This window comes from Dermacentor variabilis, chromosome 2, assembly GCF_050947875.1.
Source record: "Dermacentor variabilis isolate Ectoservices chromosome 2, ASM5094787v1, whole genome shotgun sequence".
Classification (NCBI taxonomy): Eukaryota; Metazoa; Arthropoda; class Arachnida; order Ixodida; family Ixodidae; genus Dermacentor; species Dermacentor variabilis.
Genome location: NC_134569.1, coordinates 248,222,540 through 248,741,107, shown reverse-complemented (window position 1 = coordinate 248,741,107; position 518,568 = coordinate 248,222,540). Strand labels below are relative to the sequence as shown.

Genomic DNA, 518,568 nt, shown 5'->3' with positions numbered 1-518,568 from the left:
AAATTTCATATCGGGATCCAGCCTTTTAACGCCGACGTGACGAGCGTCTGGCTGGGCCCAGTATCTTCTCGTCGCACTCCTCATTAATTCCGACAGGAGGCATGTGATGTCCGGTCTGGAGAATGGCACTACAGTTCGCAGGCCATTGCTGAGGGCGCGTCTTGCTGCAGCATCGGCCATCTCATTACCGTTGAGCCCACAGTGTCCCGGGATCCATTGGAACACTATGCGGTGGTGTTTTTCTTGAGCGCATGAAAGTAGCTCGGTGATCTGCAGTGCCAGAGCCTGATATGCGGTGTGGCGCAGGAAGCATCCCAAAATTTGCAGCGCGGGTTTTGAGTCCGTGAAAATGCACCACTCTTGAGGTCTTTCCCCGCATATGTGGCGAATCGCTTCCCGAATAGCCACAAGCTCTGCAGCGGTTGATGTAGAAGTTCAATGGAAGGGAAAGGGAACGGTAAAAAGCGCACACTTAAAGAAAAAGGCATGGCATATGCTCATGCTTGTGTAGCACCAAACAACAAAATGTACTGGATTAATTGAAAAAGAACCACCAACTAATTGCTCACTGAGAAGACTGATAAACATAAAGTGCGACACAACTAGCAAAATAATGAGGCTCCAGAGTCAGACTGCCGACAAACATGGCTTTATTCACCCAAGATACAGAACAGTGCGACAGTCCTGCATTTCTTACGTGCAATGACTCGCCGCAAGACCGATCTAGTATGCGCGCTCACTGCAATAGGGCTAACAAGGAAGTACAGGCGGGTGCGAGAGAGAAAATCTGGGGACTTTCGCACCTTGAATGTCACTGGTCGACTCAGAGCGGGGTGCCGAATCCGTGCCAGAGCGACCAAATCCACCGCAGAGCGACCGAATCTTGATTAACCAGCGAAAAATAAACATGCTCCGGCAGGGAGCGCAGCGGAAGTTCAGCGCCCGCCATATCCGCCTGCCAAATTGCGATTTCGTTATATCATTTCGTAAGGCACGTACAATTGCTCCTCGTCGACACTGCTGCTACTTTCCGAGGAACTAGAGCTGCTGTCAGAATCGCTCGAGGCAATGAGCACTGCCGCACAGCTGAACTGTGATGTACTGGAATAGGGTAGTGTGTCATCCGGCGGCGAAAACACACCATAGAAGAAAGAACCAACTTAGAGAACGGAAACTGTACCTTCCGCAGTGGTTCGAAAATAAGCAGCGGAAGCGCATGGAACTTACTTAGGTGGACGCCAGATGATGTTGCTCAATCCGGAAGCAGAAGTGCACCTTTTTTTAAGAGCAAAATCCAATATGGCCCCTTATGCCGATCGCGTACGTTGGTACGCGCCGTGCTTGCCCTGCCGCCTATGCGGCATGCCTCAATGCCTTCGCTGCCGCGTAGCTGATGCGTTCTAATTGCCAAGAGCCTCTACTGACGCCCATACAAACAAGCCACAAGGGAGTGAACAGAACGTGCGACTTTATTGGCCGAAGACAGGCAGTGTACGTTCATGCGCAATAGCAGAAATAAAATTTGCATGTCGAGATACGCTGGAATCATTGACGCGAGCTCGCAAACGGCTCACCATCGTCGTCGCACGGGGTGGTCAGGCTGAGCGACAACCAGCAGCGGAAACAGATTGGACAGAGTGTGCCACCTGTTTGCAGCGACAGTCGCCGTTAAAAATTCCCAAATTGCATTGCGAAGCAATCGGGTGACGCAGGCATCTGCTGCCGCAGCCTGCACAGCGATATGGACTACCCCGGATTTTAGCCGTTCACTCCTTTCCAACCTGCACGTTTCTTTCGAGGGCCGCTAATGTGTGGCTCACACTTGTTGTCTCACATTGTCTCAATATGGACGAGTCGCTTTCGTGGGCATCGCCTTCATCAGCTACTTTTGCGGGCCTTTCCACCCAACTTCACACACGTCCAACCATGTAAGCACGTATTCTGGTCTCCGTACGTGCTTAATCGCGGCCGAGAAAGGCCGAGGCACAATGTGCCCATGGCTGCAGCAGGTAAGGGTGAACGGGGAGCACGAATCGGGGTGTGTATAAATTGGGAGTCTATGTCGCTGTGCAGACTGCAGGAGCAAATGCTTACTTCAAGAGACATGCTTCCCAGTGCAACTGACCTGGCCGCAATATTCGAAAAACATAACACTGCGACCGTTACCAAGTGAGATAACAGAAAAATTAAACAGCAATCAGTCACCGCATGAGGTTCAGACAATACATTATACATTGGCTACGAACCATCTTACAGGCATTAATGCTCGCCTTTGTCGCATGTGGTGGTCTGGTAACGAGCGACAACCAGCCGTACAAACAGATTGGACAGAGCCTCGCACCTGTTTGAACCAACAGTTGCCGTTAAAGATGAGCAACATCCATTGCAAAACAATCAGGTGACGCAGGCATCTGCTGCCGCAACCAACACAGTGACATGGACTACCCGGCATTTTAGCGTTAACTCCTTTCCAACCTGCACATTTATTTTCTTTCGAGTGCCGCTAATGTGTGGTTCACACTTTGTGTTCCACTTTGTCTCAGTGTGGACAAGTCGCTTTTGTGGGCATCACTTTCGGCCGCCATTTTTGCGGGACTTTCCACCCATACGGCAATCAACTTCATACACTTGGTACCATGTAAGCACATATGGTGGCCTCGGTTTTGAGAAAATCATGGCCAAGGTAGGTAACAAGCACAATTTGCCTAAGGCTACAGCAGGCAAGAACGAACGGGGAGCACCAGTTACGGTGTGTGTATACTGGAAGTCTATGTCGCTTTGCAAACTGCAGGAGCAAATGCTTACCTCGAGAGACTGCTTACCAATGCAACTGATCAGGCCCCCACATCCGAGGAACGTAACACAGTTACCACAACCAAGTGGGGCAGCAAAACCAGATTCTGCAATCAATCACTTCAGTGTAGCTTGCGCAAAGACCCAGGCTATCGAGCAAGAAGAGCAATCATCAACAAGACTAGGAATATGGAAAATGAGTAAGCTTGCATTCAAGAGAGAAGACACTCTGCTCTGCAAGCATTGAAGGCTGAAAAGATCAAGAAAAGTAAAATGGTGCATAGCACATGGTGCATATGTTAATGCAAGACACATGCCGATGCTGCATCAGCTATTTCAGGCGAGGAATTGTGCATGACAACATACACTAGAAGATACTGCTACAGATATGTTAGGCTACTAGACAGTGACTGGTATTAAGTATCAGCGAAGAATCGGTGGGCCTTTATGTTTGGATGAGGATGAATGATCTCTAACGAAAATGGGCAATGAAAAAGCTTGCATTTATAGAAGAAAAATTACACTTGGCACAAACGGAATTGACATGGCTAGGAAGCTGATTAAGGGCAAACTGACGGAACTCGATCTTTTGGCCAACTTCGTCCGTGCTTGGTCAGATGTTGCAGGTGCATCTAAAGACGAAGAATTTCTAGAAAGTCCTTCTTGAGTTACCTGGATGACTCAGCTAAATGTCCGTGCTGGTGGAATTGTGGCTGAAGCTCTTTTCAGTCTTGACAAAGTCCTCTGCAAACTTGATATCTCATCCATATTCTTCTGCATGCGCTTCTTTGTTCGTGGTGTAAAAGCCTTGCAAATTCAGCTCCAGCCCCTTCCTGTTGGTGTAGATAGGAGCTCCTGTGATGACCAAGGTGTGCTTGGCATAAACTCTGTTGGGGCAGAACGGAGACACATGAGATACAGCACATATTAGCAAAACTCATGTGTGTTTTCTTTTATGCTCGAACCAATTATACTGAACTATAAATATACACAAACATTCATATTTGATACAAACAGCAAGCCAATACAGCATATGTCAAACATATTTATTTCTGAACCATGTGTTGTTTACCTTGTAGTAGCAGCCAACGTCCACACAATGGCCTTGTTGTAGCAGGCAGCAGCTTCTGTTTAGTGCGTGGAGTGTGTTGCTTTATACTGGTGCCGTCCTCATTACTGCATGTCTGGAACAGAAATTTTGACTGAATCAGAAATTCAAAAAGGAAAATATTGCAATATGAAATGCAAAAAGGTGGGACATATATATCGTAATGGTTTGCGACTACAGAACACATGCAAATGTGCACTGTCTGTTCTAGGGTGCAGCGGCATGGTAAATAAATATTTCTATTGTCCATAAAATTGATGTCTGCCTAACTACATTGCATGTCAATAGCCTAAGTATTATTAAGATCACAAATGAGAACATTTGTGCGTTCATTTATACACTAGAAGAGATCACAATGCTGGTTCCACAAGCAAATGCATGAAAGTCATGAAGCTATTAGAACTGATGCATTATTTTTCTGCACGAACGTGATGCACTGCTTCACTACTGCAAAAATAAATGCCCTAAAGTAAACCAAACTGAACAGCAAGGACATTTGGAACCAGCAAGTACGAAATATGGGTGAATTATCATGCTTGCAACTGTTTAATACATTAAATTCTGTACTTTCACTTCATTTTACCAAAGGATTATTCGGTTTTGTGGACGAAAGAAGTTGCCGGCGGACTCGAAAAAAAGTTTATTATGTATATTGATAAAGCTACTCAGTCACCTACGACCACGGCTACAATAAGATGAAAAATGAGACGCGCGTTCCGATGTCGTTCTTTCTTTCCTGGTTGTGTGTGCATAACGACAGCCTCGCAAGTAAAGGTTTACTTAGGAAAGAGCAACTGAGATTCTGACTGCCCATATGTAATGCAGGATCTAGTTCGTTAACTTGTGCCTGCCTGGAAGGTAATGAGACGGATATTATATAACGATTCAAGCAGCGGTGTTAAACGACTCACCTTCATTGCCGTTGTCAGCCGCAGCAAAATCCAGCTCCCGTTTCGATGCAGACGTGTTCCGAATGGCTCACGACCGAAATCCAACTTCCGGGTTTACATGCCTGCTTGCAAACACGTAACTTCACCCCAAGTTAAATAACGCGAGACACCGAAGCGCAAGAAACTAGTTTTACAAACAAAGCAGCAACCAGTCTGAGTCTACGAACGAATGAATCCGTGCCGCCGTGCACTTAAATATACCGGTAAAAATGTTAAATTCAGGCAAGAGGTCACGTGAAAGATCGATGATGCTGAACGCATTTTGCGTTTATAATGAGGAAGGAGCGATAAACTTACTAACAAAGAGTACAATATCTAATTAGCAATGATAATTTTGCCCAGTTTTTTAAGTAACAAAAATGCTTCGGTAATTGTAAGAGAAAGTTTGTAAGATAAAATTGCGCTTATTACGATGCCTCAACTGGGAAATGGTGGAACTAACGAAAGCATCCCAATGCGATTCTTGTTAGCAGCGGCGCGCGGCCCATTTTTTCGCCCTCTGTGGCCATTTTTTCGCCCTCTGTGGCCATTTTTGCTTCAGAGACTTTCCTTTTCTTCCTTCTCCTCCCTTAAGCTAGCTCTCTTAACTACTACACGCAGAGACAAAGCAACAGCGCGCGCATTCGATCCCATAGATGAGATGAATATATATATAGAAAATTATCAGTCATAGCTCTCGTAGTATAGCCCTCTGGGCCGTTTCTGTATTTTTTCGAAAGCAGTCCTATTAGGGTTATTATAATTACACGAAGGTATTTCGCCCTCGTCAGCAGCAGTCCTTGAGATGGTTACTCTGGCGGCTAGCTTCTCACGCTATGCGTGCCGCCCTCGCCCCTGTTTAAGCTTTTCCTAGACGAGTTACACTATGTACGCGCAACCTTGAGCGATCGGAAAAACACGTTTTCTGCTCTTGGCCAACGGGAATGGGAGGCTTTGTTTCCGGCCGCAAAGCCCTCCACGTCTCAGTAAGGTGCCTGGTGGTGGTCTCGTGCGGACGGTGACCTCTCGGTGAGCGCATATTTCCCCTCATCTTTTAAAAGGTTCAATACTTACAAGCACTTGTCTCGCAAACCATACTTATTTCAAGGGAATTTTCCACGTCTCAATAATTTCTCTCGTCGTATTTGACTGCAGATTGCCGTGTTAGCGTTTGTTAACGAAGCTTTCCCTAAAGTCTAAATATTTTAAGGCAGTTTGTCGTGTGCGTATCATGGCCTCGTACGCTTATATCGCCTTCCGTTTCTCTACCACGGGTGCGCTTTAAAACCACGGCGCTGCAATTTTTGCTTCAGAGACTTTCCTTTTCGACTCTCGGCTATCGACTATCGCGGACAACATCAGTCCCTTTCTACGTAAGTATGAGGCTCGGAGCAGGAGGTATGGCGCTTCAAAGCAACCTGGGGCCTGACGAACCAACCGACTGAGCTATCTTTCCGGCCAACATCGAAGGGTCACGAATTCAAATCAATTGTTCTCTTCCTTTTTTCCCTTTTTTCTTTTCTTTAAATGTATTTTCTTTTATTTTATCACTGTACGGGAACCCTCCTAAAAATTATATATATCCTCAATTATGTATGGCCACAGATGTGCAGGTCATAAATACCAGGTTCTCTAGCCGAGTGCTATCCATGCGGTATAACGGAGCTCAGATTGGTCCACCTTGACTGATCAAGTAAGGCACCACTGTAGGTTAAACGAGGCACACAACTCCTGCGGGACCCGCCGTGGTTGCTCAATGGCTATGGTGTTAGACTGCTGAGCACGAGGTCGCGTGATCGGAACCCGGCCACGGCGGCCGCATTTCGATGGGGGCGAAATGCGAAAACACCCGTGTACTTAGAATTAGGTGCACGTTAAAGAACCCCAGGTGGTCGAAATTTCCGGAGTCCGCCACTACGGCGTGCCTCATAATCAGAAAGTGGTTTTGTCACGTAAAACCCCTTAATTTAATTTTTTAATTTAACTCCCGCGGGGACGGTAGAGTATCCGCCTCCCGTGCAAGATGACCGTGGTTCAAATCCCGGTGCCGCGCAATTCTCCACCGGAAAAAAAAAAAACGTGTGTTGAGAAAATTGCACAAACAGGCCTGGAGTGCGGCCTGATCCCGGTGACCAGAACCGGTAACGCACTCTCTCACCAGAGCAGGATTGGCCACCCTGGTGCAGTACTTGGCCACAACCTCCTATATGAATACAACAATCAAACCCCGGCCCTCAGTCCCCAGCAGCCGCGAAGCAACTGACCACGGCGGCGGTCAGATCTGTGACGCAGCAGAGGGTGCTAAGAATACCTGGCTCCGGACAGGCCGCCATTGGAATCTGAACCTGGCAACGTTTAACGTTAGAACGTTATCTAGTGAGGCGAGTCTAACAGTGTTATTGGAGGAATTAGAGGGTAGTAAATGGGATATAATAGGGCTCAGTGAGGTTAGGAGGACGAAAGAAGCATATACAGTGCTAAAAAGCGGGCACGTACTGTGCTACCGGGGCTTAAGGGAGAGACGAGAACTAGGAGTCGGATTCCTGATTAATAAGGAAATAGCTGGTAACATACAGGAATTCTATAGCATTAACGAGAGGGTGGCAGGTCTTGTTGTGAAACTTAATAAGAGGTACAAATTGAAGGTAGTACAAGTATATGCCCCTACATGCAATCATGATGACCAGGAAGTCGAAAGCTTTTATGAAGACGTGGAATCGGCGATGGGTAAAGTCAAAACAAAATACACTATACTGATGGGCGACTTCAATGCCAGGGTAGGCAAGAAGCAGGCTGGAGACAAGTCAGTGGGGGAATATGGCATAGGCTCTAGGAATAGCAGAGGAGAGTTATTAGTAGAGTTTGCAGAACATAATAATATGCGGATAATGAATACCTTTTTCCGCAAGCGGGTTAGCCGAAAGTGGACGTGGAGGGGCCCGAATGGTGAGACTAGAAATGAAATCGACTTCATAATCTGCGCGAACCCTGGCATCATACAAGATGTAGGCGTGCTCGGCAAGGTACACTGCAGTGACCATAGGATGGTAAGAACTCGAATTAGCCTTGACTGTAGGAGGGAACGGAAGAAACTGGTACACAAGAAGCCAATCAGTGAGTTAGCGGTAAGAGGGAAACTAGAGGAATTCCGGATCAAGCTACAGAACAGGATTCTATGGAGGCGTGTTATTTTGGGCCAGTTGCGCGCCCGACTGGGGTTGAAAATTTTAAGAAATGCTAATAACAGCATCGATAATGCTGGAGCCAACGTTTATGAGGAGGTTAGTTTTTTCTTAAAGCCGTGTGAACGGGGTATACCGATGTAAAGGGAGCTTTGGGGCGAGTTCTCTACTCCAGACATTTTTTCTGCCGCATGATTAGATGCTTTACTTCTTGCGGCTGATCTAGTATTGCTTGTGACACATCCCTTTGTGTGTGGCTTATTAAGCGAAAGCCTTAGACCTCTGTTTCAAGGTCCCGTTGTGAGCTACAGAAAATATCACGTGACCGAAGGAAGGTGGGAAGCGAACCAAATCATGTGCAGCCGCGCATGAGAGATGATTAATGATTAGCAAAGTATTGATTGATTAGTGATTGGATTAAGATGAATTCGGGTGTATTAAGGAGGGTTAAGGTGGATTAAAGTTAATGAAAGTGGATTAAGGTGCCTAAAGGAGGACAAGGTTGGATTAAGGTCGATGAAGGGGGCTTAGGGTGGATGAAGGTGCGTTGAGGTGCATTAATGACGATTATAGTGGATTAGGGTGGATTAAAGTGCATGAAGAAGGATGAGGGTGGATTAAGAAGGATTAAGGTGCTGTTACGTTTCGCCTACGACGTGCGGTATAGCCGGCGCGGATGCAACGGACGCCGGGGCTTCGTTCGCTTTTTTAAAGCGGCGGACATTTTGGCCCGTTCAGCGCTGCCGCAACGCCTCCCCGCCAAGCGCGTCCAGGCATGTTTCAATGCCACGTGTCTTTGTGTGTGTGTGCATCTTGGTGCCCACGCTTGTCAAAGCGCGGCAGCCGGGGAGAGGAGCTCCCCAAGTGTGAAGCGAGGAGGTCTGATCGGCGCCGGCCCGGCGGATGCGTCACCTTCTAGTCTCAACGTGCCCGAGCGGCGCCGTCACGTGCGCCCCATCCAGAGCCGTTCCTTCTTGCCCTCAACTCCGAGAGTATAAAAGCAGCTGCCCCCGGACGCCAAGAGAGAGGCTTCGATTTCTTCCCTCGAGTAACGTGCTCTCCCGTCTCTCCACTTCGGTCGACCTGACCGGCCGCTCTTTTGCGATGCTATAATAAACAAGTTGTTCTGTTAGCAGTCGACTCATCCTTTGCCAGGACCTTCGGATGCTTCCAGCTGTGCCCCAGGCCGCCAGGCCAACGCTACCCTTGGGGCTTGCGACCCAGATGCAACAGTGCATTAAGGAGGATTATGTCGGGCTAAAGTGAATTAAAGTAAACGAAGGAGGATAAGGGTGGATACAGGAGGATTAGGGTGGACTAAGGTAGATGAATGTGGATTAAGGTGAATTAAGGACGATTATAGTATACTAGGGTGGATTAAAGTGAATGAGGAAGCAGTAGGGTTGATGAAGGAGGATCAAAGTGCATTAAGGAGGGTTGGAGTAGATAAAGGTCGATGAAGGTGGATTAGGGTGCATTAAGGAGGACTTTCGTGGATTATGGTGGCATCAAGTGAATGAAGGAGGATTAAGGTCGATGAATGAGGATTCGGTGGATTAATGTGGATTAGGAGCATTATGGTCTTAGTACTAAATGAACCATAATTCACCTTAGTCCACCCTAACACAGCTTAATGCTCCTTCACCCACCATAATCCAGCTTAATACTCCCAATCCACCTTAACGCAACCTAATCAACCTACATCGCCCCTAATACATCTTTACCTACCATATACGGTCTTAATCCTCTTTTATCAATCCTAATACATCATAATCCGCCTTAATCCTTCATCATCCACCTTAATCCTTATTTATGCACCTTAATCCAGCTTAATCCTCCTTAATAGTCACAATCTACCATAATACGCCCTAATCCACCTCTATCAAACCTAATCAAGCTCCATGGTCCTTAATACACCTTAATCTACCCTAATCCATCCTAATCGGTCTTAATCCTCCTTTAGCAACCCTAATTCACCTTAATCCACATTAATCGACCTTAATCTTGCTTCATCCACCTTAATCCTGCCTAATCCTAGTTCACGCACCTTAATCCTCCCTAATCGGTCTTAATACCCTTTCATCAACCCTTCACCTTAATCCACCATAATCCGCCTTAATCCTCCTCCACTCACCTTAATCTTTATTCATGCACCTTAATCCTTCTTAGGGTCACTCTAATCCACCTGAATCTTTAATAGACTCTAATCAACATTAATCCTACCTAATCCACCTTATGTGAGTCACCACGGAGTAAGACATTTAGGAGGTGAAACTACCGTCAGCGCGAGCGAGCGCAGGCGACCAGATAAGGTCACAATTGTTGTATGCGCCGACGGGACCGTATACAGTTGCGGCGCCATGCGGCGCGTCGTAGAAGCCGCAGCGAAAAAAATGCAGCGTCCGGGCAGGCGGCTTCGGCGCGCTCTCAACCGCGGTAATTTCTTTCCAGGCCGCCAGGCGCCGCCAGCACGATAACGGCTCCGCGGGCATGTGACTTTTTCTGGTCGCCGCAAACAGCGGAGTTTCCACTCCTAAATGTTTCTTGCTCCGTGTCAGTCACTAATGATTCATTAATTAACTTGGGTAATCATTCGCTTATACAGGGGTGGACATGATTCCACCTCTGGCCTTCCTTGGGTCACGTGATACTTACAGTTTACAACGCCACCCTGAAACACAGACCTAAAAGCTGTCGGCTTAGAACTTAAAAAAAAACTCAATGTTGGCTAGCTAACGCTCATCACCTGCAATACCACGGGTATACTTGCCGCTAACTTTTTCAGGGCGCAAAGCAGAATCTATAATGCTGCACTTCCGACTGAATAACAACAGTTAGCGACGTGCGGGGGAATATTAAGCATACTGAGGACAACCGCAAAAGCGCTGGTGAGCTGGCCGGAAGAATGAAAAAAGAAATGCAGCATTACGGGATGCTTTGCTATGAGCTATAAGAAAGACGCCTCAGCTCGCAAACAACGCTGTTCTTTAAACAAATTTCTTTCGGCCAATGTCATGCAGCCACTGCTTCCTGCGCAAGCCGTCACGCTGTCCTTGTGGTATCACAAAAACGGCATAACGTTCTTCAGGCTCCTTGCTGCAGTTATATGCGCAACAGCCCGGCACAGCGCTAGCACATAGAGCAGGAAACACGGCGTACAACGTTCGCTACGCCGAGCTAAAGCGCCGAGCCAGCCGTGTTCAGGAGGAAAATGGCGCGAACGAAAAAGAAAAGCACAAGCAAAACTCAAGATCCGCGCGTTTCCAAGGGCAACGGCAGGGAGACCAATCGTCGTGCAGAAAAACGGGGGCAAAACTGGTTACCTCGGGGGGGGGGGGTGGAACACGCAAGGGGCGAGGAGGAGGCGAGGAGGTCGCGCGGCGGCGGCAGAGTTCAAAGGGAGTCGCTACTTTCAAATTATGAAGGGATTTTAGTGAACGAGGGAGCAGTGGTAAAGCAAACATGTCCGCAATAGACATTAGCAAGAGGCGACTGGAGGATTGGTGGAAGAAAAGCAGGGAAACGACAAAAGACGTACAAAAGCACAGTTCGCAATAGGGGATCAGAAAATTTGGGCGTGGTAGTTCATAGTGTTTTTTGTTCTTTTTTCGTTGTTTAACTTAAGTAGGACATTAGGCAGTATAGTAGCAAGAGCTTGGTGGCGCAACCCACCGCCTCGTTCCAAAGGGGATGCTCATAATATCTAAGCTATCTATCTATCTATCGTAAGGCGCACGTTTCCAAGGGAGAGCCGGCCGTCCATGCGGTCCGTGCGCCGGGAAGCAAGCGTTGCGAAGTAGCGTTGTTCCTGTTTCACGTACGTTTTTATTTTATCGTCCAGCAGTTTCGTTACGCGTTTCTAACGTGGAGTTATTAGATGTGTCACGGCATACGCAATGCCAAAGAAGTGTTATGTGCTGCGATGCAAATCCAATGCTGCGAGGAACTCCAACCTTTCTTATCACGAGCTGCCGGCGAAGGAACAACTGCGGGATGTCAGGCTGCGGCACATTTCGCGACAAGGCAACGACAAAGGTAGCCAGTGGGTGCCGAACTCCAGGGCCGTCGTTTGTTCGATTCACTTCAAGGAGGACGACTACAAGGAAGGATTAAAACGTAAGGCGCTGCGGCCGACAGCCGTGCCGACTCAATTTCCGTCGTACCTTGTATACATGCTGCCCGCGGCTTCGAAGAAGCGCCGACCAGTAGTACGCGTCGCACCTGCCACTGCCATAACTAAAGTAGGCGACTCATTGCAGGAGCTATGTGCAGGATCAGAAAACGGAGCGTCCCGCCGCTCTGATGCGGACTTCGGTAAAAATGAAGGCGACGTCGAGCTCCGCGCAACGCCGCCCATGCGGACGAGGTCGCTGGTCCGGAAAACTGCTTGGCCACAGGATGCACCTTGCAAAGCGGTGTGAAAGCGCAAGAATGCCAGACGCCGTTCTGTTTAACAAGCATTATGGCAAATACCAAGAGGAACGCGCACCGCCTGCAAATGCAAGCTAGCAGACTCAACGAGCTACTACAAAAGCTGCAAAAAAAAAAAAATATGCGACGATGTTCAGGAGAAGCTAAGGCTATACGAAGGGGACCAGGCGGTGCAGGCTATAACGAAGATAAGAAAAGCTGCAGCGGAGGGCGACAAAACTGCCGAGTTTCTCGTTGAACAAGTTGAAAATTTATTAAGGTCAGACCAACATGGCAAGAGAATACAGTTCGAGAATGTGTGCTGTGGAAGGCAACGTCTCGTAAAGGGTACGAACACGTGAGAGCGAGAAAGCTTCTCAGGCTGCCTTGCCGATCTACGCTGCAGAAATTTGTTGGGTCATCTACAGGAGAGACCGGAATAAGCAGCCTCATCCGCGAACGTCTCCAAGTGGAAAGGCGTAGTTTGCTCTCAGAAAACGAGCCGTACTGCAGCCTCATAGTTGACGAAATGTCAATACAGCAGAAAGTTACTTATGATCGACAAGTGGATATAATTTTTGGGCTCGTCGATGTACAGTGCCAGGCGCGAGAACCTGCTGTTGTGGTAGCCAACAGGCTTCTTTGTTTTGCGTGGACTCTCAACAGTATATGTGATTCCAGTAGGTTATTTTTTCACGAGAAATTTGAAGCACGATAATCTCCTTCTCCTGACGCGCAGTGTCATCAAGGCAGTTGAAGAAATAGGATTTCGAATTGTCCGCATTGTCTCTGACAACCACCAAACCAACACAGCCATGTTCCGGAACTTGTCCGATGACAACACACCCCAGCATGTCGTCCCACATCCACAGCGCGAAGGCGAGCCTCTATTTTTGTCATTTGACCCCAGCCACCTGTTCAAAAACTTGAGGACGAACTTGCTGGAAAGAGAAATGTCCGATGGTATCGAGCCAATCAAAGGAGGCGTTTTCCTGAAGACACTCTACAACATCCAGAGAGATATGCTTCTTAAGCCAATGCGACTGTTGAGCCGAGCTCACGTTGAACCCAGCGATCTTGAAAAGATGAAGGTCTGTCGCGCGACATTGCTCTTCTCGCCTACGGTAATCGCCATCCTCGAATACGTTCAGAAAAATCCTCGATCACATGAGAAGGCTGCGCAATTTCAGGATTGTCGGTCAACTATCACATTCATGAAATATGTTGGGTTGTGGTTTGACCTCCATGACATTTCCGGTTGGAAATCAAGGGAAAGGCCATTCATCAAAACTGAAAATGATAGGTTGGCTTGGCTTGAAGTTGACTTCATCAGTTACCTCGTAAATGTGAGACGTGAAAGCATGAAAGCCCGTATGCAGTCGCTTACAAAGGAGACCTACGAGGCTACCGTAATGACAACTAGGTCAACGGTTGCCGTCGTTGAGTACATGCTGACCGACCTGGGGTAAGCACAAATTTTGCGAAAATTTGCCTGCTAATTTTACGTTCTGATTATAGCTTGGCTAATGTGATCCGTGACTTCAAGGTGTTAACCATACTTGTTTTTGTTTGGCTTTTAAAAAACTGCAGCTTCAAGTACGTACTGACCCGTGGGCTCAACAGCAATCCAGTAGAGTCTGTATTCAGCTGCTTCCGCCAATTCAATGGCGGTAATGACCGAGTGGATGCAACAGCAGCAGTCTTCACAGCAGAGAAGTTGCGGAAGGTTCGGCTACTGTTTGCTTCTTGAAGTGTCTAGTGTTTTAGTTTTTGCAAAAGTGGCAATCACCACCCGTGTTCTGGGGCACAGGTCGGGATTTTACAGGCTGCCAGCACTGGAAACGCGCCATCAAGTTCATAGTGCAAGGCAGCGCTGAAAGGTTGGAACCACGACGGTGACCGAGAAGACCCAGCTATACCGGAGGCAGCCTTGGCAGTGTTGTGGAAGTTGCAGCATGTGATGAAGCACGACGAGGTCCCTCCACACCTTGAGTTCGCACCGCTCACATACATGGCGGGGTACCTGGCTTTCGTCTGTGAGCAAAAGGTGAGCTCTATTTTTTTAAATGACCATGCCTACTCTATGATTAGCCATTTGAATATTGGTCAAGTTGAAGACAATTGACAGAATTAGTGAAATCTGAATCTGTGAAATTTTACAGGCCCCCGCAGGGGCGTCTGCGTCAGCAGGCGTTTGGTGTGTTGCGACACCACGTACACGAGCACACGAAGGTTGGACCCTCCCGCCCGTAGCCGTGCGCGGCTTAGCCGTGTCTGGGGAAAAGGGGATCCTGGCGGTTGAGCCGACGCTGGGTGTTTGGACCTTTAATGCCCCCCGGCAGAGGCAACACACCTCTTTGGCCTCGGCTTCACATAGACGGCACCTCCAGGCTGACCCACCTGGAGGAAATCGGCAGTCACCTTTTCCTGTCCTTCTCTTCAATCTTCGTCTTTCTCTCTCACTTTCAATCTTTCCTGTCTTCTCTTCGCTTCTTCTTACTTCCAGACTTCCAGGTGGCGAGGGTTAACCTGGTGTAGTTTATCCAACCTTGGGTCTATTATATTAGGTTATAGCGGCTATGTACAGCTGGCGACTGCGTTTCCTTCGGGTCTTGTAGCGTCCCCTTGTTGGGCTCGATGGTGGGTGGCTGGCATGGCTGCCGAAATGAAATAAATATGTATCGATTTATCATCCTTCCCCCGTCTGTCTGATCGGCCTCTTAACAAAAGAGGACGCACCGAAGAAAAGTTGCTGTTTTCTTGTCAACCTAAGCAAACGTTCGCACGATTTCACGTTATTCATAGTGAAAATGCTGAAAAGACCGAATGATTTCACCGTTCACGGTTGCAAAATGTCTCACTGAATCAGTCGGCCCAGGCTACAAAGTCACAAAAATGGCTAGCGGTGACCTCCTGCTTGAGGTCCGTGATAAACAACAGCATGACAAGCTCCCAAATCTGGTCCCTTTCGGTAATGTAAACATAACAGTGACTCCACATCGATCCATGAATACAAGCAAAGGAATAATTTCCGACGACGACCTGCTGTATCTGAGCGAGGAAGAACTTCTAGAAGGTTGGAAGGAACAGAACCTCACCATAGTAAAGAGAACTATAATCAAACGGGAAAACAAAGAAATTCCAACTAAACATCTGATCGTTACCTTTGAGTCCAGTGTGCTGCCAGAAACATCAGAAACAGGCTATACTAAAGTTCGAGTCCGACCATACATCCCGAACCCTCGGAGATGTTTCAAGTGCCAGAGGTATGGCCACGGCTCACAAAGTTGCCGGGGCCGACAAACCTGCGCAAAGTGTGGTGTCCAGGATCACCTTTCAGATAATTGTAATGGCGCACTCCACTGTCCCAATTGTGGCGCTGGACATGCAGCTTTCTCTAGAGCTTGCCCTACATGGCAGAAAGAAAAAGAAATAATTACACTCAAAGTAAAAGAGAACATTTCCTTCCAGGAAGCGCGAAAGCGCATTTCCTTTCTTCATACCGCAGGGTATGCTGCTGCGGCGCGTAAGGGGGCAACGCTGCAACAGACTCCGGCTTCGGCCCGGACCACAAAGAATGTGGCCGCGGCAGAGCCACCAGCCCCCCAGGCGACAGCAGCCGGCTCTGCTGCGCCATCTCTGAAGGAGGGTCCATCGACCTCTGGGTCGGTGGCCTCCAAGGCCCTGCTTTTCGAGGCAAGGCCTAAGGTGAAAACACCCCGCTCGTGTGGGCGGAAGTCCAGCGGCTCCCAAGAGCTGATGGACACAACCCCGAGCCAGAAGGCGCATCTAGCGCCTCGGGAGCGGCGCGAGTCTCGCGACCGATCCAAAAAAGACAAAACCCGTACCTTAATCACGGGGCCTGAAAAGGCTCCGTAAGTCATTTCTCTAACTTGACTCCTATTGACACACAGCATAAAAACACGAACAATATGGCTACACAAATAATACACTGGAACGTTAGAGGTCTTATCCACAACCTCGATGACATTAAAGAACTCTTACACAAACATAACCCAAAGGTGCTGTGTGTTCAGGAGGCACATCTTAAATGCACATAAACAAACTTTCTTTGTCAGTACGCTATCTACCGTAAAGACCGCAACGAGGCGAATACCTCGTCTGGAGGTGTAGCAATAGTTGTAGACAAGCCCGTAGCTTGTCACTAGGTCGCCCTTCAAACGCCCCTTGAGGCAGTGTCAATTCGGGCAATTCTTTTTAATAAATTGAGCACTGTGTGTTGCTTATACATACCCCCTAACTTTCATCTGGAAAAAAGTGATTTTTATAACCTAATTGACCAGCTTCCGGACCCTTACATACTCGCAGGAGATTTTAATGCCCACCACACCATGTGGGGAGACTCGCGATGTGACGCGAGAGGTCGCTTCCTTGAAAACTTTCTTGTGAACTCCGGTGCATGCCTCTTCAACAAGAAGGAGCCAACTTATTATAATATTCATAATAATTCATATTCATCAATAGACCTGTCTATTGGCTCGGCTTCAATTTTCCCGGACTTGCAATGGCATGTGATAAAAAGTCCCTATGGAAGTGACCACTTCCCTCTAATATTAAACTCGATGCCTCAACATGAATGGCCCCCACATATCCCCCGGTGGAAACCAGCCTCCGCCGAATGGAATGATTTTAAGGAAGCAACTTACTTATAACGAGATCTTATTACTGATTTTAACATAGACAATGCAGTAGCATATTTTACTTGTTTTATAATCGACGCAGCTGAAAAGTTCATTCCCCAAACACAAGGTCTCTCTTGTAAAAGACGGGTACCCTGTGTTGTGAATGGGTCGCAAGCCCCAAGGGTAGCGTTGGCCTGGTGGCCTGGGGCACAACTGGAAGCATCTGAAGGTCCTGGCAAAGCATGAGTCGACTGCTAACAGAACAACTTGTTTATTCTAGCATCGCAAAAGAGCGGCCGGTCAGGTCGACCGAAGTGGAGAGACGGGAGAGCACGTTACTCGACGGAAGAATTCGAAGCCTCTCTCTTGGGGGCAGCTGCTTTTATACTCTCGGAGTTGAGGGCAAGAAGGAACGGCTCTGGATGGGGCGCACGTGACGGTGCCGCTCGGGCACGTTGAGACTAGAATGTGACGCATCCGCCGGGCCGGCGCCGATCAGACCTCCTCGCTTCACAGTTGGGGAGCTCCTCTCCCCGGCTGCCGCGCTTTGACAAGCGTGGGCACCAACATGCACACACACACACGCGCGCACACGAAGACACGTGCAATTGGAACATGCCTAGACGCGCTTGGCGGGGAGGCGTTGCGGCAGCGCTGAACGGGCCAAAATGTCCGCCGCTTTGAACGAAGCCCCGGCGTCCGTTGCATCCGCGCCGGCTATACCGCGCGTCGTAGGCGAAACGTAACAGACCGCCCCGCCGGGAGAAGAAGATCCCGATGGTCAGGGGACTGCATCCGCTCTCCGGAGGGATGTCGCTCGATGATGGTCATAACCGAAGTCGGTCGTCCTTCGGCGTTTCTTGAGCGCCGCGCTCAGAGAAGGCCTCGTTCTCACGTTCAGGTTCGCACAGGACACTGCAAAGTGACTTCGGGAGAGTTGCCATTTTTGTTCTCGTTCCCAGCAAGCGTAAGAACTACGCCGAAACTCAACCGCTCAGTCAGCAAGCATGACACAACCCTCACTAAGCCCTGCCAGGCTATTTCCCCTTTTATACTACTGCCTAGTTCCTTACAGTCTAGCAGCACTCAGAACGCGTCCACAAATTGGAAAATTGCACTAGAAAGCACGTCATCACTTTGAAACACTAAACAAAAGCAATATGTTAAAAATCCTGCCTCAGGAAGAAAAACATCAGTAACAAACAACTTTGAGGCTGATTCCTACGTTAGGGGCCTCGACTTAAGCCATCGGCGTTACCGTTGAGACTCCCCTTTTTGTAACGCACCTCAAAGGAATATTGTTGCAAAGCGAGGCTCCAGCGCAGGAGGCGGCCATTTTTGGGAGAGATGGTCTGCAGCCATTGGAGAGGGCAGTGATCCGTCTCAATGATAAACCTCGAGCCGGCTAGGTAGCATGACAATTTCTGAACGGCCCATACGAGACACGCACACTCTTTCTCGGTGGCGCTGTACGCCTGCTCACGACTGGTCAGCTTACGACTAGCATACAGGACGGGGTGTTCCACTTCTCCATTTTCCCGTTGGCACAGTACAACGCCCATGCCTCGCTCACTAGCATCGCACTGAACAACGAACCCTTTTGTGTAGTCTGGCGATCGTAGCACAGGCTGGCTTGTTAGGGCGCTCTTTAGGGCGCTAAAAGCTCTTTCCCTTGTCTCGTCCCAGACGACTGTTTGGGGCTCTGTTTTTCTTAGAGCATCCGTCAGGGGAGCCGCGATATCAGAGTACCTGGGGATGTACCTCTGATAGTAGCCGGCGACGCCTAAGAACGACCGAATATCGGTCTTTGTGCGCGGTTGCGGGAAGTCTCGCACAGCGGCCACCTTTATTTCAGAGGGGCGGCGACGACCCCGTCCAATCACGTGACCGAGGTAGACAACCTCGGCCTGTGCTAACTGGCACTTGGGAGCCTTGACTGTCAAGCCCGCTTCGCGCAGGCGGGTTAGCACTGCCCGCAAGTGTGCCATATGCTCAGACCAGGATGTGGCGAATATCGCTACGTCGTCTAGATACGGTAAAGCGAATTCTTCCTGTCCCCGCAACACTTTGTCCATGAGGCTTGAAAAGCAGTATGGCGCGTTCTTCAAACCAAAACTCAACACTTTAGAACGGAATGTTCCCATTGGTGAAATGAACGCCGCATACCTACTAGCCTCTTCCGTAAGTGGAACCTGCCAATAACCCCTAACAAGATCTAGGGTGGAAATAAACTGGGCGCTACTAACTTTCTCAAGGCGCTCCTCGATGTTAGGGATCGGATAAATTTGATCCTTAGTGATGGAATTAAGCCTGCAGTAGTCGACGCAAGGACGAGGTTCCTTGCCCGGTACCTCAACTAAAATCAAAGGGGAGGTATAATCACTCTCACCCGCCTCAATAACACCGAGCTGTAGCATTTTCTTTACCTCAGCCTCCATAATATCGCGCTGGCGGGGCGACACCCGGTACGCCTTGGATCGTACTGGCTCTGAGGAGGTAAGTTCTATGTCATGAGTAAGGACAGAAGTCCTACCAGGCCTCTCAGAGAACTGACCTTGAAACTCTTGTAAGAGCTGGTGTAGTTCGGTTATCTGTTCAGGCGACAGCGGTGCTTTACTGATTAAGTCACTAATGACTTGATCGGTGTCTTCCCTGTTCGTCACTGAGCCTAGTCCTGGAAGCTCGACCGGAAGCTCTTCGGGAACGTTTACCATCATACACACCACTGCTTCCCGTTGTCTATAGAGTTTGAGCAGATTACAGTGGTAAGCTTGCTGTGCTTTCCGTTTTCCTGGCAGACTCACCACGTAGTTGACGTCCGACAGTTATTGAACAACCCGTGCTGGGCCCTCCCACTGCACGTCGAGTTTGTTTTTTAGCGATGTGCACAATATCATGAGCTCATCGCCCACCTCAAAACGACGGGCCCTGGCTGTCCGATCATAATAAACATTGGCCCTCTGCTGGGCCTTTGCCATTGCTTCATCTGACAACTCCTGTGCCCTTCTTAAGCGTTCGAGGAGGCTAAGCACGTACTCCACCACGACCGGGTCGTCGCCCCTGCCTTCCCACGATTCTCGAAGCATGCGAAACGGAGACCGCAGCGAGCGACCGTACACCAGCTCAGCTGGCGAAAACCCCGTAGCCGCATGCGGCGCGGTCCTTAATGCAAACATCACCGCAGGCAGACACAGCTCCCAGTCACTTTGTTGTTCAAAACACAATGCTCTCAACACGCGCTTCATGACGGAGTGGAGCTTCTCAACGGAATTCGACTGTGGGTGGTACACTGAGCTGTGCAACAGCTTTACCCCGCACCTTTCGAGAAAGGCTGTCGTCAAATCGCTAGTAAACACTGTGCCCTGATCTGACTGGATTTCCGCAGGAAAACCAATTCGCGCAAATATGGACAGTAGTGCATTAACTATCTCAACTGAGCTGAGTTCTTTAAGCGGCACTGCTTCAAGGAACTTTGTCGCTGGGCAGATCACAGTCAAAATGTGTCTGTACCCCGTGGTTGTTACCGGCAGAGGTCCCACTGTATCAATAACGAGCCGTCTAAAAGGCTCCGTAATGATAGGTACCAACTTCAACGGCGCCCTCGATTTGTCCCCTGGTTTGCCCACCCGCTGACAGGTGTCACATGTCCTCAGAAAGTGTTCTGCGTCACGAAAACACCCTGGCCAATAGTACTCTTGCAGGAGACGGTCCTTAGTCTTCTTAACTCCTAGGTGTCCGGACCACGAACCTCCATGCGACAAGCGCAACAGATCCTGACGGTAGCACTGAGGCACGATCAGCTGATCGAACTCCACTCCCCTGCGGTCTAGATACTTCCGGTAGAGGACTCCACCTCTTTCCACAAAACGAGCATTTTTCTTGGCGATACCTTCCTTGACATTGCAGCGCATGTTTTCTAGGCTGCCATCCTTTTTTTGCTCGGCTATCAAAGCCGACCGGCTGACATTTAGCAACCTATTCAGTCCATCTGACGTAGGCGCGATGAACAAATCTGCAGATAGCTCTTCTAACTTTCCCGTGTCGGGCATTTCCTCTCCAGTATCTGGTGCCTTCAACGCTACAGGCTCAATTTTATTCAGAGCACTCTGAATATCAGCTTGCTGCGCCTCCGACCCTTTCTCATTGTTCGACAACGTCGGCCCCGCAACTACCGCCTTTGCAGCGAGCTCCCGAACTCTCGATCTGGTTAAGGCCTGAACGCTAGCCTCACCAAACAAATGCCCCTTCTCGCGCAGGAGGTGATCGGACCTGTTCCAAAATAGGTACGGGTACTGGGTGGGGGGGGGCAGCATAGATGACACTGCGGCCTCCGTCTCGAGTGCTCCGCAAGGTCCTTCAATAAGCACTTTTGCTACGGGCAGACACACGCTATGAGCTTCCACGGCTTGCTTGATCCATGCGCACTCGCTCGTGAAGATATCGGCTTCTACGTAAGAGGGGTGAACTACATCCATTGTAGCTGCGGAATCGCGAAGCACTCGGCACTCTTTTCCGTTCACGAGGAGGTCTCGCATGTAAGGCTCGAGAAGCTTCATGTTCTCGTCAGTGCTGCATAATCACAAAAACACGACTTTTGTTTTTGTTTCTGGACACTGCACCGAAAAGTGACCCGGCTTCTGGCACGTATAACCCACGCGCGCTTGCCTCGTCTCGAACCGCTTTCTGCGTTCGGCTTCGGCTGCCGCCGTCTCCTTACGTTCGGTCGGACTGCTTTCACTCGCATCCGCACTACGTGTGTCCCCCCTTGCTCTCATGGGTGTGAACTTCGGCCTCTCAAACTTGGAGCCAAATTCACCCTTTTGACCGTCCTTAGCTCCTCGAGCCCGACGCGTCACAAACTCCTCGGCTAGCTCGGCGGCTTTAGCCACCGTACTAACGTCTGGCCTATCCAAGACCCCGTACCGCACGTTCTCCGGTAACCGACTATAGAATTGTTCCAGCCCGAAACACTGCAGAACTTTCTCGTGGTCACCAAACGCTTTCTCTTCTTTGAGCCACTCCTGCATGTTTGACATAAGCCTGTAGGCAAACTCTGTATATGACTCACTTCTGCCTTTCTCATTTTCCCGAAACTTCCGACGGAACGCCTCCGCTGACAGCCTGTACTTTTTTAGCAGACTCGATTTCACTTTGTCGAAATCCTCTGCCTCCTCTCTCTTCAAGCGAGCGACTACGTCGGCCGCCTCGCCGGGTAACAAAGTGAGCAAGCGCTGTGGCCACGTTTCCCGAGAGAACCCCTGCTTCGCGCACGTTCGCTCAAAGTTTACCAGGAACAAACCAATGTCCTCTCCAAGCTTAAACGGCCGCATCAGGTCAGTCATTTTGAACAATACTCATTCTCCTGCACCGTGTGCCTGACTTCCATTACGAGCGCGTTCCATCTCTACCTCGAGAGGCTTCATTTCCAAAGCGTGTTGACGGTCGCGCTCTTCTTTCTCTTTTTGCTCTTTACGTTGGCACTCCTCTTTTTCTTTCTCTTTTTGCTCTTTACGTTCGCGCTCCTGTCTTTTTGTCGTCTCCCTCTCCTCAATGGTCTCAAGGAAATCCGACAGCTCGTCATCCTCAGCTTCTAACTCAAGAATAGCCCTTAGCAGTTCTGGTTTTCTGAGTTTCAGACATCCAGACCCAACTCTCTTGCAAGCTCCAGCAATTTCGGTTTGCGCAACGACTTCCAATCCATGGCTGCTCTGAATGCTGCTTTCTCTACTGCCTACTATTGTCTTGCCGCAAACTAACCCGGCAGCAACGACAACCACAATTACCAGCTCTGTTACTGACACTAACTAATGCCTGGGAAAACTGGAAAGCCTGGAAAGTCCCGCACTCACCAAACCTCGCAGCCAAGAATTCAGCGCAGTCGTTCCGCTGCAGGCAACCAGTCATCACACAGGGCTCGTTGCACTGCTCCCGGATGGTCGTTGTGCTGCTCAGCATACAGTCAACCGCATATCTTCGCTGCTGGCCTCCGTTGTCCCGATCTCACCGCTGGCAAACAGTTGTTGTAAATGGGTCGCAAGCCCCAAGGGTAGCGTTGGCCTGGCGGCCTGGGGCACAACTGGAAGCATCCGAAGGTCTTGGCAAAGTATGAGTCGACTGCTAACAGAACAACTTGTTTATTCTAGCATCGCAAAAGAGCGGCCGGTCAGGTTGACCGAAGTGAAGAGACGGGAGAGCACGTTACTCGACGGAAGAATTCGAAGCCTCTCTCTTGGAGTCCGGGGGCAGCTGCTTTTATACTCTCGGGGTTGAGGGCAAGAAGGAACGGCTCTGGATGGGGCGCACGTGACGGCGCCGCTCGGGCACGTTGAGACTAGAAGATGACGCATCCGCCGGGCCGGCGCCGGTCACACCTCCTCGTTTCACAGTTGGGGAGCTCCTCTCCCCGACTGCCGCGCTTTGACAAGCGTGGGCACCAAAATGCACACACACACACACGCACACACGAAAACATGTGGCATTGGAACATGCCTGGACGCGCTTGGCGGGGAGGCGTTGCGGCAGCGCTGAACGGGCCAAAATGTCCGCCGCTTTAAAAAAGCGAACGAAGCTCCGGCGTCCGTTGCATCCGCGCCGGCTATACCGCGCGTCGTAGGCGAAACGTAACACCTGGTGGAATGAACAGTGCAGACTGGCACGACAGAAACAAAACAAAGCGTGGGGTTTGCTGCGTCGCTCCCCGACTGCAGAAAACCTCATAGAATTTAAACTCGCAAAGTCAAAAGGAAGGCGCACACGGAGCCAGGTAAAGAGGGCTAGCTGGGAGAGGTTTCTCTCGGGCATCACTTGCTACACCCAAGAGTCCAAAGTATGGAATGGCGTACTAAAGATAAAGGGGCAACAAATCCACCCTGAACATGCTCTCAGGAGCGGAGGAAGCCTAAAAACAGTGAAGAAGAAACTAGGAATTGGCAAGAATCAGATGTATGCGTTAAGAGACAAAGACGGCAATATCATTACTAATATGGATGAGATAGTTCAAGTGGCTGAGGAGTTCTATAGAGATTTATACAGTACCAGTGGCACCCACGACGATAATGGAATAGAAAATAGTCTAGAGGAATTCGAAATCCCGAAGGTAACGCCGAAAGAAGTAAAGAAAGCCTTAGGAGATATGCAAAGGGGGAAAGCAGCTGGGGAGGATCAGGTAACAGCAGATTTGTTGAAGGATGGTGGACAGATTGTTCTAGAGAAACTGGCCACCCTGTATACGCAATGCCTCATGACCTCGAGCGTACCGGAATCTTGGAAGAACGCTAACATAATCCTAATCCATAAGAAAGGGGACGCCAAAGACTTGAAAAATTATAGACCGATCAACTTACTATTCGTTGCCTACAAAGTATTTACTAAGGTAATTGCAAATAGAATCAGGAACACCTTAGACTTCTGTCAACCAAAGGACCAGGCAGGATTCCGTAAAGGCTACTCAACAATAGACCATATTCACACTATCAATCAAGTGATAGAGAAATGTGCAGAATATAACCAACCCTTATATATAGCTTTCATTGATTACGAGAAAGCGTTTGATTCAGTCGAAACCTCAGCAGTCATGGAGGCATTACGGAATCAGTGTGTAGATGAGCCATATGTAAAAATACTGGAAGATATCTATAGCGGCTCCACAGCCACCGTAGTCCTCCATAAAGCAAGCAATAAAATCCCGATAAAGAAAGGCGTCAGGCAGGGAGATACGATATCTCCAATGCTATTCACAGCGTGTTTACAGGAGGTATTCAGAGACCTGGATTGGGAAGAATTGGGGATAAATGTTAATGGAGTAACTTAGTAACTTGCGATTCGCTAATGATATTGCCTTGCTTAGTAACTCAGGGGACCAATTGCAATGCATGCTCACTGACCTGGAGAGGCAAAGCAGAAGAGTGGGTCTAAAAATTAATATGCAGAAAACTAAAGTAATGCTTAACAGTCTCGGGAGAGAACAGCAATTTACAATAGGCAGCGAGGCACTGGAAGTCGTAAGGGAATACATCTACTTAGGGCAGGTAGTGACGGCGGATCCGGATCATGAGACGGAAATAATCAGAAGAATAAGAATGGGCTGGAGTGCGTTAGGCAGGCATTCTGAGATCATGAACAGCAGGTTGCCGTTATCCCTCAAGAGAAAAGTATATAATAGCTGTGTCTTACCAGTACTCACCTACGGGGCAGAAACCTGGAGGCTTACGAAAAGGGTTGTACTCAAATTGAGGACGACACAACGAGCTATGGAAAGAAGAATGATAGGTGTAACGTTAAGGGATAAGAAAAGAGCAGATTGGGTGAGGGAACAAACGCGAGTTAATGACATCTTAGTTGAAATCAAGAAAAAGAAATGGGCATGGGCAGGACATGTAATGAGGAGGGAAGATAACCGATGGTCATTAAGGGTTACGGACTGGATCCCAAGGGAAGGGAAGCGTAGCAGGGGGCGGCAGAAAGTTAGGTGGGCGGATGAGATTAAGAAGTTTGCAGGGACGGCATGGCCACAATTAGTACATGACCGGGGTTGTTGGAGAAGTATGGGAGAGGCCTTTGCCCTGCAGTGGGCGTAACCAGGCTGCTGCTGCTGCTGCTGCTGATGATGATGATGATGAAATCCACCCTCTCCCCTTAGTGGACGACCAAGGGGTTACCTTGGAGGGCCAGGCGAACGCTCTGGGCGAACACTTCGAACATGTATCAAGCTCCACGCATTACACAAAATTGTTCCTCAAATATAAACAATTAGCTGAACTTAAGACACTTGATCGTAAATTCCGTCCGGATGAACCATATAACCGTCCTTTTAACATTGCCGAGCTTAAAGCTGCATTGAGCACATGTAGAAGCTCTGCACCGGGAGCTGATAGAATCATCTATGACATGATTAAGAACTTACACGAAGACACACAAATGACACTTCTGGTACATTTCAACTCTATCTGGGCTGCCGGATACCTCCCATCCTCATGGAAGGAATCTATTGTTATTCCCGTCTTGAAGCTGGGCAAAGACCCCTCCTTGGCGGCAAGTTATCGCCCGATAGCTCTTACAAGTTGTCTTTGTAAGCTATTCGAAAAAATGATTAATCGTAGAGTAACACATTTTCTTGAACTGAACAATATGCTTGATCCCTATCAGTGTGGCTTCAGAGAAGGGCGGTCCACGACTGATCATCTTGTACGCATTGAAGCAAATATCCGCGATGCATTTGTACATAGACAGTTCTTTTTATCGATATTCCTCGATATGGAGAAGGCGTACGACACGACGTGGCGATACGGGATCTTGCGAGACTTGTCGGGGATGGGCATCCGCGGTAATATGCTAAACATAATAGAAAGCTATTTGTCCAGACGTACCTTCCGCGTGAAAATCGGCAATGTATTGTCGCGACCTTTTATACAAGAAAATGGTGTAGCTCAAGGAGTTGTGCTTAACTGCACTCTCTTTATCGTGAAAATGAACACCCTTCGTGCTTCATTACCGCCAGCCATTTTTTATTCAGTTTATGTAGATGATATACAAATAGGTTTCAAATCCTGCAACCTTGCAGTGTGTGAGAAGCAAGTACAACAGTGCTTGAACAAAGTATCTAATTGGGCAGACGAAAACGGATTTAGAGTGAACCCGAACAAAAGTTCTTTTGTGCTTTTCGCAAGAAAGAGAGGTCTTGTTGCAGATCCCAATATCGAAATGTATGGCCAGCAAATCCCTGTGAACAAAGAGCACAAGTTCTTAGGTATCATACTTGACTCTAAACTAACATTTATTCCACACATAAGGTATCACAAAGTGACATGCTTAAAAACAATGAACTTACTGAAAATTTTATCCCATACAACATGGGGCAGCGACAGAAAATGTTTGATGAATCTTCACAAAAGCCTCATTCGATCACGATTGGACTACGGTGCCGTGATTTATCATTCTGCAGCCCCGAGCGCGCTAAAGATGCTAGATCCGGTTCACCATTTAGGAATTCGACTGGCCACTGGCGCTTTCAGAACAAGTCCCATTGAAAATTTGTATGTCGAATCAAATGAGTGGTCACTCCATCTCCAGCGAGCATACATCAGCCAAACATATTTCCTGAAAGTCCACTCTAATCCTGAACATCCGTGTTTAAATACCCTTAACGCTATGACATATGATACACTCTTTCGTAATCGTCCTTCTGTAAGACAGCCCTTCTCACTTCGTGTGAGGGAGCTTAGTGTTGAAATGGATGTCCCAATCCTGAAACATCGCCTAATGCCTCCAGCTAAGCTGCTACCTCCTTGGGAGTGGAAGATGATACAATGCGATATATCTTTCATGCAAGTTACAAAACATGCTCCAGAGATTGAAATACAAATGCATTTCCGGGAACTCCAATACAAACACTCCTGCACGGAGTTCTACACAGACGCATCGAAGTCACGCGAGGGGGTGTCCTATGCAGCCGTCGGCCCATCCTTCTCGGAATCCGATGTACTGCATCCGGAAACAAGCATCTTTACGGCTGAGGCCTACGCACTACTGTCGGCTGTAAAGCATATAAGGAAAACAAAACTAAAAAAATCTGTTATATATGCGGACTCCCTAAGCGCTGTGAAAGCTTTGATATCACTTTGTAAGCACAAAAATCCAGTAATCAATGAACTATATTCCGTCCTATGAAAATCATATATATGTAACCAGCATGTCATCATATGCTGGGTGCCGTGTCATAGGGGCATCGAAGGCTACGTTCTGGCAGACCGGATGACCACATCAATTGCATCATATTCTGTTCATCCTACTGCTGCAGTCCCTGTCACAGATCTGAGGCCCTTCTTGCGCAGGAAACTGCGAAATTACTGGCAACGATTGTGGGACAGGGAAACAAATAATAAGCTGCACGTAATAAAGCCACAATTAGGGTTCTGGCCTTCTGCAATAAAATCACGACGGACGGATGTCCTATTCTGTCGTCTTAGAATAGGACACACACTTGGCACCCATAACTTTTTACTTACCGGAAATGACCCTCCAACCTGTGGCAGATGCGGGGAGAGGCTGACCGTGCTCCACGTCCTCCTGGAGTGTCGGAAAGCCGAATCTGAGAGAAGGAGACATTTTTTCCTTAGCATACCGTCAACACATTCCTCTTCATCCTGTAATGTTTCTCGGTCCAGAACCGCTTTTTAATACAAACACTGTCCTAGGTTTCCTCAGAGATGTTGTCCTACACGTTATTAGTCCCATACATTCGTAGCGCCTCCTCTCTCGAGAGGATACCGCTGTGATAGTCATACTGTATAGCACATGCCTCCAGGCCCTTGTGTTTCAAGGGCTCTGGCGAGGCAGTAGTGCTCCAGGTAATTTACCATCTTACATATCTTTTATAATGCATCATTCTCTCACGATGGATTTTATTGCTCATAGAACATGTCATTATCATCGCCATAGTCTTATAACAGATAGATTTTACGCACTCTAGAGCGACTATTTTTAAGGCCCCTTTACAGCCACGTCACATCAACCTCATTGAAATACCCGCCGTGGTTGCTCAGTGGCTATGGTGTTGGGCTGCTGAGCACGAGGTCGCGGGATCGAATCCCGGCCACGGCGGCCGCACTTCGATGGGGGCGAAATGCGAAAACACCCGTGTGCTTAGATTTAGGTGCACGTTAAAGAACCCCAGGTGGTCAAAATTTCCGGAGTCCTCCACTACGGCGTGCCTCATAATCAGAAAGTGGTTTTGGCACGTAAAACCCCAAATATTATTATTATTAACCTCATTGAACTCATAACTACATTGCGAATTCATCAACACTGGCTTGGCGCTCTTTGGCCTTACCTGGCCCTTGCGCCAATAAAAGCCAAACATTCATTCAAATTATACAGGTGGCGTGCCGTGAACGCAAGGTGCGACTAGAGGGAAGTGCTTCGCGGGCTGGAGCGTATCAATTCACATTCAGCCTTGACCAAGGTGGACTGAGCTGGTTATGCAAGCTGCTTATGCAAGCTGCAAGCTGGTTATGCAAGCTCGGCAATGTTAAAAGGACGGTTATATGGTTCATCCGGACGGAATTTACGATCAAGTGTCTTAAGTTCAGCTAATTGTTTATATTTGAGGAACAATTTTGTGTAATGCGTGGAGCTTGATACATGTTCGAAGTGTTCGCCCAGAGCGTTCGCCTGGCCCTCCAAGGTAACCCCTTGGTCGTCCACTAAGGGGAGAGGGTGGATTTCATCATCATCATCATCAGCAGCAGCAGCAGCAGCCTGGTTACGCCCACTGCAGGGCAAAGGCCTCTCCCATACTTCTCCAACAACCCCGGTCATGTACTAATTGTGGCCATGCCGTCCCTGCAAACTTCTTAATCTCATCCGCCCACCTAACTTTCTGCCGCCCCCTGCTACGCTTCCCTTCCCTTGAAATCCATTCCGTAACTCTTAATGACCATCGGTTATCTTCCCTCCTCATTACGTGTCCTGCCCATGCCCCATTTCTTTTTCTTGATTTCAACTAAGATATCATTAACTCGCGTTTGTTCCCTCACCCAATCTGCTCTTTTCTTATCCCTTAACGTTGCACCTATCATTCTTCTTTCCATAGCTCGTTGCGTCGTCCTCAATTTAAGTAGAACCCTTTTCGTAAGCCTCCAGGTTTCTACCCCGTACGTGAGTGCTGGTAAGACACAGCTGTTATAAACTTTTCTCTTGAGGGATAATGGCAACCTGCTGATCTGAGAATGCCTGCCAAACGCACTCCAGCCCATTCTTATTATACTTATTATTTCAGTCTCATGATCCGGATCCGCAGTCACTACCTGTCCTAAGTAGATGTATTCCCTTACCACTTCCAGTGACTCACTGCCTATCGTAAACTCCTGTTCTCTTCGGAGACTGTTAAACATTACTTTCGTTTTCTGCAGATTAATTTTTAGACCCACCCTTCGGCTTTGCCTCTACAGGTCAGTGAGCATGCATTGCAGTTGGTCCCTTGAGTTACTAAGCAAGGCAATATCATCAGCGAATCGGAAGTTACTAAGGTATTCTCCATTAATTCTTATCCCCAATTCTTCCCAATCTAGGTCTCTGAATACCTCCTGTAAACACGCTGTGAATAGCATTGGAGAGATCGTATCTCCCTGCCTGACGCCTTTCTTTATTGGGATTTTGTTGCTTTCTTTATGGAGGACTACGGTGGCTGTGGAGCCGCTATAGATATCTTTCAGTATTTTTACATACGGCTCGTCTACACCCTGATTCCGCAATGCCTCCATGACTGCTGAGCTTTCGACTGAATCAAACGCTTTCTAGTAAGCAATGAAAACTATATATAAAGGTTGGTTATATTCCGCACATTTTTCTATCACCTGATTGATAGTGTGAATATCGTCTATTGTTGAGTAGCCTTTACGGAATCCTGCCTGGTCCTTTGCTTGACAGAAGTCTAAGGTGTTCCTGATTCTATTTGTGATTACCTTAGTAAATAGTTTGTAGGCAACGGACAGTAAGCTGATCGGTCTATAATTTTTCAAGTCTTTGGCATCCCCTTTCTTATGGATTAGGATTATGTTAGCATTCTTCCAAGATTCCGGTACGCTCGAGGTCATGAGACATTGCGTATACAGGGTGGCCAGTTTCTCTAGAACAATCTGCCCCCCATCCTTCAACAAATCTGCTGTTACCCGATCCTCCCTAGCTGCCTCTCCCCTTTGCATATCTCCCAAGGCTTTCTTTACTTCTTCCGGCGTTACCTTTGGGATTTCGAATTCCTCTAGACTATTTTCTCTTCCATTATCGTCGTGGGTGCCACTGGTACTGTATAAATCTCTATAGAACTCCTCAGCCACTTGAACTATCTCATCCATATTAGTAATGATATTGCCGGCTTTCTCTCTTAACGCATACATCTGATTGTTGCCAATTCCTAGTTTCTTCTTCACTGTTTTTAGGCTTCCTTCGTTCCTGAGAGCATGTTCAATTCTATCCTTATTATACTTCCTTATGTCAGCTGTCTTACGCTTGTTGATTAACTTGGAAAGTTCTGCCAGTTCTATTCTAGCTCTAGGGTTAGAGGCTTTCATACATTGGCGTTTTCTGATCAGATCTTTCGTCTCCTGCGATAGCTTACTGGTATCCTGTCTGGCGGAGTTACCACCGACTTCTATTGCACACTCCCTAATGATGCCCACAAGATTGTCGTTCATTGTTTCAACACTAAGGTCCTCTTCCTGTGTTAAAGCCGAATACCTGTTCTGTAGCTTGATCTGGAATTCCTCTATTTTCCCTCTTACCGCTAACTCATTGATCGACTGCTTATATACCAGTTCCTTCCGTTCTCTCCTCAGGTCTAGGCTAATTCGAGTTCTTACCATCCTATGGTCACTGCAGCGCACCTTGCTGAGCACGTCCACATCTTGTATGATGCCAGGGTTAGCGCAGAGTATGAAGTCTATTTCATTTCTAGTCTCGCCGTTCGGGCTCCTCCACGTCCACTTTCGGCTATCCCGCTTGCGGAATAAGGTATTCATTATCCGCATATTCTGTTCCGCAAACTCTACTAATAAATCTCCCCTGCTATTCGTAGTGCCTATGCCATATTCCCCCACTACCTTGTCTCCAGCCTGCTTCTTGCCTACCTTGGCATTGAAGTCGTCCATCAGTATGGTGTATTTTGTTTTGACTTTACCCATCGCCGATTCCACGTCCTCATAGAAGCTTTCGACTTCCTGGTCATCATGACTGGATGTAGGGGCGTAGACCTGTACAACCTTCATTTTGTATCTCTTATTAAGTTTCACAACAAGACCTGCCACCCTCTCGTTAACGATATAGAATTCCTGTATGTTACCAGCTATATCCTTATTAATCATGAATCCGACTACTAGTTCTCGTCTCTCCGCTAAGCTCCGGCAGCACAGGACGTGCCCGCTTTTTAGCACTGCATATGCTTCTTTTGTCCTCCTAACTTGACTGAGCCCTATTATATCCCATTTACTGCCCTCTAAATGCTCCAATAGCACTGTTAGACTCGCCTCACTAGATAACGTTCTAGCGTTAAACGTTGCCAGGTTCATATTCCAATGGTAGCTTGTCCGGAGCCAAACATAATTCTCAATAACTGGCGGCTCTTCTGAGTCTCTAAGGTGCGTTTCTGTAACCGCATACACCCCAATTTGTTCTCTGTGTAACTGCTCCTCAATCTCTGCCCACTATTTCTTTCTTCTGCCGCCCTGCATGTTTATGTAGCCTATTGCATGGCGAGCTCTTTTTCTTGTTTTCCTCCTTTTTCCGTTATCGACGGCGATGGTCTTCTGATGTTCCCCTGGGGGGACTTTCTTCATTACTATCTATTCTGACCTCCTGAGCGCCCGCGGGCCCCCTAAACAGGCAACAGCGCGACCACCCAGTCGCCAGCCCACTTCTCGTGCTAACCTGTAATTGAAGTGGATCCCGTCTCGTTTAAAACCACCACAACTTCTCACTTCACTGTTTACTTCGACAACCTCGAAGCCTTTCTCTCGGCTCATTTTATATATTGCTTCATTAGCAGCCACTACGGCTCTTTGTACGTGACTGTCACGTACAGGCACCTCCGGCACCGTGCATGCCATGATCTGCACCTGAGGGGATAGCTCGCGCGAGTCGTCCACCCCCTTCGCCAAGCGCTGGGCTAGTCCAGTCCCTTTCCTGTTTAGGACGTCATTTAGCCCACCTGCTACTATGACAATGTTGTGCACTTGGGCATTTTCTGCGAGCTTTTCTTTTGCTCGCTCCATGACAGAACTCAGTGTCCGCCCTGGAAATGTCCCTACCGCCACTCTTTTGCCGCCTTTCACCCTCTCCACAGTTGCTTTTGAGCACCCAGCCAGGTTTGAGTCGCCAGCGATAATCACCCTTTCACTCTCTCCTACCTCGCCCTGCTCCCCTTTGTCCTTTTCCGCGATTCGGACTCGACAAGGGGCATTGTCCCCTGGGCTCCTGCTTTTTCCGGCGGCCTCAAGGTAGGTGCCGCTCTTTCCAGCTAACCCTTCATCACGCTGCATGCATTCCATGTACTTCGCTGACACTCCCTCGCCTCTCGTGTCGGGGGTCTGCGTTCTATTGTCACGCAGATTCTCGTTCACCATGGCGGCCCTGTTCAGCTTTTCCTCGGCTGCTTCAAGTCTCTTTTCAACTACCTTCCGTGCATCACGCTCCCTGTTTAGCTCATTTTTGAGCTCTTGCACCTGTTTGAGAAGATCTTCCTGGAAAGCCTCCATTTTCTGCAGCCTAGTACGCCAGTACTAGAGCAGCACGCCAGTCTGCTGCAGTCCCACCTGTCGCTGCAGCTTGGAGTCATTGCTGCCAAGTGGGAAAATAATGATGCGACACCGGACCTCCAGGATTGGCAGTTATGGTTGTCGTGGTCATGCATGTACGTACTGATCTCGCTGATTGCTTGTTGTGGCTTTTCCTGCCGCGTTCGCACATTCTTTATGTGCACGGGAAGCGCTGCATGTCTAAATATATATGTGCGTGTACGTGCGTGCGCATTTGTTTGTTTGTTTTCTTCAGTGAAACCTGGCAACCGCCTTTCTCGCTGATGCAACATGAAAGGAATCCCATGCAACCCACCAGGCACAGTGCTGGTGCTCCTTCCGGGCTTCTTATCGTCGTGTGTTTCGTACTACTAAGAACGTATGCGTGCTAACGGAACGACTAAATGAGTGTTTGTTTCTCTTCTGCAACCGAAACGCTGAGCAGACGATCTGGAACACTGCATGATCTGTGGTTGGAAACGTGCAAGCTTAGACGCCGTTTTGATATTTCCTAACTGTTTGTAGTGTTTGTTTTTTGTGGATTATGTTAATTTCTATTGTTTTGAGAGCGTTGCACAACACGTTTAAATTTCGCGGGCTAGGCACGCTGGTCGATCGCACCGCCCTGCTGGTGACGTCATTGCAGAAACATGCCCGGTTCTGCCCAACGTTACTAGACTAGCTTCAGTTTTTAAACTCGGCGCCGTTGCGCGGAAACGCCACCCGCCTGCGCCTTCGTGGCGCTGCAGTCGCGCCCAGCTTCCCTCCCTCACTAGCCGGCTACGCGGGTGGGCCGGACTAAGCACGCGGTGCAGCGTTGTTTTATTCTGTGGCTCGTTGTTGACGGCGAATTTCAGCATGTATGTCATCCGCGAAACTGCAGCCTTCGCCGAGTTTGTTAAGAATATCAGCAGACGATGCCTACGTGCAGCGTACCTGGCTGCATAAACGGCTATCGGAACGATGTCGACGATTCGGCGCGTCACTTTTTCTGTGCTCTCAGCAATGCGACGCTTAGCTCGGCGTTGAACAGAGCGTTTCCTACTGTGTACCGGGAACTTTCTGCGAAATCCACGGCACGCGCTCGAGCCACTGCTTCCGCGTTCGTCGTCGTCGCCGTCTTACACAGCTGGCTGCGTTGCCGTTCATCCTTCCAGCCTAGAATTTCACTTCTCTTCTGTCGTCGTAATGGGGAGGCCGCGTTTACGGGGGTATGAGTCACTGCTTAAGGGAGTATGAGCCACTCGTTGTCTTACGTAACGGACAGATATAATTTCGAAGAAATTTAATTTCGAAGAATCAAAGAATCACAAGCGGCAAATGGCGGCCGAAGGCTGCTAACCGCGTCGCCGAGCAAGCTCGAGACATAGAACGCCAGCGACAACGGCGGACTACGGGCATACCGTCAGTGACGTCGTTCTCTCCGTCGCAGCCGATTGTGTGTGTAAGCTCATAATTGAGAAATGCGTTAATAAATCCTCGGGATTAACCCAGTGATAAACACAGCTAGGGGCCGCACGTTTCACCTTCGCTAGTTAACCATCGTCACGGAGTAAAAGAGCCGACGATTTTTTTTGTGGCTTGTGTGTTCAAAGACTGGCCTCATCTTTCCTTTTGTAGCGCTTCCTTGGCGTGGTGAGAAGCTTTGGTGGGGATGAAGATCATCCTACAATCCCGCACTTTGGCCAGATATTCAGGCTCCTGAGCCTAAACTACGCGAAACGTTAAGACAACAGCAAGAAACACACCATATTTAAAAAGCAGCTTCTGCGCTTCGCTGTATGCGTTTCTTCCTTTCGTGCAGTTTACCATTCTTTTAGTATGGACCAACTGGCCCGATAAATCTTATTGCTGTAGATGGATACCGATTTCTCATGGTATCACTAATTCGGACAAGGGAGAACGCCAGCGAGGGTGAAACACGCGCAAACTGCCAGTCCGCACGAGGTCAAGGCTGCGGCGAGACGTCTGCAGTGGAGCTCGATGGAGCGGCGCTGCCATCTGGCGACTGTCACAGAACTGGCGACAGCGCCCGCGCTCGGGCGGAGAGTTTCACAACTGGAGCTAGTCTAGTAACGTTGGTTCTGCCATTGCTTTGCTGTACGGACGACAAACTGCCATGAGACGTTCATTTGAGGGATCGCCAGCAGTTTGTATGTAGGCACAAGTAAGAGCTGGCGCCAGGGAGAAAATGTGAGGGCTTCTCCTCTTTAAATATATGACTCTGCCTAGGCACTACGGAGGAGGTTTCTTAGCACGTGTCATGCCGGTATTGCGAAGTGCAGCCGAATTTGCGCTCCGCCGCTAACTGCCCGCGCGGTGAGGCAGTAGGCACGGACGCCCCATTTGTTGATCGCTGTGTCTGAAGCGGCAAGGTTCCGACTGGTGTTGTATAAGCCGCGGGTCGCTTTTTTTGTCGCTCCGATAGATTGGATTTTTTGCAATGCTCCAGGTGGGCACATGTATACGTCAAACGGAGGCCTCAGGAGAGCACCTGAGGTTGATTTATTTATTTAATAATTGATGACTGTTAGCCCGAAGGCCGATACAGGGTGGAGTAATCATGAAATAAGCTTCAAAGACGCTACAAACGTGAGCGCTACACAAATCAATCCAGAAAATACAACTGCTTAGGTGTGCGAATTTTACACCTGCATTGTATAACAGGCACCGAACATTACAAGCAACAACTGTACCATACAAAATAATATTTTCAACATCACAAACAGAAACTTCAATATCCCGTAGGATCATTTCAATCGTGTCATGTTGCACATGCTGCTTATCATTGCAAAAAAAAAAAAAAATCTAATAATGTGAGAGGATGGTTACATAGAAGAATAATGGGCCAGTACAGATTTTTCAAACTGTTCTAGAGAATCAATTTCCGTTATGCTATGCGTTAGCGCATTCCAATCTTCAATCGTTTTAGGAAAGAGGGAGTACTTAAATGAGTCAACCTTTGCTGGTACGGGCATATATTGGCCCTCGTGGCTAGACCTAACGGACAGTGATATCCGTGACCTTCTCTTTTGTAAGTACCTTTGAGTGTCGAAATTCAAGTGGTCGTTTTTTATTAAATAAATAAATATTAGTCTCGCCACTTTTCCCCGCAATGAAAGCTTGGTCAAGTTTAGTTGAGTGAGCATCTCAGTCACAGAATCCGTGTACCTATATTTTGACATAATAAACCTTGCTGCACGCCTCTGTATCTTTTTAAATTTTATTTACTTCATTATTCTTATACGGATCCCATATTATGCTAGCATATTCTATCGCGGGACGTACCAATGCCAGATATGCAGTTAGTTTAGTATCTCGGGGAGCAAGTTTAAGCCTCCGTCTTAGTGATCAAAGTTTAACCTCTGTGGCATTAGATAAATTAGTTATGTGTTTTTTCCAAGATAAGTCATCTGATATCGTAATGCCTAAATACTTGAAGTGGCTCACTTGTTTTATTGGTTTACCATCTAACTTGTAATTGTAATGTAATAAATTTCTTGTTTTTCTAGTTATTCGCGCATAAACAGTTTTTTTCGTGATTTATTTTCATTTTGCATCGCTTGCACCAATTGGTGATTGATTGTGCTGAATCTAATTTTAATATGTCCTCATGACACGAGATTTTAGAGTATATTAAGCAATCATCTGCAAATAAACGAAACATTATCTTATCATTAAGGCCATTTGTCATGTCATATCACATAGAAACAATACAGGTCCTAACACAGACCCCTGAGGGACACCTGATGATACTTTTAGAATTTTCGATTTGTTTCCTTTCACTTCCACGTACTGCGATCTCTTAGTAAGGTATGAAAGAATAAATAAATGAAAGGAACTGATAACTTTGTAATCTAGAAATCCGCGGCATCAAATGCTTTTGGAGCGCATCAACATCGGTTGTTTTATCCTTTCCGCCACTCAACATATGGCTGCAGCGGCGTGTGGCCATTTTTCGACGACTGAGAGAGTCGACATGGTGGTTATTGCATACGTGAACGCGAATAGAAACCTAACTTTAGCCGCACGTCTGTATGCTGCACGACACCCCGGTCGAGGAGTGCCATCGCTTCCTATATTCAAAACGGTGTTCAACCCCTTTCGCACCACCGCAGCGGCACATCGTCAAATAACAAGGCGTTACCATATCCTGAGCCAAGATATTAAGACCGGCGTCTTAGCCTACGTCAACTGGAAGCCACAGGCGAGCGTAAGAGAAATCACTGGTGCATGTCAAGGCAATGTCGCTTCAGTTTGGAGAGTGTTGTCGAAACGTGTTTTACCCATGTCACCTATCTCTACATTTAGGACTCACGGACAGCGACTTCCAGCGGAGGCTGGACTTCTGCAACTGGTGCCTCATCCAGCGTGACCAAGATGAAAATTTTCTGCAGAATGTTCAATGGGGCTGGTTGCTTCATCTTGAGAATAAAAACAGCAACAGCGCAACACGGGACGAACGAGTAAAGAGCACAGGACAGAGCGCTGACTATAGCAACCAAATGCTTTATTTGCAGAAGCAGCATATAAAGACATCATTGGATGCGACATAAAGCACAGAAAAAGCGGGATAAGCGTCATCCACGGAAATAATTCACTTCTTTTGTTGAGAGCGTGAGGGATGCAAGACTGACGCGCGCGTCGCCGCTTTTGAATATGCAAAATGTCTCAAAGATTTCCCGCGCACGCTTTTCACGTTAGTCTGATGTTAGTCGAACAGAGCCTTTCAGCACAAGTCAACAGACTAACATATCAGCAGGCTACCCGACCAGCGTGATGTGCAGTGTTGCTGGTGGCCTTGTCAAAGATCGAGTTCAAGGGCGCCGGAAAACAAACTGTGCCGTCAGGGCCTTCGAGATATAGGCTTGCCGTCATTCCTCATGCATACCGTGTTTCCCATAACATTATTGCGGCCAAGGCAGGAGTGAGGGTTGTGCAGAATAGTTAATAGGGAGGATACTGTCGCGGGCAAAAGCTGCTATAAGAATCATCTTCGCGGCTTCATTGACTGTAAAACGCAGGTCGTTGTAAAATCCCGCTTGATTGTAAGCGTTGCTATTTCGGGCAAACGGGGACGGGCACATTAATGATCGCCTGCGCGAGCATGCCGCTTCACTAAAAGGAAACCCGCACAGTCATCTGGCTGCCCACTGTAACACGTGTGCTTGCAACCCGATCTTTAAGAAGTGCGAAATAATTGGCACACATAGTGAAAAGCGTGCGCGGGAAATCTTTAAGACATTTTGCATATTCAAAAGCGGCGACGCGTGCGTCAGTTCTACATCCCTCACGCTCTCAAAAAAAGAACTGGATTATCTCCGTGGCTGACGCTTATCCCTCTTTTTATGAGCTTTATGTCACATTCAATGACGTCTTTTATGCTGCTTCGACAAATAAAACATTTGGTTGGTAGTCAGCGCTCTGTCCTGTGCTCTTTACTCGCTCGTCCTGTGTTGCGCTGTTCCTCTTTGTATTCTGAATAATGTGCTTTGGACTGACCAGGCGCAGTTCGACAGAGATGCAGGAGTCAAGTTACACGAGGCGCACTACTGGTAAGTAGGAAACCCGCGTTGGCGGCGAGAGCACAGGCACCAATGGATATGGTCTGTAAAACTGTGGTGGGGAATTTTTCGCTGCCGTATCGTTGGGCCATACTTTTTTGAAGGAAGCATGAGACGGAAGCACTACACAGACTGCATTCTAAAGGACGTGGTTGCGGACTTCGCAACGGAACTTCCACTCAGCGTGAGGCGTTCGATGTGGTACCAACACGATGGAGCGCCACCACATTCGTCTTCTTGTTCTGTGCGTTTCCTTGATGTGAACTTTCGTTTGCAGTGGATCGGGCACGGCGGGCCCATTCCATGGCCACTTAAGTCTCCAGATTTGACACCAGTAGACTTTTCTTTGGAAGCATGTAAAAAAGTGAAGTGTACCAAACAGCTCCAACAAGCCTCCAGGATTTCAAGGAAAGAATCGCCACAGCGCTGGCCAACGTCCCAGAGGACATGATTGTGCGTTGTGTACGTTCAGTGAACGATCGCGCGCCTTTATATATTGGTATGCAATTGAGGCCAACATTTTGAGCATTTGATGTGAGCTACTCGGCGTTCCTCCAGAAATAAAGGAGTTTCATGACTGCGGCCACAGTGTATGTTTGGTTGCGTTTTGCAAAATCGGTACCTAAATTCCGGAGTGCAAAAGCAAGGAAACCTTTGGAAAAGCAGCCGCGGTAGTATCACAAAGCAAACCGCATCGGCCAATGCATCCGCGGAGTCGCAGGTCAAGGCCACACTCGGCGCTCGTGATGACAAGTCACATTTGGTCGTGCGAGGAGGGTCCAGCGCATGATGAACACCACACCGCTTTCCGCTGTTCGGGCAGAAAAGTGGGATGTGTGACGCGCACCGCTCCGAGTGACGTCAGCGCATGGGCGTGGCTTCGCGGCGCTCAGCGGCCGCACGGAGCCCGCTGCGCGCGTCTGGAGAGCCGAAGTTCTGAGTGCTGTAGCTCTGCGCGCAATTACAATTTCGCAAATCTAACATTAGATACCGGATGGAGTCATGATCCAGTAAAATTTGCTCATTACAATCAAACTCCTAACTAGAATAGTTAAACAGTTAGTTAACAAATTCTAGTTGAGTAATTCCCCTAAATAGAACTTGCGATCCGTTTGATAGCGCCCGTCACGGCCCCTGATCACTGTGCGCAAAAACAAGTTTACCTCCGAAAGCATATTATTTAAAGGGAAGCTGAAAGGTTTCCCAGAAAGAATGAGTTAACATGTGTACATAATGGTTTTCATCCCTCCGAATTCGAATATCGTATCGAAATTGAGCGAAATAAAGCGCACATATATTTTATTTCGACGAAAAGTGCAGCAGCGGACACGCCCAGCTCGCGCGTCTCGTTTCCGCCTGTGATTGGTCGGGCGCCTCGTGACGTCAACTCTAGTGACCGACCGCTGCCGCTACACATGGAGCGCGGTGCCAGTTAGTTTGATGCTGTAATGGAAAATTAAGAGGTAATGGAAAATTTAGAGAGACTGCGTTTTTCTGAGGAGTTCGGCGTTACTCCCTACATGTACGAGCCGATTGCGAAGAGCCGGCCTCTCGAAGAAGCAAACGATGCTGGTGCGAGCAGTGCTTTCGACGCGAGCGAAAGCGAAGTCTTGGGAACTCCTCGTGTTGGAAATGCTCTTTGGTGAGTATGTTTTTTGCAAAGCGATCTAGTGATCTCGCCGATCTTTCGCCGATCTAGTGAGCTCGTTTCCGGTCAAACAACTGTAGTGTTGTGTTCCTGCATGCCTCCTCGTGCAACGTAAGCGGGGATACGATCGTCGGCATTTGTGCGCTGTCCAAAGCTGTCGGCAATCTACAAAGACGGTTTAAACGACTGAAAAGCTTCCCGGTTCATGCAGTACGTGTAGTGACCTTCATCTGTGCGCCATCCGCACACTACTCGTAAACGAAGTCGTAAAGGCGGCGAATTCCGTCGGCTACGTGAGACGGTCGGTTTCTCGCTGTGCGCGAGAGAAGGGGGGAGCGTAGCGTCCTGGCGTGCGCCGGCTTTCCAGCACATGCAAACTGGCCTTGACAAAAGCTGAAAGCTGGCCTTGACAGCGGTGACGAGCTCCTTGTGTACGCGAACACTGACGGCACTGCGCCGGGCCTTGGACGAGCCGACTTGACTGGCAAACCCAACGCACGTTTTAATGATACATTCTCGTGATAATCGTCGTCCCGGAAGTGGTTGGAGCACAGCACTGTTGTTCTTGAGGGCTTGAAATTCTCTCGCTTCACAGCAGCCTCTCATTTCGTTAAAAGCTTCTTGTCTTGTGGGAAGCAATGGAAGACAACATCGTCGCGGCCGCTGGTGCTCGTGCAACCGTAGGCTGCACAGAAAGCCGGCATGATCGGCCCACCACTTCAGTTGATGCTGCGCACGTTGACTACCACTCTACATACACGCAGACGCACCAACAAAGGAATGCAGGGTCGATCGAAGCAGATTACGATGGCACGCACGCAGAAACAAGCGCGGTCAGGCACGGTCGCGCAGGCTGCGAAGGAACAAAACACTAGAGTTGACGTCACAACACCGCGGTTTCCGGTCTCCGCTCGCATCGTCAGCGTCAGCAGCAGCGCGCGGCATTCGACGGGGGGCGGAGCTACAGCGCAATTTTAACCGACGATTACGTCGCTCCTAATTGAAAAAAGAACCCAAAATTTTACCTACATGGTTTATAAGGTTCCCGCATCCGTATATGAGCGTCTTATTGAATTCGACAGACTCTTCAGCTTCCCTTTAATATCACTGAAAGTATTCCTTGAAACACGCACACGCACGCACACACACACACACGCACACACGCACGCACGCACGCACGCACGCACACACACACACACACACACACACACACACACACACACACACACACACACACACACAGGGGCGCTATAACGTAAAACTATTCCAAACTTTTCTATTCCATTTCTGCTATCAGCCCTCCGCGATTGGTCAAAAACTTTTTGGACCACCCCCACTTCACCTTTCTGTCACGCGACGTCACGAAAAGCGCGATACCTCCCCATCGGGCATGATGTGTACATACTGATTATGCATGATTTGACCGAAAAAAGAAAAACATTTATGTCTGATTCGAGGCCTCTTCGCCATTAGAGAGTTTTAGAATAGGGGCTCCAATAGTTTGGGGCCCCAAAGAGCTTTGCGGGTGTTAGCGTTGGGGCACGCAGGAGTGAAGAGATTTAGAATAGGGCTTTGCGTTTGCGGATAGCGTGTTGCGCTGACAGGGCCACTACGGCGTCAAAGAAAAGCTATTAGAAATAAATAACATAAACCATTTTATGCTAGGAATAGTAATTTTGACTTGCGTGTATTCGCGTTTAATTACAATTCATAGGTTATTCTGCAAGCAGCAAACAATTAGTTGCGCTTAGTTTTGAGCAAACCAACTTTACGTGCCTTCACCAGCCAAGCTTAGCTGTGTTAGGCCTACGAGCCATAACATCCACAATTGAATTCGGAATCAGCGGCCTCTAATGAATCAATCTTCATAACACACGCTAGTTGAGAGAAAATGATAACCGCAGTCACTCCTCCTAGCTTGCGAACTTCACGCGTTTCCACGAATCGAACCCAGTTTTGTGCTAGGTTAGAGCCGTCGCTTCGATGGGTGCCGCCATGTTTGCTGACGCAAAGCTTTTGGGGCCGCTATTTGGGCTCCCGCTAAATCGGTGAAATAGCGTTCCCAACGCAAAACCCAAACGCAGTTTGCGTTTCGCGCAAACGCAGTGGCTTCGACGCTATTTCGTTGGGGCCCCAAAACGTTTGGGACCCCTATTCTACTGCTCTCTATTAGCCGCCGCCCCCCCTCCCGGCTATTGGTCAAAAGTTTTCGGGCTGCACCCACTTCACCTGCCTGTCACGCGACGTCACAAAACCGCGAAAACTCACCGCGTCAGAGTGACGTGTACGCATTAAAGATGCATTAATATGCCGAACAGAACTGAATTGTCTTCTGAATAGCCGCAGGCTGCCCCGTTCCTAAAGGAATAAAAGATGGCTGCCGCTGATCGCTCAGGCGCTGGCTACTCGCACCTGCCGGAGAGCATGGGTTTACTTGCGTATAATAAACTTCTTGCGTGGTCGCGTAACGTTTTCGAGCACTTTCTGCACGTTTACGACCTCATTCGACCAACTCTTCTTTGCTGAGGATCCGTTTTAGCGCCATTCTTAATCTTCCGTTGTATGCCGCTGCGATTTTCGACGAGCCGCCGTAAGCGAAGTAAGGGAAAGAGGACCAATCACAGACGCTGGCACCACCCTATTCATCCGGTTATCGATTTTCAGTGCACTGGCTCTACACCATCGAATCCCTCTCAACTTGAGCGTTCTCCTCGCCTCTTGTGAGCCAATCAGATACGACAAGCCGCTCAGTGTAGGTAAAGTTGTTCGTTTTTCAAGCAAACAAAAGTGACCTCCTATGAACGAGGAGAGCGTTTGATTGGTCTGTTCAGACAACCCTGCGCGTGACCGCCCGTTGCTTGCACCCGTGGTTACGCAATTTTAACGTCAGAAGATTGGATTAAAACATATTGGAGTAGTTTTACGTTATAAGGCCCCAGGAGAGAGACGACGAACCTTTTGGAAGACGTGTTTACTTAACGTTTTCGGCTTGTGGATCAGCCTTCGTCAGAGTACAGTAACGTACTCCGACGAAGTAAGTTAGTGAGTACCGTACTGGGGACGTATTCTGAAACGTTCGCCGCCGCGAAAGTTTCGCCCTGGCCACGCCTCCGCCGTTGCGGCGCGCGCTGAATGGCTGCTTTGACAAAACCGGAAATTCACTTGCGCCACCTGGTAGTTCCTGTCTACGTCATTTTAACGTCATGGTGTCATTCGGTGCTCCGGACATATATTGAATAAGCGAACACGTCTTTTGGCGTTCGGTTGCTGGTGGAGTCTAGCAGGGTAGTTAGGTGGTAGCTTATAGTAGAGTTTTTGATGGCGTGGTGCATGTGTTGTTTCCAGGCGATTATTCATTGAAATATAACATTTCTCACTTTTTTTCTCTCATTTCCTTTACATAAAGCGACCGGAGCCAACCGTGGCCAGTGCCCAGAGCCGAGCGACGGCCTCTGCACTCGATTACAACACACCCGAGCCGTTCTACACTCGCCGGGCGCGATCTCTCGTGCGATGTGAAGCGTTCGAGAGCGCGCGCTGGTAGTGCACGCTGACGTCACGAGTGAGCAGGCGGTCGGCTTATCGAATGTGACGTTCGCGGCGGCGAAACTTTCGCGGCGGCGAACGTTTCAGAATACGTCCCCTGTACTCTTACGAAGGCTGGTCCACCAGCTGAAAACGTTAAGTAAACACGTCTTCCAGAAGGTTCGTCGTCTCTCTCCTGGGGCCCTATAACGTAAAACTATTCCAATATGTTATGTCGGGTCCTGCGTGTTGAACTTTAAAACCCCCTATATATATATATATATATATATATATATATATATATATATATATATATATATCACCTTTCAGATGCATCAGGACAGCATAGCACAGTCGATACCCAGTCGCAGTTTATCGAACTGCGAAGTATAAAAGTTCGAAGCGGTATCCAGAGTATAATGCGCCATACCTCGATCTGCGCAAGTTTATACTTGGCTTGCGTTATTTATAAAGCACGAAGCACAGATAATTTGTAGCAATTGTTTTATAGGCCATCGTTATTTGAGCAAGTTACTTATTTCATCTTTCAAAGCACTGTGTCAAAAACGATGTGCAACGAGCGATTTGCACAACTTACTTTATCTATAGAATAGTGCCTGTTCGAGTTTTCTAATATTTCAACTATATATATAGATGTTTCTGCCGATAGTGACTCGCAACGAACAATTTATAGTAACAATTTTATCGAAATTCATTCTTCGGGTTTCCCTTTTTTCTTTGATGTGAAAGTCTTCCTGCCGACAACGACGCGGAATGAACGAGCAAGCTCGGCCGCTGAGCCGCGCCGTCTCCTGCATTCAAGAGGAGTGGCTTTCCCACTTAACATGGATATATCGGCGGGCAAGATGGCGGACCTATGCGCAACTATGCTCGCCAGGAAGCATATTCAATCTTTTCGCCGCGATCCTGTCGGGCTTTCCTCAACTGCCTCCGCGTTTACAATGGGTGTGTATGACGCCGGTGCTGCTTAGCAAACGTCTGTCTCGGGAGACATCGTCGACGGTGACTGGGTGGACGACACGCACCTATGGCCACAGCTTCAGAGAACATGCAAAATCGATTTGGAAGCTGATTAAGGTATGTCCAAACGGCGCGAGCAGCGTACATGGAGCTTTTTAAAAGCGACGCTAAGTATATGTATTCCAAGCTATCCAAACTTTTCGCTCATGAATTGAATCAGGATTAGTGTTTGGCTCTTCGTTTTTATTTGGCAAGTATTTTGAAGCAGTGGTTTGTCACATTTCTGAGTCAGTGAATTTCGTTGGTGCGGTCACTATTTGATTACTTCTGCCTAATCGCTCGCGGGTGTGCTCAGTTCCTATAGATTTGATCTTTCTGCGCGCAAGGCTCGAAACGTAGCCGTTTTGTGCATTGTAATATCTCGTAGCAAGGATGTATTATCACTATATAGTAACTCTCTTACTCTTGTGGACCGCCAGGAAACATTCAGCTTCGACCATTCATACGCTATCAGTGTAGTCCGTCATTTATTGTTCGCATATATGGTGCGCATATGTTCAAGTGTGCGCCCATTCACTTATTGACACGTTGGCGATGGAGTGGGCGTATGATTCTGTGCCAGATGGTGTAGATGTGTGTGGATACTGTGTGCGAAACGTAATATGACAAGAAGCGGCGCTACTCCCTTTGTCATGGTTTAACGAGCGGTACTCTTGTTGACAGTGGCCCTCCGCGATAGCGGGCAGCTGATCTTATAGACACCCCTGGCACGCGCAGGCCTCGGCGAGCGCCATCCCACGCACCAGTTCGGGTTCTAGCTTTGGTGCCCCGATGCCGCTTTGGTGTCCTGGAGGCGCCACCAATAAGGCGGAATAATGACACGTTGTGAGAATTAGCAAAAAAACACGATAGAATTAATATCATTACGTCCAGCGGCCAACTTGTGGCGCTAAGTTCAGCAGTACCGCGCCCCGCGTCTTCTGCAGCACCAGCCACAATTAACTTTGCCTCTGAAATTACGTCAGACCGATTCTCGCGCCTGCGGCGCTGGTGCGGAGTCAGTCAACCGGCAGCCTTTCAGCCACTTGTGTTCAACCGCGATTGCTAAGGTGTACTCTGCCTTCTAGATTTTCAACCTATGCGGCCCGGGCTCTACTACGGTCGCTACTGCGCCCACAGAAACATCTGCGATGTTATTTACCAGGTACATCGCCGTAAGGCACGAGAAAGCTATGATCCGCCATGACTAACTTAGCACGAGCGCAGCAGGTGCGAGACAGTCTGACCGACACAGCGATCGCCAAATAGGGCGTCAGTGTCTGCTGCTTCACCATTTAACAGCGCCAGCAGCCAGCGTCGGAGCGTAAAACCAACTCAACCCCACTCCGAAATGCCGGAACGCCTAGGGACAAACGCCTACAACACGCGCTATGAAACCTCCTCCGTATACCTAGGCAGAGTCATGCAAAAGCCCCCAGATTTTCTCTCTGGCGTCCGCTCTTACTCGCGCCTGCGCACGTAGTCCGCATTGGGTTCCGTTGCTGTGATAGGGTTACTATACTCATTCTAGAGGACAAGCTACCCATAGGGCCCATGCATTGAAATCGGGAACCGCAAGAGCGCCGCCATGTTGTTACGCGCCGAGGTCCAGTTCCTGAGACACTTGCTAGACTTGGTGACAGCAGTCAGTTTTAATCTGGCAACGGTAGCAGCGTAGCAGCATGGCGTCTCGCTTGTAGTGTGGTGATGTGGTGTGCGTGCAGCCGTGTGTTTGGGCTTTATAAGTTGGTTCTTTATTTATGTTGCGAGATGGTGTGGTCCATGTTGGCCGGCAGTTATGCAACCGAATGATTATCCTGTTGAAGTTTCCGGTGGTATGCGGTTTTCAGCGGTAATGCCTGTTGCAGGAGTGTCACAGTGGTGTCCGACTCAGACTAGACGCGTGACACTGGATCACGCAAGCGCAGTATGTACATTCTTTTATTCGTCACAGTAAAGCCACTTATATAGCGAAACATTGAATGACGATACGTACACTGAAAGAAACGAAACTGAAACAATAAAGAAGGATACATCGCCTCGCGCTTGAAAATACAACATAGTAATTTGTAACAACCAAAATAACTCGAACTAAACACTTATTGTTCAGGCAAAGGAAACCCAAATCTTTCGACAGGTCGGCGTGCCCTAGTGCTGCGACGCAAATGTTGCTCCACCAAATCCTCTAAAGGAGCCACCAATTCTTCATTAACTTGAGCCCTGATTTCCGGCGATCTCAACATTTCACGCTGTTCAGCGTCTGCGCGGCTTTCAGCCCCAGCGGTACCCGAGTAGTCATGACGAGGCAATTCCCATGCCCATTGTTCTGTTGTCTGCGATTGATTGCACGGAACCCGAACTAGTTTAGATGCGTTCCAGCAGCGACCGTCGCTCATCAAAAAGCTACTTTTGCTTTTTCTGCCGACAATCTTGAAAGGTCCCATATAGTTTACCGACGCTTTCCCACCGCCTGCTGGCTTGCGGACACGAAGTCCCCCACACAAAAGGCTGGTTTTTTCGCCTCCTGTCCGTGTACTGTTTTGCATACGTCTGCTTCGCCTTAACCCTAGCAGGAACATTTTTATCCGAACCAGCATGGATACCCTCTCTTGTCGGCAAACCCACTGTATTGAGTATTGTACTTGGCTGGCGCCCGTGAAGCAACTTGGATGGCGACACACCCGTTGTCGCATGCGGCGTCCGCCTATATATGCCGAGATAGTCAACAACAGCAGCCTGGAGGGGCCGTTGTTCCAATCGGGCAACCTGCATGGAATCTTTCAGTACGTCATTTAAGCGTTCAATCGCGCCGTTTCCTTGTGGATAGTACAGAGAAGAACTATGCGCAATACCCCCCTCTTTCTCTCTCTCAAGAATGTTTCAAACATATACGACTTAATCTGAGGCCCATTATTTGTGGCAGCTACCTCCGGATAGCCTTCTCGGCTGAACACAGTCTGCAAAAAATCTACCACACTCTGACGTCACTGTAGATGAAAAAGCAACCTCAGGCCACTTGGAATGATAATCGATCAGCGATATCATGTACCTACAGTTTGAAGGGGCCCAGTCAATCGGTCCCACTATATCCATTGCTAACTTCTGCCATGGTAGCACTGTAAACGTCACCGGCTGCAGCGGTGCAAACGACGTTTTAGCGGACTTGTCCGCGGCCTGACAGATATGACAAAAATGGATCGCTTCTACCTGTTTATTCAAACGCGGTCACCAGTAAAGATCTCGCAATCTCTGCTTCGTCCTCACAGTTCCTGTGTCGCCTTCGTGCGCAAAACCAACAAGGAGCGAGATTAATTCACTCGGTACAACTACCTGCTCGCCGCGCATCAAAAGGCCATCAACGAAAGAAAGCTCTTCTTGCACGTTGAAGTAGGGCATCATTTCTGCTGACAAAGCTTTCTTAGACGCCCAGCCATGTACCACGTGTACAACAACCTGTTGCAATGTGCTGTCTGCAGCAATGGCCACCTGCAGCCGTTCCTTTGTTATGCACTCTGATAGAACGGACACAATTTCTTCCTGCATCTTCTGCTGCGAATCACAGTCAAGAGGTAGGCGTGAAAGTGCATAGGCTACGACATTTTACGATCTTTTTTGGTACTCTATGCCGAAGTTATAATACAAAAGTCGAGCTGACCATATGGATATACGCAAAAGTCGGCGACCTGTACCGGCAGCTGAAAGTAACGTCACCAGTGCCTGATGGTCCGTACGCAACAAAAATTTTCTGCCCCACAAGTAGAGGTGCCAGTGCTCGCACGCGAAGAGACAAGCAAGGGTCTCGCGTTCCCCAGCGGAGTACTTCCGCTCAGCAGGAGTCAGGGCACGCGATGCGAAGGCCACCGTGCGTACGCTGTCACCATCGCGTTGCTGAAGAACGGCTCCCAGTCCCTTATCAGAAGCATCTGTCGTAACAATTACATCAAGGTCTGGGTTAAACATTTCTATGACTGGGCTTGAAGACAAAGCTGTCTTAACAAGCTGGAAGCTACGCTCAGCCCACGGAGTAAGACATTTAGGAGGTGAAACTCCCGTCAGCGCGAGCGAGCGCGGGCGACCAGATAAGGTCACAATTGTTGTATGCGCCGACGGGACCGTATACAGTTGCGGCGCCATGCGGCGCGTCGTAGAAGCCGCAGCGAAAAAAAAAAATGCAGCGTCCGGGCAGGCGGCTTCGGCGCGCTCTCAACGGCGGTAATTTCTTTCCAGGCCGCCAGGCGCCGCCAGCACGATAACGGCTCCGCGGGCTTGTGACCTTTTCTGGTCGCCGCAAATAGCGGAGTTTCCACTCTTAAATGTTTCTTGCTCCGTGGCTCAGCCTCATCATCCCACGTGAACTGTTAACCAAACCGCAGGAGCCTTCTAAGCGGCTTGCCGAGATCATCAAATGGAGGCACAAACCGAGCATAGTAACCAGCGAGACCCAAAAATGACCTCAAAGTGGCAACATCGTGAGGATCAGGCACTTTGACAATAGCATCAACCTTAGACTGCAATGGTGTGAACCCTTTTGAACTCACCGTATGCCCTAAAAAGGATAGTTCTTAAACAGCAAATGTGCATTTCTGGTTGAGCTTCAAACCTGAATCACTGATGTGTTTTAACACCTGGTGTAGATTCTTGTGGTGCTCCTCACGTGTCTTGCCCCGCACAATCACATCATCAATGTAACAAAGTACACCTTTACAATCCTTCAATATATGCTGCATCATTCTCTGAAAGGCTGAAGGGGCAGATGCAAGGCCAAAGCACACGCTCTTAAAACGAAACAATCCTTCGTGTGTGATAAAGGTGGTTAGTCCTCGACTCTCCGGAGTCAGTTCTAGCTGATGGTATGCACACGCTAAGTCGAGCTTAGAGAAGCACGTTCCTCCTGCTAGTCATGAAGTAGTTCCTTTCTATGCGGGAGAGGAAAAGCATCGGCAATTGTTCACTTCACGTAGGTTCACACACAACCTAATTGAACCGTCCTTCCTCACGACGACGATCGGTGAAATCCACTCCGGTGCGTCGACGGGTTCAATTATATCCTCGGCCAGCAGACTTATCTCCGCCGATACCTGGTGCCATAGAGTGAGCGGCAGGCGTCGGAGCTTCGCAACGACTGGTTTCACAGATAAACGGCATTTAACATGGTGAACAAAGCCTTTCACATGCCCTAACTGTTACGTGAACAAGTGCGCAAACTGGTGCGTGAATTCTGAAGGCAGTGAGTCAGGGCATGTCACCTGGCAGCAATACAATGTTGAGCCGTTGATAGTGTTTACAAAGCTCCGAACGGCATCAAGCCCCAGCATCGACGTGTCCTTGTTTGGGACATGCAGTAGCACACTGGCTCTGTTTCCCTTGTAATATACGTCAGCAAGAAAGCAACCGCTTAATTTCATTTGTTCTCCGGAATAGTTACACAAATTGGCAGTCGGCGGTCGCAACGAGTAGCTGTTGGCTAGATATTTGTGGTAGTGCTCTTCTTATCTTCCCGATAGAAATGTTGGCTCGAATATCTTTCGCCGAGGCATTACAATCACCGATTTGGAGGACCGTGACGGCGTTGGCCTTCTCGGGCTTTCGAACGGCATATTTCTTTTTCTTCGATTTGAACATGCTTAAAAAGTGACCAATTTTTCAAAAAGAGTGGGAACGCTTGTTCCTCGCCGGACATGCAGTCGAGTCAGCCATATGCGATGACGAGCCGCACCTGTAGCAGCTTCCTTGCTCAGAGTTTGACCTTTTCACACATATTGAATCTTGTTCACAGAGCTATGCGCGAATTCCCCGAGCTCCTGTTGCGTTTGCTCACTTTGCTTCCCGATGTCAACAGCACGCTGCAGCGTAAGCGAAGACCCTCCATAAAGCATGCCTTCACGCGTTGTTCGTGACGAATTGCCTTCCAGTAATTGGTTGTCTTTGGCGAAACCGGCGCCGCTCCACCAAATCATTCGTAGCACTCGCGAAATGCGTATCCAGTGCAGCAAGCGCGTCCTTGAACTGGTCTTCGGCCTTGGCGTCCGCGCTCACGTCTGCTCCTTGTGCAAGGATGCTGTAGAATATTCGCTGGCCTTCAACCCCGAGCGAGTTTAGCAGAATTGCCCTGCAACGCTTGGGCTGCAGTTCATCGCCGCCAATGGCCTCCAGGAAATTCAGGAATACGCGTTTCCACTGCTGCCAAGGCAAAGCCGGGTCACCGGGTGCAGGTAAGAAAGGGGGCGGTGCTGGGAAACACCCGAGCGGCATGGCTCCGATACTGACCCTCGTCGCCAATATGTGGTATCTGACTCAGACCAGACGCATGACACTGGACCACGCAAGCGCTGTATGTACATTCCTTTATTCGTCACAGTAAAACCACTTATATAGCAAAACATATTGAATGACGATGACGATATGTACACTGAAAGAAACGAAACAGAAACAATAAAGAAGGATACAACAGTCGCTCGACGAGGTTACGAGTTAGGAGCTCGAAGCTGTGGTCAGATTCCTCGTTGGCGTTCCGTAATTATATTTGCACGGGCGCGGTATGTTGCAGAAGCCGCTGTCGCGATCTATCGTCGCGACGGTACATCGTTTTTTTTCGATGATTACAAGTACTGATCCAACTGTAGGGCACATGTAACCGACGAACGGAAGTCTCAGGAGAGCACCTGAGATTATAATAAAGCAGGTGGCGCAGGAACTGCACGGCACCCAAGCTTGAAGCAGAACGGTACGTAGGTTGGGGCCGCCGACGGAGGTGTGTGCCAGGGAGTGTTCGCACGGACAGGCCCCTTGGCACGCGCAGCGGTGCCTCGCGAGGTCGAGATACTTTAAAGGCACCTGCCCCCTGTTAGATACGGGACCGTTTCCTGAGCCTACTTCGAGTTCACCAGACCTCATCGAATCGCACCACAGCTAATTAAGGAGCGCGGAAGCACGGATACCGCATTCCTGAGGCGCGGCACGTGCAAACAAGTTGGCGGCCCCCACTTCGTTTGCCGCAGGTGGAGCTATTCACTGCTTGACTCTTCCCGAAAGTGAAGCGAGAGCCTGGCACTGTTGCGGGTAAAGTGGGTCCCGAAGCAAGACGGCTGTAATGCGCCGTGAAAACAGCAGCGTCGCCCCCATCCGCCTATTGTGACGGCGCATTGCAAGTCAGCGAGACAAGACCGCAGGGAGAAATAAGCCCTCGGACAATTGAGGACCAAACAGCGACCCTCTCCGCCGGGTGTGACACCATCACACGGGCGCCTACCATTGGCCGAAAATGACGACACCCGAGCGGGCTCGCCGATTGGCCGAAAATGGCGTCACCTGAGCGGGCTCTCCCATTGGCCGAACGAGATGTGTCTTCGAGACACCGAAGGGCTTAAAAGACGCAGACCGGTAGCAGCAGAGGAGCATTCCTAGAGCATTCCTTGATTCTTCTCTTTCGAGCTTCTTGCCGCGGGCCGCAGCGTCCGAGTTGCTGCCGGCCCGTAATGACTTTAAGACTGTTAATTGACTCTCACTCTAAATAATGTAAATAAACCTCCCAAGTGTTTCATCACGACGTCCTCCTCAACTCTTACACCCCATAATCGTTCTTTTGCCTCGGTGCAGTGAGCAAGATTAACCAGAATAATATGGAGGGCATCCGGTGCAGTCGCGAATGCGAGTCATGGCAAATATAGCTCGCGTCGCCTGGCATGTGTAGTAATATCGGAGTGAGTTGTATGAACTTTATGCATAATGCGCTTTGTTACGGTACCTTAAAGGAATGGGCCTAGAGGACGGTGTTGGTACGTTTTTTCGTGCCGCCCTAAACCTATACTACCACCTCCCCTACAAACACACACATACCCCCATTTTTTCCCTATATGTATACATACAATTCCTTCCCTTGACGGATTGACCAGTTCAAGGTTCAGCTTGTCAATAACTGTCATAGGAATTACTGCAATAAACACAGTTCTTGATCGGATTCCTTAATTTTATTTTTTACTGTAACACTGAGAACTGCATAGAACTTTATTTTGTATATGTGAGAGAAGTATAGGCCTTTTGCACGTTTGGATTTCACAAGCTTAATCCAATGTGCAATACATAGACAAAGCAGCTGCTACTACATTAAGTGCATTGAGGGCCACACAATACATAGGTAAATAAAGGTGCAAACTATAGAGGGAAGCTTCAAAATACGTTCTGTAGCACTGCAAAGTATAACATATTGTACGTGTGCACTAAATGTTCAAAAAAGCAATGCATCAATGTCCCATTTGCCTTCAAGTTTATTATCAAGTGCAAGTTTACTGAAGCTTATTATGAGCATATGTATAACAGGAATCTCCTGACACACCCGCAGTCAAGAGGCTGTTCGAGGAGTGCTGGCTGCCTCAGTGTAAGAAAAAAAAAGAAATTGGGTGAATGTCGACAACAGTGTCGCTGCTTCTTGCCTCTGACCTGCACGTGCCTGCGCGGCATCTTTGTTGGTGGACTCTGCACAGATGAGCTGGCGTGGCGAGGCGTAGGAGTCATCCGAGAGAAAGAGTATCGTTTACAAGGAGAAGTGGCTGCTGTCATTGCTTGTCGCTTTCCCTCAAATGCTTCATTGGCGACTAGGGTGACGCACCCGCAGTCAATGTGGCTGTTCGAAGTGTGCTGACTGCCTAAACGTAAGAAAAAGAAAGAAATTAGATTAATGTCAATACCGGTGCTACTGCTTCTTGCCTCTTGCCTGCATTTGCCTCCACGGCCTCTTGGCTTGCGGAGTCTGCATGAGGGAGCTGCTGTGGCTAAGCGTAGGCATTGTCTAAGCAAAAAGAAAAGGCCATTCCCCCCGAAATGGGGAATTATGGAAATAAATGCAGTTCTTATGTCTGCTTCGTGCACTCTTCTTGTTTAAAAGTTTCCAAACATAGTGTCCAGAATACACCAGCACTTTGACTGCTTTTACTTTTTACCTGCAGGTGTTGCTGTGAGATCCTTGGTATGGCTGCGTGCAGCATTGTAACACATGGTGGAGGCATTTGAAGTGGTAGCCAAAAATATAAAGAATCATCCTTGTCTGCATGAATGCTTTCAATTTCTAAATACAGTGGTAACTATCACTATTGGTGCAAGGCCCCCCAAATCTATGCGGCAAGTGCCATAGCTCGAAACTGAATTTTTCCTTTAGTGTTTCACAAGGCGTCTGATATGTCCACATTAGATGTGATCTGTTTCTTTTTATTTATCCCAGTGTGGAGAGAGCATCATTAAATTGTTTTTTTTATTTTTGCGTGTCTTGTTTTGTGCTTTGTTTCTGAATTTATCAAGCAGCAGACTCATGATTCTAAAGTGACAATCATCAGATTTTGCTTTGCAGAAAAACAATGCATTTCCTGACCCATTGTTTGCCATCCCATCACTCTCATAATTTTGCAGAGTATTCTACCTATATTGACTTGCTTGATCTCCACTAAAGAGTCTTGCTTTTCAAACACCATTCTTTCCTTAAAATCATTCGACACTTCTGATAATTTCTGCACCTTGGGCTTCTGATACTATGCATTCACCATTTTTTCTTGTTGTTTCTGACTGGAAATGTCTTCTTTAATTTAGAGCTTAAGTTTTACATTTGCAACACACAGAAAGGCTTGCCATTGCATATCTGCATAACAGGGGAACATGTTTCATTAAACATTTGCAAAATCCAATAGAAGATTGATGAATGAAGCTTGCAATGTGATTTGACTGAATGAGCCATAAAAGTAACTCATCTCACTTGGTAAATTAAAGCACATATTAGTGTGATGTACAACGGATGTTACACTAACGTGGTGGGTTAGGTTAGCTTATATAGCAAAATAATTGGTGCGCGAGAAAAAAGTTATTTTTGCATACCCCTTGTACATACTGATTTAAGGAAAATGAGCTGGAGCTGTCCACAAGATCTACTTATTTTACCTGCGAGTATACTCAACAAAAATGTGTCTAAGCTGCTAAGAGGTATTTGCGATTATGTCAGTGTTGCATATGTGCCTGTTACCTAAAATAATTGAATTTTGAAAGTGCTCGTAAGGATCTGATGTGTATATCTGCAGTTTATTGATACATGTAAAAGACTTAGCATCAAGTGCAAGTGAACGGTCCGACAGGCCGGGAGTTGATCATGCAAATAGATTTGCTACACAAGTTTGTTACCAGAAAAGATATGCCACATGAAATGGCATGCAAGGAAGTGTTGAAAATATTGCACAGTTGATAAAACGCCTACGCTATTAATATGTGGGTTCATGCACTCGATTTCATCCGTATTAGGCACTCGCCTCTTGATTGCTTCGTGCACAGAAATACTCGGCATCAGGCTGTTTTTCAGCTGTGGCCTTTGTAGAAGCATGATTGTTCAAAGTGCCACAATTACACAGATTTTATGACTTGCTTGCGGATTCGCCAGTACAATTCCGGTGCGCTGGTCCGCCTGTCCAGTAATTTCCTACTGAAGGGAAACCTGCAAAGAAAAACACCACTCCGCATGTAAAAAAATGCTCTATTGTGACGCTTCTCAAACGATTGTGATGCATAACAAGTGCTGTCTACTTGTGTGATGTTCTGAACAAGAAGATACATTCGTTTACTTACATGTGAAGGTATATGCCAGAGCACTTCGGGGCTTCGATAGCACAAAAGGCACGAATGTGCCATAGCGTCCGATGTTGACGCGCGATCGCATGTCGAACCTAAACAGTACGAAACTACTACGCATCCGAAAAACAGATTCGAAACCGAAATTCGTGTCATCCTTTATTGCATGAATGCGTACATCGTGATTTACATAAGTCACCAACTTAGCAAGCGCTCTCTTTAAACTTAATATTAACCTATTACCTTCATTAAGCCATCAGGTATGCGTTTTTAAATGGCAAAACATAAGGTGACCTGTACTTGCTTTCAGCTCTTTCAATAGTAACTGCACTGGCCACATTGACCAGTAGCAACAGGGCGGCGCCGGAAAAAGTGGGAACCCCTATAGGGGTTCCCACTTTTTCGGGCCAGCTTTTCCTCTATAGTTGGTATACTTACTCTATGGTTGCCGTGGCTTGGCTGTTGGCTCGCGACCCTGGCCGCGCGACGAGGCGTTCATTTGAGAGATCGCCAGTCGTTTGTGCGCAGGCGCGAGTTATAGCGGGCACGAGAGAGAAAATCTGGGTACAGTGTACTAGAAGAATTCTAGTACACTGTAATCTGGGGGCTTTTGCTCCTTGTGTATATGACTCTGCCTAGGCACTACGGAGAAGGTTTCTTAGCGCGTGTTGTACGAGTTTGTCCCCTAGACATGCCGGCATTGCTGTGTGCGGTCGAGCTTGCTTACGGTCTGCCGCTGGCTTCCCGCGCGGTTAGGCAGTGCGCACGGACGTCGCATTTTGGGATCGCTGTGTCTTAAAGTGCGAGGTTCTGACTGGTGTTGTATAGGTCGCGGGTCGCTTTTTTCGTCGCGACGACATAGAGAAAGATTTCAACAAGAGCGGACACTCCCATAGAGCCCAGCGGCCGAATTGACTGTAGCACACCAAGCTGATGGGATTGACTCCTTCCGGTTTCGGTTTTGGGCGCGCGCGTTTTGAGCACCAGTTGGTACACGCCGCGCCGGCTCCGCTGCTCGACGCGACATTTTTTTTTTTTTTTCGCTTCTGCTGAACCCCGCGTGGCCTTGGCGTGGAATCGTTTCATTATTCAGTAGAAATGATAGCGATTGACCTTTACAAGACTGCGCCGAATCTGTCAGGTGCAATTTCATAAAGAAAACGAAAGACGTCTTCTGAAATGATGAAATGTTTATTTTGCTCTATATAAATGCTCGTTCCGGGCTTCTTCTGCATTCATCCAAAGTTGTGGCACCAGGTAAGCAGCAGTCGTTGCCGTATGAAGCTCCACCGGATGCCATCAGCTGAAAGAAAGTAAATTACAAGCATGTATCATTTTGGTATATTGACCTAACAGGAGTGTTGCGTGTAGAGGCGAAACGTGCGTAAGTGGTGAATGAGCGGCATTACAGATAAATTCACTTTTACGTACATTTCGCAGCAAAGACTCCTCCCAAACAATGCCATAAGATCTGAAGAAAACATCCGATTTTCAAGCATCCCTCTCTTCCCGGGCATTATTTCCTGCACTCTAAGAGCACAAATACATGGGTGACTGCGCGTTTCCAAAACAACTTGGCCTCAGTCGATGCGATGGTACGCCAAGTACACAGAGGTGGCTACAACACAGGTTCAGCCAGACCATGTTACACGCTCGCAGAATGCCTTCTAGTCGCACTCAAGAGATTCGTGGGTTCGGAGCCTGTTTTCAGTCGCTTAGAATACATAAATGTCAAGTTCTTGAGCTCCTCCGTGTTATCTTTTACGCGTCCTGCCGGCGCAAGCAACACTCCCGTGTTATCACTCTCGGCAATCGCTCGTCGCGTTTTCGACAAGCGTGAGTACCCAATTAAGGTATATGTGGTTGCAGGGCTATAAAATGCGTCACAAGCTTGCCCCACTAAAATTCAGTACACGCCAACCTAACTCATTATGGCCGGCTTGCTTTTTTGCTAACAGCTTCACAACCCCAGGCGCGACGAGCATGCCTCAAAATATCCCAAAAAGTTACCAAATGGATTACAATACTTTTTCGGGTCAGAGAATGCGGCATGAACTTCTACCACTAAGATTCAGTACACGCGAAACTGACTGCGGCACACAGCCGAGCTACTTTTCGCTAACTGCGCCACTGCGCTGAGCGCGGCCACTGTGCTTGAAAAGTACTCCAAAAAGTAGCGAAATTAGTTACAACAATGTCTGGGGTCAGAGAAAGTGCCAAAACTTGTCCCGGTAAGATTCAGTACACGTGAAACTGCGTCACACGGCCACTTAAGGTGCTTTTCGTCACAAAGCCAGGTGCGGCGAGCGTGCCAAAAAAACTACCGAAATAAGTTTTAATTATGCTTGGGCTCATAGAAAGCGTTGCAAACATCTACCAGTACGAATAACTAACTCAATTTAACTAGGCTTGGACGGCGGAGCTGTTTTTCGGTAACTGCGTCACTATATAGGTTCAGTTTTGTGCAGTAAGCCTAAATGTGGTTGAAGTGCGTCACAGACTGCTAAACAAAATTCTTCACCTTTCGGTAGTCCAGTAGTGCAGCTGTGCCGTGCCGAAATGCAGACGGAACACAAAAGAACGCCGGGAGCCCAAAAAAAACGGGCTACATCCAAAAAAGACGGGTCGACGAGCACGCGCGCTTCGCATGCGCAGCCGGCCTCGCTCACTCCTGCGGCTTGTCTGGCGCATGAGGTATGCACGCGCGCCTGGCGTGCCGCTAGCTTGTTGCTAGGCAACGCAACAAAATAAGTCGCAAAGTAGAAGTTCATTTACACGCAAAACTTTTTCACTTTTAGTAGAAAAGAATAAAAAAATAAGACATTGTCTGTAAGCTTATTTCACATTGTTTTTTTCTGATGCTCGCGTCAACTAACGGATGGAGTTGAAACTAGGCGTGACGTGTTTCCTGTTGCCAGTTTTTGAAGAGTGTTCCCTCTTGTTGAATTTCTTTCTCTATGGCGACGATGGATTGGATATCTTACAAGCACTGCTCCAGGAGAGCACATGTAACCAGCAAACAAAGGCCTTAGGAGAGCATCTGAGGTTATAGTAAAGCAGGCGGTGCAGGGTCTCAGGAACCCAAGGGGTAGCGGGGTGATCAAAGCTGGAAGCAGGGCGGCCCGTGGGTTGGGGCCGCGGAGGCCGAAGCGTGCCAGGGGGTGCTCGCATAAAGAAATGGCTGTCCGCTATCGCGGACAGCCGATCTTTTACCCACCTGGCACGCGCAGGCCTCGGCGAGTCCCAACCCACGGACTAGCCCGGCTTCTAGCTTTGGTGTCCCCGTTGCCGCTTTGGTGTCCCGAAGGCGTCGCCAATAATGCGAAATAATGACACGTTGTTACAATTACTAAAAAACACGATTGAATAAATATAGTTACGTCCAGCCGCCAACTTGTAACGCTAAGTCCAGCATTGCCGTGCCCCGCGACTTCTGCAACACCCGTCAGAACTTCGCGTCTGAAGGTACGTTGGGCAGACTTTCTCTTGCCTTCAATGCTGGTGCTGGGTCAGTCATCGTCACCGGCATCCTTTCAGCCCCTTGCGTTCAACCGCGGTTGCTAAGGCACACTGCCTTCCAGATTTTCAATATATGCGGCCCGGGCTCTACTACGGTCGCTACTGCTCCCACAGAAACATCTGTGATGTTATTTACATCGCCGTAAGGCGCGAGAAAGCTACGAACCGGCTGCTTCACCTACTTTACCGCGCCGGCAGCCAGCGTCCGAGCGCATACAAACTCGACCCCACTCCCCAATGCCGGCACGCCTAGGGACAAACGCCTACAACACGCGCTAAGAAACTTCCTCCGTAGTACCTAGTCAGAGTCATATTGGTGGCGAGGAGTTACGGAGTCGCCATCTGTCGGAAGCGCCTCACTTGCGTAGAATGAGGGATCCCGCGGCGCGTTCCTCATAGGTTTCGCTTACGGCGCTGAATAAAAACACCACGCGGCAGCCCTCCTGGACATTTATGCAGGTACTCTCAAAACGAGGGAAGTTTTTGACTGTCTATATAATAATCCTGGGCAAACTGAAAGCACTGAATCGTTTACATACGCTATCTCTTTACCGAATACGTACAGTACGTGAACGCGCCACGGCGCGCGGTCGCCGCGATGGAGTCTCCCGAACCGGCTTCTTGCGTAAAAGGTAGGCAAACGCTGAGAGTAAACTATGTGAAATATGTTTTTATAGTCGGCTGTCTGTATAACCAAATGGGACATAACAGAATGGAGCGTCAATGCAACGATCGCACGGGCTCGCAGCGACCGACTGCGCGTCTGTATGCATGTCCTCGCACAATGTTTTGCTTTCGCTGTGAGTGCGTTTTTGCACCGTGCCGTGAGCTTTAGGGTGTATCATATGAACATTTGACAGTACACTAGCAACCCTTGTTGCGTGGAGGCTATCAGAACTGTTCAAAAATAATTCCGCTATAGAGACTTCGACGCCTAGCTACGGCGACTGTGATGTGCCGTCGCGGTGATTCAATCTTTTTTTTTTGTCTTCTAAATTCTTGGACATTTCTATATTATTTCTCAAGTTGCGTCGCACTGTATGTTTATCGGTCTTCTCAGGGTGCGATTTCTCTCTGCTTGATTTTCGTAATCCGGTGCATTAATTCATAACACAAACATGACCATATGCCGTGCCTTTTTTCAATGTGTGTCTTACCGCTCCTTTTTCGTTCCAGTGAACTTGCCAGTATCTAGCATCAACAAGTTCATAGACCGAACCGTCATGACATTAGCCGGGCAGCGGGCGCGGGCGAGCGTCTCAGTACGCGTTTTCTGCTACTCACCAAACATCGCGCAGTCCCGGCGCCGTAGCAGAAATGTCCCTCGCGTCTGTGCTTGTTGCATAACCGAGTTGTAGCCGATGGCTGCCTGCCGGTTCTAAGTTTCGCCAGCCAAGCTTCACGCAGCTCCTTGCCCTGTGGCTACGTGTGAATAAGGCTGACACCGGGCCCCGTTGCGTGCGTCCGGCACTGCGTCACTGTGCAGTAGCCTACCGCGCTGCACAGCTCCAAAGGGAGCCACTACCTATTATAGTACTTTCACATGTTGTCAAGCAGACACCCAAGGCGGTAAAGCCTCACCACCAGCGCACAAGCGGCTGGCGATGCCTCAAATGAACGTCTCGTGGACGCACGCGCCCGTCGCGCGACCCCGGAGACATGCGGCGTCATGCGCGCGCGCGTTGGTTGCTTCGGAGGCTCGCCTTCGTCGTCTGTTTGGCGTAGCTCTTTCGGTGTCGACCACGGCTGGAAGTGCGATACGTGTTCGAAGAAATGCCGGATAATTATTTGCACCGCCCTGGCCAGTTTTCTAAGTAGACCTTTCGCAGGCTACGCTATCAACTGGAGGAGACTCGGGTGCAACCGTACCAGTGGTCATTCCACGCAGAGGACGGAATATTGCGCGCTGCGGTTCATCGCCACCGGCCTTCAGCTCCCCGAGGTCGGTCGGAAGTGAAGCATTCATCGGAATGGCCGAGATCTCTGCTGCCGACGCTGTCCACGAAGTTGCTCTCGCAATTGCTGCGTTGGCCGGTAGAAGGGCTGGGTCAGCTTTCCCGTGACCTACGCTGCAAAGCCAATGCCAAGGAGATATTTGCTTGGTGAGATCGAATTCCCAGTGCTATCGCCAGCGTGAATAACTCGCAGATCGCCGTTCAGCAATCAGAAGGGCTCAACCTAGGCTTGTCATGCGCTTCCTTCGTTAGGCTGGTAAAATTATACAGTCAGGACGCGAATATATAGTGGAGATCTCTTATTTAGGCTGCCCTTTTTTCACTAGTTCGGGAGTGCCGCACTTTGTTCCTCAATTTCACGGCACAGTGCGCACCGTCAGCACCGCACTCTTCGATTTTACTTCGCACAGGCAATGCAGCGCCCGTACATCGTAATGTTCAATTTCGAGTTCCATTGCTTCTATCACGCGACGCACCGTGGGGCAGATCGCAGGTATAGCGGCAGCGCGGCGGCGAGCGAGTCATGTCCGAGCCGATCTCGAAGGGCGAAAAGAGAAGGAAAATTGATATAGTCGGCTGTAATTAACGGTGACCCTAAGAACCAGTAATCGCGGTTTTGTTGCGCTCTATACTCAAGAAGTGCTGGCAGTGCGTTCCTGTTGCGTGCATCGTGCAAGCTCCTGGTCGCGGACGACATAGCGCTGCGCTCTGCCAACTCTTTTACGCTTGCAATACGACCTGTTGGCTGAAAATGGAAAAAAAATGACAATAATAAATTACTTATGCATTGCGTAAACGCCCGGCACCACACGTTTATACTTTAGAACTTGCCGTATAATATTTAATTTATATTTTACATTTATTTATCAAGCAGGAACATTCTGCAATTCCTCGATTAGCTCGTCATATAATGACGTAAAGTTCAGAGGTGGCACCCTCTCGTCCATTGGTCGCGTCCTCCCCTTCTCCCATCACTGGCTTGGGAGTGGCACATTTAGCGACGTAAGCGGCCAAACGAACGGTTCGCATTCCGAACCGTTATCAGATTCGGCCCCTGGACCGAAAAAGGGGGAACCGCTAGGGCGCCGCCCTGTTGCTATTTGTCAATGTGGCCAGCGCAATTACTATTGAAAGAGCTGAAAACAAGTACAGGCCACTTTATGCCTTGTCATTAAAAACACTTATCTGATGGCTTTAAAAGGTGATGTGTTAATATTAAGTTTGCAGAAAGCGTTGGCTAAGTGCGTAATTTATGCAAATCACGATGTACGCATTCATTCAATAAAACATGGTGCGAATTTCGGTTTTGAATCTGCGTTTTTGAATGCGTAGTAGTTTCGTACAGTTCAGGTTTGACATACGATCGCGCGGCGACATCGGACGCTATGACATGGTCGTACCTTTTGTGCCACACCCAAGCGCCCAAAGAGCTATGGCATTTACCTTCACATGCAAGTAAACGAATGTATCTTCTTGTCCAGAACGTCACTCGAGTAGACAACTCTCGTGATGCATTAGAATCGTTTGAGAGTCGTCGCAGCAGAGCATTTCTTTACCTATTGTTCTGTCTGCAAAGCAATAAAGGAAGAAGACAGTGAACATGCGGAGAGGTGCTTTTAGTTGCAGGTTTCCCGTCAGTAATAGGAAATTGCTGGACAGGTGGATCAGCGCAACCAGAATTGTACTGGCGAATCTACAAGCAAGTCATAGAATCCGTTTAATTATCGCACTTTGAACAATCATGCTTCTACAAAGGCGACAGCAGAAAGACATTGAAGTCTGATGTTGTGCCGAGCATTTCTGTGCAAGGAAGAAATCACAGGTGAGTGCCTCATACGGACGAAATCGAGGGCATGAACCCACATATTACAGTAAACTCTCAGTTGTACGAACGTCAGTTTATCGAATATTTCAGAATAACGAACTTTTTAAAAATCCCCGGCAGTTTTCTTATACATTCTATGCAAAAATGTTTCACTTAAACGAATTTCGGAACAGTCAATATTTCAGTTTAACGAACTCGCTCAGAGGACCAAGGCTTATTTTTACGATCAGAACCGATGCCCGCCCTCATCAAACCGCCGCTCCAGCGGCAATGTAACGCCGCTGGCGCTACAGCGCCCCTGAAGAGGCGAGGAAGACGAAGAAGATATGAAGAAGAGGCGAAGAAGACGAAGAGATGAAGAGACGAAGAAGAGGCAACTGCCGAGCCAGTTTCAAGCCCTATAACTCTAGCTGATGTTGTATGGTACATTGGAAAGCAGAGAATTTGCGCCTCAACAGCAAGCTGTGCCAGAAGAAGCGTACAAAAACATTGACTCTTTGGACAGTTTTCTTGCTTCCTGTGCTTTAAAAGTACATGTGCAAAAGAAGATTACAGATTTTTTTCTAAGTGAGAAAGGCAGCATTATAACTGTTATGAACCATGTACTTTTTAATATGTACAAATTCCATTTCACACATTTCTAGCGCTATGGATGCCATACCTTTTGCTCCATGAATTAATTGCACTTCAAACTTTTGACTCTGTATGCCATGTCTTATGTTGGTCTAGTGAATATTCAGTTTAGTGAACTTTCAGTTAAGTGAACTATTTCCTTCGGTCCCTTGAAGTTCACTCAAGTGAGAATTCACTGTAATAACGTAGGCGTTTTAATAAATGAACAGTATTTTCAACACTTCCTTGCATGTCATTTTACGTGACATATCTTTTCCGGTCACAAATGTGTGCCGCGAATCTATTCGCGTGATCGACTCCTGTGGTACCTGTGGGACTCGTGTGGACGGCTTGTGGGACTGTTCACTTGCACTTGATGCTGAGTCTTTTACATGTATCCATAAACTGCATATATGTGCATCAGAGTCCTACGAGCATTTTCAAAATTCAATTACCTTAGACAACGCGCACATATGCAATGCTGACATAATCTCAAGTACCACTAAGCAGCTCGGACATAAATTTTTGTTGGGTATACTCGCAGGTAGATCATGTAAACAGCTCCAGCTGCTTTTCCTTAAATCAGTGTCTACAAGGTGTATGCAAACAATTTCTTTTTCTCGCGCACCGATTATTTTGCTGTATAAGCAAGAGAAACCACAACACTAGTGTAACATATGTTGTCCATCATACTAATATGTGCCTTAATTTACCAAGAGAGATGAATGATTTTGTGGCTCATTCAGTCAAATCACACTGGAAGCTGCACTCATCAATCTTCTGTTGGATTTTGCAAATGTTCTATGAAACATGTTTCCCTGTTATGAAGATATGCAATGGCAAGCCCTACTGTGTGTTCCAAGTGTAACGTTTAAGCTGTAAATTAGAGAAGACATTTCTAGTCAGAAACAACAAGCAAAAATTATGAATGCTTAGTATCAGAAAACCAAGGTACAGAAGTTATTGAAAGTGTCAAATGGTTTTAAGGAAAGAATGGTATTTGAAAATGCAAGACTCTTTAGTGAAGGTCAAGCAAGTCAATATAGGTAGACTGCTCTGCGAAATTATGTGAGCGATGGAATAACAAACAATGGGTCACTAAATGTGTTGTTCTTCTGCAAAACAGAAGCCAATTATTGATATTACATGAGCCACTTTAGCGTCATGAGGCTGCTTCTTGATAAATTCAGAAACGAACAAATAACAAGCCACGTAAAAAAACAATTTAATGCTGCTCTTTGCACACTGGGGTAAAAAAAAATGATCACATCTAGTGTGTACATATCACACCTTGTGAAACAATAAAGGAAAAATTCAATTTCGAGCTATGGCACTTGCCGCATAGGTGTGGGGGGCCTTGCACCAATGTAATAGTTACCACTGCATTTAGCAATTTAAAGCATTGATGCAGACAAGGATGAATCTTTATATTTTTGACTACCACTTTATATGCCTCCACCAAGTGTTACAATGCTGCACGCAGCCATACCAAGGATCTTACAGCAACACCTGCAAGTTAAAAGTAAAAGCAGTCAAACTGCTGGTGCATTCTAGACACCACCTTTCAGAACTTTTAGGCAAGAACAGTGAAAGAAGGAGACATAAGAACTGCATTTATTTCCATAATTTTCCATTTGAATGGCCTTTTCTTCTTGCGTAGACAATGCCTACGCTTAGCCACAGCAGCTCCCTCATGCAGACTCCGCAAGCCAAGACGCCGTGGAGGCAAATGCAGGTAAGAGGCATGAAGCAATAGCATCGGTATTGACATTAATCTAATTTCTTTCTTTTTCTTACATTTAGGCAGCCAGCACACTTCGAACAGCCACATTGACTGGGGGTGTCTCAGGATATTCCTGTTGTATCATATGCTGATAGTAAACTTCAATAAACTTCAACTTGATAATAAACTTGATCATAAACTTGAAGGCAAATGGGACATTAATGTATTGCTTTTTGAACATTTAGTGTGCACATACAACATATGTGATACATTGCAGCACTACAGAGCATATACTGAAGCTTCCCTCTGTGTTTTTCACTTTTATTTATGTATCTGTTGTGTGGCCCTCAATGCTGCAGTTCACGTTGTAGCAGCTGCTTTGTGTATTGCACACTGTATTAAGCTTGTGGTATCCACATGTGCAAAAGGCCCGTGCTTCTATGACAAATACAAAATAAGGTTTTACGCACAGTTCTCAGTGTTACAACGAAAAATAAAAGTAAACAATCTCACCGTGAAATTGTGTTTATTACGATAATGCCTATGGCAGTTATTGACAAGTTGACAACTTGAACTGGTCAATCCGTCACGGGAAGGGATTATATGTGTACATATAGAAAAAATGGTATGCGTGTGTGTGTGTGGGGGGGGGGGGTTAGAGTAGATGCCGTAAGAAGAAACGTCCCATTCCTTTACCGTAACAAGGCGCATTATGCATACAGTTCATACAAGAAGCACTACATACGCCAGGCGGCGCGAGCTACATACGCCATGACTCGCGTTGGCGACTGCACCGGATGACCTCCATATTCTGGTTAATCGTGTCCACTGCAACGAGACAAAAGAAAGGTCATTAGCGCGGGTGCCTTTAAAATATGTCGACCTAGCGTGACACCACTGCGCATGCCTGGGGAGCTGTCCGGGCGAGCATTCCCTGGCACGCACCGGCCTCGGCGGCCCCACCTTCGGACCGCCCTGCTTCGATCTTTGATCGAAGCAGGGCGGTCTCGACTGAATCAAACGCTTTCTCGTAATCAATGAAAGCTATATATAAGGGTTGGTTATATTCTGCACATTTCTCTATCACTTGATTGATAGTGTGAAAATGGTCTATTGTTGAGTAGCCTTTACGGAATCCTGCCTGGTCCTTTGGTTGACAGAAGTCTAAGGTGTTCCTGATTCTATTTGCGATTACTTTAGTAAATACTTTGTAGGCAACGGACAGTAAGCTGATCGGTCTATGATTTTTCAAGTCTTTGGCGTCCCCTTTCTTATGGATTAGGATTATGTTAGCGTTCTTCCAAGGTTCCGGTACGCTCGAGGTTATGAGGCATTGCGTATACAGGGTGGCCAGTTTCTCTAGAACAATCTGACCACCATCCTTCAACAAATCTGCTGTTACCTGATCCTCCCCAGCTGCCTTCCCCCTTTGCATAGCTCCTAAGGCTTTCTTTACTTCTTCTGGCGTTACCTGTGGGATTTCGAATTCCTCTAGGCTATTCTCTCTTCCACTATCGTCGTGGGTGCCACTGGTAGTGTATAAATCTCTATAGAACTCCTCAGCCACTTGAACTATCTCATCCATATTAGTAACGATATTGCCGGCTTTGTCTCTTAACGCACACATCTGATTCTTGCCTATTCCTAGTTTCTTCTTCACTGTTTTTAGGCTTCCTCCGTTCCTGAGAGCGTGTTCAATTCTATCCATATTATAGTTCCTGATGTCCGCTGTCTTACGCTTGTTGATTAACTTAGAAAGTTCTGCCAGTTCTATTCTAGCTGTAGGGTTAGAGGCTTTCATACATTGGCGTTTCTTGATCAGATCTTTCGTCTCCTGCGATAGCTTACTGGTTTCCTGTCTAACGGCGTTACCACCGACTTCTATTGCGCACTCCTTAATGATGCCCATGAGATAGTCGTTCATTGCTTCAACGCTAAGGTCCTCTTCCTGAGTTAAAGCCGAATACCTGTTCTGTAGCTTGATCCGGAATTCCTCTAGTTTCCCTCTTACCGCTAACTCATTGATTGGCTCCTTGTGTACCAGTTTCTTCCGTTCCCTCGTCAAGTCTAGGCTAATTCGAGTTCTTACCATCCTATGGTCACTGCAGCGTACCTTGCCGAGGACGTCTACATCTTGTATGATGCCAGGGTTCGCGCAGAGTATGAAGTCGATTTCATTTCTAGTCTCACCATTCGGGCTCCTCCACGTCCATTTTCGACTAACCCGCTTGCGGAAAAACGTGTTCATTATCCGCATATTATTCTGTTCTGCAAACTCTAGTAATAATTCTCCTCTGCTATTCCTAGAGCCTATGCCATATTCCCCCACTGACTTGTCTCCAGCCTGCTTCTTGCCTACCCTGGCATTGAGGTCGCCCATCAGTATAGCGTATTTTGTTTTGACTTTACCCATCGCCGATTCCACGTCTTCATAAAAGCTTTCGACTTCCTGGTCATCATACTGCATGTAGGGGCATAGACTTGTACCACCTTCAATTTGTACCTCTTATTAAGTTTCACAACAAGACCTGCCACCCTCTCGTTAATGCTATAGAATTCCTGTATGTTACCAGCTATTTCCTTATTAATCAGGAATCCGACTCTTAGTTCTCGTCTCTTCGCTAAGCCCCGGTAACACAGTACATGCCCGCTTTTTAGCACTGTATATGCTTCTTCTGTCCTCCTAACCTCACTGAGCCCTATTATATCCCATTTACTACCCTCTAATTCCTCCAATAACACTGCTAGACTCGTATCACTAGATAGCGCTCTAACGTTAAACGTTGCCAGGTTCAGATTCCAATGGCGGCCTGTCCGGAGCCAGGTATTCTTAGCACCCTCTGCAGCGTCACAGATCTGACCGCCGCCGTGGTCAGTTGCTTCGCGGCTGCTGGGGACTGAGGGCCGGGGTTTGATTGTTGTATTCATATAGGAGGTTGTGGCCAAGTACTGCACCAGGGTGGCCAATCCTGCTCTGGTGAGAGAGTGCGTTACCGGTTCTGGTCACCGGGATCAGGCCGCACTCCAGGCCTGTTTGTGCAATTTTCTCAACACACGGTTTTTTTTTGTATTTTCCGGTGGAGAATTGCGCGGCACCGGGATTTGAATCACGGTCCTCTTGCACTGGAGACGGATACTCTACCGTCCCAGCAGGAGTTAAAAGATTACTGTGTTATTAATGATGATGTTGAATGCATAGCACTGCGAAGTGAAAAAAAAATTACTGTAGCCATATATAGATAACCTGTGGGCACATAATAATAATACTTGGGGTTTTACGTGCCAAAACCGCTTTCTGATTATGAGGCACGCCGTAGTGGAGGACTCCGGAAATTTTGACCACCTGGGGTTCTTTAACGTGCACCTAAATCTAAGCACACGGGTGTTTTCGCATTTCGCCCCCATCGACATGCGGCCGCCGTGGCCGGGATTCGATCCCCGACCTCGTGCTCAGCAGCCCAACACCATAGCCACTGAGCAACCACGGCGGGTAACCTGTGGGCAGAAAGGTCACTTTATATGTTTCTTGGCGAATATACACTCTCGAGTTTTTCACCGAGCTGTACGCTTTTAATTATGGGTGACATTAAGATAGACATGATGTCCAGTGGTTCGTGTGCTAGAGAAATGGTGATGGCTGCTTATGGTTGCGCAAATCACATACGTACTCGCCCACTAGATTAAGTACAACAACCGCTCCACAGCTTTATATCTGCATCTCAAATCAAAACGAAAATCATTTAACGAGCGGGATTTTTACACACGATATAAGCGACCATTTACCGATATTTTGCGTCACCTGTTCGGGTACCGGTTCACTCAACAAAAAAAATACGTTTTAAACGACGTATGGGTGACGCTGCAAGAAAAACATTCTTTGAAATTGTAGATAAAATTGACTGAAAAAATGTTTATACGGAAAAGATGCTGATAAAGCTTACGAGTTATTTTCCCAGTTATTAAAAGAAAAATATGATGAAGCTTTCCCATTACAGCAGCTAGATAACCGTAAGACCAAAAAGTACCGAAAGCCCTGGATAAATTCCGCACTTCGTAAACGAATCGAAGAGCTCGTTGTATCACACATTCGTTCAGACACGAAATGCAGTATTATTTGTCAAATATAAGAACTACAGAAACAGTCTGAATTCCAATCTGAAGAGAGCGAAAAGGGAATATTTCCAAAATATTTTTGAAAAAATACTAGGCAATCGTAAAAAGGTCTGTGAGGGTGTCAGCACCTTGACCGGCAACAGCAAACAAAACGGTAATAAACTCTCCATAGCTACTTCAGATGGTTCCATTCTAAGCGGTCAGGCTTTGGCGGACGGTATGGACGACTTCTTCAACAGCACGGGCGCATATCCAGTTGGCAATAAAGATGTGTATCAATTCTGCAGTGGATATTGCTACGATAAAATCTTCACTTTTCTTAAAACCGACTGGCCCCGCAGAAATCGCACAACCTATTGAGAAATTAAAGAACAATGTGGCAGCTGGTATCGATGGCATGGGTCCCGTAGAAATAAGGTGTATATCCCCATTAATATGTAATGTTCTTGTGCAAATTATTAACCTTACCCTGAGCACGGGTATCTTTCCACAAGCTTTAAAGATTGCAAGAGTGACACCCATCTACAGAAACGGTAGAAGGAATATGGTTACAAATTATCGACCGGTGTCAGTCCTACCCACTATATCCATGGTTTTTGAAAGCATCATACACAATAGACTAATATCATTCACAAATAAGCACAACATACTAAGAGTCAGTATGGCTTTCAGACGAATAAATCATTAGAGGAAGATTTGATGTTCATTAACGATAAAATAATAACTATTGAAAACAGAAAATATAAGCTTGGTTTGTTCCTAGACTTTAAAAAGACTTTTGACTACATTTATCATGAAATATTGCACAAGAAATTGTTAAGGTATTGTATAAGTGGGACGGTATTAAACCTAGTAGCGAATTAAAAGAGAGTTTTCAAGTAGTTAGGGTAAATAATATATTTTCTTCCATACAAATGTTAGCACAAGGTGTACCACAGGGATTGATTCTAAGGCCACTATTGTTTCTGATTTATGTAAATGATCTAGTAAATATCCCTGATTCCCCTGAAATACTCATGTATGCAGACGACACAAACGTGTTGTTCGCATCAAAAGACCTACAAACACTCGAAACAAATGTAAAACTATTATCTGTCAGTTCTTTCATGCTGGCTAAGGGTTCATCGAATGCAATTAAATACAAAAAAGATGACATACATCATATTTCATGCAGTTCATAAAATGATAAACAAGGAGTTGAAAATTACATTTGGCGCAAAGTCTAGTAATAGAGTCAATACACAAAAAATTCTTGGTTTAATATTTGAAGAGCACCTATCCTGGAATGCACCTATCAATAGTCTAGCAGTAGAGATTGCAAAATATGTGGGGTGTTTATACAAAGCGGCTGCTTTCATTCGTGTGTGGCTAATTAGATCTATGTATTACGCACTGTTTTACTCCAAACAATGTTAAGGAAATTTAGTGTGGGGCACAACAGCACGTGGTAATTACGATAAATTATTGGTATTACAAAAGCAACTACGCTGCTACGAACGTTATAAAGGGAACCCACGGGATCTCAGAACACCACCTTTATTTTTAAAACATGATATGTTAAGAGCTCACCAAATATTTGATTACAAGCTAATACAATTGGTGCATCATGGAAAATTATACATAAATAGCAGCATTGACAAATCACCTTACTACTTTAGAGAACAAGAACGACGCATGCCGATAACACGAACTATGGAAAACAATTCATAATATATCAAATAACATCGCTTGTTAATAAACCAGAAAGAGATTTGGACTTCGAAGCTAGTCGAAACCTCTTTAAGAAACAGCTAACGAAAGTATTATTGACCAATGCATCCAGTTTTACTTTATCCAATTAAGCAAACAAAATTTCCTTGTATTTTAGGTATTTTTTCTTTATATTGTCTGCAACACTCACTGTTAAGTTTATTATAACACCGTGCATACGAAGCTCTCTTAGTTATATTGTTATTTAGCGCACACATTATTAACAGTGAATTGTGAATATACCATTTTTTGTTATATAAAAGAGAATTGCCACATGCTGCGAACTTTTTTACTATATATGTAGTATGTTTGTGTATAACCAGTACAGAGGCCTCTGTTAGGTATTGCCATACCTTTACCTTCTGTACCTTTCTTGAAGAAAAAAACTCAAGAAAAATAAAGCATCTGAATCTGAATCTGCTGACCAAAGCTTCGAGATCCTAACTCATAACCTCGTCGAGTGACACTGGCAACAGCAAACAGTGTGTGACCGTTGAAAACCGCACGCCACCGGAGTAATCCTTCGGTTCCATTACTGCCCCCTGCACTTCCAACACCCACACCATCCACACCATAGAATAAAGAACAAACTTATAAAGCCCACACACAACCCACACACACGACTGCACGCACAACGCATCACAACACTACAGGCGAGACGCTACTACGCGGTCTATGCTGCTAACTGCTAGAAGCTATTGGTTGTCAGATTAAAACTGACTACTGCCGCCAACTCTAGCAAACGTCTCGGAAGCTGGCAACCTCAGCGCGGAGCAACATGGCGGTGCTCTAGCGGTTCCCGATTTCAATGCTTGGGCCCTATGGGTAGCTTGTCCTCTAGAGTTAGTATAGTAACTTTATGCGTGCCGCGGTTCATTTTTCGCCCTCTGTGGCGATTGCTGGAACTGGACTTGCACGTTCAAAAAGAAAAAGAAACTGCTTCCAAGGCTCAAGCTACAACGTATCCAGCTTTTCTGGACACGAGGGTTTGCTTCGCGTGAGTGCCACCACGTGACGTACTGACCTTAAACTTCTGAAACTTCCCGTGGTGACGCGTGATGACGTCAACAAAACAAAATAATTAAAAGCTATCCCTGCGCACTGAACTTCGCCACAATGCTTGCCCCACCGGCGTTATCAGTGTTCTTAGTAAAGCGTAGCCGCCCGTCGTCTGGAAATGACTTATCATCCTAAGAGCGTTTAGTCGTACGAGCGATGATTGATTCTGGGCTTTTGATGCGGTTCTTTTGTCTCTTTTCCTTTTTTTTTCCTTTGCCTTTTTGATGCTACGGAGTAACCAAGCCAGGGTAACCGTCGGAAGCACTCCGTGGCAGCCTTTCTTCAGTCGGCACACATTCTTAACGTCCGAACATCGCACAGCGTCTAGGAGAGACGCCGTCGTGGACGGCTTTTGATTTTGACCTATCCATTTTGTTAAAGGGACACTAAAGGTTACCAGAAACTCAAGTTAAAGTGGTAGAGCAATGTTCTAGAACGTCTAAGGTGTCAATATAATCGCGAACAGAGCTTCAGTAACCGAGAAATTGAGGTAAATGCATGACACGATTTCAGACCCCCCAGCGACATTCCGGTACTAGCCCGATGACGAAAGGACTCCTTATAATTTGTGTTACTAATACTCAACTACTAGTATTAAAAATATCATTTCATTCGATTATAAGACGGAAAAAAATGCTACTGGTCTACGTCTATTCGATTCTATGAAAAAATAACATTTTGACGTTACCCTTCAGTAATATGGGTGTTCGAAAGGTTTCGTTTTCGCTCGACTCTGCGCGCTCGACTCTGCGCCGCGCACGCTTTGGAGTTTCAGTAGTTTCGTTATCGCGTCGTGCTGTGAGGGTTCTGATGGCTCGCGAAACTTTCATTTGGAACAAGCAGCAAGAATGTCACGTCCATGTGATGTCGTGGGAAGCCCTCGTTGCTTTCCCGCTCCGGAAAGCCGGTGTCGAGGCCGCCGTCGTAGTACGCAACGACGCCGGCAGTGCGAGCCCTCAGCAGCAGGTCGCGCTCGTCGGTGCTCAAATCGCTGAAGTTGAGCCCACCATCGCGAGCCAATCTGTCGGTGTCAGGGTCCATTGCGACGAGCGTCGAAGTTAGCGTCATAGAATGAAGTACCAGCTTATGGGCGGCTTGCGCTGGAGTTTGAGGTATAGTAGCGGCGCCTGGTGGCGGTGCGGGAAACGACATCTGGGTCGTGCCAGCTCGAGTCGTATTGAGCCCTGGCTGTGGCGAAGCACGTTTCTAGGCCGAGTTTTGCGTCGATTCGCACATTTTTATGCCCTGTTGCGAGTGCGAAAAGGCTCGTCGCTTCTCATAGACCACGCCGACCACGCTGCGAGCTCGCCGCAGCCTATAGTTTAACGAAAACGGACTCTCCGTTTGCCGTGGGATGTAATTCGTTTCTCCTTCCGCTAGCCACCAACTCCCGCTTTCGCTCTGCTGTCGGCTCTGTCTTGGCTCTGTTTCTGGCCGCGCGTTTGCGTTTTGCGCAGAAAAGCCGTAGCGCCGTCTGCGGACGCCGTTCTACTCACCGATGGCCAACGTCACTATGAGACCATGATGTCAGTACTCCTCGATCGGAGGGCGGGCGATTTGAACTGCGCTAGAGGTACGCGGACGCTTTAGAACGCATTTTCTCTTAAAATAAGTCTCTCCTTGGCACGAAACAAGCGTTTCGAGGTTTCTGTGATGGTATTTCAACAGTCCACGTTGACTTAATAGTAACCTTTAGTGTCCCTTTAAGGTGCCCTCAATTATTTCCCTAGCGACTTTGTATCCGCACTCATGGGCTACCGCAGCAGCTGAAAATCGAGATGTGCCGAAGTATTAAGACATACATGGATATCTTGGTTGTGCACCTTGACGCAAAAGTCACGACACGAGATTTGAGCAAACTGTCTCTGTGTCGTCGTCCGTTAGCATGCTACAGCCGAAGCTGCTCGCAATGTTACGTCACATTTACTGGCCACCAGGCCGGGTACACCCTTGGATATGACGTATACAGTACTCGTAGTTAGTTCGCAAAGTAGTCTGCTGTCACGGTTGTTCACGCGCGTGAAGGAAGACCGCTATTTAAGGTTATTGTGCAGTAATATATGCGGGATTTGTCTGTTCTCCATATTGTGTACCATGTCGCCGCTACGCCTATGATGATATATATGAGCCGCAATGTAGACGAGCAAGTATGGAATGCCATAAGGGCTACCCACATCTCAAAGACCTTGCGCACAACTCCTGACACTTGTATTAAAGAGTTGTGCGACTGCCAAGGACATCCTTAATGGGCCTCCAGAACGGTTGGGACAAACTTTGTAGACGCGTAGAGTGCAGATAAAATTAATCAATCGCGCCACAATTTGTGTGAAACGTCTCATATTAAGAGAGCTACGGATGATTACACGTTACCCTCCTCCATAGTCATGCATTTTCTCCTCAACTCGTTCGCCGAGTGATAGGGACTAAACTCCGCCTTCACTGGCTCTGCGTCATGATGGCACGTCGTGTCGTCGACTTCCGGTTCTCTAGGAGCGAGCGCGCGAAGCCTCTCCAAACTCTCCGCCAGCTGGTATTCCGGTAACCACAGGCTAGCTGAGCGTTTCGACGGATTGCGGGAGGCATAAATTCAAGCTGACGAAGGAACTTTAGCGTAGACATACGTGAGCGGCCTGATCGGTCTGCACGGTCCAACCACCTGTTGGCGCAGAGCTTAACCAGCCAAACAAAGCGCTAATATTGCTCTAACCAAGTGTAAAACATTTTAAACATTTACAAAAAGAACGTGCTAACGATTACACTCCTGCGAAAAATTTGCACCAGCAGCAAAGAAGAATACATTTCGTTACTGCTACTGTGTGTGGTTGAGCTCTGTGCCACCAGGTGGCTGCGCCGTACAGACCATTCACATTTGCGCTTCTGCTCCTCCCGTGAAACGACGTGGTCAAATGGTCAGGCCCTGTCCCCTTGCGCTTGCGTTTACCCTAATACCGGACTCGTGACGCGGCGCGGTCAAACGGTCAGGCCCTGTTTCCTTGCGCTTGCGTTTACCCTAATACCGAACTCGCGAAATGCTATTGCGTTAGTAATCTTCCGGTGTAAAGTGACGGCCGCAAACGCGCGAATCCTGGCGCCGTTCGGATAGCGGCTGTCCGATGCGCTGCAGCCAGTCCGCTCGTCTGCTGCCTTGCAGAGAGACACGATGTCGCAGCTCGACGTGTTGCCTGTCGCTACTTTTGCAGTCCACAACGCAAAAAAGTCGAATCATAGTGTTCGCTAAAAGACTGACTGACTCTGACCGCGGAGCTTTTGTCGAAATGGAGCACGTTGCAACACAAGCAGACGACGCTTGCTGTGTGCCGGAAGTGCTTAAGTGTAGTGAGAAATTTTTCTTGTGCATTTCCTTTCTGTTACTTTATTTTTATATAAACAAATTAACTAACATTCCAACTGTTACGAACATCATTTGTTCCCCATAAAGGTGGAAAAATTATCAATGACGCGCCTTGAGCAGCCACTCGGATAGCTAGCCCTACTGACGTCCATAGGGTGATTTGCGTCATATGGGTAGGGGCTGCTGAAAATTCCGCCGAGCTGTGTGCTGTGATCGGCAGCGACGTACATTTTTAGAACCTTATAATAAATTACACGCTTTACGCGGGGCACTTAGATGCGTCAATGAATGATCAGAAGGACCTACTCTAACGACTCAGTGCGCTCGTACAAAACCATCAAAATCGTTTCAGGTTTCCTTTAACGAATGATACATAATACGTTGTGGGGTTTTACGTGCCAAAACCATGTCTCATTATGTGGAACGCCGTAGGGGGGATTCTGGAATAATTTAGACCACTTGGGATTCTTTAACGTGCGCCTAACCCTAAGTACACGGGTGCCTTCGCATTTCAAACCCATCGAAATACGACTGCCGCGGCTGGGATTCGATCCTGCGACCTCTTGATTTTCTCTATAACTAAGTAACTACGGTGAGGAAGGAGTGTTGGCATTTCGAGGAAGGTGACATTCGGCACGCGAGACAATTTGTTCCCATCCTCATTGCGCGAGAATAGGAACCAGGTGTCGAAGAATGACACCACAGAGTGCACTGTATTTAATATGATGGAGTCCGCGCCTAATATTTCAGACCCGAATCACACTGTAACGACAGACGATTAAGCATATCGCTTATACGTGCAGTCGCCTGACAGCTGCCGGGCGCAGGCGTCGGCCACAGCACCTACGTACTAGACCTCTCTTCAACACTTGGCGACATTCTCGCCTTATTTCGAACCATCTAGTTTCAGCTGAACTGCTTCAAAGCCAATTTATTTTTGCCAAAATTTGGCCACTCTGTCAACGTTATGGTTTCTTATTTTTAGGTCATCTTTTACATTTAGGCTAATGTTGTCCTGATATTTCCAGCGGTTTCACCTTTCCCAATATGCCCGCATGTTTGTCGGCCTCTGTTCATATTATTACGATATCATCGAGCGATGCTCAAGAGACGAGCCGAAGCGAGAACGACGAAGTTGGTCGGCGCCCTTGGCACGAGCGAGTGTCAGCCTGGCTGCCTGGCTCCAGTGTAAATAGCGTGTAAATAGCATCTTTCGTCTGTTTCTTTCCACACGTAACATTTCTGGTGGAGGTCAGCGATCCCCGCCCTCACCACGGAACTCCGAAGTGGTCGGCACACCGTGCTTGTCACCATGCCTCCCGGCGACGAGCCCGCCTCTGCAACGGCTTCGGCTTGTCAGACTGCTCCAATCGTCACGGTTTCCCCACATCGTGACCCAGGTGTGTTCTCTGGCCTGGAGGGACAGGATGTCGACGACTGGATCAAGCTCTATGAACACGCCAGTGCCAATAACAGGTGGGACCCAACGATTATGCTCGCCAATGTCATCTTCTATCTCGGCGGCAACCCGCGCGTGTGGCACCAAACGCATGACGACGAAATAACCAGTTGGGACAGTTTCAAAGAAGAGCTACGGGAACTGTTCGGCGACCCCATTGGGCGCAAGGCTGCCGCGAGAAAGGCTCTTCCGTCTGGTGTTCAGTCATCTACAGAGCCATACATTTCCTACATCCTCGACGTTTTGGCTCTATGCCGTTAAGCTGACGACAATATGTCCGAAGCAAATAAAGAAGCACATGTGCTAAAAGGCATCGCCGACGACGCTTTCAATTTGCTTGTTTTCGGCAACGTCTCGATTATCGGCGCCATTATAAAAGAATGCCGTCGCCTTGAACAGGCAAAGAGCCGCCGTATCTCGCACCACATTGCGCGGCTGCCCAACACTACTGCTACGTCGACATGTGAGGGTCGACCGCGTCAGACCACCACCTGTGACGACGTCACCCGTAATGTTCGCCACGAACTCGAGGCCGCCTGTTCGCCAGCCTTCTCCACGACGCCTCCCTATCCGCCAGCAAACACCATTGCGATGATTCAGGCCGTCGTCAGACAGGAATTTGAAAACATGGGTCTGAACACCGTGTGTTCCACGTCTAGATCCAGCGCTCCCCAGTTATCTAGCGGCCCTGCTCGTCCCCGGCAGTCCTTTTCTGCCCCATCTCACCGCAACCCGTCCGAATGGCGTACCCCTGATGACAGGCCGATCTGCTTCCACTGCTGTCGCATCCGCCACGTCGCCCGTCACTGCCGCAACCGATGGCCACCACCTCCTCGGACTTACGCCGCCACTTATTCCCGCACCTTTGGACCTTCTGTACTCTATGTCACCCGCCATGAACCCACTACCGCTGATGCCTCTGCTCCGAACCTTCGCTACAGTCGCTCGCCCTCACCTCGACGCCACCAGTCTCGTTCGCCCCAACCCCTTCACCGCCTATCGCCTCTCTTCACCGCCTATCGCCTCCCGGACCCAGCCGGAAAACTATGCACTGCAGCTTCTGGAGGTGAAGCTGCGTTGTCGACCCTGCCCTCAAATCCTCTGCTCACGTTACCTACTAACCGAAACCTTCTTGACGTTGACGTTGACGGCTATCCTGTCACGGCACTCATCGATACAGGAGCACATCTTTCTATTATGAGTGCTGCCTTCCGACGACGACTGAACGAGCTCCTCACCCTAGCGTCGGTACGCGTCGGCACGCGTCGTCCGCGTTGCGGATGGCGGTACTATGCTTATCATCGGAATGTGTACGGCACGTGTCAGCATCGCCGGCAGCCACACTCCTGTCCTCATCATCGTAACTGCTAATTGGCCCCGCGACCTCATTCTCGGCCTCGATTTTCTCTCCGCCTATTCTGCTCTTAATGACTGCTCTTACAGTACCCTTCGCCTTGAGTTGCCGATTCTCGCAGAACCTTCTGACGCACCCTACTGCCGCTTACGCTCCACCGGCTTTCTTCGCCTGCCGCCAAAATCAATAGCCTGTATTGAACTCTTGTCTTCCCCACCAGTCCCTGATGGCGAGTACTTCATCACTCCTCTGCCCGACATTCCATTACAGTATGACGTTACCGTGCCTCACAGTATACTTACTATTACTGTGAACCGCACTCACATACCTATCTTTAACTTTGGATTGGCAAAGCAAATTCTACCGCAAGGTATTTGCCTTGCCAACGTTGATTGTCTCGGCGACCATCATGTGTTATCAATCGATGCTTCTTGCGAGCTTAGCAGGCCGGGCTTAGCAGACCGGGCCTTGCCAGCCTCGGCCGCCGATCCCAAGATACAGAAAATGGTTGCGACGGACCTGTCTTCTGCGCAGGCTGAAGATCTTTACCAAGTATTATCGTCCTACAGAGATATTTTCGACTTCGACAATTGCCCTTTTAGGCCAGACGCTCGCGATCAAGCATCGGATTCTTACTGGCGATGCTACTCCTATTCACCGACGACCGTATCGAGTTTCTGCGTCGGAACGCAGAGTAATTCAAAACGAAGTCAACAAAATGCTAGACAAAAACATCATTGAGCCTTGTTCGAGTCCCTGGGCATCACCTGTAGTGTTGGTTAAGAAGAAGGATGGCACGTGGCGCTTCTGTGTAGACTACTGCCATCTGAACAACATTACTAAGAAGGACGTCTACACGCTCCCACGTATAGACGACGCCCTTGACTGCCTCCACGGTTACAGCCATTTTTCTTTTATCGATCTTCGTTCTAGATACTGGCAGATTGCTGTTGATGATATGGACAGAGAAAAAACCGCGTTTATCATACCTGAAGGCCTATACCAATTTAAAGTAATGCCATTTGGATTAAGCAACGCCCCTGCTACCTTTGAGCGTATGATGGACTCCTTGCTCCGAGGTTTCAAATGGTCTACATGTCTCTGCTACCTCGACGACATGATCTTCTCGCCCATGTTCGACACTCACCTTCAGCGTCTAACAGCTATACTTGATGTATTTCGAAAGGCGAAGCTGCATCTTAACTTGTCCAAATGTCGTTTCGGCCGCCGCCAAATTACTGTTCTGGGCCACCTCGCTGACGCTTCCGGAGTACAGCCTGATCCCGTCAAAACTCGCGCTGTCCGAGATTTTCCAATTCCGAAGAAGACAGCCGCAGACGTTCGAAGTTTTGTCGGGCTATGCTCGTACTTTCTTCGCTTTGTTCAAGATTTTACAGCAATTGCTAGACCCCTCACTAATCTTTTGAAGAAAGGCGTACAATTCTTGTGGGGTACTGCGGAAGCCGCTGCCTTCTCTCGTCTCGTCACTCTTCTCTCCTCACCACCCATTCTCGCCCACTTCGACCCTGATGCCCCTACAGAATTACGTACAGATGCCAGCGGTCATGGCATAGGTGCCGTCTCAGCCCAGCGTCAGCGTGGCCAGGATCGCGTTATTGCTTATGCAAACCGCCTCCTCACACCATCGGAGCGCAACTATTCCATTACGGAACGACAATGCCTTGCTGTAGTCTGGGTGGTTGCAAAGTTCCGTCCTTACCTCTACGGTCGCCCTTATTCCGTAGTCACTGACCATCATGCTCTCTGCTGGCTCTCATCTCTAAAAGATCCTTCAGGCCGGCTTGGTCGATGGGCTTTGAGGCTACAAGAATTTTCATATTCCGTGGTCTACAAGTCTGGCCGCCTGCACCAAGACGCTGACAGCTTGTCGCGTTACCCTGTTGACGACTCTGACTCCTCCAATATTGGCAGTGCTTCTTGCGTATTCTCTGTATCCCAGCTGCTTCATTTCGCCGACGAGCAACGCCGTGACGCCTACATCAGAGCACTCATCGACCGTTTTGAACCCTCTCCGGCCGATGCTGCTCTACGCCTCTTCGTCCTCCGCGACGGTACTCTGTACCGTCGTAACCTTCATCCGGGCGGCTCTGAGTTTCTGCTTGTAATACCTAAACACCTCCGCTCCACCGTTCTAGAAGAGCTTCAGGACGCACCGACAGCAGGGCACATCGGCGTATCTCGAACCTATGACCGTGTACGTCGCCGTTTTTTCTGGCCGGGCCTTGCCCGTTCCGTACGACGTTACGTCGCCGCTTGTGAACTTTGCCAATGACGCAAGAAGCCTTCCCAGCTCCCCGCTGGTTACCTGCAGCCGCTCGACATCCCTGCCGAGCCCTTCCATCGTGTCGGCTTGGACCTTCTCGGCCCATTTCCGGAATCTACATCAGGAAACAAGTGGGTTGCAGTCGCGGCGGACTACGCGACCCGCTACGCCGTAACCCGTGCTCTTGCGACCACTTGCGCAACTTATGTTGCGGACTTCCTCCTACATGATATCATTTTGATGCATGGTGCTCCGCGTCAATTGCTTACAGACCACGGCCGCACCTTTTTGGCCCAAGTCATTGACGACATCATGCGTGCCTGCTCAATACAGCATAATTTTACCACCTCCTACCACCCCCAAACGAACGGCCTCACTGAGCGTTTGAACGGCACCCTTACAGACATGCTATCCAAATACGTTTCAGACGACCACCATGACTCGGACCTGGCTCTACCTTACATTACCTTTGCATACAACTCTTCCCTTCTCGAAACTGCTGGCTTTTCCCCGTTTTACCTCTTGTATGGCCGCGAACCGACGCTACCACTGGACACTGTGCTTCCGTCCGCCACAGCTTCAACTAGCGATTATGCCCGTGATGCAATCGCCCATGCTGACCATGCTCGCCAACTTGCGCGCGCTCGTCTACAAGTGTCTCAAGACAAGCAGAAACAACGCTACGACCTCCGTCACCATGATGTCCACATTGTGCCCGGCGCCCTCGTGTTGCTTTGGTCACCATCGCGTAAAGTCGGCCTTCGTGAAAAACTGCTTTCCTGTTACACAGGCCCATATCGCGTGATACGCAAAGTGACCGATGTCACCTATGATATCGTTCTAGCCACGCCCACTACGTCCTCCGCTGTGACAACCAGTGACATTGTCCACGTTGCCCGACTCAAGCCCTACAGCTCTACATGCACCTTGGATATTTAACAGCACCGTGACGGTGCTTTTGCCGCCAGGGGGTAATATTACGATATCATCGAGCGATGACCAAGAGACGAGCCGAAGCGAGAACGACGAAGAAGTTGGTCGGTGCCCTTGGCACGAGCGAGTGTCAGCCTGGCTGCCTGGCTCCAGTGTAAATAGCGTGTAAATAGCATCTTTCGTCTGGGTGTTTCCACACGTAACAATATTTTGGAGGATTTTTAACAGACGTTGAATCCAAAGCACGGCCCCCTGACCACACTGCTAAAAAGTCATTTTATTTCCTTGAGGTCTTGTGCAAGCTTCTGCCTTCTTGCCGTTCAGCAACGTCCTGTTTGGGATCTGACTGCTGGTACGATCTATTGGGAACTCGGCGCTGACGCCCGTGGCTGTACCTGGGTCGCAAGCCCCAAGGGTAGCGTTGGCCTGGCGGCCTGGGGTACAACTGGAAGCATCCGAAGGTCCCGGCAAAGCATGAGTCGACTGGTAACAACGAAACAACTTGTTTATTTTAACATCGCAAAGAGTTGGTGGTCAGGTTTGACCGAAGCAGAGAGACGGGAGAGCACTTCACTCAACAGAAGAAATCGGAGCCCTCCTTTTGGCGTCCGGGGGCAGCTGTTTTTATACTCTCGCAGTTGAGGGCAAGAAGGAACCCCTCAAAAGACGAGCACGTGAATGTACAATGGGCTAATGGTGACGCACACTGTCGTAGCGCTGCCGTAGCACCATGTTGAGCACGATCTCGTAGCACCCTGTCGTGGCGCTGCCGGTCGGACACAATGACTGTAATGAGAGGATGGTCCCTGCTTTGGCATCGCCTGTTTCGGGCACAATGACTGGAACGAGATCCCTGCTTTGGCATCGCCTGTTTCGGGCCCAATAACTGGAATGAGATCCCTGCTTTGGCATCGCCTGTTTCGGGCACAATGACTGGAACGAGATCCCTGCTTTGGCATCGCCTGTTTCGGGCCCAATAACTGGAATGAGATCCCTGCTTTGGCATCGCCTGTTTCGGGCACAATGACTGGAATGCGAGGATGATCCCTAGGCGGTCGCATCGCCGCAGTCGCGCCTGGAAACACCTGGCGATGAGTGTTGCGGCGACGACGATCGGGCCAAAATGTCTGCCGCCCCGCCGCAGTCGCGCCGGCAAAACCACGTGTCGCAGGCGAAACGTAACAGACCGCCCCGCCGGGGGAAGGAGATCCCGATGGACAGGGGACTGCATCCGCTGTCCGGAGGGATGTCGCTCGATGAAGCTCATAACCGAAGTCGGGCGTCCCTTGACGTTTCTTGAGCGCAGCGCACAGAGAAGGCCTCGTTCTCTCGTTCAGGTTCGCACGGGACACTGCAAAGTGACTTCGGGAGAGTTCACATTTTTGTTCTCGTTCCCGGCAAGCGTTAGAACTACGCTGAAACTCAACCGCTCAGTCAGCAAGCACGGCACAACCCTCACTAAGCCCTGCCAGGCTCTTTCCCCTTTTTATACCACTGCCTAGTTCCTTACAGTAGTCTGCATCACTCAGAACGCGTCCACAAATTGAAAAATTGCACTAGAAAGCATATCATCACTTTGAAACACTAAACAAAAGCAATATGTTAAAAAAAATCCTGCCTCAGGAAGAAAAACATCAGTAACAAACAATTTTGAGGCTGATTCCTACGTTAGGGGCTTCGACTTAAGCCATCGGCGTTACCGTTGAGACTCCCCTTTTTGTAACGCACCTCAAAGGAATATTGTTGTAAAGCGAGGCTCCAGCGCAGGAGGCGGCCATTTTTGGGAGAGATGGTCTGCAGCCATTGGAGAGGGCAGTGATCCGTCTCAATGATAAACCTCGAGCCGGCTAGATAGCATGACAATTTCTGAACGGCCCACACGAGACATGCACACTCTTTCTCGGTGGCGCTATACGCCTGCTCACGACTGGTCAGCTTACGACTAGCATACAGGACGGGGTGTTCTACTTCTCCATTTTCCCGTTGGCACAGTACAACGCCCATGCCTCGCTCACTAGCATCGCACTGAACAATGAACCCTTTTGTATAGTCTGGTGATCGTAGCACAGGCTGGCTTGTTAGGGCACTCATTAGGGCGCTAAAAGCTCTTTCCTTTGTCTCGTCCCAGACGACTGTTTGAGGCTCTGTTTTTCTTAGAGCATCCGTCAGGGGAGCCGCGATATCAGAGTACCTAGGGATGTACCTCTGATAGTAGCCGGCGACACCCAAGAACGACCGAATATCGGTCTTGGTGCGCGGTTGCGGAAAGTCTCGCACAGCGGCCACTTTTATTTCAGAGGGGCGGCGACGACCCTGACCAATCACGTGACCGAGGTAGACAACCTCGGCCTGTGCTAACTGGCACTTAGGAGCCTTGACTGTCAAGCCCGCTTCGCGCAGGCGGGTTAGCACTGCCCGCAAGTGTGTCATATGCTCAGACCAGGATGCGGAGAATATCGCTACGTCGTCTAGATACGGTAAAGCGAATTCTTGCTGTCCCCGCAACACTTTATCCATGAGGCTTGAAAAACAGTATGGCGCGTTCTTCAAACCAAAACTCAACACTTTAGGACGGAATGTTCCCATTGGTGAAATGAACGCCGCATACCTACTAGCCTCTTCTGTAAGTGGAACCTGCCAATAACCCCTGACAAGATCTAGGGTGGAAATAAACTGAGCGCTACTAACTTTCTCAAGGCGCTCCTCGATGTTAGGGATCGGATAAATTTGATCCTTAGTGATGGAATTAAGCCTGCGGTAGTCGACGCAAGGACGAGGTTCCTTGCCCGGTACCTCAACTAAAATCAAAGGGGAGGTATAATCACTCTCACCTGCCTCAATAACACCGAGCTGTAGCATTTTCTTTACCTCAGCCTCCATAATATCGCTCTGGCGGGGTGACACCCGATACGCCTTGGATCGTACTGGCTCTGGGGAGGTAAGTTCTATATCATGAGTAAGTACAGAAGTCCTACCAGGCCTCTCAGAGAACAGACCTTGAAACTCTTGTAATAGCTGGTGTAGTTCGGTTTTCTGCTCAGGCGACAGCGGTGCTTTACTGATAAGGTCACCAATGACTTGACCGGTGTCTTCCCTGTTCGTCACTGAGCCTAGTCCCGGAAGCTCGACCGGAAGCTCTTCAGGAACGTTTATCATCATGCACACCACTGCTTCCCTTTGTCTATAAGGTTTGAGCAGATTACAGTGGTAAACTTGCTGTGCTTTCCGCTTTCCTGGCAGACTTACCACGTAGTTAACGTCCGACAGTTTCTGAACAATTCGCGCTGGGCCCTCCCACTGCACGTCTAGTTTGTTGTTTAGCGATGTGCGCAATATCATGACCTCATCGCCAACCTCAAAACGACGGGCCCTGGCTGTCCGATCATAATAAACCTTGGCCCTCTGCTGGGCCTTTGTCATTGCTTCACCTGACAACTCCTGTGCCCTTCTTAAGCGTTCGAGGAGCTTAAGTACGTACTCCACCACGACTGGGTCGTCGCCCCTACCTTCCCATGATTCTCGAAGCATGCGAAGCGGAGATCGAAGCGAGCGACCGTACACCAGTTCAGCTGGCGAAAACCCCGTAGCCGCATGCGGCGCGGTCCTTAAAGCAAACATCACCCCAGGCAGACACAGCTCCCAGTCAGTTTGATGTTCAAAACACAAGGCTCTCAACACGCGCTTCATGACGGAGTGGAGCTTCTCAACGGAATTCGACTGTGGGTGGTACACTGAGCTGTGTAACAGCTTTACCCCACACTTTTCGAGAAAAGTTGTCGTCAAAGCGCTAGTAAACACTGTGCCCTGATCTGATTGAATTTCTGCAGGAAAACCAACTCGCGCAAATATGGACAGTAGTGCATTAACTATCTCAACTGAGCTGAGTTCTTTAAGCGGCACTGCTTCAGGGAACTTTGTCGCTGGGCAGATCACAGTCAAAATGTGTCTGTACCCCGTGGCTGTTACCGGCAGAGGTCCCACTGTATCAATAACGAGCCGTCTAAAAGGCTCCGTAATGATAGGTACCAATTTCAACGGCGCCCTCGATTTGTCCCCTGGTTTGCCCACCCGCTGACAAGTGTCACATGTCCTCACGAAATGGTCTGCGTCCCGAAAACACCCTGGCCAATAGTACTCTTGCAAGAGACGGTCCTTAGTTTTCTTAACTCCTAGGTGTCCGGACCACGAACCCCCATGTGACAAGCGCAACAGATCCTGACGATAGCATTGAGGCACGACCAGCTGATCGAACTCCACTCCTCGGCGGTCTAGATACTTCCGGTACAGGACTCCACCTCTTTCCACAAAACGCGCAGTTTTCCTGGCGATACCTTCTTTGACATTGCAGCGCACGTTTTCCAGGCTGCCATCCTTTTTTTGCTCGGCTATCAAAGCCGTCCGGCTGACTTTTAGCAACCTATCAAGTCCGTCTGACGTAGGCGCGATGAGCAAATCAGTAGATAGCTCTTCTAACTTTCCCGCGTCGGGCGTTTCCTCTCCAGTATCTGGCGCCTTTAACGTTACAGACTCAAGTTTATTCAGTTCGGGCGTGCTCTGAATATCAGCTTGCTGCGCCTCTGACCCTTTTTCGTTGTTTGATAACGTCGGCCCCGCAACTACCGCCTTTGCAGCGAGCTCCCGAACCTTCGATCTGGTTAAGGCCTGAACACTAGCTTCACCAAACAAAAGCCCCTTCTCGCGCAGGAGGTGATCGGACCTGTTTGAAAATAGGTACGGGTACTGGGGTGGCAGCATAGATGACACTGCCGCCTCCGTCTCAAGCGCTCCGAAAGGTCCTTCAATAAGCACTTTTGCTACCGGCAGACACACGCTATGAGCTTCCACGGCTTGCTTGATCCACGCGCACTCGCCCGTGAACATATGGGGTTCTACGTAAGATGGGTGAACTACATCCATCGTAGCTGCGGAATCGCGAAGCACTCGGCACTCTTTCCCGTTCACGAGGAGGTCTCGCATGTAAGGCTCGAGAAGCTTCATGTTCTCGTCAGTGCTGCCTATTGAAAAAAACACAACTTTTGGTGTTGTTTCCGGACACTGCGCCGAAAAGTGACCCGGCTTCTGGCACGTATAACACAAGCGCGCTCGCCTCATCTCGAACCGCTTTCTGCGTTTGGCTGCCGCCGTCTCTTTACGTTTGGTCGGACTGCTTTCGCTCGCATCCGCACTACGCGTGTCCCCCTTTTCTCTCATGGGTGTGAACTTCGGCCTCTCAAACTTCGAGCCAAATTCACCCTTTTGACCGTCCTTAGCTCCGCGAGCCCGACGCGTCACAAACTCCTCGGCTAGCTCAGCGGCTTTAGCCACCGTGCAAACGTCTGGCCTATCCAAGACCCAGTATCGCACGTTCTCCGGTAACCGACTATAAAACTGTTCTAGCCCGAAGCACTGCAGAACTTTATCGTGGTCACCAAACGCTTTCTCTTCTTTGAGCCACTCCTGCATGTTCGACATAAGCCTATACGCAAACTCTGTATATGACTCACTTCTGCCTTTCTCATTTTCCCGAAACTTCCGACGGAACGCCTCCGCAGACAGCCGGTACTTTTTTAGAAGACTCGATTTCACTATGTCGAAATCCTCTGCCTCCTCTCTATCCAAGCGAGCGACTACGTCGGCCGCCTCGCCGGGTAACAAAGTGAGCAAGCGCTGTGGCCACGTTTCCCGAGAGAACCCCTGCTTCTCGCACGTTCGCTCAAAGTTAACCAGGAACAAACCAATGTCCTCTCCAAGCTTAAACGGCCGCATCAGGTCAGTCATTTTGAACAATACTCGTTCTCCTGCACCGTGTGCCTGACTTCCATTACGAGCGCGTTCCATCTCTACCTCGAGACGCTTCATTTCCAAAGCGTGTTCGCGCTCTTCTTTTTTCTCTTGTTGCTCTCGCTCTTTCTGTTCTTTACGTTCACGCTCTTCTTTTTCTTTCTGTTCTTTAAGTTCACGCTCTTCTTTTTCTTTCTGTTCTTTAAGTTCGCGCTCCTGTTTCTCTTTTTGCTCTTTAAGTTCGCGCTCCTGTCTTTTTGACCTCTCCTCAATAGTCTCAAGGCATTCCGACAGCTCGTCATCCTCAGCCTCTAACTCAAGAATAGCCTTTAGCAGTTCAGGTTTTCTTAGTTTGTCTGAGACATCCAGACCCAACTCTCTTGCAAGCTCCAACAATTTCGGTTTGCGCAACGACTTCAAATCCATGGCTGCTCTGAATGCTGCTTTCTCTACTGCTTACTATTGTCTTGCCGCAAACTAACCCGGCAGCAACGACAACCACAATTACCAGCTCTGTTTCTGACACTAACAAAAGCCTGGCAAAGCTCAGAAGAAGAAAGTCCCGCACTCACCAAACCTCGCAGGCAGGAATTCCGCGCAGTCGTTCCGCTGCAGGCAACCAGTCGTCACACAGGGCTCGTTGCACTGCTCCCGGATCGTCGTTGAGCTGCTCAGCATACAGTCAACTGCATCTCTTCGCTGCTGGCCTCCGTTGTCGCGATCTCACCGCTGGCAGACAGTTGTCTGAAGTCGGAGGCGATCTCACCGCTGCCAACCAGATGTTTGGGATCTGACTGCTGGTACGATCTATTGGGAACTCGGCGCTGACGCCCGTGGCTGTACCTGGGTCGCAAGCCCCAAGGGTAGCGTTGGCCTGGCGGCCTGGGGTACAACTGGAAGCATCCGAAGGTCCCGGCAAAGCATGAGTCGACTGGTAACAACGAAACAACTTGTTTATTTTAACATCGCAAAGAGTTGGTGGTCAGGTTTGACCGAAGCAGAGAGACGGGAGAGCACTTCACTCAACAGAAGAAATCGGAGCCCTCCTTTTGGCGTCCGGGGGCAGCTGTTTTTATACTCTCGCAGTTGAGGGCAAGAAGGAACCCCTCAAAAGACGAGCACGTGAATGTACAATGGGCTAATGGTGACGCACACTGTCGTAGCGCTGCCGTAGCACCATGTTGAGCACGATCTCGTAGCACCCTGTCGTGGCGCTGCCGGTCGGACACAATGACTGTAATGAGAGGATGGTCCCTGCTTTGGCATCGCCTGTTTCGGGCACAATGACTGGAACGAGATCCCTGCTTTGGCATCGCCTGTTTCGGGCCCAATAACTGGAATGAGATCCCTGCTTTGGCATCGCCTGTTTCGGGCACAATGACTGGAACGAGATCCCTGCTTTGGCATCGCCTGTTTCGGGCCCAATAACTGGAATGAGATCCCTGCTTTGGCATCGCCTGTTTCGGGCACAATGACTGGAATGCGAGGATGATCCCTAGGCGGTCGCATCGCCGCAGTCGCGCCTGGAAACACCTGGCGATGAGTGTTGCGGCGACGACGATCGGGCCAAAATGTCTGCCGCCCCGCCGCAGTCGCGCCGGCAAAACCACGTGTCGCAGGCGAAACGTAACAGTCCTGATTTCCCTGTCACTTGTATCCCGTTTCGACGACTACAATCCCACTGAAGTTGACAATGATATATTGGCCAAGGGATTTAAGCCATTTAAATCAGTTTTACCGTGAACACGACAGCCGCTTTTGCTCACTGTGAATGCAAATATTGCATTAATGAGTGCCACTCTTCAGCATATAAATTTATAGTCTAAAAAATTATGCAGATCCCACGCACTGTGCGAATCGATGTAAGCGAAGCTTTCTGTGTTCTTTGTTTTGATTGACGGTAATGCTGACTGCGAATCTAAGATTTCTTCAGCGTATAGTGCAGTACGAGAGCAGTGAGTTGATGGCAAATGTTTCCTTGCGTGCACTACTGCTCTTTGTTTGCGTAGTACACAACATACAGCGAGCCGTGTTTGCTTGAGGCGTTTTGTGCGCCATTGTTTGTAACCTGTGAGAGGGTTGAGCATTGTCATTTCTTTACATGGCACATCGCATAGAGGCAGATGTTTTGGCAGAATTATATTGCTCCACGTGCCAAAACACTATCGAATTATGAGGCAGGCCGTAGTGGCGTACTCCTGATTAACTTTGATACCCTGGTGTTCTTTAAAGTGATGCGAAATCAAAGTGCACGACCATTTTCGCATTTCACTCCCGTCGAAATCCAGCTTCCGCGGTGAGGATCGAACCCGCGACCTAGTGCAATGCCATATGCTCAAGCTACAGTGGTGGGCACATAAGTAATGATCTACCGTGCGGCCACTCCAGTAGTGTCACCTATACTCTGTGGTAATTGTGGCTTTGCGTCTGCACGCCCTGTGTCAGTTGTTCACTTGACAACTTTGAATGGCGCTTATTTTTTAGAAATAGCAGAAACGTACAGTGCCCTGCCTTCAGTTTGCCCGCAACCGCTCTCGTGCCTATAGTAGTAGAGTTTCGTTATCTCCTCACATCGTCTTTTCCCTGTCCCGTCCTTCCCCCCTGTATGATGTCTCTTCCCCCTCTCTACCATTCTATCTACCTCTACTCAGGACTTGCATGTTAGGATAAGGGTAAACGCTGCAGTTTCTGCAATGCTTTTTGCGGGGGGTCACGGATAATTACAGCTGCCAAGAGGCTAACGTGACGACGCCCAGGGAGCTCTAGAGGGCACTGTGCACATTTGACACGATGTAAAGGTTCAAACGAGTTTCTTTCGCCACCTTTCCTCTTTTCCACGCTCCTTCCATCTATATCCACGCTCTGGACCTCCCTTAGATACGGCGTGCAAGACAGCAACACCACCAGTGGAGAAGTCGATGGAAGAAGCGAAGAAAGTTTCTTTAAAAAAGATATCTTTATTTGTTGACATACCGTGGCGTGTCGTCGTGGCGTCATCGCGTCCTCTGCGGTATTTCTAAGCGGCGAAAGCCAATTGGCCGACTTAATTGCTGACAAGACTTTTTGTCTTCAGGAGCAACGTTATCCTGTTGCTAAGGTGCCAACGGTATATCCAGTTTACTACAGACCTACAAGCCTGTTCATTATTTGCGGCCTCCACAGCTATACAGTGGAGGTACTTCCTTTTTACTAGACTGCATTAATAAGTGAACTTGTTTTCGAATTATATTCTCTAATAATGTTGTAGTTTTGCTATCATTGTCCTACGTAATCTCCACAGAGTACTCAGGCACCCACTAATGCTTTCAATTTGTGCCTGATTACGCCCGCCATTGTGGCGCAAATAAACGTAACTCGAACTCATTTTTTCAGAAATAAACGCTGAAGGAAACCCTGATGTCATCCTGAGCAAGATCAACAAGCGCCGTAGTACTCGATCTTATAATGCCCCTATTCGCAAGCCCACTTTTGTGCTGTTCCTTCTTTTTTTTTGGGGGGGGGGGGGTGGAGGTGTGCTCTTGTACCGTAGAAACGACTCTCGGGCGTCTCTGATGTGCTCAATGTGCTCAAGCACCCAATGTAAACTGTCATCGCCGAAACTTCATGATGTCCTGGTCGCAGGCGACCATGGCGTGTCGCTTAACCATGACCACGCTGATTAATTTCGGTTGGCATATATTATTTTCTGCGTCATACTTCGCCACATTCATTTTTCAAACTATGCCAGTGCTCGAAAAGGCCGGCCAATGCACTGGGCCCCTTTCCTCTGGTTATTTCCGCAAAGTCTGTGTCTATCGCTGTGGTTACCGAATACGCCCAGGAGTATGCTACCACTCAAGCCTTTCTGGCGACCTGAGCAACTGAAGTCTCAGGCTTTCTTCAGCAAGGCCTTGACGTTCAATATGGCTATCCTCAAGTACTTTTCGCGGACTTTGCTCACCACTTTCTCTCTATTGTCCTCTCTTACACTACTCGCTCGTGCTAAACACAAGTATGCAGCGACCTTAATGAACTATCACCTACACGCTAGTTGTCATTCTCTCGACGTACATTTCCGCTGATCATCGGGATAGGAGCGTAGTCCTGCCTTTGGTGACATTATTGGTCTACAGCCTCGCTCAACAACATCGCTCGTTACTCATCACTTTTGTTTTGTCGAGAGGAGCATACTGTATTTCCTCTGAATCTACTTTCGGCTTTAGGTGTGACAGTGCACGCCCGCTTATTCTGTTACGCTGACGGCGACCGTTGTCAGGCTGCCACCTCATTCTGAGCTTCGCCGTCACCAGAGAGCACAGAAAGCTGTCTTCCCAAACAAACTACTGGTATTCGAGCCCATGTATTAGCATACTGCGTTTGGAAGCTGGGCACGCTAACCATCACGCAGCTTTCCCACTTTCAGTTATCTGCCTTCCCACTTCTCATTTTCGTGGCAGACGCAGGTAGAATGGAAGCAGAAATGAAAGAAAAGTAAAGATTGCTTGAGCCGCTAGCTGACACGTGACCCTAACTTTGGCAGGCTACTCTCATTGGAGAGCATGTAGGCTTGCGGCTGCACGCAGATCGTCGCTCGCCTTAGCTTTACTGTAAATTTGCTTTCACCGACTCTTTTCGATTAAAACTGAAACGCCGGACAAAAATGAGACTTACCGTTGTATATTTTGTTCTTCTTTCCTAGGTTTAAGCAAAAAACTCTCACTCCTAACAAGTAACTAACATAACGAAACTGGAAAAAGTACAGCGAAAAGCGCTGCGGTTTATTCACAACAAGTATAAGCGTACAGATTCACCCACTAACCTTGCGGCTATATCGGGTTTAGCGACGCTCTCATCAAGGGCGAAGCAAGCACGGCTAAAATTTTTATTTAACTTGATTCACAACTATTATAAGATTGACCTAGCAAAATACATATGTTTTTCGCAGTCACGATCATCGAGACATATATATATTATGTCACTGTTCATATATCTGGAGGATAACATCACACGAACATTTGACATACTCATCTGCCTCATGCCGCAAAGGCACCTATGTCGTGTGCAAGCTGCATGGCACTTCACACAATTCGCGCCGCGTATGCAAACTGATTACGCAAGATGCCGCGACAACACAGGCAAGAGATAGAGTCGAATCGACTGCAACAATCTAGAATGGTATGATACTTGTACATGCAGGCGCGTCTTGCGCCGGGCGACAACATTTCACATATGTTAGCGGTGAAACAAAAAACCATAAACATGACCACGCATCAATATAATAAATTTTGTCTGACTAAGTGTATAATACCAATATAAGACATTAAACACAAGTGGTTTTAGTACACTCCTTTGTGGTGCAACAAATGTATTATGTAGGCGAGATGACATTTGTTCATATATACATGTGCACTGTAATAGTTTCTTCACCTGCCATTGGAACGAATTCAGGGAACTACCACGCATTCCATAAGACACGCTGATGTGGCGGATATTATTTGTGACACTTGCGGACACGCACACAATAGCATATTTGTCATGCGCCATGCAACTCTGTATCGTCGTCGCTGCAAATATAAGAGGCAAGATGAATAACACCTTCTGCCTCCTGGCGGCCTGGCATTATTCACGCCATCCACTACAGAGCTGAAGGCGGAGGAGGAGGAGGGGGAGGAGGAGGAGGAACTTTATTATTGCAGAAACCGTTGCGCGGTTTATTCCTGGGTGGTTCCCTCTGACAGGGCTCCACTGGCGGTCGCGGCTCGCCGGGCCTGGTCGAGGGTCGCCATTTGGCTTCCCAGGTCCAGTTCGGAGAGTCTCGCCTCCCAAGACCACGTAGCGAGTGTGTGTGTGTTGTGACTCGTGGCGAAATTGCGTCGCCCGGACGGTCAGTGCATTCATGTGTTATGTGCGCGAGTGTCGCTGTGTGGTTGCTACACCAGGGACATGTTCGCGACGTATAACTGTCTGGGCAGATTGCGTGTAGACGAGACAAGTGTGGGTATGTGTTAGTTTGCAGGCGGCGCCAGTCTCTTGCCTGGAGTTTATTGAGAGCTTTGTGTGGGGGAGCGTATTGCGTTCTTCCGAGCCGTTGGTCCTGTAGTATTTGTTGACCTGTCGTTAATAACTCGTGGTGGGTCGCTCGTCGGTCTGTCGGGGGCTGAAGAACGGTGTGGTCTGCCGCTCGGCTAGTGAGACCTCGAGCTGCGCAGTCCGCCTCTTCGTTGCCCCGCAGGCCTTCGTGCCCGGGGCACCAGACGATACCGTGGGTCCATTCTAGTGTGTGACCCAGGATTCGAATGGCTTGTATAGGGAGTGTTCCATTCATGTATAAACGACACGCCGCTTGTGAGTGTGTAAGGACGCGGGCGGACCTTCCCTTGCTCTCGGCGTCGCGAAGTGCGAGAGCGATCGCTGCTGCGCTGCATGTGGCGCGGATGGAGGCAGAGGCTACCAGGTTCCCCTGATTGACAACGGCGAGTGTGTATTTGGGCCCGCAACGTGGCGACGAGGGATACGGGCTAGCGTCCGTGTAGTACGTATCCGGGTCTCTGAAACAGCGTTTGTGCAACATGCGGGCACGCGCTGCTCTTCTCTCTTGATTGTGGGTGGGGTGCATGTTCTTGGGGATAGGGTCTACTACAATGTTATCTCTAATGTGGTTAGGCAAGAGTTGTGTTTCTTCTTTGCAGTACTGAGGTGTCAGCGGGTACCCTAGCCGTTGAAGAAGGTGTCTTCCCTGTTGAGTCTTGTTCCTTGTTGTTCCTTGTTGAGTTTTCCCTGTTGAGTCCTGTTCCCTGTTGTTCCTTGTTGAGTCTTCCCTGTTGAGTCTATTGAGGCGGACGCATGTAGGTAAGCGAACGATGCTGAAAAAAACTGTACAGGAGACCTTTTGGTGGCCCAAAATGGGTACGAGTGTTCGCTCATACTTCGCAAGTTGCAAAGTGTGCCAGCGACCCAAACGGATTCCAGGGTGAAAGCCTGGGTTACTCATGGCCATTCCACCTTCTGCATGCTGATAGCTTTCACGCTATTGGCATCGACCGCGTTGGCCCCCTGCCAACAACAGCGGCTGGCAATCGTTACCTACCGACTGCTGTTGACCACCTATCAAAATGTGTGGAGGTAGATGCCGTGTCTTCTCGGGCACCTAGCTACATGTCAAGATTTTTGAAAGGCCTATTTGAACTGCGGCAGGGTCTTCAGAACAAAATATCGGATCAGGCACCCACTTTTGGCAGCACTGCACTCTCGCCCCCACCTCCGCCAAGCAAGAGTTAAGCGCCACTATGCTTCATCGTACCTTCCGCAAGCAAATGGTCTGACGCAGAGAGCAACTCAGACAATTCCAGTGCGTTTAGCCCCCTACTGCAGAAGCCGGGAGAATGGGACAGACATCTCCGATGAGCTGCTTACGCAGTGTCACTGCAGAGCTGAGCTGGGACATCGCCGTACAAAGGAGTCTATGAACAGGCGCCTCGACTTAATGCGCTTCATTTGGATACCCCCATCAGATTCGGTCGTCCCATCGCGCGACATACGACACTTCGCAATAGAAGAGGCTAGAAAGAGTGCTGTGAAAGCACAACAAGCTCAACAGCGTCAATGCGACCTCCGGCAGCGTCCTGCGCCGCAGTAGCTGGCAGGAAGTGAAGTATGGGTGCAACGAGATAGTCGGCCACCCGGCAAGAATTTACGCCCAGTTTGAAGCTCCCTTTCGAATCACAGAACGCCGGAGGAAGAACACTTGGCGTGTTCGCACTGTGAATCAACAGCGAATCTTGGACAGAAATGCTATTCACGTGTCTCGTCCCGAGAAGAGGATCCACTGACAAATCTGACGTTGTTGAACGACGAGTTTTGATATCGCCGTGTGGTCGACTTTAAGGCAGTGGAAACGTAAACTCGGTTACAGGGGGACGAGGGGGTAGGCGAAGGAAGTGATGAGAGGACAGAAAGCGGTTCGCTTGGCCTGCCACTCGGCGACTTTATTTTAAAAATATGCACACAAACACACACTGCCACGGTTCTCGGCGCATGAGACATGAATATAGGCAACGACTCACAAGACACATTTTTTAATGTTAACACACAATATACAAGCCCTCATCAAATTCATATAAACTCGGATGGTTACACTTGATAAGCTGTGAATTTGGTCTCTACACTTTCTCGTTAATATCATTCACGAGTTCATAAACCCTCCAGCTTGCATTTTCCGCTAAATGTCCTCATAAATCAAGCACGATGCGGCGCTTACATATCAGCTTCGGCATCGTCCTTTCGCGCGGCCCTTGATACAGGTACCATTTGTTACGTGATGTCTCTGTGACCTTTAACAACGTCTGATTGGAGCTCGAACTAGGTTGACCATCGGAGAGGGTTCGGCAGGCAAGGCGAGGTGTTGTAAAGACAATAACAGAAGATCAACACATCATTACGGGTGAGCAGTGCGCGCCAAAACAAAAAAATACAGAAACGTTCGGCGTGCAAGCTCCTGCACGCAAGGGCAGAGATGTGTCTCCACGTGCCGGCTCGCTGGTTCTATTATGCCCTCCACAATCAGGGCAACCTCATTCCCTCTTGCTCCCTTGTAGAGAAGCGAAACCATTCCCTGGCGTAGAGGGGGTGAACGCTGCACAAATAAGTGTAGGATTTGCACTAGTGCATAATCCCGTCGCACACACCCGATGGATAAGCCTTTTCATGTCGACGAGCGTGGCGATTGGGCACGTCGTGTATCAGGCGCTTGGCATTCGTTCCATTGATCACCGCACACAATCTGCCGTAACAGACTTCCCCACCGCCGAAGGAGATCCCTATGGGTAAGGGAACTAAATCCTCTGGCCATATTAATAACGGAGGTCGGTGCGTGTAGCCGTTGTTGGTTATTGCACGACTCTCTAAAGTACGAAACAGTGTGGGTGTTTTCCCAGTCGCTCTCGGCTAGAGTCTAGATGTCTCAGAAGGATCTGCAACAGTTTTTCGTTCATAGCACCTGTCGGCACAACTACACCGAGACCGCTCAGTCAACAAGCGCGAGACAAATTCTCGCTGAGCTCCGCCAGGCTCATTTCCCACTTAAATAGGACAGTTTTACAGAACTTACAGCACTAATATATACACACATGAACTTGTACGCATCATAAGACATGGCTCAAACCAACTGCGTAAACCAAAAGACCTTTCCAATGCTATGCCAGGAAAAGAACATGAGTTTTGAGAAACGTTTGAGGCTGGTCCTCCATCTAGCGGTTTTGTCTCAAGCCATCGGTATTGCCATTGCGAGTCCCCTGTTTATACCGTATTTCTAAAGAATGATGCTGCAAAGCAGCAGGTCAGGAGATGGCCATTTTCGGAAGACGTCTTCAACCATTTGAGAGGACAATGATCCGTTTCGACGACGAACCTTGAGCTGGCAAGATAGAAATACAATTTTTGAACAGCCCATACGACACATGTGCACTCTTTCTCAGCAGCGCTGTACGCCTGTTCTCGACTAGTAAGTTTCCGGCTTGCGTAAAGGACGGGGTGTTCCTCCTCGCTATCTCCCTTTTGGCATAGTACGACGCCCACGCCTCGCTCGCTCACATCGCATTGTATCACAAATCCCCTCTTGTAGTCGGCAATCTTTTCACTGGCTAACTCGTCAGCGCGCTCTTCAGGGACTTGAGAGAAGATTCTTTTTTTTTTGTCTCAGAGGACACTTTCTGGCTCAGTTTTTCGAAGAGCATCAGTTAAAGCACTAGCCTGTTCAGAATATCTAGGGATGTACCGCTGACAAAACCCGACAACCGCTAAGAAAGATCGGACATCGGTTTTTCTGCTAGGCTTCGGGAAATCTCGTATCGCAGCCACCTTTAGCTCAGAGGAACGGCGACGCCCCAGTCCTATTATGTGACCGAGATAGATCACTTCCGCTTGCACTTCATATTTTGGTGCCTTGACGGTTAAGTCTGCTTCACGCAAGCAGGCCAACACTGCCCTGCCCTCAGATGTTTCATATGCTCCGACCAGGAGGCAGAATATATCTTGATATAACTAAGGCAAGACGACCTCTTCCTGTCCTCGCAACACTTTGTCCATAAGACACGAAAAACAGTACGGTGCATTTTAAAACCGAAGAGCGGAACGTTGCCAACTGAGATCATCATCATCACTTCAACCTATTTTAAGTCCACGGCAGGACGAAGGCTCCTGCCTCCGATCTCCCGCTCTGTGAGCGAAAACTGCCAGTAGCGTCGAACATGATCCAGGGTTGAAATGAATTGGGCCTTAGTAACTTTCTCGATACGCTCTTCGATGTTTGGCATAGGATAAATCTGATCTTTAGAAATCGCGTTTAGCCTGCTGTAATTTATCCAAGGACGCGGATCCTCGCCCGGCACCTAAACTAATTCAAAGGTCAAGTGTAATTGCTTTCGAAACGCTTGATCACACCTACAGTCAACATTTTTTTCCACCTCCGCATCCATAATCACGTTCGCGCGGTGATATCCTTTTCCAGTGCACCTTGTATAGCCGCTGCCATGTAACGGTCACCTGGGCCCCGTCAAGCCGCCTTTACGGCTTTTAGCCCAGCGGACCTTCCAGCATATTGTCTGGTAAATAAACTTGAACTTGACATTCGATAAGCCCTTGAATGTAATTGCTCCAAAGAAATACGCTCGATGTTGTGTGTAAGAACCGATGTCCTTCCTGGCCTATATACAAGTAAGTCCTGATGTTCTTGCAGGATTTCCTGCAACTCCGTCATTTGTTCAGGCTCCAGCTGCGCTTTAGAGACTATAGTTCCCTAATTAGTTGTTCCTAGCCTCTCCGTTAATGACTGGCAAGAGCCACGGAACCTCTACCGGAATCGCTTCGGGAGCGTTTACCATCATGCATACAACTGCTTCCCGTTCCCTGTAAGGCTTGAGCAGATTACAGTGATAAACCTGTTTTATCTTCTGCTTTCAAGCCATGCTTTAACGTAGTTAGTGTCAGACAGTTTCTGAACCACGTTTGTGAGACCTTTTCACTGCACCTCGAGCTTGTTTTCTGCGATGGTTGCAGGATCATTACTTTAGTGTCGACTTCAGGTCGATGGCTGGTGGCTGTACTGCCGTTATACACCTTGGACCTATGCTGGGTTTTAGACATGGCCTCTTTGACAACATCTGTGCCGTCCTTAAGTGTTCTAGTAGCTTAAGTACGTACTCGACCAGAGCCGGGTCCTCCACACGTCCTTCCCATGATTCGCGGAGCATGCGCAGCGGCGATCGCAGTTGGCAGCCGCATACGAGCTCTGCTGGCGAAATACCAGTTGCTTAATGCGGCGCAGCCCTCAGTGCAAACATGGTTGCAGGCAAGCACAGCTCCCAGTCTCTCTTCCTTTCGAAGCATATCGCCCTTAACGCGCTTTGTAATCATCAACATCATCAACTCAATCATCAGCCTACTTTATGTCCACTGCAGCACGAAGGCCTCTCCCTGCAGCCTCCAATCACCCCTGTCCTGCGCAAAGTGATTCCAGCTAGCGCCTGCGAATTTCTTAATTTCATCCCTCACAATGCGTGCCGTTTTTGTAAAGATATAGCTAGCCTTGCTCACATGCTCTGGGATTGCCCTTGGCGCAGGAGGCCGGGGCCACCAAGCGAGAGTGGGACCAAGCTTTGCGCAGCTCGGACCTTGAAGCACAGCTCCGGGCTGCCCATCGGCCCGCGACGCGGCGGAAGGGCACGGCCTCTCTGTCCCGACGTGGGAGCGGCCCGCTGCGCCCTAATTGCGCGCACCGGGGGACCTCAGTAACGTTATTCACCCATCCATTCATCACCCCACCTAGTCTTCCGCGGTCGTCGACTGCGCTTCCATTCTCTTGGCACCCATTCTGTGACCCTAATGGTGCACCGGTTACCTAACCTACGCGTTACATGACCTGCACAGCCCCATTTGTTTCTCTTAATGTCAATTAGAATATCGGCTATGCATGTTTGCTCCCTGATATACTCCGCTTTCTTCCTGTCTCTTAGCGTTATGCCTAACATTCTTCATTCCATCGCTCTTTGCACGGTTCTAAACATGTTTTCGAGCTTCTTTTTCAGTCTCCAAGTTTCTGCCCCATATGTCAGCACCAGTAAAATGCATTGATTGTACACATTCCTTTTCAATAATAATGGTAAGCTTCCAGTCAGGAGCTGGCAATGCGTGCTGTACGCGACCCAACCCATTTTTATACTGGGAATTTCTTTTTCATGATCAGGGCTCCTTGTAAGTAATTCACCTAGGTAAACGTACTCTTTCACAGCCTCTAGAGCCTGACTGACGATCACGAACTCTAGTTCCCTTGCCCGGCTATTCATGTCAAAGCGTCGCATATTTCGGGTGGCAAAATGTCGACGCCCTCGCGAAAGCGCCCACGAAATGTGGAGAAGACACAGCACGAAGTATGACAGCTTCAGGTTGTGCGCTTATCTTTGTCTTCTGCACATTAATATTCATCCCCACTCTTACACTCTCTCTGTTAAGGTCCTCGATCATTTGTTGCAACTAATCCCCAGTGCTCCTGAACAGGACAATGTGATCTGCGAATCGAAGGTTACTGAAATATTTGCCGTTGATTATTACTCCTAAGCCTTCCCAGTTTAATAGCTTGAATACTTCTACCTAGCACGTAGTCAATAGGATTGGAGAGATCGCCTCCTTGTCTGACCCCTTTCTGTATAGTCATCTTCCTACATTTCTTGTTCGGAATTAGGGTGGCTGTGGGATCTCTTTAGATACTTTCAAGATATTTATGTATGCGTCCACTATTTCTTAATTACGTAATGTCGCTATGACTGCTGGTATCTCGACTGCATTAAATGCCGTTTCATAATTTGTGAAAGCCATACAAAGAGGTTGATTGTACTCTGCTGATTTCTCGATTACCTGATTGATGGCATCGATGTCATCAATTGTAGAGTGTCCCTTCCTGAAAGCTGCCTGTACCGTTGGTTGACTAGAGCCCACTGTTGCTCTTATTCTGTTGGACGTTATCTTGGTGAACATTTTATATAACACTGGGAGTAAGCCAATGGGCCTATTATTTTTGAATCCTTTAACGTGTCCCCTTTGTGGATTAGCATAATGTTTGCATTCTTCGAGTTTCCTTGGACCCTTGAAGTCGAAAGACACTTTGTATAGAGAGCCGCCAGCTTTTCAAGCATTATGTGTCCATTACCTTTGATTATATCGACTGTTATTGTCTTGCAGCGCCCTCCTAACTTCATCGCTAATTACAGAAGGAGCCTCTGTCACCAGTTCATTATTACTTCGATTGTATGTATCATGGCTGCTTTGGGTACTGTGCAGGTCCGCCCCACCCCCCCCCCCCAGTATAGAATCCTTTACTATATCTTCGAGATTGCTGATGATATTACCCTGCCTATCTTTCAGTGCATACACCTTGGCTTGTCCGATGCATAGTTTGCTACTCACTGCTGCTTCCATCTTTCACTCTCCCCAGTCAGGCGCCACCGTCCCCTGCGCCACCCACTGACGGGCGCAATAGTCAGCGAGATGGCTGCGACGTGGCGTATATACGCATTCAGCTATGCAGTGGGCACACCTTTAGTTAGCCAGAACCGTGCTCGTCTCGCACCCCGGAGACCCGGTTTCAATTCCCAGCCAGACCGACATGCACCAGATTTTTTTTCCCATTCCATTAATTTATTTTGTTTACAGGAACCTCCCTGAGAAATTTGACATCGATTCGAGCATTTTTGACGCATTTTTAATCTATGCGGCATCGGCCATTTTTCGTCACGGCGCAATTTCGTCTAGAGCACCGCCAACATTGACACCTAAGGCTTTCGCCTTGAAAGATGCAGATAGCGTCCTATCTATGTCCCACTCGTTTATCTCCACGTGCGCATATTGCGCGCTGACAGCTATTATGCGTCATTTTGCTCGTGACGCGCTCTGTAGAATCTGCAGCCTCACAGATGAAAAACCCGCAGTGGGGTTTTACAAAACGGCTCATTGAGGCTGAAAACTGTATCACCATCGTAATCATATATATCAGAATGTCACACGATGCAGTTTACTATTAAATACTTTATCGGGCCGAAGTGAAGTTGTGAACATCACAGAAAGAGTAAATGACAGCAAGCTTTTTCTAAACAAAGCTTCTCTTCCTTTAATTTCATAGTAGTTCAATTGTATCTTTAAACATTTCGCATATTTTCTTTTGGATATGTTGCACTTGCACCTTATAAATTATTGTATGCACATACCCTAACCTCCGACGCCTTGACCATTCGCCTGTGGCGGATGAGTGTACTTGAGCAACATTGAAGCTCGCAAAGAACATGGTGGTATTTGCTGCGAGAAAATGTTGATGCCGCATTACGTTTAGAGCCAAAGGAAGCACTGAAGCTTGCTTTTATTTGTTCTTCTACCTATGTAGTATAGCCGCGATTAGACAGAATGTAGACTTCTGGCTACGAACAGATAAACCAGCCGCATATGTACCCCGGCTCTGAGGCTTATGAAATGATCAGCCGCAGAAAAAAAGATTGCGGCCATTATCTACATGGTGGAGACTACATGCAACTCGACCTTAAGCACAACCTTCATTGTATAGTAAGATAAGCATGCATCTGTCACATTTTTATCTCGTTGCAGTTGCGACGGCTAGAAGTTATTGCAACAGAAATTACATGGACAGTACAGGCGCATTTCTGCCGTCGGTGTCGGCACCGCGGTGATGTTCTGTTTAAAGTCCAAAGTCGATAACGTCACCACGCGCCGTATGCTGCATGTGCGAGTGAAAGCGTGCGAGGGTGAGCCGATGACCACAGCTTGACCACAGCTCAATCACTCACGCGCAACGGAGGAGAACGAGGACGAAGTGCCCCTTTTTCCGTGGAGCGAGCGCAAGCCACCGCATGGAGGGGAGAGAGGCGCCTTTTACTACGGCGGCTGCTGCGTATGGCCGTCGCGCGGGCCCTATTTTGAAAGCGATCTGTGATTCGGAGTAGGCAGAGTGCCGATGAATTCGTGTGCGCTGTATTTTTGCCGCTTAGTTCGTGTTGAAGCGAGAGGCAGAACAAAGTTAAATTCGCTCGCTGCTGCTGCGGCGCTTCCTCACTGCAGCGTTTCGACAGCGAGTTTCCGCGGTCGTCGAGTGAGATGTTCGTGTTTGCTTGTACGCGCGTGCTACCGTGCTTGTTAATTTAGTTAGTGAACAAATATTTACAACTTTATACGGCCAATAACACTACTATCTTTACTTCTTATAGCTGCATCTACTGATTTCCTATCACAATCGATGCTTCGCCTTCCGGACGAAAATGCGACTTTTTGCCTTTGTCTATTATGGAAAAGGTCAAAACAACGTTGCTGTTGAAAAATGTGGCTTCTGCTTACAACATCCCTGCAGCTTCTGTTTTGTTTGAACTTAGTGTTTATTAGTAGGGCTTCACATCGTAATACATATCCTCACGTGCTATACAAATGTGTACATGGTCTGTAGAAACGGGAGCTATGCGATAGCGTATGCAGTCACCTGCAAATAATGAGCTTTCAGCGAGAATCTCCTGAAAACCAATGTTTTTTTTTAAGAATTCACACATTTCAACTCTTTTCTTTAAACCCGACCTCACATTTGCGCGTTCGGACATGCACCGTCAATGTTAATTACTATATTTCCAAGAGTATATTTAGACCTCTGCTAATGCGAGTACGTTACCATTTTTCATAAATCATTTTCATTCTTGAATTGTCATTTTATAGCATAAAATAGCTCGTAGCGCAAAGATGAGACTTTCTTAACGTTTATATGTGTTCTGCTGTCTGTTTTCAAACGAATCCAGTTGCAAACAATCATTAACAAAATGTTAACAAAAATTAACAAAAAGCTGGCACGAAGTACAAGCCAACGCTCTTTCTTCCAGGTGGCCACAACAAGCTCGTCAACACAACACAAGCTCGTCACCAACTTTACGTGGCCTCTCGCACCGGCCTCCTCGACTACTGTGTCCCCTTAGCAGAGACGCTGTGGTTCCATCGACGGCGTCATGAATTCCATTCCTGTTGCAAGCGACAATTGTGCTTCAATCTGTCAACTCATTCGAAAAACACTTGAGAAAGACCTCGTGTAATAGTGATGTGGGTTCGATACATTCAAGTTTCGTCTATTCATACGACTTTACTTCAGTGTAAAACTGTTGAGAGACTTTAAAGCAATCTCGTTGGGTGCCATCAAATGACTTAGGCAGCGCATTTGTTTGAACTGAATCTTCCTGTAGTAACATTCTTGCTATAGTAAATATTGTTCACGGTTCCGAGTGGTTAATTAGTATAGCGGCCTACATAAGTGTACCTCAGTTGCTGATGTCTTGAGGGGAATGGAATAAAATGTAGTCGGTCAAATAGTTTGCGAAATCTCAAAAGTATCAGTGAAAGAAGCTAGAGAGAAAGTAGGGGCTTTATTGAAAAGTGTGGTTCGCGCAAAAAATCAGAAATGTGCAAAGTATTTCAAGATCCCAATACCTGGAAATATTTGTCGATCCCACAGATATCTAGGCTGAACCACGTTAAATCAATTAAACTGCGTTACACGTGCAAGATGTTAGCCTAAGTGATTTCAGTACTGTGCGAAAAAGCGGCCACTCAGTATCGGTGAACAGGTACAAAAGCGCTTATCCTGGCACATTTTACCATTGGTTACGTTTCCTTTTGTTCTACACTCGTGTAGGCTTTTTGCGCGACCACTGCTAGAGCGAAGATTCCCCAATATCGTTCTTGTGCTTGTTTTAAATGCTCAGTCATGTTATTAAGTAAGCTGGCTTAGGCACATTGGCAACACTTTCGGGTGTTATGTCTAGTATGTCTAATAGAAAAACCTAATATTTCAGTGAATGTAAACGCCGGAAGCGATTGCAGTAGCGGGAAATAAGTCGTGACCGCGATACGTCGCTTTGTTGCGCTTCTCAGTGGTTTGCTGTGAAAGAGAGAGACAGCGAACCCAGTCCGTGTCCGCTAGGAAGAACGAGGCTTAGTTGTCAGGCAGGCCTTATAGTTTAAAGGTGCTCGAGCAGTGCCTTCATGTTGTCTGGGGAGGACTCCATCAGCCACTCCTCCATGGTCGCAAGTGAAGCTTTTTATCGCACAAGTGAAGGACCTGTGGGCTTAATTAACGGCGACGGCCTTGCTGCGTAATCGGGTGGCAGAGCGTCCGGGACAAAACGTCCGATGTGATCTCGAACTGTTTCAAAGAAGACAACACAGCGGTGGCCCTTCAATTCCGGACGTTACGCCGTCCGTGACCAAATTGATTTCGCTATCGACAGGAAGGGTTTAAAGTCGCCGATTTTAAATTGCAAGTTCGAGTTAAAATGTGTGCTGAGAGCCGAGTTTTTCTGCAGGTATAATTATATCTGTAGTCAGGTACAACTTTAGAAAAAAGGGGACGCCCCGCCCAGATGACCGAAGCGCGACAGCCGATTGCCTCCGCGACTGATATAGTCCCGCTCAAAAAATCGTGCTTCTGAAATGCGCACTTCTCGGTATAAGAGAAGGCTTTTGTTATTTTGACGACTGGTTTAGTAGAGCTCTCACGTGCTACAGCACATGCCGGATCGCCGGAGTACACCAACCCCGTGCCTTCCACAACGCTGCGCGTCGTCTGCTCTTCAGCTGCATTGCAAAAGCAGAAAGAACAGCTCTGCATGCCTTTTGCGCTAGTTTACATGTACACGGCACAGTTACTACTCGTTTTCCGAGTTAAAATGAATCAGTTGCTATTGAACAAGTATAAAAAAACGCACTTATCGAAACCATTACATACCTGGGGCGAGAAGACGATCGAGGCAGGAAAGGTACAAGAATGCTTCATTCGTCGTTTTAAATAGATACTCTTGGTTTTAAATAGCATAAAATTTATATTTTTGGTTTTGTGTTTTCACAAATTTTTCCCCTTTTCTTTTTTCGCATGCCTGCAATCTCGCCACTTCGCGAAACGCATTCCGTGCGAGTTTTCCGCCATGCTCGAGCCCCGCGAGGCGACACCGATCTCTCGTTGCCGGACGAGCCTTGCATCGTCCCGATGTGCACACACCACCAAGGAGACTCGACAAGAAGAGTGGCCACATCCCGAATAGCGATTCACGCAACATGTTCCTCCGCGGCTGCATGTACTGGCGTAACAGGGAGCCTGAACGCAGCGTGGAGGATACGGCCAAGTTTGTCGCCGACATGCTCGGTGTCAGCGAAGGCACAGTGTTCAACGTGAGGAGGGAGGTCAAAGCGTCGCATATTTCGGGTGGCAAAATGTCGACGCCCTCGCGAAAGCGCTCACGAAATGTGGAGAAGACACAGCACGAAGTATGACAGCTTCAGGTTGTGCGCGCTGAGGTCGTGCGTGCACGATTTCTTTCGCCGCAATGAGATACCGACGGTCGAGAAGATAACTAACGAGTTCTCGAAGCGTATGGACCTCTCATCACTGAAGCGGTGTACTGTGCGCCGCCTGCTCGTCGAGATCGGATTCAAGCACGAGAAGAGGAGCCGCGATTCGCTGCTTATCGACCGGGATGACATCGCCGAATGGCGGAATCGCTACCTTCGTGACGTGGAGCGCTACCGGGCGATAGGCCGAAATATCTTTTTCCTGGACGAGGCATAGATGACGGCGGGACACACTCGGTCGATCGTGTGGAGAGACACCGTGATGCCGAAGTGCGGACGCCTGTACGCTCGAGCAAATGGCCTGTCGACGGGTCTGCAACAACCGTCTGGAAAAGGCCAACGCCTGAGTGTGACGCACATCAGCAGCGAGGATGGCTTCGTCGACGACTGCTTGGATGTATTCCGAGGCGAAAGAACAGGCGATTACCACCGAGATATGGACGGAAAAGGCTTCGAGGGATGGTTTAATGACGTTTTGTTGCCAACTGGTAGCGTCACTGTTTTGGACAACGCACCTTACCGTACCCGGAGAGAAGAGAAATTGCCGACGACAGCTTGGAAGAAGGAAAAAATACAAGAGGGGCTCAAAAGCAGAAACATCACCTACAGAGAACGGATGGTGAAAAAGCAGCTGCTTGAGTTGGCAGCATATGTAAAGTGGCGCTTTCTAGACTACATCGTAGACAATGCAGCTGAAAGGGCCGGTTGCATTGTACTCAAGGCTGCTTCACATGCTGCGACTGGAATGACGAAAATCGGCACAGTCGCACGCGTCGCAATGCGATTTTTGGAGGGGCCATTTCACATGATTGCGATTTCAACAATGCGACTGGTGCGACGCCCAGGGTTGCTTACTGCCAGGTTTCGTGGCACACGCTGCATAATTCTTTTATTGTAATGAATAAAACGTTTAAATTATAGTACTATTTACTTTTCTTGCTTAGGAGCAAATAATATGCACGTTTAGTAAATTAAAAAAGTGTTAAGATTTGTTTTGGAGTGCGCAACAGCGGTTTCTGAAGTTCAGTGCGACATGGCACACGTAAACAGCTGTTCGCAGGTGGTTCAGCGCTGTGTGTTGTCTGATCGGCCTTCTATGACCGTTTCGTTCTGCCTGCGCTAAAACAATCTACAAGATGACCTATCGACAAGTTCATATAGCTACCCTCACCGCATATGCAGTATTCGGAATTCGGCTGCCACGAACTCGTCGTGTCAGCCCAACAAGATCCTCGCGCTACCCGTGCTCGGCATCAGCTTCTGAAGAAGTGATGTGCGTATACGCGGTGCCTGCTCCTAGCCATATTCTTGCGCTAAACGCAACAAGAAGCACCTACCCGAAAGCCCGCCTGTGCCCCTGAACGAAGCCGCAAATGATCTGTGTGATTACTGGAAATAGAATGAAAATTGTGTTGTGAAATTCAGCCTTAGCGCTAGCCTGGTTCGTCCATCGCCGTGCGTGCGCTGTGAATATATATATATATATATATATATATATATATATATATATATATATATATATATATATATATGAGAGTCCTCTCTGAACATTTCTAAAGGCACAAAAGCCGACGCATCAAACGTTTTGAGCAGTTACCGTCACATTTGTAGAAACCTTTACGTTGTAACATAGCATTCTAAACGACACGCTTCTCGTCCACTTTGTTGTCCCGTGTCTGGTGCTGGTAGTGTACTCTGAACTTCTAGCAAGGAGACGGTATCAGCACGCGCTATCCGTAACGCGGGATCGTAGGCCCACGGCAGGTGCACTCGCCGTAGGATCTTTCAGCTGTCTGCCTCGCATGCCGCTCACTGTTATCCTGTCTTGTGGAAATAACTATTATTATTATATTATTAATGCTATTAGATATTACAGTTTCTTAACTGTAATTTATAGCAATCATCCAGATTTCTTAAGCTAGCCATACGTTTAACCTGTATTAGATCAACATTATTACGACATGCTTATGAGAGCTAGTCATTTCAAACTAGATTGCTCCTCCCCCCCCCCCCCCAGCCAGAGAAAGTACAAATGAAAGTCTCAGTGTTTATTCCTATTTGGTATCCCTAAACAGATTATAACTGGCAGAATTTTATGCCTGCTTGTATTGCCTGCAATTCAATTTTCAGAGCTAGAGAAATTGATTTCTTTTTTCCTGTCGAAAGGCTGCTTCAGTGTCGATAGCAAGCTATAATTATTCATTTCGAAAGTGCTAAGCAATGACTATATCTCTAAGCTCATCAATACGCTTTTATTCCACGAACACAATTGAAGGGGTATGGTAGGGTAAACCCCTCAAAAAATCGAATTTGCAATTTTGGCACAGAAAAATCGACTGCACTATGAGGAACAAACCTCGAGCACCCGCTCAAAGCGGTTCAAATGTCGCGCCAAATTGGGCCGCGCGCCCTGGCGTTTAAAAATGGCGCTCGGAGGCCGGTTTGTTTATCGTTGTCGTTCGCGGTTTTCTTCGTTATGGCGTGTTCTTTTAATTTTTTTGCTTATGTGTGTGTGGTAAGTAAATGATTTGTACCAAAAAATAATGTAATAATTAAAAGAAAATGAGACATCCACCCAATAAGGAATCCCATATGGGTTCCTCGTAAGGAAAGCATCGCAGTTGACCAAAATTTGTTCTAATCCGGGGCTCGAACCCGGGACCACCGCCTTTCTGTGGCAGCCGCTCTACCACCTGAGCTAACCAGGCAGACGGCTAGCAGATGGCAGAGCGAAGTCGAATTTGTTAACTCCAAGCAAGAGTTTGACGTAATAGTCTTTTGTTGCTTACGTGGTCGTGATCGCCTCTGTTTCGAGTTTCAAACATATTACTTGCCCAGAAGATGGCACGATCTTCCAGAAAATAGAGCAGAAAGAGAACTTTCAAAGGTAGTTCGTATTCTGAGCAAATGCATTCATTGACGAAAACAGAACACCAATGAGTCGCTCAACCAACTCATCTGTTGCCGCTACCCTAACAAAACTTTGTCAGTGCTTACAAATTGAAGACAGCAACTAACAATGCTGTAGCTTACTACAATGACGGTAATTCTGCATGAAAAGCTGTTCTGGAGGCCTTTGGAATTGTTCCAGGTCTGTTTTGTAATATTGCCCTCGACAGGATGAACAAAGAGCGTGTTTACAGGGCAGATTTCTATGACTCTGTCGAGAGCAAGGAAGGACGACGGACAAAAAGGAACACTTAGAACGGTTTTGGAGACACCTGCAAGAAAGTCAGCAGTGAAATATATTCTCCTGTGGCATTTTGAGCATCCACAAGCAGTATTCAAACATAAGATTTCATTTTTCTCAAAATGAATTTTTTTATGAATTTGTAAAATTCAGTGTACCTTTTCTCAGAAAGTATTCATCCCATTCCAGTGAAACATTGTACACATGTACTACAACCAGTCGTAATTATTCTGAACTAAAAAAATCTCTGGTGATATCAATGGCAACACTGGGAAAATTAACACTGCACGAAACCCCCCCTTGTGGCTTTGTGCAAGGAGAAATATTATTTTTTTGGGTGCGAACTCCAAAGTGAATATGATATCTCTTTAGTTCAGATGCAACCTATGGGTATTTAGAATAACACTGTAATAACATCACACTCCTCTGCATGATTGCAGAGAAAAGGTACATCAAATAATTAAACACACCTGAAATTTTGGGAGTGGGCTACAGGAAAGGCAACCCATCTAGACACAAACAAAGTGTCTCGCGTTGTACTCAAGAGCATCTTTTGCAAGCACTTGAAATTTGATGTGAATATCTGCAGCCGTTTCTAACATATTACGCTTAAACTAACATGTACCATGGAATGAAACAGCCATGGAATGAAACTGTTCACGTTCATAAGTATCAGGATGCAAATATTCTGGAGTTTGTCCTGAGCATTTGTCTGCATCCTATAGTGTGCATGTTTGTATCAAGTTCTGGTGTTGCAATGACAGTGATCTACGCATATTTTTATATTGCAACAAACGAACTTATAGAACTTTGTTTTCAAATCTACAATAGGCCACGCAGTAACGACCGCATTAATAAGCAAAAAAAGCTGCAGATTCAGTGCACGTGTTGGAATCTATGCGAAGTGAAGTTTTTGTCAAGGGATCAATTAAATGCTGTTAAGGTAACAGAGATATATACAATTGGTCTTATTTTCAACAATCCAACATGTCACCTTTTGCAACGTTTGCTTATGCACCGCATAGGTCATGACCTTAATGTCATGTAATGTTTATGCACTACACTGTTCACAAACTATACCTAAATGCAAACGGCAGTTAATGTAGATGCACATTGCGAGACATCACAGTGACGTTTGTTGAGCAATGAATGGTGCGAGGTGTTTTCAGATGAACGAATGACATGCGCTTATGTACTTATTTATATACCTCGCAGGCTGCAAGGTTGGAATATTTGGTGAGGGGGAATAAAAAAGTAGTTACAAAAGGAAGAAGGGTACAACATTAAAACAAAACCAGCAAAAAAGTAGCACCAATACAATGCATCAACTGACCCAACGTGTTTTACTGGCACAACATTATACAATTCTTAACAAACAATAACAAAAAAATTACTTCCCATGCACCCTGTACAGATGGTTAACCAGTGAAGCTGAAATGTGCGGCCCCGGTGTTTATCACTGGGTTAATTGTGATGGCTTATTCAAGTCTCTATATTATTGGTTATGTCTTTGTTTCTTAAAAAGGGGCCCTATAACGTAAAACTATTCCAATATGTTTCTATTCCAATCTCCTGACGTCAAATTTGCGTAACGACCAACGCAAGCACGGGGCGGTAACCCGCAGGGTTGTCTTAACAGACCAATCAAACGCTCTCCTCGTTCATAGGAGGTCACTTTTGTTTGCTTGAAAAACGAATAACATTGCTTACACTGAGCGGCTTGTCGTATCTAATTGGCTGACAAGAAGCTAGGAGAAAGCTCAAGTGGAGAGGGACTCGATGGGGCTGAGCCACTGCACTGAAACTCGATAACCGGATGAAGAGGGTGGTGCCGGCGTCTACGATTGGTCGGCTTTCCCTTACTTAGCTTGCGGTGGCTGGTCAAAAATCGCGGCGGCATGCAACGGAAGCTCAAGAATGACGCTAAAACGGACCCTCAGCAAAGAAGAGTTCGCAGAATCAGGGGGTAAACGTGACGAAAGTGCTCGAAAAAGTTACACGGCCACGCAAGAAGTTTTATTATATGCAAATACACCCATGCTCTCCGGCAGGTGCGAGTAGCCAGCGTCTGAGCGATCGGTGGCAGCCATCTTTTATTCCTTTCGGAACGGGGCCAGCCTGTGGCTATTCCGAAGAAAATTCAGTTTTGTTCGGCATAATAATGCATCTTTACCGCGTACACGTCACTTTGACGCGGTGAGTTCTTGCGGTTTTGTGACGTCGCGTGGCAGGCAGGTGAAGTGGGTGCAGCCCGAAAACTTTTTACCAATAGCCGAGGGCTAATGGCGAAAAGGGGTCGAATCAGAAATAACTGTTTTTCTTTTGTCTGTCGGATCATGCATAATCAGTGTGTACACATCATATCAGATGGGGAGGTATCGCGGTTTTCGTGACGTCGCGTGACAGACAGGTGAAGTGGGGGTGGTCGAAAAAAGTTTTTTACCAATCGTGGAGGGCTGATAGCAGAATTGGAATAGAAAAGTTTGGAATAGTTTTACGTTATAGCGCCCAAGGTTACGCACACGTTTGGCTTGGGCTTATCACATTGTATATTTGGAATGCCACACATCGCGCTTCGCAAGATCACCGTCATAGAAAGGGCAATGAGTGGTTCATTGTGTTAATCCAGCGGGTCCATCAAAGCCTTTCTTAATTATGTTACGCATTTGTATTTTGTAATGCGTTAGTGATAGTATTTATGACTTGGTTATGCACTGTAGTTACCAAGTGACACACTGGGGCTGCACATTTCATTTAATTAAATACAGGGACACATTTTTATACCTACTTGGATGTCGGACAGAGACTGCTGCACGCGCGCTCTGCTGTGAGAGAGAAACGACGTCACTATCGGTGTGGTCAATGGCGCACCACACCTTTTCTGCGAAATAAATCTGACATCATGATCTTGCCGTAACCCCGTCCCCCTCTGTGTCCCTTCGCTTCAATAATATGTAGATACATGTATATGTTTGAAATGCATAAGCATTTCTATGTCTACCCAACAAGAAATTTCTCCGTCCATCATGTAAGACGAATGCAATGCCTCACGCCCCCTTCAACAATGGCTCATACCCCTACACTAGGGTTTTTGCGATCGCACCACGAGTGTTTCGCCTAGGTACATACAGCTTCACTGTAAAAATAATGGACAGCTTTCTGCTATAGACCAAGGCGATCATGAGGCGTACTAACAGATGAAAGTTTATTAAACATGCCAAATGAATGCCGGTTCACAAGCGGTAAATCGAAGTTACATAAAAAGCAGAACCAAAACTGACGTGTGTCCGTACAGATCCCAACAGGAAACGCATCCATTTCCGAAACTGTAACAGAGGCCATGCTGGCACAAGATTCCCCCAATGTCTTCGCATCTACAGCTTCCATAGTTTCTCTAAGCAGCCGATCTGCACAGAATGCTGGCTTCTTCCTCTACAATGCACTCTCGACATCTGAGCGTGCATTGTAGAGAAAGAAGCTAGCATTCTGTACAGATCGGCTGCCTAGAGGAATTATGGAAGCTGTAGATCTAAAAATGCTGGGAGAATCTTGTCAACATGGCCTCCGTTAGAAATCGATGCATTCCCTGTCAGGAAACACACTTTAATTCTTGCCTCTCCTTTTTTGTGTATGTTCGGTCTATCGCTTGTCAGCCAGCGTTTACTCGGCGTGTACATTAAACTTTCGGTTGTTAGATCATCTCGGTTTTCTTGTTCGTCCTATGTGTTCTCTGGTGCCGTATGCAGCCAGGTTATTTTTTTTTTTACTGCAACAAGTCACTTTAATGGCCCTTGTGATTCTTCTGTGTACCTTATAAAATCTTTTATTTGGCCAATGTAGCAAGAATGTATAGTGTGAAGCAATAAGAACAGGGTACGCTAATATCTAATTAAAAAGTTTATTGCGAAAATATAGTGATTCATAAAGGTTACCGGAAAGTAGTACAGCAATAAAACCCGATAAAAACTAGTGCTTGATGAAACCAAACATAAAAATGGGAAAGGGAGAAAATGCATATAGATATGCGAGTCCAAGGGAAAAAAACATTGTGATCAACAACTCAGAGCTGTCCAGAGGGCCCGTGTGACGGCAGAGGGGCTCGGCCTCTCTGTACCGACGTGGGAGCGGCCCGCATCAGTCCCAGACTGATCCCTCAGGGCCTAAATAAAATTATTCATACCATACCACGTGCATATGTGGCTACCTTCCAAGAAACTCATTTTTTTCCCAATGGCATGGAACTGGAAGAGTGTGCTTGCATAAGCAAGCTGTAAGTCTGTCTATTGGAATAAGAACAGTGTTTCTTGAAAGCTGCATGCATGCAGGATTGGCAATTGTAATGATTTTTTTCTGCACTTGAAATTTTTGTGTATTTTCTTTCTGTAGCATTTTTATTTGTGTTTGGCTGCATCAAGCACCAATTTTTATCAAGCCTTCAAAGATGTCTTTTTTTCTGGTAATTTGTATAATTAGCCACATTTTTACACTGAACCTTATTTGAAAGTTAGTCCTCATCCATCTCTAGTGTCATCCTGTTGATACTGCTTCATGCTACGCACCCTTGCACCATTTGTGTGTGTGTATGTGCGTGCACATGCATGGATTTGGATGTGAAATCGGGCTCTTGGGCGGAGTTATGATTCTTCTCCTGTGCAGCCTCATGAATTCATTAGCTATAGTGCCACAGAAATACGATGGGGCAAGAACGAAGTGAACACACAGAGCTCTTCGTTCTTGTCCGTTGTCTATCTGTTGCGCTTTAGTTAATAATGAATACACACCAACTTGTCCAGTTTTCAGTTCTTATGTCGGGCTTATAAGCCTGCTTGTAGCCTGGAATATCTGCGTGGCTATGTATCCTGTAATTTTATTCTTGGCCATGTGCTTGCAAGTCGCGTATCAATTTCCTGATTTTCCTGACAATCTGGCGTGATGTGCAGGCCCAGACAGTTTCTGGTGAATCCATGCAGGTGTGCAGGGTGTTATGCAGGGTGTAATTTGCACTGTAGGTGCTGTTTTGATTGATTTCAGTTCAGCTTTTCTAGGTGTAGGATTACCTGGAATAGTACTCGCTTATTTGTGGTTTAATTTTATGTAGTGCCATCCTACTGTTACACTGCTATTGCCACATCAGTGTACTATATGTGCCTGATGTTCACTTGCATCTTCATGATTAGCAACCTCCTCTGTATTAGGCAGTTGTATATAGTCTCGTGGCCTAATTGTTTGCCCCCATATTGCGCAGTATGGGCCTGTTGTGTTTCAAGTTCAGGTGCTTCCGAGGTTGTTTCTGAAGGGAGGGGTAGTCGTCTTTGCATCTCCTATGCTAGCTGGCATAGTATCTTGGGACCAGGTTCTGAGCTCTTGAGGCAAATAATTTGCGCTGTAGGCTGGAACTCTACTCTGTCTAGGTATTTATTCGTTTGCTCTTTCTCATAGCGGTCTTCAAGCATGGTGAAGTTGGAAAGAGCTGTTATTACCCGATGCCTGTATTCGATGAGCTGTTTTTTTTTTGTGCGCTGCTGGTAATTCATACTGTACCATACCTTGGACACAAGCACAGCACCTGCGATTTTCCATAGTATCCACTCGTCCACCCCCTATGATTTCAAGATTATTCGTTTCACCAGGTGTAGAATTTGCATCCAGGCATGGCATAATTGTTTCACCCATGTACTGGCTCTGCCGTCATGCTCTTACACTAGCTGAGCATTTGTGGATGTTGACTTGCGGGTATATTTGTCCAGCTATATGGAGTACAATGTGCAATCTGGGGTAGTTCTTGATTCTAGGTTTTTTTTCCGACGTCAATGTAAGTTGACTTATCAGAAAGCGGGAGGCCAGACTGGCCAAGAAAGTCTGCAGTGTTGTTGAGAGCTTGTTGCATCATTCTTGATTTCTGTACAAGATAGCTTTGCCATAGACTGTAGTGCACCATAGGCTGTAGTACTTCTTGTAGTATTCCCGTGTTTTTGGTGGGAGTGGGCCAAATGTACCTCCAATTCTCACCTGGAATTTTCTGTCTTTCAGAAAGTTACTGTTTAACCTAAGTGCTCAAACAGAAATTTGTTTGCTCATCGTTCCTCTTATTACAGTAGCATGAGGTACTGCTGTTCAAAGCCTCTTCACTCTCTTCATTCTTTCATAAACGGTATTACAAAATGCCCTGCAATAAAGTTTCTGCTGCTTTTGGAGAACTCGTATCTGCCAGAAGGGACAAATCTTGAAAAATGTTTTCCTTGTGAGCGACACCAGAGGAACTGAAAGCCGACTTATGGACGCGCACGCAGGGTGTCACCGTCCACAGCGCCTGAAGACTAGGCAAGACCAAGACGGCTGTCATCACCTTTGACGGACCCATCACACCGAAACATGTCATCAACTGCGGAGCCGAGTACAAGTGCTACCCGTACCGGCCCACAAGACAAACCTGCTACGTTTGCTGCCAACAAGGTCACCGCTCCGACTTGTGCCCCACACTGGACGCCAAGGCTTGCAAACAGTGCGGTATGCAGAACCCGCCAAACGATCACCAGTGTACCCCGAGATGCCTGATCTGCGGAGGCAACCACGCTACCGGATCGAGGGAGTGCCAAGACCGACTAAAGAAAGCCAGGGAGCTGCGAGGCAAGACCAACGGCCGCCACAACGGCGGCGGACGCGAGAGCAGACGCCGCAGCTGGGACGGCCGCGGCAAGAAGCCGAGGTGGTTCAGCTCGGAGGGGGAGACCTCGCGGAGCCGCTCGAGATCCCGGGCGTCGCAGAGCCGTTCACGGAGCCGGTCGCGGTCCTTCCCGCCCCTGCCGCCCCCGGCCATCAAGGGAAGCAGCCAGCATCAGCAGCAGCAGAAGACGAAGAAGGAGCCTACCCGAAAGAGCGGCGGCGTCAAGGTGAGCTGGGGAGCCGAAAACCCCTGGTTTGCTCCGCACTCGGGTGGGGTAGCTGCCAAACAGAACAACACACACAGCAACCGCAAACAGCCTAGACAGAGGACGCGGTGTAAATAGCGCTGAGACACGAATTAGAGCTATCACACGCTAGGCAGAAAGAGCTAGAACGCCAAATAGCAGAGCTAACGAAGGCAGTGCGAGACCTCAGGTCGAACAGCCCTCCGCAGCCACAAACCGCACAAACCCAAGCCCCATCGCAAGCAGGCAACGAGGATTTCGCCAAGTTTCAAGCAGAGATTCAGCAAATGATGCAGCAGATGATGCACCGCCAGCAGCAATAAATGCAGTAAGTGCAATTACAAGTCACAGAGCTCCGGAGCAGCATCCGCAAAATTTACCGAGAACATTAGAGAGAAGGCCTACCACCGCCCCGCGCTGGCATATCCCTAGCCGACACATCCACAAACAACACCGAGGCTTAAACATGGCCAGTACAACTTTAAGCAAGCAAGAAACCTTAGATTTATGGCAAAGGAACTGCAGAGGCTACCGTAAGAAGCAGGGACTCCTCCAACAATACATTCACACACAACAAACACCGCCCGACATCATAGCGCTTCAACAGACGGGCACCACACCAACGCTCGCAGGATACACGTGTTACGAGACTAAAGAGAAAGGAAGAACGGCAACTCTAGTCAGCAAGGCACTCATCGCAATAAGCCACAACAGGATAGCCGACGTAGAGCATGTGATAGCAGAAATTATACAAAAGTAGAAAAGAAAGAGGGGCAATATCTTTATTGTAAATGCATACTGCCCCTCGAAACAGAGGAAGGCAAAGTTCTACGAGCTTTTGCACGGCGCACGCAAACTAGCGAAAGACAACACGCTAATCATCCTAGGAGATTTTAATGCCATGGACAAAAGCTGGGGATACCAAACAGCAAACCCAAAAGGCAAAACGCTAGCGGAGGCAGCAGAGAACACCGACTGCAACCCCCTCGCAGACCCAGACACTCCAACCAGAATCGGAAACAGCGTTAGTACCGACACCTTCCCCGACCTCACGTTCAGACGAGGAGCGGAACAAGCAGTGTGAGAGAACCTGTTAGAGAACCTGGGTAGTGACCACTACATACTCAAGACGCAAGTAACCTCGGACAGGCTAAAGCGTCAACTGGGATCGGCAAAAATTACGGACTGGAGCGCTTTTCGAGAGGCATGCGATGGGAATCTCGCCGAGAAAGGGATCCAATCGATAGAAGAGTGGGGAAACATGCTCAATGAAAAACAGCTCAAGTACACCAAAGAAATAGCGCGAACGACGCAGACGCCTGAGGTAGACGCCAGGCTGTTCAAGCTGTGGGAAGATAGGCGCGGGCTCACCAAGAGGTGAAAGAAACAAAAATACAACAGGAAGCTAAAGCTTAAGATCGCAGAAGTCACAGCGAAAGCAGAGGAGTATGCGGCACAATCGACAAGGCAAAATTGGCAGCAATTCAGCCACTCCCTCAGCGGAACTTTGAGCACAGCTAGGACGTAGAATATCCTCAAGGCTCTCATAGATCCAAGCAAGACCAAGGCAGAAAAAAACAAAGCCATCTACCGGTTCATCCACCAGTTCGAGGGACCAGACTTGGAACTCCTGGAGGAGGTACGCGTTAAGTGCTTCGGGGACACAAACCCAGCAGCTTACGCAGAGCGCTACCGGGGAAGAGAAACCGATAACCTGGACAGACCCATCACGCGAGAAGAGGTGTACGCAGCGATTCGAAACACAACCAGAAACACGGCCGCTGGTGCAGATAAGATCAATAACGCACTTATCCGCAACCTCAGTGATGAGTTAGTCGCAGAATTAACCGACTTTCTCAACAAGCACTGGGAAGCGGAGACCGTCCCCGAGGAGTGGAAGCATGCGGAGGTAGTCATGCTTCCTAAACCGGGCAAGAAACTGCAAATTGAGAACCTCAGACCTATCTCGCTCACATCGTGCCTGAGAAAACTGTACGAACAAGTGGTGACGCTGAGACTACAACAGTACATGGAGGACAACGAACTGTATCCCCTCAGCATGTTCGGCTTCAGAGCAAAATTATCGACCCAAGACGTACTGCTTCAAATCAAAGAAGTACTCGGGAACGTCCCCAGGAGCGGGTAGAATATAATAATGGCATAGGATATCAAGGGGGCTTTGACAATGTAAGCCACGAGGCTATCCTCACGGGTATGAACGACCTGAACTGCGGGAGGGGAGTCTGCTGCTACGTCAAAGCCTTCCTTTCAAACAGAACGGCAACGATTCGCCTGGGAGAGCTCCGATCAGAGAAGTTCCTTACTCCAAACAAAGGGACCCCTCAAGAGTCGTTCATCTCCCCCACGCATTTCAACATAGCCATGATTGGCTTGGCAAAATAGTTTAAAAAGCCGACGGCATACACCATGCCATGTGTGCCGACGACATCACCGTCTGTGTTAACACAGGCTTGCTCAGAGAGAAAGAAGAGAAGTTACAAGAGCAGCCACCTGCGTAGAGGACTATGTCAGAGCTAGCGTGCTCCACTGAGAAGTCCGAGCTCCTGATAGTTTGGAGAGCAAAGCAAAACCGCACAGTCCCCACCAGCGACAAGTTAAAGCTCAACGTCTACCTCGAGGGGAAACCGATACCGGAAAAGACGCTCATCAGAATCCTGGGGATGTGGATGCAGTCAAACCAACGCTGCACCCACACCCTCGCCCTACTCGACCAACGAATCGGGTTGTTTTTCTTTGTTTTTTTTTGAGTAACGAAATAATCATTTCTTCTTGGTACAAAGACGGCGCATGGCAGCCGTAAACTAAGGCGGCTGGGGATTACAGTGTACTTTTCGTTGGGGAACATATTTTCGAATTAGGAATAACATGCACAAGAGTACGCACTTGGGCTGGTTGGTTCATGATTACGAGCAATGAAAAACAGCGCTGAACAACAGGACGAGTGAAGGGACACACACAACAGCGCTGACTAACAACAAAAGTCAGGTTTTTATTGCTAGGAATAACAGTTAACACTTATAAATGGACCAGTTTTGTTCAAGTGCTCGTTGATCGAAATCGGGCATCATTGCATCCATAAAATTCTCCCTTTCTTGCGTGATTGCGGGAATATCAGCTTTAGAATAATAATGCAAAAAGGTGAGGCGTGCACACAGGACACAAGGTTAGAGAAGTGGACAATACGAACGCCGACTATCAACTGAAGGGAGCACTGAGGCGAAAAAAGAAAGAAGACACAAAACTCATCTGTGCAAGCTCTGGAATGGTATCACCACATGTCAGTCGGGTACATGTGCCGGTCTACGTGAGAGATAACTGTTAAGGCACTTAATCTCTTCCTTATGTAAAGTAATCGAAGGCTTACTCACGCAAGCACTTGCACCATTATAGATATGTCATGCCTCTACCATAAGACACGTATCTTCATTCTTATGCCTGTACAATATCGCGCATTCACCTAACTCTGGCGTGCAGTTGCAATCTTGGCAATATAGGGAAAGATTAGAAGGCGATCCACCGGTTAACGACCATGTATGTTCCAATAGCCTCTGATTGATACACCGTCCTGTTTACCCTACGTAGAACTGGCCACAGCTAAATGGAATTTTATAAACCACACCCATACGACAGTTATTAAAACTGTTCTTATTGTGCTTCACTGTACAAATATATGTTCTTTTCTTGCCTTTTACCTGTTCCTTATTCCTCTGTACGGCAGCGCATACCTTACCTAGCTTATTGGGAGCAGTGAAATCAACATTAACATCATATCTACTTGCAACTTCTTTAAGCCTGTGCGACACTGAATGAATGTACGGAATGTGCACAGCATGTGTACTGACATGTCAGCATGTGTACTGACAGTACACATGCTGACGATACCCCGTGCACTGACAGTACCACATGCCGTTAGAGTTGTAGGACGATCCCAGCGCTGACATCCACTTGTTAGGATTGGGAGGTCAATCCCATCGCTCGTAATCAGTTGTCAAGATTGGATTAGATGGTAGCTGGCCCATGCCGTCGTCCAACTTATCCACGTTGAGGACGTTGTTGAAGGGAAGGACTGCTTCTCATCGAGAACGAGGAATATGGGTTTATTTACAGAATCTACATAAGGACGTTGCAGTTCACCAGTCTAGCATGACTGCAGGAGAAAGTACACTGAGCAGCCGCACAACGGCGGTTTATAAACACTCGGTCCTCCCTCGATCCCAAGGTCAGGGAAACGTTCGACCAGTGATCGTAAACAAGTCGCCTCTCTGCGCGAGGGATTACACACACTCACACACACACTTCTCTGCGCGAGGTTCACGGTCCTCAACCGACGTCAGACAGACTTCGTAGAACTCGGGGCTTACTTTAGGAAAGGCGCATTTTATTCCCCGAGCTGACCCCCGTAGCACGGCCGGTTGCCCATTGTCTTGCGTCTCGAACGGCGCGTGGGAAGGGGCCTTGAACTACGTTCCCTCGGGGGCTCCCCCGCTCGCGGCAGACCAGGTAGGCGGTGTCGTGTTCCGGCACAAAGCCTGCTTCGTCGAACTCATCTCGGCTCCTGCGACGGAGAGTCGAGGACGCGCATATTGTCCTTCGGACACAGTCGACTTAGTGACGCCGTGGCTAGAGGGTTGCGGCGGCCTTCCAGGAAAAGTTTGACGCCGCTGTCGCAACTGGCTGGCAAAACTCGCACCTCAGCAGGCCGTTCTTAACAGCGCCTCCATGGCCCGGAAAATCTCGACTGTCCAGTGCTTACAACCGCTGGGCAAGAAGAGAACGGCTGGTGGCCAGGGGGTGATGGCTTGGCTCGCAACTACCACTTGTGTAATGATGTCACCGCCCCAAAACATCCAGCAAGGATAGGCAACTGCAAAACGAACCCCACAACACGGCTTCTGCGCCGAGATGGCGTACCTTGGCTCTCACTTTAGACCCACTAGGCTTCAGAGAAAACATAAGCGCAGAAACAAGAATGCTGCATTTCGCTATGCCAATTTTTGAAGCATTTTCGTGCTGACAAATTAAGTAATCATGGAGGGAATCCTGCTAAATGAGAGGGGATCTTCTTGGCTTAACAAAATTAACAACAGTAACCCTAAAATTTAGGCGGGGCCCTTAAACGCAGAATTCAAATTAGCCTGCTCAAACCATCCGCATTCCTATGCAAGTTTCCCTTCTTATATCTAACGAAGTTGTACTCTTGGAAAGTGAGACTCCATCGGAGCAAGCGGCCATTTTTGTGTGACATTTGATTGAGCCACGTCAGAGGACAGTGGTCGGTCTCGAAGATGAACTTCGCTCCCTACAAGTAACACGACAACTTCTGGGCGGCCCAAACTAAACAAGCGCATTCCTTCTCTGAAGCGCTGTAGGCTTCCTCTCACATTTAGTTTACGGCTGGCATAGAGGATAGGATGCTCCTCGTTATCGTTGCCGACCTGACTAAATACCACGCCCATACCTCTGTCGCATGAGTCGCATTAAACTATGAATTCCTTTGTGTAGCATGGCGCGCGAAGCACAGGACGAGAAACCAATAGCGTTTTCAAACTTTGGAAAGCGTTCTCTTTGTCCTTATCCCAGTGTACGCTGCTCGGTGCTCCCTTTCGGAGGGTGTCCATTAATGGACTTGCCATTTGCGAGTAATTCGGAATGTTCCGTTGATAGTACCCCACAAGTCCCAAAAATGAACGAAGGTCTGTTTTCGTGCGCGGCTGAGAAAATTCTCCAATAGTAGCTATTTTCAGCTCGGCCGGCCGTCTCGTGCCCTGGCCGACAACATGGCCCAGATAAGTAACCTGTGAACAAATAAATCTACACTGTTCCGCGTTCATCTTTAAGCCGGCTTCCCTCAACCGTGAGAACACCTGTTTGAGGTGCGATACCTGTTGTTCCCAGCTGTCCGAAAAAATTGCTACGTCATCAAGATATGGCAAGGCAAACTCCTGAAAGTCTTTTAGGACAATAGAGAGTTTTAGAATTGGGGGCGCAAGGCACTGGGCCCCCAAGCCGCGTTGCGTCGGTTGCTCTTGGGTTTAGATGAGCAGCAGAGTTTGAGGATTGGGTCGAACGCAGACAGCGTTGGGTTGAGCGCTCGGGGCGCCGCAGTGTGGAAAATAGACAGGTGCTTGAAAGCAAAAAAAAAGGAACCTTTTTTCTTACAAGTGAAAACGAACAGAATGCATTTTTGAGCAAAAAGAGCGAACAATGTAAGAAACGTAATCACTGCGTTAGTACCGGTTAGTATTACAAATTAAGTGTGCGATTCTAAGCCAAGCAAAGCCAATCGAAGCGAAGTGCTCTTAGTTGGTGTTTTCTTGTGTCGCGCTGCGAAAAAACTGAGTTCACTCGCGTGAAATGGCGAAAATCAGTTGAAGTAAATAAAGTTTGCTCTGCGACCATCTGCTGTACGTCATCACTGTCACCCGCGAGGGCGGCCCAAGACGGCTTGGGGGCCCACGCTAGTTTTCGATTCTTGGGTCTTGGGTTAACGCGAACGCAAGAACCCAAGACTGGCTTGGGTTCTGCGCATGCGCACTTGTGGCGCGCAATTTTCTTGGGTCCCCAAGCCGCTTGGGCCCCCAATTCTCTATTATCCATTAATTTAGAGAAGCTAAACGGCGCGTTCTTCAGCCTGAAGCTGAGTGCGAAAGGGCGGAAAGTGCCTACAGGTGAGATGAATGCGGCATAGCGGCTGGCACTTTCTGAAAGGGGAACTTGCCAGTAAGCATGCAAAATTTCTTGAAATTTTGAGCAATCGGAAAAAACCTGTTCTCTCACGTTTTTTCCTGAAATTTTGGAAAATATGGAAAAGAACAAATTTTCTTAAGTATACGGCAGTAGTTTATTGGCAGATGTCAAAAGCCATAACTCTCATTATGTAAATAACAGAAGTGAAATGCTTTCTGCCTTTTCACAAAGGAATGCAGGGTTTAACAGATCGAAGGCAGGCCAGAAGTATCACCGCGAACGCGTTCAGTTCTCTGTGAATCGGTGCGGCTTCCTAGAATTGTTACGGCAGTTCAAACAAGGAACACTGAAATGTCTCTTCTGTGGCTATTTCGTCGTGGCTTCGACTATGGAAACATTGATCGAGATGGTAAAACGATGAAGTTTTACCTCTTATTCAGTCAGTATCACTGACTTCGTCTGTAGCACCCGCCGTGGTTGCTCAGTGGCTATGGTGTTCGGCTGCTGAGCACGAGGTCGCGGGATCGAATCCCGGCCACGGCGGCCGCATTTCGATGGGGGCGAAATGCGAAAACACCCGTGTACTTAGATTTAGGTGCACGTTAAAGAACCCCAGGTGGTCGAAATTTCCGGAGTCCTCCACTACGGCGTGCCTCATAATCAGAAAGTCGTTTTGGCACGTAAAACCCAACAATTATTATTATATCGTCTGTAGCATTCTTCATTATTTTGAGATGTGCGTTGTGGTATCCGTAACTTCTGGTTTTGGTTTTGGGTCTTTACATCAGAGCGCCACTCAGCGCCAAACGCTGTAAGTGCCTCCTGTAAATTGTCTCCTCAGAAATAAACATTCATTTTTTGTCTGGTCCCCGACTGGAGCAGTCCGGCTCTTTTCTTGCGGCGCTGCGCGCCCCGGCCGTTTAGGCCTCATGCCGTAACCCCTCCGTCCGGCCGCCCCGTCGAAGCTACAACATGCGTGTACAAAAACAAGCTTTTGCACCGTTTCATTGCGTAGCCTGTTCCTACGCAGAGTATGAATGCTGGCGAAGTCGGGCCAGTTCCGCTCACAAGCAGCTGATGATGGTGGAATCTGTAAAATGTTTAGAGCCAGAGGCATCACTGTTTTACTCGTGCAGATTCCCTTCCACCATGTTGAAGGAGGCATATGGTTAGCAGAAGCCCATATTCCGGACCTTGACCATATGCCTTAATTCTTCCTGTATTCCGCCACATCGGAGTACACTTTTCCAACTTCGAGGTTAATGTGCGTACTGTGCTCCGAGATCCAGTGATAGCCGGTCCTCGTTTCTCGTCAACGGTCTCCCCGACCCTGAAGTGCATCCACACGTCGGAAATTGGCCGTACCATTGCAGAATTTACTTCCACACGGCTTTATATGCGGGCTTCCGCCACAGGTTGCACACGCATACGGGGAAAAGTCAAGATTGAACAATAACGGGAACCAAACCATGAGAAACCGCACCCGAACGACGGAGCTACGCTGACGCTGCAGCTGACATTATGTGACGTCGATGGCGAGTAGCCAGCCGCCGTTTGGTGTTTCGGTATCATGTGCGACGTTTCGGTTTCGCGTTCAGCGTTTCCGTTTCACGTTCAATGCTGGGTGTCGCCTAAGCTTTATTTCTGTACGTTTTTCCCCCGCGGAAATTTTGCCCAATTTTTCCAACTGCGCCGAAAAAAACGGGAAATAAACCAGTTTTTTTCCGGAATTTTCCCGTTTTTTTTTCCGCACTTCGCATCTCTATTGCCAGTACCCCCGCACGAGATCTATAGTTGAAAATGTATTTAGCAGCGCTAACTCTTTCAATTACTTCCTCAATGTTGGGTATCGGGTACAGCTGATCCCTAGTGATGGCATTCAACTTCCTGTAGCCAACACACGGACGAGGGTCCTTGTTAGGGGTTTCTACCAGTATTGGCGGTGACGTGTAGTCACTCTCAGCGGGCTCAATAACTCCCAACTCTAGCATGCGCTGTATCTCGGCCTCCATAATCCCTCTCTGTCTTGGAGACACCCTGTAAGGCTTTGATCTTACTGGTTCGGTAGATGTCGGCTCTATTCCATGCGTTATTAGTAGGGTTCTACCCGGCCGATCGCTGAACCTGTCGATACGTTCCCCTAACACCCCTTTAGATCATCTAGCTGCTCGGCTCTAAGAGCGTGCGAGCTTACCGAATGTTTTACTACTTCTACTAGGCCGATTTCAGAGTTGGAGGTCGCCCTATACTCCTTAAACTTCGTACTAGTGTCATCCTGCTCTTTGATGGTATAGTGAACGACTCCGCTCCGCTCTATATACGGCTTCATCAAATTGCAGTGATATATCCTCACCTCCTTCCTGCGACCGGGCATTTTCAGAGCATAGTTAGTATCTGAAAGTTTGTGCAACACTTTAACGGGCCCGTCCCAGTGAGCTTCAAGCTTGTTCTTTCTTGAAGGTTTGAGAATCATTATCTGGTCTCCGGGGCTAAACGAACGAAGCCTCGCATTCTTGTCGTAATAGAATTTGGCGTTCTTTTGAGCTACTCCCATGTTCTTTTCGACTAGTTCTTGGGTTGCCCTTAGCCGTTCCAACAGATTTAGCACGTTTTCAACCACTGTTGGGCTCTGTCCTCTTTCCTCCCACATCTCTCTTAACATTCTTAGTGGAGAATGGAGTGTCCTCCCATACACTAGTTCTGCTGGTGAGAACCCTGTAGCCTCATGTGGAACCGTTCGCAAAGCAAACAAAGTTGCTGGCAGACAGTTCTCCCAGTCCTCCTTGTGCTCGTAACAGAGCGCACGCAAAACTCGCTTAAGCACTGAATGCCACCTCTCTACACTGTTTGACTGAGGGTGATAGACGGAACTGTGTATTAACTTTACCCCGCACTTTTGCAAGAATGTGGAAGTCAGTACGCTGGTGAATACTGACCCTTGATCCGCCTGAATTTCGGCTGGAAACCCAACTCGTGCAAATACTGTCAAAAGCGTGTCTACTACTTCGGTGGAGCTGAGCTCTTCCAGAGGGATTGCTTCTGGAAACTTTGTAGCCGGACACAGCATGGTAAACAAGTACCTCTAACCCAATTTTGCTTTTGGTAAAGGCCCTACCGTGTCTGCAACAAGTCGTCTGAAAGGTTCTATTAGTGGAGCTTTCCATGTCTCTCCTGGTTTACCCGAGCGCTGGTAGGCGTCGCATGATCTTACAAAGTTTTCTACGTCTTTGAAACAGCCAGGCCAGTAGTATTCCATAAGCAATCTTTCCTTTGATTTGTTTATGCCTAGGTGGCCGGACCACCCATTTCCATGACAGAGACTCAAAAAATCCTCCCTATACGTAGTAGGTACGACTAACTGATCTAAAATCCTACCCTTTCCATCTCTGTAGTGCCGATACAACAATCCTCCTCTCTCATGCATCGTCACCTTGCGCCTAGCAATGCCTTCTTTAGCTGTGTGATGTAATTTAGCTAAGCTGTCATCATTCTTTCGCTCGGCTGCCTGTGACTCTCTGTCCACACGTAAGAGCTGATCAAAGTTCTTTGAGGCCGGTGATAATAACGACCCTGTCTCGCTTGCGATTGCGTCAGCTTGCTCTTCCTGCAGGCTTGAACTTTGACACTCTAGTGATATGCTCTCATTGAGCTGGTCAGCTGGCAGGCTCTCTTCAACTGTTTTTTTGTCCCTCGGGCCTAGCTCGGATTCGGGTGTTGAAGTTATCTCTTTTTCTGCTTCCGCTGGAGCAGCTTGTGTATTTTCAGCCGAAAGCGACGCGATTTTACGAGCGTGGCCTCGGGTCAATGCCTGTAGTATGCCCTCTCCCAGATTAAGCTCTTTTTCACGTAGTAACCGATTTGAACGATTTGAAAAAATGTAAGGGTAATGCAGTGACAAAAATTTGGAAACTGCAGCCTCGGTCACTAGCTAACCGAATGGTCCACTGATTTTGACTTTGGCCATGAGCAGACACACGCTGTGTTCTTCTACAACCTGTTTGATCCATGCTACTTCTCCGGTGAAATCATCTACCGACACGTAAGACGGATGGACAATGTCCATCGTGGCGGCACTGTCAATTAGCACCCGGCATGGTTTGCCATTAACTTGCAGGTCGTGAAGATATGGGCTTAAAAGTTCCATATTCTCGTGTTTGTCTTCCACGTAGGAGAAAGCTACGCTAGGCTTTCCGCAGTTCACAGCGATATGTCCCAGTTTGTGGCACTTATAGCAGCGGATCGGTCTAAAGGATTTGAATTTTCTTTTCTGCTCTTTTTGTACAGTTTCGCCGTTAGGTTTCTCCTCGCTCTTTTCTGCGGGCTTCTCCTCCACGTCTACAGGCTCCGGTCGTCTAGTCTGCGAACCCTTTTTCAACGGAAATGGTTTCCGCGGTCCATTTCTACCGTCCCAATTACCGTCCTCGGCGTTCAGCTTTCTACGCGTTGCGTACTCTTCGGCTAATTCAGCCGCCCTTTCCACAGTGTTTACATTTCCTCTGTTTTGCACCCACAGCTTCACAGATGCTGGGATGCTTTTGTAAAACTGCTCTAGACACATGCATTCAATGATCCTGTCTCTAGTCTCGTACACTTCCGCGCTTTTCAGCCACTCGGCTAAGTTTGCTTTTAAGCTATATGCAAACGCCGGATACCCCTCGCTATCTTTCTTGCCTGTGCTCCTAAACCTTTGCCGAAAATCTTCGACTGAAAGGCGGTATTTCTTCAGGAGACTAGCCTTAACTTTCGCATAATCATATGCATCCTGCGCACTGAGTCTGGCGATTACTTCCGCCGCCTCACACGGCAACATAGACAGCAACCGCTGTGGCCAAGTACTCGGACCGAAATTCATCTTCTCGCAAGTCCTTTGAAAATTGCATAGGAACAAGCCTATGTCGGTCTTCACCTCAAATGGCTTTAATAGCCTGTCCGTGTGGTATGATTCTGCCTCACTTGATCGTCCCAGTGCCCCTTCACTTCCTTGAGACAACTCCAAACGTTTGCTTTCAAGTTAAGTTGCATTTTTCTTAACTCGCGATCTTTATTGCGTTCCTTTCTCTCTTGTTCTTTTCTCTCTCGTTCTTCTCTCTTTTTCAGAAGTTCCAACCCCATTTAAATTTCTTCCTCACTGGCCTGTTCGGAAATTATCTCCAATAATTCCGATTTTAGCATTTCCTTGCGTACATCTAGGCCCAGTTCCTCACCAACAATCAACAACTCGTCTCTCATCAATGTCCTTAACTCCATGATTTCTGCTTTACTGCCTTGGTCCTGCTCGCCAAATCTGCCTAGGAAAACACAACCTAGCTAACAATCAACAATCTAGCTTCCCTACAGTTCTAAACAAAACAACCACAAAATGAAGCCTAGAGAGTCAAAGCAAGAACCAAGCACTCACCGCAGACAGAGCACCACGTCGTAAAGTCCCTCTTACCGCTGTCAGCCAGTTGTTAGAGTTGTTTGACGATCCCAGCGCTGACATCCAGTCGTTAGGATTGGGAGGTCAATCCCATCGCTCGTAATCAGTTGTCAAGATTGGAGTCGCCCATGAATTAGATGGTAGCTGGCCCATGCCGTCGTCCAACTTATCCACGCTGAGGACGCTGTTGAAGGGAAGGACTGGTTCTCATCGAGAACGAGGAATATGGGTTTATTTACAGTATCTACATAAGGACGTTGCAGTTCATCAGTCTAGCATGACTGCGAGAGAAAGTACACTGAGCAGCCGCACAACAGCGGTTTATAAATACTCGGTCCTCCCTCGATCCCAAGGTGAGGGAAACGTTCGACCAGTGATCGTAAACAAGTCGCCTCTCTGCGCGAGGGATTACACGCACACACTCACGCACACACTTCCTTGCGCGAAGTTCACGGTCCTCAACCGACGTCAGACGGACTTCGTAGAACTCGGGGCTTACTTCAGGAAAGGCGCCTTTTATTCCCCGAGCTGACCCCCGCAGCGCGCCGCCAGTTGCCCATTGTCTTGCGTCTTGAACGGCGCGTGGGAAAGGGCCTCGAACTACGTTCCCTCGGGGACTCCCCCGCTCGCGGCAGACCGGGTAGGCGGTGTCGTGCTTTGGCACAAAGCCTGCTTCGTCGAACTCATCTCGGCTCCTGCGATGGAATGTCGAGGACGCGTGTATTGTCCTCCGGACACAGTCGACTTAGTGACGCCGTGGCTAGAGGGTTGCGGCGGCCTTCCAGGAAAAGTTTGACGCCGCTGTCGCAACTGGCTGCCAAAACATGCACTTCAGCAGGCCGTTCTTAACAGCGCCTCCATGGCCCGGAAAATCTCGACTGCCCAGTGCTGACAACCGCTGGGCAAGAAGAGAACGGCTGGTGGCCAGGGGGTGATGCCTTGGCTCGCAACTACCACTTGTGTAATGATGTCACCGCCCCAAAACATCCAACAAGGACACGCAACTGCAAAACGAACCCCACAACACGGCCCGAGATGACGTACGTACCTTGGCTCTCACTTTAGACCCACTAGGCTTCAGAGAAAACATAGGTGCAGAAACAAAAATGTTGCATTTCGCTATGCCAATTTTGGCATAGCGAAATGCAGGCCTCTTTAGCAGTCTCCATTTCAAAGCGCAGTCATGCGTAGCCATTGTAGATTAAACGGCAGTACTCAACGTGAAATTCAGAGCCACTGTTAGCAGCTTGCATGCCAAAACATAATTATGTGGTTGCATTGTTTATTTTGGTTAGGTGGCCCAGGCAAATAATGCAAATAAGAGAATAATTATGAAACATCATTCGCTTAATGAGGCCCAGAAAACTCATTTGGGCAACCACCGTCGATCTTGATGGGCCTCTTGGTGAAATAGCAGCAATCAGAGGCACCCCTGAAAGGGACCCGTAGCAGTCTGCATTTCAAAGCGCAGTCATGCGTAGCCATTGTAGGTGAAACAGCAGTAGACAACGCGAAATTGAGAGCCACTGTTAGCAGTTGGCATTCCAAAGCATAATTATGTGGTTGCATTGTTTATTTTGGTTATCTAGCTCAGGCTAGTAATGTGAATAAGAACAATTATCAAGCATCATTAGCTTAGTGAGGCCAAAAATACTCATTGGGGTATCTATCAATAGCAGCAGTCGAGGGCACGCTTGAAAGGCACCGTTTGCAGTCTGCACTTCAAATCGCAGTTATGCAGTAGCCATTGTTTTATTTGTTTATCTGTCTGTGCATTAACACGAATGTAAGCACAATTATTCACCATGAATAGCTCTGCTAGGATTGTTTGTACTAAAACATGCTAAGTAAAGTTCAATGTGTCTTATTGAGGCAATTTTTTAATTCACAAGCCGTCGGCATAGCGAAGGCCAGATTCAGATAATGACATTGGTGAAGTAATAAATGGTGAAAGTTGCAAAAGCTCTCAGTGCACTGCTTTGCTGGGCTCCGTTCACTGAAAAATGTCTTCGTAACGATGAAAGCGTCAGACAGGAAATGACACCCCACTGCATAATGTACAAGCATGTACAATTTGTACAAGCATGTGTGATGGGCAGTACATGCTTGTACATGCTTGTACAATTTGTACAAGCATGTGTGATGGGCAGCGAAACCGTCTGGTTACTAAGACTGAAAGCGTGAAAAATGCAACAACATAGCAAGGTGCTGTTTCACAATACAACACCCTTTCATGTGCACTTCTGGCAAGCTGTCGCATGCACTGATGCATAAACATGAACAGAGGTAAGAGGCAAAGTTACTCTGCAACTCACATGACACTTTTAAGAAAATGTGTCGTAAACCTTTCTGTTCTCATAGGCGATCAAAATTTGTTTTTAAAAAATTATGGGGTTTTACGCACCAAAACCACCTTCTGATTATGAGGCACGCCGTAGTGGAGGACTCCGAAAATTTCGACCACCTGGGGTTCTTTAACCTGCGCCTAAATCTAAGCGCGCGGGTGTTTTCGCATTTCGCCCCCATCGAAATGCGGCCGCCGTGGCCGGGATTCGATCCCGCGACCTCGTGCTGAGCATAGCCACTGAGCAACCACGGCGAAAATTTGCTTTGTGCAAGTTAGTTAATCACATTGCAGCAACAACAGAAGAAGCAAGGACAGAAAACACAGAGAGTAGACAGATAGCGAAGACGAGGTAGAGCAGTGAGAAAGACTTTAATGAGATGAAAGAGGCCATCCATGCAGTTTACAGGAGTTGGTGCTTTGAATGAGATGGGTTAATAAAAATGTGTCAGAAGACTTTGCTGAAAGAAAACTAGCAAAAACAAATGTTAATATAAAAGAAAAGGACAGAAATCAGAGTAAGTGCAAACACGTGTGGAAGCAGGCACATACTCACACACAAACGCGAAAACTAAGAAAATCTCAAATATAAAGAAATTAGACAAACGCAAGAAAACGTACACACATTTACAAAAAAACGCGAGTAGTGGTATTAGGAGCGGGTTCACAAGCTGCTGTGCCTATGTTCTCATGTTTTTTTTCTTTTTCTCTTAAGCTGCGCGGAGCTGGGTTATGGGGAGCTCTGGCAGCACACCCCCTTATGCATGATTGTGTCACAGCACGCATTCTACAGCTTGCGCGTGCAGTGAGCACTGGTGGACAAGCAATCAATCGACAGTGCTATACACAACGCTCGAACGCCGCCGCTAGGCGCTCGGCTATCTCACTGCTGACAACGATCGTTCGCGCTAAGTTGGCGGCAACAAATCTTTGCGTTGGAGGCTTCCTTTGCAAATATTTTCAGTTGAGACACTCGTAGGTTTATTTCATGCCCACAAGCTTTTCTTATTTCCCCTGAGAATGGTTTTGCCCCATTACTTCACCCCGCCCGACGAAAAACGCAGCGACACAGTATACGAACACACCCGCCGCTAACAGTAGCCACCAGACTTTGGCAAACTTTTCTCGTCGTAACTTCACTCGGGAGCGAAATAAGACAACATGGAGAAAACACGCAGGATGCGTGATTCTAGCTGTGTGTCGCCGCGGGATCCTGCCTTCTGGCGAAGCGTAGCGCCGCGTCAGCGATGCTCGCTGCAATATATCTTCGCCGGATCACGGCTCAGAATAAACGCACGCGGCACAAACGGTGCATCGTAAGCTCGCAGTAATATTTCCGGCCCGATAGACCATCACAAACAGTTCGGGAATTCATTCTCACAAGGGGCTGCCGCACACAGCTGACGTGATTATCTTCGTCGGCGGGGGCACCGGCCGTCCGGCTGATGACTGAGTCAGTCCAGATTGCGCGCCCATTGGTGGACGCTCGTGTGCATCCGCCTCGGAGGAGTAAACGCCCCCTTTCTTCTAAAGTCATACCCGACTATAGCCCTCTAAGCTCAGCTACAGTGATAAAATTAGGACAGTCATGGCCACATTAAGGGAAGCTGAAGCATCTTTTTTCTTTTTAAATGGCATTCCATTGCAGGTGACATCTACGTAATGCGAAGCATTGCGTGAATCGTTGCAGCGCGAGACGTGCCAACGAGTGCCGAGCTGGTGGGGCCCTAGCGGTCCGCGACGTCCTTTGTCGTTCTCCTATTGCCTATAGTGTTTTGAAACAACGGACGAACGAACTAAGGAACGAATGTTTTCCTTACAGCATCGAATGCTTAATGGCGCCAGCTGCACACGCCCAGTGGCACATGCCCAGTGGCCGCACATATTAATGCGAGCAACATTCTTTGGGGACTCCACACACTTTTATGGAACTATCTGGTGGTCTATGTCTCGGCCCGTTTTCCCGCCAAATTGTGTCTATTGAGCACTGAGTGTAGATTATAGTTTAAAGGGTCGGGCTACTATGGTGAAATAACCGTGTTCGAAACCAACCATCCCATCAACTTCGTTCACTGAGTATGCGACGCTGGGTATGCGCTGAGACCTTCCACTTTTTGTGGTCACAAAACTGCCGCCTCAGTGTCACATAGAGCAAGCGCTCGCCGCTAGCGGCACAACTGTACACAAGAGGAAAAGCGAACAACACTACCGCTGCGGTTGTGTGTGAGGTAGCCTCGGTATTAAGCATAAAATGATTTTAGTTCCCGTTGTTGGCGACCTTCAGCTGACCCCTTGAGCCAAAAGCCAGAGCCGTTATCCGGGGACTCAAACGAGAACATTTACGAAACTAGTCAAAACATTCAAAATGCGGTCTCTGGACCCCAACCCTTTGTACAGGGCCGCATTACATACGCTAGTTACTACCCAAACAAGTTACAAAAATATTTCTTCCGAGTTCTTCCTAATGTTTGCTCACAGTATCACTCAAGCTTTAACTCCTAGTACGCTGAAGTTTTATTTACCATTACTAATAGGCCCGCATGCGGGATAGCCGAAAGTGGATGTGGAGGAGCCATAACAGCGAGACTAGAAATGAAATAGACTTCATACTCTGCGCTAACCCTGGCATAATACAAGATGTAGATGTCCTCGGCGAGGTGCGCTGCAGTCACCATAGGATGGTAAGAACTCGAATTAGCCTAGACCTGAGGAGGGAACGGAACGAACTTGTACATAAGAAGCCGATCAATGAGTTAGCGGAAAGAGGGAAAATAGAGGAATTCCAGATCAAGCTACAAAACAGGTATTCGGCGGTAACTCAGGAAGAGGACCCTAGTGTTGAAGCAATAAACGACAATCTTGTGGGCATCATTAAGGAGTGTGCAATAGAAGTCGGTGGTAACTCCGTTAGACAGGATACCAGTAAGCTATCGCAGGAGACGAAAGATCTGATCAAGAAACGCCAATGTATGAAAGCCTCTAACCCTACAGCTAGAATAGAACTGCCAGAACTTTAGAAGTTAATCAACAAGCGTAAGACAGCTGACAGAAGGAAGTATATTATGGATAGAATTGAACATGCTCTCAAGAATGGAGCAAGCCTAAAAGCAGTGAAGAAGAAAATAGAAATTGGAAAGAATCAGATGTATGGGTTAAGAGACAAAGCCGGCAATATCATAACTAATATGGATGAAATAGTTCAAGTGGCTGAGGAGTTCTATAGAGATTTATACAGTACCAGTGGCACCCACGACGATAATGGAAGAGATAATAGTCTAGAAGAATTCGAAATCCCACAGTTAATGGCGGAAGAAGTAAAGAAAGCCTAGGGAGCTATGCAAAGGGGGAAGGCAGCTGGGGAGGATCAGGTAACAGCATATTTGTTGAAGGATGGTGGTCAGATTGTTCAAGAGAAAGTGGACACCCTGTATACGCAATGCCTCATAACCTCGAGCGTGCCAGAATCTTGGAAGAACGCTAACATAATCCTAATGCATAATAAAGGGGACGCCAAAGACTTCAAAAATTATAGACCGATCAGCTTACTGTCCGTTGCCTACAAAGTATTTACTAAAGTATTTACTAAGGTAATTGCAAATAGAATCAGGAACACCTTAGACTTCCGTCAACCCAAGGACCAGGCAGGATTCCGTAAAGGCTACTCAACAATAGACCATATTCACACTATCAATCAAGTGATAGAGAAATGTGCAGAATATAACCGACCCTTATATATAGCTTTCATTGATTACGAGAAAGCGTCTGATTCAGTCGAAACCTCAGTAGTCATGAAGGCATTGCGGAATCACGGTGTAGACGAGCCGTATGCAAAAATACTAAAAGATATCTATAGCGGCTCCACAGCCACCGTAGTCCTCCATAAAGAAAGCAATAAAATCCCAATAAAGAAAGGCGTCAGGCAGGGAGATACGATCTCTTCAATGCTATTCACAGCGTGTTTACACGAGGTATTCAGAGGCCTGGATTGGGCAGAATTGGGGATAAGAATTAATGGAGAATACCTTAGTAACTTGCGATTCGCTGATGATATTGCCTTGCTTAGTAACTCAGGGGACCAACTGCAATGCATGCTCACTGACCTCGAGAGGCAAAGCCGAAGGGTGGGTCTAAAAATTAATCTGCAGAAAACTGAAGTGATGTTTAACAGTCTCGGAAGAGAACAGCAGTTTACAATAGGTAGCGAGGCACTAGCAGTGGTAAGGGAATACATCTACTTAGTACAGGTAGTGACTGCGAATCCGGATCATGAGACGGAAATAATCAGAAGAATAAGAATGGGCTGGGTGCGTTAGGCAGGCATTCTGAGATCATGAACAGCAGGTTGCCATTATCCCTCAAGAGAAAAGTTTATAACCAGCTGTGTCTTCCCAGCACTCACGTACGGGGCAGAAACCTGGAGGCTTACGAAAAGGGTTCTACTTAAATTGAGGACGACGCAACGAGCTATGGAAAGAAGAATGATGGGTGTAACGTTAAGGGATAAGAAAAGAACAGATTGGGTGAGGGAACAAACGCGAGTTAATGATATCTTAGTTGAAATCAAGAAAAAGAAATGGGGGCATGGGCAGGACACGTAATGAGGAGGAAAGATAACCGATGGTCATCAAGAGTCACGGAATGGATTCCAAGGGAAGGGAAGCGTAGCAGAGGGCGGCAGAAAGTTAGTTGGGCGGATGAGATGAAGAAGTTTGCAGGGGCAACATGGCCACAATTACTACATGACCGGGCTAGTTGGAGAAGTATGGGAGAGGCCTTTGCCCTGCAGTGGGCGTAACCAGGCTGATGATGACGTGATGATGATGATGATTAATAGGCCACGTTAAAAGGGCTGATGTAGGGCACCGTACACTTCATCGTCATCTTTTGGCGCTGAGCGCCAGCGGTGTGCGAGTTCCGTGGCGTGGGCTTTGCATCGCCTCGAGAGGCGGCGCCACGCGGCGTGGCCCTTCCTTCGGACGCGCCGCGGTGGCTTAGAGGCAATGCTGTTCCGCTGCTGAGCACGACTTCGCGGAATCAAATTCTGGTCGCGGCGGCTGCATTTAGATGGTGGCCAAATGCAAGAACGCCCGCGTCCCTTGCATTGGGGGCACGTCAAGGATCCCCTGCTGGTAAAAATTAATCCAGTGTCCCCCACTAAGGCGTAGAGCACTGCACGGGCCTTATTTTTCGGCCCGGGTCCGGCCCGGGCCAGCTTTATAAGGCCCGAGCCCGGACACAGCCCGGGCTCAGGCGTACATTACCTAGCCTAGCCTGGGCACGTGTTACTAAGACCGGACCCAGGTGTTTATTACTACCTTAGCAAAAATTCTAATAGAAGTTTCTATTAGTTGTATAGGTTGCGTATTAGACTAATAGAAATGTCTGTTAGTTGTAGTGATTGACCTATAAGACCAATAGGCCCAATGTATTAGGCGTATTAGACTTATACAGTGTTACATGTCTACTAGTTTATTAGACTAATACGTCCTATTGACTTTATACAGGTCGTTGCTGGTCTGTTATGCAACAAGCATTGTTTAATTCCGTTGCCCTTGCTTGCCGCTTCTTTAATACGGGGGTGAAAGGTTATGAAAAATTTGACTGTATTGGGGACCGCTTGCATATAGAGGTGTCTAATTAATCGCTAAATCATTAAGAATTTCGCTGTACAACGCCTGCAGCCCACTGCATTCGCATGTTTGTATTAGCTTCATCGCACCATGCTAGTGTAACTGTCCCCGTCAACCAGCGACATACACGAAAGCGACGCGCCCCTACACAGTCTTGCCAATTTCGCTTCACCCGCGACGTCTGTTCAGCCTCGTCGCGATGAGTCGTAGAGGAAACAGCTAGTGTTTACAGCACCAGCAAATACTTCGCCTCGAAAAAAAAAAGCACAACGAACAACCAGCCGTAATCTGCAAGGAAGAGTCGCGATGCCCGGTCAATTTACGAGTGATCGTGCAATCGCAGCAACCATATTTGTTTGCCACTGAAGTTTCGTTAGTCCGTATCGTCTGTTGAAGTGCGCATAAAGTAATGGTGAACTTGTGACCTAAACTGATAACCTAATGCCGCATATAAAGGGCCGTAATATTTATTTACATCAAAGAGCGGTATCGCGGAGTAGGAAACACGGCGGGCGAGAAGTTCGTACAACTGCGACCATAGTCAGCCGTAGTCACGCACAGCATGTGTGCAATAATGGCTGCCATGTCAAGGCGAAGCGTGCGTGATTTTTAGTGAATGAACGATGTTTTTTGTTTAACGAACCCGAAGCGTTGGTACATGCGCAATCTTATTCCTGCAGTAGTATAATGGGATAGTTTCATCTGTGGACGCCGTGGCACTTCAAGGAAAGGCAGCTGTTTTTACCCCTGTGCTTCGTGTCTTTGTGGATCTATCAGCGTGCATTGATGTGATGTGTTTTCCCAGGCACAGATTGTACCATTTGGAGGTAATTATTCTGCTTATTTATGACTCTATAGTATTTATTTATTTATTTATTTATTTATTTATTTGTGATACTCTCAAGGTAAATAATTGTACATTGCAGAGGGGAGGGGCGAGAATACATTCCAAGAGTAAAAAATACAGGATTAGTTCAAGGAATTTCCAAGAAACAAAAGCCTTGTCCTGTCCGTATTCCTTCTTGTGTGTCGTCAATTTTGGCGCTTATTCTATTGTAAGTTATGCACCAACTAGCCCCACAACGTGTTTTAAAACAAAAGCAATATGAAAAAAGTAGTAATGCATTAATAACAAATTACAGAGACTTACATAACATGAATATACAGAAAAAGTACACTTTAGCCAGCAGACAATGTTCACGAATAAGTACATAATGGTGCCATTTACCACCATACATTATTTTATGTTGATTTGTACATTCTTAAAAAGAGTAGGGTCACTCATGCTTACTAATGATGTAGGTAGATTATTCCAGTCGACTGAAGTCCTAGGAAGGAATGATTGTGAGCACGCGACGGTGTTATGACGGGGTACGTTAACTTTATGTAAGTGGTCACGACGAGCCGAATAATAAGGCGCAGGTTGGATCCAAAGAGGCCGAAGAGATGCGTTGTGGTAGTAGATCTTATGAAAAAGGGAAATGCGTGATTATTTTCGGTGAAGAGGTAATAATGGAATTTGAAGGGTACTCTTCATTAATGTAACACTAGCAGTGCGATGGTAGTTAGCTGAGATGAAACGAACAGAGCGATATTGCACTAATTCAATTTCGTTAATTAATGTGATCTGATGAGGACCCCAAACAGATGAGGCATATTCTAATTGGGGGCGGACGTATGTCGTGTACAACAGCCGTTTTAATAAAACTAGCGCAAGCGAAAAATTTCTCTTCAAATATCCTAAGGAGCGGTTAGCTTAAGATATTACATACTGTACATGCTGCTTCCAAGAAAGATCGCTTGTTATATGAATGCTAAGATAACGGTAGCATGTACGGTATAGTATAAAGTTGTTTCTTTCTTTTTATCTCAACGGTGGATGTACTTTAGTACAGCGTCATTGGGCCGAATGTTGTGCGCATAGCAGCAATGACGTGCCTGTTTCCGACAATGCTGTGCAAGATTTCTATCTAGAGTTGTTCCTCATCTGCCTACAGTTTCGGTGCAACACATAGAACATATTATGTTCATTTTATGTGCTGTCTAGTTGTTCTGTCATATCAGGTGACGTTATTTTTCATTATGATAAACATATCGAGCTAAGAATATCACACTTCATCCTAAAATTAGTTTGGAAATAGCCGGGCCATATTATTCCAATTTAGAAGCAAATATTGCCAGTTTAAACATTTAGTTGTAGAACTAGAACCCCTGCTTTTAAATGTTTCCATATGTGTGTATGTTTCGGCCCAGGTTTCTTTTAACTCTTCCCCAGAAAGACGTTCATTGGTCGAAGTTGTGTAGTAAAAGCTCTGGAAATAAAGATTGCGGACGTAACGAAGATCTCGAAAGAGGAATCTGTAAAAATACATGATGTACTAATAACGGCTTCTAGCAATTATGCCTGTTTTTCGTTCTGTGTCTGGTGCACTGCAACCTTTTATTCACACCGATAGACCTATTAGACGAAGACAACAATAGACCTATCAGACGAATAGGCCAATACACACATAGATCGATTAGACTAATACGCTAACAGACATAATAGACTGCATTAGTGTCAATAACCTCACAGGCTATTAGCTTTTGTATTAGAATTTTGCTAGGGTAAGCTTAGCTAGGGCCCGCATGTGCATAACCAGGCCCGGCTTGGCCACCCTGGAGGAAATCTGTTGACGATTTATTATTATTGGTGCCTTGCACTTGTAGCGGGCCATCACACGGAAAATACGGTGCATTGAAATTTTGTTTTAGCCGGGGTCATAGATTAACGGTTAAGCTGTTGCGCTGCTGAATTATAGGACGCGGGTTCGATTCCCAGCCACGGCAGCCGCATTTCGAAGGGGGCGAAATGCAAAAACACCCGTGTGCTTAGATTTATGTGCGCGTTAGAGAACCCCAGTTGGTCGATATTGACCCGGTCCCCACTACGCCGTACCTCGTAATCATATCGTGGTTTCGGCACGGAATACAACAGAATTTGAATGAAATGTTTGCTTATGTGGCACTTGAAAAGCAATTACAATAGAAGCATTGCAACAATAAAACATCATGAAAAAAACACCAGAAGAAACTAACATGACAAGCGGATATAAGCAAACCCAGGGGATTCTCTTTAATGCACTTGTCTACAGTTGGCGTTGGAAACAATAATGATTACACAAATTCTTAAAATATGCTTTTGATTAATAATTTCTTGCAGCAAGGTAAGAAAGCTTAAGGTTACATATGAACAGCAAGCAAAAGCACATGCAATGTAAATCATTCATAATCAAAATTCGACAGAAGAACTAACCACGAAGTACAGTATAAATTATATAATCAAGTAGTCACACGCCACGCTTCAGGCTATCCCAGATAAAATGTTCCTCCATATTTAATGAAATAAACATAGAAAATACGCCTGAAATAGCACATCATGATCATCATCATCATCATCAGCCTGGTTATGCCCACTGCAGGGCAGAGGCCTATCCCATACTTCTCAAACAACCCCGGTCATGTACTAATTGTGGCCATGTCGTCCCTGCAAATTCCTAATCTCATCCGCCCACCTAACTTTCTGCCGCCCCCTGCTACGCTTCCCTTCACTTGGAATCCAGTCCGTAACCCTTCATGACCGTCGGTTATATTCCCTCCTCATTACATGTCCTGCCCATGCCCCATTTCTTTTTCTTGATTTCAACTAAGATGTCATTACCTCGCGTTTGTTCCCTCACCGAATCTGATCTTTTCTTATCCCTTAACGTTACACCCACCATTCTTCTTTCCATAGCTCGTTGCGTCGTCCTCAATTTAAGTAGAACCCTTTTCGTAAGCCTCCAGGTTTCTGCCCCGTAGGTGAGTACTGGTGGTGGTGGTGGTGATAAACTTAAGACACAGCTATCATACACTTTTCTCTTGAGGGATAATGGCAACCTACTGTTCATGATCTGAAAATGCCTGCCAAACGCACCCCAGCCCATTCTTATTCTTCTGATTATTTCCGTCTCATGATTTGGATCCGCCGTCACTACCTGCCCTAAGTAGATGTATTCCCTTACCACTTCCAGTGCTTCGCTACCTATTGTAAATTGCTGTTCTCTTCCGAGACTGTTAAACATTACTTTAGTTTTCTGCAGATTAATTTTTAGGCCCACTCTTCTGCTTTGCCTCTCCAGGTCAGTGAGCATGCATTGCAATTGGTCCCCTGAGTTACTAAGCAAGGCAGTATCATCAGCGAACCGCAAGTCACTAAAGTATTCTCCATTAACTTTTATCCCCAATTCTTCCCTATCCAGGCCTCTGAATACCTCTTGTAAACACGCTGTGAATATCATTGAAGAGATCGTATCTCCCTGCCTGACGCCTTTCTTTATTGAGATTTTGTTGCTTTCTTTATGGAGGACTACGGTGGCTGTGGAGCCGCTATAGATATCTTTTAGTATTTTTGCATACGGCTCGTCTACACCGTGATTCCGCAGTGCCTTCATGACTGCTGAGGTTTCGACTGAATCAAACGCTTTCTCGTAATCAATGAAAGCTATATATAAAGGTTGGTTATATTCCGCACATTTTTCTATCACCTGATTGATAGTGTGAATATGGTCTATTGTTGAGTAGCTTTTACAGAATCCTGCCTGGTCCTTGGGTTGATGGAAGTCTAAGGTGTTCCTGATTCTATTTGCAATTACCTTAGTAAATAATTTAGTAAATACTTTGTAGGCAACGGACAGTAAGCTGATCGGTCTATAATTTAAGTCTTTGGTGTCCCCTTTTTTATGGATTAGGATTATGTCAGCGTTTTTCTAAGATTCCGGTACGCTCGACGTCATGAGACATTGCGCATACAGGGTGGCCAGTTTCTCTAGAACAATCTGCCCACCATCCTTCAACAAATATGCTGTTACCTGATCCTCCCCAGCTGCCTTCCCCCTTTGCATAGCTCCCAAGGCTTTCTTTACTTCTTCCGGCGTTACCTGTGGCATTTTGAATTCCTCTTGACTATTGTCTCTTCCATTATCGTCGTGGGTGCCACTGGTACTGTATAAATCTCTATAGAACTCCTCAGCCACTTGAACTATCTCATCCATATTAGTAACGATATTGCCGGCTTTGTCTCTTAACGCACACATCTGATTCTTGCTTATTCCTAGTTTCTTCTTCACTGTTTTTAGGCTTCCTCCGTTCCTGAGAGCGTGTTCAATTCTATCCATATTATAGTTCCTGATGTCCGCTGTCTTACGCTTGTTGATTAACTTAGAAAGTTCCGCCAGTTCTATTCTAGCTGTAGGGTTAGAGGCTTTCATACATTGGCGTTTCTTGATCAGATCTTTCGTCTCCTGCGATAGCTTACTGGTTTCCTGTCTAACGGCGTTACCACCGACTTCTATTGCGCACTCCTTAATGATGCCCATGATATAGTCGTTCATTGCTTCAACGCTAAGGTCCTCTTCCTGAGTTAAAACCGAATACCTGTTCTGTAGCTTGATCCGGAATTCCTCTAGTTTCCCTCTTACCGCTAACTCATTGATTGGCTTCTTATGTACCAGTTTCTTCCGTTCCTTCCTCAGGTCTAGGCTAATTCGAGTTCTTACCATCCTATGGTCACTGCAGCGCACCTTGCCGAGGACATCTACATCTTGTATAATGCCAGGGTTAGCGCAGAGTGTGAGGTCTGTTTCATTTATAGTCTTGCCATTCGGGCTCCTCTACGTCCACTTTCGGCTATCCTGCTTGCGGAAGAAAGTATGCATTATCCACATATTATTCCATTCTGCAAACCCTACTAATAACTCTCCCCTGCTATTCCTAGACCCTATGCCATATTCCCCTGCTGACTTGTCTCCAGCCTGCTTCTTGCCTACCCTGGCATTGAAGTCGCCCATTGGTATAGTGTATTTTGTTTTGACTTTACTCATCGCCATAGAAGCTTCATAGAAGCTTTCAACTTCCTGGTCATCGTGACTGGATGTAGGGGCGTAGACGTGTACGACCTTCAATTTGTACCTCTTATTAAGTTTCACAACAAGACCTGCCACCCTCGTGTTAATGCTATAGAATTCCTGAATGTTACCAGCTACATTCTTATTAGTCAGGAATCCGACTCCTAGTTCTCGTCTCTCCGCTAAGCCCTGGTAGCACAGGACGTGCCCGCTTTTGAGCACTGGATATGCTTTTTTTGGCCTTCCTAACTTCACTGAGCCCTATTATATCCCCTTTACTGCCCTCTAATTCCTCATATAGCACTGCTAGACTCGCCTCACTAGATAACGTTCTAGCGTTAAACGTTGCCAGGTTCATATTCCAATGGCCGCCTTTCCGGAACCAGGGATTCTTAGCCCCCTCTTCTACGTCGCAGGTCTGACCGCCGCCGTGGTCAGTTGCTTCGCAGCTGCTGGGGACTGAGGGCCGGGGTTTGATTGTTGTGTTCATATAGGAGGTTGTGGCCAAGTACTGCCCCAGGGTGGCCAATCCTGCTCTGGTGAGGGAGTGCGTTACCGGTTCTGGTCACAGGGATCAGGCCACACTCCAGGCCTGTTTATGCAATTTTATCAACACGCGGATTTTTTTTAATATGGAGGAAAGTTGCGCGGCACCGGGATTCGAACTAGGGACCTCGTTGCACGCGAGGCGGGTGTTCTACCTCTACGCCACCGCTGCACCTGTGCACGCAGTAACACGCAGTGATGCAACTAGGCTGAACCCGAAAACAATACCACGAGAATAGGACTAGGCAAAGGCCACCAAAATGCAATAACCTACATGTTTTTGTGCAAAAACAACAGGTTATCCATGCTCTCTGGCTTCAAGCAGGTCTTCCTTTGTTGAAGTACGTACCCAGCTATACTAAAACTGCGTTCGCTACTTACAGACTGTACTCGCCGTATGTGTCAGTCGCACCTTCTTGGGGTCTAATCAGCTACAGTGTATAAGCAATAAAAGACCGAAAGATTCGTTTCTCTCGTGGGAACTACAGTGATCTGGCTCATTTCCTGAGCCGTTATTCTTATGCTGGCGCGCATGCATTTACGTTGATCGTACGATCCGGTCCTATGAGGTCACTGATCACGTGAATTGACACAAACAGTCGAAATCACGAGCATACAGCATAAAATAAACGCACAAGTAGCAAGAGACGCCTCTTGCGTTAGCGCTAAAATATTATTATAGTATCAAGATTGGTAATCACTTAATCGCAACAGCTGTAACTGCGAAATGGTTTGAAGATAGTTTTTGTATATTCTTTCCTTCATTACCCGGAAACAATGCTCTTTATTTGTGGAAAAAATTAGAACTTGATCTGTTTTTCTATTTTCTTTGCTAAGGTATACTAAGAGCTAGCCTTCTTTTGCACTTCAGCTTGGCACAGAATTTCTTGGACCATGCAGTGCATAACGTGCACGTGTGCTCGAAGGCCCTTTAATGAGTGGGCCATAGTCCAGCCCGTGTCTTCAAGCCCGAGTCCGGCCCGCAGCCTCATGCTCGAGCCTGTTCTGGCACCGTGGCTTAAAGCCCGGCCCGACCTCACTCGCGGGCAGGGCTCGGGATTTCGGGTCGACGCGTGCAGTGTTCTACTACGGCGTGCCTCACAATCAAATTGTGGTTTTGGCAAGTAAAACCCCCGAATTCAATTCATTCTTCTATAGCTGGGCAGTGCGCTTTGTCTCCCTGGCCTCTTTCACTGCCTGTCATGCGGCCTTCAGTCAGATTTTTTTTTCTAGCTGGGCAGCGTCTATGGGGACCAGTGCACGGTATGGCGTGGTGTGATGCGGTGTGTTTCCGTTGGGTTCGCCGTTTGCGAACGTGCACGCCACCCATTTTGAGATTACGGCTCGTATCATCTCCAACCAATCGGCTTTGCCGGTTGCCATTTCATGCTTACATCTACTCTCGATTACGGGAGAGCCAGCAATTTTTATAGCTTTCTAAACTTCAGAAACCGTCCCTTTACTTTCACGTAACTATTTTTAACATTCCACATGCATCAATAACTGCCTGAGCACATCTGCCCTGAAATGAGTGGCCTAGGAAGAAAAGTAGCCTCTCATAACAAGCGCAGCTTGCGGCGGTCTAAGTCCCCAAAAATTCTGGAATTTTACGAGCCAAAACTACGATATCATTATGAGGCACGCCATAGTGTGGGGTTCCGGCTTAATTTTGAACACCTGGGGTCCTTTAACGCGCGCTTAAAGGGACCCTGAAATGATGTTGACGATTTTGTAGAAACGTACTGAGTGGTTAGAGTAGGCCCTTCTGGTCATTAACTGACGCATCTAAGTGCTCCGCGTAAAGCGTGTAAATTATTGAAATGTTTTAAAAATGTACATGGCTGCCGATCGCAGCACACTGCTCGACAGAATTTTGAGCCGCCCCTACCCATATGACCGAAATCACCCATATGACGTCAGTAGGGCGAGCCATCTGATTGGCTGCCCAGGGCGCGTCATCGATAATTTTTCAAAATTTATGTTGAACAAATGTTGTTCGTAATAGTTGGAATGTTAGTTAATAGAGAGTTTTAGAATAAGGGCCCCAATATTTTGGGGCCCCAAGGAGCTTTGCGGGTGTTAGCATTGGAGCACGCAGGAGTGAAGAGTTTTAGAATAGGGTTTTGCGTTTGCGGATAGCGTCTTGCGCTGACAGCGCCACTACGGCGTCAAAGAAAAACTATTAGAAATATTAATTAAATAAGATATACCGTTTTATGATAGGAAGTAATTTCGACTTGCCTGTATTCCCGTTTAATTATAATTTAGAGGTTATTCTTCAAGCAGCAAACAATCAGTAGCGCTTCACCAGCCAAGCTTAGCTATGTTAGGCCTACGAGCCATAAAAACCACAATCGAATTCGGAATCAGCGGCGTCTAATGAATCAATCTTCATAACACACGCTACTTGAGAGAAAGCGATAACCGCAGTCGCTTCTAGCTTGCGTACTCCACGCGTTACCGCGAATCAAACCTAGTTTGATGCTAGGTTAGAGCCATCGCTTCGATGGGCGCCGCGATGTTTGTTGACGCAAAGCTTTTGGGGCCGCTATTTGGGCTCCCACTAAATCAGTGAAATAGCGTTCCGAACTCAAAACGCAAACACAGTTTGCGTCTCGCGCATGCGCAGTGGCTTCGACGCTATTTCTTTGGGGCCCCAAAACGTTTGGGGCTCCTATTCTAAAGCTCTCTAATTTGTTTCAATAAAAAGAGAGTAACGAAAAGAGAATGCACAAGAACAATTTCTCACTACAATTAAGCACTTCCGCCACACAGCAAGCGTCGTCTGTTTGTGTTAGAACATGCTCCATTTTGACGAGAGCAACGCGGTCAAAGTTGGTCTCAGCTTTTTCGCGAGCACTATGATTCGACTTTGTAGAGTTGTGGACTGCAAACGTAGCGACTGGCAATATGTCAAGCTGCGACATAGTGTCCCTCTGCAAGGCATCATACGAGCAGAATGGCTGCAACGCATCGTACTGCCGCTATCCAATCGGCGCCAGGATTTGTGCGTTGGCGGCCGTCACTTTACACCGGAAGATTACGACCGCAATAGCGTTTCGCGAGTCCGGTATTAGGGTAAACGCAAGCGCAAAGGGACAGGGCCTGGCTGTGTTCCCTTGCGTGTCGTTTCACGGGATGAGCAGAAGCGCAAATGTGAATGGTCTGCACGATGCAGCCACCTGGTGGCACAGAGCTCACTCACACACAATAGCAGTAACAAAATGTATTCTTCTTTGCTGCTGTTTGGAAATTTATTGCAGGAGTGTAATTGTTAACGTGTTGTTTTTGTAAATGTTTAAAATCTTGTACACCACTGGTTAGAGCAATATTAGCTCTCTGTTTGGCTGGTTAAGCTCTGGGCCAACGGGTGGCTGGACCGTGGAGAGCGATCGGGCAGCTCACGTGCGTCTACGCTAAAGCTCCTTCATCAACTTGAGTTTATGCCACCACCGTTCCGTCGAAACGTCCAGTTAGCCTGTGGTTACCGGAATACCAGACACGTTAGGCGCTGCTACAGAATGCTCGCAACGCACGCTCCTTCGATAGCTCTCGCTCGGGGTCGACGGCCAAGCGGCTAGCGGACAGTTTGGAGAGGCTTCACGCTCTCGCTCCTAGAGAACCGGAAGTCGAAGACACGACGTGCGATCATGACGCAGACCCAGTGAAGGCATAGCTTAGCCCCGATCACTCGGCGAACTAGTTGAGGAGAAAATGCACGACTATGGAGGAGGGTAACTTGTAATCGTACGTAGCTCTCTTAATATGAGACGTTTCACAGAAATTGTGGTGCGAATGATTAACTTTAGCTGTACCCTACGCGTCTACAAAATATGTTTGCACCGTTTCAGGGGCAGAACTGATAGTTGGGCGAGTTGGTGCGAATTCATAGTAAAATATCTAGCGCGCACAATTGACAAGGACAGAGTGAAGGAGGACAGAGTGAAGGCAGTTGTGAGTCGTCCCTTCACTCTGTCCTTGTCAATTGTGCGCGCTAGATATTTTACTGCGAAAACGTTTCAGGGGCCCTTTATATTTAAATAAACGGGTGCGTTTACGTTTTGTTTCCATCGGAATGCGGCGGCCGTGTACGGGTGGTCTGTCCAGATTTCTTTCTCAGCGCCGTTCGGCTCAACGCTTCCATAGGTTCCGCGTTTTAATATTTGCCTCAAATTAAACACTGCGCATTCGCAACAAAGTGCCAGTGATGTCACTTGTAAACAGAGGCAAACAGCAGGGCTGTTTCACGTTCACTCACCCGTAAGTAAGCGCCAAATCTCGATTGCGCATAGTGTCAGATTGTTCGCCGAGCACAGCTGTTCACTTTCTGTTAAACTGTGCGCAGGAGATCAAAACAATGAAACCGTTACTGCAAGGGGTGCTTCTGTAGAATGACTTCGTTCAATGACAAAGAAAGGAAACTGAGCAGCTCCGTGCGCTTCAGATTTCTCAGCGGTGCGATGCCATTTCTGAACGCGATTCGGGTGGGTTAATTGCAAGACAAACCTCACAACTAAACGTCTTCGGTGTGGCTTTTAGCATAGGATTAAGGCGAACGTGAAGTGTTAGGACCTGAACATTTGAAACTGTATTGTAATTGGGGAATTAGGCAGCAAACAGTCGTTTAGAAGCGCCAGTAATCCCAGCACTTACGCTGCTCGTGGCTTCGACGCAGAAATGGCCCGACTAGGTATCTTGGTTCTTAATGCGCAGCTATTAACAAAAGTAATGTAATGTGGAAAGTTGGGCTAGTTGGCGATTAATCATCATACCTTGGTGCTGAAGCAGCGCACTGACAAGGATAAGGCGAAGACACACAAGAAAACACCACACTCGCAGCACTCGTAACTTTTTTTTTTTTTCAGAACACGTACTTCATATTTATATAGCTGCGCACCCTCACGCGTCAAAGGTGAACAAGGGAAGAAAGACGGGCCCTTTGCAACGGCCCCTTTTGTACGTTCGAACAACTTCAACCAATATGACCCCAGCACCCTGGCTACAGCTATGGCGATATGCGTCTGCAAGGCAAGAGTGGCATCTTGGCATGTGACGATGTGCCCCCAGGAACTCGAGATCATGTGCGGTTTCCTTTGGCCATCTTCAACACACTCAAAACGAACGTGTAGGATTGTGAAAGCCGGACGATGGAGTAAAGCCAGGCGTTTCGAGGATTCCCTGAGAGTAACGTGCGCCCGGCTTCGCGGTCGAGACAGACGCTTCGGGGGGCTGGCGTAGGATGTCCGACAGTTTCGCGGACTGGCTGTGGGAGAACATGAGACGACGATTACACAGACCGAAGAACCATCGGAAGGCAGGGTGGTCACCTTAGAAGACACCACAGTTCCCGAGAACTATAAAAGAATCCTTGGACTCGGACCGAAGTTCTGTTTCGAGCCGGTCTTCACGCCACCAGAAAAAGTAGCACTGACCAAATAGATGGTCGCAACAAAGACACTTGACGTTCATTGTTGCTGTGTTGCCCACCCTACAGGTCCCATACTTACCGGCAAGCTTCCTTGTTCTTTTTCTCCACTGTGAATCAATGTTTTTCCTGTACAGATACCTCAACACTCTCCCAGCCCATTTACTTTCTTTCATATTCCTCAGTCGCTCTTCATAATCAATTTTACTGTGACCTTCCCTCACTTTAAACCTATCCAGACCATATCACCCTGCACAGCTTCATTTGTAGTCTTCCAGTGCGCGCCCAGTGCGAGGCGTCCCACTTAGCTAGCTTTGGTTCCCATCGAGTCCCCTGGTTTCAAGCAAACAACCGCATTTCCAAAAGCAAGTCATGGAACCATTACACCTTTCCACATACCCCGGAGCACCTCGTACATATTGTATTCCCATAGTGCTCTGTGTTCCATTATGGCTGCATTTCTCTTCACATTTACTGTTATTGTTTTTTTCCTCTGTTTCCATGCATCTATTGCTTTCGTTTGTCCATATACCAAGCTATTCATTTTCTTTTACCCGAGGTATTTCCTGGCCCTGTATTGCCACTGTCTGTTCACTGTTTTCATTGAATGCCATAACACCTGATCTTCTAACACTAAATTTAAAATTTAAATTCTCGCCTTCCTGTCCACAGCTAGGTATTAGCCAGACGTTGCGGATCACTTTGCGTGCTAGCTAGCAACACAATGACGTCCGTATAAAATAAACCTGGAAGCTGCTGCTGCTCTACCATTCTACCCGCCTGTTTGTATGAGAGATTAAACCTGATATTACTCCTTTCCAGTGCCCTCTCCATCCTTACCATGTACATAATAAACAGCAGTGGGGATAAAAGGCAGTCCCTTGTTGATATCAACTGTCTCCTCGCTCCTCAACCCTTCTTATTCAACGCAAACGGTATTGTATAGGTAAATCTCTCTCGAAAGCTGTAGACAAATGTCACCCAAGACTTCCCCTTCCAGAATATCCCTCAAAATGTTGCGGTCTACGTTGTCATACGCTCCTGTAATGTCTAAAAAGGTCACACATAACGGCTTGCTTTCTACTCTTGATATTTAAATGCACTGAGTAAGAACAAATAAGTTATCATCCAAACGCCCACCTATGCCGAAGCTATTCTGAAGTTCTCCCAAAATGCCATTATTCTCTGCGCATGCTTGCAGCTTTAATTTGATTGCCTGCATGCTGCATTGCTAGCCAGTATATTACCGATGTAAAGGTCAACGGTCTATACGAGTGAGTTTAATCTTTCTCCCCCTTAGCTTTATAAATTAAATTCATTCTACTTTGTCGCCTTAACTGTCTGGTATTCGTATATAAAGCTTTTCCCACTGCTTTCACCAAAGCTTCATTACTTTTTGTTCCTAGTTAATTAATCAGCCTAACGGGAATTTCGTCTAGCTATGTGGCTTTGCGCTTGGGAATTTTCTCTTCGGCTTTCTCCCAGTTGAAATTTGTCAGCAGTAGGACTGCTCGCAGCGCCCTGTGCGCTTTCATTCAAAAAGCGTCCCGCCAGCTGGATATGACGCGGGGCGCAGACGGCATACTATCCAATTGGGGACGAGGACTTACAGAGTCGCCATCTGTTGGATGCCCCACCCTTGCGTAGTATGAGGGATCACCTGACGCGCTCTTCACAGGTTTAGGGTGCCTCGATACACAGGTTCCGGCTTACGGCGCTCAATAATAACACCACGCGGCAGCCTTCCTGGCATCTCTGTAAGTAATCTCAAAACAAGAGAAGGTTTTGCTGTCTAAACCATAATCTTGGTCAAGCTGAAAGCACACAATCGTTTACAGGCGCTATCTCTTTACCGAATACGTACAGTGAACGCCACTGCACGCTGTCGCCACGATGGAATCTCCCGAATCGGCTTCTAGCGTGAAAAGTAAGCAAACGATGAGAGCAAACTAAGTTAAATATGTTCATATATAGTGGGCTGTCTGTATAACCAAATGGAGCATAACAGATTGGAACCTCAATGCAGTGATCGCATGGGTTCGCAGTGACCGAATGCGTGTCTGCATGCATGCCCGCGCACAATGTGTCGCTGCGTGCGCTGCGTCTTTTTCATCTTGCTCAGTAGTAATGAACATGCCACGCGTTTCATATGCTTTCGTGCAGGTTTGTATAAGCAAGCTCTTCTTTTTGGTATGGCTGTCAGTCAAACAATGTTAGCATTTTATTCTATTTTTTAGGTATTTTGCGTGTCATTGTTTTTGCCATTACCAGTGAGTTTTCCCTTTCTATAGTTGTCATGACTATGTCATACACGTCGTCCAGTTTTGTGCAATATCTTAGTGCATATATCAGAAGCTCGTCTACATTTCGGTCTTGAGGGCGTTATATAAAAATCTTGTTTTTTTATGTGTGTGTGTATATGAAACGGCCTTCGCGTTTTCCAGCGCTTTCTTTTTATTTCACCGTCTGTGAACTTTTGTGTTTTGTACTCTTGTATATGTCATGCACCGTTCAGTTATGCTCATTTTTTGAGCGTGTATCACGTACACCGCGTTAGAAGAAAAATCTTTGTTTTCGGAAGCGAAGTCAATAAAGCGAGACCAAAGACCTGTTGTGTTGGAAGCGGATTTTCTTTCTTTTTTTTTTGTCCCGGCACATGCTGGTATAATATAACTATGGGCAAGACTGCGTGCGTCCTGAAAAATTGGTGCAAAAGGGGAGGTCTGACTTCAATGTCAGGAGGGACTAAAACCAGGAACTCGCACGCCGACTTCACTGCTTTGACTGAGTGCCTTTATACAGTGGAAATATCTCATGCCTGCGAGGCACAATTCCCTACGGCATGAAAGGAAGCAACTGCCATCATGTCCTTCTTTTTCTCGCCATAGTCTGTGAGGCATTAAGCGTATGTGCCAACTGTGAGCCTCAAATGAATTGTTCTGGCACTTGCCAGTGCATGGGGACACACGTGCACAGAAAAAAGTACAGTAGCTGCTGGAGAACGCTCTAGTAGCAAGAGTGAGCAGAAGGAGGAGTCAAGTGCCTCATAAAAATAGTTGAATCCGCAGTGCCCACCTGCACTGTATTATCCTGTGATCCTGGAAGTATGTCAGCTACCTCGAGGTGAAATGTACCATTAAATCTGATGGAGGAAAAACTCTGATACACATGCATTCAGCCAGATCTTCCAAATTCAGAAAGGGCAAAAAGAGCAGAGGTAAACTTCGACTTAACAAAGTCACTGCACTGACATTACACAAATAATAAACACGATTTCAATGAACAGGTGAAGGCAGTCCTGCCTCAGCTCAAAACATCATTCTCGCCTTTTTCTCTCCAGTTCACCACATAAGCACTGCATATTACGACTCGATGTTTAGTGCAATGCCTTTGTCACTGGCTAACCACAAGTTGAGCACTAACAATGTTGTGTATATCAGCATGGGAGTGTTCTCTTCTGCTCCTACTTTATGACTCATGAGCCGGCTGTTTTTCCATAAGGCCGGATTCAGCTCCGCAGGGTCGCCACTGAACTGCAATTTCTTACAGGAGCATGGACATCTTCATAAATAACGTTTTCTATTCTTTTTATGCATTGCATGTGCTCATATTTTTCTTCGACTTTTAACTCACGTACACAGGCGTACGTTATCCTTTTCATTCAATAAATAGGCGCGTAATGAAGAAAGGAATTGAATGACATCCCGATCATCATCAAGAGCGGAGGGCACGAGATCGGCGCTCGAACACCACCATCTTGTTCTCCCGACCTACCGTTCAGAGCTACCGCCTGTTTGTTGGACTCGTCCAATAAACCTCCTTACATTTGGTGGATCGTGCTGGGTACGCACATCGCCGGCACCCTGGAACTCCGATCCCGTACGTTGCACTCGACCATGCAAGCTGACGCTGCCCAACCGCCGCCATCGCGGCAAACGGCCGCCGTTCGCCCCAGCCCGGTTCGCCAGCGAGACCCCCCGGTATTTCAGGTACGGAAGACGAGGACGTCGAGGACTGGCTGTCGGCCTACGAAAAAGTTAGTAGACCCAACAAGTGGGATGACGCTGCTAAGCTGAATACGGCGAACTTTTACCTGGCTGGCGTGGCGAAGCTGTGGTATACGAACCACGAATCGGAATTTGAGAACTGGCCCGCTTTTAAGGAGGCAATATCTGCCGTTTTCGGTCGCCCTGCCGTGCGGAAGTTACGCGCCGAGCAACGGCTGCGCACACGGGCACAGAAACCAAACGAAACTTTTACCGCCTATATTGAGGACATAATCGATCTCTGCAGGCGCGCCGATGCTTCAATGAGCCAAAGTGCTAAAATTCAGCATATTATGAAGGGCGCCGACGACGATGTCCTTCAAATGCTTTTTGCGAAGTCTCCTGGCACAGTGTCTGAAGTGGTAACTCTGTGCCACAGCTATGACGAATTGAGAAGGCAGCGGGCTCTCACCCGACGTTCATCTCACACGTACAGTCAACCACTCGCTGCACTGGACATCGTGCCTGAGCAGTCACACCTTCTCGCACAAATGAAAGAATTTGTGCGTGAGGAGGTGGCCCGTCAGTTGTCTCTCCTGCCGTTTGCTCAGCGTCAGGAGCTCCCACAGTGGCAGAAACTGCAGCGACCAATCCCGTTGGCTCCCGTGCTTCGACACGTCATCCAAGAACAGATTTCCGAGGCCATGCCGGTGCCCATTCAGCAGCAACCTGTCGCCGCGCCTCTTACAGTTACGCATGGGTAGTAAAGCGGCAGCAGCATCGTCCTTTCATCCTGCTCGCACGACATCATACTTGGCTGGGACTTTTTATCGTATAATCACGCCGTTATTGATTGTGCCAGATCTGAACTTGAGCTCTTCCCGTTGTGTGACCAGTCCTACAACCCCGCTCATCAAGCCGCACACAAGCTAGTCGTAACAGAAGATACAGAAATTCCGCCGACAGCAGCTGTTTTCATCCCCGTGTTCTGCAACAGCATATGTGATGAAGCTGCATTCTTTGAACCATCACGCCTCCTTCTAAGTCGGAAGCCACTTCTTCTGCCTTATTCGACCCTCTCTATTTCGAATGGAACAAGTGCTCTCTGCCTCACAAATCCTCTTCCGTATCCCATCAAACTGCTTAAAGGTGAATCCCTTGGATGCGTGCAACCCATTGATATCGGCCTAAATTTTTCCGTGCAGCAAGATTCAGCTCGACGCGACCTCGACGTCGTCAGTGCTCTTAATCCGTCTGATGTACCAGCTGCCAACCTATTCGATTCGTCGATCGCAGACGGACTGTCACCGTTTGAACGCTCTGTTCTTCTCCAGCTGCTCTACCAGTTCCGCGACTCTTTCGATGTTGCCCAACGTGCCCTTGGCCGAACTTATACCATTGTTCACTACATCGACACCGGCTCCAACTCGCCAGTGTGACAACGCCCTTACCGTGTCTCCACCGCGGAACGTCAAGTTATTACCGACCAGGTTGACGATATACTTAAACGCGACGTTATTCGCCCTTCACAAAATCCGTGGGAATCGCCTGTGGTTCTCGTTAAAAAAAAAGGGATGGATCAATTTGCTTCTGCGTGGATTACCGGCGCCTAAACAAGGTCACTCGAAAAGACGTGTACCCGTTACCCAGAATTGACGATGCCCTTGATTGCCTACAAGGTGCCGAGTTTTTTTCATCATTAGATTTGCGTTCCGGGTATTGGCAGGTGCCTTTAGCAGAGGCCGACCGTTCAAAGACAGCCTTCGTCACGCCTGACGGTCTATATGAATTCAATGTCGTGCCCTTCGGCCTCTGCAATGCGCCTGACACCTTCGAGCGCATGATGGACTCGGTTCTGCGTGGTTTGAAGTGGCAGATGTGTCTCTGCTACCTCGACGACATTGTTGTCTTTGCGCCAGATTTCGAAACCCATCTGGAACGCCTCAACCATGTCCTGACGTGTCTGAAGACCGCTCAGCTGCAACTAAATCTCAAGAAGTGCCGCTTTGCTGCGCGGAAACTTACAATTCTCGGTCACGTCGTGTCAAAGGACGGCGTGCTTCCGGACCCGGCTAAACTACGTGCCGTGACCGACTTCCCCAAACCGATGACTCTAAAGCAGTTACGAAGCTTCATAGGGTTATGCCCCTACTTTCGTCGGTTTGTGTGCAACTTCGCCTCTATAATTGCGCCTTTGACCCAACTTTTAAGCAACGCCTCCAATCTTTCGTCATGGTCTTCTGAGTGTGACCAAGCCTTCTCCACCCTTCGCCGTCTCCTGACGTCACCACCTATACTGCGCCACTACAATCCCACGGCCGCAACTGAGGTGCACAAAGACGCCAGTGGTGTCGGCCTCGGTGCTGTTCTCGCACAACGAAAGCCTGAGTTCGCAGAGTATGTCGTCGCATACGCCAGCAGAACGCTCGCCAAGGCTGAGTCAAACTATAGCGTCACCGAGAAAGAATGCTTGGCAATAGTCTGGGCGCTTGCCAAGTTCCGCCCTTACTTATATGGCCGCATGTTTGATGTAGTTACGGACCATCATGCATTATGTTGGTTGTCTTCTTTGAAGGATCCGTCAGGTCGCCTTGCCCGCTGGGCTCTTCGACTTCAAAAGTTTGACATCCGCGTTATATATCGTTCCGGACGCAAGCATGCCAATGCTGATGCACTGTCGCGGTCACCACTATCCACCGAAACTGCGTCCATATCCATTATAGACCACCCGTTGTCAGCTCTTGACGTCGCCACCATCTCCTCTGCACAGTGCCACGATCCTTGGATCGCTTCGCTTCTTGACGTTTTATCCGAGGCACCCACCCTTTCGACCACTCGAACACTGCGACGCCGAGCTTCGCACTTCAGCATCCGTGATGGCCTCCTGTACCGGCGCAACTACTCGCCAGATGGTAGGAAGTGGCTCATAGTTATCCCCAGAACGCTGCGCTCTACAATCTGCGCGTCCTTTCACTCCGACCCGCAGTGTTCTCACGGCGGTGTCTTCAAGACCTATGAACGCTTACGCAAAAGGTACTACTGGCGCGGAATGTTTCGCTTTGTCCGCAAGTTCATTCGCGGCTGCCACGAGTGTCAGCGACAAAAAAAAAACCACCACATCCTGCCGCAGGTTCATTACAGCCCCTTCCATGCCCAGACCGCCCATTCGACCGCGTTGGAATTGACCTTTATGGACTTTTACCTTTGACCACGGCGGGAAACCGATGGGTTATCATTGCTGTCGACCACCTTACACGATACGCCGAAACCGCTGCTCTTCCCACGGCGACAGCACAGGATGTCGCCTCTTTCATCCTCCAGCGTTTTTGTGCTTCGACACGGTCCTCCTCGCGAACTCCTCAGTGACCGTGGCCGCGTATTTCTCTCTGATGTAATCCAAGCACTTCTCCACCAGTGCAACATTGTACATCGGACGTGTACTGCCTACCACCCTCAGACGAACTGTCTCACTGAGCGGTTTAATCGGACACTGGGCGACATGCTTGCGACACATGTTGCATCTGGTCAGTCAAACTGGGACCTGGTTCTTCCATTTGCGACATACGCCTACAACACCGCTACGCAAGTCCCAACCGGGTATTCCCCCTTCTTCCTTCTGTACGGTCGCCAGCCGACGCACACTATCGACACGTTGCTGCCATACGCACCAGATGCCTCAGAGTGCACGCCCGTGTCGGAAGCCGCCCGTTACGCTGAAGATTGCCGACAACTAGCCAAGCGCTTGACGACAGCCGACCAACAACGTCAGAAAAACGCCCGCGATGATGACTACTCTCCTGCCGCAACATTCGCTACTGGAGCACTTGTGTGGCTGCTTGTACCACCCTGCGCCCCTGGCTTGTCGTCCAAACTACTCCCAAATTATCATGGTCCCACCACGTCGTCGAGCGTACTTCGCCCGTAAACTACGTCATTGAACCTCTCACGTTGCAGGGCGACCTGTTGTTCACGTAGACCGCCTCAAGCCGTACTTCGACCCTCTTGTTCCCACCTGTTAGATCGCCAGGATGGCTCCACCTTTTTCGAAGGGTAATGAAGAAAGTAATTGAATGACATCCCGATCATCATCAAGAGCGGAGGGCACGAGATCGGCGCTCGAACGCCGCCATCTTGTTCTCTCGACCTACTGTTCAGAGCTACCGCCTGTTTGTTGGACTCATCCAATAAACCTCCTTACAGGCGTAACGATTGACGAAAAGCCATTGAACGTGTTTGTGTTTTTGATCCGCAGTCACTGAGAAGGCTCGAGCTCTGCACCATTAGTTTCCTACTGTTAGCTTTCCCGTAACGCATATGTGTTACGCGGTCAAGCATACCAAATGTATTGCGGTGAAGCATACCAGTAGGGTAAAGGGGCATCTGTCACTGGATATAGTGCGATACTCGTGGCGCTAGCCGTCACGTCCTCTGTCAGAGTAAAAACACACAGGCGACTCATAAATGTACTGGCAGGCCATTCGAGATATTTGGGACCTAGCTATGGTGATTTGAGCGCTTGTTTCGCCAACCTAGCATGTCCCATATACGAGATGGTAGCAGGAACTCGGTATGTATTCTTCAATTACATACAAGCACGCACGCTCCTCAGCGTAACTATGAATCTCTACCATCTAGTCGATGAGTGTTGATGTACAGCTTTGACTCGAGTCTATATACGGCTATGCAATACTGCATGGCGACCTGTTTGACTATTTCAATTCATCGAAGCGTCGGTGCGGCATAATGCTTTCCCAGCATTGCTGTACAACTGTCACAATGGTCTACGGCTAATAAAGTGCTTAGCGACGTTCGTTTCTCTTACTTTCACATACTAACAGTTGAACTCAAACTATTTCCGCTCCCACGCAAATCTCCTGAAGTGTGTGGTACGTTCGACGCCACTGATGAACAATGCATCGGGACGATGCATTGTTCATCATTGCCATCCGAAAAGACATCTCACTTACAAACGTATCCCCCTACGCCTATCAGAATTTAATATGCTAACCGTCGCAACAAACCTCAAACATGGCTTCTTCGCCGCGCCAGCCACGCATCCTGTCAATACTGTGCTGCCAGCTCGGCTAGGGACGTATGGAGCAAGCAACATTCACCCCGCCCTCCCCCCGCCCTGTAGTACCTAGGCAAAAACAAATATCAAGGACCGAAAGTTCTCACATTCCTCTTCACATTCACATTCACCGCCGACTTCGTAAGAAAATTGCGGAGCTCAATCGTACAATAGAAACTCATTCCATCGAACTGTCCAAACAACAATGGAATGAAGTGTGCTCCTCGGTTGATGGTCAGATGAGAACGGGGGCCAAATGGAACCTGCTCAAACACTTACTCCACGATTTGCAAAGCAAAAGCAATCAGAGACTAGCCATCGATCGCATAGTTCATAATCAAAAGGCGGCGGGCGTACTTGAACACGTCCTCCTGCAAGAGTTGGCCGAAAAGTATCTTCCGCTGGGCCCCTTCGGTGACAGGGATTATCCTCGTTATCGGGGATACTGGGGGAGCTCAACGCCCCCTTCACGGAATCCGAAATCTGGGAGGTGCTCCAAACGCTCAACGGTCGCTCTGCACCGGGCCCTGATGGCATCTCCAATAAGCTCCTCCGCAACTTGGACGAACAATCAGTTGCGCTGCTCGCCGGGGAGGTCAATAAAATTTGGGAAACGGGCCTCGTCCCCGACTTCTGGAAGACAGCCTCAGTGGTGCTTATCCCGAAACCAGGCAAACCTCTTGCGCCGGAGAACATGCGGCCCATCTTGCTCACGTCCTGCGTGGGTAAGGGGGCCGAACATGCCATTCACAACCGTATATCTAGGCACATAGAAACTAATGAGTTATTCCCTCACAACATGGTCGGCTTTCGGCCGGCACTCTCCACACAGGACGTCATGTTACTTATAGAGAGGCAAATCATTGATGACGACACTAGAGACACTCGGGGCATCCTTGCTCTAGACTTGTCCAAGGCTTTTTGATAACATCTCGCACCGGTTCGTGCTAGACGCCATCTCGGATCTGGGCCTGGCGCCACGATTCCATGCGTACGTTAGCTCCTTCCTCAGGGATCGCAAGGCCACTGTCAAAATAGGGCAAATCAAATCCAAGGAATTTACATTGGGAGCGAGAGGCACCCGGCAAGGGGCGGTCATCTCTCCCATACTGTTTAACATCGCCATGAAGGACCTCTCGGACAGACTGGCCACAGTAAGAGGAACGGGTCACGCCCTCTACGCGGATGATATTACCGTGTGGTGCATGGGAGGGTCTGACGCTGTAGTTGAGAGTGCGCTCCAAGAGGCGCTCGACATCACAGAACACTTCCTAATAGACACGGGCCTGAGTCTGTCGCCAACCAAGTCCGAACTTCTATTGTATAGGCCCACCCGTCGGGGGGTTAAGTGCTCCACACCCTTGGATCAAGTTCCCATAGCCCTTTATACGAGGGACGGACAACAAATCCACAGAGTGGATACCATCAGGGCCCTCGGACTCTTGCTGGAATCTCGCGGGGGCAACTCACAGACTATAGCCCGCATTATCTCCAAGACGGAGAATATGCTTCGGCTTATCCTCAGGGTCTCGAACCGCAGAGGGGGTTTAAGCGAGAGCAATCTACTCAGACTCTACCACGAGTTTCTGATGAGCTACGTTAGCTATGTAGCCTCCGCGTTGCGCTGGTCTAAACGGGATGAGGCCAAAATCGACGCCCTCATGCGCAAAAGCATCAAGCGCGTGCTGGGTTTACCACTCACTGCCAGCACCGCGCGTCTCATGCAACTAGGCATGTACAACACCCTATCAGAGGTGATCGAGGCCCAACGAAAGGCCCAAATAATACGACTCTCATCATCGCGAGCGGGGAGGCGCATCCTCGAGTCCGTTGGATGCGGTCACCAGGAAATCACGGAGCGCAACCTGATCACCCTATCACCCATGGTCCGAGATACGTTCAAGGTAAATCCCATGCCACACAACGTCCACTCTCAATACAATGTAGGGCGCCAGGTAGCCAGGGCTCGTACCCTGTTAAAAGTGGCTGCGTCCACTCCGAATCTGGAATGTTTCGTTGACGCCGCCCAGTACGAGCGCTCTGATCACTATGCCGTAGTTTCTATTGCCTCCAATGGCACTCTCATTAACTCAGCATCCGTGCAGAAGGTTTCTGCAACAGTAGCCGAACAGGTTGCTATAGCTATAGCACTGAAGGACCCCTACGTCCCAATATCTTTACATACTCCAGGTCTGCAGCCCGAGCTTTCGCCTCCGGCTCGATCTCAAAGGAGGCGGCGGCCATCCTCGGCAGCGAGGGGGCTGCTGGTTTTCATAGCATATCAAATGGCTCCCGGCCCATATGGGAATCAATGTGCACTCTGAGGTTGTTAACGCCAATGAGTTGGCTCATGACTGTGCGCGAGGTCTTACACGCCGTGGCGGTTCAGGTGGACTCACGGGCGGCGACTTAGGATTGTACAGGGATTCGCGTCTCACCTTCCATGAAATCTTGGCACATTACCAGCTTGCTCGGCGGGCCTTTCCGCTACCACACCCTAACTTAATAGACCACAATCGTCGGCGTTTCGCATGCTTCAAACGGGGTCATTTCCCTCCAGGGGCCGATTCAGTCACTTCGCACCTAATGTAGAACCCCACTGTCCAGACTGTGGGGAGGCCTACTGCTCCTTATCCCATATGGTCTGGCAATGCCCTGCGTTACGCAGCTCATCGCTAACCACTCTAACCGACTAGGAGGCAGCCCTTAAGAGCGGCGACCTCTCAGAGCAACTACGGACTGTCCAGAAGGCCTGCGACAGGGCGGAGGACCACGATCTTCCGACCCCGACGTGGGTGCGGCCAGCGACGGCTACGGGGACTCCCTGAAAAGGGAGGTACCCTAACGCCGGTTCCTCAGGACCATTAATAAAGTTATTTGTCTGTATGTCTGTCTCTCGCAACTACTGCTCCTCATGCATGCGCGGAAAGAGCAGTTAAATTTAATTTTAGTTTAGGTGCTCGTGCCGGAGACCCCCCCCCCCCAACGTAAGTGGCGCCCTCTAGCAAAAGTTCTAACAGCGGCTGCTTTTTATTGCTTCGCTAAGAATTCGTTAAGCAGAAGTAGGCTACTGCTCTTTTATTGATGCGCATGCTTTTTCTTCTATCAGTAGCGAGCACCAAAAACGTGAAAGTGTACTCGAAACCACCCTACGTAAGTGGCGCCTCCGCCATAGTTCCAATGATGGCCGCTTCCCATTGGTTCACCAATCATCCGCCAGGCACAAGCTCTACTTTTGCGCTTGTGGAACCCGGCGCTGCTGTTTCTGTTAAGCCGCCAAACTCTGCCCACAGAGAAAGGATTCTCTGCCGTTCACTGTGCAAGGTGACCACGCCGCTCTCTGGACTGATGCTTCACACGGCAAGCATGCAGCATGTTACACCTCTCACTGCCTGTATTGCCCGTGTGCTTATACAAGTCTATGTATATTGTCGAGTTTATTGTTCTTTCTGCTTGCTCACATTACGTCATCCTTGGGTGGGGACTTCCTATCCTGTCATAATGTCGTCATCGACTGCGCATGAGCTGATGTTGAATTTTCGCCGCTGTGTGATGCTAAGCTCTTGATCGGCCGCCTATAAACTGGTCGTGCGCGAGGACATCGACATTCCCCATGGCTCTTTTGCCCTTGTCTCAGTCTTCCGCGGTGCCATCAGCAATGCTATGGTCTTCTTTACACAGTATGACATCTTTATGAGTTACAAAGCCTTTTGCAACACTTGACATCGCCGCTGGCATCAGCAATACTTTTGTGTACAGTCTCCCTTTCTGCGTCTTTTACGCTGCTTGCCAGTGAATGTCTCGGCCCCATGAAAGACCTAGACTCTTCCTTCTTTGCTACCATGCTAGACGAATATTGCCATATTGACATAACGAACTACATGCCCTTTCAATGATTGATTCCTTGAGTGACATGTTCTTGAGTTCCTACGCCATTACACCAACCCCTGTGCCAGACACTCCGAGCTTCTTCAGCTTCTACACCACTTTAGAAGTTTCTTTCGATGTTTCTTAGCCAACTGGGCCACAGGTCACAAGTTGAGCACTACATTGACACTGGTTTAGGCCAGCCACGGCGTCAAAGACCGTATTGCATCTCTGAAGAGCAGCGGGTCTCATTAACGACCAAGTCGACGATATGCTACGCCGTGGCATCATTCAAACATCCCACAATCCCTGCGCATCTCCTGTCATTCTCGTTCACAAGAAGGATGGGCCTATTTGCTTTTGCGTTGACTCACATTGATTAATTAAGGTAATGTGCAAAGTCATCTATCCGTCGTCGCAAATTGACGACGCCCTTGACAGTCTTCAAGGAGCAGAATTCTTTTCGTTCCTAGATTTGAGTTCTGGCTACTGACAGGTCCCGATGGCTGAAGCCGATTGCCAGAAAACTGCATTTATTACATCTGATGGCCTATATGAGTTCAACGTGACGCCTTTAATTTGGACTTTTCAATGCACGTGCCACGTTTGAACGACCCATGCACAACACACTGTGTGGCCTTCAAGTAGTCTATATGTTACCTTGACAATGTCATGGTTTTCGCTCCTGATCTTCCAACTCACCTACTTTGCCTGAGACGTGTTTTGATGTGTCTAACAATGCTGGCCTGCAAATAAACCTCAAAAAGTGCCACTGCGCTGCGCGGGAGCTGACCATCTTAGGCTACACTACCCAACCCTAAAATCTTCCTGCAGCCACCGAGTTCCCAGCCTACTAACATCAAAGAACTGAGCAGTTTTGTGGGCCTATGCTCATATTTCCGGCACTTTGTACGAAATTTCACATCAATCATGTCACCCTTGACCCAACTCCTACACGGTGGCGCGGACCTCCCTTCCTAGTCCCCTGCATGGGACATCGCATTTGCTACGCTGTGTCTTCTTACCTCTCCACATATTAATGTAATAGCGATAAAGGGTCCCGTGTCGCAGAAAATCTGGCGTTGACGTCCCACGTCGACAGTCGTTTCAGCAAAAATCATTCTGAACTATGCAAACCCAACCACGCATAACCAGCCACGTAGACCCTCCATGTAGCGGAAAGTAATTGAACTAATTCAATTTCTCAAAGAAAAATTCGTCAGGAAAATTTTTAAAAAATACGACTTACACACAACCTACAGACATGATAGGTCAGATTGCAATCTGAACATATGAGAAAACATAATTTTGTTATACAAGGACTCAAACACAAACCTCTTTTCCAGTGTTTCTACCATTCATAGACCTACCACGGCGTCCAAGATTTGCGCACGCTGGCACGTGGAACTCTTGCAGGCCACGAATCGGCACCCCCATTTCTTGCAACACCCCCAGATGGTACTTGCCTCCGTCGCATCGCGGGGGGTGATTAAGACGCTGATGTAGACAGAACATGGGATAACTTCTTAAACTGTACTCAGGAAGCATCCCATTTGATCAATGAGAAGATTAGAAGACGACCCGAAGGTTGTCAGAAGTAAACAAAAAGGATAGAAAAGCAGCTAAGAAATTTTGGAAACATCTCAACTCTGAGTATTAAGACTAGCCTAGAGCAGAAGTTTATAGTTACAACTCAAGGTTTTCGGCTAGGGGATAAGGCAATGGAACATATAAGAACAATGATGACAAAAAAATTTAAAGAACAAAACCTTGCATGTACTCCATCAGGCAAGGATAGCCCAGCTAATGCAGTGGCTCCACTTGAACAAAGTGAGTGGGAAAAGGTAGAGAAGAGGATTCCTAGTAGCACTTCGACAGGACTTGATGGCATCCCAATTATGTAAATAAATGCATTGGGCTGAAAATCTAAGCAAGCAATAAGAGAGGTAGTGAGCAAAACGATAATGGACCGTAAAGCCTCCAATGGGAGGAGAATGATCAGGAAGAACATGATATATAAGGAAAAGAGGGACAAAGCCCACATAAACAACTACCGTCCCATAACAGTGACGTCAATTGTTTACAGAGTGGTGATGCACATTCTAAAGGACAGACTGCAGGCATGGATGGAGGGAGAGGAGCTGCTGGGGGAGACCATTTTGTAAATGGGTTCCGGAACCAAAGGAGGTTAGAGGACAATCCGTTCTCATTGATGCAGTGTAACAAAATAGCAGAAAAGGAACACAGGCCCCTATGGCCAGCATTTCTGAATATCAAGGGAGCCTATGACAGTATAATCTAAGAGGATTTGTGGCAGATATTGGGCACACTAGAGGTGGAAGATGGAGTAACCAGTCTTTTAAAAGATATCTATAAAAGTGACAAGGTGCTTATAAAAGGGGAAAAAGGTATCCGAGCCTACAGAGATACAGCAAGGGATTAGGCAGGGATTCCTTCTGTCACCTTTGTTGTTTATGTTGTATCTGCAAGGATTAGAGACCAAATGAGATAGGGGTAGACTGGGCTTCGAGGGGTAGACTTGGCGTCAACCTTTCTTTTTTTCAAGCGAGAAAAATGGATTTAGCACTTATTACCTGGACTGATGTGCCTGGACGACATTGTACTTATGGCAGACAACAATATTTGTAGGGATTGATGGATATTTGTGTTAAAGAGGGAGATAGGTTAGGTTTAAAGTTGAGTAACGAAAAATCAACAGTCATGACTTTTAATGATAGTCAGGACAGCGAGCACAGGATACAGAAGGTTATGCTGTAGGTAGTTGATAAGTACAAATATCTTGGCGTGTGGATAAACACTGGGGCTGAGTACCTATCGGAACATAAAAAATATGTAACTAAATGTAGCAGGAATGCAGCTGTGATGAAAAATAAGGTACTGTGTAATTACAATAGGTATGAGGTGGTGAGAGGGATTTGAAAAGGGGTAATGGTTCATAGTCTGATTTTCGGCAATGCGGTCCTGCGCTGCAATAGGTTCGAGCAAGATTGGAAACTAAGCAATGAGGGGCAAGTAAGCTTGCTTTAGGAACACATGGAACACACACAGGGGGCGCAGGGCGACATGGGATGGAGATCATTTGAGGGCAGGGAAGCTAGCAGCAAGATATAATTTGAGAAGTGATTGAGAGAAAAGGCAGGAAAGCAGTGGGCAAGGAAAGTTTTCAGTTACTTGTGCATGATGAATGTTGACACAAAATGGAGGAAGCGATACAGAACATTGCGACGCAAATATTTAGACAACAGCAGGAAAGCTGAAGAGTCTGTCGAATTCAATAAGACGTTCATATACGGATGCGGGAACCTTATAAACCATGCACATAAAATTTTGGGCGGGATTTCTCACTTGGGAACGACGTAATCGTCGGTTAAAATTGCGCTGTCGCTCCGCCCCCCGTCGAGCGCCGCGCGCTGCTGCTGACCACGACCTACTGTATAGGTAGGTCGTGCTGCTGACGCTGACGATGCGAGCGGAGACCGGAAACCGCGGCGTAGTGACGTCAGCACTGGTGTTCCGCTCCTTCCAGTGTTGCCAGGTTTGGCTATATATAGCCAAATTGGGCTACAGAAAAAAATGTTTGGTGTCGACATCGGCGAGTTGGCTACGTTAGGGTGGCTAGAATGGGGAGGTGTGAAGACCGGCCTCCGGAAGCTGGCCCCAAAACGCGTTCCTGCCACGTAACGGCGCTGCCGGCGGGGGCGCCGTTTAGGGCGCCGTAGTTTCTCGAGGCGTCTGCATACCTCCGAGCGGGAAAATCATTTGGTAGCGCTTAGTTTTGGCGTTTGAATGCATTAAAATCTGACCAGACTTTTTTCTCTACATTGTAGATGCTGAGAGAACTTAATGATGTTTCGCTGCTCTCATTCCACATGGGAACAGCGAGCACCGACTACGCAGCCGACACAGCAACGGTTTTTGCGACCACCTCTTGCCGAGATTAGCGCGCTTATGCCTTACCGAAAATATAGTTCATAGAAATTGCCGCGCAAGGCGAGCGCATTGGAATAACCTTGAATGTGTCGCCCGCACATAAGTCACATACTTGGGATTGCAACATTACTTTAAATGGAGGAAGTTCATGCAATATATCAGCATTGTGGTGAAGAAATTCTAGAAAGTACAAAGCGCTTACGACTTAATACATGTTTATTGGAAATAACACAGTTATTGCATAACATCACATTCTTACAAAACGCAGGGCTTAACCTTCTTGGCTTTGTTGTGGATGACACACTGATTTAAGCTTTTGAGGAAAAAGTGAATACGTGTTATACAATAAAACCTAGACACCGATCCTGTTAGATCAGCGGAATGCCTCCTGCAGCCAATCTGTGGCACATTGGCTGCTAAAAACAAGAAATTCTTCACAACTTTTGCGTGCAGTCGCGCAGTGCTAAATGCACGAGTGAACCTGTCCTCGAGTGTCTGAATGACGATGTATAGACATGCTGAGGGATACAGAAGCCCCCGAGACGCGGTCCCGTATGACAACAGCAGAAGTCGGTCAAGAATACAAAGCTTGGACCCCATCTGCCGAAAACCCACACTAAAACCAGCCCCTTGCAGAACACGGAAAAGGTACCTATGGCTAATGATGCCGAAAGCCTTCTCCTGATCGAAGGAGCAAAGAATACCGGAAGTTTCCTGGTATTTCTCTCCAGGAGAAGGTCCCTCAGCGCTAAACCGTGAAGTTGAGTAGAGCGCCCCTGGACACTATACATGCCCGGTATGGACCCAAAACAGTGCTGAGCACTGCTGTGAGTCGCGTACACAGGCACTTTGCTATGAGCTTATAATCGCAGTTCAGAAGCGTGATTGGATGCCATGCTCTGAGGTCGGAGCTCCTCGACTCGTCCTTACAAAGTAGAGTGATTAGCCCCTCTCGTTGAGACGCTAAGTCCCTTCACCGAGTAGCCTGTTCACCAGTGATATGAACCGCTTCGCTAACAGTGTCCAAAAGTTAACATAAAATTCGACTGTCAGACCATCGGATCCTGGCCTGCGATTACGCTTCATAGACTTCAAGGCCGAAAATAGCTCGTGCTCATCTATGGCTGAGTCGCACGCTTGTGGCGGCTCAGCTGGTGAAGCAAACGGAAATACAGCTGGCGAGGCAACTGGAGAGGCACACAAGGTCATGTAAAACTGCCTCGCCAGTGCAAGAACTCCATCTGGTGAGTCGACTATGCTACCATCACTTGGATCTATTAGGGAAAAGAGAGTTGTGTTCTTCCTTGAAAGATGCTTACGTAGGACGTTTCTGCTGCACCACGCTTCCATTTCCCACAGCTCTGCTCAGGCTGTGACCCTCAAGCCGTTCCAGCGTCGCTGCAGGAGAATCCGAAGTTCCTTTCGGAGTGAGGCCAGAGCCGAAGCAACACCAGGCCCGCCGGACAGTGGCCTCAGGCCCCGCACACTCTCAAGTTCAACAAATGGCCACAGAGGGCGAAAAGTCAATCGAGGCGCGTTTCAGCGTAAGCGCGCAAGTGCAGCTACTGTAATTTGGTCGAATACTTTAATTTGTGCTTTCTCTGCTAGGGGCGCTGAACATGCCGGATTTTTTACTTTACCCAAACCATTGACATAAACAATCGAGGTGTCTAAGGATGTTTTGTTACCTCAGACAAATAGGCAGTTGATTTTTTTTTTAAATTCGATTGTTGAAGCTGCTTTTTAGTCATAGCGTCAAGGTTTTTGTACTTGATTAACCACCGACAGCCGACAGCCTATTGGTATCGATGTGTTTCCTGGCCGTTGGCGTTCGAATACCACGGCGGTAAAACATTTTCGAAAGCATGCTGGTTTCGTCTGCGAGTCATTACATAGACTTGCTGTAAAGAGGTCTACTCTGGGCAAAAAATAGTGCCTCGTTTTGTTTTGGGCGTTGATTATCATAATGAATGCGGCGGAGGTTGAGGGAGTACGCTTGAAGGTACGTCTTTATGCCGTTGATCTCCATAACACCGTAAGTACGCAAACCGATGTCGCAGAACACCCGATGCATCATTGTGTGTTCTCCGTCATCGCTTGTTTGCTGTACGCCTACTAATTCTTCATTTCTTCTTCAAGTGTTGTACCCTCCTTTTGTTATTGTTCTCTTGTGCTTCACTTACAGTATGTCGTTCCGTCAGCTGTAATGCGCATTTGCAAAACCAATACGTTTGATAAGACGCAGTGGTTATCATAATTTTACTACACATGTATTAAGCTGGCACATATGGTTCGGATACAGATGCCTGTTTGCGGACTTGCACGACGTTGATGCGGAGATTAGGATAATTATGACACCCGTAAGGAAGAGGCAGCTGACGGCCGTAAGCTGTTGCGTTCTTTCCGCCAAACTACCCGGCCTGGTAGTGCTGTAAGGATGCTGTACAAAAGTGACACGCGGTGACAGGGAAATTACTATACTTAGCAGCCGACCGTACGTTTTGTAGCTTAGGTCTTCTTTCTTGTGCGCTTGTGCTACCCTTATTAATGAGCCATTTCTTGCCTATGTTCTTGACTATGTAACCGCGTTTGTGTGGATGCGTAGACGTGTGCTCTTATTTGTACTTTTAAAATGCACATAAAATATTTTCAGGCTTACTCAATCTTTGGTGTCGTGTGCGTTTATTCCAGTCGAGGCCATCGTGCCACCTGGAAACCGCATTCTGTCAGTAGCCCTACACGAAATGCAACAGCTGGAGCGCGGCGGCACAACTCGGGGTAACGGCGGCGTAATAAACGAAAACCCGCTCGGGATGCCCTTAAAAGTCAGTTCAGAGTGTGCCTCAACTCGATATGACTCAGCACTACATGTATTCTGCTGCGCCTCGATCGTGCTACCGGCAGTTTGGTTGCTGTGTGGCAAACGTAGCGCCTACATATATATGTTGGCGCAACGTCTGCCACACAGCAACTAAACTGGCGGGTGAACGATCGAGGCGCAGCAGCCAGAAACCCAGTAAAGCCACAGAACACCTGGTAAAGCCAACGGCCATAATGTGCAAAACCCCGTTTCCGGATGGATGGATGGATGGATGGATGATTGTGGCTCAACCCTTTGAATCGGGCGGCGGCGCCGCGCGCCACCTAGCCTTTAATGGTTCTATATGCATGCATACCTATGTATTTACTCCTTTACTTTTGCGTTGATATTGTCCACCAATCATATAGCCTCCGTTTAGTTATTTCTACCTGTTCAAAGTCTATTCTACTTTCACTGTCTTTAAAACCCAAGGCTTTGAATAGTTCCCCGTTAGATTCAACTGCAGGGTGAAGTTGTTTACAAGCAAGTATCAGGTGTTGCGCCGTTTCCTCCTCCTCTCTACACGCCTCGCACACCAAATCTATCTCCTGGTATCTGGCTCGGTACGTTTTAGTCCTCAGTACACCTGTCCTGGCTTCGAACAACAATGAGCTTCCCTTAGAGTTATCGTAAATATTTTCTTTGGCTATTTCTTGCTTAAACGTCCTGTATGTCTCCAATGCCGATTTGGTTCCTGTTGTACAGCGCCACCTGTGGTCGCATACTTTAGTTCACGACGCCACCGCTACGCTTATTTCCGTAGCACTGTTTCCCTTCTTAAGAGGAAGCTTCCTCTGAAGAGGAAGCTTTAGCTCGGGCCCAACTCCGACGCGGCCTATTCAAATACATGTAAAACGCAAAAACGTTTTTATGAGATAACCCCTGGACCGATTTTCGTGAAATTTGTCGCATTTGAAAGAGAAAGTTAAATTCTAGTGACTGTTGCAAGCGCAATTTCGATTTAGGGCTTGAATTTTCTTAAAACGATTTTCAAATATTTGACCGTTTGAAAAAAATAGAAGCATGAAGTTTATAAATTCATAGCTCTGCATCAAGAACTGATATCACAGTTCTGTAAACGGCATCCATTAGATAATTCAAAGCGGACAAATTCAATATGTCATTTTACATCTTACGTGAATTTGTTACGTTGGTTACAACTGTTTTGCAAAAGTTGTATTTCTCTATTATTAAATTTTTTTATATTCATGTGTAACATATCAATTTTGTCCGCTTTAGATGTACTATTAGATGCAATCCACAGAATTGTATTATCATTTTTAGTGGTTAAGTTACAGAGTTGTAAACTTGATAGTTTCGTTTTTTGAAAATTTTCGATTTTTGCCAATTTTTAACAAAAAATTGACAATATAACTCGAAAATTCGAAACCAACAGTCACTAGATTTTAAGTTTGTCTTTTAAATGCAACAAACCTCGTAAAATTTGGTGCAGTGGTTGCCGAGAAAAACGAATTCTCCTTTTACATGTATTTAGATAGGAGCACTTGAGCTAAAGCTTCCTCTTAAGTTGACACCGCGCTTCACGACGCTCACATATACGCCAGCAATGTCGTATCTTCTTCGTCTTATCCCGACACCCGATGACCGGGCGTTGGGAAGAGCCTGAGAGTGGAGGGTGTTTCACAGTACACTGTACTAACATGGCTATGCTCAGAAACGGAGAGCAATGGAGTCGGGCGTTCGTGGCGCCAGCATGAAAGAAGGGAAACACGGATTGATGACAGGCTCCAGTGTGTCCATGGCAAAGGCGTCTGGTTGAAGTATCGCGTTGGGCACCGCGTTGGACCTACTCCGCGCTTCTCACAGCATGCTTTATTGCCATTTTCCCTTGCGTGCGAGATGAACTTTAACGCGACAGCGTTAAGGGCCCCGTGTCACAGAAGATCCGTCGTCGGCGCCATTGTATGTGTGAAAAAAAAAATGATCACGAATCACGTAGGCCGTTCGGCTGGCGCATATGCGTGACTCAAATAATTGAATTTCTCAAAGTAAAACGCGTCAGAAAATTCGTAAAGTACGACTTACAATCAACCTGCAGACATGGTAGCGTCGAACTGTAATTTGAGTATACGAGAAAACGTATGTTTGTTACGCGGAACTTCGAACAAAAACCCTATTTCCAGCTGCCGTTAGACGTCTTATTAGGAGGGTGATGGTCTGGGCTATTTGGTTTTCCATGAGGCTTTGTAGTGCAGTGCTAAGCGGGACAGGGGACAAAGGAAAAAAACGAGGACAAGCTGTCACTGCCAAGTAGGAGCGGCGCGCCCCGCTCGGTCCCCTGGCAACACCATCCAGACGGCACTCGCCTCCGCGGCGGCGGCGGCGCCTGCCGTGAGGGTTGCATGAAAAAAGAAAAGAACCATGAAGTTCGCCTTCGTGCATATCGTTCGCCTCCAGCGTTTGCAGGTAAACAATATGGTTACATAAGCTGCAGTTGCCGGGAAGCGTGGGAAGCAGTCGGGGATCTTTGAATGCTATCGTGTTCAGCTCCTAAAGGCGAAGATTGAAGGGACTGCGAACCAATTTTCATGGTACATATTTATTAATGCAATGGAGAGCTTACCGGTCAGGGTGTCTAACCAAGAAGTGCTCACGCGGAAAACGCCATGGAGCATTTTTTTATCAGAATTTTTTATCTGCAGTGAGGATGTAGCCTTTCACTGAAAGCTTGCTGAAAGCGGTGATAGGTGAGCGCGGTAGCGATTGTACGCCGGAATTAGTGGGAAGCAGACGACAAGCGCGGCCGTAACTGTGACAAAGTATTTTGTATAGCAATTCAACGTTCCTGCGATTCATGTTTTCCGAAGTGGTAAGTATTTCTGCGGTAATAGCTGCGTGTTTTCATTTTTTCCTGTCCGAGTTCTTTCGTACTTAACTTAATTTTCCCTATCATGGGGAAAATAGGTATATTTTGTAGGTTACGCGATTTTTTCTCTGAAGGAAATGCTGCAGTAAATATTTTACGTAATAATAAAGAAAACTCAGAATGAATGCACTTTTCATGCATAAAGGTATTGTTAACGAGATATATGTCATAAAAAAAGACAAATTGCCAGAATCAAGATTGTGGGATAAAATTGAACAAAGTTTGTAAAGACACGCTTGTACCCGCCGTGGTTGCTCAGTGGCTATGGTGTTGGGCTGCTGAGCACGAGGTCGCGGGATCGAATCCCGGCCACGGCGGCCGCATTTCGATGGGGGCGAAATGCGAAAACACCCGTGTGCTTAGATTTAGGTGCACGTTAAAGAACCCCAGGTGGTCAAAATTTCCGGAGTCCTCCACTACGGCGTGCCTCATAATCAGGAAGTGGTTTTGGCACGTAAAACCCCAAATATTATTAAAGACACGCTTGTGTCTACTAAGAAATATCTGTAACAAAAATTATGAGATATACAAAATGTATTACCGTCTAATGGTCACTATCTCCGAAATAATCAAAATTTTTCATTGAACAGGTATTCAACTACAAACATTTCACTGCAAGTACTACAGCAGGCATGCCGAGCTGCGGCCGCGCATGTTCCGGGCTGTTGTGCATCGTCGCCGCTATCAGAGCCCGACGAATAGGCAGCATCCCGAGACTCGTTGCGGCTCGGTCCATCGATTAAAATCAGCCGCTGTCCCACGGGAACCGCGACATCTCCGATCTTTCGGAGCGCGCGCACCGCTCCCGGAGGCGGCCATCTTTGCTTTCTACTTTGACGATCGCGGAACTTCGGAGCGCATTCAAAAATTACCGCCTGGCGTGAAAAAAATCTGACTGCTTAGAAAACAAAAATGTGGTTCTCCTCGTTGGCGTCCAATGACGCATTGTGTCCGTGAGCGGCGCGGAAGGTCCCGAAAGCGGCGTTTCAAACTATCGTTAGCGGGATAACTGTGTCCAATGGACGCGGTCAGGAAAGAGTGAAACAGTCAAAGCGAAACCAATCGGATTGAAAAGGAAACGACGATTTTACACACGACACGCAGTTCAGCGTGTTGCCGTAGCCATGCGTGCGCTTTTGATTTCCGACGCATAAAATAAAGCACAAGTGCCTGATATTATAGCAACTGCAATTTTAAGCAATAAATATGTTTTACTTAATAACAGCCGACCTGTAGTAATTTTATAGACTACACCCGAAGTACCAATATGTCATTGCCAGGCCTCCCCACTTACTACTAGAGAGTTTTAGAATAGGGGCCCCAATAGTTTGGGGCCCCAAAGAGCTTTGCAGGTGTTAGCGTTGGGGCACGAAGGAGTGAAGAGTTTTAGACTAGGGTTTTACGTTTGCGGATAGCGTCTTGCGCTGACAGCGCCACTACGGCGTCAAATAAAAGCTATTAGAAATAATTAAATAAAATATACAATTTTATGTTAGGAATACTATAATTTTGACTTGCGTGTATTCGCGTTTAATTACAATTTGGAGGTTATGCTGTAAGCAGCAAACAATTAGTTGCGCTTAGTTTTGAGCAAACCAACTTTACGTGTCTTCACCAGCCAAGCTTAGCCGGGTTAGGCGTACGAGCCATAAAATCCACAAGCGAATTCGGAATCAGCGGCGTCTAATGAATCAATCTTCATAACACACGCTGGTTGAGAGAAAGAGATAACCGCAGTCACTTCTCTTAGCTTGCTAACTTCACGCGTTACCACGAATCGAACCCAGTTTAGTGCTAGGTTAGAGCCGTCGCTTCGATGGGTGCCGCCATGTTTGCTGAAGCAAAGTTTTTGGGGCCGCTATTTGGGCTCCCGCTAAATCGGTGAAATAGCATTCCCAACGCAAAACCCAAACGCAGTTTGCTTCTCGCGCATGCGCAGTGGCGTCGACGCTATTTCTTTGGGGCCCCAAAACGTTTGGGGCCCCTATTCTAAAACTCTCTACTGACCTTTGAGATATTCTTTGCCAATTTAAAATTATAATCCCAACTTCAATTGCGAACAGCCGTGCCTGATTCTATCACTGTAAACAATGGTCATTTCATTTCCATCAACGTCTTACAACACATTCTGGCCAGTTCTCAGTCGCTTTAAGCGTCCTCCAAGTTTTTGTTCGCGCTTACATTCGATATTCATTTCGACAGGTTCTCCCTCAGCAGCGATTCGTTGGAACTTCAGTTCCCTAGGCCAACAAAACTGTGTTCTGTGTGCAATCATGGTGTCGCTGTTGCGGATATCAAGGGTCGACCATCACAGTGTCACGTACTTTTTCTTACGAAGGGTTGTGCAAAAAAGGTATTACCGTAGTCGAATGTGAAATGTATACACAAATTAAAATGGCTATGTTGCCTACACATTTGTTTTGCTCTCTTTTGTGCTTGGCTACATTTGGGCACGGAGTAAGACATTTAGGAGGTGAAACTCCCGTCAGCGAGAGCGAGCGCGGGCGACCAGATAAAGTCACAATTGTTGTATGCGCCGACGGGGCCGTATACAGTGGCGGCGCCATGCGGCGCGTCGTAGAAGCCGCAGCGAAAAAAAAATGCAGCGCCCGGGCAGGCTGCTCCGGCGCGCTCTCAACGGCGGTAATTTCTTTCCAGGCCGCCAGGCGCCGCCAGCACGATAACGGCTCCGCGGCCTTGTGACCTTTTCTGGTCGCCGCAAACAGCGGAGTTTCCTCTCCTAAATGTTTCTTGCTCCGTGCATTTGGGCTACAGTTTCCCTAGCTTTAGGCCGCTCCCGGTCCAGGGGGAGATCCAAGTCTCGTGGCCGCTCCAGGGGTCGCACCAGGAGCCGCTCCGTCTCCAGGGCCAGGTCGATATCAAGATCCCGAGTCAAGATCCAGATCCGGCTCTAGGGGCCGCCCAGGTTGCAGAACCCAGCCAGCATCTGGACCTCAGCCGGCCTCCACACGTTTGGGGAAGTAGCCGACCCTCCTTTGGGCCGATCTGGCACGTCCCAAGCCCGGTGCCAATATAGAAGCTGCTCAGGCACCTCGTAATGACCCACACCCAGAGCGAGCTAGGGATGCGGAAGTCATTCGCTTACGAAAAGAAAACGACGACCTCAAGAGCATGATCAAGAGGCTAGTTAACGAAATGGCAGAGATTCGGAAACTCGTTACGAATGCGTCTGATAACGGTGCGTCAGGCAGGGCCATAGAGACTCCAATCCCAGCCCCAGTAGACGGTACTGCGACGTCCTCCAAACGCAGAACAGTAGTAAAACAAACAGGTGAATCGGGAGCGATGTCCTCAGAAGTCAGCAAGATTAAGCAATCTCTCTTTGGGCTGGCAGATGGCCTCAAACAGGTCACTGCTAGCGTCAATTGTCTCACCGATAACGTTCGTCAAATAACGTCCGTCGTACAACCGCTCACCGTTCCCGCCATACTAAAGGAAGCTAGACTTCAATATCCAACCAGGGCGGCGTCAGGAGGTCCCAGTCTTTGCACAGCCCTAACTGCCCCGTTAGGTGGTAGTCCATCCGGTCCGCCATAATGGATAGGTCCAAAGAGAGTTTTCGCATTTGGCAATGGAACTGCAGGCGATATTCTAACAAAAAAGCCCCTCTGCAGCAGTTCTTCAGGTCCTTCGCTGTCAAAGCTCAAGTCATTGCTCTCCAGGAAACATTAGTCTCCGCCGCCTCGCTCCAGGGCTACAGGGCCGTGTCGGGCCTGCCCGGGGGGCGAGGGATTTGCACCTTGATTGATAAAAGGCTGACTCATCTCACCCACGACCTCAAGCTGGGGTGTGGTAGAATTGAATATGTCATGGTTGAGATCCTGCTCGACGTACCACACCAGAATCAGCGCAGAAACAGCGTGTTCGTCCTCAATATCTATAGCAACCCCAGGGACTCGCGCCAGCAGTTCAAGACCATCCTCAAGAAAGCGACCGACTTGGCCGGCCCTCGACCCTTGGTCGTCGTCGGTGACTTCAACGCACCGTACGGCATCTGGGGTTACGTCTACGGCACTACCAAGGGGCGCAACCTGTGGCAAGACGCCAACGAGATGGACCTCACTCTGGTCACTGACAAGAATTTTCCTACTCGCATCGGCAACTCCGTCACCCGGGACTCGACACCTGACCTAGCGTTCGTCAGGAACGTTGAGGACGTAGGCTGGGAGAACACCGCCATGGAGTTCGGCAGCGACCACTACATTCTCGAGACCAACTTCAAGGTGTCTCGGAGTAGGATCAAGGAATTCACGGTCATCGATTGGGACCACTTTCGCAAGATTCGCGAAGAACCCAGCAGAGCTAGGGCACCCGCCACCCTCGAAGAATGGTGCGAAGGCGTCCGGAACGACGCTTCCGCGGCTACCAAGAAAGTGGAAACCGATCTCGACGTCGAGCGGATGGACAGCAGACTTGCCCACCTGATCGAGGCCAAAAACTCCCTGCTCCGCCGATGGAAGGGTCAAAGACTCAATCGCAGACTCCGAAAAAAGATCTCGGAGCTCAACAAGGTCATCGATGACCACTGCAAGGCGCTATGCCAGCAGCAGTGGGACGAGCTCTGCGAATCCATCGACGGACAGATGCGCAACGGCAAATCCTGGGGTATGCTGAAGCACCTTCTCGACAAAAGCGGCTCAAAGTCAAATCAGAGGCACACGTTGGCCAGGGCCCTTCACGAGGCCACCAGGTTCCACACGGTCGATGAGCTCGTCGCAAAACTGGTACAGAAGTACTTGCCCGTCCGTCGCGACGGAGATCCAGTGACCCAATTCCCAGACTACCGAGGCCCTCCACGCCCCGAGCTCGACGAAGACTTCTCCATTGCCGAGGTTAGACAGGCAATCTTCGCGCTCAACCGCAAGCCTGCGCCGGGTCCAGACGCAGTCACCAACAGAATGTTGAGAAACCTCGAGGACACGTCGATCGTCTTCCTGACCGACAAAATCGAGTCCTGGAATAGCGGCGTTGTTCCTGCAGAATGGAAGATGGCCTGCACGGTGCTCATTCCCAAGCCCGGCAAGGCCCCGAACATCGAGAACCTCAGGCCGATTTCTCTAACCTCCTGCGTCGGCAAGGTCATGGAGCGCGTCGTCCTCAACAGGGTCAACGGGTACCTCGAAGACAACGAGGTTTACACGTACAACATGATCGGCTTCCGCGCCGGACTCTCGACGCAGGATGCAATGCGCCTAATAAAGCATCAGATTGTGGATGGCCGTTCCAGAGACGTCAAGGCTTTGCTCGGTCTGGACCTCGAGAAAGCTTTCGACAACGTGCTCCACAGCTTCATCGTAAAGACCATTTCAGATCTGGGTCTCGGCTCCAGATTCCATAGCTACGTCAGCTCTTTCCTAACGGACAGGAAGGCCAAGCTTCGCATTGGGGACTTCCGCTCCAACGATGTGCCCCTCGGACGGCTGGGCACTCCTCAGGGCGCCGTCATCTCACCCACCCTGTTCAACATCTGTATGATTGGTCTTTTCGAGAGGTTGGCACGCGTAGAGGGCGTCAAGCACACCCATATACGCCGACGACATCACCTTATGGTGCTCCAGCGGCTGCGAGGGCAGAGTCGAAGAATCCATGCAGGAGGCGATAGACGTGATCGAGGAGTATCTCCGCCCCACCGGACTTCGATGCTCCCCCGCCAAGTCGGAGCTTCTGCTTTACAGAAAAGAGAAGGGAGGCAGACCCAAAGATTGGAAGCCAGTCTCCGAAAGCAGCATCAGTCTTCGCACTTGTGACGGGGGGGTGATACCCAGGGTTGACGTTATTCGGGTCCTGGGCATGTTTGTCGAATTCAACGGCGGGAACGGAACGGCTCTCCGCAAGATCATCGCAAAGACGGACAACGCTTTCCGCCTCGTTCGCAGAATAGCAAACCGGCACCGAGGAATGAAGGAAAACAATCTCCTCAGGCTTATCAATGCATTCGTACTATATGTCACTTTACGTACACAATTTCTATGCATAACTGGCTCAGAGCGGAGCGAGACAAACTCAACGCTCTCATCCGCAAAGTGGTCAAGAGGGCTCTCGGGCTACCCATCAGGACCCATACCGAGGATCTCCTTAGGCTGGGGGTGCATAACACTGCCGAGGAGATTGCCGAAGCCCAAGAACGCGCGCAACTCACTCGCTTGAGCACCACAGCGGCAGGTAGACACATCCTCGAAGAGCTGGGTTACCAACCTGCGGGATTCCCGATGGTCAGTACCCCGATCCCCAGGTGCATTCGAGACAAGTTCGAAGTGGCCCCTGTGCCCCGAAACGTCCATCCCGTCCATAACGAGGGCAGACGCAAGGCCAGAGCAGCAGCCATCCTCAAACAGATCAAGCAACGAGACATTAGAGCAGGCTTCGTCGACGCCGCGGAGTACAGCGATGGGAAGACCTTTGCCATCGTTGTGGTCGACTCCAGCGGCAAGATTTCCAACTGCGCCTCCATTCGCACTTCAGACGCCGGTGTCGCCGAGCAAGCCGCCATCGCCCTCGCCCTGCTAGACGGTCGTGGATCCGAGATATATAGCGATTCCAAAACAGCAGTTAGGGCTTTTCAGAAGGGTTGCATCGCCAAGCAAGCTGCTCGTCTTCTTAGCAGCTCGAGTCGAGATGCTCTCACGCATCATTCAATCCACTGGTTTCCAGCTCACGTAGGGTCGGTCGAGGGTGCTCCCCCGAACCTCAATGAGTCTGCTCACGAGGCTGCGCGTGACCTCACCGACCGCGCTTCCTCTACAAGAAGCACCGACTCCCCTCCTCCCTACGGCCACAGGAACGCTCCCGCTACTCACAACGAGCTTATTAAATTCTTCTACATGTCTAGAAGGGTCTTTCCACCCCCTCACCCCAAGTTGAATAGGGCGCAAGCCGTTTCGCTTAGGCTTCTGCAGACCAGTACGTATCCGTGTCTGTCCGTTCTCCACGAGGCTTACCCGGACGTGTATCGCGACGACGCCTGCCCCTCCTGCGGCCAGACCTCCACTCTAGCGCACATGCTGTGGGAGTGTGGGTCGACATACCCCAAGTTCATCAAGGAGGAGTGGGACTCGCTTTTGCGTAGCCCCGCTCTAGAAAAGCAAATCCTGGCCGTCCAGCGTGCCCGCGACCGGGCCGGTGGGCTAGACCTGCCGGTCCCGACGTGGGACTAGCCGGGTGCGCGACGAGTTCGCGTCCTCGCCGGACCTACAATAAAGTTTATTCACTCACTCACTCACTAGGCCACGCCGCCTTGTCCAACCTGGCAACACTGGCTCTTTCGCAGTCTCCGCGACCGTGCCTGACCGCGCTTGTTTCTGCGTGCGTTCCGTCATAATCTGCCTCGCTCGAGCCTGCATTCCTTTGTTTGTGTGTTTGTAAAGTGGTAGTTGACGTGCGCAGCATCACTTGAAGTGGTGGGCCGATCATGCCGGCTTTCTGTGCAGCCTACGGTTGCACGAACACCAGCGGCCGCGACGATGTTCCATTACTTCCCGCAAGACAAGAATCTTGCAGCTAAGTGGGAGGTTGCTGTGAATCGAAAGAATTTCAAGCGCTCAAGGACAACAGTGCTGTGCTCTAACCACTTCCGTGACGACTATTACTACCAGAGTTTATCAATAATGCGTGAATGAGTGACAGCACAACTTTCTGCTAGCAGGCTTTCTAAACGCAGCGCGAAAAGGTGGAGCAACGAACGCACAAAGGGGAGACGGTTGCGGGCGGACGGATGGTAACTGGTCTTGGAAGACCTTATGAATACGCGAACTCATCCAAACCTGGATATTGATTTATTGCTAGCTCCTTTCTGTTAGCACGCTGAACGGAAGGTATATGTTCATCTACCCTTGACGCAGCTTTCGTTGCAAACCGCCGTTAATTAAACGGCCAACATGCAGCTACCATAATGCAGTGCAAATGTAAAGTTTTCGTGTGTTTGAAAGCCGGCGCACGCTAGGACGCTGCGCTCCCCCACGCGCACAGAGCGAAACCGGCTGTCTCACGTAGCCGACGGAATTCGCCGCCTTTACGGCTCCGGTTAAGAGTAGCGTGCGGATGGCGCGCTGATGAAGGCCACTACACGTGCTACAAGAGCCCGAAAACTTTTCCCCCATGTAAACCGTCTGTGTAGATTGCCGACAGCTTTGGGGCAACGCATAAATGCCGGCGATCGCATCCCTCCTTACGTTCCGCGAGGAGTCATGCAGGAACATAGCAGTACAGTTGTTCGCCCGGAAACGAACTAACTGGATCGCTGAATACAGCTTTGCAAGAAACATACTCACCAAAGAACATTTCTAACACGAGGAGATGCAAACACTTCGCTTTCGTTCGCGTCGAAAGTACTGCTTGCTACCAGCATCTTTTGCTCCTTGGAGAGGCCGGCTACGTATACATGTAGGGAGCAACGCCGAACTCTTCAGAGAAACGAAAGCTCTCGAAATTTACCATTACCGTCTCACCAAACCACAGTGCCAAACCACCTTACACCGTGCTTCATGTGTGGCGGCAGCGGCCGGTCCAGACGAACACCAATGTTGACGTCACGAGGCGCCCGACCAATCACGGGCGGAAACGAGGCGCGCGAGCTGCCCGAGTCTGCTGCTGCACTTTTCGTCGAAATAAAATCTGTTTGCGCTTTCTTTCGCTCTATTTCGATGCGATATTCGGATTCGGAGGGTTGAAAACTAGCTCTTCAATTATTTTTTCTGGAAAACTCTTAAGCTTCCCTTTAAGAAAAAGGTTAAAGAAATAGAGAGGGGTCTGTGAAAAACGGGGATGCAGATGAAATCAGCTTGGGAACTTACAGAACTTTCAAGCAGGAAATTGCCAGAGGAAATATCTACGACAATTCTAGGGAAGCTCCATTGTTTGAAGCCAGAACAGGAGTATTGCGGACTACGGACGTACCGATCGAATCAAATACCAAGGGATGGACACATTATGCGGTGTATGTGGAGAAGAAGAGGAGATGGCTGAACACCTGATACTTTTCTGTAAGGGCTTCAGCCTACATTTCATAGCAACGGGGCAGGCTTTTTCAAAGCATTGGAGTTTGGGGACAGTGGAGGAAAAATAGACTTTAAGCGAATAAAATAACCAAACGGAGGTAATCTGACTGCTGGCTAAAATCAAGGCAAGAGTGAAATTTGACCCTCCACTAAGTACAAAAATATTGTTACGCAAATGAATTGTAACGTCCGTCATCGACTTCGACGACGGAGGTTACAACTCATTATGAAGAAATGGGCTGCAGTACCTATTAATGCCGTCAAAGAGACACTGTTGACGTGAATATCAAGTAAGTTCTGGTTCGTTGGGAGTGTCAATGGAGGATTTCGACATGGCGAAGATAATGCAGCACTACCTCCAGGAGCTGCATGGTCTAGTCATCCGTCCGGGAAGGTCCATAATTGAATGGATAGCGGCATGGCTGGGGCGAAGGGGACCGATGGCGCTGAGGTGGCGGCGAGCGAGCACGACGACTTTCATCGACGGATACACCCGAGGTATGAGGCATACGGCGAGGCGAGTAACGGCACGGGTTGGCATATGGGTGAGGAGACGGGGAAAAGAAGGTCGAATATGGCGACGTCCAGGGGGTGCGGCAGTGGCGAGCGACGTGGCCAATGCGGAGGCAACGAAAGCAAATGGGGTTGTTGTCCGGAGTTCTCCACTCGGTAGGGTTAAGGTATCTGGGAGGGGAATGTCAATCGCTGTGAGGCGTAGGTGTCGGCACCGGTCGGGCGTCGGGTCGGGAGACGGACTGGAAAACCGAGGTTGGCAAATTCTTGCCGCACAACTGCTTGAATGAGAGAGATTGCTGGGGCTGGTTGGTCAATGGTGGGTTTAAGTGGGCGTGAATGGAACGGTGCAGGACTTGTAGCCTCGAGCTCGCGGCAAACAATAGTGTGATGTGCGCATCTAAAGGTGGTGAAGCGGTAAGGTCGACGCAAGACGATGTGGCAGCCGTGTTAGGGAGCCGAGAGAACTGTGGAATGGCGCGGCGGCTTTTGGCGAGCTCGCGGTGGCATTCCTTGACAATGACACCGATGGTGGACACATTGTTGAAAACCAACCGGTTGAACACGTTGTCCGCGATCCCTTCGAGTACGTGGCTGACTTTGTCGACCTCAACCATTTTCTCGTCGACTTTCTGGCAAAGAGTGAGCACGTCTTGTATGTACGAGACATATGATGCAGTAGAAGACTGAACTCAGCTAGCAAGCTCCTTTCTAGCAGCCAGCTGCCGGCCGGTGGGATTTCCAAAGAGGTTGCTGAGCTTCTCCTTGAAAGCATCCCAGCTAGACATCTCGTCCTCGTGTGTCCGGGACCAGACACGAGGAGTGCCGCCCAAGTAGAATAGGACATTCGCTAGCGTAATGGTACGGTCCCAGTGGTTGTTTCAGCTAATACGCTCATACAAGCTGAGCCTGTCCTCAACATCGACATTATCTTGGCCGGAGAACATATCAGGATTGCGGGGATTGGTAACCGTAACGTACGTTGCTGCCGGGGACGCCGGAGTAGAAGGAGATGAGGTGTTCTCACCAGGAGCCAAGGCGGAAAGCAGGACAGTGTGACCGCTGGTGAGCTCTGTGGCAAGGACAGGGAACGGTACCCTCCACCAAAATGTTACGCGAACGAAGGATTGAGACTGGAGACTATTTACAAAGTATATTTACAAGGGGTAACTGCAGCGCTGGCCAGTTCAGCCGACAGATCGAGAGCCAGAGAGCGTTCGTCGTCTTCGTTGGGGCGCCCGCGTGCTTCGGCCATAAGAAACACGCACTACGCATGTATCATGTATGTATTAGTCACAGCTGCATGGCCTGTGCCACCACCCGATCTAAAGGGTTCAGCCTTATCCATCCATCTATCCATCCATCATGGCTCACACAAGAGGCCGCGTTTCTATCAGAAAGCTCGCCTTCGTGTATGGCGTTCGCGGCCAGCGTTTCCTGGTAAACATTATGGTTACATAAGCTGCAGTTGCAGCGAAGCGTGAGAGGCAGTCAGGGATCTTTGAATGCTATTGTGTTCTGCTCTCATAGGTGAAGCTTAAGCATCCTCCAAATCTTAAGAGCGCAGCTTTTAGGTGTCCGTTTCTGCGGCGAGTATCGGCGTTGGCCTCGATGTAACCATGCGAAAGATGAAAGCGAATGCGAAGCGCAGCAGGAGGATGAGATGCGAGGGGAAAGTGGAGGATATGGCAAAAGGGTGAGGAGGAAAGCCGAGTGCCGACACCAGGCATGCGGCTAGCACGGAAACGAAGTACTGGCGTGGGCTTCAGACCCGCTGCACGTGCTACTTGGCCTGCGGCGGCACCGCCACTACAGAATGCGCTGTGCGCAAGCCACATGTTCCCGTGTTTACACTTTTTTTCTGAACAGTGAGCGATGCAACCATTGGAAATGCTTCGTCAGCTGCTGCTGTTAAACAAGCTACCCGGGCACGGGCTCAGTGCCATCGCCGAGAGCACCTTGTCCTTGAGAATCAAATTCTTTGCCATATGTCCCGAATTCAAAACGCAAGCAACTTCCTGAAATTCGCATTAGGGAGTATTTTATTGACACATTTTAACAGGATGAAGTAAGCTAAAATCTGCTTTTGAATTTTTATAATAATTAGATACTACCAGAATTAAGAAGCTGACTTTCGCCTGCTCAGCTCGGCTGTGTGACTGCCCACGCGGGAATTAAACTTTGGCCACTCTGCTTGTTGGGGTCGTAACCGTTGGGTCTCACTAATTTCGACTACTTTTCAACACTCAACTAGCCTTGAACCACGCAAAACTTAAAGTCAGACCACATGTACGCTTGTCAACGCACGCTCACTCCTGGCCGCTCCTGGTTAGATGCCTTGGCAGGGTTTGCTTCGTAATGGTGGAGCTATTGATAGCACTTTAAAATACGCAAGTTGGATGTGGCTACTATCCGTCGGTCAGAACAAGGCCAGTCGGCACCATGTAGCACAGCCAAACAGGAGCATATGAGCGCGAGCGCGCACTCTAGCCCTGTCATGCACAAAGCAAATGTTGCAGTTGCATGTCGATGGCGGTCTGCTACCTAGCGTAGATACCGCAGCCAATGAGGGTTGCCGAGTGATGAGTCCACTGGCTGGGCGCACTGCGGCTTTCTGAGGAAAACTGCGTTTGCCCAACACCATCTAGACTGGGCATAGGTCTGACACGTTTGGCGAGGTTTGTTGCGTCGTAGGCACCAAAATCCGAAATAGTGGCATCTACGTCAACATCCAAAATTAAACTCCAACTGCGCGCCATGGTGATGTTCGGTAGGCCGAGCGTTGCGGGCATGTCCCGCTCTGCTGTAGCCTTCGCTGTGCAAGGCACCAAAGGAGCGGAAGCACCATGAAAGGGGTATTTAATTATCAATAACTCGACTTCTGCTGAGCGCATTGAAGTACTTTTTGCGGCAAAGTATTTCTGAAATAGCCTAACCTAACTTCAAATGCATTTCTCCACTTCGATAAGAAGTGGTTTAGAGCCCCTTTAAAAAAAATCACTTGGTTGATCCAATAACACCTTGTTATACATTGAAGAAAGTATCTGCATGCTTTATCAGCAAGATAACTGGCTAGGGCATCGTGGATTGTGCCATAGTTCGACAGGCATGCAGTGCGGTCCACGAGAGGATTCCATAACTGGACAGCACGTGAAATTAATTGCAGAGTAAATGAATGTGCGTGTTGATCTGTAAGTGCGGGCATAGCTGCAATGATTGTGAAGCCTGCAACACGTGGAGGCAGGGTCATTTCAGGCATGCTACAGTTCAAGTGAAATGAAGGAATTTGTGAAATGATAACAGCACAATGTCACGGCAAGTGTTCAAAGACCGCAATGAAAGTTTCAGTTTGATTTCAGTTATACTGGACCGATAGCTGCAATTATTCAAACTGAAGGTCCTAGCCCTATTCTGGATTCATTCTAGTATTTCAATTAAGTATTTTTGGTGAGGGGACATAACGGAAGCACACTCAAACAGAGAACAAACAAGAGTTTGATAAGCCAGCTTGCAAACATTGGAAGGGGAATTTTTTAAGCTGCAAGTATCCTAGCGATGTGGACGTGTTGATTGAAATGAACACGATGTACCTACACCAAAAATGATTAGGTGTGAAAAAAAGCCTCGGTGCTTATATCGTGTGGTCGCTGATACAAATGAATTATTGATGCAATAAGAATACTGCAAAATAGTAATTTTTTGGTTAAACGAGACTACTTTGCATTTAGAAATATGTAATGCCATTGGACATTAAATGCGCCAGCTAATAACATGCTCCAGGTCCCTTTGAAGTGCCAGATGATCATCTGGGCTTATAATTGAGCGATAAATTATGCAGTCGTTGGCAAATATTCTTATAGTGGAAGCTACGTTGTGTGGCAAGTGATTAATAAGAAATAGAGAGAGTTAGGAATCAAGGACACTATCCTGTGGTACAGCAGATGATACGTCAATTAGGGAGGAAGAGAAGTCATTTACACTGGTAAACTGCTGACTATTTGGACTGATAAAAACTCCATTTATGACTATTATTTACAAAAGAGCAAAATTAAGGAAGAAATCTCGTTCAACTCTATTTTCATAAAGTTTGTTCGGGGTGCAAAAATCGGGCATTATAGGGTTTTACCTGAAAAAGGAGGATCCTGGTATACTAATACTGTAAGAAAACACCGGTCCATCTACCTTCTAATTTGCGTTAGTAAGCCTTTTTATAAAATATTATTTAAAATTGTGGAATCAGGCGGGGTGCGAAAATTGGGAATTATAGGGTTTTATCTGAAAAAGAAGGATCCTGGTATACTAATACTGTAAGAAAACACCGGCCCATCTACCTTCTAACTTGCTTTAGTGAGCCTTTTTATAACATATTATTTAAAATTGTGGAACAGGCGGGGTGCGAAAATTGGGAATTATAGGGTTTTATCTGAAAAAGAAGGATCCTGGTATACTAATACTGTAAGAAAACACCGGCCCATCTACCTTCTAACTTGCTTTAGTAAGCCTTTTTATAACATATTATTTAAAATTGTGGAACAGGCGGGGTGCGAAAATTGGGAATTATAGGGTTTTATCTGAAAAAGAAGGATCCTGGTATACTAATACTGTAAGAAAACACCGGCCCATCTACCTTCTAACTTGCTTTAGTAAGCCTTTTTATAACATATTATTTAAAATTGTGGAACAGGCGGGGTGCAAAAATTGGGAATTATAGGGTTTTATCTGAAAAAGAAGGATCCTGGTATACTAATACTGTAAGAAAACACCGGCCCATCTACCTTCTAACTTGCTTTAGTAAGCCTTTTTATAACATATTATTTAAAATTGTGGAACAGGCGGGGTGCGAAAATTGGGAATTATAGGGTTTTATCTGAAAAAGAAGGATCCTGGTATACTAATACTGTAAGAAAACACCGGCCCATCTACCTTCTAATTTGCGTTAGTAAGCCTTTTTATAAAATATTATTTAAAATTGTGGAACAGGCGGGGTGTGAAAATTGGGAATGATAGGGTTTTATCTGAAAAAGAAGGATCCTAGTATACTAATACTGTAAGAAAACACCGGCCCATCTACCTTCTAACTTGCTTTAGTAAGCCTTTTTATAACATATTAATTAAAATTGTGGAACAGGCGGGGTGCGAAAATTGGGAATTATAGGGTTTTATCTGAAAAAGAAGGATCCTCGTATACTAATACCGTAAGAAAACACCGGCCCATCTACCTTCTAACTTGCTTTAGTAAGCATTTTTATAACATATTATTTAAAATTTTGGAACAGGCGGGGTGCAAAAATCGGGCATTATAGGGTTTTATCTGAAAAAGAAGGATCCTGGTATACTAATACTGTAAGAAAACACCGGCCCATCTACCTTCTAACTTGCTTCAGTAAGCCTTTTTATAACATATTGAAAATCTTGGAACAGGCGGGGTGCAAAAATCGGGCATTATAGGGTTTTACCTGAAAAAGGAGGATCCTGGTATACTAATACTGTAAGAAAACACCGGCCCATCTACCTTCTAATTTGCGTTAGTAAGCCTTTTTATAACATATTATTTAAAATTGCGGAACAGGCAGGGTGCGAAAATTGGGAATTATAGGGTTTTATCTGAAAAAGAAGGATCCTCGTATACTAATACCGTAAGAAAACACCGGCCCATCTACCTTCTAACTTGCTTTAGTAAGCCTTTTTATAACATATTAAATTGTGGAACAGGCGGGGTGCAAAAATCGGGCATTATAGGGTTTTATCTGAAAAAGAAGGATCCTGGTATACTAATACTGTAAGAAAACACCGGCCCATCTACCTTCTAACTTGCTTCAGTAAGCCTTTTTATAACATATTGAAAATCTTGGAACAGGCGGGGTGCAAAAATCGGGCATTATATGGTTTTACCTGAAAAAGGAGGATCCTGGTATACTAATACTGTAAGAAAACACCGGCCCATCTACCTTCTAACTTGCTTCAGTATGCCTTTTTATAACATATTGAAAATCTTGGAACAGGCGGGGTGCAAAAATCGGGCATTATAGGGTTTTACCTGAAAAAGGAGGATCCTGGTATACTAATACCGTAAGAAAACACCGGCCCATCTACCTTCTAACTTGCTTCAGTAAGCCTTTTTATAACATATTATTTAAAATTGTGGAACAGGCGGGGTGCAAAAATTGGGAATTAAAGGGTTTTATCTGAAAAAGAAGGATCCTCGTATACTAATACCGTAAGAAAACACCGGCCCATCTACCTTCTAACTTGCTTTAGTAAGCCTTTCTATAACATATTATTTAAAATTGTGGAACAGGCGGGGTGCAAAAATCGGGCATTATAGGGTTTTATCTGAAAAAGAAGGATCCTGGTATACTAATACTGTAAGAAAACACCGGCCCATCTACCTTCTAACTTGCTTCAGTAAGCCTTTTTATAACATATTGAAAATCTTGGAACAGGCGGGGTGCAAAAATCGGGCATTATAGGGTTTTACCTGAAAAAGGAGGATCCTGGTATACTAATACTGTAAGAAAACACCGGCCCATCTACCTTCTAATTTGCGTTAGTAAGCCTTTTTATAACATATTATTTAAAATTGCGGAACAGGCACGGTGCGAAAATTGGGAATTATAGGGTTTTATCTGAAAAAGAAGGATCCTCGTATACTAATACCGTAAGAAAACACCGGCCCATCTACCTTCTAACTTGCTTTAGTAAGCCTTTTTATAACATATTATTTAAAATTGTGGAACAGGCGGGGTGCAAAAATCGGGCATTATAGGGTTTTATCTGAAAAAGAAGGATCCTGGTATACTAATACTGTAAGAAAACACCGGCCCATCTACCTTCTAATTTGCTTCAGTAAGCCTTTTTATAACATATTGAAAATCTTGGAACAGGCGGGGTGCAAAAATCGGGCATTATAGGGTTTTACCTGAAAAAGGAGGATCCTGGTATACTAATACTGTAAGAAAACACCGGCCCATCTACCTTCTAACTTGCTTCAGTATGCCTTTTTATAACATATTGAAAATCTTGGAACAGGCGGGGTGCAAAAATCGGGCATTATAGGGTTTTACCTGAAAAAGGAGGATCCTGGTATACTAATACTGTAAGAAAACACCGGCCCATCTACCTTCTAACTTGCTTCAGTAAGCCTTTTTATAACATATTGAAAATCTTGGAACAGGCGGGGTGCAAAAATCGGGCATTATAGGGTTTTACCTGAAAAAGGAGGATCGTGGTATACTAATACTGTAAGAAAACACCGGCCCATCTACCTTCTAATTTGCGTTAGTAAGCCTTTTTATAACATATTATTAAAAACTGTGGAACAGGCGGGGTGCGAAAATTGGGAATTATAGGGTTTTATCTGAAAAAGAAGGATCCTGGTATACTAATACTGTAAGAAAACACCGGCCCATCTACCTTCTAACTTGCTTTAGTAAGCCTTTTTATAACATATTATTTAAAATTGTGGAACAGGCGGGGTGCGAAAATTGGGAATTATAGGGTTTTATCTGAAAAAGAAGGATCCTGGTATACTAATACCGTAAGAAAACACCGGCCCATCTACCTTCTAACTTGCTTTAGTAAGCCTTTTTATAACATATTATTTAAAATTGTGGAACAGGCGGGGTGCAAAAATTGGGAATTATAGGGTTTTATCTGAAAAAGAAGGATCCTGGTATACTAATACTGTAAGAAAACACCGGCCCATCTACCTTCTAACTTGCTTTAGTAAGCCTTTTTATAACATATTATTTAAAATTGTGGAACAGGCGGGGTGCGAAAATTGGGAATTATAGGGTTTTATCTGAAAAAGAAGGATCCTGGTAGACTAATACTGTAAGAAAACACCGGCCCATCTACCTTCTAACTTGCTTTAGTAAGCCTTTTTATAACATATTTAAAATTGTGGAACAGGCGGGGTGCGAAAATTGGGAATTATAGAGTTTTATCTGAAAAAGAAGGATCCTGGTATACTAATACTGTAAGAAAACACCGGCCCATCTACCTTCTAACTTGCTTTAGTAAGCCTTTTTATAACAGATTATTTAAAATTGTGGAACAGGCCCAATTAGAAACATTTCAAATATGTATCCTTATTTTCATCTGTGTTTTTGCCTTGATTATTTGCTTATTTGTGCCTGCTTACTATGAGTGCTTGCTTATTTGATTGCCTTGCTTATTTGTAGACCTTCCACTTTTTCATTCACTTAATAAATGTTCTCAACATCCACATTTCTTTTTTTCTGTTGGCTTGGCCAATCCTTCCAGTAGGCCATTATTTAAGGAACAAGCAAGCAAACATGCTAGTGCGCCTGGCCTGTGCCGTGGACCAACCATGGTCTACGGCCAACGGTCCACAGTCCGTGGTGGACGATATACAGCTGTGATGAACCGTGCATGCTATAGCCTCTTAAGGGGGGAGGCTACCCTCGGACACCAACTTTTTTGTTTATTCAGATATTTTACTGAAATTTTCAGGATAGACTCATAGCATAAGCATTAATTAGTAGTGCTACAATATTTCATGCAGTTACGTTCACTGGTTCTCAAGTTACAGCAGTATGTCAGAATGGTGCACAAGGTTCTCATTCCAGGCCTGGAGAATTTTCAAAAGGTGCTTGATGAAATCTGCTTTGTTCTGCCTTGGGGGGCTGTATAGGTTTACTATGAAGGTGCTCCTGGCTTTCCTTTTCTTCTTAGGTATAACCTGTGTTATTACATGTTCAATCTGTGTATCCTCAATCTCTTCATGGGCTATGGCTATAATTTTGTTGCTAACGAGGGTTGCGGTTCGTCCGCTCTCTTGGCACTTGTACCCTTGCAGCATGGGTGTGCAGTTAGTTTCTTGAAGCATAATTATATCTGGTGGTGTGCCTTTGATATAAATGAATTGCTGCAGGAGTCCTTGCTTGCGCCTGAAACCCCTGCAGTTCCATTGCCATATCTCTAATCGGTTTTGTCCTGCCATGTTGCGGAGTCACTAGCATTTGTCCCTTTGGCTTCTGATCCAAATCTTCTCTCGTTATATAGCCTATCTCTGGTATCGTTAATGGTTTTGTGGGCGTTTTGACTCTTCACGTAATTACGGAACAGGCGGGGTGCGAAAATCGGGCATTATAGGGTTTTACCTGAAAAAGCTACTGAGGGTAGGAACGCACCCCACTGATGCACCACTCGAGGTGAAACTGGAAGGGCAAAACATCCAGGAGAGGAACATGATAAGAGTCCTGGGAATGTGGCTAAAAGCAAGCAGGAAATGCAGCCACACACTCGGCCTGTTCAGCAAGTCGGCTGAACAGGTAGGCAGAATGATAACCAGAGTCTCCCAACGAAGGCATGGGATGAAAGAGGACGATGAAAGAAGACGACACGCTGAAACTCGTCAGAAGCCTCATAGTCAGCAGGGTAATCTACTCGCTGCCATACCACCCCATAATCCAGAGCGAAATGGAACAAGCAGAGACAATCCTGCGGAACGCCTACAAGACGGCACTCCACCTACCAAGAAACACACCGAACGACAAGCTGCTACAGCTAGGGATTAGCAACACCTTCGACGAACTGGCAGAAGCACAGCTTGGAGCACAGTTTCATCGACTCAGAAACACGGCTACGGGAAGAGCGCTCCTGGCAAGGTTAGGTCGCGACCCAAGGAGGCATCTCGATCGATCCGCCGATATACCCGACAAGATCCGTAAGACCCTGTAGGTTAATCCCATTCCAATAAACATGGATCCAAATCTCCATGCGGCCAGAAGGCAGGCGCGGGCAGATTATGTGGAAAGGCATTTAGCCAAACTAGAAAACACGGTTTTCATGGATGCAACACTGTGTCCATGGAATAGACATACAAATTACATTAAGGTACAGTGTACTAGAATAGGGGCAGTGTGTTCAGGAAGCCCTCGCCGCTGAGGCGCTTCATGTAGATAGCACGAGATGGCGCTGTAAGAACATGGGCTGATTATACAATGGGAAAAGCAGGTTTCGGAGCCTGTGATGATTCGGCGGGGGCTTAGGCAGGGGTGCCCATTGTCACCTCTGATGTTTATGCTGTACCTACAAGGTCTAGAGGCCAAAATACAGCAAAGCGGACTCGGCTTCAACCTATCATTTCTCAAGCAAGGAAAATTGATTGAACAGTCATTACCAGGACTGATGTACGCGGATGATATTGTATTAATGGCTGACAATGCAGAAGATCTGCAGGAATTAATGGACATATGTGGTACAGAAGGAGACAGGTTAGGCTTGAAGTTTAGCAAAGAAAAATCAGCAGTCATGATTTTTAATGATAAAAGTTGCGGCGAGCATAAGATACAGGAGGCCACGCTGGAGATAGTCGATAAATACAAGCACCTTGGGGTGTGGATAAATAATGACATTGAGTATCTGACAGAGTACGAAAAATATCTAACGACTAAAGGTAACAGAAGTGCAGCGATTATGAAGAGTAGGGCACTGTGGAACTACAATAGGTACGAGGTAGTACGAGGGATATGGAAGGGGGTAATGGTGCCAGGCCTGACTTTTGCCAATGCAGTTCTATGTATTAGAACAGAGACCCGGCAACAGTTGGAAATTAGGCAACGTGGTGTGGGTAGGCTCGCTCTGGGAGCACATGGCAAGACACCAAATCTTGGAGTGCAGGGGGATCTGGGATGGTCTTCTTTCGAGGGCAGAGAGGCTAGTAGCAAGATAGCATTTGAGGAGCGATTGAGAAAAATGGGGGAAATTCGGTGGGCTAGGAAGGTTTTCAGTTACTTATACACGAGGAATGTTGACACGAGGTGGAGGAAGCGAACTAGAAAATTGACAAGCAAATACTTGGGCAGTAGCGGGGGAACAAGTAAGGAATCATCTGTCAAGAAAAAGGTTAAGGAGGCAGAGAGGGGTATGTGGAGTACAGAGATGCAAACCAAATCGGCATTGGAGACATACAGGACGTTTAAGCAAGAAATAGCCAAAGAAAATATTTACGATAACTCTAAGGGAAGCTCATTGTTGTTCGAAGCCAGGACAGGTGTACTTAGGACTAAAACGTACCGAGCCAGATACCAGGAGATAGATTTGGTGTGCGAGGCGTGTAGAGAGGAGGAGGAAACGGCGGAACACCTGATACTTGCTTGTAAACAACTTCACCCTGCAGTTGAATCTAACGGGGAACTATTCAAAGCCTTGGGTTTTAAAGACAGTGAAAGTAGAATAGACTTTGAACAGGTAGAAATAACTAAACGGAGGCTATCTGATTGGTGGACAATATCAACGCAAAAGTAAAGGAGTGAATACATAGGTATGCATGCATATAGAACCATTAAAGGCTAGGTGGCGCGCGCCGCCGCCGCCCGATTCAAAGGGTTGAGCCACAATCATCCATCCATCCATCCTGTACGGAACGTACGGCGCAGCGCCAGCGCTGCATGCTGATATTTTGATAATCATTTTCTGTCGCAATCAAATAGGCGTGCAAATCATCGGCGGGTGTTAAGATGCATCCCCGAAATTCACTTCATATAAGAGATGAATTGTATGTGCACTCCTAGCGCATCTCAACGCCCATTAGACGCATTTATTAACCTGACAGCAAAGGTTTTTCAGACACCGAAGTAGTGGCGTAAAGCCGTTAAATTTGTTTTGAGCCACGCTGCCACGTAACTAGAAATTATTCGAACGGAAAAGTCGGCTGCAAATAACGTCCTAGTAAAGGACATCGAATTGATTTAAACTAACTCGAATTCCAGGTGCGCACATTTTCTTTTGCGGTTCGCATTCATAAAAAAGCGGCCGCGGCATCCGCGACCCAACGTCAAGCGCTTAGTCCCTCAGCCGCTGTTGTAGGAGAGAAGGCAAAACAATATGTACGTACATAGCCCAAAGCCAAAGAGCTTCCCTGCTTGTCACTTACTTTCTTTCGCGATAAACATTTGTCCCTCGTTTTTTCATTCGGTTTCGCGGGCGCCCCGCAACTACATTTGCACAGTTTATTCGTGAATTTTTTTTATTTGCATCATGAAGTGTTCCCGAACGTCAGGCTCATGTGCAAGTATGAGACACATGCACCGACATCCTACATTTCTATGGAACGAATAAAACAGGTAGGAATCACGCCAAGTAAAAGCGATCTGTGCAAAACTACACACAGCATGCCAAAACACAGAAAACAGCGCAAGTACATTCCTACCCAAACAACGGAGACTTACAGCGGAATTAATATGCGCAAATAAATTACTTGATTCATCTTTAATTATATTCACAAAATTAGCTTCTTGAATGCACCAGAAAAAGTTGTGCATTCAGACGAAAAACACAAAGAAGGGTCAGCATACATATGTTGCACCAGCCTGCTAAGAACAGTAAAGCTAACTTTAAAGTGCAATTTCTTTTTTCGTCGTGCTTCTCTTCACTGATTAACACCTTTAACGTAAAAGTGCAGCCTTGTTAGGACATAAAAACGCACAACTGTAGATGTGAAATTATCAGTATGTATTTTTCAGCCTATATAGCCAAATTTAAAGCTTTCACTAGAATCATGACATCAACTATGCTGTCGCTGCAAAGCTCCTTTTTGCTGAAGAAGGTTGTAAATATATTCCCTCAAGTTTCTTTAGCGCTTCGAAAAGCAACTTGGAGGGATACAGCAATCCTCCCCTGTCACAAATTTCGTGAATTTTGAGACTGCTACTGACACTAGAGTTCTGCAAAAGAAGAGAGCTGCAGTCCTCACATTTCTCGCGAATAAAAAAATTCTGCGCGACATACCCTGCCATATATAATGGATGAGGCGGTCATCGCTCCTTTCCTCCACATAAGCCCGGTGCTCTGCCGGAGTATTGTTTAGCCTTTGCTCTACCAGCGTCAGATTTCCAGCTTCAACTAACTCGTCAATTGTGATGCAACGTCCCCTTCCTTGTCAGAATTATCAGGTGAGTGAAATAGCGATATCAAATATTTACTGACTTCTGTGTTCCCTGTCTGCATTGCCTTCGCCAATATATAAAAAGGCAATTCACGTACAACAATAAAAAATTGAGACGGCGTTGGGTGATCGTTGGATCCGCACGACTACCTCATAAGAAGTTCTCCAACTTTTATTGGCTTAGTCTAGATGTCAATAGGTAGTTAAAACCCTCTCCTTCCAAGTATTCTAACAGAGCCAAAGTGCTGCTCAATGTCACACGGAGCCTATCTGCCGTCGACTTGCTCAAGCCGCAAAGTCCTTTTGCAATGGAAAGCCTATTTAGCTCCAGCGAACAAGGACATAAGGGAGACGACACCACAATGCGCTAACTTCAACAACTTGATTTTCAGGAAACACCCACCTATTTAACCCATGCAGAGTTAAATAGGCGGGTGTTTACTGAAAATCAAGTTGAAGTTAGCGCATTGTGGTGTCGTCTCCCTTCTGTCTTAGTTCGCTGGCGTTAAATATGCTTTCTAAGTCAGTCTACCAACACGCCCAACAAATCGCAATCCTTTTGCATCCGACTCCCAACGAGACAGAAACTCGAGGAATTAAGAGCCCTTCAGAGCAAGCACATGGCAAGCACGCTGCAACTGGCCGCAACACACGGAGAACGCGTCCCTACAGCCCGTGCGACTGCAGCGCCGCCGCATACGTCCGGGACCTGTCTACGCTCCCGGCTTCAAAGCGGTGCGTGGCGCGCTCCGCCGTCTGAACTATTCTAGTTCACTATAGTCTGAACACACTGCCCCTATCTAGTATTCGCAACTTTGACCGCCTATAGGTGGCGCTACTCGAAATTCAATATGGCTGTCGTTAAGGGGATCGTGTAGACGCCACCGGCTACTGCACACGCTGCATCGGATCGCATAGTGTTTCCGGCCGCAGCGTGGTATTGTCATGTCTTCATTTCAAAGACCACTGACTCTGGGATGTATTATGACCCACATCGGGGGTTCAGAAATGCGTGTTCGGTGACTGGTTGAAGGTGAAGAAGTGTTGAACGCAGGACACATCGTTTGCTGCGGCTTGAAAGAATGCACAGTCTCGTCGTACAGCGTCCAAGGATTGTACCTGCAAACATCACAAGTGCGGCAGAAACCGCATGAGCTGTGGTTCGAATTTAGGAGCGACGAAACCATAAAAATGGGTACATGTGCTATTTACTGGCTTTGTTCTTTTTTTTTTTTTTTTTTCTTGCGAGTCCCTCGTCGAATAGGCTTCAGTGACCGCACTTCAGGAAATTAAAACAGCTCACTGTGTTTACTGCAGAGGCGTGAGCGGGCCCCAACGCTCCGTGAAAATGAATTTCTTGCTGCTGGTGCGTGTGGCGTGGTATACGTGTACTACATATTCGGTCGTCCGCTCTTAGTTTGAACACGCGAGTACATGGCTGCGCTCGTCAGCCTGCAACTGCGTCTGACACATGTGCGTTTCCAGGCAGACTGGTTTATGCGTAAAGGGACCACGAGTTGCTGCTTCACGTCGTCTGCATTTTTGCTACGATGCGCGGCTGTGAGCTCGGCTACACGTTAAGAGGGGCCCCGTGTACTGCCACGGCTTCGGTGTCCGAACCCTTGCCTCGCGTTGCCTGGCAAACTATGCTGCCTTTATGCGCTAGTAAACAAAGGGTATTCGCTCGCATTCATTTGCTAAAGCATCTTCTATGCAGTCGTACAGCACATGGCAAACGTTTAATGATGCCGCAAAGCTGATTTCATCGCCGTAGGAGCATTACATTGATTTGGTCATTCTCCGATGAACCGTAGAACTCGATTCGCCTGCCCACACCTCAAAAGTGGTTCTTCCGGTACTTACATGAATATATATATATATTTTTTTTGAGCCCAGATGCAAAAAGCCGCTAAGAAAATACTGCACGAAGGCAGCACGAAAGGAAAAAAAGATACACAATGAAACGGGAGAAAGCGCAATACGTCACGTTTATTCACGTAACATGAAGAGTGCCTGTCCCGCATTGGCGCAACAGTTTTTTTTTCTTACAGGGCCACTGCTCTTGCAAAGCAGGCAAGCAAGCAGGCAACACAGGCTGTGGGCCGTACCTGCTGTGCATATCCTCGCCAACCAGCATGCACAAAAGTTTGAGGAACTTCTCTTCTATGAAGTCGCATTCAGAGACTGGGACAAGTTAAGAATTTACAGAGCTGATATGAACCATTTGAGTGCTCAGCTAGCAAAATTTTATAAGGACATGGTTGCTGTGAGCTCAGCACAAGCAGTTAGAATTTGTGCCGAGACTGCTGGGCAAAATAATACACAGTGGCAAAGAGAGCGAATGCTCAGAATAACAGGAAGCAAGTGCCACACATTGTAGATTTGCGCCATCACCAACAAACAGCTGGCAAACAAAATTGAAAAACTGCTGACGCAAAACTTCCAAGGAAACGACGCCACGAGATATGGCAAGGCGTGCGAGAAGCCAGCTCTCGAAGAGTACCGTATTTATTCGCGTATAACCCGCACCAAAATGTGAAAAAACGCGTTTAAAAAGTGGGGGTGCGGGTTATCTGCGAATTTTTTCCTTGGGAGGGGGGGGGGTCGGCTTCACCGCAATGTGCGGCGGCCTCCCCGTGTAGTCCGCCATCCCCATCGTCATCGACGCTTGTCAAGCCGATGAAGGGCCAACGAAAGGCCAGCATTGTTGAGCCTCGCGTTAGGCGCTGTTTAGTGTACTTACCCCAGTTTGCACTGTTTGCCTGCTTTGTTTTGGCATCATGAGTGCGACTCGACGGCAGTGTTTCACAGCGAAAGAGAAGCTAAAGATTATAGCCGCTGCCGAAGAAATCGGCAACAGAGCTGCTGCAAGACAGCATGACGTCGACGAGTCGTGCATTCGCGACTGGAGGAAGAAAAAAGAGAGTCTCGAAGCAACGAACCGGAACAGGCGAGCGTTTCGGGGTCCGAAGACTGGCGCGTACCCCCACCTCGAGACGCAGCTTGCGAAGTTCATTGAGGAGCAGAGAAGTCGTGGCCACGCTGTTTCGACTGAGATGGCGCAAATGGAAGCCCTGAAGTTGGCCCGGGAATTGAACATTCCACGTGAGTTTCGTGCAAGCCGTGGATGGCATCAGCGCTTCATGCGAAGACATGGATTTTCTATGCGGCGGCGAACAACCATGTGCCAGCGGCTTCCTGAAGCCTACGAGGAAAAGTTGAACTTTCAACGATATGTGATCGCACTTCGGAAGGAGCACAGCTATTTGCTGTCTCAGGTGGGAAATGCTGATCAAACACCTGTGTACTTTGAGATGCCGATGGACACGACCATGGAAAAAAAGGGCTCCAAATCAGTCAGCGTGCTGACCGGCGGAAATGCCAAGCTGCGCTGCACAGTCATGCTATGCGCTTTGGCTGACGGCACGAAACTGCGCCCGTATGTGATTTTCAAACGCAAGACGCTACCTAGCATTCCACTGCCCCCAGGAATCGTTGTGCGTGCGGAAGAAAATTCGTGGATGAACAGTGGCCTAGTCGGTGACTGGCTTCGAGTAATCTGGGAGCGAAGACCAGGTGCCTTGCTGGCACGCCGGTCGATGCTCGTACTAGATTCCTTCAGAGGCCACTGCACTGATGCGGTGAAGGCTCGCCTTGCCGAGACCAGCACCGACCTCGTCATAATACCTGGCGGCATGACGTCCATGCTACAGCCACTCGACGTGTGCCTGAACAAGCCGTTCAAGGCACACGTGAAGCGGCTGTATGCCCAGTGGATGGCCGACGGCATGTACGCCCTCACACCGACGGGACGCGTGCGAAGGCCTGATATTCCATTGCTGTGCCAGTGGATCGTGGATGCGTGGAAAGCGATACCGGCCGATTTGGTGCGCAAAAGCTTTAAAAAATGTGCGATCAGTAATAGTCTGGATGGTTCCGAGGACGACTACGTCTTTGAGAGTGGCGATGAAGCCTCGGATGGCAGTAGTGAGAGCGGCGTCGATTAAGAATCGGATAACCAGTGACGTGGTGGCGGTCGTTTGAATAAATGTTCTGAAAACGAAATGATCACTGAGTGTGAGTTGCATCTTTCTAGCGCTCATTTTTTTTTTTCAGGTAAACGTGCGGGTTATACGCGAGTTTTTTTTTTTTTTTTCCGCCGAGTTCAAAGTTAAGGGTGCGGGTTATACGCAGGGGCGGGTTATACGCGGGTAAATACGGTATGTACTTAACACATTGTTTTCGTGACAGGCTTCCCAATGCGCAATTTCACTGCCCACTCCTTTTTCATTCGTTCCTCGCAAGGAAACGAGTGAAGGCTTACCTCGCCTTTGACTGCACGGCGTGTGCACTGAGGCACACAGCACATTTTGTTGCTTTTGTACGTCTTGCCCATTTCATCAAGCACGTAACCCGTCAAAACAGTGTCACTGCGAAAGGCAACCTGTGCCTCAGCTGCGTAGATCACTGCAGAGCTCTGAAATACCGCTGTAAAAAGCGACCCCAATCAAATACAAAACAAAGGCTCCAACGCACCACACTAACTGAACACGGGCGACGCGGGTACGAAACGCGGGCATCCCCTCGTTGAGGCTTACGACGGCTGCCGCATGGCGTCGCTACCATCTGTGAAAGTTGCGAATACTGTAATTAAGGCAGCTTCGGTAGTGGTTGACAACGCAGGCAAGCAAATCACCTGCGCAACTACATGTAGTGCCAAGATAGTGGAAGCGGAGGAGGTCGCTTTTGCGCTGGCGGCGGCTGAGGGCTATCAAAAAGACAAATCAACGGTCATTTTAACGGATTCAAAAGAGACATGCAGGAACTACACAAAGGGTAAAATCTGCAGGGCTGCCTTAGCTATCCTCCACAAGGCAGAACACCTCAGACACACCGCAACCCACAAATTAATCTGGATTCCGGCACACACGGGGATAGAAGGAAATGAAAGGGCAGACAGCTTGGCTCGCGACATCACGTACCGAGTCGAGCGGCCACACGCCCTGGGACAGCACTTCACCGTGGAGATCGGCGTTCAGAGTTACTGAACTACCACAGAGGCAAGAGAATTAGATACTCTCCGCCACACAAAGCCTTAACACAGCAAGAAGCAGCTAGTTGGCGGAGGCTGCAAACGGGAACCTCCTCTAACTTCCATATACTAAGCAAGATGTATCCTACACAATTTAGGAACACATGCCCGTGGTGCGGGGCAACCCCTACGCTTTACCATATAACCTGGGAGTGTAAACGTAACTACACATTCCACCAACACAAAACCCCGACTGCGAAGCATTGGAAGAGCCGGCTCACCAGCTGTGAGCTCGCCGCCCAAAGGGCAATGGTGCAGCACGCAAGCGGAGCAGCGCGGCTCAGTGGAGCCCTGGACTAGGGGCCCAACCCTGCTAAGAAGGTCAAGCGTCTGCAGCGATGAAGACGAAGACCGAACGCTAAACCCTTAATGGACCAAATAAAGTTTTCTCTCTCTCTCAAAAGGTGCTGCAACTGGGAAATTCACTAGGAATATTCCCAGATGGATACCTCAGGGCAAGACAGAGCCCTTTTTTTAAATTTCCTTGCTGAAAAATTTTAGCAGACCACCGAATTCAGTGATTAAGATTTTATCAATGAAATTTTGATTAAACATCACAAATCACAGACACAATATATATAAAAAAATGGACTTGTCTTGCCCTCAGAAATTTATTCAGATACGCAATAAAAAAAACTTCTGAAAATCTGATGAGCGGTTACAGAGATATGGCTGGAACAAGCAACCTCACCAGCCATAAAAGTCATCTTGAGAAAACGAGCTTTCAAAGTTTGAGTACATATATTGGCCTAAACATTGCCAGGTTCAGATTACAATGAACCTGGCAACGTTTAATGCTAGAACGTTATTTAGCGATGTGAGTCTAGAAGTGCTATTGGAGGAATTAGCGGGCAGTAAATGGGATATAATAGGGGTCAGTGAGGTTAGGAAGACAAAAGGAGGATATACACTGCTAAAAAGCGGGCACGTCCTGTGCTACCAGTGGAGAGACGAGAACTAGGAGTCGGATTCCAAATTAATAAGGATATAGCTGGTAACATACAGTAATTTTGTGGCATGAACGAGAGGGTGGCACGTCTTATTCTAAAACTTTAAAGAGGTACAAATTGAAGGTCGTACACGTCTACGCCCCTACATCCAGTCATGATGACCAGGAAGTTGAAAGCTTCTATGAAGCTTCTATGGCGATGAGTAAAGTCAAAACAAAATACACTATACCAATGGGCGACTTCAATGCCAGGGTAGGCAAGAAGCAGGCTGGAGACAAGTCAGCAGGGGAATATGGCATAAGGTCTAGGAATAGCAGGGGAGCGTTATTAGTAGAGTTTGCAGAATGGAATAATATGTGGATAACGGATACTTTCTTCCACAAGCAGGATAGCCGAAAGTGGACGTGGAGGAGCCCGAATGGCAAGACTATAAATGAAACAGACCTCACACTCTGCGCTAACCCTGGCATTATACAAGATGTAGATGTCCTCGGCAAGGTGCGCTGCAGTGACCATAGGATGGTAAGAACTCGAATTAGCCTAGACTTGAGGAGGGAATGGAAAAAACTGGTACACAAGAAGCCGATCAATTAGTTACCGGTAAGAGGGAAAATAGAGGAATTCCGGATCAACCTACAGGACAGGTATTCGGCTTTCACTCAGGAAGAGGACCTTAGTGTTGAAGCAATGAACGATAATATTATGGGCATTATTAAGGAGTATGCAATAGAAGTCGGTGGTAACTTCATTAGACAGGATACCGGTAAGCTATTGCAGGAGACAAAAGATCTGATTAAGAAACGCCACTGTATGAAAGCCTCTGACCCTACAGATAGAATAGAACTGGCAAAACTTTCCAAGTTAACAAGTGTGAGACACCTGACATAAGGATGTATAATATGGATAGAATTGAACATGCTCTCATGAATGGAGGAAGCCTAAAAGCAGTGAAGAAGAAACTAGGAATAGGCAAGAATCAGATGTATGCATTAAGAGACAAGGCAGGCAATATCATTACTCATATAGATGAGATAGTTCAAGTGGCTGAGGAGTTCTGTAGAGATTTATACAGTACCAGTGGCACCTACGACGATAATGGAAAAGACAATAGTGAAGAGGAATTCAAAATCCCACAGGTAACGCCGGAAGAAGTAAAGAAAGCCTTCGGAGCTATGCAAAGGGGGAAGGCAGCTGTGAGAGGCACTCTTAAACAGGTAGCAGTGCTTCTGCAACATAGCCTGAAAGATTGTACCGATGCTTTGGAGGTGGCACACCATCACTCTTGCGGGCGTTATGATGACACGACGAGTCTGCACCCTCAGTGCACAAGTGAATGAAAAAGTGGAAGGTCTACAAATAAGCAAGGCAATCAAATTAGCAAGCACTCATAGTAAGCAAGCACAAATAAGCAAATAATCGATGCAAAAACACAGATGAAAATAAGGATACATATTTGAAATGTTTCTAAGATTTGTTGAAGGATGGTGGGCAGATTGCTCTAGAAAAACTGGCCACCCTCTACACACAATGACTCATGACCTCGAGCGTACCGGAATCTTGGAAGAACGCCAACATAATCTTAATCCATAAGAAAGGGGACGCCAAAGACTTGGAAAAATTATAGACCGATCAGCTTACTATCCGTTTCCTACAAAGTATTTACTAAGGTAATCTCAAATAGAATCGGGAACACCTTAGACTTCTGTAAACCAAAGGACCAGGCAGGATTTCGTAAAGGCTATGACTCAACAATAGGCCATATAGACACTATCATTCAGGTGACAGAAAAATGTGCGGAGTATAGCCAACCCTTATATATAGCTTTCATTGATTACGAGAAAGTGTTTGATTCAGTTGAAACCTCAGCAGTCATGCAGGCATTACGGAATCAGGGTGTAGACGAGCCATATGTAAAAATACTGAAAGATATCTATACCGGCTCCACAGCCACCATAGCCCTCCGTAATGAAAGCAACAAAATACCAATAAAGAAAGGAGTTAGGCAGTGAGATACGATCTCTCCAATGCTGTTCACAGCATGTTTACAGGAGGTATTCAGTACCTTTATTGGGAAGAATTAGGGATAAAAGTTAATGGAGAATACCTTAGTAACTTGTGACTCGCTGATGATATTGCCTTGCTTAGTAACTCAGGGGACCAACTGCAATGCATGCTCACTGACCTCGAGAGGCAAAGCCGAAGGGTGGGTCTAAAACTTAATCTGCAGAAAGCTGAAGTAATGTTTAACAGTCTCGGAAGAGAACAGCAGTTTACAATAGGTAGTGAGGCACTGGAAGTGGTAAGGGAATACATCTACTTAGTACAGGTAGTGACTGCGGATCCGGATGATGAGACTGAAATCACCAGAAGAATAAGAATAGGCTGGGGTGCGTTTGGCAGGCATTCTCAGTTCACGAGCAGCAGGTTACCATTATCCCTCAAAAGAAAAGTGTATATCAGCTGTGCTTTACCAGTACTCACCTATGGGAGAAAAACCTGGAGGCTTAAGAAAAGGGTTCTACTTAAATTGAGGAAGACGCAATGAGCTATGGAAAGAAGAACGATGGGTGTAACGTTAAGGGATAAGAAAAGAGCAGACTGGGTGAGGGAACAAACGCGAGTTAATGACATCTTAGTTGAAATCAAGAAAAAGAAATAGGCATGGGCAGGACATCTAATGAGGAGGGAAGATAACCGATGGTCATTAAGGGTTACGGACTGGATTCCAAGAGAAGGGAAGTATAGCAGGGGGCGGCAGAAAGTTAGGTGGGCAGATGAGATTAAGAAGTTTGCAGGGACAACATGGCCACAATTAGCACGTGACCAAGGTAGTTGGAGAAGTATGGGAGAGGCCTTTGCCCTGCACTGGGTGTAACTAAGCTGATGATGATGATTCGTCTAAAATGACCCTGCAGCGTAATTGGAGATGTCCTTAGGCACTCTCTTCTTTTGCTGCCTTTTCTCCTTCTCTTGCGATTGCTTCTTGGCCTTTTTCAAGCGGTGAGAATCTTTCTCGGCTGCCCGTAAAATGGCCAGGTGGCCAGGTGTTAGCCCCACTGATGAACATAGCTCTTGGGTGGCAGCCAGCATTATATCTTAAAGCTGCCTCGTGCAGTGCTGTCTCCACAGCAATCAGCGATGCATGCTGCTCTTTGGGCATCGGGGACCACAGCACGGAGTGAAATGATTCTGATGGATTCTGCGTCTTTGCTCCAAGGCAGCGTTGCAGAAGAGAAGTCTGTGAGAGGCACTCTTAAACAGGTAGCAGTGCTTCTGCAACATAGCCTGAAAGATTGTACCGATGCTTTGGAGGTGGCACACCATCACTCTTGCGGGCGTTATGATGACACGACGAGTCTGCACCCTCAGTGTACAAGTCGCGGTGAGGATCCTCATCTGTTGATGTCGCGCGGTGATACGATGCCATCACTGCACGCTGCATTGCAGCCACATCGTTGGAATTGTTCCGTATTGCCCAGCCATAATTGTCGGCCAACTTGTCAATGAGGGCCTTTGTCAGCCTGCCCTTCTCTCCTAAAGCCTTGTCACTTTTCTGCAGAAGGTTGCATAGTGCTGTCCATATCCTCTTTTGGATGTCATTCAGGCATTCCTCTTTTGAAATGGGGACCAGTCCATAAACATTTTCTTGAACAAGGGCAGAGAAGGTGGCACTATCTCCGTCAGACACGAGCGTTGTGTAACGGAGGTCGTGCTTTGGCACGAAACGTGAGAAAAGGATGACAGCTGCCTCAGCCTCGATCCTCCCAGACTTAAAATCAGTGTTTTTCTGGCACACATGATTCTCCTGCCAGCTCATGTAGCCTAGGTCTCCAGGCTTTGGTCCTACTTGGCAACCAAGGCACTGGTTCGATAAAACAATGACGACCCAGATTAGGCCCGTGTGATATTCAATAATTGCACCAACTCAAATATGGGACGTGTGGCCACGCTTGTGCCATGTTCCATCAAAGTTTACTGTGATATCCCTGCTGAAATATGGATCCACTTCTTTGTAGGTAGTTTTCACAGCAGAAGCAGATTCTCCATAGAACTTGTCTATGCACTGTGTCTGCGGTTCCCTGAATTTCTTCAAGTGCTTCTGAAAAGTCTTTTGATGCTAGGTCACAATCGGACACGTTCATTGGTGCCCAAAAGTCATTGAGAGCTGTTTGTCCCTTCCTTATCTGTTTTGTTGTCACAATGGCTCTTATATTCACGTCAAAGGCCATTGAGTCATCCTGACGAGCAGAACTCCACGATCTTGCAACTACTCCACAAGGTAAACATAGCAGCTCAAGCTTTGTTGCAAGTCCAAGTTGGGTGCCTCCTTAAACCTTCATCCCAGTTGCGAAGCACCGCTGGCACGGGGTCCTGGATAGCAGGTCGCCTAGGGCATCCATTTGCACAAGGAGAAATTTTTCGCCTTCACTTATAGCAGTGGCAGCTTCAGGAATGCGCTCCATTGCTTGAAATTTTCGCTCTTTCACTGACATAGCACCAACTCCTCGTTGCAAAGCAGCGCGTTTTTTATACACTGCCTCTTTCTCCTCACACGTCAGGAAACGTGTGTTCAAGTGCACAGTGGATGACGCGATCGCACTGTCCAAGGCAGATGAAAGAGAGGATGTGGAAGCCGCTGTCAATGAGCACGAGACACCAGGCACACTCGTCACGACAAATTCTTGTGCCGGTGAAGCAGGAGTCACGTTGCTAGAAGCGTCGGCGCAACCACGCACTAGTGTAGGTGAAGCAGAAGCTGCCCCACAGGAACGATCGGTGCGATTATCGTGGGCGCGTGGGCGAGTGGCGAGCTTCATAGAACGCTCCCTTGCATCGAACGCATGTAGCGTCTTGAGTTTCCTTGGGCACATCATGGCCGACTGTGCAGCAATCGCAGCAATCGCCCTTTGTGTGTTCCGCTTGCCATCATGTATCTTTGCAGCCGTTTGCAGCTGCAAAGCTAGATGATGGCAAGCGGAACACACAAAGGGCCCCGGCGATGGAGGAGCCAAAGCAGACGACGGCCGGACACATTATGCAGGAGAACACTACGTCATCGCACGCAGCAGCCAATGGGAGCATTGTTTAACTGCGCGAACAAACGAACCACAAAGACAGCGAGGGACAAGGACGGGCGCAGACTTGCAACTAAAGTTTATTCCACAACGTACACATATAAATACACACCTGACATACACCACTGCGCGTGCGCAAAAAAAGGCAAGGTAAAAGAAAAGTAAAACCTTGTATAAGCGAAATGCGACCTACCTACACTCGTCAATAAACCTCATCTCACTGTTATGTAAATAAACTGAGGTGTCACTGACACATTCTTGTCCCTTCTTTCTAATATGGTACCCCTCGAGTAGCTCCTTGGCTCGGCTATCTCGGTAGCGGCACAAAATCTTTGCTTCCTTCATGATCGGCTTGCACGCGCATGCCAGGCAGTGGACAGGCAGGTGCCCATTCGCTTTATTCCTAATAGACAATTCATGCTCACGCAAGCGCACATTCACACACCTTCCTGTTTGACCTATGTAAACTTTGCCGCATGATAGAGGTATCTGATATACTACTCCAACACCGCAATCTACGTGGGAAATGGAGTGCTTTGTTCCGCACCCTTGGAAGTTATTTTTACTTCTTCCTATGCGCGAGCATAGCCCAGTGAGCTTTTTCAGCGCCTTGGCAAAGGTCGAACATTCACCCATGAACTAACAAAGGATAATAATATTCAGTTTTTAGACAACGCTATAAGCTTCTGTGACGACCATGTGTGCTGGAAATATAACCCAAGATCCCAAAAGAAACTGCTGCCCTACGATTCGGCTCATTCGAAAACGGTAAAGCGGGCAATAGCCACCCAGTGCATCATATCAGCCATAAGAAAGTCCTGCACGCACAAAATACAGGAAAGCTTTGACAAGCAGATTGTAAGGCTGGAAGAAGCCGGTTTCCCGCAGTCAGTCATTTCAGCAGTAGTGGAGGCAGTGCTTAAGAAGATAAAGACGCAAGGCAATGTTGCTGAAGACGCAAGGGAGCGCAAAAATAAGAAACGGACAGTTGTGCCTTATGTTCACAAAACTTCCCATAACTTAAAGAAGGTTGTGAAACGGTATGGAGTTGAGATAGCGCTCTCGGCTCCCGGCAAGCTCGCTGGGCTATGCTCGCGCATAGGAAGAAGTAAAAATAACTTCCAAGGGTGCAGAACAAAGCACTCCATTTCCCACGTAGATTGCAGTGTTGGAGTAGTATATCAGATACCTCTATCATGCGGCAAAGTTTACATAGGTCAAACAGGAAGGTGTGTGAATGTGCGCTTGCGTGAGCATGAATTGTCTATTAGGAATAAAGCGAATGGGCACCTGCCTGTCCACTGCCTGGCATGCGCGTGCAAGCCGATCATGAAGGAAGCAAAGATTTTGTGCCGCTGCCGAGATAGCCGAGCCAGGGAGCTACTCGAGGCGTACCATATTAGAAAGAAGGGACAAGAATGTGTCAGTGACACCTCAGTTTATTTACATAACAGTGAGATGAGGTTTATTGACGAGTGTAGGTAGGTCGCATTTCGCTTATACAAGGTTTTACTTTTCTTTTACCTTGCCTTTTTTTGCGCACGCGCAGTGGTGTATGTCAGGTGTGTACTTATATGTGTACGTTGTGGAATAAACTTTAGTTGCAAGTCTGCGCCCGTCCTTGTCCCTCGCTGTCTTTGTGGTTCGTTTGTTCGCGCAGTTAAACAATGCTCGCTAATATCTACCAACTCGCCCAACAACAAGTTCTTCTAAGCCAATGGGAGTTGCGGGCTCCCCCGCGTCCTTGAGGAGCGCGCATTCGCTTGCACTCGCTTGCAGCTCAAGGGCTGCCGCGGCTCGTTATAAACTTTATTTGAAATAGTTTCACGATGAATTAGATGTTGATATTTACAGAAATTGTTGTTTATAAGACATACTGCCCGAATATGTGGTTTTCGAAAAATTGACTTGTTCGTGATTTTTCGGTTTTCAAAGGTCCGCGCCCCCCTTAAAGCAGCCGCCATCAAAGTAGAGAGGACAAACTTTATTCTGCGTGTCTCCTATTGCAGTACTTCTGGCATCATGTAAATGTAGCCAGGACGTCAGCCACTTCCTGGGCCAAGTTTTTGAGTTCTACGTTGTCTCGGGCAGCCACTGCTGATATCGTGCACTGCAGCTTCTCAGAAGATGGCCCCATAATCCAGGATGTTTGAGTGGCTGCAACACAGTTTCCAAAACATTGATTAAATTCCTGTGGCACAGGGAAGCTACTGAAAACATTGCAAAAAAGTTTCAGCCAAGAAAAAAAGAAAGGGGGCATGGCAAAATTAAGATGCACAAGGCCGTAATTTTTTCACCAGCTATATTTACTCTGTCAATTCATTACTGAAACCAGGAGTGATGGACATGTGCGATAATAGATTCAATGCTAAATACTTAGTTGTCAATATGGTAACATCACTGGATGTGACTGCTGCTATATTGTCACTGAAGTCGAAAACGTCTTTAGCATTTGATGGTGTCCCAGCTTTTATTGTGAAAGCATGTGCGTGTTTGTTTATGGAGCGTCTTGCACACATTCCAAAGTTAATTTTTGAGCAAAAATGGTTTCCAGAAATGTGGGAGATCTGCACTGTCGTCCCAGTGCACAAGTTTGGTGCCAGTGGGAAAATAGAAAGCATTATTTTTCTTTTCATTTCAAATGCAACATTTTATTGCAACAACATGGCTTCATGCCTTGGTGATCTGCAGATGCCAAATGTGTGTCTTTTCTAAATGATGTTGAGGCTGGAGGTTAGGTAGACTGTGTTTACTTTTCCAAAAAGCTTCTGCTTTGGTGATTTCCAACATTCTAATACATTAGTTAAACATGTACAATGCCAGTGATTCTCTTTGTTTGTTCCTTAAGGACTATTTGTATCAACATAAAAATTCTCTTCATGTATCAGGAAGTTTATCAGAACCATATATTGTGAGCCATGGTGCACCCCAGGGCTCAATTCTTGGGCCTTTTCTACAAGTTTATAAATGATACCACTCCTTGCATTACAAATGCCAAACTACTACAGTATTCTGACAATACAGAACTGTTTGCTCCTGCTAAAGAGATTAAGGACTATCATGCTTTACAAGGCGATGTTAATTCAGTGGTGAAATGATGCTGTTCTATGCGCTATAAATGAAAAAAAAATTTTTTTTTTTGTCTTTTACTTGAAAAAGCTGCCCTGTCCATATTGTGTTATTTACAGATACTGCAGGCCCTTCTGGGGCCCATGCAAAAGTGGATACTAAGAATTGCATACACACTGGATGGCCCACTGTTGAACAAAACGTCTGCAACTAAATATCTAGGCGTTCATTTTGACAGTAACTTAAAATTTGGTAAACATATGTTAACCGTATCGTTAGTGCATCTTTTAGTGTTCTTGGTTTTATATCCCGAATAACTTGTGGTTTTAATGATTCTCATTGTTTTATTACATTGTTTCAATGTTTAGTTGTTAGTAAACTTAAATATCATTCAACAGCATGGAATAGCGTTGGCATTGTTCTTCAGGAGGAAAATGAAAAAGTGCAATGCAGATTTATTAGTATACTTTTGATAGGTTTATGGGTCGTTTATATTACAGTCAGCTTCCGTCAATTTGACCCAGATGGGAGCGACAAAATGGATTGAATTATCTGCTGGACCGAATTGAACAAGAAGCAGAAATAACACCAAAACACAACGCAGATTTATTTGGCACTATTTGCCCTATTCTAACAGCGCACCAATTCATATGTGTGCCCAATTTCTATATGCACAAAGTCAAAAACTGACGTAGAAATGGCATTAAAGCTCCTAAAAAGTATAAATTTTACATACACCCGAGCTTTTAGCAAGAAAAATGAGCAAGGATCTAATATGTGCTGCAAATTGGTAGCTGGGTGTCTAAAGTGAGCTTCACCGCAGCGCACTTGTGTTTTGCGGTAAAGCATAGAGATGCCGCGCAGGCAGTTTTGGTTTTTTGTTCGAATGCAATGCGCAGGCGATTCTCGGCCCAATTTCCATGAATAAAGAAAGAAAGCTGCACGTTAGAATTAAGTCGATACCATAATCAGACATTGTCAGCTATGGTTATTGCTTGAAAATTCTCCTAGGGCAGGCCAAAAATAGGCATTTTCAACAGGGGATGGATGACGTGTGTTCAATGCATTCACTGCCGCTGAAAGGGTCGCTAGTGGGGTCACAATAGGGGTCAGGCATGCTAGTCAAGTTCAAGTTATCCAGCGAAGACCAAGTTTAGGATCAAAATAATGAAAGTTTGGCTCCATAGAAATGCATGGGTGCCGACCGGAACCTTCGGTCAGGATCAAATTAACCCGAGTCGAATTAGCGGACATCTACTGTATTACACTTAAATGAGAATTTGTAATAGGTAAAACATGAAAGCATTAAATTGGTGATAAGAAATTTAAGAATTTGTATTTTTCCAGAGGAGCATTAACGGGTATAGTGAATTAATGCCCATTTTTTTCTTCAATGTATTTGTTTTTATTTCTCGAGAGGGCAATCTAGGTGGAAGCATCTGTTTAGAGTTAATAAAGTTAGTAATCCTAGTCCCATAATTTGTTTGTGATGTTTACTTAACAGTGTGAATAGTATTGACAATGCTGACATTTTAATAAATGATACCTCTATTCATAAACACAATATTTACTAGTTATACTGGTTATACCTATCTTGATCATGTTACGTGCATTTTGTTGCATGTATTTTGTCTAAGAACTCTTTATCTTTCTATTGCGTGCCAAATCAGAAGGCTTTTGTATGCTGTTTTTAAGAACATACATAAACAATTGAACTCAATTTCATCATCCACATCTTTTTTCTGAGCTGAAATTTTCTTCAAATCATGGATTACTAACTCACACAAAGTTTCAATCTATTCGCCTTCTGAAAAGGTCATATTCAAGCGGTTTAACTTCATAATTTGATGGTGGCAAGATATGGTCACTGACATGATGTTACTTAATAGATTTTACATTGAGATGCAAACGAACCCCAAAAACACTGGCTTCCAATCAGCATACATTTCAATACAATTTTGACATGCTTGCTGATGAGCAACGTTACCTTTAAGCAAGTGCAATTCAACATTTAAGTAGGTAGTAATTTTTCTTTTTTTTTTATAATAAAGAGCATGCTTCTTCTATGCTACTTTTATGTCTACACCAAAATTAAGACCCAAGGAGCTGGACAATGTGTTCACTAAAGCAGGAGTTACCTTGTATTCGCTCCACAAAGGTCTTCAGCAGCTTGAGGGCTTCAAGACAAAGGCTGGAGTACTTTGTCATTTCTGGTGAAACGTTCACAAAAGTAAGAATAGCAATCAGTAACAGTTCGGCAAATCAGCATGAGTAATCTGCGCAATACATGCAATATTCCTCAGCCAATGTAGATAAAGCAGTAGAATCTTTCTGATACAGATGTCATGGTACCTCGGAAAACATACATACCCACAATTCGTGCGACCAGAATAGATCTAACTTCGTGGCATGAAAACAAAAGCTGAGACAGAAGGGAAACGACATACACATTCATTAACACCCAACTAAAGGTTTATTTCTGATACAACACAGTTTATATGTGAAAATCCATGCGCATGAGCCACATTACACTTGCTTGAAGGAACAAAAAATTGCCGACGAATACGTTAATTCTTAATGCGAAATTTGAGTGCAGCTCTTCAGCTGTTTTGGCTAAACCGTCTGTGAGCCTCGGACAATCCATCTCGTGCAAAACATTTCGCACCAGCCGCCGGAAATGGACTGTAGCATGGCGCAACTGCCTCTCTTATCGGGAGGTCGCAGGAGGCAGTGCATAGGCACATAGGAACGTTGTGCAGTGAAGAGATGGCAGCGACTGATTGACGCCACTGACGCTGCTAGCGAGTCAACTGAAGGTGGCTCTGTGTTTCAGCTTGAGAACCGCGCACCATGATCTACTGATACCAAGCCTGCACTTCGGCAACCAGAGAACACCGCGCGCTATCGCGTGGTCGCAGAGCGCGGTCGCCGCCACGAGAGTGGGGGGGGGGGAGGTGTACATGTAGTGGTGAACGGCGGCGGCTATGCGTTTCGGCTTGGGCAGCAGCACATCGTGGAGATCAACGCCCACCGAGCCGGCTCTGATTGCCGCCGCACAGTGGTGGCATTAGAGGAGGAGCGAAGAGAACAAGGCTTCTGCCGTGTGCAAGAGATGGCGCCAGGAGCGCACCCAGCTAGAGCAGCATGCTGGCCCCGGCTACGGAGCTGGTTACTGCGAGGGACAACAGCGAGGCACGACAGCAACGCGATATGGGTGCCAAAGAGCTGCGCTTTAAAGGTAAACCAACAAAGACCACGGGACGCTATGAAGAAGAAAAAATGATAAAGTTCAAGTAACATGCCAGATTCTGTTTGTTGGCCATCGCCTACATGTGACACCTATATAGCACAATTCCTGCCTTGACAAGGCAATAAATGGCACACTCACGCTATAGCTGTTGGCCCTAGCCATTTCTGCAGCTTCAACTACTTCTCTCATTAGCTGGTCAGCAGGTGAATATAGAACAGCATACATTTCGAACTCTGGTTCTAAACCATTATGCCTTTAATTGGAACTTGGTACTTGTGTGTGTTGTTTCCCTTCTGTCTCATCATTTGTTTCTACGAAGCTGTTGCATCATGGAATACCAACTAGGCAGATCTCTAACACCAAAACAAATCACAGCATCAATACGAAGGTAAGACATTTAGGGAAGGAGAAGAAAGGGCGTAAACCAAGGGACCCGATTTTTTTGAATCATATCATAAAAAACCAACAAAGAATTATTTCCTTCATTGAATTTGTAAGTACTAGTAATTTCCCTGTGTTGTCCTTGGTGTCTTTGTTGGCTTCTTATGATAAGACATTATGCTTACTTATGGTGATCATGTTTGGGTGAATAAACCCTTAGTGGTTTCTGAGACCTTTCTTCACTCAATGTCATTCAGCTGACCGTTCTGGTATGTGTAAAACCTTGTGCTCATTTCTTCCCGTAAGTTGCTAGTGCACATTTTCCACTGCAGAAAACTGATGGCATTTAGCATCTGAGCGTTCCAGGGTGTTTGCTTATAGCAACTGTCAGCACTATCATCACTGTCATGTTCCTGTTGTGGTTTGACTGCGCCGACATGGTACTCGATTGTCTCAATTGTCTCTGCACGTGGCAAGGTCTGCAGTGACGAAACCATGGGTCCATGCTTCAACCCAGTTATTGCTCTGGTCACTCTATGGAGGCTGATCTGCTACTGGACAACTTCAAAATCCACACTTGCACAAAGAATTTGTTATCAAATATACTAAAACCTCACAATCACAGTAACCAACCACGGTAAGCAGTGTGCCGAGGTGAAGCGCTGTTGGCACCCCCCCCTTATCCCTACAAAGTGAATGTTTCAGATGGTCAAAGTCTGTCCACAGCTCTATACCACAACATCTCTAGCAGAATGCAGTGCAACTTATGAAAGAAAATCAAGGTCTAGCACGTGCACACACCGTGATTTCACTGAAGACGAAGAGCCGCATATGCGCCGTACAATCTGTGCACGTAGTGCATCCCAAAAATTATAAGGCTGCAGAGGCCCAATAGGAAGTGAATCTGGCCTGACAAGCACAGCAGCATTTCAAAAGTAGTTCACAATGCATGGTGCTGCTAAGTTGCAAAGACAAGCTGTGACAACTCACCCAAAGCCTCGCAGGCCACCTGGACAATACCGTTGGCCATGGACACCACCTCCTCAGATGCCTGTGCTGGCCATGAAAGCCTGCGCACATGCGTTGTGTGAAGGGAACATACCAAGCTCAGCTTAAGTCAATGTGTGACTTAAGCCCAACGTGCTTAATGATGTTGACCCAAGCTCAGCTTCAGCCCAATGCGTTAGCTGTGGCTGCAGTGGCACTCTCTAGAAAAAGGTGGAGAGTGTTTCGCCATTTCAGCAATGCGACTACCCTCATGATTTTTGTTTATCGCTTTCCTTGCGGAGGGACAATACACGCACTGGCCCTCCAAGCAGCCCGGACAAGCAGTACATCAAACGCGGTGTGCTTTGTCATGGCACACTGCTTCCCAAGCTTCGCAACTGTCCTCTTTTTCTTTTTTGTGACTCCACGAAGAAAGCAGACGACAGAAAGCAGGGGTAGGTGCACTGCTGGAATGGCAAAGCTCTCTCCTCTTTTTCTTGACAGTATCACTCTGACCACAAGTCATGCATTGCAGCTCATATTGCACATGATTGTACATTGCTAAAGCGTGACAAGACAATGCGGTGACACAGAGGGAGCAATGGACATTACTATGCCCATATTGCAGTGTTAATTATTTATTACCAATGTGTTGCATGCTTGGGTCAATCATAAGCTTTGCAGTGCAGAGAAGAAAATGCTGCCTCAAATGCTGACACCCCTAAATAACCACCAAGAGAGAAAAATGTGTGCAGAATTCCAAGCAAAACAAACTGCAATACCCTTGGCAGCAGTATGAATACTTATGGTCAACTTCCAAGTTGGGAAGTGAAAAAAGTAATTTTTTAGTTTTTTCATAGTCAAACCTGATGTCCTTGTGAAATCTTGCCCTGAGTAGGCATTCTTGAATTAAGGGTTAGTGTGGCAAGACTTCGCCATAAGTACATGTCCAAGAGAGACAAATTGTACAAATTATTATTGAGAGTGCATTCTTGCTATGATTGCAGTCACGGAGTTGTATTGGTAAAAGGGCCTTTACAGAATAGCTCAACTTCAAAGTGTGCTTGAGCAACAACCTCAATTGTGTGACAGCACTCTGCATGGTACAAGTCTCTGCTGAGGGTTATGAAGATGAGGGGTGTGCGAGTACTCGAATATTCGATTTCAAATAGAATAGTGAAGGTTAGAATAATTCGAATCTAGAATATTAGACTTTTTCAATATCGATAGCTTCGGTAAATAACTCGTCCGTTGTCGGTGCCATGACGCAGGCAGCGTTCCCACGGCGTGTGAACTCTATCTGTACAAGGTTCCTCCAGGTTGACGATACCAATTGAAACAATGTGACATGGACAGTGGGAACTACAACAGCAGTGCATATGGAAAGCACTAGAGCATGTGTGAAGATTGGTCTGATTATCCACCAGAAGGCACGCTGATCGCAGCGAATATGCAAGCTCAGTGCTCATGCATGTAGATTTGTGCACTCGAGAGCACTTGAGCGCACGTGAGCACACAGATGAACTTGGCACAAGTGCTCGCAGTAGTTGCCGGCTGTTCGACCGTGGACGCAAACGCCACTTCAACGGCCGTCAATCTAACCAGTGTGTGTGACTTCACGACCGATCACTGATGAGCCACCCACATGAACATACAATCGAACCCACTTATAATGATACCGGTTTTAACAATGTATCGGTTATAAGAATGAGAAACTGCTGCACCATCAACTTCTGTATGTTTTCAATGGTGAAATAACCTACTTGCTACAATGCCCCCATGCCGTATTATCAGTTATAATGATGAAGTCTGGTTACTCGCTGTCCGTGCTGAAAGGTAATGAAATGCGAAATCCTTGAAAAGAAAAGAGAAATTCGAGCCACTTCATGTTGCTCTGTGCTGTTTTCTAGACTTCTCCACATCGCCAGGCTCGCGCACCTCTCTCCCGTTGCTCTTCCACCCCTCCAAACATGAATGGGCAATGCCTATAACTCGATGCGACACCACCCTCCGAGCCACGAATGGACCGTGATAACTTCGCTGAGCGCTGCTGCTCCCAGATTGCTCGCTGGCCCCTCATGCTGCGCAGTTCTGCCAATGAGTTGCTGCTGGTGTTCATCTTTGTTGGTTGCGTCAAAGTTATTCCTGGCCATGTGGTTTCTCAGCCTCACTTGACTCACTGCCGCAACGGAAGATAGATGATCCTACTGCTGATCATCGGCAATGCATGACGTTGCCAGTCAAAAGCAAGTGCACTGCTATAGATTTGGAAATTAAGTGCTCCTAATCGATGCGGCGATCATCGTGAACGTGCTTACAACGGATAGCTATGGCAACAGTGATGGCGACCATGGAAGCGAGGCTGCCTCAATGTTGTCCTCGCAGCAGGCCCTGCAGAAGATTGAGTCCCTGCGGTGCTTTGTTTTTAGTAAAGCAATTAAGGGGGCTAGTTGGTGAACGTTCATGGTTATATTGCGCTTAGTTTTACACTGACGATATTAAGTCCGATATCCACGTCCTGTCCTTCACTTAATATAGTCAGTGTAAAACTAAGTGCAATATAACCATGAATGCTTTGTTTTTGCGAGGTAGCTTCCACTGCACTATGTGGAGCTCCTGGATTCATTGAACAAGGATGTCGGCAAGCTTCACATAAAGCAAGGAAGGCCATTTCTTGTGCAAGCCAGTGAGAACTATGTGGCGAGATGCTTGCAGCAATCTTGCCCTGGTGTTTCTTCTGGATTTCTGAAGCTGAGAGACTGCCGCGGCAACCTTCTCGCATTCTTTAAAAGGCCCCTTTCTGGGCCATCAAAGGGATGTCTTGGCGTAGCTCGCATGTCACTTGCCGCCCGTGACCCCACTTTGCAGTTATAGCAGTGCCATTCTTGAACGTCGCCAGCCGCGGCTTGTTACACACGATCGGAGCGTGCAGGAAGCAGAGTTAAACAGTTAAATGAGTCAATACAATCAACAGCCAGATGGAGGAAGGTGGTAGGGAGGGGCAATGGCCTCCCCTCCGTTATAGCTTTCTAAACAACTTTGCCATCCTCCTATTTTGATTTTTTTCGTGCAGCCCACTTATAACAATTACCAGGTATAACAATGGAATCTTGTGGCACTTGAATGTTGTTATAAGTGGGTTCAGTTCGACTGTATTAGTGACAAGCTTTTTGTGATGGTTTGTGGCCCTTTATCACATCGGCCGGCAGTGAATTTTCGTCACAGCCACACCATTAGCCACACTATCTAGCCTGTTAAGCCTAATCAGAGTGGCAGTGTCGGGTGTCGGCAACTAAAGTTATGGTTACTGAATCAATGTAGATCTATTCACAGCGGTCACATGACCCTCAGAAAGCTGACAAACCACCTTGCCAACGAAAGTGAGTGCACGGGATGACTTTGTGAAATACTGTACTGCGGCCCCTCGTTCTGAACGACTTTCTTAAATGGTTAATAGGCACACAACGGTCTCTTTTCTTAGCTTCGAGCTTTCTTTTCGTAGCTTTGAGGTCACAAGACCAGCTTTGGTTTTACGTGGTGGGCTGGAAAATATGTGACAGTGCACTGACCCCTGGCTGGATGCCGACAAAAAAAAAAAAAAAAAAAAAAAACGGTGCTGCAGTCAACAAGTGCGGCACTGAGTGACATGGTGTGTATTCCTCGCTTTTGTCTATTGCATAGATTAGCTTTAAAGGAGCCTTGAACCACTCCTCAGGCTTGGTGAAATAACATTATCCGGAGGCAGCATAGACTGCTGTGGACATTTCAGTCAAGTTTTGCTGTCGCAAACGGTGCGTGGAGCTCGCAAGCGGAGCACGAGGTCAACTTTTCCTCCGATGCTCTCTTTTCAACAGAAGCCTGCTCCTCATTTCCTTCTGGACGCTTCATTTCGTAATAAAGCGGATTCCCATATACAGCTACTATTGGTAGGTACGGTCGGCTACGTAGCGTAGATACTGGGTACATCGCAGGGTGCCACGACGAGTCCACTGGCTAAGCACACCGTGCCTCACTGATGACAACCCCGTTTGGCTTACATTTAGCACACCATAGGCACCAAAGGCACCAAAATCAGAAGTTGTAGCGTCTATGTTAACATCCAAAATGAAATTTGAACTGCGCGCCACGGTGACATTTAGAAGGCGGAATGTTGTGGATAACGTCCTATTCCACCATAGCCTTCGCAGTGCACATTATTGAAGAAGGAACAGGAGCTCAGTGGAGGCCATGTTTTATTCATAATAGCTCCGCTTTTGCTGAACAAATTGAAGTACCTTTTGGGGCAAAGTATTTCTGAAATGGCCTATTTTCACTTCGAATGCCTTTCTCCACTTCCACAAAAAGTGGTCAGGACCCTTTCAACGAGCTGTCCATAAACCACAGAAATGACCTACCATAAACATGGAAACACCCTCCTGTTTTCTGGAAGAAAACAGGAAAGCAGAACTTCTAAGTAATAGAAGACTGCCATTAAGTACAGTCTGGCCCACTATTAAACTGAATACTTCATTGGTATTTAAGAATACTTTGCTATTTCTTCAGCTTCAGAGGGAAAAAAGCACTTAATTCTATTTGACAGATATTCCATTGATAAAAATTATTTTCCATACTTTCGTATACGAACTGAGTGGCTATTAATGCAGGCATACTAATTTGGTATTTACTTTAGTAACAGCAGAACATACTATGCATCTCGATTCATAAATACCGAAATTATTGATAGCTGGCAAGATTCTTGTTAAGTAATGTGATTATAGCCTCCTGAGCATGTGCAGCCTTCCGTTTTCTTGCACAAAATTTGGAAGCATAAATGTCTGTTTTCTGATCTTTTATATTCAATTCAACATTTTTTTTCTTTATTCGATTCGATATATGATTCGAAATTTAATACCATTCGATATTCGCACATCCCTAATAAAGATGCGATATATTTATGCGAAACCAATACTGCAACTATTATGCCAATACAGCAACATTCCAACAATAAAAATGTCACTGAATGTGCATAGCAATAAGTCTTTCTTCTTTTTGGAGCTGCTGTTTTTTGTTTTACGTTCTTTTGCAGTGATAAACTGTGCACAGCAAGAAATGGACTGCCGGAGCAGCTATAGCAGGTAAAGCATGCAGCAGCTGTCAGGGGCGGCGCAGAACTCACCTGAGCACAAATGTGTGCAGAGTCTTGATGATGGCCAACTGCACCTTCCATGTGCCTCCCGAAAAGCTGCTCAGCAGGATGTCGCATAGCCGGGCCCGGTACTTCTCTGCATGGTGCACACTGTGGCCTCAGATCAGGCTCATTCTCCACAACCTCATTTTTCCAGACTTTCACCTCACATCTTTGAACGATGTGCCAAATACACCAAGAATGCATAAAAATAACTTAATTTTAAAGCAAAGCCACACGCTAAATTTGCACATGAAAGGCATAGCATTCATTTAAGTACAACATGACAATATAGCATAACATGCGCTTCACTACAGACACTGCCTATACGAAGAAATGTGCACATAATTGTGTCTTGCAGAGATATCGATGCACACACAGGCTTTTATAAGAGCAGCAGCATTGTTTCAGCTGCTCTGTCTAGTTCTGCATTTTTTCCCGTGTAGAACAGAGAGAGGCATGGTAGTGAGCATCAAGGCTGCACAGCAGTAGGGGTGCCATTTTAAGCACTTGCACTCTAGTATATCATATGGTACGATTCAACACTTGCAACTCCTCTTTCCAGCTTAATATAATCAAAATGGAAAAAAAAAACTGTGGGGGCACCTAAGCAGCTCGTACGATGTGTAAATGCGAGAGCATTACCTGTCCCTGAGTGTGTTGCTGTGTTGCTGAGATTAGTAATGTGGCAAAATGTTGCCAAGTTTAGTGCTATCGGAAATGTTCCAAATACCTCCCAACAAATTGTCTACAAACGTTTTGATGAATTGCTTTGTTGCCGCTGCGCACTTGGCATTCCTGCTTTCGCACAGTTAACGTTGTTGTCACCACTGCTCTGCTTCTCACTGCCGCCTTGCTTGCCGCGCTGCTGTGTTCCCTGCTTGTCTGCTTGTCGAGGAGGGTGCAAAGTGTCTCGCTACAGCTGCTGCCAGCTTGCCATGCTTGCTCAGGAACCACTCACTCTGCCTTTAGCATTGTTGGTGACTTGGGTGGTGAACACTGTTTGGCTGAAGCAGCTCACTTAGCCCGTTTCTCTGCATTGCGACGGTCTCATAATTCGTCGGCAGTGAACTAGTGCCTCTGGCCATGCTTTGCCGTCTCGCCCAATGGTGTAGATGCGAGCGATTCAACTTTGGATGAGGAAGACTCCACAGTGCCAACAGCGGTGCCACTCCTCTCGTGCACCAATCACCCGCAAGGCAGAGCCCAACCACGTGCACAGCCTCAAATATATTCGTCACTGTTGCCTGTTACAACGGTGGCGCAGTGCAAAGGTGGTGCAGTGGTTAGCACACTCGGCTGTGGAGTGGTAGCAGTTGCAGGGGGGCTCGAATCCTCATGGTGGCCACATTTTCTTTCAGTTAGACAAAGAAGGCATAATCTGTGTGCTGTTTTTTCTGCCCCGGCTTTCTGATGACGATGGGGTCACACAATGAGCCAAGTAATGCTCTCGCATAAAAAAAGCCTTACATATTTACCTGAAAACCCAGAATCTGCGTCTTCTCTAGTAGTGAAGCACATAGCAACTGTAACACTAGAAATGATTCCTAAGCTATATTTTCTTCAGAAAACATATGGTGGCAGCTCATCACACAACATTCAAAAGGTTTGTGAATAAAGAAGTCCCTTTCACTATTTCTACACTCCAAATCAGAGTGCGAAAATATCAGTGCACTTGTTTACTGCCTTCAGCGATGCTTTTATCGAAAACAACACTCAGGTGTTTCTGTGAGGCAAGCATTAACCGCTGCATCACATATGATACAGCATGCACTCACGGCTTAGATTGTGGACAGGATCAGAGATTTGTTTCCTCTCTGAAGAACAAACTCAATAGTAAAATATTATACTGTTTCTAAGCATCATGAACAGGCCAGAAAATTAATATTCGAGACAAGTTTGTGAAAAAGACCACATGGCACCCACAATGTTCGAAGAGCTAGTAATAGCAGGAATAAATAACTTTCAGGGGAAGAGGAAGTTTATCTTGGTTTGCCTCAAGCTCCTAAATACTATGCAAACAAAAATTTACATAAATACAAGGTACATAAATCACCATCATCATCATAATCATCATCATCCGCCTATTTTATGTTCACTGAAGGACGAAGGCATCTCCCTGCGATCTCCCATTATCCCTGTCCTGCGCCAACCTATTACAACTAGCACCCGTGAATTTCCTAATTTCATAGCACCACCTAGTCTTCTGCTGTCCTCTACAGCACTTCTCTTCTCTTGGTACCCATTCTGTAACCCTAATGGTCCAACGCTTATCTAAACTGCGCATTACATGACCTTCCCAGCGCCATTTCCTTCCCTTAATGTCAATTAGAATATTGGTTATACGCATTTGCTCTCTGATCCAAACCGTTCTTTTCCTGTCTCTTAATGTTATACCTAGCATTCTTCTTTCCATTCCTCTTCGCGTGGTTCTTGTTCTCAAGCCTCTTTGTCATTGTCCAAGTCTCTGCACCATATGTCAGCACCGGTAAAATGCGCTGATTGTACACTTTCCTTTCCAATGATAATGGTAAGCTTCCAGTCAGGAGCTGAGAATGTCTGCCGTATGAGATCCAACCCATTTTTATTCTTCTATAAATTTCCTACTCATGATCAAGGTTCCCTGTGATTAATTGACCAAGGTAAATGTACTCCTTCACAGACTCTAGAGGCTGACTGGCGATCCTGAACTCTTGTTTCCTTGCCTGGTTATTCATCATTATCTTTGTTTTCTGCATATTAATCTTCAATCCCACTCTTACGTTCTCTCTGTTAAGGGCCTCAATAATTTGTTGCAACTCATCTGCAGTGTTGCTGAATAGAACAATGCCATTGGCAAACTGGAGGTTGCTGAGGTGTTCACCGTCGATCCTTACTTAGGTCCTAAGCCTTTCCAGTTTAATAGCTTGAATACTTCTTTCAAGCATGCAGTGAATAGCATCGGAGAGATTGTGTCTCCTTGTCTGACCCCTTTCTTTATAGCTAGGTATCTTCCTACATTTCTTGTGTAGAATTAAGATAGCTGTGGAATTTCTGTAGATATTTTCCAAGATATTTACGTAAGCGGTCTGTACTCCTTGATTACGTAATGCCTCTATGACTGGTGGTACTTCTGCTGGATCAAATGCCTTTTCGTAATCTATGAAATCCATATAGAGAGGCTGATTGTATTCTGCGGATTTCTCGATTACCTGATTGATGACATGGATGTGATCCATTGTAGAGTATCCCTTCCCGAAACATGCCTGTTCCCTTGGCTGACTAAAGTCCACTGTTGCCCTCATTCTATTGATTACCGTATTTATTCGAATTTATTCCTTCAGTTGAGATCGGAATAACCAAAATATTGAATTAACCAGAGTTAAATTAACGGAAGTATCGTACTTTTGATACCCCAATGCTCAATGTCACAGACCAGGCAGTTGTTTGTTAAACAAATTTTTCCACTGTGGTGTGGAGCGCTGTCACAGTGGCCAACATCGTGGGCAACACCAAGGGAGCGCTCACCCTGGGTGGCAGGTGCCTGCTGGGGCCAGGCCTGACCCAGGGCCTCAAAAGCCGCCTCTTGGAACTGCAGCTGAGACTCCAAGTCCCAGGACTCCTCACCATCCTCGTCCTGATCCGCACCACCTGCGCTGTGGCCACCTCGGCTGGCAGCACACTGTGCCACAAGGGAGGAAAAGACGCACCCATGGCAGCCGCTATGTTACACGAGTCTACAGAGGTTTAAATCTCACAAGCATGCTTAGTCTGCCTGAAGTACATACATGAAGTATATGCTACCTGAAGAAAAATTCATACAGCAAGCCAAGTGAACGGTTGACATGTGTAGAGACTAGCAGCTGACTGCTACCCCCAAAGGCCAGCATGAGCTGATGTATACTTTCGTCTCTGTATACTTTCCTCTCCGCTCATCTTAGTAAGAGCTGCAGCAAACTATTGCCGTCCAGGATTTTAACTCATTAAAATAGCGTTATGATGATTTGCGCTTCTTTACGTATGACCAGTGGAGGCCTGTCGCTCGCACTAGAGCGTCATCCTGTTCTTTTTCAGCTCTTGTCTCAGAGCATTATACTTCCAATTTGGCAGACGAGGCCTGCTGGGAGAGATTTCAATGACGGGGTAGCAGTGTTTAAGATAAGCAAAGTCTAGCAAGCAAGTTTAAGACAAGCTAAGTTCTAGCAAGGTAACACCAACATGTGGGCAAGAGGCATACAACCACGCAAGTTAGGTCACTCAAATGGTCCAATACAGGCCAACATACTACGACAATAACTTGTGGCACAAGCAGTGTTTGTGTTATCAGGTCCAAAGCCACACAAAATAACTTTTTTTCGAAAGAAACTGGCAATTGACAGTGCCATATCACTGCTTGGAGCAATGCTACAATGCACAGATCGGCGACTCTGCAGCAATAAACAGGGCCTTGGCAATTGAATCTTCAGTATTTATAGAAAATAGTAGGAAGGTGTCAAGGAAGATCTACAGCTATTGGAGATAAGAAAGCCAGAAAGCGCTGTAGCCAGCAGAATGTTGAGCTAGTTGGTTCATGCCTGAAATGTGTATCTGGTGCAAGGAAAACTAAATGGAAAAAAGAAGGGACAGGAAGAGTGACATACATGCAGAATAAAGGGCTGTAGGGAAGCATAAAGTGGTGCGAAGGAAGCATAAAGGATTGGCTACAGCCCTATATGCTTCACTATGTTGTGAGCATAAGCGATGTAAGGGAAGACATCATCCCAGTTCTTGTGGTCTGAGGAGATGCACACGGCCAGCACGTTTATCAGAGTTCAATACATCCATCTAACAAGACTGCTGGTCTGTGAAGACTATATGGTGCAGTGTGTTGGAAATATGAACTACACATGTGAAGCAACTCTTCAACGGTGCCAGTGATGACTTGACAACCATGGTCACTGATGATCATTTCAGATGAACTGCATAGAACAACATGCAACAAGAAAGCTGTGATGCAAGCAGTGGCGGATGTACAGATGTGGATATTGTATTTTTTGCATAGCGAATAATGACAACCCATCGACTGCTGTTGCATTACTGTGGAATGTGACTGTAGAGGCCTAGGCCAACTTGCTCAAAGGGGATATGAGGAGGAGTCAGAGGGGAAAGGAGGCCTCTGATCAATAGAAAACCTTCAGAAAGCATCCTTTTATTGTGATAGCACTCACACGGACCCTCCAGGTTGTAGCGGTCCTAGGGTCTCACAGGAGTACCAGCCACCGTGGGTTCAGGTGCTGTAGTGCTGCCCCACTTGAAAGTGCATGTGTGGCTCGTGCACATTGAAGACGACGCACTGTCAATACTACACTGCACCACCTCGGTGGCAGAGCCAGGGCAGCGTTTCGTCTTTCGCTACTGGTGCCAACGTTGTGCCACTGTGAGCACCCTAGTGTTTCTGCCATGCTGCTGTGTGCATGCATTAGTGTGAGCAGAATGGGCATTACACGTCAAGCCAACATTGTTCATTGGGCACTGACTAACGCTGATGGTTCTGCCACTCTCATCTCCAAGGTGCGATGCCTGGTAGCTGGCCTGGCATTGTACCTACTATCGAGCAGGAGTTGCCTTGTATGCTGCATTGTGCCAACATGTTGTACCCACATATAGTTAAAACACTGTTTGAGGAGTCTAAATGCAACACTAAATGTTGTTCACCTAAGTGTACATACTGTCGCAGCACTACGCAACTGAGGCAGAGAAAGAAGTAGAGTGGGCGCGCGTGATCTCGGGGTACTCTGCGCTGGCTGGGCCTGGCCTGTAGCTTCCCTCTCGGACCTCGTTTCACCTTGTAAATAAATATCATTCGTAACATCTTTGGTGGAGGTGCGGGGTACACGTCTTTCTTTGTGACGGTGTTTAGGCGGCGATAGTCCACACAGAATCTCCATGAGTTGTCTTTTTTCTTGACTAGGATCACAGGAGCAGCTCAGGGGCTACACGATTCCTGGATCACTTCTTTCCGTAACATTTCCTCGACCTGCTCGGTGATGACTTTTCTCTCTGAAGGTAAAACGCGATAAGGCTTCTGATGAATTGGCATCGCTTGCCCTGTATGGATGCGGTGTTGCATATGAGACGCCGGTGGTATATAGGACGCTCGTTGGCCTTGAGCAAAATCAAAGACCGTGGCGTAGTGAGCAAGCGCTCCTTGAAGCAGACACTGCTCACTAGAAGACAGCAACTTGTTAATCATGCGCTTAAAATCAGCAGGATTATCATGGTTGGAATCGGGGTTGGATCTTTTTTCGGCAGTTGACATTTCGACCATTCCGACGCTGACAATGGCTTGTTCATAAAAACTTGCCAGTTTAAGTCTTAGCGGCAATGTTATGGATTGGGTTGAAACATTCACTGTCCACAAACAAGTACAATCATCACTGGTGACAATGAGGGAGCGAGGGACTATCACATTTTTCTTGAGCGCATTGTTATAATCGGGCTTGGCTAAACCACAACAAGAACCTGTACGAGGGCGAGAAGTATTGACTGGTACAAACATTGCAGTCTGAGGGAGCAAAAACAGATCTTGTGACACGGAGAGAACGTCGGCGGCATCACCGGTGCTATCTATCATTGAAGTTCGCGCGCCCCGGCGAAGAGAAATCGCACCACTTCCACAATCCAAAGTTGCCCCCCACTCACGCAAGAAATCAATTCCTAAAATAATGTCATGCGTTGTATGTGCAAGCACAGTAAATTCACTTCGAAATGTCTGGTCCCCTATCGTAACTGAAACAGAACAGACCCTAAGTGGGCGTAACATTTCCCCGCCAACTCCACGAAAGGTAGCGTTCTAATCCCAAGAAAACATAACTTTTTGTCCAAGACGATTTTTGAAGGACAGGCTCATAACAGAAACTGCCGATCCGGTGTCAACTAAAGCAAAAGCACTCACATTGTCAACTAAAACACACACTTTGTTTTTAAACAATTTTACACATGGGGGTCTTGATGAAGATGAACATATTGCGGCCTCACCCCCATTGGTCGCACCAGCTAGTTTCCCAGTGGGGGCGGTGATAACGAGTGACAACAAGGTGATGGAGAGCGTTGTTGTCGTGTCGGTGGTGGTGTGAGGCTACGATCGGAAATGGGGGAGTCACTGTGGTTCGCGCCGTCCCTGCTGCAGCCGCTGGAAGGAACTGGGATACGGCCAGGGCTCGTCAGCGGACACGCGGAGTGTGTAGGAATTAAATCGTGGAGCACGCTGCTGGCGGAGGTGGCAATACCTAGCAATGTGTCCAGGCACACCGCAGCTGTAGCAAATGCGGGAGTCGTGGCTTGTCGCGGGTGACACTGGTGACATGGGTGTCATGGATAGGAACGTGCTCTCAGGCTGGTTGTACGAGAGAAGAGCCCGCAGAACAAGTTGTTGTGGTGCATCTTATCAGCGTCCCAGGCTTGTCGGTTGTGGTGGCAAGTTGCTGATCTCCGCACGATCAGCATAGGCCCTGCGAGGTTCTCGGTAACTCTGAGGTGCCCAGGTGGCCGGTGGCACACGAGAGCGATGATCAAATGCATACTGATGGCACACATGAGCGTCGTCAACAACTTTAAGGCATTCAAGCTCTCCTTTAACCACTTGCCGAATCACCGAGGAGGTGTCGTCGTGGGTTGGGACGGACACACTTGCAATAGTAGTAACATTGTCCAAGCGTCCAAACTTTGGCCCCACCCTTCTCATTTTCAGCGCTTCAAACGCCCGGCAGTGCTTCTTCAGATCAGACGGAGTACTAAGATCTTCCTTCACTATAAGAAAATTATAGACATTTTCAGCGATTCCTTTAAGCAGATGTCCTACTTTGTCTTCGTCTGTCATGGTAGCTCTGACGATTCCGCATAATTTCAGAACAGCCTCTGTGTACATTGTACACGTTTCGCCAGGTAATTGGGCTCGTCGGGAAAGTGTCTACTCAGCCTTCTTTTTCTTAGAGATCGGGTCCCCGAAGCACTTGGTGAATTCTTCTACAAAATTATCCCAGCTTGTCAGAATGTTCTTGTGGTTTTCAAACCAGAGGAGCGCGGTTCTAGTGAGAAAAAAACCACGTTATCGAGCTGCTTCGTAGTGCCAGTGGTTGTGGCGACTCACTCTGTTGTAGTGTTTAAGCCAGTCATCGACGTCTTCGTTCGCCTTCCCCGAAAAGGTGGGTGGCTCTCGCAGCGGTGTCCAGTAGCCAGCCTGACCTGCGTGATTGCTGTCTGGTCCACCGCAGGTGGAGTCATCATTGCCTTCTCCGGAATCGGCCGTGTCCGCTGCTTGTGGTCGTAAACCAGCCAAGCGTCTACTCCGTCGGACAGTTGGTAGAGCTGGGTCGTCCAGGATCATCCAAGATTTCGTAACAATACCGTTGTCTTACCATAATCATTTCTTTAATTGCACAGCAGCAGACTGGAATGGCCTTCCCTACCACATTGCTGCCATGACCACTTAATCTGCCTTCGTGGACGTAACCATGAGCCTTTCACAAATAAAAAATTCGGCAGAACCCATCTCCGGATGACTGTTGACGGTAATGCGTTAGCATTAAGTGAGTATAGCCACAGAACGTATTGCCACCATTGCAACGAGCAAGAACTCCTCTTTCGCAGTTCCCTAAGAGCTCCCGGCACTAACTAGCACAAATGGTGTGAAACCTGCGGTGGCATCCGAAATGCATGGTGCATCAGAGCATATGAATGCCAAGACACACATTGTGCGGCAACCGGGCTCCTCTCACGCTTCTTTCTGGTCACGCTGAGCCATTTAGCGGTGCTGCCGAGAAGTACGCGTGTGGCTTCAAGGACTCAGTGCCTGTGAACGTTGAGAATTGTTGCTGCACAATGCAGTGGCACATTTCGGGTAACCCAAGTTGGTGAGACACTCACTGAAAAGCAGCATATACCTGGTGCATTCATGGTGCAGCTCGCTAAAGTGTTGGCTTGAAAGGCATTAATTGAAAAGCGGCACCTACCCACTTCAATTGTGGCATAGCCTGCTAATGCACCAGGTCACTGTCCTTCAGGAACCTTTGTGACATGCATTCAATTCCACTCAGCATTGGAGAAATTTAAGGGATCTTTTTGTCACTGTAGAGCTGCACATTCCTGGTGGCACATGCCTAGTTACCCAAGTTGGCGCAAAAGGCATTCATTGAAGAGTGGAACACAAATACTGGCACATGCCCAGTGCTCCAAGTTGGCATCGCAGAGCTCCTTTCATGAGCGGTGTCTACCCAGTCTGCATTTATGGTGACTCATGTCAGTATGAGGCAGAAGAAGAAGAAGACGACGGAAAGCGGATACGTTTCACGTCGGCTCCGTAAACTTCGAATGATTGCCGGCGCCTTTTCGACTGGAACTACGAAATTCACACCTCAGAAGAAGCAGGAAGACCCAAGGATCACCTGGGCACCTATTCAACCAGGTGGGCCATTTCCAGAAATCATTTCAAACAGTTTGCCACGCCAACCAGGAAGCCAGGCTAAGCCTAGCGAGAGCATCCCCGTCGCCATGTGTCTCCAGCCACGGCGACTGACGTGCTGAGCCTGACGCCGCGATCAGAGCCGGAGAAAACCCATCTACCCGGCTCTCGCAGAGCATTAAGGTTAGCATGGAGGTGGTAAGCGTAGATGGCGAAGATATTCAACCGGAAGAATTGGACCAAGGCCACTGGTTCGAAATCAAAAGAAATCATCGAAGTGATAAAACACCACTTCAGCGAGCTCCCGAAGCTACTTGGAACAAGAAAAAGGGCAATCGACAGATTCGACAATTAATTGTCGCAAGCCGCATGCCACACTTACCAGTGGACGACTACAGGATCATTATTAGACCAAGAGGCGGACTCAATGTGACCGAACACGGTGCAGACCGCATCGACCACTGCGTACGACGTGCTGCAAATGTCGAACGCACAGCGGATGAAGAAGATAATCTTTGCCTCAACTAGAAGCAGAACATTATAGCCCTCAGCACACCATCGAAAGAAAGAGTCCAAACGTACGTCGCAATAACCAGTCTGAGCATTGGCAGCAAGGAATATGAAGTCTGTGCCTATCGCGCAGCACCGGAGAACACCTAAAAAGGAGTCATCCGAGGTATCTCTGCCGATGAAAGCCCAGAAGACATTGTTAGGAAGGTGGTCACTCCACGCAACCCCAGCGTCCTCTACGCCAAGCGTATGGGCAATACAAACAACATAATCGTCATTTTTGATGGATATTACGTCCCTAGCTATGTGAACTATGGAGCTGCGCTCGTTCAATGCGCACTTGACAAGAAACAATTTGACATCTGTTACGAATGCGGAAGACTTGGTCACCAAGCGGACGTATGCCCCAATCCTACTGATAAAATTTGCCGGAGTTGCGGCACCAAGAATCCAAAGCAAGACCACGAATGCAAAGCAGAATGCCAACTATGTGGAAAAGACCACCAGACTGGGGATAAACGATGCCAAGCAAGGTACCGCATCCCATACCTCGTCAAAAGACGAAGATGGGAACGTGCCCAAAGAGAGGAACAAGTGGAATGCGAAAACTACGGCAATAAACAAAGAAGACCAAGTACAGCCAGCAGGAACAGAAGAGCCAGAAGCAGATCACCCTCCGGCAACCGATCAAGGTGAAGGTCCCGACCCCGCAATGGCAGCCCAATCAAGCACCACAGACCATTGGCAACTGCAAGGGCACTACCGGCGACTTCACCACCGGACCCCCATCACAGGTGAGCTGGGCTGACGTAGCTTCCGGGGCGTGCGCGGAGGCAGAGGCTGCACCTAACACTAGAAATAGAGAGTTAGAAAAAGAACTAGCAAAGATGAAACAAATGATGCTAGAACATCCATCAGCGGATTGTCGCTCTAGAAGAAGAAAACAGTAGACTGCGGAAAGAAAACATTACTCTTAAAAACGGGCGGGGTATTACACTAGATAGTATTGAGGAAAAAGAGGCAGATATCCAAGAAGAGGCTAACACGCCAGCCAAGCGCAAAGCCACGGACGATAACGAGACGATCACAGTTAAAAAGACCAAGTCTGTTAAACCCCTTGAAAAAAGACAGAATGAACTTGAAAGCAAAATTGACATTCTAGAAAACAAACTAGACATCATAGATACACGCTTTAAAGACCTGGGTGCGCAAATTACCCAGCAAGTTACACAGGCTATTATGACGCAAATACAACAACAATTTAACACAATCGCTGCAAAATTTACCGACATTGAATCTCGTATGAAGTCATGGGGACCACAAACCAGTGGAGGCGGCCCCATCAAAACAACCAGTAAACCGTATAATAAACCCTCGACACCTACGGTAGAGGGAACCGGAAAACTGTAACTGCCGCCATGGCTCGACACGACCGTTATACTATCTGGCAATGGAATTGTCGCGGATACAGTAGAAAAAGATCCCGCTTACATCAACACCTAATCAATAAGGAACATCCTGATGTTATAATGCTACAGGAGCCACACTGTAAGGCCAAATTATCTGGGTATAGATCATTGTGTAGTGCCGACGGGGAGACGAGAGCTGTCAGCACTCTAGTCAAACGTACTTACATGGTCGTTCAGCATGATACAGGCATTGCAGATGTAGACAATATATTAATTGAGTTAATACCTACCAGAAAAAACAATCAAAGTCTATTTCTCCTTAATGTTTATAGTAACCCAAGAAACAAATGTCCCAATTTCCGATTACTTCTCCGCAAGACTCTCACTAAGACAGAAGGCAGAGCCATAGTGATTGGGGGGGATTTCAATGCTCAACACGCGACATGGGGATACAAATTTGAAAACACCAAAGGTAGGCACCTATGGCTAGACGCACAACAAGAGGGCCTTACCCTCATCACACCTACGAGGCGGGGGTCTAGTGTTAGTGTGGACACTACGCCAGATCTCACCTTTACAAAGAACATTAAGGATGCAAAATGGATTAACACCCAACAGGATCTAGGCAGTGATCATAACATCCTCGAAATCACTGTTAAAGCAGGGCCACGCAAATCTAAGGGCAAACAACTCAAAATTGTAGACTGGAACAAACTCAGACAAATTCGCAAGAAAAATGATAATAGTACTATCACAGACATCGTGGACTGGAGCACGCAGCTTAAGCAGGATGTTAACGCAGCCACACAAGTAATCCCCCAAGACGCGCAAATGGAACAGGTAGACAGTAAACTCCTACATATGTGGGAAGCTAAAGAAGGTCTCTTGAGGAGATGGAAAACTCAGAGACACAACAGGACGCTCCGATGCAGGCTGGCCCGGCTTAACAGAGATATAGAAGCATACGTACAACAACTCTGTAACCAGCAATGGGAAGCAACATGCACCAATATGGATAATCAATTAGGATTGTCCAGAACGTGGAACTTCCTCAGGCACCTTTTGGATCCTGAGGAAAGTAAAGCCACGTACAGACAAAGCATAAACAAAATCTTACATGCATATGACAAAACTGAAGCAGCTTTTATCGATGAGATAGCCGCAAGGTATTTATCTCGGGCTAAGCCAACAATTCACCCAGATTATACAGGCACCAAAAACAGACAATTAGACGAAAAGATTAGCGAGGCGGAATTGAGAGCAGCTCTACAAAAGCTTAACACTACATCCGCGCCGGGACTGGACGGAATAACAAACAAGACGATCCGAAATCTCAATGATGCCTCTCTAGAAGAACTTACCAAGTATATGAACGAATGTTGGCAATCCGGTACAATACCACAACAATGGAAAACGGCCCAGATTATTCTAATACCTAAACCAGGCAAGCGGCTACAGTTGGAGAACCTGAGACCCATTTCACTCATGTCCTGTGTGGGCAAGCTCATGGAGCATGTTGTCCTAACGAGACTGACCAACTATCTCGAGGATAACGACAGTCTCACCCCTACAATGTAGGGCTTCCGGAGAAATTTGTCCACACAGGATGCAATGCTCCAACTTAAGCATCAAATTATAGATAACACAAGTCGGAACACCAAAGCTATCCTAGGATTGGACTTAAAGAAAGCTTTTGACAGTGTTAACCACGAAACAATACTGAACAGAATAAATGAGTTGGGCCTAGGCCAGCGAGTATACAGTTATATACGAGACTTCCTTACCAACAGAAAGGCACACATTAAGATAGGGGACCTTAACTCTGAAGAACTACAGATCGGAAGCGCAGGTACGCCCCAAGGTTCAGTAATATCACCGATGCTGTTTAACCTGGCTCTTATTGGATTACCAGCAAAGCTACAGGAAATCGATGGCCTCAATCATACCATCTACGCCGATGATATCACCCTCTGGGTGAGCGATGGCAACGATGGACAGGTTGAAAACACATTACAACGTGCCATAGAAGCAGTTGAACAATACCTAGCACGAACCGGACTGGCGTGCTCGGCAGAGAAATCTGAGCTCCTCATTTATGTACCGTCACGACGTGGCCGAAAACCACGCAACTACGAGGAACGAAACAATCCGGAAATTCAGCTAACTATGGCAGAAGGTATGCCCTTACCCAATGTTGACAAGATCAGAGTATTGGGCCTCATCATTGAAAGTAACGGCTACAATGGAGAGACCATACGCAAATTAGACAATATAACATCTCATATCATGCGGCTACTTAAGTGAATAGCCAACAAACATAGTGGAATGAAAGAAGGCAATCTGATTCAACTAGTCCAAGCGTTCGTAATAAGCAGAATAGTATATGTGGCACCGTACCTACAATGGTACTCGTCCTAAAAATACAAATTAGACTGCTTAATAAGAAAAATCTACAAGCAAGCAATCGGACTCTCCATCACCACCAACAACGATAGCCTACTGCAGCTAGGTCTCCACAACACACTGTATGAGCTAATCGAGGCACAACGAATAGCACAGTACGAACGCCTGTCCAAAACTAAAACCGGCAGGCAAATATTAGATCGCCTAGGTATAAGGTATCATACCCAACATGGCGTCAAAGTAGATATGCCCAGACACATCAGAGACATGATAACCATCCCTCTAATACCCAAGAATATGCATCCTACCCACCATCAGGGTAGACGTGAAAGCAGAGCACGCAATATACAGAAGAAATTCGGTAACAGCAAGGACACCACATTTTTAGACGCAGCTAGATACAGACACAAGCGCGCCTACACAGCAGTGGTGATAAATTGCGAGGGAAAATGCACGACGAGTGCTACAGTTAACACACTACATGCAGAAACCGCAGAGGAAATAGCTATTGCGCTAGCCATAGCACAAACACCAGCAGGCGTAATTATCAGTGATTCCCAGAAAGCCATACGAAACTTCGCCAACGGTCGAATCTCTCCAGAGGCACTACGACTGCTGAAATTACCTAATAACCGGGACAAAAACATCGATCTCATCTGGACACCCGCTCACACACTACCAGACGGTAGCAATGAGGTGGCGCACCGCATGGCTCGAGAACTTACGGACCGAGCCTCGGTTAGCCCCGCCTCACCGACTACCAAGGAGTGGGAGTGGGAAGATCGAATGACCAAATTTCACGAAATTACACAACACCATAGATTGCAGAGGCATATATTCCCGCCGCCGCACCCAAAATTAAGCAAAAACCAGTCTGTAGAATGGCAGCAGTTACAGACCAGATCCTATCCGAGTCCAGCTCATCATCATCATCAGCCTAGTTACGCCCACTGCAGGGCAAAGGCCTCTCCCATACTTCTCCAACTACCCCGGTCATGTACTAATTGTGGCCATGTTGTTCCTGCAAACGTCTTAATGTCATCCACCCACCTAACTTTCTGCCGCCCCCTGCCACGCTTCCCTTGGAATCCAGTCCGTAACCCTTAATGACCATGGGTTATCTTCCCTCCTCATTACATGTCTGGCCCATGCCCATTTCTTTTTCTTGATTTCAACTAAGATGTCATTTACCCGCGTTTGTTGCCTCACCCAATCTGCTCTTTTCTTATCCCTTAACGTTACACCCATCATTCTTATTTCCATAGCTCGTTGCGTCGTCCTATATTTCAGCAGAACCCTTTTCGTAAGCCTCCAGGTTTCTGCCCCATATGTGAGTACTGGTAACACACAGCTGTTATACACTTTCCTTTTGAGGGATAGTGGTAACCTGCTATTCATGATTTGAGAATGCCTGCCAAACGCACCCCAGCCCATTCTTATTGTTCTGGTTATTTCGGTCTCATGATCCGGATCCGTGGTCACTACCTGCCCTAAGTAGATGTATTCCCTTACCACTTCCAGTGCCTCGCTACCTATCGTAAACTGCTGTTCTCTTTTGAGACTGTTAAACATTACTTTAGTTTTCTGCAGATTAATTTTCAGACCCACCCTTCTGCTTTGCCTCTCCAGGTCAGTGAGCATGCATTGCAATTGGTCTCCTGAGTTACTAAGCAAGGCAATATCATCAGCGAATCGCAAGTTGCTAAGGTATTCTCCATCAACTTTTATCCCCAATTCTTCCCACTCCAGGTCTCTGAATACCTCCTGTAAACGTGCTGTGAATAGCATTGGAGAGATTGTACCTCCCTGTCTGACGCCTTTCTTTATTGGGATTTTGTTGCTTTCTTTGTGGAGGACTACGGTGGCTGTGGAGCCGCTATAGATATCTTCCAGTATTTTTACATATGGCTCATCTACACCCTGATTCCGTAATGCCTCCATGACTGCTGAGGTTTCGACTAAATCAAACGCTTTCTCACAATCAATGAAAGCTATATATAAGGGTTGGTTATATTCTGCACATTTCTCTATCACTTGACTGATAGTGTGAATATGGTCTATTGTTGAGTAGCCTTTACGGAATCCTGCCTGGTCCTTTGGTTGATAGAAGTCTAAGGTGTTCCTGATTCTATTTGCGATTACCTTAGTAAATACTTTGTAGGCAACGGACAGTAAGCTGATCGGTCTATAATTTAAGTCTTTGGTGTCCCCTTTTTTATGGATTAGGATTATGTCAGCGTTTTTCTAAGATTCCGGTACGCTCGACGTCATGAGACATTGCGCATACAGGGTGGCCAGTTTCTCTAGAACAATCTGCCCACCATCCTTCAACAAATATGCTGTTACCTGATCCTCCCCAGCTGCCTTCCCCCTTTGCATAGCTCCTAAGGCTTTCTTTACTTCTTCTGGCATTACCTGTGGTATTTCGAATTCCTCTAGGCTATTCTCTCTTCCACTATCGTCGTGGGTGCCACTGGTACTGTATAAATCTCTATAGAACTCCTCAGCCACTTGAACTATCTCATCCATATTAGTAACGATATTGCCGGCTTTGTCTCTTAACGCACACATCTGATTCTTGCCTATTCCTAGTTTCTTCTTCACTGTTTTTAGGCTTCCTCTGTTCCTGAGAGCCTGTTCAATTCTATCCATACTATAGTTCCTGATGTCCGCAGTCTTACGCTTGTTGATTAGCTTAGAAAGTTCTGCCAGTTCTATTCTAGCTGTAGGGTTAGAGGCTTTCATACATGGCGTTTCTTGAACAGATCTTTTGTCTCCTGCGATAGCTTACTGGTTTCCTGTCTAACGGCGTTACCACCAACTTCTATTGCGCACTCCTTAATGATGCCCATGAGATTGTCGTTCATTGCTTCAACACTAAGGTCCTCTTCCTGAGTTAAAGCCGAATACCTGTTCTGTAGCTTGATCCAGAATTCCTCTAGTTTCCCTCTTACCGCTAACTCACTGATTGGCTTCTTGTGTACCAGTTTCTCCCGTTCCCTCCTCAAGTCTAGGCTAATTCGAGTTCTTACCATCCTATGGTCACTGCAGCGTACCTTGCCGAGCACGTCTACATCTTATATGATGCCAGGGTTCGCGCAGAGTATGAAGTCGATTTCATTTCTAGTTTCACCATTCGGGCTCCTCCACGTCCACTTTCGACTAACCCGCTTGCGGAAAAAGGTATTCATTATCCGCATATTATTCTGTTCTGCAAACTCTACTAATAACTCTCCTCTGCTATTCCTAGAGCCTATGCCATATTCCCCCACTGACTTGTCTCCAGCCTGCTTCTTGCCTACCCTGGCATTGAAGTCGCCCATCAGTATAGTGTATTTTGTTTTGACTTTACCCATCGCCGATTCCACGTCTTCATAAAAGCTTTCGACTTCCTGGTCATCATGACTGCATGTAGGGGCATAGACTTGTACCACCTTCAATTTGTACCTCTTATTAAGTTTCACAACAAGACCTGCCACCCTCTCGTTAATGCTACAGAATTCCTGTATGTTACCAGCTATTTTCTTATTAATCAGGAATCCAACTCCTAGTTCTCGTCTCTCCGCTAAGCCCCGGTAGCACAGTATGTGCCCGCTTTTTAGCACTGTATATGCTTCTTTTGTCCTCCTAACCTCACTGAGCCCTATTATATCCCATTTACTACCCTCTAATTCCTCCAATAACACTGCTAGACTCGCCTCACTATATAACGTTCTAACGTTAAATGTTGCCAGGTTCAGATTCCAATGGCGGCCTGTCCGGAGCCAGGTATTCTTAGCACCCTCTCAAGCGTCACAGATCTGACCGCCGCCGTGGTCAGTTGCTTCGCGGCTGCTGGGGACTGAGGGCCGGGGTTTGATTGTTGTATTTATATAGGAGGTTGTGGCCAAGTACTGCACCAGGGTGGCCACTCCTGCTCTGGTGAGAGAGTGCGTTACCGGTTCTGGTCACCGGGATCAGGCCGCACTCCAGGCCTGTTTGTGCAATTTTCTCACACACGTTTTTTTTTGTATTTTCCGGTGGAGAATTGCGTGGCACCGGGATTTGAACCACGGTCCTCTTGCACGGAAGGCGGATACTCTACCGTCCCCGCAGGAGTTAAATTAAAAAATTAAATTATGGGGTTTTACTTGACAAAACCACTTTCTGATTATGAGGCACGCCGTAGTGGAGGACTCCGGGAATTTCGACCACCTGGGGTTCTTTAACGTGCACGTAATTCTAAGTACAGGCGTGTTTTCGCATTTCGCCCCCATCGAAATGCGGCCGCCGTGGCCGAGATTCGATCCCGCGACCTCGTGCTCAGCAGTCTAACACCATAGCCACTGAGCAACCACGGCGGGTCCCGCAGGAGTTGTGCGCCTCATTTCACCTACAGTGGTGCCCTATTTGATCGGTCAAGGTGGACCAATCTGAGCTCGGTTATACCGCACGGATGGCACTCGGCTAGAGAACCTGGTATTTATGACCTGCACATGTGTGGCCATATATAATTGACCATATATATCTTTTTTTTTGAAGGAGGGTTCCCCTACAGTGATAAAATAAAGGAAAAGACATTAAAAAGAAAAAGAAAAAAAATTTTGGGGGTAAAAAAAGGAACATAAGAAGTGATTTGAACTCGTGACCCTTGGACGTTGCCCGGAAAGATAGCTCAGTCGGTTGGTTCGTCAGGCCCCAGGTTACTTTCAAGCGCCATAGCTCCTGCTCCGAGCCTCATACTTACGTGGAAAGGGACTGATGTTGTCCGCGATTGGAAGGATGTTGTCCGTGGTTGGAAGGCATACTTTCTTGGAAAAATGGCCGCCCGAGGAGAAGAGCGAACTTGAGCGGCTTTAGAGACTAGGAAAACTGCCTTAAGATATTTAGACTTGAGGGAAAGCTTTGTTAACAAACTATATCACGGCGATCCAGCTATCATGCACCTAATACACCCAGATTTATACCCAACCGACAAGTGCACACATTGCAACTCTAGAGCCACCCTGGAGCATATCCTATGGGAATGTGCGGCTTTAATCCAGAGTAACGGGGATGCAGCCTCAAACAGCGACAGCCTCTGCGCGCGCTGGGAGTCTGCGTTGCTCAGCTCCGACCTGCAACACCAACTCTGGGCCGTCCAGCGAGCCGAAGAAGCTGCCAAGGGCCAACAACCCTTGGCTGAAACCTAGGCGGGGTCCAGGCCCACCCCGCCAAATCGCAGGGCACTGAATAAAGTTATTTGAATGAATGAATGTCAGTATGAAATAGATGAAGCCTCGTATGTACATACTGGCACATACTCAGTGAGCCAAGCTGATCTGATGGATGGTTTGGAACCCTGTTACCTCAGCAGAGCAATCCGATGTGCTCACCATTCAACCCCAGTCTACCTGGCAACCCAGATAGGCAGAAAAGCGGTTAGATGCTAACATACATAGTACATATGTACATATACACATAGATAGCCCTCGAAAAGTGCGTGGATAACCATTTATTTAATTTCTTGAGTTCGCACCCTTTATTTAATAATCCGCAAGAGGTCTTTAAGGTAATAAAGTGAAAGTGAAAACCTTGCTATCTCTGTCAATACTTTGCTCTTTAGATAAAACTTCCAAGTTCTTTCACAGCAATAACAGGCACTGCCCACGGGCTAGAGAACTCTCTGATGATGTTTCTTTGCAGTATCTGCTGCAGTTGCTTAGCAAGAATCTTGCATTCTGAGGAATACATCTGAAAAGCTTCCTTCAGATAGGATGAGCCATGCCGGTGACGATCCAGTCGAGGGTGTGAGTAGATGCAAAAAGTGGCATGGTTTTCACCTTGGAGGAAGTCAAACATGTCACGATAGTAATTGTGCTAAGGCGTGATGCTCACTTGATGTGCTGACAACGGCATAAACTTTTGGTTCAAGGGTGGATTGCAAAGTTGGGAAATTCATCTCATCACTGATGATCGTAAAAGAACTGTGAGTGGTGTCACCGAATACAGCAAGCTTCATGTGGCAGAACAGTTAGTTGACCACAGCAACTTGGTTCTATTAGTCAGGGACACAATGCAACTAGGCACCAAGTTGTCTTGTCACAATTCGATGAACCACGGCCCCAAATGAAGTACCTGCAGACAGAAGCAGGGATGGGAACATACGTGGTGACCATAAACGAAGTATCACTTCAACAAGAACAGTGAATGTCTTTCACTGACGCAATTGTTCATCAACGATTCCTGGCAGCAAAATGCTGCTCACAGATAGCCCACTGCATGTGACAGATGCCTGCATGCTTGCAGAAAGTCAATCCTTAAGATAACATCATGCGTATGCTCTTTAGGAATCACAAAGACAACTGGGAATACTTTTTCAGCCAGTAAAATATTTTCAACACAAACACCAAAGGGACACTAAAAACCAAACTTGAGCAAATATTAACTTTATGACCAAGGCAGTTCTTGAAAGAAAGGCTTGGGAGGGATACGGATGTAGGCTTCTGTGTCCACAAAGGCTGTTGCAGGTACACCATCAATTAACATTTGGACTTTGTTTCTCAGTACTGTAGGAGGCGGAAGCATCTGTAGTGTATCGTTTCTAGCAACCTCACCTACATTCATCACGCCAGCTATCTTTATGATGGTGGTGGTGGTGAAATTGAACATTGCCATGGCAAGCAATGCTGGTGTGAGGACAGCCTAGTCAAGCTGCGGCCAAAAATGGTTGAACGCTGAGTCGATTCTGCTGCCGTAGAACACTGTTAAGGAAGAATATTGGTGGTGCAAGTGAGCCTTCTGACCAAGATGGTTGAAGTTTTAATTTTCAGACCAAGGTCGTGTCAGCAGTGGGCCACATATCGGTGCCTCGTGGCACCGGTGACAGAATCAAGAAAGTCTTGTCTTAGCACACAGGAGGCTCATGATCAACATCGTATCTCTGAAAGGGGATGCTGGGACACTGTTCTATGAGGTTGTTCATTTGATTACGGGTCTTTTATTTACCTATCCAATGTTGTAGGCCTGTAAGCAATGACAGACTACTTGCAGTCACATTAAAGCACCAACCTTTTTGTCTCACCACTTCCTAAGAGCAAGCGCTGTTTGAATTGACGCTTCACATGATGCACCAACAAATGGTACTAAGTCAACACTGCCATCACTGCATGTTCTAAACAATGAAAATATTAATTCAAAACGCCAACTGATGTATTATGAGGTGTTCACAAAGTGCTTCTCTGACAGGAGAACAGTACATTCTAGCTCCCATCCTTATTTACTTTGTCATGTGGTGGTTTTTGTGTTGTGTGGTGCAGCTTTACAGCATGAGAACAAAATGTATTAGTTCCAAAAACTTTTAACAGTTGATCTCATGGTTCGTATGCTCTGTTGATACACAGATGGCCATAAAGCAGCTGCAGAAAAGCAGCACAGACATGGACACCTAAATTTTTGAAACTGAAGAACTTACGCACAGTACAAATAACAGAGACGCACTTGATGTGAAGACTATTTTAAGTAGGCTTTCGTTAATTCGGCTTCGTTAAATGACAACATGCGCCTTGGGAATTTTGTGCCCCACCAGTTCGAACGCATGTCGATGTCTCATGCCGCAGCAATTCACGCTAGATGGGTGTGTCAGAAGTGCCTGCCAAAATGCCCTGCTTGAAGAAGCTGTTGACACAGGCTGAATTTCAGGAGCACAAACGTAAGCTTGCCGAAGTCACAAAAACGACAATGCACACATGCATTCATGCATTGCTACAATGCATTCATGCTACACATTGTCTTATATAGATGTCAAATACAACTGAGCCTGCCAAATTTATTAGTGAGTTTGGATCAAACCGTTTTCCTGGTTAGTACGATTTTTTCTTGCAGTTTTTCCAAAAAGTATGAACACGGTTCTAATATAGTTTGTGGTAAATGGTATAGCAGAAAGTAGGAAGTAGAAACAACAGTTGACCTGCTACACAGTGCAGCACAATGTACTGCATTTAGTTATGAAATAGCACCATCTATGTTTTTCAAAGTCCTTGCAGCGCCTAGCTTTTACACGCATTGGGCATGTGACTATACCTGCTAAAACCACAGACGAGGTTGTCAATAATGTGTACAGAATATAAACGCTGGCTACCCACTACACACACATTTATTCATGATTTCCGAACTATTGGTGCAGTTCCACTTCATTATTCATTGCTGCCATTCTGAACATGTCTCCCATTGTTGCCTTCCCTGGATTATTTGAATTTGACCAGTCAGCACGCACACACCTGACCCCTATGGTGACCACAATGGCGACCCCTCTAGTGGCAGTGTCCATCTCAGCGAAGCTTAGGGGACAGTGAACACATGTCATCTCCCATTGAAAATGCATATTTTCTGGTTTTTATGCAATAACTGTAGCTCGCAACGTTTCTTCATGTTATTTAACCGATTCCAATTCACTGCTTTTTTTTTGCATGGAAATTGGGCTAGAAATCGTGTATGCTGTGCAATAGAATACGAAACTTAAATGCCTTTGCAGCATTTGTATGCTTTACTGCATAGCATCATTGTATTGTGACAAAAGCTGACTGAACACCATGCAGAGAAACTGACTTTAGGAACCAGGCCACCATTGTGCAACACTTCCTAGACCCTTGCCCATTTTTCTTGCTAAGAAATCGGGCATGCGTCGAATTTAGACTTCTTTTAGGAGCTTTTCTTCCATGTTCATTTCCTGCTTTGAATGCACAGAAAGTGGGTGCCCATTTGTTCCGGGGGTGTATTAGAATTGAGCAAGTATATCCAAAATAATCAGCGGCACGTTTTGGTGTTTCTTCTTAGGCGTCTTGTTTAATATGACCTGCTGGATGATTCTATCTATTCCATCGGTGCTGTAAGGGTCAAATTAATGGAAGTAGGCTGTAATATATTATCATTGATGTACAGAAGTTTCCCTTACAGACTGATAGAGAACTGCAGAAAAAACAAAAGTAACATGATTAGACAATGTACGCACAATACTGCACTCATGCGGATCACAAGAGAAGGCTGACCTTGAGCAGTGGTCCCTCAAGGATGTCCAAGAGGGGTCCAAACCGATCCAGCTGTTGGGCATCCAGCAGTTGAGCAAGGTAGCAGACTGCCCGCTCCCGGTACACACGGTTGTCCCGGCGACACTCTCGCAGGAGGGCCTCTGATACCTATGGGGGGTGGTCAGCAGCAAATGCTCATTGGCATAGGTTGGCATATTCACTCACGGGTGCAGTGACCCATGCTTGAAAATTTCACAGGTGTGAAATGGAGCATCAGTAAAAGATGAAGGGTGCGATGTGGATGCGGGTATGAATAGGAGTGAGTGCCAATGAGTTTCAGTGGACTTAAGTATTAACAGGAGTGAGGGTGGTTAACTCTTTCCGTACCTCGTCCATTTGCCATAGTCAGCCCGCTAACAATGTTTTGAAATGCTGCTCTTGAGACACTTCCGTGCCACTCACAGACACACTGTGCTATCGGACGTGAAGGAGAACTATATTTTTGTTTTCCAAGCAGTTTGATTTTTTTCATGCCAGGCAATAATTTTTGAATGCGCTCCGAAGTTTTGCGATTGTCAAAGTAGAAAGCAAAAATGGCTGCTTCTGGGAGTGGTGCGCATTCTAAAGGTCGCATATGTCGTGATTCTGCTGTGTCTATGGCTGATTTTATCAATGGATCGAGCAGCAGTGAGTCTGAGCATGCTGCTTTTTTGTCGGACGTAGACTGAGAGCAATGACGACAAACGCGGGAACATCAGTGGCCGCAACCTGGCACGCCCAACTATAGCGCTTGCAGTTAAATTTTGTTAGTGGAATACCTGTTCAATAAAAAATTTTGATTTTTTACGGAGATAGTGCCTATTAGACGGAAGTACATTTTGTACATCTCATAATTTTTGTTGCATATTTTTCTTAGTAGATACAAATGTGCCTTCACAATCTTTGTTCAGTTTTATCCCACAATCTTGATCCTGGCAATTTTTATCTTTTTTATAAAATGTCTTCTTACTAAAATTTTAATAGGTGAAAAGTGCATCCATTCTGCTTTTTGTTTATGTATTACATAAAATACTGAGTGCAGTAGTTCCTTCACAAAAAAAAGAGAAACATCTGGCGTAACCTACAAAAATCACATTTTCCCCATGGTAGGGAAAGAGTTAATGTGAGTACTAAGAAAATTCAGTGAGGGTGATTTTGAATAGACATGTAAATGTAAGTGAATGTCCACGAGTGTAGTACAATGGAACCCAAAATATCAAATTCTCTGGAGAAAGCAAAAAAAAATATCGCTTTTGTGGAAATTTCATTGGCGCAAGAATGAGAAAAAAAGACAGGGAAATGGCTTGCAAAACAAAAATTTATTGTCAAAAGTCGGTAAGCTAAGTCGGTCACGCCAAGCCTTGCCTTAGCAACTTGACAGCTCTGCCCTTACATTGCAAAAAGTGGTACATTGCCACGTCATCATCGTGCTCACCAAAAAATGAACAAATTGTGTCAAAGGCTTCCAACACATCCTACGGGTTCATGTTCTCTTGACGTTTTGGTCCTTAGTGGTCCTTGCTGTCGTCAGCTTCGCACACACTACTTATCATGACCTTGTCGTTCATCTTCTCATGCACGTCTTCATCCGTACAAATAAATTCATCAAGGCTGATGCCATCTGGAACTTCGTTTTCCATGGCATAAGGTTTGCCACGTGCACTGGTCAGCATCGGCAGCACTGTTATCAAGTTTGCCTTCGGGCAAACATTCCTCCGGTGCCGCTGGATCAGCGCATGATGCCCGCTTTATGGCAATGAAGCAAGCATGCTCAAAAAAATTTGTAACCATGGCCAGACATGTCGCAAGCCATGCGGCACCCACCATCTCTATTGCCATGAACATGTCCACATCAGTGGGGCATTTGACCAGGAGGTTAAGCAGCAGACCCTGAATCAGTCTTTCTCTGTAGGTGCACTTAATGCTGCAAATGACGCCTTGGTTGAGCGGCTGCAGCACGCAAGTGCAGTTTGGTGTGGAAAAAGAACAAGCGCACGTTTCGGAGCTACTCCTCATCAACCATTTTCAAGGGCACCGAGAATGGAGGCCTTGTTTTTCAAAATTGTAGACAATGGGCTGCACGCAATTCCAAATTTGTCGGCAACCTCCGTCTTCTTCCTGCTCTTTTCAACCTGAGCAAAACTGTAGCGTTACCTTGTAGAGTGAAAACTTTCCACTTTTTAGCTGGAGGCAACATCTACGCAGGCTGGCCAAGCAGACGGTCCGATCGCCACGCAGAGCTGATGCGCCCTAAGGTCAATTCACAGTTGCGAAGGCGAGGCTGAAAGGCGGTTCCAAACCAATGAGCAGTGGCATCAATTATAGCTATGCGATTGATGCACGACTACATTTCACTGGGCAAAACACCAGCCGATAAAATTTATGCATTCATTATGTCGCTAATGGAAACATTTGAAAAAGTACAGACAATTTCATTAGAATAGGAAAATGTGAACTCGTAGGCTGGCTTTTTGCTCTCATCCATGAATAACTACAAGTACGACACTTGTGGTGATGTTTGTTCAGTTTTCTCATGGTGATGCGTGCAGAGATGTGGCGGGATATTATTAGTGTACTTAACACCGTAATGCCGTGGAAACTCTCTTATGCGTAGCCATAAGAAGTTATGGCAATATGTATGGTATTACCTTACAGGTGTGATCATTAATTTCCTTTTCACTAAATAATATGCGTTAGTTTAATGTTTTCAGTACCAGAGAAAAACTACAGGTGGTACTGTGCTGTGTTCGTGAGGATGAAAGTAAGGTTTTTGTGAATTATTTCAATATAATGTTGATTTTATCTTGACATCAAAATACCTAATGTGTGTTGGTAACAAGGACACATGCATGTGGTACTTAGTTCAAAATCAGGGTGAACATACTGCACTGAATTCATGCTCTGAAACTTCTAAGGCTCACGGGTGTAAGCGTGCCTCTATATATACACATGGGTCAGTCAATATTTCACACTGGATTGTGACAATGTTCTGGTGAATATTCTCACTTAGTTATGCTTAATTTGTACTGTTGTGCATCCTAGTGCATGTAGTAAATGACATGTGAACTTTAGCACAACAAGCCTCATATGGCAAACCATAGGGCAAATGTTGATTTTTTCCGACAGAGATCTTGGCCCTGCAAAATGTAGATGGTGCTGCCGTGCCTTCACAAGCCGCCATTGCAAGACCTATGGGCCTCTACGAGAGTTTTGCTACCATGCCTTGTCCTAACTCCAATTGCACTCACTGATCACACTGTGCACACACTATCATGTGTACGCTACACAAAGCGCAAAGCCTTACAAAGCATCATCAGCATCTTCATATGAGGATGTAGACTTGTCCCTTCTGTGATTATGCATTAGCATGCCATACAGGCAGTTCCACACCGTCTTAGCCCGTGCTGTACGATGGCACACTGGATATAAATGTGCCCTCTGCAAGGTCGCTTCTCCTTTATTTTGTCTTCTTTTGCTTTTTAAAAATATATATTCCATTCCTGGTGAGGACGCTGCACAGTACTCACCCGCTGCAAAGGATAAATCACAATTATCATCATCATCATCATCGCTGTCGCCTGCTGCCAGGTTGCAACTGCTTCATTGCTGGTTTTTATTTGTATATCTTTTATGAAAACGGCGGCAGCCACGCAAGCCTGCTGTGGTGGTAGTTTTGAAATCTAAGGGTGCAACCAATGCATATGAGCAGGTTTTGGACACTTATCATTACACAAGCGGATAACTTGCAGACTGCTGTAGTGGACAGTACTCGTAGAGCCACGCGGTGGAAGAAGAGACTGGACTAGCGCCATGAGGCATATAGGCTCGACGATGGTAGCTGCGACGTCGACGCACTCATCTGTTTAATAAATGGCAATTCCTTGTGGGCCTTCTATTCCTACACTGCCATTTTAGAAAATTTCATTAATGTGCAATTGCTGTTCAAATAAAGTGGCATTGTCATGAGACACGAAATGTATCGACTTCTATGGGCATTCGCAGAGCATGTGAAAATATTTCGTTGTGGTGAGAATTTCGTTGCCTCGGGATTTCATTATCGTAGCTTTTGACTGTAAGTGGACACGTACGTGAGTCAGTGCTGGTTAGTGGGAGTGGAGGCAATTATGAACGTGAATGGGTGCCACTAGGTGCCAATACAGTAGAAGCCATTATGAATATGAGTGCCGTGAGGAGGAACATAAGTAAGTGTGAGCGAGTACACTGTCTGCAAAAATATTGGTGAGTTTATTCTGCCAGCCTATCCTTACTGGACAAAAAAATGGGTGCACTGCTGGTACTGCGTAAATGCGCAGCAAATAGGGTAAGAACAAAAGACAATTCGTGTGTCATCAGGGTTCTTCTTACATTACGTATTCAGTATTTTCTTTATTTGTAGTGTATGAATGCACTATTTTTCGTTGAGAAGTGCTGCATGTAAATCTTGAATGAATGTGTGTGGTTTAGTGGCGCAAGGGCCAGATATGGCCAAAGAGCGCCAAGACAGTGTTAGTGATTTCGCGGTGATGATAATGAGTTCTGTGAAGATGTGACTTGGCTGTAAAGGGGCCTAAAAATAGTGGCTGTAAAGTGCGTAAAACCTACGTGCTATAAAATTATGGCGATGACTAATGACAAATACTATGAATAAAGGGAAAATGAGACATCCACCCGTTCGTAGCAATTGCTACAAAGAAAACCCATACGGGTTCCTCGAACGAAAAGCCTCATAGTTGAAGAAAAATTCGTCGTGGTCCGGGACTCGAACCCGGGACCACCGCCTTTCCGGGGCAGCCGCTCTACCATCTGAGCTAACCAGGCGGCTAGCAGATGGCAGAACGAAGTCGAATTTGTCGACAACACGAAGCAAATGCAAGAGTTTGACATAGTAGTTCTGCGGAAACCCGCAAGGTGGAGAGAAGTAATGAATAAAGGGAAAATGAGACATCCACCCGTTCGTAGCAATTGCTACAAAGGAAAACCATACGGGTTCCTCGAACGAAAAGCCTCACAGTTGAAGAAAAATTCGTCCTGGTCCGGGACTCGAACCCGGGACCACCGCCTTTCCGGGGCAGCCGCTCTACCATCTGAGCTAACCAGGCGGCTAGCAGATGGCAGAACGAAGTCGAATTTGTCGACAACACGAAGCGGCTGCCCCGGAAAGGCGGTGGTCCCGGGTTCGAGTCCCGGACCAGGACGAATTTTTCTTCAACTATGAGGCTTTTCGTTCGAGGAACCCGTATGGGTTTCCTTTGTAGCAATTGCTACGAACGGGTGGATGTCTCATTTTCCCTTTATTCATTACTTCTCTCCACCTTGCGGGTTTCCGCAGAACTACTATGACAAATACTATGAACATTAAAATCCATCGTAGAATAATGATGCATTATTTAACATATGCGAGAAGTTAAATTGCTTACAGCACTACTGCCTCGCCAGAGCCCTTGAACCACAAGGGCCTAGAGGCATGTACTATTCAAAATAATTATCACAGCGGCATCCTCTGAAGAGAGGAGGCGCTATGAACATGTGGGGCTAATAACGTGCAACACAACATCTTTAAAAAAACCTAGGACTGCGTTGGTGTCAAAGAGTGGTTCTGGACCAAGTAACATAACAGGATGAAGGGGGATGTGCTGCTGGTATGCTAAGAGAAAATGTTTCTTTCTTTCAGCTTCGGCTGCCCGACACTCCAGGAGGACGTGGAGGACGGTCAGCCTCTCCCCGCATCTACCACAGGTTGGAGGCTCGTTTCCCGTGAGTAAAAAGTTATGTGTGCCAAATATGTGTCCTATTTTTAGATGACAGAATAGGACATCTGTCCGGCGGGATTTTGTTACAGGAGGCCAGAAACCTAATTGTGGCTTTATCACGTGCAGTTTGTTATTTACTTCTGCGTCCCACATACGTTGCCAGTGGTTTCGCAGTTTCCTTCTTAAGAAAGGCTTCAGGTCTGTGACAGGGACCAAAGCAGTAGGATTAACTGCATGCATTGAAATTGATGTGGCCATCTGGTCCGCTAGAACATTACCCTCGATGCCCCTATGTCCAGGCACCCAGCATATAATCACATGTTGGTTAGATATATATGCTTTGAACAGGTCAGAGTAGAGTTCATTAATTACCGGATTGTTGTGGTTACAGAATGACATCAAGGCCTTCACAACACTAAGGGAGTCTGTATATATAACTGATTTCTGGAGTTTTGATTTATTAATATACTTTACGGCCGACAACAGTGCGTAGGCCTCGGCCGTAAAGATACTGGTTTCCGGATGTAGTACATCGGATTCCGAGAAGGATGGACCGACGGCTGCATAGGACACCCTGTCGTGTGACTTCGATGCATCTGTGTAGAACTCTGTGCAGGAGTATTTGTACTGGAGTTCCCGGAAGTGCATTTGGATTTCAATCTCTGGAGCATGCTTTGTGACTTGCACAAAAGATATATCGCATTGTATGAGCTGCCACTACCAAGGAGGTAGCAGCTTGGCTGGATGCATTAGGCGGAGCTCGAGGAGTGGGGCATGCATTTGATCACTAAGCTCCCTCACACGCAGCGAGAAAGGCTGTCTTACGGAGGGACGATTATGAAAGAGTGTAGCATATGTCGTATCGTTAATGGTATTAAAACACGGATATTGAGGATTAGAGTGGACTTTCAGAAAATATGTTTGGTTGATGTATGTTCTCTGCAGATGAAGTGGCCACTCATTTGATTCTGCATATAAACTTTCAATGGGGCTTGTTCTGAAAGCTCCAGTGGCCAGTCGGATTCCTAGATGGTGGACCAGATCTAGCATCTTTAGCGCGCTCGGGGCTGCAGAATGATAGATCACAGCACCGTAGTCCAACCGTGATCGAATGAGGCTCTTGTAAAGATTCACTAAACATTTCCTGTCGCTGTCCCATGTTGTGTGGGATAACACTTCAAGTAAGTTCGTTGTTTTTAAGCATTTGACCTTGAGGTACTTTATGTGTGCAATAAAAGTTAATTTAGAATCAAGTATGATGCCTAAGAACTTGTGTTCTTTGTTCACAGGAATTTGCTGACCATACATTTCGATACTGGGTTCTGCAATGAGGCCTCTCTTTCTTGTGAAAAGCACACAAGAACTTTTGTTGGGGTTCACTTTAAATCCGTTTTCGTCTGCCCACTTGGAAACCTTATTCAAGCCCTGCTGTACCTGTCTCTCACATACTGTGAGGTTGCAGGATTTGAAGCCTATTTGTATATCGTCTACGTATTTGGAATAAAAAATGGCCGGTGGCAGTGAAGCACGTAGCGTGTTCATCTTAACGATAAAGAGAGCGCAGCTGAGCACACTTCCCTGGGGTACACCAGTTCCCTGTGTAAAAGGACGTGACAGTGCATTACCGACTTTGACTCGGAAGGTACGATTTGACAAATTGCTTTCAATTGTGTTCAGCATATTTCCACTAATGCCAATTTCCGACAGGTCTCGCAAGATCCCGTAACGCCATGCCGTGTCACATGCCTTCTCCATATCGAGGAATGTCGATAGGAAAAACTGTTTATGTATAAATGCATCACGGATATTTCCTTCAATGCGCACAAGATGATCGGTTGTCGACCGCCCTTCTCGGAATCCACACTGATAAGGATCGAGCATATTGTTGAGCTCAAGGAAATGTATAAGTCTGCGATTTATCATTTTTTCAAAAAGCTTACACAGACAATTAGTTAGAGCTATCGGACGGTAACTTGCCGCCAAGGAAGGGTCTTTTCCGTGCTTCAGAACAGGAACTACAATCGCTTCTTTCCATGTGGATGGGAGGTATCCGGAAGCCCAAATAGTGTTGAATAGTGTAAGTAGTGTAACTTGTGTGTTATGTAGGTTTCTGATCATGTCATACATGACTCTGTCAGGTCCCGGTGCAGTGCTTTTGCATGTGTTCAAGGCAGCTCTGAACTCGGCAATACTGAAAGGCCGGTTATACGGTTCATTCTGCCTGGATTTTCGTATGATTGGCTTACGTTCTATTATTTCTTTATGTTTAAGAAAGGACTGGGAATAATTGATTGAGCTCAACACACGTTCAAAGTGCTCCCCAAGTGAATCTGCCTGGTCTTGCAGGGTTTCGCCTTGTGTGTTTACCAAAGGGAGGGAGTATGTTTGTCGCCCTCTTATACTACTAACCCTGTTCCAGACTTTGGCCTCATCTGTATACGAGTTGATACCCGATAAAAACGTTTGCCAACTCTCTCTTCTGGCCTGTCGGCGGGTTCGCCTGCCTTGGGATTTTACTTTTTTTAAAGTTTATAAGATTCTCCGCAGTGGGGGAGGCGCGTAGCAACCCCCACGCTTTGTTTTGTTTCTTACGAGCGATCCTACAATCGTCGTTCCACCACGGGACACGCCGTTTACAGGCCAAGCCAGTTACTTGTGATATGCATATAGATGCGGCATCTATTATCAAGGCTGTAAAATACTCCACAGCAGCATCAATTTCTAACGAGGAGATGTCGTGCCATGAGATACCAGTAAGAGTTCGAAATTTATCCCAATCAGCTGCCTCAATCTTCCACCGAGGTGCCTGTGGTGTATATTCGTTTTCTTTAGGTGTTCGTAGTAGTATGGGGAAGTGATCGCTTCCGTAAGGGTTCTTTGTAACTTCCCATTCGAGTTCAGGCAGAATAGAAGGAGAAACTATGCTGAGATCGATTCAAGAAAAGGTTCTGTTTGCTAGAGAGTAGTATGTGGGTTCCTTCTTATTCAGAAGGCACGCACCACAAGAAAAAAGGAACTGTTCAACAAGACGACCTCGCGCATCTATACGAGAGTAGCCCCACAGGGAGCTGTGTGCATTGAAATCGCCAAGAACAATATAAGGTTCTGGTAATTCATCTATAAATGACTGAAATTCATGTTTGTTTAATTTATAGTGTGGGGGTATGTAAATTGAGCAAATCGTGACGAGTTTATTTAGGAGAACAACTGGAACCGCCACTGCTTCAAAGGGCGTTTGTAGCTGTAAACGCTGACATGAAATGCTTTTATGAATAAAAATGGCAACACCGCCTGATGATACGACAGCATCATCACGATCTTTGCGAAACTTGACATACGGTCGGAGAAAGTTTGTGTGTTGTGGTTTTAAGTGTGTTTCCTGTAGACACAGCACTTTTGGATTGTTTTTTGATAAGTTCTTGCACGTCATCAAGGTTCCCAAGAAGACCTCTGACGTTCCATTGAATTATTGGTGTATCCATGTTGGAAGTAAATAGGTGCTGTGTATACGGAAACAGTAGTAATAATTACAGAGATATCAGAGATTAGGTTCCAGAGCTTTTTCGAGGCCCTGTAACCAGGGTTTTGCTCTTTTTGAAGTGTTCGAGGGAACCTCGCCGCTCCTTAGGCATTTGGTGCGCCTTGAGGATAGGTGTAGTGTCCATTGCCTCTTGTGAGGCGCCGGACATGTGCTCTTGCGAGCGAGAAGTTTCCCGAGAGAGTCCCACCTTGGAGGGCAAGACCCCTGCTCCCACCAGCCCGGAGGTCGATGGGGCTCCCTGAGGGATTTGGCTGCGCCGGCTGTTGCCAGCGCTGGAAGAGGCCGGGGGGTTGGGGCAGTCTCGGCTGCGCCCACCTTCAGGGTTGATACTCCCTTCTGCTCGGTTGGTGGAGCAGCACTAGCTGCGACCACCGTGGGGGCAGATGGCGTAACTGCCGACGCACTGCTTGTGGGTCGGACAGCCACCGGAGGCCATTGTGACGCTGCCCCCTGATGCGCCACTTCGGCAAAGCTTTTCTTTGGCAGGCATGCTACCCGCCTTCGTGCCTCTTTGAACGATATATTCTCTTTTACTTTTATCGTTACAATTTCTTTTTCCTTCTTCCAGGAGGGGCACGACCGCGAGTACGCAGCGTGATCCCCGTCACAGTTTACACAGTGTTACACAGTGGAGAGAGTTCTTACAAGCTTCAGTGGCGTGTTCAAGGGCACTACATTTCGCACATGTTTGGCGGCCCCGGCAGCTCTGCGAACTGTGGCCGAAACGCTGGCATTTGAAACATCTTAGAGGATTCGGCACATATGGTCTGACACGGAGCTTGATGTACCCCGCCTCTACAGACTCGGGCAGAATACTTGAACCAAATGTGAGTATTAGGTGCTTCGTTTGAATTTCTTTTCCATCCCTTCTCATCTTAATTCTTCTCACATTGACAACATTCTGATCACTGAAGCCCTCCAGGAGCTCAGCCTCTGTCAGCTGGAGCAAATCGTCATCCGAGACAACGCCGCGGGTGGTGTTGAGAGTGCGGTGTGGAGTTACTGTCAGTGGAACGTCTCCAAATGATACTAGACTGGGCAACTATTTGTACTGTTGCTGATCATGGAGCTCTAACAGGAGATCACCACTTGCCAGCCTTGATACCTTGTAGCCTGGGCCAAGGACATCAGTTAAGGACTTGGAAACTAGAAAAGGGGAAATGTTTCGTACTTGTTTATCGGATTTTTCTGAGTGGATCACATGGTAACGTGGGAAGTTTGGTCTTTGACGTCCAAGGAACTGGAAAACTTCATCGGTGCGCCCTCTTTTGTGAGGGCGATCAGGAAGCGGAGGGAAGGAGCTAGCCATAAAGGAATTGAATTTTCGGCAATAACGCCAGCCACCCACCATGGAGCCCTACAAGGGGACGCTACAGGGACTGTATGTACAGGTCCTGTAAACGCCAGCTGTACGTCATCACTATAACCAAATATGAAATAACCTAGGTTGGCTATTCACACAAGGTTAACCCTTGCTGCCTGGAAAATTGGAAGTAAAAAGAAGCCAGGAGAAGACAGGAAAGATGAAAAGTCAGAGAAAGACGAAGGCTGGAGGGAGAGAGAGAGACAGGAAAAGGCAACTACCGATTTCCCCCGGGTGGGTCAGTCCGGGGGTGCTGTCTACGTGAAGCAGAGGCCAAAGAGGTGTGTTGCCTCCGCCGGGGGCCTTAGAGGTCCGAACACCCGGCATCGGCTCAACCTCCAGGATCCCCCTTTCCCCGGACATGGCTAAGCCGCACACGGCTACACGCGGGAGAGTCCAACCCTCGTGTGCTCGGGTACATGGTGTCGCAACACACCAAACGCCTGCTGACGCAGACGCCCCTGCGGGGTGCATGTAAATCTTGTATATACCCGCCCATTGCTCTTCATGTGTATGTGTACCTGGGGGCTCCCTTCAAGCTGCCTTTAGCAGCTTTTTGCCCAGTGTCCCCTCTTCCCTGTACTGCGCGAAAGAGGAATAAACTTCCTATTCTATTCTATCTACAACAGCATAGCATGTGAAATTTGCCAAGTGCACTCCTGAGCCATTTTTATCCTTCTGCCAATTGACCTCTATGTGACCATTTTGCCAAGGTAAACATACTCGTTCACTGCTTGCAGAGATAGTGACTATCGATCGTGCCTTTCCCAGGCTTATGAGTGCTAATTTTCGTTAATTTCAGCTCTTAACTAAAGCTTTGCCACAACAAGTCCTCTATCCTCTCCAGAACTACTTAAGATGCCAAGGTCACACAGGGTGTTGAGGTGTTCCCTCTTAGCACTCGCCTCGTAAACTTTCCCAATGCATTGTAGGTGTCCGGTGAACAAGTAAATAAATGATAAAAACTTTAAAAAGTCTCTCCATTTGACACCACTCGAGTGCATTTTCGACACCAAATGTGAAGGAATATGGCCTCTCTAAAATCTTTGCAAATGTTTATAACGATGTTTTCAGTCATGTTAACATTTACCGGTGACCAGTCGTTTCATTGCCGACTTGAAACGAAAGAGACCGTCATGGGAGCAAAAAAGTGTCAGTGCACACAATGTCTGAGCTCCTCACTTTCTTGAATGACAAAAGGGTCTGAGCAAGTGGCAGGTTGACATGGCAAATGGCATCTCATGTACAGCTATATGGTTAAGAATTGAATGCCCTTTCTAATTAAAATAAGAGAAGGAGGCCATAGTCCCTCATGATTATTGGCCTCTGTCATCCAGTGCTGACACAACATGAGAGATACCTCGTTCAGCAGGGCCTGCTGTGCCAGTGGCCGGCCATTGTCCACCTGCGGTCCTGCACTGGGAGGAGAAGAGGAGGAACAAATGCAGAACACACAAGCATTACCATCAAGGCAAGAATTCCCAATTATTTTCACATAGTTGGCGACTTCAGGGTTGTGTGGAAAGTCACAGCACTGCTGATCGCAGACATTTGTCAACTTGTAGTTATAGAACAAGGTACTTTTCTGGAGATCAATCTTAACTTATTTCAATGCAACGGACATTAAGAGCTCTTATGTTCAAGGGAGTATTAATAATATTTGGGGTTTTACATGCCAAAACCACTTTCTGATTATGAGGCACGCCGTAGTGGAGGACTCCGGAAATTTTGACCACCTGGGGTTCTTTAACGTGCACCTAAATCTAAGCACACGGATGTTTTCGCATTTCGCCCCCATCGAAATACGTGTTCAAAGGAGTATTGAGATTACATTTCTGAATGTTTACTTTTTTTCTTCAAATGGAAGTCACCGACCTGAAGACACTAAAAAAAATCTCGTCTGGTGTGCTGCTACAACAAGCCATGCTACAAGTACAGTTAAACCTCTATATAACAAAGTCGGTTAAATTGGCACGTCGTTATACAGAAATTTTGTTATATTGGACATTGACTTGTCATGCAAATAAGTACCGTCAGCGACAAAATTTTTTTTCCTAAGGAAGAAGACATAATCTTCAAAATTTTGGGCCAATTGTAGAAAAACTACATTCAATCTGAAAAAAAAATTCATTTCGCTGAATTTGAGAGTTGGCGACCTAAGACATGGTTTCATGCTCTGCCAATATCTTCACAACAACAGTAAAAAGTGAAGCCTACCAAGTTTTCATGTCCACTCTGCCACTACAGCTGACAGTGTTGCCCACAGTGGGACGATGCTATTGTGAAGAGCACAAGCAGAGGGTAGCGAATGTTTCATCAGCCTCTTGCTTCAACGCATCACCAAAACATGCGATTACATGACCATCAGCACTAAGCAAGCCGGATGGCAGTGTTCATGAAGCTGCGGCTACCTTGGCTCACCCATGCTTTGCACTTCCAGGATAGGGTGTGCGGGTCGTATATGCGCTAAGCCCTGCCTTGCACAGGCACGGCCGAGCTACAGGAGGAGATGCGTACTCACCTGCCCGACCCTTTGCTCGTGTGAGGATACGGCGGTCATCAAGCCAACATCCTTTTTAGCTCACCCTCTCATGCTTTCCCTCGCACCAACAGCATATGGCACATAAGGTGCAATAGGATCTTGTTGCACTAGGACTTTATAAGGAACATGACCGCAAGAAGGTTTTTATCTCCATTTTCATAAATAGGGATCGGCAGCCACTCTCTATTATGTGGCATCCAATTTGAGAGGTCCATTCACAAGCAGCCACATGTAATTCAACTATTTGGTAATCTGCATCCTTGCCACTTTTATTTATTGCCACAGTATTCTTTTGTGGTGGCAGTGAAATTTCGTTATATTGCAACCACCTATAAAACACTGCCATATTAAGGTTTAAAGCACATGGTATTTTATGGACAAAAAATTATAGAAAGCTAAATACTTTGTTATATCGAGATTTTGTTATATTGAGGTTCGTTATACTGAGATTTAATTGTAGCAGCACACGAGATGACCGAGCGAGCTGCAGTGAGTGCCAAAATGTCACACTGTCCTGCTGCTACATGACCACCTTCCATGTCATCATGTCAGGACACTTACACCTACTGGCAAACAAAACTGAAACTGGTCATAAAAAGTCGTTACGGTAATAGTTACGGTGCTCTAAGAAGCAGTAGTATTTCTTCTAAGGTATCAGAGTCAGGGGCCCTTATGTAAAACAAAATATGGAAAGTAACAAACATCATGTCTGTACTTCAAAAGTTCTATCTACATAGGCCTCAACATTGTCCATGGCCATTTAGATGCAGCTCTGCGGATTTCTGCCGAGACTACGACAGAACATTTCATCTCAAATTCAAAAGTCCAGCTATTTCACAGTGCAGCGGTTCTTCCTCATTCTTGACATGACAAGTTGACATGAGCTTGAGTAATTATCAGCTCAAGCTTGTTTCACCTGTATACATTAGGTTCTTTTAAGTTGCAAAAAATCGCAATGCAAAATATGTTTTCATTATAGTTTTCAGTAGACAAAGATAGGTGGGCAGTCAGCCACACAGTGTTGGAGTGGGTTTCCTTGCTTTGCTGCTTGACAGTCCAAAGATAGAATGTCATCGTCCCCTTTATCGTGTAGAACGTCATCAGTCTAGCAGTGGAGATTTGAACAGTTGTACAACGATCAAAGAAATGTTTCCAAAAGAAAACAAAACATGATTTTCACTGTAGTGAGCAGGCAGTTGGGACTGCTCTGTGCCGTGAACCCATTCTTGCTCATATATAAGACAAAACCGTGTTGCTTCCCAATGCTTGTTTAACCAGTCCAACTTACACAACCATGTTTCGCAGAATGAGAATTGGCCTCCTGCACATTGCCATTATATTATGAAAACAGTGCATGTGTCACTCCCTCAACACTTTGAGGGTCACCATGTATGGCTACAACTGCATGTTTAAAAGAATGTACCTTTATGGAATGAACACTGCTCACACGGTGGTGCTGCTACCTCCTGTGAGTTCTAAAAAAAGAATGCTAGAATCGATTTTGCACACATGCCGTCTCTGGTCACAGTATGAGCACCTAGACAATAAACATACTGGCAGCAATTCAGAGCCGTTTCTGACATTACTGTGGCGATTTCAGGCCTTGTTTCGTCCGCTATGTGTGTCTCATATATGAGACTGTTAACGGGGCCTAGTACGCATTCCTTAATTATACGCGCATGCAAGCGCCAAGCACCTAGAAGCGGAAAAAAGCCATCTGTGTTTTGAGAAAGCCAGCGAAATGGTGCGTGGCAAGATGAAAAAAACTGAGAAAGTTCAGGGAACGTTTAAAGCCAACAAAAGAGCAGGGGCCTATCTAAAACTGTGAAGGCCTGTCAGTAAACTTATTAGGCATCTCAGTGCTCGTAATGTCACCTGAGGTAGTGCATGCGCATGTGTAAACTAACGAATGTGAAATATCAGCAGTAACTTTCCTCACTTGATATGCTTCACCACTTAACACGGCTGTATTGTGGCGAAGATAACGTTAAAGGCAACAGTGTTAAGTGAATTCACGGTGCGCGTCAGCGTTTTTCTTTTCTTTTATTCAACTAGTCAGATAATTCAACCAGCTTCATCGTTCCTGTCAGGATCGAAGTAATGGAAATCAACTGCATCACATGCTCACTTCTGCACTCGCCCGTTTTAGACGCGACATTGTCACGTACACCATTATGGGTTATGAGTTGCACAAACCCCGATTGCTATCTTGTTTCTAAACTTTCAAAGCGTTTCCATGAAATGCTAGCCTGCACTGTTGTCTCATAGTCATGCAATAAATTTACAGTCAGGCACTTGCAAGCAGACGATACCACCTTGCATGCACTTTTCACGAGATGCACGATAAGTGATTACCGTTCTTACTCGCATAATAAATGCACTAACATGAAGTAAGCACCCCCCACTTTTCTAATCAAAATGTATTTTTTCTTTTCCTCATATAGTGAGCACATCCCAAACGCTTTTTTAGCGCTGAACAAGCAGTACGGTGTGGCATCCTATTTGATGTTGTGGGCTTCTCTCACCCGTACTCTTGGGACAAAGGAACGACAACACAGTAGTGCAAACAATCACAAGGGCATTTATTGCACCTTTCATAGATCAATGCCTGCTAGCCGAGTTGCTATCCACAAAACATGCCGATGGGCGCGACAAATCTAGAAGTCCGACTCACCGCGACCGCATAGCGAGCGAATATGTTTGCCCCATGCTGGATCCCAACGCCTGGTCGTTCGTGTGTATGGTCACGCGAACGGCGGCGCGTTCCAAAGTGGCCACGCAAGACGGTCTCGCAGAAGCATGGATCGGCGCACGCGCGGCACGGCCCGTCCGCACTGCTTGCTGTCCCGAACCAAAGAGGAAGCGCCTTGTTTCTCCCGCACTCAAGTAACCCTGCAGCAGCACAACACTCGCGTCATCTCTCGCACTGCGCTTGTACCATTCCGACCGCCGCGGGCGCCAGGCCACGCGGCGAAGCCGCACTGCAGGAGCTATGCGGGAAAACAAGATATCAGGGGACGCGTGAGAGTCGCGCATCCCCACAATGTGCAGCACTGCACACTCTGCTGCATTTGCTGGCATGCAGCATTGACTATTTTGGACACAAGGGAAGAGTGAGCAGCGAATATTACCGTTTTCACAGAACCACTTTCGATTGCAATTGAATATGATCCGAATCAAAATTATTGACTGCAATTGTCTCTCAATCATAGCTTAAACAAAGGATCTAATTGCGAACGAAAAATTCGATCCCGATCGAGCTTTGATTCCATTGTTGGCAGCACCACTGATGGCTATGCGTAAAGCGGTGATCAAGTCACGTGATACTGTAACGGAGCAGTGTGGCATGGTGTGACTATGAACAAAGAGGACGATTTGGCGAGAAGAGCTTGCGGCTGGTTCAGGCAGCCATCTTGTGTACGCTGCATTGCTGCAGTTTGCAAATGCCCTGTAAATACACCCACACTTCATTAATTCTGCCCCGTGTCATTTTGTCGGAGGCATGGAGTAGCCCTAGGAGACCATGAAGCTCCGCAGCAGTCATTGCCTCGGTATTAGCATCATCACAGAGAAGGTGGGGCCTGCACCAGCAGCGACAACCCCAACTATTGTCCTGGCATATCTGAAAAATCCTGGATCATCCTGTGGCCCTGATAACATCGATGTGGAACATTGGATTGCAATGTATGAGTGTGTTAGTACCCACAACAGCTGGGATGCAAATGTAATGTTGGCCAACCTGATGTTCTACTTGCAAGGCATGGCGAGTGTGTGGTTATGTAAACAGAAGCTGAAGCACTTGTTTGGTCATCCATTTGGGCGGAAGAACGCCCCTAAGAACAACCTAGCGACTCAAGCGCAAACGTCCACAGAATCATATGTCGCTTACATCCAGGACGTGCTTTTTCTATGCCGTAAGGCTGACAGTGACATGTATGAATCGGACAAAGTCGGTGATGTTTTTAAGGGCATCATTAACGATGCTTTGAACTTGTTAATGTGTAAGAATTGTGCGACAGTCAGCGATTTTATCTAGGAGTGCCAATGCTTTGAACAGGCAAAGAGCTGTTGCACTGCAATGTCATTTGTACGCTTGCCGAACGCAGCTGAGCAGTATGCCTGTGGTTCTCTGTGGACCAAGCGTCTCAAGTTTTCTTCGATATTCCTTCGGTACCCACCTTAGGTGCCCAAATTAGGCATTCGATTATGGCCAACATGCTTTCCTTGCGTTTTTTTTTTTCATTTCTGTGCCCCCGCACCACAAAAGAAAGAAAGACATTGTTGCGGCACAGCAATTGTCGCAAAGTTCAATTTTGTTACTTCTTTTTCGGAAAGTAATACACTACGGGACGCTTCAGTTGTCGGATACTCTTATTATATTATCGTGATAGCAATTATATGGACACTCCAGGCTCATTCCTACTGTCGTCGTCACCCTCATGTTCCGTATAAAGTCCAAGGGCGATAACATCGTGACCGCGTGCTGCATGCTGTATGTGAGAGTGAAAGCGTAAGGGGGCAGGGGTGGCATGGGTGAGCCGACGATGGTGGCTCAGTCTCGTGTGCGCAAGGGAGAAAAGCGGGGAGGAAGCATGCCGCCTCCTGTCGCATGCGATACATCAGGGGGAGTGGAGGGAGGGGGGGGCTGTGATCTGTGACTCTGTTGTTGCACAAGATGTTTATTTGCCTTGTTTGATGCATTATATACAGGGACTTTTTCTTAGATAAGTAGATTTATTGGAGACTTATACGTATATTTCAATATCTTGTGAGGTTTTGTGTATAGGTGCAGTGAACTTTGTTTCCAGTGAGACTTTTTGCCCTTTATCAAGCTGCATCTTCGCATTTCTATATTCCAACGTACCTTCACATGTCCAATGCACGAGGGCAAGTCAAATGAAAGACAGCCAACCCACTCTGCGAAATAATGGTTTGGTTAATTATGTGCGAGGCATGTTCGTGGCACTGGCACAGAGCCATCTCTCATTTACAAAAGTGACAAGCAGGTGTGAGGATAAAGGTTCTTTAATGCCCTCATATACACTGGATTGAACTTGATTTCTTGGCATAATGGACACTTTAAAAGTTTAACAGCGTGGTATCGTGAGGTTTTTGACAGCTGAAGATGTTTCCCAAAAAGTTAGTCGCCATATACGTTGAACACTGCATTTCATTGGCCTCTGTGAAACGTTGGAGAAAATGGTTCTATGAAGGACGTGAAAGTTGCAAATACGATCCAAGACCGGGCCATCGTGCAATCACCCTAACACAATTGCAAAGGCTAATTAGACAAGAACGGAGGATAAGCATAGATGAAGTGGCAGGGTGTGTGAACATCAGCCATGGTTCAGGCCACACCATAATTCATTAACACCTTGGTTATCGGCTCTTGTGTGCGCAATGGAACCACCTCCAGAAGACGGAGAGATTTGGCGCTACCTTGACTCATCTAATCTGGTATCACAAAGAGGGTGACAACTTTTTGTCTGCAATTGTGATTGGGGACGAATGATTGCGACACTACTACGAGCCTGAGACACGAAGGCAAAGCTTACAGTGGAAACATCTGAATTCACCGCCCCCAAGAAAAACAAAGGCCGTCATTTCCGTCGAAAATAATTGTTGACTTTTTCTTTTTCGTTTGTTAGAGGCCATCAAGTTCTACAGCAAAAGGTAGATAAAATGCTGACTAAACGCGTTGTAAAGCGCTAAAGGAAAAACAACCGGCACATAAGCTGCAGAACTGATACTGGAGCCTAGGCAGCCACTGCCATCCTTATTTCCTTCATTGTTTTTGGTATCAGTGCCCCGTGGCATCATAGCAGACAGGGGCACTACAGGCCCTCCCCCGGACCAGACCACAAGCATCAAACGGATATGACGCGGACATTCCTGAAGTTGTAAAGGAAGGCAAGTCGAATTTGCTAAACCTGGAGAGACTATCAATCGTTTTTGATATTGTAAAATGTCGGATCGGCTGCGTGTGCCAACCAAGAACAATCGACGTGAAAAATTGAGGAATGGGGTCATCTTGCTCCACGACAATGCCCATCCCCATGTCGCTGATGTGGCTAACACAAAACTGGCAAAGTTCAAGTGGGAAATGCTGCAACGTCCACTATACAGCCCAAGCCCAGACCTGTTGCCTTGCGACTTTCACTTTTTGGAGCAATTGAAAAAAAAAAAAAACAGCTCAAGAGAACCAGATTCGTGTCGGACAATGATATGAAACAGACAGTTAGGCTTTTTGAAGCAGCAACGTAAGGAGTTTTATGAGACGGGAATCACACGACACTTTAGTCAGTGGGACAAACGTCTGAATGCTGACAGATGCTATACCTTTAAATAAAGTACGCTGTTAGTCATATATTCACATTGGATTACTTTCATTTGACTCGCCCTCGCTTATTTTGCAGAACTTCTGATTTTTATATGTGCTCTCTGTTGTGGTTATAATTTCGGTGCAATTGCTCACAATAGACGACCGATGACAGCTGCTCCCGCGCAATACATTCTAACAAAGGACAGTGTCATTTGAGATTTTCCCCTGGTCGTTGCATATGTACAAAAATGGAAACAATGCTCTTTATTGACAGAGAGAGAGAGAGAGATGCAAAGGAGAGAAAGGCAAGTAGGTTAACAATGTTTCATTAAATTATTTGCCCTCAACTTGCTCATTTTATGGCCTTTACATTTTTCTATAAGCGGCCTGCACTGCTTTGCTGGTTTCAAACTGGTATAGCTCTAAAGTGCGTGTGATATTTTCTTTACGTATTAAATAGACAGAAAACAAGGAAGCATTGATATAAGTTATTTCGAGCACAATTTTTGAGACAGAGGAGTATATTCTTTTATGAAAAAATACATATTCTACTTGTCTTGATGGTGCGTAGAGTTCAAGAATTCGTTTGCAGCATCTTTTGCAATGGCAATGCAGTTGTTATTACTGTATTTGATCCCTCGACAAATTCTATAAGGAGGAGGCCGAGCCGCAACATGAGCACCCCCCCCCCCCTGACCGAAATTTCTGGCTATGCCACTGCTGGTGATAACTATCCGACAGGCTGACGTTTGTAGCACGTTTCACCTGTTGAACATCAAGTTCTACAGCAAAAGGTAGATAAAATGCTGACTAAAGGCGTTGTAGAGCGCTAAAGGAAAAACGACCAGTACATAAGCTGCAGAGCTGATACTGGAGCCTAGGCAGCCACTGCCAACTTTATTTCCTTCGTTGTTTTTGGTATCAGTGCCCCCTGGCATCATAGCAGACAGGGGCACTACAGGCCGCTCCCCCCTCCCCCCCTCCCCCCCCGGCTAGACCTCAAGCATCAAACGGATATGACGTGGACATTCTTGAAGTTGTAAAGGAAGGCAACTCTCTGGGAAATCTATGCTCTGCACATGCAGATGGGTGATTGGCATCTCCATGTAGGCTGGCTTGAGGCAGTCTATAGAGACTGCCACCTCACGTCCCTGCTGTGGAATGACAACTGTCTTTGTGGAATGACGCAGAACTGAAAAGGGCACATCGTAGGTGCCTAAGAAAAACAATGTGTGGCGGTGGTTGCGAGGTTAGGGTGATGGAATTTGTGTTGCTTGACTGACTGGGCCGGAGGTCGGGGAGCTGTTTAAGATCTTGAGCTGTTGGATTGATGTTGAGGAGTTGTCTTTTCTGTGGTGATAGTGTGGCCAGGATGATGTAGAGGGGCGCCATAAACCAATTCAGCCATAGAGGACCCAAGGTCGTGGCAGAAGACAGCCTGAAGGCCAAGCATTACCAACGGCAAATGGTCAGTCCAGTGCTCACGATCATGGCATGCTGTGAGGGCCATCTTGAGCTGTTGATGAAGACACTTGACCATGCCGTTAGCGGGCAGATGGTAAGCACTAGTGCGGCAGTGCTTCACATCCAGAATGTGGGCTAGTGCAGCAAGTAATGCAGATTCAAATTGCCGTCCCCGGTCTATCGTCACAATGACTGGGCCCCCGAAACGAGAAATGCATGAAGAAATGAAGGCTCACCACTGTCACTGTGGTGACGTCGACGATGAGGACCACTTCGGGCCACTGTCATGTGAAAGGGTCCACTACAGCCGAAATTTAATGGTAGGCGTGCGAAAAGAGGAAAAGGACTATGTCAATATGGACACAGCTGAAGAGCTGGTTGGGGGGCAGGAACCGTTGGTGTGGGGCAATAGTGTGACTGGTCACCTTGGTTGTTCGACATGCAATACAGGAATGCGACCACGCATGAACATTTGCATTGACACAAGGCCGCACATAGCGCTGCGTGACGAGGTGTTGAATGGCCCATATGCCAGGATGAGCAATGTCGTGCAGAGAGTAAAAAATGGCCGGCCGGAACATTGCCGGAATGAAAGCGTGCGAAAGAGGCTAAGGTATGTTGCACCACAGAGAACACGGCACGGATGGATGGGGAACAAGCTTGAGGCGAAGGGAGCAGGGACGTTGCCATAACACTTGAAGTTCAGGGTCATTGTGCTGTGCCTCCAATAGCGCGTGCTAGTCGACAGCAGTAGAAGTGGGGCCGATCGCCGCAATACATGAGAGGGAATTGGCTGCCGCATTGTCGGCTCCCTTGACAGGCTGTACATCCGTGGTGATCTCGAAGATGTATGCAAGATGCCATATCTACACCATGCTATGTACTCCGAGGAGTTCAAGATGAACACATATGTCATAGGCTTATGAGCAGTCATCACATGGAACTCGCATCCTTCCAGTAAGTGGCGGAAGTGTTGAATGGTGGCATAGATGGCCAATAGCTCACGACCGATGACACTCTAGCGTGTGTCAGTGGAATGCACCTTTTGAGAGAAATAACCCAAGGGGCACCCTTCAGAGCCAATATATTGTTGCAACACCACTCCGATGGCCACACTGGAGGCATCTACCATTACTCGAGTCGGTGCATCAAAACGGGGTTGTACCAGTAGAGTTGCTTCAGCGGCAGCTTACTTAGCGGCCAAAAAGGCAGCGAGGTGACCATGGTATTGTTGAAGACACTCCGCGGCTTTATTATTATTATTATTATTATTATTATTATTATTATTATTATTATTATTATTATTATTATTATTGGGTCTTAGATGCCAAATCCACAATCTGATTAGGAGGCCCACCGTAGTGGGGGCTACGGATTAATTCTTATCACCTAGCGTTCTTTGACGTGCACCTAAATCTAAGTACCAGGGTTGGTTCTAAATTTCGCCCCCATCAAAATGCGGCCGCCATGGCTGGGATTTGATCCCTCGACCTTGTGGTTAGCAGCACAACAGCAAATCATAAAGCAGCCATGGCGGGCTCCATGGCTCTCCCAATAGGTCGGTGATCGGCTGCAGTAAGGCTGCACACTCTGGAATAAAACAACGTAAAAAACTGACGAGGCCCAAGAACTCGGGAAGCTGGCAAAGAGTATTAGGCACCAGAAAAGTCCCGACAGCCTAGATGTAGGATGGCAATGGAAGGATGCTGAGTGCCGGAACCCGATGGTCCATGAAATCTAGCTTGGCAATTCCAAAAACATACTTCTGTGGGTTCACAACAAGCCCATACTAAGGCAGACGTTGTAACAGTTCACACAACTGACGCTCACGGTCTTCTGGAGTGGCGCTAGTGATTAATTAGTATGTCATCAATGTACGCTAAGACTGCAGGCAAATCTCGTGTTACCTCATCCATAAAGCGCCGAATTGTTCGTCCGGCATTGCAAAATCCATAAAACATGCGTGTAAACTCTAATAAAGCTCAAGGCATCACGACAGCAGTTTTGGGATTGTCGTTAGGTTCAATTGTTATCTGGTGTACGGTACGCCTTAACCAGATCCACTTTGCTAAAGGTGCTGCACCCATCCAGATTAGATGTGAAATCTTCAAAATGGGGAAGAGGGTAGCTGTCATGGACGATAATGCACCCGTCCCCTGATGTTGTTTTCCTTGCATGGATCCCATCTCCTCCAATCCGGCTTCGCCGTGAGGCCTTATGGCAGCAGTCAATGTGGTTGCAGAAAGATGGCGCGATTGTCACGCAGCTAATACCATCTAATGGTGGGGTTACTTGGGCGCAGAAGGGAGAAGGCAGTTCCTCTTTGGTACGGAGTTGGCAAATGGCGCGGATGTTCCATGCGTGTGCCAATCCATGCTTCTACAAGACCGTCTCGGGAGGCCTACACTAAAATGGACAAACATGATTGTTCAAATGCACCACCATTTGCGTGACCGTCCTCGCAATTGACCAGGCGTCGGTGTCCAGCATGGGGCAAACATATTCGCTCGCTATTTGATCGCGGTGAGCCGAACTTCCTAGATTTGTCGCGCGCCCATCGGCAAGCTCTATGCATTGTGAGTTGGCTAGCAAGCATTAGTGTATGAAAGGTGCAATAAATACCCTTGTGATTGTTTGCGCTACTGTATTGTTGTTCCTTTGTCCTAAGAGGTACGTGGGACCACACAGGTTCGAGCATTGAGAGGCCGATAGCCTCCACACGGAAGCCCGTCATTCGGATCCTTCTTTAAAACCAAATGTAGTGGTGATGCCCAAGCACTGAATGAAGGACGAATAATGCCAATTTGCAGCATGTGCTCAAACTTCCGTTTAGCAACGGCGAGATGCTCACCAAACAAGCAGCGAGGACGGGAAGAAACTTAGGGACCATGTGTGATGATGCGGTGAGTAACTGTGTGGCCAAGAGATTTGTCCAAATTTAAAGGTTTTGAGACCTCGGAGAACTTGGCCAAAATTCACTAGTAAGGACTTGACGGCAGAAGTGTGTGAATGCCAGTGGGGCAATCTATTCTCGACAGAAGTACAACAATCGACAAATGACTAGTGCCATCGATGAGCCATTGGTGCTGCAAGCTTACGCTAAGGTTGTAGAAAGACAGGAGATTTAAACTGGTGATCCGGTGGACGATGCCAGCGATGACGAACATCCAGAGAAATGTGTGGTGTAATTCGAGGTCAATGGTAAGTAAATGAAGCCAGTGTGTCGCTATGGTAGAGACGTTAGCGGCGTGGAGAGGCTGTCCGCAAGGCTTCAAATGGCAATCATTGTGGAATAGGGGCACTACACTACCCACGGGCCCATGTTGATGAAGAAACATATGCCCGCAATCTTGTCTGTAATTGTGAGCAGGCGGCCAGCTTGAGGAGAGGGGTCATGTACGGCTATCAGCGATCCCTCCTGTTGTTTCACAACCAGGAACAAGGTGGCATACACTTCCTAGCACAATGTGCAAAATGCAGATCATACCAGCAGGTTCGCTGGAACTGAAGTCCCTTTATGAGCTTTTCTAAAAAAGCTAAGTAGCGAAAACGTTTGCGGTGCTGCCGACGCACTTTATTGGACAACGCCCACTTCCGACTGGGAGCTGTTTCCGCATGTTCTTCCTGGGCCACTCCAGCTACTGAGTTCGATGGCACTAGCACGCTTGTTTTCTCGCCTGTGCAGTTATGTCGGCTATAGATTTTCAGCGAAGGTGACTTCTCTATATCTGTCACTGTTTGCTGGAAGTCAGCATACCTTGCAAGACACTTCTTGCTGCCTGCTGCTACAGCAGCCGCTACCACCATCGCCAAAATGCGTGTTAGTAAGAAAAAGCACTGGAAAAAAAATGAGGTAGGGAGAAAAAGTGCATCAGAAAGAACATGGCGGCTGACGCGAGCTGCAAGGGAAAGCATGGTAGGAGAGGAGGAACTTGTCACTATTTGGCAAAGGCCAATCTAGGGACTTTAGCTGAAACAAAGGGGTCCTTGCCCGCGTGTCGTAGAGAAGATGACAAAGCACACGGATTTGAAGAGCACTGGCATCATCTGGGCTTGCGAAGTGAAGCAATGCAAGCTGTGAGGTCGTCAATGCGCACTTCAGCTGGGTGACCCTTGAGTGCTCAGGTGTAGTCACGACGATGGAAACTGAAGGAGCAGTAGCCTCATGGATCTTATCGGTGAAGTCAGCCAGGTGGTCTAGCATCATGTCATCAGCGGTGGCAAGGACAAGGCAAACAGCTTGGGGAAGTTGCTCCAGATATAGCTCTTTGGGCAGAGCAGTGTGGGTGTTGACATTACCTTCGCCCGAGAGCTACTGCATTTGATGCAGCATTTGGGAGGGGTGTCTGTCACCAAGTTCTTCACTGGTCAAGAGTTGTTGCAGGCAAGTGCATTCCAAAGGTACGGTACGCATCATGGGCTTGGCACGGCGAGGGCTTGATGTGCAGCACTGTTGCTAGGTTCAGACATGTTTTAGTCCTGGTTCACCACTGTAGAGCGCAAAAGGAAGAACTACCGACCCGTTAAGCTGCAGAGTTGATACTGGACCCTATGCCATCTGTATTTCCTACAGTGTTCTTGCTGTGAGCACCCCCTGGCATTGTAGCAGATGCGGGCGCTACAGCATCATCTAACATTGATCTAGCCCATGGGCGTCCCTAGTTGTCCTTGTTAAGAAGATGGATGGCAGCTGGCGCTTTTACGTCGATTACCAACATCTGAATAACATCACACGAAAAGACATCTACTTGCTGCAATGTGTGGGGATGCGTGACTCTCACGCCTCCCCTGAGATCTAGTTTTCCCGCATGGCTCGTCTCCTGCAGGGCGGCTTCGCCCGCCGCGTGGCCTGGCGCCCGCGGCGGTTGGAGTGGTACAAGCGCGGTGCGAGATGGTGCGAGCGTCGCGCTGCTGCGGGGTTACTCGGGCGCCGGGAGACAAGGCGCTCTGGCTGTTGGGTTCGAGACAGCAAGCGAGACGGTCGTGCCGCACGTGCAGCGACCCTCTTGCCCGGCGGGTCGGCGCACGGCGGGGACGTCTCCAGCGTGCGCGCCGACCCATGCTTCTGCGAGACCGCCTCGCGTGGCCGCCCTCGAATGCGCCACGATTCGCGTGACCATACACGCGAACGACCAGGCCTTGGGATCCAGCATGGGGCGAACATATTCGCTCGCTTCCGGTCGCGGTGAGTCGGACTTCTGGATTTGTCGCGCGCCCATCGGCATGTTTTGTGGATAGCAACTCGGCTAGCAGGCACTGATCTATGAAAGGTGCAATAAATGCCCTTGTGATTGTTTGCACTACTGTGTTGTCGTTCCTTTGTCTCAAGAGTACGGGTGTGAGAGACCTCACAAATGTGTTCATGACACCTTGGACTGCCTGCATGGAGCCAAGTATTTTCGTCCATAGACCTTCATTCTGAGTATTGGCAGCTCTCTGTAGATGACAGGGACCAAGAAAAGAGTGCTTTTGCAACACCGAACGAGTTTTATCAATCCAAAGTCATGCTGTTTCGCCTCTGTAATGCCCCGGCAATATTCGAATTAATGATGGTCTCCTTACTTTGCGGCTATAATTTGTCCACTTGTCTATCTTATTGTTTATTTACAGGGTGAAACGAGGTCCAGGAGGAAGCCACAGGCAAAGCCCAGATGGCGCAGAGTACCCCAAGATCATGCGCATGCACTCTACTTCTTCTTTCTCTGCCTCAGACGCGCAGTGCTGCGACATTTTCCCTGGGGGCAGACGAAGCTCTCTGAGCGAGCTAAAGGGACCTGTGATGGTATTGCTAGAGTCTGGCCAGATGAACAATTACTTGCCGTCACTTTGGTGACGACCTAGTTCACATCACTCAAGCGACTGAGTATAACAAATGGTCCCGTGTAAGTGGCGAGAAACTTGGAGTACAATCCCTTTTCGCGAACAGGTGTCCACAATTAAACATAGTAACCAGGAGTAAAGCTGATGGGGATATGCCACGCATCGTAGCGAATCTTGCTGTTGCCCTGTGAGGACAACATCCTAAGATATGCCAGTCGCTGCGCTTTTTCAGCATGACACAGAGTTTGGGCAATAGAAGGATCTTCTTGACACTATAAAGGTAGAATAGTGTCCAGAAAGCTCTGGGGAGCACGTGTGTACAGCAAAAAGAATGGCGCATATCCAGTAACTTCGTGCTTGGCACTATTGCACGCGTATGTTACAAAAGGTAAGACGCTGTCCCAATTTTTGTGGTCAGCAGTGACATACACTGATGACATGTTGGTAAGGGTTCGATTCGTTTGCTTCATGAGGCCATTGGTTTGTGGGTGGTAAGGTGTGGAATGATGATATGCAGAACCACAAAGCCGTAAAAGTTCTTCAACAACGTCGGCGGTGAATTGCCGTCCACATTCACTGATTACAACCCATGGAGTGCCATGACGGAGTGTGACCTGATGTAACAAAAATGGTGACATCTGCTGCAGTAGCAGACGGAAGTGCCACCGTTTACGTGTAGCGAGAAAGGTAATCTACGCATACTGTAGTCCAGCGGTAGCCAGCTGACGTCTTTGGAAGCGGACCGAGCAAGTCAATGCCGACTTTTTTGAAGGGTAATGTTGGTGGCCTAACCGGTTGCAAATCCCCTGCTGGAGCTGTCTTCGTTTGCTTGCGGCACTGGCAAAACAGTACAGCTGGCAACACACTGTTTCGTTTTCCAGAGCTTGGCCCCGAAAAATCTCTGGTGAAGTCGGTGTAGTGTGTGTGCGAAGCCAAGGTGCCCGGATGCGATATCATCATGCATGGAACGAAGGACAGCAGGGCACAGATTTTTGGGCACAACTAGAAACAATAGAGGACCATCAGCCAAGTAATTTTTTTTTTATACAGCAAACCATTATGAAAAGTAAATGGTGTTCCTGCTGGCTCACGTTCAGCTGCCCGCAGGGATTTCAAGGTAGGGTTGCCACGTTGCTCGCTCTCAAAGGTACTCAGGTGTGGAAAGTTAGAAGAGGTGGAAACTAGGTAGTCACCGAAGTCATCATGGTCAGCTTTAGTGTGCGGCGAAGGGAGACGGGATAGGCAATCAGCATCTGTGTGACCATCGTCCACTCTTGTAGTTAACGAAAAAGCTGTACTCTTGAAGGCGCAAAGCCTCCCGGGCCAACCGGCCAGACGGGTCACGCAGCCCAACAAGCCAACAGAGTGAATGATGGTCAGTCACTACCGTGAATGCCCGGCCATGTAGATGTGGACGGAACTTCTGATTGGCGAAGACGACTGCTAGACACTAGAGTTCAGTAACAGTGTAGTTTTTCTCCACTTTTGTAAGTGTCTGACTAGCATAGACAATGACATGCTGACGGCCAACATAGATCTGAACAAGCACAGCACCGAAACCCACACCACTGGTGTCAGTATGCAGCTCAGCTGATGCCTCCGGATCAAAATGCCACAGAACTGGTCCAGAAGTCAACAAAAATTTCAGCTGTTGAAATGTCGACTTGCAGTCAGCAGTCCGCAAGTATGGGGTGTCTTTGTGAAGGAGAGACGTCAGAGGAGAGGTAAGCTGTGCGAAATCCTTGATAAAGCGTCGGATATATGAGCAAAGGCCCAAAAATCTTCACAGATTTTTCACCGTGTGTGGCTGTTGGAAGTCGCAAACTGCTGCTATCTTTTCATTGTCTGGTCGTATGCCGTCTTTGTTGACCAAGGCTAGTACGAGGGCTTCAACATTTTTTCAAGTTTAATGTAAGGACAGTTTGCTGTTGGTCAAGAACGACCGACATAAGCTGATTGTGCTCGTGAAATGTCCGGCCGTAGATAATGACGCCGTCTAAATAGCACATGCAAATTTACCATTTGAGCCTGCAGAGAACGGTATCCATAAATCGCTCGAATATCGCTGGAGCATTGTATAAGCTAAAGGGCATAACATTGAACTCAAAGAGATGGTCATTTGTCACGAAGGTTGTCTTCTTGTCTGATGGGTGCATGGGAATTCGCCAATATCCTGACCGTAAATCAACACAAGAGAAATATGATGAGGAGTGGAGGCAGTCGAAGGCATCCTCTGTTCATGGTAGGGGGTACAAGTCTTTCTTTGTGACGGTGTTTAGGCGGCGATAGTCCACACAGAATCTCCATGAGTTGTCTTTTTTCTTGACTAGGATCACAGGAGCAGCCCAGGGGCTACACGATTCCTGGATCACTTCTTTCCGTAACATTTCCTTGATCTGCTTGGCGATGGCTTTTCTCTCTGAAGGTAAAACGCGATAAGGCTTCTGATGAATTGGCATCGCTTGCCCTGTATGGATGCGGTGTTGCATATGAGACACCGGTGGTATATAGGACGCTCGTTGGCCTTGAGCAAAATCAAAGACCGTGGCGTAGTGAGCAAGCGCTCCTTGAAGCAGACACTGCTCACTAGAAGACAGCAACTTGTTAATCATGCGCTTAAAATCAGCAGAATTATCATGGTTGGAATCGGGGTTGGATCTTTTATCGGCAGTTGACATTTCGACCTTTCCGACGCTGACAGTGGCTTGTTCATCAAAACTTGCCAGTTTAAGTCCTAGCGGCAATGTTACGGATTGGGTTGAAACATTCACTGTCCACAAACGAGTACAACCATCAGTGGTGACAATGAGGGAGCGAGAGACTATCATATTTTTCTTGAGCACATAGTTATAATCCTGCTCGGCTAAACCACAACATGAACCCGTATGGAGGTTAGAAGTGTTGACAGGTACAAACATTGCAGTCTGAGGGGCAAACACACATTTTCTGACACAGACAGAACGTCCGCGGCATCATTGGTGTTATCCGTCATTGAAGTTTGCTCGTTGCAGCAAAGAGAAATCGTGCCAGTGCCACAATCCAAAGTTGCCCCCTACTCGGGCAAGAAATCAATTCCTAAAATAATGTCATGCATTGTACGTGCTGTGGGGATGCGTGACTCTCACGCGTCCCCTGATATCTTGTTTTGCTGCATAGCTCCCGTCTCTCGCAGTGCGGCTTCGCCGCGTGGCCTGCGTGATGCCCGCGGCGGTCGATGTGGTTGGGGCGCAGTGCGAGAGATGTCGCGAGTGTTGCACTGCTAACGCCGCCTCACGGCAGGGTTACTTGGGGGTGCAGGGGAGAACACGCTGGGTCTTTGGTTCGCGGACGGCGAGCAGTGCGGACGTGCCACGCGTGCGCTGATCCATGGTCTACGAGACCGTCTCGTGAGGCCTCGTTCGAACGCGCCACCGTTCACGTGACCGTACGCGCGAACGATCAGGCGTTGGGATGCAGCATGGGGGCGAACATATTCGCTCGCTATCCGGTCGCGGTGGATCGGACTTCCTAGATTTGTCGCTCACCAATCGGCATGTTTTGGGGATAGCAACTCGGCTAGCAGGCATTGATCTATGAAAGGTGCAATAAATGCCCTTGTGATTGTTTGCACTACTGTGTTGTCGTTCCTTTGTCCCAAGAGCATGGGTGTGAGAACTCCACAGTGCAAGCACAGTAAATTCACTTCGAAATGTCTGGTCTCCTATCAACTGAAACAGAACAGACCCCAAGTGGGTGTAACGTTTCCCCGCCGGCTCTGCGAAAGGTAGCATTCCGATCCCAAGAAAGCACAACTTTTTGTCCAAGACGATTTTTTAAGGACAGGCTCATAACAGAAACTGCCGCCCCAGTATCAAATAAAGCAAAAGCACTTACATTGTCAACTAAAACACACAATTTGTTCTTAAACAATTTTGCACAAGGGGCTCTGCTCTATAATGCGGCCTCACCCCTGTCGGTCGCACCAGTTAGTTTCCCAGTGGTGGCGGTGACAACGAGCGACGACGAGAAGACGGAGAGCACCGTTGTCGTGTCTGTGGCGGTGTAAGGCTGCGCTCGGAAACGGAGGAGTCACTGCGGTTCATGCATCCCTGCTGCAGCCATTGGAAGGAACTAGGACACGGCCAGGGCTCGTCAGCAGGCCCGTGGGGTGTATAGGCTTTAAACCTTGGAGCATGCTGCTGGCAGCGGCGGCAATACCTAGCAATGCGTCTAGGCACACCACAGCTGTAGCAAATGCGAGAATCGCAGCTTGTTGCGGGTGACACCGATGGCATGGGTGTCAGAGGTAGAAATGAACTCTCAGGCTGGTTTTAGGAGGGAAGAGCCTGTGGAACAAATCGTTGTGGTGCATCTTGCCGGCATCCCAGACTTGTCAGTTGCAGTGGTAAGTTGCTGCTCTCCGGACGATCAGCATAGGTCCAGCGAGGCTCTTGGAAACCCTGACGTGCCCAGATGGCCAGAGGCACATGAGAGCGATCATCAAATGCACTCTGATGGCACACATTATCATCGTCAACAATTTCAAGGCATTCAAGCTCTTCTTTAACCACTTGCCGAATAACCAAGGAGATGTCATCATGGTATGAGACCGACACACTTGCAATAGTAGTGACATTGTCCAAGCATCCGAAGTTTGGTCCAATCCTTCTCATTTTCAGCACTTCAAACGCCCGGCAGTGTTTCTTCAAATCAGACGGAGTACTAAGATCTTCCTTCATTATAAGAAAATTACAAACATCTTCAGCGATTCCTTTAAGCAAATGTCATACTTTGTCTTCGTCTGTCATGGTGGCGCCGACAATTCCACATAATTTCAAAACAGTACAAAACAGTGTACAAGTTTCACCAGGTAACTGAAATCATCAGGAAAGCGTCTGCTCAGCCTTCTTTTCCTTAGAGATCGGGTCCCCGAAGCACTTGGTGAATTCTTTTACAAAATTATCCCAGCTTGTCAGAACGTTCTCATGGTTTTCAAACCGGAGGAGCGCGGTTCCAGCGAGAAAAAAAACCACATTATCGAGGTGCTTCGTAGTGCTCCAGTGGTTGTGGCGACTCACTCTGTTGTAGTGTTTCAGCTAGTTATCGACGTCTTCATTCGCCTGCCCTGAAAAGGTGGGTGGCTTTCACAGCAGTGTCAAGTAGCCAGCCTGCCTTGCTTGATTGCTGTCTGGTTCGCCGGAGGTGGGGTCGTCATTGCCTTCTCCGTAATCGACCATGTCCGCAGCTTGTGGTTGTAAACCGGCCAAGTGTCTACTCTATCGGACAGTTGGTAGAGCTGGGTCGTCCAGGATTTACCCCGCACCTCCACCAAAGATGATACGAAAGATGTAAGATGTTTTTTTGCAGGGTGAAACAAGGTCTGGGAGGAAGCCACAGGAAAGGCCCAGCCGGCGCAGAGTCCCAGAGATCATGTGCGCGCACTCTATTTGTCCTTTCTCTGCCTCAGTCACGCAGTGCTGCAACATTATTTAGACAATGTGATAGCTTTTTGCCCACATTTGCGAGTCACCTTATTTGACTGTCAGCCATTCTTGCTGTTTTCCCACGTGCCAGCCTGCAACTCAACTCATTCTAGTGCCACTTTGGATGTCGCCAGATTAGTGTTCTCAGCCACCTTGTCAGTGCCGCAGGAGTTCAATCTGAACCTGAAATGATTTGCGCCATGCAAGCTCTTTCGATATCGTCATCCACAGCAGATATCACAAACTTTATTGGACTGTGCTCCTATTTTCATTGCTTCATGAAGAACTTTGCCAATACCAACCACCCGCCCATCGACCTACTCAAAAAAGATGTTTCTGTCTCATAGGGCCCTGCACAAGCCAAAGCCTTCACTGCCTTTGTCTGCTTTCTAACAGCTCCCCCTTTGCTGGCTCACTACCACCCATCTACTGCTACTGAAATTCACATAGATGCCAGCAGCCATGGAATGGGAGCTGTTCTTGTTCAACAGCAGAACAAAGCACAGCACGTTAATTGCATATGCTAGCTGCCTTCTCTCGTCCACAGAACAGAAGTTCGTTATCACGGAACCAAGTGCCTGGCGTTGGTTTGGGCAGTAGCCAAATTCTGCCCTTAATTATTTGGCCATCCATTTTCTGTTTTCACTGATCACCAGCCCTGTGCTGGCTCTCATTGCTTAAAGACCCAACTGGGAAACTGGGTCGGTGGCACTGTAAATCTGGCTGTTTACCCAAGGACACCAACTGTTTCTCCCGGCACCTGGTCGACAGTACAGACCATGATGGCCATGACACTGATGCTTGCATCCTAGCCATTTGAAACTTGTGTGACATTCGCAATCAACAATGCTGTGATGATTCTTTAAGTCTCCTCATCGATTGCGTAGCTTCTGTGCATCCTCAACTCGCTATTAGCACATCCATACTCTGTAAAGGCATTCTGCTCCAATGCAACTTCTGCCGTGATGGCCCAGAACTTTGGCTTGTTCTACCACAACAGCTTCAGGCAGCAGTTCTTACGCAGCTGCATGGTGCACCCACTGCCGGCCACCTAGGTGTCTCTCGTACCTACGACCATGTACAACGACACTTTACTGGCCCGACCTGTATCGCTCTGTGTGCTGCTACGTTGCTGCATGTGCACTCTGTGTCAGCACCGCAAATGACCTGCTGTATTTTACCCACTGGATGCCTACACCCTATTGATGTCCCTTCCAAACCATTTTTTCACATTGGCATTGATCTCCTAGGCCCTTTTTCTACATCTAAAACTGGCAACAAGTACATCGCTGTCGTGACACATTGTGTTAAACAATCACACGAGCATTGCCGACAAGCTGTGCTTGTGGATTTCCTTCTGTATGATGTCATACTACATCACGGTGCACTCAAGCAGCTGCTCACTAATCGTGGCCGCACCTTCTGGTCCCGTGTTATCGAAGGACTTCGTTCCTGTTCTGCCGGGCACAAACTATCCACCACATATCACCCGCAGAGTGGACTAACTGAGCGGCCTAACCGGACACTGACGGATATGCTATCCCCGTATGTTTCTCCAGACCACAGTGACTAGGACAACACGTTACCCCTGCATGAACTTTGAATATAATTCGTCCCATCACGAGACCAGTGGTTTATGTCTATTTTATCTGCTGTTCAGCCGCCAGCCAACTTTGCCCTTCAACCCACTCCATCCACCCGCAACCAACATTTTAACCGAGTATGCCCGCAACATCTATGCACAGGCTCACACAGCTCGCCACATTGCCCACTCGCGGCTCACTGCCTCATAGGTTGCACAGAAGACGAGGTGTGATAGCCACCACCAGGACGTTCATTTCTCCCTGGGGTCTCTAGTTCTTCTCTGGATGCCATGCCACCGCATCGGCCTGTACTTCTCTCGTGTTACACAGGGCCTTGCAAGATCCTGTACCAATCTCAGTAATGTAAACTTCGAAGTATCCCCGCTGGAACATTGTTCATTGTCTGCCCCTGTGTACACTGATGTTGCCCACATGTATGGGCTCAAACCTTACTTCACTGTGATTTTGCCCCCATACACACTAGCGGCTTTCCAACTAGGGCATGATGTTATGGAGCAGTGGGGAATGGTGTGACCATGTACAAGGAAGACGGTTTGGCGAGGAGAGCGTGCAGCTGGTTTGAGCAGCCATATTGTGTATGGACCGTTGCAGCTAAATACACCTACGCTTCACTAATTCTGCCCTGTGGCAATATATGTGCAGTGTGCGCTTTCATCTGTTCTGCTGATTGACCTTCACGAGCTGACGATAGCCTGCAAAATCCATCTGCCTGTAAATCTAGGAAAACTCTTCTTTATATTGGAAAAAAACTGGAAAAAACTTCATGTGGAATAAAAGAGTGCCACAAAATGTGGTCAACTATTAAACCAAACATCTCATCTGATATTGAGTACAATATAACTTCATTACTTCTTCAGCTTCAGAGGGTAGAAGGCACTTGATCCTATTCAAGAGACATTCTACTGTTAAAAAAATATGGTCCAGACTGTCATATAGGACTGAGCCGTAATCAGTACCAGCATACTAATTTGGTGTTCACATACCAAACTGTGCATACTGATTCCTAGGTGCCTAAGTTACTAATAGCTTGCAACATTCTTGTTATGCAATGCTAGTAGACCCCCATGCATGCCCAGCATCTTGTTTTCTTGAACAAAAATTTGTAAGCATTAAACTTTGTGATATTCAACATTCGGCTTTGTTCAGCTTTTTTAAATTCATTTATTCATGCTTTCATTTATTTACCCTTAGAGGCCCTAGTGAGGCATTACATAAGGGAGGAGCAAGTACAAAGACCTTGTGCAAAATTGGAAGCACAAGACAATATAGGCAAAATGTCTTATCCAATATTCACTGCGAAATTTACTATTCGGTATTTGCACACCCCTAGTTTATTTATGTACTGAATAAACTGTGAATACTCCACACTTAACATTTTTTCCCGCTCTAACATTATTTTAAAAATACGTAAAATATATTTATTTTTTTTTAGCGCGATAGTATTAAGGGCCCTGTGTCACATAAAATCTGGTGTCAGTGTATTGCGTTGGATGGCGTTAAGCGAAAAATCATTCCAAACCACAAGCATGCAGGCCCTCGGCATGGCGCAGAGACGTTACTGAACTAATTGAATTCCTCAAAATAAGATGTGTCAGAAAAATAGTAAAGTACGACTTAACACATCCTACAGCAATTAGACTGTAATTTGAATACACCAGAAAAAATTCTGTAATGCAGAAACTCAAACATAAACCCCTTTCCCAGCGTTTCTACCATTCATAGAGCGGTGTGCTGCACTTGGTGCCTTGCAACACTACCATCCAGATGGCGCTCGCCTCCGGGCATCCGCAGCACATGCAAGAGGCTGCACTTTTTACCAGAAAGCTTGCCCACTCGCCTTCGTGAATAGCGTTCGCCGCCAGCGTTTCCCAGTAAACATTATGGTCACATAAGCTGCAGTTTCCGGGATGTGTAAGAAGCAGTTAGGGATCTTTGAATGCTGTAACGCTCCACTCTTAAAGGCGAAGCTTAAGTGTCCTTCAAATCTTTCTGTTGCTGAAAGAAGTCGTTCTGAAGATTTCAAAAACACAACTTAAAAAGAACTGACTATCACTAAGCTAATGCAAAGCAGCCAGGACACTCAAGTACTCACATGCACTTGCTGCAGACAATTGACAAGGCCTCCAGGAGGGATTCCTGACAGTTGAAAAAAAAAAAGAAATACCAAGGGCATTCGGTGATGTAGAGTGTACAAGTGATTCTAACATTCAAGCATAGAAAATGAGCATCAGTGAACACAGCGGAAACACATCAAGTAAGCTTGTGCATAACATCTGTGTGTGTACACTTGTATGTCTACACCGTTCATTCTATACACTGTGGGGGTTCTACTCTGTGTGCGGCTAGGGTTAAGAGCAAGCTCCAAATCTAGCCCCACACGGTCGTTCCGTGGTACTGCCCAACCTGTAGTGTAATCACAGCTATGTGGGGTCGAACGAATAAGGCAACCAGCGGCATCAACTGCAACAGTGTCTATTACTAGAAGCACTATAAAACACTCGCAGAGGGAATTCCTCTCTGTAATAAGTAATAAATAGGCTTGCCTCATTGCCTGGGATAGTCAGGCAAGCGGGATAGTCAGGCAAGTGGGATAGTCAGGCAAGCGCGGTCACTCATGGGTTGCAGCAGGTAATCCAGTCCGGCAGGTTAAGGGTCGGGTGTCAGAAAGAGAGGGTCTCTCCCGGTGGCACCCTTTTCTATTTTTTGCAAGGGGAATGTCCTGTTCGCCCGACCTCTCCTTTTCTCGCGAGCCGGATGGAGGGGTACATGCGTCATGAGAGGAACGGAGAAGGGCATGCAGTGCCTCTCTCCTGCGTCCGTGTTGGCTAGACGCGTCCACAGAGTGCGAACGGGACGACGAGAGTATGCGTGAGGAAATTGAAGCAGGCGCTCCCCGCAACACTTGAATATGTAAACTTTAAGGTGCGTGCATATCGAATAAGCTTTGCCATTCAATTCACATTTAATTTGAGAACTTACTACAGTAAAACCTCGTTAAACCATACCCGCTTAAACAGTAGTTTCGTTTTAAAAGTAGTAAAGTCAAATCCCTGACTCAGTGGCCATTGAACATAATGTGTTTTGTATCCACATAAACCGTACAGGCTTATTGCGCATGTTTAAGTTAATACATAGTGTTTCCACTTTTCGTCGCACAAACACGGCTGTGCTTCGTCTCCATCGGGTGGCCCGGCAGAACAACAAGCCTCAGAAATCGGCACAATGGCCTCCAAGCACCCGGTGCGTTTGCGCGTGAAGCCAATTCAACATCAACATCATTTCAGCGCTGTTTCAGAGAGCGCTGTGGCGTCGTGAAAGCGAGGACTCGCGTCACACCGAAGCTCGGATAAAAAAGACGCCGGGTGCTCAGCATAGAAGAAAAATTAGACATCTTTTGTGCTGCCGACGTGACACGAAGAAGTCGGCGCCGGCACGCGACATGGGTCTACTGTTGAATACGGTGTGTGGCACTTGGAATGCGAAGAAGTTGCTCGGCAGCGCTGCTGCGACTGCAAAGAGATGTCAGCTACGAGGTTCAACTTTTCGCCATCGTTGCCTCTACTGTTGCTGAAGTGTCGCCTAGCGACAGTGATAAGGGCGACACGGAAAGCGACAGCATGGGCAATGCAGGCCCAACAGTGGCAGAAGCTGCGCGTTACGTCAGCTTCATAAATGCAATTGTCGCGATGAGAACAGCACCCCGCAATAAAAAGGTGCCCCGCGACTTCTGCAACACTACCGCGCCTGTGCACGGAGAACATGCAATGCCAACGAGAAATCTGCCATCCGAGTGTTTGCCGAGAAGAGGGGGCTGGCTGAAAAGCTGGCTCACAGCTTCAGCAAGTTTGAGGCCACTGTCGTCACTACTAGGCCACTGCGGCATCAAATGAAAATAACACGTTTGTCGTGCAAAGTAAATAAATACTTCATATTTTTGCCCCTTTCATCGCACTCTCTCCGAGTTCTGTTTTTGACAGGTAAGTGGGCGATCTCATGCTATTTCGGTTAAGCAGTACTACCGTTTAGTATGTATTTTTTTTCTAGCTTTGGCAAACTACGGTTTAATGAGTTTTCATTGTATTAGAATTTGTCGAATACTCACTTCTGATTGAATACATCTATAAGGGATGACAATGCTTATTGGAGTATACAACTAGAAAAACAGATGCCTGTGGCAAACCATTTGGTTCACCACTGCACATGCAAATGACTTTGCCATTAACAATTTCACAAATAATCTATTTAATGAAACAATTGTTTTTTTTAAGCAATCTCAACCCGTTTGCATCCCATTAAAGCAATATGCAGCATTGCAGTATCATCCACTTGGCTCCTTCAACAAACAAAATGATGTGCCTGCACCTGGCAACATGCTGTGCTTCTGTTTCATTTATTTAGTTAATTGCGATGGTGCAACAGATATAATCAACTCTCATTAACAAGCTTCATAGTTGACTGGACCTCCAGCTTTGAATGAGATTACCGTATCTTCCAGTGTATAAGTTGCGGCTGTTTTCTGAAATTTTCATTGGTGCATCTTATACACCGGTGTGACCTATATACGTCTTATTCTTTTCTTTTTTAATTGTCGTTACAATCAGTTTGGGTGACATGGCCATGCAAAATGCACTGGGTTGTCTTCCTCTGACAGTTGCTATGGGTTGTGTGCGTGCTATGGAGGTACCGGGTTCTTCTTGTCATCCGAGTTGCAGAGCGTAGTGCGAGGACGAAGCAGCAACGCAAGTGGCGGCAGGCCGTGAGTCGACCGACTCTGAAGTCGTCGCATCTGCAGATCGTTTTCAAGATACGACGCACGCTGCTGCGCAAACTACCCAGTTGCTACCAGAGCACAAGCCGCCTCCCCTCCCGTGCTTCCCGCTCTCCACCCTTGTGGCTCACCATCGCCCGCTTTCACTTGCACATGCAGCATATATGGCACGTGGGGATGATGTTATCGCCCTTGGACTTTATATGGTACACTGCCTGACCACGACAGGTGAAATGCACCTGGAGTGTTCATATCATTGCTCGCGCACGTGAGTTGCATTCACGAAGTAAAACATCACTGTATTTTTTTTTTAATCGCTTACCGAATGAACGGGTGCATCTTATGTACCGGTGCTACTTATACATGCTTTTTTCTTTTTGGAAAAACTGCCGTTTTGAGGGGGGTGCGACTTATGTAAAGGTGTGAGTTATACATCAGAAATACAGTACCATGTCACAAGTAGTGTAAATAAGTTTCCTTTTTCCCCCGATTTTTTTGCAAGAGAGACTCTATACCACCTTTGTTTTCCACTTTGCTTAGAACTTAAAAAATATTTAGTATTTGTTTCTCAAACATTCATCTCCCATTCAATTAGTAACGTCACATATTCCTCCTATTAAATGCTCCTGCAACTAGCACAACGGGCGACGCACCACAGCACTGGTGCAGTGATGCTCTAGCGTTCTTTTACCAAACAAAATCAAGTGTTTTTCACACTGTCCTCCGTTATCATAAAAGCCAGCCATTTTCACCCTAGCATTGGTTTTCATTTGATTTTGACCATGTACACAAAGTTCAATAATGAAATTTCGGCTGCACTTTAGTAACAAAAATCCCCATTTGTGTTGTCTATATCTGAACAGAATGTGTAAACAGCCAGTTCAGTTTCACTGGCTGAATCATTTTCTTTAGAATCAGCACACAAACATAAAAACTGAAACAATGGGAATGTAATAACCTGCTCTGATGTCTTAATCTTTATTTATTTGTGCCATCATGTTTAGTGCTCCTATGTTAAGCCTGTTACACTAATACTAATCTTGATTCCCAGGAGATACTGGAACCAAAAGGTATATCATCTGTCACTTGTTTTCAATTACCATAAGGAGCCCTAATTAATGTAACCACTCCTTCCTCAGCCTTTAGATGTGCCATGAAAGCTACCTTCGCTTAGCCTAACCTTGCCCGTCCTTGACATCGAGTTGATCATTGGTGGCCTCTTGCTGGTTGAAATGAACAAGTTTGTGTGGACAAACCTAAAGGTGCCTTATCCCCTAGCAAACGAGAGCGTCTACCTTCTGCAGCTCAGTGACAAAGTGGGACAGAATCAGGACACTAAATAATGTAGAAAACAGATTCAAATATTAGCATTGAAGAGAAAACCACCACATATTGCTGATAAAGAATCAAAACATCAAACAGTGTGAGTAATAGACAGGAGGAGAAATGAACAGACAATCGCTAAAGTTGCCTATCGTTCAATGGCTGTCCACTTGTAGAACAGGGAGGCACCAATGCTAACACCTTGCAGTTGTTCAAAGAAAGATGAAATAAATAAAGAAGAGGGGCTAGCCAAAAAAAGTTTGGTTTGCTACCCTACAATGAGGGCAGGAAGGAAGGCAAACGTACAGAGCAGGTAGAGCAAAGGCACACAATGACAGCACAGGGTCACATGCAACACAATGAACACCATTTAAAGGCCAACAGCAACATAATTTTGGGGATAGCATAAACAGTCCACTTAAGATAATGCACGACGGAAAGGAACCTATGTGCAAAATTTGATTATTAAAATGATGGAAGCGTCACAAAAACCTTTAAACAAGAGCTGCTTTTGATACCGAAATGGAAAAAAAAAAAGAATCAACCATTACCGCTTGCAGGTGTGAAACATGACCTCCTTGGCATGACACCCGAGATCAGGTGCCACCCCAATGCTGGTATTTACGTCTTAGCCACTAACCACCAAGTGCAAGCGTCGGCTGCCTAGGTGTTGTTTAGAGGTTTGCAAATAAGACAACTACACAATTACTACCAGCCGTAATGCTTTGCCAAGATTGCTTCAGTGATACATACTAGTAATTTATAACCAAAGTATTTATAACCAAAGCAGTCAAACTGAGATTTCATTGCAGTCAGACTGTAAGGCTAAACGCTCTTTGTGCTGGCTTGTCCTCAAGAATTGTAGCATATTTTTGTCGCCCTCTGCTGTGATGGCATATGGGGTCGGTGTTACCACAGTTGCTGGCAAAAGAATGTGCGAGTCTACTGTTGATAATGTGCTCCTGCTAGTTCACTAAGAATTTTGTACCTGGTCCCTGACTTAATATACTAGCAGTGCCTCAAAAGCCAGGTTTCCTGCCCTTTTCTCAATTGTGGGAAGTCCCCCAACCTTTCCCTGCCAGGTGCGTCCCGGCAGCGCAGCCAGCAGAGATTGGATCACAGTCTCGGCTTGGCACCACTCGAGCGCAGCTCCGAGGGTGCGGGCCACGGAGCAGGTCACAGCTGCACCCTGGCGACGCAGGGACCAGACAGCACAGCCCAGGGCCTGGTTGACCAGCGCTAACAACTCGCTCAGGTAGAGGCGCACGCCAGACTCGGCTCCTGCATAAAACAAAATAATGTTAATGGCTGGTATGCATGCACGATGAATTAAAGGGAAACAGAAAGTCAGTTTAGATAGATACGGCAGCTTTGCAAAAGTCTATGCTATTTAGCTTCGCTGCGACAGGTAGATTATTAGGAGAGAAAATGAAGTTCAACATTCAACTTCTTGAATTTTATACCGGGGGCCAAGCGCCAGAACGTCATTGTGATGCTAGCCAGAATATGAAAAGCTAAGAAAATGTTTCTCAATCTTTTGTTTATCAAAATCATTTCAAGAAGGCCTTAGAGCACCTAAAACATTCCGGGACTGTAGTAGTAGTCTTTTGCCAGTGAGGGCACATTTTCATTACATTTTTGTAATGTAATGATCATTGCCTTTATTTATATCAGTATAATGCAGGATGCTGACTGTTTTCAAATGCTATGCAACTTTACCAGCATATGACAATCACATACGCTGTAATTATCTCGCACACGCACGTCAGTCATGCCATGTTAGCACGATCGACGGCATTCGCTTTCATGGCTTTTCTGTACTCCACACCTTCCTTAGTCTTCTGCCCCCAATGACAGTTTGAAAATTGTTTAGCTCTGCAACCATTGTTATTATGCAGCATCAGAAAAACCACCGGCTGTCGAGAAACATACAACCAGCACCGAGGCTTGGAAGACAACCCCACTTCATTCTCCTGGAATGCGTTTTTTGTGTGGTTCTTTAAGCAGTCAGAAAACAGAAAAAATAAAAATAAATGCAAGTCCTGGAAGGAAGCATGAACAGAAAGCAAGCACCACAGATGGGCATACCTTCAGAACACAAGATACAAAGTAGCTTCACCGCCTCAAAGAAAGGTAAACTGATTTTCTTATCTTACGCAAATCATGTCCTGATGTTTAATGATTTGCAAATATCGAAATTTTCGAATACGGATCGAATATGAATACTTAGCTTTAAATATTGAAACGAATATAAAATAATAATAATAATAATATGAACATACATTTGTTAGCAAGTTGGGGTAATTTATTATGTTGAAACATTGCAATTGCATTGTCTGTGTTAGTTCCCACTAGTTATACCTTCCAGCCTGTGCCTTACTGTACCGCATCAAATGCCGCAAACTCGGAGGCATTTGACACTGCTCCAGTCGTCATTCATCGCACTTGCTGCCATGCAATGAGCTCAGAATTGGGGGTGGCACAGAAAAAGAAAAGGAATAAGTGCACCTTTGCTGTTCGCAAACCCGTGCTTCCCGATAGTGAATGGCTGGTTTTCTCGCAAAGTTCAGGTGTTTAGTGGCTAAGTGTGCTTTACATGTGCAATTTCACTAACAGCATCAAATTATCTTAAAATTCAGCACAAAATCATCCCAATATTCTTATATTAGGTAGACAACAAAATTCTAAGAACCGGGTTCGCTCCCGAACAGCCACCAACATATTCGATTTGATTTGAATATTTGTATCCAACAGAATATTCGAAGTTGGCAGAGGGCTTGAAGCTTCCTACTTCAGTATTGCTGTGGGTTGGCCCAGTATTGCACTATCTCCGGGATCGGCCCATGGTTTTCACACACGCAGAACAAAAATGCACAAAATCCTAGCCATAAACAGCTTCGCTGTAAAAACATAAAAGCTGAAAAGAAAAGAAAAGGCAGATCTTGGAAGTGTCATCCTTGGAACATGCGAAGTGCACAGCTATCTGATACTGAAATGTGCACAATACAAGCTTGTAAATGATTCAGATATGAGCACTAAGCCAAAAGGACATGTCGAGAGAGCAAGGGAGAAGCAGCTGGAGAGGGCGTAGTGCGCCTCTCCCTTGTCTACACTGGCTCTCGACGTGTCCGCCATGTCCGACCGCGACAATTCAGAGGAAGATGGGCGCATGTGCTCCCCACGCCTCTTCCCCGTAAGAAAGCCCCCATATGTTGATGTAGGTACACCCGAGGGGTTCGGGCACCCGTTTGCTTAAGTTCCCGCCAAGGCTGGCGACCAAGGAAGCATTGCAGACGCCGGCTTGAGCGTCGGGCTGGCAGTTCTGTAGCCCTCAGCTGGCAGATACTTGATGCCGATTCAAAGACGCCTTGTCAATGGCACTGCTCGAGCTTGCAAGGTGGGATCGTAGTCTGGGCTTGAAGGTGGCTCTCCATGCTGTGCCTCAGGTGTCAGCTGCGCAAGCCGGGAGGTCGCCCGCTGGGCGCCGGCTAGTGGTTCATGTGGCTCCAAGGCCAGCGTAGTGCCATCAGTGCCGCAGGTGCGTCAGTTGTGCCTGTGAGTACTGCAGGCAGTTCGCACGGCCGTTGCTTGTTTCCTGCTTCTGGAAATTCAAATTGTCCACTGCACGTAACGACATTGTGATAAGCAGCATGACTGGCCGGATCCGGGAACACTGTAAATGCCTATCACAAAGAGAATAATTGCCAGCATCATCAACGATTCCCAGCACAGGGACTGGGAATCACCACACTGGCCTTCACAAGTCTTTGGTCAATGCACACACCGCTTGCAAATCCGTTGAAACATTCACGCCACATTCCTGTCGTGGGCTTGTGTGGTTGTTTGAAGACTGGAACGACTTGTCGTCCATACTCGGCGCTCTGCTGTTGCTAGACATTTGCTTCTGGCAGGAACTACCAAGGTACCAGCACGGCACGGCTGTGTGCTCACGCGGTATGCCGCATGACCGGGACTTATGAATGTTCCTCGCAGTCATCGGACTACGCAACTATAGCAGTCAGATCACTTCCACCTGCTACACAAATTGTAGCACGGCTATCGGCTCACTGTTTGGTTCTGGCTGCTCTCTCTCTTTGACTGCAGTTGAGGGAGGGTCCGATCTTCATCCCACTGCTAATCATGCGGCAAGTAACGTTTCAGATCACATACGTGTACTGGCCCACTGATTGGCTTTCCTTTCATGTTCTCGAGCCACTAAACAAGCAAGGAAACCTTCCCTCACACTTGATACAGGCTGGTCCACTTCGGTACCAGTGAGGCAGCGAACTGTTTGCTAGAATTGCTGAGAACGTGCTAGCGTCGAAGCACCAGATTGCCCACTTTGTAATAGATTTTCCGATGCGAGTGGTTGTACTGTGCCTTCCGTTGTGCCCTAGCACTGAGAAGATTACGGCATGCTTTGTGTAAAGCTTCCGTCATCTTGGCACGTAGGGGCATCGCGCATTCAGCTCGTGCTGCCGGCAAGCCTGGCATTCCACTGTAATCCGCGAGAACCCTATGCATTGGATTTGGCAGCCCTCTTCCCAGTTTGTGAGAACAAGGTGCATAACCAGTCGAGCAGTTCACTGTCAATCGCAATGCAAACCCGATCTCTGGAAGGTAGGTATCCCAGCCCTAATGCCTTTCAGAGAACGCAACAGCCGGGCAGTCGTCCGCCTCGAGGCTTCATACTTTGGCACACATGACACGAGTGGGCATAGAGAATCACGTCTCGTTTCATGCCTGGCCAGGTAGTAAGGTGACACAACCTAACATAAGTCTTGGGGTCGCTTGCGTGCCCAGTGATGCACGAGTCGTGAAAGCATTGAGGTAGCATACGATGAAGTCGTAACACTGCATAAGCAGTGCCAAATGCGCCAGGTGGCCAATTGGCTCGCTCAAGCACCTCCACCAAGTGAGAGCAATGTAGTGAGTCTCAATTTTGAATAACAATCCATCCACGTAATAGTCGAACTTTTGCAGGGCAAAAACTATTGTGAGGCACTTCTTCTCTGTCACCGAGTAGCACCTTTTTGCCGGCGTCAACGAATGGTTCGCGAACGCAACCGGTCAGAAAGTGCCCCTGTGCCCCTGAAGCAAAATGCACCTAAACCCAGATCGCTTGCATCTGTTTGGATTGCAAACTCCCTATTCAAGTCTGGCAGAGTCAACTCGGCCGTGTCATGAGGCCACGCAGTGCCACCTCCTGTTCTTGACCCCAAGTCCACCGTTCGTCTTTCCTCGAGAGCTTCATCAAAGGCGCTTGCACTGCCACGCAGTCTGAAATGAATTGGCGATAAAAGTTCACCAATCCCAGAAAGCATCTCAGTTCGCCGATATCTTTTGGAAACGGGCACTCCAGTATAGCCTCGAGCTTATCCTCACTCAGCAGAATGCGGCTGTTGTACAGCATGAATCCCGATAGCGCTATTCTGCTCGCAGCTATCTAAGCTTTGTTCGGCTTCAGCGAGATACCCATGGACCTCAGCATGTCTAGGACGTCTCTCAAGTGATGCAAGTGCTCCTCATATGTTTTCAAATAAACCCCTATGTCATCCAGATATGCGAGAGCATGTTGCCACTTCGTATCTCATAGCACTCCGTCCATCAATCCAAGTAGCGGGAGCTCCAACCAAACCAAAAGACATTCTCTTAAATTGAAAGAGCGCCCTGTGACAAGTGAAAGCCGTTTTCTCTTTGTCACACTTGTCCATTTCGACCTGAAAGTATCCACGACTAGCAATGAGCGTCGTCAAGTGCTTTGCCCCGCCTAGGTTAGACACTAAAGAGGAAATGGGGGGTAGGGTCTACGCATCCTTCTTCATAACCTCAATCAGCCTGCAGTAGTCTACACAAAGGCAATACCGTATTTATTCAAATCTAGGCCGGTAGTTTTTCTTCAAATAATGATATACGAAATTTTAGGGAGGGCTTAGATTTGCAAATTTTAAAGAATGCGCCAGTGTGGTATTTTCGAAGGTGGGTGTCAAAACTCCAGCTGTCCCGATGTAAAAAGCCGTTTATTGAACACATACAACCATATATACAACAAAGAACAGAAGCGCCCCCTGGGGAATAAAGAACTCAAATGAATAACGAAACTGAATACAACAGCCAGTTTGTAATTAAAAATTATAAATATGGTGCATAGCTAACGCCATCTAGAAAAGAGTATCGCAGCTGCTACTAGCCGTGCAAGTAGCCAACTGAAGTCACCATTTTGACCTGTGTCGTTTCGGCGTCCTGTGCGTGTGGCGTGGCGTTATAGTAAAGGCACTAAACAGACGATGCTACTATAGTGCCTCTTTAAAACGAAAGGTCGTGCTAGCCGCAGAGCCATCGTCAAACGTTCAAGCTCGGCGGGACATCAGCATTGATGAGAAAAATGCCAGTCAATGGAGGGGCAATGGGAGACACTTTCTTCCTGTGCCACAATGAGGAGACTGACAGCGATAAGGAAGATAACCGTGCGATACCAGAGAGGAGCTGTTCACCGAGATCGTGCCGCACTGTCTGCGCATGCGTCGGCACAGGGACGTGAGCGTGTGCGCGTCTACAATCATGCAAAACTAGCAGCGACGACAACGTAGAGTGAGCTCGGCATGTTCATATTAAACAAATGCTATTTTCATTTTGTGAATGCTGTCCTCCCTTTTTGTTCGGCTTACATTCGAGGTAAGTTTTATTTTTACTGGCTTCGGACATTCGGCGGTCAGCTTAGAAGCGGGGCCGGCCTAGATTCAAGTAAATACAATAAGTATCATCCTTCTTCGGGACAAGAACTACTGGGAAGCCCCATGAGCAGTTCAACTTTTCCACAATGCCTGTGTCAATGAGTTCTTATAAGGTGCTGTCAAGTGCTTTCCACTTAGTCAAGCTAATCGGCCAAGGATTACATTTCTGTGGGGCAGCGTCAACCGTGTCTATCCTGTGCCTGACTAGCAATATGCGGCCCGGACAGCCTGTGAAAATTGCATCGTATTCGTACAACAGCGACGACAGTCGTGCCCTTTCTCTCGGTGACATGTTGTTCACCTCTGACAAAAGTGGGTGCACTACCCCTCGCATAACCGTGGCACACTTTTCTGCTACCGTCTCTGTGTTACTCTCCTCGCCTTCACCGATTACCTTTTGCTCGTTTGGCTGTGGCTTGGTGCGGCCCACTCGTGCCGCACCTAGAGACTGGCATGTCTCTGCTGCCACGGGCGCTTTTGCAAGAAGCTTGAAAGCACCCGTTCTGTTCTCTCGGCAACCTCCGCTGCCAATGTCTATCACAATGCCTGACTTGACAAAAAAGTCTCAACCCCAGTTAACAGGCACTGATAGGCCGGGGAGATGTATGAGGCGTTGTTGCCTGACGCATTTATCCCAAACGATCACTAGCCTAGCTGCACCGTTGAATTATGCTGTGCCGGAAGCAAGTCGGAAGGTGGTGTCATTATCTCTAAAGTGGATATTGTTGTTGCAGAGATGATGCAACACCTTGTCACCAAATAAAGAAGCGCTTGCTCCAATATCCAATAATGCAGCAAATTTTTTGGGGGCTATTGTTAGCTTGATGAATGGTGCCGGCGAGTCCACAATGTCTTCTATGTGACAAGCCAAAGGCACGAGTAATCCGACAGCACCTGTTGTGTTCGAGATCTCTGCAGGGGATGCAAGGTGGATCACCAGCGGCCTCGCCTCGGCCCGGCGTGTGGCCGCAGTCACGGGCAATGCACCCTGGTCCACCACACCTGTAGCAATGGTGGCTGAAGCCTCGGTGGCTTGGGCGCCCGTCGCTCCAATCCGGCGGGCCGTAGCTTCCTCACTCTGTGGTTGATGTGTGCCACTCCTCCTGTCTTGCATTGGCCCCACTTTCCTGCCATTGTGCACTGTGTGCAGCGTTAGTCGGTGCTGTTTGCGGTGCCTAGGCGTACGGGTCCATGGGGCAGTGTGAAAATTCTTAACTATGCTGGACCTGCTTGTCAGTGAACGATGCCGATGCGCCGACTCCAGACGAGTGTGAAGCGATCACACCACTGTTCCACGTGCACCGAGGCTCGAGTGACAGCACCGTGGGTGGAGGCAGACTGTATGCCCACGCCGCGAGGATGTCCCCCTGGATGGGATTCGCCTCGGCAGCGAGTTCGTTTAGGTCTCTAAACCTACATCCTCTGAAGTAGGCCATAAAAGTCGTGTGCGCTTGCCATTGATGCACTCAACTTTCGCAGCATCGGTGGCGAGAGGGTTTGTGAGATGATAAAGTGCATCCATCGCTCGAACATACTCCAGCAGGGGCTCATCCGTATGCTAAGTGGGAAGCTCAAGCTCTCTCCTTAAATGTCACTCGTAGCTGGCAGGATGACATTTCTCGTGGACGTTCACACGGAACTCTCCTACCATGCGGCCTCCGTGTCCAGACAGTTGCGACCATCGAGCCGCCTGCTCAGTCAGTGAAACAGGGACCACGCGCGTGAGAAGTTCAACGTCTGAAAGCCCTGTTGCTTGCTGGTAATACTGCAGATGGTGGAGGTACTCATTTTCACTCATGCAATTGTGGTACCTACTGTAGGTAGGCATGTCTACCTTAATCCGTCGTTGCCAGCTCTGTGACGGGGCCTGCATTGTGCCTTGCAGGGCGTCGGCTAAGCTCTGCATGATTTGCAGCGCGTTCTGCAACATTGTCTTGCTCAACGGCAGACACACGCCCGGAGGTTCGGATGCCTCCGCTGCTCGGGTCGAGCTATTTACTGGCTTGTGTGCCTCTATGTCCGCATCGCAAAGCGGCGGGGTGACCAATGTGGCACGCCTCATATCAGGGCTAACCCCTGTCAACGTGGCATTTCCGTAATCCTGACTGTTCTGCGTGAAGAACTCAAAACCAAAGCTGCCGGCATGTTTGGCAGCTGCCGCCGCCTAAGCAATAGGTCTCTGATTCTGCACCACTACATCTGACAACATGAACAAATCTGAGAGGTCAGACAAGCCAGCCGCCATTGTTTGCTGAAACGTCGGTAGTCCTAGAGCCAACACACAGAAGACTCGTCGTGTTGCCAAATTCCATCCATGTTCGTAGCGCCAAATGTGTGCGTACGCTCTGCATGTGGCTAGGGCTGAAGGCAAGCTCCGGATCTAGTCACACACAGTCGTTCCTTGGTATTCCCCAACCCGTAGCACATATAATCGCAGCTACATTGGGTTCAAACGAATGAGGTAGCCAGCAGCATCAACACTAGCTACGTTCATTGCTACAAGCAATAAATGACTCTGGCAGAAGGAAGCCCTCTTTGCAATAAGTAATAAATAGCATAGTTTCGTTGCTTGAGATAGTTAGGCAAATGAGGGCGCTCACAGTTCGCAGCAGGGAATCCAGTCCAGCAGGTTAGAGGTCGGGCACCAGAGAGAGAGAGAGTCTTGCCCGGTGGCGCTTTTTCATACCTTTTTACCTTTGCAAGAAGAATGTCCTCCTCGCTCGTCACATACCTTCCAGCGTGTTGGGGGCAGGGGGGGGATGCGCACGTTGTGAGAGCGAGGGAGAACCTGGAGAGGGTGTAGTGCATCTCGCCCTTGTCTATGCCAGCTCTCGACGCGTTCGCGACGATGTGGGGGAAAACGAGCGCGTGTGCTCCCCACAAAGGTTGCCACTCCGACACGATTGCTTAAATCAAGCTCAAATAGCAGATGGTGCTCGACTCGTCCTGGAAAGGAGTGCTGTATTGCTGTGCAAGGGTACTATTTCAAACATGACAGTGTTTGAATGTACATAAATAAATTACCTTCTTTGAAACAGAGCCGGTCTCTCAATTTTTTCATGCCACCTTGTATGTCATGCCCCAAGATTATAATGAGACAATGAGCAAAGATGGTGCTCCCATTATGGCATAACAGCAAAGGCAAATGAACAAAGGGAAAGAAAGGTGTTGCAACCAGGAGTAATGCCTTCAAACCAGAAAGTGTGAAAAAAGTGCACACTGCACTACGCACCTGCAGTGAACTCCACCCAGATCTCGTCCCATACAGCAGATGGAGACTCGTCAGGTGCCTTGCCCTCTGCAAGACAAGCCACACACAGTGAGACACCGAGAAGAAGGAAATTCCCTCACCATACCACTACTTTCTTTAAACAGCACATGGATAGTGTAATGTGACATTGTGACAATGCTGTGACATTTCAAGACTGGCAATGAGTAAAAAATCTCACAGGGTGACAAAATTACAATTTAAAAAATGTTTACTTCTCAACTCCCATGCAAATTTCGATGTTAAAGGCATGAATAAATAGTGAAAAGAAAAGGCTAAAAAGGAAAAGTTGCATGAAATATCTCGTGCATTCCAGAGATCTTACGTGGGCTAGAGTTCATGTTATTGCTGTTGCAAAGCTTTGTGAAAACTGAGTATGCTCAAGCAATGCCAGAAATAAATAGTCCAACAGTGAGTAATGGTGATTGGGATGCCCACTTAATTACAAGAATTTATATGCTCAGTGGCTCACAAATCAGGCACTGTGCACAAGAAAGCTGTCAAAGTAAATGTCAGTCAAGTGCATTAAATTGTGTGCATCATGTAGAACAAGACAGAATGTGACGCAGTGACTACACAACAAAGGTGCGCCCTCTGGTGAGATGACGTTGGCTTTTGGGCTCAACCAAGAACTTGAACTGAATTGTGACTTCCCCGTGGAACACCACCTAGGCAGGCACAATCACTCAACCATTTACTGCATTCCATTTTGTTGCACATACAAATCACTTAGTGAAATTTCAGCCACGCAATACCTTGTCTTAAACAAAATGAATGCAGGGACTTGTAGGTGCTCTGAAAATTCAACCTCCTAAAACAATGCACCGAGTATGTGTCGAAGGATGTGCACTGAGCTCTAGAAATATTTTATTGCGATAGCAATTATATGGACACAACCAGGCCTGCTGCTGCTGCCGTGCTTCCATATGCCAGCATTTTGACGAGTGTCTCAGGTCATCAAGTGTGATGTGTTCATGTTGGCCAGTGCGTGCTGACACCATGCTTGTTAATTCAGTTAAAGGGAAGCTGAAGAGTCTGTCGAATTCGATAAGAGGCTCATATACGGATGCGAGAACCCTATAAACCATGGACGTAAAATTTTGGGCGGGATTTTTCACCTAGGAACGACGTAATCGCCGGTTAAAATTGCGCTGTTGCTGCGCCCCCCGTCGAGCGCCGCGTGCTGCTGCTGACGCTGACAATGCGAGTGGAGACCAGAAATCGCGGTGTAGTGACGTCAGCACTGGTGTTTCGCTCCTTCGCACTCTCCACGAACGTGCCTGACCGTGCTCGTTTCTGCGTGCGTGCCGTCATAATCTATCTCGCTTGAGCCTGCATTCCTTTGTTTGTGTGTATGTAGAGTGGTAGTTGACGTGCGCAGCATCAATTGAAGTGATGGGCCAATCACGCCAGCGTTCTGTGCAGCCTACGGCTGCATGAACACCAGCGGCCGCGACGGTGTTCATTACTCCCCGCAAGACAAGAAGCTTGCAGCTAAGTGGGAGGCTGCTGTGAATCGAAAGAATTTCAAGCGCTCAAGAACAACAGTGCTGTGCTCTAACCACTTCCGTGATGACGATTACTACCAGAGTTTATCAATATTGCGTGAATGAGTGAGAGTACGGCTTTCTGCTAGCAGGCTTTCTAAACACAGTGCGATAAGGTCAGGGCAACGAACGCACAATGGGGGGACGGGTGCGGGTGGACTGATGGTAACTGGTCTTGGAAGACGTTATGAATACACGAACTCGTCCAAACCTGGATTTTGATTGATTGCTAGCTCCTTCGTGTTAGCATGATGAACGGAAGGTATATGTTCATCTACCCTTGACGCAGGTTTCGTTGCAAACCGCCGTTAATTAAACGGCGGTTTGCATGAGTGAGAGTACGGCTTCCTGTTAGCAGGATTTCTAAACGCAGCGAGAAAAGGTCGGGGCAACGAACGCACAAAGGCAGGACGGGTGCGGGCGGACTGATGGTAACTGGTCTTGGAAGACCTTATGAATACACGAACTCGTCCAAACCTGGATTTTGATTTACTGCTAGATCCTTCCTGTTAGCACACTGGACGGAAGGTACATGTTCATCTCCCACCCTTGACGCGTGTTTGGTCGCAAACCGCCGTTAATGTTCTATTCGCACATGTGTTGTGAAACAGCCAACATGCAGCTACCATAATGCCGTGCAAGTGTGAAATTTTCATGTGTTTGAAAGCAGGCGCACGCCAGGACGCTGCGCTCCCCCTTGCGCACAGAGAGAAACCGGCTGTCTCACATAGTCGACGGAATTCGCTGCCTTTCCGGTTATGAGTAGCGTGCGGATGGCGCGCTGATGAAGGCCATTACACGTGCTACAAGAGCCGGAAAACTTTGCCCCCATGTAAACCGTCTGTGTAGATTGCCAACAGCTTTGGGGCAGCGCATAAATGCCGACGATCGCATCCTTCCTTACGTTCCACGAGGAGGCATGCAGGAACATAGCAGTACAGTTGTTTGCCTGGAAACGAACTCACTGGATCGCTGAATACAGCTTTGCAAAAAACATGCTCACAATACATGCTCACCAAAGAACATTTCTAACACGAGGAGATGCTAACACTTCGTTTTCGTTCGCGTCGAAAGTACTGCTTGCTACCAGCATCTTTTGCTTCTTGGAGAGGCCGGCTACGTATACGTGTAGGGAGCAACGCCGAACTCCTTAGAGAAACGCAAGCTCTCGAAATTTACCATTACCGTCTCACCAAACCACAGCGCCAAACCACCTTGCACCGTGCTTCATGTGTGGCGGCAGCGGCCGGTCCAGACGAACGCCAATGTTGACGTCACGAGGCGCCCGACCAATCACAGGCGGAAACGAGGTGCGCGAGCTGCCCGAGTCTGCTGCTGCACTTTTCGTCGAAATAAAATCTGTTTGCACTTTCTTTCGCTCAATTTCGATGCGATATTCGAATTCAGAGGGTTGAAAACCATTACGTACAGCTGTTCACTCATTTTTTCTGGAAAACTCTTCAGCTTCCCTTTAATAAGCGAATGTTTACAAGTTTATATGAACAATAAAACTGCTATCCTTACTTTGTGCAGCTGTGTACTGATCTGGTATCATAATTGTTTCGCTTTTCGGGGGAAGACTGTTAACTTTTCATAAATGTTCGACTTATCAATAGGACATACAATTACCTCAGGCTTGTGCCTAATACTAGAGTTGTGCGAATACGTAATAGTAGATTCTGAATGGAATATTTAATATTGAATCGAGTCAGGAAAAATGTCAAATATTGAATTGAATATTGAATAGCAGAATGTTTTCCACAAAATCTAATGTTTACAAATTTCGGGCAAGAAAACATGGTGCTGCACATGCTCGGGAGTCTCCTAGCATTGCATAACAAGAATGAACAAGAATGTAGGATAAAGTTATCAGTAACTTTGTTACATAGAAATAGAGACATACAGCACGGTCTACTCCTAATAAAGGGAACAACGAATTAGTATGACAGTCCCAATTACAGCCGAGTTCTAGCATAAAAAAATCTCGAAAATATATTTTTATCAATAGAATTTCTGTTGAATAGAATCAAGCACTTTTTTTTTCCTCTGAAACTAATGAATTAGAGACGTTCTGTTGTACTAAATACCAATGATGTTTTCAGTTTAATAGTCGACTTGTATTCTGCAGCAATCTTTTATGCATGGCAAAGAAAGCTTCGTTTTCTAGTTTTTATCCAAAATGCAGAAGGGCTATCCCAACTTCACAGCACCTGGGTCATCCCAAGGCTAATCTGTGTGACCGCGCATCACATGACTTGCGTAGCCATCGTTGACAGTAAACAGGAGGCCCCATCGATACCATTTCATTGCCAGGCTCGGCATGATTTGCCACCTGTCACAGGTTCTAACATCTGAAGGGTCACGGCAAGTTTGTGCGATGCTCCCCCTTCCAACCCCCTTCTCCTCCCAACTTGCAATGCAATGCAACCAGGTCACAGAGTATGACACTTTCTTGCCAGCCGTGCAAATCCTAAACTAGTCTTGTGACAGGTTGTGCGAGGGCCCAAAAAAGGTCGAGGTGTGTCTACAACTGGCGTCGGTAACGAGAGACTGCCCTTCCGTGTGCTGTAAAGAGGTCAGCCGTGAACAACCTTGTTGCCATCCCGTGCCCTCATTTTCATTTGTGAGGCAGTTCGTCGGCTTTCTTAAAGTCGCACAGCTGCTGCAAATAGATTTGCGTCAATTTGGCACCAAACCATAACCTTCCCCGACACCTAATGATGCCCGATGGCAACGCCAGACACCGATTAGGCCTAATGGCTTAGGTAGTATGGCCGAGACAAAAATTCACTGCTGGCCGATGTGGTAACAGGCTGAAAGCCATTGCGAAATGCTTGCTGCTAATATGTTTATAAGTGTGGTTCATCATGTGATCGGTCCCGAGGTCACAAGTGTGGGTCAGATTGAAGGCTGTTGAAGTGGCGTGAAGTACATTGCTGCATATGCGATATGATCTGCATGCCTGTCAGTGGCTAATCGGCCCAATCTTCACACTTTATGAAATACATGTTGCTTCTGTTGCTGTTCCTTCTGTCTGCAGCGTCATGTTATCTTTTCGATCGGTCCTGTGCCGTACAAGCCTCGTACCGACAGAAGTGGTGCCATTCTGCAAAGTGCGCCGTTCGGGCGTTGCATGTGTGATCCCCACATCGGGCCAATGTCAGGATGGACTCACAGTGACCAAGTCCACAGCCACATCAGCCCATCCACAGAGCATTCAACACTTCTTTTGTGCCTAAAACAATGTGAAACTCTCGCTTGGGCAGAACTGAGCACAAGCGGCTCTGCAGCACAAGCAACGAATGTGGCACTTCGTGGATCTCTACACCAAATATTCTAAAAATCAAATAGTAGATATTTTATATTTGCACACTCCTACTTAACACATACCTTCTGTGCAAGTTCAGCAATGTGCATTGTTTTTCTTCCTCTAAGGCACATCCATGAGACGGTTGCCAACTACTCTGATGACACTGTAGTGTTTCCTAATCACCATTAGCACGCCAGGTCAGGTAAACCACTATTTTACCCAGGCAACTTCAAGAACTATATTGATCAGTTACATGAACCACTTTAGCCACACTTCATGAATTTTTCAACTATGGTTGAAGAATGAGGTTTTGACACTACCATACAGAATAAACTTGCCCTTATATAACAGATCATCGAAGTACAGTTTTTTTCCGTACATTAATATGTGATACAGAAATCTCAAATAGCCAAGATGGAGAGATATTGTCGTCAAAAATATAATGCCATTATTGGCTGTGTGGCTGTTAACAATAGGTTGGTATTGTGGGAGAATACTTACACTCATCATAATTTTTCCAGGCCCCACACACCCTCACGTTCACACTCACCTCCACTCACACTTACAAGCACTCACTCGCACTCATGTCTGCTCACACTCACTGACACTCGCTCGCACTCCCCTCCACCCAGACTCACTGGCACTCACTCACACTCGCACTCACTGGCACTCACTTGCATAGGTCGGAAGTGCGCGAATATACCCACTCATACTCACTCAACATAACTTTTGCAGGCCCCGCACTCACTTGCACTCAGCTCCACTCACACTCGCTGGCACTCACTTGCATAGGTCAGCAGTGCACGAGAATACTCACTCACACTCACCGTAATTTTTCCAGGCCCCGCACTCACTCTCACCTCCACTCACACTCACTGGCACTCACTCGCACTCACACTCGCTGGCACTCATTTGCATAGATCGGCACAGCGGGAGAATACTCACTCACCATAATTTTTCCAGGCACCGCACTCACCTCCACTCACACTCACTCGCACTTACCTCCACTCATACTCACTGGCACTCACTCACACTCACCTCCACTCACACTCACTGGCACTCACAAATACTCACCTCTGCTCACACTCACACTCGCTGGCACTCACTTGCACATGTCGGCAGTGCGGGAGAATACTCACTCACATTCACCATAATTTTTCTAGGCCCTGCACTCACCTCCACTCACTCACTGGCACTCACTCACACTCGCACTCACCTCCACTTACACTCACTTGCATAGGTCGGCAGTGCGGGAGAATACTCACTCACACTCATTCACCATAATTTTTCCAGTCCCTGCACTCACTCGCACTCACCTCCACTCACACTCACTGGCATTCACTCACACTCACCTCCGCTCACACTCACTGGTACTCACTAACACTCACCTCTACTCACACTCACTGGTACTCACTAACACTCACCTTCGCTCACATCCACTGGCACTCACTCAGACTTGCACTCACCTCCACTCACACTCGCTGCCACTCACTTGCATAGGTCGGCAGTGCGGGAGAATACTCACACTCACTCACCATAACTTTTCCAGGATCCACACTCACCTCCACTCACACTCACTCGTACTCACCTCCACTCACACTCACATCCGCTCACACTCACCTCTGCTCACACTCACTCGCACTCACCTCCACTCACACTCAATTGCACTTGCATTCGCTTCCACTCACATTCACCTCTACTCACACTTAATGGCACTCGCACTCACTCCCACTCACATTCACTGGCACTCACTCGACTCACACTCACCTCCACTCACACTCAGCCGTGCTCACACTAACTGGCACTCACCTCCACTCACACTCACTCACACTCGCACTCACCTCCACTCACACTTAATGGCACTCGCACTTCTACTCACATTCACTGGCACTCACACTCACCCCGCTCATACACTCACAGTCGCACTCACCTCCACTCACACACTCACACTCGCACTCACCTCCACTCACACTTAATGGCACTCGCACTCACTTGCACTCACTTCCACTCACATTCGCTGGCACTCACTCGCACTCACCTCCACTCACACTCACCTCTGCTCACATTAACTGGCGCTCACTCGCAGTCACCTCCGCTCACACTCACTTACACTAGCACTCACCTCCACTCACACTTAATGGCACTCGCACTCACTTCCACTCACATTCACTGGCACTCACTCGGACTCACACTCACTGGCACTAACTTGCACTCGCCTCCCCTCACACTCACTGGCACTCACCTCCACTCACACTCACTGGCACTCACTCGCACTTGCACTCACCTCCACTCATACTCACCTCCACTCACACTCACTGGCACTCGCACTCACCTCCGCACATGCTTACTGATGCTCATGTCCACTCACACATATTGGCACTCACTCAGACTCGCACTCACGTCTTTGAAATGAGTGTGAGTGAATGTGACTGAGTGCACTCATGAGTGAGTGTGCCGCCCTCTGCCTGTCACAATTCGTATGTATTCAGACCGAAGCTTCCAACTTAGCACCTATTACGTCTGGAGTGCGACAAGGCAGTGTTTTGGGCCCAGTTTTATTTTTAATATACCTAAACGATTTGTCTTCCCGATTACAGAGTAAAATCTGTCTATTCACTGACAACTGATTTTCGAATGAAATTGATTGCAATGATTATAACCGTTTCCGCCTTTTGTTGGTGTCAGGAGTGGCAGATGACTAAATGCCCAAGCATAAGTAGTGCTAACAGTAAGTAGAAACAGGTATCTGATTTTACTTACATTATTGATGACACACCTCTCACGTGTATATTTCAGGGGAAATATTTAGGTGTCACTTTAACAAACGCTTTCCGATGGGAAACTCATGTTAACAATATAACCTCAAGTGGAAATTAATGTATATGCTGAACGCCAAAGCGACTCATCTTTCTGAGAAAATGCCTTCGTCTGGCGCTAGCAGATACAAATCTGCTGGCTTACGAAATGCTTGTTTGACCAGTGTTGGAGTACGCCAGTATTCTTTGATTTATGTACTCAAAAGAACTTACAAGAGGGGATGCAGAGGAAGGCAATAAGGTTCATTTATAATAAATACAAGTTAACGGATTCATCAACTGTATTAAAAAGAGCTGCTTTATTAACAGTGCAAAGTAAGGCAAAATTAGCACGACTAAAGTTCTTGTTTCAATTTGTTCATGGTGACAAAACAATTGCGCATCCGTACAAAGTTATTTTAATCGTTCTAGGTCAACATGCCACAAGCAGTCCAGAACACCTAATGAATACACCTTTAATTCAAATTGCTTTAAATATTCATATTTCCTTAAAACTATTAGGGAATGAAATGAACTTTGTCCTTACATTACAAATGCATTATATTTAAATAACTTCATGACTTCGAGTGGCCGCCAACTTCAATAGCATTAGCTCGGAGCTTGCCCCTCGTTGATCAACGAGGAGGGAACGGCATGTAGACCAGATGGGTTTAATACATCGCTATGGGCGAGTGAACATCGAGCAACAGAGCACCGTAGTGTATGCCAGGGACTACAAAAGTTAGAAGCAGAGTTCTTATCTAAAGAGCATTGTGCTCATCCTTTACATCCCGTACGCGGTTCTATCTTCACAGCACTGGAGTCTGGCACAAACAATTGCAATGCATTTTTAAGCTTCGAAGGACGCATGGGTGTTATTTGTGTACTCGCGCATGGCGTGCCATTCATTCGGTGTGTATCGGAATGGAAAAAAAAAAAGAAAGCTATTGCGCGGCGTCTGTGCGTGCATAAAAAACGCACCGCGGGCACAGGCTAAAGCAACAACAATAGAAAAAAGAACTGCGCATGTGACATGGGGGGGGGGGGGTTAGGTAGGGGAAGGGGGTAGCGAGCCGGGCAAGTCACTATAATAATTTTTTAAAATCTGCTTTGGAAAAGAGGTGCCGCGCGGCTGCTGTTCTTGTTGCCATGATGATGCAAACCCCAAGCATGTGTACCGCCACTCTCCTAAAGTATCGCTTGCCCGAAAGGGCCATAATTGAAGGGCGCCTTGGTGCTAGCATCAAAATGAGCAACTGCATTAACTTGACCAATAGGACCTATGCGGAGATTCACACGGCCATAGCACACGGCGGTCTGGAACACGAGCACGGTTTGAATAGTTATTGTTGAGTGACCTAGAACCCTCCATGCCTAGAATACTGGGAGCACACTGGGACAGTGTCCAAAGCGCCGGCTCCCACATGAGGCTTTTGCAGGGAACTGCTGCGTTGCGCCACTGCTGTGCTGGACTCGTGGGCTTTCTGCGCTCGGCAAGCAAGTGGAAAGCCAGGCACATCTGCTACATGCTGTAGTTTTCTTGCATTCAGTTTCTACGCAAGACACTTGGAGGTTATTTAACTTCAGTGGTGCGGTATGCCACAGAACTTACACATCTTGAAGCGTTGTCTTAAGGCTGGAGCAGCAAGATAATGCAAAAATCATGTGTCGAACGGTATCAGCATGGCCTAGTTTTGGTGCTAGAGTTTGGAAACGGTAATTCGGGAGCTGTACGTGTGTAGAAAGGCGCAAAATGAAGTCGTACACACAAGAAGAGAACGAAAACAGTTATTCGCATGGGTAATTGGGCAAAAGGGCGATACATGCAATTATTAAGACTAACGAAAAAAACACCTAAATTACTCGCACAATGAACTGCAGTGCATAGGTGCAGTTACAGCTTCGCTCACCACTATGAGCTTTCCAGTCACGGTTGCCAGTGGTTTACAGCCATATCCAAATGTCTTCATTCGACAATTTGTTAGCCTCCACTAGTACTTTATTTAACAAAGAGCACCGAAACAGAGCTTAAGGAAAACAGGATAAAGAGTAAGGACAGCTATAGTGCTGTAATCATTTTAGCTTATTCCGCTTCAGAGATAGCGTGCAGCAACAAGCTTCGCCGTGCTTAGACGAAGCTTGTATTAAATGCAAGCATTAGAAATAAAAGCACTGCCAGGTAAACTTTATTCCAGAAGGTCTTACAGAAAAGGTGTCCCATGGAAAGAGACTTTACAGATATCCAGATAAAATTAAAGGCATAGATACCAGCATTCTTGCTGCATACATTAAATAACTGCCGAATCAAAAATACGGCATGCAATGTGCAAACGTAAAAATGTCATTTCAATCACTTTAGAAAATTGTTCAGGAATAGAAACCTGGTCTATGTAATTAATAAATATGATCAACAAATAAAGAGATCTCCTATGTTCCGTGCCTGACAAAAATATAACACGAGACACAAAATATTAATCATAAACAGGTAGAGAGTGCAAGTTTCGGAGTATGCTGGGGTCAGTCATGCATCGGCTTTGTTTCTTTCTACAGGGATCACTGTACATCAATAAAAAGAATTTCATCCGAGGTGCTGGGATTGCTTCACCATAAAAAGTGCAATAGATGAGAACGTTTCAAACAGATTCATATAACCCAGTCTCACGTACAGCAGCTTAACTTCATATATTTTGAAGATGCACGGTGCTTAGCGTTCGCGCGTTTCAAAGACTTCACAAAGAAATGGAGACGAGTAGTTACATAGAAAGCAATAATTTCGGCGACAAGTGAGTCCGTGCGAATGGAGCAGCCGACCGCAACTTCCCGCTTTTTCCTTATGAGTTCAGTAAAGTCCATGCATCATGCTTTCATGATGAAGCTCCCGAGTACTGAAACACCTTGTGAACAAGTCCTCAAAATCTCTAATAAATCTACAGAGATGGCCAAACGGGTACAGCAAGCCTACCTTAACCTGCAGCTAGATGTGTGTAGTCAGCTGCGCTCAGCTGACTAAAATATTTTTTCATAGTTAGTAGAATATTGCGACAGTGTTCACACTTTGTTTTCAGAACAAACTTCCTAATCACACAGCTGCGCTAATGTAAAAAATGAGCCTTTCATCACTTTTTTGAGACACACGTTCGGCATGATCCGGTTCTGCACTGGACTGGTTGCCTTCTTCTATCAGCCTTTTGATCAAGCCACATTTTCTGGCTTTGCACCACCTGCATCATCTTGACATCATCATTGGCTCTGAACTGATGTAATGATGCAATGCCCAGCAATACGGTTGAGGTGCGTAACTACAGAATGAGCAAAAAGAAATGAGAAAGTAAAGAAGCATCGGGAGCGGTGATGCCAATGTGGGGACAACATTATGTCATATGACAGCTCAATATGAGAAGCGACAGAGGTTAGGAGACTGGAGGTGATGATGTAATGCAGAGACAACATTAATAAGATTACGCCACATGATTAAAAAGGTGCAGGAGCTTTACTTTACGTATGATAGGTCAATGAGAAGAGAGAAAGGAGTGAGGTCTGGAGGTGATATGTCGTGGAAACATTCGGTCAACCCGTCAGAAGCATTGAATCTTACATCTGCATCATCTGCATCTGTGAGGCCCCTGCTCGTTTTAGAAAATTTTGCATTTCTGCATAAATTTATTTTTTTCTACATTGAAATGAATATATAGCTCCTACTGGCCCAACCGTTTATGCATTTTTATGTGAAAGTTTACCTGTTACAACAGCCTTGTTATATAATCCGCGAGTCCTCTCTTAAATCATTAACAAGTAACTTGTCTCATGCTATCATATGCAAATGGCCCGCCCGTGGGATAGTTGTGAACATAATTTATTGCCTAAGCTAGAATTGTTATGTAAACTAGCAAGCATATATTGCGCATGATGATGTTATGTGCATTTGCATTAAATTACCACCCTTGATGCACTACAAATATTTCTATTAACTTTAAATATCGATACTGCTACTGCCTTCAATGGCAGTAAAACGTGAAAAGTTTACATTCTTATAATAAGTTGTCTCTCTTCATTAAGTAATTACTACATATTAATTCATCAGCAAGTATAGTTGCTATGTGCGAACTGGCGAGTATATGGAATAAATTGATAAATTCACTTTCATGTTAAGATGGAAACAGTAGAGCACGGGAGACAGTCTTGTAAAGAAAATCCAACGAATGAAATAAAAGAAAGTAAATGAAAGGTGCAACACGTTAGCATGTGCAGGTCGTTTATATCTGCTTTGTTTTCCTGGTTATGTGCGTCACCTCATGCTTATTCTATTTTGCAGCCCGTTTAGTTTGTCATGCCACATTTAACTAAATACCTCCACTCTCAATGAAGTGCACGCTGAATGTGTGCCTGAAACAACCCCATAAGTGTGGACTATTGCCGTGACAAACCTGCAATCATAGAAGAAAATATACAAATTCCCTGTATTTCATCACCACCACCACCACCACCATCATCATCATCAGCCTATTTATGTCCACTGCAGGACGAAGACCTCTCCCTACAATCTCCAATTACCCCTGTCCTACGCCAACCGATTCCCACTAGCACCCGCAAACTTACAAATTTCGTCGCACCACCTAGTCTTCATGCCATCCTCTACTGCTCTTCCTTCTCTTGGTGCCCATTCTGTCACTCTAATGGTCCAACGGCTATCTAATCTGCGCATTACATGACTTGCCCAGCGACATTTTTTTCTCTTAATGTCTATTAGAATATCATCTATACCCGTTTGCGCTCTGATCCAAACCGCTCTCTTTCTGTCTCTTAAAGTTATACCTATCATTCTTCTTTCCATTGTTCTTTGCGCGGTCCTTAACTTGTTCTCAAGCTTCTTTGTCAGTCTCCAAGTATCTGCGCCATATGTCAGCACCGGTAAAATGCACTGATTGTATGTTTTCCTTTTCAATGATAACGGTAAGCTCCCAGTCAGGAGCACATGATGTCTGCCGTATGCGATACAACCCATTCTTATTCTTCTGTGAATTTTCTTGTCATGGTTGGGGTTCACTGTGATTAGTTGACCTAAGTAAACGTACTCCTTTACAGACTGGCTGACTTGCTATCTTGAACTCTTGCTCCGTTGCCCGGTTATTTATCATTATCTTTGTCTTCTGCACATTAATCTTCAGCCCCACTTTTACACTCTCCCTGTTAAGGTCCTCAATCATTTGTTGTAACTCGTCTGCAGTATTGCTGAATAGAACAATGTCATCGGCAAATAAGGTTGCTGAGATATTCGCCATCGATCCTTACTACTAAACCTTCCCAGTTTAATAGCTTGAATACTTCTTCCAAGCACGCAGTGAATAGCATTGGAGAGATTGTATCTGCTTGTCTGACATCTTTCTTTATAGGCATCTTTCTACTTTTCTTGTGTAGAATTAAGGTGGCTGTGGAATCTCTGTAGATATTTTCCACGTTATTTACGTAAGCGGTCTGTACTCCTTGATTACGTAATGCCTCTATGACTGCTGGTATCTCTACTGAATCAAATGCTTTTCATAATCTATGAAAGCCATATAGAGAGGCTTATTGCACTCTGTGGATTTCTCGATAACCTGATTAATGACATGGATGCAATCCATTGTAGAGTATTCTTTCCTGAAGCCAGCCTGCTCCTTTGGTTGACTAAAGTCTAATGTTGCCCTTATTCTATTGGAGATTATTTTGGTAAATATTTTATATAATACTAGGAGTAAGCTAATGGGCCTATAATTTTCAGTTCTTTGGCGTCGCCCTTTTTATGGATTAGTATAATGTTTGCATTCTTCCAGTTCCCTGTATTTATCGCACACAAATGCATTCTCCGTGCGGCGAATCACTGCAGTATTATCTTGGAGTTAGGTAGTATAATACAGGAGCTTAATTATCGCAATGTTGGCTAATAGCAACCAAATATCAAGCACATAGCAGACGCCCACCGCTTTGGAGCAGCTTCCACTGTGGAGAAAGCCCGTGGATGCTAGTGGGTGCAGCAAAGCAGCACGGCGGCGTGGTAGTTCTCCGGAAAAGCTTCCCCCTCCCAGTATTCTAGGCCACCCAAGCCTGGTTTGGTCCAATCAGGAACGCAGATTCAAGATCGGACCATAAATGGGCATAACCATCTGATATGCGCACCTGCAAGCACCCGGTGCCAAATTGTCGCGTCGGTAGATGGGGAGAAGGGGGTGAGTGTCTGAAGGAAGAGTAGGTGCCACTGGTACACACGTGCACGCACGCACGCACTCGGCTCGCACGACTTCCAATGATCGTGTCTCGGTGACTCGTCGACGCCTCCCTAAAGCCGAGGAGCCTTACGCTTCCTGGCCCTTTGGCGCTATCTGCAAAGGTCTTCCCATGCCTGATTTTGAATGTCTCCTCACTTTGCCCTCGTACTAACAGTTGCAACACAAGTGAAGCGTAACATTAGCTATGCTGGAAGTTAAGGTACATGCTGAGCAGGTTCTGTTAATTTTAGTTTTTTTTTACACCTGTATCGGGATTTTGGTTGAATGATATGATTGCATCATTGCACATGCTGTTCGTATTTTTCGTGATTTCAATTTTTTACTCATACCAAGTGTACGGCTACTAAATATTTCATGTATTAATTCTGCTAGTGTTGTAGCGTTTTCTATCATATAAATTACTTGATTGTGCTTCTTTTCTATTTATATGTATGCCCTCCCTGCAACGACCTCGTGTGAGATCGGCAGTATTCCTAAAAATATAAATAAAGGCTGCGTGACTTCCGTTCGCTTGCTCGAGCACGTTCAATTTGCGCTCTTTCTGCTGCAGGAAAGGAAATATTTTTCACCCTTGGGCCGCCTAACAACGAGGATTCAGTGGAAAAGCCAATAAATGCCAAGCCACAATAAATGCCAAGAACACGACAAAAATGTACAAACTACAGCAATGTGGTATGCGCAAATTTTGCAGTGCTGGAGAAAGTGACCTGGCTTCAAAACATTTCCAACTAGCAGCAGACAGCTAACACAACGTGACAAAAGAAAAGCAAAATGAAGAAACACAGATATTCTGCTGAAATGCACTAAAATCACTTGCTTTGGGCAGGTTAATAGCGCTCTCTCATTGTTTCTCAAGTATTACACAATATAAGATACGGTAAAAACACATGTGCAAACAGCAGAACTTATTATCTAATGTCTCAACTCACGTAACTCTATAGAAGCTGCTCTGCACCTGCAGAGCAAGTGCCAAAATCACAGGTCAGCAGTGTGGAAGAGTGCTCTCTCGCACTCACTAACCACAATTTTTTAAAGGCCCCGCACTCGTTCAAGCTCACCTCGACTCACACTCGCAAGCACTCACTACGTTCACGCTCACACTCAAAGACATGCAATGTAATTGCTTGCATGTGGACAGCTCACTTATCCGAATATCGAATATTTAATATTCAAGTTTTAGAATATTCAATTTTTCAAATATCAGTAGCCTTGATAAATGACCAGGCCATAGTCGGTGTCTTGACGCACACAGCGTTCCCATGGCGCGCTACCTTTATTGATAGAGTAAAACCTCGTTAAACCGTACCCGCTTAAACAGCAGTTTCATTTTAAATGTAGTAAAGTCAAATCCCTGACTCAGCGGCCATTAAACATAATGTGTTTCGTATCCGCATAAACCCTACCACCTTATTGCATACGCATCGGTTAACACGTAACATTTCCACTTTTCGTCGCGCGAACACACTGGTGTGTCGTCTCCATTGGGTGGGCTGGCAGAACAACAAGCCTCAGAGATCGGGACAATGGCCTCCAAGCGCCCTGTGCATTTGCGCATGAAGCCACAACATCAACATCATTTCGGCAAAGTGCCAGAGAGTGTTGTGGCATCGTCCAAATAAGGACTCGCGTCATGCCGAAGCTCGGATAAAAAAGCCGCCAAGCACTCGGCATAGAAGAAAAATTAAACATTGTTCATGCTATCGAACGTGGCATGAAGTCGGCGCTGGCACGCGACAGGGATCTACTGTTGACTACGGTGTGTGGCATTTGGAATGCAAAGAAGTTGCTCGGCAATACTGCTGTGACTGCGAAGAGATGTTGGCTACGAGGTTCGAATTTTTCGTCATCGTTGCCTCTGTTGTTGCCGAAGTGTCACTTAGCGACAGTGATAAGGATGACACGGAAAGTGACAGTACAGGCGATTCAGGCCCAACAGTGGCAGAAGCTGCGCGTTAAGTCAGCCTCATGAATGCAATTGTCGTGACGGGAACCGCACCCCGCAATAAAAGGTGCCCCGCGACTTCTGCAACACTACCGCGCCTGTGCACGGAGAATATGCAATGCCAACGAGAAATCTGCCATGTGAGTGTTTGCCGAGAAGAGGGGGCTGGCTAAAAAGCTCGCTCGCAGCTTCAGTAAGTTTGAGGCTGCTGTTGTCGCAGCTAGGCCGCCGCGGCATCAAACAAAAATTACACTTCTGTCGCGCAAAGTGGATAAATACTGCACGTTTTCTTCCCTTTCATCGGACTCTCTCAGAGTTCTGTTTTTGGCAGGTAAGTGGGCGATCTCATGCTATTTCGGTTAAGCAGTACTACCGTTTAGTACATACTTTTTCCGAGCTCCAGCCAACTACGGTTTAATGAGGTTTCACTAAAAAGCTTTGACCGGACTGACCGAAACAATTTGGAGCTCTTTACCCACATGTGAGCACACAGAACTTGGCAAGCATGGTTGCGGTAGTTGCCGGTTTGTAGACCGTGGACCTGAAAGCCGCTTCAACAGCTCTCAATGTGACTCATAGCGTGATCTTGTGACCAGCCGCTGATGAGCCACCAGTGCGAACATATTAGCAACAAACATTACGTGACGATTTTCTGGCCGTTATCACATCGGCTGACAGGGAATTTTCATCCCGGCCACACCAACTCCACACTGTCTAGCCTGTTAGGCCTAATCAAAGCTGTGTCCTCGAGTGTCGGCAACTAAAGTTGCGATTACCGAACCAATGCACATTTATTCACAGCGGTCGCACAACTCTCAAAAAGCCGACAAACCTTCCTGTCAACGAAAGTGAGTGGACAGAATGACAGTTGCATGTTCACGGCCACCATCTTTGGAAATACCAGACAGTGGCCCCTTGTTCCAAACGCCCTTTGTAGGCCCACAACCATAGAGTTTCTAAATAAATACCCTAGAGGGAAATGTGGCGCTAGTGTCTACGGGCGCTCTCATGAGCGTTGCCTCAACCTACATGGGAATGATGGGAAGTACAGGCTTCAGATTGACTTCGATCTTTAGACTAGTGGCATTTGCTTGCGCCGCAGTAAACGAAGCTATACTAAAATATTATCGCATAAAATCTAATTTTATCATCTTATATGACGTACAGCACGTTACATAAACATTGTATGACTTGAGATTGAAGCACGGTTTACTATGGTTTATCAACAGAGCATACCAGGGTATGCATTCGTGTGCAATTTTGTTCCTGATTTAATGCCAGAGAATAATTATTTATTTATTTTTACAACAGCAATAACAACCATGCACGTACTTATATAAAAATGCTCATCAAGTATTTATGGAAATAAAAATGTTGTTTTGGGAGAAATTGTTGCGCCCTTGAGAGGAACGCTACAAGAGTCGTCTGCTACGACACCTGCTCGCTGCAAACGCGAGACTTTTCTCACAGACGACAGGCACTTGCGAACTCTCTTGCTCTTTCAAAAGGCTGCGTCGTCTGTCACTATTGCTGAACATCTTCAAGTACATTTAAGCACATTTGCTGCAGTGCTAGCTACGACGCTTGTGGCCTCCTGCGAGTATGCTTCATTATATTTTATATTGGTCACGTACTGCTTCCGAAGCGTTATGGCGTGGCTTTGCGCTTACCCATTTTACGACACTAGACTACAGCCAGGAAGCAGCAACCTTTCGTATCACAAGCAAGTTTGTGTTCTCAAAGTCCTAAAACATACATTTCAATGAGTACGTAAACGAGCAATGCATAATGAAGCCCTCAATAAAATTTGATTGTCAAGCTACTAGAAGTACAACTGTCTATGTCTTGTATTAGTAGTACCTTCTCTTTCCTATTCTGAAGTTTCATAAAGCATGTAACACTACAGCGCCAACCTAACATACTTAACAAACCAAGGTCTGGACGGTCAAAAGATGTTCTTTCAATGTTTATGATTCCGTTGCTTTCTCGTTAGGGCTTCGACTCCATACCGCGACACAAACATTGTCCCAGCCGCTGGCCCAGCGCGCCATTGCTACTTCAAGCAACAGAACAAAGGCAAGAGAGCTTTGCATTGCACTGTCCCACTGCAGGTTATAGCAATTGCTCTTGGAGCAAAAGCCAAAACTGCCAAAAAATGCTTGTAGACTAGTTCGCCAGTCAACAGAATGCCAATCCGCAGCCTGTACTTCCCATCATTCCCATGATGGTTGAACGATCGCAGTGCCGGATTTCCCTCTAATTATACTAATATGAAACTCTATGCCCACAACAGTCTCTTTTTGTAGCTTCAAACGACCTGTCACAAGGCTAGCTTTGGATTTGCTTGGCAGGCTTGAAAATATTGTGACTGCATGCTAAGCCCCGGCTGCTGACACATTAACATAGACGGGAAATGGATGCAGATGAAAAAGGGGGGAGGCACGAATTCACTTGCCATGGGCTTCTCAATTTGAGAGCCCTTTACTATCGGTGCTGATGCCCATGCAGAGCAGTGCTGAGTGAAGTGATGCACATTCGACACTTTTGTCTGTCACGCAGGTTGACCTCATCAAAAGCTGACGACAGCCCACAGAAACCACTTGCCATAAAGATGGAAAAGACCAGCTATTTGTGGGGAGCACACAGACCCATCTTTCCCCGCATTGTCGCGGTTACGTCGAGAGCCGGCGTAGACATGGGAGCGGTGCACTACGCCCACTCCCAGTTCTCCCTCGCTCTCAAGACGCGCGCACCTTTCCTCTCCAACTCGCAGGAAGGTATCTGACGGGCGAGTAGGACATTCCCCTCACAAAGATAAAAAGGTATAAAACAGCACCACCGGGGGGAGACCCTCCCTCTCTGACGCCGGACCCGTAACCTGCTGGACTGGAGTACCTGCCACAACCCGTGAGTGACCTCGTTTGCCTGACTATCTCGGGCAACGAGGCCAGCCTATTATAACTCATTACAGAGAGGACTTCCTGCTGCCAGCGTTCTTTATTGCTTGTAGCAATAAACACTGTTACAGTTGACGCCACTGGTTGCCTTATTCGTTCGAACCTGACGTAGCCGCGATTCCCATGCTACGGGTTGGGGAGTACCACGGAGAGACCGTGTGGGGCTAGATCAGGAGCTCGCCTTCAGCCCTAGCCCCAAGCAGAGTGGAACCCCCACATGTTTTCTGGAAGAAAATATGAAGGCAATACAATATTGCCCACTACACTATTAAAATGAAAAGACTATTTGTACTTAAAGCAAATTCGCTATTTCTTCAGCTTCAGAGAGAAAGAAGCACTTAATCCTATTCGATAAGACATTCTACAGATAACAAAAATATTTTCGAGACTTTCATATGCAAACTGTGTTGTTATCAGCACTGGCATACTAAATTGGTGCTCTCTTTAATAAGAGTAGAGCATATTACACATCTCGGCTCATAAGTACCAAAGTTACTGATGGCTAGCAAGATTTTTGTTAAATAAGTAACGTGGTTAGCCTCTTGACCATGTGCAACACTGTGCTCCTAGCACAAAATTTGGAAGCACAAAATTTTGGGTTAAATTTTCTGATATTCAATAGTTGGCTTTCTTTTCTCGATTCAATATTTGATTAATTATTCGGCATTTGCACACCCCTACCGAAATTTTGGGGAATCCCGCCTATTAGAAGTGGCAGTGAGCGGAACTTTAGTTGAGCTGGCTTGGTGGTGCAGGAGTTGTTTTAAGGGGGGTCGCAGCCCTTGAAAACCGAAAAATCGCGAAAAATTCGATTTTCGAAAAACAATATTTTCGGGTTGTATGTCTCATAAACTACCCGTTTTGTAATTATCAGCACCTAATTCAACTGCAAAGTACAAGAAAAAAGCTACTTTTGAGGCCACCATGGCACACAAGATGTGGGCAAATGCCGATATGAACACAAACTTAGCGCGTGCGCCATTCCCTGCCCATACAGCCTGCACGCGCCATCTTCATGTCATTTTGACCGTGAATTCTTTGTCTCTGTTTTGCCACCTTGCAAAATGCCGTTGGCAGCGCAGTTGAGGTGCTACTGGCATTTTCCCACGATGCGATGCGGAGCGCTGGCTGGCCGGAGCAGCGCATTCAAATCCTGAAAGTATGCCTGCCATTGGCTGCTGTGCGGGCAGTGATGGCGGCTGCTCCCTTCGATGCTGCACCCGCCGCGCTCGCCTCGTTGTTGCCCCTTGCCCCGTCTGCCTCGACTGACGTCTGCTTGCAAGCTGCTCATCGCCTTGAGCTAGCTATCTTTTAGATTATTTTGTCAGCTTTCTCTTTTTCCCGCTAGTTCTGTGGCCTTCATCTTGATTTTTGCACGCGATGCCGGCAACGAAGCCCAACACAGTGCAGATGTTCAGTGCGTGGAAGAGCGATATGTGGCTTGCACGAGCATCAAACTTGCGATCTTCCGCTGCAAGTGCCGACTGCGTAGATGCTTGCAGCGGCGGAACTGTGTTGTCGGCTGTCGCCAGTCGAGAATATGACGCATTGCATGTGCCTGGAGCCGCAAGAGTTAATTCTAATAAAAACACGTGGTCCGCTTTCAAGGCCTGTTTTCTCAGAGTGTATTTTTTCGCAAGTACTGTAGTGGTGCTGAGGAAGGCGATATCTCAAGAGCCGCTCTTCAGATTTGTCTGCTGTTTTTTTTTTTTAATTCTATTCCTGAATGACTTTGCCAGGGTGTAACAAGCTTCTTTTTTTGAAAGCTGGTGCAGTTAACTTATAATAAGCAATTAATTTTTGATGAATGTAGTCATTACTGGCCACATCAAATTCAAAGTTGTGTTAAAATTATTTTGGAGGCGAAATTGAAAAACGGGCTTTGTAGCCCCATAGGATATCTGTCAAGGGATCGTCACAGTGAATTTCAGCTTCCTACGGTGTCCTGGGATTTCTCCAGGCTCTTCCTCAGGCATATACATGAACCACCTAGTGAGACCTTTATAACTATTGAACTAATATACACATCATCATGAAACTTTGCAGTTCCTCATAGTTTGGTGTTGTGAACGTACCCTGAAAGTTTCATCTGAATATCTTTAAAAATAAGAAGTCCCGGCGCTGCATCTCCCCTAAGGCTGAATCGTTGGACAACTAGTTGTTTTTACCCAGTAACTTTTGATGTGTGTGTTTTTTGACTGTCGTATGTGCCGTATGCTCATTTATGTCTTATTTCAACACATTCAATAAAATGTTGTTTCATTGGAAGAAAACATTTTGTCCCCGTAACAAAGCCCCAATACGGTCGGTCTGAGCTGGACCCGCACCTCTTTTGCACCTGGCCAGGCCGGGCAAGCTTGTCATATTTTAGTGCCGGGCTTGAGCAGGCTTTTGCTGCAAGCGGAGGGCTGGTACCGGGCTTATAAATATGGCACAGTTGTACATTAAAGTGCCCTCGACGATGCGTTGCGGCAAGCAGGGCGGAGAGGCAATGTCGTCTGACGAAGTGGGCATCTCACCTGGGGGCGTGGCATGCTTGGCGAAGAAGGCAAGCGGCAGGGCACCAGCCGCATGCGCTCGCAACCGATCGGGTGCATGTCGCGCCACTGCCTGCATGGTGTGCGCACACGCCCACTGCACTGCTTCGTCTGCAGAGACCAAAAGAATGCACCATGTGAGGACCACTGGTGCTGCGCAGTACAAGGTGTGACCAGTATCAACCCCTGCAAATTCAGGCTTAGCAAGCTGCATGGCTGCTTCATGTGTGCACTCAGCCACCAAAGAAAACGAAGTACCACAGCACGAAACACAGTATAGACTGCACTTCCATTAATTCAACCTTGATTGGACCGACAAGACTGATAAAATTAACCAGTGGTTCGAATTAAACCAGAAGCAGAGAAAAACACCGAAACACATTAATGGATCATTTGGCAATATTTGCCCGATTCTAACATGCCCCTGAATTGAGCACACGGCCACTTCCTGTGCATTCAAAGTATAATACTAACGTAAGAATGACATTAGAGCTGCTAAACAAAGGAGAAATTGAATGAGCACCCGATTGCTTAGCGAGAAAAATGTATAGCATGCCTCCGATGATGGCAATAACAAAAAGCAAAACCAGCAAACTTTACCTTCGCAGAATGGACATTTATTTGCTTAATGTCCACCACCACCACTCTCAGACCGAGCTCTATGAAGAACCACCACACGTGACCTAACCTGTTGCCGCCAAACTTTTCAACAAGGTCCTGAATTAGAGACACAAAGCAGCACCTCATGTTCTAAACGAGAATTGAATCTCGCACCATCTTGTGATGGCAATGGCGATTACCCTGGTTAGGCTGGCTGTGACAGTAGGCTTTTATGAACACGCTTTTGGTTTCATGTTTCATTACGCTGTGGAGGCCATTTTCTGCCCAATTTACTTGGAAAACAAAAATGTGCATTAGGATTGGGTAAATACCATAACCATTCACTGCAAGCTATGGTTATTGCTTGAAAATCTTCTTAGGACTGGCCGAAAATAGGCATTTGACGGGAGATGACACATGTTCGATGATTTCGATGCCCTCAAGCTCTGCCTGTAGAGACACGGCTACTAAAGAGGGGTCGCTACGCTATTGGAGTCACCATAAGGTGCATGCAGACCGGTCACGTTTGAATTATCCTAGAAAGACCAATTTTAGGATAGAAATAATGAAAGTTTGGGTCAATTTTATTGTATGGGCGCTGGCTCGAACGTTCAGTTGGGATTGAATCATCCAAAAAATGAAAATACCCGGAGTCGAATTGACCGAACTCTTTACTGCGCAAGTTCATGAAGGGCAGGTTTAGTTAGCTCTGGTACACCTCACATGGTACACACACGCAGTCCCAGGTGAGATGGGAAGTAAAATCCTCTGCATGAAGGGCGAATGCACACAAGTGCTGCTGGCACCCCACTGCGGGAGTGAAGGCTTCCTGTGGCGACAAGGCCTTGGATGCAGGCTACAGTCAGAGTGCCTCTGGTTGCTGTCCCCAGGGCATATTTAATCGGTAAAGTGGCACAAAGTGCACTAAAGCATGTCGACTTGCACTGGGCTTCACTTTATGGGTAATGCAGACAATCGTCTATTCTTCTCAGAATGTAATGCAAGACTTGAATCAAATAAATTTAATTACACTGGGGTGTTACGTGACAAAACCACGATCTAATTATGAGGCAGGCTGTAGTAGGGGATCCAGATTAATTTTGACCCCCTAGGCTCACTTAAATTACACCTAAAAAGCACCTAAATAATTGTGCATGGCATTTTTGCATTTTGTTTCGGTCAAAATGCGCCACCACGGCTGAGATTGAACTTGCAACCTCGAGTTGAACAGCGCAATGTCATAGCCACTAACCTACTGTGACGAGTAGTTGAAGCATTTTAATTTTCACTTTCAGCTGTGTGCCACATGCTTGCACCAGAGAGTGTACCCACCATCTCCCTCCATGTACCAGATCTGTAGCTTGGTGAACAGCCGGTCCACATCGCTCTCCTTGGCCACCTGCAAGAACATAGTAGGTCATTCTTTTCGTTTAAAAGAAACAAGTGCAAATACGGGTCACCGACTTCACTCCTATGCACTCTTAAATGTTACACATCCCAAGTGGTGAAGGTAAAACATTACTATCCACCACTGCCAAAAGAAAATACAGCTGACACTCGTTATACCAAAAACATTTGGTTGCAATATCTAACAAAATTCTTAAATTAAGTATTATGTTCCATCCACCATAGTGGGTCATTGGTATAGTAGAATCTCGGTGATATGATCATGCCTAATACAAATTTTGGGATGATACAAATTTTTCAAAAATCCCGGCACAAGCTCACTAGCTTACAATGTGCCAAATTTCGAATGTTGCAAACCACATATTGTGCTTCGGTGGATACGAACAATCAAGCCATCGCACAATCTTCGACAGAGCCAGCGAGAAGGCCCCGGAGCACAAGTAGTGCCAGCCACTGGCTGTAGTCAGGACAGCAGAGCGGCCGCATCAATGCACCCATTACATTCCTGTTACCAGGGCGACCTACGTCACTCCATCACGACTCTACTCACTTGCAAAAATGACAACACAATGACGAAAATGACAGAAATGACAAAAATGACAACACTTGTGCTTTATGCAGTATCACGCAACTTGCTCGTCATTTTCAAAAACTTTGCAACTTTACCAGCAGCTAGTTTTGCCCATTAAAACTTCTTTCTGGGCGAGTTGGTGCATACTTGACATAAGAACTGTTTACAGCGCAAACACATGCAACCACAAGGTATAAGGGACAGGACACAAGCGCTGACTGTCAACTAACTTTTATTGACGGAAGACGGGTACCTTATATAAGGGGAAAGGCAGAAGTGAAGGGGGGAGGGAGTGATACAATCGGGGAAAATGACAATCCGTTGTTTTTTCGGCGCCGAACAAGCTGGCACAGTTATGCCCACGCATCTGCAACTCTAAAAAAAGAGGTTGCCAGCTGAAACATGAGAAGCCGTTCATCAAGTGTTCCACAGGAGTGGTCTACGCCATTCCCTTGAAGTGTGGAAAGGCTTATGTCGGCCAAACCGGCCGCTGCATCAATGAACGCTTGGGGGACATGCCCGAAATTTAAGCAACTTAAAGGACAAGTACGCACATTTGGTCGCGCACGTAATTGGATGCACAGGATGCGAGGCTCGTTTGGGAGAGACGAGGATTCTCGGCAAGAGTGCCGACGCGACGGCGCGCGTCAGTTTGGAAGCGTTCCACATACACAAATATGGCAGCAAGTGCGTAAGCACCCCTTCTGTATCGCTTTTTGCGGCAGAGCTTCATTTCTTGGAAGCGGCTGCTAACTGATTTCATTGTATCCTAGTATCCCTCGCCTTTTGCTAGTGTTTGTCTAGTTTTTTCGTTTTCTTGTTTCTTCGCGTCTGATTGCGTTGACGGCTGGCACGTTCGTTCATTGATGCGCATTGTCATTTTCCCCGATTGTATCACTCCCTCCCCCCTTCACTTCTGCCTTTCCCCTTATATAAGGTACCCGTCTTCCGTCAATAAAAGGTAGTTGACAGTCAGCGCTTGTGTCCTGTCCCTTATACCTTGTGGTTGCATGTGTTTGCGCTGTAAACAGTTCTTATGACTAGTTTTGCCCAGTTTGCTGCATCAGCATGATCAGTGACACACACTTCTATGGGTAGCCTTATCTCTGTGTTCCCTTCCCTTTGTCATCTTCGGCACCCGACGACAATTGGAAAGTTTTCCACCTTTGCAACAGTCAGATGGCACTATACAAAGTATCTTTGCTGCCGTAAAGTAAACAGGTCCCCTTGTGCAAATTGCATCCTTATCACTATCAGGCAGCAGCTAGGAAGTAACAATAAAATAAACTCGCGATAACCAGGCAGATCTGGAAATATTGACCTCGGAACATGCGAAGTGCCAAATATGTGCGCAAAACAAGCACACCTGTGATTCAAATTGGTGTCCACCAATATTGATCCAAATTGGCGTCCGTCGTGTGGTGTGCTCTCTGCGCGCCACGTGATCTACGTAACTCGCGACGCTATTTTTCCATTTTTGCGCTCACTTTTGTTGCTTTTATTTTTGCGTGGAAATATACAGTGCTGTTGCTATGTCAATCTCCAGTACCATGATTACGGCAATACCAAGATAGCAGCGCTGCATCCCACTGCATACGATAGCACCTCCCGAACTCCGATTTTATTCTCTATTTTGAAGGCAACACAATAAAAAGTGCAATTTTCTGAAATTCTGCTGCATATTTCTTCAAAATATTTGGCCATGAGATAAAGGAAGGTCGTGGAAAAAAATTTGAAATTTTTGACAAGTCAGCCATTTCATTGCTGCATCCTCCTTTTTAAATTCCTGACTGTTGAAGTTATTGTGTGATATCAATTTTGGGTGATTCGAAATTTTTTTGCCGTCCTGAGAGATTTGTATCGTTGAGATTCTGCTGCATGGTGTTTCGTTGCAAGGACAGATTGGGTTCCTCATCAGAAGGGTAGAAGTAAATAAAACCGAATGCTTACCACTGAAATTTAGCAGATTAGAGTTACACACCAGAGTTAGATTTAAATATCTATCAGCAATGGGCCTATCACACCTTTTTCCAACTGCAAGTTACAATAAAAAGTTGGGGTTTGCACATACTCAAATATTCGATTACGAATCAAATAGTGAATGTTCGAATAATTCAAATAGTGAATTGAATATCCATTAGAGCAAAACCTCGTTATAATGAAACGGAATATAACAAACTAATGGATATAACAAAGCGATCGTGATTAACCCTTGAAATTCCGATAGATGCCCATGTATTGAAAAACCTCATTTTAACGAGGTTAAAATTTCCTGGCAATGGGTATAACGAACCTTCTTTTAGAGAGCAGCTCCTTGGTGCCCGTGCCTGCATTTCGCGGCGCTGTAGTGCCTCGCCATAACCAGCTCCGTAGCTGGGGCCAGCGCACTGCTCTAGCTGCACATGCTCCTGGCACCATCTCTTGCGCATGGAGCGAGCCTTGCTCTCTTCACTCCTCCTCCAATGCCACGCCTGTGCAGCGGCAATCAGAGTGCCGGCTTGGTGGCGGCTGATCTCGATGATGTGCTGCTGCCCAAGCCGAAATGCATAGCTGCCGCCGTTGGCCACTACGTGTACCCCCCTCCCCCCCCCCTCCTCTGCCCGCGACTTTCGCGTCTCCCAAGCACGTCTGCGGCCTCCCCTTTCCCGTAGAACTGGTAGACCCGCCTGCTCTTCTGCTGCGTGTGGGGCACGACGCTGATTGCGGTTTTGTTGTTGCTTGTTGTTTTGTCTCCGTGCGCATCAACAATATTAGTGTCTCTATCGGTTCGTTTGTGCAAGTTCCCGCCACCAGAAAGGAGATGGAAGACGGCAAACGGAAGCGCAAAACAATATCAATGGAGCAGAGGTGGCTTTGCTGAAAGTTGTCGAGTCCGCTGTGAAGAAACAAAAAGTGGCTGAAGATTTTGGCATAGCGTTGAGCACGCTGTCGACAATTTTGAGCAGCAAAGAAGCTGTCACCAGTGCTGCCGCACGTGGTGTAAAAGGCGACAGAAAGAAGCTGCGAGCCCCCGCTATGGAAGCTGTAGAGAAGGCGGTGTTCAAGTGGTTTTTGGACACAAGAGCAAGTGGCACTCCTGCGAGTGGGGCACTGTTGCAGCGCAAAGTGAGGGAGTTCGCATGTACCATGGGGCACAACGATTTTGTGGCGAGTGTCGGCTGGCTGCAGCGTTTACAAGGAGCGCCACAACATTGTCGGCAGGGCTGTCAGCGGGAAAGTGCAGTCTGTCGACCGCGAAGCTGCAGTGGCGTGGGCGGAGACAAACGTTAGACAGCTACTAGAAAAATACAGTGCCAAGGATTTGTTCAACCCGGATGAGACAGCCCTGTTTTACCAGATGCTGCTGCAAAATAATTTCGCCCTCATAGGTGAATACTGCGAGGGCAGCAAGCAGAGCAAGGTCCGCGTAACCGTGTCTTCCGTGCCAACATGGATGGCACGGAAAAGGTGTCAGCCCTTGTGGTCGGCAATAGTGCGTCACCACGATGCTTCAACATGTACAGAATGTACAACATGTACAGAATCAAGCCATTCGCATTCTCACCTGGAGCAACCGACGTTCACATGTTACTGATCTGTACCGGGAACTGCACATACTGAATATTGACAATCTAATCAAATTTAATGTCTGCACATTTGCTTATCAAACAGTTAAAGACCATAACCTTCTCAAATTTGCTCTTATCCGACACCTTACTAACTCAAATATTACGCGCTTTTCCTCCAATAACAATTTTATCCTCCCTAAGGTACGAACTAACTATGGTTCACAAAGAGTAGCATTTGTCTTAGTCAAACTTTGGAATTCATTGCCTTTTAACATTAAATGTGCCTTTTCTATATCGTCATTCAAACATCAGCTTCGCAATTTCATGTTTAACCTATAGCTCCATTTATTGAATATGTCTTTTAAAACACAACTTCAGTTCTGTCGTTTCTAATACTGTTTGCTTCGTTTCTTACTTCTGCTTAAGCCTTATCCCTACCGTTTTTTATTTTCCATTGTATTGTTCTTTTGCATCATATTGTATTTGCATTTGTATTTGCATTTTCGTATTTTTATAACTCGCTGCCTTTTTGCTGTCAAGTAGTATTAGTGTTTTTTTTAACATTATAAAAGGTCCCCCTACAGTGTTTACGCTATGTGACCTTTTTCTGTACTAAACATCAATATTTTTGTATCTATAAAAAAAAAGGCAAAAGAAAGAAAAGGAATTAGAAAGTAAGGCTTGGATGAGGAGATAAATTTTCGCACAATGGCTGCGGAAGTGGGACGAGCGGCTGGGCAAGCTGAACTGGAAGGTATGCCTCGTACTGGACAACTGTGCGGCCCACCACACTGCCGCTGTGCTCAAAAACATTGAGCTATGCTTCTTGCCGCCAAGTTGCACTGCATTTGTGCAATCCCTCGACCAAGGAGTTATTATGAACTCTAAGTGGGCTACCGCAAGCGTGTGATCGACCGGATACTGCTCAATATGAGCATGAAGCACGAGTCCACGATCGATTTGTACATGGCGATCGAGATGCTACAGGCAGCGTGGATGGCTGTACCGGCAAGCACGATCGCCAATTGCTTCCGGCATGGCTCATTTGGCATCAGCAGCGGCGGTTACAGCGAAGATCTCGGTGCTGCCATCAATGAGGGTGCCGCGGGCGACCAAGCCCTAGCGTTATGGGATGCGCTCCTTCAGGCCGGCATTGTGCCCAAATGTGACACCTTCTGCATGTACGTCAGTGCCGATGCTGATGCGGTGACGATGGAAGAGCTAACGGAGGTGTAACTTGTGTGTGCAGTGGCAGGGGTGCCTAATGACGACAGTGACAAATGTGTCGACGACAGCCCGGAGCCTAATATTGGCGAAACCAATGTACCCATGCTCGCAAAAGCACTGGATGCGCAGACCTGCACCGTCGCTTCTTTGGCGCTCACGATGACGGCAAGGACAGACTCGAAATAGCGGCTGCAGCTGAAAAAGCCATCATTTGCCTAAAGAAGACACAGCAAAGATCTACCAAAGACTTTTTTTCTGCGAAGTGAGCCGCCAGCTGGTGTGCTGTTGGTCGATCAGTGATGAGCCGTTTGGTATGAATAAAGTAGCAATCCCTTGCTGTCTTTTTTTCGCTTGCTGTTTTCCGTGCGACGGGCGTTTTCTTTTTCGCGTGACGGGCTGCTGTGAGATTTGGTGGTGAGTACATCCTCTCTTGCTTGCCAATTGTGGATAGAAATGAATAGTGCCTATAACGAACTAATGGTTATAACAAAGTAGTGACAACCCCCTTTAACTTTTTTATAACGAGGTTTTACTGTATACCATTTCTCAAATATTGAATTTTTCGAATATGGGTACCTTTGGTGAGTGGTCAGTGCCCTGACGCAAACAGCGTTCCTACGGCCTGAGATTTTATTTGTACAAGGTTCGACCAGGTCAATTGGACTGATCGAAATGATTAACGCTGCGTGAGCAAAGGGAAAACAAAAGCAGCTTGTGTAGAAAGCATGGAAGCATGGGAGAAGATTGGGCTGATTAGCCACAGGATGGCACACTGATCACGTCAGATATGCATGCTCAGTGTTCATAAATGCATATTTGTGCAGTTTGGAGCTCTGTACCCAAATGCAAGCACACAAATGAACCGCAGACCCAAACGCCACTTCAACGGCTGTCAATCTCACTCGTACACGTGATCTCGTGATAAGCCACCTGTAAGAACATACTAGCGACAAACTATGTGCGACGGTTTGCTGCCCATTGTCACATTGGCCAGTGGCGAATTTTCGTCATGACCACACCATTGTCTACACCGTTTAGCCCGTTAGGCCTAATCAGAGCTGCGTCGTCGGGTGTTGCCGACTCAAGTTATAATTACTGAACCAACGCACATTTATTCACAGTGGTTGCACAACTCTTAGAAAGCCAACATCCTCACAATCCAACAAGCCTCAATGAAAGGTGCGTGCGTGAAATGACTGCTGCATGTTCTCGGCAGCCACCTTTGCAAAATACTATATGGTGGTTCCTCATTCCTAACACTGTTTATAGGAGCACAACGGTCTCTTTTAGTCATAGAGTTTCTCACTATAACACCTAGAGGGTAATCTGGCGCCACCGTCTATGGGAGTTTCTCAAGGGGGCACCGTGCCGTCATGGGAATGACGGTATATGTGTCTGCGAGGCTCTTGTTGGCTGGTGTTGTAAGATGCTTCGTCTAAAATGTGGATATGGCTACATAAATAACGCGTTCTCAAAGTAAAATCTTCATGAAATGTTTCTATTCACGCATATTACATCTTTACTCACCTACAATGCATGACTAAGCGAAGAAAGGCAAGAACAGACGACCAACTGTTTCAAAGTGAGCGCGAACCTTGTCGTCTGTCCTCCAACTTTAGCGGCCCGCTGATACTTTTTACGTAACATGTAGTCGTACACACAATAACAAGTTCTCATAGTTAAACAAAACATGTTTTCGCGTAATAATAAAGCTAAAACAGCTTTTCACATGCTGTTTTAGTAGAAAGTGAATCATTGTGACAGACGGAACGGTATTTGCCAAGCGAGTCTTCAAGGTGTCCTGTCTCTACGAGAACGATGCCAATCTGAATCCACAATATACCGGCATTCCCATGCATACCACAGCGCAGCAGCGCCAGATTTCCCTCTAGGTAATGTAGTGAGAAACTCTATGATCTTAGTAGCTTCAAATGACCAGTCACAAGGCTAGCTTTGGATTTACATGGCAGGCTCAAAAATATTATGCGACACCCCCAGCTACTGATGCATTTAAAGACTGCAGATGGACGAACATGAAAAAAAAAGGGGGGGGGGGGGGGGGAATTGCTTGAATTTACTTGCTGTGGGTCCCAATTCGAGAACTCTCTACCTTCAGCGCTGACTGCGTGTGGCACCAATGACCACCTGTAGCGGTGCCGAGTGACATAATGAACATTCCCTGCTTTTGTCTGTCGCGCAGATTGGCCTTAAAGAGCTGACTATAACCCACAGAAACCACCTGCCATAAGCGTGGAAAAACACTCCTGTTTTCTGCAAGAAAAGCGGAAAGCCATACTTTTTAGGCCCCAAAACAAGATTCCCATTAAACACGTACAGTATGGCCCACCATTAAACTGAATACCCCATTGGTATTTAGTAGGGATGGGCAAATAGTGAACTTGATGTTCGAAGCAAATAGTGATTCGGATGAATAATTTTAAATCGTATAGTTCATTGGTATATACCACATATTATAAAGAGTTATGAGTGTTTTTATCATGACCCGACTAATTTATCTAGTTTTTTTAAGAATCAGAACTCATGTAGGTACAGCATTCTGTGAAACTGAGAACTATTAACAGTTGAATTTTTATTCAGAAATCACAGACTGCTTTTCTTTACTGCATTCACAAGTTGTCATGCAGAAATACCAGCTTCTCCATGTAATCTGGCAGCAGCAATTTCTACTGTCTTTCTAACATTTCCTGCTGTTGAAAACAGCCTCTCACTCCTTGCCTGTGTGGCAGGAATCATGAGGTACTTTTGTGCCACCTTGGCCAACGCTGGGTACAGCTTGCTGCCATGGCTCTTTCGCTACTCCAAAGGGTTTTCAGACTGTGGAAGCACAGAGGCATCCAAGTAGTCTGCCACTTGGCAAGGAACACTTTCATGTACATTGTTTTTCACTATGTTAGAGCTTAATGAATAAAAAATACTGCACTTAGCTGGAGGATTCTCCATGCCTCGGTAAACAGATGTCCGTACACAATCATTTTGGGCTGGCATGAGCTCATTTTCTGCAGTTGCAAGTGTGGCTTTTGCCCACTTTTTTTTTACTCTTTTCAGTGTAGCAAATATTTTTGTAGCGAGGGTCGACTAGCATTGCATTTGCTGGAACATGTGCCATTGTTTAAGCCAGGGAACCTTTTTGCAAGACTGCATGTAAGGCACCTTGCAAATGATGTTGCTTCTTCCCCTTCAGACACATGCTCATGCAGTACCACTTGTGTACAATGCACGAGAGGTACCACTTGGGAAAGTGTGGAATAACGATCTGTGTACAGCTTGGTCGTTGTTTGGTGTAGGGGCTGCAGCATTTTTACAGCTGATGCCATTAATTTCCATTCTTTAGAGGTCAAGTGGTCCACATCAGATTCTCAAAGTTCAACTGAAATTGGGGCATGGCATTTAATGAGTCTCTCCATCATGGTGTGCTCTTCGTTCCAGCATGTAGGAATGTCATGAATCACTTCAAGTTGGGTCATGTACATGTCCTTTTGGATGTTCATAAGCCATGGACGTGCACGCGCGCTTCTCTTGTCGCGACCCACAATTGATCGAGACTTCGCATAAAGCTGGGAAAAACTTGCCACTTCCCTTTTGGTGTCATTTACGCACAGCTGCAGGGTATGCACAAAAGTCCTGACCACTGAGATTTGGCAATAGCTGAAACAAAGTTCCTGCCGTTGTCAGTAATGACATAAGTCAGGATGTTATCAGGCAGACGCCACTCTTTGATCACGTTTTGGAGAAACTGAACTATATTTTCTCCGGTATGCTCCTGCGGCATTGGTTTGCAAGCGAGGGCATATACGTACTATGTGAAGTTGCGATCCATCATCCAAGCCATAACACACACATAGCCGTCGCTGGCCCTCGATGTCTACCCATCTGTTGTTAAAGTGAAGCACTCGGCACCACCGTTGTCATATACGTTTCCAACGCCTTTATTCAGTTCATTTTTTTTTGGTAGCACGCTAATTCAGAGTTACTGTTCATGGCACCATTTTTCGCGACAGAATGATGTACTCTGCAATTGCAGAGCGCATCATCCCGATAAAGCCTTGTTCTTTGACCATGGCGTACGGCTGCAGGCCGCGGGCAATGAATGCTGGAATGTTCTTGGTCATCTCTTGCTCTTTTATCGGTGACCGCTGAAGTTTCGGCTTAAACAAACTGGCCAAGGTCAGCTACAATGGCAGCCCCTTTGATTAACTTTTCTTTTTTGGCAAGCTGTAAAGTTGAAGCAATTCAGAGTATTCTTTGTACTTGCCTGGATGTCTCTTTAAGTGGGCGACGAGTGTCATAGTACCAGCAGGAGTCTTCAAAAGAACTCCACAAGTCTCACACTGTGCTTCGCCTCCAGCAGGCACTTTCAGGAAAAAGTTCCATATCGAATTCATGTATGCATGCTGCCCAGACAAATGCGCGGTCGGCCCCATCTCCACCTGTGGCTGCAGCGGTTTCTGATAGCGAGATAAGCCAACACATGGATAAGGGCGACTAAAGGTCAAGGAAAAAAAAAGCAAGAAAAAATTGATGTCTAGACGAATGCAAGGCCGCCCACGCAGTGAGCTACACAGTAAGCATATTGGTGACAGTTGCCGTGAACATGACAGTGATGATGCATTTCCGTCCATCTAGTGCAAGAACATATAGCCTTCGAAATTTACAGTTGTTGCATGGCAGCCATGACGTAGAATAAATCACAGCTTCAAAGATTTGTATTGGTAGAAGCCGTCCATGGATTCCAGCTGTATATTCGGGAGCACCGAATAATTTGAAGATATAGAATACCTGAATGCAAATCGAAGAAAATATTCAACAACCCCGAATATTCACCCATCTCTAGTATATAGGACAAATTCGATATTTCTTCAGCTTCAGAGGGAAAAAAAGCACCTTATTCTATTTGACAGACATTCTATCAATAAAAAAAAGTTTTCCAGGTGTTCGTATAAGAACCGAATCCTTATTAGTCATGGCTACTAATGTGGTGTTCCCTCTAATAAGAGTAGACCATAAGTAGCATGATTAGCCTGCTGAACATATGTGCAGCACTGTTTTAACGTGATAGTGCTAAGGGCACCGTGCCACAGAAAATTCGGTGTCGGTGTTCTGTGTCAGCGTCTGGCATCTGGCGTCCAGCGCTGGACATCGTTTTGGCAAAAAAATTTTCATACCACCCATACCCAGGCCCTCCGTGTGGCGCAAGGAAGTTATTGAACTAATTGAATTTCTCAAGCTAAAATATGTAGAAAAATTGTAAAGAACGACCTATACAAAACCTACACACATGATAGGGTCAGACTGTAATTTGACTTATGAGATAACATAATAATGTTATGCAAAAACTCAAACAAGCCGCTTTCCAGCATTTCTACCATTCATAGACCGGCCATGGCATCTGCCATTTGCGTGTGCCAGTGTGCGAGTGTTTCAGAGGTGTGTCACGCGTCCCCTGATATGTTGTTTTCCCGCGCGGCGCATATCCTGTAATCTGGCTTCGCCGCGTGGCCTGGCGCCCGCGGCGGTCGGAGTGGTTGAGGCGCAGTACGAGAGAGGGCGCGAGTGTTGCGCTGCTAACGCCGCCGACAGGCGGGGTTACTTGGGCGCCGAAAGACACAGCGCTTGCTCTGTTGGGGTTCGGGACAGCAAGCAGTGCGGACGTGCCGTGCCGCATGTGCACCAATCTAAGCTTCTGCGAGACTGTCTCGCGTGGCCGCTGTCGAACGTGCCACTGTTCGCGTGACTGTACACGCGAACGACCAGGCGTTGGGATCCAGCATGGGGCGAACATATTCGCTCGCTATCCGGTCGCGGTGAGTCGGACTTCTAGATTTGTCGCGCGCCCATCGGCATGTTTTGCAGATAGCAACGCGGCTAGCAGGCATTGATGTACGAAAGGTGCAATAAATGCCCTTGTGATTGTTTGCACTACTGAGTTGTCGTTCCTTTGTCCCAGAGTACGGGTGTGAGAGATCCCACAGAGGCCACAGAGTGGCGCACCCAGTTCCTTGCAATGCCTCCAGATGACGCTCGCCACTGCTGCATCGTGGCCCACACAAGAGGCCGCATTTCTACGAGAAAGGCCCGCCTTCGTACATAGTGTTCACGGGCAGTGTTTCCTGGTAAACATGAAGGTCACATAAGCTCGAGTTTCTGGGAAGCGTGAGAAGCAGTCAAGGATCTTTGAATGCTATCGTGTTCCACTCTTAAAGGTGAAGCTTTTAAATGTCCTCCAACTTTTTGCAGAAAACTTGGAAGCATAAATGCTTGTGTTAAATTTTCTGATATTTGATACTTGATTCTATATTTTTCTTTTTCTTTTTTTCTTGATTCGATTCAATATTGGGTTCAAAATATACCATTTGGTATTTAGACAGCCCTAGTAAAAAAGTAGTTTGATAACACAAGTTTCATGCAATCACCACCACGCTTTGCAAGTTCACCACAATCCACCTGATCGATAAACATGCTCAAATTTCCTGCAACATCTGTGCACGCATTCAGTGTAGACAGCTAGCAGAGAAAGAAAGGGGACAGAAACACACTAGAAAGGCACCCAGATAAGAGTACACGAGCGCTAGAAGAGAGCAGTGCAGAAAGATGAGCATGGCACATTGTCAGGGTGGAAGCAACGTTCGGTTGCATGCCAAAAACGGAATTTTTATGCAAAGTATTGCACACATAAAACACATTTCTTTCTAGAATAAAGATGCTGCAACTAGTTATCATTATTTCTCAGATACAGCAACATACAGTGTATGGTAGTCTGCAAGAGTGAACAGAAATGTTTTTTTTTTTTTTAGTTGTCCACACCCAGTAGATAGTTATCAGTTGCAGAAGTTTATAATAAATTTCCATGCCTAGTATTCCTTCACAGCCACATAGTGTGACTTGAGCTCTTTCATTCACTCAACAACACTTAGCTTTAAGGACACTGTGAACATTCTTCTGAGAGGCATGGTGACTGCAGTTACCGAAAAGCTGCACTGGTAGGTACGTTAGATTCGCCGACACCACCTAAACCAGTTCATGAGGTGCCGCACCCTTCCATTTTTTTTTTCAGCGGTGCAGCAATGGCACCCTCTGAACCCAACCATTCATTTCAAAAGGTTCAGGAAAGGTGCAGTGCCGGTTCACGATTTTGCTGCACCCTCTCTACTGTTGGTGCCGACTTGGTGCAGAGTACAGGTGCAAAGTAGCAGCGCAGCAGACAACACAGCACACATGCGCAAGTGCTGTTAAAACCCCGCTTATGTGCTTCTACTGCGTTTAAGCAAGCGCGGGTCTAATTATGCCTCAGAAGTCAAATATACAGGGAGCTCAGGACATCTCAAACTTATGCAATCCGCGCACATTACTCAGACAAAATACAACGCCTGCCAGGATCATTCCGACAATGTCATTATTACATTAAATCAGGTTACCTGTGGAAGTGAATATGATAGACTGATGTCATTTCGAGTGCCCCACTGTGCGTGCACCACAGAAATTGAACTGCACAATTTCTGAACTTTTCGTGAACCGCTGTGAACTTGCTCTCAGTGGTGTCGGTGAATCGAATGGAACTAGTTATATTCCTGTACAAGAGGTGACACGCATGGAAGGCTATGCCAGGATCATTCCGACAATGTCATTATTACATTAAATCAGGTTACCTGTGGAAGTGAATATGATACACTGATGTCACCATGTTGGAGGGCTACCTTGGTAAGGAGCTGTGTCCACGACATCATGTGTAAGCTATCTATTCTTTGTAGAGAACACGCACGAGTGGCATCCTTAATGTTCAAGATAGCTTTGTCTGCCAGCAACCACACACAGTTGATCTCGGATATACTGTAGCCTTCCAAGTATACATCTTTGAAAAATAAATGCAAGGAAAACATACTGACCACGACAGCGTACAATCTGAAGTCACTAAAACATTTGACAGACTCCTACAGTAGTTGACTCCTACAGTCAACGTCCGATTTTTCAGACTCCCTTGGAGCCACTAAAACATCCGAAAAATCAGGCAGTCCAAAAAAAAAAAAACTAATGCATGCCTTTTATGGTGCCCAAGGGCTCAGATCTCAACAGGCACTTACGAAATAGCTCTACAGGCCTGCCAGCACACTTATTAGGCGTACCAATGGTCATACTCTGATAGAAGACAACGAGTGCATGCATGTATAATTAACTCTTTCCGTACCGCACCCATTGGGCATTGTTAGCCCACTAACAATGGTTTGAAGCACCACTTTCGAGACTTTCCGTGCCATTCACAGACACACTGTGCTATTGGACATGAAGGAGAACTATGTTTTTATTTGCGAAGCAGTTTGCTTTTTTTCCCCCAAGCAGTGATTTTTGAATGCGCTCCAAAGTTTTCGCGATCATCAAAGTACAAAGCAAGAATGGCCACCTGCTATTGATAGTTTGAAAAGCCACTTTTGAGACCTTCCACATCGCTTGCAGACACTCTGCGCCATAGGACGTGAAAGAGGAGAACTATATCCTTGTTTTCTAAGCAGTTCGATTTCTCCCCATCAGCCATTAATTGATGAATGCATTCTGAAGTTTCGCGATCGTAAAAGTAGAAAGCGAAAATGGCTGCCTCCGGGAGCAGTGCTCACGCTTCGAAAGATAGCCGATCTTGGGATTCTGCTGTGTCTGCAGCAGATTTTATCGATGGATTGAGCAGCAGCAAGTGTGAGCATGCGGCCTCTTTGTGGGTCTTTGAGAGTGGCGACAAAGCAAGCTAGCCTGGAACATTGGCAGCCGCAGGCCAGCACGCCAAACCATAGTGCTTGCACTGAAATATTTGCAGTGGAATACCTGCTCAATGAAAAATTTTGATTTTTTTCAGAGATAGTTCCTATTAGATAGCAATACATTTAGTATACCTCATAATTTTGGTTACATATTTTTCCTGAGTAGATAAAAGTGTGTCTTTAAAAACTTTGTTCAATACTGATTTCACCACCTTCGTGAATGGTGCACGTATGGGGAGTGGTTAAGACCTGCGTCACTTTTGCCACCAGTCAGCCCGGCATTGCACTATCTTCGGGATCGGCCTACAAATGGAGAGTGCTTAATGCCTACTTCACCTCCGCCGCAGGTCGGCCCGGCATTGCACTATCTTCGGGATCAACGCACGTATGGGGAGTGCTTAACGCCTGCTTCACCTCCGTTGTGTATTGGCCCGGTAATGCACCAGCTTCGTGATCGGTGCACGTATGGGGAATGGTTAATGCCTGCTTCACTTCTGCCGCCAGTCGGCCCGGCATTGCACTATCTTAGGGATCGGCCCTCGTATGGGAAGTGCTTAATGCCTTCTTCACCTAAGCTGTGGGTCGGCTTGGCATTGCACTATCTTCAGGATCAGCCCACGTGTAGGGAGTGCTTAACGCCTGCTTCAACTCCGCCCCGTGTCGGCCATGCATTGCACTATCTTCGGGATCAGCCCACGTATGGGGAATTTTGTGTCTACACACGCACACGATCCTCAGGGAACTGGCCCTTTAAAGCTTCGCTGTAAAATTGGTAATGTTTTTGTGCTTTTTAATTAATGATGATGACGAATGCAGCCGTAGTGGCACGAGCGCGTTTGCATGGTAGCGCCGAGGGGTGCCAACGAGCCAGCTGTGGAAGAAGACGATGCTGGAGCCAATTCTGACAATAATAGTTTTGTGTCTATACATGGACACGATCCTGGGGGAACTAGCCTGTAACAGCTTCGCTGTAAAATTGCCTGTGACAGATAGCAGAAGGCTAACCCTTGAGATAGATTACTCTATGAGCACAGCCATTACTTCTATGAGAAATCTGAACACTCAATGGAATAACACGACTACACTAATCGACTTTGTAATTAATTACCTTATGGCATATATTTCGCTTCTCGAATACAGTGAAAGCTCGTTAATTCGAACTTCAATAATTCGAATTTATGGGCAATTCGAAGTGTATGATTTGGTCCAGCCAAGCTCCACAGAAGTCTATGTATAAAAAAGCCCGTTAATTCGAACGCGAGAAGGTTCCGCCACAGATAATTCAAACTGCGGGCCACCGTGCCGGCGGCTTGGCGCCTGGCACACGGCCGGAGAAACACGCCTACTGCCTACACACAAGGCTGCATCACCTCCAGAACGGAGAGAACGGCGAAAGAAGGCAAAATCGGGAAAAATCTAACCGGCGCGGGATCGGCCAGAAGGCAGCGGCGGCTGCTTCCTCTTCGTTCTACATGACCTCGGAGACTTCTTGCCCGTTGCGAATCTTGGAGGCTTAGCAAATCTTGTGTAGCTGCTAATGTTGCGCGGCAGATGGTGCAGCAAGCACCAAAGCACAGCAAATGAAGTGCCTCGCAGCTGGGCTTGCAATCAAGAACCGACTAATCGAGGCCTTCGCCATCTTCACATGTTCAGCGTCTTTGTCTCGGCAGTCTTCATCGGTTGTGCACGTCTGTTTTCAGCTTAGGATGTACCGGCCGTCGCGATTCTTTATGATGGTGTTAAGCCTCGGCTAACGTTCGTTTCGATGGACATCGGTGGTGCGGCACAGTCAGACCCAGAGCTGCGACTTGAAGATGGCGTGTGCCCGCAGCACACGCCATCACTTTCTGACACGCCAAATTTCTGACATACCCTACTGCTTCCAAATCGCAGTGTACTGTTGTTCTCCTTCACTTTTGTTAGTTCGAACTTTCATTAATTCGAACTGAAGCGGCATGCCCTTGCAGTCTGAATTAACGAGCTTTTACTGTAGTAGCTAGTGAGTTTGCTTAGCATATCTACTTGGAACGAATTCTGAGAATTGCACCGGTTTCAAGATATGCGCTATCAAACTTGCAGTAATAAAAATGAACTGTTATTGTAGTTACATTGTTACAAAAACAAATTTTTATGCATTAAACACAACAAGTAACTAGAACGCCAATTCATTTTGTCTGACACTTCTAAATTTAATTCTAAATTCTAAATTCGCGAAATGCGAACGTTGTGGGTTCGGTTCCCACCTGTGGCAGGTTTTTTTCATCCACTTTTATTTCCATTAACTTAACGTTTCTTTATTTAATTTATTAAGCACAAGTAATTTCCCCTATGTTCTCCTTGGTGTCAGTGTTTGTTGGCTTCTTATGATATGACTAATAAAAATCAGGCCCCTCGGTTAACCCCCTTTCTTCTCGTTGACTTCTACATTTATAGTATCTTGAAACTGGTGTAGTCTTGAGAATTTGTTTCAAGTGGATACGCCTTGTGAACTTGCCAGCTATAATTCGTAGATTGAAATGTGTTCCGAAAGCTGACTAATTAAAAAGTTAATTTGTGCAGTTATGCTAATTAATCAATTAAGCATTGTGATTTCTTGTAGAAGTAATGACCGTCTCATCATGTAATTTAGCTCAAGGGTTACAATGGTGCTATCTCCCACAGGCAATTAAAAAAAATTTGTTGCAGCTAAATAGCACCTGGTATAAAAACATATATATACTAAACGAGCTGCCTACCAAATTTTGCTAATTATCACAAGGCCAAGCGTGGTCCTAACGTGGCTAACATTTGGCCAGGTTGGCCATTCAGGTTGGCCCAGTGTCGCTGGCTATAATGATGGCCAACGTGAGGCCAGTGTCAATCCCCAAATGCGGGCTGCACTTGGCAGCTGACCATGAGCCGATTTTGGCCAGGTTGGCCAGCAACTGCGGGCCAGCATTGTGCCAGGCATTTTTGTACCACTGGGGCGGTAGCTATGACCGCCAGCGGATCTGCGCATGCGAGAGCACCGATTTGAAGCGGCGAGATAAAATGGCGGTGATGGTGGCTTGGATTATAATGTCGTTTTGGAGCTGCGGTCATGGCAGAAAGTCCAGAAAATCAGACAGCGAAGGTTTTCTGCATCCGAAATCTCAGATGGTCTGATACATTGACTTCTAATTGACTTATTTACTCTTATAATTTGACTCTGTGGGGTACGTGGCAGTGCCACAAAGGCATCCGAATTATCAGGCATATTGAAAAATCACGTGTATGAAAAATTGGTTATTGACTGTACATAATGCAAAGCATTTGACGAATCGTTACAGCAGAAAACACCAACGCGCACTGAGCTGTTGCGGTCCGAACGGCCCGAGACACGCATTGCCACTTTTGCAGCTTCAGCAAGCTAACGCTTGCACTCATTAATTTTGGCCTGTGTCAGAAGCTTCTTTGGGCAGGGTATTTTGGCGAGAAATTTTCACATGCCCACTAGGCGAGAATCGTTATGGCGCAAGACGCCGACCTGCGTGATGCTGGTGGGAACCGAGTGGTACAAGATGGGCTTTGTGGTTTTCCTATTGTGCAATGTTTTCAGACCGGCGACAGGAAAGCGAAACAAAATAGAGCTGGGGTTGTATTCTGGTTTAAACGGAAGGAAAGCCTCTAAGGATGATGAATCGGCAGTGGTAACAGAGTAGCGCTGTCTATGGGAAGACTTAACGTGTCGTCAGGCAATTGAGTAGAGTAGACGGAATGAATATTGTCAAGCCGCCGGAAAATTCGGGCTGCTACGTCACTCGGAGAAAAAGTGGAACGTCGCGGTGGGAGGGAGACCAATCAACGAGCGGCAATCTGCTGGGAGTTAATGTAATCATTCTTGCTTGTATTTAGGCAAAGATATAGTAATTGAAAGATTCTGCCACTTTGTAAAAAATATTGGTTTGTACAAAATTCTTTGAACGTTTAATTTCCAGTAATAGCTGTGGGCTTCTGACACAGACAGCTGGTGGTTTAATTTTATACTGTGTTGTTTTACACTCGAGCCTCATAATAAAACGGGACTAAACAAAGCAAATGAAATTACCCTTGGAATCCCCATAGAGATCCACATATTCATTACCTAGTTTTATTGAAATAGGTAATAAAACCAAAAAATACCCGACCGTTGCACGTTGAGTACATCAGGTACGTTCGATTTGCCTGCACCCTCTGAGTCAGTTCACGAGGTGCTGCACACTGCCATTATTTTCAGCAGTGCAGCAATGGCGCCCTCTGAACCATGCCATTCATTTCAAAAGGTGCAGGAAAAGTGCAGAGCTGGTTCATGATTTTGCTCTCTTCTGTCAGTGCCAACTTGGTACAGACGTACAGGTGCGATACTGCAGCACAGTAGATGACACAGTGCACGTGTGCAAGCAACGTTAAAATTGCACGTATGTGCATCAGCTGTGTCTACGCAAGCGCAGGTGCACTTACACCTCAGGAGCCGATCATATCAGCAGTTCAGGACTTCTCCAGCTTACGCACTCCGTGCACATTAGTCAGAAAAAGACGTCTGCACCATGTCTGCACCTTGGCATTCGTATTGGGTGTCGCGCTGTGCCTGCACCGAAGAAATCAAGCTGCACAATTTCTGTACTTATCGTAAACCATTGAGCAGGTGAATCGAACGGACCTAACACATTTTGCGGGGTTCAACACTTGTTCGCTGTGGCAGTTCGAAACACCTGCGTCCCTGTGCCGAATAGGTTGTCGAGCAACACTACTCTTTCTCACCGCCACTTGTAGCTTCACACCTGCGCAAGTCACACCGTGCTGCTCGGCAGTGCAAAGGATAAGTAAATTAACTTCTGTGCGTAGCGCAGAATGCCGCAGGCAGGCTGAGCTGGGCGTGGCCTCTGACATCCCATGGGCGCAATCTCATGGAGACTCGCCCAGGCCTGCGCAGCTACGCGTGACGGTGCCAAATATTAGTGGATTAACTTCTTTCTCTACAGAGTGCCACGCAAGCAGCCGCAGCTGGGCCTTGGTCTCAGAGATCTCCCCGGCGCAATTTCGTGGGGTCACGCCCAGGCTGGGTGCACTCACTTTTCCCTCTCCCTGCCAGGCTCCATGAGAGCTGGAAGATGGGCATGGCCTCCGAGATCGCACTGGCATCGGTACAATCTCGGAGGCCACAAGCCGGCCAAGCAAAGCTGGTGCGGCGAAGTTTGCGTGCCTTCTCAATAACAAAGCGGAGCGCTGTGTTGTGTGCCACATGATGTTTGACCGCAACAAGCAAAGCGGAAAGACGATGCGAAAGTTGTGGGGATACGCGACTCTCACGTGTCCCCTGATATGTTTTCTCGCATAGCTCCCGTCTCCTGTAATCCGGCTTCGCTGTGTGGCTTTACTGCAGCAGTCGGTATGCTTGCAGGGTAGTACGAGAGATGGCGCTAGTGTTGCTTTGCTAACGCCACCTAACGGCGGGTTTACTTGGGCCCAAAAAGAAGGCGGCTCTTCCTCTTTGGCTCGGGGTCGGCAAGTGGCGCGGACGTTCTCCGCGTGCACCGATCCATGCTTCTGCGAAACCATCTTGTGAGGCCTACCCCGGAATGGGCAAACACGATCGTTCGAACGCGCCACTGGTCACGTGACCGTACACTCGAACGACCAGGCGTTGGTGTCCATCATGGGGCGAACATATTCACTCTTCATCCGGTCGCGGTGAGTCGGACTTCCGCGATTTGTCGTGCACCTATCGGCATGTTTTGTGGATAGCAACTCGGCTAGCAGGCATTAGTCTATGAAAGCTACAATAAGTGCCCTTGCGATTGTTTGCACTACTGTGCTGTTGTTCCTTTGTCCCAAGAGCACAGGTGAGAACCCCACAAATTCCACCACAATGGAACAGAAGGCAATGATCTAAAGGCTGTTGTATCAGGTTCTACGTCGCATATTGCGCATGAAGAAGATTCTTTTGTTGTCTTCATCCCGTTTAAACGCTTGTGTGGCCGTGCAGCAGTTCCGCAGGCTGCAAAGCTGTCTTGTTATTTGTATGTTTACAATTTTGCACCCAATTGGCCATATATAGCAGTAAATGGTAATAATGGATATAATGAAGTAACGGATATGACAAAGTAATTTCAGCTTCCCTTTCAACTTCGTTATAATGAGGCACGAGTGGTCCTGCCCCCACCCCTTCCCCCCTCGCTATGAGGTGTGCCATACGTTAAGCAATCAAGGTGGCTCGCTCTAGGTGTAGGCCGTGGCTCTAATAGGAATACGTTTCATAGGAGCTGTGCTTCTTAGGGCAGAGGATTGTGATGCGAGTTCCGTCCACACATCCCACAACTTTGAGAATCTTGCCACAGTCAAGGAAGCGTTCCTTGACTGCACTTTTCTCCTGCATCGTGGATGGATATCTCAGCTACACTTTCACTTTTTCCTGAACCGCATTGGCCCTAATGTCAGTGGTAATGATGCGACTGACAGACTGTTGCGACAACCCAATCACTTCTTCATTCTAGACACACTGCTGAAAACAACCAGTCGCAGAAAAACACGGTGTATACAGCACTTTCGTTTCAATGTCAACGCCACTAAATCTTGTGGTCTGAGATATTCTAGCTCGTCGCAAATCCATCGCTCTGTGTCTTTGGAGAGCCTAAAATGCTTTTGGAACTCTCCTTTGCTCAGATTGAACGCATCGCACCGTTGCCTCTCGTCACGCAGTTGTCTTTTGCAAATGCTCGCCACCAAAGGAGCCGCCATCAGCATCTCTGCCTCGTCGCACCAGCTAGTGCAGGACTAGCTGGCGGCCACGGGTGCCTTTGCAATCCTTGAGGTCATGCTCACGACCGCATGCGACCTTCAAGCGAACCACTTCTCTGTGGTTCCGTCCATAGCTCACTGTGCGCTGCCTGCACCAGGTAACAGCAACGGGTTTGGGTTTGTTGCCTCTTAAGGGCATGCAGTACGCTTCCAGTGGCAACATGTCATACATGTTGTGAAACAGACAGGTGAAAGTGCTTATCGCAGTAGGGTCGGTGGTGATAGCTGTGAATGCGATGTACATGGAGAAAGTTGCGACGTGAGACGACCTGCAAGGATATCTGCTCGTATTGGAAGAGGAAACTGAGTGTGCGCCGGGGCATTTTCACGTGATGCAGGCTGGCGAGTAGCGTGTGGAAGATGCCGTGGTGCACGCCTACTGCTCTTGATTGCACATGCCTGGTGCCTTTTTTTGCTCGTATGTGATCTAGCGGTAGGAAAATCTATCATATAATAGCAGTTTGGGAATGCACTGAACGTTTGTGCCAAAAGATCACTTCTTCAAGGAACATATTAACCAGTACAAAAGAAGCGTAACTGTAGTGGGTAATTTTTTGTGTTTTTGATTTTGCAAACATTGGCACCAGGAAATCGTATGAAATAGGATCGAATCATTGAAATTCTGCTGTACTGCTGCGAACATATTTTGGAGTATTCTTATGAGCATGAAGGAATGCGTTAGCAAATTGGACAACACTTAGCATCTTTCATGCAGGTCCAAATGGCAAAATGCATGTACGATGGGTGTGCAACAATCGTGTAACACAAGTCTAAATAGAGAAACATGGAATTTAAAAGGGAAGGCAAGATAGTGAATGTGGTTTGGATACTCATGAAACCCACAAATGCAATGTGTGTGGAGCCACTCAGTTTTGCAAGGCCCAGTTTATAAACCTTTACTCTACAATAGCACAAAACAGGGCAGACTATCACACTGACGCTGTTCATAGTGAGCACACAAACATGCCCGACTACACAGCCACTCAGAGCACACTTTATGTAGTGGCAAACTGTGTGTGTGCAATGAATGTCCACCCTCATTCCGCTGGCAGCCTCACCTTTGTCAAGTGACCAACAGTTGTAGCGCAGCAGCGTCGTACAGTGGCATTCCGGTCACTCAGGCCATGCACAAAGGCACGCAGCAGCTTGCCTGCATTGCAGCAGAAGGAGAGCCACAGTCAAGCTCCTTCATCTTGAAAAGCAGCAACTCTTTTGTCTCCACACCCACATTTCCCAAATTCCTACGTTTCACTCTCCAGCCAGCTGGAACACTGCACATAACTTGTGTGTAATGCTGCCCATCTGAAGCGCTTTTCTGTGATGTAACAATTCGAGACGCATTTGGAAGGCCACATAGTCAGTTACAACTAGTCTTGTGAAGCTCACAAGTGACTTATCAAGATTAGGGCTGGGTACTCATACCATGCAATGTACCATGGCCAACCAGAGGATAGCAAAGTTACTCATGAGTGAACCCAAAGCAACCTACGAGAGAGCCCAAGACAGTCTGAGTAAGTTGGTGCTCTCCAAGTATGGCAGTCACAGTGACCCTAGCTAAGTTGGAATTGTAGTGAGTCTGAGTAATTCCCGAGTCAAAAGAATAATTTGCGAGTGAGCCTGAGCAAGTTCAATTTATTTTCGCGACCTACACAGCCTCACACGAAACATCCCCTCTTACCGGTAAACGGCTGCAGCTCCAAGGGGCACTGGTGGGCAAGGCTGGTGGCCAAGTGGCAGCAGCCAGCCTTGGTGCCTAATCCCACCGCAGACTTGCTCTGCTCCACCAGGCGGGGCACCAGCTCCGACAGCACTGAGGCATCGACAAACTGCACGCACTGCAAAGCACCAGTCAGCGTGCTGTTCTCATCGTTTTATGCACTGTTGTTACCCTCAAACACCACGCTGAACCAACTAGCCCAGCGTTGCATGCTTCTGCAACAGTGCAGCGATCCTTCAGGTAGGACAGGAAGTAGGCTCGTGAAAGGTGCCAGTTGTGAGGATTTGCTAGCACAAGATTTTTGAGGAGGCACAAATCTTATGCTTCTGAACCAACACAGCTTGTATAGCATCTGGTAGAAATGTGAAGGCAGCCATGCCTCTCAGGCAGCGGTTATCATGACAATTCATCATCATCATCATATGTACTTTATTTCTCCTCCGAGCGAGGGGAGACTGGGACTAAAGGGATGGAGGACTGACAGAGGTCTCAGACCCCACGGTTACAACAGTGGATAAAATCAGTACAAATGAATACACATATAACGTACATACATTTCGCACAAGAGAGCATAATTTAAGTAACAAAAACTATTACAATATTTGTTCGTTAGAACCAGTAAGCCGCATAAACATTAGCACAAATTCGATCAGTATGCACTCTTTGTTAGGTCATACATGCCTACATACAGATGCAATAAAATGAAAATGTTAATAACTAGTGAAAGCAAATGACATCGGCGAGTAATAATGCATCCAGCTGTCTTTTGTAGGAGCTTTCTGAAGCACTAAAGTTTAACAGTTCTCCTACCTTGTTTACTATTTCTGTCGACTGATATATGAATGTTTGTTTACCATAATTTGTTCTTGTTTTCGGTAACTGTCTGGTATTCCGGCGCAGTGCATAACGAGGTATTTCATCGTTGTCTATTTTGATGAATAATTTTTGTTTGTGTATGGTGATCAGAAATTTTTTACAATATATTCTGTTTGCTCGAAGAAGGGAGTAGCGTTGAAATAGTGGCGCTGTTTCAAGGTCTACAAAACGGCCATGGTAATTGCAGTATGTACGAAGGATTTGTTTCTGTAAAAGAATTAACTTGTTGTAGTTTGTTTTTGAAGTTGTACCCCAAACCAGGACCCCGTAGCAGAGTTTAGAGTAAAGGAGAGTATTGTATAACTGTTGTTTGAGCCAAAGCGGAATCAGCTAGCTTATCCTGTTAATGATAGCGACAGATTTAGAAAGGTCGTTGCATAGCATCCTTATATGTGAACTCTGAGATAAATGTTCGTCAAACCAAAGGCCTAGGAATTTTTGTTCTTGGACATGGTTAATTGCTGTACCATTGTAATTAATGTTAATGTCATTAGGTATGTTCTTGTTACGAGCCCTGAATAAAATGTATGTTGTTTTTGCAGTATTTAATTCAAGACTATTTACACTCAACCAAACTGATAAGTGATTTAGATACGCATTAACACTGACAGAAAGTTCAGAAGTGTCATTGGATGTAAAAAACACATTGGTATCATCGGCATACATTGCCAAGTCAGGTGAGTCGGGTATTCGTACAATATCATTTACATAAATTAAGAATAATAGTGGGCCAAGTTTTGAGCCCTGAGGTACACCATGTTATATAGGCAAATTATCAGAGGTAATATATTTTATCTGAACAAATTGGCTTTGATTCGTTAGGTAACTTATTAAATCATTAGCGATGCCGCGTATTCCGTAGATTTCTAGTTTATGGAATACATGTAATATTTTATGATCGGTCGAGTCGAAAGCCTTCCGCAAATCTATAAAAAGGCCAAGTGTAACCTTCTGTTTTTCGATGTTCTCAATTATTTTATCCTTGATATCTAGAAGGGCTTGCTCTGCTGACTTATTCTTTTGGAAACCATATTGGTACTTTGATATTATGTTGTGTTTAGTCAAGAAAGACCACAGCCTGTCAACCACGACACTTTCGTAAAGCTTTGAAAATATATTTAAGACCGAAATTGGTCTGTAATTTGAGGCTTGATCTTTCGCACCACCTTTATGGATTGGTGTTATGCGAGCGGTTTTTAGCGCATCTGGAAAAATTCCTGAAGATATGGACAAATTAACAATATAAGCTAGAACGACACTTACTTCGCTTGAGAATGACATATTTGATCGGCTCGATCGGTTGAATTCCGTCGAGTCCTGCCGAGGCTGTGCTCTTCATTTTGCCTGTCAGATTTTGCATCTCAACGCTATCTGTGGGTTGTAGAAAAATGGAGCTGGTCACCAGTGGGATGTCGACTGCATGAACCACTCTTCTTTCGCCTCCCCTCGACGTACATGAACCAGCCTGAACAAAATGTTCGTTCATGCTCGTCATTTGACTTTTGTGCAGTAATGGTATCTGGGACGCGATACTCGACTTTCTACTTGTTATATTATTCACTGCGTTCAATGTCAGTTTAGGTTCGTTACGTACGCTAGAAAACTATTGTAGATAGTAATCTTGTTTACCTTTCTTCAGTTTGCTTTGTAGGTGATTTCTGAACTTTATGAATGTCACCAACTGTTCTTGATCACGTGTTTTTATGAAAAGGTGGTACATCGCATTTTTCTTTTTTATGTCATTATAAAATGACGGTTTATCCAAGGTTTTCGTACTTTCTTATTTCTGCTACGTTCATATCGTAGCACGAAAGCCGATTCATAAGAAGTTTGTATGCTGGAAAGAAAAATGTTGAAAGCTGCGTTAACATCACTTTCATTGTAGACCGCCTGCCAGTCTATAGCTACAATTAATTCCCGAGAGTGTTGTAACGAAAAATTATTTATTATTTGACGAAGACAAGGTGTCTGGGTAGCGCGAATGTTAGTGGAATTGGTAAAGGTAAATAGGGGTAAATGGTCACTTATGTCACTTGTAAGAACACCGGCAAGTACTTCATCTCCATTTAAGTTTGTAACACAGATGTCAATCAATGTGGCACTATTCTCTGTAACTCATGTGTTGTTCCTTTCTCCCAAGAGCACGGGTGAGAATCCCACGTGGCCCTCTTGGGGCACTGGACGATAGTTTTAACAGTTTTGCTTCGTTTAAGACTTTTGTTTGAACCGAAGCGTAGGGTTAGCATACCTGCCAACCCTCCCGATTTACCCGGGAGACTCCCGATTTTTTACTGAACTTTCCGATTGTACGATCACTGTCTTATATCTTCCGAAAAGAGGTCTCTGTTCACGCAATAATGATTTTTGCGAACCCGGCACCGAGGAATCTACAGCCATATCGTAATCGTCAGCATCACCAACAACGGCCGCACTAGCACCATTGGTATCATCGACTAAGCAGCCGACTACGGTGCCTAGTAAGCTGACCAAAGCCAGAGCCAATGTAGCTCTTGCATTTCATGCATGCCTTCCTCCATGGTGCATCTTGTTGCTGCTGCTTGTGTGTTTGATTAGTGTTGGCTAGGCCGCGTATGTGCGGTGCATCGTGTAAAGTTAGAATCCTCGTGTGCTTGATGCCATGGCACTATCAAAGCCGTAGAAGAGGTATTTTCAGAAGTTTTTGTGATCTAATACTTCTGAATTTCTGTGCTTTTTGACATCAAGAAAAGGAGAACATTTTCCATTTTGTACAACGTGTGGATGCGACGTCAGCGTGTCTCACGGTGACAAAGGCAACTTGAAACTGCACATTTCCACGACGAAGCATCAAAGCTATGTTCGCACTGCTGAGAAGCAAAGACAACATAGTGAACTTTCTCTGGAACAACTGCGACGACAGTGTCATACTTGTGCAGAGCCTGTTTATGGGATTCCTCATCGAACACAACCTACCCCTTAGTGTCAGCGACCACGTTAGGCCTCTTCTACGGAAAATGTTTCCGAAATGCGACAAGGCAAAGCGTTATGGATGTGGACACAACTCTGAAGAATGCGGAGGCGGCCAACCTGAAATTTATTTCACAGGCATGGATCCCGAGTCTTCATTTTTTTATTCAGAGTTTCCCTCTGCCACTGCCCCAAGATTCCAATGAATCTGCTGAAGACGCTTTAGCTGCTCTCAAAGAAAGGTGGGACATGCAGTGGTCTATGGTCAGAAAAATAAAAAACACATGAAAAACTTGTTTCACCGACTTGCTAAGGTGATGCTAGATTTAATCGTGATACCGCATAGCAACGCAGAGTGTGAGAGGATTTTTAGCACGGCGCAAAAGACTAGGACTGAATTTCGCTCATCAATGTGCGACACAACCCTCTAACACCTGCTGCTAGTGAAAGGCCGTCAGTCTGGACCATATTTTGAGCAAAGCTACTCCAACAAATTTTGGAAATGAGCAAAGTCTGCTACTGCGAGGTCCCTGCAAAAGGACTCAGCAAACACTGCTTGAATGTTTGAACGAAACAGCCCCTCCCCACCCCCTCCTCGTTTGAACATGCCACCGTTCACGTGACCGTACGCACGAACGACCAGGCGTTAATGTCCAGCATGGGGTGAACATATCCGCTCGCTATCCGGTCGCGGTAAGTCAGACTTCCACGATTTGTTGCGCGCCCATCGGCATGTTTTGTGGATAGCAACTCGGCTAGCACGCATCAGTCTATGAAAGGTGCAATAAATGCCCTTGTGATTGTTTGCACTACTGTGTTGTTGTTCCTTTGTCCCAAGAGCATGGGTGAGAATTCCACAACACACATGGGATTCGGAAAGCTGGTTGGGCCCCAGTTTCTCCTCCCCCCCCTCCCCTGCAGAAATGAAAACTACGCCTACGGACACACCCCTAGTGTTTAAAATAGTGCCGAGTGGATTGAGTGGTCCACGACAGCTTAAAAACCATCCTACTAAGACGCAAGAAAAAACTTCCTTAGTGGCAGCTGGGTCACACCTCAGTGGTGACCAGAGGAGACCCAAGGAACATAGGAGACCCAAGCTCAGGGAATGCTATCAGCTGTGCACACAAAAGAACACAAGAGAAAGCCCAAGCGGAGTACTCTAAGCCGCTTTGGTATGCTATTGTTTAAACCCCCCACCAAAGGCAAGCATAAAGGCAATCTAAATTGGTTGATTAGTCACCTAAAATAGCCAATGCACCACTACAGCTATGAAACGAGTTCCTGTAAGCAAGAAATTCAGTCGAAATTGTGCTGTGTTGGCAGGCCTGAGTTTTGGCCTTGTTGGTACGACGTCTCTTCTAGTGCTTAGCACAGAAACTTGAGACAAAAATGGGCATAAGTTGAGATGCACACAAACACTACTTTCAACCGTAGTTTATTAAAAGCCAGATCACGAGTTTATGTAAACTGGGCAAATACAATGTGGGGCAAATGGGGCGGTGTCAGCACAATGAGCTTAGAGAGCACTGCGATAATGCCAGCAAGGGATGTGATGGCTGGTCAGCTGCACACTGCCGCATGCGCGGTTGCTCGCCTGTTTCACGACAGCTTTGTTGTGCACAGGCATAAAGACAAAATGCCCAGATTAGCAAGCAAACCCATGACAACAACAGATAAGCTAGGCCAAGGGTGTGTCAATACACTTTCGCTATTCTTATCAAGGAGAGAACTATCATTTTTCATTCGCTCATACTTTATGCATGCTTAGTTTTTGCCTTGGGTATATAAACCAGCGATCCAACTTCTAATAAACCACTGGTGAAAGTAGTGCTTGTGTGTCTCGACTTCTGTCCATTTTGTGTCAAGTTTCTGCGCTAAGCACTCGAAAAGATGCTCTGTTGACATTATTTGTGGGCATGTGATGCTGTCTCTATGCCTCCCTCGGGCTCACCAAGAGAGGAAAAGCATGGCCTTCAAGTCAAAAGTTGCAGTATGAGACAACCACTACTCACGTAGTTGATAGTCTCCATGGCTGGCGATGTTCGGGACGCGGCAACCCTGGCTGCATCAAGCTGGATAACACCAAACAAAACAAAGCGCTGCAGTTACCACTGAAATAACAGAAGTCACTGGTGGTACAGCCATGAGAAATGCTTCAAAAAAGGACATCCTCACCCTGACTGCTAGCGTATAAAACATTCTTAAAATGCCATGTTTACATGGATGAAGTGCTGGTACAGTCAAGTGCAAAATTCTAGACACCACGGCATATGCAAAAAAAAATTTTTTTTTAATTAGTTTCTTCTAGCACAGCCATGCGACATGAAAATGTGTGGTGCTGGTCAAGCAGGCGCACATGGGCACTACACTTATTTTCAGCCTTTATGCCTAGGCTGAGAAGAACAAAGAAATTTAGTGGCAACTCTGGTTCTTAAACTTTTGCACTCAACTGTACATCACTTATTAGGTGTTAGACAAAACAAAGGAGTACAGTCAAATTGAGATATATTGAATATCAAGGGGATCATGGAATATTTCAATATAATGATAATTTGACATACCAAATTATGCCTTCATAAGCTCCCAATAATACCTCCGCACATCTCTGGTAATTGCCTAAAACTAACAAGCGAGAGCTTACCGATTGCCTTTCCAAAGGCAGCAAAGTCGACGTGCACACCACGGTGATGAAAACATTTTAGGAGCGAAAAGAGAAAATAATCTGGGAGCAAGGGCGTCCACAGAACTTTATGCAGAGGGTGGGGGGAGGGGGGGGGGGGTCAGAGGTAGGTTAGCACCAAAGAGGCACATTTTATGGTCTAAACTATGCACATGAGACAAAAATTAGAAACGGCAAATTGGTGTGGAATTTGGAGAAGGTACATTGATTTTTATTAATGAACAACAAATTAAACTTAAAAGGAAGCCTTAGCTCGGGCCCAACTGCGACATGGCCTATTCAAATACATGTGAAACGCAAAAACGCTTTTCTGAGATAGGCAGACATGATAGCTCTCGGATTGTGATCTTACTATAAAAGAAAACATAAGTCTGTTATGCGAAAACTCAAAGAAACCCCTTCACACACACAGACTGGCTGCGGCGTCCGGCATCTGTGTGCACTAGCGCGATGGGTGTCTTGGGGGCTACAGACTGGCAGGCGCCGAGTTCCTTGCAATACCTACAGCTGGCGCTCACTTCCGTTGCATCGTGGCCCACACAAGAGGCCATGTTTCTACCAGAAAGCCCGCCTTTGTGCATAGCCTTCGCCGCAAGCGTTTCCTAGCAAAAATTACGGTTACATGCACTTCAGTTGCCGAGAAGTGTGAGAAGCAATCAGCGATCTTTGAATGTTATAGTGTTCCACTCTTAAAGGCGAAGCTCAAGTGTCCTCCAAATTTTTTACCATTCATAGGAAAGCAACAAAACAAGATAGAAATGTGAAATCTTTACCAAATAAAAGGAAAACTCTCCAAGTTTCTGTAGTACGATGTGCAAGGGTGTGCGCACACAAGTGATGATGCAGCAGCACAAGCTGCACAGCATCGGATCAGAACACGCCAGTCGAGATTTGGACGGTACAGAGCAAAGTTCAGTGCGTTTCGTGGCTTGCTAAATTCGTATCTGTGACCAAAGTGCAGCATGAATATTGTCGCGTGTACAACGAAGCGCCCCCACATAGTAATAACATTAATTGGTAGGATAAGCAGTTGAAGAATACTGGCAGTTTGTCGGACAACCCCTGTTCTGGTAGGCCATTGGTAAGTGATGAATCTGTAGAGGCTACATGGAAGAGCTACCTCAGAAGCCCTTATAAATATGTGCGTGTGTGTGCTCAACAATTACACCTAAGCAAGACTACAGTTCATAAGGTGTTAAAGTGAAGCTGAAGAGACTGTCGAATTCAATAAGACGCTCATATACGGGTGCGGGAACCTTATAAACCATGCATGTAAAATTTTGGGCGGGATTTTTCACTTAGGAACGACATAATTGCCGGTTAAAATTTCGCTGTTGCTCCGCCCCCTGTCGAGCGCCACGCGCTGCTGCTGACGCTGACGATGCGAGCGTAGACTGGAAACCACGGCGTTGTGATGTCAGCAGTGGTGTTCCGCTCCTTCGCAGGCTCCGCGAACATGCCTGACCGCGCTAGTTTCTGCGTGCGCGCCGTCATAATCTGCCTCGCTCGAGCCTGCATTCCTTTGTTTGTGTGTATGTAGAATGGTAGTTGACGTGTGCAGCATCAATTGAAGTGGTGGGCCGATCATGCCGGCATTCTGTGCAGCCTACGGCTGCACGAACACCAGCGGCCGCGACGATGTTCCACTACTCCCCGCAAGACAAGAAGCTTGCAGCTAAGTGGGAGGCTGCTGTGAATCAAAAGAATTTCAAGTGCTCAAGAACAACAGTGCTGTGCTCTAACCACTTCCGTGATGACGATTACTACCAGAGTTTATCAATAATGCGTGAATGAGTGAGAGTACGGCTTCCTGTTAGCAGGATTTCTAAACGCAGCGCGAAAAGGTCGGGGCAGCGAACGCACAAAGGCAGGACGGGTGCGGGCGGACTGATGGTAACTGGTCTTGGAAGACCTTATGAATACACGAACTCGTCCAAACCTGGATTTTGATTTACTGCTAGATCCTTCCTGTTAGCACACTGGACGGAAGGTACATGTTCATCTCCCACCCTTGACGCGTGTTTGGTCGCAAACCGCCGTTAATGTTCTATTCGCACATGTGTTGTGAAACAGCCAACATGCAGCTACCATAATGCCGTGCAAGTGTGAAATTTTCATGTGTTTGAAAGCAGGCGCACGCCAGGACGCTGCGCTCCCCCTTGCGCACAGAGAGAAACCGGCTGTCTCACATAGCCGACGGAATTCGCCGCCTTTCCGGTTATGAGTAGCGTGCGGATGGCGCGCTGATGAAGGCCATTACACGTGCTGCAAGAGCCGGAAAACTTTGCCCCCATGTAAACCGTCTGTGTAGATTGCCAACAGCTTTGGGGCAGCGCATAAATGCCGACGATCGCATCCCTCCTTACGTTCCATGAGGAGGCATGCAGGAACATAGCAGTACAGTTGTTTGCCTGGAAACGAACTCACTGGATCGCTGAATACAGCTTTGCAAAAAACATGCTCACCAAAGAACATTTCTAACACGAGGAGATGCTAACACTTCATTTTCGTTCGCGTCGAAAGTACTGCTTGCTACCAGCATCTTTTGCTTCTTGGAGAGGCTGGCTACGTATACGTGTAGGGAGCAACGCCGAACTCCTCAGAGAAACGCAAGCTCTCGGAATTTACCATTACAGTCTCACCAAACCACAGCGCTAAACCACCTTGCACCGTGCTTCATGTGTGGCGGCAGCGGCCGGGCCAAACGAACGCCAGTGTTGACGTCACGAGGCGCCCGAGCAATCACAGGCGGGAATGAGGCGCGCGAGCTGCTCCGAGTCTGCTGCTGCACTTTTCGTCGAAATAAAATCTGTTTGCGCTTTATTTCGCTCAATTTCGATGCGATATTCGAATTCGGAGGGTTGAAAACCATTACGTACAGCTCCTCACTCATTTTCATGGAAAAATCTTCAGGTTCCCTTTAAAGAAACGTCTACCTTTTCCAGGTTACAAATTGCAGCTCTTGCACGCTATTGAACCAGCAGATAGAACCAAACGATTTGCATTTGCTACAGATGTGCTTCGTGAGATCGACCAATGATGAATGATTTCTGCAAAAGATTGTGTTTAGCAATGAGGTGACATTCCATGTCTGTGGACATGTTCAGCATATTGAAACCGTCAAAAATTTCAAGATCTTAGTGCGATGCAAGTGGAGTTCAGCTACTCCAGCTCTACAAATCCCATAAACTGCTCTCGAGTGCAGACATCGGTTCCCACCTTGTCAATGAAGCAAATGCCTATTGACATCTGCTGTGTTCCTGCAATATCTGCAGTTTCGTCTGCAAGAATGGAAAAAGCCAATGCTGTGTTAGCTTCGGTCACTACAGTCGAACCCACTTATAACAGTATTCAGTTGCTACGAAAATTCTATTGTTATAACCGGGTTGGATGAAACAATCAAAATAGGGGGATGGATAACATTTGTAAGATGGTGAGAAGCACTCACTCGTAAAAAATAAGGCAGTTCACGTGTCAATAGCATTAGAAAATATGTGCACATTGATTGGAAGGACAATTAAAACGCGCACGTTGAAAACACAAAAGGGCAATATTTTCAAGGAAAACTCATTTACAGGCTAAAATACATGCTCACAACTTCCTACATCTCACTCGATCTCGCTTGCGCATCCACAATCTTGAGCAACCGCAGACACACTGCTTGCCGTTCATCGCTCTCTCATCCGTTGTACTGGTTGTTTTCAGCTCCTCCCACCGACAGCCGGACACTTAAAAAAGCCATTTCACACTAGCACACGGAGACGTGCATGCGTGCAGGGGCTTACTTTGCACGAAATGCGTGTTACGATTCTACTTTGCATGGCCGGCCGAAAATACAAGTGGGTGCACATAAGAGCAATGTACAGACCGGCCACATGTACAGGATTGATGGATGGAGCTTCTGACATCTCGCGCATGTATGAATGATTTCTGCCGAGTGTGTTGCGCAAAAAATTTCAGTGCCTGATGCCGATATCAGCCTAGTTTCTATTTACAGGCCTCCCTCAGAAAATGCAAATTTATTTTTAACAGAATTAAATGATCTTCTTCACTCCTTATCACCAAATAGTCTACTTTGTCTGATTGGGGACATTAATATTGACACTCTATCGCCATCAAGGCCAGTGGTTTGCGAGTACCTTAACATTCTGTCAAAATGGAGAGTCAGTCCAACCATTAATGCCTACACGCAAGAGGAATACATTGGAAGCAAAATGGTGTCACCTTGCCTTGACCATGTGAATGTAAGAGCACCATTGGCTAGCACCGTTTCAACAGTACTCAAGTGTAAACTGGCCGATCATTATATTGTAGACTGTCATCTTGCATTTCAAGTTCCCTTTAGATCCTGCCTTAACCTTCATCGCCTAAACATCCTTGATATTGCTAAATTTGACAATCTTGTGGCCAATTATGATTGGACCAAATTTTTAGGTAATATCACGACGTCCACCGCTTATACGCGTTTTGTTGATGCAATCCGTTCTTTAAAAATTACTGCCCAGAAAACAATCACCATGAAAAAACGCAACCCCAAACTTCCATGGCTAATGTGCGATATATTGTCGGCTATTAAAAAAAAAGATGCCCTTTGGGCACGTTGTAAGCATTCCCCAAACAATACACACGTTAGAGATCTGTACATATCGCACTGGAACAGGGTAAACGCCATGATTCGGTCGGCAAGGCGTCGGTATTATACTAAGACCTTTTATGAAAGCAAACACTCCCCCAAAAAGACACGGTCAGCTATTAACGAAGTATTCGGACGAAACACCAATCAACCTTTAGAAGAGGTATTCGCAAAACATTTCAGCAACCTCACGTCAGCTGTTCAAGAATTGAATTACTCTTTTTCTATAGTGTCTTCACATTTTCAGCCTTTTGCTCCAGATGCGTCTAGAGCTGTTCCTAATACTGTAAGATCGGCATTCTTGCCACCGCTTAGAGCAGGAGACTTGCACAGTATCTTGTTTAGCTTTAGACCTAAGAAACCACCTGGTATAGACGGTATCTCCATACATGATATTCAACGTAATTTTTCTGTGCTTGAATCCGTCCTTCTCTTCATTATTAATGGGTATATGGATCATTGCATTATTCCCGATGATTTAAAAGTGGCTGTGATTAAGCCGCTCTATAAGAGTGGTTCTCATAGCAAAGTAGAGAACTACCGGCCGATTTCCCTTCTGCCCGCAATCAGTCAAATAACTGAAAAACACCTGCTCGTAACGATGACCAATTTCCTGAATAAAAATAATGTTCTGTCACAAGCACAGTTTGGTTTCATCCAGGGAAAAAGCACTATTTCCCTACTAGAAGAATTTACGGACACTATCTATTCAGCTTTCGATAATAATGAATTCGTATGTGCTCTTTTTTTTTAGATGCAAGTAGGGCTTTCGATTTCGTTATTCACACAATACTTCTTGATAAGCTAGAAAGAATTGGCTTCAGGGGCCCAGTTATAAAGTTATTGTCTGGTTATTATAGCAATCGTGCGCATAGGTGACTATTCCAGTACAAAAATAATGTTAAAATCGGGTGTTCCCCAGGGGTCTGTTTTGTCTCCACTTTTATTTATCCTGTACGTCAATGATTTGTCTCAGTTTGTATCAAAATGCCGCATATTCCAGTACGCCGACGACACTGTCCTTCTATCAACTCATGCATCATTTAATACATGCGTTTATAACCTTCAAGCAGATGCCACGTCTGTTATGGATTGGTGTAAAAGTAACGGAATTGGAATTAATAGATAAAGGACTATGCTTTCATAATCCCCATAAAAAAATTGATCGTCCTGTGCCATTTTTTTTTACGACTCTAATTGTATAGACTGCAAATGCGTACCATTAGAGTTCGCAACTACAGTCGAACCCGGCTATATCGAACTCGCAAAAAAACGCCTATCAGTTCGATATAGAGCATAATTCGATATAAGCCTGATAAATAATTGGATGTCATAAAAGCACATACCATTTATAAAATCACTTTATTGATTAAACTAGCTTAGTTTCGCACGAAATAGTCCTGCATTTTCTTCTGCTTTGGCAATTTCGCTGCCTGCGACGCACGCACTTTTCCACATTAAGGAGTCGGAGCAGCTGAGGCCGCAACTTTCCGCATTCGCGCAGAAGCTCCGAACTATTGCGAGCCCACCATTTATTTCGGAGGATGTGGGACCGTCGTTGCTTTCCTCATTGTGCCCACTTTCACTTGTGCTCGGTACGATGTTGGCAATGTAGTCTTCGTTTTCGGGCTCTCCCGTGGTCGCGACACATCATTTGCGCTCACAAACTCATCCACCGTTGATTCGTCAACAGCTTCCGGAAATTCTGACAGTTCGCTCCAAACTTCGGCAACACTGGCAACGGCTTCGTCGCATTCATCAAAATTTACGGTCATCACCGAGCACGCGGAAGTCGGCACGGCTGAAGCAATTTCAGATTAACCACTCGTACGCGGCCGTGCGTACGGGTCGGGCGCCACGGGCACCGGGTCGCGAGTTTGGACGCTTTAGCCCTAACCTCCCCCTTATTCTTCAAGATCGTGCCGAGAGTGCTCCTCGGAATCTTGTGCTCTGCGGGGACATCCGACTTCTCACCGCGTTCGACACGATTTATGATTGCGAGCTTCACGACGAAAGGCAAATTCTGCCGCTTCATTACGGCAACACTGCGGGAGAAGGCCTACAAGGCGCACACAAAAACAGCGAGACAACTCGCACTTTCGCCATCTTGCACGACGAGGGCACAAGAGCATCTGATTGGCTGTCTGAGCAAGCGCTGTGGGCGGGCCAGGATAATTTTTTGCAGAAGAGGGGGGGGGGGGGGGGGGGGGCTGCCGACGGCTCGTCTGAGGCAGCGCGGTCGGGCGCGGTCACGGTAGGGAGAGCGGGTTGGATGGAGCCGCGCAGCCGGGTTTTCTCCGCCTCCGCGAGGGAAAGCCAACTTCCGGGGGCACTTTCCGCCGCTTGACGTTCGATATATCGGGTGTCGCTGCTATTTTTGTTCGATGTAAGCGTAATTATTGCGATATATACTCATTGTAACTATATCGTGTCCAGAAATTGTTCGATATATAGAATAATTCGATGTAAACGGGTTCGATATAGTCGGGTTCGACTGTAATGTAAAATGTTAAGGCATCATGTTTGATTCTGATATGACATGGAACACTCATTTTACAGGTATTAGCAAAAAGCTACGTACAGTATCCTGTCTTCTGTATAACTCTAAATACCTGTTCCCATTTTCTGTCCGGAAAGTCGTTGTTCACGCACTTGTGTACAGCTATCTTACATACAGAATTACCATATTTTATCACTACTCATTTACATGGCGTGCAAAATTGAATTCTATTCTGAAATCTGTTCTTCGCAATGTTGCATACAATGAGACCCATTCTCCCTAATAGTAATCGATTTTCCTTTTTGCAGTTACCCTCATTTGAAGCATTATTTTTTCAAACTGTGGTGTTTTTGGAACAGTGATTTTCTTTTTCCGTTGATTCCTGCCAGACCACCGAGACACCATAATATGTTCACTACCCTGTGGTGTTATACCCGTTTTAGTCGTTATACCAGAAAATATTATGTTTCTAACGTTTTTAATTCTTTACCCACTGAACTGTTCTCTATCTCATCAAAATGGACACTCAAACTGTACCTCAAAACTAATTATTCTTCTGTTTAGTTGTCATTAGAGCCCGTCCTATAGTTTCGATTAGTTTCGTTTGGTCTAGATTGGTGTGTATCCTTGTTTGTTTCACTTTATATCTTTTCTAGCTTGCGTTTGCTCGTAGCTCACGTTTTGTTTGTGGTACTTTGCTTTTGTGTTGTAGCCTCCTTTTTCATTGTAGCTTGCTTTTGTTTTGTACATTGCTTCAGTTTATAGCTTGCTAACCTTGCTTTATTTTTTTTTTAACACGTGTCGCTGACTGCCGGGTACAGCTCGACAAGTCTTCATGGCTTGGGCTGACCGGTTTTTTGAATGCGTAATATTTTCAAGAAATAAAGGATATTATTATTATTATTATCTAAATGGTGCAAAAACAGGGTTCTCTGAATCAAGGGACTTTTGAGTCACAGAAAGAACTGCATCACGGACTTCAATGTGTGGCGTTGATGCGTTGGCCCAGCCAATCATACTCGCCACACACGAGGTTTCCCGTGACTCAACCGACCAGTTCTATATGACAGCGTAGCTTTCTGGGTGTTTACATTGTTAACATTATTCTGAAGTGCTTGACTTTCATTCTCACACACAGAAAACACAGCAAGGCCTGCAATGTTGTGTATTAAACTCTTACAGTAATAAAAAAGCTAGACAACCATGCACCAAACCTGGTTTCGGTTTCACTTAGCTGGGACCAAAAGAACTATGTGGTGCTATGTTACTCCCGTTGAAATGGCTTGCATAATAAGGATAGTGGCCTTTCTTACTTTCAATGCAGTACAAGTTTTTTTAGGAAAGGATTTATAGGATTGGTTTGGGGGCTTGGGTGGTGGAGTGGACAACATTTTAGCAAAGAGGGTCTACAAGAAGCTGTGACGCCAGGGAAAGGTGTTACACTCTCCTTACTAAGTGTAGTGGTCAAGATTCTTAAAGGTAAGTTTTCTTTGCCTCATCCTTTGACTTTCCTAGTGCTGCTGCTGCTACTGTCTGGCACACTGCATTGGGGGGGGGGGGGGGGTTCAGAGGATGTGTATACATGACAGGAGCATGGTAGAGAGGAAAGACGACACGAGAAACTCGTCTGGACCTTTGCACTCCATCGAATGTGCACAATGCCTTCTGGAGCTCCCTGGGCGTCGCCACAATGGCCTCATGACAGCTGTAATTATCTGCGACCCCCCTGCAAAACCATTGCACAAATTGCAGCACTTTCTACTAACGTGCAAGTCAAGAGGGAAGCTAGATAGGTTGGTGTAGAGGGGGGGGGGGAGGACAGGAAGCAGTGAATGGGTAGCACCGACACAGCCGCGAAATGAGTGAATAACAACCTCGCTACTCTTCGCTCACAGCTCCATAGAAGGGGGGGGGGGAGGCGGGGCAGAGTACGATAGGGAAAAGATGACGTGAGAAGGCAAGAAAACGCAGTGATTGCGAACAAATGGGATAACATTAAGTTCAATGTTCAGTACATTTCTGCTATTTCTGAAAAAAAAAAACACCATGCAAATTTGTCAAGGGGTCACTTACACAGGACGTACAGAAGCAGAGCTGCATTAAAGTGCACCATAGGGTCTAGGGCACACTAGGGAAGCAAACATACATCAAATCAACACTTCTGAGCCCGCCGGGGTTACTTGTCGTCTATGGCATTGCTTGAGGATGTGGGTTTGTTCCCGACCATGGCTGCCGCATTTCGACGGGGGCAAAATGAAAAAAAAAACACTTGTGTGCTTAGATTTAAGGACATGTTAAAAATGCCACCGTGTCAAAATTAATCTGGAGCCTGCCACTACAGCATGCCTCATAATCCAATTGTGGTTTTGGAACTTACAGCCCCATAATTAAATTACCGTATTTACTCGAATCTAATGCACACTTCTTTCCTAATAAATCAGGTCCAAGAATTGTGTGTGTTAGAATCGAGTACAACCCTAAATCTGTGTTACCATATCGCCATCGGCATTTAAAAATGGCCGCCTTGTACGCGCTTTGAGCCTAGCTGCTGTAGCTTCCTCCATATGGTGCAGTATGTGTGCTTAGGTTAGTCCATCGTCTGTCGTACCATTTTCTGCATTTACTCTATCAGCACGGAAGGGCTGACTGCGAAGACATGCCAAGCGTTCATCACGATGGTGCAATTAAAAGGAAAGTGATCATGTGTGCAGAGATGGCCGGAAATCGAGCGGCATCATGGGTGTTCAGAGTTCCCGAAACTTGCGTGCGGGACTGGCACAAGCAGGAGAGGCGTTCTACTCTGGCAGCTGCTGCGTAGGCACAGCTGTGCAGCCCCTATGTTGAAAGTGATCTGCGATATAGAGACAGTCTACACATGTGGGCGCACCCCGCTGTGTTCTTGTCGCTTAGTTCACGTTGAAGCGAGAGGCTGCACAAAAGTCAATTCGCTCGCTCCTGCTACAGCACTTCCTCACTCCAACATTCTGATAAAAGAGTTTCTGCGGTCATTGAGTGAGACGTGTTCGTGTTTGCTTGTGCAAATGTGACACCATGCCTGTTAATTTAGTTAGTAATCGAATGTTTAAAAGCTTATACGGCTGATAAAGCTATTATCCTTACTTTTCTTATAGCTGTCTACTAATTTGCTATCGCAATTGATGTTTCGTTTTTCAAGCGAAACTGAGAATTTTTTTTATCACATATTTAGTGCAATGGGAGTAAATGTTTGCTTTTCCAAATGAGAGAGACAAATAAGTATTTCTGTATGAAATAATGAGGTGCGCGGTATTGTAAAGGGCTTTTCTTTTTTTTAGGTCATGGCAAACAGGTGCACGTTACAATTGAGGGCATTGCCCCCCCCCCCCCTCTTTTTCTTGGTCACAGAAAACAGGTGCGTATTACAATTGAGGCCGCATTCAAATAGAGTAAATATGGTAAAGTTTTTTACTTCTGCCACAATGTAATGCGCCATGTGAGGCAATGAATATGTTCAACTCTCTCAGAGTTTATGAAATATGGCGCACCACAATGCCTCAAGCAAATACCTCCCCCTGTGAGTTCTGTGTACTGCGCAGACAAACAGCAGCGGTGCGCGCAAGGTAAAGTTTAACATCAACTCACCATTCTCATGTTGAAGAAATTAAACACTCACTGTCAACATCAATGCTAATTATAGTCACGTCAAAGCAAACAGCACAGCAACTTTCGCTTACATTAATTTCCACAGTGCATGGGATCTGCGTAATTTTCTTGGATGTAGCCGCCAATTTATGCAAAAACTGCATAAATATCTTTGACTTCAGAAAAATATGCGGATCCCACGCAATATGGGAATCGATGTAAGCAAAGCTTTGTATGCTGTTTGGCTTGACTGATGATAATTAGCGGTGATGTAGGCAGCGAACGTGTAATTTTTTCAGCGTTTAGTCCAATATGGAGAGGGGTGAGTTGATGTTAAATGTTAACTGTTAACCAAGGCTATTTGTCTGCACAGTCCATAGAACACACAAGGAGATGTGTTCGCTTAAGGCGTTGTTGTGCACTATTGTTCATAACCTCTGAGAGGGTTGAGCATTATCATTGCCTCACATGGTACATCACATTGTGGCAGAAGAGTTAAACTTTAATTGAATTATGGGGCTTTATGTGCCAAAACCACAATAGGATTATGAGACACACCACAGTGGCAGACTCCGGATTAATTTTGACACCCTGGTGTTTTTTAAAGGGGCCCTGAACAACCCCTCAGGCTTGATGAAGTAAGATAGTCTGCGGGCACCATACACTGCTGTGAACATCTTAGCCAAGTTTTGCTGTTGTCCGTGGTGCGTGGAGCTCGCAAGTGGACTGAGAAGTCACCTTTCTCTCAAATGCTCTCTTTTCAAACAGAAGACTGCTCCTCACTCTCTTCTGGATGCTTTATTCTGTAATAAAGTAGATTCCCATACACAGCTGCTATAGGTAGCTGCGGTCAGCTATGCAGTACAGATACCGTGGCTGCCACAGGGTGCTGCCGCGAATCCACAGACTAAATGCACCACGGCTCGTTGAGGACAACCACGCTTGGCTTACGTTTAGCATGTTTTAGGCATCAAAATCGGAAGTTGTGGCATCTACATTCACATTCAAAATGAAATCTGAACTGGGCGCCACGCTGACATTTAAAAGGCGGAACGTCGTGGGCATGCCCCCCTCCGCCATAGCCCTCGCAGTATGAGACTTTGCAGGAGGAACGGGACCACAGCGGTGGCAGTGTTTGATTGCCAATAACTCCGCTTGTGCTGAACGCATTGATATACTTTTTGCGGCAAAGTATTTTTGAAACAGTTTATTTTTGCTTCAAATGGCTTGCTGGTTTGCTTGCCTTCTCACATCGTCCCCCCCACTCCCTTATATGGGAACTGCCTCTTCTCTACTCCCTGCAGTTCTATCTACATCCCCTCTGGACTTGCACGTTAGTAGAAAGGCAAGCACTGCAGTTTCTGCAATGCTTCTGAGGGGAGTCACGGATAATTACAGCTGTCAAGAGACTAATGTCGTGACGGCCAGGGAGCTCCAGAAGGCATCGTGCACATTCGACGCGGTGGGGTGAAGAAGAGTTTCTAGCGTCGCCTTTCCTCTGTAACTGGCCCCTGTCATGTACACACATGCTCTGAACCACTCCCTCCAATGCAGTGTGCTTGACAGCAGCAGCAGCAGTGGAAAAGTCAAAGGAAGAGGCACAGAAAGCTTCGCTTTAAAAACTTATTGCATTTAGCCTTGCTGAAAATGTTGCGTGCCGGTGCGCGTCGAGCAAGCAAGAAAAAGAAATTCACAGAACTATGGCATGTGAACAAGACGATGCCTCAGGGAATGTGTAACTAAACCCAAGTTACAACGGAGATATCCACAGGTTTCTTCTGATGCACACAATCTCTGCTGCTGTAGAATATGTGAATGCTGGTTACATTACAACCACAGAATCTGCTGTTCTGATCGTCTAGGGTTGCACGGAATGTCATCACTCATAAGCATATTACATGTCAGCAGTTCAGTACACGTATAACAAGATATTTTTAAAGTGGCACCATCAATTATGCTAAACAATGTGCGATCAGGCATTATTCAAGGTTTGTTTTTGATGTGCCATCCTCCTTGAGCGAGCTCTGTGCACTGCTCGCACAAAGAATAGCAAGCTGGAGCCACAAATGGGACAAACAGGAACAGTGAAGCACCATACAGTGACAGTAAGATGGAACACCCACCCGAGAGAAATATAGCAAAAGCATGAAAACAGCAAGTGGAGAAGCGATTGTTTCGTCCATGTCCATGGCTGTAGCTGCTCCAGCAAGTTCTAGGATGATGATGACAATGTTGTGCTTTAGGTTTCAGTCTCAGTTTTACTACTGAGGCAGCATCGATGAAAGGAGGCTTCCGCTCTTATGCTTCATTTGGTACAGACTTCAGGTGTACAGGCCAGGTGTAATTTTCTGCTAAAATGCTGCGTAGCACAGCTTTTAGTGCAATTTGGCACAACTGGCGCAGCTGTTCCACCACTGGAATATGCTTGCAGTTTTAAAGATTAGGTGAAGATAAAGAAGGTCACTGCTTGCAAGCAAATTTCATATATTCCAGTTGAACCATGCTTGCTGCACCCCGATGAATAATGCCCCTTGGCCAATAGATGCCGTCTAGCCAGCACAAACAGCATGTCCTACACTCCTTAGATGTTTCACTCGGAAGCTGCGAAGGCCCGTGTGCCTTTCCCCATTTTTAATGACATCTGGAAAATTGCACTGTTCATGGATGGGCAGCACGCAACAGTGGAAGCAGTGAAAGGAAGACCTACCCGGTCCCGAGCATCAGCATCAGCCCGCACGCTCAGCTGATTCAGTACGGGCGACTCCAGCTCACTGAGGGCATCCAGCAGCGCACAGAACAGGAGTGGCAGGTGCGGCCCCAATGCAGGCCCGGCGCTGCGACTCAACTGCACCAGGGTGTCCAGGCTGTGTGCGTGAGTGCAAGAAGAAATACAAATGACAAAGCAGCAGTATTCTACTTCTCATAACATCATTTGTTGGCCCCGGCAGACCCACATCTCATAAGACTGATTAATCAATTGTTATGTATCTGCAAGAAACAATACAGATTGATTGATTGATTCTTTCATGGGGGTCAATGTTTTAAAGCGACAGAAGGGCTGCATGAGATGACGTAGTCAAGCGCTCTGGCTGATTTTTTTTTTTTTTGACAGCGTTCTTTATGTCCACCAAAAGATGTGAGCGTGCCTGTATTTCGCCACCATCCAGATAAGAGTCGCTGAAGCCAGGAGTTAAACTCACAACCTTGTCCTCAGCAGCCACCACAAATGAACCACACCTCTCAAATACTAGCAGTAAACCATTAGGAGGCATTCTACAACACATCTCTTACTCGCACTTTTGACAACCAATTGGGGCTGCTTGCTGGGCAAATTTTCTGTATATGAACTGCCACATAAAGGGGGGCTCGAATGCCTGTCAAGCGAACTTAATTTGCTTTTGGTTCGAGCCTCCCTCCATTTTCTTGAATGGAGACACAAATGGTCTTGCTCAAGTTGCTACACAAAACACCATGAATAAGGTAGCCAGCCAGCCATGCAGAAACACCGTTGGAGAAGAAAGGCAGGAGTGTGCAGGTAAGACACTGGACTTCTTACAATTTGTTTATTCTCATAAAAACTAAACACTTACCAAACAGGCACGTACATAGTAGAGCAAACATGCAACACCAGAAATCTCAAACCAACAGACAAAACAAAGCCACATGCAGACATTACCTTAAAGAAAATCAACCTACAGTTAAGCTTCCATATAACCAATTCGGTAAAATTGGCAAGTTGCTTTGCTATATCGAAATTTTTTAAAATTGAAACTTGATTTTTTATGCAAATAAGTACACTCGCCGATGGATTTTTCTTACGCGGAAGGAGCCAAAAATTTTCTGAACTATTGGGCAATTGGAAAAATCAAATTTGAATAAGAACAAAAAAATGATTTTGTGGAATTTTACAGTTGGCAACGAAAGATATGCTTTCATGCCATGTCAACGATATCTTCAAATCGGCGGTACAAAGTGAAGCCAGCCACACTTTCGTGTCTACTTCATCCCCATGGCTGATATTGTCCCCTGCTATAGGACGTTGCTATCATGAAAAGCACCTACAGTGGGGGGAGTGAATACTTGATCTGCCTCTTGCTTCAACGCGTGTCCAAAACTCGAGATTACGCAATGTGTACGGGAAGACAGCACACAATGTCATGCCATCTTAGCTTGCCCAGTCTTGAACGTGAGGCAGATTACATGTAAAACAGGGCACACGAGCTGCGCATGCACTTAGCCATGTGTAGCCACAGCTGTGTTGCTTGAAAGAAGATGTGCGCCAACCTGCACACGCACAAGCTTGATCGAGTTACTGCGAGCTCGCTCTTCTCCCACTCCCTCTGCCCTTGCAGGAAGGCAGCGCTCACCTAGCCACTGTCCTTCCTGGCTCAACTTTACATGCTTTCACTTGCATCTAAAGCATGCAGCATGCCAGGAGAGATAGGATCTTATCACACTTGGACTTTATACGGAACATGACACTGCTCGGCCTCCATGGTGGCTCTATTTGAAGTGTGTTCAAATTACACTACTTCCATAGTGCCACAAGTTGACGTGTGTTCAGGAGCAGCTGTTAGTAATTTAACCATTTCACCATCTGCATCTGTGGAAGTTTCCATTTATTGTCTCGGTATTCCTTCATGGCAGCAGTGAAATTTAATTACACAGTTAAACGCCAATATAACAAAGTAGGTAAAATCGGCAATTTGCTTCATTATATCACAATTTCGTTGTATTGAAATTTGACCTTTTCCTTTATGCAAATGAGTACAGCCGCCAATAGATTTTTCTTACACAGAAAAGGGCCGCAGAATTTCCTGAATTATCAGGAAATAGAAAACAAGAAATTTGATTGAGAAAACAATTCATTTTGATGAATTTGGGAGTCGGCGACAAATGACACATGGCGACAAATGGTTTTGTGCCAGGTCGATGATATCTTCACATAGGCGGTACAAATAAAGCGAAATCAGCCATGCTTTCGCCTGCACTCTACCCCTGCAGCTGATAGCATCGGCCATACTGGGACAACGCTATCACGAAAATTGCCGGCAGCGGGGAGCAAATGCTTCGTCTGTCTCTCGCTGCGAGTCACCGAAACTCGAGATTACGAAACCTTCAATACTACACGCGTGGGAAGACAACCTACATGACCCTGCCATCTTGGCATGCCCACTCTTTGCGCATGCAGCAGATTATCTCTAAAGCAGGGTCCATGGCTGCGCATGCGCTCAGCTGCGCTTACCGCCATGCACATCCACGGCCGAGATGCGTTCCAGAAATCACGACGCACACCAACTTACCTCCCACCCCCCCTTATTGCCCCTTGCACGCGCTTCGTCTCGTTACCGCGAGCTCACTCCACTCCCCTGCTTTACCTATGATCGGGCGGGACGGTGGCCCTCGTGAAGCCACCATCTTTTTTGTCTCACCCTCACACACTTCCACTTGCACTTAAAGCACAAAGTGTGCGAAGCGCAATAGGATGTTATCGCACTTGAGTTTACACGGAACATGATGCGGCTTAACTTCAGTGGTTGTTCTTGTTGCACCCCACACAATTTGAGGCGTGTTTGCAAGCAGCCACTCGTAATTCAATAATTTTACCACCTGGGTCTATGGCAGTTCCCATTGCTTTGCTGCAGAAGCAAAATTTTGTGATATTGAAATCACATACAAACACACTTTGTAATATTGAGGCTCTAATTACATGGTGTTCTATGGACAAGAGGTTATGAAAAGTTAAATACTTCATTATATTTTCTTATATCTAAATACTTCAAAGTTTAACTGTATTTGAAATTGTGTACAAACCCACTTCGTTATATCGAGGTTCAATATACAGAGTGTTCTATGGACAAGAAGTTATAGATAATTAAACACTTTGTTAGATAAAGAATTTTGTTATACAGTAGAACCCTGTTGATATGTTTTTAAAGGGACTATGGAAAAAAAAAAACATACCAGCTGGGAAAATGTAACCATGAGGACGGGATCAAATCGCCACAGCACTAGTCAGAAACAGTAGGAGTGGTTGCAGTGCAGTTATGAGGTGTCTCGTAGCTCGTACTATGGGGATGCGCGACTCTCATGCGTCCCCTGATGCGTTGTTTTCCCGCATAGCTCCCGTCTCCTGTGATCCGGCTTCGCCACGGGGCCTGATGCCTACGGTGGTCGGTGGGGTTGAAGTGCAGTACGAGAGATGGCGCGAGTGTTGCGCTGCTAACGCCGCCTCATGGCAGGGTTACTTGGGCGCAAAAAGGAGAAGGCGCTTCCTCTTTGGCTGCGGGTTGGCGAACGCCGCGGACGTCCCGTGCATGTACCGATCCATGCTTCTGTGAGGCCGTCTAGCGTGGCCTCCTTCGAACGAGCCACTGTTTGCATGATCGTGCGCACAAACGACCAGGCGTTGGGATCCAGCATGGGGCGAACATATTCGCTCGCTATCCGGTTGCAGTGAGTCGGAATTCCTAGATTTGGCGTGCGCCCATCGGCATGTTTTGTGGATAGCAACTCGGCTAGCAGGCATCAATCTATGAAAGGTGCAATAAATGCCCTGGTGATTGTTTGCACAACTGTGTTGTCGTTCTTTGGTCCCACGAGCATGGGTGAGAACCCCACAGTACTGAGACCAGGAACGGCACATGCGCACATGTATAATTAAAGAATGCATACAGTGTTCCATGACAGTAGCTATTACCACAGTATTTTGTGTACACTCCACCACATAACACAGTTCTACTGCGCAGAAGCCGACAAAAGAGAACTGGCATTTGTGCAATATAAGTCAGACCCTTGCAGGCGCCAAAGTAAATGTAGCCCTGCATTTGGCAAAACTGGCCAACTGTGTGTTCCCGGTAGGTTTTAATCGATGCATACTTTTCAGATGCTTCGCCAATTGGTCTATGCAGTGTTTGGCTTGTACAACTGTTCGCTTAGAGCAAACTTTGGTCAATTGTTGCAACAAATCGGTTGCTTGTTGCAACATGCGACAGCCAATATCTCCCTTAATTGTTATATGTATGTGGTGGCCACTTTGAAATTGATTGATTAATTGATTGATTCTTTATTGGTTTATCACATATACATGTGATGGGAGGCAAAGGGAAAAGCCATTCAAGGATGGCTTGAGGGAGTCCTTCGCCCCCACGCTGGCAAAGACAACAGCAGAGGCACACACGTCCTGTTCACATGGTCGTACACTTTTACAAAACCATCATATTAAGCACAACATTGCCATAAACCTTGACAAAACCATAAAATTAAACACATTAGTTACCGTCCTTCGTAGGGCATCATGCGTTAACATATTTTACTTCACCTCAGCATCAAATGACAGCACATTTCATAACAATGTGCGCTTAGTAATAGTGACATTGAAACAATATAATTAAATAGCAATCATAAACAGCTCTAGTGGTCAATGTTAGGCTAGAAAGAATGCGTACAAGTCAGATAATGTTGCTTCGCGAATATCGATTTGTTTTTTATTAAACTCATTTAGTAGACGCGGAAGTTTGTTTTGGAGCATTTGCCGACCATAGCCAGTGTGACAATATGGAACATGCCATATTTCTGTTGTTCTAGTGGCATATGATGCTTCCTTCAAATGGAGATTCACCAAACCCATGAAGATAGAATTATGACAGTCATAGTTAAGGCGATATTCATGCAACAATTTATGCTCATATGTGTTTTGTACTCTAATTATTTTAAATTTTTTAAAGAGCTCCACAGTAGAATGCCGGAGTGGCACATTCTCAATTATTCTCAAAATTCTTTTTTGCATTACTAATAGCCGCGATAAATTCGATTATGTTGTAGTCCACCAGACCAACTGACAATAGTTTAGATAGAAGCGAAGAGGGCGTTATAGATTAGCAATTTTATTGACTTCGGAATTAAGTAGCGGTCTCTGTTCAGAATTCCCATTATTGCACCTAACTTTTGTAATATCGCATAAATGTAACATAAGATGTGGGAACATTACATAATGGTGATGCATCATCATCATCATCATCCTATTTTATGCCCACTGCAGGACGAAGGCCTCTCCCTGCGATCTCCAATTACCCCTGTGCGTGTTTCCAATTGCTAGTAAGTACAGCGGGGCGTGGCACTTGAGGAGACGACGGACGTTTGCATGCATGTGCGAGTAAGAGCAGGTGCAAAAGAAAAAATGTGGAGACTTTTACTCCTTGATTATACGACTCTGCCTAGGCACTACAGAGGAGTTTCTTGGAAAGCGTTGCATGCCCTTATCCCTAGGCAAGCTGGCAGAAGTCGCGGGGCGCGGTAGTGCTGAACTTAGCATTGCAATTTGGCGGCTCGACGCAATTATATTTATTAAATCATGTTTTTTACTAATTAAAACAATATTTGATTATTTTGCATTATTGGCGGCGCCTCCAGGACACCAAAGTGGCAATGGAGGAGACATCAAAGCTAGAAGCCGGACTGGTCCATGGGTTGGTGCTCACAGAGGCCTGCGCGTGCCAGAGAAGTATAAGATCGGCTGTCCGCTATCACGGACTACCAATTTCTTATGCGAACACCCCCTGGCACGCTTCGGCCTCTGTGGCCCCAACCCAAGGGCTGCCCTGCTTGCAGCTTTGATGCCCCCGCTACCACTTGGGTGTCCCCAAGATCCTGCGCTGCCTGCTTTAACATAACCTCAGGTGCTCTCCTGAGGCGTTCGTTCACCGGTTACATGTGCCCTCCTGGAGCAGTGCTTGTAAAAAGTGCAATCTATCGTCGCGACTAAAATAGCAACCCGTGACTTATAGAACACCAGTCAGAACCTTGCTGCTTCAGACACAGCGATCACCAAATGGGGTGTCCGTGCCCACTACCTCACTACGCGGGCAGCCAGCGGCGGAGCTTAATCAAACTGGACCACACTCCGCCACCCCGGCATGCCTAGGGGACAAACGCATACAACACGCATTAATAAAGCTCCTCCGTTGTGCCTAGGCAGACTCACATATTCAAGGAACAAAGGCCCCCACATTTTCTCTCGCACCCGCTCTTACTCGCGCCTGTGCAGAAACGTCAAGCGCTGTCAAAAGTGCCACTCCCTGCTGTACCTACTAGAAATTGTAAAAACGCTACCCCTGTCCTGCGCCAAGCGATTCCAAATAGTACCCGTGAATTTCCTAATTTTATCGCCACACCTAGTCTTCTGCCATTCTCGATTGCGTTTTCCTTCTCTTGGTACCCATTCTGTAACCCTAATGGTCCAACGGTTATCTAACCGGCGCATTAAATGACCTGCCCAGGTCCATCTTTTTCTCTCGATGTCAATTACAATATTGTCTATACCTGTTTGCTCTCTGATCCAAACCACTCTCTTTCTGTCTCCTAAAGTTATACCTAGCATTCTTCGTTCCGTCGCTCTTTGCGCAGGTCCTTAACTTGTTCTCAAGCTTCTTTGTCAGTCTGCAAGTCGCTGTGCCATATGTCAGCACTGGTTAAATGCACTGATGGTATATTTTCCTTTTCAATGATAACGATAAGCTCCCAGTCAGGAGCTCACGATGTTTGCCGTATGCAATCCAACCCATTTTTATTCTTCTGTGAATTTCCTTCTCATGGTCGGGGTTCCCTGTGATTAGTTGACCTAGGTAAACATATTCCTTTACAAACTCTAGAGGTTGACTGTGTGGGGATGCGCGACTCTCGCGCGTCCCCTGATATGTTTTTCCCGCATGGCGCGTCTCCTGTAATCCGGCTTCGCCGCGTGGCCTGCGTGATGCCCGTGGCGGTCGATGTGGTTGGGGCGCAGTGAGAGAGATGGCGCGAGTGTTGCGCTGCTAACGCCGCCTCACGGCAGGGTTACTTGGGGGTGCAGGGTAGAACAGGCTGTCTCTTTCCCGGCGGGTCGGCGAACAGCGTGGACGACCCGCGCGCCGCCGACCCATGCTTCTGCGAGACCGCCTCGCGTGGCCGCCTTGGAACGCGCCACCGTCCGCGTGACCGTACACGCGAACGACCAGGCGTTGGGATCCAGCATGGGGCGAACATATTCGCTCGCTATCCGGTCGCGGTGAGTCGGACTTCTAGATTTGCCGCGCGCCCATCGGCATGTTTTGTGGATAGCAACTCAGCTAGCAAGCATTGATCTATGAAAGGTGCAATAAATGCTCTTGTGATTGTTTGCACTACTGTGCTGTCGTTCCTTCGTCCCAAGAGCACGGAGGAGAACCCTACATCTGGCTGCCCAACGTGGGACTCTTGGGGCACCGGACGATAGTTTTAACAGTTTTGCTTCGTTCGAGACCTTTGATTGAACCGAAGCGTAGGGCTAGCGCGGATTTTGATCGCTAGCGTTGGCGGCGTGCTTTCTTGAGCGAGGCGACGGCGGCTGTAGTGTGTATGAACATGTCAACATGCTAAGCCTTTTCGTAAGTGTTTTTTTTAATGACATTCGTCGGTACGAGAGCCACGTGGTCTGCATCCTGGGTGTGCGAGGCATAGCGCCCGCGGAGCATATTGGCAAGAGTGAAGCGAGTGAGTACGGAAGCCTCGTGGGTGGTCCGAATTTCTTATGTAAATAGCTTCTTCTATCTCTTTGACTCTGATGAAGTCGCGGCTCTGGGAGCCGGGTGGCCGCGGGCCACTAGTGCCACTACGGGCTGACTGGTATTGCGGCCTGGCACCGGGCGCTCCGACACCGTCTGGGACGGTGGGCGCCGTCAACTCGTATGCTGTGTGCACCGAGCGGAGTAGGACCACCTCACAGAGCTGACGTCTCCTCGCGGCTGCCTGTTTTGCGCTCATTTTGGGTGTTGTTTTTGGATGCCGGTTGTTGTCAGGGTAGCGACGCTTTAGGCCTATGGCTTTACGAAGCTGCCTGTCGCACGTGGAGGGACACAACCTAGTGGACCGTGGCGTTCAGGTGTTGCAATTTGCTTCCCTCATTCTATTTAGCCTCGCATGAATTGAACTTACTCGTTCGACTCAAGGAAGCGAGCTTCGTTCACATGAACTTAGCATCTGAGTAGCTGCCTGATATTTTGCTAGCCGAGTTGAACATCGTACCACGTGGGCGATGCGCATGCAGACTTCCTCTCCCTTGCACTACTTTAGTGTTTGCCGTGTGTGTTGAGTGTATGCAGCGTGAGTGGAGTCACACTTGGTTTGCTGCCACTGCACATCGCCTGCGCTGTTGCCCTGGACTACGATCGAGCCACCCCGGGTGATGGTGATGCTGTGGCCAGTTCGGCGCAGCGACTTCGGCGGCCACCTGTCTCCAGCTCACAACCCTCGGCGGCGGACAAAAGAGCCGGAGGTCACCGACAGCTACGGCGGCTCCTGCCAGCAAGGCGCGTCGGTGCGAGCGACGCTTGCTCGTACCGACTACTGCGTCGTCGTTTCCGGAATCCTGGCCTGGCATCGTGCCGTCGAGTCTGCAAAGCTGCTGCTGTGACCGGCGGACGCCAGCGGTGTACCCAGGGACAATGTCGGCTCGCATGCTATGGACAGCGTGGACATTTCCTCGGCACGGCCACTGTTGCGCTGATGTTAGACTGTGGGACATGTCTCGCCGGAATATGTGGTGATTTAAGGTTGGGGGGATGTGGGGAGGCGCGACTCTCGCGCGTCCCCTGATATGTTTTTCCCGCATGGCGCGTCTCCTGTAATCCGGCTTCGCCGCGTAGCCTGCGTGATGCCCGCGGCGGTCGATGTGGTTGGGGCGCAGTGAGAGAGATGGCGCGAGTGTTGCGATGCTAACGCCGCCTCACGGCAGGGTTACTTGGGGGCGCAGGGGAGAACAGGCTGTCTCTTTCCCTGCGGGTCGGCGAACAGCGTGGACGACCCGCGCGCCGCTGACCCATGCTTCTGCGAGACCGCCTTGGAACATGCCACCGTCCGCGTGACCGTACACGCGAATGACCAGGCGTTGGGATCCAGCATGGGGCGAACATATTCGCTCGCTGTCCGGTCGCGGTGAGTCGGACTTCTAGATTTGTCGCGCGCCCATCGGCATGTTTTGAGGATAGCAACTCGGCTAGCGGGCATTGATCTATGAAAGGTGCAATAAATGCCCTTGTGATTGTTTGCACTAGTGTGTTGTTGTTCCTTTGTCCCAAGAGCACGGAGGAGAATCCCACAACTGGCGATCCTGAACTCTTCTTCCCTTGCCTGGCTATTCATCATTATCTTTGTCTTCTGCATATTAATCTTCAGCCCCACTCTTACACTCTCTCTGTTAAGGTCCTCAATCATTTGCTGTAACTCGTCTGCAGTGTTGCTGAATAGAACAATGTCATCGGCAAACCAAAGGTTGCTGAGATATTCATTGTCGATCCTTACTCCTCAGCCTTGCCTGTTTAATAGCTTGAATACCTCTTCCACGCATGCAGTGAATAGCATTGAACAGCTTGTGTCTACTTGTCTGAACCCTTTCTTTATAGGTATCTTCCTAGTTGAGTAGAATTAAGGTAGCTGTGGAATCTCTGGAGATATTTTCCCAAGATATTTACTGTATTTACACGATTGTAAGTCAACTCGACAGTAAGTTCACCCGCCCATATCGCGCGTGACAGGAAAAAAAAAATGCGGGAGGATATACCCGCGGGCACATTCCATAACGAACATTTATTAGTAACTGGCATGGTCACTAGAGTACTCGTCTTCACTTGTGCCATCGTCCTCAGTAGTGCTGCCATCGTCATTGCTGTTACGGTTCCACAGCATGTCGTCATCCAGCGAAATTCTGCATTTGCATAGATACGTGCATTTGCATACATACATAAGTCCATGCTGAAAGCACCAAACCACACACAGCCATCAGGGAGGCTCTTTTGACATGTCCGGTTAGCGTAAGTTCGCGGTCTTCTGCTGCCAGCCACTCGTACTGATGGGGTAGCAGGTCCTTGAAAGGAGAGCATAGGCTTCTCTCATGACTATGTCATACGTCACTGGCAGGGACCGATCCCGCATTTCAGCGACATATGCCGCAAGCTTGGCCTCCAGCTCCGGAACGCGTCCTGACTTCAGCCCGCGGAAACCTCTTTGCTTGTCGTCACAGGTGAACATTTTGCTTCGCTGCAATCGCCACTCTCGCACCACCCATTAAGAAACATCAAACTTGTGGCCCGCTGCGCAGTTATTTGTTTCTTCGGCATAAAGGATGGCAGCCCTCTTGAACCTTGCTGTGAACAAGCGCCGAATGTTTAGCGGACTCTGAGCACTCATGACGACTGAGGAAGCACGAAAGTAGCACATGGCCGGCAGTCAAATCGAATGCATAAAACTAAAGAGCTACAGGGAAAGAGAAACACGTGAGCGGTGTCTGCTCTTCCATGAACTACCGATACTCCCAGCAAGTGCTGCTGTTCTCAAGCAACGTTCATTCTGAGGGTGCCGCCGCAAATGGAACGACGCCACTTCCATCAACTATCGACCCCCCCCCCCCTGAGTGCTGTGTACACTGTAAAACACTAAAAAATGGTGAAAAACCCTTCCGAAAAGCAAAAAAATGCGCAGGATACCGGAAAGCTACATGTAGGGCCGTAGAACAAACACAAAATTGTAACTATGTTATAGCTCCCCTTTTGTTTCAATTTTGTTTGTTTTATGTGCTTGCGCTATGTACATTATATAGCGGGAGTGATACGTCGCTTTTTATGTTACCATGAACTGTACTTTTTATTCCTTTCCTGACAACTCTTTGTATTGATTTAGCGCTTTTATTTGTAACACTGTGTTGCAAGCATGCGATCATTATAAACATTTTTAGCACTCATATATGGGTTTTCTCTTGTCATTTGTTCAACGACGCCCCCTTACTCAATGCTCCCCTTGGGACCTGTAAGGTACTTTGAAATAAATAAATAAATAAATATTTTGTTGGTCTTGTTTTTTTTTTGCGGTGTCAAGTTTTGGTTTCGATAGTAAGTCAACCCCTGCACTTCAGATTTTCAAAGTTAAAAAACATAGGTAGTGCGAGACAGCTGTTAAGCCTCAATGGTTTATTGCACAGGTCATGCGCTGAAGACGATGACGCTGGCCATGATGATGAATATATACAGATGAAGAAGATGAAGGGGTAATATAATGCTCACACAATTTCCCCTGCGCATGGAAGCGGCCAACCTGGCCACTGGTTATGGCGGGAAACGCCGTATGAAAGGTTTTAAACGTGATACATGCACAATCTCTGTGGAACGGAACGGCTTTGGAATGGCAGCGGCCGTCCAAAGGCGGAACAACTGGAGTGACACGATAGTTAACTGGCGAAGTCTGTTCCCGAACAATGTAGGGCCCAATAAAACGGGACTGAAATTTCTCGCACAATCCAGGAGCGCGAACTGGGGTCCACAGTAACACTTCGTCTCCAGGGTGGAAGGAAACGACATGGTGAGATGCATCATAGCGAATTTTGCGGTCTTGTTGACTGGCGTCAGTGTTGAGGCAGGCACGCTGGTGACACCGGGCAATGCGCGAAACAAACTGCTCACACACTGATGTGGACGAAGGCACGGGGACACCGAAGAAAGAAACGTCGAAAAGGTAGTGATCGGTTGGCGATCATACACAAGCAAAAAGGGCGAGTACCCCGTAGTGCATTGCACGGCCGTGTTGTATGCGAAAGTGACGAATGGTAGAATGACATCCCAATTGATGTACATAGATATGTCAGACAGTGTGCGATGAAAGCGCTTTGTGAGACCATTAGTTTGAGGGTGGTAGCTGGAAGTCGTTTTACGGATGGTATTGCATGCACGGAGAACATCGTCAAGAAGTTTAGAGAGAAAGGTCCTGCCGCGGTCACTCAAAAGGACACGTGGGGCTCCATGCTGTAAAAAGATGCCATCCAAGAAAAAGGCTGCAACCTCCTTTGCGGATCCCGAAGATAGTGCGGCTGTTTCAGTGAACCGTGTCAAGTGGTCTACAGCTGTGACGATCCATCGTTTGCCGCCAGTGGTTAAGGGTAGCGGTCCACAGAGGTCGATACCAACGACTGCAAAAGGAGCTACAGGACAGGTTGGGGCAGTCCAGCTGGAGGTGAGGTCAGTCGTTTGCGGTGTTGGCAGAGTGAACAGGAAGCCACGTATTTCGCTACACAGGTTGCGAGTCCAGGCCAAGAGAAGCAGCTGCGAATTTGCTCGTAGGTTTTATGGAAACCAAAGTGACCGGCAGTGGGATCGTAGTGAAAGCTCTCCAATATCTGGGCCCGAAGTGATCGGGGAACGACAGGAACCTAACGGTGCCCTTCAGGATGAAACACGTACCGGTATAATATAGAATTTTCAATCTTGAAGTTCTTCAACAGCCGACGGAGCTGAGCGTTAGGTGTGCGAGATGATCCGTGAATACGTTCCATAATGGAGTGGCAGTAGGAGTCATTACGTTGGCTAGAGGCAAACGTATGAGAATGGCTGGATGGGAACTGGTCGAGAGCGAAGGGAATGCAGGCGTCGCCCTGCGGTTTCCTCACGGAACGTGGTAAGCAAGCAGTGTTTGAAGACAGTGGTAGGGGACAACGAGAGAGAGCATCGGCATTGTGGTGTTTCTTTCCGGACTTGTAGGTGACGTCGAAGTCGTATTCTTGTAAACGGAGTATCCAGCGGCCGAGACGTCCCGTTAAATTCTTTAGCGTCGCCAACCAGCACAAGGCGTGGTGATCAGCAATGACCTAAAGTGGCGGCCGTGCAGATAAGGCCGGAATTTTTGGATGGAGCGAACAACGGCGAGACACTCTTGCTCGGTAATCGTATAATTTTTCTCTGCAGCTGTTAGCGTGCGACTTGTGTATGCAACCACACATTTTTCAGAATTTTGTTGACGTTGCAGAAGAACAACGCCGATACCGTGTCCGCTGGCGTCAGTATGTAAAAGAGTGGGTGCAGTGCTGTCAAAATGACAAAGCGCAGGTTCGGATGTGAGGGCCCGCTTGAAGGCGTCAAAAGCAGTTTGGCATTCATCCGACCATATGTAGGGAGCTCCAGAAGGAAGGAGTTGATGGAGCGGCGCCACAGTGGTGGCAAAGTTACGTATGAAGCGCCGGAAATACGAAGCTAGGCCAAGGAAGCTACGCAAGTCTTTGGCGCGTTGAGGCCTGGGGAAACAGAGGACAGCGGTAATCTTGTCAGGGTCAGGTCGAAGGCCCTCCTTACTGACAAGGTGTCCAAGCACTTTAATTAGTTTGCTGGCGAAGTGGCACTTTTGTGTATTCAGCTGAAGGCCAGCAGCTGAGAGGCATTTCAGGACTTCGTCGAGGCGCTGCAAGTGCTGATGGAAGGTCGACAAAAATATGATGATGTCGTCAAGATAGCATAAGCAATTCTTCCATTTTAGGCCCCGTAGTACGGTGTCAATCATCCGCTCAAACGTTGCGGGAGCATTACACAGGCCGAAAGGCATTACATTAAATTCGTAAAGTCCATCAGGTGTCGCAAAGGCACTTTTCTCCTTGTCTGCTTCGTGCATGGGTATCTGCCAGCATCCGGAGCGTAGATAAAGGCTGGAGAAATACTCCGCGCCTTGTAATAAATCTAACGCATCATCGATTCGGGGCAGTGGATACACATCTTTGCAGTATATTTTGTTCAAGGCACGGTAGTCTACGCAAAATCACACTGAGCCGTCTTACGCACCAAAACGACAGGTGACGACCAAGGACTTGAAGATGGGCGTATTATACTACGTTTCAGCATGTCGGCAACGTGGGTATCGATGATCTGTCGTTCAGCGGAAGAAACGTGATATGGCCGCCGGCGCACAATGGTAGTTCCATCTGTGTGTATGCGATGAGCCGTCGCAGAAGTCTGTCCCAGAAGAGGAGAGTGGGCGTCGAAGCAGTCTTTACGCTTGGGTAACAACGCCAGTAAATCCCTCGTCTGCTGTGGCGTTAGATCGGAGCTGATGGTACTAGCGAGATCAGAAGCAGGGACCGGATCCATAGCTATGGGTGGTTGTGAGACAGCAGTAGTCGAGGTAAGCACAGAGACAGGCTGAGTGTCCAAGATGCACATGATAACGGCGCCTTTAGAAAGCAGGACTGGCTCATTACTTGTGTTGAGTACAGCCAAAGTGGCCATGCCGTTGGTGAAGCGAACAAGGCTGGGTGCCAGAGCAATCTCTTTGGATAAGCAACGGGCTGACGGTACAACTAAAATGTCACCATCTGTGATGTCAGAGTTAACTGCAAGGAGTTGTTCGCAACCAGGGGGCACCATACAATCGTCAGCAGTTCATAAGCAAAGGCGCGGTTCGTGCACGTTGTCGGTATGGTCGGTCTCTGTCAAGTTAATGAGGCTTTGACGGCACGAGATGAAAGCCGACGCCGAAGAGAGAAAGTCCCACCCTAGTATAAGTATGTGAGCACAGGAAGTCAACACTGCGAACTGGATATGGTGGCGTATCCCGTCGATCGAAACTGTAATGGTGCATTGCGCCAATGGCCGAATCACAACATTATTTGCACCACGAAGAAGAGCTCCACTGTAAGGTGTAGTAACTATGCGTAGACGAGCGCACAAGCCAGCGTGAATAATAGAAATAGCTGCTCCCGTATCAAGCAATGCTATGACTGGTACACCTTCTACGCACACGAATAAAGTACTGCCGGGCACGCTGGAAGAATTGTAGTCTGTGCAAGCCATGCAGCTTTCCCTCCAAAAACTGCACCATCTAGTTTTCCGATCGGTAGTCAGGAGTGCGGGTGGCCGGTTGCAGGCATAATGTCGAGCGTCAGAGAGGGGAGGGCGAGCGGCGGCGACCTGGACGGTAGTTACGAGGCACCTCGGGAGGTGGAGAAAGTGAGTGTGGGGAGAGCCGGTGCTGGTAAGCACTTGGAGGAAGCAACGGGTCTCTCTCATAAATATTGTAGCCGCGGCGTTAGTCCTGTTGTCGCCTTCGGCAAAAACGTGATATGTGACCGCGAATACCACAATAATAACAAATGGGGCGGGCCGTAGGCCGGTTAGTGTAAAATCCTGTGGCAGGCGGACGGAGTGGTAGAGTCGCCAGATGGTTGGGGGCAGTAGCAGCAGCAGGAGGCGCTGTCCGAACGAACGCTGGTTGCATAGCCGCAACCTGAGCATACGAGGTGGATGGCGAAAGAGGGCCACAGCTCGCAGCACAGGTCATAGAGGATAGCTCCTCTCTGATGATGTCGCGCAGGCCAGGAACCGAAGGCTGAGGCTGGAGAACTGGAGGACTGAGCAGGCCACACACTTGGAGCTCTTCGCGTATGAGAGTCCAAATCAGCAGACGCAGGTCGGTATCCGACGAAGGAGGCGCGTCACCGGCGACAGGTTGTAAACGGATGGCCTGCAGTGCGTCCAGGTGTTGGCAAGTCGCGATCACATCATTAACAGTATTAGGATTCTTGATCGCCAGTGCGTTGAACGCGACTTGAGCAATGCCCTTTAGGATGTGACGAACACGATCAGATTCCGTCATGGTGGCGCCAACATGGCGACAAAGGGCGAGTACGTCCTCGATATAAGATGTGTACGTTTCCCCAGGAAGTTGTGTGCATCCATCAAGCTTTTTTTTGGCGACCTTAGAGCGGACATTGGCAGCGCCAAAAATCTGCTGAAGCTGGTCTTTGAAGGCCACCCAGTCAGGCAAGGTGCTCTCGTGGTTGAGGAACCAAGTCCTGGCAACGTCAGTGAGCTAGAATGCAACGTTGCGAAGATTGTGCATGTCATCCCACCGGTTAGACTCACTCACACAGTCATAATTGTTCAGCCGGTCATCAACATTGTCACTACGAAGGCCAGTGAACATGGTGGGATCGCGCTGCCGCGTGCTGATGGTCCATGAAGGAACGGCCGGTGGGGCAGAGACGGTGAGGCCGGAGGCTCCTGGAGGCTCTTCTTGGGGCATCCTGGCAGAAAGGTGGAGCAAGCGGTGGCCTGAACGAAGCTCCAGGGAAACTCGAAGGCGTAGAGGACCAAGGGATCGAAAGCAGCCTCCACCACTTGCAAGACAGCTGTTAAGCCTCATCGGTTTATTGCACAGTTTGCGCGCTGAAGATGATGACGCTGACCATGATGATGAATATATACAGATGAAGAAGATGAAGGGGTAATAGAATGCTCACAGTAGACTTACAATCGCGTAAATACGGTATGCAAGCCGTCTGTACTCCTTGATTACATAATGCCTCTGTGAATGCTGGCATCTCTACTCAATCAAATTCCTTTTCGTAATCTATAAAGCCATGTATAGAGGCTGACTGTACTCTGCAGATTTCTCGATTACCTGATTAGTGATATGGATGTGATCTACTGTAGAGTATTCCTTCCTGAAGCCACCCTGTTCCCTTCGTTGACTAAAGCCCAGTGCTGCCCTTATTCTATTGCAAATAATCTTGGCAAATATTTCATGTAATACTGGAAGTAAGCTAATGGGTCTATATATCTTTTTTTCAATTCTTTAACGTCTCCCTTTTTGTGGATTAGTATAATGTTTACATTCTTCCAGTTTTCTGGGACCCTTGAAGTCGACAGACACTTTGTATAGAGAGCCGCGAGCTTTTCAAGCATTATGTCTCCTCAATCTTTGATTAAACTGACTGCTATTCTATCTTCTCCTGCCACTTTTCCCCGTTTCATGTCTTGCAAGGCCCTAAATTCTGACCTCATCGCTAGTCATAGGAGATGTCTGCAACCTGTTCATTACTGCTTCGAATGGAGGTATCCTCGCTCCACTGGGTACTGTATCAAATGGGGACATAATGCATAGGAATCAATGGGATTTATGTCGGGACCACGAAAACATGCACAGCAGATGGGAAAATGCAACAGTGAGGAACGTAGCAACCGGGTTCCACTGTATTGAAGTCTTAACTATGTTTTTGTTTTGTCAACACTAAAGGTGAGCTCACACAAATGTCAGGCTCTAGCCTCTTGATATGCAATGCTTCTGCTCTTTCTGTTTTAGTGTTCAGCTGTTCCTGCAGCACAGACGTCTTTCAAGAGCACAGTGCATCCACACTGCCTACAGTGCAGCAGAAGGTGCATGGAAGCAATATACCACGGCCCTAATTTTGGGCTAACAGACGTTGGATGTAACAAAACTTTCTTGTTAGATTATTATGGACCTGCTGTAATGAATGTCAACTTCAGCTGCTGTTTATGGCTAATTGTTTGTACAGGAAGAGTTATAAAGTATGGATCGTCTATGTAAAGGGATGTCCCTGAGTAAACAGAGTGGAAAAAGGAACCTCCATTAGTACTAGCTGTAATAATAAGAAACTGGTAGGTACAGATAATTACAGAAGATAGCATAATTCTGAACTCAAAAGACAATAGTAAAGTGCTATCCATAACACAGTAACGATACTGTCACAAGGGCAGCATTGACTGAAACAATATACAAAGGTTCTAGTTAAATATATGCAAGTTTTCTGACAGAATCCATGGCTAGAAAATTGGCCACAATTACCTCTAGCACTCGATAAGAAGTAGTTGTTGCTAGAAGCCAAACATGCTGAACTGGGATGAGGAAGTTGGCTTGCAGTATTTATTAAATTACAATCACACTTATATAAATGCTGTTCAACTGTAGTGTGCCCAAAGAACAACACTTCACATCTCATTTCTAGTGCCAAGGAGTGGAACAATCTTACTGCTGACGTGGCTTTTGATAGCTGTAACTGACCAATGTCAATTCAAGTCTGTCATCGAGGATCACCTGAACACCCAAGTTCTCAATGCCTACACCTCATAAAACAAACTGGCTTACAGTGAATACCATGCAGCAATCCAGGCAACTCTCGTAAGAAAAACATGCCTCTGCTAACGTACAAAGTCAACTACTCAGTCTGGGACTGCACAGCTGTTCACTGCTTTCCTACCTGGTGTGTCGCACTTCCGCCACGGTGCTAGACAGACCCTTTGCCACGCTGGGAAGTATCACTCCCAGGGCGTGCTCACGGCCGCCTGCCTGAGCATCGCATGTTCGCACACACGCCTGCAAAAGTTAGCGAGGGTCAAGCATCCTCTCCCAGACACACAGTATGTCAGCTCACTAGAGAAGCATGAGTACTGATATAAATTTTCTTTACTGTTTTTATTACTTTATAGGATATCCCTCGACCCAGTAATTACATTATGAAGTCTCAATTCCCTGATAACGCAGCACATAATTTATTACATTAGCTTTTAATATGAGCATTTCAAAATGTATGCCATGAGTGCTGTGGCTTCGAATGTGAAAAACGCTAGCTATTTCAGCACCGAAACCTGTTGTGGCAGTCTCGCAGTTCCAGATACTACTGATGTATACACACACACACTGTGGCCATGGTGCCTAAAGCTAAGTCCCCTCGACGAGACAATAGGGGAGAGAGCGTCCCCCTGTGTTCACAAAAGAAGCTACAGTTTAGCAGCTTTCGGCGACACAGTGAGTGTATGGTCTTTAACCGCCACATCCTGCTACCTCTGCTTCCGGTGACATGAGGGGTAATCTTTCCACATCTGACGCTGCATTGTGCTAGCAAGCATTTTGGACAAGCCGTACAAAAGGTGCTGCAATTATTCATTTGTGGTGCTCTCAAGAACTTGAGGCTTCCTACCGTAACTATGGAGTCAACAGCTACCTAGAAAAACCGAGAAAAAGGGGACACAAAATTTTCGTGTCAATGTTCTTTTAACCTTATGCAGCAGAAGTACTGGAACAATATGGCCAGAAGAAACAGCTAACAGATATTTAAGATGACAGAATATGCAGAAGGCAACAAAAACTACGACATAGACTGAAATATAGGTTGAACCCTGACCTTAAATTGGCCAGACAACTCACAATGTGTTAAGCAATAATAACAACAACAATTATAATAATAATGATAATAATAATGATAATAATAATAATAAATGTATTGGTCCTTTTACAATGTACTATACAAAATTATGGTTGAAAAACCATCTGGGTCCACTGCCGACTAGGCTATTGAGGGACCCGTTAGAAAAAGGAAATTCGTAGCAAAACATGAAAAATTCGCAGCAAAACAAGAACAAAGACAAATTAACTGGACACATAAGGAAACTATATAATAATGTGTAGTGTCACATGTCACATCATAAAAGAAAGCATACAATAAATACTATTGCAAAGAGGAAAGTGTAGATATTGTAACAGAATATAGAAGACAGAGCATTCGGACAACGTATAGGGCCACAAAAAGTATTGAAAGCATCATGTTAGTAAGTTAAATGTGGTTTAATGGTGCAAAAGTGGCTAAGGCTACGCTGCACAAAACACGAGGTGTTTTAAAATCCAGTTTAGGAAGGAAAAGGCTGTGTTAATAATCTATATTTTATGTAAAAATCTAGTGTCGTCTAGAAATTTACGGACGTCACATAATGGGACTAGCGGATCATCACTTATAATTAGAGCAGGGTGTGAAGGTATGCGCAGTTGATATAATTTGTGCAAAAGTGTTCGTCTGTGCATTGCAATGTGTGTACATGTCAGTAATATGTGCATAACTGTTAGTGGTTCATGGCACTTCTCGCATGTTGGGGTGCCTTCTTTCATAAGTAAATAATTGTGTGTGAGGTGTGTGTGCCCAATGCGTAGTCGGCATAAAACTACTTCGATGAACCGCTCCCGATGATAACATGACTTCCATTCAGCAACTATGGGTTTAGTGAGATGTAGCTTGTTGTTGGCACAACGGTCACGTTCATGTTGTCATTTTGCCGTTAAGGCTTTTCTAATCGCACAGATGCTATCTTTATATGGAAGCGTTGTGTTTGTTATCTTTTTGTACGCTGCCATCGATGCACATCTATCAGCTGCTTTGTTACCAGGTATTCCAACATGGTTTGGAACCCAGCAGAAACGAATTGATGTCCCGTATTTGTTAAGCGCCACCATGTTTAAAATGTCTCCTATCAGGGGTTCGCACTCAGATTTCAGATGTAGAGCCTTCAGTGTGATTAAAGAGTCAGTGTATAAGACTGCATTTTTGTGTTTATCAGTAATAATCTTTTTAACAACAACCCATATAGCATAGAATTCGGCCGTGAAAACAGAAGCATGCTGTGGCATTCTAATACTTGTTTCCCAATTTTCTGTTACGGCCCCCATACCCACGTGTTCTTTTGTTTTAGAGCCATCAGTGTAATATTGCATGTTATTTTGATATTTCTCCTGAAGTGCATGGAATTCTTGTATAATGTGTTCGTGTGAGATGTCTCTTTTCTTTAGATGTCTTAGCGTCCAATCACAAAAGTGTGTGAAATCGTACCACAGGGCCAACCGTTGTGGTTTTTTGGCAACCTGGAGGACTTCGTGGTGAATGTCATAATGCCGACAGTATTGCTCATACCGTAGGACGAGTGGCCTAATCATGTTCAGTTTATTTGTATAGTGTAAGCGTGAGTCGCATTGTGTGAGGATGTTGTAGCATATGTGTTGCGGTGATGACTGAATTCTGAGCACCCAAGAAAAAGTGAGTAATGCTCTGTGCTGCTGTAAGGAGGGTTCATTACACTCGACGTATAAACTTAGAATAGGTGATGTTGTGTAGGCACCACTTGCCAGTCGCAGTCCAATGTTATGTACTGGATCAAGTCGTTGGATGTAGGACTGTCTGGCTGAGCCGTAAGCCATGGAGCCGTAGTCTAAAAGGCTACTCACAACAGACCAGTAAATATGTAAAAGACACGTTCAGTCAGAACTCCAGTGATTATGAGATAACACTTTGAAGATATTCAATGCTTTATTTGCCTTACTCTTTAGTGTTTTAATGTGGGCAAGGAAGTTTAGTTTTTTGTCAAAGATTACTCCCAAGAATTTATATTCTTGTTTTACCGGCAGCGCGACATCATTCAGTTTTTAATCTGGGTCTAAGTACAACCCTCGTTTTTACGAGAATAGCAGTGTAACAGTTTTTTTAGTCGAGAAGCGGAAGCCATTTTTCTCAGCCCACTCCATTAGTTTATTTATTGTTATCTGGAGCTGCCTTTCACATGTTGGTAAGTTTGAGGCATGGCACGCTATTTGCAGATCACCGACGTATATGGAGTGCATAACAGAGGGGGAATGACTTTGTTGAGAGAGTTCATTTTTACTCTGAAGAGTGTTGTGCTAAGTACGCAACCTTGTGGCACGCCATTTTCCTGGATAAATGTGCGCGAGAGCACAGTGCCTGGACAGATCTGGAATGTTCTGTTAGACATAAAATCAGCAAGACAGTTTAGCATTTTGCCATGGATTCCTAACGCAGCAAGGTCACGTAACATTCCAAATCTCCACATGGTATCATACGCTTTTTCTAGATCGAAGAACACTGGCAGGCAGTGCTGTTTGTGTAAGAATGCCTCACGTATTTCATGTTCAAGTTGGACGAGGTGGTCTGTCATTGAACACCCTTTTTTATACCCACCCTGATGAAAATCAATAATGTTCCGTATATCAAACGTGAAGGTTAATCTCGCATTTACGACACTTTCGTACGATTTCGCCAAACAGCTTTTCAGGGCAATGGGTTGAAAGCTGCTTGGGCATGTGGGGGATTTACCTGTTTTCAAAAAAGGCACAACTATTGCGTTTGTCTAACCTTTTGGCATGATTCCAGATTCGAATACGTTGTTGAAAAATATAAGGAGAGCATCTACGGATGCTGGGGACAGGTGTGCAAGCATGGAATAATGGATCCGGTCAGGACCTACTGCAGTTTTTTTTTGCCAGCACACAGAACCCTGTTAAGTTCTTGTAACGTTAATGGAGCGTTGCATTCGTCCCTTGACATACAAGCAGTTGTTAGTTTCTCCTTTTCTGCTGACAGTTTGTATTTTAAGAACGTGTTTGAATAATTAGGCGAGCTAGAGACATTATAGAAATGTTCCCTAAGTAAATTCGCTTGTTCTTGTAGTGTTGTCTGAGTGCCTGAAGGTGTAAATATGGGTATCGTGTATGATGAGTAGTCCCCCTTAAACTTCTTGACCTGTTCCCACATTCTTTTAGATGTGACGGTGCTATTAATTGTAGATATATATTTCTGTCAAGACACTTTTTCCGCCTGTCTCCGATTATATCGTGCTTTCGCTTTGGCTTGCTTGAAACTCAGAAAGTTGTTATGTGTTGTATATCTGCATAGGATTCCCCAGGCCTTATTTTGCTGCTTTTTTGCTACGGTGCATTCATGTGTCCAGCAAGGATTTAGCCTTTTCTAAACAATGCGAGAAGATTGTGGAATCACCTTTTCAGCTGCAGAAATAATACAGTTAGCGAATTTTTCATTAATTTCGTGAATGCTTAAGTCTGTTAAAATAAGCTCCTCCAGCCTGGCACTTTCTGTGAAAACAGACCAGTCTGCCATTTGTAATTTTCAATGGCGCGGTTTGTGAGATATAATGGGTAGCGTTGGAGATGGGAGGTTGATTATAGCAGGTAGATGATCACTGCCATATGAAGTCTCCAGCACATCCTATTTAAAATCGGTAAAAATGTCCAGAGAGCAGAATGCTAAATCAAGGCAGCTAAAATTACGTGAACGCAGTGAAAAATGAGTTAGTGCACCTGAATTCAAAAGACAGATGCTGTTAGCCAAAATAAAATCTTTGATAAGTTGTCCTCTTTGGTCATTCTTATCGCAGTGAAATGAGCATTAACATCTCCAACTAAAACAAAAGGCTCCAGCGGCTGGTCAATTAAATTTTCCAGCTCTCGAGTTGTGAAATGGCTATGGGGAGGAATGTACAATGAACAGATGGTGACAGTCTCAAATTATAAAATGGTGACAGCTACTGCCTCGTACGGAGGATTTAATAAAACTTTCTGTGTGGGAACGCCACCTTCGACGACAATAGTGACGCCTCCTGAAAGACTACTGGAGTGCTCGCGGTCTTTTCTTACGACAGTAAAACCTTTAAGAAAATGTGTATGTCTGGGTCCTAGGTCCGTTTCTTGGAGGCAAAATGCTACTGGTGATAACTTATTTATAATGTTTTTGGTGTCACCTAGACTGTGAATTAGGCTTCTGCAATTTCAATGAACGATGAAAGCCATCTTTTTGGAATGAGAAAAAAAATTTACTTATGGGCGTGAGCTTACAAGTTGTGGGTGACGTGTATTAAAAAGCTGATTACTCTTATGAAGGGTGGTAACCGTTCAGGTTACCTTTCCCTTTCTCAGCAGAGTTACAATATGTTTCTCCTTCTGGGAGCGCTCCAAGGAGCGCGGGTCTTTTGGTGTCAATGACGCCGGGGTTTTCGGATTGACCTTCATCGCCTTTTCCGAGGCACTGGATGATCGAGAGCCTGGCGCCAAGATGCACGTCTCGGGCCGTGGGGTACGGTTCAACTTCGGGTTCTGGGGCACTGTGGTCTGCCAGGCCATCTTCGATGATGATGGAGCAGCACTGGCTGAAGCCCCAAAGGGGTCGATTGGAGTTTCTACAAGAGTACCGAACATGGACCCTGTAGACTCCTGAAACCAGTGTGGCGCTGCCCCCTGCCGCATCACACTGGCATAACTTACTTGAAGTAAGTGCCTTAGCCTTTTCCTTGCTTCATAGAATGAAATCTTTTCCTTTACAGTTATTGCTATTATTTCTTTTTCTCTTTTCCAGCAAGGGCAGCTCCGTGAGTAAGCTGGATGATCGCCCTTGCAATTGACACATTGTGCGGGAGCACTGCAGTTGTCAGATGGATGGTCGTTGGCAGTACACTTTGCACGTTTCCTTTCCTCTGCATGATTGTAATGCATGTCCGAACCTCTGGCACTTGAAGCACCACCTCAGGTTCGGTATCTAGGGTCGGACGTTGATCTTCAGGTAGCCTGCGTTGACTGAACTCGGCACAGTACTAGAACCACATGTTAGTATTACGTGTTTTGTGGGGATCTGTTGGTAATTTTGTCGAAGTGTTATCCTTTGTACCTTGATTACATTATGCACCTGGAATCCCTTAAGGAGCTCTTCGTCACTGAGGTTCAAAAAATTTTCTTCTGATATTACTCCTCTGCTTGTGTTGAGTGTGCAATGTGGGGAGATTGCGACATTAATGTCACCAATACTTGTGAGTTCACTGGTTTTTTCGACTTGGTCTTTCTTTGTCAGTTCAAGGAGGAGGTCTCCGCTTGCCATCTTGGACTCTTTGTAGCCCGATCCGATCGTGTTTGATAGGCATTTGGATACTAAGAAAGGCGATAGTTTTCTAATAGTTGGGTTGCCTTCACTGTGAAGGACATGGAACTTTGAAAAGGTGTCATGGTTTGGTTTTACTAGGAACTGTAATGTTGCTTTGGTGCACCCTCAAGAACCGGGGGGCCTTAAAGGTCCAAACACCCAGCATCGGCTCAACCCCCAGGATCCCCCTTTCCCCAGACATCTTGGAGGGGAGGAAAAGCGTTTGCCATGTAAACACTGGAAAATTCGGCAGTGATGGTAGCCACTCACCACCGAGCCTAACTAGGGGATGCTACTCGGTTGGGAATAATGCCTGCAGATGCCAGGTATGCATCGCCGCTACAACCTAATATATATGTACCCAAGATTGGATATATTACACACGGTTAACCCTTGCCGCCAGGAAATACGGAAGTAATAAGAAGTGAAGAGAAGACAAGAAGGATGGAAAAGTGGGAGAGAAAGACGAAGATTGGAGAGGAGGACAGGTAAAGGTGACTGCCAATTTCTTCCGGGTGGGTCAGTCTGGAGGGGCCGTCTATGTGAAACCGAGGCCTAATAGGTGTCTTGCCTCTGCCAAGGGGCCTTAAAGGTCCAAACACCCAGCATCAGCTCAACCCCCAGGATCCCCCTTTTCCCAGACATGCCTAAGCCGCGCACGGCTACACGCGGGAGGGTCCAACCCTCGTGTGCTCGGGTAGGTGGTGTTGCAATAGACCAAACGCCTGCTGATGCAGACACCCTGTGGGGAAAGCATCATGTTATAGAGATACATATTTTCCAGAAAAAAAATATGTTTTTGTTCATTTTGAAGTGTTAGTAGAACTTTTGATGCCAGTTGGAAGGTTACTCCATATTATAGCTTCAGCAAATGTTAACTTACAGCACCTATATACATCTTTAGGCTTTGTTAAATTGAAATTCTTATGAAGGGCTTGTCTAGTGACACACTTTGCTGATACCATAATTAATGAAGGATAAGGTGTGTTGACTGCAACTATATTTCAGACTATATCAGCGGTTTTATAATCGATCGTTAACTGAAAGGGAGGGATGTTTAGTTTGGTAAAAAGCGGAACATATTGTTACGGCGTTAAAAACAGTCAGACGTATATTTACAAGATATTTACAATATTTGTAGCAGCTGAGAAAGTGGTAGACAGCACGCGAAGACCAGAGCGTCGTGTTCTTCTGACGATGACTGAAACGTCTTCTTCGTCAGCGTGTCACATGATCCCCGGCGGCTGAAGCACTGGCTCGGTGCTGGTTAGGAGGCGGGCGAATGATATGACTTAAGACGCACGACGTGGACCCTGTCGGAGTGTTGCTGAGCCACGGTTGGCTCAAGAGGGGCGATTTCGTACGTGACTTCAGTTACTTGACGCAAGACACGGTAAGGGCCAGAGTAGCGTGAAAGTAACTTCTCCGAAAGGCCACCGCGTTGCGACGGTGACCAAAGGAGAACCAGGACGCCCGGTGTGTAATGGACGTCACGATGGCGGGCGTCATATAAGCGCCGCTGATTGTCCTGCGACTCCACAAGTTGACGTCGAACAATATGGCGTGCTTCTTGTGCTTTGAGTATGGCTTCACGGGTGTACTCAGATGTGGAATTAAGACTAGCAGGCAAAACGATGTCGAAAGGTAGTTTAGGGTCGCAGCCAAACAAGAGGAAGAATGGAGAGTAGCCAGCGGTATCAAGGTGAGACGAATTATAGGCGAAAGTAACGAACGGCAGCGCAACGTCCCAGTCGCAATGGTCAGCGGAGACATACATGGACAGCATGTCAGTAAGGGTGCGGTTAAGGCGCTCGGTTAGACCGTTCGTTTGTGAATGGTAAGCAGTAGCAAGTTTGTGTTTAGTCGCGCACGAGTGTAGAATGTCATTGACAACTTTCAAAAGAAAGTAACGGCTTTGGTCGGTGAGGAGCTGTCGAGGAGTGCCGTGGTGAAGGATGACATTCTCTAGGAGGAACTCGGCGACATCGGTTGCACAGCTTGTCAGAAGAGCCCGTGTGATTGCATATCGGGTGGCGTAGTCTGTTGCTACAGCAATCCACTTGTTCCCCGAAGCAGACATAGGAAAAGGGCCTAAAAGATCAACACCTACACGGAAGAATGGTTCTGATAGTACGTCAAGTGGTTGAAAGCGACCAGCAGGTAGTGTGGTCGGCTTTTTGCGTCGTTGACAAAGGTCACACGTAGCGACATAACGGCAGACGTCACGGTACAGACCAGGCCAAAGAAGCGCCGACGAACGTGGTCATAAGTCCGTGAGACACCAAGGTGACCTGCAGTCGGTACATCATGAAGCTGGGCGAGAACAGCCTGACGCAGATGCTCAGGCACAACGAAGAGTCGGGCAGGGCCGTGCGGGCGTATGTTAGAGCGGTACAATATACCGTCTTGGAGTTAAAACATGCGAAGGGAAGGATCGGGCATCGTTGAAGTGAGCCATTGAATAAGGTCTTGTAAGGAGGCGTCCCGACATTGTTCAGCTCCAATATCGCGAAAAGCAGCCAGAGAGAGAACGGTGACAGGTATGCCGGCCGCAGAAACGTCAGGAGGGTCGACAGGATGGCGCGAAAAGCAGTCCGCATCTTGATGTAACCGGCTGGTCTTGTACACAACTGAATAGTTGTATTCTTGAAGGCGCAGAGCCCAGTGGCCAAGGCACCCTGAAGGATCTTTGAGGGACAAAAGCCAACACAGAGCGTGGTGATCAGTGATGACTGTGAATTGGCGGCCATACACATAAGGGCGGAATTTACCCACTGCCCAAACGAAAGCCAGACACTCGCGTTCAGTGATGGAATCATTGCGCTCAGCAGAGGAAAGGGGGCTGGCTTAGGCAATAACACGTTCTCGCCCTTGTTGTTTCTGTGCCAAGATAGCGCCAATACTGTGGCCACTGGCATCGGTACGGACTTCTGTTGGAGCTGACACATCAAAGTGAGCGAGAATGGGCGGGGATGTAAGCAGCCCAATCAGCTTGGTGAAAGCACCAGCTTGCTCAGGGCCCCAAATGAAGGTAGCGTCTTTCTTGAGGAGCTGATTGAGAGGGCGCGCAACGTTCACAAAATTTCGGACAAACCGACCGAAGTAGGAGCAAAGGCCCAAGAAACTGCGAACATCCTTGGCACATGTTGGCACGGGAAAGTCTTTCGCTGCCCGTATTTTATCGTGATCAGGGCGTACACCAGAAGAATCGACGAGATGCCCGAGCGCAGAAATTTCCCAATGGCTGAAGTGGCACTTGGATGAATTTAGTGGTAGCGCTGCCTGACGGAAACCAGATAGGATCGTCAATAGGCGTTCGAGGTGTGTCACAAAAGTCGGAGAAAAAACGATCACGTCATCCAGGTAACAGAGGCAGATGGACCACTTGAAACCATGTAGGAGGGCGTCCATGATTCGTTGAAATGTGGCCGGGGCATTACATAAACCGAAAGGCATCACTTTGAACTGATACAGGCCATCAGGAGTAATAAAAGCTGTCTTCTCGCGGTCCATGTCATCGACAGCAATTTGCCAGTAGCCGGAGCGAAGGTTGATGGACGAAAAATATTGTGCTCCATGCAGTCAATCCAGGGCAACGTCAATGCGTGGTAGCGGATAGACGTCTTTCTTTGTGACCTTGTTGAGGTGTCGATAATCGACACAAAATCGCCAACTGTTGTCTTTCTTTTTAACTAGTACAACAGGCAATGCCCATGGGCTGCAAGAAGGTTCGATGATGTCTCGAGAAAGCATCTTGTCAACTTCATGTTGGATGATATGTCGCTCAGTAGGCAAGACGCAGTAGGGTCGCCGATGGATCGGACTCGCATCACCGGTGTTTATTCAATGTTTTACGAGAGATGTTTGTCCTAGAGGGTGCTCTCCAAGGTCAAATACGTCCCAGTATGAGGCAAGGAGGCAACGTAGTTCTTTAGCACGCTGGGGTGGATGATTGGAAGCAATCATTTTTGTTAGGGCATTCAAGTCTGAAGGGACGGGGGTGAAGCAAGCGTTGAACACGAGGAGCTGTCACAAGAGAAAACTGAAATGTGGTAGTCTCTGGCTGGCGTTATTTACGCCAGGGATATTCCGCGCAGGAGTACTTTTGTACAGAGTCTAAAGTTCACAAGCGGAAGGCAGGACGTGTTGTCCGAAATGATAATGACGGTGTGAGGAAAAGCGATGTTATGCGAGAGCAGGACATTCGGACTAGGGGATACGATGTAGTCACCGTCTGGTACAGGTGAAACGGGGGAGAACTTATGTAGGTAACGGCACGGTGAGGGAGGCGAATATGCTCTGTGGAACATAGCCGTATCGAAGCACTATCGAGAGGGTCAATAGCAGCAGGTAGAGCGGGTTGCACAACACCAGCAGAACAGTCTATCAAAGCGGAACGTGTAGACAGAAAGTCAAGGCCCAGAATGAGGTCGTGAGGGCAGTGCTCTAGAACATAAAATAAAACAGAAGTATGATGTCTGGCGACACTCACGCGAGCCGGATACATGCCAATAACGGCTGGTGTTCCACCGTCGGTGACTTGGACCACAGGCTACGGAGCAGGAGTGAGGACTTTCTCGAGACGATTCCGAAGCTGAGCATTCATCACAGATACATGCGCGCCAGTGTCAATCAGAGCCGTAACAGGTACACCATCCACGTTCACTTCTATGAGGTTCCAATGTGTGGGCAAGGTCAGAAGAGGATTCTTGTGTCGGGTCTGTTTGGCAGCATCAGCTCCAGGTGCTGCACCTATTAGTTTTCCGGAAGTGTGTGCCGGAAGGAGCTAGGGGACGGTGATCGGCGAGATGGGGGCGATCGGGAGAAGCGGCAGCGTGGCGAAGGCGAGTGGCTAGAGCGGGTAGGCACAGAAGTGTCGCCAGAATTTACTGGCTGCGTTGGCGGGGGGAACCGAGGAGCAGCATGAGGGCCGTGGGATGGGTGGTAGGACCAGGGGGTCGGATTCCACGAAGACAGGCAGTGACGTGAAATATGGCCGATACAGCCACAAGTGAAGCATATAGGCCTGTCGTCTGGAGTACGCCATTCGGTCGGGTTGCGACACCGGGTTGGGGTATTCAGGCTGCGGGTGCGTATGACAGTGCTGGACGGAGTGTAGTCAGGCCGATTAACTGAGCAGACGTCGGTCAAGCCAACGTTGGCCAATTCTTGGCGCATGACGGACTGTATCAATGAGACGGTCGCCTGGCAATTGTCAAGGCAATGGGTTGGGGTCGTGACAGGAGATGTGGCTTCTAATTCACGTCGGATTACATGGAGGATGTCATCAGAGTGGTTGGGTGTGAGCGGACTGCGGAGGTATTTGCAGGTGGATGTGGCAGCCATGTTGGGAAGGCGGGGAAATAGCTGGGCAATGCGGCAACTCTTGGCTTCTTCAAACCGCCGGCATTCGGTAATGATGGCTTGCACAGTGGAAAAATTCTTGAAGACAAGGAGATGGAAGGCATCATCTGCTATGCCCTTAGTGGCATGTGCGACCTTATCAGGTTCGGACATCTTTGGATCCACTTTGCGGCACAGAGCGAGCACGTCCTGGATGTACGTGAGGTAGGATTCAGTGCATGTCTGGACACGTGAAGCCAGGTTTTTTTGGGCAGCGTGCTGACGTCCAATAGGCTTGCCAAACAAATCTTTGAGCTTCTGCTTACAAATGTCCCAGCTGGTAAGTTCCTCCTCGTGGGTCTGAAACCAGACGCGTGCCGTGCCCGCGAGGTAAAATATCACATTAGCGAGCATGATGGTCTGGTCCCAGTGGTTGCTGGCGCTCACCCGCTCATATAGTTGAAGCCAGTCTTCAACATCAGTGTCGTCGGTGCCAGAGAAGGTTCCTGGGTCGCGGGGGTGTGCTAGAATGACAGTGGGCGTGGGTGCCGATGGGCCCGAAGCATCCCCCCTTGAGCTGGCATTGTAGATGCAGCCAAGGAGCGCCCGCTACGTAAATCCGTCTTGATAACAATCCTGCAACCTCCACCAAAAATGTTACGGGGTTAAAAATAGTCAGACGTATATTTACAAGATATTTACAATAATTGTAGCAGCTGACAAGATGGTAGACAGCGCGCGAAGACCAGAGCGTCGTCTTCTTCCGACGATGATTGAAACGTCTTCTTCGTCAGCGCGTCACAATATGATGTACAGCATGATACAGATGCAATTACTTTTACCACTCTTCTCAGAAGACTGCAGACTATGACAGTATGCAATGGGTATGTGAAGCCCCATGATTCAATACAGAATGTCAGATGACAGTGGAACACATCAACATATATTACACAAAGTAATTCTCTGTGAAAATGCTGTCATGCCTCAATGAGAGACCGCTATGTACATAGGATGCAAAGCTACCTTAGCTGTTTTCGTTCTCAGGAGAAAATTGCAACCAAAATTCCAGTTTATATAGTAAACAACAGTTAGATGAGCTGGCATGAAAAATGATAACTAGGATGACAAATAGGCAAGACCAGAGGGGCTTGGTTACAACCCAGACCACAGAGTAAGCAACGTTTTGTTGGTCTCCATATTGCAACATACACACCAGTAATCTGAGGTAGAATGAAATTAAATACCTCTTTTTGTTATTGTTTACTCACATACACAGTAGTAATTGCTGAGCTAACCTAGGAACAGAATTTCCTTAGAAACGGGCCAAAGCACTCTGACAAGGATTCTCACACTGCTCACCTTGGTCAATGCTCTCAGGGCAGACTCGCTTGCCTTCCGAACAGACTCCTGCATGAGTGGCAAACTTGTATCAGGACTTGTTAATGATTCAAGATATCTTGAGACAAAGGTCACAAAAGAAAGCAAAGAGCACGGAATAAACTTCTCTTTCTCAAAAAACAGTAAATCAGTTCAGACTGATCAAATATTGTATCAAAATTCTATATTCATGAATATTTGGTTATAGGTTAATTACTACAATATAAAATGAAGGTCAAGGTGCCACTTCTTTAGAAATTCATGCCGAAACCCCATTGCTGGTACATCAATGTGGTGTCACACATTTTGCCATATTCTTTTGCATTGGAGCAGTTGTGGCTATGTAGAAGTTATCAAAATTTGCTATGTTAATTTATTGGCTCTTTTAGAACACAATGTAGTAGATTTTTTACTGGAAAAAATTGACTAGGCCCAAGCAGATGACGTAGGAAGCCACAGTGCAGGAATTTCAAAGCACTGCTGTTTTGTTTTCCACCTTCTCTGGCTCATCAAACGTCTTCTCACGGTACGAGTATAGAAAGGTAATTTACTAACACAGCTCAAGTACTTTTCCTATTCAGTGCCCACTGCTGAGCTTGAATATCGCCTTTTTCCTGCTACCCACAGGCAAGAGATGGCAATCCTGTTGGCAACCCCATGACTACCATATTCCCCACTCTACCAGGATGGCCACAATGCTTCGCATGAGGATAGTATTTTGCCAAAACATTTCAACAGAAACAAGCGTTTTTCTTTGCCTTCCTCGTATTGCACCGTGTATACAGGCACTACAGGTCCTAGCAACTCATATCCATTTTTTAATATGTTAATGTAAATGCCAGTTATGTAGTTGCTGTTTCACCCATACACATTTTGCAGCAGACATATGTTTTGAACTCAAAAAGTCCAAGTTCAAACTTCTAGACTTCAGTGAATGAACCCTGATAACTGCTGGACAAGCCCACTGGGACACGTCCCAACACAGTGGGTAATGGAGAGGTGTCATGAGCGCTACAGAAACTTAGGAAATGACATGGTGATCAGACTGCAGGGCAAGAGAGCACTGGCGGATTGAATTTATATTGTTTTTCTTATAGACTCAAAACCTCAATGCAGCTGAACCCAACTATATTGACCTCATTTACATCAAATTACCCCTTATATCAACCAATTGGTGAACACCATAAAGGTACAATGAGAATATATAGCAGTAAGTATGGTTACTTCAAACAAAAATAGCAGTCCTTACCAGTATATCACACTTTAAGCAAAACGAGTGTCCCAAAAGTTGGCTTTCCCACACGGGCACCAGGCAGGAAGCCAACATCCCCTCAGAATAAGTGCTTTAGCCCAGCTACGCCTGTGCTGCTCTACCATGGTGCAGCCAATGCCAGACAACTCCGTCGAAAATATGATCCTGGTCTGCCCTGCAGTGCTCGCTCCGCCATTTTGGCATTTTTCGGTGTTATTTTCCCTTTTTCCAACGTGTTCTCTATGTTTTTGGATAACGGCTGGCACAAGACGGGACAACCTACAGTTCAATGTGAAGTTGGAAATTATACAGCTGGGTGTGGTGAAAAAAAAGAAAAAAATCTGACATCATTGCACCACTCTAAGCTGACATTAAGAAGGAACTGATCGTTGCACCAGTTTTTGCGTTTCCAGTGATGGCACTAAAAAGCCCTTTGATGAAGCCATTGCAAGTTTCACTGATCATTAGAGCAGTTTATCAGCATTTCCAGAAGGTGTTGACTGGCCAACAATCGACAAGTTTGTGTCTGTGGAGGAAGGTACAGCGACCATGAAGAGCTTCAGAACAATGTTACAACGTTACATATCAACGTTAATGTGATACATAATGTTTACAACCTTATGTATCCGGACATGAGTGAAAGGAACAGTGAGGTCAAAAATTTGAATTCTGTGCCCACCTACTCCAACATCATGTGAGCGCTCCCCCTGTTTTGGCACTTCCGCACGAACATCAAATCCGGCTGCAGCCTTATCTGCAGCCTTTCGTAACTAGAATGCAGAAAAATGTGTGCTCTCCTAGGCAATAAAGATAATGTTGAAGCAAAAGATTTGGGACAATTTCGTGCCATAGTAAACCTCAATTAGGTCTGTTTCATCAATAAAATGCTGTTACAAATGGTATGTGCTTTGTACAATTGTTAAATAGATCTACCATATTTACTCGAATATATGCAGACTCCAATTTTAAGCCGACCCCTGAAAGTTCGAAGCCAGAAAAAAAAAATATACCTTGAACGTAGGCCGAACAAAAAAGTGAGGACAGCGTTCATCAAAACGAAAACCATATTTATTGAATATGAACATGCCGAGCTCATTCTATGTCATCATTGCTGCTAGCCTTGTGGCTATCTTCCTTATCACTGACAGCTCATCTCCTTGTTGCGGCGCATGCAAAAAAGATGTACAATTTTATGTACAAAAATATGTACAAAAAAGATGTACAAAGATGTACAAAAAAGATGCACAAAAAAGATGTACAATTTGTGGGGTTCTCATACTCATGCTCTTGGGACAAAGGAACGACAACACAATAGTGCAAACAATCACAAGGGCATTTATTGCACCTTTCATAGATCAATGTCTGCTAGCCGAGTTGCTATCTCCAAAACATGCCGATGGGCGCGTGACGAATCTAGGAAGTCCAACTCACCGCGACCAGATAACAAGCGAATATGTTCACCCTATGCTGGATCCCAATGCCTGGTTCTTCGCACATACGGTCACGTGAACGGTGGCGCGTTCGAACGAGGCCTCACGAGACGGTCTCACAGAAGCATGGATCGGCACACGCGCGGCACGTCCGCGCTGCTCGCCGTCCGCGAATCAAAGAGGGAGGGCCTTGTCTTTCCCGCGCCCAAGTAACCCCACAGCTGCGCAACACTCGCGCCATCTCTCACACTGCGCTTAACCACTCCGACCGCCGCCGGCACAAGGCCACGCGGCGAAGCCACACTGCAGGAGACGGAAGCTTTGCGGGAAAAACAACATATCAGGGGACGCGTGAGAGTCGCGCATCCCCACATCCCCCCAACCTTGAATCACTACTTATTCCAGCGAAACATGTGACACGGTCTAACATCAACCTGTGCTTCGCGAACAAGATAGTACATGCAACAGTGGCCGCACTGAGGAAATGTCCACACGCTGTCCATAACATGCGAGCCGACATTGTCCTTGGGTACACCGCTGGCGTCCACCGGTCACAGCAGCTGCTTTGCAGACTCGACGGCACGATTTCAGGCCGGGACTCCGGAAACGGCGACGCAGTAGTCGGAACGAGCAAGCGTCACTCGCGCTGATGCGCCCTGCTGGCGAGAGCCGTAGTAGCTGTCGGTGACCGCCGGCTCTTTTCTCCGCCGCCGAGGGTTGCGAGCTGGATACAAGCGTTTGCCGAAGTCTGCGCCGAACCGGCCACAGGTTTGGCTCGATCGTAATCCGGGGCAGCAGCGCAGACGATGTGCAGGTGACAGCAAGCCAGGGGTGACTCCAATCACGCTGCCGTACTCAACACACTTGGCAAACACTTAACTAGTGCAAGGGAGAGGAATTCTGCATGTGCATCGCCCACGTGGTATGATGTCCAACTCGGTTAGCAAAATATCGGGCAGCTACTCAGATGCTAAGTTCATGTGAACGAAGCTCACTTCCTTAAGTCGAACGAGTAATTTCAATTCATGCGAGGCTAACTAGAATGAGGGAAGCAGAGTGCAACACTTCAACGCCACGGTCCACCAGGTTGTGTCCCTCCACGTGCGACAGGCAGCGCTTCATTAAGCCTTAGGCCTAAAGCGTCGCTACCCTGACAACAACAACAACAACAAAAAAAACACCCAAAATGGGTGCAAAACAGGCAGCCGCGAGGAGACGTCAGCTCTGTTAGGTGGTCCTACCCCGCTCGGTGCACACAGCCCCGACACCGTCCCAGACGGTGTCGGAGCACCCGGTGCCAGGCCGCAATACCAGTCAGCCCATAGTGGCACCCGTGGCCCGCGGCCACCCGGCTCCCAGAGCCGCGACTTCATCAGAGTCAAAGAGATAGAAGAAGCTATTTACATAAGAAATTCGGACCACCGACGAGGCTTCCGTACTCACTTGCTTCAGGCTTGCCAATGCTCCGCAGGCGAAAAGCCTCGCTCTCCCAGGATGCAGACGACGTGGCTCTCGTACCGACGAATGTCATTAAAAAAAAGCACTTGCGAAAAGGCTTAGCATGTTGACATGTTCAAACACACTACAGCCACCGTCGCCTCGCTCAAGAAAGCAGTGCGCCGCCAACGCTAGCGATCAAAATTCGCGCTAGCCCTACGCTTCGGTTCAAACAAAGGTCTCGAACGAAGCAAAACTGTTAAAACTATCGTCCGATGCCCCAAGAGTCCCACGTTGGGCAGCCAGATGTGGGGTTCTCCTCCGTGCTCTTGGGACGAAGGAATGACAACACAGTAGTGCAAACAATCACAAGGGCATTTATTGCACCTTTCATAGATCAATGCCTGCTAGCCGAGTTGCTATCCCCAAAACATGCCGATGGGCGCACGATGAATCTAGGAAGGGGAATCAGGGGAAGCGTTAGAGTCGCGAATTCCCACAAATTACACATGTAGTCTGATATGCTTTACTGCACAAGGCACATTTTGTATTATGCTCAATAACAACCCTAGAAGCTCGACAAGAGACTATGCGTCTTATGAACGGTGCCATGATAAGATGCCTCCGTACAGTGAGTCGCAAAGATGGTGATGGCAGTTGAGGACAACGCTTGCACCATCCCATACACTCGCTGAGATTGTGGGGTGGTTTGTTGGCTTACCATGTGTGGTGTGGCTTCTGTGAGTTGATACAAGTCGATTCGGTGTAAAACCATAACTTCTGTCGCCGACACCCGACCTACCTTTTGAAGCACTACCTTTTATGCCCGAAATAAGTCTGAAGACCTGCCCATACAGTTATTAGGTGTATCGGTACTCATACCGTGACAGGAGACGGTGGGTGCACACGTGTGCAATTAAGGAATGCATACTGTGTCTGGTGACAATTGCCTCTTCCCGCTCTTGGTATGCTTCACTGCGTAACACTGCTGTAGTGGGGTAAAGCTGACTTTTGGGAACTCGCATTATGCAACGCGTGGTTTTCCGAGCTTTGAAGCCATTGGCGAGGATTGCAAAGGCGGAGTCGGCGCCATTGCTAACACCAGCGAATCGATTTAATGAACAACATGGCACCGAACAGAAAGAAGCTTGGTGGCAAACGTCGAAGCAGCTAGGTCTAATAACTAGGCCTAGCATTGCTGCGGTGGTGGCTGCAGATGCCACTGGATCAGTGTGTGAGGGCAACTGTTCGAAGCGGCGAGATAATCAAAATGGCAGCAGTGGCATCTTCGATCAATGCCATTTCGGACATGCGGCGTTTGCCAAAACTTCATGAAAATCAGACGATGAAAGGTTTTGCATCTGAAATTTCAGGTGTTTTTATACACTGATTCTATAGGTACCGTGCCGGTGTCCTGAAGGTGTCTGAATTATTGGGCATGCCAGCAAAAAAATGGGCATCCGAAAAATCGGTCATTGAGTGCAGTTGCATAACCATACTGAAAACAATGGATTGAAATGGAAACACGAAAATACCACACTTTTGCGCAGTTGGTGTAAATTGAACTTATGTGGGTGCAGCCAGGAGTAGGCAAGTCCAACTGCAGCAAAATGGCGTGAATGGCACAGTTGGACTACCGCTGGCAATGCTGTAAGAAATGCTGGCCATTAGGAAAGTTGCTGCCCCATTGACTTGGCACCAAACCTCAACTCTGAACTGCCGCAATAGCAGTCCAAGGTGGTTAGGCCTCTTGAAGGTGTTGTTCACAGTGACACATACTTAGAAAAAGGCACAGAAAGCACTTTTTCACTCTACCTGTCCCTTTTCTTAAGTATGCAAGCACTGTGAACACTATAAAGATGCGCTGTCACTGACTTGCCTAAGCTTCAACCGTTGGCTAGGCCTAGCAGCCGAGGCAGTACGGCCAAGGTATATGTACGCATGGCAGCACATCTCCCATAGAAGCCCATACATCCTGCAATGGTAGCTCACGGAGGAATGGCATGGCCATCTACTTTTTGTGGAGCCAACTTCTTGGTGGAAAGAAAAGACAACCTTTGCCAGTCGAGCCTTGTTGTGCCAAGTCACCTACTGCACCAGCTCACATCACATCGCATACAAAAAGCAAACAGTACAAATGAAGTGCCCGGCATTGCACTATCTTAGGGATCGGCCCACGTATAGGAAGTACTTAATGCCTGCTTCACCTCTGCCGTGGGTCGGCCCGGCATTCCACTATCTTCGGGATCAGCCCACGTGTAAAGAGTGCTTAACGTCTGCTTCACCTCCGCCGTGGGTCTGCCCAGCATTGCACTATTTTCGGGATTGGCCCACGTATGGGGAGTGCTTCATGCCTGCTTCACCTCTACCGTGGGTCGGCCTGGCATTGCACTATCATCGGGATCGGCCCACGCATGGCGAATGTTTAATGCCTGCATCACCTCCACCACAGGTTGGCAAGGTATTGCACTATCTTTGGGATCAGCCCATGCGTGTGGTGTGCTTAACACCTGCTTTTCCACCGCCATGGGTCGGTCCAGTGTTACACAATCTTAAGGATCAGCTCACGCATGGGAAGCGCTTAATGCTAGCATCACCTCCGCCGCGGGTCGGCCCGGTATTTTACTATCTTCGGGATCAGCCCACCTATGGGGAGTTTTGTGTCTACACAAAGACGCAATTCTGGGGGAACTAGCCCTTAATTGCTTCGCTGTAATTTGCTGTAAAACCGGTTGTCTTTGTGTTAATTAATTAATTAATGAAGACAACGACCGCAGGAGCCGTGGCACGAGTTGATAGTGCCGAAGGGCGCCAACAAGCCAGCTGTGGAAGACGATGCTGGAGCCAATCCTGATGATGATAGTCTTGTGTTAACACATGGACATGATCTGGGGAACTAGCCTTTAACAGCTTTGCTGTAAAAATAAATTTACTGATCAACTCTTATTAAGTTAGTACTATATATAATATTACCATTACTTTTTAAGACTACATATAAGAGAGTTTTGATGACATGACCAGTGTTAAATACAGTAATAACATCTCTGCTAAGCTCAGCATGCTTTGCCAAGAGTAAACTTCAGAAAGCCTGCACAGTTTTGTATTCATAATTATTTGTGGATGGAAGCAAACAGGATGAATAACTAGGCTAGTTGGTTCACTAAAGGATAAGGAATTTAAGTTTCTTGATAGTTAGACTTTCTTAACATTTAATATTGCCTTTAAAATGATTTAACCAGTTGATCCTCGACACGCATGCGCAGCTGTCCTACTTTGTTTTTGTGTACATATTTGTTTCCTTTCAACAAATTTTTTCAGTTGTGAGTGTCTCGTCCTGCCCATTCTGTTCATTCTCATCTTTGTGTCCTTTTACAGTTTCAAGATGGAAGCAAACAGCCTGTAACTTCACATTCTCTTATTGTAATGACATATTGTTATTATGCTCGTCCAAAGAAAAACAGAGATTAATATTGAGAAACTTAATGCGGTTGTTAATTGTCAATTTATACGTGAACTTAAGCCCTCCCGATGAGTTAATGAACAAGTCCAAAATCCCTTTGACCACGTCATTCCCATGCCACATGTATGCTGGGGATATCATCCCAGATCTAAGAACACCTTGTTGCGCTATGACAGCGCACACTCTAAATTGATTAAGAGAGGCATAGCAACCACGTGCATTAAGGCAGCACAGAGTAAGTCGTGCAAGCATGAGTGTGATCAAAGTTTTTAAACTCTGATAGCGCAATTGCAGAATGCAGGCTTTCCCAGTTCTGTGATCACTTCAATATGCGAAGCCATCTTACAGAAAGAGAAAAGAATAAGTTCCGAAATATCACAAAAAGAAAAGAATAAAGACAAGAGACAAGTACACGTGGTAACATACTTGCACAAGTTGTCACGCAATCTAAAGAAAGTTTCCAATAGACATAATAATAATTTGCTTTTCAGTGCCCCGTGTAAGCTGTCCTTGATATGTAATCATATGAAAATGTGCAAAAGGCCCCTGTGCACCACAAATCATAAATCCCGTTTCACTGAGTGCAAGCGCAACATTATCTATCAGATACCGCTGAGCTGCGGAAAATCTTATATAGGTCAAACGGGACAGTGTTTTAATGAAAGAGCTCCTCAGCACATCAGTAACCTAAAGAATGGCTATGCGAGTAATTTGGCAGGACATTGCAACAAGTGTCACGGCACTCCCATATTTGAAAAAACAAAATTCATAGGGAAAGGTAAGAGGGAAAGGGAATAATAGAGCCATATTACTTTAGAAAGGAAGAAGATAACCGTGTAAGCGCTCCCTCTATTGCCTTGTTGGGAAAAGAAATAGCTTTTTTAGATGAAAGATTATGATGCTGCGGATTTGCAGATGTTTTTGCGACTGATGTATGCAAGCCTATGCTAAAAGATGGTATACAATGGCTGGGGAATTTCAAATAAACTTCCAGTTGGCAGTCAGCGCTTGTCTGTGGTATTTGTTTCCTCATGTCCTTGTTTTATTTGCGCTGTTTAGCATCTGTTCTAAATATGAACCAACTAGCCCTCATCAAGATCCTACTCTATCAATATGTTTGTACCAGTAGACCTCATGGGTGATCAAGTGTGAGAACATACATGGGCTAGACCAAGAACCTTAATAGCAGAATTGGGAATGCGTGCAGCCCCTTTTATGTCAGAAAACTCGGTTGGCGTCTAGCGAGCACAACTTCAAAGCATGGATGAAACTTTCTTCTACGCCTCACAGAAATTTTTCGAAAACATCTAAACTTTCTTTCCACCTTGGTGATGCGTGTGTGTGTTGGCTAGCAGCTTAGCTTTATGGAACGACAGTCCACAATCCAACGTGGCCATCCTTTGTCGTCACCGATTGCACAGTTGCGGATTAGCGACAGTGCAATGTAAGTGTATGTAAATTATTGCTGTTCCCATGCAACCTTCTTGCAATTTGTTTGATGCTACTATCCACCTGGAATGTTCTGGAAATTTGTGAAATTATTTTCACTGCTGAAACTCTAAAACCCAGAATTAACTAAATTCACAACTTAAAGTTTTTTACTGCAAGTACAACTTCTTTGCATCGAGGTTTGACTGTACCCGCGGGTACGCTCATATTGAATATCGGATGCAATGAAGGTAGTGTTCGGTGCAATTTGTTGTAACGATCGTATACACAAAAAGCTCCCGAATGCTGTTTACATTTCAGGTTTCCACTCACAACTTGCCTTTATGTCATCCCGAACACGGAACAGGTTGTCCCAGAGGTCTGGCACAGAGTCAAGCACATCATCCAAGTTCCGGCCACTCAACAGATCTGACAAGGCCAGGCAACTGCACATATAACAGTTGTAGTTGTACACACATGACAGTAGTAGTAGTAGTAGTAGTAGTAGTAAGCGAGATTATTGTATATGTAGAGATTGGCGGAAGGCGTGTGTGTGTGTGTGTGGGGGGGGGGGGGGGTGGGATGCTGTGTGCATTGTGTCTTCTGTTTCAAGTGCACTCCTACTGTCATGCAGGAATGGAAAAAATATAATGAATAGAGAAAGAGAGCAAAGTTTAGCTTAAAAATTAATAAAAGGAAATATTTTAAAAGAAAGGACCGAAATGAAAACAAATAGATCTAGACAAATTGAAAAAGTACATATAAGTAAATACACACAAGAGGTCAAATAATTCAGTGCGCTAGGTGGCGGCTTCTTCAGTACCACATTCCACGCAAAGTGCCATTCAGTAAGAAAATCTGAAATATAATCTTTTAAGATTGCCTTGACAACCAAACACAAGAAAGCAAGGTCCAGTGCAGTTCATTCCCTGCTATTGTTCAATTCAAGGTTCAGGGTGAAAGGTAACAAACCCGAGTTGTGGAAATTATGTTACAATACCGGAAGTGATCCCACCAGAAAATCAAAGACATGACAAATACCTTTTACAGTAGACTTGTGCTAAATTTGATTCCTGTTCATTCAATTTTTTGGTTAATTTCATTTTGCATGATGGTCTAAGCCAGCACCTATCATTTCTATGGGCCATAATTTTTCTTACTTCAATATCCAAATTGTCTCTTGCCGGATAATTCGAACATGACTGGTCATCACACACGTGCCGGACCCAATGGCAACGCCACAGAGGAAGGAAAAACTAAGGAAAGGTCCTGACGTCGCTCTTTGTGAAGCTCAGTGACACCGGAAATTTGCGTTACTTCGCCATCTTGTTGGGGCAGATTCTCCCTGCTTGTTTACATTTCTCACATTTAGTACGGCACCTCCAGCGTGCAACCACAACAGGCTGTGTGGACATGCACAGCGCGCCACAGTGATCTGACCAACGGATCCAATCACAGTGTATACCATCGCAATACTGTTGCCTAAGTCATTTCATCCGAGTATTGTGTTCTAGCATTGGAAGGAGTTCGTAATGAATTCGGCAAGTTAGGCTGGGAAGCAAGGCCCCCACCCCTTTTGCTGGCTTTTCTGAAAATAATCTGTGCATTCTCACTGCACAGCAAGAATGCACAGGTGATGACCGGCCGCACATTTTACACCCATCATGACCCATGGCTAGCCCATCTGCAGTTTATCAGAACAAACACATACGCTGTTCGTGGCTTTATGTGAATCGTTTTGCTTTAGAGAACAAATTTCGGGTAGCTGGGCATTGCGGAAATGTGGCGAGCCACAGCGTGCCGACAAAGAGGCCAGCAGAGGAGAATGTGGTTACACGTTTAAATACAATGACTGTGGCCTGAGGCGTATTGTTCTCAGTGTAAGTGAAGCTTCAAGGACACAAAATTCTGTGGCATCTTCCGTGCAGTGCCGAACAGTAAACCCGCATGCATGCAGCTAGTGCGTTTACCGGGCCTATGCATGACCATCAGCCGTTTGATGTGCACACAGGCGTACAGTCTCCTGTCGAGCCTTGTTCACTCTTGCACCGCATCTGCATACTTTCCCTTCCCTGTGCCCCTTGAGCACACAAAATGCCTGCGGCAAGGACTGCTCGTCTCTTAACCTTTTTAGGGTCAATGACGTAAACATACGGCGCAGTGAACGAGTCCAAAATGGTTGATGCCATATATTTACGGCGCCGTCTGTACGTTTAAAAAGCATGCCAATTGCCTAACTTTTTATATTCTGGCATGTGCTGCCATTATGTGGAAGTACACAGAATTTTTTCCTCGCACCTCCCTCTCTCGGTTTTCATTGCATGCTTTGTTTTAGAGCTAGTTTGTTTGCTCTGGCATGTCTATATACTACTACTGCTCGTGCAGTGGAACGCGCGCAGGCGGGTGGCAGTTAGTTTGGGTTTTGTTCCATTGGTGGTTTTGGCTTCTTGGCTCGCAAAACTGATGGCTATCTCGCTGCTAATCGCTCAAAGGGCGACCGCCTGTTACTCACTTGTTTATTGCTCATAGGGGTGCACGTACAAAAGATGCTGCCGTGCGTGCATTTCCTTTTCCTTTTTGGAGACTCGCAAAAACTAATTGCCTCTGAGTGGCAATAAGACGAAGATTAGCGGAAATTTGTCACACATTTTGCTTTTTTCATGGCACAACCATGCAGTTTTCTGGAGTGCACTCACCTACGCAGTTCGATTACGCTATGGACATAAATATTAGTGTAAGAGCAGAAACATTTGTCACTTGCGAAATATTCTCGCTTGTGTATTTTCTGAGCCTTCAACTATGTGTATAACAATGCATCACAATTTTTAATTCTTACGAGTTTATTTCCTTTTTTTTATTGTTGTTATTCATAATTAACCAGTACATATGTACCAACACAAAATATTTTTTTGTCACTTTAGTCACCGTAGAAAAATTACGGTAATATTTTTTCAAAACAGGTCCCTTTGAAGAATTTAAATCCGCAATAAAAAAATCTACTCTGGGCGGTCGCATATGGCAAAAAAAAAATTGACTTTGAAAGGGTTAATTATTTGCAGCAAAAAAATTATACTTTACATGGCAAAACCACGATCTGATTATGAGGCATGCCATAGTGGGGGACTCCAGAAATTCGGACCACCTGAGGTTCTTTTACGTGCACCTAAATCTAAGTTGCATTTCGTCCCCATCGAAATGCAGTCGCCACAGCTGGTACTCACAGCAGCCTCTTCTTTGCCATCCTTTCCCATGGCTGTTTGATCTGTCAAACACAGGAACACTGCACAGCTGTCACTGACATGCAAGACGTTTACTGTACATATTCTGAAGCACAGTGGCTTCCATTTGTGACGGCATGTTAGCATGAATCCACCAAACACAGCAAATAGATTTCCAGATAGTCCTTTGTCCATGGCATGGTACGTGGTGTACGGCGTTGCATGCGCACTTGTTTTATGCTTTTTAATTCTTCCAGTCCCACCTGGCCACGACAACAGCTAGGAAAGCACGGTCTAGATAACACAACGGAGAAAATCATGGAGACTAACACAGTCCTGCATACACAATGCCTTTGTCACGGTACGAGACCTACGGGGTATCACATGCATGACCACACACCAGCATAAAAAAAACTGCCACTGTGCCCAGACAACATAGCCACTACAGTGAAGAATACCACACGACTTCCTCCACACTTTTCTACTAGCGCATGGAGGGGTTAGGGCCTATCCTTAGTTTTTTCGTTCCTCAATGGTGACCCTTATCATGGTCCCAATGGCTGTAGCATCTGTCTTGGTGGTGCTAAGAGTCTGTTAATATATTGAAAACAGGATATCTCCTGCTAAACAAACCAATTTTCAGCCTGCCTTCAGCAGGTTTTCAAGTGTAATTGGCAGTTCACAATTAATGATTAGAATTTACTCTAATCTAACAAGTACATTTTTACAGTAAATTTTGTCAAAAAACTGCCTACGTATCAACATCAGATACAAAACCAAAAGTACATTCACAGTGTTATCAATGGCCTACCAATGGCATTAGAGCACCAGGGTCATAACCACTGACATCACAAGATGGCAGCAAAACAAGCTTTTGCATAGGGCGGCAATGACGACACACTACTTTCAGGTTTTAAATCCAAAAGCTCTCATTCAAATGATAAGTTATTTTACTTGCCAAGCTAACACCAACAAAGTCCCATTCCATGTTTTTATCACTCCAGTGACTTGCACGCACTGCAAGGCGACATGGTGAAGTGGTTAGTTTAGGCATGGGCCACCATTCCATTTGCAATTGTAGCAGAGCAGTTCAAGAAATGCGGAATATCAAATGTTCAAGCGTTATACACCAACAAAACATGTTGACATGTCATGGTCCTTAGGCAGCAATACAGAGCTCTCCACGATTCACACTGAGGAACAGTATATGCAAATAAGTTCTGTGAGGCATCAAACATGCTCTTGGGCAAAGGAACAACAACACAGCACTGCAAACAAAGGGGCATTTATTGCATCTTCCATACACCAATGCCAGCTAGCCGAATTACTGCCAATAGAACATGCTGATTGACACTGACAAATCAAGGAAGTCTGACTGACGGCAACACGATACTGAGTGAATATGTTCGCCCCCAATGCTGGATAGCAAAACCTAATCGTTAATTTGTACAGTCACGCAAATGGTGGCACATTCGAACAGTCCGGTTCATCCATTCCGGTGCCCCACTCCAAAGCCTTTCTCGGGATAGTTCCACGAAGTGTGGCAGCTGGGGCAGTGCAACAGTATTCTACAAGAGTTCACCTAGTGGACCTGTCCATTTCGTCTGCAGCTGAAGTGCTGATTGGCTGTGGCCCCTGGCTGCTGCGAATGCGCAGCACAGACCAGCCAATCAGAACTTCAACAGCAGACAAAATGGACATGTTCACTAGACAGTCTCTTACAGAGTACCTCCCCTGGCATGCAAGACATTTGCGCACACTGCTGATCCTAAGCCAAAGAGGAAGGGGCTACTCCCTTTCAAAACCCACCGTTAGGAGGCTTTAACAGCGCAACACTTACGCCATCTCTTGCACTGCTCTGCAACAGTCCCCAGCTATGCGAGAAAGCTGGATAACAGGAGACACGAGAGCCAAGCATGAAAGAGAACATCAGAAGACACAAGAGAGTCTCCATAATTTACATCCTGTGAAGCTAGAACTTTGCAGGACTTATGGCTAGTTGCTGCAATCAAAAATAAGCTGCTTTCTTTTTTCATCTTGCATGTTAAATTTGGATGCACATTTTCAACTGTGATCTCATAAAAGCTAAGCGAGCGTTAGATTCAGAGGTGCATTAGAATAGGTCAATATTGCAAATGAAGCAGCAGTGTGTTTGGATGCTTTCTTGCTTATTTTAACCTGCTGGATAATACTATCAAGTTTGTCAGTCCCTTCAAGTTAAGATTAATTGAAGCCAACTGTATTCCACAATAAAGCTTTAATATAACCTACACCCTTTCACTTGATCTGCAAGAAACCTGTAAGGATGTGCGACTCTCACGCATCCCCTGATGTGTTGTTTTCCTGCATAGCTCCTGTCTCCTGTAATCCGGCTTCGCCGCGTGGCTTTACAGCAGCGGTCGGTACGCTTACAAGGTAGTACGAGAGGTAGAGTGAGTGTTGCTTGGCTAACCCCACCTAACGGCAGGTTTACTTGGGGGCAAAAACGAGAAGGCTCTTCCTCTTTGGCTTTGGGTCGGCAAGCGGTGCGAACGATCTGCATGTACGCCGATCCGTGCTTCGGCGAGACCGTCTCACGAGGCCTACACTGGAATGGACGAACACGATCGTTCGAACCCGCTACCATTCACCTGACCGCACGCGCGAACGACTAGGCGTTGGTGTCCAGCATGGAGCGAACATGTTCGCCCATTATCCGGCCGCGGTGAGTCGGACTTTGGCGATTTGTCATGTGCCCATCGGCATTGTCGATAGCAACTCGGCTAACAGGCATTAGTCTACGAAAGGTGCAATAAATGCCCTTGTGATTGTTTGCACAACTGTGTTGTCATTCCTTTGTCCCAAGAGCACAAGTGAGAACCCCACAAAGCAAGCCACTTTATAAAAAGCAGGCAAAGTTACGACGTGATGACAGTACTCACTACTAATGTCCTTGTGAGAATCACAGTCTTTACATACATTGCACTGCCCAGAAGGTTCAACATGAAGTTTATTTTGTGCTCTACTGATTTTGCCAAAAGACTATGCACAGCTATAAAATAAGAAGCAACATGAGGGCATGTAGTACTTACATGCATGTGGTCACATGAAATGGTACAATCATGACTAATGAAGTAAAAAAAAAAAACCCAAATGTTGTCTTGATTCAGTACGACATCCTACATTTTGGTTTCTTTTGACGTGAAGTGGCCTTTCACCAGTGTGCCAACAGAACTGGCTGTGGATGTATGAAAGACAACTTTGGAGTCGGATGCAACTACCCGATAGATCCAACAGAAATTCTACAAACAGATCCACGGAATGGCTAAGGGAGTCTTTACATCGGTATCTGCTGCTAAATTGACAATGAAAGCACTTGAACGTTGAGCCCTCTCTTCGTTTAGCCCTGCACCGAAGTTATGTGGATGAATGCCTCTGCCTCATTCGTACAGATTCAGTTCAGTCATTCACTTCCCATCTGAAGAGCATGGAAGCAGCCACCCGTGGAAGAGGAGGTCAATGGCAAGCTTCCATTCCTTGACATGCTGATTGAAAGGTACTGGTGCGTTCAGCATCTACAAAAAGCCAACTCTTACAGGGTGCTGCTTATATTTTGGTTCTGAGCAACCTGCTCCTCATTAAAGGACCGTGGTTTCCACACTTCTACAACACACAGATAAAAGCTGCACAAAACGGGAAGACTGCGGAGTTGAGATACATGTGGTGCAGAAAGACATGTCAGCCTGCGGCTATCCAACTTAATTTTTAATGCGGTTGAATGATAAATGGCACGTCCACAACTACCCTGTGCACCCCTGGTCAAAAGTTCAAGGGAATACCATATATTCTATCCATAAGTGAAGTTTAAAGCCGTGTTCTGCATTCCTACAATGTTCACGTGGCACATGTACCAAATTAGAAACTGTCACAATCGTTTGCTAATGTTAAGGACAAATTACCAAAAGAGAAATTCCCAGGTGCAGTGTACATTGCCCCATGCATCGATTGTGACTACGAGTATATTGGCGAAATCAGTCATATTGAAAGGAGTCGGAAACACCATAACCATGATGCGAGAAAAGTTCCTGTGAAATCCAGTGTTTTGGCTGAGCATGCCGCTTCAAAGAGACATGCAATTGACTGGGGGAAGGCACGTGTTCTTGCCAGAGAAAAAGGGCTGCCTTGACACATTTATTTTGACTTGCTCATGATTCAGACTATAGTCGTCGACCAATTTTCTGGACCTCACAGAGACCGAAAAATAGTTAGAAAAATCTAACATTACAAAAAACTCGTTCACTCCCCCCCCCCCCCCGAAAGAAATTTATTAGGCTAAGAGTGGCTTAAGAGAATCTCTAATAATGTCCTACCTCATACTATGCTTGGAGGCGATCAGATTTGCTTGGATTTACGGAAGAATGACGTCGTATCTGTATACAGTCCACAAGAGTGTCACTGCGTTAGCGATCTCCGTTGGAAGAGATCGCCATGGAGATTGAAGAAACGAGCCATGGTATTTCGCACCACTCGGCTCTCACAAGGGTACAGGTGTTGGCACCGATCTCATAAATGCAAAGCCGCAGAAACACACAAAGATGCCACATCTACGAGACACACCTGCTCTGTGAACACACCACATGCAAAACAGCAACCGAAACTTAAAAAAAAACTGATCCTGCATTAAGTGATTAAGTGCTTACCGGAAAAAGAAAGAAAAAAGAAAATTTACAGCTATTCCATTCTATCAACGTGGGCTACCAGCAGAGCTGTAAAAAGACAAAGCACCATACTGAGTGTAAAAGTTTACTTTCTTTGGAGCTTTTCCTTTCCGCATCTGTAGAATACTCTGTGAACACACACAACTGCTACTAATAGCGGCTCAACCTATCTAGGTGTCCAAATTAAAATGTGCCAAGTGTCTCAACATGCTGGCTTGGCCTGCAAGAAATTCATAAGGTCAATTCACGCCGCTTGTCGACGCATGCGGCCATGGCGTATTGGTTTCAATGTCGGGCTTCTGTGCTAGAGGTCCTGTGTTCGAATCTTGCCAGCGGGTGACTTTAATGATGTTTATTTACTTATTTGTTACACAGTTTTTTGTTTAGAATGACGAATTTACAAACTCGAAGAGACGTTTAAAGCCAGAAGGAGGAAGTTTAGACAAATCCATGTACCTCCCCATAATTCCCATCGTTAATTCCCATGCTGGCTGAACCGCCAAATTGCAGCTCCCGTAGACACTAGCACCAGAGTGCCCTTTCGTAAATATTGTATGAAACTATGTATTGGGTGGTTTCTTAGCTTTCCTCATGCTACGCCGGGTCTCAGCACATGCCTTACTCGCCTGCTTTGCCTCCTCATAGCAGGGTGCGGGAGCTTTGAGACACGGACATTGAAAAATGTATGGAAGGCTGGACATATAGAGCTTACGATCACATCGAGATTATGGTAAGCAAAGACATCCAGACTCGCGAGGTGGAAAGAGCTGAGCGGACGACGCGAGTGCCGGACAAATGGCGAACTGCGTTGGAGTCATGTGGCGGGCGCGGCCAATCGGAGACTCCGGCACGACCTTCAATGATTTGCTTTTTGTGTGCTTGTTTCCGTATGGAGGAGATCGCTGATGCAATAAATTTGAAGATGAAAAAATGAGCTTTAATACGAGACTAAGATGGCGACGCTCGGTCGCGCCGTTCTAGAGATATTGTGGCTTGAAAAACACTGCTCTTTCTTGATTTCCGCGAGATTTTTTGCCACCTTGGCTGATAAAACAAATTTTTTAGAGCACTTCTAAGTGGTTTACAGTGATGATATTTGGGTATCAGATAGAAACAGGGTTATAGAAGCTGAAAATGTGATTTAAAAAAAAATCAATTTTTTGGCCATTTGTCGAGATGCGAAAGCTACGTCCCCTTTAACCCTTTCAGTGTCACTGATGTACCGGTAAGTTCTCCACTTACTACAGTAGGATGTACACAGTAACATGAAGTTGGCAAGCTCTGAAGTGCAGTTCAACCTTCATATAACGAAGTTGTCAATACTGGCAATTTGCTTCGTTATATCGAAACTTCATTGTATTGAAATTCGGCCTTTTACGCAAGTAAGTACACTCGCCGATCGATTTTTCTTAAATGGAAAGAAGCCGCAGAATTTTCCAAATTATCGGGCAATGGAAAAAAGCAAATCTGAATGAGAAAACAGTTCATTTTGATAAATTTGTGAGTCAGAGACAAATGATACAGTTTCATGCGCGCACATTGGTGATATCTTCTTCCCCTCACCGGTATGAATTAGGCGAAGCAAGCCACAATTTCACATACAGTCTGCCCCGCAGCTGATAGCGTCACCCGCACTGGGATGACGCTATCATGAAAATCGCCAGCAGGAGCGAATGCTGCGCATGCCTCCCGCTCCAACGGGTCGCCGTAACTCAAGATTACGCAACCTCCAACGCACGGGACATGGTGCAGTTCCAAGACAGCTTACATGGTCCAATGCTGTCTTGGAATGCCCAAGCACATGCGACAGATTACCTCTAAAGCAGGGTGTGCGGCTGCATATGCGCTCAGCCACACTTACAGCCATGCACAGCCACAGCCGAGACGCACGCCAGCTTATCCCCTACTCTGCCCCCCGCACCCTCTCGCGTGCTTGATCACGTTACATCGAGATCGCTACCCTCCCCCTCTTGCCCTTTGCTCGTGTGGGAAGGCGGCACTCATGAAGCCAACTTCCTGTCTCACCCTCGCACACTTTCGCTCGCATCTGAAGCACACAGTTCAGGGGGCATGATAGGATCTTACTGCACTTGGACTTTACAAAGAACATGATACGGCTCCACTTCGGCAGTCACTTTTGTCGCACAGCGCCCAACTTTAGAGGCACGTTTGCAAGCAGCCGCTTGTCATTCAATCATTTGGCCATCTGCATCCGCGGAAGTTTCCATTTATTGTCTTGGCATTTCTCTGCGGCAGCAATGAAATTTTGTTATATTGAAATCGCATACAAATACACTTCTATATTGGTGTTTTAAATACATGGTGTTCTTGGACCAGAGGTTATGAAAAGTTAAATACTCAATTATATCGAGCATTTCTTTATATTAAAGTTCGTTATAGCGCGGTTTAACTGTATCGACGTTTGACTGCATTATGAAATAGTATGTGGCATGAGACCGTTGTAGACTTCTGAATTTATCAAAATGAATTGTTTTCTCATTCAAATTTGCCTTTTCGATTGTCAAATAGTTTGAAAAATTCTGTGGCCCCTTTTTGTATGCCAATACCAAATGGTAGATTTCGAATCGAATATTGAATCACATTCAGAAAAAGAGCCAAACATTGAATCGAATAGCACATAAGGGAAATTTAATACAAACGTTTATGCTTCCAAATTTTGTGTAAAAAACAGTGCCGCCCATGCTCAGGAGGCTAATCACAAGAAAGTTGCTAGCTAGAGGCAATTTGCGTACCAATGAATCGAAATGCACGGTATGCCCTACACTTATTAAAGGGCAACTCCGGCGATTTTTCTATATCAACGGATGTCAATAAAATTCACTGGGTACGTACGTTCCTCTGAACAATTCCATCATGTCCTAAAGAAAGCAGGTTTGAGAGTTGCACAGATTTTGTACAAATGAATTCAATTAATTGCCTCGAACACCCTACCTTGCCTCCTCCTCAGTTACAGGCTACATTGTGTATGATGTCAGGAGTGTTCCATGTAGAGCATGCCAGGATCACGCAGATGACAGTGACAAGAGTGTCGAGGAGTCGACGATGATGAGCTAGTGCATGGCATGAGAAGTTGCTGTCGCGAAAAGCTGCATTTCCTGTGAATGTGCAAGAGATGGAAGGGAAGTGGTGTTGTGCTGTTGGCTGCACAAACTTTAGCCCTCACCATCTGCACACGCAGTTTGAGACGATGCCGATCTTTTTTAGCCGAGGTTAAGCCTATATGTCACAGTCGCGTAGTTCATGTGTCTACTGCTGGCAAACCTGAGCAACTGACCTGAAGCTAATTAAGCAATCAGGATGAATAAAACTCCTTCTGTAGTTCAGTTTTGACCACACGGATTTGAAATAAACCATTCCTCATTTTATACAGTGCACACGCAGAAAGTTAAAAGCAACGACAGAGAGCAGTACCGACATTGGTACGTTTTCGACGGAAAGCTGGCAGCTGCACTCACCGGCTCTTTCCAAAACTACATGTGACTACGAACACGGGTGTAATTTCACGTACTGTCATGCAGACTCACTATTTAGCTTCTGAGGTGCACTGCTTGCCTCGTATCCCAAATGGGCAGCAAGCGTAGGTCCCTTCGATCAGCGTAAACAAGCTCCTCAGTCAGCTGCCGACGGCGTCGATGTTGGCATCGGCATTTCCACGACAAAACTAAGCATTCTCTAAATGAGTGATCATACGTCCAAAGTCCTCATCCGTGTCTGCTTTATGGAACATATTTTGTGCATGAAGAGAATACGAAGAATGATAAGTAGGCAGCATAAGAACGCTCGTGTACTACGGCCTCCTGCTCGCGGTTTTCGAAGGTGTGTGGTCGCTCATATCAGCGTGATCCGGAGTGATGCAACGGTGTGTAGATGCACAAAATCTGCCTGTATTTATATGTTCGGACATTAATTGATGTCACCGATGAGCGGCTAGCATCTTATATCAAGCGAACGACGAGTGGTCACTCTACCTGCTGATGTAAACAAATGTACCGGTCGGTGCTTTGGACTGTCAGCAGCGTTCTTGCAGGATACAAATGTAGAAAGTCTTGCTGCACATCTTACAGTGAGCATGCAAAGCGCTTCCCTGGAAGAAGTAACGCACCTTAAACAGCAAGCAGCACGTATACAATCAGTGGTTAGGGCTACCTTTAGTCTTTATGGTGCAACACGATATGTAGCGCATACGTGCTGGTTCTCATGGATGCGGATCGAATGCGAACGGCGATTCGTGGCTATTGAATTCGTCAGAATCATAACTATTAATATTTTACAGATCCAAAGAGCTGGTGTAGCTGACATTGTCACCGGAAGGTCCGGTGTGGTCACAAATCAGCTGAGCATCTGCCCTTCGCTCGTTTCGTTTGCCCAGCGGGCAAGACCAGCATGCCTTGCGCTATCCCTACTGGGGACACTTGTGATGTTACAAGAAGAGGTTCGCTCGGCTGCTTGGCCAGGTTTCAATTTTGTTTTTGTGCTTTTTTGTTTATTTAAAATTATTTTTGAACTTTCGGAACAATTTTACTTTCAGACACGTGGCAGGAGGGGGGGTCTCTGGAACCTAAATACAGTCGCCGACTAATTTTTTGGACTCCAAAAATTCGGACATGCTCGATTATTCGGTCTGCTTTGCGGCACTGCCATTCTCCCCATAGACCATAATGTATAACAACTGCCGAAAGTTCGGACACCTTGCAACCTCTCGTCTGATTTTTTGGACACTCCTTAAGCCAACTCGATCGAGAGCACCATGCACCGACTCTGACCGGTGCATGGTTCGACTTGCTGAATGCCATTTTTGTTTTGAACGGAGCCTCCTTGCTGCCCCACGAAGTAGCGCTACTGCAAATCCCCGCTCATAATCATCGTTTCTGCCTGGTTCGACAGAGTGGCAACAGCAGTTCTGGTCTCAGCTTAGTAAGCCATGTCAAGACAATCCAGCAGCTGATTTCTTTCTTTCTTCATGCACGACGCTGCGAGTAGGCCATGTTTTTCGTTTGCACGACTCGTGTCAGCGTGGTGGTGTTTGCTTTGTGTGCTGTGTCGAGGATGCGGTGATCCAACGCGGCGTACGGAAGCATCGCGTCAAGTGTCTAATGTTGCCAACAGTGGCCGCGCAGAGTGCGCTGGGGAATGCCGGCAAGCGGCTGCTGGGAGGCCTAGGATTTGCCGCCTTCCAATGTGCTCCCTACTGACGCCGAAAATGTTCTGCCGAGACCTACGCAGTGGTTGCATTGCGATTCCGGACACCGTCTCATTTGACAGTTTCACAGGTGCTGACACTGCTGCACTGACATGCGCAGAACTCAACGACGGCGAGATCATTCGTCAGGTTTCTGCTGCACTGCCGGACGATAACCCCAAGTCGGAAGATGAAGCACCATGTACTACGCTGCCGTCGCATGTGGAGCGTGTACAAACAGTGACTGTGCTTTCAGCCACCTATAGTGACCGTAGGACCCTCTCCGAGATTCAGGCTTATCTGATTGCGCATAAACGGAACAGCGTGCAACGGCGCATTCACAACTTCTTCAAGCCTACTGCCGAGCCCGAATAAGTGCGTGGAAATAAAGGATTTCTTTTTTTTTCTTAATCAGCTTCATCAGACACTTGTTTATTGGGACATTTCCACAGTCCCCGTGAGGTCCGAATAAACGGTCAGTGACTGTATTCCATTATCTTGACATGGTCAAAAAATCGCCAGAGTTGCCTTTAAAAAGAGGACCACAGCACGCCTGCACAGATAACTCTGTATACAAAAGTCTGGAAAATACCTTTTATCTATGGAATGTTTGTCAATTAGAATTAGGTGCTTTTTTTCCCCTGAAGCTCAAGAAAAAGCGAGGTTGTGCTAAATACCAATGGGGTTTTCAGTTTAACAGTGGGCCATATTGTACTTTTTAATGGCAAACTTTTATTGCATAGAAAGTATTGCTTTCCGGTTTTGTTCCAGAAAACATAAGTTTTTTCCATCTTTTTTGTAGGTGCTTCCTGTGGGTTATCGTCAGCTCGTTAAGGCCGATTTGCGTGACAGATAAAAGTAGGGATGCGCATCACACCATTTGGCGCCATTGCGCACGGTAATTGGTGCCACACACGGCAACCGTGGTTAGCATTGACAGTAAAGAGTTCTCAAATTGGAAGGCCCACGGCAAGCTTGCACAACATCCCCCTGCATCCGTCTGCATCCATCTGCCATCTGTTAAAGGCATTTACAGCTGGGGGTCAGCGTGCTGTCAGATGATATGTTTGAACCCACCATGTAAATTTAAAGCATGTCTTGTGACGAGTCACTCAAAGCTTGAAATAGACCACTGTGCACCAACCAATGGCATTTGCAGCAAGGGGCCACGATACGGTATTTCACAAAAATGGCAGCCGTGAACATGCAACGGTTATCGCGGCCACTCGTCTTCGTTGGTAAAGTGGTTTGTTGGCTTTCTGAGGGTCATGCGATCGCTGTGAATAGATCTGCGTTGATTCGGACAGTAACTTAAGTCGCCGACATCAAACGACACAGCTCCGATTTATGCCTGATGTGCTGGACAGTGTAGCCAATGGTGTGGCTCTCAAGAAAATTTGCCACCAGATGATGTGGTAGCGGGCTGCAAAGCACTGTAGAAAGCTTTTTGCTAATTTGTTCCTATGGGTAGCTCAACAGTGATTGGTCTCATGATTATGCATACGGGTTATATTGATGGCCTTTGAAGCAGCATTCGGGTACTACGTCGACCAGCCGGCAACTAAGTTCGTTCGTGTGCTCACATGTGGGCAGAAAGCTCCGAACTGTGCGAATTTGCATGTGTCAACACTGAACTCGCGTATTTGATACAATCAGTGTGCCTTCCAGTGGCTAATGGGCCGGACCTTCCTACGTTCTCATGCTTTTCACACGCACTGCTGTCGTTCCCTCTGTTTGCGTAGCGTCAATCGTTTTGATTGGTCCGGTCAACCTGGTTGAACCTTATACTGATAAAAATTGCACAGCATGGGAATGCTGCAAGCATCAAGGTGCCGACCACGGCAGGGTCGTTCACGAAAGGTACCAATATTGAATATTCGAGAAATTGAATATGATACATCTGATTCGTAAATTGAACTGTTCGAATGTTCACTATTCAATTCAAAATAGAATATTTCAGTATTCACACACCCTTAATTTCGTCTCTTCTGAATAACCAAAAATAAACCATTCTGTTCGTTTTTATCAGAGAAAGAACTTGACACCAAAAGGGTTAAAGGGGGACGCTGCCTTTGAAAACCGAAAAATCATGAAAAAGTTGATTGTTGGAAAACCACATATTTGGGAAGTATATCTTATAAACTACCATTTCTATAAATATCAACGTCTAATTCATCGTGGAACTATTTCAAATAAAGTTTCTAACTAGCCGCGGCAGCCCTCAAGCAACGTGCGAGAGCTCAAAATACCCCTTCTTGTCGCAAACGCCATTTCTCCACTGCTCCCGCGAGTGGCGCCATTTCGATGTTGTTTTCTTTGTGCATTCTTGTGCTCTTTATTCGCCGCCTCCTGCGGCGGCGGCTGCAGTGCGGGAGAGGCGTAAGTCACTCATGATAGGAGGGCTCGCAAGACCTCTTCAAGTTTCCTGCGGCTGAGACGCAAAGATGAGATTGGGCGAAGCGCACGCTCCGCAAGGACGCGGGGGAGCCCGCGACTCCCATTGGCTGCTGCGTGCAATGATGTAGTGGTCTCCTGCATAATGCATCCGGCCGTCGTGTGCTTCAACTCCTTCATCGCCGGCGCCCTTTGTGTGTTCCGCTTGCCATCGTCTATCTTTGCCGCCGTTCGCATATTCTCCAAGTTTCTACCGTCTTTACGAGACCGTTGTTGTGTTTAGCCTGTCGTGCGGTTGGCCACTATGCGCTAAAAAAAAATCAAGACGCTACACACGTTCGGTGCAAGGAAGTGTTTTACGAAGCTCACCCACAAGGCGAAGCTCGCCGCTCGCCCGCGTGCCCACAATGATCGCACCGATGGTTCCTGTGGGCCAGCTTCTGCTTCATCTATGCAAGAGCGTGGTTGCATCGACGCTTTAGCAATGTGACTCCTGCTCCACCAGCACAAGAATTTGTCGCGACGAGTGTGCCTGGTGTCTCGTGCTCATTGACAGCGGCTTCCACATCCTCTCTTTCATCTGCCTTGGACAGTGCGATCGCGTCATCCACTGTGCACTTGAACACACGTTTCCTGACGTGTGAGGAGAAAGAGGCGGTGGATAAAAAACGCGCTGCTTTGCAACGAGGACTTGGTGCTATGTCAGTGACAGAGCGAAAATTTCAAGCAATGGAGCGCGATCATGAAGCTACCACCGCTACAAGTGAAAGTGAAAAATTTCTCCTTGTGCAAATGGATGCCCTAGGCAACCTGCTATCCAGGACCCCGTGCCAGCGGTGCTTCGCAACTGGGATGAAGGTTCAAGAAGGCACCCAACTTGGACTTGCAACAAAGCTTGAGCTACCATGTTTACATTGTGGAGTAATTGCAAGCTCTTGGAGTTCTGCTCGTCAGGATGACTCAATGGCCTTTGACGTGAATATAAGAGCTATTGTGGCAACAAAACATAAGGAAAGGACAAACAGCCCTCAATGGCTTTTGGGTAGTGATGAACGTGTCCCATCGTGGCCCTGCATCATAAGACTTTTCAGAAGCACTTGAAGAAATTCAGGAAACCGCAGACACAGTGGATAGACAAGTTCTATGCAGAAGCTGCTTCTGCTGTGAAAACCACCTACAAGGGAATGGATCCATATTTCAGCAGGGATATCACAGTAAACATTGATGGAACATGGCGCAAGCGTGGCCACACGTTCCATATTAGAGTTAGTGCAATAACTGAATATCATACAGGCGTCATCTGGGATGCCATTGTTTTTTAGAACAAGTGCCTTGGTTGCCAAGTAGGGCCAAAGCCCTGGAGACTCAGGCTACGTGAGCTGGCAGGATCATGTGTGCCAGAAAAACACTGGATTCTAAGTCTGGGAGGATTACGGCTGAGGCAGCTGTCATCCTTTTCTCATGTTCGGTGCCAAAGCACAACCTCCGTTACACAACGCCTGTGTCTGACGGACATAGTGCCACCTTCTCTGCCCTTGTTCAAGAAAATGTTTATGGACTGGTCTCCATTTCAAAAGAGGAATGCCTGAACCACCTCCAGAAGAGGATGGGAGCAGCACTGCACAACCTTGTGCAGAAAAGTGACAAGGCTTTAGGAGGAAAGAGCAGGCTGACAAAGGCCCTCATCGACAAGTTGACCGACAATTATGGCTGGGCCCTACGGAACAATTCCAACGATGTGGCCTCAATGCAGCGTGCAGTGATGGCATCGTACCACCACATGACATGACGGACGAGGATCCTCACCACAACTTGTGCCCTGAGGGTGCAGACTCGTGGTGTCGTCGTAACGCCAGCAAGAGTGATTGTGCGCCATCACTCTTGCCATCACTCCAGAGCATTGGTACAATCTTCCAGACTATGTAGCAGAAGCACTGCTACATGTTTATCAGCGTCTCTCACAGGCTCCTCTTCTGAAACGCTTCTGGGAGCAAAGATGCAGAATGCATCAGAATCATTTCACTCCCTGCTGTAGTCCCTGATGTCCAAAGAGCAGCATGCTTCCCTGATTGCTATGGAGACAGCACTGCATGAGGCAGTTTTAAGATATAATGCTGGCTGCCAGAGGGCCACCCAAGAGCAATGTTCATCAGTGGGGCTAACACCTGGCCACATGGCCACTCAACGGGCAGCCAAGAAAGATTCTTTGTGCTTGAAAAAGGCCAAGAAGCAATCGCAAGAGAAGGTGGAAAGGCGGCAAAAGAAGAGAGTGCCTAAAGACATCTCCAGTTATGCCACAGGGTCATTTTAGACCAATATATGTGCTCATAACTTTGAAAGCTCATTTTCTCAAAATGACTTTCTTTGGCTGGTGAGGCTGCTTGTTCCAGCCACATCTCTGTAACCGCTCATCAGATTTCCAGAAGTTTTTTTTTTTTTTATTGTGCACATAAATAAATTTCTGATGGCAAAACAAGGCCATTTTTGTATATATTGTGTCTGTGATTTGTGATACTTAATCAAAATTCGATTGACAAAATCTTAATCCCCCAACACTAAATTCGGTGGTCTGCTAAATTTTTTCACCAAGGAAATTTAAAAAGAAGGGCCCTGTCTTGCCCTGAGGTAACCATCTGGGATTCATCATAGTGGATTTCACAGTTGCAGCACCTTTCGAAAATTCTCCAGGCCGGGAATGAGAAAACCATGTGCACCATTCTGACATATCACTATAACTTGAGAACTAGTCAACATAACTGCATGAAATTTTGTAGTTCTGCTAATGCTTTTGCTGTGAGTCTATCCTAAAAATTTCACCAAAATATCTCAATAAACAAAAAAGTTGGTATCCAAGGGTAGCCTCCCCCTAAGGATGCCTATTAATATTGGCTAAATATGTAATCATTTATTGTGGATTGCTGCTGTCAGCAATCTGCTAAGGGCAGGCTGAAAATCAGCCTTTTTGGCAAAAAATTATGTGTCGTCGATGCATTCACTATTCTTAAGCAACTTCAAGACAGATGCTCGAGTCACTAAGATTACTGTTGAGGTCACCATTGCAGTCATGTGCATGCAGGCTGACCAGTCAAGTGCGAATTTTCTGGCAAGAATCAATTTCAGGATCAAGGTAAAGAAAGACTTTGCCCATACAACTGTACATGTGCCCTCAAGGTAACTGATGTTACACTTACACAAGTCTGCTATACTATTTTTACCAGTTTAGCAGTACAGTTGAACCCGGCTATATCGAACTCACAAAAAAACGCCTATCAGTTCTATAGAGCATAATTCGATATGTGCCTGCTAAATAATTGGATGTCATAAAAGCACATACAATATATAAAATCACTTTATTGATAAAGCTAGCTTAGTTTCGCATGAAATAGTCCTGAATTTTCTTCTGCTTGAGCAATTTTGCTGCCTGCGATGCATGCACTTCTCCACATTGTCTAAGGAGTCGGAGCAGCTGAAGCAACAACTTTCTGCATTCGCACAGAAGCACCGGACTAGTGCGAGTGCACCAATCACTTTGGAGCATGTGGGCAAAGGACTGCCGTTGCTTCCCTCATTGTGCCCACTCTCACTTGTGCTTGGTACGATGTCGGCAACGTAGTCTTCGTTTTCGGGCTCTCACATGGTCGCGACACCATCACCTGCACTCACAAACTCGTCCACCATTGATTCGTCAACAGCTTCCGGAAGTTCTGACAGCTCGCCCCAAACTTCAGCAACACCGGCAACAGCTTCGTCGCATTTATCAGAATTGACAGTCATCACCGAGCACACGGAAGCCGGCTGACTGAAGCAATTTCGGATGAACCACTTGTACGCGGCTGTGCGTATGCGTCAGGCGCCACAGACACTGGGTTGCGAATTTGCCGCTTTAGCCCTAACCTCCCCCTTATTCTTCAAGATCATGCCGAGAGTGCCCCTCGAATCTGCACGCTGCGGAGACATCAGACTTCTCACTGCGTTCGACCCAATTTATGATTTTGAGCTTCACGATGAAAGGCGAATTCTGTCGCTTCATCGCGGCAACACTGCGGGAGAAGGCCCACAAAGCGCACACACAATGAACCAGAAAAGCAGCGAGACAACTCGCACTTTCGCCATCTTTCACGACAAGGGCACAAGAGCTTCTGATTGTCTGTCTGAGCAAGTGCTGCAGGCGGGCCAAGATAATTTTTTGCAGGGGGGGTGTCGACGGCTCACCCAAGGTAGGGAGAGTGATTGGGTGGAGCCAGGCCGCCGGGTTGCCCCGTCACCCCAAGGGAAAGCCAACTTTGGGGGCACTTTTCCACTGCTTGATGTTTGATATCTCCGGAGTCACTGCTATTTTTGTTCGATGTAAGTGTAATTTTTGCTATATATACTCACTGCAACTATACCGCATCCAGAAATTTTTCGATATATAGAATAATTTGATCTAAACGGGTTCTATATACTCGGGTTCGACTGCACAGTGAAACCTCGTTAAACTGTAGTTGACCGGAGCTTGTAAAAAGTATTTACAGTGGAACCCCGATTATACGACTTTCTCGGGACCGCGAAAAGCATCGTAAAATGCGGCCGTCGCAAAATCCTGAACATAGGTTATGCCTATAAAAATACTACTTATTTCGCGTGACCGTTTTTCGAGAAACTTCAATGTAAACTACTAACATACTCTGCAGGGCTTGGAAACCCAAATTACCAAAAAAATAAATGTAATAAGAATTAAAGCTGCAGTACAGGTACTGATCATGCTTTATTCAAACGAACCTTTACGGCACTCCACTTTCTACTGCCGCGATTCCCGCCAGCCGGCGCAAACATTTTAAAAAGTCGGTAAGTTTTTCTGGACCTTGTTTGATCTGTCGTGAACCAGGAGCTTTCGCTCGAGTTGGGCAACGTCCAAAAGGAGGTCCTCTGTGGCGTCGCGAGAACGGATGAAGTTCCGGATGCCGTCTATGTGCCGTAGCCCTTGGCGAACGTGGTAGACACAGGCACGGCATCTGTGGCGTCGTTGTTGTCCTCGTCCGATGTCACAGCGGTGTCAGCACTAGGCAAAGCCTCCTCTATGGTGTCACCCAGCGACATCTCGCTGCAGATCGCAACATTGTCGTCAACCTCCACATACTCGGCGAAGGTCGTGGTGAGGTTTAAACCCTCGAAATCACTATCGGCGAGCCTGCATCAGCCTTGAGCGGCATCGAGGCTGTTGCGTCCCCAGCAGCCTAAAGCCACAGTGCTTGAAAGAGTTAGTGATTGTGCACCGCGACACTGCGTTCTCCGAACTGGCAATAAAATGCATCGTAACGAGCACAGCTATCTTTTTTTCCCGACTCGCTGCACTCATAGCCGCCAGCTGACGCTGCACTAACCGCTTCCAGTAGCCTTGCTTGACGCACTTAATGATGCTGGCATCCAGCGGCTGCAGCTGGCTTGTGCAGTTGGGCGAAAAAAACAGCCTTTATGTTCCTCAGGCTGGACGTATTGGGTGGGTGGCATGGTGCATTGTCACGAAAAGCAATATTTTCCTCGCTTAGCACCCATTTTGTTATCCAGCAGCTGCAAAAAATTGCTGAAGAGCTAAGACGTCATCTACGCCATTTTATTGAAGTTGTAGCTGCACGGCAGTGTCTCAAGTACTTAAAGCACTGTGGCTTTGCAAACTTTCCAACAACGAGGACGGGCAGCCTCTCGGAACCATCTTCGTTAGCACAGAATAGTGCCGTCACACGCTCTTTACTACGCATGCCACCATGACACTGTCACCCTTAAATGCAAGGGTTTGCTCGGGCTGCTTATGGCGAAAAATACCGCTCTCATTGGCGTTGAAAACGTCGCAGGGGTTGTATGCAGCAATCATCTCCGGCAGCGACTCCATCCACTCATTCACCATCGAAACGTCTACGGAAGTGCTTTCTTCGCAGAAGTGGCTGTACACAATCCTGTTTCGCTTTTTAAAGCGATCCAGCCACCCGTTCGATGCCTGAAAGTCGCCGATGCCCAGACACAATGCCACAAGGTTCGCCTTTTCTTTTAGAATGTCACCGTCAACGTTGATCGCAGAGCTCTGTGCTTGATGCAGCCACGTGACGAGAGCTTTTTCTAACTTCTCATGCTGTCCTTCTTTTGCAGCTTTCCGCTTGAGCCCAAACTTGTTGGCATTCTGCAATATCACCGCTTTGTTTGACAGGACCGTCTTAAGCGAAGATTCGGGTATCTTGAGGTCCTGGGCAATGCTGGCGTTCATGGCTCCATGCCGCCTTTTCCTCTTCCTCGATAATATTCAGCTTATTGCCGAGCGACAGAACTGTCCGCTGTCAGGACATTGCGCGTCGCGTTGCTCCACACAACTCAAAACCTCCGCTGAACGCTGATCACTAGGGTTACGACGAAAAACACGTGCGATATACCTATGCCTCTCCGTGCTACCTTGTCGGCGATCTGCTGCTGGGAAACTGGAAGGTGCTGAGCACCCGGTGTCTTTTTTTTATCCGAGCTTTGGCCAAAATGTGAGTCCTTGCTTGCAAAACGCCACAACGCTCTCTGGCACGGCCACAGAACACGTATGCACGGCGTCAAAATGATGTTGATGTGGCTTCATGCACAAGTGTACAGGGTGCTTGGAGGCCGTTCTGATCTCTGAGGCTTGTTGTTCTGCCAGGCCGCCCTATGGAACGACGTACCACGGCATTTGCGCGAAGAAAAGTGGAAACACCTACATGTTAACCGACACGTGCATAATAAGTTCGTACGGTTTATATGAATACAAAACGTATTATGTTCAATGGCTGCTGAGTCGGGGATTTCATTTTACTACTTTTAAAACGAAACTACTGTTTAAGCAGGTACGGCTTAACAAGGTTTTACTTTATTTGGACACTGCTGGTAGTCTAGCAAAAGTTGTGGGCTGAGTTGGCACTCTGATGCCACAAAAAAATGGGGACACACACACGATAGGCAGGAGCACTTCTTGTTCCTTTTTGTCTGTCTACCATGTATGCATTTAATTATGCTCACAATGTCCAATGACACTCAACAGTACGCTGGCTCCAGTGCCTTTAGTACATGTGTGTTACAAATGACACTCCATTCATGGCCGGCAACAGTGACAGACCTGGATTCACGTACGCGCCACTCGTTGCTTGTCAGGTGATGCATGACATCTTCCATGATCTCCTTGAAGTACCGGTCAACCTACAAGCAAGCAAAACAGTGGCACCTGTGAGTTGAGGTCCCAAAGTTCAAGTCCTGTGCTTCAAGATGCGTTCCCACAACACCCGATATTACAAGCATTTCTTTCTTTTAGAATATGTGGGACACCGTGTGCACTAAGCTTGTGTGCTGAACAGCAGAAACACTGTAGCCTAGGAAGCAGATGGACCTAGGGGTCGTGGCTGAATAAATGTACACTCGCCAACTGAAAAAATTCAAAATACAGATTGACGTTTCGGCGCCCAATACGGGTGCCTTGTTCACAATGAACGAATGCATGATGGTCTTTATTATATATGCATTGGAAGACGTAACGCGCTTTTGCACCGAAGACGACTGCGCGTTCGGTTGTACCATGTGCAATTGGCCTAGACTGCAATGGCTTCATGCGGCTGAAAGTAATTGACAAGTCGGCGTGGCCTACACTATTGCGTGTGGAGGAATCGACTGTGCGCTGCCGGCGGACGAAGTCGGCACGGCCTAGGCCAATTGCGCACAGTGCAACCAAACGCGTGCTCTGAACAATGGTCCCCGATAGCGCCCTTGGTTCACTGATTGATTTGCAGAAGTTTTTGACGTGTTTTTTTACGTTATTTAATATATCGAATTCTGGCTATATCGAACTATTTCGCGATCACAGCGCTGTTCGATATATCGAGGTGTACTACTGAGGTTAACACCCTCTGTTCATCTGCCATCACTGCAAGGAAAGCTGATCCCTCCCATGTGTCCACTTAGGGCAGGAGGAGAGATGATAACTGACCGTGCGGATTGGGTCCTTCACAAGGGCGGCCCAGATGGAGCCGAACGAGGCCCTGACACCTGGGTTTGGGTCGTACCGGTACCGGTACAGCTTGGGCACTATGGTACCAAGGTGTTCCTTGAGCTGCTCCCCAGCTTTGTCCGCAATGCTGCCAAAGCCAAACGCCGCCCCCTGCACCAGTGATCCAAAGAGTACAGCTTTTGTTACTGAAGAGTATGAGCCAGATCTTGAAGCACTTCAAACCGTGTTTTAGGTACTTAAAATTGCAGTTCGTAGATACTGAGCTGAAAGAAACAGGCACTATAAATCTTGTCGAAATTTATGAGCAGGAACCTGCACAACCTGTACTTATTGACCCAAAACGATTCTGTCTTGTCAGAAAGGCAGGAACGGCAAAAGGCGACTGCACATAGACTGCACGCTGCTGAAAACACACAAGGACTGCAGTGTGGTCATCTCACATATTTCGGGCAAAAAGTACTGAGTGGAACATGACCAAGCAATTTATGCCCGACAGCCACAACTGCAGGCTCACAGCATTAAAAACAGTGGGCAGGCATGAACACAAGTAAAGTGTTTCAAAAGTGGTAACACGCTGAATGAGATAAGAATGACTGTGCACAGTAGCATCAGTCAAAGCAAGTGACACAAATTTACACTCCTACAACAATTTATTCATACACCATGAGACCAGAATCACCAAAAGGCCCCCGACCTGCTACTCCCACAAATAACATACCTATGATAGCTTAATTATGCAGGTTCAAGTAATTGCAAGGTTTTAGGTGTAGATTTACGCGACATGTTACGAGAGAGGTTGTTGTGGTTTCATTATGAGCACCGTAGCGCAAAACATGACGTGGACAAGGAAGTAAACAAGACTTTCTGTCGTGCTTGTCGTGTTTTGTACAGCCGTATACTCACAATGAATCCTTACCAACTAGCCCAGCTGTCCGTTCTATTGTTGGTTGCTGTGGCAATTAATAAGAGCACATTCAGATGAACACAATAAAAGCCAAATTTACAATGAACTAGTTTACTCTTAGAGCGTAAGATATTAACACTACAGCAAAAGCTTGTCCATTAGGATGGCACAAGGCAAACAAAATGTAATAACAATAAAAAAATGAAGAAGAGGCCGATTCATCCAAATGCCAAATTGTCAAATGGACAAAGCAAGACGATCAGTATATGTCTACTGTAGCAACACCACAGCGGTGGCCACATGGTTGAATGCCTGCCTTGGCCGAGGGAGGTCGTGGTTTCCAAACCCCATTGCAGCAGGTCACTCACCGGTCATAGAAATGGGCAAAGATGTCCTCCTTCCCGACGCATGGTTTTCTTTCCTGGGAAAGGAGCCCGTGCCATGCAAAATCTAGTTGAACCTCATGGGAACAACAAAGCCCAGAACTCTCTGTCATAAATTTGGGTCTGAATGTCTTGATATGGCCCATATACAAGTAAATGTGCATCTCCTTTGAATAACACATGTGCTTGGAGCTGTGTGCAACAAACTGGAGAAACCTTTATTTTAGCTTTGTTTCCTACCTAATTTGTTGTCTCTGGTACACAACCACAGAGCTGGAATTTAATCCCTACGCCCCATCCAGACTAAGTTGTGAGAACTCATCAGCACATGCTGGGCTGCAATTGGCATTGTGCTGTGCCTGACGGAGAAAGAGGGCACACGTCCGCCACACGCTTTGTCGTGGTAGCGCACTGTTGGGTCATGGCAACACGGGGCCTGACGTGGCAACAAAGCCCCTGCAGCATACCGGTCACAACATCTGCAGCTAGGAGCAAAACATGCACGCCACACAAAGTGTCGTTCTGAATGTCATGTCGGCTCACCACATTTGGAGTAGCACTTGTCGTGCTCGTTTGCAGTCGCACCACCTGGGCAGGCAGGTTCCAGTGTGCGCACGAATACTTTGCAGCACTAGGCCTCGGCACTTCCATACATCAACGTGCAACGCACTCTTCGCACCCAATGCAAACACCCAGAATCAATGTGGTGCGTGCTAGCACACTCTAATGCCTGTGTCTGGTTAGGCTTTACAACAAGCATGCTGTTACGAGGTAAACTTAACCTTGGACAGGCTTGGATTACCACCTGTGCACTGTACAGGCAGTGCAGGAGCAACAACGTACGCACAATTTCTTGGCGCACACACACCTGCCATTGCACGGTGGCCCTCTGTCAAAGATGACACGGGTGGAAATCACATGCCACAGGATGCCTGGAGACAAACTTCACAATGACGCTAGTGCTCAAATCAATAAGCTTCCTGCCAATGAGCTTCCTGCGCCTATGTGGTTGTCTCGTGTCTCCTTATTACGTCCGTTGTTTTATTTGGCACCTTCGTTGTAATCCTGCGAAAGGACTATCAATATATACGACGGAGGAGACTGATAAATCTCTGTGTACCTCGTCAATATCACGTGAGGACAGCGTGCATGGCTGCAGCTGACAAGGTGACCACTTGGGAGAAAGCCCAGCCACAAACAAGTTTTTCTCTAAAATACTGCAACCATATAGGGATGCAGCTTTTACATGGCTATGGGCCCTTACACGGGAATTACACAGAGATTAGGACAAATTACGGGAAACAATTGGTAACATATCAAGCTATACAGATTCTAAGTAAACAGAAAGACATAATAAATTGGACAACCGTCGCCTCGTTCAAGAAAGCACGCCGCCAATGCTAGCGATCAAAATCCATGCTAGCCCAACGCTTCGGTTCAAACAAAGGTCTCGAACGAAGCAAAACTGTTAAATCTATCGTCCGATGCCCCAAGAGGTCCACGTTGGACAGCCAGATGTGGGGTTCTCACACCCGTACTCTTGGGACAAAGGAACGACAACACAGTAGAGCAAACAATCACAACGGCATTTATTGCACCTTTCATAGATCAATGCCTGCTAGCCGAGTTGCTATCCACAAAACATGCCGATGGGCGCGCAACAAATCTAGGAAGTCCGACTCACCGCGACCGAATAACGAGCGAATATGTTTGCCCCATGCTGGATCCCAACGCCTGGTCGTTCGCGCGTACGGTCACGTGAACGGTGGCGCGCTCGAAGGCGGCCACGCGAGACGGTCTCGCAGAAGCATGGGTCGGCGCACGCGCGGGACGTCGCACGGACGGCGCACCGCGTTTGCCGGCCCGCCGCCCAAGACCCAGCGTCTTCTCCCTTGCACCCAAGTAAGCCCGCCGCAGCGCAACACTCGCGCTATCTCTCGCACTGCGCTTCAACCACTCCGACCGCCGCGTGTGCGGCGAAGCCGCACGGAGGCGGGGGCTATGCAGGAAAACAAGATATCCGGGGACGCGCGAGAGTCGCGCATCCCCACAACTGGTACATAATCGTTCTCTACATATCTGTAACATGATACAAGGTCTACTAGCTATCTAACACATGAATCCTGTGTGACCTTTTTTATATGTATGTCTATCTACGTGATCTGTGTGCACATGTATGCATCTCATACTTCTTATCTGATGTATTAGAAGTAACCGTTTTTCCTTCATCGGCTGTACATTGAGTGCAACTGTAATCGTAATATAATGTGCACCTTGTTGTATATGTTATTGTATGCGAAAATGCTGTATGAACTGAATGGGGGCAGGGGCCCAGTCTGGCTATTTCAGCCTTTAGTCTCTGTCTCCGCAGGAAATGCCCTGAAATAAAGTGATTTTGATTTCTTGATTTTTTTTAGTACAGTAAACTTCCATTATTCGACACCAGTTAATTCAACCCCAGCTGAAGGTCTCAGCCAGTGCCATATGCATTTCCGTTTTGCATTTCCGTTATTTCGATTCTAAACTTGGTTTTCCCTGATGAACTAGAACTTGATCAGTCATCACGCATGCATCTAGTACCTATGTTGACTGCAATAGCAACCCTTTCAGTGGCAACGCCTGTCTCGGCGAAGCTTGGGGGACAGTGAATAAGTCCAGCATATGTCGTCTCCCATCGAAAACGCCTATTTTTGGCCTCCCCTAGGTAAGTTTTCAAGCAATAACCGTAGCTCACAGTGTTTCACTAGGGTATTTACCCAATTCTAAAACGTACCCTTTATTATTTCTTTTTCAATAAAACTGTGCTGATAACTGCTGTGCAGTGCAATCAGGGCACAATAATAAACAGCCTTAACGACATTTGCATGCTTTACCACATAACACAGATGTATTGCAGCGAGACTAACTATAATAACTGTGCACTGAAACAGACTTTAAGAAGCCAGCTGCCCTTATTAAACACATATTAAACCCTTGCCCACTTTTTTTGCTAAAAAATCAGGTGGGCATTAGATTTCTCCTTTGTTTAGGAGTTTTAATGTCATTTCTACATTAGTTTTCTTCTTTGGACACATGAAAAGTAGATGCACATTGGATGTGGGGGTGTGTTAGAATCAAGAAAATACTGCCAAATGAATCAGTGATATGCTTTGACGTTTTTTCTTAATATTGTTTAATTTGACCTGCCAGATAATTCAATTAAATTTCGTCAGTCCTGTAAGAGTCAAATTAACAGAAGTCAAGTGTGTACGGTATTGTTATGCTGTGAATTCTGGTAGACTCAACTCTATTTGGAATAAAATCAACGTGGAAACTAACTTCTTTTTCATCTCAAGCCTATGTCGGAGCACTGCCCTTTGAGTGGCAGTGGGCAAACTGTGTCTAAACATGCGACCACCAGCTGAACTGCCCTCGCATCACAGTCCCATGCCTCTGTTTTTTTTTTTTCTTTATTCACAAAATGACATACATACATAAAAACACGTTGGCCTACTTGGACCAACGTGACAAGCTAAAATTTCTTGAACTCTGGTGTGGGGTTCTCACACCCATGCTCTTGGGACAAAGGAACGACAACACAGTAGTACAAACAATCACAAGGGCATTTATTGCACCTTTCATAGATCAATGCCTGCTAGCCGAGTTGCTATCCACAAAACATGCCAATGGGGGCGCGACAAATCTAGAAGTCCGACTCACCGCGACCGGATAGCGAGCGAATATGTTCGCCCCATGCTGGATCCCAACGCTTGGTCATTCACGTGTACGGTCACGCGAACGGTGGCGCGTTCGAAGGCGGCCACACGAGACGGTCTCGCAGAAGCATGGGTCGGCACACGCGAGGCACGGCACGTCCGCACTCCTCGCTGTCGCGAACCCAAGAGAGAGCGCCTTGTCTTGCGGCGCCCAAGTAAGCCCACCTGTCGGCGGTCGTTAGCAGCGCAACACTCGCGCCATCTCTCGTACTGCACCTCAACCACTCCGACCGCTGCGGGCGCCAGGCCACGCCGCGAAGCCGGATTACAGGAGACGCGCTATGCGGGAAAAACATATCAGGGGACGCGCATCCTCACACTGGACACTCTCCTGCTAAAGTTGCCACACCTGGCTGCCACCAGCAGTACAATAAAAAGAAGGGGGGCAATGACCTTTTTCGAGTTCCAAAGTGCATGGTGGTTGGCGAGGTGCATGAACTTGTACATCAGGTCTGGCTGGTTCAGGTCTGTCGCCAGGGAGCACAGCTCTCGGTACGTGGTCAGGCTGCCTCTGCACAATGCAACAAGGATGATGCAGTGACTCTCTTTACTCTCTTACCAACATGCTTATTACCAATTACAATTAAATTACAATAAAGCTGTATCAAGCATTTAATATTAAAAGTGAAATTTCAAATGTAAAGCCATCTACAAACCATTATGAGTCGAAGCACGTCTTTTGTAGAAAACCACAAGTAAGAACAAATTATGGTGTGCAAAGAATTGAATTTCAGTAAACACATTTTCTTAACATTAACAAACACACTGAAAACTTATGTATGAGTGTACTTATTTTAAGAACACAAAAAGAGTGTTAAGGAGTCTTTCCTGTTGGCCAGAAAATGGTACAGTGGACTCTTTTTAAACGGAACCTCGAGGGACCAGGGAAATTGGTTCCATTTATCAGGAGTTCCATTTCCTGAAAGACAAAGCTGAATACAAGTGCATAAATACAAAACCAACCAACCATGAAGATGGTGTTCCGCTTAAGAGGCAGTTCCATTAGCCATATTTACTCGAATCTAACGCGCACTTTGTTTCTGACAAAACGGGTCCGAAAATTGAATGTGTGTTAGAATCGAGTACGACCCTAAATCTGCGTTACCATATTGCCATCGGCATTTCAAAATGGCCGCTTTGTACACGCTTTGAGCCTAGCTGCCATAGCTTCCTCCATGTGCTGTAGTATGTGTACACCGTTCATCTTTCCATTTTCTGCGTTTGGTCTGTTAGCATAGAAGTGCCAACTGCAAAGACATAGGATGCCACACTTAAAAGGAAAGTGATCATGTGTGCAGAGACGGTCGGAAATCGGACCACCCCCACCATGTGCATTTGGAGTTCCCGAAACTTGCATACAGGACTGGTGTAAACAGAAGAGGCGTATACGTTCTGCTCCGGCAGCTCCTGCGTATGAGGCGACCACGCAGCCACTATCTTGAAATTGATCTGCGATAGAGACAGAGTCTATGCATCTAGACGCACCGCGCTATGTTCTCGTCACTTAGTTTGTGTTGAAGTGAGAGGCCGTAGAAAGGTCAATTCGGTCACTCCTGCTACAGCACTTCCTCACTCCAGCATTTTGATAAAAGAGGTTCTGCGGTAACTCAGTGAGACGTGTTCACGTTTGCTTGTGCACATGTGACGCAATGATTGTTAATTTAGTTATAAGCGAAAGTTCACAAGTTCATACGCCCAATAAAACTACTATCCTTACTTTTCATATAGCTGTCCACCAATTTGATATCGCAATTGATGCTTCGCCTTCTGGGCAAAACTGTGACTTTTTCTATTTATCGCAACTTTAGTATATTGGAAGTAAATTTTTGTTTTTTCCAAATGAAAGAAAGTTGCAGTTCTGAATGAAAAAATGAGGTGCGCGGTACAGTAGAGGACTTTTATTTTTTTTAGGTCACGACAAACGGTGTGCCTTACAATCTAAGGTGTTTTTCTTTCCTTTTTTTGGTCACAGAAAACAGGTGCATGTTGCAATCAAGGGTGCGCCAGAACCAAGTAAATATGGTAAGCGATTTACGTTTATCGAGATTCCACAGTATATGTATTGAGTGTGAGTGTTGTTACACAGTGTTATTAAATGTGCATCTTTGGAATGTGTTCCAGATGGTGAGAATAGCTTATGTTCCCTCTGTTATCAAGTGATGTTGCTGCTCACTGTCAGATGCTATGACTGCTTGTAGGGAAAGAGAGAGGTTGCATTAAGAAAATAGGCATCTGCAGGGGGATGGGCCTCATCAGGCACTTTTCCTTTTGACTCCTTCTAAAGTGTACCCGTAGTCTTACATTTTGAATAAACTTCACTAGACTTCAAACACTTCGTTTGCACTTGTTTCATGGTATGCCATTTGTAAATCAAGTCGGACACTTTTCTGTCCGACTTGATTTGTGCTTGACTGAAGCTCTCCCTGTTGGCTTCCTACTCATCGCATGATCATATTCCTTGTTTTTTCCAGGCGTTTCTTTTTTTAACATGCAAGTGTGTTATGCCTGGCTCAACATAAAAATTTATGTTCTGTAATTACGTCATGCAATCATCACCACGTGAATTTCCTGGCATAACCACAGAGCGGCACCACTTTATGGTTTGGTAAGGATATTTAAAGAATGGTAGGACAATACGGAGGTAGGAGAGGGCATTGCCCGTGGAAGGAGTGGATGGAAAGTGGAGGCAAAGAAAAATGATGAGCCTGCCAGTCACTTGTTTTTAAACGCACGCTCGCCCTCAGCCTAGAGATGCCACTCGATGAGCACGCTCGCCGAAGGCAGGTCTCCTTACCTTTGCATAAATGGATAGACAAGCACGGGCACTGCTGCCGCAGCTCTAAAATACGTGCTCACCACTGCATTGAATAAACCTAAAAAATAAAGAGTGGGCACGGTGAAGCGCATCGACCAAGATCGCTAACCATGCGATTTGTTTACATCCTACAGGCTTTGCCCCTGGCATTTGGTGGAACACTATCGATGCCGGAAGTTTTGCCATGGAAGACGCAAGATTTCACCCGCCTACTGTGCTGGTACCTTTGTCACCGCCATGAGCATTCCAGTCCCATGGACTAAACAGGGTTTTGTGAAGTCATTGGGCAGCAACGGTATAAAGGAATTGCTGTACATCGGTCTCATCAGTGGGCATGGTGAAGCGCATCGACCAAGATCGCTAACCATGCAATTTGTTTGCATCCTACAGGCTCTGCTCCTGCCATTTGGTGGAACACTATCGATGACAGAAGTTTTGCCATGGAAGACAAGATTTCACCGCATACCGTGCTGGGACCTTTGTCACTGCTACGAGCACTCCAGTCACATGGACTAAACAAGGTTTTGTGACGTCATCGTGCAGCAACGGTATAAAGGAAGTGCCGTATGTAGGTCTTGTGCACGGCGAAGTGAATCGACCAAGATCACTAACCATGTAATTTGTTTGTATCGTACAGGTTAGTTACCCCTACTCTCTATATAGCGATGACAGATTTCTAGTTATTCTGCCATGCCCATAAACATGTATTACCATCATGTATGACTGCTCTTTTTCTTGCAAATTGCTACACTGTGGAGATATTGAAGAAAATGCTGGTCCTGCTGTCGAAGATATGTTTAGGAAACTTATGGATGGTCAACAGGCTATAAGGGCTGACATTGCTGACTTGAAGAACCATCTTGAGAGAACAGAAAATGAGATATCAAGCTTTGAAACCCGCCTGACCGAAGTAGAAAAATAACTAGAACCAACGGATCGATCAGGTGGCAAATACGACTGCTAATTTACGGACAGTAGTTTCCAGAATTCAAGAGACTCAAAAGTCAGCACATGCTAAGCATATGTTAGAAAATCCTAGCAGGAGATCAAACTTGATGATATTTGGCATACCAAGCATTCCAAATGAGTCTGATTTGACCTTGCGCGAAAAAGTAATCAAAGAAATTGTTCAAGAAGAACTCAGCGTGTACTGCACTTCAGTTGATCGCATTCATAGGCTTAGTAAACCTTGGAAAAACAGACCGATTATTCTATATTTCCACGACTACAGAGAAAAGGAGGCATTGCAACGTAACGCGTGGAAACTGCAAGGTACGAACATATATTTACAAAATGATTATTGTGCGGACACCCTTCGTAAACGCAAGTTGCTTTGGGCCAGAGCAAGAACTGATAATGACAAAGGGAAAAGGACCAGTTTGGTAAATGACAAGTTGCGCATCAGTGATCAATTTTACGTATGGGACGACAATACTATGACATGGAAAGCACTACCAAACAAAAAGGCCCCATCACCCTTGAGCTAGCAATCGAAGGTACAACAGTTCCACCTCCTTTCACTAAATGTACACATTGGAATCTAGTTATTTTTGTATGATCCGCATGTCTGCATGATTACTGAAACTTGGCTTCATAACGATATTAGTGATGATGGAATTGCTCCACTCGGATACTGTGTGTATCAGCATGACAGAGATTCCTGAGGAGGCAGTGTGGCCGTTCTTGCAAAACATTGCCGTTATTACTACTGGTGATCAAATTGCTGATCATGAAAGTTTGCTGCTAAACGGGTGTTTTTGTGGCATTAAATATTTTCTTTGTGCAGTGTATAGCTCTCCCGATGCAGGCAATGGGTATTTATCACAACTGTACAATCAATTACTTAGCTTATGTGGCAGAAATGTCATTATGACGGGTGATTTTAACCCTCCTGCCGTCAATTGGGATCAATTAAGATACCGTATTTACTCGCATAATGATCGCACTTTCTTGTCAAAAAAGTTGACGCAAGTTCAGAGGTGCGATCATTACGCAAATTAAATTTGCCGCGAAAGAAAAAAAAAATTTTCATCCTGCATTTTCTGCGGGATGACAACAGGTCAACAAACAGGCGGCTGCCGCTGAACAGTGCGGGACACCAAAACAAAAATGGCGGCCGGCGGAGTAAGCCAAATGCACTGAACGTGATTTTTTTTTTTCTTCTTGCGAGTACACAAAACAGTTGCTTCTTCATCAGTAATGAATAGTATCGTAAATATCAGCAAGCCTGCGACAATAACGTAGCCATGTCCGCTGTGAGGGGACAGAAACAGAAGTGAGCGTGCATAACTGCCAGTGACATAGAAACACATGGCGGGCATGCTGCGGAAACTGCGGCATTTATCTTCACTGCTATCCTAATACAGCACGTTTCCGCTAAGGGTCGGCGAGTATTTTAGCTGTGTTACAAGCGTTGGCATATGAATAGGGTACACTTTTAACGAATCAGTGTAAACGTGGCCACTGTCGTTGTTGCTCGCGATTCGTTGCGTGCCTACAAGTGCAGACGCGAAGAATTGAAAGGCGCCTTTTCTGTTTTGTTGTTGTTCTTGACCAAAACCATTATGAAGCCTACAAATAATAAAGCCAAGGTAAGTTTGGTTGTAGTTTCTTTTTTTTCGTGGAAGTGCAGAAAGTGATGAAAGGAATGAAATGGGGCATCTGCTTAAGAATGTTTGGTGCGTACAGACCGCTTCGTATGTCTTCAAGAGTCATTCGTGTGGCATTCGACAGATGGTGTACGAGATCATCATTGCCTAGACTTGGCACACGACAATCACTGCAACACGTTTGGGGTGCGATCATTACACGGGAAAGAAAATAAATCAAATTTTGACGTCAAAATTCAGGGGTGTGATCACTACGTGACAGTGATCATTATGCAAGTAAATACGGTATGATGTTCCAGAGCAATTGATGTCATCTTTGATATGATGTTTTGTGTAAATTTAGAGCAAATGGTGCGTCAGTTCATGCATGGTAGATCCATTCTCGATCTGCTGTCTATAACAGAAATGTTTAATGGTACATCGGCATCAGTGCTGCCAGGAATCTCAGACCATGATTTGATTTATTTTGATTGGGAACAAACAAATAATAGTCCTAATTTAGCAAAAGAAAAACTCCTAAGTTGTTCGGGATTTTCATAATGCCGATGACGTTTCAATAACTTATCTAGAAATAAACCTTGACTTGACAGCAGTTGACATTGAGACTTCATGGAAGGATATTTCCAAAATGAAAATTGGTGACAGCATAATTACTGATGTTCGACAGATCACAAAGCATTTTAATACGTGATTATTTTCACAGTGTCTTTACGAAGGGCGATGGTTATGTACCTCAGAGAGCAGGATCATGCATAGCCGATGATTTAACAGTGACACGTGAAGGCGTCGTGTCTATGCTTCTTAATGTTAACCTACATAAAAATCTCAGGACCGGACGGTATCCCAAATGGTTTCCTGCTTCGGTATACGGAACCCATATCTCACTTCATGACACACTTCTTCAATTTATAAATTGCAACAGGTGAAATTCCAGATGGCTGGCGCTTAGCACGCATTACTCCGATTCCTCAAAAAAGCAACCGTTTATCTGTGAGTAACTACCGGCCCATATCTATTACAAGCACATGTTGTAAGTTGCTGGAACACGTAATCTCAAAGTACATTAACGATTTTCTTGAAAGTCACGATGTGTTATCACCCCATCAACATGGCTTTAGAAAGCACATACCTACAGTTACACAACTTGTATTGACAGTATACAATCTTGCACATATCCTTGATATGGCCTTTTTGCTAGATTTTTCAAAGGCATTTGATAAAGTGCCACACAGGAAGTTGTTAAACAAGTAGGCATGCTTGGGTCTTCAATTAAATATTATTAATTGGATTGGTGCCTACCTTCGGGAGAGGTGGCAATTTGTACATATTTTAAATTGCTCTTCTGAACTCTTGCATGTTACTTCTGGCGTGCCCCAGGGAAGTGTTTTGGGACCTGTTATTGTTCTTGATTTATATAACTGACTTGGCGACTTCATTCATGGTGGTGTTTGCATTCAACTGTTTCGCGGATGACTGCGCTGTTTTTGAGGAAATCAGTAATCTAAATGATCATGCAATATTACACAAGAAAAACTACAGGCCATTGGAGACTGGTGTATTCGATGGGACACAGAATCAATACAGAAAAAGTGTACTTTTGTGTGTTACGAGAAATAAAACACCTAGTATGTTTACATACTCAACTGACCAGCGTAACATACAGAAAGTAGATAAATGCAAGTACCTCGGTATTATTTTAAATAACAAACTTACCTGGTCATCACATATATTGGCTATTTGTACTTCAGCGCTATGAAAATTATGGTTTCTCAAAAGAAACTTAAAAGTGCACTTCCTAATGGTAAACGTATAGCATATAGCACATGCATTAGGGCTATGCTCGAATATGCTTCCATTGTCTGGGACCCCCCTAACAAAAATTATATTCTAGAGCTACAGCATTTGCAAAGAAAAGCAGTGCACTTCATATTCAAAAAAATATAAAATGACTGACTCACCCTCCTTACTTATGTAGCAACATAACATCCCATCTTTACAATCCCGCAAAAAAGTCAATAGGCTGGTTTTTCTTCATAACTGCCTTGCAGGAAACATAAAAGTAAATATACCAAAATTGCATGCGTCCCCACTCAACTAGGAAAACTAGACACACCCATAGCAAGACACCTGCCCCAATTTTCGCAAGGACGAATTCATACAAATACATATTTTTTACTAAAACAGTGTCGGACTGGTATGCTCTACCCCCCACTGTCTTTTATTCAAATGACGCTGCACGTGACAAAGAGCATAAGCTTTATTTTCAAATTAATAACATTCGAGTCTGGCGCCTTTTTAGTGGGTCTGGGCACCTGCTGCGGACACGGTTCGAAGACCTTGTCTCGAAGCTGCTTCCTCGGCTCGCTGGACGGCCCAGTGTTGTGCTGTCAGGTTCGAGCTGAGCAGTGCAGTCTTCCAGCGCGAGCAGAGGCTGGCGGTGGAAGAGACGGAGGGGTCGGCACTGCCTGACTTGTTTGTTAAGCCCTGACACTCCCATAACAAGTGATTAAGTGTGGAAAACTCGCCACATGATGTGCATCTGTTTGTAATGTACATGTCTGGATACATGGCATGCATGACTCTGGGGTTTCTGTAAGAATCCATCTGTAATTGTCTGAAGTGTACTGCTTGCGTCCTGTCTAAACTAGCATGAGGGACGCGTCTTTGTAACTGGTAGTGTGTCGTCATGTCGTGGAACCTGGTCATATGATCTTCCCACACCCAGATGTTTGCAGTACCATGCGGGGGCTCTTCCTCCGATGATGCTTGGTGAGTGAGGCCTTGAGCAACGCGGTGAGCCGCTTCATTGGGGGTGCTCAATCCAGTGTGTGTCGGGATCCATAGCAAATGCCTTCGGCTATCGAAGTCGGCCTCTCCCTGGTGTATGAGATGTCGCTGGAGTATGTGATATGCCTTTTGCGAGATGCGCCCATTTGCAAAATTGCGAATTGCCGTTTGTGAGCCGCAGATCCCGTACCGTATTTACTCGCATAATGATCACACTTTTTTGTGAAAAATATTGACGCCAATTCAGGGGTGCGATCATTACGCGAGTTAAATTTCCCATGAAAAGAAAAATTTTCTTTTTTCATCCCGCATTTGCTGCGGGATGACGAGCATGTGGCTGCCACTGTAAGTGCGGGACACCAAAACAAAAATGGCGGCCGGCGGAGCAAGCCGAACGCGCCGAATGCGATTATTTTTCTTCTCATGAGTATATTACGCCCATTGAAACAGTTTCTTCCGTATCAGTAATGAATAATATCGTTAATATCAGCAAGTTTGCAACAATAACGCAGCCATGTCCACTTTGAGGGGACAGAAACAGAGATGGGTGCGCTTAGCTGCCAGTGACATAGAAACACGTGACGGGCATGCTGCGGAAACTGCGGCATTTATCTTCACTGCTATCCTAATACAGCACGTTTCCACTAAGGGTCAGCGAATATTTTAGCTGTGTTACAAGCATCAGCATATGAATAAGGTACCCTTCTAGCGTATCAATGTAAACGTGGCTACTATCGTTGCCGCTCGCGATTTGTTGCATGCCCACGAGTGCAGACGATAAGAATTGAAAGGCGCCCTTTATGTTGTTGTTGTTTACCAAAACCATTTTGAAGCCTACAAATAATAAAGCCGAGGTACGTTTGGTTGTGGCATTTTATGGAAGTGCGGAAATCTATGAAAGAAATGAAGTGGGGCATCTGCTTAAGAATGTTGGGTGCATGCAGACCGCTTGGTATGTCTTCAAGAGTCGTTCGCGTAGCATTCAACAGATGGTAAGCGCGATTATCATTAACTAGAATTGGCACACGACATATTGCTGCAACAAGTTCAGGGTGCAATTATTACACGGGAAAGAAAAAAAATCGAATTTTGACAACAAAGTTCAAGAGTGCAATCATTACCCGAGTGCGATCATTATGCGAGTAAATACGGTATGTTGCTTTGGTTTGTGTGAGGGCCAGTGTTATGGCAGCTTCCTCTGCCGCTTCGGCTTGTGCCGTGTCCACGGTGACGCTCATGAGGTGGTTGCCTCGATGGCTAGTAACTGCCGCCACGAAACTCTTCCTGTCTCGATAACGGGCTGCATCGGTGGGAACCACCTCCTTGTCATTGGAGTAACTTTGGTTCTTGTGTTGTGCCCTGGCTTTATGTCTCTCCGTGTGGTTTTGGGGGTGCGTGTTGCGAGGCAATGGGGGTACGTATAGTTGCTCGCGTATGGTTCTTGGAATTCCTACTTTGATGCCGTGCTGCGAGTGTTATGTGATGCCGAGCTTTTCAAGCACATGTTTGCCCGGGCGGGTCTTGGATAGGCGCTCAAGTTGGGACATTTGTTGCGCCTCCACGAGTTCTTTGAGCGTATTGTGTAAGCCTAGTTCTAAGAGCTTGGTGGTGCTGACTCCTGGCAAAAGTCCCAACGCACATTTGTATGCCTTGCGTATGAGGGCATTGAGCTTGTTTCTTTCCGCAACCGTCCAGTTGTGAAACGCTGTCGTGTACTTTATTTGAGAAATGACGAAGGCTTGTATGAGTCATATGACGCTGCCTTCGTGCATGCCCGCGTGTTTGTTGGTGGTGCGTCGAATGAGCTGCATCGTGCTGGTGGCCTTTGCCGCCCTTGTGTTCTATCATCCTTCCTAGTACCCGGATCTCGTCTACCATTGGGATGGGTAGGCCATTTGATGACGTTAATTGGATCTCTTCCTTTTCAAGAGGGGGTGTAGCCTTTAGGCGGGCACCCCTTTCTGACTGGTCTATATAGCAGCAATTCGGATTTTTCAGCCAAGCAAGCGAGTACTGTGCCCACGAGGCACGTTTTCCACGCATTGGATGGCCAGCTATAAACGTTGCTCGATCGCTCTGTCACTGCCCGCTGTCATCCAGATCGTAATATCATCCGCATATCGCGTGTGATGCAGTCCTTCGATTTGAAGCAATTGGTCGGGTAACCCCAGCAGGACGAGGTTGAAGAACATCGGCGAGATCACCGAGCACTGCGGGGTACCCAAGCTCTCTATGTTGATTTTTTCTGACTCTAGTTGTCCCACTCGTATGCAAGCGGTTCTTCCCATGAGGAAGTCTCGGATGTAGTTGTACGCTTGCAGTCCGAGATTTAGCTTGTCTATTTGTCGCAATATGGCATCATGGCAAACATTATTGAAGGCCCTCTTCACATCCAGCCCGAGGACGGCTCTCATCGAGCGCCCCGGATTGTCTATGATTTGATGTTTTAGTTGCAGAAGGGTGCCTTGCATGTCTTCTGAACCCAATCATGCTGTGTGGAAATAATTCGTTGTCCTCGAGGTAATCCGTGAGTCTATTGAGAAACGCGAGCTCCATCAACTTGCCCACACAGGACGTGAGGGAGATGGGGCGCAGGTTCTCCAGCTGTAATTTCTTGCCAGGTTTAGGTATCAGTATGATATTTGCTTCTTTCCATTGCTGGCGTAGCTTGCCGTGCACCCAACACTCGTTAATGTATTTTGTGAGTTTCTCTATCGATCCGTAATCGAGATTGCGTATTGCCCTATTGGATATTTGATTGGGGCCAGGGGCCAACTTGGTGTTGAGTTTGACGAGGGCCGCCTGGATTTTGGCAACGGAGAATTCCGCGTCTAGGGTGGTGTTGCTTTCTCCCAAGTAGTCCAGATATATTTGCGGTGACGTTCGGGATATGTAAAGGCGTTCCGCATCCTGTGGGAATTGTTCTTCCATTCTCCCGTAAGTGTATATGATTTTGTATATGCCTTGCATGTGTGTGGTCTTGGTGTTGGTACCCATGCAGCGCGTGGCGAGTTGACCGTCCATCTCCGCGCATTTCTCTTCCCATTATTGATGTTGCAGGTTAAGCGCGTGCTTTTCTATTTCTTTGTTGAGCTGCGCTATCCATTTAAACAGTTTCCTATTGTGTCTCTGTTGTTTCCATCGGTGCTGCATGTGGGTTTTGGCTTCCCACATGTGCAGCAACCGGGAGCGCAGCTGTCGACGAGATAGTTTGTGTCATGCGCTCAATATCCCATTGCAGTTGGTCAATCCATTTTTCTATATCTTTGATGTCTTCCACCTGTTGCTCGTCACGATGTTTGCACAGCTGATTCCAGTTGGTGATCTTCATTTGATGACCGGCATTGTGTTTCTGCGGGCCATCTTCTGCTTCTATAAAAATAATGTAGTGCTCGTTTCCCAAGTGTTGCACAGTATTTGTCCAAGTGACTTTGCGTGTGTTGCACATAAAAGTGAGGTCCGGCGTCGTGTCAGTGCTGACGCTGTTGCCCTGCCTTGTTGGTGCCGCGGGGTCGGTGACCAGCTTGAGTCTGGCATATTGCGCCGTTGCCCATAGTGTCGGACTAGAATGCTCTACCCCCCACTGTTTCTTATGATGTTGCACATGACATAGAATGCCTGTATTAGGATTGTAATTAGTGTCCCATGTCTTGTATTATCTATCTTTGCTGTTTTTTTTATCCTGCCTGATTGTTACTTGCTTGTTATAATTCTGTTTATTACTTGTGTAGTGGGGATGAAGCAATGCACGCAGCAGTGGGACACTGTCTAGGTGGCAAGTGCGAGTGTAGATCGTGAGCTGTTGACGCCGGCTGAGACTGTCTTTGCTGTGCCAATCATGCAGTCCTCCCGCCTGCCGTCCAACCTTAATAAACGCCCTTTCAAAGTGGTGGAGGTGCTGGGTACTCAAAACTGGAACTCCGAAGTCGGACGCTACCAACTGCCCCGACAATACCTGACGAAACCACCCAGCAGGCCGCCGCCCTATCCCCGCAGGTTTTCGTAACCGGCGCGCTGCACCAGCACAATCCTCCCTTCTCTAGTGGAAGAGATGACCAGGATGTGGAAGAGTGGTTGGCAACATTCGAAAAGGTGAGCGGCCACAACAAGTGGGACGACCTGTCAAAACTCCAGAATGTGTCGTTTTAGCACGCGATCTGCGCTCACACCTGTTGCCTAGACAGTGTCCCACTGCTGCGTGCGTTGCTTCATACCCACTACACTTGTATGCCACTCCTGCATGGACCACACGGTGGTCTGCAGTATTGATAAATAAATAAATAAATAAATAAATAAATAAATAAATAAATAGACAAACAAACAAATAAATAAATAAATAAAATCTAGGGTGCCTAGTAGCCTCCGGGGTGCTGCTTGCACTGTGTAGCAGCACCTGCCTCGCGTGCTTGCTATTGCTGCTACGACTTCTCCCTTCACGCCTCACTTTTGTGTTATGACTGATTTCTTTAAAAGAGAGATCAACCAATTTTTCTCAAGGTTTGTGAATTGAAATGAAATTGTGGGACTGTGGGGATGTTGACATGGGTGGCTCTTCGTTAATGTTTGAATCCAAGGACACAAAGATTCTTGCATTTCATCCCGTATTGCAATGTGGCTGGAAATCGTACCCACTGCCTCGTACTCAGCAGCGTAACGCCATAGCCACTGCATCACAGCAGCAGGATGGTTTTATGAACGTTCACTGAGTCTTAAATTACTGCATTTCCACCATCTTGCATTAAATTTTTTGCTTTCCATTTGTATAACTGTCGCAGCACTGCCATAAGATTTTATTTAAATGCTCCTATTCTCTTGCCTTTTCAATCAGTTTATCAATCAGACATTTTACTCATGTATTAATGTACGTGGTGGGGTGAAAAGATCAGGCAGCTTTACGGGTTCTGCCCCTGTATGCTTCAACAAAAGCCTAACCTTTTAACAGCTGTCTTTTAACATAGTTACATAGACCTGCAATGTACCATTCCATGAACATAAAGTTTGCCTTTTAGTGCAGCAAACTCCACACACTAGAGACTGATGTCGACAAAAAAAGCAACTGATGTACTTATAATCTAGCAAGAGGTCATGATGTGGTTTTAGACAAGTGCTTCACATATCAGTGCAGTTTACATCTTGCAAGTTCATGACCATTTGCCGAATTTCAGGTCACACATCTCGTTCTTTTAGTAGTACATAGTACTTTTATTTCTTACATGCACATACAGTTGAACTCGTTCGTAACGAACTCAATGGTTCCACAAAAAGTTCCAGTTGAATCAGTAGTTCGTTTAAACGGACTTGCCCTTCAAGATGCGCAAAAGTTAATGACGGAGTAGCTGGCACCAGCAACTACGATTCTAGATCAGTTGGGTCCGACAATCAGATTATTTTCGGTACCTCAATTTTCGTTCCCAGCACTTTCCTGCGTAAGTTTCTGTTAAAAACCTCGTCTCAAGAACAAAATGCAGCATCGCAGATTCTTTAAAACAGCGCTCGGCTGGTTCCAATGACTTGCTATTTCGAAACTGCGAGCACATCTGCTGCTATTTTTTTCTTCGAGAGCTTGTGATATATTTTACTATTGGCAGGACACGAGTGGATTCTCAAGAGCAAAGCGCTCTAGTTGGAAGCAGAGACTACTATGGCATTTGCAAAGCTCTTGCCATTGCGGCAGCAGCATTAGCCACACGCGCACCGAGAGCCGCAAAGTTACATTTTCCATGTCGCTTCGGCCGAAAAAGTGCAAAGTTCGAAAGGTAGAACACTGCTGTAAACTGTTATCGTCAACAACGCAATTGAAGCGACAGCAAACTGTAACCGCCAAATGTTTGCAGCTCTGCAAAGGCAGTGACGCCATTCTGTTGCATGGCCGTGCACACTCCTTGTACTGCGAGCAATAGAGAATGCAGTGAAATGTGATAATTTTATAACCAATAGATTGTTACATCTGGGGTTGTTCACAAGTAGGTTCGACTGTATAAACAAAAAAGGGGGACATAAGCAAGAGTTACTTCTTGCATCTCACAAGTACTGCATGAATAGTTTGCAATAGGCATAATTTCTTGCAGGTAATCACGTGTAACACATTGTTGGACAAAGATGAACGATAACAAAGTGACCCTAGATGGTCATAATAAGAAAGAAAGAAAAATGGCTAATAAGGAGACAGTTTCTATACGGTATTAGCAAAAAACAATTCATTTGTGCTTATGCATAAGAAGAATAGTGCATGCTAAATATAAATTTTAGGCAATGTTGGCAAGCAAAATGAAAAATTGTCATCCCTCTAACTTGTACCACGTAGTTACAAAGGAAACCAATCAAGTCTCCTTTGTAGCTTTGTGCTACAGTCGGGTAGATGGCAATTTTTCCATTTGTGAGCCTAGCTTCACCTTGCAGGATTCCGCAGGACTGATTTTCTATGCTACATTGGCTAGTGTTCATAAGTATAATCTGTTTCTCCAACAAAATTTGTTTAGCCTCTTTTCTAAAAGCTTCTCAACGAATACCAAATTCTAAGTGATCCTGATGTATCTTTTTTGCACATGTAAAGTTTGTCATGAAGACATTCCCACACCAGAGTAAAAACAGTGACAGTGTGCTGGTGGCAGCTAGATGCATGCTGAAAAAAAAAAAAGAATAAGGCAAGCAGCAAAATTTACTTTCCATTGAGATAATGGGTCTTGGAGATATTTCTTCTGGCATGTCATGTGCTGCCGAAAATCAGTGCGCCCAGTCAAAAATTAGTGCGCGGCAGTGACTTCACTCGAGAGTGAGGCCCTCCCATGATTGTCTTAGCCGCAATGAATACATGACTATGACTACATTGGCAAGTTATTGTGCAAATGGCTTGACATGCGCTTTTCTCTGCTGAGGTGGCCGTATCTTTTGCAGCTCTTTCGGTGCTTTAAAATAATACCTTTCCCTTACTTTCAACATTTGATGCCTAAAGAAGAGAAGACACGTGTGTAAAACAGGCAACGCTCCCCTGACAGGTTTCATAACAGTGCAGCTTTTGCTTGTAAAGCACAATCAGTTTTCTGTTGTACAATGAATATTTTTCTAGTAGCCTTTGAACATTTCAAATTGTCAAGTGTGCACAATGAAACCTAAAATTGGAACAAAAGTATCCTAAATTTTACCCCCGCAGCCATAGCATAGGTTAAATCATGGGAAGCAGGCTACGTACGTCGCTCAGGGAGCCAGACATATCCTGCTGAACCACGATCATCCTCAATCTCCAAAGAGTAATAAAAGTTATGTGAAGTTACTTGTTCCACATTTGTGCTCTTAAAAGGCAAAATTTTATGATGTGCAATGTCATAACAGAAACTTGCTAATGTTATTAATACTAAGAAGTGAGCATTGTTTAAAATAATGATGAAAATATCTGTTCATTATTAAAAAACAATCCAATATTCAATTTGCATCTGGCACCATTCAATTCCTATTCGATTTGACCTCAAAAGTTACTATTTGCATGCTTCTAATAAATATCAAATCCTGTAGCACTACTACAAAACACATACTGTGGTGTGTATTCACAAAAGTATGGTTCATAAATTTTGCTACGTTTTCCCTGTGTGGCACCACACTTCCCTTGCACACAAATCTGCTCTTCCTTTCCCGTATGGATTGTTTAAAGCCACAACATCCCTCACACATGAAATGTTACAGATGACCATCACTCATAAATGAGCCTGGCAATACAAGTGTCACCTATGCAGACAAAGGCTGCACCGAACAAGAGACAAAAGACTCACCCCGCAGGCGTGCTTCCTAGCGTGCCTTCATCAAAGAGCCGGGTGTCCTCGGTTACTGCCACAGTGGACCTAGATATGCAAAACACGAAGTCAGCAGTGCTACTCGGCTCAGCCTTGAACAGTGGGCAGCTCTCTTAGCATGTCACACAATGCAAAGAGGTTGGTGCTGTGTATTTCTCCCTCTGCTGCTTTAGTGTCCAAGTGCATCTTGGCTCGCTTAGGGCAGAAAGCCAGTACAAGACGCAAGTTCCATAGCAGCCTCTTTCATAGACGGAGCACTAGGCTTCACTGTTCCACAGTTCCCAGTTAGAATTTACACAGCTGCATTATTCTGACTGAAGGGTTCAGTACTGAGGACTTTGATTAGCAGCAATGGCTACAAAGTCTCAAACATATGGTGTGAAACCTAGAGTCTGCCTAATTTCTCAGCTACTGTTGCTTACTATCATTCTTGCTCTTCCACACTGCCATTCATTTACTTTACCATTCAGTTTCTATTTTGTGCCAGTTCATGTCATGATTGATTAAACCAAATGCACTTGATACAGAAAAAAATAAATGAAATGCTAGTTTGATGTTCATAAGCAAAAAAAAAAAAAAAAAAGAAGAGTGGGTCAGAGACATCAGCAAACGAAGCAGAACATGCACTTGTGAAGCGGGGCACAACACACCATGTGGTGGAATCTCGACCTCTGTAAACAAACAAAGGCATAGGTGCAGTGCAAACCGCAACCTGTCACTTTTCCAGCTCGCACTTTGCAGAAGAAGCTAGTTAATTTTGGCGCCTAGTATTTCACGCACATACTACACACATGAAGTGGTCACATCAAACATACAAAACTGTATGGCTTACACTCACAATCCTAACAATTAGTTAATTCGACATCGCATAACCTTGTGAATGCCATGTGTGCCGTTTTGGTACTGAGAGCACGGCATGTGTCCAAAAAGTTTCACGCTACAACACTGAAGTCAGCAAGCCAGTGGTGCTGCCACATCACCTCCCCCTCCAACATTGTCAACACAATCAAGCCAATCAAATCCAAAGCATTTTGGCATGCAGATCACAGATTTGCAGCATTCTTAAAAGTACACTAAAGGCAAGTATTAAGTCAAGCTATAGTGATAGATTTGTGCTCGAGAACCTCTACGGTGTCAATATATTACCGTTGCCATCAGTTCATCTGTACAAAATGTTTTTTGATAATTCAACGCGTTTCTTTGCTAACCCCATGAAATATAAACTAATGAGTCTTTATCTGTACAAAGTTACAAACTTGGACAACACACCAGAAGCTATGAAAGCAGTGTGGTCATAGAAATCTAGTTAAGTGGCTTTTGAGCTCTGACATCATCTGGTGAATAACTTCTTCATATGACAGGGCTGCAGGGCATGGAGCCCATGTGGTGTCAAATCCGACATCCATAAGTGTACCACATTTACTCTATTCCAACACACCCTCGACTGTAACAGGCACCAGTTTGCTGTGACCTAAAAGAAGAAAATTCCTTTACAGTACTGCGCACCTCGTTCTTTCATCCACAAATACAACTTTCTCTAGTTTGGAAAATAAAGATTTACTCCCAATGTACTAAAGTTGCACTGAATAAAAAAAAAGTTGTAGTTTCGCCCGAAAGGTGAAGCACTGACTGTGATAGCAAATTAGTTTGTTATACGAAGTAAGGGTGGTAGTTTTATCAGCCGTATGAACTTAGAAACACACGCTTACTAACTAATTTAACAAGCATGGTGTCACACACGCACAAGCAAACATAAAAACGTCTCACTTGATGACAGCAGAAACTCGCCATCAAAACGGTGGAGTGAGGAAGTGCAGTAGCAAGAGTGAGCGAATTGACCTTTGTGCTGCCTCTCACTTCAACGTGAACTAAGTGATGAGAGAACAGCGCGGTACGCTTAGACTCTATCCCAATCGCAGATTGCTTTCAAGATAAGGGCCGATGGTACGCAGCAGCCACGTAAGTAGAATGCCTCTCCTTCTGTTTGCCCCAGTCCCACAGGCAAGTTTGGGAACTCTGAATGCCTGCTATGGGAGGGGGGGGAGGGGGGGATCCAATTTCCATCCATCTCCGCACATGTGATCATTTTCCTTTTAATTGCGTCATCATGATGAACTCGGTGTGCCTTTGCAGTCAGTAGTTCCTTGCTGATAGAGCTAGGCTTGAAGCGCATACGAGGCGGCCATTTTGAAATGCCGATGGCAATATGGTGACAAAGATTGAGCGTTGTACTCGATTCCAATATGCACACAATTTTTAGACTCTGAATGCTCGTCATGCAATTGGATTTCCGTACGTCTCCGCACATGTGATCACTTTCTTTTTAAATGCGTCATCATGATGAACTCTGTGTGCCTTCGCAGTCAGCAGTTCCATGCTGATAGAGCTAGGCTGCAAGGGTGTACGAGGCAGCCATTTTGAAATGCCGATGGCGATATGGTAATGCAGATTAAGGGTCATACTGGATTCTAACATGCACGGAATTTTTGGACCCATTGTATCGAAAAAAAAGTGCACGTTAGATTCGAGTAAACACAGTATGCCTCATTGCTTCCAGTATGTGGCACACTACATTTTTGTTGTGAACGCAGGCAGCACACTGAAGGAGAGGCTGTGAAAGGAGAGCCTTGTCACTCTACTCATTAGGTGGTGAAAAAGGTTCAAAAATGAAATGCCTGCTTTGTACGAATTTCTTTCACAAGGTGCAATTATATAGTCCATGTGAAGCCAAATTACATGATGCATTTGACTGTGAATGCCGGCAGTACCAACCAGTGACACCAGCACCTGCAAGTCGAGGCCAAATGGTTCGCTCACCTGCGGCCTGAGGTGAGCGTGTCCAGCAGTTGGGCCACCAGCTGCTCACGGCTTGCCTGGTCGCTCAGCTCGTACAGCAGGCTCAGGCACTTGGAGGCTACGCTCTGCGTGAGGTCTGCACGCGAGGTGCACTCAGTGCGGTCACTTCTCTCAAAACAACCATGGCAAACCAAAACCATGGCAAACATAATAAATTAACATAGTACTTTAGAAATGAACAACATTATGACTGCCAGATGGCATGTTTAGGATAATCATCAATATGGACTTTCTTTAGCATCTCACTACAGAGCCACAGAATATACTTTGTGCCTGAAACTGTTATTGTTTGTTCACTCCATAGTGTCACCTTGTAGTGACGGTGAAGAATGAGAAACACTGGCAAAAGTGTGAGTTAAGGATCTAATGCTTTATTGGGCAAACTAGTGACCAGAAGGACAATCACCGCTCAACATGACGACAGATGCAAGAACTGTTGTTGGTGGTCAAATTTGCTCTCATGGGTCAAACACGTTCACTATTTAAAATGTTCAAGCACACATTCCAGAGTGATTGCTGGTGCTCACATACATTTGAGAATGTAGAAGAAGAGTAGTTGCGATGCACACACACAATCTGATCAGACGACACATCGCCTTTGCTATATAATTGGTGACAAGATTCAAGAAATTTTGGACACACTTGGTGTCTGACGTGTGGAACAACGACTTCATAACAGTGATACTCTCATGCCACATATAAAACATGGGGAAGTATATCTTCAAATGACGAATTGTACGTGGATTTGGCTAGACTTTGTCACTCTACTTATCTGACTCCTCTTCTGAACCATTAAAGAACTTCTTTGTTGCACAAATTTAAACCATTAAACACCCTCTTCATTATACTAATTTGAACCCCCGAAGTACTTCACCAATGTAGTCAATTCAACCACTCAAGTCCCTTTTCAGTGCACTCATTTGAACAATCCAAAGCTGGGTTCACTGTAATCAATTAAAAACTCAAGGCCCTCCTGACTCAAAGTCGCTTAGGTAACTAAAGGCCCACCTCAGCATACTCACTTGAACCACTCAAGGGATTTTTTATGGTAATTATTTCGACAACACAAGTCCCTCTTTCCTGCACTCATTTGAACCGCACAAGGCCCTCTTCAGTGTATTTATTCGTCTCACTCAAAGGCCCTTCCTTGCACTCACTTGAACCACTCAAGGCCTTCTTATGCGTACTTTCCTTTACAGTAAAGACTGTAGAACACATTGTATAACTGCATGCATCCATGATAAGTCACACAGGACCACCCTACTCACCACTGCGGTCGGCCAGCAGGTTGAGCAAGGCTGCCTGGATGTGCTGCAGCTGTGACAACACCGGATTCTGCTGGCTGCAGCGCTTCAGCAGGCCCAGGGTCCACACACATGCCGCCTGCACACGCCACAGCACAGCTGATGTGTGACACAGCGTTTGGGAAAGAGCAACACTGGTGGCACACTGAGGCAGTGCAACAGGCAAAGACGCAGAAAAGGAAGCGATGCAGGGGCTGATTGGCACATAAAAGGGTTGATTCTGCACTCGACAAAATTAGTCACTAAAAATTGCAGTCTTTTCTCCCACATAATGATCGCACCTGCAACTCGACACAGCGAAGGGAGGCCCAGTTTTGATTTCGAGGGGTGATGATGATGACGATTGGCCCATGTGAATTGCATGTTTCCTAGCATTACTTAGCCCCATTTGCAGAAAAATGGTACTCCTCCATATTTTCTTTTTGTTCGATCAGGCCATTGGTTATGTTGACACGTGCCTGAAGTCATTGGATTGCAGGCATGTGTTGCAATAGGGCAGTATGCAAGCTGCACCACCGACTTCAAGCTCATAGCTGTTAAGCACTCTTTGGACAATAGCAACCAGACGTCGAGAAAGGATTTCAGCATCGAAGTATGCATCCACTATCGGACAGTGCTGCACAAAAAGCTGAAGGCTACCGTCAAGACACACTGTGCCATATCAATTGACGTGACACAGAATGAGGCTTGCCAAATTGCAAGAAAGCAGGGCCCTTCAGGGTGATTAGCAGCTGGACAGCGTGCTTCATGACGCCAGAATGCAAGAGGCTGCTGGTAGAACTGTTGTGTGCACAGATCCTAGAGTTATGGAGAATCACCTGTTATGGGGTGGTGCTACTGAAGTTGTATCTACCAAGGAGGCTGCCGGAAGTGCGGATTCCTCGTGCACATACGTTCTGACCTGAGTGTTTTCAAGGTGCGGAAATGAAAGACTTCACTTACTTTTGTGACTTCCATTTATGTTGGCTTAGTAGGGGCCATTGAAAAAAAAATTTTTACTCCACATAATGAATGCACCTTTGCATAAATTTGTTTTCTTCAAAAAAGAAAAAAAGATGTGCATTCATTATGCATGCAAATACAATAAATTTTGCCAAGTACAGAATTAAAACCTTCAAAATGGTGGTTAGCTGGGCTTGTTGGTACAACTACATATTACAGTAAAGCCTTGTTAAACCGTACCCGCTTAAACAGTAGTTTCGTTTTAAAAGTAGTAAAGTCATATCCCCGACTCAGTGGCCATTGAACATAATGTGTTTTGTATCCGCATAAACCACACCAGCTTATTGCGTACGTATTGGTTAACACGTAAGTGTTTCCACTTTTCGTCGCGCAAATGCCATGTTACGTCATTTCCGTAGGGCGGCCCGGCAGAACAACAAGCCCCAGAGATCAGAACGGCCTCCAAGCACCCTGTACGCTTGTGCATGAAGCCACATCAACATCAACATCATTTTGGCACCGTGCATAGGTGTTCTGTGGCCGTGTCAGAGAGTGTTGTGGCGTCATGCAAGCAAGGACGACTCACATTATTGCCAAAGTTCGGATAAAAAAAAGAAGCCGGGTGCTCAGGATAGAAGAAAAATTAGACATTGTTCGTGCTATCGAACGTGACATGAAGAAGTCGGCACTGGCACATGACAAGAATTTGCTCGGCAGCGCGCTGCTGCCATCGTTGCCTCTGTTGTTGCCAAATTGTCGCCTAGCGACAGTGATGAGGACGACACGGGAAGCGACAGCACAGGCGATAACAATAACACTTCAGAGTGGAAAATTCACAAGTTGGCACTGTCTGTGGCTGAATGCTGCCTTGAAAGCATTGTCATAAAAGGATGAATAAACAGAAATAAAAGAGCACACCAACCATGGCTCTCTGGCTTCTGAGGCTTGAAATACTTCTTCATTTGAACACTGGATACACTGGAAAGCATGCACTACACTGTCCAATGCCTTGTGATGCAGTTAGAGATTGGGAACGTAATAGAACACCTCGTGAAAAGCAAAGAAACAGAGGTGACCGGAGGGGCCACATATGAACAAAAGGATGAAAGAAGGGTTTTCAACATTAGCCTCTTGGACACACTCCTGGACTACCCGGGCCAGAATGCACCTATGTCACGATTTAGTGACAACAATGGGCAAAGCAACTCAGTGAACAAGCAGCTTGATAAGCAAAGGACATGGCCAACTAAATGCCATAAGCAAATAGACCAACACTTCATGAACACGCTCCTGATACATGTCTGTAAAGCAATGAACATGAGCTTAAAGGGCATAGTAGTGTCAATACAGCGTAACATTGTCACAACGTAAGTGATCTGAAACAAGGAATGTTAACAGAGCCCAAAACAGGCTGTCACTGGAACAGTTCATTCAGAAGGCAGATAATGTAACGGAAAAATTTTCATTTGTCCTTTGTCTGTTCATCAAAGTGATTACTACTACAATCCACTTTCATATTCAGCAGAAACAAGCTGGTACACATGTTAAAACGGCCGTCATGAGTTGCCTACACAAGGTAAACAGTTGCCACAAAGGCTGTCAGTATAAAGACATTGTGAAACACTAATTCAGTAGACATAGTGTATGCAAATTCTGTAGCCTGAGAGTGATTACTGTGTAGAGAAGTCGCCTTGGAGTGAGCTAAACTATGGAGAAACCAATTAAGGAGATAAATGAGTGGGGGGGTGCGACTATCGAATACCGTATAGATTCGTGAAGAGCCACACCATTGAAGGGCCGCATCCCCAACTTGGAAGGCCAAAATTTGGAGAAATTTCCAATGGAGAAGCAATCGTGTTGGGTGCCCCCGATGCTGTGGGCACACATCGGCAACTTTTCACGCCCTGCGTACTTCCGCGTGCTGCCACTAGATGGCGAGAGCAGCGCATTGACCTCTCATGCAATGGTACAACTGGATATCTGGGTTGTGCACAAGTTTCGAGAGGTGCCGGCCCCATTTTAACCAAATGGTACGGTGCCGTCTAAGAGCCGCAACCTGTAAAAATGCTAGAAAAAAAGTGCGTCCCTTACACAAGTCTATATGGCATCACTGAATGGAATCAAATACTGAATGTTGAAACAATCCGATTCCCAAATCAAATATCTGCTATCTGATTTTTTGAATATTTGATATACAGTAGAACCTCGTTCATATGTTCCCGTAACAAACATTTTCTACGCACCAACGTTCACAATTGAGAACACAAAAAAATTCCACAGTAGAGTTACGCTCTTCTTTTACCAGTTCATACATTCCCGCAAAACATGATTTTTTTGGCACTAACATTCAGTACGTTAACAAACTGTGATTGTATGATAAATTTTCCGGCCGCTAGATCACATGTGAACTAGAAAAGGCACGAGGCGCGCGCGATCGAGAGCAGAATACATATAGCCGTCCATCTCACATGAAAATGACGGTGCGCACAGTTTCTTATTCCAGTACCAGCAAATCTCCACCCAGGTAGCCGCACACCTCATTCACAGCTATCACTGCCAAACCCATTGCAATAAACATCTTCACCTATCTGTTTTACAGCGCATGGTGCACAGTGCCATTGGTAGCATACTGTCACGTGGAGTGACGTATGAAGAACACAGAAGCAATACTGTGAACGACCAAACTAACTTTTATTGGGCGAACCTGTGCCCACAAGACAGGCTACACTTATAGCACAACGATAGCAGCGAACACGGTCGGCGATCGTCGAAAATCTGATCAACGGGTCAAGCGCATCGGCTTTTATACATCAACCGTCGAATGTTCCAGGCTAATCATTGGGACCCGCGTGCCTTCCACAAAGTTCTGCACCATTCGCATCATGCTATGAAATCGGATAACATAAGGTTCGGCGACAACAGACAGCGAATAGAAGTATCGATAACTTTCCAGAAACTTCGGATACATGCAGGCGCGTCCCGCGCTGTGCGATAACATTTGTTAGGCGGTGAAACGTGGTCGCTCGATAAAGATAAGATAAAGATAAGCTCGATAAAGATACTGCACGCTTTTACTAATCCGAACGCACCACCGTTCCCTGTTGCAGGCGGTGCGATGTGATCCAACATGGCCCATTAGCTCGATTTTGTTTCGGTTTCGTGTCACACTCTTAGTACACCACACAATAGAATAACAACAAAACGCGTCTCGGGCCACCAGAGCACCACCGGCTTGACCCGGGTCAGCGTCTCGTGCCGCAATGAGCCATTAGAATTAATAATTGCCAAGTTTAAACGCGAAAATGCGCTCCTTAGAGAGGAGAATATCAGATTGAAAGGCGAGGCTCCACAACCACAGCAACCATCGCAACGTCAAACGACGATGCCGCCGTCCTCGGCGCCTCGATCACCGACTCCGTCACGGCCTGAGCCGGCCGGGATGGACACGTACAACGAGGGCAGCTCGTGGGAGATGGCGGATGAACGCGATGATTGTCCAGTTACCGCGAAAAGGATCGCACTAGATCCCGCAAGACCCGACAGCAAACAGGGATGCGGCCGTTATGAGAAACTACAGAAACGTGTAGACACCATCGAGAAGAGCCTCGAGGAACGTTTTAGAAGACAGGCGGCTCATATGAACGAAATGTTCAATAACGCGCTAGCTAAGTTCTCTGAACAAATAACACAAATGTTCGCCGCGCACTTGGCGCGCATAGACGACATATAAACGAGGCTGTCGCCAGCTGCAGGCAGACCAATCAGAACAATGAGCAAGCCGTACGCTAGACCGCAACAACACAATTAGCAGCAGCAAAACACGCTCACAGACGTAGAGATGCAACCGTAGCTGCAACCGCAGAAGCAACCAAGTCGCCTCTATGGTGACGGGTTAAATTAAACACAGGCATCCGCATGGCTACACACGTAACGAAGCACACTAACACTGGGAAACAACAATACACAATCTGGCAGTGGAACTGCCGGGGCTACAGGAGGAAGCGGGGTAATCTCCAGCAATTCATACGCACCCGCGAGACGAAACCGGACGTGATCTTTTTACAGGAGACAAACCATCCGGTTAAACTAGCTGGCTACAAAGCCATAGACGCGACTGCGATGGAGAACAGGCAAAGAAGGAAACGGGCTACACCCCGCGTGGCGGGTGGCGCTGGGCCGGGGGCGATGGTGCCACACCGGCCGTCGCCCCCGCCACGCCCGTTGCCGGTCGCCGCCGTGCTCGTTCGACGTAATGTCACTGTGGTGCAGCGAGAACTTGCCTGCGTAAATATACCTCACGTGTTCGTAGAATTAATTCCTAAGAGCGGCCAAGGACTCTTTAACGTCCTTAACGTGTATAGTAAACCCACGCTGCAGCATAGATTTGGGGACCTACTGCAGGGTGCGCGCGCGGCTTCCGGCGGCGAGCCTCTACTTGTTGCGGGTGACTTTAACGCGCCCCACGGAGCCTGGGGCTACACCCGAGAAATACCCAAGGGCAAACGCCTTTGGGAAGACTCACAAGACCAAAGGCTTGCACTGATCGCGAATCCCGCCGATCCTCCATGCAGAGGGAACAGCGTGAGTGCCGATACGTTACCAGACCTTGCGTTTGTTTCAAATGTAACAACAGCGCACTGGCAAAATACGCAGGATGATTTGGGGAGCGACCATGCGCTGATCGGGATCACGATAGGCACGGGCCCGAGCGGTCGTGGTACTAACCCTGAGGGCAAAGGTCGTAAGCTTAAACTCGTGAAGTGGGACACGTTCCGCAAGAAGCGAAAAGAAGCGGGGCGAGGGGACGAGCCGATTACGGACATAGACGAGTGGACCGAGATGCTCAGAAGGGAATTTCGCTTACGTCTTGCGTCGGCAAAGTCATGGAACACGCAGTTCTCACCCGCGTGACCGACTTTCTCGAAGATCATGACGCGTTCCCGCACACCATGCTAGGATTCCGCCGTAACCTCTCCGCAGAGTACGTATTGCTTCAGCATAAACACCAGATCGTAGACGACACTACCAGCTCCACTAAGGCAATTCTAGGCTTAGATATTAAAAAGGCCTTTGACAATGTTAAGCACGAAGCGATCTTAAAAACAATTAGAACATTAGGACTAGGCCAAAGAATGTATAATTACGTTAGAGATTTCCTCACGGGCAGGCGCGCATGCGTCGTCGTCGGCGACGAGGAATCACCGGAATTTGAGACGGGTCCGTGCGGCACGCCGCAAGGATCCGTCATATCACCATTAGTCTTTAATTTAGTTCTACTTGGTCCACCCGAGAAATTAACAGAAATAGAAGGATTACATCACAGTCTCTACGCGGATGACATCACCCTCTGGGTTCCCGGGGGAGGATGTGACTGTCACGTCGAGCGAACGCTACAGGCAGGAGTAGATGCGGTTCAGAATTACTCGCGTGGAACGGGCCTCGAGTGCTCGGCTAGCAAGTCCGAACTCTTACTCTACAAACCCACAAGGAGAGGTCGTAAAACCCTGCGCGAAGAGAAACGGGAATATTTCAAAATACGCATTACATTAGCAGATGGTACTCCCGTACCGCACGTAGAGAAAATTATAAGCCTAGGGTTACACCTGCAGGCAAACGGCCATAACGGAGAGACGGTGCGAATACTTCGTCGTTCGGTAGATGACACGATCCGACTCTTGCGTCGCATCACGAATAGACGCAATGGTATGCGTGAAGGGCGCGCGATCCGTCTCGTGCAGGCGTGCGCGATAAGCCGAATAACGTATGTTGCCCCCTACTTGAGGTGGATCGGGTCCGAAAAAAACAAAGTCGAATGCATGATCCGAAAGGCTTTCAAGAGGGCGGTCGGCGTTCCACTCAACGCAAGCACCGACAAGTTTCTAGAGCTCGGAGTTCACAACTCCCTCAACGAGTTAATCGAGGCACACGACATTGCGCAATACGAACGATTATCGAGGTCAAAGGCAGGTCAATGCATTCTCGAGTCGCTCAGCATCACGTACCACACTCAGCATGGAGAAAAGACGGCGGTTCCCGCCTCTGTTCGCAACCGCCTGATCATCCCGCCGCTTCCCAAGAACATGCACCTGACGCACCACGCCGGGAGACTCAACAAACGAGCAAGCGACCTTCAGAAGAAGTTTGGTAACAGCAACGAGGCGGTGTACGTAGACGCGGCGCGATATGGAGGAGGGAGAAGCGCGCATGCGATAGTGGTTGTAGACCGCTCGGGTAGGTGCCTCGCGAGCGCCACGGTGACCACGGGACACACGGAGGCGGCCGAAGAAGCCGCGATAGCCCTAGCACTCGTCGCGGTGCCGAACGCTGCGATCGTGATCAGCGACTTGCAGGCGGCAATCCACGCCTTCGCGCGCGGTCGTGTCTCGCGGGAAGCAGCCCGCATACTCCAAATTTCTGACGACGGCGACTCGTCATCGCCCTCGCAACCCCAAAATTCTACAGTCTTCCTCCTCTGGACCCCGGCATACACCGATGTTCCGCTCGCGGGAAACGAGGCGGCCTACGCCACGGCTCGAGGTGTCACATGCCGAGCCGCCGCTGATTATGTGGCCGCCTCCGCCCCCGAGAGCGGGGCATCGGATCTGCCGGATCGGGACACTACAACTGAAACACAGCAACAAGAAACACACTGGGCGTGGGGCGATCGCCTAACCACGTTCAGAGACCTCACCCAACACTACAGACTCGAAAGACACACATTCCCGCCATCGCACGATAAATTGAACAGGAACGAGGCCATAACTTTACGCTTGCTCCAGACACACACCTACCCTAGCCCCGCTATCTTACACCACTGCTATCCGCGTTTGTATCCAACAGACGCGTGTAAAACATGCGGACACAGAGCAACGCTGCGACACAAGCTCTGGGAGTGTGCCGGCAACGACGGTAATCAAAGCAGCTCCGTTGGCGACGCGTCCATAATCGCGGCTGTTGCCAGAGTAGGAGAAGGCTCGAGCTCCGTTCTTCCCGACGCCACCCCGGATGCGGGAGCCGCCGGGGACCTTCTCCGTAGGCGTCGCCGCCGCTGGGAGGCGGCTATCAGAAGTTCAGAGCTGGCAGACCAGCTCTGGGCCGTCCGGCAAGCCGAAGATGCCGCTCGAGTACAAGAACTTCGAGCCGTCACCTGAGGCCACCACATCAAGAACTGCCGGACTATTCTTTACTAAAGTTTCTTCTTCTTCTTCTTAATTACTTCAGATCGTACATTTTCCCAGTTAGTAAGTTTCTTCTCGCGGTTTTTTTCCCAGAACAAATGAACAAGGTTCTACTGTATTTGGTGTAGAGACATGCTCAGCACCACATGTCGCATGCGCCATGGAGCCCCTCGTGTTCAATGCAGCCCAAGCGAGCGTTTCACTTCGTTTTCGGCGCAGAAGAGCACCGAGCACTTCACGAACGAGCCATTCTGGCCGATGCAGCAGTGGACTCGGTCACTCCGAGTGCTCGGCGACGTCAGCCTGAAGCAGGGACTGCACACACAGCGCCCAAATGGCACAATTCGCAGAACGAAACCGCGTTCATTGGCTGAGGCCACCTCTGTCGGTACAAGATTCATCCAGGTCGACAGGACCGATCAAAATGATGAGATGCAGACAGAGCGAACGTCAACAAAAGTAGCGCACATTTTGTAAAGTGTGAAAGCATGTGCAAAGATTGGGCCAATTAGCCACTGATAGGCACACAGATCGTGTTGGATATGCGCGCCGACAAACTTCACACCACTTCGAGAGCCGTCAATCTAATGTGCACACATTATCTCGATACCAATCACTGATGAGCCACCCGCACGAACACACATTAGCAGCAAGCTTTCATTAAGGCTTACAGCCTGTTACCACGCCGGTCAGTGGCACATTTTGGTCAGGGCTACACTGGATCGGCCATTAGGTCTAATCAGTGCTGCTTCATCAGGTGTTGGCGACTAACTAAAGTTACAGTTTCGTTATAAATCAATGCAGATCTGGGCGTAACAGCCACACGGCACTCGGAAAGTCGACAAACGACCTCACAAATGAGAGCTAGACAGCGGAAGAATGAGGAGGAGGAGGAGGAGGAGGAGGGGTAGCGAGCATTGCAAACTTGCTGTGACCCTCCAGATTTTAGATTCTTTCACACGCGGACGATGCTTGCTCTTTACCATCGGCGCCCGCCACGTGCGGAGCAGTGATCGAGTCATGTCATGTGTGGTCCTTTGGTTGGTCGCGCAGGCTGGCCTTACAATAACCCGTGTGACACAAAGTTGGGATATCCCTTCTGCATTTTGGAGAAAAACAGGAAAGCAAAACTTTCTATGCAATAAACCAAAGATTACCGCAAAACACAGGCCCACTATTAAACTGAGAACCTCACTGGTACTCCGTACCACAGAATGTCATTAATTCATTAGTTTCAGAGGAAAAAAAGCACCTGATTCTATGCCACAGAAATTCTATTGATAGAAAAAAGGTACTTTCTAGACCTTCATATATTACAACTGCGCTGTAATCAGTGCTGGCATACTAATTTGGTGTTCCCTTCAATAAGAGTAGACCACATTGCATTATATCTTGATTTCTATGTGCCTAAGTTACCAATAGCTTGTTACATTCTTGTTATGTAATGCTAGGAGACTTCCAAGCATGTGCAGAGGCATATTTTCTTCCCAAAATTTGTAAGCATTAAATTTTTTTACAAATATCCTGATACTCGATACTTGATTCAAAATTTGGTTGTTCTTTTTCTTGATTTGATTCTACATTTGATTTGAAATCTACTATTTGGTATTTGCACACCCCTACAAATGAGTTATCGTAAAGCACAGAGACTATTGTGCGTGGTGCCAAGTTGCTCCAAAACACAGCACTGCAATCACCTCATACAGTTGAGGAAGCGAGCTAAGCTAAGTTGTGCTTGTGAATGAGCGTGCGGGTGTTTTAAGTCTTCTGTCAGCGAGTTTCACGACTGCAATCATGGTAATTGGGCCAGTCAGTATGAATTCAGTCTGTGTTAAGCATGAGCAAAGAACAAGGATCAGTGAACAACTAGATGGACAGAGTCACTTATTTCTCTCGTCCCTGTTCTGTTCTTGCAGCAAACACAGCTGTTGTAATCCCCAACACTTGATGAAAGCAGTTTAAAGCCAAGCACCTCACCTGGCGTGCACCAGGTCGTGCGTGGCACAGGTACGTGTCCAGCAGCTGAGACACCAGCCACTCCATCTCACACAGGTTGGCTCTTGCTCCATCAGGTGGCTGCACAGAATGAACCACAGCACTGCAATCGTAACCTCGGGGACAGCGCTTACCCTCATGGCTGGCAGAAAACTGACAATTTATCCATAGGGAAAACTGCACGTTGCTCCTCTTGGCCTGGAGTTATACCTGTATTCAGAAATTCAGCTCAACTCAAAGAAGACCATGCTTGACTTGATCTAAATGACACCCATCGCGAACATGCCCAGGACGCTTATTGCATTTCCGTTGGCGCGTTCACGACAGGGGTCATTTATATCAAACCAAGAATAAACTTCAAGTCAAGATGCATTTCTGAATATGGGGGTTAATCTTTTTCTTCATTTATTACTGCCTCAACTGCTCAGAAGCATTACATAAGGGCGAGCATGTACACAGGTAGAGTAGCAATAATATACATGACTGAAACAACAATAAAACTGAAGAAAGAAAAAACGACACTGGTTCAACAAAAGAAGAATAAAATTACACTGCACCAATACAGCATTATACAGTACGTAAACAAACCATATTTATTTAAGGTAATTAAAAAATAAGTGTGAGAATACACAGTAAAGCCCCAGTGATAAAATCATGAATGGTGCAAATTTTGGTGTGATACGAATCGAAATGTTCCCAGCCAAAACATGTTGCATACAATGCTCAAAACATAGGCTTTTCCGAAAGCATTGCCACGCCATGCAGATCATAGTGACATGCGTACTTGTTCATTCTTTTTCCAGGGACCGCATTTCACCCACAAACAATTTGAAGTTATTGCTCGGTGCACGAGGTGCGCCTGCATGATTTGGAACTTACTCTAACGTTATTGTTGACTCTGTTGTCTATGTTCTCGCCAAACCATGTGCAGACTGTATGCGCGACGCAAATAGTGTTGTGGTTTCAGAAAGGTATGCGAGCACCAGCGATTACATTGGGACCTTCAATGAGTCATGGATAAAAGGCGGTGCAGTCAGCCTGCTGATCAGATTTCTACAATCCCCGACGGTGCTCGCCACTATCATAGTGCTCTGAGTGCCACTTGCTTTTGTGGGCACAGGTTCACCCAATAAAAAGTTAGTTTCATGATTCACAGTTTTTGCTACTGCGGTCTTCACCATCACTAAACATGACAATACGAATGTGCAAACCATGGCCACAGCGGTGACAGAGACAGTGGGATGGGCAGGCGTGTTTTTCCCCTCTCGCCATGTTGAGCCATCCTCAGCTTAATTATTTTTTTATGTGTTGCTTGCTTGGCTTGCGATTCTCTCCGCTACGGAGAGAATCAGCTACGGGCGATTGGCATCCCGCTGCTTCGCTGCCTCTGCTGCCGCTGTGGCCATGGCTTGCACATTTGTATTATCACGTTCTAGTGATGGTGAAGACCACAATAGAAAAAACTGTGAATCATGAAAGTAACTTTTTATTGGGTGAACCTGTCCCCACAAAAGCAAGTGGCACTCAAAGCACTACGATAAAGGTAAGCATAGTTGGCGATCACTAAAATCTGATCTGCACTGTTGGATTTGGGAGTCTTGGCCTCAGAGTATGGCGTCACCCTGAGGGTCGCTCTCTAGCCGAGGCACCTGGTGTGCTTCGATACGGCTGGCTGGCCTATGCTACTGGGATGTCACACGGAGGCTAGAAGGGCCCACGCCTTCATCCGAACTTTTACAACGAGAGTTGCTAACTTTTGATGAGTACGAGGTGAGGAGATTGGAGGAATAGAGCAGGGGGTTTATTCTCATGGGGGAAAAAGGGCAAGCATATTTACAGGATAAGGCACACTGGTACTTGCTGGAGCACGGAGTGCAGTCCATTGTTCTTGTGACATGAGCTACATGTCGAAGCACACTGCATCGTTCTGGGAGAGCGCACTCCACACACTCAGGATCTCTCTTACAACGCTCTCTGTCTTCCCTACATCCCTCGCTAGGGAAATGGGTAATGTTCCAATAAACCAGTCTGGCAGTTCGCATCAGTAGGGCACACTGCCTCCGAGGAGCGGAAGGTTGACACAATGTCAATGCATCGCTCCGAAGCTGATCCTGGAAAGGGGGAAGCTAGCATACCTGTATGACAAAGCATTTCATTGACGACTGGGAAGAGGTCAGTGCTCCAAGCTCGAAAGCTTCAGGTCCTGGCATCCTTGTGGGGACTGAGGTATGCCCCGCCACCTTCGCGCAGACATTCACCTGTTTTGTCACCCTTATGCCTCTCCCTTTCCACTAGTGACGGTTATCGATGGTGGTGCTCCACTTGTGGTGATTTGCGGGTCGGGGCGCTCACGTCGCATCGCCAGTGACAGCTGGCCGCTGCCCACAAGACATGAACATGGGGGTCTCCTCTCCGGAACACTACCAGGTACGTACATGCTTTCCTATCGTCTGCCAAGACCTTTGTGTCTAAGACTTCGGCTTGCATACGGTGCCTTTGCCCATACAATGAGCGTGTACTTTGTGTTGATAATTCCCAGATGCTAAGACGAAGAGCGGTGCCTAGTGCTTGCACGTGGTCGAACTGCGCCGAACCACACTTATTTGAGGCCCAAGCCTAAGGAGATTGCCCGAGCTCTCGTGAGCTGGCCCATCGGTCATCGCGAAAACAGGCACCGCGGGGACTTTTCCCAGTGGCGTCTCACGGGAGCCTTTGCTCTCACTGTGACATGCCATAGGAGCCCCTGTCAGTATTTTCACCCTTAGCGTAGGAGCCCTTTGGTTCCTGTGAACCCCGGGACGGGGCATTTGCACAGTGTTGGGTGCCACCAGAGACAATAAATCTTTCCGCCAACTCAGGGCAATAGTGTGTTCTCTTGCGTGCGCAGCAGCACACTAGGCGACAGCTGACACAGCCCTGTGGCTCACTAAGCACAAACCTGCAGTGGTCAGTACTACTATGAAACCCTAGGACTACCGCCAGTTCTGGGAAAACCTCAGTCACCTCGTTGTGACGCTGACCTCTAATTTGGAGTCACTGACAGCTCTCAGTGTCCACGGTGACTCGGTGGAATGTTGTTTGATGTCGGTACCACAATGACCCCTGCCTCCGCTCTTCGGTGAAAATGCCAAATGTAACAGCAGGTGTGTAACAGCGAGTGCGTCGGCTTTTACGCATGACTCACCAAAGGTTCCAATGTAATTGCTGGTGCTTGCAAGCCTTTCAGAAAGCACAACACTATTTGCGTCACGCATACCGTCTGCACAAGGTTTGGCAAGTACATAGACAACAGATAGAATCAATGACAACCTTCGAGTAAGTTCCAAATCACGCAAACGCATCTGTTATGCTGAGCGATAACTTCCAAGTTGTTAGTGGGTGATATTCGGTCCATGGAAAAAGAGTAAACAAGTATGCGTGTCACTATCATCCACTGTGGCATGGCAATGCATTCAGAACAACCCATGTTTTGAGCATTGTATGCTTCCAAGCCTCCAGGGTTTGGATCCACCAGTTCAAGGTGAGGCATGGCCTCATTAACAAGACTGTAAGTGGTGAAGGAAAGAAAGTGGATAAGGCTGTCATGAGTGACTGGATGGGGCTGCTTCATCAGGCAATGGCGACTAATTAACGCTACCGTTTGGTGCTGAATTGATGCAGATCTGATCACAGCAGCCTCGTGACAGTTAAGTGTAAAAACTTTTTTTACGCTTATCACTGGACTGCTCTTGCTTAAGCTTGGCAGAAAGATCACATATTGGAGTCCGCGTTCTTCAGTGTTACACTTGGCACAGTTATTTACCTGGTATTTAAGAAAGAAGTACAAGTCTGCCTTCATGTATGGGGATACGAGCTACTGTCGTCACGGCGCAAGCATAAACTTGTAACTCCACCTGCCAGCAGCTGCAGAAAGCAGCATTTTGGGAATGGATACTGCATGTTCCAGAGGAGAGGGCAACACACAGTAACCATCCCTGACTAGCTGCTTTCTGCAGCTGCCTGCAAGCGGCAATACAAGTACGTGCTTTCACCGTGACGGCAGTAGCTCGTATCCCCATACATGAAGGCAGACTTGTACTTCTTTCTTAAATACCAGATAGTTAACTGTGCCAAGCGTAACACTGAAGAATGTGCACTCCAAAATGTGATCTTTCTGCCAAGCTTAAGCAAGAACAGTCCAGTGATAAGCGTAAAAAAAGTTTTTTTAACACTTTAGGCAAAATATGCAGGTCCCTGTGTACTCTTTGACGCAACCGCTGTGGACGAAACTATGGTGGCTATCGAGGTGATAATGAATAACGACTACGCAGTTATGAAGGTGCATAGCCAATGTGGTGTCGGCCAACTTTTCAGATTAACAAACTTTTCAGAAATCGCCTGCCGACTTCTTATAGTCTCCATGTAAAAATATTTCAGTGCTACGAAGTTCGGAATACCGAACTTTTTAGAATAACCATTGTTATTCAGTTTCCCTGTGATGTTAACAATGCCTCAGTACTACGAACTAATATTCAGAAATCTAGGGATTCTTAGATTTCCATGTAACCTTCATGGTAGCCGAAACAGTAGGCAAGCAGACGAGAAGGTGCAGAGAACGGACGTCGCTGCACATGGGTTCGGAAAACCTGAGACGGAACCCGACAAAAAAGAATGTGGGTGAGTGGAGGCGATGATGCACCAGGTTTTCCAAGTGCCTGCTCTGCCCAGAAAAGTGTTGCCTAGCAACGGATGGAGGCGCGACTCTTCCTTTTGCCACACTTCTTTCTGTGCATGTTTCTTTCGCGCTTCTATCTGTGGCCACACTAGCTGCGCACGTGGTAAAATGTAACTTCCGTACTTGCAGTGATGCCACATGGTCGCACTTTTCACTTTCCAGACAGTGCCATTTACTCGCACTTGCGCTTTGACATAGTTTAGGCGTCCGCTTCAAGCGAGACAGTTGCGGTGTCCACAGCAAAAAATGTGAAAAACAAACAAAAAGCAAGAAACATGCTTTGGAGATGACATGGAGCTACCTTTTTGTCGGTAGTTTTCTCAGTGTCAGTGTCAGTTTTGTGCGCGTCCCTCTTAATATATGTTGCTTAACAGCACGTGCCGAGAGCCAACAGTGACATTCTCGTGGATAGCTCATATGGTGACAACTTATGCAGAATGGTTAATTTTGGGGCTTTCACTATGATGATCTTCCAGAATAACGAACAAATTATCGCGATCCCCTAAAGTTCGTTATGTCGAGATTTCACTGTACATATTGCATATGCCTGTCGGGACCAGAGGACGAGTTCGAATTACCCAGTTTTCAAAATTTATCTGGGTTGAATTAATGAGGTTTCAGTATATTTGCGTGGAACAGGAATAATCTTTCAGGAGTCACTACAGTAGTGCTGTAGTTAAAGATGCAGACATACCTAGCTGCCCAAGTTGCTGCAGTTCTTCAGTACATTTCAAGTGCTACCGGTATGTAATTTGAGGCAGTAAAGGTGCACCACTACTTTGAGGCTATGGTACCCACTTTGCCCGTTTTACAATGCACAAGGAAATGGGCAAGGCGGAGTGAAACACGCAGTACCGACCTGGTATTCTGTCTCTTCGGTGGTCCATGGGTCCCGGCATAGTGGCGATGTCATGCCCAGCACAGCACAGCAGAGAGATTCGCCCACGGTGAAGTGCACTTCCACGTCCGCACTCTACAACCCACAAGGGCACAGGTACCATTCACAAATGCACACTCAACTACTGCAGGACACAGACACAATGTTGCCAGCCAGACCAATCTGCCATGCATTCCATCTACGTACACTCAGCATCCGCATGAAATGGAACACCAACAGCGATACTTGCCAAATGTGCAAGTCAGAACCTCGCTTGCTGCTATTTCCTGCATAATTGTCACGTTGATGAATCCTGTTTATAGAACTGTTTTGTCTTTAAGCAGACAAGTAAGGACAATTACCAGCCTGAAACATAAATGTACAGCTACTAATTTCATGCACTGCTTTCATAGATAGGCTCAATGATAGCATGCGCTTGATTTTTACAGTTAGAAATGAAAAATAAATGTCATTAAGGGTAATGCACACATACAACTCGATATTGATACGCAAGAAATGAAAAACGCAATGCCATTGACCAAATTTTTATATTAAGAGAAAAAGTAATGGCAATTGTGCTGGCAGCTGCAAGCGCCTTGAGACTTTTTTTACGGTGTAGCTGTGAGGGTACCAGGCCGATGCCAGGTGGCGTAGAGTCGCAGGCACGAGACGTTAGGCAACGGTGTGTGGCGGGGACGGAGAACATGGAGGGCATGTGTGCGCGGTCGACATGCAAGGAGCGCGTGACAACGAACTGAGTGAGTGAAGTAATCGGCAGAGCAAGCCACGTGTGGTGTGGCGGGACAGAACGCAGACTGCGTGTGTGTGCATGCATTGAGGATTTCCAGAAATAAAGAACATACTTGACAAGTGGGGGCTCGTCTGACCAGACCTAACATGGAGGAATCTGTCTAGTACCACCCAGCTAGTTGTGCAACCTCTCCAGCCTTCTTCGATTGCCCAAGGACTGCTGGCTTCGACCTCCAGGACCAAAATGGAAAGGGAGAGACTTGCGGCTGATATAGCTCAAATTCTGCGCACCATGCCGCTCAACAACATGGTTAGGCCTGACGAGACAACTGGCATGGATAGGCCCGACGAGACAAACGGCTCAGGGCCAGCGTTCAACATCAAAGGTGCACTTGTCCCACTGCCGAAATTCAGTGGCTACCAGGACCGACACTCGCCGCAATACTTTCTGGAGAGGTACTCAAAGTACTGCGATATTGTAGGGATCCCCCCTGACCACCATTAGCAGTTGCTTCCACCAGCATTGGAGGGGTCAGCCAAACAATGCTGGCATTTTTGGCACTTCTGGCAGCAGCGATTGTGGTCGCAAGCAAGTCGCTAATCTACTCCTACTTTTGCCACAGGACAGCATATGCGGAACAACCTATGTGCTGAAGCAAGGAAAGGCTGTCACTTCTGCACATGCGGTGCTCGGCTGACCACTACGGCACGACAGTGACTGGTCTGCTGCGTCTACCCTCTACCGGCCAAGTTACAATATATAAGCAAGCATCGTTGGCACTGTCTCTCACTTTTGACAGCAGCTGTTGCAGTCGCGAGCAAGTCGCTAATCTACTTTTGCCACAGGTTCGACTTTTTTTTCCCTTTGCTTTCCAACCATATTTTTCTCTGTGTATACCGCTGCCGCTGCTGCCAAATTGCATGCTGTTTACACAATGGCGACCAATGCTGAGCTGGCAAAAGAAATGGACGCTTTACGTGCTGTGGTTGCCGTGATGCGCGACAGCCTTAACATGTTCAATGAACTTTATAAGACGGTTAAGAAGCAGAATACCGACCTTGCTGTGGAAAACAGGGCTCTGAAATATGAAAACGGCCACTTGGCACGCAGGGTTTCTGAACTGGAACAGTACTCCAGACTAAATAACATAGAAATAAAAGGTGTCCCTGCAACCAAAGGTGAAAGCTGCCTTGCGGTTGTTCAGTCTATGGGTGATGCCATAGGATGCAAAATCGCTCCTGAGGATGTCAATACTGTACATCGTGTAAGCGCCAAAAAAGAAACAAATATCATTGCACGCTTTTGCTCCTGAGAAAAAAAACTGAGTTCGTGAAAAAGGAATGCAAGGCTCGCTTGACCACTGCGACCTTTAGGTTTCGACAAAAGGATCAGAAGCCCTTAAATGTAAGCGAACATCTCACACAGGAAAGAAAGCGGCTGTCTGCACAAGCTCCTGAACTGAAAAAAGCAAGAGGCTGGAAACACATCTGGACAGAATACTGCGTAATCAAGGCGTGGAAGACAGATGACAGCCGCGTCTACCGTATCTCTAGTACAGGTGATCTTGCTGTTTTCACCTAGCTTACTAGTGTTTGCGGCTGCGTGTCTTAAACCTGCGCAAGAACGTTTTCTTGTCAGGATCTTAAAAAATATTTTAGTGATGAAACTCCCCAGTTATCGCCGATACATTTTAATATTCGTAGTCTACGAAAAAACTATAACAGCCTCATAGCATTTCTTGCTATACTTAATCACAACTTCTCTTTTATCTGTCTATCTGAGACATGGTTGTCACTGGATGATAGAAATTTATATGCGCTATCAGAGTACAATGAAGAGTACTGCTATCGTGATACGCCATGTGGAGGCGGATCTGCCATATTTATTAAATCATCACTGCCATACAAATGCTGCAATGACCTTGCCTTTTCTAACTTGCTTTGCGAGTCTATATGGTTAGAATTTGATCAGAGTGTTTTTCCAATTGATGGCGGGAACACAGTGTTAGCGTGCATTTATCGTTCACCATCATCGCCATACTCTGAGTTTTGTCTACAGTTTGAAAAGTTGTTGCACACTGTTGCGAACGAAAACGAAAATGTCCTTATCTGCAGAGACATCAACATAAAAATTATCGACCGTAATAGTCCATCATGTTCCGATTATCTCGGGTGTTTTCTTAGCTATGCCCTTGCTTATTTATTACTTCTCCAACTAGATGTGACATTGCAGGATCTAATACGTTAATTGATCACATAATAACCTACTTTACTAGATTATACAGCCGGAGTCATCGAGCACAGCATAACCGACCACTACCCTATATTTCTTTACTTTAGGTACAGAAAATTTTAAATTGACTGAAAAGGAAGAGAAAGTACATTTTGACTCTCAAAAAATTTATCTCAATGATACAGTAAAATGACTGGACCGCTGTACTCTGTGAATCTTGCGCTGAAGAGGCTTATCAGTTGTTCTTGGCTGAAGTTACATGCTGCATTCATGAATGCACTACCACATCTACCATAACTTGTTTCTTCAGTTCCCCTTGAAAACCTTGGGTCCCGAGAGAGCTACTTCGATGTTGTACTTCGATGTGCTACTTCGTTGCACAAAGGCACTGCAGTTGTGCAACCCCTCGACCAAGGAGTTATTATGAACTTTAAGTCAGGCTACCGCAAGCGTGTGATCGACGGATTCTGCTCAATATTGACACGTGTACTTCTTTGTCTTTATCAGGCAACACGTTTCACCGCCTAACAAATGTTATCGCACAGCGCAGGACGGGCCTTCATGTATTGGAAGTTTCTGGAATGTTATCGATGCTTCCATCCACTGTCTGTGACCGAACCTTCTGTGATCTGATTGCATGTATGCGAGATGCGAATAGTGTAGAACATTGTGGAAGACACGCGGGTCCCAGCAGTTACTCTATAAAAGCCAACGCGCTTGACCCACTGATCAGATTTTCACCGATCGCCACCTGTGTTCGCCGCTATCCTTGTGCTTTAACTGTAGCCTGTCTTTGTGGGCACAGGTCCGCCCGATAAAAGCTAGTTTTGTCTTTCACAGTATTGCTACTGTGTTCTTCAACGTCACAACCACGTGACATCTGGTGGAGGTGCTTTTCGTTCATGTACCGGACACCCCCGACAAGCCGTGACCCTATCCCGGACCGCAAAGAGAACACCACCGTAGTCCCGGATCATCGAGCAAGCCTTCAACAGCTGCCGTCTTCAACAGCTGCCCCGGGAGCACGGACTTCTACCTGAGAAGACCAAGAAGATTGTGGCCAAGGTAACCCCAATGGTAGCTCCAGCATACCCCATCGTCCTGCAGCAGCCCAGGGAGCCTCCGACGTACCGCAGTTCAACATTCGAGGACGCGGAAAGCTGGCTTGAGACGTATGAGAAGTTCGCTGCATTTAACAGCTGGAACAGCGACGACAAACTGCGACATGTCTTCTTTGCATTGCAAGGCGCTGCCAGGACGTGGTTCCAGAACTGAGAAGCCACTTTAACGACCTGGGACCTTTTTTGAAGCGGCTTCCTGCAGACATTCACAAGCGCCATACGCCGAGAACGAGCCCAAGCACTACTAGAAACCCGAGTGCAGCTGCCTAATGAGACCACCGCGATTTTCACAGAAGAAATGAGTCGCCTATTCCGCCACGCCGACCCGGAAATGTCCGACGAAAAGAAAGTCCGCCTATTGATGCATAGTGTAAAGGAGGAACTTTTCGCTGGAATGGTACGGAGTCTACCGAAAACCGTCAACGAATTTCTTCGCGAGGCCACCAGCATCGAGAAGACACTGGAAATATGGAACCGGCAATTCAACCGCCGCACTAACTCAACAAACTACGCCGGAGTTCAGTCACTGGCCACCGACGAGTTGCGTGAGACAATCTGAGCGGTCGTGCGGGAGGAGCTACAAAAGCTGTTCCCTTCATCACAGCCTCAAGTGGCTTCAATTGCCGACGCCATCCGTGAGGAGCTCCAACAACAACTCGGAGTAGCCCCTGGATCGCCACAGCCTCAGCCGCAAGCGATGACATGCGCCGCTGTAGCCCGCCGTCACGTTCCCCCTCCGCGCCCATGGCAGGGACCAGTCACGACACAGTTCCGTCGTCTGCCACCACCCCCACCGCCAGCACGCAAACCTATCGCCCCACGCAGCATTCCAAAGAAGACTGACGTTTGGCGCGCCCCCGACCACCATCCGCTTTGCTATCACTGCGGAGAAGCCAGGCACATCTACCGTCGATGCCCATACTGAGAGATGTGACTCCGAGGGTTCGCGGTTAACACGCCGAGACCACAGCTTGGCGAACGACCTCGCGATATCGCCGATTACCTCGCCACCACTCAGTGGAGCCCTCGACGACCGTCCCGTTCGCCGTCACCAGGCCGCTACCTGTTGCCGCAGCGCCGACCATACACCGGCCCAGCCTGGGGCCGCTCTGCGAGACCATATCCAGAACACTAAAAGCAGCAACCGATGGAGGTGCGGCTGCTGTTCGTCGAACTGATGAAGATCCTCCGCCGCAGACGAAGACGATGAAGACACCATCTCGACGACATAATAACGACACGCCGCCGTCCCGACGAAGTCAGGAAGCCAAGACTACACCGACGAAAGATGACTTGACGACGCGATGTTCCAGCTTCAGTTCAACATGACGCAGCCGTGATCCGATGCCAATACCTAACTGCAACGCCAGACAAAGAACCACCGACCTCGACGTGCTTCTCGACGGCCACGCAGTTACCGCCTTAGTGGACACAGCGGCTGATTACTCCGTAATGGCTGGACACATCGCTGCCCAGTTGAAGACAGTTAAAACTTCATGGGAAGGCCCTCAAATTTGAAATGCTGGATGACACCTTTACTACGCGGACTGGAGTCTGCACGGCAAGAATTACCATTTATGAACAGACTTACCCTGCCACCTTCGTTATTCTCCAACAGTGTTCACGAGATGTCATTCTCGGCATGGACTTCCTAAACCAATACGGCGCAATCACCGACCTGAAGTCGAAGTCGATAACGCTGTCGGAAGATCGAGCGATACCGCCAGAGAGCTCTCGTAGTCACCACGCCTTAAGCGTGCTTCAAAGTCAAGTCAGCATCCCGCCCCGCTCCAGTATTGTAATTTCCATTGGCACCAAAACACCTGCCGACGTAGAAGGCGTCATCGAGGGTGACCAACGTCTACTGCTAGACTGTGAAATTTGCGTTGCAAGAGGGATCACTGGACTGCACGAAGGAAAAACTAAAGTGTTGCTGACAAACTTCAGGCAGGAGTTCAAGCACATCAACAAGGGCACGACAATCGCCTACATCGAGGAAATTCAGGAAACCAGTAATGCGTTTGTTCTCTCCGGTTCTGCAGCATCTACCTCGACGACCATAGTTTCCGAACCAGACTTCGACATAAATCCAAGTTTCCCCATGAGCAAGGAGCAACAGCTCAGAAGTCTTCTCCGACGATACAAGGACTGCTTTTCGACATCGTCGAGTGTTTGACAAACACCAGTTGCAAAGCATCGCATAATTAACGAAGAGGGCGCTATCCCACTCCGCCAGAGCCCTTACCGAGTTTCGACGCGAGAACATGAAGCTATTAAGCAACAAGTCGACAAAATGCTCCGCAACGACATCATCCAGCCGTCAAAAAGCCCGTGGGCATCTCCGTTTGTCCTGGTGAAGAAAAAGTATGGAACCCTACGTTTCCGCGTCGATTATTGTCGATTGAACAAGATCACGGAAAAAGACGTATACCCCCTTACACGGATAGACAACGCATTGGATTGGCTTTTCGACGCTAAATACTTCTCGTCGATGGACCTGAAGTCTGGCTACTGGCAAATAGAAGTCGACGAGAGAGGTCGCGAAAAGACTGCCTTCATCACGCCAGACGGCCTCTACGGGTTCAAGGTCATGCCATTCGGACTGTGCTTGGTGCCTGCAACGTTCTAGTGTGTCATGGACACGGTGTTAGTAGGATTGAAGTGGCAGACCTGTCTTGTTTACTTGGAAGACGTCGTCGTCTTCGCCGGAAATTTCAACGATCACCTTAGATGGCTTGCGACAGTACTAGAGGCCATAAAATCATCAGGGCTCAGCCTGAAGCCAGAAAAGTGCCGCTTCGCTTACGATGAGCGTCTGTTCCTTGGGCACGTCATCAGCAAATCCGGAGTACGCCCCGACCCGCAGAATACAGCTCCCGCAGCCCATCGACAAGAAGGCAGTGCGTAGATTCCTTAGCATGTGTGCCTACTACAGGCGCTTTGTCAAGGACTTTTCACGCATCGCTGAGCCGCTAACGCATCTAACCAAATCTGATGTTGAGTTCAAGTGGCAAACGACACAGGCCAACGCATTTCAAGAACTAAAACAACACATGCAGTCACCGCCGATACTTGCCCATTTCGACGAAGACGCCGACACGGAAATCCACACGGCACCAGTAGACACCAGTAGCTCAGGCCTCGGTGCCGTCCCAGTCCAGAAGAAAGACGGACATGAACGGGTGATATTTTATGCTAGCCAGTCGCTGTCAAAAGCGGAAGGCAATTATTCTACGAATGAAAAGGAATGCCTCGCCATCATTTGGGCTACAGCAAAATTCCGCCCTTACCTATATGGTAGGCCATTCAAAGTCGTCAGCGACCATCACGCGTTGTGCTGGCTAGTTAACTTAAAGGACGCTTCAGGACGGCTGGCGAGGTGGAGCCTCAGACTGCAAGAATATTACGTCACGGTAATCTACAAGTCCGGACGAAAACACTCAGACGCCGACTGCCTATCACACGCCCCCATCGATACCCCGCCGGAAGACGACGAGGATGACGACGCCCTCCTCGGAATAATAGAAGACTTCACTAAACAGCAGCGAACAGACCCGGAGCTAAAAGGCCTCGTCGAGTATTTGGAAGGGAACACCGACGTAGTACCTAGGGCATTTAAGCGCAGATTGTCTTCGTTCACATTACAAAACAACCTGCTCGTAAAGAACTTCTCACCAGTCCGCACGAGCTACCTTCTCGTTGTTTCGTCAGTGCTGCGTCCAGAAGTACTGTACGTCTTACATGACGATTCAACAGCTGGGCACCTCGGATTCTCCCGAACGCTGTCGAGGATACAAGAAAGGTATTACTGGCCGCGTCTGACCACTGACATCGCCCGTTACGTCAAGACATGCCGAGACTGTCAGCGATGCAAGACACCACTGACAAGGCCAGCAGGATTACTACAGCCGATCAAACCTCCTTGCCGACCATTCCAGCAGATCGGGATGGATTTGTTGGGACCGTTTCCGACATAAACTTCCAGAAAAAAGTGGATCGTCGTGGCGACAGACTATCTCACCCACTTCGCTGAAACTAAAGCTTTACCAAAAGGCAGCGCAGCCGAAGTGGCGAAATTTTTCGTCGAGAACATCCTGCTGCGACATGGTGCTCCAGAAGTCCTCATCACCGACAGAGGAACGGCTTTTACAGCAGAGCTCACCCAAGCCATTCTGCAATACAGCCAGACAAGTCACAGGAGGACAACTGCCTACCATCCGCAGACGAATGGTCTCACGGAGCGCCTGAACAAGACCCTCGCCGACATGCTAGCAATGTACGTCGACGTCGAGCAGAAGACGTGGGATGCGGTCCTGCCGTATGTAACCTTCACTTACAACACGGCGGTGCAAGAAACAACACAGATCACGCCGTTTAAGCTGGTTTACGGCAGGAACCCGACGATGACGCTCGACGCCATGTTGCCGCACGTCACTGACGAGGAGAATGTTAACGTCGCTACCTATCTCCAGCGCGCCGAAGTAGCCCGACAACTCGCCCGCCTACGGATCAAGAACCAGCAGCGTACCGACAGCCGACACTACAACCTCCGACGACGCTTCGTCGAGTACCAGCCCGGCGACTATGTTTGGGTTTGGACTCTGATACGCCGACGAGGTCTGAGTGAGAAACTATTGCGACGCTATCTCGGACCCTACAAGGTCATTCGACGTATTGGCGCACTGGACTATGAGGTCATGCCAGACGGCATTCCGCAGTCACAGTGGCGCCGCGCACGATCTGAATTGGTCCACGTAGTGCGACTCAAGCCGTACTACCAGTTAATGAACTTTGGGACTTCGCGTAACTGACCTTTGGACTTTGTTTCTTTTCATTGTTTTGTCACTTTAGTTTAATAAGTGTCCTTTTGTGCTTTGCTCTCTTATATTCGTAGCATCGGGATAATGTTATTAAGAGGGGGGTAATGACACGTGTAGTTCTTTGTCTTTATCAGGCAACACGTTTCACCGCCTAACAAATGTTATCGCACAGCACAGGACGCGCCTGCATGTATCGGAAGTTTCTGGAATGTTATCGATGCTTCCATATGCTGTTTGTGACCGAACCTTCTGTAATCTGATTGCATGTATGCGCGACGCGAATAGTGTAGAACTTTGTGGAAGACACGCGGGTCCCAGTGGTTACTCTGGAACATTCGACGACTGATCTATAAAAGCCGACGCTCTTGACCCACTGATCAGATTTTCGACCATCGCCGACCGTGTTCGCCGCTATCGTTGTGCTATAAGTGTAGCCTGTTTTTGTGGACACAGGTTCGCCCAATAAATGTTAGTTTTGTCTTTCACAGTATTGCTACTGTGTTCTTCAATGTCACAACCAGGTGACAGTATGAGCATGAAGCACCAGTCCACGATCAACTTGCACATGACGATCAAGATGCTACAGGCTGCTTGGATGGCTGTACCGGCAAGTATGATCGGCAATTGCTTCAGGCATGCCTCATTTGGTGTCAGCAACAGCGGTTACAGCAAAGATCTCGTTGCTGCTGTCAATGAGGGTGCCGCGGGCGACCAAGCCCTAGCGTTGTGGGACGCCCTCCTTCCTGCCGACATTGTGCCCGATACCAGAGAAGGTTTTGAAAAAAATATTGCAAATTATACATCCGAATATACAGTACATCTGCTATGCTGAATCTTCATGATATAGCAGTTAATAGTACATCTTTCAACGAAACTGAAACTAGCACTGGTGTTAAAACAATGCAACAAGAGTCCTTTGTCCGTCACTTCCCACACACCACAATGAGTTCTTTTGACATTACTCACCTCAACCAAGCCAGACTCGAGCAGCCCTTTGAGCACCTGGTGCACATGCGGAAAGTCTGACTGTCCCAGACACAGCAGGCCCAAGGTGCGAGCTGCCTCCTCCCGACACTGGAATTGAGCAGGGCACTTGCTGCTTTCAGACTTTTCGATGTCCTCAGAAGCAAAGGATGACGAATGCCATCACACCCCTGTTTTTGTTTGTCCATACAACAAACCGCTTTCATGTTGTTTTCTATAAGAATCTGCTCCACTAGTGTCTGCTTGTGCTGTAATTTTTCAATGCCTTCACTTTATTTTTGTGGTAAACACGGCTTCTGGTGACTGATCCAAAATGGGTTGTTTGTCTCCGTACAAGACAATCCACTCTACCACTATGATTGACCCTGTTAAGCCCCGCCCTGTTGGGCTTTTATGCCTGTGCCCTCAACATATCTGTAATGTGCATTGCTGTGCTGAAAAAGAAAATTGAAATAAAGTTGGAAGCTCTCTCTCTTTTTGTACACGACAGCGACAACCTTAATTCTATCTAAATGCATGGTACTCGAGAAGTTCTTTCGCTCAGCGTCCACTGGAATGATCTTAATAAGGTTTGTTGCCCTTAAAAAAAGGAGTTAAGAGACTGTTACCGGGCATATTTTTGATTGAGGCTGTACTTTTAAAAACAAAAACTGCTGAAAAGATGTAAAATTTCAAGAAAGACATGAAGCATTGAGTTTATGAATCTAACTCAGCATGATATCAAAATTGTACAGACTACATCTTTTGGGACAACTAAAACAGACAAAATGTGCATGTTATACATCACCCTGAATCTGTGCAAACACTGAGAAATTCATGTAAGCAGTACACTAACATATCATATTTGTCCATTTTGACAACCTATAGTCAGGGCTCACAACCTATGTGGATCAAGGCAAGGCTGCAGCAGTTAGGCTTGTTCTCAAGTTGTCAACTCCTATGTGCTTTTACACAATTCACAGAGACTGACACACTAAACAACGGAAAAATTACTTTGGATAAGAGGCTGTCAATCAAAGTGTGCAAACTAATGGTGCAGATATGGAAACTACATCTGACCCTACATCAATTAGTGTGTCTAAAATAATTTGGAAATGTGTGGTACTCTGCAGGCACTGTGAAGGCACTGCGACAGAGATAGGATACATGTGGCGACACCATTACAAATGTAGCCATTAAAGAAACACACCCACACCAAATAGTGTGTCAATAGTTAGCACTTGTCCCACAAACACCCAACACTGACAAATTGTTGTGTATTGTCATGCAAACGTTTTGCTGCACAGAGACAAGTGCTCCTAGTGCAATGCACCTCACACAACTGTATCATAAACACAGTACTCTTTCCTGAACCACTTCACGCCACACCACAGTGGCGCTTTATTGTTTGAACATCTGTGCACCCTTCTAGATGCTTTCTGATGTCACATTCTCTACTAATGCCATGAATGCACCAATGCTTGGCAGCCTGTGTCTAATTGTGATTTCTAATTTAATTAATTTACTCTAATTGTGCAAGGCAGTTTTCAAGATTCACATCAGAGCGTACATGGATACCCCTAGTTCTCCAAAGCTTCAGCCTAATGTTTTTATTTGTCTGTTTGCAGCGATCAATTACTACTTACAAACACATGTTCATGCTTTATAGGGGGCTGTTTGCTAGCCAATTAATGTGACTTTGGTAATTCATTGTGCTTATTCTCTTTATTGTAGTGCATTTCTGATAAAACACCCAAGAATTTGTAAACATTCCACACTGTATCTGTGCACTTTTCCAGCCCAGTGCCTTGTCTGCTACAACTGCTCCCAGACCACTGAGCGAGTACAGAGCACAGTCTGTCTGTCTGAATGTATGCACACACATGGGGATGTGAAAGGGCAAATCGCACGCTGAATGCCAACACTGTCAACGCAGCACAGACACACACTCTGTTCAGCATCCCACCTTGGCAGGTGCCTTGGCATTGTGCAGCAGGCCGGTCAGGGCATGCACCAGTGCACCTAGTGTGGCTGGCAGCCCACTTTGCACCTGACCTGGGGGCAAGGGCAGTGCCAGTGCTGCACCCAGCTGTCCCAGGGCCACACACGAGGGCAGCACCAGTGGCCATGAGCTTGTGCTCTGGGCTTGCACTGCATGATAACAATGAATGCAACATAAACATGTGCACAAGCTGCTCAGCTTAATCTTAAACCTGCAGCGCTAACATGGTAATGACAGGAGCAAACTTAAAGGGTCTCTGTGTTTGTGCTTGCTCAAAAAGACAACAGCAAAGCCTGCGAGTAGCCAAGCCTCACCAGTGAAAGAAAGAGCGAGCAGTGATTAGCCTGCACAGGTCACGTACATGCCAGCAACATGTCCTTCTTCTTGCTGCTCAGTGAGGGTGAGGCATGGGCAGATCCCCACAAGGGCGACAGTCTCCATGCGGGCATGTTCTCTTATCTCCTCTAATATTAAACCAATTTTGAAACATTATTGTGGTACGCCCCTCCCTACACGGTGCTCTACAACATTCAGTGCACAACCAAAATTTCCAATTGGGCCTGGCAAAAGGCCTTTTAAATAACATGAGTTAGAAAGTGTTTTGCAGAAGCAATGAGAAATGATGGTCAACAAAAAAGATTGAAATAGGTGAAATAATCTAATACAGTCAGATCCCAATGTTATCGAACACAGACACAACAAATAATTGGGTTAACAAAATGGACCTAAAATTTGATTGGTCTGGCTTTATTTCAACGCTTTATTTCAATCCAGTTATAACGAAACCGAAAACGCGAGATCTGACACGGTATCAGTTATAATGAAGCATGGTTTTGTTAACAGAGCAAAATATGTATTCTGATAGCAAAAATGTCAAACCAACTCTTCAGACGCCTGTTTGTTCGAAGCTGCATGCTTATTCAGCGTTCTCTGCTTACCTACCTCTGAAACCAATGATTAATGGCAACTGATATTTCAGACATCACACATTGTGCCGTTTTATTATTTAAACATAATTTGCATCCACAATGTTATGAACATGGCCGTAAACAAAATTGTCACCATGGTGGCTCAGCACCAAACCACAACTTTGTTTGAGGGCTCCCAACAAAGCGATATGACTTAGGCAGTACAGCTGTGAAGAAATTTTGTCAATGACCAGTGGAGTTACTGGAAAAAACATGTCTCGTGAAGCTCGCTATCGACCATAGACCTCAGTCACGGAGCAAGAAACATTTAGGAGTGGAAACTCCGCTGTTTTCGGCGACCAGAAAAGGTCACAAACCCGCGGAGCTATTATCATGCTGGCGGCCTGGAAAGAAATTACCCCCGTTTGCAGCGGTTGCCAAGGCAACCGGTCGAGCGTGTTGCTCCCGTTCAGCCGAGCGCGCCTGACTTCTATTGAGGGCACGGAGGTAGCGGCCGGAGAGCGCGCCGGAGCTGCCTGCTCGGGCGGCGTATTTAGAATTGCTCGTAGATACAGCGGGGCGTGCCACTTTTGACGGAGCTCGACGTTTCTGCCCAGGCGCGAGTAAGAGCGGGCGCGAGAGTGAAAATCTGGGGGCTTTTGCTCCTTGAATATATGACTCAGCCTAGGCACTACGGAGGAGGTTTCTTAGAGCGCGTTGTATTCATTGTTCCCCTAGACATGCCGGCATTGCGAAGTTCGGTTGAGTTGGTTTATACGCTCCGCTGCTGGCTGCCCACGCGGTGAGGCAGTGGGCGCGGACGCCGCTTGGTGATCGCTGTGTCTGAAGGGACAATGTTCTGACTGGTGTTTTATAAGTCGTGGGTCGCTTTTTTCGTCGCGACGATAGATCGGATTTTTTACGAGCACTGCTCCAGGAGGGCACATGTAACCGGCAAACGGAGGCCTCAGGAGAGCACCTGAGGTTATATTAAAGCAGGCGGCGCAGGATCTCCGGGGCACCCAAGCGGTAGCAGGGGGATCAAAGCTGGAAGCCGGGCGGCCCGTGGGTTGGGGCCGCAGAGGCCGAAGCGTGCCTGGAGGTGTTCGCATAAAACATCGGCTTTCTGCGACAGCGGACAGCCGATCTTATACTTCCCTGGCACGCACAGGCCTCTGCGAGCCCCAACTGACGGACCAGTCTGGCTTCTAGCTTTGATACCCCCGTTGCCGCTTTGGTGTCCTGGAGGCACCGCCAATAATGCGAAATAATGACACATTGTTTTCATTAGTAAAAACATGGATCGATTAAATACGATTGCGTCGAGCCGCCAACTTGTGATGCTAAGTTCAGCACAACCGCGCCCCGCGACTTTTGCCGGCATGCCTAGGGACAAGAGCATACACCGCGCGCCAAGAAACTCCTCCGTAGTACCTAGGCAGAGTCGTATTTTCAAGGAGCAAAACTCCCCACATTTCCTCTCTCGCACCCGCTCTCACTCGCGCATGCGTGCAAACGCCTGTCTCCGCAAGTTCCACGCCCTGCTGTACCTACGAGCAGTTGGAGATACGCGCCCGGGCGCTGCATTTTTTTTTTTTTCGCAGCGGCTTCTATGACACGCCGCATGGCGCTGCCTCTGCATACGGCCCCATGGCGCATACAATTGTGACCTTATCTGGTCGCCCGCGCTCGCTCGCTCATGCTGACGGGAGTTTCACCTCCTAAATGTCTTCCTCCGTGACCTCAGTGGAAATTGAGCACGAGATTACATGCAAGGGCTATACTAACTGCCATAGTACGAGAGTTACCATGCCTTGATTTGGGTGATTTGGTTCATCTCGACAGTGCTCATAAAACACCACCAATGACAAGAAAAAACACACCAGCACCCGTCTTGTTGTATGTGTTCTTTTCATCCTCATCCTTAATACTGTTTTTTTAACACTGTCGTAGTTAGGGTTAATGTGCAGCCGTCTATGTGTCCTAAAAACGATTGGTAACTGTATGACTGTACTTAGCAAGAATAACTTGATATGGCTCATTCTGGATGCACATGCGTATTTCGTCCAGTGCCGTCGCTTGGTCTGCATTACAGCCGACTAGCCAACATGAAGATCTCGTGTGATTACACTGATCACCTGGTTTTGTACAGTGTAGTCCACTTATAACGATACCACTGTAAGGACTGTGTGGCAGAAACAGCAACTGCAAGGCTGAAAGACGGTCCCGCTGGGTGCAGAGACATCATCATCACCAACACGGGGCAGTGGTGCGGCTGAGCGTAGAGAATGAAGAGTGTTGTCCGAGATGCCACTTGCAGGCTTCCTCCCTGACACCACATATAATGATGTAACGGTGCTACTGAAGAGTTGGTTTAACCCTTTCAGGGTCAGTGACGTAAATATACGGCGCCATGAACAAGTCCAAAATGGTCGATGCCGTATATTTACGGCGCCGTCCGTATGTTTAAAAACCCCACCAATTTCCTCATTTTTCTTTTCATGGCATGCACTGTCACTATGCGGGAATACAGAGAATGTTTTTCTCGCGCCTCCCTCTCTTGTGTTTCATTGCATGGTTTGGTTTAGAGCTAGTATGTTTGTTCCAGCATGTCTAATACTACTGCTCGCACATTGGCGTATGCGCGGGTGGGTGGCGGTTAGTTTTTGTTTTGTTCCGGAGGTGGTTTCGGCTTCTTGTGCCCACAAAACTGATGGCTATCTGTGACCACCTGTTACTCGTTTATTGCTCACACGGGTTGTTACGATTGGTCTGCAGGGGTACTGCTCTGCAAACCTATCTCAGCCCGCTGCAGTTGTTTCGATCGACCCGCGGGGGTGGCGTCCTTCAGAGAACAGGCGACGCCGGCAACGTTAACCGACCGTGCACTTCCTTCAGAGAACTAGAGGCCACAGCAGCATTAATCCACCATGTGGCTCCTTTGGAGAGTTGGCAACGGCAGCAGGGCTGGCCACGTTTGGCGGACCGTGTATTGTTGGTTTATTTGCTGTGGCCTTCATAGCCTATTTGCCGCACAAAAGCTTCTCTAACAAAGGGTGTTTTGCGGTGCGTTTCCTCGGGTCCCAGCATTCGTCACAGTCTGCTGACACTCGTGGCGGTTACCGGAGAAGTCAGCCCTAGAATTAAGAGACCCCGGCTAGGGTCAAGCGTGACAATCTGGCTACGAGAACCCGCTCAACCCGGTGGATTCTGAGAATTCAAAGTGCGTATGTGAGTGTGTGAGCCCTCCCCCTCAAAGGCGGGTGGGGTCAAGCGTGACAATCTGGCTACGAGGACCCGCTCAACCCGGTGGGTTCTGGGAATCCAAAGTGTGTATGTGAGTGTGTGAGCCCTCCCCCTCAAAGGCGGGTCGACTACACCCCAACGACTGTGAACGGTCCGATTGGACGAAGGTTGGATAGCAGTTCTCCCTCCCCTAGGGATCTAGGGAGGACAGAGGCTTTTTAAGGAGCTGTGTGCTCGACAAGCGGGGTGCTTGGAGCTTTGTGCTCGTGTGCTGTGAGCTGTGTGCTTCATGGTGGGAGCTTCGTGCTCCTTTTTGCAGTCATGCTAGACTGTTGAAATGTATCTCATGTTTTAATGTAAATATGTGAATAAATCCTGTATGCCTAGTCCTGACGAAGAGCCAAGTTCCTCCCAACAACGCCAACCTCCAAACCTTACAGGGTGCGCGTACGAAGGATGCCGCCGTACATGCGTTCCTTTTTCTTTTTTTTTGAGACTCGCGAAAACTTATCGCCTCTGGTTGGTGATAAAATGAAGATTAGTGGAAGTTTGTCACACGTTTTGCATTTTTGACGGGCACACAACACCACAGTTTTTTTTAGTGCGCTCACCTATGCAGCTCGATTACACTAGGGACGTAAATATTAGTGTAAGAGCAGGAACATTTGAGACTTGCAAAAATTCTCATGTGTGCATTTTCTAAGCCTTGTACTATGCATATAACAATGCATCAGATTTTTTATTTTCATAAGTTTATTTTCTTTTTTTTTCTTATTCATGAATAAACAGTACATATATTCCAATGCAAAATATTTTTTCTCACTTTACAGTCACCCTAGAAGAATTACGGTAATTTTTTTTCAAAACAGGTCCCTCTGAAGAATTTAAATCGGCAATAAAAAAAATCGACCCTGGGCAGTCACATACAGCGACCCTCAAAGGGTTAAAAGCATGAACTTATGCAGTAGGGCTATGAGAAAAAAAAAAAAACATATATGCTGATACAGCATTCACCGCATATCGGATATAACAATCAAAACCTTGCCTTTTGGATGGCGTTTTCCATGCAGAATAATCGTGACATTTGCAATGCTTAGTTCCCCTTAAAGAATGTGATACCAAAACGGGTGAAAAGTTAGCCTACACAAGTTTGTATCAGCTGCCATTACCGCGCAGCATGCCCTACTTAGATGCCGATTGCGAAAGCCACAAAAAGCATCGCGAGTTGGCGCAGTGTGCCGCAAGATGGTGCCAGCTGCTTCGCATTCATGTCCCCCATGGTCATGCTCCGTGCGTCCAGAGTGTGGAGATGGGTTTGCACAAGGCTCACCCTATGAGCAATGGTCAGGAAGGGGCACAACGCTCCTCCACAACACAACGCACAAAGGCGCTAAGGCAGGGTTTGTTGTTGCTACTGACTGTGCAACGGGTGGTACTTCAATGGAGGAGTTTATGAGTGCAGACAGTGGTGCCTCCTTCTGCGAAGAAATCTACAACGGGGCGATCGTTGCTGCAACAACAGACGGCGGTGTTGTGTAACGGAGGTGATGACAGCAACGGCAGTGACAATGAGATTGACATTGGCCCGTCTGTGGCACCCACACCAACGTTCACACAAAGTGCACTGTCGTCGATCTAGTCGCTCATTGATTTCGTGCACACTTAACTATTGCCGCTAGTGTTCGCGCAGCTGAACGTGATGCACACCGCGGTTGTGAACGTGAAACATGCGTGAAAGCAAGTGCAGATTTCTGACTATCTCAGTGTGCTTAATGCTTGACTTGCTGTTTAGAGTGATTAAAAATGGTTCACCTTTCACAGCCTACTTTCTACAACACTACTTTCTATTTTTAGCATAGGTGGCAAATTTAGTTTGGAACAACAAAGGTATGCTCATAGCACTTTTTTGCAGCAGTCCAGATATAGAGATAATCGGTTATAATGATTGGATTTTTCATTCTTCTTTATATCGTTATAAGTGGACTGTGCTGTATTAATCATGATCTGAAGTGAAGGTGCGACAACGACAGTGGACAAAGAAGGAACACACAGGGCGCCACTTCCAATATTGTTGCGCCCTGTGTGTGTGTTCCTTCTTCGTCCACCGTCGTCGTCGCGCCTTCACTTCAGATCATGCTTAACCAACACGCCCAACTATCCATCCTAACGTGCTGTATTAGCGACAGTGCAAAGTATGTTTATGTAGTTTTTTATTGTTCCTTTGCCACAAATACAGAAAGCTGCAGACAGAACATCAAAATCCACAGAATAACTCTTGCTGGCTGGTAGGAGGCATACTGCATACATTTCTTTCACTTGAACCGGATTGCCTCCTTTTTTTTACGATGTCAATGCATGTGCTTAACCCTTTGAAGGTTTTTGCCGTACATGTACGGCGGCGGTTTTCTGTCCCGCAAGGTCTTTGCCGTATGGGTACGGTTTCAACCCTCCATTTGAAATTTCGTGCCATAATGACGATGCGTGCTCACTGGGAGGTACTGCCACCCCTTAGGACTTACAGGAAGCGTTTGAAATTTGTGCTACCTTCTTGGGGAGATAAACAGAACTAATTTCTAGCTTCAGCACGTAGCGCAGACTTCAGCAACACCCCTTTTGCGGTTTCGGTTTCGCCGCGTGATCGCAACGGAGACGCGCGAAACGTCATTTTTCTCTTTGTCGGCACTCTCTTGCAGAGGCGGTGGAAGTTGATTTCTACCTTGATTGACGCTGCTCTTGGCTTGTTTATAACCGCCACTCTTGAGGTATTCTCGCTCTTGGCGGCAACACGGTTTTGGTTCCGCCGCATGATCACAACGGAGGTGAGTGAAACATGATTTTTCTCTTTGTCGGCACGCTATCACACGGGCGGCGGATTTCTATCTTGATTGGCGCTGCTCTTAGCTTGTTTATCACTGCCGCTCACGAGGTATTCTTGCTTTCTGCGGCAACGTGGTTAACGCGAGAGGGTGCCTCAGAACTCCGCCCAAGGCAGCCGCATGCAGAGAAGATGTCATGTGTGTGCCAACACAACTCGTCGCTCCAAGAGAAGAACATACACGCATTTTAGGTGTGCAGACTGCGATAAGGTGCTGTGCGGGGACCCATGTTTCAAGGAGTACCACACGCTGAAATACTATTGAACATTTTGCATTTCTGAGTGATGCCGACACCAAAATACTGTTCCTAATTTTTTTATTTTTTTTTTTTACTATTTATTCCCTACTTTATATATCTTGTACATTCAAGATCCGCAATAAAGTAATTTGACCACCTGGGAAAGTTTTTTTCAATATAACTCGACCCTCAAAGGGTTAAAACAAGTATTTAATACAGTCGAACTAGCTTATGACAAGCTCAATAGTACCGCAAAAAGTGGTAGTTAAATCAGTAGTTCCTTATACATGGACTTGCCCTTCAAGTTGCACAGAACTTAATGACATTGTAGCTGGCACTGGCAAATATGATTCGACACCGCTTTGTTCCGATAACACTATTTTCAGTATCTTCATTTTTGTTCCCAGCATTTATCCACATCCAACTACATGTTTCCCTTAAAGATGTCACATAAAGAACAAAATGCAGCATTGTTGCTCCTTCAAAATGGTGCCCGGGCGGTTTCGACCTGCCATTCCAAAACTATGACCACATCTTGGCACCATTTCTTTCTTGGAAAGCTTGCAGATATTTTACTATCGGCTGGATTCTGCATATGACAGCAAAGCATTCTAGTTGGCCGGAAGCGGAAACTACCGAAGCATGCCGGCATTTTGGAAAGCTCTTGCCATTACGGTCACAGCATTGGCCACACGCGCCCCGAGAGCCGTGAAGTCACATTTCCTATGTCATCATAAAAAACTATGATGTTCAAAAGGTAGAATGCCACGGAAACAGTTATATGCAACCACGTGAACGAAGTATCAATAAACCGTAACTGCCAACTATTTGCAACTCTATATGGCAGCAACGGAATCATGCCGTGTTCACGCCAACTCCGGCCGCACGAATATCGACGGTGACACTCGAGCAGCCGTTGGTTTAAATTGCTCCGAACGATCCAAGCAGCACACACAACACAGTGTAAGCGGTGTCGCAGGGAGAACTATGTTAGTGCTGCCACCAGAGCTTCCGAGATTGCACGCGGTGCCACCACGGTGCAGCGAACTCCACAGTACCACGCTGCTGTCGGGGCCAAGATGGGAGGCCACCGTACTGCTTCGCCCTGTAGCATCACGCTGGAGACGTGCCTCGAAAGCAAAGTTACCCTTGCATGGCTGAAATCGAGTGACTTTTCTAGCGGCTTCTGAAACCAGCGCCTCGCTCGTGTTGGTGATCGAATCTTTGTCGCGGTGGGTTTGCGCTGCCGCACCCGCACAGTCTGTTTGGAACTTCATGTGCACCCTCCTTTTGCGTGCGACCAAGTTTAAATATTCATTGTAACAGTACGGCGCCTTTGAAAATGTTCTTAATATCTGGATCTAGTTTCAATAGCCAAGGTCGTAAAATTGTTAATGCCGTGAAATGAGGCCATTATAACCGATAGATTGTTATAAATGGGTTTGACTGTATAAGACGAAGTTATTTTGACGGAAGGCACGACTTTGTTAAAAAGAAGGCCAAACGTACAAGGCTTATATAATTTGAATTTCACAGTATTCTTGTTATTTTATTTTTTAATGATTACATCCACCACACATGTTGCTTGGATTATATAAATTTGCTGTAATCGTTGTTACTGTTTTATGCATGCACCACACTCCGCTCTGTAATGCCTCGGCACTTGAGGGTACCGTATTTATTCAAATCTAGACCGATAGTTCTTTTTCAAATAATCATATTCCAAACTCTACGGTCGGCTTAGATTCACGAATTTTTAAAAAACTCGGCAATTTTTCATTGAAACTGCTAAATATGGTGCATAGCTAGCGTCATCTAGAAAAGTCAGTATCGCAGCCACCACTAGCAATGCCAGTAGCCAACCGTACACAAGCGAGGTCACCATTTTGACCTGTGTCGTGTCGGCGGTACAAGTCTGCAGCGTGGTGTTATCACGATGGCACCAAGCAGTAGATGCCACTATAGTGCCGCTTTCAAGCGAAAAGTTGTGATAGCCGCAGAGGCATCGCCGAACCTTCAAGTCGGGCGAGACTTTGGTGTCGACGAGAAAAACGTCCATCGTTGAAGGGCACAACGACAGCAGCTTTTTGCATGTGCTGCAACGAGGATGGCATTTAGCAGACCAAAGAAAGGCCGTCACCACGAAGTGGAGACAGTTTTGGCCGACTTTGCTCGGACACAGAGAGCAGCTGCCCTTCCAGTGACAACAGAAGTGCTCCAAGCGAAAGCTAGGGAACTTTCGAGGGAGCGAGGCCTAATGCCAAAGGATTTCAAAGCTAGCCGGGGCTGGCTTCAGAAATTCATGCAGCGCTTCGGCTTCAGCCTCCGACGTTGCACTTCAATCACCCAGAAGCTGCCAAACGATTTCGAAGAAAAGCTGATAGCTTTTCAGTGCTACATGCTGCGAAAGAGAGAAGCGGCAGGCTACAACCTTGGTCAAATCAGCAATGCCAACCAGATGGCTGTGTATTTTGATAAGCCAGTGGTGTACACCGTGAATCAAAAGGACGCCAAGAAGGTGAAGGTGTGCTCTGCAGACTATGAGAAGCAGCGCACAACTGTGATGCTGTGCTGCACAGCTGAAGGACATAAACTCCCTCCTTATATGATATTTAAAAGGAAGACACTGCCTGCAAGAGAAACTTTCCCAAAAAATGTCATTGTGCAGTCAAATGAGAACGGGTGGATGACAGCTGCGATGGTGGAAAGGTGGGTTAAGATTGTGTGGCTCGCTCCTTGTCGTCTACCCTTACCGTGGGCCCTTGACCGACAATGTGAAGGCTGCTCTCGCCCAAGCGAACACGGACCTCGCTGTCATACCGGGCGGCATGACAGGCCAGTTGCAGCCACTTGATGTCTGAATCAACAAACCTTTCAAGGATTGTCTGCGGAAATATTACACGGACTGGTTGACTGACGAAGACCACATGCTAAAGGGAATGGGCCGCATCAAACATGCATCGCTATCGTAGCGGGCGGGCTGGGTAGCTGCAGCGTGAGACGACATTCCAGGTACTTTGATTGTGCGTGCCTTTAGAAAGTGCAGCATATCTAATGCGCTTGACGGTACCGAAGATAGTGCACTGTTTGAAGGTGACAGTGACGAGGAACACAGTGATGAGTCTAGCAGCGACGACGACGTTGAATGAGCTCTGCACGCTTAGATTCGATAAATGCTGTTTGCATTTTGTGAACGCTGTCCTCGCTTTTTTTGTTCAGCCTACATTCGAAGTAATGTATACATATATTTTTGGCTTCGGACTTTAGGGGGTTGGCCTAGATTCGAGTAAATACTGATAAATAGATTCGAGTAAATACGAGTAAATAAGGGCAGAGTTCCATTGTCCCCTGCATTACCTTCATCGTCGTTTCCTTCGTGCTCCCGGGCAGCAAGCACGAAGTTGTCGCCTGTCAGCTCCTCCATTGCCGGAACGTCGGCATCCACGCTCACATAGTTGCATGTCCCACCTTCACACACGACACCGGCATCGTGGAGCACCCTCCATGATGCTAAAGCTTTGCCTGATACAGCGGCACCCCTGGGTAAGGCTGCTTGGTCCATTGAGTCATCGGTGTCAGGGTTGCTTTTGTCGGCAGCAGATGCTGCACGTCGAAAGCAGTTGGCGATGGTGCTGGCTTTTCAACTGCATGTTTAACACAAGTCGGTCTATCACCCGCTTCCGGGATCCAGCCTTAAATGACATTATCACGCCTTGATCAAGGGGCTGTATCCCTGCCGTGCAGTTCGGGGGCAAGAACTGAAGTTTGATGTTCGTCAGCGCAGCAGTGGTGTGGTGGGTAGCACAGTTGTCCAAGAAAAGGCATATCTTGCGATTCTGCCTCTTCAACTACTCATCTCAGTCATGCAGCCATCCCGCAATACCTTCCCTTGTCATCCAGGCTTTCCGGTTTGATAAGTACTGCGGTTGAGGTCACGTCTTTCATTTAAAGCATTGTGGTGACGCACTTCTTCCTATCACCAAAGGTGGCATCTTCTCCGATCCATCCATATTCGTACAAAGGAGCACAGTGATATGAACCTTAGTATGTTTCTTGCCGTGAGAGAGCTCACCTTTTAATGATAGGGTCTTCCGCGCTAACATTTGGTAGAAGAAAGCCGTTTCATCAGCGTTGGACACATCCTTCTCTTCATACTTTTCAAGGAGAGGACCAACGTTAGCTTTCACCCACACTGTTGCGGTTTCATTGTTGATGGCCTGGGACTCGCCAGTGACAACCCTGCCAACGATATCATGGTGCTCCTTAAAATGCTGCAGCCAGCCATCGCTTGCAATGAAGCTGTCGCAGCCCATGATGCAAACAAAGTCTCTCGCTTTTCTCTGAAGAAGTGCCATACTCACAGGCAAATTAGCAGCCCTTGCATTCAAAAACCACTTGAACAGCACCTCTTCTACGGCTTCAAAGGTAGTAGACTGCAGCTTCTTCCGATTACCTTTCACGCCACGTGCACCACCACCAGCGATGGGTACTCCGCGCGATGCTGAACTCCTCGGCCACTTGAGTTTTCTTCGTGCCTAACGCAACAACCCTAATTATGGCTGCCTTCTGATCCAAGGCGATAACTTTCCATTTTAGGTTCACGCTGCTGCTGCTGCTGCCATTCATTTCTCTGTCATGAAACTGGCAACACGGCGGAAAAAGCACTGATGGACAGCATACGGAACAATGCAAACAAAGGCGTGCGGCACTTGGCTGGCAGTCCTCACCGCACGCAACGGACGGAGTGGCTTGGCTGCTTGGCCAGCTTGGCTTGGCTTGGAGCGTTGCCGAGTCATGAGGGGCCGCCGCAGGAGATTTGAACTGCTGAATCGAAGGGCCGTAACGTGTCGCGCAATTTAAGAAATCTATATGTTGTGTACAAAGTGGCTTGTTAGGTGCAATTTTGGAATGAAGATCTTTCGTTATATCCATTGATCAATGAATCTATTTTCATTAAAATTAAATTTTAAACACATTGGTTTCTATGGGGACTTTCAAGGGGAATTACAATTCTTTCGTTATATTCATTATTTCATTATAAGCCGTTTCACTATAACGAGATTTAAGTGTACTGCAGAAAACAAAAGGCAGTGCCATATCAGGATCTGATCATTTTTCAAAGGAGACATTAATAAATTATAAACAGCTGCGGAGTGCGGTCGAATGAGAAAACAACAAGGGTCGTGTGCACCTGTATTTTAACATCTATTGGGGGTACGCACTAAGCTCGATCCGCAAGGCGGCGACAGCCGCACTATGCGTACGGTAGTGTCGGTCACAAAGTGTCGGAAAAATGCCAGCAGTCCTTCCCGAGCGAACATCTGATTCCTACCTTGGGGCCCGCCATTCTCCTTGTGGACTTAACCAGTCGCTGATATATAAGCACCAACATTTCAGTGTTTCATGTGCATTTTTGTTGGTATCTACAGTGTTTGCGTATCTGGACAGACTGTGCGCCGTAGACGTGCATCAACTGAGCTTCGGTGTCCCGGTGAACTGTGCTGTGTTTGGCTGCAGCAATCACACAAGAAAGAAGCTCGGTGAAAGGAATTTCGCCCAGATTGGGTTCTTCTCGATACCTGGTTATCTCTCTACTTCACTACAGCCGCAATGTAAAAGTGCACAGCTGCTACAGTGGAACCCCGGTTATACGTCCCCTGGTTTTGCGACGACCCGGGTTTTATGATGGATTAGCGCAGTCCCGGCGAAGCCCTCATAGAAGCAATGCATAAGAAACCCCAGTTATCTGACGCAAAAGGACCTCCTTTTGGACGTTGCCCAACTTGAGCTAAAGCTCTTGGTTCACGGATCAAACAAAGTCCAAAAGAAACCTACCGACTTTTTTTATAGTTTGCACCAGCTGGAGGGAATCGTGGCAGTGGGCAGTGGAGCGCCGTAAAGGTTTGTTTGAACAAAGCATGATTGGTACCTGTACTGCAGCCTTAATTCTTGTCCCATTTACGTCTTTGGAAATTTGGGTTACCAAGCCCTGCAGAGGATGTTAGTAGTTTACATTGAAGTTTCTCGCAAATCCATCGCGTGAAACAAATGGTATTTTTATAGGCATAATTTATGTTCGGATTTTACGACGCCAACATTTTACGACACTTCTTCGTGGTCCCGAGAAAGTCGTATACAGTTGCCGACCGTTTATTCGGACCTCACGGGGACTGCAGAAATGTCTGAATAAACAGGTGTCCGAAAAAGCAGAATAAGAAAAAAAATAAAATCCTTCATTTCCATGCACTTATTCGGGCTCGGCAGTAGGCTTGAAGAAATCGTTAATGAGCCATTGCACGCTGTTACATTTACGCGCAATCAGATAAGCCTGAATATCGGAGAGGGTCGTACATTTACTATAGGCGGCTGAAAGCACAGTCACTGCTTGTACACACTCCGCATACGACGGCAGCATAGCACATGGTGCGTCTTCTTCCGACTCGGCGTCATCGTCCGGCGGTGCAGCAGAACCCTGACGAATGATCTCACCGTCGTGGAGTTCTGCGCATGTCAGTACAGCAGTGTCAGCACCTCTGAAACTGTCAAATGAGACTGTGTCTGGACCGAAATTGCAATGCAATCACTGTGCAGGTCTCGGCAGAACATTTCTGGCATCAATAGGGAGCACATTCATCATCATCGTCATCAGCCTGGTTACGCCCACTGCAGGGCAAAGGCCTCTCCCATACTTCTCCAACAACCCCGGTCATGTACTAATTGTGGCCATGTTGTCCCTGCAAACTTCTTAATCTCATCCGCCCACCTAACTTTCTGCCGCCCCCTGCTATGCTTCCCTTCCCTTGGAATCCAGTCCGTAACCCTTAATGACCATCGGTTATCTTCTCTCCTCATTACATGTCCGGCCCATGCTCCCATTTCTTTTTCTTGAATTCAACTGAAATGTCACTTACCCGCATTTGTTCCCTCACCCAATCTGCTCTTTTCATATCCCTTAAAGTTACACCCATCATTTTTCTTTCCCTAGCTCGTTGCGTCGTCCTCAATTTCAGCAGAACTTTTTTCGTAAGCCACCAGGTTTCTGCCCCATACGTGAGTACTGGTAAGACACAGCTGTTATACACTTTTCTCTTGAGGGATAGTGGCAACGTGCTGTTCATGATTTGAGAATGCCCGCCAAACGCCCCCCAGCCCATTTTTATTCTTCTGGTTATTTCAGCCTCGTGATACGGATCCATGGTCACTACCTGCCCTAAGCAGATGTATTCCCTTACCACTTCCAGTGCCTCGCTATCTATCGTAAAATGCTGTTCTCTTTTGAGACTGTTAAACATTACTTTAGTTTTCTGCAGATTAATTTTCAGACCCACCCTTCTGCTTTGCCTCTCCAGGTCAGTGAGCATGCATTGCAATTGGTCTCCTGAGTTACTAAGCAAGGCAATATCATCAGCGAATCTCAAGTTGCTAAGGTATTCTCCAACTTTTATCCCCAATTCTTCCCACTCCAGGTCTCTGAATACCTCCTGTAAACACGCTGTGAATAGCATTGGAGATATCGTATCTCCCTGCCTGACGCCTTTCTTTATTGGGATTTTGTTGCTTTCTTTATGGATGACTACGGTGGCTGTGGAGCCGCTATAGATATCTTCCAGTATTTTTACATATGGCTCATCTACACCCTGATTCCGTAATGCCTCCATGACTGCTGAGGTTTCGACTGAATCAAACGCCTTCTTGTAATCAATGAAAGCTATATATAAGGGTTGGTTATATTCTGCACATTTCTCTATTACCTGATTGATAGTGTGAATATGGTCTATTGTTAAGTAGCCTTCACGGAATCCTGCCTGGTCCTTTGCTTGACAGAAGTCCAAGGTGTTCCTGATTCTATTTGTGATTACCTTCGTAAATACTTTGTAGGCAATGGACAGTAAGCTGATCGGTCTATAATTTTTCAAGTCTTTGGCGTCCCCTTTCTTATGGATTAGGATTATGTTAGCATTCTTTCAAAATTCGGGTACGTTCGAGGTCATGAGGCATTGTGTATATAGGGTGGCTAGTCTTTCTAGGACAATGTTCCCACCATCCTTCAACAAATCTGCAGTTACCTGTTCCCCCCCAGCTGCCTTCCCCCTTTGCATAGCTCCCAAGGCGTTCTTTACTTCTTCCGGCGTTACTTGTGGGATTTAAAATTCCTCTAGACTATTCTCTCTCACATTATCGTTGTGAGGACAATTATACTGGTACTGTATAAATCTCTATAGAACTCCTCAGCAACTTGAACTATCTCATCCACATTAGTAACGATATTGTAGGCTTTGTCTCTTAACGCATACATCTGATTCTTGCCTATTCCTAGTTTCTTCTTCACTGCTTTTAGGCTTCCTCCGTTCTTGAGAGCATGTTCAATTCTATCCATATTATACTTCCTTATGTCAGCTGTCTTAAGCTTGTTGATTAACTTCGAAAGTTCTGCCACTTCTATTCTAGCTGTAGGGTTAGAGGCTTTCATACATTGGTGTTTCTTGATCAGATCTTTCGTCTCCTGCGATAGCTTACTGGTCTCCTGTGGACCGGAGTTACCACCGACTTCTATTGCGCACTCCTTAATGATGCCCATAAGATTGTCATTCATTGCTTCAACACTAAGGTCCTCTTCCTGAGTTAAAGCCGAATACCTGTTCTGTAGCTTGATCCGGAATTCCTCTAGTTTCCCTCTTACCGCTAACTCATTTATTGGCTTTTTATGTACCAGTTTCTTCCATTCCCTCCTCAAGTCTAGGCTAATTCGAGTTCTTACCACCCTATGGTCAACGCAGCGCACCTTGCCGAGCACTTCTACATCTTTTATGATGCCAGGGTTCGCGCAGAGTATGAAGTCTATTTCGTTTCTAGTCTCACCATTCGGGCTCCTCCACATCCACTTTCGACTAACCCGCTTGCGGAAAAAGGTATTCGTTATCCGCATATTATTCTGTTCTGCAAACTCTACTAATAACTCTCCCCTGCTATTCCTAGAGCCTATGCCATATTCCCCACTGACTTGTCTCCAGCCTGCCTCTTGCCTACCCTGGCATTGAAGTCACCCATCAGTATAGTGTATTTTGTTTTGACTTTACCCATCGCCGATTCCACATCTTCATAAAAGTTGTGGGGATGCGCGACTCTCACGCGTCCCTTGATATGTTGTTTTCCCGCACGGCGCGTCTCCTGTAATCCGGCTTCACCGCGTGGCCTGGCGCCCGCGGCGGTCAGAGTGGTTGAGGCGCAGTACGAGAGAGGGCGCAAGTCTTGCGCTGCTAACGCCGCCAACAGGCGGAGTTACTTGGGTGCCGAAAGACAAGGTGCTTCCTCTTTGGTTCGGGACAGCAAGCAGTGCGGACGTGCCGTGCCGTGCGTGCGCCGATCCATGCTTCTGCGAGACCGTCTCGCGTGGCCGCCTTCGAACGCGCCACCGTTCGCGTGACCGTACACGCGAATGACCAGGAATTGGGATCCAGCATGGGGCGAATACATTCGCTCGCTATCCGGTCGCGGTGAGTCGGACTCCTAGGTTTGTCGCGCGCCCATCGGCATGTTTTGTGGATAGCAACTTGGCTAGCAGGCATTGATCTATGAAAGGTGCAATAAATGCCCTTGTGATTGCTTGCACTACTGTGTGGTTGTTCCTATGTCCCAAGAGCACGGGTGAGAGAACTCCACGAAGCTTTCGTCTTCCTGGTCATCATGACTGGATGTAGGGGCGTAGACCTGTACTACCTTCAATTTGTACCTATTAAGTTTCAGAACAAGACCTGCCACATTCTCGTTAATGCTATAGAATTCCTGTATGTTACCAGCTATATCCTTATTAATCAGGAATCCGACTCCTAGTTCTCGTCTCTCCGCTAAGCCCCGGTAGCACAGTACATGCCCGTTTTTTAGCACTGTATGCATTCTTTTGTCCTCCTAACCTCACTGAGCCCTATTATATTCCATTTACTACCCTCTAATTCCTCCAATAACACTGCTAGACTCGCCTCACTAGATAACGTTCTAACGTAAACGTTGCCAGGTTCAGATTCCAATGACGGCCTGTCCGGAGCCAGGTATTCTTAGCACCCTCTGCTGCGTCACAGATCTGACCGCCGCCGTGGTCAGTTGCTTCGCGGCTGCTGGGGACTGAGGGCCGGGGTTTGATTGTTGTATTCATATAGGAGGTTGTGGCCAAGTACTGCACCAGGGTGGCCAATCCTGCTCTGGTGAGAGAGTGCATTACCGGTTCTCGTCACCGGGATCAGGCCGCACTCCAGGCCTGTTTGTGCAATTTTCTCAACACACATTTTTTTTTCCCGGGGGAGAATCGCGCGGCACCAGGATTCAAACCACGGTCCTCTTGCACGTGAGGCGGATACTCTACCGCCCGCGCAGGTGTTGTACGCCTCATTTAACCTACAGTGGTGCCTTATTTGATCAGTCAAGGTGGACCAATCTGAGCTCGGTTATATCGCACGGATGGCATTTAACTAGAGAACCTGGTATTTATGACCTGCACATGTGTGGCGATGCATAATAGAGAAGATTTTTTTCCCTTTTTTTAGGAGGGTACCTGTACAGTGATAAACTAAAGGAAAAGACATATTAAAAAGGGGGGGAAGAAAAAGAGAAGGAAAACAAAAAAGAAAGGAAGAGAACAGGCGATTTGAACTCGTGACCCTTGGATGTTGCCCGGAAAGATAGCTCAGTCGGTTGGTCCGTCAGGCTCCAGGTTACTTTGAAGCGCCATAGCTCCTGTCCAGAGCCTCATACTTACGTGGAAAGGGACTGATGTCCGCGATGGTCGATTGGTTCTGAGTGAATGGAAGGCATACTTTCTTGGAAAAATGGCCGCCCGTCGATAAGAGCGAACTCGAGCAGCTTTAGAGACTAGGAAAAGCTTGATCACGTGCTAGGCGAGCGCGGCACTCTTGGCATGGGAAGCTAGCCCGAGTAACTATCTCAAGGGCTGCTGCTCACAAGGGCGAAATACCTTTGTGTAATTATAATAACCTTAATAAGACTACTTTCGAAAAAGAGAACGGCCCAGAGGGCTGTACTACGAGTGCTATGACTGATAATTTTCTATATATATATATATATATATATATATATATATATATATATATATATATATATATATACACTCATCTCATCTATGGGATCGAATGCGAGCGTTGTTGCTTTGTCTCTGCGTGTAGTAGTTAAGAGAACGAATTTAAGGGAGGAGAAGAAGGAAGGAGAGGAAAGTTTCTGAAGCATAATTGCAGCGCCATGGTTTTAAAGCGCACTCGTGGTAGAGAAACGGGAGAAGATATAAGCGTGCATGGTCATGATACGCACACGACAAACTGCCTTAAAATATTTAGGGACTTGAGAGAAAGTTTCGTGAATAACCGATAATAGGGCAATCAGCACTCGAATATGACGAGAGAAATTATTGAGACGTGGAAAATTCCCTTGAACTAAGTATGGTTTGCGAGACAAATGCTTGGAATTATTGAACTTTTTAAAAGATGAGGGGAATATGCGCTCACTGAGAGGACAGCATCCGCACGAGACCACACCAAGCACCTTACTGAGACATGGAGCACTTTGTAGCCGGAACAAAGCCCCCTTCTCTGCCGGCCAAGCGTAGAAAACGTGCATTCCGATTGCTCAAGGCTTCGCAGAAGGTGAAAAATCCTAGGCCTCTTGGCACCCGCTTGCTGGCATTCCCCAGCGCAGTCTGCGAGGGCACTGTTGCCGCCATTAGACAATTGACGGAATGTTTCCGTATGCCACGTTGGATCACCACAACCTCGACGCAACACACAAAGCAAACAGTAGGTCACGTTTTTCATTTGTGCGACTGGTGTTGGCGTGACACCAGTCGCACAAACAAAAAACATGGCCTACTCGTAGCGTCATGCACGAAAAAACAAATCAGCTGCCGTATTGCCTTGACATGGCTTACTAAGCTGAGACTGGAACTGCTGTCTATCGAACCAGGCAGAAACGATGATGATGAGCGGGGATTTGCAGTAGCACTACTTCGTGGGGCAGCAAGGAGGCTCCGTTCAAAACAAAAATGGCATTCAGCAAGTCGAACCATGCACTGGTCAGAGTCGGTGTACGGTGCTCTCGATCGAGTTGGCTCAAGGAATGTCCAAAAAATCAGACGAGAGGTTGCAAGGTGTCCGAATTTTCGGCAGTTGTTATACATTATGGCCTATGGGGAGAATGGTGGTGCCACGAAGCAGACCGAATAATCGAGCATGTCCGAATTTTTGGAGTCTGGAAATCAGTTGGCGACTGTAATTGGAGTTCCCCTGTATGCATAAGCATGCCTCTGGGAGGCCCGCCTTGCAGGTGCAGTGTGCAGCCAGCACCGCGCCGTCTTCTTTTACAAGAACTCATGATGTGGGTGGCTTTTCATTGAATGATTATGATTGATGAACATTCGAGGGCAAAAAAACACATCCGTTTTGGCAAGACTAGCAGAATTTACGCAACATAAAAATTATGAAGGCTCTATGGAATCGCAGTGTTTAGTTCTTGTTTTTTTTTTTTTTAAGTGAAGCAACTTTAACGCTACCTTTATCGACGCAAGTGGACGACACGTAATGAAGGCAATCATGTTACACAAGCACTGACACACGGCTGCTGCACCCAGCCGCTCATCAGATAATTGTGGCCTTCCATCGGCTTGCATGTCACGGATGCTCGCGGGTCACGAAGCTCGTTGCATTCACATAGTAATCCTTGATGTCTGCGAGATCCACGTGAGGCAGTACAGCGAAGTCTCATTAAGATGAACTCGGTTAAGCCAAATTCTAGCATATAACAAACAACATGGGAATGTATGTTTGGTTTTTCATAGACTCAATGCAAAAAAATATCCGGTTAAGACGAACTGCCTGAGACGTGCTCTTCGGCAAAGGCGAATATTCGGAGTGACCACCACCGCTACTGATCCCGGAGGTTAAGGTGCCTTGATGTGCCGTGCCCGGGGGTGCACACATCAAGGCACTCTAGAGGAGGCCTGCACTGCACGTCGCCCATGGACAGAGATGAAAACAAGAGGAGAAAACAAAAAGAGACAGTGATGTTTCACTCCGTAAATGCAGGTGTCGTGCAAGCATACGGGTGCTATAGCCCATACAAAACTATCGGCCTTCGATGCACCTGGACTGTCCGCATCGCAGATCATATTCAAGACTCGGCTCGCGCCATACAGAGCAGCCACCAGAGTATAACACCTCTTTCATTTGCTTACTAAGTAAATTGACAAGCATGGCATCAGCACACACAGGCAAACAAGAACACATCACACTCGATGGCCGCGGACACTCACTATCAAAACACTGGCGTGAGGAATTGCATCATAGCAGCGAGTGAAGTGGCCTTGGCGCTGTCTATGGCTTCAACACAAACTGAGCACTGAGAACACAGGGTACGCAAAGCTACAAGCCACCGGCCCACCTAGACTGTGCCCCCAAAGCAGAACGCTTTTAAGAGAAAGCTCACGCGACCAAAGTACAACACCCCTCCCTCCCTGGTGTCAGGCACACGACAAACGACCATGCACTTCCCCACCTTCATTTCCTCCTTTGTGGACGCGAGTTTGAGCCGCCATTGTTGGCTCACTGTCGCATGCTTTCACTTGCACACACAAGGCGTGCAAGGATGATGTTATCACGAGACGAACCCAGTACATCCATATAGCAAACAAAACCTGTAACAACTGCGAGAGGAGGTCAAACTCCGTCCACCTTCCTCCTCCATGATGCTTCGCCTCATTTCTCCTTCACCACTTCACTCAATTTCACCTATAGTTTCCTCTAGGTTGCATTGCGTTTTCCGCGCGCTCAGCGCACTCCTTCATGCTTAGGCGTGCTCAGAGCCTGCACCGATGACTTGTAAGGCGGCAGATGCCTGCTTGAACTCCCTAGTGAACTTTTCCCAGCAGCACAAAGGCACAGAAGGATTTTTAAAGTCATTAGGTGAGAAGAGATCTTTTGTGGCTGCTTGCCAAACATCCATCACGGACTGGATGAAACCAAGCAAGAGTGTCACTTGAAGAGGGCTTTCTATCAAGCTCAGCTAAATAAATGCTTTTTATGTCATTTTCCCCCTGTTGCAAGTCTACTTCATTTACTGTTTTGAAGTATGATATTTGGATGCACCTCGTCGCGCTGCCAATTAATCTTCTGATAAGACGAACAAATTCTTATAGACTCTTCAAGTTCGTCTTAAAGAGTCTACTGTAGTCCAACATCGCGCTGAAGCTCATCATCTTTGAGTTTGAGCGGGTTGACACAATCCCACAAGCGCACTTTGTTTTCATAGCGCGATTCTTCTGGTTCACTCAACCCACACACATACGCACTTAAGCGCATCATTATCGTACGAAGTACCACTCGATAGCTAAGTCAGAAAAAAAAAAACACTTTGAAAAGGATGTTCAATGGTTCGTGTGAATTGGTAGCTGCTTGGTGACGCAGGCCTGCTCGCATAGGCAGCGCGAACTCGCGATCTAGGCTATGGCGGACAGCACTACCACTCCTAGCGGATGATGTCATGTATACCCCCTGTAGACCGTTTTATCGGCGAGGAGGAACGTAGCACAACGTAGTGGAACATAGTGCACTGCATCGCTTTTTTCTTCGCACTGGTATGTGTGGATCACCGTTTCTGCCAGCAGCACAGCTTGGAACAGTAGCAGTGTCTTGGCGAATTAGTGTGATTATAACGTGTTCCACCTGCAATTGCTGCAATGTCAGATGACTCAAGGTCAATGGGCTACTACTTTGCTGCATTTGGCTGCAAAAATAACCTTGAGAGTGGAATGTGAAGAGCACATTGAGCCGTGGCGACTCCGTAGACTCCATCATTGCGTTTGCAGGCAAGCAATCACTTTGGATTGCCAGCATAAACAGAAAGGACTTCACGCCATCAGCTTCATTGCCTGCATGTTCTGGAAATTTTGTTCCCAATGAGCGCACAGCATTGAACTGTTCCCCCATGATCAAAATGTGATAGGGGAGTATATTGGAGTGGGTCAACTATTGCGAATGGATAAGTCAACCATTTCTTCGTGCACACACGTTAAAGTTATTCTGTTCAAATACATTAAAGATTATCATGCTTAGCAACCAACGTTCTAGTGGAAGTTGACCGATAGCGTATTATGAAAACAGTACGTGCCAACTAAGAAAATGAAGGTGCATTCTTTTTTTATTCTGCAACCAAAACCATACCTACCGTGTGCCGGCCACCCCTAATTCACATGGGCTTCCAATCGCGCTGGCAAGCTGTCCGGCCGACACCGTGCATGTATACTGGAAATTAAAGTTGCTGTCAGAAAGAATAGTTGTTCGTTTTTCAGCTCTCTCATGTTGGCAAGATGCCCTTGCACAGGCATCATTCGAGACCTAAGAGTGCGCATATTCTTTCAATGCGTCACGTACGTCTGGTTGATCGTAGCATATTCGCAGCCACTCTCATAGGGCCGTCTTATAGAGTGCTCCATGTTCACAGCCCTTCCAGTTGAGTTGTTTTACAGTTCTTTATTTTGTTAAACTTGATGCCCGGATGCTAGGTAAACAATCTTACCGTAAAAATTTTAGAAGCATCAAAGCTAGCAAAACGCGTTTCCTCGGAGATTCGTTACTTACCTGGATTGGGGTATACGCTGGTGTGACACACTGCGTGGCTCACAGAGACACCTCTTGTTGATGTCACCTGAGTGACACTATAACAGAATTCAAGGCTAGACATAAAATAATAACACATTGCACATATGCTACCCATTGACACTTGACTCGCCTCCTATTTCAGTCGTGAACAGAGCTGGGGCAGCACCTCTAGGCCAATCACCGTTCAACATTGTGACTACATTGAAGCTCAAAGTTCAGTAATGACACGCTAAAAAGTTTCTCAATCGCAAGAACTTAGGTACACCTCTCAGGAAGGCACAAACACTTGCAACTCGCCACCAACAGCATTTTGCCATGCAACCTTCAGCGTGATTCCACATACCAGCATGGCGCCAAACAACAGAGGGCACAGCGATTGCAAAAATGGCAGCACCCTTAATAGAACGGTGTGTAGAGGACAGTGCAGCAGTCCCAGTGCCATTAGCTCTAAGGGGTGCTAGGTACAGATAATTATGCAAGCTCCAAAATTATGTGGCTGAAATCCTGGCACTGTCTTTTTGAATTACTACATTCGACTGCAAAAGTGGAAGCCCAACCATGAGCCACAAGGGGTCCTGCAGTGGATGGTCCAAATGGGGCCTTTTTCAGGTGTGTGCTGCACGTGCCAGTCTCTGGAAATGATTGCCTTGATCGGAATGTAACCCCTATAGGCTAGCGTGAGGCCTTGCGCTCAGCAAGAAGCGGTGCACCACAGAGTGTGGGGCAAGTCAAAGCCAGCAGGCCAAGCAGATGCCACTCACAAAACGTGTCGGCCAGCAGAGTGACAGCCTCGGCAGCTCCCTCGAGGCCCAGGCCTGCCCAGTAGCGACGGCAGAGGGTGTGCGCCACCACCAGCAGTGACGACTGCTTCACCTCCGATGGACCCTGCTGCATTGAAACGATGTGCCACCAGGCGAGACAAGTGTCTTTACTCGGTACAGAGCTGTACTGGCACAGAAAGGAGGAGCCAACAAAACGGTGCCTCTGTTGCTGTGCTTACAATTGTGCAGTGCACCCCATGCTGACAGTAGGACAGTGGCCGTACTTGGACAATAATCTCACACGGACACATAAATCTTTCTTACAGCCTGTCAGACAATAAAGACATCCAAATAGATGCATAATGAAAGGGAGTGTGAAAAAATACAACTTTGATGGCTCTGCTGAACATTTACAATCTTTCTACAAGGTGCGTAGGTAGGTGATGTAACAACACCAAAAACACGAGGTCAAGTTAGTAACCTTTAATCATGAACTTTTCTGAAAAAGGTTTGTTTTATCCCTTCATATGAAATAACTGGTGTGTTAGAATTAGATTTTGAATGCACAGGTTTCCATACAAATTTTAAAATAAATTATGATTCCTTGCTATATCAATTAGCTTACTGTTTTCATATAAAAACAAAATTCAATTCTAATTACATGGTGTCTACGAAGTTAACATTTCCAAGTTCTCTGAGTTTTCCATGTTTTCCCTGAGTGCCTCTGCAAAATTCCCTGAGTGACACAGAACTTTGTTTTGCGTCATGACAGGCTGACACTATGTCGCCTGATGCTGTCACTTTCTAGTAAGCATGCTAAAAAACGGCTCAGTCAAGTTTGAATAATAAGGACTATCATTTATTTTATTTTTTTAAATCTGAAGCGAGGGGTTAGTAAAACGCACAGTGAATAAAATATCTTTGAAAAAAAAAAGAAAAGTGGTAAAACTCATTGCAAATCGATTGGAACATTCTCAAATACGAATAACAAGCAGATGCATACATAAACAAATGTTTTCGAATATCCACTTCAGTCACAAATTATGATCAACTGTCGATACATATGTGTGAAACATAGGTGGTGCTTGAAACTCCACTGAAAGCAAATCAAGGCGATAGAATGGCTCTTAGAGCATATTATGATGAGTCATTATAATTACAGAGTAACTAAATATTTGAATATTGTAAAGTCAGCCATGCTACGTTTCTTCATAAAAAGGATTAAATCCACCACTCGAATTACATGCACAAGTTATTCATTCGCCTCATTAGCATTTCAAGAAAGAAAAAAATATATATATTTCAAGGCTGCTACCCACACGTCCCACATCAAGCATCACATTAGTGCCTTCACCAAAGCGATACTCTGTAACGATACATATCCCTCACAAGCAAAATGGAAGTAATTAAGGTTATCAGAATGTTCAATTTGCCGTAAGCTTAATGTTTGTGCTCTTTTCCTTGCCACCACTGCACAGAAATGGCAAAAATAGGTCACATGTACAAATGTGAAAGCCATGATTGAAGGTGATATGAGCTATTTTTATCAATTTATAGAAACCTCATTGGTGTGAGGCCCGAACTTCATCACAAATGAGATTCTCAACAGCTGGCATGTAAACCTCAACTGTCCTGACACACTCTCAGCCCACGCACAGCACCTCAGTGTTGCGTTTCACTACTTTAAAAGAGTTTATTTCGGTTTGGATGAGGGACAGCTGCATTCAGCCAACACTCTTTTTTCTGAGCACAAGCTCCTTGAAAGAAGTGGTGGCAGGCTTCCTTTCCCGTTCATTCCTCAATGCGTAGGTCCCTTCTGTTCTCGTCCTCCTTTCACCATGTGTTCGCCCCACGGACCATTTGAAGCATCTTCTTCATCAGCTGTACAGTCAACATCCGATTTTTCGGACACCCGCCGTGCTTGCTCAGTGACTATAGTGTTGGGCTGCTGAGCACGAGGTCGTGGGATCGAATCCCGGCCACGGTGGCCGCATTTCTATGGGGGCGAAATGCGAAAACACCAATGTACTTAGATTTAGGTGCACGTTAAGGAACCCCCGGTGGTCGAAATTTCTGAAGTCCGCCATTACGGCGTCTCTCATAATCACAAAGTAGTTTTGGCACGGGCAACCCCATAATTTAATTTTTATTTTTTCAAACTTCCAAAGGGCCTCAAAAACTTTGGTAAAATCAAATCGGGCAGCACAAAAAAATGAATGCATGTCTTTTACTGCCATTAAAGGCTCAAATCGCCACAGACACATCCGAAAAAGCCTACCAGCGCAATTATTAGGCATATTGGTGCTTGTACTGTGACAGGAGGTGGCGGATGGACGCGTGTATAATTAAGGAATAGATACTGTGTGCCGTGACAATTGCCCCTTCCCACGCTTGTTATGCTCCACCGCGTAACAATTCTATACTGAGGCGAAGCTAACTTTTGGGAATCAATATTATGCAGCGCGCCATGCTTTTCGAGCTTCGACGTCAATCGCGAGGACCACAAAAACGGAGTCGGTGCACCGCCATTGCTTACAGCAAGAAATTCTTTCAATGAAAAACATGGCACCAAACGGCAAGAAGCTTAATAGCGAACGTTGAAACAGCTAGGCCTAGCGTTTACCACAGTGGCAGTGGTGGCTTTGATTAATGCCGTTTCGGGCTTGCGGTCACGGCAAAAAGCCCAGAAAATCTAACGGCGAAGCGCTCTTGCGTCCGAAATATCAGATGCTCTTGGACATTGACTCAATGGGGTACGTGGTGGTGCCACAGAGCTGTCGGGCATCCGGAAAGTCGGCCATTGGCTGTACACTGGCAACTCATTCAGCCTTCGACAAGGCGTCAAAAGACGATTCATTACGATCCTTCTCTGTTACGCGAGCCAGCATTATTTACTGCGACATTCCTTCTCTTTCAATAAAATTACAGCTAATTTTCCCTGACAGAAGCACAAATTCCCTGAATTTTCCCAGAGTATTTCCACACTATTCAAAATCCCTGAGAAATCCCGGTTTTCCCGGTTCGTAGACACCCTGAATTAGTACTATTTGCATCAAACCAACAAATCATTTTTTGAAGTTAAGAGCTTGGCGGAAACACGTCTGGTTGGGAGGAGACATTGTCAGTAGTTAAAAGTTCGATGCCAACCATAAAAATTAGAAATAAAGAGACGTTTTGGTTCCTGTGCTGGAGCCCAAACATCTTTTCATTTAGAATTTTTATGGTCAGTGTACAACTTTCAACTAGTACTTACAAAATATTAACATATTTATACGAGCCTTTCCGAAAGAACATAGTTGACATGTGTACTTGTCTTTATCGGGCGACATGTTTCACCACCTAACAAATGTTACCGCACAGCGCAGGACACGCCTGCATGAATCGTAAGTTTCTGGAATGTTATCAATGGTTCCATCCGCTGTCTGTGACCGAACCTTGTGTAAGCTGATTGCATATGTGCGCGACGCAAATAATGTCAAACTTTGTGGAAGGCACATGGGTCCCAGCGATTACTCTGGAACATTCGACGACTGATGTATAAAAGCCGATGCGCTTGACCCGCTCATCAGATTTTCGACGATCGCCAAGTGTATTCGCCACTATCGTTCTTTGAGTGTAGCCTGCTTTTGAGGGCACAAGTTTGCCCAATAATATGCCAGTTTCATTAATCAAAGTTTTTCTGCCTTCTTCACCGTCACTACCACGTGACATCTGGTGGAGGTGCTTTACATTCATGTACCGGATGCCTCCGACAAGCTGTAACCTAAGCCCGGACCGCAAAGACAACACCAACGTCGTCCTGGAACATCGAGCAAGCCGCCGGCTACAGCAGCTGCCCCCGGAACACGGTCTTCTACCAGATTCGACCAATAAGATCGTCCAAAAAGATAGTCCAGAGACGACCAAGAAGACAGCCCCAATGACAGCCGCAGCGGCCCCAATAGTTCCGCAGCAGCCCAGGGAGCCACCGACGTTCCGCGGTTCCACATTTGAGGACCCGGAAAGCTGGCTCGAGGACGTACGAAAGGGTCGCTACGTTTAACAACTGGGACAGCGACGACAAGCTGCGACATGTCTATTTCGCATTGGAGGACGCCGCCAGGACGTGGTTCGAGAATCGAGAAGCCACCTTGACGACGTGAGACCTGTTCCGAAGCGGCTTCCTGCAAACATTTACAAGCGTCGTGTGAAAAGAGCGAGCCCAAGCTCTACTGGAGAGCAGAGCGCAGCTGCCGAATGAGACGATTGCAATATTCACGGAGGAGATGAGCCGGCTGTTTCGCCACGCCGACCCGGAAGTGTCCGAGGAGAAGAAAATCTGCCTACTGGTGCGTGGTGTAAAGGAGGAACTTTTCACTGAAATGGTAAGAAGCCCACTGAAGACTGTCAATGAGTTTCTTCATGAGGGAATGAGCATAGAGAGGACACTGGAAATGTGGAACCGGCAATTCGACCACCATACCAAGTCAACAAACTATGCCGTAGCTCAATCACTGGCCACTGACGACCTGCGCGAGACTATCAGGGCAGTCATACGAGAGGAGCTTCAGAAGATCTTCCCTTCATCGCAACCTCAAGTGGCCTCAATCGCCTTAATTGTCAAAGAAGTCCAGCGATCGCTTGGAGTTCCCGAGGTACAACCACAATCATCACAGCCTCAGCCAGAAGTGATGACCTACGCCGCCGTCGCCCGCCGTCAAGGTCCCCCTTCACGACCATGCCAGGGCCCTGTAACGCCGCAATTCCATCGACCACCGCCACCGCAGCCAGTACGCCCACCCGTCGCCCAGCACAGCTACCCGAGGAAGACAGACGTTTGGCGCACTCCTGACCACCGCCCACTCTGCTACTACTGCGGCGAAGCGGGTCACGTCTACCGACGATGCCCATACCGACAGATGGGACTGCGAGGGTTCGCCGTCAACGCACCGCACCCGCAGCAAGGTGAACACCCTCGCGATATCGCCGACTACATCGCCGCTACTCAGTGGAACTCTCGACGACCGTCCCGTTCGCCATGACCAGGCCCCTACCTATCGCCGCAGCGCCAAATGCACGCTGTCCCAGCCCGGGGCCGGTCAGCAAGCCCATATCCGGAAAACTAAAAGCAGCAACTGATGGAGGTGCGGTTGCTGTTCGTCGAACTGACGAAGATCCTCCACCGCCGACGAAGACACCGAAGAAACTACCTCGACGACATAACGACATGCTGCCGTCCCGACGAAGTTTGGAAGCAAAGAATACGACGACGAAAGACGACCTGACGACTTCACATACCAGCCACAGGTCAACGCGACGCACCCGTGATCCGACGCCAAGACCGAACCGTGCGCTACAAACCTCACATGGTAGAGCGGCTGCCCCGGAAAGGCGGTGGTCCCGGGTTCGAGTCCCGGACCAGGATGAATTTTTCTTCAACTCTGAGGCTTTTCACTTGAGGAACCTGTATGGGTTTCCTTTTTAGCAATTGCTACAAACGGGTGGATGTCTGATTTTCCCTTTATTAATTACTTCTCTCCACCTTGCGGGCTTCCACAGAACTGCTACGTCAAACACTTGCCTTTGCTTCGTGTGTTGTCGACAAATTCGACTTCGCCCTGCCATCTGCTAGCCGCCTGGTTAGCTCAGATGGTAGAGCGGCTGCCCCGGAAAGGCGGTGGTCCCGGGTTCGAGTCCCGGACCAGGACGAATTTTTCTTCAACTCTGAGGCTTTTCATTCGAGGAACCCGTATGGGTTTCCTTTGTAGCAATTGCTTCAAACGGGTGGATGTCTGATTTTCCCTTTATTAAACCTTTTCAAGGTCAATTTTTCTTGCCAAATGCAACCACCCCAACAGCTCTTGTCGTTTTTTTTTTATTGTAAATATAAAATATATTGCAGATATAAAATCATATTTCAAAAAAAGATTACGCCAATTTCTTTTTTAGAGTGAACATAAACTGACAAAAGATATTTTCTGTAGGTAAACAAGCATTGTTTATTCATGAATACAGATGGGCTTACATATATACTTAGAGTAAACACGCAGTATGGGAATCAATGTAAGTGAAGCTTTTTCTGCTGTTTGCTTTGACTGACAATAATTAGCGGTGATGTTCACGGCGAATGTGTATATTCTTCTGCGTATAGTCCCATATGAGAGTGGTGAGTTGATGCTAAACATTACCTGCTGTGCATTACTGCTATGTGTCTGCGTAGTACACAGAACACACAGGGAGACACATTTGCTTCAGGCGTTGCTGTGCACCATTGTTCATAATTTCTGAGTGAATTGAGCATTGTCAGCAGGCCACTTGCAGATGCTGCTGTTGCTATCACCACACAAGCTGTCATTATTAATGTAGTGATTTATGCCCCCCTTGTTAGGCGACACTTTATAAAACATTTTAAATATTATTTTTTTCTCTATGTCAGCTGGCATGCACAATAATGTTCTCGGTGGTTTCTTTCTGAAAATAAACTTAATTGCAAGTGAGCGTCTTTCCCGTGTGGCTCTCCTCCTTTTTTTCCGTGACACTTCAGCGCTCCCCTCTACTCACGAGAAGAAAAATAATCGCGTTTGGCTTGCTCCGCCGGCCGCCATTATTTTTTTGGAGTCCCGCACTGACAGCGGCAGCCATTTGCTTGTCATCCCGCAGCAAATGCGGAATGAAAAAAGAAAATGTTTCTTTTCGTGGAAAATTTAACTGGCGTAATGATCGCGCCCCTCAATTTGTGTCAATTTTTTTTACAAAAAGAGCGATCATTATGCGAGTAAATACGGTGTCACATGGATCATCACAGAGACATTTAACTAAAAATGGTGCGCATTGGGTGACGGCCTGGCGACATTGTTCGACATTGGGTTACCAGCACTGCCTTAGCGTAATGGAACCTAATCGGATGTAGCATTCACACAAGCAAAAATAAATGTACTTACAGGTCTACATCGGCGCCAGTTCATGCTTGAAATGGTAAATGCCTGAAGAAATATGCAAGTGCACTACTTTCTTTTTAAAGAACTGTTTACTTCATCACACTAAGAGAAAGTTCCAAGTGCACTTTTTAGATTGCAGCATTTTTTGGATGCAACTGCACAATCCACCAAAATGTCAACACATTCATGCTTTAGGCATGGAACATTGCCACTCTTCCTCAGACAAGTGGAAAGTACTGTCCACAAACTCATTCTACTGAATTAAATTTAGAGCATGAAAGGTGTGGACACAGTCAGGAGCCAATCCCGAAGCACTCGTCGGTATCGGCTTACCAGAGCATGAATGTAAGCAAGCCATGCACTGGAAGTAATGGACGGTGAAATGTTACACAAGTGTGTTGGTCACTCACTTCACTTCTGATGTCAGCACAGAGTGCCTGCAGGTCTGCACGGAAGTTGTCTGGAGGGTGTGAGGCCATCAGCAGGCCCGCCAGTTGAGCAGCACAGTCGCGCACTGCTTCTCGGCCCGACGACAGCAGGCCCTGCATTTGCACAGCACTGTGGACACACACTCGCACCACCACCTCACAGAGCTCATTGCATCTCCCCATACTCCTCTGCTAGGACCCATTTATAATGAACTTGATAGTTCTGTGAAAAGTAGTAATACCAGTAGTTCATTATACATGGACTTGCCCTCAAAAACGCTCAACAATAACAAGACCAAAGCTGGCATCAGCAGTTACAATTTTGCAGCACCTTGGTCTGAAAACCAGATTTTCAATTATAGTTTTCCTCCCGGTGCATTCCCACACCTAGATGCAACTTCTGTTCAAAACGTCCGTATAAAGAATGAAATGCAGTGTCTTACAGCTCTTTCAAAAGGGCACACGGTTCCGATCACCTGTCATTTCGAAACTGCAAGCGCAGCCACCATTTCTTATTCAAGAGCTTGTGATATACTTCGCTAGCAGCGGGACATGAGAGCATTCTGCACAAGAGAGTTCAAGTTGGCTGGAAATGTAAACTTCGGAGACAGCATTCTGCCATTCTGCAAAGGTCGCAGCACTACGAGTGCACGTCAGCCACACATGAGTCATAAAATTACATTATCTACGATGCTTTGGGCAAAAAGAATGCTATGTTAGAAAGGTAGAATGTCAAAGCAACTGTTATCAGCAATTGGCAATACGTAAATAAAGTATCGTCAAACCGTGATCTCCTTATAACGGAGTAGTGGCCACCAATACTTTGCAACATTGCATGGCGGCAGCGCGTGGCGCAGCATTCTCACCAACTCGGGGCGTGTGAATATTGACAGTAACGACAGGAATGCTTGTGTGGCCCTTGATTTCATTGTGGAAGGACATAGATGGTCATTCCAAATTGTTGAAATAGGCATAATGGACGGTGGTGCCACATGGACAATTTTACAAAAAAGGAGGAGCTACCATTGTGGTTGCACCAGCGCATACCCTGTGCCATGCTGTTCATGCTGTGCACTTCTGCCTCGTAAAGCGAGTGACCTTCTTCACGGATTCCCAGATCCGCGAACAGCAGTCGCTCGCTCATTTCAAAGGCTGTATTATCGTCCGGTTGGACTGGCGCGAGGCATGCGCTGCCATGCGCCCAGTTTGGTCGTGCTTCCGTGCTTCGGTACTTCACCTGCGCCCTCTTTTTACTGTGGCCGGGTTCAAAGCGCTTGTTGTAACAGTACAGCAATTTAAAAAATGTGTGTTACATCTGGAAGCAGTTTTAATGGACAAGGCCTGAAAATTGTACATGCTCTGAATGTGGTCGTCATAACTAACCAATAGATCATTTTATCTGGGATCGTTATAAGCAGGTCCGACTGAATACAGTAGTGCTGTCAGTACTGCAGTAGCTATGCAGTAGTGTTGTCAACAAAACATATCACTACACACACTCCACATTGAACTGGCCATCTACAACATCTACAGAATATATTAACATTGTTAAAGTTATAACATATTGAGTTTACATTACTTCAGACCACGAATGGTTTTTATGGCTTGTGCTTTCAGTATGTGATCAACTACGTTTTGGTTGTAAATGCAGCTGGTGTGCTGTCAACAATATCCAGTGAGTGCTGTTGGGCAAACACGGCCTTCCGCTCCTCATTCTGCACTCGTGGTTCAGATAGGCAATGTCTTCCATATGATAAATGCTTCATATATTGTGGATAACATAAAGTCAAGATAATACTAAATCACCCAGTGCATTACTGTCTCTTGCTGCCATGTGAAATGCACTGCTTTTAGGTCATGAATGCAGGTAGGCACATGTGAGGCAAAACATAGGTAGATGTTGTACAAGTGACAGTCTATGTGCTAAGCTGCTGGCAAAACCGTTTGGGATGCCACTGCAATAAGGCTAAAATTTTGGGGTGTGCAAATACTCAAATCTTCGATTTCGAATCAAACGGCGGACTCAACACCGCCTCGGTAGGTGCTGCAGTGGTTGCTTTCATTACTTAATGGCTTATGCAACAGATGGCTGGATCAGTGGCAAATGTGATACTGTGGTAGCTTTTGCGTGTCGTTACGTTACAATTTTAGATTTCAAAGGACCAAAAAATTCCTTTCTCGGTTTTACAAACTTCCCAATTTAACAAAATAATTCAAGCGTGCTCATCACTTTGTTAAATTGAGTTTTGACTGTATCTACTATTCAGTTTTTCCAAATATTCAGTATATTTGGTGAAAGACCCGGCCATGGTTGGCGTCATGAAGCTTGCAATGTTCAGGTTGATGGGACCGATCGAAACGATTAACATTGACATGGACAGAGGCAACAACAAAACAACACCAACAGAAGATTGGACCAATTAGCCACTGGAAGGCACACTGATCCTATAAGATATTCAGTGTTCACATACTGTGACACATACTGTTCACACTGAGTGTGAACTCATTCAGTGTTCACATACTGTGAACACTGAATGAGTTCTGCTGACATGCGAGCTTAACCGTTCTCCCGGGTGCCAGTTAGTTACGTTGATTGAAAACTGACTTTCCCCACATTCCTTACATCTTCAGAATCATAAAAAGTGTAGAGTTGCAAAATATACTAAGAATGTTAAATTCTTTATTGAGTTTTGCCAAGTTCACAGAATGTGGACTCCACACAAAAACTCATTACAGGAATATCAGATATAAGAAGAACTATTCTATGTCTAGCAGGCTTTAAGAGCACCTATCCAAGCATCTGAAAATTCTGATGGGTGCAAAACATCATGATAAACAATGAAAGCAGTGAACCTGTTACATACAAAGGCATATTCACAACAAGCAAAAATACCCATCTATCTACTTGCCCACTCGTTTGACTATAACATTTTGCACATGTTATTCAAACTTGTAGCACAATTCCACTGAAGTTTTCAATATGTATGCTACACCTTTTTAATATCTACTTTCATCAATGCATTTGCTGTTGATGCCCTATCTCAGTACACACAAACAATCGTGTACGCAGCGCCTAAAAAGGTTAGTAAGAGTAGACCATACCATACATCTTTATGACTAGAGGTATCGAACTTACTGATGGCTAGCAACATTCTTCTTACGTAATGTGAGCAGACTCCTGGGCATGTGCAGCACCATAGGCTTTTTTTTTTCTTGCACAATATTTATAAGCACAAGCCTCAGTGTTCAATTCTCTATTTGCTTGTTAATTCGATATTTGGCATTTCTTTCTTGATTTAATGAATTATTAGCAAAGATAAGTATGGCAGAGCAACGCCCCAGTCACAGTGATTTTAGGAAATCTACATGATAAGCATTTCAGTTAGAGCGCAGCTGAGGCGTTCAGTGAGGCCATTCGTTTGAGGGTGGTATGCGGTAATGACCTAGGGCTCGATAGCAGAGGGGTGGAACAGATCATCAAAAACCTTCCATGGGAAGTAATAGCCACAATCCGCAAGTAACCGGTGAGGGGCGCCGTGGTGTAGGATTACGTCGGGGGAGTAGAAAGTCGACGACATCTGTCGCACAGCTGGTTGGAATTGCTACACATGCAGGCATATCTTGTTGCACAATCTGTTGCCACTGCGATCGACTTGTTTCTTCTGGTGGAAATAGGAAAATGGCCAAACAGGTTGAGCCTCACATGAAAAAAATATCTTTGTGGGGACATCAATAGGTTGGAGGAAACCAGCAGAATGCAATGCAGGAGTCTTCCGGCACTGACACAAATTGCAAGCAGCGATGTAAAGGCACACAGAGCGATAAATGTTGGACCAAAAGAAGCGGCGTCTCACGTGGTCGTATGTACGAGTTACAACCAGGTGTCCAGCAAGGAGCTTCATGTAGCTGCTGGACCATGGCAAGTAGCCTTGGGACGACTAGGAGGAGCCATCGGGGTGGACACTATCATGCAGGGTAAACATCCCGAGGGAAGGATAACAGGGCACAGCACTTAGGCCATCCATCAGGGTGTCAAGGACAGGATCGTCACTGGTTTGCTTCTGTTCTCACCCATGACAATGACATGACGGCTGCCTTTACTAATTGCTTAGTACATCCTTCTGTTGGCGACCTGGAAATTACTGAAGAAGGCATTCTAAGCCTTTTGTTGCATATTGATATCAAGAAAAGTCCTGGACCTGATCAGATCCCTAATGATCTTTGTTGACATATGCTAGTTGGGTTGCGAAGTATTTGTGCCTCATTATTTCATTTTTAGACATCTCGCAGTATGGGATGCTTCCCGTCTTAATGGAAATGTGCGCAGATCATACCCATACACAAGTCTAGTTGTGACTCTGGCATTAAAACAACCAGCATATATCTGATTTCTACATGCTCTAAATTACTTGAACATATCGTTGCTAGCCATTTGATGACTTACCTTGACCACCGTGACCTCTTATATTCCCACCTACATGGTTTTCGCAAAGGTCTGTCAATTATTAATAAGTTAATAGAACTAGTACACAACCTCGCCAAAACTATAAATTCTCGAGGCCAGACAGACAAAATAGGCTTAGATTTTAATTTAATTTCATTTCATTTATTTATTTTCTGAAAGTGCCCAAGAACAGCTTTATCCCTCACTATCGGTGCACTAGTGTTACACAAAGAACATAAAACTGAGTAAAAAAACTGAGTCATATAGTAAAAAGTACATTTCGCAATTAAAGGAAACAACAAGTGTCTTAGTTGGATATATTCGCAAAAAGTTGGAAGTACACCACCCCACAACAAAATTCACATCTTCAAAATTTCACAAGTTTTGCTAAAACATTTGATAAGGTGTCATATTTTAATTACTGCAAAATACTGCTGCCATTTACAGTAACACCTCCATTTCACCAAGAAGTGAAATGGGTGTATTTTAGGAAAGCAGAAGTTTAATTTACTCAAAGCTTAATGTAGATTGTCTATTCCTTGCAACTACAGCACAGTAATAGCAAAAATAAGTCATGTCCACAAATGTGTACCTCATGACTGAAGGGGATACAGTGAAATCTCGTTACTACAAACAGCACATTAACAAACTTTTCAGATTAACCAACTTTTCAGAAATCCCCAGCTGACTTCTTATAGTTTCAAAGTAAAAATATTTCAGTGATACAAACTTCAGAATACTGAATTTTTCAGAATAACTGTCATTATTCAGTTTTCAGGTCATGTTAACAACACCTCATTACTACAAACTAATACTCCGAAATCTGGAGATTCTTAGATTTCCATGTATCTTTGACACCAGCCAAAACAGTAGGCTAGCAGACGGCAAGGTGCAGAAAGCGAGTGCCATGGTGCATAGGTTTGGAAAATGTGATATGGTGCTCAATTTAAAAAAAAAATGCAGGAGAGATTTTTTTTAAAACTCTATTCTGGAGGCAACAATGCATAGGGTTTTGCGAGCGCGTGCTCCACCCAGGCAAGTACTGCCTAGCAATGGAGGCACGTCTCTTCTTTCTTTCATCCTTCTTTCTTTGCACGCCTCTTTCTTTTGCGCTTCTTTCTGGAGCTGTACTAGCTAGGAATTCCCCGGACGGTGTCATTTACGAGCGTTTGCGCTTTGGAATAGTTCAGGTGTCTGCCTTGAGTGAGACAGTTGCAGTGTCCACGGCAAGAAATGTAGAAACAAACAAGAAACATTGCGCTTTGGAAGCAACATGGAGCTTCCTTTTTGTCAGTAGTTTTCTCAGCATCAGCATCTGCTTTGTGCATGTCACTCTTCCTATAAGGTGCTCTGGTGATGCGTGGCGGAGGAATCTAAGGAAAACAGCAACAGCGAGGGCCAAGAGCCATGCGGCAATGTTTTCATGAATAGCTCAAATGGCGACAACTTATCAACTGAAGGAATGATGGGCAGAATGGTTCATTTTAGGTCCTTCACTATAACGGCCTTTTAGAATAATGAACGATATTTGGCGATCCCGCACAATTCGTTATATTGAGATTTGACTGTATAATTTTCCTTTAGACCTGGCCAAACTGAATGCCAACCTGCAAAAATATAAACATTAATCTAACAAAATACAACATAACAAAATATGTGCCTTTCAAGAAAACAAAATTTCTCAATCATTAGTATTCTTTTGGCAACCACATTCTATCAAATCTCAAACAGTTTAAATACCTCGGCATGAAATGCACCCACAGTCTCTGCTGAAATGTCCATAATAATAATGTGTGTGCCAAAGCCAATAAGGCTCTCTGGGCACACTGAGGCAAAATTTAAGAAGTGCTACTTCAGGTATTAAATGTTTAGCCTACAAAATGATAGCCTGACCCATTTTTGAATCTGGAAAAATAGTATGGGATCCACATGCTCAAACTAGCAAGGCAAATTAGACAGAATAGAAAGACTTGCTTTGAGGTTTATATTTAACAAGTGCCATTGTTATTCCCTTTCAGATTGTGCAAACTCGCAGCCCTTCCTTTGCTCGAGTCCAGAAGTTCTCAAGAAATATTCAAGCTCTTATCACAGATAAAGACTGAAGTTCTCTTTTCAAATTATACATCAAGCGATAAAAAGTGATTATACACAATGTTTTCAAATTAAGCTTAAGGAAAATTCTCTTCATTTCCGCAGCACGTTCATTCCACTGCCGCTTGCACATTATGATTGCTTTAAATATAGTTTTTTTTTTCCCTAGAACCATTGCAGAATAAAACATGTTGCCTGATCATGTAATAAACTCACCTCCTTTAAAAATTTTCTTGGCCAGAATTACCGACTTACTAAAGTTTTGACCTTACTTCGCTATTTGTTATTCTCTTGTTCTAATTTTGTATGCGCACAGTCTACCTTTTGTTTGTTACCTTTTTGCACTGTATTTTTCAGAAAGTGGTTTTCTTTTCTGTACAAACATCACGTGCGAGTTATTACGTCATTGCAGTTCCAGCTCTGCAATATCCCCTACTACAGGGCTGACAGTATGAATGACTGAATGAATGTGGAGCAAGTCAGAGATGGACAGAATGCAGATGTCCGAGTCGGCGTCTGCAATTATACACCCTGGATTTATATATGATATTAAGCAATGCTGAAACGCACTATGTTCAGATTTATTATACAGCATCCACACACTGACACATGTCATGTCTGTGGGAAATTGTGCACAAGTGATTGTGATTTAGCCAAATAAGTCTGGCTGCCTCAACGACGCAGCATACTCAGCCATGTAACTTCGTGCTTGTGGGAAACGTGTTCGTCACGCAATCTACAAGTACAGCTAGTTACTGCAAAAGCCCCTAGGTGGTACCCACCGGGAAGACAAGATATAAGATGATATGCTTCCACACACGCGGCAAGAGGCTATCGTGTTAGCTGCATAAAGAAATGGTGGTCAGTTGGAAGGCTACAGAACAGGACGACCTGACTGCGTTCGTAAGATTGTTCTAGGCCGTATTCACAAAATTGTTACAGACAGTTGAGTTTGGAATGCCATTTAAATAAAGCTTGCTCGTTCCTTTTTTGAACCTTTGCAGCTCAATGCACTGACCCAGCAGACAAAACGACTGCACGCTTTATGTCCACTATGCCAGGGACGGAAGCAACATTAGTGCTTAAATTTGTTGGTTGGGTAATATCATGCACTCTTGATGATTTGAAGTATCCGAAAACTATTAAAAAATATTTGAATTGGAACTGGCAACTATTTGATTTGAGGACTAAATTTGATAGGATATTTGGTTTGCCATTCTAAAGTTTCAAATATTTGCACACTTGTACTATTGGAGCACACCTGAAACCAAGTCTGAGGATATTGCACTTGCTATGGGCATGGGCCGATGTCCTCGCTGCACTGGCCAAATGGCTTGCAAGACTGCCCGTCTATCCAGCCCAGCCCTACACAGGCAATGCCAGTTGTCTCTGCTGATCAGTGGTTGCTGCAGTGACTATTTACACAAGGATGAGCCTTTCTATGCAGCTGTTGAAGGGGGAAAGGAAAAAACATTTAGCTTGGGTTCTCAGCTGGGCTAGTTGGTAAGACATCAATTTTATAAGTTCACACATATGCACAGAGAACAGACCATTCAATTTGGCCCACATCTTCTCCATCCACCATGTATATTTGTAAATTTGCACCCCTATTCTAAAAGGCTTTAGCAAGCCAGCCTTTAGCTCGGCCCACTGACCTTGGACCGTTGATGCCGTTTCAGAGCATGCATCTTCTTTACCACACGTTTCGCCTTGGTGGAGAGGGAGCCACACAGGTGACTTGCGAGAAGAAGTGTCACTTGAGATGCTCAATGTGTTCAGTCTTGAAGCCTCAGCAGCACAGGTGAGAAGAGGACATAAGAGGCTAGCTCAATGGCGAAAGCTGCTCAAGGATGCAGAACAGGCTATGACAATGTACTGCTCATTACAGTGGCGCCGAGTTGATAAGTTTCTTAAGGGACAGCAGGAAAGAAAGATGCATGATCCCGGAAAGCATGACATCCAATAATGCTTGCAGCCATGCCGCAGAGCAGGCAAGAAAGTACTCCAACATAAAACTTTATTTGAACTTAAATAAAAACCCAATAAACAGTTAAAAAATGCTACATTGCAAGAATTTATACAAACTGTTGAAAACCAGGGAGGTAACCATTTTCAGCCTTGGCATGTGGCTATAAACACATCTGCCCACAAAGAACAGTGCTCTATCAGCGGTGCTTGGCTGCAGTTTTTGGATGTAACAACGGCGAAGGCATGTAATAAATGACAAGTTAATACACATGACCCTATGGGAACTACTGTATAAACTTGAATATGCGTTGAGATATTCTCTTGAAAAAAGTAGGCTAACACATCCCTTGTCTTATATAGTGGTCTTTAGCAGAACGTGATTCATCATCTGGTGGCCCAGGTATGCATGTTGGCTGACGCATAGCCATATCCATATTTATGTCCAAATGTGATCGCTAAAATGTTTTTTTCTTATCGCTGGATTTTCTTGCGTGTACTTTTTCAATCGACCTCGTGTGTGATTTATTTTTTACGTAGTGAACGATGAGTGGCTGTATGCAAAGTCAATTTTCAGCAGTGTTCAATATTAAGGGAGCTGTGAACCACTTTTCATCGAAGTCAATAAATGCACTTGAAGTTAAAATAGACTATTCCACAAATACTTTACCGAAAAAAATACTTCAATGCGTTCAACAGAAGCAGAGTTATCGGCAATCAAATACCCCCCACACGGTGCTTCCACTCCTTCTTCAACAACTTGCACTGCAAAAGCTATGGCATAGTGGGGCGTGCAGTTTGGACAAGCACGTTTGGCACGCCTCGCAAAACATGCTTGTATTCAAAGAGCCACAGTGCGCTCAGTCAGCTGATTCGTCACGAGACCCCGCGGCAGCCATGGTATCTACACTACGTAGCAGACTGCAAGCTACATGCAACAGCAACATTTACTTTGTGTACGACAGGGCTTGAGTGCACGCTTGCGCTCATATGCTCCTGCCTGGCTGTGCTATGTGGTGCAGACCGGCTTTGTCCTGCACCAGCTTGACCGACAGATAGTAGCCACATCCAACTTGCACATTTTTGAAGTGCTATCAATAGCTCAACACAAAGTGAAGTCTGCTAAGGCATTTAACCAAGAGCGACCAGGAGTGAGCATACGAGGTATGACACAAAAAAAAACGAGACTGGTCCAATAACTTATTGTATTTACTGAATCAGTTCTATGTGACATTCGCACCTTCAAAGTAGTCCCCTTCAGCATTCACACACTTCTGTATTCGGTGCTGCCATTGCTGGTAACAGTTCTGGAACGAGGTTTTTGGAAGGTCCTTCAGGAGATTCTCCGTTTTTGCCTGAACCTCTTCAAGTGAGGTAAAATGGGTTCCTTTTAAGCAAGATTTAACTTTAGGAAGTAAAAAAAAGTCGCATGCAGCCAAATCAGGTGAATAAGGAGAATGCCCCATCACAGTAATGTTTTTGCTGGTCAGGAACTGCTTAACAGATAGGGCAGTGTGAGCGGATGCATTGTCCTGGTGCAACAGCCATCCATCACTCCACAACTGTGACCTTTTTTTCCGAATTTTTTCATGAAGGCTTTTTAGTACTTCAAGGTAGTAGTGTTGATTAACAGTCTGATCACTGGGAACCCACTCAATCATTACAATTCCATTATTGTCGAAGAAGACAATTAAAATTGTCCTGAATTTTGATTTTGACATGCGTGTTTTTTTGGGTCTTGGGGATCCTGGAGACTTCCACTGCATTGACTGGCGCTTACTTTCTGGGTCAAAGGTAAAAAATACATGTCTCATCACATGTTACAACAGATTCCAACAAATTTGGCTCGTTTGCAATGTGTTCTAACATGTCCACACACACGTCTTTACGGCACTGTTTTTGGTCAACGGACAGAACTTTTGGAACAACTTTAGCAAAAATCTTCCTCATGTGTAATTTGTCCGTTAAAATGCGTCGAACAGCTTTCCTATCCAAGTTAACCAACTCCGCCACTGCACGAGCACTTAATCTTCGGTCACCACGGATCACGTCACGAACTTTGGCAATGTTTTGGTCTGTAATCGCTGACCTTGGGTGCCCAGTACGTTAATCATCTTCCACACTGTCCCTTACCCCTGAAAACTGCTTATGCCATTCAAACACATGTGCACGAGACAAAGTTTCATCTCCATAGGCCTTGGTTAATATTTGAAATGTTTCCGTGGCTAATTTCTTCAGTTTCACAAGAACCTTGATGTTGATTTGCTGTTCGGTTTTTACATCAGACATTTTTCCAGAAGAATGCAGTTGCACATGTTCACTCAATGACACAGCACTCCCAACAGGCGTGATCGGTTCTGTCGAAACTGGACGCATGAATAGAGGTGGTGTGTGGGATTACGTCAGCAAAACAGTTGTTGCCAACTCCACTTTTTATTCAAGCTACACACTTAATCTTGTTTCTTTTATGTCACACCTCGTACACTGGCAAGCGTGCGTGTGGTGGGACCTTAAGTTGCATGTGGTTTTAGGCTAGTTGAGTGTTCAAATCTAGTCAAAATTAGCAAGGCTCGACAACTACGACACTGACAAGCAGAGTGGCTAAAGTTTAATTCCAATGCAAGTAGCCAGAGCCAAGCGTTAGCTGGCTGCAGCTGATAGATGGCTTCTTCTGGAAGTACATAATTATCATAGAACTTCTAAGGCATATTTTCACTTCCTTCAGCCTCTTTATTAAACTGCTTCAATAAATACGCATAGTCACAGCAGGAGGAAGCGCACTGACCAGAACACCCTTCTTGATTGACCTCAGCTATTGGCCAACAGCAGCCATGTATGAGAATCTGTTACGTTATGAAATAAAGCATCCAAAAGATAGTGAGGAGTAGGCTTCTGTTGAAAAGAGAGCGTCTTAGAGAAAGGTGACTTCACGCTCCACTAGCGAGCGCCACGCACCACGCACGCCTGCAAAATTTGGCTGAGATGTTCACAGCAGCGCACGCTATCCATAGACCGCGTTTCTTTTCACCAAGCCCGAGATGTGGTTCAAGACCCCCTTTAAGGGGGAAACTCTTCTTAAAGACCAAAAATAAGCCCAAGAATCACATTTAAGGTTTTGTCTATTCCCACATCTCCAAAACCCTTCATTTTCATAAGATTCATTACATAACATTCCAAGGCCCTTCCATAAGAATTTATAAGTTCTGTCCCAATAAAGATGCTTTGAAATGTTTTTTGTTGATTTCTCAAAGCAACAATATTGACACACTTGCAATTTTGCAGAGAAAATAGCTTCTGCTTTATTTTAGCTATCAGAATAATTTGCTTTACCGCAGAGATAAATGCATCGAGTGTGTGCTAAGCCCAATTTCAGTGTAATATTTTCTTCGGAAATTTTTTAAAAATTAGCATGCGCTCACTCTTGGCGCATTTTGCTTCGTATTGGGCTGTTTAGAGCACTTCAACATGTGCTAGCTGGATGTGGCTACTATCCGTCGGTCAAGCTGGTGCTGGACAAAGCCGGTCTACACCACGTAGCATGGCCAGACTGGAGCATGTGAGCGCGAGCATGCACTAAGCCCAGTCGTGCACAAAGCAAGCACTTCAGTTGCGTGTAGCTGCGGTCTGCTACGTAGCATAGATACCACAGCTTTCGCAGCCACCGTTGGGTGCCACAACGAGTCCGCTGGCTGAGCGCACTGCAGCATGCTGAGGACAATTGCATTTGGCTGCATTTGGCATGTCATGGGTGCCAAAATCAGAAGTACTGGCATCTGCGTGAAAATCTAAAATAACATTTGAGCTGCGTGCCACGGTGAAAGTTCAGTAGGCCCATTTTGGGCATGCCCCACTCCACTGTAGCCTTCACAGTGCAAGTCATTGAAAAAGGAGCAGAAGCATGTCGAAGCGGTGTTTGATTCCCAATAACTCGGCTTCTGCTGAATGCATTGAGGTGCTTTTTGCGGCAAAGTATTTCTGAAACAGCCTATTTTAATTTTAAATGCATTTCTCAACTTGGTATAATAAATGGTTCAGGGCCCCTTTGAATCGCAAGCCAGCATCAGTCAAACCGTGCAGAACCAGCTGGAGGCAGTGCCGAGAAATCTGGGCAAGGACGACAATGTCAAGGTAATAGAAATGTATTACATTTGAGACTGTGCAGAATCACGGCCGCTGAATAAAAAAACATAGTGCGGCCTGCCACATGCATCAAAAACGCTGTCATCCACTGCGGTGCCACTAGTCGGGGCTGTTGTCTTGAATCGGCATAGAAAATGCTTCAGGAACGCACTTGCAACACAGTCACCCGTGGAAGCTGATGCATCCCATGCCCGACAGCTAGCACCATTTGGCCCCCAGCCAAGCAGCCGAGAATGCAGCTGTGCCATTCGCTCCCATTGCAGCACACCTGACGCAGCAGGCCGCACCTCTTTTTCTTTTTCTTGTTTTTCAGCGACCGTGGTAGAATATTGTCCACAGTATGCTCAAATGTTGCAAGTAGATTGCAAATTTCAAAAAGCAACACAGTAAAATTGTGTAGGCTGTTCAGCGTGATAAATGCAGTTTTGGAGCAATCAGCTGAAGTCGCTGACACTTGCCAATAATTGGAATATACATCAAAGGAGGGAAAGAACTCTGCTTCTTGCAAACAGTTCGAGGCCTCATCCTTTCCCAGCAAAGGGTACACATTCTTTCAGGTTATACTGTTTAGGCTTGAGTAATCCATGGAGAACCGTATTGAGCAACCTTTCCTTTTTACTAAAACAACTGCGAACACCCAAAAACTGTTAGATGGCCGAGTACTTGGCACTGGAATTTGTCTTGAATGCAGTCCAGGTCCAGACATTGGTTTCATGGCTTTGGAACCACAAGTTAGAGGGTGCCGGTCAAGTGGAAAACGATGCTGTCCAATTTCGTGAAATCATCCAGCTCCTGCTGTGCAGGCTCACCGCTCATATGAGAAAAGCCACGTGGCAGTTGTCGGTGCTGCTAAATGTGGCAGTGCTTCTGACGAAAAAACACCGGAGAAGCCAAATGTTTGTGGCACAGGTGGTAGTTGTGGAGTTGAGGTGTCACCCCTGAATACGTTTGGGTAGCATTGCAGTGCTTAACTGCAAGACCGCAGAATGTCATTCAGGTCCACCGGATGTATGGAAGGTTTACAGAGTATCCACAAAGTTGACAAAGTAACACGCTAAATTTAGGAAGCCAGCCTCCAGCTCGGGACTCTGACGTTGTGTTGGCCATACTGCACCTTCATAGAGCAAATTTTCTGCACCTTCATAGAGCTGCTGCGGCCACGACCCGCGAGCTGAGGGGACCTCCCACCAAAAACCGCAGCTACAGGCTGACGGCGCCGCTTCCTGGATTCCCTGCAGCTACGATCCGGAGCTTGTGGAGTTGACCGGGCTATCCAGGCACCTAGGTCACTCCACCCTCCTGACTCCCTGACCAGACCAACCGTGGACCGAACGTCAGACACAGCGACATAGAGTCTATGACGCATCGGCGGGCCCAACAACATGTCGTTGGAACCAGCGACGACGAGGTGGTGTGGGCGCATCGATAGACTTTATGTAAATATTTTCAAATTCACAATTTGTCATGTGCGAGCACTTAAGACAATACTTTCAATTAACTAGCTTTGTATATAGTTTGTTGCATGTTAGGGTTTTGCCATTGGATTTACAATGCATGCTTTCTGGATATATGTATTTTTCTTATGCTCATGCCCCATAAAGGCTTTTCCTGACTCAAACGTTCCTTGCATAGTGTTTACTACCCTGAGACAACCATGAACAATACCTGTGAATGTGCAGTGAATGCCGCTCGCATAACGCCCTCAGTTGTTTAATTCTTGATGACTTTCAGTTGGCATAGCAGAGTATCACAGAATAAATGTGAAGCTACTTTGTTGGTCATTGCATATTTGCCAATATTCCACAGAACTTAGCGGAAAGAAACAAAAAAAAACTGACATCTATGAAAGAAATACAGGGAGAAAAAGTGTTCAGTGGCTTACTGATCAGAATCGCCGACAAATATTTTGCACAACTTCGATTATTAGGGTTGCCCCATAAAGTCAATGTAAAACAGAAATGATATTTTGAATGCCAAGCAATGGTTCTTTAAAATTTTCGGACTTTCTGCTATTTATGTCGTTTGCGTATTCTCCGACCCTTTATGACCACCATTCGGCCGCTACAGTTAACTAATACCAACAATTTACATCCTTGGTTTACATTTTGCAGCCACAAAGGTCGGGATCTTGTATGGTGTGGTTTCCAGAATATAGAGTACCCGGGGTACTAATTTGAGTGACGATTACAGTTGCCATTGGATATTTCTGGTCAAGAAGTTTCACGAAAGCAAGCAGCTCGTTTGTCAACGTGCCATACTACCATCACTGGAACTGGACGTGGTGCTCATGCAAAATATATTTAGATGTTACACACATGGTGTTCGCCATTAATCGACACAGATTTAGCAATAGGGCATACAAGTGAGCCCTAAAATGTATAATTACAGACCATACAACTTATTCATTTAGGTTAGAGCACAGCTTCCTTTCCCGACTACCCCATAAAAAGAGCACCAGTCTAATCATCTCTAGCCAGTACGAATATCATGCAAATGCATTAAGACTTACATAAGTTATTCTAATGCATTGAATAGCACAAGGAATTCTGCTTCCCTGTGGCCAAGTTACAATGCGTAGTCACCAAACACACCCACGCTCCAGAGACGCCCACGTTGAAACGGATTGCTTTAGCTTGACTTCTAGGGCTAAATGCTAGCTAACACATGGCTGTGTGGCTGCCACTGAACACGAACATCCCATAAAATGTAGCAACTTCATTCCAAGTTAGTGTTCTGGCACAAGTTGGTGCAGCTCGATGGTTTGGCGCAAGATGGCACAATTTGTGCAGCACTTCCGTCCCTGCGAAATGGAAAAACCTTGCACCCCGTTATTACTTCCTGACTAAATTTGCAGACTGCCAGTGATGTGGA

At 46.8% G+C, this 518,568-nt stretch overlaps 1 protein-coding gene and 1 pseudogene across 2 annotated transcripts; both read right to left on the bottom strand.

The window, feature by feature from the left end:
* Nucleotides 1-125,639: 125,639 nt before the first annotated feature.
* Nucleotides 125,640-126,699, bottom strand: LOC142571247 (uncharacterized; annotated as a pseudogene).
* A 79,372-nt stretch (nucleotides 126,700-206,071) lies between these two features.
* LOC142573223 (proteasome adapter and scaffold protein ECM29-like) lies at nucleotides 206,072-503,255 on the bottom strand. Of its 2 annotated transcripts, none has more exons than XM_075682816.1 (31): nucleotides 503,040-503,255; nucleotides 495,713-495,839; nucleotides 471,995-472,179; nucleotides 470,032-470,139; nucleotides 460,124-460,237; nucleotides 454,533-454,631; nucleotides 444,400-444,514; nucleotides 443,093-443,207; nucleotides 440,255-440,323; nucleotides 424,674-424,791; nucleotides 419,218-419,388; nucleotides 418,357-418,436; nucleotides 396,083-396,188; nucleotides 386,718-386,765; nucleotides 373,734-373,849; nucleotides 355,623-355,779; nucleotides 341,494-341,553; nucleotides 335,618-335,774; nucleotides 334,998-335,089; nucleotides 312,962-313,028; nucleotides 311,012-311,140; nucleotides 289,643-289,708; nucleotides 280,746-280,957; nucleotides 275,678-275,721; nucleotides 251,732-251,789; nucleotides 239,700-239,846; nucleotides 220,462-220,615; nucleotides 216,946-217,051; nucleotides 211,794-211,873; nucleotides 209,311-209,382; nucleotides 206,072-206,260 (listed from the first exon to the last, which is right to left on the bottom strand). In XM_075682816.1, exons 1-31 carry the CDS (start codon nucleotides 503,238-503,240, stop codon nucleotides 206,124-206,126), a joined length of 3,510 nt encoding a protein of 1,169 aa, XP_075538931.1. In that variant the 5' UTR covers nucleotides 503,241-503,255; the 3' UTR covers nucleotides 206,072-206,123. The 2 variants fall into 2 exon arrangements, with proteins under 2 accessions (XP_075538931.1, XP_075538932.1); XM_075682817.1 differs by having other exon boundaries at nucleotides 495,713-495,836.
* Nucleotides 503,256-518,568: the final 15,313 nt, after the last annotated feature.

What these genes read in the sequence shown, in the direction of transcription:
- LOC142573223 (XM_075682816.1), bottom strand. Translation starts at nt 503,240, where the DNA reads ATGGGGAGATGCAATGAGCTCTGTGAGGTGGTGGTGCGAGTGTGTGTC. An exon ending in TCTGCTGGCCGACACGTTTT is followed by an intron (nt 472,180 to 495,712) that starts GTGAGTGGCATC and finishes GTTATCATGCAG; the next exon opens with TGCAAGCCCAGAGCACAAGC. An exon ending in GCGGAAGTGCGACACACCAG is followed by an intron (nt 355,780 to 373,733) that starts GTAGGAAAGCAG and finishes TCACGCACACAG; the next exon opens with CCTGGACACCCTGGTGCAGT.